Source organism: Bos grunniens, chromosome 10 (genome assembly GCF_055505025.1).
Source record: "Bos grunniens cultivar Pamir isolate PY7600 chromosome 10, Bosgru_T2T1.0, whole genome shotgun sequence".
NCBI classification, from domain to species: domain Eukaryota; kingdom Metazoa; phylum Chordata; class Mammalia; order Artiodactyla; family Bovidae; genus Bos; species Bos grunniens.
This window is the reverse complement of record NC_141174.1, coordinates 9,686,181-10,262,896: the sequence shown is the minus strand read 5'-3', so window position 1 is coordinate 10,262,896 and position 576,716 is coordinate 9,686,181. Positions and strand designations below refer to the sequence as shown.

At 40.2% G+C, this 576,716-nt stretch overlaps 3 long non-coding RNA genes, 1 other non-coding gene and 1 pseudogene across 9 annotated transcripts; 3 read left to right on the top strand and 2 right to left on the bottom strand.

Annotated features, from left to right (window-relative positions):
* Positions 1-48,092: 48,092 nt before the first annotated feature.
* On the bottom strand, positions 48,093-48,165 carry TRNAK-CUU (transfer RNA lysine (anticodon CUU)). The gene has a single exon. It is a non-coding gene; the product is annotated as a tRNA-Lys (tRNA).
* Positions 48,166-66,989: 18,824 nt separating this feature from the next.
* LOC147363901 (uncharacterized) lies at positions 66,990-88,369 on the top strand. The gene is made up of 3 exons (XR_015133901.1): positions 66,990-67,086; positions 84,516-84,717; positions 86,918-88,369. It is a non-coding gene; the product is annotated as an uncharacterized LOC147363901 (long non-coding RNA).
* Positions 88,370-179,771: 91,402 nt separating this feature from the next.
* LOC147363898 (uncharacterized) lies at positions 179,772-473,050 on the top strand. Of its 5 annotated transcripts, XR_015133898.1 has the most exons (6): positions 281,512-281,745; positions 282,429-282,551; positions 311,296-311,400; positions 351,587-351,773; positions 461,180-461,343; positions 463,015-463,332. It is a non-coding gene; the product is annotated as an uncharacterized LOC147363898 (long non-coding RNA). The 5 variants fall into 5 exon arrangements; XR_015133897.1 differs by lacking the exons at positions 281,512-281,745; positions 282,429-282,551; positions 461,180-461,343; positions 463,015-463,332 and adding exons at positions 179,772-179,968; positions 264,225-264,296; positions 444,332-444,461; XR_015133896.1 differs by lacking the exons at positions 281,512-281,745; positions 282,429-282,551; positions 461,180-461,343; positions 463,015-463,332 and adding exons at positions 179,772-179,968; positions 264,225-264,296; positions 435,405-435,755.
* LOC147363900 (uncharacterized) lies at positions 243,899-246,265 on the bottom strand. Of its 2 annotated transcripts, none has more exons than XR_015133895.1 (3): positions 245,231-245,552; positions 244,337-244,522; positions 243,899-243,982 (listed from the first exon to the last, which is right to left on the bottom strand). It is a non-coding gene; the product is annotated as an uncharacterized LOC147363900 (long non-coding RNA). The 2 variants fall into 2 exon arrangements; XR_015133894.1 differs by lacking the exon at positions 243,899-243,982 and adding an exon at positions 246,128-246,265 and having other exon boundaries at positions 244,384-244,522; positions 245,231-245,333.
* On the top strand, positions 400,569-402,531 carry LOC147363899 (zinc finger protein 639 pseudogene; annotated as a pseudogene).
* Positions 473,051-576,716: the final 103,666 nt, after the last annotated feature.

Sequence of the window (576,716 nt, the reverse complement as noted above, 5' to 3'; positions counted from 1 at the left end):
TTTGTTGTAATCCTTTTCTCTCATTACCCAGATAAATATTATTTTCCTGTTTTCTAGCATCTAAAAATTACAGATAAAAGATTTTTTTTACATTGAAGTACACTTGATTTACAATGTCATGTTTGTTTCAGGGATACAACATAGTGATTCAGTTATATATACATGTAGGTATCGATTTTTTTAGATTCTTTTCCTTTATAGGTTACTACAGAGTATTGAATATCGTTTCCTGTGCTATACAATAGGTCCTTGTTGGTTATCTATTTTATATACAGTACTATTGTATGTGTCGGAGAAGGCAATGGCACCCCACTCCAGTACTCTTGCCTGGAAAATCCCATGGATGGAGGAGCCTGGTAGGCTGCAGTCCATGGGGTTGCAAAGAGTCGGACACGACTGAGCAACTTCACTTTCACTTTTCACTTTCATGAATTGGAGAAGGAAATGGCAACCCACTCTGGTGTTCTTGCCTGGAGAATCCCAGGGACGGGGGAGCCTGATGGGCTGCGGTCTACGGGGTCGCACAGAGTCGAACACGACTGAAGTGACTTAGCAGCATTGTATGTATTAATCCCAGCCTCCTGATTTAGCTCTCCCCTCACTTTCCCCTTTGGTAACCATATGTTTGTTTCCTATGTCTGTAAATCTCTTTGCTTTTGTAAATAGGTTCATTTGTATCTTTTTAAAAATTTTAGATTCTGCATAAAAGTGATATCAAACGGTATTTGTCTTCCTTTGAGTTACTTCTCTTAGTATGACAGTCTCTAGCTCCATCCATGTTGCTACGAAAGGCATTATTTCATTTTTTTTAATGACTGAGTAATATATATTGCATATATTTCACATCTACTTTATCCATGTATCTGGCAATGGACTTTTAAATTGGTTCCATATCTTGGCTCCTCTAAATAGTGCTTCAAATCAAATACTAAAAAATTTGATGCTAGTTTTTGTATTAATTTGCTAGGGCTGACATAACAAAGTATTGCAGACTGGTTGCTTACTTATTAGACGTTTGTTTTCTTATGGACCAGAAGAAGTTCGACATCAGTGTGTTGGCAGAGTTGATTCTGAGGCCTCTTTCCTTGGCTTGTAGATCACTGTCGTTTCCCTGTGCTTCACCTGATTTTCTGTCTGCCTATGTCTGTATCCTAATCTTTTAAGGCAACTGGTCATAGTGGATTAGGGCCTAATCTATAATGCCACTTAATTTAATTGCCTCTTTAAGTATAGTCACATTTTAGGTACTGGGGGTTGTAATTTCAGCATATGAATTTTGGGGTAACAAAATTCAGCCGATAACAGTTTTATTCTTTTTCCTTTTGTCAGGGCTCCTCTTTCTCCTCCTCTTTCTCTCTCACTGTGTCTCCCTCTCTCTCCCATTACCCTTTCCTCCATCTCTTTTTTCCCTCTTTCCCTTCCTCGTCACTCTGGAACTTAGCCCTTCAAATCTGCAGGATCAAGTGTTCCCACCAGGAATACTTCTTTGCTATTTTTGTCTATCTTCTAGCTTTTCCTTTTTCTTTTTCTGAAACTCCCATAACTTGGTCATCTTTTAAAATCTTATCCTTCCTGTATCATATCTACCTTTAAGTGTATTTCCTCTATGTTGTGAGATATTTATTCTAATTGATATTCCAAGTTACTAATTTAGCTTTCAATAGTGATAATCCTGTCCTTAGATCAACATTTTCTCTTTATAAATACGAAAGCTACTTTGTCCTCCAGGAGTCCAGTGTCCCTTGAAAGTGTGTAATTGGAAACTTGTTTTCTTCATTGTTGGGATTGCTAGATTTCCTTGGGTGCATTGTTCATTTCCTTTGCCTGTGCTCTACTTATTTTCATTTTCTTTCTTTCTTTTTTTAAAGACATTTATTGTTTTAATTTTTGGCCATGCTATGTGGCATTCAGGATCTTAACTCCCCAACCAGGGATTGAACTTTCACCCCCTGCAGTGGAAGTGAGGAGTCTTAATCACTGGACCCCCAGGAAAGTCCTAATCTTAGTTTTCTCCCATCCAAGTACTAGCCAGGCCCAACCTTGCTTAGCTTTGAGATCAGACGAGATTAATCTTAGCTTTCTAAGGAGGACTTTGAGAGTGGCAAGCCCAGGGGCGTTGGTTTGCATGGCAGCACTTGTAGCTAAAATGGTAAAGAATCTGCCTGCGATGCAGGAGACCAGGGTTCGATCTCTGGATTGGGAAATTCCTCTGGAGAAGGGAATGGTAATCCACTTCAGTGTTCTTGCCTGCAGAATCCCATGGACAGAGGAGCCTGGAGGGCTATAGTCCATGGGGTCGCAAAGAGTTGGATGTGACTGAGTGACTACCACACACACACTTGTTCCTTCTCTGTGGATTGAGGGTGTAGCCAGCGGTGAGCAATGGGTCCTCTCTCCAACAGCAGGAGAAAGCTTCTTTGCTCTCTGATTTCATTGGTGCAACCACTGCAAGTCCTCGAATCAAGAAGAAACCTAGTCCACCTGTGTGTGCTTTACAGCTCTTCATGGAAGAAGTCTGCAGATTTCCCCAAGGCCACACAGAGGGGTTGGAGCCCCTTTTCTTCTTTGGATGCCATGGATTTCTTCAGTTCAAGCTCTGTCAAGGAACGTGGGGTCCAGAAACTTGCTCCATGTGTCTTGGCTTTAGGTTTGCAGGATTCCCTTGGAATCACGAGGGAAATTGTCCTGTACATGTGCTATCTTCTATGACCTCATCAGATGAACCCCAGGCTTCAGATCCATTTTATGTGATCAATCATCCTGATGGTCTCTTAGCTTGTGTTTTTCTAAAGAAAGCTAGACTATGGTTAGGTTAAAACTGGGAATGAACAACAGCTGGAATTCACTTTAAGACCACCATAGACTCTGTGCTGAATCTGAAAGCTTTCATCTTAACCTGTGTCAAAACTTTCTACTTCTTAGAATTATGTAAGAATATTGATTATGTATTCTTTTCAGTACTTATGACATTCATCTTATATTTTGTAGACACATTGATAGCAGTTATTTAGATTTAATTTCATACATTTATGGTTTCAATGTCAATCATCATCAATCCTACTGTCTGCCTTTTTTTATTTTTCAGTGACAGTTAAACAATTCTTGAAATCTTTATTTTGGTAACTCTCGTAAATTGGTAAATCTTCTGAAATATGAGTGATTAATCTTAATTAAAAGATTAAAAGTTAAAGTGTTAGTCACTCAGTCATGTCTGACTCTTTGCAACCTAATGGACAGTAGCCTGCAAGGCTCCTCTGTCCATGGGATCCTCCAGGCAAGAATACTGCAGTGGGTTGCCATGCCCTTCTCCAGGGGATCTTCCCAACCCAGGGATTGAACCCAGGTCTCCCGCATTGCAGGCATATTCTTTACTGTCTGAGTCACTAGGGAAGTCCCAATTAAAGATGAAAAATACTTAATCATTTGAGGCGTTGCAAATTTTAAGACATCTTCACTCCTTTCCTCCCTTCCATTACACCTTGCTTTTCATACTAGAATCATAACATTTGTGGTTTTAATTCTTGGATCACAATCTATTTTCAACAAAGCCTTATAGATGTTTTCCTATTTTCTTTTGACTGGGGCAGATCTAGATTTTGTGGAGTCTGAAGCATACACAGTTTGAGGGAACCTGTTTGAGAAAAAGAATATAAAACCAGGAACATAAAGCTAGTTATGAAAGTTAAGACTTATTCAGAAAGTCATCATGCAAGTGTTGGATCTTGAAGCTTAAACTTTATTAACTTCATGGCCAACTTGTTTTTATTTATGGCACTTTATCTTGTGAAGGAGAAGTCTGAAGCTGCTTTGATTTTGGTTGCTTAGTGGTCAACATTTCACTCCTCTGCTGAATGCTACTGAGTTTATTTTCTTTATGTTTGAAATTTAAGATTGTCGTGGGATATATTTAGATTTTGGTCTCGTTTAATCCGTGTTATCTGATATCTGGTGAATTTGCAGATCTTTCATCTCAGGAAAGTTTTCTCCCACCATATCTTTAATCTTTTCTTTCAGTAAAATTTGTTTCTTTTTTTTTCCAGTGAACTTTTTGTTGAATCTTTTATTCTCTGCCCAGAGCTATCGTCATCTTTGTTATCCTTTTTGCTTTCTTCTTTTTGCATTTGGGCAAGCAAATTTGTCATCTATTTTGCTTATTTTCCTTAGCATCAGCTTACTATTTCTAATGGATTTTAAAATTCTAGTAGAATTATCATTTTGTCAATATTCTATTTTATATCACCTTGTTCTAATTTTTATTCCTTCCTGCCTCTCATTCAGTTCCATTTTCATCTCTATTGAGGGTATTAATTTTTTATCTTTTGTTTCATAGAGTATACATATTTTATTGCAAACATAAAATAAAGGCTAAGTTTTATTCACACTTCCTATCATAAATATTTTTCAAAGGCAAATTTTTCCTCTGCCTTTGAGTGCATAGTCCCTTTTTTGCATATTACGGAATCTCTCTATTTTATATATAAATTTACTCATATTCATAGAATGAATAGGTTATATTCAGATCTGGCATTTCCTTTTAAAAAGTACTGTTTATTTTCCACTAGAATGTTGTGAAAATCCTTTTTGATCTTAAGTTGTAGGGCTGGCTACCAGTTTGGAAACTCATCAATGTTAAGAAAGAGAGAGGGACTTTTGTTTATATAGAGATTTTCCTACATTTGATTAAGGACTTTTGTGTTTCCATTTCCTTTCTGGTATTGCACCTGCCCCATCAGGCAAGACTGGTTTGATCCAAACCCTGGATCAAAACCAGGGTTTGATCCCTGGTTGGGGAAGTAAGATCCCACACACCACGGGGCAACTGAGCCCATCTGCCACAACTACAGAGCCCACACCGTTGCTACTAGAGACGCCCAGACGTGCAACAAAGACACAGCACAGCCAAAAAGTAAGTTAATTAATCAAAAAAAGACGTGTCATCAGTACTTCTATAGGCAGTAACCTGGGTAAAGCCCACCTCACTGCAAATAGTGATGTAAATTTGAAATAAAGTATAAATTCAGATTTATAGATGGGTACCAGAAATCAGTAAAGGAAAACTTAGGAATCCCCTGGAAACTTTTGACTCTAGTAATAGAATTAGATGACTATTTAGCCCTGATTGTGGTACCTAACCCAGGCTTCTCAGGCGGCGCTAGTGGCAAAGAACCCACCTGCCAATGCAGGAAACATGAGAGATGTGGATTCAGTCCCTGGGTTGGAAAGATCCCCTGGCACAGGGCATAGCAGCCCACTCAGTATGCCTGCCTAGAGAATCTCGTGGACAGAGGAGCCTGGCGGGCTACTGCCCATAGGGTTGCAAAAAGTCAGGCACAACTGAAGCGACTTAGCATGTACCCACATGGTACTTGACCCAGAAAATAGCACTCTGTTATGACTTCGCATGGTTAGTTTCAGGTTACTTTTATACACTGTAATGGTCGATTTCTCTCCTACTGAGCAGCCTCTAAAATTCTATGGCTCTCTCTGTGGGACTGTGACCTCTGCTTGTACACACCGGTTTGGGTGTTTGAGAACCCGAATCATGACAAGCAATTCAGTTTCTGCCGTGCGCTTCTGTTGTGGAATTGTGCTTAAGAAAAACATCTACAGATCTGTGATAGTGTATGTGAAGAAAGAGGGACGATGAAAAAGCCTAAAGGGATTTATCAGAGGTATTCCAAGAAAAATGAAGAAAACAGGCAGGACATTTTTCTCTACTTATTCACTGATGAATGTAAGAAGTTTAGAATTGAGATTGTGACCCGTTCTCTTCTTTTATTGCCATTGCAAAGGATGTTGAGAGCGTGTGCTTTCAAAGGAAATCTTAGATCCTAATTTCAGCCTGCACAAGCAAACCTTACTACTAGCCCTTGTCTATTATTTGCTTTGTACAATTTGCTGCTCCTCAAACCTCCAAGTCCCTTTCCTTTGTCCTGTCGCTTCTCTTTAAATGTATCCTCTTTTGTCCAAATGGTATAAAAGCCTCCAAACTTAGTTCTTTCTTTGGGGATTTTTCTCTTATTTCCGTGAAGTCCCTTGTGCCACATAAAACTTCTAACATCAAATGCATTCATGAGCCTTCTCTCCTGTTAATCTATTGTCAGTTTGTTTCACAGACACACCCAGAGAACCCAGAAGGGTATAGGAGAATTTTCCTCCCCTGCAAGTTGTTTAAACAATTCCAAGAGTCAGATCAGAGAAAGATGGCGCATCGTTGTCCAAACTGGCCTGGGAACTTGTTGAGATCCTAGTTGGCCAACTTGGGTCACGTCTGCCTACCACAGATACACCAAAGCATCCTCTCGAGCATTGGGTTGGGCCTGAGATGGAGCCCTGCCTTGATTGCATTGGCTGAGAGGGGGGTAGGGCTATTGAGAGAATAGAGAATGGATACTTGGGAGGCCAACAAAAGATGTCCAGTCTGCTATGAAAAAAGTGTAAGTAGGGAGAGTTCTTGGAGAAGGCAATGGCACCCCACTCCAGTGCTCTTGCCTGGAAAATCCCATGGATGGAGGAGCCTGGTAAGCTGCAGTCCATGGGGTTGCTAAGAGTCGGACACGACTGAGCGACTTCACTTTCACTTTTCACTTTCATGCATTGGGGAAGGAAGTGGCAACCCACTCCAGTATTCTTGCCTAGAGAATTCCAGGGATGGGGGAGCCTGGTGGGCTGCCATCTATGGGGTTGCACAGAGTCAGAGACGACTGAAGCGACTTAGCAGCAGCAGCAGCAGGGAGAGTTCTTCCCCAATTCAACCTGCTCGTTCAGCTTTTACTGTGGTTTTGCAAACAGAGGATCAAGGGATAACTTAATAGTGACCTCCAAAAGTAAGTAATATTAAAAATTAAAGATGATGAGGGCCTATCACTTTCCATGTCTACCTAGGACAGAACTGACCACAGTTGGGGACAGGGGAGCGACATGAAGTAATGAAGAGCTTGGGGCGATGGGGGGTGGCTGTCCATGAACTGGACCATTCCAGGCAGTGAAGTGGCGGGACCCAGCCATCCCCAGATCAGATGAATTTTGATCAGGTTTAATGGTGCTCAGACTGTGGGAGTGACAGTTTCCGTTTGAGTCGAGCTCTCTGTTTTATCTCCTGTCCCATTTTTTAATGCTTCCATAGGGCCCTCTCACTTTTTATAAATTATATGCCTCATTGTATTTGAGTTCCTCCTGCTTTTGACAGCTCTGTGGCTTCCAATTTTGCTTCTGCTGCTTTGATTATTATTCCTGATTTGGTTGTTGATGAGACATGTGGTTTGCTTCAATTAGCTCTGTCACTCTAACAAATGTGTGTGTCTCGCAAGTGTCCTAATTGAAGTTGGGGGGGTGGGGGGGTGGAAATTACAGGCAATTATGACCATGCCATCCTCCGCTCTCACCGCTCTTTTCCCCTCATCATCGGGGCGCATTCTTCTGTATCTCCATTTTGCAAGCACATTGAGCAGCCTCTGTCTTTAAAATCCCATTAATTTTTTTTTTTTAAATCCCATTAATTTTTGCAGAACATGATACTGCTGCTGTCTCAGGGTGTCATACGTTAGCGCTCCGGAAACCCCATCGCTTTCATTTAGTTTCATCAAGTATCGTCTCCTCTCTGCCAGTTTCCACCATGTTTCACATTCATCCTGAGATGGAAGGCTACCTTCACCGCCTCGTGTGGTCTGGATTCCCCAGACCTGTGGCCTCATCAATTCAGCCTCCTCTCATGTGGGCTTATATTTGGTGCACTTCAATTCAACGCTCCACAGGTCTGTTGAGCATCTGAGACTGCTTGAAGTGCCAGGCAGCGTGCTAGGAGCTGGGACTACGAAGATGGTTAAGCACAATGAGGTGAAGACGACATGGGATGGGGAAAAAAAATGGCCGGATTTCTGAGCCTGACGAGCTATAGATTTAAATCCCACGCTATCTGTTTGGCCTTGGGCAAATCACTTAGCTGCTTTTTTTTCCATCTGTTAAAATTATGCTAATAATACTTACCTGGCAGGGTTGTTGTGAAGATTGCAGATAATGTATGCCAAGTAGCTAGCTGAGTGCCTGCTGTACCTCAATAAATGGGAGGTATAATTATTATTATGAATAAGATGCAGCGTACTTAAGGAACTCACCATCTACTCACAGAGAGAGAAGAGTAGATTAACTTGAACAGTATATTGTTATATGCACAGTAATGGAAAGATGTTGGCAGTCATGGAGTAGTCCCTGGGGTTCTATATGCCCTCTCTTGAGCTCACCTTCCTGTCCTCAGCCACTTCCTCATGCCTCCCTCCAGTCTCCAACGTGCTTCAGCCACCCAGCCTCTCCGCTTCTCAGTCTCTTTGCAATCATCCTTTTGTTTCCTCTTCCCACAAAGCTCCTCTTCCAGGTCCCTACATGCTGGCTCTTTCTCATCATTTAGGTTTCAGCTAAAGTGTCACCTGCTGAGGAGAGTTTCCATAACCATCCAATCTAAAGAAGCCCCATCCCTTCACCTCTAATTATTTTTTTTTTTACTCTGTTTTGTTTATGTGCTAAGTCACTTTAGTCGTGTCTGACTCTTTGTGACTCCCATGGACTGTAGCTCGCCAGGCTCCTCTGTCCATGGGGTTTTCCAGGCAAGAATACTGGAGTGGGTTGCCTTTTCCTCCTCCAGGAGATCTTCCCACCCCAGGGATCGAACCAGTATCTCTTAGTTCTTCTGCAATGGCAGGCAGGTTCTTTACCACTAGCGCCACCTGGGAAGCTCCACCAGCAAAACAAAACAAAGCCCCAGTTTTGTTTACTTTATAGAACTTCCCTGTGATGGTCTAGTTTGGTGGTTTTGATGTTTATTTTCTGTTGCTTCCCTTCAGGATGTAAATACCATGAGGGCAGAGAGCATTTCTGTTTTTGGTCAGAGTTGTATTCTCAATGTGGTTGAGGACGAAATTCTCAGCCATGGCTGCAATCTAGAGCAAGTACAATAAGTGTTCAGGGGATGAGCCGTGGTAGGGAGAAATGAGGAGGAGACTTCAAAGAGAAGGGTTTAGCAGTGGTGGGTCTGCACTTTGCTCCTGCTGCTGTTTCTGTAATTGACAAAAGCCCACTGCCATCTACACAGATGCCATCATGGGTTCCTGGGTCTAAGACAAGAGGCTGAAGTCAGGGGAGGTTCACAAGATGGTATCTAACTTTGTACTTCTCAACCTAGTTCAGAAAACTGGATTTAAGTATCTTTTTTAGATAATCTCCTATTTGAGTTTGAAATGTCTGAATTTTTGTTCCTGGACCCCAAGCAGATTCTGGGTAGGGAAATGGTCAAGGCACCAGATGGCGGCCCTTGATAAATCTCCATGGAAATATGTCTTTTATTGTCCCTTTTCCTATGGCTTCCCAGTGGGAGGTGGGGATATTTGTAGGAATAAGGTAGAATAGGCATTTGGGTTTTTGTGTTGTTGTTGTTCAGTCACTCAATTGTGTCTGATTCTTTGCGACCCTATGGACTGCAGCACACCAGGCTTCGCTGCCTTTTACCATCTCCTGGAGATTGCTCAGACTCATGTCCATTGAGTTGGTGATGCTATCCAACCATCTCATCCTCTGTCGTCCCTTTCTCTTCCTGCCCTCAATCTTTCCTAGCATCAGGGTCTTTTCAAATGAGTCAGTTCTTTGCATCAGGTGGCCAAAGTATTGGAGCTTCAGCTTCAACATCAGTCCCTCCAATGAATATTCAGGGTTGATTTCCTTTAGGATTGACTAGTTTAATCTCCTTGCAGTAGAAGGGTCTCTCAAGAGTCTTCTCCAACACCACAGTTCAAAAACATCAATTCTTCAGCTTTCAGCCTTCTTTATGGTCAAACTCTCACATCCATACATGACTACTGGAAAAGCCATAGCTTTAACTACATGGACCTTTGTTGGCAAAGTAATGTTTCTGCTTTTTAATATGCTGTCTAGGTTGGTCATAACTTTTCTTCCAAGGAGCAAGCATCTTTTACTTTCATGGCTGCAGTCAACATCTGCAGTGATTTTGGAGTCCAAGAAAATAAAGTCTGTCACTGTTTCCACTGTTTCCCCATCTATTTGCCATGAAGTGATGGGGCCGGATGCCATGATCTTAGTTTTTTTGAATGTTGAGTTTTAAGTCAGCTTTTTCACTCTCCTCTTTCACTTTCATCAAGAGGTTCTTCATTCTTCTCTTTCTGCCATAGAGGTGGTGTCATCTGCATATCTGAGGCTATTGATATTTCTCCTGGCAATCTTGATTCCAGCTTGTGTTTCATCCAGCACAGCATTTTGCATGATGTACCCTGCATATAAGTTAAAGTAAGCAGGGTGAAAATAGACAGCCTTGATGTACTCCTTTTCCAATTTTGGACAAGTCCGTTGTTCCATGTTCAGTTCTAACTGTTGCTTCTTGACTTGCATACAGGTTTCTCAGGAGGAAGGTGGGTAAGGTGGTTTGGTATTCCCATCTCTTTAAGAATTGTCCACAGTTTGTTTTGATCCATACAAAGGCATTAGCATAGTCAATGAAACAGAAATAGACATTTTTCTGGCATTCTCTAGCTTTTTCTATGATCCAATGGATGTTGGCAATTTGATCTCTGGTTCCTCTGCCTTTTCTGAATTCAGCTTGAACATCTGGAAGTTCTTGGTTCACGTACTGTTGAAGCCTAGCTTGGAGAATTTTGAACATTAGTTTGCTAGCGTGTGAGATGAGTACAGTTGTGCGGTAGTTTAAACATTCTTTGACATTTCCCTTTCTTTGGGATTGGAATGAAAACTGACCTTTTCCAGTCCTGTGGCCACTGCTGCGTTTTCCATATTTGTTGGCATATTGAGTGCAGCACTTTAATAGCATCATCTTTGAGGATTTGAAATAACTCATCTGGAATTCCATCATGTCCCCTAGCTTTGTTTATAGTGATGTTTCCTAGGGCCACTTGACTTCACACTCCAGGATGTCTGGCTCTAGCTGAGTGATCACAGGTCATTATCTGGGTCATTAAGATCTTTTTTTATATAGTTCTTATGTATATTCCTGTGTATATTCTTGCCACCTCATCTTAATATATTCTGCTTCTTTTAGTTCTATACGATTTTTGTCCTTTATTGAGCCCATCTTTGCATGAAATGTTCCCGTGGTATCTCTAATTTTTTTGAAGTGATTTCTAGTCTTCCCCATTCTATTGTTTTCCTCTATTTCTTTGCATTGATAATTTAGGAAGGCTTTCTTATTTCTCCCTTCTATTCTTTGGAACTCTGTATTCAAATGGGTATATCTTTCCTTTTCTCTTTTGCCTTTCTTTTCTCTTCTTTTCTCAACTATTTGTAAGGCCTCCTCAGACAACCATTTTGCCTTTCTGCATTTCTTTTTTCTTGGGGATGGTTTTGATCACAGCCTCCTGGATCATGAAACTCCGTCCATAGTTGTTCAAGCAATCTGTCTATCGGATCCAATCCCTTGAATCTATTTCTCACTTCCACTGTCTAATCATAAGGGATTTGATTTAGGTCATACCTGAATGGTCTAGGTTTTCCCTACTTTCTTCAATTTAAGTCTGAATTTTGCAACAAGGAGTTCATGAGTTCCTTTGGGTTTTTGTGAGGCCAAGTTATTTAGCTTGAGTCATGGACTTCTAGAAGTAAGTGCTATTTTTTTTACAACTAATTAAGTTGGCCCTCCAAAGCCTTGGGTTCTGCATCTGTGGATTCAACCAATCGTGAAATAAAATATTTGTTAAAAAAAATATTTACTGTGCTCTGGGGGCTATTTACATAGCTTTTGTATTGTATTTTCAATTGTTTACTTTGCATTTACATTGTATTAGGTATTTTAAGTAATCTGGAAATGATCTGAAGTGCAGTTGACTCTTGAACAGCACAGTTTTGAACTGTGTGGGTCCAATTATACAGAGATTTCTTTCATTAATACTCTAGTACTATACTATCTGAGCTTGGTTGGATCTGTGAGTGTAGAATCACAGATAAGGAAGGACAACTGTGTAGGGGAATATGCCTGAGGGCTGTATGCAAATACTGTACCCCTTTTCTATAAGGGATTTGAGCATCTATAGATACTGGTATCCAAAGCAGTCCTGAAACCCTACAGACACGGAGGGCCAACTGTATTTCTGTCCTAGAATCTGAGTCAGGTTCAGAGCGATAAGGCATTATAAAGTCCTAAGTCGTGTTTCTAAAAACATGTGAACTTGATCAAAAGTGAAGATTGAGAAAAATGCAGAGGACTCAGTGGGAATTTATTCCTTCTGTTGGAAAAACAATGCAGAGGGCAAGAAGCACACGTCAAAGCTCCCAATACACCGAGGGGGGCCAGTCACACCCTGTTCCTATAGAAAGGATGAGTTTTTGTTTGAGCTCCATCAAAGCTTGCAGCTTTCTGAGGCAAAAATATCTGCAAGGCATCCACTTAGCTTCCAATCAAGTGGTTAACTAAGACTTTATAGTTGCTTCATTGGTGCTTCTGGGGTTTCTCACCACTCAGTCAGAATTTTAATTTGCATCCAGATATATTTATGTTTTCTCTTAACTGTCTCTCTCCATCTCAATCCAAAAAGGAGCCTGAAGACTTAATGCTACTTAAGTTTTATCTTTATATGATTACATTTAAATGTAATTTCAGTCCTTATTATGATACAGGAGAAACAGATAGGGCTAAAGGACTGAATCTAATTCATCGCAATTCATCTTTAGGCCTTGGCAGTGTCAGAAGCTCATACAATCTATTTTAAACTGTTAGTCCTTTTGACACTTATAAGCCTACCTTGGCTACATAAATTGAAGCTCAGAAATAGAAATTTGTTTATTCACATATAAGAAAAGTTTTTTAGATGAGTCATATAAGCACATTTAAGAGGAATATTGTTTTGTTTATTAAAATGGACTCAGATATCATAGTATTTGGGTTATAATTAGCTTCCATCAGAATATTCATATGCAGACTATAGGTGGTGAGCTTTTAAGTGGTTGAGACTTAATTTCCATTAGCAGATGCTGTCAATGTTGGGATCTTTAATGATGTCATGGGTACTGCCTTGAGCCTGCATGCTCTATATTTGGTACAAATTGGGTTGTTCAGGACAATTTCCCATATTATGACAGTTTCCCCGGTAACTATACCTGTGCCTCTTCTATTTTTTTTGGAAGCAGACCTCAACCGTTAGGTGATAGGCATCAATACATGAGCTAAAATGAGCCAGGAATAGTGCTTAGTCTTCTTTAGTCTGGGCATGGTCATAGTCTGGCCAATATTAGCCCATCATGGGGTGCTCTTTCAAACATAGGCTGGGAGAGAAAGACACTTTTGTCTTTGAGTCAGGTACTTGTTCGAATGTGAGTCCATTGATCTGGGCAGTTACATTTTTAGCACAATGAGGAGGAAGTCTGTTTGCATGAAGAGAAAATAAAGACTTCAGGGAGAAGCAGAGATGAGAGAGCCAGCCACACTTGAGTGCCTGCTCTGCTTGTCCCAGCCACACCCTTGCCTGTGCAAGGCACATGAGCAAGTATTTTTTGTTTGCTTTGCTTAAGTCAGTTTGAGTGGGGACTTTTGAAAAATAATCAAGAAGTCCTTCACTAGCATAAACCTATTTCACACCAAAGTGGCAGTAGGGACAAGGGTTGGCATATGTTTCCCATGTGGAGAAGGAAATGCCAACCCACTCCAGTATTCTTGCCTAGGAAATCCCACAGGCAGAGGAGCCTGGCAGGCTACAGTCCATGGGGTCATGAAAGAGTCAGATGTGACTTATCGACTAAACAACAACATCCTTCCCACAAAGTCAACATGGTAGAAAACATTGAAACTTTGATTAGGATAGAGGAAGTGAAACACAGACCCAGTTAGAAACAGAGATACAAAACTATGGCCTCCTTACAAAAATAATGAGGGCATAGAGATGAGAAACTAACATCTCCTGAGAGATGGTAAGGACTCTCAGAAGAGGATCAATAGCCACTGGGGACCACTTGCTCAGATGCATGGGCTAAGTAAGGTTCCTAGCAGTCCCACTGAGAAGAGAAGCTGAGAAGTTACATAACCCACTCTATTATATGGACTTCCCTGGTGGCTCAGACGGTAAAGCGTCTGCGTGCAATGCGGGAGACCTGGGTTCGATCTCTGGATCAGGAAGATCCCCTAGAGAGGGAAATGGCAACCCACTCCAGTATTCTTGCTTGGAAAATTTCAGGGACGGAGAAGCCTGGTAGGCTATAGTCCATGGGATCCCAAAGAGTCAGACACGACTGAGCAACTTCACTCACTCACTCACTCTATAATATAACTGTAAAAAGATGCTTAATACCCAAATGACTCATAGCTAGAAAAGTCTTTTTACTACCTCTTTGGTGTTTATTTAATGTCTAAATCATTTCTATTATTAACAGCGATTTTTAAGGCAATAAATAATAAGCATTATTCTCAATATTCACATACTATTAGATTATGATAAATTAAATCTTACAAGTTTAAACTACTTTCCCCAAGTACTTAGACACTGACTGAAGACTTAAATTTGTTTCATGAAGCTTTCTTGATGATTTAATTAAAAGCACAGATACCTAGGAGTTTTTTAAAAAGCTTAAACATGCTAGGATTCAGAGAGAACATACAGAAAATATCTCAGTGGTTACCAAATTATTATACTTACAATGTAATTTAGTACCATAATGCAAATAGAATGAATTGAAATGTAGCTTTTCATGTTTCTATTCTCATATTTATTCTTTTTTCTGTTCTTAATCTTATTTTAAATTTTGATTTCTGATTCCTTTTTGTATTCTTATTTTTACTCTTATTTTGATTCTTTCCCAGGATTACCTTTCTAAACTTACTCTATTTTCATCCCATGCTTGTGATAATATTACCAGACTCCACTGAAAAATACCTTCCCAGACTAGACAAGATGACTTGCCTGAACTGTTGACTAGTTGGTTGTACAGACTAGAAGTGTGCCCGAATGTTGGAAAAAGGTGAAGATACTGCTTTTGAATCATTGACAGAGCTGGAAAATATATTTCTTGCTTAAAATTAGGAGCTCACATTGATTCTTCCCATTTAACAATTTATATTTCTCTCTTCTTTTAGTGCGGTTTTCATTTTTCACCAAGACTTTCGATCATATTAAAAATTTGTTCTTAGTTTAATGTGCAGTAAAATATACCTACTTCTTGTGTCAAAGGGTAATAAATCTAGTGATTCTCCAAATCTTCTGCATCTTCATAAAGTCCCAAGTTCCTTTGTGATGGAGACATTCTGTCGCTGTGCTAGGTTGGACCTCCTTCACTTTGGGAGTGGGGCCTGGGTTAAACAGCCTCCCTTATCTGTCTTAACAAGACCTGATGTTCTGTCCAAGTGTGTGACATGTAGTCCTAGCACTTGGAGCTCCACTGACTCTGCAGACAGATGCCCGTATTAAAACGGGCGGGTTTTTGCTGCTGGGACTTAAGTAAGGCCACAGCCTCATTCCCCGGATGTAGCCCAGGCAGCCTCACCTGTTTTCGTGAGGACTTTGGAATACCTCTGCAGGAGAGTTACCGTGGGAATGCTAAGTGCAGCTGGCTAGCTGTTGTTAGCTTTTCTTGCCCGTGGAAAGTCTAACTAGAATGTTTTGAAAAGCGGATGGACCAAAGAAGAGCCAGAGCATTTGTCTCTTCACAGAGTCTGGGAGCAGAAATCCTTGCCCCTTTGCGAGTGACTGCAGAGCCGGACACTCCTCAGACGGAGGTTCTGCCAGGCCGTCCACTAAGCTGCTGATACCGGTTGCTGCTAACATCTCCTTACACCAGCAGACCCAGTTTTCTGCCTCAACCAGTCTTAAAACGCCACACTCCTGCCTCTCCTGACAGTCAGCCCACAGCTTGCCCTAAATGTTTTCATTTTATGTCTGGCAGTTAATAGGAACATGGTTTGTGACACGCAAAACACATTTGGACTAATAAAAAATGAATAAGACCACCGGGTGGGCTCTCCCTTTAATCGAGACCTTGGGCTCATTTCTGCCCCATTTACTCAAGGTTGGGGCTGAGTTCCATTTGCAAAGTATCACAAGTGCAATCACTTCTTTTTTTTTTCTTTCTTTCTTTCTTTTTTTTTTAGTTTGAGCATTTTCTGACTTTAGTCTGGGTGAACACAAATTTTGTTGTTGTTCAGTCAAGTCGTGTCCGACTCTATGTGACCCCGTGGGCTGAAGCTCCCCAGGCTCCTCTGTCCTCGGTTATCTTCTGGAGTTTGCTTAGATTCATGTCCGTTGAGTTGGTGATGCTATCTAACCGCAGATTTTAAGCAGATGCAAAACCAGACTGTGCAACTTTTAAGAAAGCGTCAGGTTCATTCAGCTCTGCCATTAGGTGGCAGCAGAACCACGTGGAAAGCGTCAAAGAAATAAAGGGAGTAAAGATGGGGATTTTCATGATGACGATGATGATGGTGAGTGACACACATAGATTGGACTCACACGCTGCCTTTATTCCAGTGTAATTTTATTGTTGTTGGTTCCCCATTGATCCTCACAATATACAGGGCAGGTGGGAAAGGGAATGTCTTATTCCCGTGGTGTGAGGTGAGATTAATTCAATTTAAAATTGTTGGGAGACTTGACCACTAAACCTAGCAAATTACTATCAGAACCAGTCTTGAAATTTATGTCTTGGGACCCAAATCCAGGCTTCTGTTCACCTGCACTCCGTTCCACAAAGCATTTTAATCCTCTTTAAGTATGAATTTGTTAATCCTGATTAAATAGGAACTTAAACTTGCCAAAGAACTGTATTTCATCCACTAGATAAAGGGAAGAAGTAGAAGGCAAGAATGTGTAGGGTTAAAATAGAGATCTGCAATGCCTGAAAAATTGAGAGAAAAAATATTGTCCGAGGGTGACCACATCTGTGAGTTTTGGGGGCCAGATCGCCTAGTTTAGTGAATAATAGGCATTTGTAGTTTCAGCGTCTGCTTCTTCTGTGTCATTTACGACATGTAGGAGCTCCAGCATGACCCTCAGACCACCTGAAATAATATTCGGTGGACTACTGCCAGGGTTGGGGGTGCAGGGCTGCATAATGCTTCTGTTAGTCAATGGCTTCACACAATGGAAGGAGAAAAGGTAGTGCCTATACAGGGGCAGTGAGACCACCCCAAGGACAAGAATCGCACTTCTCCCAGATTTATTTTGCAGTCACTAATCATCAAAAGCACGGCAAGGCTCCGAGCTTGGGAGGTCTGTGGGTGGGATGAACTCTGAACCATCCTTGGGTATCAGGTGCCTGGGCTTGAGGGAATCGGGAACAGAACAAGTTATCTCAGTTTCTGTTTTCATTCTCTACTTCACCTCTGAAGCAAATTGAGAGTCTTGAGTCAAACCAAAAATTTTCTTCCTCTCTTGAGGAAAAGTCCAGTTCACAGTCTGGGTCACAAGCAGGTAACAGTAATTGCAGTTTAGTTAGCGGCAGAATCTTTCCCAGGTTTATTGAAGAACTGGTACAGCACACAGGCAAATGCCAATGATACAGTTAAACTGCAGAGACTGAGGAGCCGTAGTTGGGTTAAGGCCTCTGGCTGGGTGACACATAAAGGGTACAGAAGACGTGGTTTCTCACCGGTGAGAGAGATGTTAACCACATAGATTTCCCACGTACTTTTATCCATCTTTGCTTGCATAGCGACTCTATGCAAGATCTGGATTCACGTACAGTGATTGTGTTCTCTGTGAAGGGTCTGTGAACTCTGAAGGCCTCTGTGCCAGTGGGAACGCAGAAGATCAGAGGACAATGGGAAACTTGGAGGTTAGAAAAGGACTCGTAGCAGAACCAGGAAAGAAACATTTCTTGTATTTTCTCGAATTTAGAAGCAAAGACCTGTCTTTTCCCAGAACACACGGGGAACAAGTCTTGGGGTCTCAAGGCAGATGGTCATGGTGCGGCTTCATTAGTGTCTTCGAAAAGAAATTCTCTGGGTACAAATATTCCAGCACTTGATATAAATATTAGTGGGATTTTTACTGTTTTATGTCACCAAGCTTCTACCTCTTTCCTGTGGTGTGGATCGCTGAGCCCAGAGGAAGGAAAGAACTACTGGCTAGTGGGGCACTGTTTTGCATGTATTGTTTCATTTGCTTCTGTTATTCACTGAATATTGAGTGAGAGCTACTATGTACCTGGCCCTGTGATATACTAACAGATCTCTTGATATCATGCCTGTAGTTCATGAATGTAGTTTGTGAATCTAATAGGGAAAATAGACATTAATTAAATCAAGATGTATACACTAAGATTCGGGTACCAATTTCCATGTGTGTGTGCGTGTGTGTGTGTGTGTGTGCAAGCATGAGCACATGTGTGTGTGCGAGCATGTGTCTGTGTGTGTGTGTGTGCATGGTTTCCCATACTGTGGAGCAGTTCTCTGACACCAGCTGAGTCCTCTAATTCAACTCAATTCTCACACTCTCTACCCAGAGATAAACATCAAGTTCCAAGCTTAAGGGCTCGGTCTGACAAGACCGCCCAAGTCCAGGTTGTGGCCTGTGCTTCTGACGGGATGGCTATAAACCAGAGGTTCCCACAATGGCCTCCTTGGATTCCATTAATTTGCTGGAGCAGCTCCCCAGACTCAGAAGAACATTTATCTGATAGATTTTTCCAGTTTGTTATAAAAAGATACGGCTTCCCAGGTGGCGCTAGTGGTAAAGACCCTGCCTGGCAGTGCAGGAGATGTAAGAGACATGGATTTGATCCCTGGGTTGGGAAGATCTCCTGAAGGAGGGCATGGCAACCCACTCCAGTGTTCTTGCCTGGGAAGTCCCATGCACGGAGGGGCCTGGCGGGCTACAGTCCATGGGGCCACAGAAAGTCGGACACGACTGAGAAACTAAGCACACACATACAGTGACCAGGGAAGTTTTGTGGTTTAATGCAGCTGGATAGAAGGCAGAAGGAGAATGAAACACGTGATATGCAGCAAGCTGAAGATTGTGACTTTAGTAGGACACACTGAATATGAGATGCCATTCTTTGAGAAACCAGGCAGAGGGATAAATAAGTCTGGGCTTAGGGGAGAAGTCTGGACTGGGCTGTAACTTTTGATTTTCCTTGGCATATGGTGTTTTCCGGTGGCTCAGATGGTAAAGAATCTGCCTGCAATGCAGGAGACTGGGGTTCGATCCCTGGGTCAGCAGGATGCCTTGGAGAAGGGAATGGCAACTCAGTCCAGTATTCTTGCCTGGGAAATCTCATGGACCAGAGGAGCCCAGTGGGCTACAGTCCTTGAGAGTTGGACACGACTGAGTGACTAACACACACACGTGGTGTTTAAAGTCATGAAAAGGACAAGATCATTTTGGCAGAGTGAAGAAGAAAGAGTACCATTTTATTGGTTTGACTAAAAAGTTCATTCAGGTTTTCAATAACATCTTGCAGAAAAATGGAACAAACTTTTTGGCCAACTCAATCGAAATGCAGTCTTTTGGAATCTGTTGGGAAGATAAGTAAAGCGAGGGCTGATAATACCCATTGGACTTAATGACAGGGATGACTGACCCCTTTGGAGGGTGTTCTGTCAAGGAGAGCAAATGACACTGCCCTGGTCCCCACACCCAGATGTGTATAAATAAGCCACGCCCATTTGCAAGTCTTGCTTTCTTGGTCATTTAAAATTTTAACCCTCGTTTTATTTGTTCATCTCAGTATTAGACTCAGAGGAGAGAAACCACTGCGTGTCATCCTTCAAATTCCTCTTCAAAGACATGTATCTGGGAAAATCCATCAAGTAACTGATTAGTAAAAGGATGAAAGGTAAGAAGCAGCAGCTATTCCATGTCTCTCAGCCCCACATCCTGGTTCTCACTGTGTGCTTCCCTACCCCGTCTTGCAATGGGGCTGCTTTTTGTGAGGCTGGTTAATCAATATCAAGCTCAAACTCCACATATTCTGGCCCAGTGTCCTGTGAGATCCGTTTGTACCTGTAAGACCGTGTGTCCCAGGGTTTTCACTGTATAATATGGTCTGCATAAGAAGAGAGGAAGGGCTTTCCTTCCAGAGAGGCAGGGTCGATAGTCTGGATGCTCTACCACCCTTGGCATGAGCGATTTGAGCCACGTCTTGTCCAGTCCTTCCTCTTCCCCTCTAGGATTCACTGGAGCTTTCAGCTCATCTGTAACGGAAGCACTGCATGGGCAGGGTTTGCATCCTTGGTGGTGGAAAGCAGATGACCATACTTTTGATTGCTGTGGTCTCCATTGACTTTGGGGGACTTTGAAACTTCTAGAAGAATTTCCTGAGGTTAAAATTTAGAAAGAGAGAGCAGGCGGCATTAATTTGCATAATATTCTTGCTGCATCATAGAATTTTTCAGCTGTAAGCAGAGACCCAGTGGAGAATGCATGACAGAAGGCAGATGATTGGGGCATCTGTAAAGGAGAAGCTGAGTAGAGCTGTTGAAGGGCCTTAGCCAGGGAGAAAGATGTGTTTGCTGAGATTTCTTTTTTTCCTTTAGGAAAATGAGCTAGTGATAGGCAACAGCCCCTGTGTGAGAGGAGAGGGAGGGCGGGGCGTTCTGAGGGCTGTGTGGAGGTCAGAGGGGCTGGGAACTAGGGTGACGGGGATGGAAGTCCAGTCCTGAGCTTATGAGCATCCTGGCTCTGGGCTTATTTCTTTCCAGTGAAGTGACCTCACTGTTTATTGTTCACTCACTCAGTCATGTCCAGCTCTTTGTGACTCCGTGGACTGCAGCACGCCAGGCCTCCCTGTCCCTCACCAACTCCCGGACTTACTCAAACTCATGTCCATTGAGTCAGTGATGCCATCCAACCATCTCATCCTCTGTCATCCCCTTCTCCTCCTGCCTTCAATCTTTTCCAGCATCAGGGGCTTTTCTACTGAGTCAGCTCTTCACATCAGGTGGCCAAAGTATTGGAGCTTCAGCTTCAGCATCAGTCCTTCCATTGAGTATTCAGGGTTGATTTCACTATAGAGACTCAGAAATGCATTCCAGGAATGTCTGGAGGATACCTGGAGGAACATCTCGTGTATGAGCCTAAGAAGGGATATGGCAACCTTGGACAAGAACCTTGAGGGGAGTAACTATCACAGAGTAATGCCTGGGTTCAATTTTGGGGGAATGGGGGAAGAAGTAGTTTTCACTTCTGGAGACCAACTTGTGCCAGACAGTGAACTAAGGTGTTCTACTTATACTATCTTATTTAATCCTCAGAACAAATGTACAAGGTAGCTGTTTAGTCTTCTTTTATTGGTAAGAAAACTGAAGGTCAGAGAAATTCACTCACTGAACAAGCAGTAGTTATAATAAGAGCTAACATTTATTGGGTACATGCTGTATACCAGACACTATTCTAAGAGCTTAGCTCAATTATTTCATCTCCATCTTCATAACAATCCTATGAAATAATACCATTTGTATAACCACTTTACAGATGGAAAAACCAGGCAGAGAAAGTTTAAGTAACTTGCCACAGGCCACATAGGTCAATGTCAGAGCCGTGGTTCAAATCCAGACAGTCTGACTCAAACTCTGAGACCTTCACTGGGACATAACTTCCCAGAACATGCTGAACACTGAGGGCAGAGCACAGATGAGGCAGACATGATCGTGGCCTTCATGGAATGTACTCCTTAGCACGTGAGAGGTCAAGTGAGTCGTCTGGGGTCACACAGGCTTTCCAGGTGGTGCAGTGGTAAGGAATCCACTTGCCGGTGCAGAAGACTCAAGGGACATGGGTTCGATCCCTGGGTTAGGAAGATCCCCTGGGGTAGGAAATGGCAACCCGCTACAGTATTCTGGCCTGGGAAATCCCATGGACAGAGGAGCCCGGCGGGCTACAGTCCATGGGGTGGCAAAGAGTTGGACGCCCCTGAGCGACTGAACACAGCTCAGCAGCTAGGGTTACACAGCTGTCCTGGGTTGGAGGCTTGGACTGAGGTCTTTCAAAAACGTCACATCTCACAGGGCATCTAAGCACCCACCAATGCCTCCTGCACATCTGATCAGAACTCGAGGCCCTTGGAGCAGTCTGTAGGCTTCCTTGTTCTCATTCCATGTTCAGCCATTGTATCCTGTTTCTTCGCCTTCTCTCTTCTTGTCTCTGACTTTGTCTCATCTTTCCTAACCTAATGCAGCAAATCTAAAACCCCAAGAAAGCTGAATAGAGCTCCTCAGAATAAAAATATGAAAACTGTCATTGCACTTTCCTTTTAAAGTGATCTGAGGCAATCTGGAGCATATCAACTTCTCTCACTGTTCAGCCCTGAAATGAGGACTTAAGGTGTGTAAGGAGAGTAACCTCAGTCTGAATGAAGTAGCCTACTAATAAGGATTAGTTCCTTTCAACATTAACTCCCTTCCTTCCCCTTCTCTTTCTATGGGTGTCAGATCTGACCTGCATCATAGTCTGAAGACTCACCCTGCTTACCTCTGCTCTCTGCCCTCTTTATCTGTCATGCAATGTTCCTCCAACAAATGCCTTACACTTCTGTCTTGGCATCTGCTCTTTGGAGAAGCCTAACTGACTCCGAGAGTGTTCATCAGGGTAGGCTTGATTATGCTGCAATAACACGTTAAACTCTGAATCTCAATAACTTAACAAAAAGAGCTTGATTGCTCTCATGCTCTGTAGCCAATGCAGATTGGAGCTCTGTTCATCAGGTATCTAAGCTGACGGGCTCAGGCCTACCCCTGATTTTAAGAATTGCCATAAAGAGATCTGGAAGAAGGGAGAACTTTTATGGCTATGCCTGGAGGCGACTTAGATTACCTCTGTATATCACATGGACACATCGTCACCTTTAACAGTAGCTAGCATCATAGTCTTGTATAGAAACCCAGGATGAGGCAGGATAGTAGGGAATAAGCACTGTCTGTGCTTCACATGGTAACAATGTGTTCAGTTCAGTTCAGTTCAGTTGCTCAGTCGTGTCCGACTCTTTGCGACCCCATGAACTGCACCATGCCAGGCCTCCCTGTCCATCACCAACTCCCAGAGTTCACTCAAACTCACATCCATCTCATCCTCTGTCATTCCCTTCTCCTCCTGCCCCCAATCCCTCCCAGCATCAGGGTCTTTTCCAATGAGTCAGCTCTTCGCTTGAGGTGGCCAAAGTACTGGAGTTTCAGCTTTAGCATCATTCCTTCCAAAGAACACCCAGGGCTGATCTCATTTAGAATGGACTGGCTGGATCTCCTTGCAGTCCAAGGGACTCTCAAGAATCTTCTCCAACACCACAGTTCAAAAGCATCAATTCTTCGGTGCTCAGCTTTCTTCATAGTCCAACTCTCACCTCCATACATGACCACTGGAAAAACCATAGCCTTGACCAGATGGACCTTTGTTGGCAAAGTAATGTCTCTGCTTTTTAATATGCTGTCTAGGTTGGTCATGAAGAAGGTGATGGCACCCCACTCCAGTACTCTTGCCTGGAAAACCCCATGGGCGGAGAAGCCTGGTAGGCTGCAGTCCATGGGGTCGCGAAGAGTCGGACACGATTGAGTGACTTCACTTTCACTTTTCACTTTCATGCATTGGAGAAGGAAATGGCAACCCACTCCAGTGTTCTTGCCTGGAGAATCCCAGGGATGGGGGAGCCTGGTGGGCTGCCATCTATGGGGTCGCACAGAGTCGGACACGACTGAAGTTTACGGTATTACAGTATAGGTTGGTCATAATTTTTCTTCCAAGGAGTAAGTGTCTTTTAATTTCATGGCTGCAGTCACCATCTGCAGTGATTTTGGAGCCCAGAAAAATAAAGTCTGACACTGTTTCCCCATCTATTTCCCATGAAGTGATGGGACCAGATGCCATGATCTTCGTTTTCTGAATGTTGAGCTTGAAGCCAACTTTTTCACTCTCCTCTTTCACTTTCATCAAGAGGCTTTTGAGTTCCTCTTCACTTTCTGCCATAAGGGTGGTGTCATCTGCATATCTGAAGTGACTGATATTTCTCCCGGCAATCTTGATTCCAGCTTGTGCTTCTTCCAGCCCAGCATTTCTCATGATGTACTCTGCCTAGAAGTTAAATAAGCAATGTGACAATATACAGCCTTGATGTACTCCTTTTCCTATTTGGAACCAGTCTGTTGTTCCATGTCCAGTTCTAACTGTTGCTTCCTGACCTGCATATAGATTTCTCAAGAGGCAGGTCAGGTGGTCTGGTATTCCCATGTCTTTCAGAATTTTCCACAGTTTATTGTGATCCACACAGTCAAAGGCTTTGGCATAGTCAATAAAGCAGAAATAGATGTTTCTCTGGAACTCTCTTGCTTTTTCTATGATCCAGTGGATGTTGGCAATTTGATCTCTGGTCCTCTGCCTTTTCTAAAACCAGCTTGAACATCTGAAAGTTCACGGTTCACGTATTGCTGAAGCCTGGCTTGGAGCATTACTTTACTAGCATGTGAGATGAGTGCAATTGTGCGATAGTTTAAGCATTCTTTGGCATTGCCTTTCTTTGGGATTGGAATGAAAACTGACCATTTCCAGTCCTGTGGCGACTGCTGAGTTTTCCAAATTTGCTGAGCTTTATCTATTTGCTAAGGTTTAAATTGTCCTTGTTTTATGAATGGAGCCCCTGAGGATGAGAGAGGGCAAGTATTTTTTCCCAAGGTCACGAACTTATCAAGAGGTAGAAGCAGAATTGGGAGTCACGTAGTGTAGGATTACAAATCATGCTTTTAACCCCTCTTCTATGGGCACAGAAGAAATGACTGCATGCCAGGGGGTTGTCGGTGGCTGACAGATCTCTGAATCTTGGCTCTACACACCCCAGCCTCTCCAGAGGCTGTCAAGGCTTCTGAGGAACATCTGGGATGTCGGAAAGCAGGCCTGAGGTTTATGCCAACGCTGTTACACCGCGTGTCTTCCTTTACTGCTGCGTTTTCATTTCTGAATAGGAAAGACAGTGTTTGGGTGGGACTTCCCACATCTCCAGCCAGGAGACAGAAGGAGCCTCTTTGTTTGGCTTTCCTGTCTTTGGATAGAACACAGCAAGTGGCAAAAAATGAGTTGAACAAGTTTGGGGGCTATATATATATATATATATATTTGCCTTTTTTGATTATAGTTAATAATTTTAAAGAGTGCTACAAAATGATGTGGCTTTTGAAAGAAATGCTTTTTTACCCATTTTCTTTCTGGCCAAGGTTTTGAGAAAAGAAAACTATAAATAGCTGACAATAAAAGAAAATTGCTGCTCTGATCTGCGAAAAAGGAAAGAGAAATACAAAAGGACCGCCCTGAGAGGTTTTCAAATACAAATTATGGCTCCCCACCCCACCGTGCCAGGGTCCAAGATTACCACTTCTTGGAAGATGGATAGGGCCGAGTGCGATGGATGCTTTGCCTTTCTTGTTTATTTTCAAAGATGCTTTGACTTAGTTGCTTTTATTCTGCAGAACTCAGAGCTTTTCACATCTATTAACGTTTTAAATGAAATGAATTTCCCCCCAAAGTAAATAACTTCCAGATAGAGGTTTCTCATTTATAAGGCAGCCACCCAGTCCTTTTAGTCCTCTGTCTGCATTTCTTTTTTCCCCCTCTCTCTTTTGTCCTCGTGCGTCCTTTGGAACAGATGTGTTGGGGAAGAGGAGAGGTAAAAACTAAGGTGCAAAGAAAAACTGGCACCTGTTCGACTCTTAACTGGATAGCGCCCCTTTGTTTATTTCTCTCCAGTAAACCATTTTCAGTTTCCTGCCAAAATGTTTGTTTGCTATTGATTAAACTTCACATTTTTATTACCCAGAATTAACTATAATGTTTATGAAAATGGAAGGTGAAAAGAGACAACTTCCCTGTGAGTTGTTCTATTTTCCTGTAACCAAAGGGCTTCCCTAAGCCAAAATCGTCTCTTCGTTTGAAATACGGTTCTTATCAACGGGACATAATTGGCCCACAGCTCAGATACGCAGCTACCATTCTGAATGACTCATAGAGCTCTAGTTGCTAGATGTTTTTGGTTGGGTACGAAAAGTTGGTTTCCAGGGGTTGTCTCAATACAGAGAGTCTGGGAAACTGTGATCTCTGGGTTCACTGAAGATAAACTGTGATCTCTGGGTTCACAGTTTATCACTGAAGATAAACTGCTTTAGGTTTTAGGGACCCACTGACAGGCATGAACAATTTTCTTTCGAGTTGTGTCTCTCTTTCGTGCTGGGGGACCCTCCCTGCTCCTGTGGACAGAGCACAGGGACTGATGTTAGACTTGAAAGAATTAATGCATTTATGTTGAATTGTCTCCCAGTGGCAGGTGGGAGCTCTGTCAGAGGCAGGAATGGAGAAGAAGCATGTCTCTGAGATCAAAGTCTTCCTGACAACTTGACATGAAGAAAGGGGAAAAAAAGGAAAGTTGAAAATGAGAGAGAATAAAGTCAGAGACGAAGCTTGCCCAGGGGCATTTTAGACAGAGATCTTGTGATATTAGCATTTCCTTTTTTTAAAAAAAGGAATGAAATAAATTGCTTTCCAGTGACCCTGAAGGTCATGAGCACCAGCTTCGGCTTCGAAAGGCTGAGAGAGAATGACAGTGAGGAGGGATGATGGGTATGGGCTTGAGAGTGCAATCGGACGCGTGTACAGCTTAGTAAGCCTGGGCGTTCCTAGCAAGTGCAGGCTGAGTCACCCTCAGCCATCCCCAGAATTTAGTTTCACTGTCACCTTTGAGTCCAGTTAGAAGGCCCACTGGATTAGGAGCCAAAAGCAGGGGTGTCACCTTCATCTGTCCCTGGTAGTATAATTTGTTGTATAACTTCATGGATCTCTGCCTCAGTGTCATTATCTGTGAAATCAAAGATTTGGGCTGGATAACCTGTAATCCTTGCGGTTCTAGCTAAGTAAGTGATGTGTGATATGTCTACGATTAGACCTCCTATTCCTCCTTTTATCAATTTCAGTCAAGAAGCCAGTCAACAAGCACATGTGTACTTTGTGCTAGGCACTGTGGAGGGAATGCAGAGGGTATAAGGAGATCAAAAGCCTGGTTCTTATTTTCTGTAAAACCCATGTGAGGCCCAACTGTGACTTTTTCAAATCGCTGTGTCCCCAGAGTTTATCACAGTACCTGACATGCATAAGTGCCTCTAGAGATGTCAAACGGCTGACCAAGGAACATTGTTTTATATCTAGTTAGAGAGATCAGGCATTAATAAAAGGTGCCCAACAATGCAAGTTAAGAAAAATTGTTACCCAATCAGTGATCAGAGTGCAACTTACAGAACTTTTGAGAAGGTTTGCCTCTCTTTAGGGCAGAAATAGTGTGACTTCTCCATAGAGACGGTGATTTGACTTCGATGGCTAAAATCCAGGCATCCAATTCATGTTGGATCTTTTAGGTAGAAATCAATTTCTCAGCTCAGCCTAAAGGAAAGCACAAATCTGGCTTGACTGTTCTTTCCTGTTCTTTCGTACAACAAGTGTCATAATTCAGGGCTTGGTTTGTTGTGTGGAAAGGGTCACAATGAGACTCAGGAAATGTGTATCTGAGGTCTGAGGGGGTGGGGTGCACAGCAGCGAGCACTTCCCGCTTGGCAGTGTATTTCTCAGGGTGGATGCTGGGAGAGCAGAGCTCATGATGGCCCCGGGGGGCCTATCTGTTCAATGAGTGTGCTTTGGACCATCTTGCTGTGCTCATTTGCTCCATCTACATCCCCTTTTCTCTGTGCTCAGATACCACCAGGGTAGTAGGTGCTGTGCTGGGAACCGGAGAGACAGAAATACGTCATAGATATGAGATCTCCTCTTGAGGAGACCAAGTCAGTGGAAGAGGGGGCCACTGTAGCAGAAGAGTTACCGTGCCTTCACTGTAGATGTGAATAAATGACTGCTGTTAAAACTTAGAGTTCCAAGGGACAAAGTGGAGTGAAAGTGAAGTCGCTCAGCCGTGTCCAACTCTTTTCGACCCCGTGGACTGTAGCCCACTAGGCTCCTCCATCCATGAGATTTTCCAGGCAAGCGTACTGGAGTGGGTTTCCATTTCCTGCTCCAGGGGATCCTTCCGACCCAGAGATTAAACCTGGGTTTCCCATATTGTAGGCAGACACTTAACCATCTGAGCCACCAGGGAAGTCCCTAGCAAATTGGGAAAGACTTCTGGGTACCAAACCCATGCTAACTGTGGTGGAGGATTCAAAGAGGCAACTGCCATGTGAGCCAGGCATAGCCCTTACCTACAATCTGAGGTCCACTGCTCTGAGAGGTTTCCTTTCAGGGACTGAAAGAGAGAGAGAGAGAAAAAAAAAAAAAAAACTATTTGTTATTTGTATAGAAAAAATAAACCCTGAATTTCTGTATTATTTTCCTATTGCTTTTGTAACAAATTACCCTAAACTTCATGGCTTAAACAACATGTGCTTGGGGCTTCCCTGGTGGCCCAGTGGGCGAGATCCTGCATGCGACAACCAAGTCCTGGTGAAGCCAAAAAAATAAGTAAATAAATAAAAACAAACAAAAAACCCTGCATGTATTATCCTAGTTCTGAATGCCGGCAGTGCCCAAATTAAGGTATCAGCTGAGCTGAGGTCCTTCTAGAGGCCCTAGGAAAGAATTTGTTTCTTTACCTTTCCTTGCTTCTAGAGGCTGCTTACTTTCCTTGACTCATGGCTTCAAAGCCAGCAGTGTGACATCTTCCAATCTCTCTCTCTGACCCTCCTGCCTTCCTCTTACAAGGACCATTGTGATTTTATTGAGCCCAGCCAGATAATACAAGATAATCTCCCCATTTCAAGACTCTTGATTTAACCACACCTTCAAAGTCTCTTCTGCCATCTTTGGTAACAAATCCACAGGATTAGATTGTGGACATCTTTAGGAGGCCATTTCTCAATCTGCTTGTGTGTATATGTGTTAAGTTGCTGTAGATGTGTCCAACTATTTGCAATTCTGTGGACTGTAGCCCACCAGGCTCCTCTGTCCATGGGATTCTCCAGGCAAGAATACTGGAGTGGATTGCCATTTCCTCTCCCAGGGGATCTTACAGACTCAGGGATCAAACCCACATCTCTTATGTCTTGTGCATTGGCAGGCAGGTTCTTTGCCAGTAGCGCCACCTGGGAAGCACTTAGTCTGTATTAGTACCCAAATGCTCTTCCGAGAGTCTGACCTCTCCTAGATCTCCCCATCACACTATCTCGTCTGTTTCCCTCCACAGAGAATGTAAAATGGGAACAGTATAACTCGATGGTTCTGGATTATCCCTTTAGTGTAACAACGGACTGGTTATTTAACCGTTCAAAGCCTCAGCTTCCTCATCTATAGGATAGAGATAATAAATAATCCAATTCATAAAGCAGTGGTGAGGATGAAATATGCGACCATGTACATAGTTCTTATCTGGAGACTCTTGCACATAAGATATACTGAATTAATGCTGTTTATGAATTTATTGTTGTTCTAATTATTATTAGGAAGCTGGGAAGGGATGCAGGGAGAGAGGAAGAAAGTCTCCAAAAACTTGAGCTGTACCGAGAACTCAGCTTTGTCTTGGTTTTGGCTTGGGAGATTCTTGGTTTTCATGAAAACTGATTTCCACTGAGTGACTCTTTCTTCCATCACCCAAGTTCAAGGGCCCCAGTGTGTTCAGACTGACACCATCCCATCAGTGTGCCCGAGTCCAGCATTTTGGACTAGGGAAGATAGGGTCACTTTTAGACTTCTATTCATGGGGGAATTTTAATTATAGGAGCTCTTTGGAAGTAGCATGCTCTATAATGTCCTAAATCCATCTTCTGATCTTATCCTGGCATTGCAAAGAAATTTGTTTCATCTCATTTATTTGCCCTGGTACGTGCCTGTCACCAGGGCAAATACCAGCTCCATAACCCTCAGTTTCTCTTTATAAATGCTGCTCATTAAACTAATAAAATCTTTGGTGAAATTTCAATAGATGTTACAAAGGGAGATGAACATAATTTGGAAATGAAGGGGAAAATATATTTGGGCAAAGCGTTTGCCAGATCATTGGGTATATTTCTGCCTAAGGCTCCAGCTTCAGCAATGAGTTGCTCCAAGTTGTTCTTTCAGCTTCTTCTATGCCTTCAACGTTTGAACACATGTTTTGTGTATTTCAGTATTCTTAAAGGGGCTCCAAAACTCTGGTGGAATTGGGATGGATAGTTGGGAGTTCAGCATCTGGGTGGATCTGAGTTGGGATGGATAGATGGATGTTCAGCATCTGGAAATGGAGTGGTGGTAGGCATCTGATTGTAAGCGATATCGTAGGTCCTGAGTTTTTATGTAAAGGGCCTCCCTGGATTACAATTTGTTTATTTTTCTCTGCTTCTGCCCAGTTATGAAATATCCAATATCACAGGATCACATAAGCAGATATAACCTCAACATTTTTATTAATTTTTTTTTCAGAACTATCTCTCTGCAAATGAAAGGTACCAGTAATCTTCAGACACCAGGTTTAGTAAGCCCAATAAGGACATGGAATTTTGTGCCAGCAGCTGTAGCAAGTGGTTTAGGCTGCACATGGGTCTTTAAAAGCCAAAGAATCTCTTGGGAGAGAAGAGATGGTATATTTATTGGTGCTGCAAGGTGCTAGATGGAAAAGCTTACAGGATCCAAATTCTATTTATCACAAAAGAGACCTTGCCAGCTCCCAACAGGTGTGACTTGTTTGGGTGGTAAGGATTGTTCCTAAGGGATAGAATCATAGTTTGGATAGGAACTTTTATTTCTACACAACTTAATCTGTAGCGTGGAACTAAAAAAAAAATTTAATTGGGGGATAATTGCTTTATAATGTTGGGTTGGTTTCTCCTGTACAACAATGGGCATGCATCTGTCATAAGTATACATGTGTCCCCTCCTTCTTGAACCTCCCTCCCACCTCCCACCCCGTCCCACCCCTCTAGGTTGTTACAGAGCACGGGCTTGAGCTCCTCGTGTTATGTAACAACTTCCGACTAGCTGTCTCTTTTACATATGGTAATGTACATGTTTCAAAGCTACTGCCTCAATCTGTCCCACTCTGTCCTTCTTCTGCTATGTCTACAAGTCTGTTCTCTGTGTCAGCGTCTGCATTCCTGTAGCATGGAATTTTGATGCCCCTTTATACGTGACTATCTGAGAATGCCTTAAAAATATTAACTGGTGGTTTTCTCAGGGCTCTGGGATGATAATAAAAGTTATCATCAATTAAATGCCTGTGGCAAGTTGCTTTTAGTGCATTTTCTCTAACCCTCATCACAATCCTACAAAAAGGATATTAGGACTTTTGCTTTAAAGATAAGGAAAGCAATACTCAGGATGGACAAATGCAATGACTTGTTCAAAATCACATAGTTATTAAGCTATAGAACTGGGATTTCTGGAAAATTCAACTGAAGAATTGGTTGTGGTGGAGGATTCACTAGTGCTCTCTACACTTAGAAGATAGAGACGATAAGTTTGAGAAGAGATCATTTGAAAAATGATGATTTACTTAAAAAGAAAAACAAAAAAACTAACCCACTTAATTAAATTAGATTCATCCAATATATTATATTATACTATATATTATACTACAGCGATCTTTAAACTGTAATTTGTAACCCAATAATGAGTCATGAAATTTATGTAATTATAATATAAAAAACTTGAATTTAATGAAATTGAATAAAATAAAACGGAGGAGACAATATCAGAAGACAACTCGTGGAATAGGGCTCAGTGACTTCTGAAAACATGTGTGTATGTGTATGTATGTATGTCCAAGAGGCAAAAGGGAAAATGTATTATTTTACTGTGGGTTATGGTGAAAGGAGTATGGAAAATACAGGATTTCCTTAATAACACTGTCTCATTTATGCATTTCAAGAAATACATACCCTAGTTCATCCTTTTAAAAGTTACTGTTACCAATGAAATGACCATCCCCAGGTGTGCTGTGGTCAGAAGCATAGCCCACTGTCACAAGAACCTCAGGGCCAGAGTTTCTTTCGCAGTGAATTAAAGAGTCACAAGCAGTGACGATTGGGTGCCACAAACATGAATAGAGACAGAAGCATGACTCCTAGTTTGATTGACCAAACCCTCTAATCTTGATTGTCTTTGTCTTAGTTGGTGTTGCTGTTGTTTAGTCACTAAGTCCTGTCTGACTCTTGTGACCCCATGGACTGTAGCCCTCCAGGCTCCTCTGTCCACTGGATTTCCCAGGCAAGAATACTGGCGTGGGTTGCCATTTCCTTCTCCACAGATCTCCTTCTTCCCAACCCATGGATAGAACCTGCATCTCCTGCATTGCATGCAGATTCCTCACCAGGTGAGCCTCCCTTCCACTAGGGAAGCCCCTGGTTACTTGGCTTAATTTGGTCATGTTGTATTTGTGTGCTTGTTTGTTGTGTGTGTGTGTGTGCTCAGTTGCTTAGGTGTGTCCGACTCTTTGTGACCCCACGGATTGTAGCCTGCTAGGCTCCTCTGTTCATGAGATCTTCCAGGTAAGTATACTTGAGTGGGTTGCCATTTCCTACTCCATATATGCTTGTTCAAATCATTTATTTGAAGAAGGTATAATATAAACTAATAAACCTAACACACAAATATTAATATACCCATCATTCATTTAATAAATGTTTACCGAGCACCTCTTTGTGCAAGTCACTATGCTAAGTGCCAGAAATGGGAAAAAAGAGTGTATCCCGTGTTCACTGTTCTTGATGAGTTTATGTGGCTATAGGAGAGGTCGATGAATAAAGAAATAATAACACAAAAAATGGTGTGCATACTCTGGTTGATGTAAACCCAGAACGGCACGGCTGTGGTCTGAGTATTTGTGTCCTTTTCACATCCATATGTTGATGCCTAACTGCCAGATGATGGTATTTGGAGATGATAACTCTGAGAGGTGATTAGGTTATGAGGTCAATGGATCTAGTGCCCTTCCCTATAAAACAGACCCCAGAGATTGCCCTTTCTGCTGTATGAGGATACAAGAAGAAAATGGTCATCTATGGACCAGGTAGCAGACCCTCACCAGACCCAGCATCTGTTGGTCTTGGGCTCCTTGACCAGCAGAACTGTGAGGTATAAATGCTTGTTGTTTTCAGTCACCCAGTCTATGGTCTTTTTGTCATAGCAGCTCACATAGACTAAAACAGACACCCAACCCAGCACGTGTGTGAGCATGTAGGGTAAGTGTATGAGGTGTGGGGGTGGGGAAAGGGGTATCAGATTAGGTTACAGAAGGCTTTTTGGAGAAAGTGGTGCTTGGGAATCATATAATACAGTGGTTGTCAAAACGTATTGAGTAGCTGCTGCTGCTGCTGCTGCTAAGTCGCCTCAGTCGTCTCCGACTCTGTGCGACCCCATAGATGGCAGCCCTCCAGGCTCCCCTGTCCCTGGGATTCTCCAGGCAAGAACACTGGAGTGGGTTGCCATTTCCTTCTCCAGTGCATGAAAGTGAAAAGGGAAAGTGAAGTCGCTCAGTCGTGTCCGACTCTTCGTGACCCCATGGACTGCAGCCTACCAGGCTCCTCTGCCCATGGGATTTTCCAGGCAAGAGTACTGGAGGTATTGACTAGATAGCTCGCTAAAACACAGAAATCCTGAGCCCTACCTCAACAGTTTCTGATTCTGTAGATCTGAGATGAGATCTGAAAATCTGCATTTCTAACAAGATCTTGGGTGATGCTCTTGGTCCAGGGACCATACTCTGAAGACCGCTTTCAAAATGCTTATAGTTGCAGATTCCCCCTCACCTTTTTTAATATGAAATCTTATCTGGACTGTTCAAATATAAAATAAACAAAAGTGGAGATGGCAGCAAGGAGCCCTTTCTCCCCAGCCTGCACTCTTTCCCAGTGGTGGCTTCTGAATAATGGACATTATGGATCTAGAAGAGAATCTGATTCCATAGTTTTATAGTTTTCCCTGTGTCATCTCCCTCTTTCCCCTTCTCTCTCTCCTTTCTATTAAATCAAGTTTGATGAAGAAGCCAGTCAAGTGATTTTAGACAATCCCTGTAGATCAGTGGGCAGAAGTTTTGGTAAAGAATATGTGGGCTTGTTTTCATGTCTCCTTTTTAAAAATATTATTGTGGTGATAAGTTTGTTCTTGGACTTCTTTCTCCAAAACCTTACTTTCTGATGATTCATTAAGTGGATCATTTTTATCTGAGATCGACAGGTATTAGCCTCCCATCATGAGTTATTCTGAAGACTTCTCTGTGAGTCAGTATCTATTGGAAGTGAAAGTGTTAGTCGCTCAGTCGTGTCCCTTCTTTGCAACCCCATAAACTGGGGCCTACCAGGCTCCTCTATCCATGGAATTATCCAGGCAAGAATATTGGAGTGGGTATGCAATACCTTCTCCAGGGGATCTTCCTGACCCATGGATTGAACCTGGGTCTTCTGTGTTGCAGGCAGATTCTTTACCATCTGAGCCACCAGGGAAGCTAGTCAATATATGAGAAATATGCTTTGGATAAAAAGCAAAGCACAGTTTGAAAATTTTCTTCAATGGCTGTCTGAAATTAGTTTACAGTGAAGTATTATCTACTTGATGCCTAACATTGTAATGAAAATGGAAAAACTGATCAATACATCCAGATATCCAGAATGTGAGAAAAACATCTATTTCTGCTTTATTGACTATGCCAAAGCCTTGGACTCTGTGGATCACAATAAACTGTGGAAAATTCTGAAAGAGATGGGAATACCAGACCATCTGACTTGCCTCTTGAGAAATCTGTATGCAGGTCAGGAAGCAACAGTTAGAACTGGACATGGAAAAACAGACTGGTTCCAAATAGGAAAAGGAGTACGTCAAGGCTGTATATTGTCACCCTGCTTATTTAACTTCTATGCAGAGTACATCATGAGAAACGCTGGGCTGGAGGAAGTACAAGGTGGAATCAAGATTGCCGGGAGAAATATCAATAACCTCAGATATGCAGATGACACCACCCTTCTGGCAGAAAGTGAAGAGGAACTCAAAAGCCTCTTAATGAAAGTGAAAGTGGAGAGTGAAAAAGTTGGCTTGAAGCTCAGCATTCAGAAAACGAAGATCATGGCATCTGGTCCCATCACTTCATGGGAAATAGATGGGCAAACAGTGGAAACAGTGTCAGACTTTATTTTTTTGGGCTCCAATATCACTGCAGATGGTGACTGCAGCCATGAAATTGAAAGACGCTTACTCCTTGGAAGAAAAGTTATGACCAACCTAGATAGCATATTGAAAAGCAGAGATATTACTTTGCCAACAAATGTCCATCTAGTCAAGGCTATGGCTTTTCCAGAGGTCATGTATGAATGTGAGAGTTGGACTGTGAAGAAAGCTGAGTGCCGAAGAATTGATGGTTTTGAACTGTGGTGTTGGAGAAGACTCTTGAGAGTCCCTTGGACTGCAAGGAGATCCAACCAGTCCATTCTGAAGGAGATCAGCCCTGGGATGTCTTTGGAAGGAATGATGCTAAAGCTGAAACTCCAGTACTCTGGCCACCTCATGTGAAGAGTTGACTCATTGGAAAAGACTCTGATGCTGGGAGGGATTGGGGGCAGGAGAAGAAGGGGATGACAGAGGATGAGATGGCTGGATGGCATCACTGACTCGATAGACGTGAGTCTCAGTGAACTCCGGGAGTTGGTGATAGACAGGGAGGCCTGGCGTGCTGCGATTCATGGGGTCGCAAAGAGTCAGACACGACTGAGTGACTGAACTGAACTGAACTGAAAATGGATTGACAATTTAACAAACTTAAATTTTCTTGTCTTTCCAGATGTTCTGCATAACAGAGTAAACGTAGTTCATTTGCTAAATGGCAAATTGGTCGTATTAGTGGTAAAGAACCTGCCTGCCAATGCAGGAAACGTAATAAATGCAGGTTCAATCCTGGATCAGGAGGAGCCCCTGGAGGAGGGCATGGCAATGCACCCCAGTATTCATGCCTGGAGAATCCCATGGACAGAGAAGCCTGGCAGGCTATGGTCCATAGGATCGCAAAGATTCAATACAACTCAAGTGACTTAGGATGCATGCATATATAACTGTGTGAATCCATATTAATAATCTGTAACTGTAATTACTAAATAACATTTTAGTGTCTTCATTTTCATCATTGGTTGAGATGAAGACTCTACACCAGGAAAAAAAAAAAGACAAATGCCTTCATATTTTGGAAAAGAAAAACTCTTGAAAGCTTGTTTTGGGATTACTCCAAAGTTTTGCCTTATTCTTAGATAACTTATACTGTTTTGGTGAGCTATTAGCATAATTATTAAACATGGAGGATTTGCAGAAGGCTAGAATTCCAACCAAGTTTTACTCAGAAACTTAGAATGCTTAACTGAAACTTGTCCCAACTTTTTGCCTGGTTTGGGACTTTGCAAGCCTCATCTGTTAAGGTATTTAGCACTTTTACTTAGAATCAATGAATTCAAAGGCAAACAGAAATAAAAAGTGGTTATTAAACAAAATACAATAAACATTTTATGAAATGTCTAGCTCCAAACTACTTCCACAGTTTTGGAAACATTTCTTTTTTGAATTGCTATGCATATATCTGATGCTGATATTAATTCTTTTGGATTTAAGTCTGAGATCTGATCATTTTTCAGTTTATAACATCACCAACTCTTCATTTAAATGAGATACCAAAATGGTGGGACCTGATATTACCCATTGCTAATTTGCATCTGTTTTTCATTTTCCTAAAACCAAATAATTAGGGGGAGTGGATGGTGGTTAATGTATTTTAATGTTTATAGAAGCCAGTGCTTGACTTGATTTCTCCAGAGAAGGGGCATTTTTTGCCAAGAAGACATCTGGGAAAGATCCATCAGTGATCACAGATTCAAAAAAACATTCACATATTCTTTTGGAGTTGACAGAGATGTGTGAAAACCTCACACATCTGGAAGACAATCAATCCTTATAGTTAGTCAACATCTGGAAATGTAACCACCCGAGGTTGACAAAACTGGTGATTAAATGTGATGGAAGTTCACCATCTATAGACAAGTACAGAGTAACTGCCTGTGAATTATGAGAACATACATGCATCTTGCATGCTATAATGAGCCATTAGCACCCAGCTTGCGTGAGCTGGAAAGGCATCAGAACACTGAGGTTTGTATGGAGATGTTTCTAAAAGTTTTTCCGATGTGCTTTTCTTGCAGAGCAATGTATAAAAACTACACTATAAATTCAGACAAAGCAAAACAAAAAGTTTAGCCTCGCTAAGCTTCCTTATTCCTTTTCCTTCATGTTTTAACTTGCTGTTTTCATTTTCTGGCTTCGTCCTCATTCTTAAGCCATTTATTTTTCTGTGTATGAGTGTCAAATACCAACATTGTTGCTACTTCTCCTGGGTCCTTCTTCAGATGCATTTTATCACCCTTTGAGCAATTTCAGATATCCCATAACAGTAGACAGTATCTACATTTCCTTCTGTTTTAACCACAGAAAATAATTCACTTTGCTTAGGTAACTATTACATATGACTCCTAAGAAGAACCCAAGTAAAACCAATAAAAGTGATTAACAGCTTCACTCTCTTCTGTGAATTTTATATTCCATTCTCTTGCTCTTTCTGCCCTTATTTTTTGGTCTAAGTTTTCCCCTAAGATTTTTGTAGCTCAGAAGACTTAGCACCAAACTACATAAAAGACAGGCTGTTTTGACTTTCCTCTTTCTCATCTTTCCTTCCTTAGAACAAGAAAATCAGTTGTTTGTAGCTAAATGAGAAAGAAATCTGACTTTTCTTACTGAAGCAGAATTTGCTCAAGTAGAAAGAAGTAGTTTTGTTGTCTGCCGTCCATGGCTAAAGATACTCAAGGTTCACCTTCATGAACGCTATTCCCACTACTTCTTGTTCAACAGAATCTTTACAAAACGCTGCACGTGTTTCAGGGCTTCCCAGGTAGTAGCACTAGTGGTAAAGAACCCGCCTGTCAATGCAGGAGATGTAAGAGACGTGGATTCGATCCCTGGAAGATCCCCTGGAGGAGGGCAGGGCGACCCACTCCAGTATTCTTGCCTGGAGAATCCCACAGAGATAGGAGCCTGGTGGGCTACAGTCCATAGGGTCACACAGAATTGGACACAGCTGAAGTGACTGAGCACGCACGCATGAACACGTTTCAAGATGAAGAAAGTCAAGGTATGAAAAACTTTAACTGTGTCCTCTGTAAGCCAATTCTAAAAGTGAATCTTTGTGGAGGGTCTTCCATGGAGCAAATTCTCAATTTCATCGAAATAATAGAATTAGTCATCCTATTGATTGTGCTATTAAAATCGGATTCTCCCACCAACAATTAGAAAAAGAACTGAATTGAGATTGAAAAACTCCGTAGAGCTCTCAGAAGTTAGAATGAGCACCACAAACTTGGTAGTTCTTGGTAGTATTTTAAACTAGGCAAAGCTCGCTTGAAACTTTCTAAAAACTTTCTCTTAAAGGCCAGCAATGAAAATACTTTCAGCTTATGGGCCACAAAGTTTCCATTGCAGTTCTGTCATTGTGGTGCAAAAGAAACCATAGACAATACTGAACAAAAGAGAATTCCAACAAAATTTTATTTACAAAGCATGAGTAACCTGAGGGCACAGTGTTTGCTAGTCCCTGATTTAAACACAATACGAAGCATTTAGGGAAAATAGAGAAACATCTTCAAATTACTATAAGGTATTGATTTAAAACTCCCAAGAAAAAATGGCTAACACTTTGATCAACAGAACTTTTCTTATTCTTTATTAAGGTGTGCCTTTTGTAATAAGAGAAAGGCAGTTCAGTTAGTTCAGTCACTCAGTCGTGTCCAACTCTTTGCGACCCCATGGACTGCAGCACACCAGGCTTCCCTGACCATCACCAACTCCCGGAGTTTACTCAAACTCATGTCCACTGAGTCGGTGATGCCATCCAACCATCTCATCCTCTGTCGTTCCCTTCTCCTCCTGATTTCAATCTTTCCCAGCATCAGGATATTTTCTAATGAGTCAGTTCTTCGTATCAGGTGGCCAAAGTATTGGAGTTTCAGCTTCAGCATCAGTCGTTTCAATGAATATTCAGGACTGATTTCCTTTAGGATGGACTGGTTGGATCTCCTTGCAGTCCAAGGGACTTTAAAGAATCTTCTGCAACACCACAGTTCAGAAGCATCAGTTCTTTGGCACTCAGCTTTCTTTATAATCCAACTCTCACATCTGGAAAAACCATAGCTTTGACTATGGCAATTACTTTGTTGGCAATTACTTTGTTGGCAAAGTAATTGTCTCTGTTTTTAATAAGCTGTCTATGTTGGTCATAACTTTTTTTCCAAGGAGCAAGCATCTTTTAATTACATAGCTGTAGTCACCATCTGCAGTGATTTTGGAGCCCCCCAAAATACAATCTGTCACTGTTTCCATTGTTTCCCCATCTATTTGCCATGAAGTCATGGGAGCAGATGACATGATCTTTGTTTTCTGAATATTGAGTTTTACGCGAGCTTTTTCACCCTCCTCTTTCATTTTCATCAAGAGGCTCTTTAGTTCCTTGCTTTCTGCCATAACTGTGGTGTCATGTGCGTATCTGAGGTTATTGATATTTCTCCCGGAAATCTTGATTCCAGCTTGTGCTTCATCTGGCCCAGCATTTCGCATGATGCATTCTGCATATAGGTTAAATAAGCAGGGTGACAATATATAGCCTTAGCACACTCCTTTCCTGATTTGGAACTAATCTATTGTTCCATGTCCAGTTCTAACTGTTGCTTCCTGACCTGCATACATATTTCTCAGAAGGCAGGTCAGGTGGTCTGGTATTCCCATCTCTTGAAGAATGTTCCGCAGTTTGTTGTGATCCACACAGTCAAGGGCTTTGGCATAGTCAACAAAGCAGAAGTAGATATTTTTCTGGACCTCTTTTTCTATTTTGATGATCCAATGAAGAGATCCAAGAGAAAGGCACTGAACCACAATTATGATGAGTGTACTTAATTCTCTAATCCTTGGTTCTACTGTCTTCTTTGCTTTGGTTGTTTTTCCTTCTTATTCCAATTTTCTCCTTTACTGCTTTCTATAAATATTTAGACTTGTGTACATGTCACATTCATATATCCATTCAGTAAGAATACATGGGCTATTTTGATAGATAGCATTTAGTCTCAGCTGATTTTCTTGTAGAACGGGAGTGGAAAAACACTTCAGTCTCAAGAAACAAAGTTTGTTAGCCAACTTGCACAGTTTGCATATCTAATGGCAATGAAGAAAGACAGATCTTCATGTCAACACGCTTTTCTGCCACCTCTTCAATGACTGAAACGTCTGCAGTCAATTATGTGACACAACATTGTCTAACTGATGGACTGTATGTGTATGTGAAGCTATTATAATAGATTAGCTCCTATTAAGATAAAACCACTGTGTGGAAAACTCGCTGCCTGCCAAATGCAGGCTTCTCATTTGATCAATGTTATAGAATTTCTAAGCATTTACACTCAGAAAAGTGACTATAGAAAAATAGCAGCCTCACATTCAGTACATTTGCCCTTTCTCCTTCTTGCTTCAAGCACATCTGCTGATTTCATGGTTTGACACTTTTTTTTTTTTGAAGTCTTTTTAGTGCTGTTGAGTCTGTTGGATCCCATTCAGCCTCCTAGCCTTACAGACTAAGTCAACCAAGTTCAGATCAGACTCTGCTAATCTCAGATGACAGCTTCTTGATTATTTATTTTTCTATGTTTTCTTTTTTTGGCTGTGCTAGGTCTTCGTTGCTGCGTGTGGATCGTCTCTAGTTGCAGCAAGCAGGGGCCACCCTCTAGTTGTAGTATGTGGGCTTCTTATTGTGGTAGCTTTTGCTGTTGTGGAGTGTGGGCTCCAGGGCAAGTGGACACAGCAGCTATGGTGCACGGGTTTAGTTGCCCTGCAGTATATGATATCTTCTTGGACCAGGGATCAAACCCATATCCCCTTCATTGCAAGGAGGGTTCTTGACCACTGGACCACTGGAGAAGTCCAGATGACATCATCTGAAAATTCTTTTTTGACTCTAAACTTAATAGCTATGCATTTAATTATGAGGTTCAGTGTTCTAATCATCTATTCATTGTGTAACAGAAAGTGAAAGTGTTAGTGGCTCAGTCAGGTCTGACTCTTTGTGACCCCATGGATTGTAGCCTGCCAGGCTTTTCTGTCCATGGGATTCTCTGGGCAAGATTATTGGAGTAGGTAGCCATCCATCGTCCAGGGGATCTTCCTGACCCAGGGAGCGAACCTGGGTCTCTGCATTGCAGGCAGATTCTTTGAGCCGCCACAACTCACCCCCAAATTTTGTAGCTTAAAACAGTAACAACATATTATTTTTCTTACATGTCTGTAATTTGGTTGGGAATATGTAAGGGCAGTCATTTCTACCCCACTCAGCATCAGCTAAGGCAGCTCAAAGACTGGGGACTGGAGTCATCTGAAGACTTGTTGACTCATATACTTGGCAGCTGATGCTTGCTGTTAGCTGGAACTTTAGCTGCAACTGCTGGCTGGAACATCTCTATGTGGCATTTTCATGTGTCCTGAGCCTCCTTACAACATGATGGCTGGGTTCCCAGGGCAAGCATCTGGATGGAGAGAGCCAGGAGGAAGCCATACTGCTTTTATGGGCTAATCATGTGAGTCATGCGGAATCCCTCTTCCCCTGTTGTGTTTGTCAAGGAAATCACAAAGGTCTGCCTGATTCAAGGGAAAAGGAAACGTTGATAGAGGTGTGGTGAGGTGCTGAAAGAGCAAGTGGGACTGGAAATATTGCTGTGGCTGTTTTTGCAAAATATAATCTGCTACATTTGTGTTATAACAAGTGCATATATTCGTTTTTTAAAAAATTTGTTTATTCATTTATTGTTGGCTGTGCTAGGTCTTCGTTGCTGTGCACAGGCTTTCTCTAGTTGCAGCAAGGGGGAGCTACTCTCTGGTTTGGGTGTGGGGACTTCTCATTGTTATGGCTTCTCTTGTTGTGGAGCACAGGCTCTGGAGTGTGTGGGCTCAACACGCGGGCTCAGTAGTTGTGGTACACGGGCTTAGCTGCCCCGCGACATGTGGACTCTTCCTGGACCAGGGATCAAACCTGTGTCCCCTGCATTGGCCGGTGGTTTCTTAACCACTGGGCCACCAAGTAAGTCTGACAAGTGCTCATATTTGAATGGAACTGCTGTGGAATATATGTGCTAATATCACTGTTTGGGAATTCATCTGCCTCATCAATAATTTAAAAAGAAAAAAAAAAGTGAGTCTATATCCCAAAGTCTCTGCTTAATATCCCTCTATGCCTTATTTCATTTAATCTCCAGCATTACAGATGAAGAAACTGAGGTAGGAGGACTTCAAGTTACTTACATAAGCTCTCAAAGCAGGCAAACGTGCCAAGGCTAGTGGATTTCAGAATCAAGTCTGTCCAGTTCCAAAGGTCATGTCTTCTGCTACCCTGTAGTGTTCCACACATAAAACTCTTTGTTCTCATGTTTTAGTTTTATTTTTTGTTGTTGGACAAGGGCAAAATTCAGATAAAGTTTCAGGTGGTCCTTAAAAGGGAGGAGAATTGCCAAATAGTTTACCTCCTGAAATGATTCTATATCTAAAATTGGTCTTTGAAAATTAGTCAACAAGGGTTGATAGTTAATATCCAGTTTTTTTTTTTCCTCTTGCACTAGAGAAAGCAAAGCAGAATGATAGCCTGGCTGTTATTGGGAGCTAAGGATTAGGGGAAATATTGAAGCATGTCTCTGATTAATAGCTAATGGCATTGAAACATGTATAATATCATGTATGAAACGAGTCGCCAGTCCAGGTTCGATGCACAATACTGGATGCTTGGGGCTGGTGCACTGGGACGACCCAGAGGGAGGGTATGGGGAGGGAGGAGGGAGGAGGGTTCAGGATGGGGAACACAAGTATACCTGTGGCGGATTCATTTTGATATTTGGCAAAACTAATACAATATTGTGAAGTTTAAAAATAAAATAAAATTAAAAAAAAAAGAAATGGGACAGAAAAAAAAATAGCTAATGGCATGTATGACTATATAATTGTGTGTGACTATATAATTATGTGTGACTATATAATTATGAGGCAGTTCTCCAAGGGTTAATGATTAATAAGGGTATAAAATGTCCTTAGAGTTAGATATGAGAACATGGAAGAGTAGATCAAAGCTGGCCAGGGGTCTGGACTAAAAAGGAGTCAAGGAGTTGTGTTTCTGTGTTTGTGGGCCAGGCCCATGTAAGAGAACGGAGTGTCTTTTCTGGGATTTCCTTGATGGTCCAGTGGTTAAGAATCCGTCTTGCAATGCAGAGGACGTGGGTTTGATCCCTGGTTGGGGAGCTAAGATCTGACATACTGCAGAGCAGCTAATCCTGTACACCACAGCTACTGAACCTGCGTGCTCTGGAGCCCATGTGCCACACCAGAAGATCCGCAACTAAGATCTGGCACAGCCAAATAAATAAATCTTTTAAAAAAATTTGTCCCTGGATTTGGTTCTTCTACCAAATTTATGTGTCAGGCCTGCCTGCCAGATTGCCAACAGTTTTAAAGAGAAGCCTTTGTGAAGGCTCTCTGCCTACACAAGGTTACCCTTTAATGATTGCTTACCCCATTCATTCAGTAAAAACAAACAACAAAACCCAAAATGTAGTTAACTTGATCCACTATTTTTTTTTAACATATTTGGCCCTGACTTGATCCAACCATCTGTGTTATGGCATCATGTGAATATAGCCTTATAAGGATTCACCTCCTGTCCTCTGCCTTTCCCCCCTACACAATTAGCTGTAGAGAAATCTATGGTTTTTTAGGGAAGTTACTATAGGAATTTTTACTTTTTGTTAACAGTGGGGTAGCTATTGAAAGACCCATCTGGGTCTGGTTGACAAAAATTTTGCCTTGCTGTCTACAACAACACACTGCCTTACTACAAATGGTCTCCCAAAGACAATTTGTAGGTCATAGCTGTGAGATTTCTCTTTTTCGTGTGCTTGTAACAATTTCAGTTGCTTCCAGCTCAACATCTGGAAGCACATTTGGCTTCATAGTTGGAAAATAAATTAGCATCCCAGATCATGAGTGAGGGACTGACCTCGCACTGGACGGCAGCAACCATGCCTGCCGTTGATAGACTAGTCTTCCTCGGCTACGGGGAAAAGAGCTGGAAAGCATCTCTCTGGCATTAGTGCCGTCTCTCGGAATAGCCTGAGTCTGCTCACAGTAAACTGGACATTTGCCCGAGGACATGGAGCAAAAGATGACACTAATTGAAAGTTGGCATCCTGGAAAACATTGTCAGAGTCATCTCCTGCAGGAAGATAACCCTTACCTGTGCCAGCACTGAACCGTGGGCTCCATGGACCTGCCTGTGTCTGCTCACACCTGTTCCAGCACGGATGCCAAGAAATGGGGGATCAGGAGGAAGCAGACACACAGAGCCTTTGGGAAGCTGCAGAAGTCATTGGGCCCTTTGAAAGTCCTCTGGAACTATAATAGATTGGACAAGGAGGGTATGCCCTATGTAGATGTATTTGGCTGTGGTTACGAGCATTGAGAATCCCATATCAAGCACCAATCTGAACAGACTGAGCAGTGAAGGAAAAAAAAGACATAAGAAACCGGAAACAGACACAGTGAGACAGAAGGTCTACCTTACCAGTAAGTTTTATTTTTATTGGAACATTTTATTTTTCAACTAGGGGTGATATACAAATATGGAGGTAGAAATGTATTACATTAATATAAATAAATAGGCTTGTACACGCTAGTATCTTCTGCTATTTAATGGCTTGGGGCAGATTATAAGTCAGATCATGGCCCAAGAAATGTAAATTGTATGCACATATAAAACCTGATATCACAATTAGCATAAAGTGAAAGTTTCTCAGCTATGTTCGACTCTTTGGGAGCCCATGGACTATACACTGCATGGAATTGTCCATGGCCAGAGTACTGGACTGGGTCGCCATTCCCTTCTCCAGGGGATTTTCCCAACCCAGGGATCAAACCCAGGTCTCCCACATTACAGGCAGATTCTTTACCAGCTGAGCCACCAGGGAAGCCCGAGAATACTGGAGTGGGTAGCCTATCCCTTCTCCAATGGGTAACCACATTCTCCTACATTGCAGGTGGATTCTTTACCAGCTGAGCTACCAGGGAAGCCCAATTAGCGTAAAAGAGGGTGTTAATCCTAACTGTGAAATATAAAGTGATTACACTTTGTGATCAAACCTCTCTTATTTTATTCATTTCCTACCTTTCTCTCATCAAGGGATCCCAAGATCCCTTTTAGTTATATGGGAATGCGTCAGATGAAGAAACAAGGAATTGATACAGATGAGTCTTTGTAGCCAGGAGAGATACCACTTCTTTGCCAGTATGGCATGGTAATTCCTTTTGTTACTATTCATTTAGTTTCACAGAAGTTTATTAGGATCCTGTCTGTAGTCTGCTAAGCACTTGGCATACAAAATATTTAGGCCCCTTTTAGCTCTTGTCCAGATTATTGCACTTGTCTCTTAGTTAGGGATCTTGCTTTGGGTCTCATCACTTTACCATTACACCTTCTCCCAACTTGCTCTGCAAATTCTAGATTAAGTCATCATGCTAAAATATAAATTCCATTAGTTTAGTTCCATGAGTAAAATTCTTTAGTGGTCATCAGTTGCCTCATGATACAGTCCTAGCTCCTTGGCAGGACACCTAAGATTCTGATGACTACAGTCTGCTGTCTGGCCACCACTCAGCAGCCTCTGAGGTATGTTTAACTGAGCACAGTTAAACAGAACTACTTGGAATTACTGGAAAGCCCCTTGTGCTTTCTTATTGTTAGATCTTTGCAAAAAGTGCTCTCTCAACCTGGATTGCCTTCTGCCTCTCTGCATGTGGTCAGTGCCTACTCACCTCTCCTGCCTTCATAGAAATAAACCACTTCCTTTGGGGAGCTTCCCATATCTTTCCTTCTATGCTGCTGCAGTGCCCATCAGCTTAATCAAGCAACCATCTCTTGTTAAATAATGATTTATTTTATCGCTCACTGGTACATTTATCACTCCTTTATGTCTCTCTAGAGTAGTTAAGTCTTTGATTAAAATATGATAAATCTGTACACGCCTGCTCTTTGTTTTCTCAGTGTCTTGTACACACACCATCGATTTTACAGCTGTGTGCATATTCTCATACTTATTTAGCACTTACTGTGGCCAAGAATAGTTTTTCACTTATTGTTATTTAATCTTCAAAACAATTCAAGGTAGTAGTTATTACTGCCATCATCTCATTTTTGGCTACATTTAATTAGTTTCCCCAGGTGTTTAGAATAGCAGATTCTAAGACTTAAACCCTGATCTCTAAGACATCAGAACCTATTTGACTCTCTCTTAAGACACAGTATAATAAGTTCCTTTTCTCTGTCTCTCCTCATTTAATTCTAAACCTTCCAAAGTTAAGAATTATGTTTTAATCAGAGTTACATTTCTACAGTGGTGGCTTCCCTGGTGGCTCAGATGGTAAAGAATCCGCCTGCAATGCAGGAGACATGGGTTCGATCCCTGGGTTGGGAAGATCCCCTGGAGAAGGGAATGGCAACCCACTCCAGTGCTCTTGCATGGAGAATTCCATGGACAGAGGAGTCTGGCAGGTTACAGTCCATGGGGTAACAAGAGTTGGACATGACTGAGTGGCTAACACACAGCTCCAGTGCAGGGTTCCCAGGTGGCGCTAGTGGTAAAGAACCCACCTGCCAATGCAGGCTATATAAGAGATGCAGGTTTGATCCCTGGGTGGGGAAGGCCCTCTGGAGGAGGGCATGGCAACCCACTCCAGTGTTCTTGCCTAGAGAATCCTATGGACAGAGGAGCCTGGTGGGCTACAGTCCATGGGGTTGTAAAGAGTTGGACATGACTGAAGTGACTTCACACATATGCACAGCTTCAGGACATAGTACAATGTCTTTTATGGAACTCATTTTGAGAACACAGAGATAGGATGGGAAGGCCTTTGCACCTAGCCTTAAGTTGCTCACAGAACTAGAGGGCAGACCCCTAAAGTGCTAATTTTGATATAAAGAGATAAATGGACTGTTATATATAGGCATAGACTAGTATGAAAGTGAGGAGGAGGGATATAGAGCCCACGCTTCAAGTGCCTGGTCTTCTCAAAGAGGTAATGCTTGAATTGAATATAAACACACTTAACTTCTTAGAAGCACTTCCACTAAATGTGTATCTAGGGAGAAAGTCAAGTACTATACTAGTCTTCATGACACAAAATTAAAGATAACCTGCAGTCATATTTTTGAAACATGTAGCATGTGGCAGAAGAGGTGTGGAGTTATTGGTTATATTTTGTAAAAAATAAAACAATGTTATAAGGCCAATTTACCATTGTTAAATTGCTGTTAAAAGTGGTAATGTGTTAGAGTCAAGGGTTAGATTTAAAATTTTTGACTTGGCATTATTAATGTGACAAGTGATTGTTGGAATCTTGTTGAATAAAAACTCTGTCTTCAAGTACTGTGAACTTGAACCTCTCACCTCAATTTTGTCAAAACTTTGAAGTACATAGAAACATTACCATTTCTATAATAGCCAGGCTAAAAAGTCTGTTTAGAAACTACCTTCATAACCTCTTGTCCTCATTCTTTTCATCTTTACAAAGCAGAGGCTGGGTTGAAGACTCCTGAAGGATCTTTCCAGCTCTAGCAGACTCTGATCCTCAGTTTTGTCAATTATTTATTCTGAACACATAGTAAAGTGTCCACTGTTTTAATAAACACAGATAATCATATTCTGAAAAGAAAAGTGGTATTATAGATCAGGTGTTTACAACTTTGAGTTAAACTTCAAGCACTTCTAGAAAGTGAAAGTCACTCAGTAGTATCTGACTCTTTGCAACCCCATGGACTGTATAGTCTGTGGAATTCTCTAGGCCAGAATACTGGAGTGGGTAGCCTTTCCCTTTCTTCAGGGGATCTTCCCAACCCAGGGATTGAACCCAGGTCTCCCACATTGCAAGCGGATTCTTTACCAGCTGAGCTACCAGGGAAGCCCAAGAATATTGGAATGGGTAGCCTATCGCTTCTCCAGGGGATCTTCCAATCCAGAAATTGAATGGTCTCCCGCCTTGCAAGTGGATTCTTTACCATCTGAGCTACAAGGGAAGCCCCAAATGTTGAAGAGCAACTGCCCAACGTGGGCCTTGAACCCCCAGCCCTGGGATTAAGAGTCCCATGCTCTACCGACTGAGCTAGCTGGGCAGTCAAGCATTTCTCATCTGAATTCAAAAGAGCTTCTGAATTTCCTATATGACTCAGGGAACTCAAATCAGGGCTCTGTGACAACCTAGAGATGTGGGGATGGGATAGGAGGTTTAAGGCTGAGGGGACATATGTATACCTGCGGCTGATATGTGTTGATGTATGACACAAACAAACACAATATTATAAAGTAATTATCCTTCAGTTAAAAATAAACAAATTAAAAAAATAAACAAGAGCTCCTGAGATGTATACCTGGTTTCTGAGGGTGGTCTTTGACATCCTCAGAATGTCAAAGTGAAGGTTGCTGTCCTTGGTGCTTAGACTGATGTTTGCATAGATGCTCTTTGAGTAAGTGTGTGTGAGACAGAGAGGGAGGGAGAGAGGGTGGGAGGAAATGGGGGAGGCAGGGAGAGGATATGAGTGGGGCAGAGGGAGAGTTGGCTAAAACACAGGAAAAAAAAGTCTCCCATTTAACCAGGAAGCATCGTTTTTATTCTGCTAAAATCATGTAGGGAAGCTTCAGAGATTTTTCTGGGAGTCTCCATTATTTGATCTGTATCTTTTAAAACTGTGACTGAATTTTTACGTAAGAGGTTAAGAATGGTTCCCTCCTAGCATTTCATTTCCACGTTGATTTCACAGTTTGCCATGGCACCCTGCTCCAGTACTCTTGCCTGGAAAATCCCATGGACGGAGGAGCCTGGTGCGCTGCAGTCCATGGGGTCGCTAAGAGTCGGATACGACTGAGCGACTTCCCTTTCACTTTTCACTTTCATGCATTGGAGGAGGAAATGGCAACCCACTCCAGTGTTCTTGCCTGAGAATCCCAGGGACGGGGGAGCCTGGTGGGCTGCCGTCTTTGGAGTCGCACAGAGTCAGACACGACTGAAGCGACTTAGCAGCAGCAGCAGCAGCAGCCTTTGTATATATGTTCTGTCAGGGAGTTTCTTCCTAATATTTTCAGTAAACTTAAATACCCATTTTACATTATTCCTTTGTGTTCTCCCCTTCACAGACAAGGAAGAGATTAGTTCAGTTTCTATGAACTTAAAAATAAATCAAGTTGCGATTAACCTATTTTCATAATTGGAAAATACTCTACTTCCTTTCCTCCCATATAACAAAGTGTCTGCTCCTCTTGTTCTTACTAACAACCAAAATTCCTTGGGCTGATGATATTATTTATTGTACAACATGGAAGAATACCATGAGCCATTATTTTTCCTGTTTTTTCTCTCTCTCTTTTAAAGTATTATGAAGCTTTTGCCTTGTCTCTCCATTTTCTTATCATTTCACTGATCATATGTCAGCATATTTCACACCAGGTACTGTGTTTCAGATCAGTTTACTTTATTTCCTTTTTAACCTTCCTTGTACAACTCACCGGCAACCCCCTCCAGTACTGTTGCCTGGAAAATCCCATGGACTGAGAAGCCTGGAAGGCTACAGTCCGTGGGGTCGCAAAGAGTCGGACACGACTGAGCGACTTCTCTTCATTTTGTACAACTCACAGGCTTCCCTGATGGCTCAATGGGTAAAGAATATGCCTGTAATACAGGAGACACGGCAGGTATGGGTTCAACCCCTGGGTTGGTAAGATCCCCCGGAGAAGAAAATGGCAACCCACTCCAGTATTCTTGTCTGGGAAATCCCATGGACAGAGGAACCTGGTGGGCTACAGTCCAAAGGGTCGAAAAGCATCGGACACGACAGGGCAACTAAGTACATACACATACAACTCACAGTTTTTCCCCCAACTCTTTCCCAGTTATCTTAGAGACGTTTATCTCCCTCTCTTTGTTCCCCTTGTGAGAAGGAGGGGCTAATCCAGACTATTCAGTATAAGAGTATTGCTAGCAATATCTCTGTAGTAAAGGGAATGAAAGCTGGAAACTTTGATGTGGAATTAGGGAGAATAAAGAACCAGTGCCTTGAACTTATAAGCCCACTAAAAATGCATTCAGAACCTTTAAGAGTCAACATTTTCTTTCTTATATTTCTCTACTTAAATTTACTTTCACCAAAGAACAAAAATTTTGATTTTTCTACTTTGTTTCCCTTTTTTTTTTGGCATTTCAATCATATTGTCTGCTACAATTTTTTTCTAATGCCATTGTACAATATGTCAGTTTTAACTAAGGTTAAAAAAGCTCTTGTGAACTGGACCCTTAAGATGATGTATAACATTTCATTATGTTTTTGAGGTCAAAGCAGTTGGCATATAACTTTTGGAAAATACTCATTTTCATCATGGGGCCTCTCTGTATTAATTTCTTAGGCTTGATGGATTTTATTAGATGTTTCACTGCCATCCATTTATTTTTAAAACCAAGTGCCTACTTTTTTTTGCATCAAACAAATAACCATCTTAGTAGGTTTTTATTTATTCACACTCCAGCCTTTAATATTCCTTCAAGTTCACATGGCAGTTATGCATGACAGTTATGAATAGAGTCCTCGTACGTACCAGGCATTGTACTAAGTTCTGGGGCAGAGCTATTTAAGAAGCAGTTGTTTGTGCTACAGTGTGTGTTAGTTGCTCAGTCGAGTCCAACTCTTTGCAGCCCCATGGACTGTAGCCTGCCAGGCTCCTCTGTCCATGGAATTCTCCAGGAAAGAATACTGGAGTGGGTTTCCATGCCCTTCTCCAGGGTATTTACCCCACTCAGGGATCAAACCTGGGTCTCCCACATTGCAGGCAGGTTCTTTACCATCTGAGCTGTTTGGGAAACCCTTGTGCTACAGTAGGGGGTACCAGATGAGCAAGCATAATTATGAGACTGAATTAACTCAGTTAGTTGAATTATGGCAGAGGTGTAAAGTGTCATGGGCTTCCCTGGCAGCTCAGTGGTAAAGAATCCACCTGCAAATGCAGGAAAACTGGGTTCAGTTCCTGGGTTGGGAAGATCCCCTGGAGAAGGTCATGGCAACTCACTCCAGTATTCTTGCCTGGGAAATTCCATGGACAGAGGAGCCTGGTGGACTACACAGTCCAGGGGATCACAAAGAGTTGGACATGACTGAGTGACTAACACTTTCACTTTCACTCCCCATGGAAGTAAATGATAACAAGACTGAACTCTGATTACCACATTGGTGATGCTCAAGTCCTGGTTTAATCTACTTACATGTCTAATCCTTTTGATTGTCACTAGGACTTTATTAGGGACTTCCCTTGTGGTTCAGTTGTAAAGAATCCACCAGCAAATGCAGCAAACCTGGATTCGATTCCCTGGGTTGGGAAGATCCTCTGGAGGAAGGCATGGCAACCCACTCCAGTACTCTTGCCTGGAGAATTCCATGGAATTCCTGGCGGGCTACCATCCATGGGGTCACACAGGGTTGGACATGATTGAAGCAGCTAAGAAGCAGCAGCAGCAGGGCTCTATTAGGTACGTATAATTATTTCTATCATCCCTGCTTCAAAGGAGGTAAATGAGATCTACATAAATTAAATGATTTGCCCTAAGAATATGGTTTATAAGAGATAGAACAAGAACTTGAATTCAGATTTATTTAGCATTGAAGCCCAGGTCTTTTTTTTTTGATGTGGACCATTTTTAAAGTCTTTATTGAATTTGTTACAGTTTGTTACAGTTTTGGTTTTCTGGCTTCCAGGCATGTGGGATCGTAGCTACCCAACCAGGGACCTAACTCACACCTACTGTGTTGAAAGGTGAAGTCTTAACCACTGGTCACCAAGGAAGTCTCTAAAGCCCAGATCTTTATCTACTCTTATACTCTTGCTTCCTGCCCTATTTTATTTTGATTATTGAGTATGATAGACACTTATCTCATGGGTTTTGATTCCCAGGTAGAAGACTAGGGTAGACATTAAACTATACATTTTATGGGGGCATGTACCATGCGTATTTTGCTAAGCTGGAACCCCGGCTTGTCAAATAGGACTTGATACTCAGAAGACTCTTAAATTTGTAAAAATGAAGGCTGAGCTGATGTAACAAAGAAACTCCAAAACACAGATGTTTATTTCTTTCTTACAAATAGTCCATGGCAGGTAGGTAGCCTCCACTTTTTCATTTTTAACAAGCAGACAAAGTAACAGCAAAAGTCCAGGTTAAGGGCTTTTTTTTAATGCCAAAGTTGCCCTTGTCACTTCCATTCAGTCTCCATTAGTGCCAACTTAGGTCACCTCCCTTCCCTAGAAGATGGGTGAGACAATTTAGATCTTAACTGGACAGCTACTTTCTCAGGGAAGGGAGGAGATTAGATTTGTGGGCACCACCAGTAGTTTCCATTACAGTGCTCAGTGAACATTTATTGAGTGAGTAAATGAAGAAAATCAAAGCCTGTAAAGAAGCATGAGCCCCAATGAGACCAAGACAAAGATGTTAGCTTCATCCACCAACTTAGAGACTCATTTCAGCATGCCAGTATGTTTTTCCAGCTAATTCTTGCAAAACCATCTTTAGTCGTAGCCACCTAGTGTACATATCACTTCACTGTAATGTTTGCCTTTAATCTATGACTGTCAACTTTTCTCTTAAAGGTCCAAATGGGATCGAAGCCAGAGAAGAGTTTATGTGAGCTCCGTGGATTGTACCACTCTCTTAAGGGAGATAAGGGACCGGTCATACAGCACTTATCTGCACCACCTGTCAGGGACCCTTCACCTTGGGGCAGGGAGACTGTTAGCTGGTTATTTGTGATCTTCTTTCACAACTGCCTTGGCATTAGAAGAGAGTATCTCTGACACTGGCAAAAATGTGGTTGCAGTTCTCCTAAAAGATATTTTCTACCTTTGGGCTTCTAGACTCTGTCAGATCAGTTCCTAGCTGGGAACTCTATCCTAGCAGCTTCTTCTTTTCGGCAATGTAACACTTTTCTTGTTTCATTAGAGTGTTTTCACAGCCCCTGTAGGAGCATGTATTGTATGATGCTTGACTGGTAGCAGATAATTCATCCCACACGGCGTGTGACCATTTTTATTTGTTGCCTAAGGGTATGGTAGATCCTTATTAATTTCACTGAGTCAACAGCCAGAATTATAGTAGACTTTGTGAATGCAGAAGAGAAAAAACTACAGGTCAGGAGCAGGAGTCAGTGAGGTCATATTCTTCCAAACTTACCAAGAACCTTTCTCTTTCACTTGTAAGGCTGACCAAAAAAAAAAAAAAAAAAATTGCTGCTGAAACCTCATCTCTTTAAGCTCTTTCATTCCTAAGAGCTTACAGTGACTCTGCAGACCTACATCTCATTTATTTTCACTACATCCCTGTGGAGTCAGAAGCTAGTTTTCTTTTATTGTCCAGAGGAAAGGCAATGCCCTAAGAAGTCAATGACTTGTGTTCAAGGTCAAAAAATAAGTCAGGTTGTAAACCCAATGCTTGAAATCAGGTTTCTGACTTGTCACCTAGTGGCTGCTTTAAGACAACAGTATTTGGGGAAGAAACATAGCTGGGAGAGCTTAAAATATATGATGAAGACGCGATGTATGATATAGCGAGGTTCAGATGTGGAAATTTTCTGTAGTTCACAGGTTTAAAACAATGTTTTTGATGACTTGGCAGTATTCAATGCTGTGATCTGTTCTCATTCCCTTAAGCCACAGGCAGGATCATTATTCTGTATTTATTAATAGTTTGGAATAATGCCCTGGAATCAGAGTTCTTAAATACCACTAATGATTTCACATATTTCAGGAAGAATGGAGGATATTGGCCATGACACATAATTGATGCCCATTAAATTGTTGTAAAATAGAAGGGCTGTTACAACAAATTAAAAAGTGGGTGAACAAAATCATCTCAGATTTGTAGGGTTGGATTAAGTTCTCCTTAACGCCTTGTGGTAATTTTGTGCAAATCAGACAAAATGCTTTCCTTCCAGGTGCACACAGCCCTAAGTCAGGGTACAAAAGTTGGTAGGTGAAGCCCTGGCTGGATTTCAGATTCATTTATCCAATCCTTTAGCTGGATACTCTTTGGGGCCATCATGCGGGGGGATCAACACTCTTCAAGGTCACTGGGCCCACCTCCACACATCAGGGAATATAATATGTCTACCCCATGGTAGGAGTTAATCCATTGTTAAAGACCTCTTGGAAAAATAGTTTCAACACTTCATCAGTCTCTCATAATATTCTGAAATCCTGGAGTTTAGGATAATGTTCATCTCTATCTGAAGGGAGACATCACACATGATCACTCTTAAGAGGAAGCTGACATTTTTACCTAATTCATCAGGAGGTCAATCTTAGGCAAGTCAGAGCTCTAAGCACAGAAAGGCCAGAGAGATTATGGAAAAACCCAAGTTATAGTAGGTCCATCTTATACATTCATCCTTATAATAGTGGAGGGATCATTTGTCTCTCTTCTTTGAGAGCTTGGGATTACCAGCTTCCACTTGGAATCCAGGTTCAGTTCAGTTCATTTCAGTTGCTCAGTCATGTCTGACTCTCTGAGACTCCATGGACTGCAGCACTCCAGGCCTCCCTGTCCGTCACAAACACCCGGAGTTTACTCAAACTCATGTCCATTGAGTTGGTGATGCCATCCAACTATCTCATCCTCTATCATCCCCTTCTCCTCCCACCCTCAATCTTTCCCAGCATCAGGGTCTTTTCAAATGAGTCACTTCTTCTCATCAGGTGGTCAAAGTATTGGAGGTTCAGCTTCAGCATCAGTCCTTCCAATGAATATTCACGACTGATCTCCTTGAGGATGGACTGGTTGGATCTCCTTGCAGTCCAAGGGACCCTAAAGAGCCTTCTCCAACACCACAGTTCAAAAGCATCAATTCTTTGGCACTCATCTTTCTTTACAGTCCAACTCTCACATCCATACATGACTACTGGAAAAACCATAGCCTTGACTAGATGGACCTTTGTTGGGAAAGTAATGTCTCTGCTTTTTAATGTACTGTCTAGGTTGGTCAGGCTATGGTTTTTCCAGTGGTCATGTATGGATGTGAGAGTTGGACTGTGAAGAAAGCTGAGCGCTGAAGAATTGATGTTTTTGAACTGTGGTGTTGGAGAAGACTCTTGAGCGTCCCTTGGACTGCAAGGAGATCCAACCAGTCCATTCTAAAGGAGATCAGTCCTGGCTGTTCATTGGAAGGAATGATGCTAAAGCTGAAACTCCAGTACTTTGGCACCTCATGCAAAGAGTTGACTCATTGGAAAAGACTGATGCTGGGAAGGATTGGGGGCAGGAGGAAGAGAGGACGACAGAGGATGAGATGGCTGGATGGCATCACCAACTCGATGGATGTGAGTTTGAGTGAACTCCAGGAGATGATGATGGACAGGGAGGCCTGGCGTGCTGTGATTCATGGGGTCGCAAAGATTCATGGACATGACTGAGCGACTGAACTGAACTAAATAAAGATAATGGTGGCCTCCTTCAAAAGGCCCCATGCATGCACTGCTGTGCTCAGTGCCCCCAAGCATGCAGCAGGCCACCACTGACCCACGCCTCTGCTGTAGACTCCTGGACACTCACGGGCAAGTCTGGGTCAGTCTCTTTTGGGGTCACTGCTCCTTTCTCCTGGGTCCTGGTGCACAAGGTTCTGTTTGTTCTCTCCATGAGTCTGTTTTCCCAGTCCTGTGTAAGTTCTGGTGGCTCTATGGTGGGTTAATGGTAACCTCCTCCAAGAGGGCTTATGCCATACCCAGGTCTGCTGCACCCAGAAACCCTATCCCTGTGGCAGTCCGCTGCTGACCCGTACCTCCTCAGGAGACACTCAAACACAGTTCTGTCTCAGACTCTGGGTCCTGGTGTGTACAAGGTTTGTTTGAGCCCTCTGAGTGTTGCTGGAGGGTATGGGGTTTGATTCTAAATGCAATTTCACCCCTTCTACCATCTTGCTGGGGCTTCTCCTTTGCCCTTGGACATGGTGTATCTCCTCAAAGTTGCTCCAGCGCCAAGCAGCCATGTGTTGGAATCCAGGTTAGTGTGATACATAAAAATGATGGAAAAGTAGGGGATTAAAAGAAAATACACCAAAAGTAGAACTTTTGCAGGTTTTTTGACCTTGCCCACCTCAAATGAAAGCAGTGCCTGGTGCTCAGTGACCTCTCTGAAAAGAAGAGCAGTGATTAGGACCGCACAGATTATGAACTTGCAGTGAATTTAACAAGCTTCATAAGAGGCCAGTCTATAATAAGTTTACCACTGGAAGTGGAAAACGTCAGACAGAAGTGCTGATTTACAAATATGCATCCTGGCCAAACTTTGGATAGCCATTCACAGAAGAGCCGAAGTTTCCATGAATCAGGAGTGTAAGTAACAACTGCCCACGTAGGTGGAAGGAAGCACCAGAGCCTCCAAGATATAACTAGCTCCTCCAGAAGCCCTCTTTCTTATATGATTAATTTTCATCAGAATATAATTGTAAGCACATGGTCACACTAATGTTGGATGATGGGTGTATTTTAATTCACAGCTTCAGAGAGAAATGAACAGAAATGCAGTGACATGCACACATGGCATTACTGTTGTTTAGTCACTAAGTCGGGTCTCTTTTGTGACCCCATGGACTGTGGCCCGCCAGACTTCTCTGTCTATGTGATTTCCTGGGAAGAACATTGGAATGGGTTGCATTTACCCCTGTCTCCTGCATTTCATTCCATTGGGCAGCAAGACTGGGAAATGTTGAGGGATGTTAGTTTCCATGCAGCTTCTTGGCCTCTGTGGCAAGCTTTAAATATTGGGAACAACCAGGAGATCCCTCTTGGCTTTGTCTTGGACAAACCGTGGACTCTTCCCTCCTGTGGTTGCACTTGGCTGGCTCTGACCTTGATTCTCTGGTTGCTTAAGCTGTGATTGCAACATACCCTACCTTCTGAGGGGTTGCTGACCATACAACTCTTGACCTGAGACCCTCATGCATGCTAAATCCTTTTTAGTGTGGCCAGAGGGAGGGGAATTTAATTGCTTTGGCTCAACGATGGATCATCTTCACTCTTTGTTTCTGAAGTCTTGCCAGAGACATTTTCTAACTCAACCTTCCAAGATCTTTCTCTGTACCCAGTTGGTCCTGTTATTTCTATTTCTCTTCATATTACATCCTTGTGTTTCCATCTTTTAACATAATAGTTATCGACTATACTTCAAGGTCATTGAGGGTAAGCAATACATATATGTATAACCTCATAGATTCCATGGGTTATGCTGGGCACTGGAGAAAACCCACAAGTCTCTATCTGCATATATATAACATACACATATGTGTGTATGTATGTAGATTTATGGGCTTCCCAGGTGGCGTTAGTGGTAAAGAACCCACATGCCAATCCAGGAGGCGTAAGAGAGGTGGATTTGATCCTTGGGTCAGGAAGATCCCCTGGAGGAGGGCATGGCAACCTACTTTAGTATATTCTTGCCTGGAGAATCCCATGGACAGAGAAGCCTGGTGGGCTATAGTCCAAAGGGTCGCAAAGAGTTGGACACGACTGAAGCGACTTAGTGCACACGTGCACGCGCACGTGCGCGCGCGCGCACGCGCACACACACACACACACACACACACACACACACACACATATATACTGAGTAAATAAACCACTGAGTGCATTAATGGATCCAACTCAGGGGCTCTTGAGCGGACTTGGCAATATATACGCCCATATTATAGGTTATTGAAAGATAAGAGATTGAATTCACATTTCCTTGTATAAATATATATATATGCACTACTTTGAATCATGGCCCAAAGTCCATAGCTTCTCAGGCAAACTAGCAATGCTTCAGAACTTGATGATTTTCACATTTGTAGGTGCTGGAAGGTTCTAAGATGATGGCTTAATTGAAATTTCTCCAGCTTCTTCAATTGTCAGAACTCAACGCTATTCTGAGAGGGAGCTCTGCGATCCCCATGGTAACAGAGCTCCATTAAAGGCATGGCATCACAAAGCTGTGCTTGTTTGAGGACACCTGGGAATTTTAGTATAGACGGAAATGCCATTAAAGGCAAATTATACATACATAGTCTGTGTAATTATGTGCTCATGTATAGATATGCCTAATTTAGTCTCACTTTTCATTTCATCCCATTTATCATTAGGCTTTTAACTACTCGAATCTCAACCATGGATATAGTTCAAGGTGCTTTATCTTCTTGGAGAAGAGCTTGTCTGAATTTGGGGATAAATACCTACCATTAATGTGGTGCTGCTCTTGAGAAGAAAGGAAAAAAATCAAATCCTTTGCTTAGCTACTTATATTCCTTTTAAACAAAATTAAGGGAATGTTGATTCTTATATCCTCTGAAATGGATAAACTTATCATCTCCATGCAAAATTATCCAACACCATGCACCCTGTCTGGCTCTTCATAGTTTAGGTCAGTTCTAGAAGCTTGTCTGAAGGGAGAATTTTAGAGTTTTTAGGAGAATTTTAGAGTTATGAGAAGGGGTTGTATAGAAAACTTGGGTCAGGTCACCTCAAGGGTCTTTTATGTCTTTTTTTTATTTCAAAAATTGGTCAAAATATTCAAACCATTAGTTATTTTGTAGTTGCCTCTAAACACTTTGATCGGTGTCTTAGTTCTGGATTTCCTTCCTATCTGAAATACTGCTTTTAATGGCTCCATTTTCATATTATACAGTGGAGAATGGCGAGTGTCAGACTGGATTCACTCTGGGAGTGCAGGAAAATATGACAAGGTGAAAGGCTAGCTAGGAAGTTGGTTGGCTCATAAATAATATAAATCTGATAGGGCTTATAAGAAAAAGCAGTGAATCATTTGCATGGCTTGTGTTGTAGGAACACACGTGTCTAAGTGTTTCCACCAGGTGAAGAGGTGCTCCAGCTGAAGTATTTGCCAAGGCGACTTTCTCTCCAGGGTGTTTTTAAAGGTTCTGATAGCACCCTGTTTCCCCAGTCCTCACCTGCTTCCCCATACATTTCTTGGAATTGGTAGATATGAGGCTGAACACTTGGCTTTGTTATGACATTGAGTCGAACTGAACTCAGTTCTTTTAAATGGAAGTCTAATGCCGTTTTTTTCTAAATAATAGCTATATGTGGTCTCTTCATTGACATTCATATTTTTGTTATGGAAAAAACTTGTTACATTTTCTACATTTCAAATGAGTTCTGAGCAGTGGTCTCCATAAGGATTTTCCTGAGGGCTAGGTGAACAAAATATCTGAGGATCAAAAATTGCTTTCTCTATGTTAAATCCCATACAATTATAAGTAATTTTTTTTCCAGTGGCAAAATGTTCAAATAGGAGGTTAACGTTGGAAGGAAACTTAGGAAACATGTAGTTGAATACCTTCATTTTTTGAAAATGAAGAGACTAAGCCAGAGGAAGAGGCTATGTAGCAAAGCAATAGCAGGAAACTAGGAATCCCAGCTACATAAGTTTCTTGCTAATATGTGGAAATATAGGTAGAAATGTACATACAATATATGTATGCCCATAATATATGTGTGCATACAATATATGTACCTACACACATTTACATATATATGAAAATATGGTTTGAATTCTCATTTTATCTCACTTCTTATGACTCAGATGTAGTCTGTAAGGGCTTCCCTGGGGGCTCAGCTGGTAAAGAACCCGCTTGCCAGTGCAGGAGATGTAAGAGAGGCAGGTTCGATCCCTGGGTTGGGAAGATCCCCTGGAGTAGGAAATGGCAACACACTCCAGTGTTCTTGCCTGAAGAGTTCCATGGACAGAGGAGCCTAGCAGGCTACAGTCTGTGGGGTCACAAAGAGTCGGACATGACTGAGTGCACACACATACACACACACAACACATACTCTGTGAGCCTATACCACTGCCATCACACACACACACACACACACACACACACAAACCGCACACAGCTCTGTGACCCTGCAGCACTGCTGGGTCTTTGTTGCTGCCTGAGGCTTTTCTTGGTTGCACTGAGTGGGGCTACTCTCATCTAGGGGCGTGGGCTTCTCTTGTTGCAGAGCACAGGCTCTAGAACTCAGGCTCTGAAGTTATGGCACACAGGCTTAGCTGCTCTGTGGCTTGTGGAATCTTCCTGGACTGGGAGTCGAACCCGTGTCCCCTGCAGTGGTTTAAATAGTAGTCTGATTGAGGCCAAATCCACTGACGTCCTTGGAGGCCCTGAGCTATTGTTTCAGGGGTTCTGAGAAAGTCCCATTAACCTCTAATTCTCTGCCATTTCTTGGGAATTTCAGAGTAAGAGCGTTGTCAAGCTTTGGGTTAAGATTTGATGTTATTAGACCTTTGTACATTAGTGTCACTGAAAGATCGAGCACCAGTCCCTGAGGATGGAAGAAAAATACAGGAGCCCCGAACGCCTGGGACTAAGACAGGTGGAGATGAGGACCAACAGAGGCTGATCCATCGGAGAGGTCCTTTGTAGACAGTTGAGGAGAGGTAGCCTTCTTAAGAGCTGAGCTGACTCTGACGAGGTACCCAGTGGCGGGGAGCCAGTAGAGGGGAGCCCGCTCACTTTGGATCTCAACTGAGCAGCTGCCACCGTGTGTGGACTTGGTACCAGGAGATTCGCGTTGTTCCACCCTGGGTCTCTTTGCCTAAGCTATAAAGGCGGTGGGGTTTTGGGTGTTTATTAGATATTTATTTCCTTTTGTTTGAGAGGTGTAAAGAAAAGGAATTCTTTTGTTTTTAGTCTTCTTTTTTTGTGTTAATTTATATATTTTAATTGGAGGCTAATTACTTTACAATGTTGTAGTGGTTCCCACCATACATTGACATGAATCAGCCACAGGTGTACACGTGTCCCCCATCCTGGACCCCCGTCCCACCTCCCTCCCCACCCCATCCCTCAAGGTCATCCCAGTGCACCAGCCCTGAGCACCCTGTCTCATGCATCGAACCTGGACTGGTGATCTGTTTCACATATGACAATAATATACATGTTTCAATGCTGTTCTCTCAAATCATCCCACCCTCGCCTTCTCCCACAGAGTCCAAAAGTCTGTTCTTTACATCTATGTCTCTTTTGCTGTCTTGCTTATAGGGTCATCATTGCCATCAAGAAAAGGAATTCTAAATTGGAAAAGTGGCAAGCTGGGGTCTGTGAAGACAGGTTTAGAAGGGCTGAATAAGGAGGGGACAGTTCACATCTGCTTGGATGCTGTATTCTTGCCTGGAGAATCCCACGGACAGAGGAGCCTGGTGGGCTGCAATCCATAGGGTCTCACAGAGTCAGACACAACTGAAGCCACTTGGCACCCACTCCTCCCTGGCCCTTTATTCTGGTCAATCGTGCTCTTAAATTTGGGGAATAGCCCCACAACCACGAGCTGCCCCATTGCACGAGCTGATTCTCTGACCTTCAAAGGTTTGGGCACTCTGTGAATGCTCACCACAGACATCCCTCTGAGGGTTGAGGAGGAAACAGGCGCATCTAGTCTAAAGGGATATTTTGGGATTTACTAAAGGACATTTTTTTTTTAGCTGCTGAGCTGACAATGCCGATCTGAATGTCCTCCACTATTTTCCTGTCTTTATTTTGTAAATGATTAATATGTTAAAAAGAATCCCTGCTCTGCATGCATTCATTGATTTTATGTGTATGTGTTTGACTCAGTTTCCAGGGTGGAAAAACATGTTTGCTACCCAGTTTATAGTCCTTCAGAGTACATCATGAGAAATGCTGGGCTGGATGAAGCACAAGCTGGAATCAAGATTGCTGGGAAAAATATCAATAACCTCAGATATGTAGATGACACCAGCCTTATGACAGAAAGCCAAGAAGAACCAAAGAGCCTCTTGATGAAAGTGAAAGAGGACAATGAAAAAGTTGGCTTAAAACTCAACATTCAGAAAACTAAGATCATGGCATCTGGTCCCATCACTTCATGGCAAATAGATGGGGAAGCAATGAAATAGTGACAGACTTTATTTTTTGGGGCTCCAAAATCACTGCAGATGGTGACTGCAGCCATGAAATTAAAAGACGCTTACTCTTTGGAAGGAGGAGAAGGCAATGGCACCCCACTCCAGTACTCTTGCCTGGAGAATCCCATGGACGGAGGAGCCTGGTGGTCTGCAGTCCATGGGGTCGCCAAGAGTCAGACATGACTGAGCGACTTCACTTTCACTTTTCACTTTAATGCATTGGGGAAGGAAATGGCAACCCACTCCAGTGTTCTTGCCTGGAGAATCCCAGGGACGGGGGAGCCTGCTGGACTGCCGTCTATGGGGTCGCACAGAGCTGGACACAACTGAAGTGACTTAGCAGCAGCATCAGCACTCTTTGGAAAGAAAGTTATGACCAACCTAGATAGCATATTAAAAAGCAGAGACATTGCTTTGCCAACAAAGGTCCGTCTAGTCAAAGCTATGGTTTTTCCAGTAGTCATGTATGGATGTGAGAGTTGGACTATAAAGAAAGCTGAGTGCTGAAGAATTGATGCTTTTGAACTGTGGTGTTGGAGAAGACTCTTGAGAGTCCCTTGGACTGCAAGGAGATCCAACAAGTCCGTCCTAAAGGAAATCAGTCCTGAATATTCATTGGAAGGATTGATGCTGAGGCTGAAACTCAAATACTTTGCCACCTGATATGAAGAGCTGACTCATTTGAAAAGACCCTGATGCTAGGAAAGATTGAAGGTGGGAGGAGAAGGGGATGACAGAGGAGATGACTGGATGGCATCACTGACTCAATGGACATGAGTTTGAGTAAACTCTGGGAGTTGGTGATGGACAGGGAGGCCTGGCGTGCTGCAGTCCAAAGGGTCTCAAAGAGTCGGACACGACTGAGCGACTGAACTGAACTGAACTGAACTGAATTTACAGTCTTTCAGCCAGGATGACATGAGAAACTGATTTCGGGTCTCCTCATTCACCCAACCTGGATATGTGGGGCATCAGCCACATGCAGACTTTTTGCAGGAGTTGGAGATAAAGATGAACCAAGTATAGCCTTTGCTTTTAGGGAACTCTTAGTATATGGGAGAGGAGATAGATATGCAATAGGCAATTGTAATACAAGACACAAATGATACAGTGGAGGTGGCAGCAGAGTGTTATGGAAACATGTAGGAGGGTGAGGCAGGCTCTGGGAAATTAGCTGAGGCTTCAGGGAAGCTATTTGATCTGGTGATTGTGAAGTCACAGTACTTAATTTGCATGTGTTATTTCTAACCTTGAGAAGACATTTGATTGTTTGGGGGTTCAGCAACGAATCTTTCCCCTTCTCTGTGTTCCCTCTATCACCTAGCAAACAATTACAGTCAGCAGGAATGCATCAAGGCAAATAGCGCAGGGTTAAAGGTAAAAGTTCGGAGAAGGCAGTGGCACCCCACTCCAGTACTCTTGCCTGGAAAATCCCATGGACGGAGGAGCCTGGTGGACTGCAGTCCATGGGGTTGCTAAGAGTCGGACACGACTGAAGCGACTTAGCAGCAGCAGCAAAGGTAAAAGTTGCTCTTTGCTGACTTGGGTAGGCTCCTGGAAGCTACAGAGAACACTTAAGTTTATAGTTTATCTGATTAAAGTGTTTGCCAGCAGCTCCTTCTGTGAAACAGGTAAGCAGAGCAAGTCTGCTTGCAAACAACGTCACAGATCTTGCATTTCAGTCTTCCCTGCTTCTGGTGTACTTAGCAGGATGTCATCTGCCTGATGCACAAGGAAAATGAAATAGCTGGTGTGAGGCCCTGGTTACAGTGAAGAAGGGGGGAAGCAGGAAGGAATTCAATCTTTGCCTTAGAAAAATCTAATTCTCTCGAGGTATATTGAAGTCTGCAAAGCAGTTATCTTTCTGAGCAGCTAGATGTAACCTGGAAAGGCAGCTCCTAATAGCCTTGGTGAGATTAAGTGAAGTTTCTCTGATTGTGGTTGGCACACACAGGTCACGTACGGTTGATGCCCTTGACCCGGTCAGCCTGCATCTGCAGTCCCTTTCACAATCCTCATCTACCCTGAGCTTTTCACCTCTTCCTCGCTGCCCCCAATTCACTGGCATCTCTATAGGAGGAAGGAGAAATGAGTGGCTCGACAGATTAGAAGGATACATTTAATAGAAATTAATGGAAGTGGCCCAGGAAGGCCACTATCCTATTATTCCTGTGGTGAGAAAGGTTATCAGGGCTTGACGGAGGCATGGTGTCTTGCTGAAATATTTTGTGATGAGGAGTGTTGGTGCTTACTGGACTTGCAAGAGAGGTGGACGAGAACTTGAAAGGGAAATTAATTTGAACTGTAATTGATACTAGGTCAATCACAGGATAGTGGGAGGGAACAATGTTGAGGGATGATTTTGGGGCAAGGGTGGGAAATATTGCTCCGAAGTCGATACCTGCACCCTTTGTGGTAAGAAGTGTCAGTTGGTGGGTCTGGTTATAGAACAAGGGGCCAGTTGGTGGGTCTATTATAGTCAGACTTTCAAATTGAAATACAGTTGGTAAACATGCAAACAGGTTTCATGGCACCATTTTATCTCTAATGTTCTTTGCATGTAAGAGTTAATCCCTTGAGAAATTCAGACTCCTTAAACAAAAGGTGCCTCAGCAGCTGCATTTGTTCTTTCTTTCCTCCCTCCTTCCCTCCCTTCCTCTCTTTTCCTTACTTTTCTCTTTTATTCTTATTTTCTTATGACTTTGGTAGCTTCTTGCTTATCCCATAATTTTCATAAGTTAAAAGGCTTGTTATTGTTGTTCATTGTTGTTTAGTCACTAAAGTGAAGTCACTCAGTCATGTCTGACTCTGTGCGAACCCATAGACAGCCTCCCACCAGGCTTCCCCATCTCCAGGATTCTCCAGGCAAGAACATTGGAGTGGGTTGCCATTTCCTTCTCCAATGCATGAAAGTGAAAAGAGAAAGTGAAGTCACTCAGTCGTGTCTGACTCTTAGTGACCACATGGACTGCAGCCCACCAGGCTCCTCTGTCCATGGGATTTTCCAGGCAAGAGTACTGGAGTGGGTGCCATTGCCTTCTCCGGTTTAGTCACTAAGTTGTGTCCAACTCTTTCGCAACCCCATGCACTATAGCCCACCAAGCTCTTCTGTCCATGGGATTCTACAGGCAAGAATACTGGAGTGGGTTGCCATTTCCTTCTCCAAGGGATCTTCCCAACCCAGGGATTGAACCTATATCTCCTGCATTAAAAGAGTAGAATATTTAAAAAAAATCTTTATTTCCAAAATTGAACTAAGGGTCAGGTTTTTTTTCCCCAAGATGCAATGTCCTGAATTGCATTTGAATAAAGTCTTTGTTTTTCTGGTTCTTTTCCTGCTGTTCTAGAAAATTATCTGAAGGACCATTGTGTTTTATTTTGTGTTGTCTTCGTCTATATATTTTTTAGCCTTCTAATTAAATTGTTCATATTTTATTTTAAAGTATTTTTTTAAGTTTTCAGACTCTTATTTATTTTTCTTTTTTTAAATATAAATTTATTTATTTTAATTGGAGGTTAATTACTTTACAATATTGTATTGGTTTTGCCATACATCAACATGAATCTGCCTCAGGTGTACACATGTTCCCCATCCTGAACCCCCTCCCACCTCCCTCACTGTACCACCCCTCTGGGTCATCCCAGTGCCCCAGCCCCAAGCATCCAGTATCATGCATCGAACCTGGACTGGTGATTCATTTCATATACGATACTATACATGTTGCAATGCCATTCTCCCAAATCATCCCACCCTCTCCCTCTCCCACAGAGTCCAAAAGACTCTTCTATACATCTGTGTCTCTTTTGCTGTCTCGCATACAGGGTTATCGTTACCATCTTTCTAAATTCCATATATATGATACTGTATTGGTGTTTTTCTTTCTGGATTACTTCACTCTGTATAATAGGCTCCAGTTTCATCCACCTCATTAGAACTGATTCAAATGTATTCTTTTTAATGGCTGAGTAATACTCCATTGTGTATATGTACCACAGCTTTCTTATCCATTCATCTGCTGATATATCTCCTTTAAAAATGTACCTATCCTAGATAATAGCCAAAAACTTCAAAAACTTAAATTAATATGTGATCAGAAGAGAAGGCAATATGAATAATTTTCGACCATGGATGTCTAAGAAACAAATCAGGCCCGGGAATGAATGACACCTTTATTCATTTTTTAGTATGGATATTTGTTGTGGTAAAAACAACAAAGGAGATAGGAATACTAGATATTGCAAATTAGGATCTATAGGAATTTCTTTGAAAGTGCTTTTTTTTTTTAAAATTTCTAAATATTGTGAAAAAGGGAATATCTTTATTTTCTGTCTTTTATTCTTGGATCTTCAAGGACCATGAAAGTGTAAGAGCAAGAAAAATCTTTGCCGTTTTAACCTATTGATTAGTAAATGACTTCCACTTCTAAATTATTTCTATTTAATACCTCTTCTCTTATTCCCTATGTTGCAATCTGCAATCCTTCAAAGCCAAGTTATGGTTAACTCTCTCAGTGAAGCTATCAGCACCCTGGCTGAAATTCCCTTTTCTATTGGTCATCCTTTAAAATAGTGGTTCTCAAAGTGTAGTTGCTTGACTTGTAGCATCAGCAACACCTGGGCACTTATTGTAGATGCAAATTCTTCCCTGCTTTTTCTCCCAAAGCACTGAGTCAGAGGGGCTTCCCTGGTGGCTCAGTGGTGAAGAATTCTCCTGCGAATGCAGGAGACTCCGGTTTAATCCCTTGGTCGGGAAGATCCCCTGAAGAGGGAAATCCCCAGAATTCTTGCCTGGGAATGCCCCATGGACAGAGAAACCTGGTGGGCTACAGTCCACCCGGTTACAAAAGGGTCGGACATGACTTAGCAGCTAAACAACAACTGAGTCAGAAATTCTGGTGGTTAGACTCAGCAATCTGTGGTTTAACATGCCCTCCAGGTGATTCTAATATACACTAAAGTTGAAAAGCTCTGACATTTAGCATTCTGTCTCATATTTACATGGGAAATGTGTAACATCTGCTCTATTAGATACTGTGCTCCAGGGAGGATGTCTATACCATATTTGATTTTTAGGCTCCTATAAAAGGTAAGAGACATTGAAACATAAAAGTTTGTAGATGAATGGCCGTAATAGGGCATCGATCTTATGTTAGAGAGAGGGGAACAGAGTCTAAATCCAATTTCTCAATTTTCCAATTTTCCATCTGCTTTGACTGAGTGGACCGGATAATTACTAAACCCCTGTTTTGCTTTATGTGGTGTCTGTCTGAGCACAGAATAGATGTGCTCCCGTGTTACAGTCACTAGACATGTGTTCATTGAGGATGGTCTGCTTGCCTTTTTGAAACCCGGCGATTGGAATACTATTGCTTAATGCTTTGGTGGAGTCTGTTGGTCAAGTTTAAGTAAAGGGCAAATCTAAATTTATAGAACGGTTTTTCAAGCATTTTTGTTCTTCAGAAGACACTGTTCCATCCCATCAAAATGGATTCTCACTCACTTCAGGTGTTGCCCGTGAGGCTGTCGAGCTCTGGGTGTCTAACCTTGGTCTCTTGTCATCAGCTATTAAAACTGCTAAAATAGAAGACTGCTTAACCACTCCAGCTGTTAAAACATTAGTACATGCTTTGGTGAGCTCAAATTTAAGTACTTTGAACAGCCCTTTAGGGGATCTTGCTTCTCTCTTTTTTGAACTTGTAGTCAAAATTCAGCAATAGTTTTAACTTCTTCAGTCCCTCAATGTGCTCATATTTCTCCATTTCTCCCCCAAAAGATCTAGTTAGACATTAGTGTAAGGATTAATTTTTAAGCAGTTAGTTTTGTAAATAATTTTCATCAGTCAAGACTGTGATTACTTTTTTTTTTTTTGCTTTGCCTGCTGTCACTCCATAGTTTACAATTTTGTTTTGTTTCTTTGTTTTTTTCTCTAAAATTCTAAATGATTCTTACAAGGTAGAATGGGATGAGCTAAAAAGGAGTCAGGGGAGCCTTTTTTTCTTACCTGTCTGATAGATCTATGGCATAACAGTCGCCCACATCCTTTGTGTTTCCTGAATTCTATATTAATCCCTTTGTCTTTCTTGCCTTCTTTTGCACTCACATTCTGTGTTATACAAATGTCAATTTATACATTTGGCTGCTAAGTTTTATAGTATTTTCCTTCAAACTTTCTGGTTTGCATATTCATCCTTATATTCTTAATATGGACGTTTCTTAAGAAATACATCTAACGGTCCCAAATTTTAGAACTCAAGCCTTTACCTTTCTATAAAACTCCACATCTCTGTTCTACCTATATTCACCCTGATTATCTAAGGTGTTGCAACGCAAAGCATGGTTTCTGTTTCACCATCATTATTGTTATTCGAGAGTGTCAGAAATGTTGGATCCTGGGCCTGCCTTAGCCCCTGATGCAGATCAAAATCTGCATCTTAATAAGATTTCCCCCAGGTGATTCCTGTGAAAATTAAAGTTTGAGAAGGACTGTTCTAATGGACACCTCACACTTAAATAGGGACAAAATAGGGTTTTTGATTCCTTTTTCCTATCACTTCCTACCTAGGTGCTCTTTCCTATACCTGCTCCCTTCCCACTCCAGTTTATTTCTTTCCCTCAGTCCTATCATATGTTTTATTAAAAGTCCTGTAAGATCTACCTCTGATGTATATTATTGATACAAATCCATCCATTCTTCATAACTACCAATGTACTACGTTCATTATATTACTCATCACTATTTGAGGTTATCTTATGTTTCTATACTTATGTTTTGTCCTTACTGCATCTAAAATGTAAAATCCTTAAGAGCAAGATCTTGTCTGTCTTAATTGTCTCGATATTTTTAATACTTAACATGATGAATGGAATGGAGAACGTGCTCCAAAACTATTACTTGAATCGATTAGTGAGGTTTTTCACAGAACCCAAACAATATCTATCATGTATTAGATGCCCCATGACAATTTGAACAGTTTATGAGTTGGGGCTCAACACTGGCTTCTCTCTGTGACCCAAATTCTGAAATGGAGAAATATTTCATACTTAAGAAAGAATTTTCTTTCTGAGCGAATTAACAGGTAAGTTAATAATCAATACTGGCAATCAAATGATTTAAGTTTATATCCATATTTAGTCACATATCAAATGTGTGATTCTGGTTGTTATTTAAATTTGAGTTTCAGTTTTCTCATTTGTAAAGGGATATTATATTACCTGTAAGCTATCTGCCATGTGTCTTCCTGATTGAATGTATTCTATGGAGAATGTTTCACCTATCCATTTCCCTTCCCCTAGTTTATAATTGTCTGGGACACGTCAGCTAATAGGCCTTTTTTGCTCTCATATTGCTACAAGATATTATGTTAGCATCTTTGAAGCAATTATGATTTTTAATTGAAGCTGAATATATTTAATTACATAATTTTTAGCTGTCCAGGTTTAATTTCACCAAAATTATATCAAACTGGGACACTCTGAACAATGACTTACAAAAAGGAAAAATAAAATGGATAAAACTTTGATATGTACTTACTCATCTAGTATATCTTATTCTTTTTCAGTTTCTTTCATACCTGTTTGCTAGGTATGAATTTTCTCTATCTATTGTTCTTATCAACAAAATAAACTTTATGTAGCTCACATGTACATGTGCTTCTGATCATGTAGCCTCCAGTTAAAAAACAACACTCAAAGATTTTGAAGCCATTGAACTGGAAAGTTCTCTAAGATCTCTGTTTTAAAACATATAAACATATACATATAGGTCGCTTTTAATGGTTTATTAAATACTTATATATTACAGACAAATCTACTTAAGTAACTCAATAATGAGAGACTCAGTATATATATATATATAAAAAGTACATAGGCTTTCCAGGCAACATGAAGAAATAGGGACCAAATTTAGTTTCCTACTTGAAATAATAAAAAAGCAGATAAAATTTATGAAAGACTATTCCTGAGGTCTCAGTCGACAAGTGGCAAATAAGATTAGCCCTAAGAATTCTTGATTACTGTCTAGATTGCTGTTCAGGCAAGGAAAATGCAGCTGAGTACAGTGCCTTCCTTCGAGTCAAAGAGATGGAACTGGAAGGCAGGGAGGCTGAGGGTCTAGAGCCAGAGAAAGGAGACAGCTACAGAAACAGGAGCTCGGGAGACCTGAAGGTCTCTATCACATCTACCCTTGAGTATTGATTAGTGCATGAGTGAAGCTCGACTAAGACTGGGGAAATTATCTTCCAAAATGATTTGAGGGAAGAGTGCTCAGAACTGACACAGGGCCATAAATAGTAACTGCTCCATTCGCTACAGTAGAAAACCTCATAATTGAATAAGCAAGAGGGTTTTGCTTCAGTGGTGGGGTAAAATTAGGTCTAGCCTAAATGTAGATGTATATAGTAATAAATATATATTAAAGCTTCAAAATAAGTCCTGAAAATAGAAAATTGTTTCAAAGTAACTTAGCTTTGTTCCAGAATAAAGCTCAAGAATATCTGCAAGAAAACCAAAATATCTAGGACTCAACAAGATAAAATTTACAATGTCAACAATTCAATAAATTATTAAGAATACAAAGAAGCAGGAAAACACAGCACATAATAAAGAGAAAAATTAATCAAAACCAACCACAAAATGTTAGAGTAAACTGAATTAGTATATAAGAACATGAAAACATTAATTTTTTCTGTATTCCATACTTTGAAGAACCTAAAGGAAAGATTAAACATGTCAAGTAGGAAAACAAAAGATTTAAAAAGACCCAAGTTAAACTCCTGGGCATAAAAACTAAAATATTTGATATGAAAAGCTACTCTAGATGTGCTTAACACCTGGTTAGACATTGCAGAAGAAAAAATAGTGAATCTGAAGACATTGCAATAGATGCTTTGCAAAATGAGATACACAAAGAAAAAGTCAAAAAAAGGGGGGGGGGAACAGAAAATGAGTGAGTTCTGAGACCACTTTAAATGCCTTTATATATGTGTAATTGAAGTTCTTAAAAGAAAGGAGAGAAGGAATTTAAATTTTGTCTGATTTTGCTCAATAGTTTGTTTGCTCATTATGTCTGATAATTTTCAAAATTTGAGGAAAACCGTAAACTCACTAATATAGGAATTTCAAAGCCCAGCAGATCCTAAGGTAAGGTAAGATAAGGTAAGGTAAGTCACTTCAGTCGTGTCTGACTCTGTGGGACCCCATAGACGGCGGCCCACCAGGCTCCCCCATCCCTGGGATTCTCCAGGCAAGAACACTGGAGTGGGTTGCCATTTCCTTCTCCAATGCATGAAAGTGAAAAGTGAAAGTGAAGTCACTCAATCGTGTCTGACTCTTCTCGACCCCATGGACCACAGCCCACCAGGCTTCTCCGTCCATGGGGTTTTCCAGGCAAGAGTACTGGAGTGGGCTACCATTGCCTTCAGCACTTCATAATTAAAAGTTTTAAAATAAGTGACAAAGAGAAAGCAAAGATAAAACAATTAGGAAAAAGATGTGTTGTATACAGAGAAGCCAAAGCAGCAGACATCTTGTTGGAAACATGATAAGCCAGAAGACAGGGAAACAGTATCTTTAAAGAGCTGAAAGAAAGAAAGGAAAGAAGGAAAGGAAGGGGAAAGAATTGAGGAAAAGAAAGAAGGACAGAAAGTTAAGGATGGAAAGAAAGAAAGAACAGGAAGAAGCAGACATAATACTATACCCAGAAAAACCTTTCAAAAATGAATGAAAAATAAACAACATTTTAAGGTGAAAGAAAAGAAGTAATTCATGACCAACCAACCCAGACTATAAGAAATGTTAGATGAAGTCTTAGAAAAAAAAAAAAAATCCAGATCAATAGAACAGATACAAGGTTGATAAATAGAGCTCGATTGTTTTTTGTCAAAGGCAAAAGGTTATTCAAGAAAGATTGGTCAGTCTTTTCAACAGATGAGACTGCCAGAGTAAAACCTTCAGCTCAATTAACTCAAAGTAGAGTGTAGATTTAAATCAAAGACAAAAATAAAATTTCTATCAAAAATATGGGAGAAAATATGTATAGGTTTTGATTAGGCAAAGTTCTCTTAGGATTCAGCCGCATGGCTTTTACAGAAAAAAAAAAAATTGACAAGTTGGTTTTATTCAAAGTTAAGACAATCTGCAAACTTAAGACATCCTATAGACTGGGAAAAAGTATTGGCAAGTCACATATAAGACAAGGGACTTTACATATAATATATAAATATTCTCAAAATTCAAGTAAGAGAAGATGCAATCATTTTTTTTTCCAAAGAAAATGGTCAAAAATCTTTGAATAGACATAAAAAATAGATATAAGAATAGCAAATGAGCATGAAAAAGATACTCAGCACGATGAATTACTAGGGAAATGCTAGTTAAAACCAAAATGAGATATCACTACAAACCTTTTAGAATGTCCAAAATGAAGAAGGATGAAGATATGAAGTATTGGTAAGAGGTAGACCAAATGGAACTTTTTATGCACTGCTGGTGGGAATGTAAAATGGTGTAGCCAGTTTGTAAAACAGTTTGACAGTTTCTTACATCTATCAGCTTACACCTACAAAATGCCCCTGACATTCCACTCCTGGGTACACACCCAAGAGCAGTGAAAATATAGGTCCAAGTAAAGGTTAGGTCATGCATGTTCATAGCAGCTTGACTTGTAATAGGCCAAAACTGGAAACCTCTTACCTGTTTATCAAGAAGTGAATGGATGTCTGTTCTATATATAAAAACTTCAGTTCAGTTCAGTTCAGTTTAGTTGCTCAGTCGTGTCTGACTCTTTGCAATCATGTGGAATGCAGCACGCCAGGCCTCCTTGTCCTTCACCAACTCCCAGAGCTTTCTCAAACTCATGTCCATTGAGTCGGTGATGCCATCCAACCATCTCATCCTCTGTCATCCCCTTCTCCTCCTGCATTCAATCTTTCCCAGCATCAGCGTGTTTTCCAATGTCAGTTCTTCACATCAAGTGGCCAAAGTATTGGAGCTTCAGCTTCAGCCTCAGTCCTTCCAATGAATATTCAGGATTGATTTCCTTTAGGATTGACTGGTTTGATCTCCTTGCAGTCCCAGGGACTCTCAAGAGTCTTCTCCAACATCACAGTTCAAAAGCATCAATTCTTAGGCACTTAGCTTTCTTTATTGTCCAACTCTCACATCCATACATGGCTACTGGAAAAACTATAGCTTTGACTAGACATATCTTTGTCAGAGAAGTAATGTCTCTGTTTTTAATATGCTGTTTAGGTTGGTCATAGCTTTTATTCCAAGGAGCAGCATCTTTTAATTTCATGGCTGCTGTTAACCATCTGCAGTGATTTTGGAGCGCATGAAAATAAAGTCTGTCACTGTTTCCATTGTTCCCCCATCTATTTGCCATGAAGTTATGGAACTGGATGCATGATCTTAGTTTTCTGAATGTTGAGTGTTAAGTCAATTTTTTTCACTCTCCTCTTTCACTTTCAATGAGAGGCTCTTTAGTTCCTCTTCACTTTCTGCTGTAAGGGTTTTGTCATCTGAGTATCTGAGGTTATTGATATTTGGCCTGGCAATCTTGGTTCCAACTTATGCTTCATCCAGTCTGGCATTTCTCATGATGTACTCTCCATATAAGTTAAATAAGCTGGGTGACAATATACAGCATTGATGTACTCCTTTCTCAATTTGGAACCAGTCTGTTGTTCCACGTCCAGTTCTAACTGTTGCTTCTAGACCTGCATACAGATTTCTCAAGAGGCAGGTCAGGTGGTCTGGTATTCCCATCTCTTGAAAAATTTTCTATAGTTCGTTGTGATCCACACAGTCAAAGACTATGGTGTAGCCAATAAAGCCGAAGTAGATGTTTTTCTGGAACTCTCTTGCTTTTTCCATGTTCCAGCGGATGTTGGTAATTTGATCTCTGGTTCCTCTGCCTTTTCTAAAACCAGCTTGAACATCTGGAAGTTCACGGTTCACATATTGCTGAAGCCTGGCTTGGAGAATTTTGATCATTGCTTTACTAGCATGTGAGATGAGTGCAATTGTGCGGTAGTTTGAGCATTCTTTGGCATTGCCTTTCTTTGGGATTGGAATGAAAACTGACCTTTTCCAGTCCTGTGGCCACTGCTGAGTTTTCCAAATTTGCTGGCATATTGAGTGCAGCACTTTCACAGCATCATCTTTTAGGATTTGAAATAACTCAGCTGGAATTCCATCACCACCACTAGCTTTGTTCATAGTGATTCTTCCTAAGGCCCACTTGAGTTCGCAGTCCAAGATGTCTGGCTCTAGGTGAGTGATCACACCATCGTGGTTATTTGGGTCACGATGATCTTTTTTGTACAGTTTTTCTGTGTATTCTTGCCACCTTTTCTTAATCTCTTCTGCTTCTGTTAGATTCATACTGTTTCTGTCTATTGTGCTCATCTTTGCATGAAATGTTCCCTTGGTATCTCTAATTTTCTTGAAGAGATCTCTAGTCTTTCCCATTCTGTTTTTTTCCTTTATTTCTTTGCGTTGATCACTGAGGAAGGCTTTCTTATCTCTCCTTGCTATTCTTTGGAGCTCTGCATTCAGATGGGCATATCTTTCCTTTTCTCCTTTGCATTTAGCTTCTTTACTCAACTATTTGTAAGGCCATTTCAGACAACCATTTTGCCTTTTTGCATTTCTTTTCCTTGGGGATGGTCTTGATCACTACCTCCCATACAATGTTACGAACCTCCATCCCCAGTTCCTCAGGCATTTTATCAATCAGCTCTCATCCCTTGACTCTATTTCACACTTCCACTGTATAATCATAAGGGATTTGATTTAGGTCATACCTGAATGGTCTAGTGGTTTTCCCTACTATCTTCAAGTTAAGTCTGAATTTGGCAATAAGGAGATCATAATCTAAGCCACAGTCAGCTCCTAGTCTTGTTTTTGCTGACTGTATACAGTTTCTCCATCTTTGGCTAAAAGAATATAATCAATCTGGTTTTGGTGTTGACCATCTGATGATGTCCATGTGTAGAGTCTTCTCTTGTGTTGTTGGAAGAGGGTGTTTGCTATGACCAGTGTGTTCTTTTGGTAAGGCTCTGTTAGCCTTTGCCCTGTTTCATTCTGTACACCAAGGCCAAATTTGCCTGTTACTGCAGGTATCTCTTGATTTCCTACTTTTGCATTCCAGTCCCCTGTGATGAAAAGGACATATTTTTTTGGTGTTAGCTCTAGAAGGTCTTGTAGGCCTTCATAGAACCGTTCAACTTCAGCTTCTTCACCATTACTGGTTGGGACATAGACTTGGAATAGTGTTATATTTTATGGTTTGCCTTGGAAATGAACAGAGACCATTCTGTTGTTTTTGAGATTGCATCCAAGTACTGCATTTTGGGCTCTTTTGCTGACTATGAGGGCTACTCCATTTCTTCTAAGGGATTCTTGCCCACAGTAGTAGATATATGGTCATCTAAATTAAATTTGCCCATTCCAGTCCATTTTAGTTTATTGATTCATAAAATGTGGATGTTCACTCTTGCCATCTCCTGTTTGACCACTTCCAGTTTGCCTTGATTCATGGACCTAACATTCCAGGGTCCTATGCAATATTGTTCTTTACAGCATTGGACTTTACTTCCACCACCAGCCACATATTACATCTGCAGATGAAATGCTATTCAGCAATGAAAATGAATGGACTACTTACAGATGCAACAACCTGAGTAAATGTTCAGAACAGAGTTAACACTAGCAAGCTTGAGACTGCTGTCCTTAAAAAGATATGCTTAAGTGTTTGGCTCTGGGTTAGTAACTCTAAGCTTAGATTTCAAAAGAGTTCCCACCATTTCCAGAACTGTCCAAAAATGACTCAGTATGCCTAAAGTGTACGAACAGTGGAGTTTATGCTGAATACCTGCCTGCCTTCTGAGAGTCTGGAATTTTGGTTCATATCTGCCAGATGCTGCACACGTGACCAGATACTTCAGGAACTGAATATCTAATAAGCTTCCCTAGTAGATAACATTACACACGGGTTGTCCTGATTTCCCATCAGGAGAATTAAGATGTCCTGTGTGACTTCAGTGAGAGAGGACTCTTGGAAGCTTGTGTCTGGTTTCCTCTGGACCTTGTCTCATGTTCCTTTCCCTTTGCTGATTATGCTTTGTATCCTTTTTCCTGCAACAAGTCAGAGCCACCAGCATGGCAAGATGAGTCCTGTGAGTTCGCCTAGGAAATCATCAAACCTAAGGGTGGTGTTGAAATTCCTGACACAGTAAATCTCAGAAATGTTAGGCTCTGTGAAAGAAGCTAGACTCTTTCCACTTTAAACAGAAGTGTACACACTACACAATTTTATTTATGTATTTTAAAATACACATTATTTATAAAAATTTATTAGGTAACTATTTAATATCTATATAATTTTATATTTATTTATTAAATATATATATATATAATCTTAAAGAATAAAAACTAATTTATAGTAGAAGAAAAAAAGTCAATTGTGTCTTGGAATGTAGTGGAATGATGGTGGGAAGGGCAGAAGGAAAGAAGTAGAGAAAGGGGTGTGAGTGAAGTTTGGTGGATGATGGGTATGTTCAGTTTTTGAATTATGGGGATGGTTCAATAAATGTATACAGGACTTCCCTGGAAGTCTAATCAATAAGACTGTGCTTCCAATATAGGGGGCAAGGGTTCAATCCCTGGTCTGGGATCATTACTGCTACATGGCCCAACCCCCCAAAAAATACAAAAATTTTTTAACGTAAGCATATGTTAAAACTTATCAAATTGTGCCACATAAATACATGTAGTTTAGGTAGGTCCTTAGGATACCTAGAGGAAGATGTTCTTTTTTTTTTTAAAAAAGTACCTAGCACTTTCTATGTAATAGGTAGTATGTTCAGCACTTTCTGTGGGTTGTATTGCTTTTTATTAAAAACAAACAAAAAACCTCCTGAGGTAAGCACTGGTTTACCTCCTGACTCCTGGTTTGGCTTTCTGAAAGTTTCCTTACTTCATCTTCTTGTCCCTTCCCCCCTCGATTCTGTTCTTCAAGCCCAACTTCTGCTTCAGATTTCCTGTTGAGTAACAGTTTATTCGATCCCCTTTCCTCAGCCCATTAACTTATGCTGTGTCAACTTTATCTTTTGACTGTTGATTCCATGGGATTCTCAGCAATGACAGCACCCACTCCTCCGGGCAAGAGACCCTCTTTCCAGCCCCGCAGGCTTTCCTGGTGGCTCAGTTGGTAAAGAATCCATCTGCAATGCAGGTGGTGGATTATATCTTTTTAAAAAATGAAATAATATGTAAATAAATAAAATCAGAACATTTACTTAGTCGCGTCTGACTGTTTGCGACCCCATGGACTATAGAGTCCATGGAATTCTCCAGGCCAGAATACTGGAGTGGGTAGCCTTTCCCTTCTCCAGGAGATCTTTCCAACCCAGGGATGGAATCTAGGTCTCCTGCATTGCAGGTGGATTCTTTACCAGCTGAGCCACAAGGGGAACACAAGAATGCTGGAGTAGGTAGCCTATCCCTTCTCCAGTGGATCTTCCTGAACCAGGAATTGAACTGGGTTCTCCTGCACTGCAGATGGATTCTTTACCAATTGAGCTATCAGGGGAGCCCAATAGGTAAATAAATAAAGTCAGAACATTATGCTTGCAACGCAAGAGACACAGGTGGTGCTGGTTCGATCCTGGGTCAGGAAGGTTCCCTGGAGAAGGAAATGGCAACCCACTCCAGTGTTCTTGCCTGGGAAATCACATGGGCAGAGGAACCTGGAGGGCTACAGTCCATCGTGGGGTCCCAAGAGCTGGACATGACTTAGCAACTTAGATGGATGACTCCCAGAGCTCAAGCTAAGCTCTTGTCCCTAGAGAAGAAGAATCAGGCAAATCAGATAAACTCTCAAAGATTAAAATGAAAAAAGAATAAAATAGGCTGTCTGCTCCTGTGTTTTGATGTATGTTTAACTTTTTGCTGTTTGGAGCCCTGCTGTACATCATCTGCGATTGTTACATTTGTCATATCAATCAATCAGAGGCAATTATGAAACTGCCAACTCCATCTTTTTTATTCAGAAGGCTGTCTAACTCTGTGGCTATTAATAACTTTTTTATCTCTCTTCGTTTATTTGCTTCTTTTCCAACATTTTGATCCCTGGTACTGATATGGTTTGTCAGTTGCAGGTAGAGGATATTATTAGGAAATTAAATAATATTGGTTGCAGCAGACTCAAGTAATGGGGAATAATTTTCATGGTGATGCTTAGAATGTGCGCTGTACTGTTTTCAAAGGGAGAAAAAAGATCCTTTTCTTAGAGTGTGGACGTGAATGTTATCACTGAACTGTGTAAGAAATAGTTTCACTGGTAGAGGAGATAGTGTAATCGCCAAAAATTTCATGTCATGTGAGATTTGCAGTCTGGCCAGGAATCAGAGTTCACATTTAATTTATCTTTCTCACATCTAGCAATACGAAAGAGTGAGTAGTAATGAAAATAAATCCTTGCTTGAACAGCCTTGGAATTTTAAGTTGGCATCTAAAATTGTGCTTCCAAAGGTCTCATTTCTGTGGAGCCAGGGAGTCTGTATGGGTAGGTCAAGTTGCCAGGTGTGTATCACCTGGGCTTGCGAGTCTCTCTGCCCCAAGACCTTCTTCTTTATTGGATATGATACAGGAAGAGAGGGATTCAATTTCAAGGTAGCTTATAGAAAAGGGAGAAAAAAAATCTTTACATTTTATGATAACCTAGTTTGATCATTAGGCCAAACTTTCAGGATATTCTTTTTCTTTTTTTCTTAAAAAGAAAGACTGGAGACTTCACCATTCAGCACAGCAAGAGAATATTTTTCTTAATTGTACTTGCATCTGGATAATCTACCTAGATCCTTTTAAAAAATGAAATAATATGTAAATAAATAATATATAAAGTCAGAACATTTACTTAATTTCTCAAGCTCTCAGCTTCCTCTTCTGCGTAGTGGAAATAAGTGGGGGTTGGGAATGGTATATTTCATGTAACCAAATTTAGCACTGCTCATTTGGCCTGGTTTGTTACAGCAAGGAGGGCAAGGTAGGAATGGTTGCTCAAAATGAATAATTACTTAACTTTTAAAAAGAGAACAATAGAGGTATTAATAAAAATACTTCTGCTTGCAGGTTACAGAGACCCAAGTCAAACTGACATGAGCAAAGAGTAATCTTGGCTCATTTGCCTTTCAAGTTCACGGGTGGATTTTGTTGATCCCAACTGGATCGAGGGACTCAGATGATGCCTTTAGATTTGTTTCTCTCCTTCACTATCATTTATTTATACTTTGTCTCATGTGGGATCCAGTCCTAAGCATTCTGTTTCTAGAAGGTGATTTCTGCAAACTCTGTACTTAAATTTTGACAGCTCTCTCAGTCCAATTGCAAGAACCGCTATTTTCTCTAAATAGTTCTACAAAATTTTTTATTGGACCAGCTTGTGTCCTGAGTTCATTCTTGGACCAGTGACAATGGAGATTCATTGTTCTGATTATCAGGCTTAGAGCATATATTTATGTCAGAAACCAGGATGGAGTTTATACCATTCAAACCATGTAGGCTAAAATTAGTGCTGAAACAAGGGAAAATGTGGATTGTTTTTCCTAAAAGAATAGATTCTGGGCTGGTGGCTCAGGCAGTAAAGAATCTTCCTGCAGTGTAGGAGACCGGGTTGGATCCCTGGGTCAGGAAGATCCCCTGGAGAAGGGAATGGTTACCCACTCCAGTATTTTTGCCTGGGGAATTGCATGGACAGAGGAGCCTGGCGGGCTATAGTCCATGAGGTTGCAAAGAGTTGGACACAACTGAGTAACTAACACATTCACATTTTTTTTTTTTTCACTTTTCAAGAATTATTAATAGCTGACAATTATGTAGTGCTTACTCGGTGCCAGGCACTGACTGATCTGAATGCCTTAGATATATTAAATTACTTAATCATCAAAATAACCACTTTACAGATGAGGAAATTGAAGGACAGAGAAATTAAGTAAATTGCCCCGAGGTCATACAGCTTGTAAAGATCAGAGCTAGGGTTCAAATGCAGGTAGTCTGGCACTAGATTTCACTCTCTCTAAATCACTAGGGAACACTGCCTCTTGGAATAAAGAAACATCTACTTCCACTCAGACTCTGGAATTGCAGCTATTATTTTTGCCTGTTTTGCTTAAAAGCCGTTCGACATGGAAAAGACCACGATTTGATTTTGGTCCTTCTCTATGATGTAGTGGTGGTACTATTACCTGGAAGATTAAATACTAGTAAATCAATATGTTACTAACATACAGTAGGCACTTGACAACTGGTAACTAAAATAACACATTGATATGCCCTGGGGTGTTCAAAGAGTCCCCAACCCTCTGAATTCCCAAAACACATCGATCTCGGAATGTGAAATTGTACTTTCTCCTCTACTCACCAAGAAAATGGTTAAAAAGCAGTTCTGCCTGATTTACATTTTAGTGATTGCCTCATCACTGATTTTGCATTAAATACAGAGGTGTGACTAAATAATTCTGTCTTGCAGCATAAATTAAGAGAACGAATGTGCTTGGAATTAAACTCCCCCTGCTCCTTCTCCTCCTCCTTATCCACATAAAATACCATTTACTGAACACCTACACCCAGCATGTGGCATATCATTCTGTGCTAATTTTCTTGGCTTTTTTGGAAATGCCCTTTATTGCAGTAAGGAAATAAATCATTGAAAAGTATGGCATTTCTTTGCAGTAAATAAGTAAGGGTTTTATAACTCTTGAAAAGAGATAGTATAAATATGTATTTTAGTAACATTTCATCACAAACATCGATGACAGGAGTTTTCCAACTGGGGATCATATATGCAAACTAGTGAGACAAAGCTGTTAAATTTTGGGAGACTCAACTATGTTTGTTTTTCTATTTCTTTGGCTACCTAGGAAAACGGGTGTTTTTTTTTTTTTTTTTTCTCCTTCATGTATAATCTTGTTTTTCTCCTAAAAGGTAATTTTCCCATCTCCTTTAAGAAGTAAAAATGACAATAAAAATATTATGACATATTTCAGAGTTTGGCTGTGTGAACAGGTAAATAATACAGTTTCTGATAAAGTACCAGGGAACCAGAAAATGGAGTTCTCTTCTTCTTTGACTAAAAGGATGTTAGGGAGATAATATTTAGCTGAGAATGTGGAGGACACGAAAGGAGGCTTATCTTTTCACATGGAATGCCTGGGAATAACCCATAACATATTAATTTTTCTGATTACGTAGTCAAAACCAAAATGTCCCTTGGCCTGGCACATGGTTATCTATGATCAACTGAAACTTGCTAACGTAAACTTTCCCTTTGAGCTTTTGTGCCCCTATATTCTTTGAAGTGTTGTTCAGAGAGAAGCAGTATCAGTGTCCTAAGCAGATTTATGGGCTTGCCTGGTGGCTCAGCTGGTAAAAAATCTGCCTGCAATGTGGGAGACCTGGGTTTGATCCCTGAATTGGGATGATCCCCTGGAGAAGGGAAAGGCTACTCATGCCAGTATTCTGGCCCGAAGATGTCCTTGGACTGTATAGTTCATAAGAGTCAGACATGACTAAGTGACTTTCACTTTCACTTCCAGGCAGATTTTGGCTCCAATACCTGCTGTTAGTATGTCTGTACCGTTGGGAAAGTTATCTAGGAGGCAGGTCAGTTCTCCAGATGATCTGTTAAGCAAATTACCAGCTTTTGCTAAACTTACATAAATTTTCAAAGTTTAACAAGAATATGAATTATACAAAAGTTGACATGCTAACTGAGCAAAGCATTTTAAAAATGATAAAATTTTCTATAAGAAATGCTGTTTTCCAATCAACATTTTCCCTTTTCTTATTTTTTAAAATTTTTGTCCACACTGCATGGCACATAAGATCTTAGTTGCCCAGCTCAGTACTGAACCTGTGCCCCTCCCTGCAGTGGAGGCCTGGAGTCTTAACCTTTGGACGATCAGTAAAGTGCATACATTTAAGATTGTTTCTGGTCCTTCTTTTGGATTTGAATTTCAGTGCTTTGGACTGTCATTTTTAACTTTTTTTAACTTTAAGTATTTTTAATTTTCTGTTGTTAACACCTCAAATGGTATCAGCTTTCAGTTTGTGCATCTGTAGCCATTTTAAATATAAATTCAAAAGCATGTGAAATAATCACTGTTATAGTAAATTAAATTTTAATTTCAAATTAAATTGGATTTCAACTTTAAGAGGAATTAAATCTTTAGATTAAATCCAATTTTCAGTTATTTAAAGTAGATTTAATTACATTAAGTATTTAAATTAAATTGAGAACTTAAATCTGTGATCATCTTGAAGAAATAAATATAACCTAAAAAATTCTCATCACATAAGAAATGCAGAAACTCTGTTAGCTGGTAAGAAACAATTGAGATAGGCCAATGTGTTACATGTTTATTGAAATACTGGACACAAAGAATTACAAAATTGAAGGTGTGTAAAGAATGTGGGACTGTTCAGGATATTTTGCTGTGGTAGATCATACTATGATTAGCGCCACTAATACCTTGACCATAAGTCAGAAAGTGTGAAGGAAGAATTTTAGAAATAGACTAAAAAGTCCTAAAATTGCTAAAATCTGACAAAACAAATAATATTAAAATGAGTTTAGAGATCAGTAGAAACTGAGAAATTTCCATAATGCTTGCTGACATTTCTGTTTTGCTAATTTCTTTTTTAACCTAAGTCAAAATTCAGCCTTCCTTTTAAGCATTTAAAGTGTTCCTCCTTGATTTTCAGTTTCCTCATCTATTTAGGCTATTAAAATCATTTTCGTTCAGCCAGTAAATTTGATAGCTAGAACAAATTAGATATTTAGGAAGCAGAATTTTGCTGAGTTAATTTTAAGGGCATTAACTCACTGTCAGCTGCTAACTTTTCTAAGCCTCAATTTCCACATCTGTAAAATGAGAATGTCAGTAGCATCGCCTCCTTCCTTTTTGTTCTCTCATCTATGTTTCTCTTGAGCTGTTTATGTATTGAGATGAAAGTATCTAGTTTTATCTCTGTAAATGCTGCCAGGAGACCTGACACATATAGAATAATAATGTTAATAATAGCCCATTTTCATGCTAGACATTGTGAAAGTGTTTTACCTAATTTATTTACTTCTGAAAAAAAGCCAGCAAGAAAACAATATTACCTCCTCACTACTGATGAGGGCTCAGATGCTCAAGAAAGCGGCTTACATTGTGAAAAAGAGGCACAGGCAGCAGATAATGAATCTGAACTTCAAACGCAAGTGGTATCACTCCATGTTTGCTGTACTGAATCCCTGAGGATACCTACCGATAGGCCCCACCCCTGTCTTTTGATACACGGTATGGTGCTCTACTCTTACATTTTATGTTTTTTTTCTCTCTCAAAAAAATGTTCAAATATAAGGCCGTCTCAAGAGGTTAATATGAATACAGATACTCCAATGTTCACTACAGCACTATTTACAATAGCCAGGACATGGAGGCAACCTAACTGTCCATCAACAGAAGAATGGATAAAGAAGTGGTACATATATACAATGGAATATTACTCAGCCATAAAAAGGGATGAAATTATGCATTTTGCAGAGGTGTGGATGGACCTAGAGACTCTCATGCAGAGTGAAGTGAGTCAGAGAGAGAAAAACAAATATTGTATAATATTGCTTGCATGTGGAATATAGAAAAACAATATTGATGAACTTATTTGCAAAGCAGAAATAGAGACACAGATGTAGAGAATGAATGTATGGGTACCAGCGGGAGAAGGAGCGGTAGAATGAACTGGGAGATTGGGGTTGACATATGTACCTATGTGTAAAAGAGGTAACTAATGAGAACCTGCCATACAAGCACAGAGAGCTCTACTCAATGTCCTGTGGTGACTTCAATGGGACTGAAATCCAAAAAAGAGGGAATATATATATATATATATATACACACACACACATGGTTGATTCACTTTGCTGTACAGCAGAAACTAGCACAACATTGTAAGGCAACTATACTCCAATAAAAAGTATTAAAACAAAACAAAAAAAGAGGTTAATACGGCATGTAATTCAGATATTGTCTTCGGTGTATATGTGGCCCGACCCTGTGAGGATGAGAGAGAGAAGGAAGGTAGGATGGGCAGTATGACCAAATGGTGAATTAAAGGGAGAAAGGAGAGGAAAAACACCTACAAGTAAAAGCAACTATCCAAATGTACTTCTATTTTGACCCTCAGTAAGACTGTGTTAGTCACTCAGTTGTGTCCGACTCTTTGGGACCCCGTGGACTGTCGCCCGCCAAGCTCTTCTGTCCATGGAATTCTCCAGGCAAGAATACCGGGGTGGGTTGCCCTTCCCTTCTCCAGGGGATCTTCCTGACCCACGGATCAGACCCAGGTCTCCTGCATTGCAGGCAGATTCTTTACCATCTTGAGCCACCAGGGAAGCCTAGTAAGATTAGTGTGGATTATTCTGAATTGAAGAGGATTTCTGGGTCTTTTGTCCTTATTATTTCTCATTAGTGTCTGTGGAATGACATAAAGAAGATTTGTTGAAGATGTGTAATCAGCTAGAGCCACAAACACTGCTTTTTCTCTGTTTTGGAAGAAGTTCTTGATGTCTTTGCCATCTGCAGTTGACTACTGTGAACGCGGTGAATTTACACATTCTGAGAATTAACAGAGAACACCTGCAATCCTTTTCTAGTCTGAAGCCTCACCTGAGGTAAAGTGTTAGTTTGCTCATTGAAAAGGACATGTATGTTTCAGACTGTTGGCCTTAGAGCCACAAAGATGAAATGATATTGTTCCTGCCTTTTGGTGGTAATAATCTAAAGGATGTTTTCGGCTTCCCCTGGTGGCTCAGCAGTAAAGAATTTGCCTGCAATGCAGGAGATACAAGAGACATGGGTTCAATCCTTGAGTCGGGAAGCTGCCCTGGAGGAGGGCATAGCAACCCAGTCCAGTATTCTTGCCTGGAGAGTCCCATGGACAGAGGAGCCTGGAAGGCTATGGTCCACGGGATCACAAAGAGTCAGACACGACTGAAAATGACTGAGCACAGCACAGTCTAAAGGAGAGACGGACACACAGGAAACTATGATGTAGTTAGTAAGTATAGTATAAGGGATGTAAGGCAAATGTAGTTTCCAAATTGCTGAGAGCTGAATTTGTGTTAGACATTGTCCCAACATTGTATGTCTATTATGTAATTTTATTCCTATAAAACCCACTGAGGTGCTGTGTGCTTGGTCACTCAGTTGTGTCTGACTCTCTCCAACCCCATGGACTGCCATCCACCAGGCGCCTCTGTCCATAGGGATTCTCCAGGTAAGAATACTGAGTGGCTTGCCATCCCCTCTAGTTTATCTTCCCAACCCAGGGATCAAACCCAGGTCTCCTGCATTGCAGGTGGATTCTTTACCAACTGAGCCACCAAGGAAGCCCATTATCTCTTGTATAAGGGTAAAACCAGGGGCTCCAATAGAAATGTAAGCCATATTGCCATTGTATTAAGTTGTAATACAGGCTGGAGACTTAAATTTCTGCCTTTGGAAAAGAATACGAAATTCAATATACACGTTTCAGTTGAGATCATAACACACAGTGCCAGACTCTTGGGTTGAATCTGGTCTTAATTTACTTTTTGCTAGCTGTGCAACTTAGTATGAATTATTTAATACCACTGAGTGGTATTTCATACTACTGAGTCTTAATTTCTTCAGCTGTAGAATGGAATAATATTAATATATAGTTCATAGGCTTGTGATGAAGGGTATGTTGATGAAAAGTCAAGAGATAATCTGCGAAAGAAATGGGAAATTTTTATTCATGCCAACCTTAGGTTTATAACCTGGGAGACAGTCTTTCAGAAAACTCCAAGGACTGTTCTTCCCAGTAGAGGTCAAAGGACAGTTATATATGTTTTTGAGACAAAGGATTATACAACAAATGATGTTTTGGCAGTTTGCACAATTCAGATTGGCATAGACAAAATGAGTAGTGGGTCCTTCTGACCCCTTACAAGAACAAATGTTTTTTCTTAAGGTTATCTTGTTAATGTAGAGGCACAATAAAGGGGAGGGAAGAGGCCCAAACAGGCATTGAAAAACTTTAAATATTTCTTGTCTTGGCATAAAATATGAATTTTATTTTATCAACAACATGAGACTATATTGCAAAGTACTTAGCAAGGTGATTAGAGATTAGTAGGGAATAATCAATAAACACTAACTCTTATTAAAGGCAGTCAAGTAATTTACTCATTATTTCTTTCACCATTAATTTTAGTACCATTTGCATTATGTCTGAGTTTTGAGAGGAAGTGGTATGGTAGTCGTGAGGTAACTTGTAAGGTGGCTAGTGAGGCAAATATCAAAGAAAAATATAACAACCAAAGTGAGGAAATAGTTCTAAGCTAAATAATCTATAATTAAAAATTAAAGAAATTTTATAAATTTGGATCAACTTAAACACTATTTAAGAGATAGAGGCCCAACCATTTCCAAAATAGTAGAATGAGCTCAAAGATCTGCAAGAAGGATAAGCAAAAAAAGTCTGCACCTAGATGCATGACAGTCAAACTGTTGAAAAGCTAAAGACAAGAAAAAAGCTTTGAATGCAGCCAGAGAAAAATGACTCAACATGTACAAGGGATAAAGAGTATGAGAAATGGGTTATAACTCATCAGTGGAGCCAGGAAGCAGTAGAATAATGTGTTCAATGTGCCAAAGCAGGGAAAAAACCTGTCAATCATGACTTGTATAATCAGAAAAATTATCCTTCAAAAGTGAAGGATGAAAACATTCTGCAATAAACAAAGACTGGGAGAATTCCTTGCAAGGCAGTTTACATGATATGCTCTGATTTAGTCCTAACCAAATACTGTTATAGAGTTTTCTTTTTTTCTTACTCGTGTTTTACAGATGGAAGCACTATAAAGCCAAAGAGACGCTGAATAAACCACTCGAGGCCATATAGCTAGTGAATGGGACTTGAACCCAGATCGGCTGCATATCATAAGGTGTTCTCACTCGCTGTGCCTTCCCATGAAGTTTCATTCCATCAGTCTCCCTGCCTACAAGCTACTCTCTTTGGAACTAATCTTTTGAAGTGTTGTCGCTACCTGGACACTTCTGAATATCACTTCCGTGATGTCACTCTGTTGTTCAGAATCCTCAAATGGCTTTTCCTTACCTATAGCATGGAGGCCAAATTCTTGAACCTGATTTCTAAGGACTTTAAAAATTTGGCACTTAAGTACCATTGAAACATAATCTCTTAATATTTTCCCAGGTAGATATGTTTATCTCATATCTGCCAACAGTCTTCTCGCCATCAGTTGAAATCTTCACTTTTGTGGGGCAGAGACATAACTCAGAGCTCATGTCTTTGAATTCTTCTCGGGTATTTCCACTCTTTTTTAATGGCCTTTCTTTTTACATATTGCCATTACCCTATTGAGTTTATGTGTTACTATGTGTGTGTATATATATATAGACATAGTGGGAAAAAATCAGCTTGCTTCCAATCCAGTTAAGCAAGCTGTATTTTTTTCCACTATGTCTTCAGCAGGATTTAGCACAGGACCTTCTCTATTATAGCATTCTATTAACTATTTATTGAATGATACCTTATGGTTTCTGGATAAAAAATTAAATATTAAAATCAAATAATAAGAAAAAAATTACCATGTCCTGGTATTTAAAGTGGTCCCATTTGATTGGAAACTTCTGTCAGTCTGGAATCCTGTTAAAATCAAGTCTGAAGGAAACAGAAACCTTTTCTCTTTTCTTGCTCTAGTCTCAAGAGGCCACTATAGTTTTTCAGAACCAACACTTTGAATTTCTTCTCAGCCACCATTGCTGTGGAACCAAAGAGAGTTAAGACAGCTGCTAGTGGTCATGGAAGCTCACAGCTCATAAATTTGAGAAGATGGTAACCAATTGAAATTTGATGGGGCAGGTTTGGGAAGGGTTTTTCAAATTTGGAATATGAAACACTGTGTAAATCTCATGCTTATTATGAAGAGCAGGTTGATTCAATTAATGGACCCAAAATAGATTCTATCTTAGGCACGTCATAAAAGTAGTGTGAAGGATTATTATTCACGGAAAAATAATTGACTTCCTAGTGGACGTTGAACACTTAAAAATTGCTCTTTGGGTTTTGCTTTTTTGTTTTTTTTTTTGTTTTTTCATTTGTTTTGGTCTGTGAATCTGTTTACTTCTCAAAATATGGTCTATCTTTAACAACACAGCTGGGTCAGCCACTAGTATGAATGTCTTTCTGTTTCTCTTTTTCCTTAAAACTCTCCTTTGACCTCTTTCTTACTTCTCTCACTTTGGAAAAAAAAATCACATCTTGTAAGGAAAATCCTTTGCCCCATACATATTAGCTCCATTTATTCCATTAAATATGCTATAACTATTCCTGCATTTTCTGAGTCATCCTTCTGACTATATATTCATTCAGTTTACCAAAAGTAAAATAGTAAAACACTGTGATTAGTGATTGGTAATTTATGTTTGTTCTTTGCCCAGACCCTAATTAAAGTTTGCATTATCTAAGGGGGATGAGGTGAGGGAACTATGGTAGGAAGAAGGTGAATTCAGGTGAAGAAACAGGAGGGCCTTTTTTTTTTTTTTTTGTAAAGTGTGGAGCCTGAGTCCTCATATTTCCATGTTCTCCCATTCCTACCTGGATTGGGGCCAAAGAGGCGGAAGGGTATGCCTACAATTATTGCTATCCTCGGAACCTCAGCCAGCCAGAGGAGCCAGAGTCAATACTTAAGGCAGAGCAGACAACTCTGAGGTGGATCCGAGCCACAGTCAAGGGACTACCTGGATTTGAGTTACACACCCCGCAGCTCTGGCTTGGCAAACTGTATGGACTTTTTTGTTAATCTTACAATAATGTGATCAGCCATTTTTTTCTAAGTGAATAGTTGGACTCATACCCCTCTTTAGAAGGATTTTATGCAACTTAATTCCTGCTGTATGCCAGCCACTGTCCTACCTACTAGAAATACTCCCTGGTGAATTTGATAGACATTAACCTTTCCTCATACTGCTTAGTTTAGTGGGAAGAACAATCTCTTCCCTTGATTTTTTTGCCCTCCATTTCCAATCAAGAAGAGCAAAACCATTTACTCATTATCAAAGTTGTTTGTCTAAATTCTGCCAGTCAACCAAGTATAACAGCCTAATATTTGAATAGGGTGATCTAACAGTAGTAACCACTACAACAAAATGCATATAGGATTTTGGTATTTATAACACACTTTCACCTCTAAGATCTTTTTCAACCTCATTGAGCCCCTGATTTCTCTCCTGGAAAATAAGGCGTAGCAATATCTATCTTGAATGAATGGATATGGACAGCCAACCTAGGGCTGTTCCTGCCAATTGTGAAGGCCTGTGTTTTATATTAATAGATGGTGAGCATGAACCTTAGAGAGGACGTGCGAATTGTCCATGGCTGGAAACAAAGTCAAAGGAAAAAAATAGAATTTAAAATAGATTCTTTGGACACTGAAGTCAATGGTTTTCCATATATTTTATTTGTTGCTCAACTGATCCATCAATTAGGAGCCAGGAGTATCCCCTCAGAACTTGTTCAGATGTGGTGTTCCAGGAAAGCTGATCACATTTTACTCATTTTGGCAGCCTATATAATAATAGTGAAGAGAAAGAAAGAAGAGAGACAGTGAACATCACTTTAATGTAATAATACAATTCATTCTCAAGCTGACTCCTGGAAATAATTAATTTTGTGCATATCTTTCTAGTCATTAGAATGCATTAAATTTCCAGGCTGTTCTTTCTTGAGCCCTAGTAACAGGGAGATGTTTTTGCCTTTGTTATATAGAATATTAAGAGCAGAAACTGACCTTTGAAGCCATCTAATCAAACTCCTTAGTATTCAGATACAGGTACAGCTAGAACAATGTATCTATAGGCTAAGGCAAAATTCTCAAAAGGGAACATAGTAACTCAATGAATTATTTTCTACAAGTAATTGCTTTTAAAATGAACATCCTATGACTTATCACAGGATAATACTTGTAAATTTGTCTGAATTTAAATTTTGATAAGATTTGATATGTTATATCATTGTTTTAGGCCCAACAGGGACTTTGCTGAACCAGATATATGGTTTTGTCATTCAGTTGCTCAGTCGTGTCTAACTCTTTGCAACCCCATGAACTGCAGCACACCAGTCTTCCTGTCCTTCACCATCTCCCGGAGCTTGGTCAAACTCATGTCCATTGAATCAGTGATGCCATCCAACCATCTCATCCTCTGTGGTCCCCTTCTCCTGTCTTCAGTCTTTCCCAGCATTATGTCTTTTCTAATGTGTCAGTTCTTCGCATCAGGTCGCCAAAGTATTGAAGCTTCAGTATCAGTCCTTCCAATGAATATTCAGGACTGATCTCATTTAGAATTGACTGGTTTGATCTCCTTGCTGTCTAAGGGACTCTCAAGAGTCTTCTCTAACACCACAGTTCAAAAGAATCGATTCTTTGGCACTCAGCCTTCTTTATGGTTCCATTCTCACATCCATACAAACTATTGGAAAAACCATAGCTTTGACTATAGGGATCTTTGTCCGCAAAGTAATGTCTCTGATTTTTAATATGCTGTCTATGTTTGTCATAGCTTTTCTTCCAAGGAGCAAACGTCTTTTCATTACATGGCTGCAATCATCATCCACAGTGACTTGGAAGCCCACAAAAATATAGTCTGTCACTGTTTCCTTTGTTTCCCATCTATTTGCCATGAAGTGATGGGACTGGATGCCATGATCTTTATTTTTTGAATGTTGAGTTTTATGCCAGCTTTTTCACTCTCCTCTTTCAACTTCATCAAGAGGCTGTTTAGTTTCTTTCCACAGGCTCTCAAAAATATTTGCTGTGTGAATGATTAAAGCAAGTATGACATACATATGTACTTTGGAAAAAATAAACACAATTCATTAATCTAAGACCCTTATTTTCATATTTAGTCACATCATCATTATCATTATCAATGAAACTTTATTGAATGCATTCCATATACAGTTGTAATAGGAATGGAAAAGTACCTGGTGGCTCAGATAGAAAAAAATCTGCTTGCAATGCCAGAGACCCAGGTTCAATTCCTGGGTTGTGAAGATACCCTAGAGAAGGAAATGGCAACCCACTCTTGTATTCTTGCCTGGAGAATTTCATTGACAGAGGAGCCTGATGGGCTATAGTCCATGGGGTTGCAAAGTGTTGGACATGACTGAGAGACTAATGTTTCACTTCACTTCAAAGAAAGGATATTGTGTAGAAATAAATAGATGAGTGTAGTGATTAAGATTTGAGTATGTGCATGTGTTTGTGTATGTTCACTGGGAAAGGAGATGGTGGTGGGGCTTATGAATGGGAGAGAGGAGAGTAAGATGTTGTCAATATGGCAGTGAGATAAACTGATAATGGAAATAGAGTGACTACTACTGCACAGTCTGTCCCTGTTGTTTATGGGAAGTAAGTTGCTCACATGTAGGAATTCAATTATAGGAGAAGCAAGGTAGTAAAAAATGTCAATTATCTTACATAGTAAAAAGGAGAAAAAGAGTCACTGAAAAATGTACTGGACTGGTCCCCAGGTTTTGTGCGTCACCAACATGGTATCTTAGTATAATAATAGCTAACTTGAATTGAAAACTTATCTTCCATCCATGATTAGAAGCACTTTACATGTGTTCAATGATTTCATCCTCATCACAGCTCTGTGAGGTAGGTAATAATATCACCCGCATTTTACAGTTGAGAAAAATGAAGCTGAGAGAGTTTAAATGCTTTGCTCAAGATCACTCAGCTGTTTCATGGAGGAACCAGATTCTGAACTCAAGACAGTCTGGTTCCAGAGTCTATCTACTCAGTACTTTGTTATCTTACCTTAGAAGTTTTGTCGTGGAAGGACATTTAGGGATCATATAGTATAATAAGCCTCACTTTGCCGATGAGAAACCCAAGGTCCTGAGAATTTCAGTGCTTTGCCCGGGGTCACAATTATTTTGTGACAGAATCTGAACTGTGACAGTTTGTGCTCTTGTGTGCAAGGCTGAATTAATTGGGGACAGTTATGATGACATTAGCCTGCAGGTACCATATACTTTTATTATTGCTGCCATTCACAAACTGGTCTTGAAAAGCTGGGAAAATGGAGTAGCCCACAAAGTTTTCAAGTTTTCTTTCTTTATGCAAGTCAATTAAGTTATTCTATAAATGAATGGATAAGTGACAGTTTCCCTTGAGGAATACACAATGTCAGTTCACTGGCTACTCAGGTTTCTATGTATGAGAAAAGACAATCCCAAAGAAAAAATGAGTGGTTGCTCCATGCCAGGGCAGTTAATGAGAGATGCAGAGGATTGAAGAGGTGGTCTTATTTCTCTTTTCTCCCAGGTAGCATCCTCCACCAGACACTCCAGAAAGGAATCTGTCCACAATGTTCTCAGGAAAGAGATTCTACAACCATCCCTTTCATTGCCGACAAAATAATAAGAAAGATAGGAAGGACATATCTGGTACCATTTCATCCTTCCAACCTGAAAAAGCTCCTCTGGTAGATGTCTTGAGGCTAACTGGGGCATACACATCAAAGAGAATTTGGCTAACCTGAAATGTCGTATTTCACAAGGAGTTCAACAGGGCCATTTATCACAATTGACCTTATGAGAGAAGGGCCAAGCATCCTTAGGATACCCAAGGTTGCAAAATGCCACCACGTTTGGCCATAATATTTATCATGTCAGCAGATCTATAGTCAACACTATGCACTGTGAAATATGGCAGCATTGCTGGGATATTTGTCTTTGTTGGGGCTGACAGATACGCCTTGCATGTCCACTTAATCCACATTCATAGCCCAGCACCATCTATGATGACCCATCAGGAAAATCTGCTTGGAAACACGACTTGCAGCTCTGATAAGCTAGGGTGGATGGAGTGAAGGCCTGCACAAAGCATATGTTTTGGGGGTTTGAAATGCTGAAAAAGTTTCCAGTGACTCTTCCCCCACCCCAGATAATTATTTTAAGAAAAGTAACACATTAGAAAGGAATTTCAGCTCTTGACAGATTAACACATTGGAGACACATATTTTTCATTTTCTCATTTTACAGAAAAGAAGCAGAGGAACAGGCACAGTGAGATATCTTCTTCCTTTCTGAGTCCCTTCCTGGGCAGAACTGTGAGGGGGCAAGGCTGGTTATCAAAGCTGCTACCTGCCAGCTCTTTTCTCACTGATGTGAGGCTTCTGTTCCTAGTGCTCTTGGGATCTCTGCTTTATTCACTTTTTCCTAAACTCTGCTCAAAGCAAGTTCTACCCCACTGCGTTGTAAAGGATGGATATGGCTTCAAATCTTGTGACTTTTTTCATTATAATGAATATAAAATTATTGAGTTAGAAGAGCTTGGCATTTCAGTTCTTAGCATCACCCTGATAGTGATAGTGGTCAGACAGAGGGACTAGCAGTTTACCTTTGAGTGTAACAGATTGCACACTAGGAATAGCTTAGGGGAAAGCTCAGAATTGGGTATTAGGAATTTGGGGTTTGAGTCCAGTTGGTGCTGATTGATGTTGGCCAAGTCTAGAAACCCCTGAGAGTCTAAGATCTGTGGAACTCTTGGGTAAATAACAGCAATTCTTTCTCAGGATTGGTACAAAGATTGAATAGAATTTTATACATGTCTGTATATATGTACATGTATATGCTTCCATAGGTTGTATGAAATGGACATGAATCTGAGCAAAATCCGGGAGATAAGTGAAGGGTGAGGAGCCTGGCGTGCTGCAGTCCATTGTGTCCTCAAGATTCGGACATGGCTTAGCAGCTGAACAACAAGAAAATAGGTTAAAGAGCATAATAACATGATTTTTTTTGTTGTTGTAGAGGCAACGGAAAGAGAGCTGGATTTGGAGTCAGAATTCATGTGGGAAATTTTTAACTTACCAATTACTAGTTGTGTGATATCAGGCAAATCCTTTAGTTTCTCCGAGTTTCCTTCTTTCTGTCTTTTAAAATACTGAGAATAACTCTGACAAAGATATAAGATGTATGTGATTGTAGTCTGGAAATTCTAAGGGTAGTATGCAAATGTTTTTAAATTTATACCTCATCATGTTATAGAATGGAGAAGGCAATGGCACCCCACTCCAGTACTCTTGCCTGGAAAATCCTATGGGCAGAGGAGGCTGGTAGCCTGCAGTCCATGGGGTTGCAAAGAGTCGGACACGACGGAGCGACTTCACTTTCACTTTTCACTTTCATGCATTGGAGAAGGAAATGGCAACCCACTCCAGTGTTCTTGCCTGGAGAATCCCAGGGATAGGGGAGCCTGGTGGGCTGCTGTCTATGGGGTCGCACAGAGTCGGACATGACTGAAGTGACTTAGCAGTAGCAGTATGCTATAGAAAGCATATTCATACCATAAAAACCTTCATTTTGATCTCAGATAATTTGACTCTTCTAAGACAAGAATCCCTTGGAAGAAATGGAGTAGGCTTCATAGTCAGTAAAAGAGTCCAAAATGCAGTACTTGGGTACAATCTCAAGAAAACAGAATGATCTTTGTCTGTTTCCAAGGCAAGCCATTCAATATCACAGTAATCCAACTCTATGCCCCAACCATGAATGCTTACAAACCTGAAGTTGAATGGTTCTAAGAAGACCTACAAGACCTAGAACTAACACCAAAAAAAAAAAAAAAGATGTCTTTTTCATCATAGGGAACTGGAATGCAAAAGTAAGAAATCAAGAGATACCTGAAGTAACAGGCAAGTTTGACCTTGGAATACAAAATGAAGCAGGGCAGAGGCTAACAGAATTTTGCCAAGAGAATGCACTGGTCATAGCAAACACACTCTTTCAACAATACAGGAGATGACTCTACACATGGACATCATCAGATGGTCAATACCAAATCAGACTGATTATATTTTTGCAGTTGAAGATGGAGAAGCTCTCTACAGAGAGCAAAAAAAAAAAAAAAAAAAAGACCAGGAGCTGACTGTGGCTCAGATCATGAACTCCTTATTGCCAAATTTAGACTTAAATTGAAGAAAGTAGGGAAAACCACTAGACCATTCAGGTATGACCTAAATCAAATCCCTAATGATTATACAATGGAAGTGAGAAATAGATTTAAGGGACTAGATCTGATAGACAGAGTGCCTGAAGAACTATGGACAGAGGTTCATGACATTGTACAGGAGGGAGTGATCAAGACCATCCCCCCAAAAATGAAATACAAAAAGCAAAATGGTTGTCTGAGGAGGCCTTACAAATAGCTGAGTAAAGAAGAGAAATGAAAGGCAAGGGAGAAAAGGAAAGATATACCCATCTGAATACAGAATAGCAAGAGAATACCAAGAATACCAGAATACCAAGAATAGCAAGGAGAAAAAAGAAAGCCTTCCTCAGTGATCAGTGCAAAGAAATAGAGGAAAACAATACAATAGGAAAGACTAGGGATCACTTTAAGAAAATTAGAGGTACCACGAGAACATTTCATGCAAAGATGAGCACAATAAAGGACAGAAATGGTTTGGACCTAACAGAAGCAGAAGAGATTAAGAAGAGGTGGCAAGAATACACAGAACTATACAAAAAAAGTCTAAATGACCCACATAACCACAATAGTTTGATCACTCACCTAGAGTCAGATATGCTGGAGTGCAAAGTCAAGTGGGCCTTAGGAGGCATCACTATGAACAAAGCTAAGGGAGGTGATGGAATTCTAGCTGAACTATTTCAAATCCTAAAAGATGATGCTGTGAAAGTGCTGCACTCAATATGCCACCAAATATGGAAAACTCAACAGTGGTCACAGAACTGGAAAAGGTCAGTTTTCCTCCCAATCCCAAAGAAAGGCAATGCCAAAGAATGTAAAAATGCTGCACAATTGCACTCATCTCACACCTGGTACATTCAGTTCAGTTCAGTCACTCAGTCATGTCCGACTCCGCGACCCCCATGGACTGCAACATGCCAGGCCTCCCTGTCCATCGCCAGCTCCTGGAGTTTACTCAAACTCATGTCCATTGAGTCCATGATCCATCCAACCATCTCATCCTCTGTCATCCACTTCTTCTGCATTCAATCTTTCCCAGCATCAGGGTCTTTTCCAATGAGTCAGTTCTTCACATCAGGTATCCAAAGTATTGGAGTTAGCATCAGTCTTTCCAATGAATATTCAGGACTGGTTGGATCTCCTTGCAGTCCAAGGGACTCTCAAGAGTCTTCTCCAACACCACAGTTCAAAAGCATCAATTCTTCTGCACTCAGCTTTCTTTATAGTCCAACTCTCACATCCATACATGACTATTGGAAAAACCATAGCTTTGACTATACGGACTGTTGTTGGCAAAGTAATGTCTCTGTTTTCAAATACGCTGGCTGGGTTTGTTATAGCTTTTCTTCCAAGGAGTAAGCATCTTTTAATTTCATGGCTGTAGTCACCATCTGCAGTGATTTTGCGGCCCCCAAAAATAGTCTGTCACTGTTTCCACTGTTTCCTCATCTATTTGCCATGAAGTGATGGGACTGGATGAGATGATCTTAGTTTTCTGAATGTTGAGTTTTAAGCCAACTTTTTCACTCTCCTCTTTCACTTTCATCAAGAAGCCCTTTAGTGCTTCTTCGCTTTCTGCCATAAGGGTGGTGTCATCTGCTTATCTGAGATTATTGGTATTTCTCCTGGAAATCTTGATTCCAGCTTATACTTCATCCAGCCCAGCATTTCTCATGGCATACTCTGCATATAAGTTAAATAAGCAAGGTGACAATATACAGCCTTGATATACTCCTTTCCCTATTTGGAAACAGTCTCTTGTCCCATGTCCAGTTCTAACTGTTGCTTGTTGACTTACATACAGATTTCTCAGAAGGCAGGTCAGTTGGTCTGGTATTCCCATCTCTTGAAGAATTTTCCACAGGTTGTTGTGATCCACACAGTCAAAGCCTTTGGCACAGTCAATAAAACAGAAGTAGAAGTTTTTCTGGAACTCTTGCTTTTTTGACGATCCAAGGGATGTTTGCAATTTGATCTCTGGTTCCTCTGCCTTTTCTAAATCCAGCTTGAACATCTGGAAGTTCATGGTTCATGCTAGCAAAGTAATGCTCAAATTCTCCAAGCTAGGCTTCAACAGTGCGTGAATGAAGAACTTCCAGATGTTCAAGCTGTTTTTAGAAAAGACAGAGAAACCAGAGATCAAATTGCCAACATCTGTTGGATCATCAAAAAAGCAAGAGAGTTCCAGAAAAACATATACTTCTGCTTCATTGATTATGGCAAATCCTTTACTGTGGGTATCAAAAAAAAAAAAAAAAAACTGTGGAAAGTTCTTAAAGAGATAGGAATACCAGACCACTTCACCTTCCTCCTGAGAAATCTGTATGCACATCAAGAAGCAACAGTTAGAACTGGACATGGAACAACAGACTGGTTCCAAATTAGGAAAGGAGTACATCAAGTTTGTATATTGTTGCCCTGTCTATTCAACTTCTATGCAGAGTACGTCATGCGAAATGCCAGACTGGATGAAGCACAAGCTGGAATAAATTTGCCAAGAGAACTATCAATAACCTTAGATATGCAGATGACACCACCCTTATGGCAGAAAGTGAAGAAGAACCAAAGAGCCTCTTGATGAAAGTGAAAGAGGGGAGTGAAAAAGTTGGCTAAAAAATCAGCATTCAGAAAACTAAGATCATGGCATCTGGTCCCTTCACTTTATGGCAAGTAGATGGAGAAACAACAGAAACAGTGACAGACTTTATTTTCTTGGGCTTCAAAATCACTGCAGATGGTGACTGCAGCCATGAAATTAAGAGACATTTGCTCCATGGATAAAAAGCTATGACCAACCCTGCCAGCATATTTGAAAACAGAGACATTACTTTCCTGACAACAGTCCCTATAGACAAAGCTATGGTTTTTCCAGTAGTCATATATGGATGTGAGAGTTGCACCAGAAAGAAAGCTGAGCGCCAAAGAATTGAACTGTGGTGCTTTTGAACTGTGGTGTTGGAGAAGACTCTTGAGAGTCCCTAGGACTGCCAGGAGATCAAATCAGTCAACCCTAAAGGAAATCTGTCCTGAATATTCATTGGAAGGACTGATGCTGAAGCTGAAGCTCCAATACTTTGGCCACCTGATACGAAGAACTGATTCATTAGAAAATACCCTGATGCTGGGAAAGATTGAAGGCAGGAGGAGAAGGGGATGACAGAGGAGGAGATGGTTGGATGGCATCATCAACTGGATGGACATGAGTTTGAGCAAGCACTGGGAGTTGGTGACGTACAGAGAAGCCTGTGGTGCTGCAGTCCATGAGGTTGCAAAGAATCAGACATGACTGAATGACTGAACTGAACTGAATTTGACTCTAAAAGGTATAGCAGACAGTTTGCAAAAGGGAATCTGGTTTTCTGGATAATTTGGGTTTTATATAAGATTAAGACATTTGTCACACCTAGAAAAAGCATTTCTAATCCGTAATACTAAGACTAGAAAGAAATTGTCCATTGGGTCCTTTAAGAGAGAACATGATGACCAATGACTTCAACAATGTCATTATAGTAAACACAGGATTCATTGGGCTATAAATAGGTGTTTATTTTAGAGTTTTCCTAGAATTGGAATGCCAGAAAACAGGCAAAGGATAGATATAGTTCCGAGAGAACAGTTTTTTATCACCTCAAAGCTGGGGTAGTAAAATTCTCCCCCTCCCCTGTGAATCATTGTAGACATAGTCACAGGTACTCAAAGATGAGGTATTCTCTCACATCACTTGCAGTGATTCCTGATGCCTTTCTTGCAAAGTTCTTGTGGCTTGTATACAACTTTCTATACTATAGTTTCTAAATGGGCAGTAGAAACTGCATTTCCTTGCTGAATCTTTTAACCTGCTGATTGATGCTGTCATGACTAAAAGAGAAGTCCATGTACATGGTGGAAATATCTGAGTTACCTCCTTTCTGGGGAGCCTATATTAAAAAATCTGAGTGCTTGTTAAAAATGCAATTTACTACCAAATCAGAATCTCATGTGTAGGAGACCTGCATTTGTTATAAGCAGCAGGAGTAATTTTTATGAAAATTAAAGCTTGGGACCCTGACTGAAGACTCAATAAAATACTGTCACTCAGCACCATCATGTCCCAGACAAACTCCACATGTGTTCTCTGTTCTGTTGGTGTCTGTGAGCATAAGTCTGTGTCTGCAAAACATTAGGAGTGGAATTGGCATTACCTAGAATTTAATCAGACTTCCTGCACACAATCCTGTTGACCACAAGAAGAAAGTGACCTCCTGGAAACAGTATATTCCACAATGGTCTAGATGACTTGCTTTTGGGCCAGGAGGTTCAGCTAACTGCCTTATGACCTACAGAAAAGCTTCATTCTAGACACAGCCCAGAGAACCCCTCTGAATTCTTGGTCCAAATTGATATACCTGATAAACTTCATGTCCTGCTGGTACCGCTGACTGAAATTAACGTGTACCTTCACCTGCTTCTTTTTCAGTATTCTGCCATCATAAATAGAAAGCCCATGTTTGCCATGCAGCCAAACAAGAAACTTGAGAGCCAAATCAACTTTTCTTTCTCCCCCATTTCCACATCTAATCAGTGAACACATCCTGTGGATTCTTCATTAACTAACGCTATAGTTACAACTTTAACTAACACTATGGTTACAACTTTATAGTCCTTCCAACAGTGCCCTAATCTTAGCCCTTCATCATCTTGTAACTGGCCATTTGCGTCAACTTTCTAATGTGAGCTAGAGCATCAAACGCAAATTCACCGAACATCCCTGACACATCTACTGTAACTCATCATTGGACTGAGTATTTCCACATATTTATCTCACTTCATTCTCATAAAAATTCTGTTATTATTGATCCCATTGGCAGCTGGAGAATTACTTAAGTAAGATTAAACAGTTGCTGAATGGCAGAGCCAGGATTTCAATCCCAAGCTCCTAACTCCTGACTGGGCTGTCTCGGGTCTCTCACCCCGAATGCACCCTTCACCATACTACTATGGTTATCTTCCTTGAACACGTGTGAAGTCCTGGTACTCCCTGCTAAGAAACTAAAGTTAGTTCCCTGCTAACTTTCACAACATTGTTTCTAAAATATAAAATTATGTACGTTTTTCAATAAAAAACGTGGCTATGCATCGAATGTAGAGACATATATTTATTTATGAAATACGTTCACCAATATACTATTTTCATTGTTGTTTAGTTGCTAAATCATGTCAACTCTTTTGTGTCCCTATGGACTGTATGCCACCAGACTCCTCTGTCCATGGGATTCTCCAGGTGAGAGCACTGGGGTGGGCTGCCGTTTCCTTCTCCAGGAGATCTTCTTGACTCGGGGATTGAACCTAAGTCTCCTGCATTGGCAGATGGAGTCTATACCACTGAGCCACCATGGAAGTATGTGTATATATATATATATACACACACAGAAATATGAATTTGAAGGAAAAGAGAATTAAAATACAAATTGAACTTACAGTCTATTTTTTCATGCCCTTGTGGATAATTTTTAACTTTCTCAGGGAATTTCATTGCACTTCAGGCACCACTGAATTCAAGTTTAAGGGCCTCTGTGATCTGGCCTCAGCCCAACTTTTAGAGCTTATCTTTTAGAAATTTCCTTTCATCTTTCTCTACCTAAGCCTCACTGCTTTACTCGCAGCTTCTTGTAAACACAATGCATTTTCATGTCTCTTTTTGTTTGCTCCAATTGTTTCATCAGTCATAAATGAGCATTATCCCCCCCCTTTTTTTTGTCAGCAGAAAACTATTCTCTTAGACTAAGCCAAAAAAAAAAAAAATCATCTCCTCCATCTAAGACCCCAGTCAAAACTAATCACTCTTTCAGCACATGGCTTTTATCTCCATCATGACCTTTATTTTATTCTTCTGTTTATTCTGTTCTTTAGAACTGTGTCCTTCTCTTCCTTCTTCAATATGCTGAGGTCTTTGAGTATAGTAATTATGTCACATTCATTTCTGCATTTCTCATAAGATGTGCTATATTGTGGATAGCTCAGTTGATAAAGAATCCGCCTGCGATGCAGGAGATAGCTCAGTTGATAAAGAATCAGCCTGTGATGCAGGAGACACAGGAGATGCTGGTTTGATCCCTCGGTCAGGAAGATCCCCTAGGGAAGGAAATGGTAACCCACTTCATTATTCTTGCCTGGAGAATTACATGGACAGAGGAGCCTGACAGGCTACAGTCCATGGGATTGCAAAGAGTCGGACAGGACTGAGCAACTGAACCATCATAGGATCGAGAAGTTCATTTGCTGTATTAAGTTCTGGTGCTGTATTATAGACATTTGTTAACTGAATAAGGGTGTTGGCTTTTGTGAATTTGAAAATGTTCTACACGTAAAAACATCAAAATATTAATACAGACTATTCCACCTTCTTTGTTTTGATACATATTTTACGCCAGGCAATGACATGTAGATGGTGGCCCATTTTCATGAAAACTTATAGCTGCATAAAGCACACTTGAGCTGCATTGTAACAGGAAAGTTGGTACTCTTTGAACATAGTTCCAAAATCTTGAAGACTAGTTGCATTTAGCAACAACTGAAAGCATGTTAATTCTTCTCTATTTCTTTCCTGTCTATTTAATATTCTCATTGGCAAATGGAGAAGAAAGTTTGAACTGGAAAGAAAATTCATAAGCATATGAATCAAACAGACTGGTTCCAAATTGGAAAAGGAGTACATCAAGGCTGTATATTGTCACCCTGCTTATTTAACTTATATGCAGAAATATAAGAAATGCTTTTATGAGAAATGCTGGGGTGGATGAAGCACAAGCACAAGCTGTAATCAAGATTGCTGGGAGAAATATCAATAACCTCAGATATGCAGATGACACCACCCTTATGGCAGAAAGCAAAGAAGAACTAAAGAGCCTCTTGATGAAAGTGAAAGAGGAGAGTGAAAAAGTTGGCTTAAAGTTTAACATTCAGGAAACGAAGATCATGGCATCCAGTCCCATCACTTCATGGGAAATAAATGGGGAAACAGTGGAAACAGTATCAGACTTTATTTTGGGGGGCTCCAAAATCACTGCAGATGGTGATTACAGCCATGAAATTGAAAGATGCTTACTCTTTGGAAGGAAAGTTATGACCAACCTAGATAGCATATTGAAAAGCAGAGACATTACTTTGCCAACAAAGGTCTGTCTAGTCAAGGCTCTGGTTTTTCCAGTGGTTATGTATGGATGTGAGAGTTGGAGTATAAAGAAAGCTGAATGCTGAAGAATTGATGCTTTTGAACTGTGGTGTTGGAGAAGACTCTTGAGAGTCCCTTGGACAGCAGGGAGATACAACCAGTCCATCCTAAAGGAGATCAGTGTCCTGAATATTCATTGGAAGGACTGATGCTGAAGCTGAAACTCCAATACTTTGGCCACCTGATATGAAGAACTGACTCATTGGAAAAGACCCTGATGCTAGAAAAGATTGAAGGCGGGAGGAGAAGGGGACGACAGAGGATGAGATGGTTGGATGGCATCACAGACTCAATGGACATGAGTTTGAGTAAGCTCCAGGGGTTGGTGATGGACAGGGAGGCCTGGCGTGCTGTAGTCCATGGGGTTGCAAAGAGTTGGACACGACTAAGCGACTGAACTGAACTGAACTTCAGATAAGTGGAAACTGAGGCTCACAGGTTTCAAGTGACTTGCCCAAACAGCTACTTCCAGTTCATGTTGAGTCAGGACTGGAGCTTGGTTTCTAGTCTGAGTCAGTGTCGTTCTCTGGGTTAACACTGCCCCTTTTAGTTGTTTTCCATTCTTTGTATCATTAAACTGTGACGCAACTTGTGGGCACTAACTGAAAGAACTGTGAATTGTCTTACACGTACTTCTCAAACTTGGTTTCACATGTACTTTCCAGAAGTCCCTGAAGCCACAGTATAAACATCTTACATTTTCCTGGGAATTTAAGTTTTCCTCAAAAATTTTTTAGAACAAACACTAAGTTAGACTGATTTCTATAGAAAAATTTTGTAGTTTTAGATCCTATACCCCTGCATGTGCAGATATTCACACCCTCTTTGCAGTAAGGAAATTTTGGTGGAAAGTCGGAAAATTATTGAGCTGGGTTATGCCTTGTTATAGAGGAAATCTGTGGTTTAACTTTCTGGGAGGAAAGCATAAATTAAAGCTAAAAGTAATGAACCTTTGCTTTTTTACTTTTATTTATTTAAATTATAAAAGTATGTAACACTTTTATAGGAGACTTGGAAAATACAGAATAAGGTTGAGTATAGTTCCACTGAATATTAATATTATTTTTAAGTAGATAAATTAAGATTTGTAGCTGGAGTTTCAATGTCACACTCTCAAAAATTAGTAGCACTTATATACAGAGAAGTAGAACAATATAGTGGATCACAATAAACTGTGGAAAATTCTGAAAGAGATGGGAATACCAGACCATCTGATCTGCCTCTTGAGAAATTTGTATGCAGGTCAGGAAGCAACAGTTAGAACTGGACATGGAACAACAGACCAGTTCCAAATAGGAAAAGGAGTACGTCAAGGCTGTATATTGTCACCCTGTTTATTTAACTTATATGCAGAGTACATCATGAGAAACGCTGGACTGGAAGAAGCACAAGCTGGAATCAAGATTGCCAGGAGAAATATCAATAATCTCAGATATGCTGATGACACCATCTTTATGGCAGAAAGTGAAGAGGAACTCAAAAGCCTCTTGATGAAAGTGAAAGTGGAGAGTGAAAAAGTTGGCTAAAAGCTCAATATTTAGAAAACGAAGATCATGGCATCTGGTCCCATCACTTCATGGGAGATAGATGGGGAAACAGTGTCAGACTTTATTTTTTGGGGCTCCAAAAATCACTGCAGATGGTGACTGCAGCCATTAAATTAAAAGACGCTTACTACTTGGAAGGAAAGTTATGACCAATCTAGATAGCATATTCAAAAGCAGAGACATTACTTTGCCAACTAAGGTTCATCTAGTCAAGGCTATGGTTTTTCCTGTAGTCATGTATGGATGTGAGAGTTGGACTGTGAAGAAGGCTGAGCACCGAAGAATTGCTGCTTTTGAACTGTGGTGTTGGAGAAGACTCTTGAGAGTCCCTTGGACTGCAAGGAGATCCAACCAGTCCATTCTGAAGGAGATCAGCCCTGGGATTTCTTTGGAAGGAATGATGCTAAAGCTGAAACTCCAGTACTTTGGCCACCTCATGCGAAGAGTTGACTCACTGGAAAAGACTCTGATCCTGGGAGGGATTGGGGGCAGGAGGAGAAGGGGACAACAGAGGATGAGATGGTTGGATGGCATCACTGACTCGATGGACGTGAGTCTGAGTGAACTCCAGGAGTTGGTGATGGACAGGGAGGCCTGGCGTGCTGCGATTCATGGGGTCGCGAAGAGTCGGACACGACTGAACGACTGATCTGATCTGATCTGAGGATGATATAGTAGACATAAAAAGTGTGCATGCTCACTCAGTTGCTTCAGTCATGTCTGACTTTTTGTGACCCCATGGACTGTAGCCTTCCAGGCTCCTCTGTCTATGAGATTCTCCAGGCAGGAATACTGGAGTGGGTTGCCGTGCCCTCCTCCAGGGCATCTTCCCAACCCAGGGATCGAATCCGAGTCTCTTGTACTGAAGGTGCATTCTTTACTGCTGAGGCACCAGGGAAGCCCCAGACATGAAAATACTGTGAACCAATTCAACATAATTAAGATTTATACAATTTTCACACAACAGTAGGATACAAATTTTATTCAGATTCCCATAGACTGAAAGCTAGGAGACATTGGAACATATCCAGGGACATAAAACAAAGAGCAAAAATTTCATGGTTTAAAAGTATTGAAAACATACAGAGTGTCTTCTCTTAACACTATGAAATTATGTTAGAAATCAACATCAGAAGATATTTGAAAATAACCCACTAATTTTCAAGTGCAATGTGACATTTACTGAGATCTTTGACTTAGACATGGAAAGCCTCAATAAAGAGACTCAAAAAAACACAGAGGTTGATTGCAGAGAAGAAAGCATTTGAGCAATTTGCATCAAAATGAGAAGTTAATATTAAAGACACTTCAAACAAAATCCTATGTATTTGAAAATTAAATGTCTACTTTTAAATGATGGGTATATCTAATAAGTCATAACAAGGGAAATTAGAAAATATTTGTAATAGGATAAAAATGAAGAGAGAATTTACCAGAATATGTTGCATGAAACTGAAGCTGCTCAATACAGTTAACTACAATGTGGAGTCTGGAATAAGGCATGAAAAACAAATAATGGACACTAGCAGAAAATTTTGTGAAATTTGAACACAATCTGTACTTTAGTGACTTTTGATTTCTTTTTTTTACCTCTTCTACAAACTGACTTTTGCCTCAACCGTTGTATGGAAATGGCTCTGTATGTGGCTTATTGTTAAATCCAACGGAAAATTTTTCCTCTTCTTTCTTTTTTCCTTCGTCTCTCCCTCCTTCCCTTTCTCCCCCCCTCTCTCCTTCCTTTCTTCCTGTGAATAGAGGACTTTTATTGCATTAAAATTTTTTTAAATGGAATTTCTTAATAGTTTTAGTGAGACATAATTAACATGCCATAGAATTCGCCCATCTAAAATGTACATTTCAATGACAATTTATATTTTTAAAATTGACTCTTTATTGAGATATAACTACCATATAACATTGTACAAGTTTAAGGTATACAACACATTGGTTTGACACATTCACATATTGATATACGATCACCACAATAGCTTAAGGTAATGCCTCTATCATGTTCCATAATCAGTATTTTTTGTGGTAAGAACATTTAAGATCTAGTCTCTTAGCAGCTTTGAAGTATAAAATGCATTATTGTTGACAATAATCGCTATGCTGTGCATGGAAACAGCACAAATGGGGTTTTAGGAATCATGCTACATCTTCTTGTTTCTACAGCTGGATAAGCGCTTAAGTATCTTCATCACCCTGTTAAATTGTTCCTTTTTCAGAGACAAAGATACCATGATGAAAGTTGGCAGTATGATTGCCGAGAGTGGTCTTCAGTCTTGCAGTACAAGTGGCCAAGAGGGAACATCTCAGCCCTTGCTGTCTTGAGCTCCCCATGGCCTTTAACAGTGCTCACTGACCTTCCTTCCTGAAGATGTCTTTTCTTCCTTTGGCTTCAAAGGCTCCACTCTTATTTTGTCTCCTGCTTCTCAGGACAAAGATTCTTCCTGCCTTCTTTTAAAGGTGCTTTTGCTTTTCTCTTGAGCGGCAAACTCACACAACTGGCTTCTGCACAGTTCCTCTTAGAGCTTAGACAGATACTTCAAACTCAGCAAACGGACCCCATTCTTCTGATCGCCACCCTCACTGCCGTGCCTCCTGGCTCTCTGGACTGTCTTTTATCACCCTGGCTTTCATTTACTATTCCTCCAGGGGTTCCTGTTTTGTGGTGTAAGTAAACACTAACCAGCCAGCTATCTGAGCATATCTCTTCATTTTCCCTTCTCTTTCACCTCCCTCATTCATTCCATCACCATGAGCTACCTCCTATATATATGTATTTTTTCAATTTTATTTATTTTTGGCTGCGCTGGATCTTCCTTGCTGCACGTAGACATTCTAGTTGTGGAGAGCGGGGGCTACTCTCTAGTTGGGGTGTGTGGGCTTCTCGTTTCAATGGCTTCTTTTGTTGCAGAGCACCGTCTCCAGGGCAGGCAGACTTCAGTGCTTGCGGCACACTGGCTAAGTAGCTGTGACACACGGGCTTAGCTGTTCTCCAGTGCGTGGAATCTTCCCAGACCAGGCATCAAACCCATGTCCCCTGCACTGGCAGGCAGATTCTTAACCCCTGGATGACCAGGAAAGTCCCTTCCTAAGTATTTTCCAAAGCCATTCACCAAAACTTCAGTGACTACCACCCAAGTCTAGATCACAATTATGTCTCATCTTGTTTTCCCCAACAAACTCTTCATTTGTTTCACAGTCCAAGTCTTTGCTCGTCTAATAAATACAAGTCAAGAAGAAGAAAACATTCCAGGAACTGTTAGAAATGTAATGAAACTGTCAAAATTATCAAGTTACAGTCTTCTCTTTCATGACAGTTTGTAAAAAAAGTAGCTCAAGAGAAATCCTGGTAGACCATACAAAGGAAAAATTTAAGTGTTTGACTTGTCAACTGATAATGACACTTCAATGATATCACCCTGAGGAGAAAAAGACCATGATCAAATGCAAGTATGTCACAAATACAATTTTAAGCACACCATACCTATATTCAGTCTTACATCTGCCTTCCAAGAAGCCAGATGGAATCTTCCTTACATGCAAACCAGGTTCCATCTCCTGCTCCATACCCTTCAGTGTCTCCCTGTTGTCCTCTGGGTAAATTTAAACACCTTAATTTGGTTTCTAACCCTGATCTTGTCTTCACTTATCGGTTTTCACAATATCTTGTCACTACAGCCAGGCCTAACTCCTTTCAGTTTCCCAAATTCATCATGCTCCTTGCCTCCATCTGCATTACCTTCTCCAAATTTGATTGACTAAAGTAGGGCTGTGCTGCTAGATGTTTACCAGTTGCCTGTCTTGGGTGAGAAAGAGAGAGAGATCTGATTCACAGCATTTGAGGATTTCCATGGTGTAAATGTTCTCACTATGGCTGACTTCAAGCTACCAGAATGTTATGTCACTGAACATGACATACAATTCAGTTCAGTAGCTCAGTCATGTCCGACTCTTTGCGACCCCATGGACTGCAGTATGCCAGGCCTCCCTGTCCATCACCAACTCCTGGAGTTTACTCAAACTCATGTCCATTGAGTCCGTGATGCCATCCAACCATCTCATCCTCTGTCGTCCCCTTCTCCTTTCACCTTCAATCTTTCCCAGCAGGACTGATTTTCTTTAGGATGGACTGGTTGGATCTCCTTGCTGTCCAAGGGACTCTCAAGAGTCTTCTCCAATACCACAGTTCAAAAGCATCAATTCTTTGGCGCTCAGCCTTCTTTATAGTCCAACTGTCACATCCATACATGACTATTGGAAAAACCATAGCCTTGACTAGATGGACCTTTGTTGTCAAAGGTCCTTTGTTGGCAGGAGACACAAGAGATGCAAATTCAAACCCTGGTTAGGGAAGATCCCCTGGAGCAATAAATGGCCAACTCACTCCAGTGTTCTTGCCTGGAAAATTCCATGAGCAGAGAAGCCTGGCAAACTATAGTCCATGGGGTTGCATAGAGTCAGACACAACTGAATGACTGAGCACAGACACATACACAGTTAGCTCCAGCAAGCAGATGTCAGCCTGAATTAGCTCACCCCTGGGCTAAATCTTATAAAACCTTCAGCTTCTAGCTTGGCTGTCCCTTTTGCTGAGAATGCTTTCTTGATCATGTCATATGCTTCCACTGCAGCCTGCTCATGGCCTCACACATCACATAATGTTGCTCTTTTGTGTGCACTTATCTAACTCCCTGGTGGCTCCGAGGTTAAAGCATCTGCCTGGAATGAGGGAAACCAGGGTTCAATACCTGGGTTGGGAAGATCCCCTGGAGAAGGAAAATGGCAACCCACTCCAGTACTCTCGCCTGGAGAATCCCATGGAGGGAGGAGCCTGGTAGGCTACAGTCCATGGGGTTGCAAAGAGTCGGACACGACTGAGTGACTTCACTTTCACTTTCACTTTCTTTATCTGACTCTACTGCTAGACTGTAAGCTCCTTAGGGGTAGAAGTTGTGTCTTGTTCACCATCATCTCTCCAGAATCTTCCAAAGCACTTGACACATAGTAGTTCTTCAATAAATGTTTGTTAAATAAGTGAGTGAATGTCTAAAACCCAATAATAAGAAATACTATCAAGTACTACTTGGTGTCAGCCAGGGTCCTAACTGATTTGTATTCATTGTTGTAATTGTTGCTGTTCAGTTGCTAAGTCACGTCCGGCTCTTTGCAACCCCATGGACGGCAGCTCTCCAGTCTTCCCTGTCCTTCACTATCTCCCAGAGTTTGCTCAGATTCATATCCACTGAGTCAGTGATACTATCTAACTGTGTCATCCTCTGTCACCCCCTTCTCCTTTTGCCTTCAGTCTTTCCCAGCATCAGAGTCTTTTCCCATGAGTTGGTTCTTCGCATTAGGTGGCCAAAAGATTGGAGCTTCAGCTTCATCATCAGTCCTTCCAATGAATATTCAGGACTGATTTCCTTTAGGCTTGGCTGATTAGATCTCCTTGCAGTCCAAGATCATCTCATTTAATTTTCTTCAAAATCCTGCGGTTGGATGTTTGATTATTGCCATTTTGCAACTGAGAAAGATTAAAGCTTCGAGCAGCTAAAGATTAAAGTCACATAGTCAGAAAGTAGTAGAGCCATGTGTAAATTCACACAGCATGATGCTACCTTGAACACTCACCAACTACATTATTCTGTTTTTGTGACTTATTCTCATTTTAAGTTGAATAAAACTAGCATTTTTACATAGTTGACTTCTTTGAAAAATATTCAAGATCTAAGTCATTTTTATTCAGGGCTTCTACAGAGTGCCAGCCTCTCTCAAACACTGTCACGGACACACTGTAAATTAATGCAAACTTAATGGTAAGCAATTGGCGCCATGGCCTCTTAAAATATTCATTTGCTTTTAATTAGTGCGGTTCTCAAAAAATAATCAGAAACATGGATGGCACTTTGTGGCCAAAGTATTATTTGTAGTGGTTTTAAAACCAGATTTTTACTGTAGAACGGTTTTAGATTTACAGACAAATTGCAAGAAGTAGTACATCCATATGTAGCATATCCAGTTTCCCCTATCATAAACTTGCTGTCTAGTGAAATATTTGTCACAATGAATGAACCAGAATTGATACATTATAATTCATTAAAATGTATACTTTATTTCCATATTTTTAATCTAATAACCTTTTTCTTGGGGCTTGCCAGGTTGCACAGGCTTCCCTGACAGCTCAGTTGGTAAAGAATCTGCAGAAGACTTGGGTTTGATTCCTGGGTCAGGAAGATTCGATAGACAAGGGATAGGCTACCCACTCCAGTATTCCTGAGCTTCTCTTGTGGCTCAGCTGGTAAAGAATCCACCTGCAATGTGGGAGAATTGGGTTCGATCCCTGGGTTGGAAAGATCCCCTGGAGAAGGGAAAGGCTACCCCCTCCAATATTCTGGCCTGGAGATGGACATGGGGTCACAAAGAGTCGGACACAACTGAATGAGTTTCACTTTCACTTGCCCAGGTTGCACAGCGGTAAAAAATCCGCCAGCCCTGCAGGAGACTCAGGAGATTCGAGTCTGATCCTTGGGCTGGGAAGATCCCCTGGAGTAGGATATGGCAACCTGCTCCAGTATTCTTGCCTGGAGAATCCCATGGACAGAGGAGCCTGGTGGGCTACAGTCCATGCAGTTGCAAAGACTCGGAAATGACTGAGCTTGCCTGCACATAACTTTTTTCTGTCTGGGATCCCATCCCAGATATCATATTACATTTAGTGGCCATGTCTTTTTAGATTCTTTTCGCCTGTGAATTGCACAGACTTACTTTGATTTTGAGGACCTTGACAGTTTTGAGAAGGACTGGTCACCTGTTAAAGTAGAATTCTCCTCGATTAGAATTTCTCAGGTGTTTTTCTCATGATTAGAGTGAGGGTGTGCATTTGGGGGCTGAAAATCACAGAGGGAAAGTCCATTTTGATCACATCATATTTAGGGTATGTGCTATCAACATGACTTAATTACTGTTGATATTGAACTTGATTACATTGCTGAGGCAGTGTTTGTCAGATTTCTCCATTGTAAAGTTACTCTTTCTCCCCTTCCTGCCCCGCCCACCGCACACCCCCCCCCACCGCACCCCCCCCCCACCCCGCTTTTTCTATACCATACTCTTTGGAAGAGAGTCACTAGGAAGAACAGGGAATTATGCATCTATCTTGAGGACAGATTATTTACATAAATTATTTTGGCTTTTTTCCTCCATGGAAGATGTGCCTATTCCTCTATTAATATATTCACTTAATCATTTATTCATAGCAGTCTGAATTCATAGATATTTATTTTATACTTTTTGGTTATGATCCAATAGTATTTTATTTTACTGCTCAAATTTTTCCAGCTTTGGGAGATTTTTAAGTTGGTTCCTGTATCCTTTTGACATACCCAATCATTATGCTTTTTTTTTTTCTTCTTTACTTTCTGACACTACTGGATATTCCAGACTCACCTTGTGTGTTTCCTGTCCCAGTGAAGGAGTCTTTGTTCCTTTTAATGAAGAATGATGTTAGAAAACAAGATCTGGGCTTGTTTCTACCACGGTGTTAGTACTTCTAGGCCCTCTCAGCTGATGGAGCAAAGAAATATATGTGTGGGTACTAACCCACATATGTACACATATCTATACATATTTCTAAATGTAACCATCTACAATTTATATTAAGGTAAACATGAATTCATACTGATGTCTCCAACTGTAATATTAAGACACAGATCACTTTAGCCTCCAACCGCATGTTTGTTTGTAACTTCCCATTAGAACAGTAATAAATCTGATTCTTAACACCCACCATGCATTACTTAATTCTTCAATTCCAATTGTTCATGTGTATTGGTTTCAGAAATGTCAATTCTTATTCCCATGGAAACAGTTTTATCAGTAAGGCCATAGTGCTTATGTATGGTTCATTTTGCCTTCAGTATGTTTAAAGTTAATTTTTACAGGCATATAGTTGCTTTACAGTGTTTTGCTAGTTTCTGCTATACAGTTAAGTGGATCCGTTATTTGTATATATATTCCCTCTTTTTTGGATTTCCTTCCTATTTATTTCACCACAGAGCACTGAGTAGGGTTCCCTGAACTGTACAGCAGATGCCTTTAAAGATTCTACTCCGTCATTTAGGGCAGAAAATTTACCCCATGCCCTTCAATGATGTTGTTTCATGCATTGTTTTGCCACAGTTTGCTTTCCATCATGGGGTCCCTGACCTCCTAGATGATCATTTTAAAAATTATTTTTATTATTCCATATCATAAGATACAATCTTCGTGCTGTTAAGTCAGATGAGTCTTGACAAATGAATAGTGTCTTGTAGTCACAGTTAGAGTTATCATATAGAACAGTTTCATTCCTCTAGATAGTTCCTCTTTGATTCACCTACTGAACCCTCTCCTCACTCCCAAAGCAACTGACAACAACTGATCTGTTTACCACCTCTAGAGCTTTCCCTTTTACAGAATGCTATATAATGGAAATCATGCAGTATGTCACCTTTTTCAACCATCTTCTCTGACTTAGCAATATGCATTTAAGATTCATCCATGTCTTTGCAGTGGCTTAATAGCTCATTCCTTTTTATTATTGAATACTATTACTTTGTATAGATGTACCACAGTTTATCCATCACTGTTGAAAGGCATCTTGCTTCCAGTTATTGGTGATTATGAATTCCAATGAATTCTTAAAACAATTGATCCATTGGAAATAGCAGGAATAGTCAACACTGAGCAAATCTCTGACTACACAATAGTACATCAATATAGTGATATATTCAGGAATATTTTAATAGCATTGGAAAAGTAAGTAAAAGTAGGACATATATATTCGATATATCTCAATGATATGAAACATGCATATGTATGTATGTCTGGAAGGAAATACAGCACAATGTTCACAGAAATCATCTCTGGGAATTAGTATAATAAGGGATAGTTACTCTTTAAATAGTTTTCATATTTTTTACATGAGTTAATTAGAAAAAATAAATCAAAGTCATTTCCAAATCACAAATCACATTTTAGATTCTGTAGGGAACTGTAGTTGCGTATAGTCAAGAAAGATTTTAGGACTTTTCCTCTTCTTCCCTCCATTTCCTAGAGAATGCCTTTCTGGAATCTCTTCTATACTCTAGATTCATCTTCATTCCTCTGGCTTTTAAAAACCGCTAAGGGTAGGGCTTCCCAGGTGGCGCTAGTGGTAAAGAACCCACCTGCCAATGCAGGAGACCTAAGAGACGAGGGTTCAATCACTGGGTCAGGAAGTTCCCCTTGAGTAGGAAATGGCAACCCACTCCAGTATTCTTGCCTGGAAAATCTCATGGACAGAGAAGCCTGGTGGGCTGCAGTCTTCTTTCCTGGAAAATTCAGTGGACAGAGGAGCCTTGTGGGCTACAGTCCATGGAATTGCAAAGAGTTGGACATGAGTGAGCACACACACACATATAGACACATATTTGTATTTATAGGTATTATATATATACACACATATAAATATCAGATCAGATCAGTCGCTCAGTTGTGTCCGACTCTTTGCAACCCCATGAATCGCAGCACGCCAGGCCTCCCTGTCCATCACCATCTCCCGGAGTTCACTCAGACTCACGCCCATCAAGTCAGTGATGCCATCCAGCCAACTCATCCTCTGTCGTCCCCTTCTCCTCTTGCCCCCAATCCCTCCCAGCATCAGAGTCTTTTCCAATGAGTCAACTCTTCGCATGAGGTGGCCAAAGTACTGGAGTTTCAGCTTTAGCATCATTCCTTCCAAAGAAATCCCAGGGCTGATCTCCTTCAGAATGGACTGGTTGGATCTCCTTGCAGTCCAAGGGACTCTCAAGAGTCTTCTCCAACACCACAGTTCAAAAGCATCAATTCTTCGTTGCTCAGCTTTCTTTACAATCCAATTCTTACATCCATACATGACCACAGGAAAAACCATGGCCTTGACTAGACAAACCTTTGTTGGCAAAGTAATGTCTCTGCTTTTGAATATGCTATCTAGGTTGGTCATAACTTTCCTTCCAAGGAGTAAGTGTCTTTTAATTTCATGGCTGCAGTCACCATCTGCATATATTTATCATATATGTGTGTACATATATAATATTAACACATATGTGTGTATATATAGTAGCAGTAATAGTAAGGGTTTGTATGCAACTTAACATCCCCTTACTCCTTCCTGTCTACCTCCCGTTAAAATCCTGAGAAATATCGCCAAGCAGATCCTCTCATTTTCCCATTGGGAGTAGTACATTTGGGCATGTGGCAGTCAGGACCTTTATTTTATAGAATACTTTGCATCCTGTATTTGTTGGCAAGATTATTTACATTCTCTCAGCTTATGGGTGTCATAATGCTTCAGCCTATTAAATTTAAAGTATTTATTATTATATTATTATTATTTGTTATTGTATTCATTATTGTTATTTTTCTAGTGAGGGCTGGCATTAACACTTGTGAAAATAAAAAGGGGAAAAAGCCCTAGTTGAAGTGAATGTATGTAAACTTAGCATGCTACTTCTGCTTCTGTCACCTCAGACAGCTTTATTTTTCCAAAAAGGCAAAACTAATGAGGGGAGCTCACAGTGGTTTTGTAGGTGGATGATTAGAATAATAACAGAAAATATAGGCTGTCAGTTCATTCACATTTAAAGGAGCTCTTAAATTTCTGTTTCTGTTTAAAATAGGTTGGTGTAGTATGTATTTCCATGATCATTGGCAAAACTATTTAGACAAGCCTTATTTCTCTTGGAATATTATGAATTCATTATGTTTTCACCAAATGTTGAAAATTTAAGATTTTTTTCTCTCTTAGTGTTAGGGACACTGGGGAAATGTTTGTATTAATTTCAACTCACACCCCTTACCATGTTGGAAGTTCTGCAACTGATGAAAACATATATATCCAATGACTGTCAACACATGAGCTCTGCTCTGAGCAGATTTATTTTGAAAGAAACACCTTTGAAATGGGGAAAGAACTGTACGTCAATAGAGTAAAAAATGGTTCTTGCCAGTGTTTGAATCAGCAATGGTTTCTAACAAAGGTTAATTCTTCTGGAAAAAGAGATGGTTCCAAGCCAATGGAGGTTGTGAAGATTTTCTGAGCTTCTGCTTTGTTACAGGCAGTGTGTTAATTGCTGGATTTGAAAAAGTGAATAATCTTTATTTAGTCTGTCCATTCAGAATGTTCATACTCTAGCAAGAGAGATAGGAATACAACTCTCTCTACAACTGTGTGATGAAGTAGAGCCTAGGACAGGAAACATTGCACTCTGATGTGCTATTTCTGAGAATGTGAAGGTACTAAGAAGGATTTGAGGGTGCCATTCCCAACTGCTTGTCCACAGTAGTTCTTTAATTTTACATCATTTCTGCAAAATAGTGGGTTGGTTGATCACAAGCTGGAATTAAGATGGCTGGGAAAAATATCAACAACCACAGATAGGCAGTTGATATCACTCTAATGGCAGAAAGTGAAGAGGAATTAAAGAGCTTCTTGAAAAAGGAGACTGAAAAATTTGACTTAAAACTCAATGTTCAAAAAACTAAGATCATGGCATCTGGTCCCATCACTTCATGGCAAAAAATGGGGAAAAAGTGGAAACAGTGGCAGATTTTATTTTCTTGGGCTCCAAAATCACTGCAGATGATGACTGCAACCATGAAGTTAAAAGATGCTTGCTCCTTGGAAAAAAACCTATGACAAACCTAGATAATGTATTAAAAAGCAGAGATATCACTTTGTCAACAAAGGTCCATATAGTCAAATCTATGGTTTTTCCAGTACTCATGTATGGATGTAAGAGTTGGACCATAAAGAAGGCTGAGCACTGAAGAATTGATGCTTTTGAACTGTGGTGTTAGAGAAGACTCTTGAGAGTCCCTTGGACTGCAAGGAGATCCAATTAGCCCATCCTAAAGGAGATCAACTCTGAATATTCACTGGAAGGACTGATGCTAAAGCTGAAGCTCAAACTCCAATACTTTGGCCACCTGATGCAAAAAACTGACTCAGTGGAGAAGACTCTGATGCTGGGAAAGATTGAGGGCAGGAGAAAAAGGGGGTGACAGAGGATGACTGAAGGATATCACTAACTCAGTGGACATGAGTTTGAGCAAACTCTGGGAGATAATGAAGGACAGGAAAGCCTGGCATGCTACAGTCCATGGGGTTACAAAGAGTCGGACACGACTTGGTGACTGAAGAGCAAAAACTTGTTCGTAGAGATGACCTTGGAATGCCATGGATGATTTGAGGACTGTTAAGAAGTTGGGTAATTTTGCAGCTAAATGCTGAGAATGCCATGGTACTGCTTCTAAAGAAGGACATCTAATCTTCATTCCCTGAAGCCCAGATCTAAATTTGTTAGAGGAAACAGGTAGGAGCTCCCTGAAATGAGGAGGCCAAGTTATGTTCCATAAGACAAGCTCACCCACCAGAGGCATGATTCTCACCTCGTGTCTTTGACTTATTCTTATGTTAGAAGCAAATTTTAATGGAAAAACACTGGCTGTACATGCTTCATGTCCAGCATACGAGTTTCTCAGGAGATAGGTAAGATGGTCTGGTATTCTCATCTCTTTAAGAATTTTCCACAGTTTGTTGTATGCAGGACAAGAAGCAGCAGTTGGAACCAGACATGGAACAATGGACTGGTTCAAAATTGGGAAAGGAACACGTCAAAGCTGTATATTGTCACCCTGTTTGTTTAACTTATATGCAGAGTACATCTTGCAAAATGCCAGGCTGGATGACTCACAAGCCAGGATCAAGATTGCCGAGGGAAATATCAACAGTCTCAGATATGCAGATGATACCAGTCTCACGGCAGAAAGTGAAGAGGAACTAAAGAACCTCTTGATGAGGATGAAAGAGGAGAGTGAAAATGCTAGCTTAAAACTCAACATTAAAAAACAAAGATCGTGGCATCTGGTCCCATCACTTCATGGCAAATTGATGCGGAAAAAATGGAAACAGTGACAGATTTTATTTTCTTGGGCTCCAAAATCACTGCAGACTGTGACTGAAGCCACAAAATTAGAAGTTGCTTGCTCCTTGAAAGGAAAGTTATGACAAACCTAGTTCATTTCAGTTCAGCCACACAGTCCAACCCTTTGTGACCCCATGGACTGCAGCACACCAGGCCTCGCTCTCCATCACCAGCTCCCAGAGTTTACCCAAACTCATGTCCATTGAGTCAGTGATGCCATCAAACCATCTCATCCTCTGTCTTTTCCCCTTCTCCTCCTGTCTTCAATCATTCCCAGCAATGACAAATCTAGATGGCATATTAAAAAGCAGAGACATCACTTTGCCTACAAAGGTCCATATTGTCAAAGCTATGGTTTTCCCAGTAGTCATGTACAGATGTGAGAGTTGGACCATAAAGAAGGCTGAGCACAGAATTGATGCTTTTGAACTGTGGTGCTGAAGAAGACTCTTGAGAGTCCCTTGAACTGAAAGGAGATCCAACCAGTCCATCCTAAAGGAAATCAGTCCTGAATATTCACTGGAAGAACTGATGCTGAAGCTGAAGCTCCAATCCTTTGGCCACCTGATGCAGAGAGTTGACTCAGTGGAAAAGACCTTGATGCTGGGAAAGATTGAGAGCAGGAGGAGAAGAGGGGGACAGAAGATGAGATGGTTGGATGGTATCACCAACTCGATGGATATGAATTTGAGCCAACTCTGGGAGATGTTGAAGTACAGGCAAACCTGGCGTGCTACAGTTCATGGAGTCATGAAGAATCCAACATGACTTAGTGACTGAAAAATGAACATATATGTAAACCTGAGATTATAATTGGAGTGAAAGGCTAGTGCATGATTTTCTATATATTGTTGGGGAGGAAGAAAATTTCCTCTACCCTTCTAGGTTCTTCTGGCTGGTGTAAGAATTAAATAGACATGAAATGGATTAACAGAAGAAAATCAAACAAATGCTTAATCATATAGATATAGATATACATATGGAAGTGACCCAGGAAGACTGAGTAATTTACCAAAATGGCTGAAATATTCACCTTAAATATCATCTTCCGCTAAAGACAAAAGAGAATGTTGGGTGTAGAGGTCTCTGGGACTTCAAAGTGGATGAAGGCAATTGACATGGAATATAAAACTAAATGTTTGGTAAATAAATGTTTGCTGGACCATGCAGAGACAATGGGACAGAGAGAGGAGTTTTAACAAATTCACTAGGTTCTTTCTCGTCTATCACACCTAGTTCACAGTATAGTTCCCTGTGGTGATAGCTCTCTTCCTAGAACAGGTCCTCTGTCTTCTTTAGACAGTAAAGGCAGATGTGAAAAACAAGACTTCCTGAGTCTTTGATTGTTGATTGTTAAACACTCAAAAGAATCCACATTCCAAAGAGAGATTTTGGGGTGGCAAATTTTGTTCCCTTATGGTATCTCATCTTGGCCACAGGAGGCCAGGACTCCTGTCGGGAGGTGGAAATGATTGCTCTGTATCAGTGAGCAGATGCTTATGTAAAAAGGATGTGCAGTAGGCAGATATACACTTCGAGGTGTATTATGGGCATATCCAATTACCTTTCTATGATTTTTGTATGACTCTTTCCTCATAGTATACATTAGGAAACATTATGAATTGTCATAAGCAAGAAATCCTATCAGTATTTCAGCTGTGCCTTGACAGGCAGTCTTTAAACTATAAAGGCTCTGCTTTATAAGAGTTAAAGTGAGGCCCATTATCTGGACTTCATGTGACTTTCCTCACAGTAACACTACAGGAGGTATAAAAGCAGAAAAGGGAGGCTCTTATTTATTGGACTAATTTGATTTATGCTTCAGTCTGTGTTAAGTTTTTATTATGTAAATTTTAAACACACCATAAAAGTATAAAGAAAACTATTAAAACACTATTCAATTTGAGTAAATCATAACATTTTGCCATGTTGGCTTCAGATTTTCAAAAAGCTTATTAAACAATGTTTATTATGAAGAAAGTGTTATCTTAGCAAGAAATAGTCTCTGTTCCTGCTTGTGCCATATTCTGAAGCAATTTTTTGTTGCTAAAGTCCTGAACTTGGTTTAAATGAGCTTTCAGATTTGGCCCTTGCTGATCATGGGAAGTAGATGGGGAAACAGTATCAGACTTTATTTTTTTGGGCTCCAAAATCACTGCAGATGGTGACTGCAGCCATGAAATTAAAAGACGCTTACTCCTTGGAAGGAAAGTTATGACCAACCTAGATAGCATATTCAAAAGCAGAGACATTACTTTGCCAACAAAGGTCCATCTAGTCAAGGCTATGGTTTTTCCTGTGGTCATGTATGGATGTGAGAGTTGGACTGTGAAGAAAGCTGAGTGCCGAAGAATTGATGCTTTTGAACTGTGGCGTTGGAGAAGACTCTTGAGAGTCCCTTGGACTGCAAGGAGATCCAACCAGTCCATTCTGAAGATCAGCCCTGGGTGTTCTTGGAAGGAATGATGCTAAAGCTGAAACTCCAGTACTTTGGCCACCTCATGCAAAGAGTTGACTCATTGGAAAAGACTCTGATGCTGGGAGGGATTGGGGGCAAGAGGAGAAGGGGACGACAGAGGATGAGATGGCTGGATGGCTGGATGGCATCACTGACTCGAAGGGTGTGAGTCTGAGTGAACTCCGGGAGATGGTGATGGACAGGGAGGCCTGGCGTGCTGCGATTCATGGGGCCGCAAAGAGTTGGACACAACTGAGCGACTGAACTGACTGACTGATCCTATACCTTCATCATTTGCCACTGCTGCTGCTTATCAACCCCAAATACACAAAGTTCCAACCATATTGAATTTCTTTCAGTTTCTGGAAGAAGCTATAATCTTTCTTACTCTTCACTTTGGCAGTGGTTCTTTCTGCCTAGAAAACTTTCCTCTCTGCCTCCTCTCCTGAAGATTCCCAGCAAGATCTCAGCCTTCATGTCCTCTGGAAAGTTTCATCTGACATCCAAGTCAGGAGCCTTCCGAAGGGTTCTTCCTCTCATTCAAATGTTCCCAACCCCCAGGCCATGGGCAGGCCTGTGATCTGTTAGGTCTGTGGCCTGTGCCCACGCAGTAGGAGGTGAACAACAGGCCAGAGAGCAAAGAAGCTTCATCTGTATTCCCACTGCCATGAGAATCTAATGCCATCGCTGATCTGCCAAGAGGCAGAACTCAGGTGGTAATTCAAGTGATGGGGGAGCGGCTGTAAGTACTGTACTTATGAGGGGTCTAGGCTGTACGTTCCTTACGAGAGTCTAATGCCTGATGACCTAGGTGGAGCTGAGGCTGCAAATACAGCTTATCATTAGCAGTGAGGTTTGAATGTACAGAGACCATAACAAATCAATTGCTTGCAGATTCATATCAAAACTCTTATCAGTGAGTGGCAAGTGACAATTAAGCTGCATCTGGTGGTAGGTTTTCTAGTGGCAAATGAGTTGATGTACTTTAATTGTACAGGTGTATCTGCCCCCACAACCCCCATCCCCAACCTTGGTCCATAGAAAAACTGTCCTCCATGGAAGTGGTCCCGGTGCCAAAATGGTCAGGCACTGCTGCTCTAATGGGTCTAATGTCAAACACTGGTTAAAATGGCTTGCCTTGTGGTTCAGCAGTAAAGAATCTGCCTGCCAATGCAGGAGACATGGGTTCAATTCCTGGGTCGGGAAGATTCCCTGGAGAAGGAAATGGCAGCCCACTCCAGTGTGCTTGCCTAGGAAACCTCATGGACAGAGGAGCCCGGAGGACTCCAGTCCAGAGGGTCACAGAGAATCAGAGGCGACTTAGCGGCTAAGAACAAGAGCAACTGGTTAAAACAGTGAAGATGATAAATGTGGTAGATGACAGTAAAGAAATGAAACTATGTGTTTTGGGATTTATAAACAGTTTTGAAAATTTTCTTGAAATAAGTATATTGTTGGAGACTATGGATCCACTAAAAAGTTATGTGTATTATCCAATTATTTTATAATTTCCATGTAGCCCTTATTATATACTGCCTTGCATTAGCCCTTCACACACCTATCATGTGAAATATATAGAGTATATTATGTATATTATGGGAGTATATAATTACATATATGTATATAAACAAATTGAAGACTTAGGAACATGTTAGCTTTGTCTCACTTCTCCTATTGGAACCATGGTGACAACTTTCCTACCTGTCAAGTTTCATTCATTGCTTAATTTTAGAGTGAGTTGTTTGAATACATATTATATACACAGAGTGCACATTTACTGTTATAGCACACAATACCTACCACAACATCAGCATAAACATATGTTATTTGATTTATTATTTGCTTACAATTACACTTTTAAAATGAGAAGAGGGATTTTTTTTTGAAATAATTTGAAAATAATGGTTATAAATTTTGAAATGCTAAAAAAAAAGACTTTTTATAATCAACCTCAGCAACAAGGTTCTCCTTGTGATTCTGAACGTGTTCATTTTCCCTCCAAGTATTTATTGAGGCTTCTGTGGTTTTGGTCTTGAATTTATAATAGTGAACAAAACAAATATGGAACTCTTAATCTAGCACAGACTCAGAGATTAAGAAAATAAATCAATTATTTAGGCAAAAACAAGAACAAATAAGTAATAAATAAGGGGGTGCATCTCTAAACTGGATGTTTAGGAAAGGCTTATCTTAGGAAGATATATTTTACTTGGGAGCTGAAGTCTGAATAGAAGAGAGGTGCATTCAGAAGAGTGGAAAAGGAGCCCAAACTGAAATTAAACAATCAGCAGACCACACAGAGCTTTTTAGGCAAAGTTAAACAGCGTGAGGGGAAAAAAAACTAATTCTGAGGTCCTACGGTTTAATGCTATTTCCCCTTGTGTGTGTGTGTTCCCTATTACTGAAGGTATGAATTTTAGCTTGGGAAACAACTTCAGATATATGTTTATTTTTAAAAATGATGTATATAATTACTATCCTTGTTTTTAAGATGTACTGTGACCAGATATGAAGTGACGGAAAATCTAATTTACACCCATTTGGCAGGTCACATCACAGCTCCTAATCAGGTTCCTAATTTTTTCCTTTGTCATGATATATGTGGATTTTGCTGCATTCCTCAAGTTGTTGAAGACTTTGAGCACTGTTGGTGGTTTATGAACATTTTAATAATGACGTTTGATGGAATGTTTTGACTTCCACTAATACTTGTTAAATTTATTAAACAAGAAGGCCATTAGACTGAGGTATTTCTAATCCCTTGGCATCTACAAGTAAGCCAATCAAAATATAAGCTTTAAATATCTCAAGGTTACACATCTAAACCTAAAAAGGACAACAATCATAGACAGCCAACTAAGCTTTAACCTGTAGACAGTAATTTCTTGCTTTGCTTCTGCCTGTTCTCTATAAAGTCTTTTGCCGCCTCTCACTGGAGGAGCCCTTCTACCATTTTCAATACGGTGTTGCTTTATTGGAACTCATTTTCATTCAGATAAACACTTAAAATTTTGAAGTGTCTCAATTTATCTTTTAACATACTCAATGCAGATTAGAATACATATATACTGAGCACTGGAAAGGACTTTAAATTTTTTTTGTTTTTATTAATTTTAGTAAGAGTATAGTTGCTTTTCAGCGTTGTGTTAATGTCTGCTGGGCAGCAAAGTGAATCGGTTATACTTTTTAGATTCCCTTCCTATTTAGGTCCCTACAGAGCACTGAGTAGTGTTCCCTGTGTCCTACAGTAGGTTTGCAGCAGTTCATCTGTTTTATACATAGTAGTATAGATATGGGGCTTCCCTGGTGGCTCAGGTGGTAAAGAGTCCTCCTGCAGTGCAAAAGATCTGAGTTCGATCCCTGGGTTGGGAAGATCCCCTAGAGAAGGGAACGGCTACCCACTCCGGTATTCTGACCTGGAGAATTCCAAGGACAGAGGGGCCTGGCAGGCTACAGTCCATGGGGTTGCCAAGAGTCGACACCACTGAGCAACTTTTCACTTCGCTTCACTTCACTGTGTATACATGTCAACCTCAATCTCCCAATTCATCCTCCCCCACCGCCTTCCCCCCATAGGTTTGTTCTCTACATCTGTAACTCTATTTCTGCTTGGAAATAAGTTCATCTGTATTGTTTTTCTAGATTCCGCATGTAAGTGATATTGTACAACATTTATTTCTCTCTTTCTGACTTACTTTACCCTGTATGACAACCTCTAGGTCCATCCACCTCTCTGCATATGGTACTATTTCGTTCCTTTTTATGACTAAGTAATAGTCTATATCCCAGAGACTACTCTTGCCTGGAAAATCCCATGGACAGAGGGGCTTGGTGGGCTACAGTCCATGGGGTCGTGAAGAGTTGGACATGACTGAGCGACTTCACTTTCACTTTTCCCTTTCATGCATTGGAGAAGGAAATGGCAACCCACTCCAGTGTTCTTGCCTGGAGAATCCCAGGGACGGGGGAGCCTGGTGGGCTGCCGTCTATAGGGTCGAGCAGAGTCGGACATGACTGAAGTGACTTAGCAGCCATAGTCTATATCCATTCCTCTATTGATGGACATTTAGGTTGCTTCCATAGTCTGGCTATTGTAAATAGTACTGCATTAACACTGAGTGCATGCATCCTTTTGAATTCTGATTTTCTCCAGATACCTGCATAGGAGAGGAATTTCTAGGTCATATGGTAACTCTATTTTTCATTTTTTAGGAACCTCTATACTTTTCTCCATACTTGTGGGAATTTACATTCCCACCCCACAGTGTAGTAGGGTTCCCTTTCTCCACACCTTCTCTGGCATTATACCAAGCACCGGAAACTATCCAAGAATCCCCATTAGGTCTCTAAGCATTTGATTTTATACCACTAGTATTAGAAACTTCATACCTCTCAAGTTTGTTTTATCAACTCTAGTTTGAAAAACTTTCTTATGTTGGTATAAAATCTGGCGTCTTATAAACACCACTCATTTTGCTCTTGGAGCAAAACTGAACAATCTACTTCTTAGCAGAATTTCAAACATATGGATGCAATTCAGTTTCTTCCTGATTCCTTTTCTAATTAAACATGAGTTTATCCCGTTTGTCTCTAACTTATGGACGGGTCTACCTACTAATGAGTAGTTACTTTCTGTATCCTAGACACTTTACACTCGACCCCATTGGACTGCCTTTTGTGGTCACTTTGACTCCTGCAGTTACCACTCACAGCTCTTGGGTATTTTTCAGTTTCCTTCTCAAAGAAAATGTAAATATTTTTGACCTTTAGAGAGCTTTGTCTGCTTTACAAAATTTGAGAAGTTCATCAGAAATAAGTTCTACCTTATTTATTTATTTATTTTTTCTTGGTAAAGTCTCTGGAGCTCTTTATTTATTTATTTTTAAAATTTTATTTTATTTAACTTTACAATACTGTATTGGTTTTGCCATATATCAAAATGAATCTGCCACAGGTATACATGTGTTCCCCATCCTGAACCCTCCTCCCTCCCCATACCATCCCTCTGGGTCATCCCAGTGCATCAGCCCCAGGCATCCAGTATCGTGCATCGAACCTGGACTGGTGAGCTGTTTCATATATGATATTATACATATTTCAATGCCATTCTCCCAAATCATCCCACCCTCTCCCTCTCCCACAGAGTCCAAAAGCCTGTTCTATACATCAATGTCTCTTTTGCTGTCTCGTATACAGGGTTATTGTTACCAATATGCTCATAGATTCTATCAAGGTGAGATTTCTGGCAGAGCTGTTTTGTTCACAGGTATAGCTAAAGAAGTAAAGGCAGTATTTCTCAGAAAAATGTATTTCACCAGTCTTCCAGTGATTGAAATCTTGTTAGACAGAGATGGTTTTCTGTAGAATGGTTTTAGAAGGAGATGATTTTTACAGACCTATTGTCAGTATGTGTAACTTCTTTATCCAAAAGGCAAAAACACATGTTGTGATTGGATTAAGTCATTGACTTGTAACTGAGTTTAGCAGACACCCTAATAACTCCTTGGAGTTACCCACACAGTATGGAGGGGTGGTGGTGGTGGCGGCTGTGTATACACGGTGTGATACCCAGCTCAAACCAGGGGATGCACTGCTTGTAGCTCTCTCTCTCTGTTTTTTAAATCGGGCTTCGTCATAAGATTTAGTTGGAGTGGCTAAAAACTATTTTGAAAACCATGGAATCTTCTGAATATTTTGGATACTATCTTAGGTTTTTTCCTTACGAATAGTGGGATATTCTCGTTAAGCCTCTTGCTGAAGCTGGAATCTTTTGTGGCGCTGGGCTTTTATTTGTGTCAGTTCATGAAGATGCCACCTACGAGGGCTAATGACACTAAATGAAGAAGTAAGGATCAGGAAGAAGGTAAGCTCAGGAGCTGCTAGCACCCTGTCGTCAGGCAAAAGTCCTTGATGATGAAGAAGGGGAATGAAATTACAGTTCCTGTGGCTGTAGAGAAATGGAATTGTTCCTATCGGGAATGCTTTCTAAAGCTTCCCTAAGGATGTGGGGCTCTTTAAATCAGCAAGCCCCTTTTCTTTTCAATCATAAAGTGGAAAAAAGCACCTCCTTTTCTTTTTTCTTTTTTGTCTTTCAAGAAATCCAAACTGTAAGCATTGTTGAGTCAACTCATCTCTCTTTGAAGAGGGAAATGCCGTCCCTGTGTAGGTTGAAGGTAGGAGATTTATGAAGAAAAGAAGAGCAGAGAAATGGATCATAACAGATTGTATTTAGTATTTTCTTCACTTTACAATGTTCTGCCTTGCTTGACATGTTTTCTTTACAAACACTTATTTTCCTGGCTCAGAGGTGCTCTCTGAACACCACGGTGCATAATTAATGTCAAGGTGGAAAGTGATTATGCTGCAAATGCTGTTCCCTCTGCTCTGAAAAGTATTTTTAAAACCAATTTAGGTCACACATAGTTCAGTCTCTTAGAAATTTTTCTTAATTGTTCAGCTAAAGAGAATGCCTCGGGGTGTTTATTAATGGATCTTTCAGTGGGCTGTCTGTCCTGGGGAGTGTGAGTGTGCTGGAGGGTGGGTACAGTTTCTCTCAGGATGTGGTGGTGGGGTGATTATTGTAGGAGAGAGGAACCCCAAGAAGGTTATCTTTTTTTTTTTTTTTTAGGCCTCAGATATGTAAGCAAAACAATCAACAACACAGTTTAGCTAAAAACCATGTGACACATTATACACTTGTTTCAAAGAGGAAAACTTTTCTTATTTTCTTCATTGCAGCAAACTTCCCAGGTTTGTATGAGAAGAAACATGTCAGGATAGGAATCAGATGCAAATACATTTTTTTTCTTTGTTTTAACTGGAGGATAATTACATTATTGTGTTGGCCTCTGCCATATATTTATTAACTTTTTTTAAAAAAGATTTTTTTTATGTGGACTATTTGTAAAGTCTTTATTGAATGTGTTACAGCATTGTTTCTGTTTTATATTTTGTTTTTCTGGCCCCAAGGCACATGGGTTCTTAGCTACAGGACCCTGCACCCCTTACATTGGCAGGTAAAGTTTCAGTCACTGGACCGCTAGGGGAGTTTCAAAACATATTTTTAAATGGACCATTCTTTTATGTTCAGTTGTCATTTGCTGTCCTTTCTGAGTCCTCTGCTGATGGAGATGTAGGCTGGCAAAACTTGCAAGGGCAGTCAATGAAATCACCCTGATGCAAAGTTCTCAAGCTTTGAGGGGCATTTATAGTTGCTAAGGAGCTTCCCAGGTGGCTCAGTGGTAGAATATCTGATTGCCAATGCAGGAGATGCCAAAGACTCAGGTTTGAACTCTGGGTCAGGAAGATCCCTGGAGGATGAAATGGCAGCCCGCTCCAGTATTCTCGCTTGGAGTATCCCACAGACGCGGGAGCCTAGTGGGCTACCATCCATGAGGTCGCAAAGAGTTGGACACGACCGAGCATGCACACCCTTGTATAGTTGCTAAGATTGGAGCCAGAGGTGCTGTCCTGTGGGTGAGAGTCAGTGTTGTGGGGCAAAGGAAGAAACGATTTCCCTTGGGTTTGTCCTCTGCACAAAAGATACATCAGCTTAGAGTAGAAGAGCACTGGCCAGTGGCACCTCTCCTTTCTCCTAATTCTTCCTTCCAATTTGGGGATTCACTCGGAACTCCAGAGTTGATATGGACAGTGACCAGAATATGCTACTTTGGCATGTGAGTTATTTCAAGATGTAGGTCTCTGAGACTCAATAGGCCCAGAAAGAAGCCTTCTTGGAGTTTCCCTTAAGCAGCAACTTCTGGGAAATAAAGCTACCGTAGATTTCTTTTTCAGGGCAGGTCTTTCCCAGAAGGAGGAATGAGAATATAATCTACCCCCAATTCCTTTTCTGGGGGAGTTTTATGGCCCTAAAGTAGACAGAAGTCCACTCATATTTGTATAGACAAACATTATCTCCCAATTGGTCTTCTAAAATACCATTTATCTGTTGTTGAAAAAAAAATCCCCTATTTGTTCTTAAAAGCCATTTCTCCTCCCCACCCCCATTCCTTTACTGGAGTGGGGTGCCATAGCCTTCTCCGAAATTAGGTATATAATCCTCTAACTTGAACCACTTAAGGAGCCAGCTACCTCTTTTGTTAGCTCTCATGTGCTACAAAATAAACCCTTTGCTCTGGTTAATTGGTCATTTGTCAGTTTAGTTTGCAGATCCCCATTACTGAAACTAAGAGAAAAAAAAAAATTCCTCTTCTATACCAACTTCCCAACTTCATCACATCATTTCATAACACACATATTTCCACATGTTTTTCTTGGATTTTATGTCAACATACTATTCCTTGTGTACATGTGCCATGTGTCTTAAGTTTGTAATGAAGAAGCAGAGTTTAAGAAAAAGATACTTCTGTGAGGGATTTGATAGAGTGCTGCAGGTAAAACCTGAACAGGAATGAGGAAAGCAGGATGGGGTAGGGGAAGAAGCTCTTCAAAGATGCTGAAGCCTGGTCTAAGTCTGGACCCACAGGGAGCTATGGACCATGACACCATACACTTGTTTCTCCTGGAAGAAGGTTGCTAGTTGTTTCATATTCCATACCAGTCAGTCACTGGCTGTGGGCTTCCCTGGAAGGAGGCCGCAAGCTCACCAGCATTTCCAGGAGGGTGACCCCAGTCAGGAAGCCTCTGTAAGCGGCTGAGAACCAAACTCCACAATAGCAGGGAGAGGAAGGAAATCTTGCCAGGACACCAACAGCCTCTGCCACAGCATACAGAATATCTATCTTGTATTGTCATTTGTTTATGGCAGGGATGCTCCAGGACTTTAGGACCATTAAGCTGAAGATCTTTGTGTGAAGGAAATTATTGGAAATATAGGGCAAGGGTCAACAAATATTTGCTATAAAGGGCCAGATGATAAATAGTTTAGACATTGTGGTCCAGATGGTCTTTGTTACAACTACTCAACTTTGTTGTTTTAGCATAAAAACTGCCATAGACAATGTATCAACAAATGGGCAAGGCTGTATTCCAATAAAACTTTATTTACAAAATCAGATGGAGGCCTCAATTGGCCCACAGACTGTGGTTTGTTGACTTCTGATATAAGGGATAGAGCAGGAAATAATCATTCATGTTTCCAATGTTTCTACCCTCTGCAAATATAATTAATTTTTCCTTTCAAATAAAAAGCTTATAACTAACATGTTTTCCAATTTTGGTTAAGAGTATAGGCCTTAAGGGACTTCCCAGGTGATCTAGTGGTTAAGACTCTGCACTCCTGCAAGGGACACAGTTTCAATCCCTGGTTGGGCAACTAAGATCTCTTTTAAAAAAAGAGAGAGCGTAGGCCTTGCAATTAAAAAGATTGGGATTCCACTTTTACCACTTTGTAGACCATCAGTTTCACAAGGTCATGTGGAGGAATAAATAAGAAAAAGTATCAAATGCACTTTTAGTATGGTGGTTAGCACTTCAGTTCAGTTCAGTTCAGTCGCTCAGTTGTGTCCGACTCTTTGAGACCCCATGAATTGCAGCACGCCAGGCTTCCCTGTCCATCACCAACTCCCGGAGTTCACCCAGACTCACGTCCGTCGAGTCAGTGATGCCATCCAGCCATCTCATCCTCTGTCATCCCCTCCTCCTCTTGCCCCCAATCCCTCCCAGCATCAGAGTCTTTTCCAATGAGTCAACTCTTCGCATGAGGTGGCCAAAGTACTGGAGTTTCAGCTTTAGCATCATTCCTTCCAAAGAAATCCCAGGGCTGATCTCCTTTAGAATGGACTGGTTGGATCTCCTTGCAGTCCAAGGGACTCTCAAGAGTCTTCTCCAACACCACAGTTCAAAAGCATCAATTCTTCAGCACTTCACAGTCCAAGTCTCACATCCATACATGACCACAGGAAAAACCATAGCCTTGACTAGACGGACCTTTGTTGGCAAAGTAATGTCTCTGCTTTTGAATATGCTGTCTAGGTTGGTCATAACTTTCCTTCCAAGGAGTAAGCGTCTTTTAATTTCATGGCTGTAGTCACCATCGGCAGTGAAGATAATACTTTGCTATTATCATTGTTGTTTCGTCCCATAGGATATTATTTTATAGCTAATTCCTGGCATTTATCACTATTTTTATTCGATGTCTGATTTACTTCTAAGATATGAAATTGAACATAAAGTTTTGCATAAATAGTATAACTACACAAGGGAAGGTCTCTTTTCTTACATCAGGCTGACCCAAGCCCAACATGCATGCTTCCTGATCCTTGTCTTCTCCTCTCTTTGCTTGGCAGAGAGAGATTGGAAAAAAGATTTATAAAATAGATCCTCTGGAGATTGAATTAAGGTTGTGGAGGAATTCTAATGGATGGGATTCTGATAGAAAATCTGACATATAAATGGATCCTATTTTCTGTAACAAAGAACTAAAAAGGTGACCTGACATAGTACCTGGATTTGGCCACTCCCAGGATCACCAACTCCCCCCAGTTGTTCATTGAATGCCTTATACCTTTGGGTGTAAGTCAAAACGACTTTCACTTGTTTCGTTTAAATTCCATTATAGGATAGAGGCAAGCCTTGGACTGGGGGCTTGATTTAAAACAGAGCTGTCTCTCTCTGTTTCTCAGGCAGGAAAAATGTGAGCAGAAATTACTCCTGTCTCTAAGGAGCCTGTGGAGTTGGCCTCTGTTCCAGAGAAGATGCTGGAAGGCTTGGTGCTGCTGATGTGGATTCATTGAGAAAAGTGTACTCCTCAGAGGTAAGCCATCCATCATTTCTCAGTCGCTGGGCTTTTGCTTCCCAGACAACTGCATAATATCCAGGTTGGACAGACAACGCTGCATCAGCCCAGGGGAAACGAATGGCACCCCTTCGGTAGATTAAATGGATTGAACCATCCAAGGGAATCTGTTTTATGGAATCATTTAGCTTACTGAACAACCTCACATTGCAGATAAATAAAATCCTACAGCAAAGGAGCCAACCCTGCTTTTTAGTTATTTTTCCAGAAGTAGAGCCATTCGTTGCCAGAGAAAGTTCAGCCTCATGATAATGGGGCTGTGAAAGCGCTGCACTGGGAGTGTCCTTTGCATTTCAAATAAAGTTCCAGTTCCTCCTCATGGCTGTAAACACCTCTGTCGGATGCTACTGCCTTCTTTAGCCACATGCTTCAGCCCCATTGGCGTTCCCTTTGTCCCTTAAATGTGTCAAGTGTATGCCATTCTAAAGACTGTGCACTTGCTGTTTCCCTGCCTAGAAGACCCTTTACCGGGTCTTCCCAAGACTGATTCTTTGTGATCACTGATTAAACATGGATGTTGCTTTCTTGGGAGAGTTCTTTGCTGACAACTCACTCCTTCTCCGAAGGCATCCACATCACTCTCTGATATATCATCCTGAATTGTTACCTTCATTGAACTTCTCATTATCTAAGACTCTCTTATTTACTTGTTTGATTCTCTCTTTTAAAGTATAAGTTTCACAAGAGGTTGTTCTTTCTCCCTCTGTCTTCGGCTTCTAGACAATGCCTGTCACAAGGTGATTCTTAATTAGTATTTTCTGAAAGAATGAATTAAATGCATCAGATAGTCGGAACCATGTTCCAAATGACTCCTGTAAATATTGGAAAGTTTCGTCTTCTTGTTGGGTCTCAGTTTTCTTAAAATGGACGGAATGGAGAATATTAAAGAATTTATATACTTCTGTTTTATGACTCTAAGGGGCATTTTCTTTTCACTGACTTCAAATTTTGCTGGCCATACAGAAAATATTACAATACTGGAATCAGGACTTAGTGCTCTGTGTCTTTCTCTGTGGCTAAAAATCACTGAAGGATCCTAAGAAATCTGTTTTTGTGACATCACAGAAAGTTTATTTTCATTTGATGTAAATACAATTCATATGAATAGTTAAAGCAGAGGGTAAACTAAAACCATTGGCCCTGAAAATTCTCAGATATGAGATACAAATATTACTTTTCCTGCATCGTCAGCAGATGACTTTGCATTGAGAAGTGATCTTTAGTGATAATAGTGAAATATGGCATGCTCACCTGAGTTCATGTCAATAACATTTAAGAAATCACCAGCTTCAACTTCAATTTAAATTTTTTTGAAGAGGACAGAAAATCTCTCCTACCACACATCCCTCCACGCAGCATCAGGCCTGTCATTTATCTTGAAGATTACACTTTTATCAGCAGGATGTTAAATTCTTCTTCCTAGAAGACTATACTTGTCTTGTCCAATTGCTCATTTCTGTGCTGAGATCACACGCTGTGTGCCGTTGCTTAATATTATTTGGCCAGTCTGTTCATTCACACTTCATTCCATGCACATAGCAGTGTGTATAATTTTCAAAACCCAAAGAAACATTTTTATCTGTATATTTCATTTTTGCTCACAAATATTTATCAAGTGTCTACTCTGCCCAGCACTTTGGGGAATAGGAGAGTAGACAACTTGGACCTGCCCTGATTTATATTCCATATTAGGTGTTACAAGCATTCATTAAAACTCTACTGTTTACTAGGTATCAGCTGGACACTTTCTTTAATTATGTCATTTATTTCTAAAAACCATCATGCTTTATATAGGTGTTATTGTCCAAAGCTGGCAGACTGGAAAACTGAAGGTTAAAGGTTCTTGCAGTTTTCCCAAGATTAAATTTATGTCAAAGTTAGTACTCAAAATTAGTTTTCTGATTCCAAGTCCAGTGTCTACTGCAGAAAGACAAATGATACTCGTGCGTGTGTGCCAAGTCACCTTGGTTTTGTCCAACTCTTTGCAACCCTATGGACTGTAGCCCACCAGGCTCTTCTGTCCATGGAATTGTCTAGGCAAGAATATTGGAGTGGGTTGCCGTGCCCTCCTCCAGGGGATCTTCCCTATCCAGGGATCAAACCTACGTCTCTTAAGTCTCCTGAACTAGGCAGGCAGGTTCTTTACCACTAGCGCCATCTGGAGCATTCATGAAATGACTACAGTACAAGGCAGATGTCTTTAAATACTGCAGGGGATGGTATGGGGAGGGAGGAGGGAGGAGGGTTCAGGATGGGGAACACATGTATACCTGTGGCAGATTCATTTCGTTATTTGGCAAAACCAATACAATATTGTAAAGTTTAAAAATAAAATTAAATTAAAAAAAAAATACTGCAGGGGAAGAGGAACGGTTACTTCCATAGCTCCAATTTAAGGACATTAGTGTATTGGGTTACTTCAGAGAAACAAAACCAGAAGACTATTAATTTATTCATTATCAGGATTTGTCTCACACAGTTGTGGAAGCTGACAAGTTATGAGATTCTCAATGGGCAAGCTCGTGACTTAGCAGAGCTGAAGGCTTTTGAGTTTCAGATAAACGCCAACAAGCTTGATAGCCAGGTAGAGCTGATCTGGCTGAAGGAAGGGAAAATCTGAAGGCAGGAAAAACTCTTTGTCTTAGTTCAAGACAAAGAGGAGTTCACTTAGTCTTATTCATGGCCTCACTGATTAGATGCGGCCTACCCACATTCAGTTCAGTTCAGTCGCTCAGTCGTGTCCGAATCTTTGTGACCCATGAACTGCAACACACTAGGCCTCCTGTCCATCACCAACTCCAGGGGTTTACCCACACTCATGTCCATTGAGTCGGTGATGCCATCTAACCATCTCATCCTCTGTTGTCCCCTTCTCCTGCCTTCAATCTTTCCCAGCATCAGAGTCTTTTCCAGTGAGTCAGCTCTTCTCATCAGGTGGCAAAAATATTGGAGTTTCACGTTCAACATCAGTCCTTCCAATGAACATCCAAGACTGATCTCCTTTAGGATGGACTGGTTGGATCTCCTTGCAGTCCAAGGGACTCTCAAGAGTCTTCTCTAACACCACAGTTCAAAAGCATCAATTCATTGGCACTCAGCTTTCTTTATAGTCCAACTCTCACATCCATATATGACTACTGGAAAAACCATAGCCTTGACTAGATGGACCTTTATTGACCAAGTTGTCTCTGCTTTTTAATATGCTGTCTAGGTTGGTCGTAACTTTCCTTCCAAGGAGCAACCATCTTTTAATTTCATGGCTGCAATCACCATCTGCAGTGATTTGGGAGCCCCCCAAAATAAAATCAGCCAATGTTTCCACTGTTTCCCCATCTATTTGACATGAAGTGATGGGACCGGATGCCATGATCTTAGTTTTCTGAATGTTGAATTTTAAGTCAACTTTTTCCCTCTCCCCTTTCACTTTCATCAAGAGGCTCTTTAGTTCTTCTTCACTTTCTGCCATAAGGGTGGTGTCATCTGCATATCTGAGGTTATTAATATTTCTCCCAGCAAACTTGATTCCAGCTTGTGCTTCTTCCAGCCCAGCGTTTCTCATGATGTACTCTGCATATAAGTTAAATAAGCAGGGTGACAATATACAGCCTTGATGTACTCCTTTTCCTATTTGGAACCAGTCTGTTGTTCCATGTCCAGTTCTAACTGTTGCTTCCTGATCTGCATACAGGTTTCTCAAGAGGCAGGTCAGGTGGTCTGGTATTCCCATCTCTTTCAGAATTTTCCACAGTTTATTGTGATCCACACAGTCAAAGGCTTTCACACAGTCAATAAAGCAGAAATGGATGTTTTTCTGGAACCCTTTTGGTTTTTCGATGGTCCAGTGGATGTTGGCAATTTTATCTCTGATTCTTCTGCCTTTTGTAAAACCAGCTTGAACATCTGGAAGTTCAAGGTTCACGTATTGCTGAAGCCTGGCTTGGAAAATTTTGAGGGTTACTTTACTAGCGTGTGAGATGAGTGCAACTGTGTGGTAGTTCGAGCATTCTTTGGCATTGCGTTTCTTTGGGATTGGAATGAAAACTGACTTTTTCCAGTCCTGTGGCCACTGCTGAGTTTTCCAACTTTGCTGGCATGTTGAGTGCAGCACTTTCACAGCATCATCTTCCAGGATTTGAAACAGCTTAACTGGAATTCCATCACCTTCACTAGCTTTGTTCATAGTGATACTTCCTAAGGCCCACTTGACTTCACATTCCAGGATGTCTGGCTCTAGGTGAGTGATCACACCATTGTGATTATCTGGGTCATGAAGATCTTTTTTGTATAGTTCTTCTGTGTATTCTTGCCACCCCTTCTAATATCTTCTGCTTCTGTTAGGTCCATACCATTTCTGTCCTTTATTGAGCCCATCTTTGCATGAAATGTTCCCTTGGTACTTCTCATTTTCTTGAAGAGATCTCTAGTCTTTCCTATTCTATTGTTTTCTTCTCTTTCTTTGCACTGATCGCTGAGGAAGGCTTTCTTAACGCTCCTTTCTATTCTTTGGAACTCTGCATTCAAATGGGCATATCTTTCCTTTTCTCCTTTGCTTTTTGCTTCTCTTCTTTTCCCAGCTATTTGTAAGGCCTCCTCAGATAGCCATTTTGCTTTTTTTCATTTCTTTTTCCTGGGGATGTTCTTGATCCCTGTCCTTTGTACAATGTCACGAACCTCTGCCCGTAGTTCATCAGGCACTCTGTCTATCAAATCTATTCCCTTAAATCTGTTTGTCACTTCCACTGTATTATCATAAGGGATTTGATTTAGGTCATACCTGAATGGTTTAGTGGTTTTCCCCACTTTCTTCAATTTCAGTCTGAATTTGGCAATAAGGAGTTTATGATTTGAGCCACAGTCAGCTTCTGGTCTTGTTTTTGCTGTCTGTATAGAGCTTCTCCATCTTTGGCTGCAAACAGTATAATCAGTCTGATTTCAGTGTTGACTATCTGGTGATGTCCATGTGTAGAGTCTTCTCTTGTGTTGTTGGAAGAGGGTGTTTGCTACGACCAGTGCGTTCTCTTGGCAAAACTCTATTAGCCTTTGGCTTGCTTCATTCTGTACTTCAAGGCCAAATTTGCCTGTTACTCCAGGTATTTCTTGACTTCCTACTTTTACGTTCCAGTCCCCTATAATGAAAAGGACACCTTTTTTGGGTGTTTGTTCTAAAAGATCTTGTAGGTCTTCATAGAACCGTTCAACTTCAGCTTCTTCAGTGTTACTTGTCGGGGCCTAGACTTGGATTTCTGTGATATTGAATGGTTTGCCTTGGAAACGAGCAGAGATCATTCTGTCATTTTTGAGATTGCATCCAAGTACTGCATTTTGGACTCTTTTGTTGACTATGATAGCTACTCCATTTCTTCTAAGGGGTTCCTGCCCACAGTAGTAGATATAATAGTCATCTGAGTTAAATTCACCCATTCCACATTGGAGGGGAGCACTACTCAATCTACCCATTCAGAGGTTAATTTTTTTTTTCTTATGTAATATTTTTTTTTCCTGAACTTTGCATTCTATTAGTTTTTTGAGTTGAAGGAAAATTGCGTTACAATGTTGTGTTGGTTTCGACAATACAACAACATGAATCAACCATAAGTAATGGCCATAAATCATGAGTTACATATATCCATTTTCTCTTGAGCCTGTCTCCCACCCCATCTCCATTCCACCATTCTAGGTTGTCAAACAGCACTGGACTGAGCTCCCTGTGTTATACAGCAACTTCCCATTGACTGTCTCTTTTACACATGGTAATGTATGTATGTCAGGACTTCCCTGGTGGCTCAGTGGTAAAGAATCTGCCTGCAATGCAGGAGACTTGGGTTCAATCCCTGGGTCAGGAAGATCCCCTGAAGAGGGCATGGCAACCCACTCCAGTGTTCTTGCCTGGAGAATCCCTATGGACAGAGAGGCCTGTTGGGCTGCAATTCATAGGGTCTCACAGAATCAGACATGACTGAAGTGACAAAGGAGCAGCAGCTGCAGCAGTATATATATGTCAACGCCACATCCAGAAACGCGCTCACTTCCAGAATAATGTTTGACCAAATCTCCAGGCACTGTGTGGTCCAAACTGACATGCAAAATTCTCTATCACAGTGGGTTTTTGTCCTCCTCTCCCTTGATATGAATTAGTTGCTTCTGCATTGAAATTCTTATGTTGATATACTTGTTGTTGTTGTCCTGATTGAGCCAGATGCATGATTTTGCTTGTTCTGCAGTGCCCAGCATCCATCTTCTTTCACACCGGTTCCTGATATCCTTTTAGGAAATTACCTCTCTTCATGTACCTGTTCTCAGGGTCTCTAGACATCTAGGTGCCTCACTTCACTTGAAGGGTAGACACGTGATCCACGCTAATTTCAGCAGCCCCTCTCTGGCGCTGTGAGTCTTAAGTAGAGCAACACAAAGGGGGGAATGATGGGGTACGTATGTCAGTGGCAGAGGCTCTTTGAGTAGGTCCTGCAGCTTATGTGCCTGCAGCTGCCAGGTTTTAAGCCTTGTTCTTTACCATCAGCATCCTTCAAATAAATTTCCTTTTTTTTCCCCCTTGTTAGCTACATTTATTTTTGTTGCTTACCATGAAAGTACTCTATCCCTTATGAAAGCCTTACACGATTCTCTACCCTTTTGTGTCTAGTCTCAGTGGGGCTGAACGTCAACTGTTTTAGATTTGCCACTGGGATGGATTTCCCAAAAGATTAAGCATTCATCTGAAGCCTGGACTACCACAGAGAATAGAAAAGCTATTTTTTGAAGTGCTTTCATTTTTGCATCATCAATTTTGGCTTCTTTTGACTCCTGCGGTCCCCATATCCCGACACTGGGACTAAAGCCATTATTTTGCTTAATCTTAAAATCTTCTTATAATACTCACTTTTCAAGTGGGAGTCCTGGAGTTATTCAATCTTCCACATTGCCTGCTTTTGCAAGGAGTAAAACAGCTGATTATGCAGCACTTTCTCTACCACCTTGGTGGAGTTTCCATATAGGAAGACCTCATTACCAAGCCTCTCCATCTCTGATGAAGGAGCAAAGACCACAAGAGTCTAAGTGAGTAGATGGAGACTTAACAGCATGGAAGAGGATCCAGGAACTAAACTCAAAGTTTTCCCCTTTGTTGGCTTTAATGACTTGGCCCTGTAGTGTTGATCTCTGTCCCTCTGTCTTTCGAACGCTGACCTGCCCCGCTCATAAATGCTCTGGTGTGTCTCCAGCTCTGACTCTGGCATTGATACCCATGGATACATTCCAGAACTGGATTGGGAACATGGACCAGGAATCAGAAACATCTGCTTAGAAAACTGTGTCATTCCTGCCATTTCTCTCATTATTCCACTTTGCCTTGGCAGATGAGAATGGGCTCCTTTGACAGTTTCCTGTGGCTCCTTTAGAGCCTTACGTATCCCCAGATCACCATCTGGGTTCTTCCCGTTGCTGTCACATGGATCTCACCATGGCTGCGTTTCCGTATTCAGCATCTCATGCCTCTGTGCCCTTGTTCTGTTTGGCTCATGTTTGAACAGTGTCATACTCAGCACAGTCTCATCCTTACTTTTAATAAAGCATGTAGAGTGTGTCACGTGTAAACCTTCAGCTCTGACAGTCACATCAGCAGACATCCAATGTTACCGTATATAACCCAAACCTGCTTTGTTATTCCTCTTACAGTTCATGCCTCAGTGACTGTTCTAAGTTCTCTGCTGTATTACATAAACCTGTTCACACACTTAATCCGTGTATCCACTGGGCATCACATATTGCTAAGGTCAGGAGTTTCCTTTCTGTGAGATTGTGCAGTTTTACTCCTTAAGCAATATCATGTGCTTAAGGTTCAGGCTTTAAAAATATTCAGGTAAACTTGCCTCCCTTATTATGGCAACTGAACATTTTTGCAGGTCTGCAGGAGCAACTCACAGGGGTTTTCTGACCCATTGAGAAAATGAATGAATCAGGTGCTTAAAAGCCAGTACTTCTTTTTAAAATTTTTATCAGAGTATATTTCCTTTACCATGTTGTACTATTTTCTGCTGTACAGCAAAGTGAATCAGCCACACATATGCATATATCCCCTCTTTTTTGGATTTCCTTCACATTTGAAAGTCAGTACTTCTCCACTGCACCTTTCTCGCCCTTGGCTCAGATCTAATAACATCTATAATACATTTATCCTTTTACAGTATACATTTGTGTTGTGTCTTCATTTTCAGAGAATACTTTTGGCATTTAAAGTCAAGCATTTGAAGCACTTTCATATAAGTGTTTTTAACAACCAGACTTAACTCAGCATAATTTTTATTTTTATGTTCCCCAAACAGGAATGACTTCTTCTCAACTCTACATTTCTATTCTCATAATAATGGTTGGAAAATACCATTTTTTGGACATGAATGTAAGAGGTCAGAAGGTGTCCACATTTCACAAATTTGTCTAATCCCTTGTAGACCTTCACACTAAGATTATGGTAATCCCATCTTCTCTTTTTCGAGGTTAATTCCTCCTTCTTTCTCTGGCCCCTTGAATTGCAGTCAGTCCCCCCTTTGATTGCTCCTTTGATCTCCCTTTCTTACCTAACAAATGAAGCCCAGCTTCTCTCTGAGCAAATGTGCTCAGGGTTCTTATCAGAAAATGGACTTCTTTCAACTGTATTAATGTCCCTGCTCTCATTTTTCACTCACCACCCAAACTTTGAACCTGTAGTTTCAATTCGTAAGTTTGTTTCATGACCTCCTATTCATCCCTGGGCTTCCCTGATAGCTCAGTTGGTAAAGAATCCGCCTGCAATGCAGGAGACCCCGGTTCGATTCCTGGGTCAGGAAGATCCCCTGGAGAAGGGATAGGCTACCCACTCCAGTATTCCTGGGCTTCCCTTGTGGTTCAGCTGGTAAAGAATCCACCTGCAATGTGGGAGACCTGGGTTTGATCCCTGGGTTGGGAAGATTCCCCTGGCAAAGGGGAAGGCTCCCCATTCCAGTATTCTGGCCTGGAGAATTCCATGGACTACAGTCCATGAAGTCGTGAAGAGTCAGACACGACTGAATGACTCACTTCACTTCATCCCTGATGAATAGTTTACATGAATAATTTGTAAGAGACTCAGCCATCACTGCTCTACTACAACTGTAGGGATGAGTGGTTGAATCTGTCAAGAGGCAGGAGTGACATTCGAGCTTGAGCTCAGTGTGGGGCAGAGAGAGGAAGGGCAAGGAGAGAAGCTGGAGGCAGGACTGAAAAGATCCATTTGTCAAGCAAGTGCGATGGTTGGACTTTGAGATAGGAAAACAAGCTTAGTTGATACCAAGTTTTCATTTGGTAAACTAGAGAAGAGTGAAAGCAAAGCAAAACCTTGATGGGCTACACAGAGAAAAGTGAGCAGAGACCTCAGCACTATTTTTTCCTCTGTCATTGCTCTTCCCAAGAGTTCCCAGCATCCAAGCTCTGATTGGTATCTCCATCCCCAGGCGCAACGGACCAGTGCACAAGTCTCAGCAACCTTTCACAGGTTACCTTTTAGGAAGGCTCTTGGTTTATCCAGAAGTCCTAGTCATGGTCTGCAGAGTCCTCTGGTTTATTTTTACTTTGTATCATTACATATTTATTAGAAGGACCAATACTCAGAACCATGATAACACCAAATGCCAGTGGGGCTATGGAGCAACAAGAAACTCTCATTCATTAGGAGTCCAAAATGGTACAGCCACTTTGGAAGACAGTCTGGAGGCCTTTTACAAAACTAAACATAGTCTTTTTATTTATTTATTTTTGAATTAATTTTTATTGGAGTATAGTTGCTTTAAATGCTGTGTTAGTTTCTAATGTCCAGCAAAGTGAATCATATATCTTTTTTGGATATCCTTCTCATTTAGGTCACCACAGAGCACTGACCAGAGTTCCTTGAATTACATAGTAGGTCTTCATTAGTTACCTATTTTGAGGTTGCTGTTGCCGTGTCACTAAGTCATGTCTGACTCTTTGCAAAGCTGTGAGCTCCAGCACTACAGGCCCCTCTGTCCTCCACTAGCTCCCAGAGTTTGCTCAGATTTGTGTCCATTGAGTCAGTGATACTATCTAACCATCTCATCCTCTGCTGCTCCCTTCTCCTTTTGCCTTCAATCTTTCCCAAAATCAGGATCTTTTCCAGTGAGTCAGCTCTTTACATCAGGTAGCCAAACTATTGGAGCTTTAGCATCAGTTCTTCCAATGAATATTCATGGTTAATTTCCTTTAGGATTGACTAGTTTGATCTCCTTGCAGTCCAAGGGACTCTCAAGAGTCTTCTCCAGCACCACAGTTCAAAAGTATCAGTTCTTCAATACTCAGCCTGTTTTTATGGTCCAGCTCTCACATCCATACATGACTACTGAAGAAACCATAGCTTTGACTAGACAGGCCTTTGTCAGCAGTGGTATCTCTGCTTTTTAATATGCTGTCTAGGTTGATCATAGGTTTCCTTTCAGGGAGGAAGTGTCTTTTAATTTGATGGCTTCAGTCACCACCTACAGTGATTTTGAAGCCCAAGAAAATAAAATCTGTCACTGTTTCCACTTTTCCCCCTTCTATTTGCCATGAAGTGATGGGACTGAATGCCATGGTCTTCATTTTTGAATGCTGACTTTCAAGCCAGCTTTTTTACTCTCCTCTTTCAGTCTCATCAAAAGGCGCTTTAGTTCCTCTTCACTTTCTCCCATTAGAGGGGTATCATCTGCATAAGTGAAGTTGTTATTTCTCTCAACAGTTTTGATTCCAGCCTGTGATTCAACCAGCCCAGCATTTCACATGATATACTCTGCATATAAATTAAATAACCAGGGTTACAGTATACAGCCTTGTTGTATTACTTTCCCAATTTAGAACTAGTCTGTTATTTCATGTAAGGTTCTAATTGTTGCTTCTTGACCTGCATTGTTTCTTGACTCTACTACACATGGACATCACCAGATGGTCAATACCAAAATCAGATTGATCATATTCTTTGCAGCCAAAGATGGAGAAGCTCTATACAGTCAGCAAAACAAGACCAGGAGCTGACTGTGGCTCAGATCATGAACTCCTTATTGCCAAATTCAGACTGAAATTGAAGAAAGTGGGGAAAACCACTAGACCATTCAGGTATGACCTAAATCAAATTCCTTATGATTATACAGTGAAAGTAACAAATAGGTTCAAGGGATTAGTTCTGATAGATAGAGTGCCTGAAGAACTGTGGACGGAGGTTTGAGACATTGTACAGGAGGCAGTGATCAAGATCATCCCCAAGAAAAAGAAATGCAAAAAGGCAAAATGATTGTCTGAGGAGGCCTTACAAATAGCTGTGAAAAGAAGAGAAGTGAAAACAAAGGAGAAAAGGAAAGATACACCCACCTGAATGCAGAGTTCCAAAGAATAGCAAAGAGAAATAAGAAAGCCTTCCTCAGTGAACAGTGCAAAGAAATAGAGGAAAACAAGAGAATGGGAAAGACTAGAGATCTCTTCAAGAAAATTAGAGATGCCAAGGGAACATTTCATGCAAAGACGGGCTTGATAAAGGACAGAAATGGTATGGACCTAACAGAAGCAGACTATATTAAGAAGAGGTGGCAAGAATACAGAGAACTATACAAAAAAGAACTTCATGACCCAGAATGTGAAGTCAAGTGGGCCTTAGGAAGCATCAGTACAAAAAAAGCTAGTGGAAGTGATGGAATTCCAGCTGAGTTATTTCAAATCCTAAAAGATGATGCTGTGAAAGTACTGCACTCAATATGCCAGCAAATTTGGAAAACTCAGCAGTGGCCACAGGACTGGAAAAGGTCAGTTTTCATTCCAATCCCAAAGAAAGGCAATGTCAAAGAATGTCAAATTACCACACAGTTGCACTCATCTCACATGCTAGAAAAGTAATGCTCAAAATTCTCCAAGCTAGGCTACAACAGTATGTGAACCATGAACTTCCAGATGTTCAAGCTGGATTTAGAAAAGGCAGAGGAATCACAGATCAAATTACCAACATCTGTTGGATCATTGAAAAAGCAAGAGAGTCCCAGAAAAACATCTACTTCTGCTTTATTGATTATGCCAAAGCCTTTGACTGTGTGGATCATCAAAAACTGTGGAAAATTCTTTAAGAGATGGGAATACCAGGCCCCCTGACCTGCCTCCTGAGATATCTGTATGTAGGTCAGGAAGCAACATTTAGAACTGGACATGGAAAAACAGACTGGTTCCAAATAGGAAAAGGAGTACGTCAAGGCTGTATATTGTCACTCTGCTTATTTAACTTATATGCAGAGTACATCATGAGAATTGCTGGACTGGATGAAGCACAAGCTGGAATCAAGATTGCCGGGAGAAATATCAATAACCTCAGATATGCAGATGACACCACCCTCATAGCAGAAAGTGAAGAAGAACTAAAGAGCCTCTTGATGAAAGTGAAAGAGGAGAGTGAAAAAGTTGTCTTAAAGCCCAACATTCAGAAAACTAACATCATGGCATCTGCAGCAATGAAATTAAAATATGCTTGCTCCTTGGAAGAAAAGTTATGACCAAACTAGACAGCATATTAAAAAGCAGAGACGTAACTTTGCCAACAAAGGTCTGTCTAGTCAAAGCTATAGTTTTTCTAGTAGTCTTGTATGGATGTGAGAGTCAGACTATAAAGAAAGCTGAGTGCTGAAGAATTCATGCTTTTGAAACTTGGTGTTGGAGAAGACTCTTGAGAGTCCCTTGTACAGCAAGGAGATCCAACCAATCCATCCTAAAGGAAATTAGTACTGAATATTCATAGGAAGGACTGATACTGAAGTTGAAACTTCAATACTTTGGCCACCTCATGTGAAGAATTGACTTATTTGAAAAGACTCTTATGCTGGGAAAGCTTGAAGGTAAGAGGAAAAGAGGATGAGATGGTTAGATGGCATCACTGACTCAAAGGACATGAGTTTGAGTAAACTCCAGGAGTTGGTGATGGACAGGGAGGGCTGGCGTGGTGCAGTCCATGGGGTCGCAAAGAGTTGGACATGACTGAGTGACTGAACTGAACTGAACTGACCTGCATATAGGTTTCTCAGGTAAAGTGGTCTGGTACTCCCATCTCTTTAAGAATTTCCCACAGTTTGTTTGATGCACTCAAACCTTTAGGTTTTACCATAGTCTGTGAGGCAGAGGTAGATGCTTTTCTAAAATTCTCTTGTTTTCTCTATGATCCAACTAATGTTGGCAATTTGATCTCTGGTTCCTCTACCTTTTCTTAACCCAACTTGTACATCTGGGAGTTCTTGGTTTACATACTGCTGAAGCCTACATTGGAGGATTTTGAGCATAACCTTGTTAGCATGTTAAATGCGTGCAATTGTGTGGTAGTTTGAACATTCTTTGGCATTGCCCTTCTTTGTGATTGGAATGAAAACTGACCTTTTCCAGTCCTATGGCCACTGCTGAGTTTTCCAAATTTTATGGCCTGTTGAGTGCAGTACTTTCAGAGCATCATCTTTTAAGATTTGAAATAGCTCAGCTGGAATTCCATCACCTCCACTATCTTTGTTCATAGTGACGCTTTGCAATGCTCACTTGACTTCACACTACAGGATGTCTGGCTTTAGGTGAATGATCACATCATCATGGTTTTCTGGGTCATTAAGAACTTTTTTTGGGTTCTTCCATGGATTCTTGGGCTTCCCTAGTAGCTCAGCTGGTAAAGAATCCACCTGCAATGCAGGAGACCCCAGTATGATCCCTGGGTCAGGAAGATCCACTGGAGAAGGGATAGGCTACCCACTCCAGTATTCTTGGCGTTTCCTAGTGGCTCAGCTGATAAAGAATCTGCCTGCAATGTGGGAGACCTGGGTTCCATCCTTGGGTTGGGAAGATCCCCTGAAGAAGGGATAGGCTACCCACTCCAGTATTTTAGCCTGGTGAATTCCATGGACTGTATAGTCCATGGATAGCAAAGAGTCAGACACGAATGAGCAACTTTCACTCACTCACTCCATGGATTCTTGCCACCTCTTAATCCCTTCTGCTTCTGTTAGGTCCTTACCATTTCTTTCCCTTGTGCACATCCTTGCATGAAATGTGCCCTTGATATCTCCAGTTTTCGTGAAGAGATCTCTAGTTTTCCCATTCTATTGTTTTCCTCTATTTCTTTTCTATTTTATCCATAATATGAAGAGTGAATGTGTGTCAATCTCAATCTCCCAATTTATCCTTCTCCCTTTGGTGTCTATACATTCATTATCTACATCTGTGTCTCTATTTCTCTTTTGCAAATAAGATCATCTGTATCATTTTTCTAGATTCCACATATATGTGTTAATATATGATACTTGATTTTCTCTTTCTGACTCCATTTTGTATGACAGTGACGTTCCTGGTTCATTGATCTTGTATTCTCCTTGGTAACAGCTTTCCTCTGCCTAACAGAGATGATTGCCTCTCTCTCAGCAATTCACAGTTTGGAAGGGTGTTTCCTGTCTGTTGGATACTTGTCCATGAAGTCCAGCTTCATTTGGGGACCACAGAATGAGATGTGCGTTAAAAAAAGAAATTTGAAGGATTAAACTTAGAATGGCCATTTTGACAAGGAGCTCTGTTTAAGTCATATGACAGTCATTTCTCTTTCTTTGGAATCCTAGGCTATCTCCAGGTGAAACTCTGAGTTCCCTATTTAGGCTTAAATGTATCAGGTCACAGACTCTGCAGTTTTTCTCTCATGATGTTATATAATGCTTTTTCTTTTTTCTCTTAGTGAATAGAAGCCATGTTGAGAGGGACCATCACATCAGATGACTAATAAGCCTAGCTCCTGGGAAAGAAAAATGTAACAGTTAAGCCCATGTACTCTCATGCCAGACTGCCAATTTAAATGTGGTTGGAAATTTCATCCATTCACTCATCCAGCTCTAACTTTAATTTTATTCTTTCCTCTTGGTTATCACAGTTGTGCCAAGGATTGCCACTGTAGTTTAGACTAAGACCAGAGAAAATTAAATGTGGTAGGTATTCTTTGTTCTGCTGCTCATGACAAAAGTACATGGTTTGAAACATTTTTGAGAACACTGGTTTTCAGAGTTAAAGATTGTGATTGGATATCTAACATCTTGACCTGGGAAACAGGTTTAGTGAGAGGCGAGAGACAGCTGTGTGGCCTTCTCTCAAAACTGTGAACTGAATCAAATATACTTTTGTAGGGAGAAAGATGTCATTGGACATCTTTGAAAGATGGCATAATGACTGGAGCAGATGTCATTTGAAAATGACTGTCTGTGCAACACTCTGCCCCATTCCAGAGACAGATTCTACATTCTTCCCTGGGATGATAATCCTGTTTTCTCTAATCGGGTTTTGGTTTGTATTCAGAGGAGGAAACATGTAAAATTAGAATCTGGAGGGCTTTAATAATGAAAAGTGAACTAAATGTATTAAAAGCTTATGATGCAATCTCCTGTGAAGAAGAACGCCAGATAATTTCTGTAGATACTTTCCTTTCAAGGAAGTGGAATATAACTCCCTGTTCTTAAAGTCTGACCTGCACATGGTGACTTCATTCCAAAGAGTACAGTATGAAGAGGGGGAAAGAGAGTAGGCTTATAGTAGAGAAGCCTAACAAACACTACTTCAGCTTGGGGATCAAGGCCAACATCAACAGTCATAAATCACGTTGATAGCATATACCCTTGACATGATATGATGGAAATGACACTACCTCTGCGATCTTCCTCTGCAAACCCCATTACTCCAGAGTAATCGTGAGGAAAATACCTGACAAGTTCCAGTACAGAGACATCTCACAAAACAGCTGACTGCTACTCCTCAAAAGTGTCAAGAACTTCAAAAACAAGGAAAGTCTGAAAAGCTGTCACAGATAGAGGAGTTTAAAAAGACATTACAACTAAATGTAGTGTAGAATCCTGGATGGGATCTTGGAATTAAAAAAAAAAAAAAAGGGTAATTAGGTGAAAACTAAAGAAATCTGAATAAACTATGGACAAATGGCAAGCCACTCCAGTGTTCTTGCCTGGAGAATCCCAGGGATGGGGGAGCCTGGTGGGCTGCCGTCTATGGGGTCGCAGAGTCGGACACAACTGAAGCGACTTAGCAGCAGCAGCAGCATGGTTAACTAAAAAAAAAGTTATGGTACACCAGTCATTTTTTTTATGTCTCAACTAGTTTAATTCTCACAGTGAAACCACACCTACTTTGAAAGATAGAATATGTAGCTGGAGGCTTTGTATCCTAAACCTAAGGTTTGAGAGGTGAAATGACACCCAAAGTTACACATCTCACGAGTGATTGAGCTGGAATTTAGGCCTTAGACTGTATGACAACATAGAACAGATTTGCAATCCTGCATTGACTTCTGCGTCAGTTTTGTTTCTTCTTCTTTTTAGCATATTTATTTACTTGGCTGTGCTGAGTCTAGGTGTGGCACGTGGGATCTTCAGTCTTCATTGTGGCCTGTGGGATCTTAAGTTGCTGCATGCAAATTCTTAGTTGAAGCATGTGGGATCTAATTTTCTGATCAGGGATCAAACTCTGGCTCCATGTGTTGGAAGTATGGAGTCTTAACTACTGGACCACCAGGGAAGTCCCTCTATATCAATTTTCACTTGTGGCTATAAAGAATTATCAGAACTTTAGCAGCATAAAACAACACCTAGTTATATCATTGTTCTGTATATAAGTAGTCTGAATATTGTGTATTTCCATTAGTTAGAGTCTCACAAGGCTGAGATCTAGATACAAGCAGAAGTGCTTTCTTTTCTAGAGCCTATGGGGATGAATCTGCTTCTAACATCATTCAGATTGTCTGAAAATTCAGTTCCTTGTGGTCATAGGACTGAGGTCTGGATTTCCTTGCTGGTTGTAGGCAGGAAGCCTCTCTAGACTCATGGACTCCTGCCTTCCCCATCACATTGCTCCCTCCATCATAAAACCAGCAACAGCACACATTGAGTCTTTCTCATGCTTTGAGTCTCTTTGATTTCCTCCCTTTGCCTTCATCCAAGAGAAAACTCTGATTTTAAGGGCTCTTGTGACTACACTGGAACTTTCCTCTTGGCTCAGTGGTAAAGTCAGGAAGATCCCCTTGAGAAAGAAATGGCAACCCACTCCAGTATTCTTGCCTAGAAAATTCCATGGGCAGAGGAACCTGGCAGTCTATAGTCCACAGGGTTGGCAAAGAGTCGGCCATGACTGAGCACATCGGTACAGTGGTAAAGAATCGGCTTGTCATGTAGGAGATGTGAGTTCCATTCCTAGGTCAGTAAGCTCCCCTGGAGAAGGAAATGGCAACCTGGTCCAGTATTCTTGCTTGGAAAATTGCCTATTGGATAATACATGGATAATCTGCTGGATATGAGAATGGTACAGTCAGGTCTATCCTAATTTTTTTCTACTTAAACACAGCATTTTCTTTTAAGTGTAAGACAACTGCAGGGTAACCACTTGGGGCAAATAATTTGTAGGCAGTATGTTACATTCAGATCCTATTTATAGATTTCATGAAAGTGATCACCGTTATTTCTTTCTTCTTAGATGAATAGCTTTTCAATTTTAAACTTTCCAAACTTAGAATGTATTCCCCAACGGTTGCATATATTTAGGTAGTGATATTCTCTCTGCCCCACCAAAAGCTTATCATTTCTCCTGATCATCAAATATGATGATCTACCATCAAATATGACTTCCTTACTCTCCCCTCCCTCCCCACTGGACTGAAGGTGCCAGGGACGCAGGGGCCACATCTGTTGTATGCACCTGGAGCCTGGCACGGTGACCACAGGAGGCAGTCATCACTGCAGAGTAAATGAATGAATGAATACGAATGGGCAGCATGTTAGAACCACGGAAATGGGTTTTTTTTGAGCGACTTAAGAAAAAGTCCTTGTTTAAGATCACCTCTTCTCTTCTTTATCCATTCTTCTGTTGATGGACCTTTAGGTTGCTTCCATGACCTGGCTATTGTAAATACTGCTGCAATGAATGCTGGAATCCATGTATGTTTTTGAATCATGGTTTTCTCTAAGTATATGCCGAGGAGTAGGATTGCTGCATCATATGGTAGTTCTATTTTTAGGTTTTTAAGGAACCTCCATACTGTTCCCCCTAATGGCTTTATGAATTTACATTCCCACCAGCATGTAGGAGGGTTCTCTTTCTCCATCTCCTCTCTAGCATTTACTGTTTGTAAATTTTTTGATGATGACCATTCTTACAGTGAGGTGATACCTCTGTATAAAAAATAACAAAATAATGTCATTTGCAGCAAAATAGATGAATCTAAAGACTGTCATAATGAATGAAGTTAGATACAGAAAGTGAAATATCATATGATATTGCTTATATGTGGAATCTAGAAAAAAGGGTACCAATGAATTTATTTATAAGACAGGAGTAGAGTCACAGATGTAGAAAACAAACTTATCGTTCCCATGGGATAAGGGTTAGGAGGGATAAACTGGGAGATTGAGATTAACATACATACACTGCTATATATAAAATGGACAACTAATAAGAACCTGCTGTACAGCACAGGGAACTCTGCTAAATACTAAATACTCCGTAATGGTCTATATGGGAAAGGAAGCTAAAAAAGAGTGGGTATATGTAAATGTATAACAGACTGACTTTGCTGTACACTTGAAACTAAGACAACATTGTAAATCAAATATATTCTAATAAAAATAATAAAAAAGCACCTCCTTTCTGTTTTTTCCCAAGGAGGCATATTTGATCCTTAGTTTCTAGGGGCTCTCCTGGGCCACATTTTCAGGGGCCCTGCCACTGCTCATCAAAGGTTACAGCCTGCCTGTGGAGCTCCTTTTGAGCCCAGGCTCTCTTTTCCTTCCGTGTGGTAGAAGTTGTACACTGTCACAGGAAGAATGTCCTGTAACCAACTCTCCAGCATCCTCTTCTCTGGGGTTTCTCCCTTTTATGTGACAGGGCTGCATGCGTGCTAAGTTGCTTCAGTCATGTCTGGCTCTCTGCGGCCGCATGGGCTGTAGCCTGCCAGGCTCCTCTGTCCATGGACTTTTTCAGGCAAGAATAGTAGAGTGGGTTGCCATTTCCTCCTCCAGTAACGGGGCTGAGGGTGATAAAATTCAGGTTCTAGTTTAAGGGGAGAGAAGGAGCATTTATTTATTTATTTATTATGGGAGTATAGTTGATTTACAATAGAATATTAGTTTCAGGTGTACAACAGTGATTCAGTATTTTTCTAGATGATACTCCATTTAAAGTTATTGTCAAGTATGGCCTGTATTCCCTGTGCTGTACAATATATCCTTGTTGCCTATGAATTCTAGATCTAATAGTTCATACCTCTTACTTCCCTACCCCTGTATTGCCCCTCCTCCTTTCTCTCTCCCCACTGGCAATAACTATTTTATGTATCTGTGAGTCTGTTTCTATATTTTTATATTCATTTCATTTTTTAGATTCAAATGTAAGTGGTAACATACGGTATTTGTCTTTCTTTGTCTGACTTACTTCATTATACATACTTTCCAGGTCCATTCATGTTGTTGCAAATGGCAAAGTGTCTTTCATTTTTATGGTTGAGTTATATTCCATTGTATGTGTGCATGCTAAGTCGCTTCAGTCACGTCTTGACTCTTGCGACCCCATGGACTGTAGCACGCCAGGCTCTTCTGTCCATGGGATTTCAAGGCAAGAATACCGGAGTGGGTTGCTATGCCCTCTTTGTCTGTGTGCGTGTGTGTGTGTACACACACTCCCCAAGTCTTTTTTTTTAAAACCATATCTTTATCCATCTATCTTTGATGGACATTTAGGTCGCTTCCGTATCTTGGCTATTGTAAATAATGCTGCTATGAATAGGAGGGTTGCATGTATCTTTTCAAATTAGTGTTTTCATTTTCCTTGGGTGTATACACACCAATAGAATAGTGGGATCACATGGTAGTTCTATTTTTAGTTTTTTTAGGACCCTCCTGTTTTTCATGGTGGCTATACCAATTTACACTCCTACTAACATCCTACTCAATGGTGAAAAACTGAGAAGGAGCTTTTAAAGGAGCATGAAGTTTAGTGCTCAGACTCCCAGGGTCTGCTTGCAACTTTGCCTTTATTAACTGTGTGAGCTTGGTAATGCTAGGCATCCTGTCTGCTCCATTCTCATGGCAGGGGTTGGTCATAGTAGTAAATGTTTCATATAAGTGAAAATGAGATCATGCCTATAAAGCCTTTTACACAGTGCTTGGCATCTAGAAAGCACATCTCCTTTATAGCCACTTGGCTCACACCTTCACCTACTTCATCCATTTGTTCAGATCTCACCTCAGCCCGGCCTCTCTGAGCATCCTGCTTCTTATCTCAACCTGCTCCCCACTACAATCCAACTGACACTTCCAATCCACTTATCATGCCCCCATTTTTCTTTATTCTAGGGCCTTTATCTAAACACTCTTATGCATTACATTTATTTTTTAATATCAGTTGCATTTTGGAGTGGGGTCTGAGATGGGAAGAGGGCTACCCTTCATGAGAATTTTGTTTTTCCCTTTCAGAAATTAAAAAAAAGAATACCTTCTAAGCTAAATATACCCCTATGGCATCATAGATGAATCCTCTACTGAGCCTTAATTTAAACTTCAAATCGCCCCCATATGGTAAATAAATACCAGATAAATATCTGGTGACTTTGTAATGCCTTTCATGTGTTCTACAAGTTAACTCCTTGGATCCTAGCTATGGTCATCACTAAGTGCAGATTATACTCACATTATATATTTATACCTGTAAATGAGTAGTCTCGGTGTTCCATTTGGATTAAAGGTGTTAGCAAGGAGACTTCCCTGGCAGTCCTGTGGTTAAGACTTTGCCTCCCAATGCAAGGGGTGAGGGTTCAGTCCATGGTCAGGGAGCTGCCATCCCACATGCCTGGTGGCAAAAACCCAAAACATGAAACAGAAACAGTATTGTAACAAATTCAATGTTGTGTTGTTGTTTAGTCACTAAGTCATGTCCAACTCTTTTGTGACCCCGTGAACTGTACCCACCAAGCTCCTCTGTCCATGGGTTTTCCTAGGCAAGAATACTGGCTGGAATGGGTTGTCATTTCTTTCTTCAGGGGATCTTCCTGACCCAGGTATGGAACCCAAATCTTTGCATTGTAGGTGGATTCTTTATCACTGAGCCACCAAGGAAGCCCGTAACATATTTAATAAAGACTTAAAAAGTGTGCATGCATGTGTGTGTGTGTGTTAGTTGCTCAGTCATGTCCGTCTTTTTGCAACTCCATGGACTATAGACTGCCAGGCTCCTCTGTCCATGGAATTCTCCAGGCTAGAATCCTGGAGTGTGTTGCTGTTACCTTCTCCAGGGGATCTTCCCAACCCAGGGATCAAACCCGGGTCTCCAGCACTGCAGGCAGATTCTTTATCATCTGAGCCATCAGGAAAGATCCACCAAAAAGAGAAAGCAGGTGTTAGCAGGTACTTGCCTTCGTCTGGGCTTGTCAACTTGGGAGGACTGTGGGGACCCCAGAGATTCTAAGAGGCAGATTTTTTACTGACTAGTTCTTCAGTTTCTTCTAGGGTTGAAGCTCTCCTTACTTGGCAGTCTCCCTGCAACACTGGGAACTCTTTTCTTCTTTAATCCCTCTCACTGATAGTTAAAGCACAATTACTACCCCTCCCTCTCTCCATCTCTTTCATTTATCTCTTCCCAAACTCTCGCCCTCCTAATGCAACAGCGTCTGCCACCCTATTCCCGCCCCCCCGCCCCCCCCCCCCCCCACTGTGCCATTTAACGTCCCTTCCCTCTGGTCATAACTGACACTCAGTTTTCCTCTCACATTACCCTGTTACTGGTAACCTTTCTTGGACTAAATCTTATTTAATTTACACATATAGTATCAAAGCTTCTACTCAGGTTTAGTTTAAACTACAGATCACTCTCAAATGTGGCCATAAATACCAGACAAATATCTACGAACTTCTTTTTCTTATCATCCTTTGGTGTTCCCTAGAACTTTAGGACCAAAGTCAGGGTTTGGTATATTTCCTGCAATATCCAGTTCAATCTTTGTACTTTCTCAAGTGACTTTTCTGCTTTGTAAAGCCTTTCCCAATCTTCCTGACAGGCTATGATCTCTGCCTTTGGCTTCGTTTCTTTATTTATAATTATGCCTCCTTTGATATTCTTACTGTCCAATTTTACCTATTTTCTCATTTTAGTCATCTCTAGTGTCTTAAATTGTAGGTTTTTATTATCATTCAGGCATGGAGAGGCCATCTGACATTGGAAAGGAAATAACATAAAGTTCTGAAGAGAAGGGGTCATGCCACAGCCATGCACAGTCATGCAGAAAAGCATGGGGGTCAGCGGAAGGAGCAGGGGAAATGTCAGCAAGAACTCCCATTGCAGCTTCCATGGGATGAAATGATTGAGGCAGAGGGAGCAGGTTAGGATTGGCTCGTTTGAATACATTCATTGGGTTCTGGAGTCCCTAGGCTTTCCTGAGTTGCCTGGTTCCTGGCCCTGGGATGATTAGGGCAGGTAGACAGATGTGGGAGGTAGTTAGTGGGTAGAGACTTTGCATCAGTTGGTTTGCAGACAAAAGGAGCACTAGCAGAAGAGTTCTCTAATATCTCTGGTAATTGGCCAGCCTGGGAGGCACAGTCTCTATAGAATCAACAAGACTCCAGATCTCAAAGCCTCAGAAGATACAGGAAATAATCAAGCATAATTAACACTTCTAGTCTCCTAGATTCTCTCCAGGTCTCTTAATGACTGGATTTCTACTTTTTTCCCCCACTTAACTGTCTCCTTCCCATTCCCCACCCAGGTATCTGTTTTCCTACTCAAGAATTTAATTTTCCAACAATAGTCTAACCCTGTGAGTGCCAGTGATCACCATCTTGACTTAAGATACTGAAGCATTGTATTGGATTGATTATGCTTCATACTCACTCTGGATCTTGTTCTCTGGAATTCCCCTCACCACCAGCATTTTTCTCCTCTGTCTCCCTTTGTTTATGCCACTCACCAGGTTCTTCAGGCTTGTTTAGGCCCCTGACAATGGGAAATTCTTTCAATTGCCTTCTCCATTTTGAGTTCACAGAATTCTCCACCACTTCCTGTCAACTTTCAGATGCTTTGATTGACCTGCACAATGTCTTTAGCCACTCCCTTCCATCCTTTTCTCTTTTTTTTAAGATTACTTCTTTGGCTGTATTGGATCTTAGTTGTGGCACACAAGATCTTTGATCTTTGCTGCAGCTTGGAGGATTTTAGTTGTGGCATGTGGGTTCTAGTTCCCTGTGTGTGTGGTAGTCACTCATCATATCCAACTCTTTGTGACCCTATGGACTGTAGCCCACCAGGCTCCTCTGTCCATGGGATTCTCCAGGCAAGAATACTGGAGTGGGTTGCCTTTCCCTTCTCCAGGGGATCTTCCTTATTCAGGGATTGAACCTGGGTCTCCCGCATTGGAGGCAGATTCTTTACCACATGAGCCACCAGAGAAGCCCTTCTAGTTCCCTGACCAGGGATCAAACCTGGACCCCCATCATCGGGAGCACAGAGTCTTAGTATATGCACAACGAGGGAAGTCCCCACTCCCATCCATTCTTATTTCCATCATGTGGGCTTAGAGTCTGGGTACTTCCTTCCAACCAGAATCTGCAAGTTTACCTCTGCCACATTCTAAGTAGTGTTATATATTTGTTGTCGTTCAGTTACTAAGTCATGTGCGATTCTTTAAGACCCCATAAGCTACAGCGTGCCAGGCTTCTTTGTCCTCCAACATCTCCCAGAGTTTGCTCAAACTCATGTTCATGGCCATCTGACCATCTTGTCCTCTGTCATCCCCTTCTCCTTATGCCCTTAATCTTTCCCAGCATCAGGGTCTTTTCCAATGAGTCAGATCTTCACATCAGATGGCCAAAGTATTGGAGGTGCAGCTTCAGCATCAGTCCTTCCAACGAATATTCAGAGCTGATTTCTTTTAGGATTGACTGGTTTGATCTCCTTGCTGTCCAAGGGACTTTCAAGAGTCTTCTCCAGCACCACAGCTCGAAAGCATCAATTCTTTGGTGCTCAGCTTTCTTTATGGTTCAACTCTCATATCTATACATAATTACTGGAAAAACTGTAGCTTTGACTATACAGACCTTTGTCAGCTAAGTGATGTCTCTGCTTTTTAATACTCTGTCTAGTTTTGTCATAGCTTTCTTTCCTTTTAAGGAGCAAGGGTCTTTTAATTTCCTGACTGCAGTCACCTTCCACAATGATTTTGGAGCCCAAGAAAGTAAAATCTGCCACTGTTTTCACTTTCCTCTCATCTATTTGCCATGAAGTGATGGTATGTACAGTGCTACTAGCTTAATCTTCCCTAAATATTATTGTTGCTGTGACACTTTCCTACACAAGAACATTCTTCGATGTCTCTATATCCTCTGAGTGAAGACCAAAACAGATTATTCCAAGACTAGTGGCCCTTCATGGATGAACCCTGCTTTGATTTTTTGTGGTCAGGTATATACTTTCTTTCCAATGAACTATGTAACTCTTTGGAGCTACTCACATTCTATCTTGATTCAATTATTTGTATACCATTAGACTGTATGCTTGTTTACAGCAGAGTCTATCTTATTTATCTTTGAGTTTCCTATAATGATTAGCAATAAGCCTTATAAATAGCAGGTATTAGAGGTTACTTTAATGGAATAGAGTCTCAAAGCATCATGTTAAGAACCGTAGTCCCTCAGCTAAATCCTTAATTAGATGCCATTTCTAAGAAAATAAAGATATTTTATAAGTAACTGAACATGCATACACAAGCAATTGCTCTACAAATGTTTGTTTGAATCAGACATTTAAACCGAGTCCCAAATTGCAATATGTACTATATGCTCTTCTTGGGCTTTCAAGTATACATTTAATGTGCAAGAAAGAGTTAAACAAATACTATGTGTTATATCCTAGGAAAGGAAAGTGAGAATAACTAAGTTGTTTATATAAAAGCCAAATAAATCTAAGACACAGAAATAGGCAAGTACATCATCAACTCCCACACATTACAGGTTTTGAGAGGGCAGCTAGATTATCTTGCCTGGAGGCACTGAGGAGCAGCCACAGTGGAAAGTCTGATCTTCGATCCTATATTGAGTAGGTTGGCCACTCCCTAGGTAGTCACTTGGTAGCATCAATGCATGTAAAAGGAAGCAGGAAAGAGAGTCATAGACTTTTAGAAGTAGAGAGGTTCTTAGAGGTCATTTGGTTCAATCTCCTGCTGGTAGCAAGAATCTTTCCCAAGGGCCACCGGCATATGGCGTCTGTTGAATATCCCGTCGAGAATGATGATTGCTCTTTTGAGGGATCTCATTTCATTTTAGGACAGAGCTAATTATTAGGAAATCCTTCTTTCTATTGAGTTGAAATATGCTTCGCATAACTTTTACCCAGTGGCCCTTCATGCTATCCTCTGGAGTAACACAGAATAGGTTTAATTCATCTTTCTTATAATTGCCCTCCAAATAGCTGAAGCTCACTATCATGTCCTCTATCAGTCTTTTCTAGAGGCTAAATAAAAATCTCTGTTCCTTACATAAATGACAATTCTAAGGCACTTTATTTGCTTCTTGCCTTTGAAATTTATATTATACCAATTAGCATGTTAATTTGTGCATATTTCTGCTCTCTTTCCTCCTCTTTGCCCTATTGCTGAATGCAATTGACTTTTTTTTTTTTGAAACTTTTATTCTTCTGATCACCTTTCTCAAGATCCACCCCAGGTCTTCAATATTTTCTTCAAATAAAACTGCCAGAAGAGAAAGGAGACAAAAGGAGCAATGCATTCTCTTTAAGAAGTGTCTTTCCATTGATATTAAAGGGAAATATGCCGACATCATGGTGGTGAAGACTCTAATGAAATTATTTTAGAGGAAGCAATGTGAAGATGAGACAAAGACTCAGCCTAGAATTCAAAGACCACTACCTTTGAGGAGGGCTGACTCCGACACCTTCCCTCCTACGGTTCCGTCTTTGGTGCTCCTGGTTGAGATATAAGACTACAGATTACCCTTTGCCTGAGCTCTAGAAAATTTGGGATGACTGTGACTTCTCTTGATCGTGTCAGTGTAGTTCTCTCGGGCAGTCTCAAATTTCATGACTACAACAAAGCTGATATTCCTGGCTTGCAGAAGGTGCAAGATCAACTAGAGCCACCAGGACTTGGCCTCCTGAACCTCACTCTAAGTAGTGACATAAACTGATGAAGTATCCCCTAAGATTAAATAGGGTGCTTTTGTTTCTGCTCAATTTGATCATGTTACTTTTCTCTCTCTTTCATTGCCTTAAGAATCTCTTATGGCCTGATTCTGTTCTCCAGTGAGTATTTCTGTCATTTTTCATTTGATAAGTATGACATGAATGTCTTAATCTAAGCTTTAGATAAAGTTATTGAATAGAATAGAACCAAGAACCTCGATCCTTAACTCTGCCATTTGGGACTTTCCTCCAGGCAGGGATGGATATTTTAATCAATATCATTTAGGTTCAATGTCCTACACTTTGTGAAAACTCATAAAAGTATTGGTCAGCAAAGATTTCTTCATTCTACCCATAAGAATGAAATTTACATCACAGCTTTGCTGAAATATTGGGTAAGGCTTGATTGTCTTGCCCAATTGTCTTATCAAAAAGAGAAGGGAATGCATTTTGTATTGAGTTCATGGCAGTTCCTGCGAATCATCTCATTCTTCTTCTGTTTGTACACAAGTATTCTCTTTAGCCATTAGGATGGGTATGCAAGTGACATTCATGAATTTTATTTCTAGGTAATTTCTAGAATCTTTTCTTCATTCTAAATTGTTCTTTTCCTTTGGTACTTTTTGCCTTCTTGCTTATGAATATCTCAAAGACACTCAGTGTTCTTTTAGCACCATGATTTAACTAATTGTGGACTGAAAACTTGATGTATTTAATGCTGTATGATCCAGCCAGGTTTTGAAGTAGTTCTAGAAAAATCCCCAACAGTATCTCAACTAGTACTATCCGATTGAACTTTCTATGATGATAGAAATGTCCTATGTCTACACTGCCCAAAACAGTGGCAACCAGTTACATATGCTTATTGAGCACTTGACATTTGCCTAGTTCAACTGAGGGGCTGAATTTTAAATTTTGATTAAATTTAACTTTACATAGCCACATGCGGCTAATAGATACCATATTGAATAGAACAGTTTTAGAATTCTGGACTTTTTCTTCACAAGACATATTTCTTTAGGACCTTCTTTCTTTGTTTAGTATCAGAATCATTTGTGATTGTGTAGTCAGATTTAAAAAATTTAATGTGTCTCTCTCCTCATGGCATTACCCTTACCTTTTCAAAGAGATGTTTCAAATCTGCTTGTATTGATATATGTAGATATTTCTACCTTCTGCTCCTCTTTGACTTCCTAGAACCAAAAAAAAATTAATATTAAGCATAGTATTCAAGAAGAGCCATTCCAGGCTTAGATAGCTGACATTTGCTTAGAAGGAATAGGGGTAATGTTTTTTCTTTCTTTAACAGCACTTCCATTCCTCACATCATGCCCCCTAAGCCCCACTCAGTATCCATCCTGACCATCACCCTTTCAATTTGGAGGGGATGAGCTCTTGACGTTTCAAGGACTGGACGCAGTGTAAATAGAAATGTCTGTAATTAGAAAAGTACAAGATGTTAACAAGAACTTAATGCTTGTGACAGGAATGCATCTCTTAAATATGCATCTCTTTAAATTATTTAAAGGTGGAAGCCACGTGTTATAAAGAAAAAGTAATCCTTTACTGAGGTCCTGATGCAATTAGAACTGGAAAGATTTTTTTCTTTTTTTTTTTTTTTTGCACAGAGATATATTGGAGAGATATGGCTTGTATCTATATCTTTAACTTTGTAGCTTGGGTTGCTAGATCAGCATGTCATGATTTAGAAGTGGTGTGTGTGTGTGTGCGCACAAATTTATATATATATACAGACCCTAGAATCATATAATATGTTTGAGCAAATCTGTATCTACAATGGCATATGTTAATTCCTACATCTGAGTTTGTTTTCCACATTTTCTTTAGAAAATTAATTTTTCTGACAAGAAACCTAGGAGGTGCCCCAGAATTTGTTAACTATTTTTGGAGCTGGGGGTAAGGGAGGAACTGAATGCTTAATCCTCAAAAATTCACAGATTACTCACAAAGGACAGTAGTGACACCCTGCCTTTGCAGACTTAAATGTGGACTTCGGCTCAGCACCTTGGCTCCATGCAGTGCGGCTTCTCTGTTGACACGGGCTTGTCTGACAGGCGCAGCTCACTCAGCGCTGACGCTCCGTGATAAAGCCGCCTCACCACACGCTTCCCCCTCTTTGCTTCCTTTCTGACAGACTTGAAGGATTAGCAGAATGACCCGACCAAATCTCAGAAGGGTTATGGGGTGGGTATAATGCGTTAGCAACCGGTCAAGTGTTTTGAAAAAAAATCTCCCGTAAGTAAAATACTAAGTGTTATTTTCTGCCTCCTGCCACACAAAGCCCATTTACGGGCTCTATTCCCTTGGTGTTTTTTTGACGCAGTTGGAAAAGGAACAATTAACTGGCCATTGTAGTCTAAGTAATTACTGATTACCCCCTACCTTCTCAGAAAAATGATGCAGAATGGGAAGTAAAGCCACACTGTGACCTGTGGGCGGTTTCCAGTGTTCGTGGCTCACAAATGCTGTAGCCTGGATCCGCTTACTCCCGTGTCGTCCCCAGCCGGATGATGGACGACGTGGCGCTTGATTCCAGAGAAGGGAGCCCGAGGCTCTTACCGCATCACTGCGCTAATGGACCCTGAACTTGTTTAAGAGAGAGCAATTAATTTTTAAGCCAGCTTGGCCGCAGAAGCTTCCAGAGCTGACTTTGCTTTGTGTCCTAGAAGACACAACCCTCACATATCTCTCCTTGGTTCCTCCTTGAAAGGGCAAACGCATACAGAGCTGAAGGAAAGCAGGGAATGTAGGTGAGCTTTCTTCCCATCCACGTCTTTACTTTCTACTGTTTGCCTGCCTTATACTTGTCCTCTTTGGGAAATTCCCCTCAAGAGGGTGGGAGCTCTCTGCACTCTTAATGAGAAGTAATATCTCCTCCCTTCTTCCCTTCCTCCTTTGCTTTCTCACTCCCCATTCACTTCCTAAATATTGACTGGGAATCTATGGTATATCGGTACCATATTAGGTGGTTAGGCAGAATATACACCCTAAAATATGCTACTTTGGCTTAAGAATTATTTTGAGTTAAAGACACTTGCCAAACAGCAGGTGTAAGAAGGGCATGCTTCCCTTTTCTTCCTGCAAACTCCCATGTGAGAGACGCTTTCCCTGTACCAAGAGGAAAAAAAAAAGCTTCAGTAGGGGTGTCAGAGCTGAGAAAATTCTGTCTAAACAGAGCTTGTCAAAAACATTCTTCTTTTGCTTTAGACACTCAGAATATTAGTTACTTTTCCACAGTTGCCTTTCTTTGTTCAATCTAGTATAAAAGCATTTAGGTTTACCACTTCTTTGGGTCTTCGTTTCTTATTGAGGGCTCCTGTGTCACGTAAAATTCATATAAATCTGTATGTTTTTCTTCTGTTAATCTCTCTTGCTGCTGCTGCTGCTGCTAATTCACTTCAGTCATGTCCGACTCTGTGTGACCCCACAGAAGGCAGCCTACCAGGCTCCCCCGCCCCTGGGACTCTCCAGGCAAGAACACTGGAGTGGGTTGCCATTTCCTTCTCCATTTTTAATCTCTCTTAGGCCAGTTTAATTCTCAAGCCCAGCCATTAAAGTCTAAGAGGGTAGAAGGAAAATTTGGCCTTCCCTCCAGTGGTGATAAGCAGAGGGGATCTGGATTAATAAGGCACCTTTCTGAAGCGAGTAGTCTCTGGTCTATGGTAGAGACTAACTGGTTTCATCCACCAATCTCCCTGGTCACCCCAACACAGGTTCACTGGAAAGAGAGGTGCTGATTTTAGCAGAGGGAGAGAAGTTTACTGAACTCGTCAGAGAATTTAAGGGTAGGAGGAGAAATGGACAAAAGGAAGCAAGGTGTTCATAGACTTCAAGGAACACGATTAAAGGTTGGCAGCTCTTGTGTTAAAACCATTAGACACAGTTAACACTCTGGCAACTCAGTAAACAAGAGCTTTATTTCCTTTGAAATAATTCTGGTGGGTGGGGGAGAGAGCAGAAGGAGAAACATAATTAGGGGGTAAGTGAAGAGGCAGGAGGGCCCTTCCAAAGCATGTAGTTGTGTGTGTGTGTGTGTGTGGTGAGGGAGGGGGACGCTGGAGGGGAGCTGCTTTTTTAATGTGTGACTCAGCCAGTTCACCCTTGCATTGTTACACGCTAAATGGTTCTTTATTCTTGTTCCATAATTGAAGCAGATTACAGTTTAGAAGTAATATTTAAAAATGGATTATCTAAATGTATACTGCTCATTATGTTAGCTCAGTACATTGTGTGCATAGCTTGTAAAGCATTTTAGGGATTAAGTTGTAATTAATTTTTTATCACTTTAATTTCTTATGTTGCTCCCTATGCCTCTTGGACTGTGATATTCTCTAACAGGAATTTTCTAAATACCTGAATAGTTTTATCCAGTAGCTAAGAAATAGTTCTTGGGACCACTCATGTAGAGCCAACCCAGATCAACATATGGCAACAGGGGGAAAAGGGGACTGGCTTTCTTTGACAACGTTCCCTTTGACTGTAAATAATACATTTGTTGTAGGACTACTCGAACTTGTTGTTTAAATTAGATTTTACTAAAATACATTTGAGTTTAGAGAATTTAGTGGTGATGGAATTTGTCCACATAAAAATGTAGGTAATAAGCAGAATGTTCATTGTAGTCACTCAAAAGCAGAGACATTACTTTGTCAACAAAGGTCCGTCTAGTCAAGGCTATGGTTTTTCCTGTGGTCATGTATGGATGTGAGAGTTGGACTATAAAGAAAGCTGAGTGCCACAGAATTGATGCTTTTGAACTGTGGTGTTGGAGAAGACTCTTGAGAATCCCTTGGACTGCAAGGAGATCCAACCAGACCATCCTAAAGGAGATAAGTCCTGAATATTCACTGGAAGGACTGATGCTGTAGCTGAAACTCCAATACTTTGACCACCTGATGCAAAGAGCTGACTCATTTGAAAAGACCCTGATGCTGGGAAAGATTGAGGGCAGGAGGAGAAGGGGACTACAGAGGATGAGATGGCCGGATGGCATCAATGAACATGAGTTTAAGTAAACTCTGGGAATTGGTGATGGACAGGGAGGCCTGGCGTGCTGTAGTCCATGGGGTTACAAAGAGTCAGACATGACTGAGCGACTGAACTGAATTGAAAAATAGATACTTAACAAACTGGTCATAAATGAGAGGTTTCTGTAACATGATAGTTATTTTTTATACTCTAATATATTTAAATTGAGGGCTTTGTTGGGTTAATACAGTATTCTAAGGGCACCCTGGAAGGGCTCTTACGATTTACATTTCTATAAAAATGGAAATGCTGAATTACTTAAGAGCCAAAATACCATGTCCAAACACAAAAAGAGATTCTGGTCAAGCTGGATATTTCTAGGACAATCTGATTTTAAATAGGGCTTACTTGGTGTCTCAGATGGTAAAAATCTGCCCGCAATGCAGGAGACCTGGGTTCAATCCACTCCATTAGTCTTGCCTGGAGAATTCCATGGACAGGGAGCCTGTCAGGCTACAGTCCATGGGTTCACAAAGAGGTGGACACGAAACAGCCCTGTGACCTCTATAGTTATCCTTCCTGACAATGTCAAGCTCTATCTGAGCCCTGTGCTCCCAGAAAAGAATAAAGATTAAGAAATTCTCCCCACTCTTTGTGTTCTGGAAATGATTTAATGCAGAGAAACTCTCTTCCTCATGTAATTTAGATACGACTCACAAATACCCAACCTTTTATCCATGATAAAAGGTTTATCCATGATAAAAGGTTTATCCATGATAAGGCCAGGTGCAGACCCTCCGAATTCCCATCCTTCACCTTGTAAATGATTAACTGAACTATTTTGTCTCTACCCTTCAATAGAAACAACATGTGTGTTAACCAAACTTTGGTTAAGATTCCCTCCTTCTCCTGTCAGTGAAGTTCAGCCCGTGACTCAGCCTGAACCTGCAAATGCAGTGCAATTCGTGGTCTCTCAGCTGTGTCTGACTCTGTGTGACCCCATGAACTATAGGCCTCCAGGCTCCTATGTCCATAGGGATTCTCGAGGCAAGAATACTAGAGTGGGTTGACTTGCTCTCCTCCAGGGGATCTTCCTAACCCAGGGGTGATACCCAGGTCTCCCACACTGCAGATGGATTCTTTACCATCTGAGCCACCAGGTAAGACCATAAACTCCCTGCACATAAGCCCTCCTTAACAGTTTGTGATGGACTGAATGTTTGTTGTTGTTCAGTCGCTCAGCCATGTCCAACTCTTTGCCACCCCACGGACTGTAGCACACCAGGCTTCCTTGTCTTTCACTATTCTGAGAATTTGCTCAAATCCATGTCCATTGAGTCAGTGATGCCATCAAACCATCTCATCCTCTTGCCCCCTTCTCCTGCCCCCAGTCTTTCTCAGTATCAGGGTCTTTTTCAATGAGCCAACTCTTCACATCAGGTTGACAAAGTATTGGAGCTTCAGCATCAGTCATTCCAATGAATATTCAGGGTTGATTTCTTTTAGGACTGAATGGTTTGACCTCCTTGCTGTGCAAGGGACTCTCAAGAGTCTTCTTTTCTCTAGCACCAAAGTTTGAAAGCATCAATTCTTCAGTGCTCAGCCTTCTTTATGGTCCAACTCTCACATCCATACATGACTACTGGAAAAACCATAGCTTTGACTGTATGGATCTTTTTTGGCAAAGTGATGTCTCTGCTTTTTAATATGTTGTGTCCCCCCAAAATTCATATGTTGAAATCTTGTGCCCCCAGTATGATTGTATTTGGAGGTGGATGTCTTTTGGAAGTAATTAGGATTAGCTGAGGTCTAGGGGATTGGGGGGTATGAAGGCTTCTTGGGTGGGATTAGTGCATGAGAGAGCTTGCTTCCGGTCTCTGCTCAATGCCATGTGAGGAGACGAGCAGTAGCCAGAAGTCTCCAGACCGGAAGAGGCTCTGGACGTTGTTTTGTTCTCTACTCTAGGCTATAAACTCTGTGCCCACCTTCTTCTTGAAAACACAGCTATAGAATAGGTATTGAATAGAATAGGCAGTGAGCATTTATTTCTAGAATCTGTTATTTGATGGCAGCCGCAGACGTCTGTGGCATGAAGTGACCTCTGACTTTGCTAAGGCCCCCATTTCACGTTCATGCTCTATGAGAACTGGGGTGGGTGGGAGAGAGAAATTTACCTGCGTTGGCTTTATTATTTGAAAACAGTGTTAAGAGAAAAATAGCGTTTTAGTCATTTCCACATATTTTGGGGTTCCTTTGGAATGCAGGCTTTCTGCTGTTTTCATTAGCTTTCCCAGCCCTCAGGACAGTTCTTGATATACTCTATACGCAGCAGGTATTTTTGTCAATATATTATTGAAAACAGTTGTATCTTGGGGCCTCCTGCTGCAGATCTAGAGTTAAAACAGTTCCCTGGCTCTAGCTGGGGGGATCAGAGTGGAGAACAGGTGAATAAGGGAGGCAGCATTTTCCTCCTGACTCCCTCTCCAAGGTCAGAGCGGGAAGAGAGTGTCTACACTCTGCGGAGCATTCTTCACATGGTTATTGCTGATCCCGTTGGGCTTAATTCTCTTCTTAATGAGCTGCACACCTGTGTTGCTGGCTGGCTGCCCTCAGCACAGTGGGAGCAGGCAAAGGAGGGTAAATTCCTCCTTCATCCAGACTCCTAGGATTCAGAGCTCTGCCTATCTGTGTTTTTTTGAGCATCCCAGGTGTGGGTGGTAGTCTGAACATCTTTCCGTTATGCTAAACAGCCAACATCAGCTTCGTTATGCAGACTGAGGTTAAAGACAGTGAAATTTCTCAGTCATTTCCAGGCATGCCGCAGCCCCAGCCAATTTCACAATTCCACAGGAAGTCGTGCCTGACTTTTTTGTTAACTTCTGGTTAGTGGACGCTAATCAGCTCCAGAAGATGGTGGTGGAGACTGCCTAAGCCTTAGGCTTTTGGGGGATGACCTCACAGAAAAGAATGCAACATGAATCTTGAAAGCTGAAAAGACTTTATTCAGCCCATCATTCTTTGTGGGCTTTCTTATCAGCATCTAGGGTCAGGAGGGAGGTGGACAGTGGCAATTTAGATTCTGTTTGACCACTGTCACAACTCAAGAAAATGTCTGGATGATTTTTTATCAAATTTACAGGGTATATTTAGGGTAATAGAACTTAAAATGCAACCTATGGGAGATGTATAGAATTTACTTCATGGGCCCAGGGGAGCACTTTGATGCAAACAGTCCTTCCCTGGAGAAGCTGAAGCTGAGACATTATTAAGAGTCCCATGGTGGACCATGTCTGAAGACACAGGTGAGACATGCGGAAATGTGTAAGGCAGAGAAAGCAAGTGATGTCTCCAGTGTGACTCCAAGATCCAGAGTCCTGGGAGGACACTCATTGCGGATGCCTATTTACGATTTAGGGACTTGGTTTTCCCACCTGGGCAGCTCTGTGTGGCATCTTCCAGGGTGAGAGGTGGCATGGGAATAAAGGGGACTAGAACACGCCATTCCAAAATCTGCCCTTTTGACATAAGAATTACTTTAAGTTGAAGGCAATTCAGCAACAAATGCAGAAAGAGCTCTTTGTCCACCCCATCTGCTTAAAAACAGAATGTAAGTGTTCTCTTTCCTTCCTCCCATACCAGGAAGAGAATAGCTCTTATCGCTGAGGGGAGCATGTAAATACTGAGATGGGTCTGCATAAACAAGTCTTACTCCAATAACCCTGATCTTTCCTTGGTTTCCTCTGTATATATTTACCTTCCCGCAAGTATTGCTCCTAGAATTCAAGTCCCTTTTCCTTTGTCCTGTTACTTTTTCATAAATTTATTGCTCTGGGCCAAATGACATAGAATCACCCTGGGTCTGATTCTTGGGTCTAGATTTCTTTTCTGTGAAAGCCTCCCTGCATGTAAAAATTAAGATATTATCATCAAATAAAATTCATATGCCTTTCCTCCTGTTAATCTGACTTTTGTCAATGTAATTTGCAGGGGCAAATGAATCTAAGAGGGTAGAAGAAAGATTTTTTTTTCTCTCTCTTCTCCTACAGGTACCGTGGACTTGTGGGCACTAGTGTTAAAGAACCCACCTGCCAATGCAGGAGACATAAGAGATGCAAGTTTCATCCCTGGGTTGGGAAGATCCCCTGGAGTAAGAAATGACAACACACTCCAGTATTCTTGCCTGGAGAATCCCATGAGCAGAGGAGACTGGTAGGCTGTAGTCCATAGGGTCACAAAGAGTTGGACACAACTGAAGCAACTGAACATACATGAATGCATAGGAATCATCTCAAAACCCATCTATCTTTTTCTGTATGGACTTCTAACTTGCCAAAACCACTGGTTATCAGACTTTTGGTTTTAATCCCATAGTCTTATCATCTTACAGTAAGTATATAGTATATATTAGTTTAGTTATACTTGTAGTGTTGTACTTGTAGGGGCTTGCTGGGTAGCTCAAACGGTAAAGAATCTGCCTGCAATGCAGGAGATCCAGTTTCGATCCCTGGGTCAGGAAGATCCCCTGTAGAAGGGCATGGCAACCCACTCCAATATTCTTGCCTGGAGAATCCCATGGACGGAGGAGCCTGGTGGGCTACAGTCCATGCGGTTGCAAAGAGTTGGACACGACTGAGTGACTGACACACACACAGTAGTGCTGCACCATCATTTCTGTGCATTATAAACATACATAGAAGTGGTTTAATTGCAGAGTATCAGTATTCTATTTCTTTCCTACTCCCTGATGGATCTTTTTTTATGGTAGTGGTTTTTGCCATACATTGACATGAATCAGCCATGGGTGTATGTGTCCCCCATCCTGAACCCCCCTCCCACCTCCCTCCCCATCCCATCCTTCAGGGTCATCCCAGTGCACCAGCCCTGAGCACCCTGTTTCATGAATCAAACCTGGACTGGCGATCTGTTACACATATGATAATATACATGTTTCAATGCTATTTTCTCAAATCATTCCACCCTCACCTTCTCTCACAGAGTCCAAAAGTCTCTTCTTTATATCTGTGTCTTTTTTGCTGTCTCATATATGGGGTCATCATTACCATCTTTCTAAATTCCAAATATATGGGTTAGTATGCTGTATTGGTGTTTTTCTTTCTGACTTACTTCACCCCGATAGATATTTGAACCCTCATCCCACTCTGAAGAGCCATCTCCAAAACAGTCTTCTTTCAAGACCCAGAGCAAACTTAATTACAATAATTCTGGTTGTTTTGTTCTTGCTGTTTGCTCCCTGCATCTGTAATTGTATAACTGGATTTGTTTCTAGCCGCATGAAAGCTTTTAAGTTACAAATGGTTGCTCAAACTCCTGCTACTGCTGTAGCTTCCTCCAACTACTATTTGGGGCCCCTGGATCAGATATCCTCAATATGAGGATTAGGAGAATATGTTGCCTCACCAATTTAGGAACAACGCCCCTTCTCAGCTCAGAAGCAGTTATGGAATGAGAACGACGTCCCTTTTCCCTAGGCAACATAATTCTCCTAAAAGAAAAGGGGGAAATGAGAGAGTCATTTCCTAGGCAGGTTGATAGGGAGTCTAGGGGTCCCCAAGGAGAGAGGGGTCTGGAATTCTCAAGGAGGAAGAAAGGACAAACTTTTTTTATTTCTCCACATTCCTTAGGATTATATAACAATAATGTATCCTGCCTAAGGACAGTCTTTGGATTCAACCTTCTGTTATCTTAAAATGATAATTATAGGAGTAGATCTGATGAGGTCTTTACAACCTCCAGACACTCTTTGGATTATATAACCTCACTGTTAACACTAGCAAGTGGGTACTCTTTCTGCCCCCTTCTGATGCCTATGTCAGAAGCTTTCTCTATCTCCTTTATACTTTAATAAAACTTTATTACACACACACACACACACAAAATATGAATATAATCTTCTCATCTGCTTCAGACTAGGGTGGCTTCCCTTTGCACTTAGAATGCAACCCTGTCCTGGAGGCCAGCAAGCCCTCCTGCCCTCTTCCGGTCTGTCCTGTCTCCTTCTACCCCTGCTTCTCTGCCACTCTTGGCCTGACTCATTAGAGTCCTGCCATCTTGGTTTTCACTGAGTTTCTCAAAGGCTGTATCCTCTCACCTGTCACTGAGGTTTCATGTAAGTTAGTTTGAAGGCTTTCTCTACTCCTCATCTAATTTTCACACATTCTTTGAATCTGTCCTTTCATTTCCTCAAAGAAACCTTCCCTGACACTAGCCCTCTCTTTTCCCACTAATCCAAATCAGTTTTCTGCATACTGAGGTCTCATCTCATTTTAATGTTTTTCTTCAGAGAACTTATTACAATGGATAATTATACTTTTGGCATTGTTTGCATGATATCCACTTCTATCAATAGCGTCTATCAATAGATAGACTTCTGTGTGTCCTGCTTGGAACTGTAACCTTTTAAAAACATCTTTTCATCCTGGTGACTTGTACAATAGAGCTTCCCAGGTGATGCAGTGGTAAAGAATCTGCCTGGCAATCCAGGAGACGCAGGTTCGATCCCTGGGTCAGGAAGATCCCCTGGAGTAGGAAATGACAACCAACTCCAGTATTCTTGCCTGGAAAATTCCGTGGACAGAGGAGCCTGGTGGGCTACAGTCCATGGGGTTGCACAGAGTCAGACACAACTGAGCACGCACATGGCACCAGCACAGTATTTAACAAATAGTGAGTACGTGATACAATTTTGATAATTGAGCAGGTGAACATTGATCATATTTTCCAAACCAAACAGCATGGTATACAGATTTGGAGGACAAGGACCCAGCCTGTTGGGAGTAAAGACTTCATAAAATCCAGGATATGGGACTGGTGCATTTCCTTCTTATTCTTATTACCCATGTGTCGAGCTGGTACTTGAAGCTCTTGTGATATGTGTATCAGGAAGACAGTACATCCAAAACTAAGCATATTGCAGAATGTGATGGGGTAATGCTTCTGCTTCTAAATGTGCCTCTCACCCCCTTTATTTTAATGCTGTCATTTTCTGCTAGGAGTTGCTGATGCGACAGTCCAGATCTCACTTTTATTGGGTTGCCTTGATTAGGGAGTAACCCAGCCTTCCTAAATTATTCACAAGTTTCAGGCATTGCTGAGGACTAGCAACTGTCAAATATGGTAATTATGAGCTAGGCGGGAAGAAGGACCTGATTTAAAGTTATGCGTGTAAATTAGCAGGCAAAGCAGCAGTGGAGAAGTGAGCCTCTCCTTTCCTAAGTGCTCAGACCATTAAAGGCAAATGGGCATCTGCAGGGGCCTGTGCTGGCTGCCCCCCACCCCTCACAGACAGCAAAGCAAATGCCACTCACCGTGTCGGTGATCCTGGGGCAGAGGGTCTGACATTGACTGAGAGCCTGTGCTGTTTGGCCAGTGCTAACCTGCCTACACACATGTGACAGGAACATATGTTGAAACATCATTTGGGGCGTTTTCTTTTTTAAACTACCTTCCTGATAGTCAGATTTCTGGTGTCTTCTGTATCTCAGCCCTGACACCTGTGCCCTACCTGAGGGGACGAGGGAGGTCACCATATAGTCAGAACACAAATGTCAGAGAAACACAGCTATCTATTCATTTATTTCTTTAGCAAATAATTTGTACAAATCTTCAGTTATACTCAGAGTTCTGATTCTAGAGATACGCTGTGATTAAATCATGGCCCCAGATGCTGGGAAAGATTGAAGGCAGGAGGAGAAGGGGACGACAGAGGATGAGATGGTTGGATGGTATCACCGACTCCATGGACATGAGTTTGAGTAAGCTCCGGGAGTCGGTGAAGGACAGGGAAGCCTGGTGTGCTGCAGTCCACTGGTTGTAAAATGTTCGACATGACTGAGCAACTGAACAACAACCTACCTCATGGAGCTTCCATCCTACCTGGGTAGAGATAAACAGATGATAAACAGAAACTAATAAGTAATCCATAAAAGTGCTATAGCAATAATGATAATACTAATCGTGAAACCAAGTTGAAAAGACAGGAAAGAAAGTAGGGGAGAGTATTTAAATATTTTAACCTTAATGATTTAAAATGTCATTTAAATAGTATTGCCGATTTGGCAAATTAAAATACAAGATGGTCAGTATGTGTATTATTTGTGGTTAACTGGAATTAAAGTGTAACTGTGTGGTTTCTCTTTTATTTTGTAAGTGGAAGTTTCTCAGTCATGTCCGACTCTTTGTGATCTCATGGACTATAGCCCACCAGGCTCCTCTGTCCATGGCATTCTACAGGCAAGAATACTAGAGTGGGTTGCCATTCCCTTCTCCAGGGGATCTTCCCGACCCAGGGATCGAACCCGTGTCCTTTGCATTGCAGGCAGATTCTTTACTCTCTGAGCTACCAGAGAAGCCCTTTATTTTGTGACCCTACCTTCAAATTGCACCTTGAATAATGTGAATAAACTGGCTTTAGGAAGCCCTGGAGAAAGAGCTGCCTGGGAAGGAGATTAGTATGTGGAAAATGCCCTAACTTAGGAAGAGTGTTGTTAGTCTCAGTCGTGTCCGACTCCTTGCAACCCCATATCCTGTAGCCCACCAGTCTCCTCCAGGCAAGAATAGTAGAGTGGGTTGCCATTTCCTTCTCCAGGGGATCTTCCCAACCCAGGGATCGAACTCAGGTGTCCTTTACTGCAGGCAGACTCTTTAGTCTGAGCCACCAGGGAAGCCCGACTTATGAAGAAGGAAGGTTACTCAGACCAGACTGTTTGGAGCCTTGTGAGCCATGGTGTAGATTGTGGATTTTAAGTAAGATAGAAAAGCACTGAAGAAATCATTTCAGAAGAGTGATATTATCTGATTTTTACTTTAAAAATATCACTTTGGGTTCAGGGTTGAGAACATCCTAGAGGAAAGAGAGAAAGTAGATGTAGGAGAGGAAAAAGTTCTTTTTTTTTCTTTCTTCTAGCCATCTTAGGTTCATTAGCTAGGACCCTGTAAATTAAACTGATGAAGGACAGATTAGTAAGAGACAAATAGAAGTTTATTGCATGCATCACACATATACATGAGAGAACTCAGTGATGAGTAACTCAAAGGGGTAGCCAAAACTTGGGCATATATAGCATCTTAACAAATGAATAATAAGTTTGCTGAGAATTGACGATATAAAAGAAAGGGACTTTGAGCTTCTAGGGGTGGCAGATTGTGGGATGGTAAATATAAGGGGAGAGCTGGTAAAAGATAAATATTGTTTAGTGAGGTTTGTTATATAGATCAACCTTATATAGATCTTTGTGCCTTTGGTGGATAAGAGTCTAGAGTTTTCTCCGGTGATTAAGACTCATCCTGACTTTTCTAGTGGAGAGGGGGTGGACTGAGAGTTTTCTTATGGTTGCTTCTTCTTAAATGTCTTCAGCTCAAATGACTCCTTGGGTCAAAGTGGCATATTTTGGGGGTGGCTTACTCTGATCCCTTCCCAGAAAAGCCAGTGGAGGAGGCTGTTAGAATAGAACTGGCATAAGATGGTGTGGCTGTCAGGGGAGTGGGTGTGGTGGAGGTGATGATAAGAACTTAGATTTTGTATACATTTAAAAAGTAGAATTAACAAGAATTACCAGAGGATTTCATATAGGGGTGCTAGGAAAAAAATGACTCGAGAATGATTCCAAGACTTTTGGGCCTGAGTAACCATTTCAAAAGATGATAATGTCAGTAAGAATAACATATTTTTATTTCCACGAAGTTTTTCCAGTTGGAGACAAATACGAGATAGACTGAAGAAGAAATGGAGAGACAGGGAGGAATGGCCATTTGAAATAGAAAGATCTTAAGACTGATGATTGTTCAGCATCTGGAACTTCCAGGGAGCTGTGTGGAGTCCGAGTCACACTTGCCCTTGTGACTTTCTGATGAGAGCTGTCACTTGATTGTTGTGGCTCAGTCACTCGGTCGTGTCTGACTCTTTGTGACCCATGGACTGCAGGATGCCAGACTTCCTTGTCTTTTACTGTCTCTCGGAGCTTACTCAAACTCACGTCCATTGAGTCAGTGATGCCATCCAACCATCTCATCCTCTGTCGCCCCCTTCTCCTCCTGCCCTCAATCTTTCCCAGCATCAAGGTCTTTTTCAAGGAGTCAGTTCTTCACATCAGATGGCCAAAGTATTGGAGCTTCAGCTTCAGTATCAGTCCTTCCAGTGAACATTCAGGGTTGATTTCCTTTAGGATGGACTGGTAGCAAAGTGTTGGCTGAAGTTGAGTACTGAAACTCACTTCTACATCCAAACCCACTCATATGAACAACTCTCTGCCTTCAATGGCTTGGGACTCTAAGGAGTATTCCACTTCTTCATCCTGAATATTTAGAGTGTGATCATAACAGTGGGCGGCAAAGCCCCCAGAGATGTGATAGGCAGGTAAGCGGTCCCCCCGCAAAGATGTCCACGTCCTGATTCCTAGAACCTATGAATGTGTTATGTTGTTCAGTTGCTTACTCACGTCTGACTCCCTGAGTCCCCATGGGCTGCAGCACACCCTGTTCTTTACTGTCTCCCAGAGTTTGCTCTAACTCATGTCCATTGAGTGAATGTGTTATGATGGGTGGCAAAAGGGAATTAAGGTTGCAGATAGAATTAAAGTTGCTAATGTGCTGATCTTAGCATAATAAGATTTTCCTGGATTGTCAGGTGGGTCCAGTGTAATCACAGGGTTTTTTAAAAGTGAAGGAGGGAGGCAGATAAGTCAGAACCAGAGTGATGTGATGGGAGAAAGCCTCATCTGCTTTTAAGTTGGAAGAGAATAGCAAGCCAAGGAACACAGATGGCCGCTAGAAGCTGGAAGACAAGAAATCATTGTTTCCTCAAAGTTTCAGAAAGGAAAGAAAGCCCTCCTGACACCTTAATTTTAGCTTATTTCAGACTTCTGACCACTATAAATGTAAGATTCTAAATTTGTGTTGTGTTGTTACAAGATTCTAAGATTGTGACCATCTGTTACAGCAGCAATGCAAAGTCAAGACCCTGCCCAACACTGAAGTAGATAAGACCACCTGATGTCTTCCATCGAGTAGAGTGAATGATGATAGAACACATTCGTCTTCATACATAGAGTAGACTTCAAATTTTACTTGGCAGGGGGAGCCTAAAATGAGACAATTACCCTGATGGTTGAGGGCAACATATAAAATGTCGTATTTCTTCCAACTATCCAAATCCTTGCTTGAGTTATGAGTTACTATAGACTGAATGTTTGTGAACACCCCAAATTCACATGTTGAAAATTTAACCCATAATGTAATGATATGAGGAGATGGGGCCCTGGGAATTGATAAGCTCCTGACGGCACAATCCACTTGAATGGGATTAGTGCACTTATAAAAGAGACCCCAGAATGCTCTCTTGTCTTTCTGCCATGTGAGGACAGACAGACAAATTGGCTCTCTAGGAACCAGGATGCAGGCTCTCACCAGACACCAAATCTGCTGCCACTTTGATCTTAGACTTGCCAGTCTCCCAGAATTGTGAGAAATAAGTTTCTGTTGTTTATAAGAATTTTGGACAATGGAAATTTATTTCTCACATCTTTGGGCTTCCCTGGCATCTCAGATGGTAAAGAATCTGCCTGCAATGCTGGAGACCTGCGTTCCATCTTTGGGTCGGAAGATCCTGGAGGAGGGAATTGCTACCCACTCCAGTGTTCTTGCCTGGAAAATTCCATAGAGAGAGGAGGGCTGGTGGGCTACAATCCATGGGGTTGCAAAGAATCGGACATGACTGACTAAGCGGCTAACACATAAGAGTACTGGGGTGGGTTGCCATTCCCTTCTCCAGGGGATCTTCCCCACCCAGAGATGGAGCCTGTTTCTCCTGCTTTGCAGGTAGATCCTTTATCATCTGCACTACCAGAAAAGCCCACAGATATGTGTGTTAGTCATTCAGTCATGTGCAACTCTTTGTGACCCCATGGACTATAGCCTGTCAGGCTCCTCTGTCCATTGAATTCTCCAGGCAAGAACACTGGAGTGCGTGGCCTTTCCCTTCTCCAAGGGATCTTCTGCCCCCAGGGATTGAACCTGGGTCTCCTGCATTGCAAGTGGATTCCTTACCGTCTGAGGCACCAGAGAAGCCCATAAGTCACCCAGGTTATGCTATTTTGTTACAGCAACCTGAACTAAGACATTTGCTCAGCTTTCCAGAATGAACTAGGAGTCTTTGGGTTCAGTCTGTTCTGTGTAGAACACAGACCTTTTCTGTAGTCTTTACCCCTATTCTGTAAGTTCCTTCAAAGGGCAAGCTATGTTTTATTCAGTAGTATTAACCTAGTACTTAGCAAATGACTGCTGGACAGAGAAAGAAATGAATGAATAAATGAGTGAGTGAATGCCTCTCTTTTCTGTTTTGACAAATGTGTATGGTGGGCTGGTGTGTGTGTCACAACTGTGTGTTGGAAGATCACAAGTTAAGCTTGAATTCATGCAAGCCATTTTGCAAGGCCTAGTTTGACAGACCCATTTGTTATGCAAGGTCATATTGTTGTTATTGTTGTAGTTGTTGTCTCTCAGCATAAATATGGGCCTGGAACCAAGCGTTAAAATGCAGTAAATCCTTGGCATCTATTCTCTTTCTTTGTAGCTTGGCCTGACCTCTGACAAGCCAGAGGAGAACCAGCTTGAGTAGTGGCCTGTGGCCCTGCCAGACGGCTGTAAGAATAACAGCTTTGGCTCACAAATGGGAACAGGGCATCAAGAGGGGGATTCGGTCAGTCTGCAGGGGAGACTGGAACTTGGTTGGCTTGGAGGACTGGAACAGAGGGCGAGGCAGGGTGGAGTGAGAGAACATTAAACTGAGTGAGGGCCGGGTTGTTTCAGGTTAATCTGAGATGCATTTGTTCAGAGATTGTTTGCTCTTCTGAATGCTTTGTACAAAGGCACTGTGCAAAATACCACTAAGGAGGCAGGGAGTCATCACAGCTGATGTTTCCTTCCTGTTTATTGTGTGTGGTGGGCACTGTGTTGAGCAGTGTTAAAGTAGTATCTCATTTACTCCTCAGAACAAGTCCACGAGTGCAGAGCAACTATGACACTCAGCAAACTGATGAGGAAACTTCAGTTTCATGACAGTAAAGGCCATGGGTACCCAGTACATGGCAGAGCTGGGTATTTATTTATTTATTTTTAATGAATTTATTTATTTTAATTGGAGGTTAGTTACTTTACAATATTGTAGTGGTTTTTGCCATACATTGACATGAATCAGCCACGGGTGTACACATGTCCCCCATCCTGAACCCCTCTCCCCTCTTCCTCCCCATCCCATCCCTCAGTGTCATCCCACTGCACCAGCCCTGAGCACCCTGTCTCATGCCTTGAACCTTGACTGGTGATCTATTTCACATATGGTAATATACATATTTCAATGCTATTCTCTTAAATTATCCCACCCTCGCCTTCTCTCACAGAGTCCAAAAGTCTGCTCTTTACATCTGTGTCTCTTTTGCTGTCTCGCATATAGGGTCATTGTTACCATCTTTCTAAATTCCATATATATGCATTGCTGCTGCTGCTAAGTTGCCTCAGTCGTGTCCGACTCTATGCGACCTCATAGATGGCAGCCCACCAGGCTCCGCTGTCCTTGGGATTCTCCAGGCAAGAACACTGGAGTGGGTTGCCATTTCCTTCTCCAATGCATGAAAGTGAAAAGTGAAAGTGAAGTCGCTCAGTCCTGTCTGACTCTTAGCAACCCCATGGACTACAGCCCATCAGGCTCCTCCATCCATGCGATTTTCCAGGCAAGAGTACTGGAGTGGGTTGCCATTGCCTTCTCCTATATATGCATCAATATACTGTCTTGGTGTTTTTCTTTCTGACTTATTTCACTCTGCATAATAGGCAGAGCTGGGTGTTTAAACTGATGTCTGATTCAAAAGCCTGTTCTCCTAATTTATGCATATACTGGCCTGGTCTTTAGCCACTGAACCTCATACTTAAATTGCTCTACTTTTCTCTTAGTAGCAGACACAATTACAGAAGTTATAATATGAACAAAATGGGAGAAATGCTGCAAGGAAGGAGTGGACTTAGCATTATGGGAACAGGAAACTTCTGAGAATGCCATTTAGGCAGGAATACGCAAATAATCAGAGAAGGCAATGACAACCCACTCCAGTACTCTTGCCTGAAAAATCCCATGGACAGAGGAGCCTGGTAGGCTGCAGTCCATGGGGTTGAGAAGAGTCGGACGACTGAGTGACTTCACTTTCACTTTTCACTTTCATGCTGAGCGACTTCACTTTCGCTTTTCCCTTTCATGCATTGGAGAAGGAAATGGCAACCCACTCCAGTGTTCTTGCCTGGAGAATCCCAGGGACGGGGGAGCCATCTATGGGGTCGCACAGAGTTGAACACGACTGAAGTGACTTAGCAGCAACAGCAGCAGCAGCAATGCAAATAATAGTGGTAGCTATTGAGTGTTTACTGAGTCAGGCATTTTACCTCCATTCAGTCACTCATTCAAAAAATATTTACTGTGAACCTACTATGCATCGGGCACCTTTCTAAGAATGAAGGATGCATCAAAAAATGAAACAAATATACTTGTTTTCTTTAATCTTGCACTGCAGTAGAGAGAAACAAAGAATAAGCTGTATATAGTTTATACACACACACTCACACATATGTTCATATATACACGTTTAAAAATGTTGCAGGATATTAAACACAATGGGAAAAAGGAGGAGGAAGGCAAGAGGGTATTTTAAATGGAGTCCTCAAGAAATAGCGTGTCCGGAACTATCTCTTTGAATCCTCACAACACTTCTGAGTCAGGGACTATTTCTGTGTCCCCTTTCCAAATGGAGAAAAAGGGCTTAGAGAAACTAACTAGATTGCTCAAGAAGATAATGGATCTGGGATACCAACTTGAGCATATGGACTCCAGAACCTGTATTCCCAAACCCTATGCTATTCTTACTCCCCAGTAGGCTTTTAAAACTTTGCTTCTTCCCCCTCATCTAGGAACTGATTGAGCTGTTATGGCTGTCGGGGCCCTGTTTGACCTTTCCTGTGACTTGCTGAGTCTGTTTCTCTATGAGCCCAGCTCAGCCTCATCTTACTGAGTCCCCAGCAAAGGTCACAAGAGCTTCAGCAGCTTCAGTCCCCGCCATCTGCCCGCCAGAATCCACCTCCAGCTCAACAGAACCATGTGTGTGCAGCCTCAGGGGTTCAACATTTGTTTCTCCTGCTTTCTCTACCATGAGCCAGGTCTTCTGATTAATGAACCGTATTTGCACCTATTATATCCTGTGGAAACTGGGTCTTGGGCCAGCAGAGGCCATTTCAGGGACCAGTTTTCAAAGCTGGGCTAGTACTCTCCAGCCTGAGGATTAAAAAGCCATTCCTGTCCCCTTCTTCACAAAGGCTCCAAGTCCAATAACAGTTTGGAGCCACTCTGAGTCAGCTCCTAGTATGAGATGGCTATTGTTGGAAAAGAACTGGATTGGCGATCTCCAAATAGCATCACAGAGTGCTTTTCTGGAAAGCCTGGTCTTTGAGGAACCTGCCTAGTCTGATCTTGAGGTCCCTTCTAGTGATCTTTGGTGTACATATGGGTACTTTGTTGGGTCTTCTAAGTCCACAGGGGATAGCCTAGGGCAAGATTATCAGGAATTTTAATTTACCCTTGAAGCATAATATTTTGTCATATACTTAGTAGGCACCATATTCCTATGAGGTAGATACAATACTCTTAGCTTCATCTTATAAATGGCCAAACTGAGGTACATGGGAGGTTAAGTCATCTAAGGCTAAATTATGAGAAGCAGGGCTGGATTAGAAATGGAGTGCTGTCATAACACCTGGAAAATATTTTCTCTAGATGCTGGGGACACATCCAGACAAGAGATCCCTGACTTCAGGAAACTTACAGCCTAGAAGGGAGAAAATCAGGTAAAACAAAAATACCAGTGAGGGGTTATTTCTTAGAAGTGGGATAAAGTACAGGTAGATGACTGGGTCAGAGCATCCAGGGGAATGAGTGGGACTTTGCTTCTCTTTCCTCACTCACAACATTTTTGTCTCTCCAGTAGCATCCTATGCTTTATTTGACTCACTCTCTCCATAAAATATGTCTGGCTGTTTCCCAGCTCCTCATGATTCTTTTTGGGGACCATCTTGAAACGTGTTCAAATGAGGCAGCCAGTTTTAACAGCTAATCTATTACCTTAAGCTCTAAATTATCTGTCACTGATAACAAAGTACTCCAAAATGTGATGGTTTACACAACAGCCTTTTTATTATGTCATGATTTTCTGGGGCAGGAGTTTAGCTGGACTTTGCTGGGCTGTGCTGCTCCATCTGGCGGTGACTTGGGCCCATGATGGTATCACCTGTGTGCCTGGCATCTTGCAGGGGCACATGGAAGGCTGAACTCCCTATCTGTAGTTTCATTGCAGGACTTCCCCGTGAGGCTTTCTAGCAAGTCGTCAGAATTCTTAGCATGTTGATCCAGCTACTGAGGGAGACCATGGTTGAGGCTGCCTGCTCTCTTAAAGGCTGAGAACCAGCAGAGCATGACTTAACACTCTTCTTTGTTGATTAAATCAGGTGCACGCTAGCCCAGGTCCAAGGAGAAGAGTACACTCCACCTTTGGTTGTGAGGAATGTCAAAGAATTTGTGGCCATCTTTCATTTACTACAGTTTCTGGTTCACTTGGCATTGAACTTGTATGAAGGAGTAATGTATTTCTAATAAAATATTGCCTCTGAAGACTGGTTGAAGCTGAGTTGCTACAACCTTTAATATATATTTAGTGTTCAAATAAGACAACTTGACTTTCTCAGAGCAATGAATGTAGAGTGATTGCCTTTTTCTGCATACGTGCCTGCTCATTTGCTCAGTCATGTTCGATTGTTTAGCAACCTCATGGACTGTAGCCCACAGGCTCCTGTCTCTGTGGAATGTTCTAGGCAAGAGACACTGATGTATAGAACAGTCTTATGGACTCTGTGGGAGAGGGAGAGGGTGGGAAGATTTGGGAGAGTGACATTGAAATGTGTAGAATATCATGTAAGAAACGAGTTGCCAGTCCAGGTTCGATGCGCAATACTGGATGCTTGGGGCTGGTGCACTGGGACGACCCAGAGGGTTGGTGTGGGGAGGGAGGAGGGAGGAGGGTTCAGGATGGGGAACACATGTATGCCTGTGGCGGATTCATTTTGATATTTGGCAAAACTAATACAATTATGTAAAGTTTAAAAATAAAATAAAATTAAAAAAAAAAAAAAGAATACTGGAGCAGGTTGCTATTCCCTATTCTAGGGGCTCTTCCTGACCCAGGGATGGAACCTGCATCTCTTGCATTGGCAGGTGGAGTCTTTAGCACTGAGCCACCTGGGAAGCCCCATCTTTTAATAAACACAGGCAAATTGATAATTTCCAAATGCCATTGTTCAAAGGAATGGGGATATTTAGATCATCCTCGCATTTTTGGCAGAGGGAGTAAATGTGCGATGGGGAGGAAGCAGGTTTGGGAAGGGAACTCTAGGCTGCTCAGGAAAAGCTGTGGAAAGATACTTGGAGAGAAAGTGGATTACATTCATTCCAACAGGAGGAGCTGTTGAAGAATTCCCAAGAAAAGCACAGAGATCAAGAGTGGAGACAGTTAAGATTCCTAGAGGCAGTCCCAGGGAAATGACTACTTCTAAAACTGTTCTAGGCACATTGTAGGTGCTCAGTTAAGTGTTAAATGACAAAAAAAAATCGTGATGAGTTGGCTGTGGAGATGGCATCTAGATCAGGCATCTTAGAAAGTAGACCTGGAAATAAAGGAACTTTTACATTATTTGAGGAGAATTAAATGAAATTATTTGGGTGACCAAGAAACCACACTTAGTATACGGCAGATACTCAAAAAATATTATTTGCATTCTATTTTTACTTTTTACTTCTTTAGACTACAAGAGTAAGTGGGGAATAAAAGTAGAACTAAAGGATAGTTTTACCTTTATGAGTTAAAATAGAGAGCTGAGTTAACCAGTAGAGCTTTCTGAAATGATGGAAATATTCTTCACCTGTTACTGACTGTTAGGTGTCTGGCCCCAAGAAAGGTTCTCCTGTGTGATGTCATTTGAGCCAATAGACTGAGATGGAGTTTGGTTCAGAAGAAAAGGAAAACTTTTTTTTTTTTTAATATTCATTTATTATTTTTATTTATTTATTTGGCTGTGCCGGGTCTTAATTGCAACACGTGGGATCTTCTTTGTTATGGCAATGCAGGATCCTTAGTTGCTGCTTATGAACTCTTCACTGTGGCAGACGGAATCCAGTTCCCTAACCAGGGATGAATCAAGGCCCCCTGCCTTAGGGAGCGTGGAGTCTTAGCCACTGGATCACCAAGTGATCTGTTCTTTGGTCAAAGTTCTGTTCTTTGGTCAAAGAATGGAAAGATGTGAGCTTCAGCTCTGGAGCACAGGCAGTCCCTGAGAAGCCGTGGATAGGCTGCTTTGCGGGGAATTCAGCAGCAGGGAGGGGCGCGTGGAGAGTGGAGTTCTCGCGAGGTTCAGGGTCCAGCTCTCAGGGCCTGCTCTCTGCCGCCATCTTGAATTGCAGCCCTGGGCCAGAGCTTCTGCCCACGGTCCAGAGCGGAAGCCTAGCTGTTTGGAACTGGGAAGCCTGGTCTGAAGCACCGAGTTCAAGGCCTCCGCCTGCTGCACCCTACGAGCAGGTGAAACTAGACTGAGCTCCAAGGAAAACTAAAGGTTAGACTTTATTTTGTTACCCAGATTCTATTTTTATTTTCTGGGTATTGTTAATGGGCTTTGCTGGTGATATATCTGCACTGTTCAATATACTCAGCTCTGACCACGTGGAGCCTTTAAGCCCTTGAAATCTGCTGGTGTGACTGAAGCAGTAAATTTAAAATTTTCTTTTTAAAATTTCTTTTTCTTTTACTCAATTCACATTTAAGTTTAAATAGCCTCTTGGGGCTGCTGGTTATGTTATTGTATAAGAGGATTTACTTAATACTGATTTGAAACAAAACGTCTATAAGATGGTACTCATTAACCTCAAGTGTGTAAAATGGGTACCTTGAAATTCTTTCAGACTCTAGCACAGTTAAATAGTTTATTGAATTAATTAAGGAGGTAGGAGAAAAAGTTAGGCTTATGGCTGCTGCTGCTGCTAAGTCGCTTCAGTCGTGTCCGACTCTGTGCGACCCCATAGACGGCAGCCCACCAGGCTCCCCCGTCCCTGGGATTCTCCAGGCAGGAACACTGGAGTGGGTTGCCATTTCCTTCTCCAATGCATGAAAGTGAAAAGTGAAAGTGAAGTCGCTCAGTTGCGTCTGACTCTTAGCGACCCCATGGACTGCAGCGGACCAGGCTCCTCCGTCCATGGGATTTTCCAGGCAAGAGTACTGGAGTGGGGTGCCATTGCCTTCTCCATGCCATTGGCTAACAGGAAGCAAATATAGAAACCTAAATATAAATGTATTATAAGAGTTTAAGACTGAAAGAGGGTAGTAATTTAGGGACCAGCTGGTTCTGCTGGACAGAAAAGGCCCTGGAGCTTGTCAGTAACTATTGGAATTCTATAATTTGGTGTAACAAAGAAGTTTAGAGTGATTTCCAACCAACAAATTGAGTGAAATAAGTATTATTTATATTCACCTGGCATAATTTGTTATTCGACTTTTTCGAATGGCAGTAATGGAACTGCAGCAGTTAAACCACATTCTCCAGAGTACCAGTACTACTGCCAAGAACAGAAAACTTTCATCTTCCAAAGCCTCAATCAGCCAGCTTCTCATCTGCATCCCATAAATCATCAAGAAGGAACAAGCTCATTATCTCAGCACTAGGGACAAAAGTCTTTTACATGACACTGAACTTCTGACTGCTGCAAAACATGGCAGCTTGCCATCGTATCTTTAACAGGTGTGTTGGCCCCTTGAACAGACTGAGCCAGAAGTTTGAGACGATGGCCTGAAATTTTAATTTGTTATATGCTGTGACTTGTGGTGGGCCCATGTCCAAAAGTAATTGCGTCCAGTGGCTTGTGAATGTTTTGTCGTTTTAATAGGTTTGGGGAGACGTGGGAGTGTCTCTCCCTCAAAACATCCTCTCTTAGATGTTAAGGATTAGGGGAACTTCTCACTCTATTTTGGAAGGTGTTTCAATTCTGCTTTTCTGAAGAGCTGGGTAGGAGCTCCCAGGTACAGCCTATTACAATGTCCTATACACTTACCCTTCTGCATTCACATATTCAAATAAGGATTTTTGAAAATGTTTGAAACCATATTTGAAAATACAGTTCCAGAAAATCCCAAAAAGCAAGATTTAAATTTGCCCTGTGATGGCAACTATTTACATAGTTTTTTACATTGTATTAGGTGTTATATGTTGGAGAAGGCAATGGCACCCCACTCCAGTACTCTTGCCTGGAAAATCCCATGGACGGAGCCTCGTAGGCTGCAGTCCATGGGGTCGCTAGGAGTCGGACACGACTGAGAGACTTCACTTTCGCTTTTCACTTTCATGCATTGGAGAAGGAAATGGCAACCCACTCCAGTGTTCTTGCCTGGAGAATCCCAGGGATGGGGGAGCCTGGTGGGCTGCCGTCTCTGGGGTCGCACAGAGTCAGACATGACTGAAGCGACTTAGAAGCAGCAGGTGTTATATGTAATTTAGAGATGATTTAAAGCATATGGGAAGATGTGCGAAGGTTATATGCCAACACTATGCCATTTTGTATAAGAGACTTGAGCATTTGCAGATTTAAGTCCTGGAACCAATCCCTTGTGTGTACTGAGGAATGACTGTGCCGCCATCTTGTAGTTCCCTCTCTATATAATGGTTCTGGAGCCTTCTGAATTACCCAAAATGTGATTCCTGTGTCATATAAAATTCACTATGATTTCTAGTAAGATAATCATATGTCCAGAAAAGTCTCTCAATTTTCACCTCCCTTTCTAAAGATGGAAATACTGTGAGTGTTGCATGGAGGGTGTTCTAGTTTTGGGTATTCTCTTGTTCCCTGGTCAAAAAAAGATAAAGTTGTTAGACATAAAAAAGCATTTAATCTATAATAAGCGTCATCTTCTGTAATGGTCAGATGATACTTATTTTTGGCTTTTGAGCCATTTGATCTTTGTTGTAACTACTCAGTTGGTAACAAAGGCAAAAATAATGTTGATGAATGAGTGAGTCTGTGTTCCAGTAGGCTTTGTTTGTGGGCCCTGAAATTTGAATTTCATATAATACACATTTGTGATTAATGTTCTTTTTTTTGATGTTTTTCAAATATTTATTAACTTGCAGGCTGCCAAAAACAACAGCAGCAAAGCACAGATGGGAGACCACATGACCTATAGGCTGCAGTTTGCTAACTTTTACTCTTTAAGATATAGACATATATAACTAAAGTGAAAACATTTCATAAATGTTGTTTTATTGTAGATATTACCAGATTCTAGCATTCTAGAGTTATGAAAGGATTTATGTTTCTATCCTTATATATAGACTTAAAAACTGCAGTTTATTTACAATGAGCATCTTTGTAAGTGGATAATTTAAATAATGAAAGAAAAAGCATATTGCTGTAGTACATAGATAACTGATTAACGGTGTGAGAGTTCAGGATTTTCTGTTCAACTCTGATGCTAAGCCAGGACTTAATACATTAGATTTTCTCATCTCTAAAACGGGAATAATTCTGACTCTTCGATCCTTATAGGACTGTGATAAAAACCAAATGAGACTATGCTCCTGGAAATTCCTGGAAAAGATCAAGTGCTACATATGTGTAATTTTCCAGGAGCATCCCAGAAGTTCTTGGGCTGGTATAATTTCTCTTAACAACTGTGTGGGAAAGTACTGCTATACAAATGGATAAATATAGGTAGATATTTTTATATTCATGTGGGGGTGATTTGCAGAGAAAAATTATATATCTTGAATATTTTATCTTTTAGCAGTAACAGAAATCTTTCCATATGTATGTATTTTTACAATCATGCTACAAACTGCTGCTTCATTTAGAATATTGTTTTCTCTGATTTATTCCAAACACAAAGATGGCCAAAGGAGATGAAATATACTGCATGCATCTTATGCATGGAAAGATATATATAAAATAATGGGTTGAGAGTTGGATTAAAGAAAGACAAAGGCATCCATACAGGTGGTTCTACTGAAAGAATACTAACTGACAAGATATGAAAGATGTCTTTTTGACTTGCTGCTGTTCAGGAAGATATTGGTACAAACAGTTGTATGTGTGCTTGTGTTTGTGGGTGTGTGTAAATGAAAGTGAAGGAACATATGTCAATACAGTGTTCTACAGTGGGGAAACAGCTTTGAGTAAAAACATACATTTAAAATCATTCCGTTTATTTCATTTTTGTTTGATTGATTTTCTAAAATACTTTTTTTTTGACCTGCATGAAATAATTCAATGAAAGACTAGAAAACATTGTGAAAAGGGTAAATTTTGTTTGTGTTTCTTAGGATATGAAATCACTTGTCCCCTAAATGGAGGGTTTTAATTAAAATAGATGAGAAACTAGGGAAAGAAGAGGAGAAAGACATTTAAACATATTTTTCTTGTGTAAGGCTTTCCATGTTTTCTTCATAACAGTTGAATTTCCCTTCTGGGCTTTGCAATATAGTTTGTATAATTATTTTGGAGAAATGAGAAATGTGAGAAGGAAAATGAGGTATTTTAGTACTGGTCCCAAATATATGCTACATCTGGCTGATTTCAGTTAAGTCTCCAAGCGCTACTATAACAGTGTAGATGTCATGAGTTATGATGATGTAAAGTTTTATATTTCCCACTTCTGACACTCATTTTCACAGTGCTGGCATCTCTGGTCACTTGTTCTTTGTTTTTCTGCTGTCACTATATATTCACATAATCCTTGTCCTCTTTTGTTCTTCTATATTTTTAATATTAATTATCCTGTTGTTAATAACATGCCCAGTCTTTTCTGATTTGTATGTATGTCTGTGATATTGGCAGCCATGCTCAAGAAATTTGCCTTCAGGTGAGACTAGCCTAATGTTTCTCGTAAATTTATAGGAGAAAGAGCTTTAAGTGATGGGTCAATACTAACGAAAGTTTTTCTCATTAGGTATACACCAGAAAGTCCTGGTATACTTGTGGCTAGGTTTAGCCTTAATTAGAGGAGACTCTAAGACACACTGATACTAGATTCAAAATTTCACAGTGTAAAACTTGTAGGGACTATAAAATCCAGTGATGCCCAATTCGAGTATAGAAACCTCCATCATGTTATATCAGAAACCCACTGAAGGAACAAGCTGTTCAAAAGGAGCCCAGTGTGTTAAATTCCAAATCCTTGGGCATAGTTTGAAAGCTGGAACCAAGTTTAAACGCAGAGTTTTGTGTATTATCTTGAAATTTGTAGACCCTGGATTTGGTCTGTTAAGGTCAATGGAAACTGCCTGTGCTATGAAGGGGCAGTACTACCCAGGGGATGAGAAATCAGCCCTGGAGTCAGATGTATCCAGTTTTAATTCCAGCTCTGTTCTCTACTAGGTGAGCAAACTTGGGCAAGCTACTATAGTCACTGAACCTCAACTTCCCTCTCTTGAAAATGGGTATAAAAACTGTACCTGCTAGGGGAAATCCAATGAAGTAAATCATGTAAAATGCTTAGCACGTACTCATGTTTAGTACCATGCCTGGCCCATCATAAACGCTCCGTAAATATCTTTAGGCAGAGAATAGCATACTGTCCTTATAGGGGAGTACAAAAAAAGTGTTCAGCCTGTTTTCGAGGAGGTGTTGATCTTTCTAAATATTGAAGCCCAAACCCCAGGAACAATGTCAAGAACTCTCTCTCTAATGTGTATCATTTAAGTCCCCCAGGAATAGATGTGATCAACTGATAGTGTATTAAGGATTCCAAGGAGGGAAAGATCAGAGTTCTTTTAGAATGGAATTGTGTGGGAGGATTTCTTGAGGCCAGTGGTTGATCTGAGTCTTTCAGAATTTAATAGACAGGAGAGGAAGAGAGCACGGAGGTCAGGGCATTTGGGGCTGGGAAAATATAAACCACACCCTAATGGTAATCTAGTGATGTAGTTTTGACCTCATGTGAAAAGGTTGCTGCTTTTAGACCACATTCCAATCACAGTCATTACAGTTATCAAAAATCTGGTCAATCCAAAAATAGAAAAATTGGCTCCTTATCAAGTGTTATGCACCTGGAACCCAAATTCATGGTCCCTGGGTTGGAGCCTAAGTTTGGCCAATGTGTGACACTGAGCAAGGCTTTTGCCCCCTTGGTGATTCCATTTTCCTCTTTCAGAGGAAGGTGTTAAGAGTTAAATTTAATGTTATCAATGGAGATGCCTAGAATGACACTTTGTGATTCTGCACTTGCTTTATGATAATCCTTCCAACTTTTAATTCCATACCCTCTCTCTCACCTCATTTAGACACTGGTTGCTTGGGGAAATATTATTTGGAAGGAATTTGGATTTACTCCATTTGTTTTTCAAAGGCAGTGGTCTTGTGTTTTTTGGGGGTTTTGTCATTTAGAGCACCTCCAGTGTAGATCATCTCATTTGATTCTCACAACACTGGGAAGTGGACAGAGAATTCCGGGAAAGGAGATCCAGCCGAGTGCACAAGGGCTGGCTCCTGGAAAGACAGTGGGACTGTCAAGAAAGACACAGATCCTGCTCACTTCATCGCCAAGGAGACTGGGCTAACAGACTGTCTCCTGTACACCGGGAAAGCCATAGGTCTGAGAATTAGATTATTATCAAAGAAACACCGGGGCAGGGGTTTTAGCTTTTCATGTGCTGAAGTGTTCCAGGGGTTCCTTTCCGGAATGCAAAGGATAACTGCTTTATCAGGTATGTATTTTAGTCCATAAACAGTCTTTTAAAATTTTAGTCCCTTCTGTGGCTCTGTGAGTTTTACTTGGAAAACTTTGGAAAACTTTAAGACGTGGTCTGTGCAGCCCAGACAGTCTGGATTGAAAAATGGCACGCAGAGATCCATCACATACATAATTGGGCTCATCTCATCTCCTTTGAGCTGAGGGTTCAGTGAATGGGCATAATGGGGGAAATCACACCAGAGTAAGTGTTTTCACCTGTGTGAAGACCAGATGGCAAGCTGACATGCGAAGAGGGCAGTGCACATATGCAGGGAGGTGCCTTTGGGTCTGGCATTGTCCTCTGAGATGGCCTTGTGCCTCCATGCTGTTCAGTTCATCTTCTTCCCCAGACAGGACTTGACAAGTCATCTGTTCATGGAAGACACTTCCGGAGATAACCTTCAACATTTCCAGTGGAGGATCCAGTCCCTGCAGGAAGTGCCTTGCAGAACCTCGTCATGCTTATTAAAGAGCAAATGTTCTGAGAGAGCAGGAAATGGCTTCTCTCTCCTTTTCCAGTCATGTGTACCCTCTGGGGCACACCTGCTCCACTCCCATGCCGCCTGTTGCTTCTGTGGGGTTGACAGTGGTGGGGGTGGTGTGCAGAGTTTTATTTACTTTGTTACATTATTTACGTTTTCGGATTATTCCTGGGATGAATTGCTATGAAGCCCACATTTACTTAGCATAAACTTCGGTAACAGCTTAATAGAAATTAAATTTCAAGTCATCTCTCTTTGAGAAATATTAGGATTTATTAGTGGGTCCCCCCAAAAACTAATTCATCTGCATGGATACATTTCAGCCTTAAGTAATGGAGGAAACTTTGTGTGCTATTGTCTGTAATTATATTCAGCACATTCCCTTCTTCCCCTCTCCCCTTTCTGTATCCTCTGATGATTAGCCTGGTGGGAGAAGCCTTGTCTTTGCCCAAGGCCTTAGGAAAGCAGTAATGGTCCCCAAGAGAGAAATTGGCTGTACTGAGAGATAAAGGAGGGAAAGGAGGAAGAGAGTGAAAATAAGGAAATGGTCAGGTCACAGCCCATGACTTATAAAAACGTGTTGAAGCGAAAAGAAATGAACATGTTAAATCTAAGAAGTATGAAATGGCTTTCTCATGAATCTCTAAATGGCTGAAAGAAACCGCACAGTAGTTAAGCATCCCTGCTTGTGCTGTGGGCCAGGAAAAAGACGGTGCGTGCTCTGTGCTGTGGCCAAATCAGTCTCCTAGAAGAACAGCTTGATCGTGTCATTCCTGTGCTCAAGAACAAACACCTAAGGGAACTGGGAGGATTCTGCGTCCCAATTTTGCCACTTGCCCATTTGCCCTTGGGTAATGCACTGGCCTCTTGTTGCTTCAGTGCGTTCATGTCTTAAACGGTAAAGTGATGAAACCTACCTCTCGTGGTAATTATAAGGATGACACGTAATAATGTAGGTAAAACTCTTCGCACAGTGATGCATAATCAGATCATCAGTGCTTGTTGTTATTAATAGATAAGGTACGTCTTTCTTGGCATAGCATTCAAGGTCTTTTACCATCTCTCATCTGCCTGTCTTTAAGCAGGATGTCCTGCCATTCGACTCCAGGAGATCTTTCCTCCAACTAAAGCAGTACCATGCATTACAACTTGATGTGTGTTCCATTTCCTTTATTACCTGGTAATCCCTTTTTGTGTAAGAGATGAGATCTTAGTTTCAGAACTCCCAGTGACCAGATGAGTCCTTATAAAATGCAGATGCATCCCTACTTATGAAAAGACTAGGTTCACAAAACCTGAAAATTTAAGCCCATGTGTTTGTAAATCCATAGTGTTTTTATTTATTTAATTATTTTAAAATATACATTTTATTTATTTTAATTGGAGGTTAATTACTTTACAATATTGTATTGGTTTTGCCATACGTCAACATGAATCCTCCACAGGTATACATGTGTTCCCCATCCTGATAGTGTTTTTAAAAGGATTTAAGCTTGTGGGTAGGACACCAATTCAGCCTTGAGTTTTCCTCTATGTAAATGGAAAGAGCTGGATGAGATGATTCATCAATAAACTGGAATCTCTCCAGCTTAAAAGTATTGTGATTTTATTTAATCTGTGTTAATTTTAGTTTTGTCAGGTTTCCATGGTGCCAAGCATCACCAACATAAAGCCTGATTAGCCAAAATAGTGATAATTTCAAATACCCAGATGTTTCATATTATTAATATATAGAAAATATATATATTTTTTAAAAACATATTTTTCTGTTTTCAACAAGATGCTTGTACGAGACTATTCTTCACTGTGGATTTGGCAAGGGAAAGCCAGCCAAAGTGAAGCACATGTTTGGAAGATTTAGAAGATGTTGCTAATCCTTATGTAATTTTGTCTGTTTCATGCATTCTTGAATAGTCTTTATAAGAAAGTAGTAAAGGCAAGGATTTCCAGCTGTTATCAATTGTTCTTGAATTTTGTTTTCATTAACGGAGCTACCCTTCCCTTGTGGAAAACTTTGGGAGAGAGTGTTGACACCAGCCAGAATAACACTCCCTCTAGAAAAAGAGATGGGTCATTAGTCATATAGGTGGTAGCTTCACAGAGTTGCAGACGGTATTAGTTTCCAAATCTGTGGCTGACCTCATCTCTAGAAGTGTGCTGATGAATCCAGTGAAGTTAGTATTTTCTGGAAACGAGAGTAAATAGCTAATGCTTAGTAAATTACCCAAATTACTGAAAGGGACCTTGGATTCCATAAAGAATTAAATTTGCCTCATGTGACTGAGTGAGCAGTTTCTTTCAATAGGTAATTTGTTTAATAGTGAGCTCAGCCAATATACAGTATTCTTTCAAATCCTATTGAGAAAAAGAATTTGCATTTCAAAACTCTTTTCAAGTTCTAAACCAGTGGATGAATCTTTTGCACAATATCTGAAAGTGTAAAACCAGTACGCAATCACTCTGGTCATCGCCTGTATGTGGATGAGACTGTTGGACAGGGTATGGTGGTTCAGGTGGTAAAAAATCTGCCTGCCATGTAGGAGACCCATGTTCAATCCTGGGTTCAATCCAGGAAGATCCCCTGGAGAAGGAAGTGGCAACCCACTCCAGTGTTCTTGCCTGGAGAATTCCATGGACAGAGGAGCCTAGCGGGCTACAGTCCATGGGGTCACAAAGAGTTGGACATGACTGAGTGACTTTCACTTTCATCAAAATTAGTTCCCACATAATTGTTCCATTCTTTTGGTAAAAGTACTGAATAATTTAGAAAACCTTTTATGGTTCAAAGTCTTTACTTAAAATAGACAGTGAAGGTGTCAACTAATACAAAATGTGAATTACAGAATGAATGTAAAAGAATTGAAGGAAAACAGTTTAATTTCCTTTAAATTTATTTTGTTGTTGTTGTTGTTCAGTCACTCAGTCATGTCCCACTCTTTTTGACCCATGGACTGCAGCACACCAGGCCTCCCTGTCCTTCACTATCTCCCCAAATTCTCTCAAACTCATGTCCATTGAGTTGGTGATGCCATTCAACCATCTCATCCTTTGTCGTCCCCTTCTCCTCCTGCCTTCAATCTTTCCCAGCAACTGGGTCTTTTCCATCGAGTCGGCTCTTCGCATCAGGTGGCCGAAGTATTGGAGTTTGAGCTTTGGCATCTGTCCTTCCAGTGAACACCCTGGACTGATCTCCTTTAGGATTGACTTGTTTGATCTCCTTGCAGTCCAAAGGACTCTCAAGAGTCTTCTCTGACACCGCAGTTCAAAGGTATCAATTCTTCAGCACTCAGCTTTCTTTATGTTCCAAATTTCACATCCATACATGACTACTGGAAATCCATAGCTTTGACTATACGGACCTTCGTCATTAAATTTTGTGGGGTGCTGTATTTGAAATAGCGTCTTTCCCTGACATTTTCTATTGCCCCAACCCTGCCTGTAATTTGTTTCAGTTAAAAGATAAAAATAATATGCCTATTTTTATAGTATCTACTGTATGCCAGGCCCTGTTCACAGTTCTCTATATTTTTATTTAGCGCATGTGATCATTACAAAAGCCTCAACATGACGTAAATACAAGCATGATCTCCATTTTCAGAGATGTTAAGACACTTCTCTGGGATCACACAGCTCCCAAGTTCACCTTGTACTATGTTTGGCAAACCTGAGTATGCCTCACAGTCACCTGGAGGGCTCGTTCAATCACAGATTGACGGGTTCCAGCCCCAGAATATTCTAGTCAGCAAGTCTGGAGTGAGATCTGAAAAATCTGCATTCTATCAGCTTCTCAGGTGACATTGATGCTGCTGGTCTGAAAGGTGACATTTTCAGACCACTGTATGCTGCCTTTCTATAATATACTCATAAACCAGAAAAAGGTTGTTATGGCAGAAAAACAGTCAAGGCGTTTCCATTTTTGGAAGTTCAGACTGTGAAGCCACTTAGAGCACAGGAAGATGTGTGATCACACTTTTGTCTGGCTCTTTTGAATCCCAAGACTAGAAAAGCTTCCCAGGCTAGAGGGGCTGGAGAAAAGCATACGCACTTTGCGGTTCCTTTGAATCTTTCTCTGTGGGACTCTTGTACCAGCTTCCCTGGTGGCTCAGAGGGTAAAGCGTCTGCCCGCAATGCGGGAGACCTGGGTTCGATCCCTGGGTTGGGAAGATACCCTGGAGAAGGAAAAGGCAACCCACTCTGGTACTCTTGCCTGGAAAATCCCATCGATGGAGAAGCCTGGTAGGCTACAGTCCATGGAATTACAAAGAATCAGACACCACTGAGCAACTTCAGTTTCACTTTCTGCGGGACTTTTCCCAGGGGAGGCCAGGAGGAAATGGGAAAAAAAGAAGCACACTCCCATAATCCCCAGGTAGAAATGGTGTTGATAGCACTCTTTGAGAACAAAGAAGACCTGTGTGCTCTGCCAGGTGGAGCCCATGGGAGCTGCACAACCTTGGAGTTCCTGTTGCTCAGCATGCTGGAGAAATGACTATGTGGAATATCTCGGTGGACAGGCTTGGGATATCATCACAGCATTTCTTGGAGCCTCAGCAAGAGGCAGAAGGAAAAAAAAAATATCCTCAGATGTGGCCAGTAGAGAGCAGCTTACTTGATGAGACTTTGGGGTTAGGATGAGGCTGGCTGACTGTGATCTGCACTGATGGATGACCAAAAACCATACCGAGATGGGATGTCTCCTGGATGCTGTGTGCATAGGTGCTTACACAGAGGACTGGAAGCCTGTGCTCTGCCACCTCTCCCACCCCGCAAAAGCGTATAAACCCCGAACCTCAGAGGCGTCTTGGGAAAAAGGAGGTGGGATGGTTTGTTTCCAGCGTGTTGAAGAAAAGAAGCATGATAAAATCAATTGCATTTGCCTTTATAAATATGAAGAGAGCTCCATTTCTTATGTATGAATTCATGGGATGAAATCTATACCTGTTACAAATTGATTGCTGTGTAGAAGTTTAAAGAATGCTAGTGCAAAAAAAAAAAAAAAAAAAAAGAATGCTAGTGCAGGGCATATCTGTGCCATAGACCACCTGAGAAACCCAGGGACAGATAAAACCAAATCATCACGAGTCAGTAGGGGTGACCCTGTGAGCAGATTGGTATCCAGAGATACCAGGTGGTATCAGCAGACTTCAGAAATACCATTATAGTATTGTAAAGAAACTTAGGCTGAAAGGGAACCACCAACTGCTTTAAATTTGCAAGACAGAGATAAAATGGGTATCCGAAAGGACACAGAGAGGGCAAGTGTAGCTGTGCAAGTGTTTACTGGTAGTTTATCTAGGACTCAGCCTTTCTTTCCTTGGGCAGCAAAGGGAGCTTGGAGTGGTATCAGCCCAGACCAGCAAGGTAGTGGGAGGCCATTATCTGCTCTAAACAGAATCCGTCTTGAAGCTGCAAAACCTTGGAGTTTCCATTTGATCAAGCAGTGACTTAGGACCACTGTGGAAAGCCTGAGCTTTGGAAGAACATAGGACACCCTCATCCTCGTCTATCAAAGCCCAGAGGGCTAGCTGTTAGCATGGGAGACAGAGTTTCCTTATCTGTTATATGGAAATACATCCCTGATAGAGTGTGACTTATATGACACCAAACACATCACACTTGGCATGTAGCTGACACCCTGTTGGCTCTATTTTCTGAAAATTTCAAGAATAATATATTGGACTTCAAGTAAAAGGCAAAGTAATCATGTTTGGTGGCAGGAATAGAAATTATATAGCAAAAGAGAAATTTGACATGAAAACTACTTTCAATAAAGTTGAAAATTCTTGATTTTCTTTAAAACATTAGTTCTTCCAATTTTGCTAGTCATCTAGAATGTAGGAATGAAGAACTGTTTTTACTGTAGATATCTGGGTATGAATATCTGTTTTTACAGAAGGTATGAATCACAATATGGGGCTCCACCATTTTTCTCTTTCTAAATCATAGAACCTCTGATTTATTAAGAGTAGAAATATACTCAGCCAAAAATCTGTATTTCTCAGCCTTCTTTGCAGATAGGTGTGTCTGTGTTTCTGGAGAAGGCAATGGCACCCCACTCCAGTACTCTTGCCTGGAAAATCCCATGGATGGAGGAGCCTGGTAGGCTGCAGTCCATGGGTCACTAAGAGTCGGATACGGCTGAGCGACTTCACTTTCACTTTTTCACTTTCATACATTGGAGAAGGAAATGGCAACCCACTCCAGTATTCTTGCCTGGAGAATCCCAGGGGCAGGAGAGCCTGGTGGGCTGGCTGTCTATGGTGTCACACAGAGTCGGACATGCCTGAAGTGACTTAGCAGGTGTCTATATTTCTAGGTTGTGGCCAATGAAATGTGAGTAGAAAGGTTATATGGTACTTCTGGAATGCACCTCAAAATGAAGGGTGTGAGTTTTAACCATTTAGAGGGTCCACAGTTCACCAAAAACCTACTTCACGTCTGAGACCAATTGCAAGTTGAGGGGGCTCCCGAACTACCTTCAGGTTTCATCATTCACTAGAGATAGTCATGAAACCCAGAGTAAAGTCGTTATGCTGTGCTGTGCTTAGTCACTCAGTCACAGTCACGGACTGTGTCCTGCCAGGCTCCTCTGTCCACGGAGATTCTCCAGGCAAGAATACTGGAGTGAGTTACGATGCCCTCCTCCACGGGATCTTCCCAACCCAGGGATTGAACCCACATTGTGGGTGGATTCTTTACCATCTGCGCCACCAGGGAAACCTGTGAATACTGAGTGGGTAGCTTTTCCCTTCTCCAGGGGACCTTCCTGACCCAGGAATTGAACCGGGGTCTCCTGCATTGAGCTATCAGGGGAGCCCAGAGCAGTTATACTTACAGTTAATTACAGGGAAAGAGATGTTTTAAGTCAGAATGCATTAAGGATCTAAATATCGAGCTCCCTGTTGTTATTTCCTCTTGGAGTTATGGATGTTGTGAATGTCTCCTGGCCATAGCATGTGACAACACACAAACTTTTCGGAGAAGCTGACCTGAAGCTTGGTGTCCAGAGTTTTACTGGGGCTCCATCACATACTGCTCAATGGCTGACATGAGGTCTCCAGTGCCTCCAGGAGATTGGGCTAATCCATAAAGTCTCCAGTTACTCTGGTGGTTGGACCTGATACTGTGGGGACCCCATCATAAAGCATGTTGTTAGACTGTCCAGTGGTCAAATCCTCCAGGCATGTTTTATCATGTAGAGGATTTTAGGTACAGAAAGATCACCTCTCAGTAGCTGAGGGCAAAAACCAGACCTGCCTTTGGGTAAGGTTGACTCACCTCCATGCAGAGGGTCAGGACTTTTCCTTCCTACTTCTGTCTAAAACACCAGTTTAGTGATGGCACTCTTGCAACCATCATTTTTGAGGAAGAAAGCATATCCTGGTATTGATGGGATGGTGTCAGAGAAGGAACCAAAGTCTCTGATGACTTCATGTAGCTGAAGTCATCCACCAGCATGGACTGACTATGAACTTTTTTCTATAGTGAGAAATAAAAGTCTGACTTAAGCCATTTATTTTTACCACCCCCCCCTCCATTTCACATCATTAAATATAATTCTATCCAAAACTGCATGTCCTTGACTTTCTGATTTAGAAAGATAATGCCTTCTCTCTTACTTTAAAAATGTCCTTGTTTTTAAAAAAGTCCACTAATTGTCAGGGACATATGATTCCAATTTTCAGTCTTCAAAGTACATATTTTTGAGAAGTATTTTAATTGCATTTGGAAAGACATTTCCTTGTAAAGGAAAAGTTCTCTCCATGCCCAGTGATTGAGCAGATTCAAACTTCCATCAGAGTATTCAGTGTCCATTTTTACTGAGGAAACATTTGAATGCTTCAGGCAGGCTTAGTTTGGGGCATTTTAAAAAAACACTAATTAACATTTCCCATAGTAGTATTCACTATGTACTTATACCATGGTGACTGCTTTCCTTTTCTCATTTATTGTATGGAGAACCTTGCATTGCAAGTGGATTCTTTACCAACTGAGCTATCAGGGAAGCCCAGCTTTTCGTGACACGTAGCAGTTACTTTCTCTATAGTCACCTTTTGGTGTGCTTGTACATGCTGTCCCCATCTGGCTGTGTCTTTCCCCCCATTACTCATAAAAGAGATATAATAGCTGTAGTTCTCCTACAGTCTGTCCATTGCTGCAGTTAACAAATGGTTTATTAGACTGTTAACCTCCATTAGCTGAAGGGTTAGGCCATTAACTGCCTCTGATTACCATTTCTCAGAGTTTATGACTTAAATAATCACTTAAATAATGACTTATTCTTGTCTCTGGATTAAAACAAAGTTTCATAAGAACTTAGAATTTAGGGATAAAATGAGTAATATTGGTTAAGGAATATCTGGAGACTTGAACCCCCTGAGTTTTGTTTTAGGCCCCTGGTGTTTTTATTAGAACCTCCAGGGAAAGATGAGTCACAGACTCTGTAACTGCCATGGACCAGAGAAGCACCCAGTGATAGCCTGCACTTGTCTTCTGGGGACTGGAGTATGTAGGTAAATTAAGAGTTTTCCTTTGCCTGGAAATGCCAGCAGTTTTAACGTAAACTATGTAGCCTCAGTGTTTTGTGACATATTTACTGTAAGCAATTGTATGCTACCTATACTTAGTTTTTGGTAGTAAGTGGAAAACTCTTCAAAGTGAAGGGGTTGTGACTACTAATCTCTATTTGGTATTGTTAATGAGTCGTGATGTAAAGGACAAAGAGATTCACAGGTTTGGTCATGCCACACCAGTGCTCATAAACCTCACCAAATGTCAGTTGTCCATGAATAAAGATTTTACGGGTACAGAAGTGGCAGGTTTGGTGTGCTTAACTCATGGAGTGCCAGTTTCCCTATTTCTAAGGTGGGCATAATAAGATCAGTATTTTTATTCCTAGATACTTGGTGGATAAAATGAAATAAGGCCTCTGAAGCATTTATAAATGGGATAAGAGATTGAAATGCCACTTCTGTTTTCACATTGCTAATATGCCTGGAAAAAAATTAATGTTTTGTACTGGAGAAATGAATATATTTTCATTGCATTCTCTCATTCAATAATTTAGATACTTTCAATGATACAAAACTAATAAAGCATTTTTCACTTCTAACATACACTGCAACCAATCTTGTTTTGGTTGACTTGACTCTTGTGCCAAGGAGATTATTTATCAAAGGAAGAGCATGAACCATTTCTTATTCATCTCTGTAGCTATCTTGCCTGGTACTGTGCCTATCTTACAGAAAGATTTGAATAAATGTTTGTAAAATTCCTTAAATATACCTGGTAAAGGGTAATCTCTCTCTTCAGTATCTTTATGAAGTGGATTTTTTCTTTTATATTCTGTCCTATATCAGTTCTTTACACTTCTGATGCTGCTGCTGCTGCTAAGTCGCTTCAGTCGTGTCCGACTCTGTGCGACCCCATAGACGGCAGCCCACCAGGCTCCCCCGTCCCTGGGATTCTCCAGGCAAGAACACTGGAGTGGGTTGCCATTTCCTTCTCCGTTATACTTCTGCATACTCTGCTAATTTGTAGGCTTACTTAGTGTGTAGACAGTATCTGTTTCTCTTTGGGTCTGTCATGATGCCTACCAGCGTGCCTTGCCTATAGCATAGCATTTCCCAGAAAACTAACATAATAGGGTATTGTATTAGTATCCCATTGCTGCTGGAACAAATTGCCACAGATATATGGCTTAAAACCACCTGCATGTATTATCTTACAGTTCTGGAAGTCAGGAGTCCAGATTCAGTCTCACTGCACTAAAGGTGCCAGGAGGACTGGTTTCTTCTGAGACTTCAGGAAAGAATGTTTCTTGCCTTGTTTTATTTCTAGAGGCTGCCGTTGTTTCTTGGCTTGCGGTCTCTTCCTTCATCTTTAAATCCTGCCGTGTGGCATATTCAAATCCCTCTCTGCTACCATGGTAGCATTGCCTTCTGTTTCTGACTCTTCCTGCCTCCCTCAGGAGCCCTTGTGATTATAGTGGGTCTATCCAGATGATGCTGGATTATTCCCCTATCTCAGTATCCTTAATTTAATTACAATATAGACTTCCCTGAGAGCTCAGCTGGTAAAGAATCTGCCTGTAATGCGGGAGACCCGGGTTTGATCCCTGGGTTGGGAAGATCCCCCGGAGAAGGGAAAGGCTAGCCATCTTCAGTATTCTGGGCTGGAAAATTCCATGGACTGTATAGTCCATGGGGTTGCAATGAGTCGGACACAACTGAGTGACTTTCACTTTCAAGCACAAAATGCAAAATGAGGTAGAATATTCAAAAGATAGGGGATTTGGATGTGACTTTGGAGCATCATTATTCTGTTTATCATAGATGCTAATAGGTAATATGAAGGAATAAAAGGATTTCATAGTCAATAAATCTGGTAAACTTAGTGACAAATGACAACAAACATGAGACTTTTGATGCAGGACTTTCCTGAGCCTTTATTTTCACTTTTTTTGTAACATATCTTTTTGTTTTTTTCCATGAAGAGTATTAAATGGACTAGTGTTTGTGGTAAAGTCATGAGTAAAAGTGGAAAAGAAATCTGGAAGCTTTGATTGGTTTCCATTACTTACAGCTAGAACTTAGATGCCTGAAATGAATAATAAAATTTCTCAAAGGACCTCACTTCTTTTGACTTTGGCTGTGTCTGATGAATCAAACTTTATTCTTTACTAGTTTCTCACCAAACTGTCCTTAACCAAAAAGGATGATTCCTTCCATTTTAGGCCTTGATTGTAAAGAGCTTGAAAGTTGTCACTCCCATCCTTACAACAAGAAAAACCTGGACAAACTGAAACAACATCTACTCTGATTAGACCCATTGGAGAATGAGGTTGTAGGGAAGACTGCTACCCAGAATCAGTAGCAATGGGAGCACCCAGAGAGATACAGCGACTGAGAGCTGCTTACTTGGAGCAGAAGCCACTGGGCTTGTAAACTGGTAGAAACACTAATATGGAAATTTTGACAGATTGCTGTAGGCTGAGTGGACTAGCTTCAGAGTGAGAAACTCCTAGAGCCCAGCCTTGTGAAAGATCTGGTGAGCCTGGCAGGAGGGGAAAAGTAACCATGATGAAATGCACCTTGAGACTTCTTATAACATGGATGTTTTCTCCAGGGGAAAGGACTTCGGCACAGTACAGGGTTAAGGTTAATTCTCCCTACTCCTTGAGCCATCCTCATTCTTCCTATCTCATCTAAGTCATGTCACATGCACGTGCTCAGTCATGTCTTACTCTTTGAGATTCTATGGACTGGACTGGCACCCCCCGACCCCCAACCCTCATCTCCACCACCACCCCAGGCTCCTCTGTCCGTGGAATTCTCTAGACAAGAATACTGGAGTGGGTTGCCATTTCTTCTTCCAGGAGTCTTCCCAACCCAGGGATTGAACCCATGTCTCCTGTGTCTCCTATTCATTACTGCTTGAGCCATTGAGGAATGGGAAACAAAAAATATAGTCAGCAGGAGGAAAGGGCTCAAGGTAATAGATTGGGAATGTTTCAGTTGGCGAAGGGAGTAGGTATTAGGGGTGAGCGGGGGAAGTTATACCATTGGAGGAGGGAGAAACACTTAGAAGGCTTGACTCACAGGCCTGCTGAAAGATGGAGACATAATTTAAACACTGTAGACAATCGCCCTCCCTCACGTCTGACCTAACACCACACCACATGCTCCATATCACAACAGTGGATTAAAGAAAGACACAGAGAAGCCTCAAAGCCAAGAGGGGAGACAGAAACGTATCTAGAGGGATTTGAAGCCTCTGTTGCTTATAGCTACAGCAAACATTTACTACCTCCCAACTCCTGGCCAGCTTAATATAAATCCAGACACTTACAGCCTACTTAAATCTTCAGTTCCTATTACTTGACACTGCATGTCCAGCTTTCAACAAAAAATTGCAAGGTGTGCCAAAAGGCAAGAAAAATAGAGTTGAAGAGAAAGCAATCATTGTACCAGACTCAGACATGCCCCAGATGCTGAAATTATTAGATGGAGAATTTAAAATAATAATGATTAATGTATTACGGGCTCTTATGATAAAAGTAGATAGTATGCAAAAACAGATGGGCAACATAAGCAGAGGGAGAGAAACTGAAAGAAAGAGTCGAAAGGAAATGTTAAAACTAAAATCTACTGTAACAGAGATCAAGAATGATTTGATGGCCTCATCAATAGACTTGACAGTGGAGGATAAAAATCAGTGAAATTGAAGGTAGGTCAATAGAAAGCTCTCAAGTTGAAATGTAGAGAGAGAGAGAAAAAAAAAGACCTGTGAGATGCTGTCAAAAGGTGTGACATAAGCTTAATTGAAATACTGGAAGGAGACGGAAGAGAGAACAGAGAAGTCACTTCAGTAGCTCAGTTGTGTCCGGCTCTTTGCGACCCCATGGACTGCAGCACGCCAGGCTTCCCTGTCTGTCACCAACTCCCGGAGTTTGATCAAACTCAGGTCCATTAAGTAGGTATGCTATCACACCATTTCATCCTCTGTCATCCCCTTCTCCTCCTGCCTTCAATCTTTCCCAGCATCAGGGTCTTTTCCAGTGAATCAGTTCTTTGCATCAGGTGGCCGAAGTATTGGAGCTTCAGGATAAGTCCTTCCAATGAGTATTCAGGACTGATTTCCTTTAGGAAGGACTGATTTTATCTCCTTGCAGTCCAAGGGACTCTCAAGATCTTCTCTAACATCACAGTTCGAAAGCATCAGTTCTTGAGTGGTGTTCAGCTTTTTTTATAGTCCAGCTCTCACATCCATACGCGACTACTGGAAAAACCATAGCTTTGACTAATGGACCTTTGTTGGCAGAAAAATGTCTCTGCTTTTTAATATGCTGTCTAGGTTGGTCATAGCTTTTCTTCCAGGGAGCAAGCAACTTTTAATTTCATGGCTGCAGTCACCATCAGCAGTGATTTTGGAGTCCAATAAAAAAGAGAAGAAGAAGAAGAAAAGAAGCCTCCCAAAAAATGAGAACAGAGAAGAAATGTTTCAAATAATAATGGCTGAGAATTTCCCCAAATTAATGACAGACACCATTCATTAATCCAAGAAGTTCAGAGAACACCAAACAAAGATGAAAAAACCTACACCTAGGTATAGCACGTTCAAACAGTAGAGAAATCAAACACAAAAAAGAAAGCTTCAAGGAAACCAGAGGGGAAAAATCACCCTGGTTTTTGAAGAAAAAGGATAAAAATTAGAGCAGACTTTTCATCAGAAACTGTGCAAGAAAGATAAGTGTAGTGAAATCTTTGCAGGGTTGAAAACAAACACCATGCTATATTTCTGTATCTAAAAATATTATTCTTCAAAAGTGAAAAAGAAATAAGGGCTTTTTCAGACAAACAGAAACTGAGAGACTTCATTACCATCAAACCAACTCTGCAGGAAATGTTTAAAACAGTTATTCAGACAGAAGAAAAATATTAATAGTATAGGTTAGAAACTTGGATCTACATTAGAGAAAGGAAGGACATCAGAGCAAGAATAAATGAAGGTAAAATAAATATTTTTACTTGCAATAATATAACAATCTATTGGTTGATTATAGTGTATGGATACATGAAACAAAAGACAGGAATGTCACAAAGGATGGAAGGGAGGAATTAAGGATATTCTTTTACAAGGTTTGTGTAATGCATATGAAACAATATTGTGTTATTTGAAGGTTAACTTAGGTTATTTAAAAATGTATATTTTTCCTCTAGGATAACCTTCAAAACTTTTAAAGAAGTATAAATGATATGAGAAAGGAGATATGAATGGAATCACAGAAATGTCAAATTAAAATTTGATAAGGCAAAAAAAAAAAAATAGGGGGAAAAGGAATTAAAGAAAAAATACAACAAAGAGAAAACAGTTACAGAGATGATTGATATTAATCCAGCTAAGTAAATAATCACTTTAAATACGGGTTGTTTAAAAAAAAAACAAAAACGGGTTGTTTAATGCAACGGTTAAAAGTTTGCGATTCTCAGAGTGGATAAAAAAGACAGCCAACCAAACTAAAGTGGATTTTTAAGAAACATGCTTTAATTATAAAGATTAAGAGCAAAGAGATGGAGAGAGATACACCATGCTAAACTGAATTTTAAAAATGATTATTTTGATCTTTAGAATCAAGAAATCTGATTAATTATGGATTCAAGTTCTGTTCTTGAATGAATGTGAGCAAGGTACTTAACTTCTCTATGCCTCATTTGTAAAATGCAGACAAAAATAGCTGTTAGGATTGTTCTTCAGTGCACAATTAATGCATACAGCATGCTGAGCGCCATATCTGACTTATAGCAATAACATAGAGTAGCACCTATTTTCTCTTTGGCTTTTTGTAGTCTTCTCTCCTTAGTCTTAATCTTTCTATTTTGTAAAATTTCTGTGTTCCTCTCCTATGATTTTCTTTAGGGTTCTGGATGGGGAACACGTGTATACCTGTGGCGGATTTATGTTGATATATGGCAAAACCAATACAATATTGTAAAGTTAAAAAATAAAATAAAAAATAAAAGAAAAAAATTTTATTTTCACACATGTTATATTACATTGTTTAGTTCTGGAAATGACACTGTTATATAGATTGGTGATTAGATGAATGAAACCTTATGATTTAGACATAGATTTAACAATAATTGCTAATAATTATGGCAGTCAATACTGAAGAATTTAAAAATTACCCAGATGGTTTCAAGTAATTTTGTAGAGATATTATTTTTTTTCCTGTTTCAGGTGAGAAAAGTATATTTAAAGAACAGTGTGAGGAGCTTGAAGAGGTTCTGTGATTGGCACTAGCAGGAAGAGTATTTGCCAATGTAGCCTGTGAAGAATAGACAGGAAAACCATCCTTAAAAAATGAATGACAAGGATAAAGCAGAATGATGTAGTCCTTAAATAAACCATTCTGAAGAAATGGGTGACAATTAATTCCTGATGATCAACCATAAAGTAAATACATTGCTTTTATAGCTCAGAAAATAAAATTTAAATCTTCAGACTCCCAGTTGCCAGAATAAATAACAGTAATTACAGGATGCTTGTTACATAATGGTCATTTTAATTACCATGTTTTTGCTTCTGTGATATAATTAGTTTTTTTTTTTTTTAATTTTTTGAAAAATTTGAAGGAGAGACTTTTCCAGCTGATTTTAGGTCTTGTGTATTCTAATGAGTATAATTATACCTTCCAAGCAACAATGTCCAGAATCCAAGGAAGTAAGGAGGATTAGACAGTGAACATCTTGTATTTTAGAAGAGACTCCAATGCCAAGCATGCTGGAGCCAACTGCAAAGGCCTTTTTTCAACTACTGAGCCAGTGGAGGAAGTATAAACCCTGGGCTGCTTCTGTCGTTGGCGGGGGCGTCTGGCCATGCCCTGCATGTGAGCATTACACTTTCTCTGCTCTGGTCCAGTTTAAACCCTGATATTGAACACAGTGGCGCTCTAAGCAGTTACTGAGCACAAGGCTGTAGAGTCCTCCACCACCGTTACCTTCACTGGCAGCTAGGGCTTTCGGTTGGTCTCCACGTTGTTCTCAACTGCATACACAAAGAGGCACCCCTGTCTCAGGCAGATCACTGACGGGACCACGGAGAGATGGCGAAGGGGCTTGCCGTGGCGGAACGCAGTCCTAAAGGACCAGTTTCAGGCCACTTGATTAAGTAAGAGGCCAGTTGCATAGTGTGCTGCTAAGGGATGTCCTCTCTGGTCACAGTCTGTGAGCAATTAGAATGGGTTGCGAACTCCTAGAGGGGCTGTACTCACCTTTTTTACTCTGCCTGGTGGGCTGCTGTCCATGGGGTTGCACCGAGTCGGACACAACTGAAGTGGCTTAGCAGCAACAGCAGCAGCAGTAACAGCATATATCCCTTAAATTTGCTGTCTATTACTTTGGAGGAGACTTGGTTCTGCTGTGATGGGATGGTGCAGTTATAAGTAATTTATGGTTCACTTCTATACCATTTATTGCTTTATGGCTATGGCAGGGTACAGCTTTTGTTAATGGGAACCCCTCCTTCAATGAGGGATTGTACCACGCCTCAGTCGTGGCAGAACAGAGCACCTCACTCAGACCCTCCCATTATTCTTGTGGTGTCCTGGCCAGCAACGGGCAGAGGGTTATAGGACAGATGATTAATCCTGATTCTACAATGGGGAGAGCAAGTTTCCTGACTACTGTGACGTCAGGACTCTAGGAGCCAGTGCCACGTGGATTGCTGTAACACCCTCTTTCTCAAGCCTTGGTCCTGTCTTTGCTTTCTGCCCCGTTTTCTTCCTTTACGTTAGAAAATGTGCCAAAGCAGAAAGGGAGAAGCAGGGAGCATTTCTCTATGTGTTCCTCCCTTATTTGAACCAGAAGAAAACATTTATCAGAAGCTTCTACTAGGTTTTCCTTAGGCTGGAACTAGGTTTCACACCCACACCTATAATGGTTACTTTCAAAGGGCTGTAAAGTTACTAAACCAATTGTGATTCTCCCCCTGCACCCAGTATGTTGCCATTGGACAAAATTGGGGTTCTAATGGCCTGGAAGAATGGGGAATGGCTGATGGTCAGGAACCCAGAATTTGTGGTCACAGCTACTTGCTAACTATGATCTCTTTGGAAAGTCTCTAAACCTCCTTTGTCCTCTGGGTCATCATGGCTCCCTGCCTGGGATTCAGGGGCATCGAGTTCTTCAGGATACTGAATGACTTTCTCTCAGGTCTCTCTGAGCTGGTGCAAAGTTGTTGTTGTACACAAAAATAGAGTGTGATGTCCTCTCTAAAGTAGCTTTGTTGTATCCTTGCCTCACAAGTTTCCCCTTACAAAGAGCCCCTCCCACAATACCTGAAGCTGCTTTCTCTGTGGTGATCAGATCCAGGTCCTGGGGTGGGGGGTGAAAGGGATGCCTATGTCTCTCCCACCAGGCTTCTCTGGCAGGAGATTATCTGCCCATCTGAATTTCATTTCAGGTGCAGTTGTATGTTATGCTACTGGGAAAATTCAGTATTTGCAAACCAGCGCCAAAGTTAAAGTTGCCAGTTTTAAGAGATCAAACTTTAGGGTTGACAAGCTAAAGGAATGCCTCCAGAATATTTGAAGAAACAAATCTTAAGTTCTTTTTATTTGAAAACGCACATCAGCATTCCTGGGCTTCTCTGGTGGCTCAGTGGTAAAGAATCTGCCTGCCAATGTAGGAGACATGGGTTGGATCCCTGGGTCGGGAAGATCGCCTGGAGAAGAAAATGGCAACCCACTCCTGCCAGGGTCCAGCCCTGGTGGATCCAGGGAATTCGAAGGGGAGACAGCATCGGCGATCAGGAAACAACAGCTTATTTAAATGTTAATTAAAGATATAAAGAGTGGTTAAATAAGGATAGCTCAGTGAGGAAATTCAGTGGAGAAAGGAGGCTGAAATAAGGATAGCTCAGTGAGGAAATTCAGTGGAGAAAAGAGGCTGAATAATTCAGCCAGAAGGTGAGAGAGAACGACATGGGGAGACCAAGCTTCGGTGAACAAGGCCCGCACTTTATTTTCCAAAGTAGTTTTTATACCTTAAGTTATGCATAGAGGATAATGGGGGAAGGGGTAGAGTCATGCAGTAAGCCAGGCTTTCTTCCTGCAAACTTATCATATGCAAAAGTTTAGGTGATTTGCATCATCTTCTGGCCCGGAGGCCTGTTAACATTTTAAGACCCTTTCTTCAGAAAACTTATTTTTCTCTAAAGGTGATTAGTCAGGCGCCACCCTCCAAAAGCATTAGATAAAGTTGCATTTCTACAGAGCAAAGGTGTGGTGGGCTATAACAAGAAAAAGAATTAACTCAAGGGTCCCAGGTTACAAACATTAAAGCTACTATTTACACCAATTATATTAATCAATACACTGCCAGGGACACAGCAGGTAAGGGATATGGAAACTTAGCAGCAAACATTGGCCCAACAAGTGAAAAACCCTTCATCAATTCAATTTCTAATCAATCTCTTAACCGCTCAAAGAAATTTGTATTTAGACAGTTTAGAACATCTCATGCCTCTCACAGTTGGGAGGCTCTGAACAATCACATGTGGCTGGAAAAACCTATTCAGGCAGGCTAGAGGACTTCCAAAGGAGTTTGTAGTTTGAAACACTATCACACCCAGGAACTTTATTAACTGGAGCTGTAAGTTAACTCTTTTTTCAGAGAGAGGTAGTGGGGGACAGCCCCCCGTAAAGTCAGAGGTGTAGGTGAAAGCACAAAGCAGAAAGTAGGCAGACTCTGGTTTGGGGGGTAGATGCTCGAGAATTTCTAGGGGGACTCCTGAGGCTCGATCCCGCCTTTGCGTATGCCAAGCCTCCTTCCTCATGACCTTTGCCACGGGCGGAGCTCCTCACGCTAGCTCCCGGCACACTCCATTATTCTTGCCTGGGAAATGCCATGGATGGAGGAGCCTGGTGGAATACAGCTCTGTGCTGTGTGTGCTAAGTCACTTCAGTCGTGTCTGACTCTTTATAATCCTAAGGACTTTAGCCCACCAGCCTCCTCTGTCCATGGGATTCTCCAACCAGGAAAACTGGAGTGGGTTACGCCCTCCTCCAGGGGATCTTTCCGACCCTTGTCTCTTATGTCTCCTGCATTGGAAGGTGGGTTCTTTACCACTAGTGCCGCCTGGGAATACATCTCATGAGGTCGCAAAGAGTCGGACACAACTTAGTGACTAAACAGCAACAACAGTCAGCATTTCTACAGTAGGTAAGGAGCTTGGATTGTAATTAAGACAGGCCACATCAGAAACATTTGGGTCTGGAAACCAGGCAGGTCTGTCAGGATGGGATACTTATATGATGTAGGCTGTGTTTCATGTAATGGCAGGAAAATCAGGCAGGGAAAATACAATAGTCAGATTCTCTTCTACGACACACACAAATGCTCAGAATCAGGGAATGCCCAGCCAGTAGGTTGTTGGGATGCCTAGAAGCAGGTGGAGGTCAAGGAAACTAAGCATACAGTAAGCAGTTAATAAATGATCAACTGCTATTACAGTTGCCACCAACATGTTTGTTGATAGCACGAATGTGCGGATGTAGCCTTTAGTATCAAAACACTCCTGACTGCAGTCAACCCAGCCTAGACCCACTCTCCCTAATTACAGGTTCTCCCAGGGCCAGGACCACTCACAGGGCTGTTACGTTTGAGACAGTGTTTGATTGCTGCGCCTCCTCTTCCTGTAGACTAAGCTCCACGAGGGCAGTGGCTATGGCTGCTTTTGTGTGTTATAGCATTCCTAGATGTATCACAGGGCCTGGCTTAGTGAAATATTTGATATACATATATGCGTGTGTGTTAATTCACTTAAGCCATGTCCAAATGTTTATGACCCTATGGACTGTAGCCCACCAGGCCCCTCTGTCCATGGGATTTCCCAGGTAACAGTACTGGAGTAGGTTGCCATCCCCTTCTCCAGGGAATCTTTCCGACCCAGGGATCGAACCCTAGTCTCTTATGTCTCCTGCATTGGCAGGCTGATTCTTTATCACTAGCACCACCTGTCATTGGGCCTTGTTTAATAAAATATTTGAAACACATATATAGTAAATAAAGGAATGAATTTATGTTAGGGTTAGGCCTGGGGGTTGGAAAGTAATAGTGATAATGGAAGAAAGTGGTCACAGCTGAAGCTTTTATTTTATTATTATTATTTATCATTGCAAATGGTTTATTAAGTACATGTTAGGTTTACACATTTTACCTGTGTGAAGAGAGTTTGAGGATATTGCCATCAAAAATAAATATAAGGTATGAATATTAAAATAGAAATTGAAAATTCAAGCCTACAGGTACTGGTGAATGCAAATTAATATATACTTAGTCTTCCTTTGTGGCTCAGCTGGTAAAGAATCTGCCTGCAATGCAGGAGACCTGGGTTCAGTCCCTGGGTTGGGAAGATCCCCCAGAGAAGGGAAAGGCTACCCACTCCAGTATTCTGGCCTGGAGAATTCCAAGGACTGTACAGTCCATGGGGTCGCAAAGAGTCAGACACGACTGAGTGACTTTCACTTTCAGACTCCTGAAGTTACTGTAGTTTTTTGTAATTAAATTTATATTTGAGTTTCCTGTTAGTCATGGCAAAAATAGTGAAAGAAGGAAGAGGTAAAGGAGGAGGGGCGTGGAAGAATAAGAATCTACTGTCAGGTTTTTAGGAGAGATAAATACGGATAAATCCAAAATTCAAAATCCCAGTTTGGACGCTTTTATTAAGAACTGCATACAATGTTAGATTGAACCAGATTGAACACAAGAGAGATTTAAGACTGAGAACCTCAACACCGAAAGGATCTATGTTGGAGAGTGAAGGTCAGGTGACCCCTCCTTGTGGGTAGAGACATGAAGTCAGAGAAGCTGTTTAGGCCTTCATAGTTATTTGACAGCCTCTCACTCTTGCTGGGAGAAGGCAATGGCACCCCACTCCAGTACTCTTGCCTGGAAAATCCCATGGACGGAGGAGCCTGGTAGGCTGCAGTCCATGGGGTCTCTAAGAGTCGGACATGACTGAGCGACTTCACTTTCACTTTTCACTTTCATGCATTGGAGAAGGAAATGGCAACCCACTCCAGTGTTATTGCCTGGAGAATCCCAGGGACGGGGGAGCCTGGTGGGCTTCCGTCTATGGGGTTGCACAGAGTCGGACACGACTGACGAGACTAAGCAGCAGCAGCAGCAGCAGCAGCAGCAGCAGCAGCACTCTTACTGCATAATTGGTGGTTCCTTAAATGTGGACACTTTTTCTGATTGGTACTTTCAGTACCTTGTGTGTCTTGTACACACAGATAGGTGTATTGTGATGGTTGAATGAGTGAATGAATCAATAGAGAAAAAGATTGCAGATTAGAAACTAATCAGGACAAATGAATGGAAAGTAGGAATTATAGACATACAGCTATATCCATTAGATGAATGTTTTTGGCTCTACGTCAGAAAGGGATAGGAATTTCTTATTAATTTAGTAAATCATAGATTCAGCTGGTTTCACTATCAAACAAAAATGACAGTTGCAATATTGCCTTATATGTCACTGACAGTCTAGATATGTAGTATCTGTATTTCCTCATGAATGGGAAACGGTGATTGCTACCACGCTGAGGGAGTTTTGGATGCTCTAGAGGAAGGAGAAGAAAAAAAAAAAAAATGAGCAGAAGTGTTAGCTGCTACTGGTTTCCTACCAGATAGCCACTGTTTGTTTCTTACTAATTTGGCCCAGTTTTTTGGTTTTCCACGTACTCATATAAAAACAAAGTTTCTGAGCCTCATTTGCAGCAGATTGAACAAATGATGGGAACTGATGAGAGATAAAAGGTAGTTGCTAGGTACAAATGTGTGAGTTGAAAACATTCTTGACTTTGTCCTTGTTTTTATTTTACTGTTGTAAGATTTGTTTATAATGAAATTTGAAATTTTAATATTTTTTTTCACTTTTTAATTGACAATAGTTGATTTACAATATTATATTAGTTTCAGGTATACAACATGAGTTCAGTTCAGTTCAGTCTCTCAGTCGTGTCCGACTCTTTGTGACCCCATGAATCGCAGCACGCCAGGCCGCCCTGTCCATCATCAACTCCTGGAGTTCACCCAGACTCACGTCCATCGAGTCAGTGATGCCATCCAGCCATCTCATCCTCTGTCGTCCCCTTCTCCTCCTGCCCCTAATCCCTCCCAGCATCAGAGTCTTTTCCAATGAGTCAGCTCTTCATATGAGGTGGCCAAAGTACTGGAGTTTCAGATTTAGCATCATTCCTTCCAAATAAATCCCAGGGCTGATCTCCTTCAGAATGGACTGGTTGGATCTCCTTGCAAGTCAAGGGATTCTCAAAGAGTCTTCTCCAATACCATAGTTTAAAAGCATCAATTCTTCAGCGCTCAGCTTTCTTCACAGTCCAACTCTCACATCCATACATGATCACTGGAAAAACTATAGCCTTAACTAGATGGACCTTTGTTGGCAAAGTAATGTCTCTGCTTTTCAATATACTATCTAGGTTGGTCATAACTTTTCTTCTAAGAAGTAAGCGTCTTTTAATTTCATGGCTGCAGTCACCATCTTCAGTGATTTTGGAGCCCCCCAAAATAAAGTCTGACACTGTTTCCACTGTTTCCCCATCTATTTCCCATGAAGTGATGGGACCAGATGCCATGATCTTTGTTTTCTGAATGTTGAGCTTTAAGCCAACATTTTCACTCTCCAGTATGTTGTATACAACATAGTGATTCAATATTTTTATAGATTATGCTACATTTAAAATGATAAAATAATGGCTTTATTTCCCTGTGCTGTGCAGTATATCATTACTGCTTATTTATTTTATTCACAGTAGTTTGTACTTCTTAGTTCACTCAGCTGTGTTCAACTCTTTATGACCCCATGGACTCTAGCTCACCAGGCTCCTATCTCCATGGAATTCTCCAAGCAAGAATATTGGAAAGAGTAGCCATTCCCTTATCCAGGGGATCTTCCTGACCCAGAGATTGAACCCGGGTCTCCTGCATTACAGGCAGATTCTTTACCCTCTGAGCCACATCTTGCCTCCTTACCGTTTCCTTTTTCCACTGGTAAACACTAGTTTATCATCTATATCTGTGAGTATGTTTTTCTTTTGTTATATTCACTAAATTATTTTACTTTTTAGATTTCACATTTAAGAGATGTCATCTAATATTTGTCTCTTTAAAATTTATTTCATTAAGATTAATACACTCTAGGTCCATCCATGATTTTGCAAATGGCAGAATCCCATTTTTTTTTAATGGTTGAGTAATATTTCATTATATATATGTATGTGTGTGTGTGTGTGTGTGTGTGTGTGTTCCCCATATGTTCTTTATCCATTCATCTCTTCATGGACCCTTAGGTTGCTTTTGTATCTTGACTATTGTAAATAATGCTATTAGGAACATCAGGGTGCATGTAGCTTTTTGAATCACTTTTTTTTTTGTTTTTTGTTTTTTTTTCAGATATAATGTTTTTGTTTTTTCAGATGTATACCCAGAAGTGGAATTGCTCACTCATGTGGTAGTTCTAGCTTTAGTTTTTGAAGGAATAACCATACTATTTTCTACAGTGGCTGCAACAATTTACATTCCCACTAACAATGTACTAGGGTTTTGTTTTCTCCACATCCTCACTAGCATTCTCATTTGTAGACTTTTTAATGGTAGCCATCCTACCGTCCTGACAGGTGTGTGGTGATATCCTGTGGTTTTGATTTGCATTTCTCTGATAATTAGTGACATCAAGCATCTTTTCATGTTGTTGTTGGTAATCTGTATATCTTCTTTGGAAAAATGTTTATTCAGGTTTTATTCTCACTTTTAATTGGATATTTTAATATTGAGTTGTATAAGCTGTTTCTGTATTTTGGATATTAACCTGCTTTTGGTCATATCATTTGTAAATATTTTCACCCACTTAGTAGGCTGTCTCTTTGTTTGTCTGTGGTTTCTTTTTCTGAGCAAAAACTTTTAAATAATTCAGTCACATTTGTTTATTTTTTCTTTTGTTTCCTTTGCCTTAGAAGTCCAGATGCAAGAAAGTATTGCTGCAATTTATGTCAAAGAGTGTTCTGTTCTCTTCTAGGAGTGTTATGGCTTCAGGTTTTACATTTAGGTCTTTAATCCTTTTTGAGTTTATTTTTGTATATGGTGTGAGAAAGTGTTCTAATTTCATTCTTTTACATGTAGCTGTTCATCAATGTTATGCAGCAGCCTGGATGGGAGTGGGGTTTGGGGGAGAATGGGTACATGTATATGTATGGCTCAGTCACTTCATTTTTCATCTGAAACTATCACAACATTGTTGATTGGCTATACCTCAATATAAAATAAAAAGTTAAAAAAAATTTAATGCTAGGGATGCTGTGTAGAAAAGGGAACTCTCCTACACTGATGGTGGGAATGTAGATTGCTACAGACACTATGGAGAATAGTATGGAGGTTCCTTAAGAAAAAAAGCAGCCAAACTAGAACTACTGTATGATCCAGTGTGCTTCCCTGGTAACTCAGCTGGTAAAGAATCTGTCTGCAATGCAGGAGACCCCAGTTTGATTCCTGGCTTGGGAAGATCCCCTGTGGAAGGAATAGGCTACCCACTTCAGTATTCTTGGGCTTCCCTGGTGGCTCAGACATTGAAGAATCTGCCTGCAATGCAGGAGACCTGAGTTCGATCCGAGTTGGGAAGATCCCCTGGAGGAGGGCATGGCAACCCAATCCAGTATTCTTGCCTAGAGAATCCTCATGGACAGAGGAGCCTGGCGGGCTACAGTCCCAGGAGTCGCAAAGAGTTGGACGTGACTGAGTGACTGAAAGCACAGCATAGCACATATGATCCAGCAGGCCAAATCATGGACATGTATCTAGGAGGGCTGAAAGCTCCAATTTGAAAAGATATGGGTATCTCAGTTTTCATAGCACCACTGTTTACAATCTCCAAGACATGGCAGCAACCTAAATGTCCATTGACAGATGAATGGATAAAGAAGATGTGGCATACATATACAATGGAATATTATTTAGCCAGAGAAAAGAATGAAATAATGCCATTTGCAGCAACCTGGATGGGCCTAGACATTATGAAACTGAATGAAGTAAGTCAGAGAAAGGCAAATAATATATCCGCCTATATGTAGAATCTTAAAAAAAAAATTACACAAAATAACATATTTACAAAACAAAAATAGACTCACAGACATAGAAAAGAAACTTATGGTTACCAAAGGGGATAAGTTAGGAATTTGGGATTAACAGATACACACTATTAAATATAAAATAGATAAACAACAAGGACATACTTAAAACTCAGGGAGCCATAGTCAATATCTTTTAATAACTTACAATGGAAAATAATCTGAAAAAGAATCTTTTTGCCATACACTTGAAAGATTGTAAGTCATCTATGAAAGTGTTAGTCGCTAAGTCATGTCTGACTCTTTGCAACTGCATGAACTATAGCCTACTAGTCCTCTTTGTCCATGAGACTTCCCAGGCAAGAATACTGGAGTGGGTAGCATTCCCTTCTCCAAGGAATCCCTATTATGTTCCACTGGTCTGTGTGTCTGTTTTTTTGCCAGTACCATGCTGTTTTGACTATGGTAGCCTTGTAGCATAGTCTAAATTAGGGACCATAATACCTCCAGCTTTATTCTTTTTTCCACAAGATTGCTTTTGCAATTAATGGTCTTTTGTATTTCCATATAAATTTTAGGATTATTTGTTCTATATACTTTGGATAGTATGGACATTTTAACAGTGGTAATTCTTTCAATCCATGAACATGGGATATCTTTCAAATTTTTGGTTTCGTGTTCAATTTCCTTCAGTATTCTAAAGTTTTCAGAGTATAAGCCTTTTACCCCTTGGCTAAGTTTATTACTAGGTAATTTATTTTATTTTTAGTGTGATTTTAAATGAGGTTGTTTTCTTGCTTTCTCCTGATAGTTGGTCCTCCTCCTATTCTTTAGAACTCTGCATTCAGATGGATATTTCTTTCCTTTTCTCCTTTGCCTTTTGTGTCTCTTCTTTTCTCAGCAATTTGTAAGGCCTCCTCAGACAGCCATTTTCCCTTTTTGCGTTTCTTCTTGTTGCGGATGGTTTTGATCACTGTCTGCTGTACAATATCATGAACCTCTGTCCATGCCAGTTTTCTGTAATTGTGGTTTCCATTCTGTCTGCCCTCTGAGAAATAAGGATAAGAGGCTTGTGGAAGCTTCCTGATGGGAGGGGCTGGCTGTGGGGGAATCTGGGTCTTGTTCTGATAGGTGAGGCCATTATCATTAAATCTCTAATGAGATTTTTTTGTTGATGGGTGGGGCTGTGTTCCTTCATTTCAGTTTGGACTGAGGCCAAACTATGATAGGGGTAATGGTGGTAATGGTAACTTCCTTCAGGAGGACTTATGCCAGGACTCTTGTATTCAGTGCCCCTTTCCCCATGGCATGCCTCTGTCGACCAATGCCTCTAAAGACTCCTAGACACTCACAGGAAAGTCTGGCTCAGTCTCTTGTGGGGTCACTGCTCCTTTCTTCTGGGTGCTGGTGCACACAAGCTTTTGTTTGTGCCCTCCAAGAGTCTGTTTCCCTGGTCCTGTGGAAGTTCTCATCTCACTGGCCTTCAAAGTCAAATTGTTGGATCATACAGAATTCTTTGTTTAATTTCTTGGGGAACCACAAATCATTTTCCATGTTAGTTGCACCATTTTACATACCCACCAGCAATGTTAGATAGTTCCAATATTCACATCCTTGCCAACACTTGTTATCATTTCTTTTTAAAAAACAATTTTTTATATAGCTTTAATAGTAGCATTGTGGGTTCATTTGCATTTCCCCAATGAATAATGATATTAAAACCTTTTCATGTGGTTATTGGTCATTTATATATCTTCTTTACAGAAATAAATATTCAAATCCTTTGCCCTTTTTTTATTTGGGTTATTTGGTTTTTTGTTTCTGTCATTTACTTGAGTTGTAGGAATCCTTTTTGTGTTGTGAATATTAAGCACTTATATTTTCTCCCATATCTTGAGCTATTTTTTCACTCTGTTGATAGTGTCCTTCTATGCACAGAGTTTTAAATTTTGGTAAAGTCAAATTTATCTGTTTTTCCCCCTCTGTTGTTCATGGCTTTGTGTCATAATTGAGAATACATTGCTAAACCCAAGGTCACAAAGATGACAACATGCTTGACTGTTACAATTTTAATACTGCATGAATGGTTTTTGGTTTTTGGATTATCACCAAGCTTTTTAAATATAAGTCTTAGGAATTATCATGTCATTAACCTCTCCATTAGTTATTAAGGCCACAGCCATATACAGAATGAAAAAAAAAAAAAAGTGTTTTGAGGTAGAAACCAGAAGACTTGACTTCTGTCTCAGGTTCTACTGGCATGGCAGATGCTTGTGCACTTTCCTATTATCCATTTTCCTTCCTTCTGTTAACAGCCTTCACTATTTGAGACTCTGCCTCCTATGTTCTCAGTCTTTGTGCCAACTGCAGAGTATGGCTCTTGTTTTAGACTTAAACACATGATGGAGTCACACAGTAGTTTTGGCTACAGAGACATCAAGACACAGTGCATTTTTTTCTGGTAATTTTTCTGTAAAAGCAGATACCCTTCCCATTGGATTTCAAACCAAGAGAATGGGGTCTGGAGCTATTGACAGATACCTTACAGTATAAGGAGAGAATCTATCTGAGAACAGAACCAACTTGGAAGATGGAGAATCAAGAACCCAGGAGAAAATAAGGTCTTACTCTTAAATTTGAATCAATAATTCCTCGTTTTGCTTAAGGCAGTTGGGGTTGGTTATGCAGTCACTTGCAACAGGAAGAGTCTTCCTGGACACAGCTAGGAACAAAATATGGGAGCTTGAGTATGTCACTTTACATCTCTGCATCTCTGTTTTGAATCTGAGATGCATGGTTTCTATTTTGGGAACTATGAAATAGAGACATTGCAAGGTGAAGTAACTATCTTCAAAGTCACAGTATATCCCCAGGAGCACTGAAATCTATAAGCTCATGTTTTTGATGTTTGGTTCTAGTGGATAAAATCATTGTTTTTTATTAAGCAGAAAACTGACTGATGATGTCTTCTGCAGACTTGCTCAGACTTGTAAATTCCAATATTACAGCAAAGACTTATTATTACATTACAAAGACTTATTATTACAAAGACTCCAATATTACATTCAAGACTTTAGGTAAATTACTTCCCCTGCTGAGCTGCTGATGGACAGACCAGTACAATATGTACTAGGAGGAGTGCATGCACCCACAGTTGATGTCCTGTGAGATCTGAAAATTGTACTTGACAAAGGAAATTAAACTTGGCTCAGGCAGTCTGAGATACTGAATGAGCTCTCTCTCTGTCCCTCTTTCTCTCTCTCACAATCTCAAGTTCATGAACTCATTTTCTTTGGCTCACTTTTCATCTTTTCCCTAGCAGATAGGATTATTGCTTGCATCTTGGCTAGGATAAGAATGTAAGACTACCACTTTCTCTGGGACAGTTTTCCTTTTCCTGCAGGCTACACTCAACTGGCATGCACCTGCTTGGTTGAAAAGACTCCTTCTTACACTGCAGTTTCTTAGGCTTTCTTCCTTCCTTTCTCCCCCCCTCCCGCCCCCCTTTCTTCCCTCCCTTTCTTCTTTCTCCTTCTTGTTCTTTTTTTGTCCAATTCTTAAAAAAAAAATCTTCAGGATTCCCTTCCACTCCCACCTCTCCCTGGCAGAGGATTTTATATTTTCACGTCTTCTGGATGGCTTGTGGTTTTAGTAGTGGCTTTCCCTTCAGGGATAACTAAAAGAAATTACCTTAAAAGTTTTTTACAGAGCATTTTTTTTTGTTGTTGTTGAAAATTTGATAAAAGAGAAAAATAAACTTAGATTCCCACAGAGGCAGGGTTTGAAGACAGCAGAGAAATCATGAAAAAAATTTTAAAATCTTGCTCTATCTCTTCATCTTACAAATGATTGCATGAAGACCAGAGAGACTTTAGGGACTGCCTAGAATTTTGTGCAGTTAATTTTTGGCAGGGTTAGTCCAAAGCACATCAATTCTTTGTATTGACACTGTAGTGAGAGTGATACTCTGCTTTGAACAGAGCCAAAGTTCCTCTTTTGTAAAGAACTCCCAATTTCTAGGTTTTAAATTAGAAAATTTCTAATTAGAATAGAGCAATAGTATTCAGAAGAATGGTGCAGATAGCCAGTTTTATGTGATATATTTTAAGCATGTAAGACTGTGTTATTTGTATAACATTTGCCTTATTTAGTGTTCAGTATTCAAATTTATTCTGCTTTACTTTAAAAGTGTATTTGTATGTATACATACATAGATTCCCTGGTGACTCAGATGGTAAAGACCCTGCCTGCAATGCAGGAGACCTGCAGTGCAAAGCGACTTATGCTTTTACTTTTTCACTTTATAAATTTGTTGTTGTTGTTCAGTTTCTCAGTCACATCCCTGATGTCACATCACTCTTTGCAACCCCATGGACTGCAGCATGCCAGGCTTCCCTGTCCTTCACCATCTCCTGGAGCTTGCTCAAATTCATGTCCATTGAGCAGTGGTGCCATCCAATTATCTCATCCTCTGTTCCCTTCTCCTCCTGCCTTCAGTCTTTCCCAGCATCAGGGTCTTTTCTAATGAGTCAGCTCTTTGAATCAGGTGGCCAAAGTATTGGAGCTTCAGCTTCAGCATCAGTCCCAGTGAAAATTCAGGATTGATTTCCTTCAGGGTTGACTGGTTGGATCTCCTTGCAGTCCAAGGGATTCTCAAGTCTTCCCCAGCACCACAGTTCAAAAGCATCAGTTCTTTGGTGCTTGGCCTTCTTTGTGGTCCAACTCTCACACCCATACATGACTACTGGAAAAACCATAGCTTTGACAAGATGGACCTTTGTCGACAAAGTCATGTCTCTGCTTTTTAATATGCTGTCTAAGTTGGTCATAGCTTTTCTTCCAAGGAGCAAGCGTCTTTTAATTTCATGGCTGCAGTTACCATCTGCAGTGATTCTGGAGCCCAAGAAAATAAAGTCTGTCACTGTTTCTTTCCATTATTTCCCCATCTATTTGCCATGAAGTGATAGGACTGGATGCTACGGTCTTTGCTTTTTGAATGCTGTATTTTAAGCCAGCTTTTTCACTCTCTTCTTTCACCTTCATCAAGAGGCTCATTAGTTCCTCTTTGCTTTCTGCCATGAGGATGGTGTCATCTACATATCTGAAGTTATTGATAATTCTTCCAGCAATCTTGATTGCAGCTTGTGCTTCATCCAGTCTGGCATTTTGCATGATGTACTCTACATATAAATTAAGTAAGCAGGGTGACAATATACAGCTTAAATTAACTTACTCCTTCCCAATTTGGAACCAGTATATTGTTCCATGTCTGGTTCTAACTGTTGCTTCTTGACCTGCATACAGATTTTTCAGGAGGCAGGTAAGGTGGCCTGCTATTCCCATCTCTTTAAGAATTTTCCACAGTTTGTTGTGATCCACACAGTCAAAAGCTTTGGCATAGTCAGTAAAGCAGAAGTATATGTTTTTCTGGAATTCTCTCAGGTTTTCTGTGATCCAGAGGATGCTGGTAATTTGATCTCTGGTTCCTCTGCCACTTTATAAATAGATTTGTAATTTACTACATTTACATAATTGCTGTATCTAACCTATTCTTTTTTTTCTTGTTTCTTTCTCCCTTTTTCTTTCTATCAAATCATCTCTAGCTCCCAGCCTTTTAGGAAATGTAGTTACTTTTATTCTCTTGCTTATGTTATATAAAAATCATCAATGCACCTATTTAGACTTTGCACACATGTACATCTCCCTAAATAGCCTTTTTGGTTCTGTGTTCCAAAAATAAGATCATGTTAGACTCACTTTGATACATCTTGCTTTTAGCTTCTTGTTTATCTCCAATACTTTAATGGAGGTAGGATTTTTTTTATTATAAATTCAAGAAGTCTTGGATTTATTAATCTTAATCATTTTCTAGTCTCTTGCTAGTTGCCTATACTCTCTCCTGTTTGCTTCCCCTAATGTCCTTCACATGCCCTAGTTCAGATAAGGTAGAGAAGAGCAACAATTAATAGTTGCCAAATGGATGACAGAACTCAAGTCCTTAGTGAAGACTGAAATACTCTGTATAATATCATAGGGAAATGGTGGAGTGGGTGGGGTTGGGATTTATCAAGAGTTGCAGTTCAAATTGGATGTGTATTCCAGAGCAAAGAATATTGAAGCTGGAAGACCTTGGAGCTAAACTAGTCCAGTAGTTCTCATACTTTTGAACATAAGAGTCACCTGGGAAACTTGTCAAGAAAAATGTAATCCTTGGAACCTGATTCAGTAAGAGTTGATGTGACCCAGAAAATATGAATTTTTAAAAAGTGCAGCAGGTGCTACTGCATATACGATATCCTCAAAGAGATTTTGAAAACTCTTGGCAGACAAGGAAAGCAAGGTCTAGGGACTCATTGACTTGCCCAAGTTTAAACAACCATATTTAGGTAATAGAAACTAATTCCCCTTCCTTGGTATGGAGTGCAAGTGACTCAGTATATCTAAAGATGTGTCTTTATTTTTCACAATTTCTAGTGAAGGATCTAAAAATGTTCCAGCTGACTTTCTTTCCCCAAGTCTTCATTTGTAAGACAATGTTCTACCAAACAGAAAATGAGAATTTTAAAATTGGAATGATTCTTGGGAGAGAAAGACTGAATCTTATTAAACAAGTCATCTCAAAGTAATGTTACTTTTCAGGTAATCAAAGAAAAGAGATTGAGGTAAATGACTTACCTATCCATCCACAGTTGTCTGTCAAAAGAATGTTAAATCATCTCATCCCACTTCCTGCTTGGTTATTTTCACTTAGAATTTCAGGAAAATAACTCTCATATTTTTGAAACTGACTTTGAATCTTCTCAATTGAAAATAGCTTCATGCAGGTGGATGAAGGAATCATTTGGTGAAATGACATATGGGTTAGTATTATTAAACTTTTGGGATTATGTTATGTATTCATGGCTCATTTTGAAGTATTTTTATATCCCCTTGTGCTTCAGGGGATGAATATTATCACCCATACAAGTTTACAAAACTTTATGTTTAACATAAAATAGTTTAAGACCTCATGGGGCAATCTAGTTTACAATTAAAATGTCACAGGCAGTGAGTCCCTCATTAAAAACACAAAGTAAAACTTAACTCACACCATTAAAATACCTCATTCATTACTACAAACATGTACCATCTGGGGTCGTTTCTCGTGCCTCCCGGTTTCTTATTAGCAAGGGAGAGATACGGGTTGACTTCCTCCAGAAATCAGTATGTCTTACATAATGCAAATGCACACTGCTGATTGCGAGCGGTCCTTAATTACTGATGGGAGCCTCTGACCATGTGCTCATGCTGGAACTTGTCCTTCAGCAGTGCTTTAAAAATGACTCAACTCTCAAATTCCTACTGAGGTTTACTTTTCTTAGTGATATTGCTCTTTATGACTAGAAAAGATAGAATTTAATTTTTTTAGTTTTTTTTTTTTAAATTTTTGTTTTTGGAGAGTAATTGCTTTACAATGTTGTGTTGCCTTACAGCAATGCAAATCAGTTGCTGTGTGTGTGTGTGTGTGTGTGTGCGCGTGCATGTGCCATGGGCTCAGTCATATCTGACTCCTTGTAACCCCGGGGACTGTGGCCTGCTAGGCTCCTCTGTCCAACAAATTTTTCAGACAAGATTACTAGAGTGGGTTATCATTTCCTACTCCAGGGGATCTTCCTGACCCAGGGATAGAACCCAAGTCTCTTGTGTCTCCTGCATTGGCAGGTGGATTCTTTAGCCATTGTGCCACCTGGGAAGCCCATATAAGAAGACAGTTACATTCTTGTGATTTCCTGATTGGGTTTTGTGGTGGACCACCATCCCAGGTATGAGAGATCCTTGAAATGCCTTGTTGTTGCTTAGTCGTTAACTTACTCTTTTGCAACCCCATGGTCTTGACTGTAGCCCACCAGGCTCCTCTGTTTATGGGATTTACCAGGCAGGAATACTAGAGTGAGTTGCTATTTCCTACTGCAGGGGATCTTCCTGACCCAGGGATCGAACCTACATCTCCTGCTTTGGCAGGTGGATCCTTTACCACTGAACCACTAGGGGAATCAATCATAACTTTTATATATATATATCTCCCCTCCCTCTTGAGCCTCCCCTCCTTCCCATGCCACCCCACTAGGTGGTCACAGAACACCAGACTGGACCCCGTGTGTTATACGGCAGCTTCCCACCAGTTGTCTGTTTTACACATGATAGTGTGTGTATGTCAATGCCACTTTCTCAGTTCACCTGACCCTCTTCTTCCCCTCTGTGTCTGCTAGTTTGTTAAGTTTAATTATTAAAATTTAAAAAGAAATACTCATTTCCTCAACTCATAATAATGGTTAAAAAAAGCTCCTCTTTATGGCTACCAACTTTTATGTAGTAGGCACTATACTAGCATGATCTCTTTCATCCTCTCCACTACTCTTTTTGTTAGGCATTGTTGCGCCCATCTTTTAGATCGATAAACAGGCTGAAAGGTAAATAGCTTGCAAAGGCAAAATAGCTGGTGAGTCACACATGTGGATATGATGCTTCTCTGAGGAATATTATATTGTAAGGATATTATGAGGTCGTTCTTTTAGGGTAATAGTTATTGGTATATAAAGGATTAATGCACATTGACTCCAGCTGCACTGAACTAAATACCTTGGTGGTACAGGCAGGAATTGTTGTCTACCTCTGCTGCTTAAAGTGTGGTCCATGTATTTGCATCTGCTGCATCACTTGAGCACTTGTTAGAGATACAGAATCTCAGGTATCATCTGAGGTCTGCTGCATTTGAATCTGCATTTGAAATAGCTCCTCAAGTGATCTGTATCTATCTTACTATTTAGGAAGCCCAGGACTAGATGTTCTTATATTTACCCTTCACCAGTACTACTGTGGTCCATGCAAACAGGAGGACTGAGTCTACGTCTCCCTCAAATACCATACATCTCCTGGGGATAGACAGGACAGGTGTGTAGCTCTCACAGCATTTAGCACTCTGACTTTCCCTAGCAGTTGCTTAGTTCATTCCTCATGAATAAACAAATGCTGTCTTCCTTATGGAAATATAATAACTATAAAAGTTTTCATATTAAATCAACAATGGACACCAAAGCCTTTTTAAACATTTAATTAAAGCCTCAAGATGCAGTACCATTCCATTCCATCTTTCCCCCATTTTTCAGGTTTTTCAAGGTAGGACAAGTAATTTCATTTAATATGCAAGGCTAAGCATTAAATATTTAAGACTGAGTCTCCCAAGCAAGGTAAGCCTTTTCCACTGTGCTTGTTATGGACTCTCCCCCAGCTTAGAGACGAGTCACAATTCTACCTTCCTTATTTTCTTGTCCACATTATTGACTGTCCCCACTCCAGTACTCTTGCCTGGAAAATTTCATGGATGGAGGAGCCTGGTAGGCTGCAGTCCATGAGGTCGCTAAGAGTTGGACACGACTGAGCGACCTCACTTTCACGTTTCACTTTCATGCACTGGAGAAGGAAATGGCAGCCCACTCCAGTGTTCTTGCCTGGAGAATCCCAGGGACAGAGGAGCCTGGTAGGAGGCCGTCTATGGGGTCTTACAGAGTTGGACACTACTGAGGCGACTTAGCAGCAGCAGTAGCAGCAGCCTCATTTGTATGAGGCTGATTTGTATCAGTCTCATCACTCAGTCTTTTGACTGATTTCCATAACTGTAAGTAACTAGTTTGAGTTTCCTGGCCAATTCCTTTCCCCCACATTTGCTGTGAAAAGGATCCATTAACAAAGTAGATACAGAATTGACAGAGTTCCCACTTGAGCCTACACTGATACTGCATCTAGAATAGAATTGGGACTTTCAATAAAGACAGAGCAAAAACATTTTTTAAAAAAACATGAAAAATGCAGAACCCTGATATCTGGGAAGTTCTCCTGTATGAACATTATTGAATTGTGTATCCTGAGAACATTCAGAGGGTACATTGCATGGAGAGCAGAAATAAGACTACAGCAGGAACGAGGTCTTTGCATGTGTTCCCTGGAACCTGGAATTGGTGACTGGTTGTAGGCATGTTCAGCTGTAGCATGCAGATTCTGGACACATATCACTCTGTGCTTGAGGTTTGGAGCTCTGGACTTCCCTGAGAGCTCAGTGGTAAAGCATCCGCCTGTGATGCAGGAGACCCCGGTTTGATCCCTGGGTTGGGAAGATCGCCTGGAGGAGAGCATGGCAACCCACTCCAATATTCTTGCCTGGATAATCCCCATGGACAGAGGAGCCTGGTGGGCTACAGCCCATGGGGGTCCCAGAGAGACATGACTGAGCAACTAAGCATGGCACACCTTGGAGCTGGCAGCTGGAAACGGGATTAGGGAAGGCAGGAAATAAAATGAAAATGTGGAAGAGGGAAGGAATGGGATGACTTAAGCTGATCTGAGTTTTATTTTTAAATTTACTTCATTGTCACAGAGTGAAGACTGTTGAAACTGGTATGCTAATTTATGTATAGTAGATATAAATTCCCATTGGTGTCAATGAGTGCTATTTTTAATAAACCTGAAAAGCAAAATGCACAAAAGTGGAAGATACTGAACACACACACACATACACACATATATATATACACACATATAAATGTATATATACATACACACACATACATGTGCTCAGTTGCTCAGTCGTGTCCGACTCTGTGGCCCTGTGGACTGCAGCCAGCTAGATTTCTCTGTTCATGGAATTTTCCAGGCAAAAATACTGGAATGGGTTGCTCCTTCCTCCTCCAGGGGATCTTCCTGACCCAGGGATCAAACCTGCATCTCTTGTGTCTCCTGCAGGCAGACTTTTTTTACCACTAGGGCCACCTGGGAAGCCAATATACATATATATGTTTTTTTATATATTATTGCAGGTGACTTGAACAATGAAGTTGGGTGTATTTTATGCTCTGGAGGACGTTCCTCCGCTCAATGGTTTCCTCCCCATTTCTTCCTACTTTTATTTCTGTGCTCAGAAAGCAGATAGAGTAAAGTTAGGAAAGAAGCTTTTATTAAATCACATGAAGAAAACCATTCTGATTCCTCTTTTTGACTCCACCTTTCCTTTTGTTTTAAAGATCATCAAAAAGAAGATCATGCCAGCTCATATAAGAATTTAGTAAGTCCTTGAATGTATCTGACCTCTAAGCCTGACTCATTAATCCTCTGAATGGTATCCTGGTTGGCAGAAGGGAGTTGGTTAAGAATGTGTACTTTGAGAGCTGACAGCCTAAGTTCATGTCTCATCTCTACACTTGCTCATGGTGAACCTTAGAAAAGTGATAAAACTTCTCAGCACGCCAGGCTTCCTTGTCCATCACCAACTCCCGGGGTTTACTCAAACTCATGTTCATAGAGTTGGTGACACCATTCAGCCATCTCATCCTCTGTCGTCCCCTTCTCCTCCTGCCCTCAATCTTTCCCAGCATCAGGGTCTTTTCAAATGAGTCAACTCTTCCTATCAGGTGGCCAAAGTATTGGAGTTTTAGCTTCAACATCAGTCCTTCCAATGAACACCCAGGACCGATCTCCTTTAAGATGGACTGGTTGGATCTCCTTGCAGTCCAAGGGACTCTCAAGAGTCTTCTCCAACACCACAGTTCAAAAGCATCAGTTCTTCGGCGCTCAGCTTTCTTTGTAGTCCAACTCTCACATTCATACATGACCACTGGAAAAAGCATAGCCTTGACTAAACGGACCTTTGTTGGCAAAGTGTCTCTGCTTTTTAATATGCTGTCTAGGTTGGTCATAACTTTCCTTCCAAGGAGTAAGCGTCTTTTAATTTCATGGCTGCATTCACCATCTGCAGTGATTTTGGAGCCCCCACAAATAAAGTCTGACACTGTTTCCACTGTTTCCCCATCTATTTGCCATAAAGTGATGGGATTGGGTGCCATGATCCTGGTTTTCTGAATGTTGAGCTTTAAGTCAACTTTTTCACTCTCCTCTTTCACTTTCATAATTAATAAAATAGGAGTGATAGCACCTATGTCCTTGGATTATTAAAGATGAAAAGAAAGTGCTTAGCATAATGCCTTTTGTTGTTGTTATTCAGTTGCTACATTGTGTCTGCCTTTTTGGCCCCATGGACTGCAGCATGCCATGCTTCCCTATCCTCGTATCTCTCGGAGCTTGCTCAAACTCTTGTCCATTGAGTCGGTGATGCCATCCAACCATCTCATCCTCTGCCACACCCTTCTCCTCCTGCCCTCAGTCTTTCCCAGCATCAGGTCTGGGATGTAGCAAAGAAATATTAGTCATTGCTATGATAGTCACGTCACCTACCATTCAGAAATTCACAGAACTAAGAATATCAGAGCATGGAGGCTCTCAGAACTCATCTATCAGCCATTAGTGAAAGTGAAAGTCAGTCGTGTCTGACTCTTTGCAACCCCATGGACTATACAGTCCATGGAATTCTCCAGGCCAGAATACTGGAGTGGGTAGCCTTTCCCTTCTCCAGGGGATCTTCCAAACCCTGGGATCAAACCCAGGTCTCCCGCATTGCAGGCTGATTCTTCACCAGCTGAGCCACAAGGGAAGCCCATCAGCTGTTATTTGGGGAAACCCCTAAGTAACTGTAAAATGTCTGTGTATATGTAACTGTATATGTAAAGAAAGATTAAAATAAGGATAAAGAACTAGATCCATGTGAAAGAAGACTGAGGGCATCTCATCTAAGTCTTACCTAGTTCCCTATCTATGATGGCAGACTCGAGGTGATCCAGTGGTAATTTTTTTTTCTTTTTTTTTTTCATTTTCATTTTTCTTTCTTGTTAATCATCCAGATTCAGTGCTGACCACACTGACATTTTTTTTTTCTGGTTGTATTTATCTGGAGCTCAGAGTAGACCAGGCCTGTGACATTGTTTTCCAGAGTGATTATATTTGAGCTTAGTGGAGGCTGTGAAGTCATGTTTTCATGTTGTGTTGTAAGCCACACAGTAGGTGATTATTGATTGTATACTCAACTTCTATAGCTTACATGTTTTGGAAATTTTTACCTCTAAGCTTTGGATAACTAAGATGGTGATGTTTGTCCCACTTACTATCAAGGGCTACAGGATTTAGACATGAAGAGAGTTAGAGTTACATAGGTATAAATTGTCCATGGAAATAGCCCTACATTTCAGTTCAGTTCTGTTGAGTTTCTCAGTCATGTCCAACTCTTTGTGACCCTGTGGACTGCAGCACGCCAGGCTTCCCTGTCCATCACCAACCCCTGGAGCTTGCTCAGACTCATGTCCATCCAGTCAGTGATGCCATCCAACCATCTCATCCTCTTGTTTTCCCCTTCTCCTCCTGCCTTCAATCTTTCCCAGCATCAGGGTCTTTTCCAGTAAGTCAGTTCTTCACATTAGGTGGCCAAAGTATTGGAGTTTCAGCTTCAGCATCAGTCCTTCCAATGAATATTCAGGACTGATTTCCTTTAGGATTGAAATGAGAACATTATAAAAGAACTATACATTATAGTGGAACTACAATGTATTTTTTTTTTCTATCTTAAAAAGTGTCAAAAAATTTTAGGAGATGAAATTCTTATTTCTCAGATTAAAAAGCCCTGAAGATTAGAGTTACTCAGTGAACAAGGGACACAACTGGAATTGCATCTTACATGTATATAGGAACTGGCTTTGGTTAATTGAGGGCAGTGTCTTCCCACAAATGATAAAACCATTTTTGTCAGTGTTACTAATAAGTTTTCTATTCTGTGGTTTACTTGGACAAAAGGATGTAATTGGGGGCTCAGAAGTTAGTTTTTGGCTCAGGAAAATTGCCTGGAGACAACATCAAGTGACAATATATTTATTTCTTTTTTTTATTGTTTTTTTTTTACCCATTTATAATTTATTATTATTATTATTATTATTTTTACTTTACAGTATTGTATTGGTTTTGCCATACATCAACATGAATCCGCCACAGGTGTTCATGTGTTCCTCATCCTGAACCCCCCCTCCCACCTCCCTCCCCGTACCATCCCTCTGGGTCATCCCATGTGCACCAGCCCCAAGCATCCTGTATCCTGCATCGAACCTGGACTGGCGATTCGTTTCTTATATAATACTATACATGTTTCAATGCCATTTTCCCAAATCATCCCACCCTCTCCCTCTCCCACAGAGTCCAAAAGACTGTTCTATACATCTGTGTCTCTTTTGCTGTCTCGCATACAGGATTATCGTTTTGTTGCTAATAACAGATAATTTCCTGGAATTAATTTAACAGATATCTAATGAGTTCCTACTATGTGCAGTACATTGTTCTAAGCAAAGGAAATATAGTAATTACATTTATAAAAATCCTTGCCTTAAAATGCTTTTCGTGTAGTTTTTTCACCTCATCAAATGCTTTTGCTTATAGACTGTTTAAAAACCATTTTCCCTAGTTATGGCGTCTTGATACTTTTAGTGCCTGCTATAAGGAAACTTTTATTAGGCAACTTTAAATCTTTCTTGTTTACCGCTTACTAATTATTGAATCAGGAACTACCAGACAGTAAAAGCTTTAGGCATTATAGCAAGAGTAAACAGAATTTTATCTTGTTAGATTGTTAGAAGAAATAGATCTTTTTTTTTTCTTTTCTTTTAAAAAAATATATGCCACTATAAAATGAACAGCTCCAGTCTTATCTGTGGAGGTTTCTAGAGACTGTTTTTGTAGTTAAATTTGTTTCAACAGTCACTTTGCTAACTTTTCTTCCTGTTACTGGTCTCTAGTTTAATCTTCAGATGATTTTTATTTGTATGAGTTAAAACATTGATTTCATTAAAAGTATCTTAACATGGTCTTATGCTCAGAGAAGAGACACCCAGGTTTTAGTCCCAGAATCATTATATACTAGTTGAATAACATTGGACAGTCCACTTAAATTTTCCAGGGTTGTTCCTCATATTTTTTTAGATTTTTTTCTTTGAAAATTAAGAGGAAAAAAATGAGGATTTTTTTCAGACCCCCAAACCTGACATATTAATACTAGTTCAATTATTTTTATCTAAACCTTCTTTGAAAGTAAGGATTTTGTCCTCCAAACTAGATTATTAGTTCTGATGTCATAAATATTATCATATATCTTTTAAAATCCCCCACTGTATTTAATATGCTAGCAGTATGTTTGGCAGTATTTGGTCTGGCTTAGGACCAGAGTGAGTAGAGATAATGGAAGGAATAAAATCAGCCTCTTTAGCTGTTTGTGCCTGTGGATATACATAAGACAATTTTCTGTTTAGGAGAGGAAGGGGGAATTTTGGTTGGGAGTAAAACTAACAGGGCAGGGCGGGAGGAGTAAAACGCTAAATGGCTTTCACTTCTTACCTTAACTGGTTTCCAGTTTATAGGCTGAAGATATAGGCTTTGCTGCTGCTGCTGCTAAGTCGCCTCAGTCGTGTCCGACTCTGTGTGACCCCAGAGACGGCAGCCCACCAGGCTTCCCCGTCCCAGGTATTCTCTAGGCAAGAACACTGGAGTGGGTTACCATTTCCTTCTCCGATGCATGAAAGTGAAAAGTGAAAGTGAAGTTGCTCAGTCGTGTCCGACTCTTAGCGACTCCATGGACTGCAGCCTACCAGGCTCCTCTGTCCATGGATTTTCCAGGCAAGAGTACTGGAGTGGGGTGCCATTGCCTTCTCCGGATATAGGCTTTAATATACTGTTTTTTTTTTTTTTTATCCTTTTGACTTACTTCACCCTATAAAACAGGCTCTGGGTTCATCTACCTCACTAGAACTGATTCAAATTCATTCCTTTTTATGTTATCCTTGTTCAGTCACTCAGTCATGTCTGACTCTTTGTGACCCCATGGACTGCTGCACATCAGGCTTCCCTGTCCTTCACTACCTCCCGGAGTTTGCTCAAACTTATGTCCATTGAGTTAATGATACCATCCAGCCATCTCATTCTCTGTCATCCCCTTCTCTTGCCCTCAGTCTTTCCCAGCATCAGGGTCTTTTCCAGTGAGTCAGCTCTTTGCATTAGGTGGACAAAGTATTAGAGCTTCAGCATCAGTCCTTACAATAAATAGTAAGGGTTGATTTCCTTTAGGATTGACTGGTTGGATCTCCTTGCTGTTCAAGGGACTCTCAAGAGTCTCCTCCAGCACCACAGTTGGAAAGCATCAGTTCTTCGGTGCTCAGCCTTCTTTAGGTCTAATTCTCACATTGGTGTATGACTACTGGAAAAACCATAGCTTTTGTCTCTACTTTTTAATATGCTCTCTAGGTTGGTCATAGCTTTTCTTCAAGCAGCAAGCATCTTTCAATTTCATGAGCGCAGTCATTATCCACAGGGATCTTGGGGCCCAGGAAAATAAAGTCTGTCACTGTTACCATTGTTTCCCCATAACTTTGCCGTGAAGTGATGGGACTGGATGCCATGATCTTAGTTCTTTGAATGTTGGATTTTAGACCAGCTTTTTCACTCTCCTCTTTCACCTTCATCAAGAGGCTCTTTAGGTTCTTTTTGCGTTCTGCCCTTAGGCTGGTGTCATCTGCATATCTGAGGTTACTGATATTTCTCCTGGCAATTTGGATTCCAGTTTGAGCTTCTTCCAGCCTGGCATTTCAAATAATGTACTCTACATATGAATTGAATAAGCAGGGTGACAGTATACAGCCTTGACATACTCCTGTCCTAATTTTGAGCCAGTCTGTTTTTCCATGTTGGGTTCTAACTGTTGCTTCTTGAATTGCATACAGATTTCTCAGTAGATAGGTAAAGTGGTCTAGTGTTCCTATCTCTTTTTCCCCCCCAGTTTGTTATGATCTACACAGTCACAGGCATTAGTGTAGTCAGTGAAGCAGAAGTAGTTGTTTTTCTGGAATTCCCTTGTTTTCTATGATCGCATTCAGTTCAGTTGCTCAGTCATGTCCAACTCTTTGCAACCCCATGAACTGTAGCACGCCAGGCCTCCCTGTCCATCACCAACACCCAAAGTTTACCCAAACCCATGTCCATTGAGTCGGTGATGCCATCCAACCATCTTATCCTCTGTCGTCCCCTTCTCCTCCTGCCCTCAATCTTTCCCACCATCAGGGTCTTTTCAGATGATCACATGGATGTTGGCAGTTTGATGTCTTGTTTCTCTGCCTTTTCTAAATCCAGCTTGTACATCTGAAGCTTCTTGGTTTACATACTGTTGAAGCCTAGCTTGAAGTATTTTGAGTATTACCTTGGAAGCATGTGAAATGAGTGCAGTTGTGTACTGACCTTTCCAGTCCTGTAACCAGTCCTAAGTTTTCCAAATTTGCTGATATACTGAGTGCAGCACTTTAACAGCATCATCTTTTCAGATTTGAAATAACTCAGCTGGAATGCCATCTTTTATGGCTAATATTTCATTGAATATATGTACCAAAACTTATTTTATCCATTCATGTCAGTGGACATCTAGGTTACTCCCATCTAGGTTAGTCCTGGCTATTTTAAAGAGTGCTGCAATAAACATTAGGGTACATGCAACTTTTAGAATTGTGGTTTTCTCAGGGTATATGCCCAGTATTGGAATGCTGGGTCATGTGATAGTTTTATTCCTAGTTTTTTGAGGAATCTCCACAGTGTTCTTCATAGAGGCTGTATTCATTTATATTCCAGCAGTGCAAGAGCATTCCCTTTTCTCCACATCCTCTCCAGCATTTATTGTTTGTAGATGTTTTGATGATGGCCATTCTGACTGGTGTGAGGTAGTACCTCATTGTAGTTTTGATTTGCATTTCTCTAATAATGCAAATTAGTTTCTTTACTTTTAAAGGAAATGTTGGAGTCTAAATTCTCTTCTAAATTTGTGACTCCAAAATTTAAAGGTCTTCAAGATTATCCCGTAGCTGAGAATCATTATTTAGCATTGATGGTAACTTATATTTGAATTACAACTTACTTTATAAGGTTTAATTTAGAGATTAATTTAGAGATTGCTTCCATACCTCTTCACTTACCCAGTGCTGAGCAACATATCTTTGAGTATAATAGATGTTCACTTAAGTTTTTACTGATGCCTCCTGTGATGACTTTATTACTGGGTCAGTAATTTAGGACAAATGTTTCGTGAAACAATTATCCATTCTCAAATGCACACAAAACTTAAATGCCATATACTGAAGTCTCTTTTGATACTATACCCACCAGCTATTTTAATGAAATCAGGTAATGTTTAAATGTTCTATGTCACAAGCTTATACAATTCAGTTCAAATGTATTGTAAAAATTGAACCCATTTTTAATTACTCTTATCATAGTTACACAACTATATAGCAAATGTAAGCATCCCTATTATAGAAGATGGGACCCTAGAGAGATCATCAAGCTGCAGTGATGGCTTATTGGTCTGAAAATTGAATCTGTAATACTTAAAGAGGCCAAGAAATGCCTAGAGAGCTGTCAGTCCCCTAACTGCTTTTTCTCTGATTTTTCAAAGTTAAATGTCTTCAAAGTCCTAGGTATTTTTTATAAAATATAGACCATTGTAATTTCTGAAAATGATATAATAGATGTTATTCATGACTCAGAATCCTGGTGAAATTTTGGTACTGGTATCTTTTTGGGAGAAGACAAGTTGGTTTAACTTGGTCTTGACTCTGCCCTTTTCTTCCGAATCCTAATTTGTCCTTAGTAGTTAAAAACAGGTGCCATGTGGTCTGTGAATTAAGATGCTAGGCTAGATTCAAAGTATTCCCTATTCTTCATACAGTGTCAACAGACTCATTCTAAATAATGTTATAAAGCTTATTTACCTATTTTTAGACTTCATTGATTCCCCTGGAGAAGGAAATGGCAACAGACTCTAGTATTCTTGCCTGAAAAATCTTATGGACAGAGGACGGGCCACAGTCCATGGGGTCACAAAGAATTGGACACAATGAGCGACTGAGCGCACATACATAGAGTTCACTGAAAATCAGAGGCAAAAAGGAAACAAACAAAAAAACCCAGCCCTAAAACACTAGAATAAACTATTCTGACAAAGACAGAATGGTCACAAAACTTTTAGAAGGGTGGGGGAAAAATAACAAGAGAGTTGCATGTACCACTGCAGTCTCAAGTCTATCTGTTGGTGGATCTTAGGCATATTTTACACAGTTTTCTCTGTGTCAGCTCCATTGATATTCTCCTGTGTCAAACGGCAGGACCTCAGCAGCATCCTTCTCTGCTTTCCTCTAGAATACCCTGGAGGTAGGTGGCTGGGAGGGAGGGAGGGAGCCACAGGGGAAATCAGCTCCCTGGACCTCTTGGCTTCTCTGCTCCAAGTGCTTCTCTGAACACAGTAATTGCTGCCACGCTTGCTGTTGCTCTGTTGGCCATTACTGACACTGCATGATCTCACCTCTGAGCGCCCTGTTACAGTTAGACGATAAGTCTCTCTATCCATGGGCTGCTGATCATGGTGTAACCACAGTATTTTATAGTCAAGAGTCAAGTCAAGGCATGTCGTGAGTCAAGAGATGTGACAAATCCAGTGTAGGGAGGATTTCCCGGGGCTGAGGAAAAGGAGCTACAAAATGTAATTCCTGGGGGCAGGAATGCCTCAGATTAGTCCCCAGACTTTTCCAAACAAAATATTGATTATCCTCATGAAGATAGGAGAACCATAAAGTAAATAGATGCTGTTGAGGTGTGTCATCTACTTCTATTTGCTGCCATATATGAGTCACAGGTCTGACCTAGCCAGGACCATTAGACATAAGAGGAACAAAAGGAATAACATCTCAGTTATTTTAAAACCCAGAGTTCCTTTACTGAAGAGGGAAGTGGTCCTTTCCATGTCAGATTTTCTTGGAGGTATCCCGGTATTACTGTATACTACTGTTAAGACTACAGTACAAATATTATGATAATAAAAAATCAATAAATTGTGTTTGTCACTCTTTTTACAGTGAGAAAGGAGATTGTATCTTCTAGGGTAAATTACAGTGAAAACATGCTGATTCTAAAAGTGTAAGACTCAAATCTCTGGAAATTTTTGTGGAAATTTCCCATTCTCTGATGCTAATGCATGGGGATGAGATGCCACTGAAAACAGTGTTTTTGAAATAAAGAAGATCTAAGTACTTGAAAGATTTTTATTTGTTTATTTTTGGCCACACTGGCTCTTTGTTGCTGCACACACACTTTCTTGAAAAAGTACCATTTTGCATGACTTTTACCATGGAATTTTGAAAAGCTTTTTACCATTACCTTTTAAAATCGAGGCTGAGTAAGGACTTTTTGTTCAGGGTGGAGGGAACCAAGTTCTTTTAAAACATTTTAGCTAAATGACAGTCTTGCAACTACAACATTTCATTAAATCAGCTTCTCAAAGGTCTTTATTTACTTCTAAATGTCATCTCTAAAGTATATATCTTCAAGGATTCTCATCAGCTATCTTCCCTAAAGCTCCATGATGCCCGTTAAGTTGAACTATAATAAAAAAATGACAGATTGAAATTGGAATTTTATTTTCAGCTTGGGTTAGCTCAGAGTTCTTCTGAGAACTTGAGAGTAGGTGAAATTGAAATCTCAGTACCTGCCAGAACTTAAGTTGCTTTGTCAAGTAATGTTTAATTCTCCGGAGTGTGATCAGCTTCCTGCTTTTTCCCAAAGTAAAACCAGTCTACATGTTAAGGTTTTAAAATCCTGGGTTATAAATTCATATCTTTTTTCCAAGTAGAATTGAAGTAGGAAATAACACAAAACTGATCTACATTTATTGATTAGCAAATACTTACTTATGTTAATTGTGTTGATACTAGATCTCCTACCCAATGGAGATTATTAAATGATTGTCTTAGTAAAACTGAGATTTTATGCATATCTACATACATACATACATACATATGTATGTAATCAACCAAAAAAGGAAAAGGAATTTATTCATTCACTAACCAGACAAAAGCTGGATAAATGAATGCAATTTCCAGGTCCTTCATTCTAGGAAATACTTTTTCTCCTCCCTACATATCAGATATGTTGATTTTTATTTTTTCACCCAGTTAGGATGATTTAGTAGATTTTCATTCAGTGGAGATTATTACTATAACCTGGGAATAATGTCATAATAATAATTATCATTTGCATGTAATTATTTGCGTGCATTATCTAATTTAACTCTCAGCATAATTGTAGTAAATCCTGTCATTTGTCTCCATTTTGCAGATGAGTAAACAGAGGATCAGTGATCATTCTCTTGCCCCAGATCAGAAGACCAACAATGTCAGAGTTAGTCCTGCTTGGTTCCAAAGCCCAAATTATTTCCACTGTGCTACCTGGTCATGCTACTATTCTCATGCCTTTGTGATCAAACAGAAACTCGTAACTGAGCAGGTGTAAATGTTATTCAAACAGTGGCTATGCTACTGGAGGGCAAAACTGTACAACTGCTCTGTTGAGTCAGAAATCCACCCAAGTTCAGAGTATCTCAGGGGGTTAATCCTGTGTTGGTTAGGAGCCTGCAGAGTAATCTAATCTGAATGTTTTCTAGTGATGGTTGAAAAAAAACAGCCCAGGAACTCCTCCATTCCCGAAGTGCTAATGGAAGAATTTGCTTGACGTGCTTTGCTAGAGTCTGTTCAGTTCCAGGTGAGCTCCCCAAATCTAGGAAGTAGCATTTTCTTTGAGTCAGGGGACAGCAGTGCTTCCAGTTTGCTTGTAGAAGGCCCTGGCTACCTCCAAGCCACACAGCTACTTTTGAGGACTAACATTTAATCTCTTGGAAAGAACATCACAAAATGGAGTTGTCAGTACCTGCTAGGAAAATTTTACATTTCAAAACATTAGAAAATACTTCCGTATTGACATAACAAGGATTTTGTCTCTGAATCCATATAATTTATCAGCTTAATTTGGTGCAGTTAGTGCAAATTATTCCTTACGGATGGGACTTAGTTCATGATTTATTTGGTTTGTAATGAGCCTTCTTTAAATGGTGAGAGAGACCGATATTGTTTTGTGTGAATCTGCATGTTTGCCAGTCAATACAGCCAATTGCCCCAGTCTTTCACTATGGCCTCATGCGACTTTCAAGCAGACAAGGAGCAGGAGAATGGAAACTTAGGACTGGGGTGGAAAAATATATTGAAGAATAAAGTGTTCCAGGTTCTGATTTTGAAAGTTTCCTTTCTGCAAGGACTGGAACTTTGAAACTCTGCATTGCAGGAAACCTAGGTTCGATCCCTGGGTCGGGAAGATCCCCTAGAAAAGGAAGTGGCTACCCACTCCAATATTCTTGCCTGGAGAATTCCACAGATAGAGGAGTGTGGTGGACTATAGTTGATGGGGTCGCAAGGAGTTGGATGCGACTGAGCGACTAACACTTTCAAAATATATATAACCAAACCGAATTTTGTCCCTCACCTTATCCTCAAAGGGAATTTGCATCTTAACTATAATGAAAATTCCATTTGGGAAAAAAAAATACACTAAGAACTCCATTTGAGATTTCAGAATGCTATTGTTGTGTTTCTCTTCTAATATAACCGAGTTTCCCCACTGGATCATATTTATTCTTTAATATTCCCCCTAGCATGCTAGAAAGTCATAGAGGTACTTTAATGAGAATATATTTAAAAAGGGACAATTAAATGTAGTCTATGTACCACCATTTACTTGACTAGTTATTAGTAGCTATTAGGTTTATTCAAAATCAATTAGCAATTACAGTAAAAAAAAAAAAATGGGGAAACTTCTCTTTATAAATTCTAAGTTCTCAAGTATTTAACTTCGAAAGATCCTTCCAGAATTAACTTTTTAAGAAGTGTTCTCATATATATTCGCACTTCAGCTGAAATTGCATTGGAATACTTACTGTTAGTGAAGATGTCACATCATGCCTTGTGTCTATGTTCATGGTGCCACTTACATAGGTTCCTCTCCTTAAGGTTTGAAGCACTGCTACCGTCCATGAGAAGCCTTCCTTAATAGTTAAAATTAAATATACTCTTCTTTGGAGTCTTCCTTCAGTTAAGTGTACCATACGACACCCTCCCGCACTTGAGTTAGTTATGTTATATGCTGACTTTCCTCATTGACTGCAAACTCCTTGAAGGTCAGTCAATTGTCTCATCTAACTGTGGGCTTCCCACACATTTCTTCTAGTTTTAAATGAAACAGCAACACAAAGGTAAACTGTGGCATACCTGAATAGGAAGGGAGACCTGAATGTCTTCACTGAGGCATGAACGGAAGAATTTTGTAGAAGAGAATCCATGTAGTGTGGCTTTCCTCTACCGCCAACATACTTGGAAATGAAATCCCTTCTCCGTTTGTTTTCTGACAATAAACTTTTGGAAGCTTTATCTTTGTGAATGAGATTTAATTACGTCCTGGTAGTTTCTTGGACGAGGCAAGCATTTATGAGGTCTCCTGATACTGCCTAGTATTTGAGTCCCTCACGCAATCACACTCAGGGCCCCAGTGTGAACACCATTATGCTCCTAGATAATTGGATCTGTGCTCAGGGCTTGATATACTTGTCCACAGAGGATTGGCTTAAAGTGAGAGACAAAGTTTAAAACAGTAAAAGGGGCAGGAGTAAATTAGGAGGACAGGTTTTTTTTTTTTTTTAAGTTGTTAATTGAATCATTAAAAATGTCATTTTGAAACAGGGCAGGTAGCATGTATTAATTACAAGCATTAAAAGAGCAATAAATGTTACAGCACCTCTTTTAGCCATGAGTGTTGAGAGCTGTTAACAGAATTTCACCACTGGGACCGTCACCCACCATGCATTCAATATGAGCATGCTTGCTTTGTGCGTGCCACTGTCCTGAGCTTCAGGAAACCTTGTCCTAAAAAAGGTTGAGATCTGTTTTGGGAGACAGACAAAAAAGATCAAGGGGTGTGTATACAACTCCGGAAACACAGAAGAGGGAGACAATAATGCCCTGTCAAGGCTTTTTCTAAGAGGTGGTGTATGAGTTTTATTTTAAAGAATAAATTAGGCTGGCCAAAAGTAAAGCAGAGCATTTCAAGAAGAAGGTGTAGCCTTTGCACAGATGTGGAGTTGCCAAAGGGCATGTGAGTGTTTGGTAACATTTAAGGATACGATGCGATTAGATGCAGTGTTATTGTCATTTGGTGGCTAAGCTGTGTCCGACTCTGCGGCCCCGTAGACTTAGGATGCTAGGTTCCTCTATCCTCCACTAACTCCTGGAGTTAGCTGAGATTCATGTTCACTGAGTCAGTGATGCTGTCTAATCATTTTATTCTCTGCTTCCCCTCTCTCTTTTTGCTTTCAGTCTTTCCCATCATCAGGGTCTTTTCCAATGAGTTGGCTGTTTGCATCAGGTGGCCAAAGTATTGGTGGTATTTCTGGGGAAGTGAAACTGGGCATGTTAGGTGGGAAGTAGTGGGTGAAGGGTACTTTTATGCCGTGACAAGAAGTCTGGACATTATCACAGGAGTAATCTAAGTGTATGCCACCATGCATTATAAGGAATTTTATTATTCTTCTGGGACTAACTTCACAAGCACGAAAACAACAGTCTAAATCAAAAGGCAGTGTCAATACTTTAAGGCTACAGTCACCATCAACTTGGAGAAGGCAATGGCACCCCACTCCAGTACTCTAGCCTGGAAAATCCCATGGACAGAGGAGCCTGGTAGGCTGCAGTCCACGGGGTCGCTAAGAGTTGGGCATGACTGAGCGGCTTCACTTTCACTTTTCACTTTCATGCATTGGAGAAGGAAATGGCAACCCACTCCAGTGTTCTTGCCTGGAGAATCCCAGGGATGGCAGAGCCTGGTGGGCTGCCATCTATGGGGTCACACAGAGTCGGACACGACTGAAGTGACTTAGCAGAACCATCAACTAGATAACTAGCAGAACTGAGAGTGAATCCATTCAAATCCTGTCCCTGAGCAGGTTTGGCATTCTCTTCCACTTTCTCCAGAGAGTACAAATTGTGAGCTTTCAGAAAAATGACTTCCGCAATTAACATGGGAGAGTCAGTTAGTGCTAAATTATTTAAACCTGAATAATTGCTTATCACTAATCATTGTGGACTTTGGGAACTTCTACAAAGTAAAACTAAGGACTCTGAAAGGTCATGAAGATTCCCTGAAGTTTTCCTGTGTTTAAGCCTTTTGGGTCTTTACAGAGGCAAGTCTTAAGTGGAAGAAGAGTAACTGCCTTTAGAGGCTGACTAGAATGACCAAATATACCTCAGATGTAAAAAAGAAAAGAACTACATGGAGCTCTTCATTTCTCCTCTTAATGCGGAAATGGGCCACATCTCTTACCACAGTGAATGGATGTGCTGGGAATGAGCAGCTCAATTAGCAACAGCAGCCTCCAGTGGGAGATCAGTAACTTCTCAAAGAATCTTTATTCAGTGTCTGTTTTCCCCCCAGCCCTTTGGCTAAATGGACAAGTATTGCAATAATTTCCCCCCCTCCTTCTTTGTCTTTCTTTATGGATCTTTGTGTGTGTGTGTGTGTGTGTGTGTGTGTGTGTGTGTGTGTGTGATCCATTGCTTGTTATATGGACTATTAATCTCAATATTTTAGTAGAAAGAACAGGAGGATTTTTGGCAGGCTTAGAAGTTGTCTCTCCTAATTTTTCCATTTCAGCTTCACTCAAGGCATCATAGATGTATGTACAGATTTGAAAAACAGAACTAAGAATTTGAAACACATATTCTACCAGGCGTTTCCCTTTGGACCTCCTTTCTGTCCCAAAGGAGGTGAGAAAACACGTTTTGAGATTCTTTTTGGCTCAGTCCCTTACCCAATTGGTGCAGAGATGAAGTTAGGTTAGAAAAACAGCTATGATGATATTTCTGTATTTTTGAATGTGACAGTTAATAAAATTTTTAAAAAGCTGAGTCATGTCTGGCTCTTTGTGACCCCATGGACTGTAGCCCACCAGGCTCCTCTGTCCAAGGGATTTTCCAGGCAGGAATACTGGGGGGTGGGTTCCCATTTCCTTCTCCATGGGATCTTCCCGACCCAGGGATCAAATCTGGGTCTCCTGCATTACAGCCTGATTCTTTACCATCTGAGCCACCAGGGAAGCCTAGTAAAAAAGCTCTGCTGCTGCTAAGTCACTTCAGTCGTGTCCGACTCTGCGACCCCATTGACGGAAGCCCACCAGGCTCCCCCGTCCCTGGGATTCTCCAGGCAAGAACACTGGAGTGGGTTGCCATTTCCTTCTCCAATGCATGAGAGTGAGAAGTGAAAGTGAAGTCGCTCAGTCGTGTGCAACTCTTAGCGACCCCATGGACTACAGCCTACCAGGCTCCTCTGCCCATGGGATTTTCCAGGCAAGAGTACTGGAGTGGGGTGCCATTGCCTTCTCCGGTAAAAAAGCTCACCAAGTGCTAAATTGATGAGGGAAGATGCCTTCATAGAAGGACACCATAGTTTGCAGGGAGGGTACAAGGAAAGTAATTTGAAAATTTCTCTCTCTCTCTCTCTCTCTGTCTTTTTAAACCTTGGTAAGGGCTAGGAATAGGTAAGGGGGATTTAAGCTTTTTCTTTGTCAAAGTCTATTCTTCTGAAGAGGCTACAGGAACATTCCTTCCTTCTCCATATGCTGAGTAATGTGGAGAAGCTATGGAATGGGCACAAGCCTGGCCCTGGGGATGGGCTCTTCATTTTCCATAGCCTGTGAGAGGAAGTATGCTATTTATGTTATTTTGTTGCCTGCAGTTCCTGGTTAATAGAGCTTAAGTGAGGTGAAAGTCACTCAGTTGCATCCGACTCTTTGTGACCCCATGAACTATATACCGTCCATGGAGTTCTCCAGGCCAGAATACTGAAGTGGGTAGCTGTTCCCTTCTCCAGGGGATCTTCCCAACCCAGGTTTCAAACCCAGGTCTCCCACATTGCAGCTGGATTCTTTACAAGCTGAGCCACAAGGGAAGCCCAAGTTGTAGTTAAATGGCATTATATGATCAGTAAATATTACTTTTAAGGTGATTGCATCTTTTAGTACATTCATAAAATGACTATCATAGGACTTATTCTAATGCCAAGATTAAATTTACAACCAACATCCTGGTCAATTCAATTCAGCAAACATTAAGTGTCTCTACTAGTGCTGGATTTAGACCAGTGAATAAGCAAAAGGCCCCACCTACAAGGAGGTCACAGTGTGATAAGATCAAGGAAGAATTGTCCAGAAGAGCCAAATTAAATACTGCTAACTGTGTAGGTGTTTGGGGGAATGGAGGCCCTCAGAGGCATTTTTGGTTTTATTTTGAGGTTGGTAATTTATGTTTTCTGGGGCCAAATCTATTAGGTGGCATGTGTAAGTGACAGCTAAAAGTTAATATATATTTTAAAAGTATTTATTTATTTGGCTGCACCATGTCTTGGTTGCAGCATGTGGGGTAGTCGCCTGGCCAGGGATCCAACCCAAGACCCCTGCCTTGGGAGAGTGGACACTTAGTCATTGGATCACCAGGCAAGTCCCATCTACAAGTTAATATTAAGTTTAAAAGAAAACTGTGATTTGCAGAGAGTAGAGTGTTTCCAGACTCACTTGAGGTTATCACTAACCTGATATTTAAAGCAAACCAAGATATTCATGTGTGTGTGCTAAGTTGCTTCAGTCACGTTCAGCTGTTTGTGATCCCATGGACTGTAGCCTGCCAGGCTCCTCTGTCTGTGGGGTTCTCCAGGCAAGAATACTGGAATGGATTGCCATTTCCTTCTCCAGGGAGCTTCCTGACCCAGGGATTGAACCCTCATCTCTTATGTTTCCTGCATTGGCAGGCGGATTCAAAGAAATTAGGAGAATAGGAAATTATATTGACCAAAAGGTCAGTGTTTGCCGGAGGACTAGGATTTGAGGAAGTGATTGATTGCTAAATGGTTGAGGAATATTTGGGGGCTTATGGAAATGCTCTATACTTTGAATATATTGGTAGATTGATGAGTGTATGCATCTATCAAAACTCATCAAACTGTGTAACTTAAATGTGTGCATTTTAGTTTATGTAAATTATACTTCAATAAGGCTGGTTAGAACAAAGCAAATAAAAACAATATATCTTGCAAAAAAACAGAAAGCTATGGCTTCCAAATATAGAAGTTGCTGTTAGCTGTATGTGATAAAACTTATCCTCTACCATTGTAAATTTAGTGACTGAAGTATTCAAATTAAACTGATTAACAACAGGTAAACAGAAGAAAGGAGTTTGCAAAAGAACTGGCTCTTTAACTAGTTAAAGTTAGCAGAAGAAATTTCATAGGGGAAAGGGAGGGGGGCAGAAAGGCTTTTGTGGGAAGAACAGATATCTTTAGGAAAGAGAAATGAATTCTTCGAAGAGCAACTAAGAGGTGAGAAGGTTTGCAATGATGTTTGTCTATGCAGATACGAGCGGTCTCTCCGTCTTCTTCAGGTTGTAAAACTCCCCAGAGCACAGGTTTCTTGGTAGGTTCTCCTTCTTCCTCTTAGGAGGAAAGCCACCCTAAAAAGATAATTTATGGCAGCAGCATTTCTCAGAAGCTGCTGCCTTTAGTCAGATAAGGGAAATTCAGAGAAGACTTTTTTTTCTGTATCTGTTGAACCTCAAATGTCTTCAGCTTAAAATGATCTTTATGTTAACTGTGGGGTTCCAACTGAGTTGCCGTCATAGGAAAGAAAAAGATTTTTTTTTGTTGTTGCTATTGTTTGTTGGTGGTTGAGGGTGGGATTCTTCTCAGGGAGAGCCTGGTTTTATTTTGGGATGCAAAGTAATGGGGGTCTTTGATATCGAAAACTTGTCCCTCTGAGCATAATCTAGACTTGCTGTGAATCGGATAAATGGTTCTTCGCTAGAGTTAATGATAATTATGAGTGTTTGGAATGAGCAGTGGCCCCAGGAGGAGTGTGAGGTGTTCAATGGAGGAGCTGGAGGCCTGACCATGGGGCAGAACCAAGATGCAGTAAGTGGAGGGTGGGGTGACGAGGACAGTCATTCTGTGAGGGAGGGCAGCCGAGGGACCCTGGGAACAGAGATATCTGGTATTAGTGTTGATTATTTAGATTAAAATTATTGGCCAGGCTATCCTTGTGAAGAAGGGACATGAATTTCCCAGCTCAACTTTCCAACTGGCGTGAGCCTTCAGGATTATCCTCTACATGTAACATTGACTTGGTGCATTACTTAGTATGAACATTCTGAGATATTGAGAGATAGAGAGGTTTAATTTTCACTAACACATTCTTAGTTTGCCAAGATGAAAATTTGATAAACCTTTTTATTTCAGTAACTTGTGACATTTCAGAAATAAATGGTGGGTTTTTTTTTTTTTTTTTAATCTATAATACAGGGAGGTTGGAGAAGGAAATGGTAACCCACTCCAGTATTCTTGCCTAGAGAATCCTGTGGATGGAGGACCCTGGTGGGCTGCTGTCCAGAGGGTCACACAGAGTCGGACACGACTGAAGCGACTTAGCATGCACGCGTGCATTGGAGAAGGACATGGCAACCCACTCCAGTATTCTTGCCTGGAGAATCCCAGAGACAGAGGAGCCTGGTGGGGTGCTGTCTATGGGGTCGCACAGAGTTGGACACGACTGAAGTGACTTAGCAGCAGCATAGGGAGGTTAGGGGCACTCTCATCTTTTCAATGCTGTGTCCTTTAAATGACTTACCAGTGATATGCTAGAGAATTACAGGTTTGGGGTGGGATCCTCCCAGGTCCTGAGGACAGAGGAGGGAGAATACACTCAGGAGGTAAGGTGAAAGACAGAGCTTGTGAACTCAGCAGGTGCAGGAATGTGGACCCTGAGATGCTGATGAGGAAAATAAGTTCTCTAAGACAGTGGCCCCCAACCTTTCTGGCACCAGGAACCAGTTTCATGGAAGATCATTTTCCATGGACCAAGGTGAGATGGGTGATTTTGGAATGATTCAAGCTCATTACATTCATTGTGCACTTTATTTCTGCTCCACCTCTATGGACATGAGTTTGAGCAAGCTCTGGGAGTTGGTGATGGGCAGGGAAGCTTGGCGTGCCGCAGTCAGTGGTGTCACAAAGAGTCGGACACGACTGAGTGACTGAACTGAACTTATTTCTGTTATTATTACATTGGCTCCACAACAGATCATTAGGCATTAGATCCCAGAGGCTGGAGACCCCTGCCCTCAGATTCTCAAAAGCTAGTGCAGGGATAGCACTATAAGCTAAGTGTTAACTCCAATCTTAAAGGACAAGGAAAGTCAGCAAGCTGAGAGATTTGGGAGAGTCTAAGGCTGACAGCTGGGTTATGTATGACACTAATGTGCAGTGCGTAGTCTTGACTCTTTGCTCAAGCATACCTAGAAGAGAAGAGCGATGCTAGCAAATAAGATTCTGAAAATAGCCTCCGAGAGCTTTATTAATTACCTCTCTTTGTTGGGGTGTTTAAGAAGATAGCTCTGGCTGCCAGGTGGAGGATGGATTTTATGAGATGAAGGTGGAATCAGGGACCCATTAGGAAGCGATTGGAACTATGTGAAAGATGAGAAGTTCACAGAAAGCCTTCTTTGCATAGCCTGCTTGAAAATAGTGGATATTAAAAAATAAGTCTCATTGTCTTTAATCTATGGCTGAGCTTGAGGGAAAATAATGGAATTATTCCCAAGTCAGAAAGTAGATATGAATCCACAGCATAAGCAGGCTCTGGGGCAAGAGTTGGCCCTGGTGTACTGTGTTATCTGCCATTTTGACAGCCAATGGTTTGCATTTTAGTCAAGCAAAAGCATGGTAGGGGGTCATATCTGCAAATTGTGCACAAAGCTAGGAGCCTCAAGGGATAATGACCTCACTGAGTGAACTAGGGAAACCATCCCCCCCACCCCACAGGAAGAGGTGCTGAGACACTTATCTGTATTGACTTTGGCTCCAGGTATAGCTGAAAATTAAAAAGTCTCCCTCACTCTGAGAACTGCTGATCGTAGCCTACACTGTGCAGATTTAGTCTCTGAAGTCATAATAGTGTAGATGACTTGAAACTCTGAAACCTAAAATGTAGTTACTTAGTTAGACTCCCAATATCCTGGAAGAAGGCTGAACACCGAAGAATTGATGCGTTTGAATTGTGGTGCTGGAGAAAACTCTTGAGAGTCCCTCAGACTGCAAAGAGAGCAAATCAATCCTAAGGCTTCCCTGATGGCTCAGACGGTAAAGAATCTACCTGCAATGAGGGAGACCCAGGTTCGATCCTTGAGTCAGGAAGATCCCCTGGAGAAGGAAATGGCAACCCACTCCAGTACTCTTGCCTAGAAAATCCCATGGACAGAGGAGCCTGGTGGGCTACAGTCCATGGGGTCACAAAGAGTTGGACATGACTGAGCGACTAACACTTTCACTTTAAAAGGAAATCAAGCCTGAATATTCATTGGATGCTGAAGCTCCAATACTTTGGCCACCTCATGTGAAGAACTGACTCATTAGAAAAGACCCTAATGCTGGGAAAGATTGAAGGCAAAAGGAGAAGGGGGCATCCCAGGATGAGATGGTTAGATAGGATTGCAGACTCAATGGACATGAGTATCAGCACACTCCAGGAGATAGTGAAGGACAGCAGGGTGTGGGGTGCTATAGCCCATGAGGTCATAAAGAGTCAGACACGACTTAATGACTGAACAACAACATCCAGAAAAATATATATACAAACACTCCCAGGAAGAGTGCAACTTAAAATCCAACCTCAAAAATTGTACAATATTATTATAAGCTCAAAGTCCTAAAGACAGGAAAAAAAAGCTTCCATGAGTCAATAGGAATAAAAAACTACAGAGTTGTATTGTAAAAAATACAGATCCTAGATATGATCAAATACAGATTATACAATAAGTATGTTTAATTTTTAAAGTAATAAGAGGGTAGGCAGAAAATAGGAACTTTGATTTGGTAGGTTTGAAAAAAGAGTCAACAACTTGTATTGTCATCCCTAGATGTCTGCAAAAGACTGGTTCCAGTATCCCCTGCAGATAGCAAAATCCATGGAAGCTCAAGTCTCATATAAAATGGTGTAGAATTTGCGTATAACCTTTGTACGTCTTCCTGTATCATGTCTAGATTAATTACAACACCTAATACAATGTAAATACTATGTAAATAGTTGCTGGTATACAGCAAATTTAAGTTTTGCTTTTTGGAGCTCTCTGGAATTTCTTTTTCTGAGTATTTTCAGTCCACGGTTGGTTCAATCTGCGGAGGCAAAACCTTGGATACGGGGGGTGGGGGGGCTACTATACACTGAAGAAGATAGTAATGGAAATTCAAATCAAAGGTTGATATAAACTAAAGGGATTAGATATAACTAAAGGACGGATTAGTGAACTGAAAGATGGAGCTAAAGAAATTGCCTGCAGAGCAGCAAAGAGTTGGAAACCATAAAAGAGACTTTAAGAATGACAGCACCCAGCAGGAATCCAGTCAGAGTTCCAGGAGCTCATGAAGAAAATAGGATGAAGCATAACTTGAAAATTTCATTGGGATTCGGTTGAAGATATGGTCGTAATTTTCCAAAAATGATGAATGACTCCAGTCTGCTGATTCTAGAATGCCGAGGGGTCCCGAGCATAATAAAGGACAAGAAATCTCCTGGAGAACCCCAAAGGCGAAAAAGGTTATTGTAGAAGTCTGGGTGAGGTGGAGGATTGAGGTAACAGTGAAAGTGCAGCCGTGTGGTCAGATTCAGGCCATGTTCAAGGGTTTAAGTTGGTGTCCTTTGCTCCTGGGCTAGGTTTAGGGCACGAGCAGATGTGGGAATCTGCTGACTGCTGCAGGTGGGCTTGTGATTGGTGGTGTATCAACTGAGGAAGGTCAGAGGGCTTTTGCTCCTTTTCGGGATGTGGCCCTGGCCCTGGGAATAGAGAAGGGAGAAGAGGCAGCTGGTTTTTCTCATTGTTCCTCAGGCCCAGTTGGCCCGGTTCTGCCCACAGAGTTCCCGTTCCAGTCAGTCAGTGTGAAAGGCAGTGAGCAGAGCAGAGCTGTGGGCTTTATAGCTGGAAAAGTGTTTTTTTTTCCTTCCAGTCAATGTGACTTGACGAGAGCCTGAAGCCAAGGCCTTGAGTGAAAAGGTGACATTTCTACCCAGACTCTTTTCTGAGACAGAGGGTAATTTTTGTCAGGTTCCCACCTGGCTTTTTCTGTCAGTTTCTCCTCAGGCACGATCTTAATCTTGCATTGTTCAAGCCAGTCAGTCACTGTCACTTACCCTTGTTTCAGCGAGATATTTTTTTTCAGGGCTTTCTGGTTTTCCTCAAAATCTTTTCAAGGGCAATGTGCTGTTCTAACCATGGTGGAAGGAAGTGAAAGCTTGCTTCTGAGGTCACAGCTTGGCTTGGGCATTCTAAACGGGAACCGCGGTTCTCTGGACATTTGGATTGTTCCTTATGTTACGCTTTGAATGAAAAAAGAGCCAATGATTTTGCAAAATCCTGCATTTTTTTTTTTTTTTTAAATTTCTAGTGACAATACCTTCCCAGCTTCTACCTCATCCTTAAGTAGATTGTCTGTCCCCTTGAAAGGTCCGGTAGTTACATTTGTAATGTCTCCATGCCCACCTCCTATTTTCCTTCTAGGATTACTTTGATTATATTCAAATTCAGCACATTGACTTTGAACCTGAATGTTTTAAAAATTAAATTTTAAATTTTATAATGGTGTTTGATTCACAGAAAAGTTGCAAAGAGAGTGTAGAGAGTTTCTACATACCTCCATGCAGTTTCCCCTATTTTTTCCATCTTACATTACTGCAGGAAATGAATATTGGTACACTACTATGAACTCAACTCCACATTATTTTGGATTTTACTAGTTTTCCCAATAACGTCCTTTATCCATTAAGGATACTATTTTATATTTAATCGTCATGCCCCCTTGGCTCCTCTTGGCTCTGACAGTTTTTCAGCTCTCCTTGTTTTTGATGACCTTGACAGTTTAGAGGAGCATTAGTCAGGTATTTCATAGTGTGTTCCTCAATTTGAAATTTTCTAAATGTTTTCCTTACTATTAGTCTAGGGTAATAGGTCTTTGGAGGGAGGTTTACAAAGGTAAAAGACTTTTTTGGTCTCATCATATCAAGTGCATATATCATCACATGACTTACCACTGTCGATGTTGACCTTGATCCCCTGAGATGGTTGTCTGGTTTAAGCGCTGTAAAGTTACTGTTCATACTCTGCTCTTTAGAAGGGAGTGGTTAGGTTCACCTGCTCTCAAAGAAGGGAGGAAGAGATTAGGCTGCACATCTTCAAGGGGAAGGTATTGTATGGGATCAAAATATGTGACCCTGAGCATGGCACTTTGGCCTATGAGTGATTTTGACCTGAAGGCATTTGAAATTCAACAGATGCAGAAAAAAGCCTTCCCAGGGCTTCCCTTATTTCTAAACCAAGAAACTTCAGAGAAATTAGGGCTGCCATATATTCTCTCTCCTGGGGAAATTTTATGGCCAAGAAGACTGGAAACAGGTGCCGACATAGACCTGCAAAAGCAACCCACACATAATTAAGTTACCCTGGTTTGCTACTTGTGGAAGCCTCTACTCTTTTCCTCTGTCTTGTTATTTCTCTATAAGCGTATTTTTCTTTGCCCTGATGCTATATGAGTCCCGATTCTAACCATCCTTTGAGTTACTCATCACTGAGTTTCCCCCATGTGCACACTTTCTCCATGTGTTAATACACTTCTCTTTTCTTTTGGTAATTTGTCTTTTTTCAGTCTAGTTTGTAGGATCCCAGTCCAAAAACTTAGGAGGCTAGAGAGAAAAAATGTTTTTCCTTCCTTATAGTTTCTACATAAATTATTTGCAATTCTTCTGTAAGAAAGGGTTGTCCCTTCTCCTACATTTATTTATTCTGTTCTTTATTTCTATAACTGGACCTGATTTCATCCTCCTGCCTGTTAGGCTGGATGTTTTGTTTAGCTTGCATCTCCTTTCTCAAGCCTGCTCTCCTTTGTATACTGACTCTGTCATCAATTCTGAATTTTCTCCAGACCTTACCTTGCTTGTTTTAGGGGGCAAGAGTAAGGGGACAGAGAGAGGTGGATAAAACAGAAAGCAGAGTGTCACACTGTGGGGTGAAAAGGTGTAGAGAGAGAGGAATATGGCTTAGGATAAGTGGGGTGACTGAAAATGCTGCAGTGCAGGAAATTAGAGCAAAAGGTGACTGTGAGAATATACGTTTCCAGAGAACTTGCAGACAGTGTGGAGAGAGCATCAGAATTTCCGCACTTTAAGGTAAAAGGTGATTCTGGGAGGATTCTGGGGGCATCCAGGTGGCAGATGTCCACCAGGTGGTTACATTTAAGGATAAGAAATAGAATCATTGAGGCCTTCAAGATCAACTCATCAGGTTCCTAAAGATGAAGAATCTGTGAACCTGAGAGTTTTTGTGGATTGCCTAAGGTCAGAGTTGTTCCCAGCAGAGCTAGAATTAGAAGTGAGGCTTCCTGATTCCCCATCTAATTCGTATTCCAGGATGCTGCAGCTGTTTCCGTGCAAGCTGATTCTGATACTAATAGAGTGAGGTTTCCCATCCCCTTGGGAATTTCGAGGCTATAACAAGAAATACCCTCAATGGGATAGAAACAACTCAGAGAAGCCAAATTCCTTTTTTGGTGATTTAAATGTTAATACCTTGGCACTTCTCCAGGCAAGTGAGAGATTAGAAGGCAGCTAAGGAGCTGTGCCTCTTCTAGGAAACCCCAGTCCCTGTGTTTGGTTAAGTGACTCTTTACCGTCCTTGAAGACAGAGGCTTAAAAAAGAGATTCCTAATGGAACCCAACCATTCTTTCATCTTGTGTCAATGGCAGTATTTCTTCCCTTCTCTCTAGACCAGTAGAGGTGTCCTGTGGACTACTGTACTAGACCTACTTCTGTTAAAAATCTGGCCGCTCCTTTGGCAGCACTTAGATACTCCAGCACAGATGTAGTTTAGACAGGTGCTTGGTAAACGTTTTGTCTGTGTGCTCCTCTGTCAGAGCTCCCTGCCCTATTTTCTCAGAAATCTTAGCTGCTATTGTTTCAACACTCAGCTTCTTAAAGCCCAAACTCCAAATTGAAAACAAAACAAAGCAGTTAAAGATTGGTGATTTATTTTCCAACAAACATATGGGAATTGGGAACATCTGGGTTATTTGGTTTGAAACGTTCAGTTATCATCTGGTTTGGTGTTATGTATGCTAATTATGCTTTATTTACTTGAGAGTATTTGCCAAACCCAGCTCAGTGTCAGGCTGTGGCTGAAAGGAAGCTGCCAATCAACTAAATGTGGCAATGACCTTGGGTCTAGCAGCTCATAAAAAGAGTATTTGTAAAGAATTGAAAAATAAAAAGATGATGAAAACTGCCCATTTTTCTATTATCAGTTACAGTCACTGTTCATTTTAGTAATATTTTCATCTTATCATCTTTTCACTATATGTGATCTTAAAATATGGTTCTTAAAATAAGAAATATAGCTTTCTTATCCATGTTTTGTTTCCTCATATGACAAATCAGCACTTTTATATTAATAAAATACTAAAATACTATTTTGATTACTGTATCATATAGCTGCTCCATAATCTATGTAATTGATTTTCTACCACTGGATATTATTTAGATGGTTTCTAATATTTGGCTATATAAATAGCTTTTTGCCTTAAATATTTTCTGGATTTGGAATATTTTATTGGTAGTTACACAGAATTGTAATTGGCTATGACTTTTAGAAAGGTTTCAGTTGGCTAGATCTTAAAGATTCATCTCTTCCAAATTTTCCTCATGAGGCCAAAATCAATACCTGAGTTATGATAGTGATTCTCAAGCTGTTTATCATTAGAAAATTTAAAAATACCCATGTACTTCATCTTTTAAGCTACTTTTTTTCTGCCCAAAAGTAAGGTTGTCATGTACTAAGTGATTTCTACTGATTTGCCAGTAAAGGCTTATATAATGAAGTAGAGTCTTCATTCCCTGCCTTCTCTCAAATGACTAAGATGGGCCAGACAACTCAGAAGCAGAGTTTGGGTCCATCAGCTTGAACTATATGTTTTCTTGGTGTTATTAGATTGCCAAGAGATCCAGACAGGGTGGTAAGTGGGAGTGGGGAGTTGGAGCTAAATTCCTGTAGGGGAAGGAAAGTTTAAGGTAGGGGAATTAGGTATATTGTCATGCCAAAAGGGCAGGAGATCAGTGGTAGCTGCAAAATTTCTCCTAGAAAATGAGTAAACCAGAAGGACATTTTGTATTTCAATTAAAAAGAAGTTCAGAGGTAGGGCAGTTATAGGATTATACAGTGGATCACTGGTGTCACTTGGGATGCAGGCTCTTTCTACCTTCTTACTCTACCAAAACCAGGATGCTGACTTTGTCTTCATGCTCGTCTACTCAGGGTCACAAGATGGCATCACATACTTATCCAAAGGAGTCCCAAAGCTTCCAAAGACATCCACAAGCAGAAAAAAAAAAAAAAAAAAAAGACTTTTTTTTTTATCATAGAGAAAGATATTTTCTAGATGATCCTATCTGATCTGTCCTTAGATGCCAATGAATAGAACTGGATCTTGAGCCAATGACTGGCATGATAGACTGAGGCCAATTGGAGTTCAGTCTCTGGGGAAGGGGAAAGGGCCCATCTTTTCTGAACACTTTATTGCCCATTACCCACACAAAAGTAGGGTTCTTTTAGCAAAGATAGAAGGGTGGATTTGTTAGGGATATCTCAAACAGCATCTATTGCAGCCAGCATCTTGGGTGATGGAGGAGTTCCAGGGATTTATTTATTTTGTTTTATATAAAAATAAACATTTCTTTTAAAAATTTTGAATTTATTCTTTCTTGGGGTAATTTGTATGTATGAAAGGGGGAAGGTGATTAAAATTACAAGAAGCTTACGTTCTTTCTTTCCCTGGTGGCTCAGTGGTAAAGAATCTACCTGCAACACAGGAGACACAGGTTCGATCCCTGGGTTACGGAGATCCTCTGGAGGAGGGCATGGCAACCCACTCCAGTGTTCTTGCCTGGAGAATCCTCATGGACAGAGGAGCCTGGTGGGCTACAGTCCATGGGGTCACAAAGAGTCAGACACGACTGAAGCAACGGAGCACATGCACACAGGAGTTCTTTCAAAGCCATTCCATAGCTCCTCCATAGAAAGATGAGGAAACATGCGCAACACTCAAAAGTAGATTGAGTGACACAGGAGAGGAGTAGACTGAAGCAAAATAAAGAGGTTTGGGGTTATTTCTGTGAGCAGTATTGGGAACTCTGAAAAGTGAAAAATGAAAATGAAAGTCGCTTAGTCCTGTACAACTATTTGCGACCTCATGGACTATATACACCATGGAATTCTTCAGGCCAGAATACTGGAGTGGGTAGCCTTTCCCTTCTCCAGGGAATCTTCCCAACCCAGGGATCGAACCCTGGTCTCCTACATTGCAGGCGGATTCTTTACCAGCTGAGCCACCAGGGAAGCCTATTGGGAACTCTGTGACTTATCAAAAGGGCTATCTTCTGAAGTATGCTGTTACATTAGACTGATATAAACGTTCAGAGTCGGGACAGCCAGTAAACAACAAATAAGAGTGAGGAAGAGCAGTTCAGTTTTATCAGGTTGTTTGAAATATTGGAACTAGTTGATGGAATCCTAGGAGTTTGAGACCTCAGTCATGAAAATCATGGACTTCTAGTTCTCTTGGCTTCACGCCCCGCTGAATAACTAGAAAGGCTTTCACGCTCACGTGGCAGCTTATGAAATTGGGTTGACTATAGCGGGATGCTTCCATTTGTCCTTTGAGAGTACATATCATCTCTTGCAAGCTTGCCCTGATTTTCAATTGGGCGATTAGTTCCTTTTCTGTGGAACCTCTTAGCTCCTTGTGCTCACCGCTGAGGTTACTCTTATCACTCATGTTACTAATAGCCTGCAGTCTGAGGCAAGGAACACATGGTGGTTACTATAGGAATAATGGGGATTGAATTAACAAGTGAATGAAATTAAATTAAGGAAAGAATGAATTAAATAAACAACAGCATGAAAAGTAATCCCCTTTGTTCTTTCAGAAGAGTCGTTCGAATGATTAGAGTAGGTTTTAAAAATAAACATATGCAATATATTTTCTTCAACATTCTTCTTTCATTTCTTGTAAACTTATTTAAATAAATCCTTTATTTCTATTGCAGTAGAAACTTCACCCAGTATTGACATTAACAGCTAAATATTCAAAAAAAAATTAAACGGACAGATTGTGTTATCAGATTTGTGCCCTGAAACCAACTATCCCCTGCCTCTTCTGTGTAGTTATAAAGACCTAAATACTTTTGCATAGAGCTTGTTTACTCAATCTGTATGCTAATAAAGATGGAAGTCTGGAATTTGACCTTTCTTGTTTAAGCACATTTTATTGAAATATGTTTGGAAAAATCCAGTAATCTCAATAATGAGTAAGATAGTTTTTGAATTTGAATTACTAACAAAAAACTCCCCCAAACCTCAAAGAAGATTGTGTTTGATCTATTAGACACTCCCAGAATCCTAGCTAATTTTTAATACTGTTATTACAGTTTATGTCTTTATAGTCCATATAATAGCATATTTATGCCAAGAATATATATTTATGCCAATAATGGGGCTTCCCCTCATAGCTCAGTTGATAAAGAATCTGCCTGCAATGCAGGAGACCCCTGTTCAATTCCTGGGTTGGGAAGAGCTATAGGCTACCCACTCCAGTATTCTTGGGCTTCCCTTGTGGCTCAGCTGGTAAGGAATCCACCTGCAATGCAGGAGACCTGGGTTTGATCCCTGGGTTGGGAAGATCCCCTGGAGGGGAGAAAGGCTACCCACTCCAGTATTCTGGCCTGGAGAATTCCATGGACTGCATGGGTCACAGAGTCAAACATGACTGAGCGACTTTCACTTTACTTCAAGATGCCAAGAATGGAATCGGATGGCTAAAAAAAGATATGAGTATAGCCAGTGTTGTGGGTTTTATTCTTGGTAAAATTTTCATAAAATAAATATTGTTATTGCTACATAAGAGAACCTTTCAATACAGAACCGTCATCTTGGAGAAAGCACTAGCCAAGGAGTCATAAAAGTTAATATTGAGTCCTGGCTTTACCTCAGCTCATACATTCATTCTTTCTGAGCCTGTTTCTTTCTCATGAAGCTAAAGATAATGCTATGGGTCTTACCTGTTTCATTTGTGGTTCTGATGATGAGGACTTCAAAGGATTTCAAAGACTTTATAAATTTTCTAAGGATTATAATTACTGGTCACAGGAACTGGAGAAAGAGTATTTATTATCAAGGGGGGAAAAATATCTCTGATAGGTCAATGAAATCATATTGATGCATGAGGACAGTGCTTACCTTTTTTATAAGCAATAATCATTGATTACATGTAGTATATTTATTAGCTCGGCTTAACTGATATTTCCTTTGTGACCTGATCAGAGGAAATGTGAAATTAAGCAGTCAACTAGGAAGAAACGATCCAAACTTTGCTATACATTTAAGAAATAGTGAGGAAAATAAAACCTAGAGGTATAAAGAGAAAGTGTAAGGATGGGAAAGAAATCTATTTTCTATTAAACAGTGCACACAATCTCTTTGAAGTGTATGGGTCTGGGAAGGGGAAGGAGGAAGCCAAAGGAAACAGAAATAAGAGCGTGCTGGCTTTTGATGGCTAAGGATGAAGTAGAGCTATTTAATCTCCAGATTGCCCTCACACTGTGCACCTATTGTGTTGTGGTTGAACTCTAACAGGCAGTTCTGTTGTGCCTGTTAATTTCAGCACAGTGTGAATTGCCCCTTACTTAAAGGGAATAGTTAGTTCAATTGATGCACATTTCACTGAATCCACAAATCAATAAGCCACGTGGAAAGGAGTAAAGTGTGAATCTTCCTGCAGGGTCTCCTGATAGGAGAGACAAAGAATGGCAATAAGATCTGAAATCCCCAACTGGGAGTTAAGCCTGCTTTCACTTGTCTGGCTTAGCAGATGACGTCAATTGACTACGGCTTATGAATGTTATCTCTATAACCCTCTTCTGTGGGCCTCAGGCTCTTCCAGCTGGGTGTCTAAGGGCTGGCGTACAGTTTCATCTCATATCTTGAGAATAAGTAGAATATGTTTTTTAGCTTATGGTGAAGCTGAGCAGTGGGTCAGGAGTTAGTGGAAGCAATCTCACGGCAGGTACCGAAATAGGAAGTAGTCAGCTGGGTAAGACAGAAGATCATGGAGTATGGCTATCTTTGGGCATGGTCCAAACCACAGACAAAAAACAGTCTGTTTCAAGTCACGGGGCACAGAGCTGGGCTGGGGTTGAGAGGCAGGATTCCAGGAATGGGAGCCAAGGCAGTAGTCCACTTTATCAGCTGGACCTCTTGATTGAAAGCAGCAGAAACTTATGCTGGCTATCTAGATGAAAAAGAGGATTTATTATAAGGTGACTGGGGATTTGGAAAATTGCTTGGAGGTTGGAGAACCTGACTTTGCATAAAAGCAAGATTATTCACCAAAAAGTCAATTCCCAGTGGCTTAAAGATCAAAATGTGAAAGGTAAAACTATAAAGCATTTTAGAAGATAGTGTGGGAATATATCTTCATGAAGTCATAGTTGGGAAGGATTTTCTTACAAGAACCAAGAAACTCTATCCATAAAGGAAGAGACTGCTTTTTTCCTCCCCCCACTGCATTAAAATTAAGAACTCTGTCCACCAAAAGACACCTTAAAAAGAGTGTAAAGGCAGACTACAGAGTAGGACCACATGTCTAAAGCTAAAATATGTAAAGAGAGTCTACAAATATGAAATATGGGAGAAGGACATCTCAGTATAGATTTGTACGTGGAACTTGAATGAGGATTTAACAAAAGATAAAATTAAAGTGACTGATAAGTGAATGAAAAGGTGCTCAGCCTCATTGGAAATAAGGAGAATGCAAAGTAAAACCACACTGAGGAATCATTACAGACTCACCAGATGGTCAAACATTGAAAAATCAGACAATAACAGTGGAGGTGAGGATGTAGAATAAGAAAGCTTTCTTTGACTTTGTTGTTGTTTAATCACTAAGTCGTGTCCGACTTAGGCTTCTCTGTCCATGGAATTTCCCAGGCAAGAATACTGGAGTGGGTTGCCATTTCCTTCTCCAGGGGATCTTTGTGACCCAGGGATTGAACCCACATCTCTTGCATTGGCAGGCAGATTCTTTACTGCTGAGCCACCAGGGAAGCCTTTTCTTCCATTGCAGAAGCATAAATTGGTGCAGGCACTATGGTAAACTCTCTGTCATCATCTTCTCAAAATTGAGTGCAAGTACACCAACAGGCTTCCCTGGTGGCTCAGATGGTAAAGAGTCTGCCTATAATGCAGGAGACCTGGGTTCGATCCCTGGGTCGGAAAGATCCCCTGGAGAAGGAAATGGCAACCCACTCCAGTACTCTTGCCTGGAGAATCCCAGGGACAGAGGAGCCTGATGGGCCACAGTCCATGGGGTCACAAAGAGTCAGACACGACTGAAGCGACTTAGCATATGCAGCATGCAAACACACACACACACACATCCAACAGCTACCCAGCAATTCCACTTTGAGATGATCATCTGCAATAGAATGAACTTATGGTTAGGGGCTTCCCTGGTGGCTCAGAGGTTAAAGCGTCTGCCTCCAATGAGGGAGACCCGGGTTCGATCCCTGGGTTGGGAAGATCCCCTGGAGAGGGAAATGGTAACCCACTCCAATATTCTTGCCTGGAGAATCCCATGGATGGAGAAGCCTGGTAGGCTACAGTCCACCGGGTTGCAAAGAGTCGGACACGACTGAGCGACTTCACTATTCACTATAGTTAGTTAGTTCAGTTGCTCAGTCTTGTCTGACTCTTTGCAACCCCATGAATCGCAGCACGCCAGGCCTCCCTGTCCATCACCAACTCGCAGAGTTCACTCAAACTCATGTTCATCGAGTTGGTGATGCCATCCAGCCATCTCATCCTGTCATCCCCTTCTCCTTTTGCCCCCAATCCCTCCCAGCATCAGAGTCTTTTCCAATGAGTCAACTCTTCACATGAGGTGGCCAAAGTATTGGAGTTTCAGCTTTAGCATCAGTCCTTCCAATGATCACCTAGGACTGATTCCTTTAGAATGCACTGGTTGGATCTCCTTGCAGTCCAAGGGACACTCTCAAGAGTCTTCTCCAACACCACAGTTCAAAAGCATCAATTCTTTGGTGCTCAGCTTTCTTCATAGTCCAACTGTCACATCCATACATGAACACTGGAAAAACCATAGCCTTGACTTATAATTAACTTATAAATAACATCACAGCAACAAAAATGAATAAATTATATATACACACAGCAGCATAAAATATCTCATATCCTGTACAAAGTTCCAAAACCGGCACAGAGATGAAACTTAGTTGTTTAGAATTTCTAGGTGTTAGAATTATTAAAAAACAAACAAACAAGAAAATAGTGATCACAAAAATTGGAGTGTAGTAATTTCCAGGAGAGAGGGCGAGGTTTATGAGTGGGGAAAGGTTTGTGAAGATAGGGGTCCAGGTGCTGGCAGGGTTTGCAGATGCAAATGAGGACAAGTCACCAGGCATAACACAGACCATTGCTCTTGGAGTTGGGTTCAGAGACACAGGCTGACAGTATCAATGACACATGGGCAGGACCCTGGGACACACACACGTATCGGCAGAGATAAGACTCTAGGAGGAATATTGTAACCCTTGGGTTTTGGGGCTTTTTAATTTCCAATGACAGAACCTTGGCTCTAGCCCTTCACTGCCAGCTTAGTCTCCATGTTGGAAAGAGCACCATGCCTTCATATACAGGGGCTGGTGTCTGAGTCTGGGAGTGTAGCTCTGTGACAAGCAAATGATAAGACTTGCAACATCAGAAATTATTCTCTCCTGAGATAGTCACAAGACCGTGATCCAAGTCTTCTGTCGACCCAGATTGATTGACTTTACACCAGTGTAGCCCATTGCTGTGGTGCTATCTATGCGGGAAACAAATTGTTTTCTGAGACCCACTTACAGGAGAATTAGTCTTGGGCAAGATTAATTCCTACATCTGTCATTAATTTCCCTACCTGTTGGTGAGGTTGCATACTTGTCTGTGTTATAATTGTTTGTCAAATCTGATACATATGCTATATACTTTCCCTTATATGTGTCATCTTTCATCATAAAAGAAGAGAAAGAAAAAAATACTGGAATGAGGAAGAGTTTGGAGACTGGGGCAAGGACCATAGGCAGGACTCCAAGGCAAGCACAGCCCAGGTCTCAGGCTGCTGCAACACACCCTTGTATCATTCAGTCTCAACCCCAATCCAAGGACAGATTAGCTTTATTACCTTGAGGGAGTGATAGCCACCAAACACACTAGCAGGCAGGCTATGCCTGAGATTGTAGAACAGAGAGGTTCAGAGACCAAATTAAGACGTTCAAATAACATGATTTACTAAATCAAATTAAGGCACACTGAGAAACGAGAGGAAAGAGCTGGAGTAAGTTAGGTATAAGCTATCTAGTACACACAGAATGGAAAGGCCATACAACTGAAATCTCAGGACATGCAGCGTTTGTAGTCTCCATCTCTCTATGCCACATCAGTCTCTGCTCCAGAGGTGTGGTTATGAGGACCAAAAGTTAGGTTTGAGCAGAGAAGCCCACAGATGGGTGATGCTCTGGCTCAATGACACTTGCTGTACTGCAGACACACAGGGACCAGGACAACTAGCTGTAGCTGGAGCTTGCTGAGTAACCTGAAGGGAAGCCATGGGTTGGTTTGTACCTTTTGGACAGAGAAGATGGGAGGGCAGAATTAGTACCACCAATGGATGATGAATAAAATCCTTGAATATAGTTAGGGCATCCTGAATATTTCGTGCCTCCAGTATATTTAGTCACGTCTGTGTTTAATAACCAGGTGCTTCATGGATATTCAGCATCTGTTGGTCTTTTCACTCCTGTTTCACACACACATACTGTTCTGACTAGTTTTTCATCTTCTGCTTATAATACCTCATCAGCTCTATCTATGTCCCAGAAACTTTTTTGCTTCCTAGTTACCTATACTGAAAACACCTGAAAAGAGTGCCTGTGTTTTATAAACTACATACGTTTTTCTCTGGTAGCATTGAACATTTTCAAAAGCAGATGCATGTTTCATATGTGGTTGGCTGAGGCTAACTCATTCAGCCATCTCACTGATTATTCTGGAATAGCAATAAAATGATAATGCCTCTTTTGGTTCTAAGGTCAGAGATAAATGCCACTTCCCACCGAGGATACTTACAAAGAAGGATTTTCTCATAAAAGAGATCAGGATATGAGTAGGAAGGAGGAGACTGGAGAGTCAGTTAGTCAGTCAGTTCAGTCACTCAGTCGTGTCCGACTCTTTGCAACCCCATGAATCGCAGCACGCCAGGCCTCCCTGTCCATCACCAACTCCCGGAGTTCACTCAGACTCACGTCCATTGAGTCAGTGATGCCATCCAGCTATCTCATCCTCTGTTGTCCCCTTCTCCTCCTGCCCCCAATCCCTCCCAGCATCAGAGTCTTTTCCAATAAGTCAACTCTTCGCATGAGGTGGCCAAAGTACTGGAGTTTCAGCTTTAGCATCATTCCTTCCAAAGAAATCCCAGGGCTGATCTCCTTCAGAATGGATTGGTTGGATCTCCTTGCAGTCCAAGGGACTCTCAAGAGTCTTCTCCAACACCACAGTTCCAAAGCATCAATTCTTCGGCTCTCAGCCTTCTTCACAGTCCAACTCTCACATCCATACATGACCACTGGAAAAACCATAGCCTTGACTAGACGGACCTTTGTTGGCAAAGTAATATCTCTGCTTTTGAATATGCTATCTAGGTCGGTCATAACTTTCCTTCCAAGGAGTAAGCATCTTTTAATTTCATGGCTGCAGTCACCATCTGTAGTGATTTTGGAGCCCAGAAAAATAAAGTCTGATACTCTTTCCACCATTTCCCCATCTATTTCCCATGAAGTGGTGGGACCAGATGCCATGATCTTCGTTTTCTGAATGTTGCATTTTAAGCCAACTTTTTCACTCTCCTCTTTTACTTTCATCAAGAGGCTTTTTAGTTCCTCTTCACTTTCTGCCATAAGGGTGGTGTCATCTGCATATCTGAGGTTATTGATATTTGTCCCAGCAATCTTGATTCCAGCTTGTGCTTCTTCCAGCCCAGCATTTCTTATGATGTACTCTGCATATAAGTTAAATAAGCAGGGTGACAATATACAGCCTTGACGTACTCCTTTTCCTATTTGGAACCAGTCTGAGTAGATGGTCCTAAAAAATGCCCATCACTTATATGTAAAAGGGCTTCACTGGTAGCTCAGATGGTAAGGAATCTGCCTGCAGTTCTGGAGACCCAGGTTCAATCCCTGGGTGGGGAAGATCCCCTGGAGAAGGGAATGCTACTCACACCAGTATTCTTGCCTGGAGAGTTCCATAGACAGAGGAGCCTGGTGGGCTATACAGTTCATGGGGTGGCAAAGAGTCAGATATGTCTAACACTTTCACTTTTTGAATTTTATATATAAAAGGGATATTAGTAAGGAGGTAGGAATTGGGAGTAAAGTTTAAAAAGCTTAGTTGTTGGAATTGAGACATGACATCTGTTTTGGTTAAGTAGGAGAACTGGATTTCATCTGAATCCAGGCATAATGGCTCGTATATTTAAGAAACTCTTTCCTTAGGTCGGAAGAGCTATTTGACAGCTACTTTGAAGTTTGGGCTGAGCTTCCAGATAGTGATTATCTCCAAGTAAGGAGAGTTCAAGAAATGCAGTAGCTATGATTAGTCTGGTTCTGAGAATGTCTCTCAGATTTTCTGAAGTCCTTGCCAGGTAGGAATTTCTGTGTTTCCACTGGTAATTGTTATAGAAACTCCTTAGTGTAAAGTACAACTGTTTCTAGCCATCATTCCTCTGGACTGTTACTTAGATAATAGACAATCACTCTCTCTCTGTCTCCCTCCCTCTGTATATCTCCTTCTTTTCATAGGCAAGAATACACAGACACACACACTCATTCTTAAAAAAAAAAAAAAAAAACCAACAACAAAAAGACTATGCTAGAACTATATTTCAATAGTAAGGTGACTTGCTGGCCAGAATCTGTCTTTACATGATGCCTGAGGTTCCAGGCAATTTAGTCTACTTCAATAGTGTAGAGAATCTCTTGGGTCCCTCAGCCAACCATCCCAAGATAGTCATCTTGGGAAGTTATTTTGAGCACTATACCAAACTTGGGTGCCACCCAAGATTGGACAAATGTTTGAGGAAGTTGTTCACAGCCCTTTACTACTCTTGCTAATTAGGATATCTTCCATTTAAACCCCAGTCACGGTGCAGAAACACTCTTCCAAGGGGCCCTGGCCCTCATCCTACCCCTGATGACGCAGCACAAATGATGGAACTGTCCTCTGTAAGCAGAGCCGATCGCACACCTGCTCTGTACGTAGTGTCTGAACTATGATGTAGAAGACCTATCGAACGCCTGACTTTGGTCTTCCTATGTTCCTTACGCAAGGCACAATGGAATTAAGACCCTGGGAACAGCTCTTTAGAAAAAGGTAAAATATATACAATTTTTAAAGAATGAACATGCATTAAGGACTTAATTTTACTCATCTGTGAGGTGACAAGGATCAGAATATGTCATCCCCAAATATGCCACTTTGGCATTAGGATTACTTTGAGCTAAAAGCAATTGAGAATCCACAGAGGCAGGAAGAGCTTTTGGCCTTGCCCTTATGTACCTGAAAACAGGGCATAAATTTCCCTTTTAAGATGTCCATCCTCCTCCACCCTCCTTCCAGACCCCCACCTCCAAGAAGAGAAGGAGGTGAGACTGGAGACTGACATCAAAATGAGTTTGTGCAGACCTAACTAAATAAGACCTTAGTTACTAGTAACTTCTCTGTGATTTATTATCCCTTGAAGCTTATGCCTCCTTTTCTTTGTTAAAATGGTGCATAAGCTCTCAATTCTAATCACTTCTTTGAGTTTCACTTTTTCTCTGTCAACTCCAATGCACATAAATATTAAAATTGTGTTTCATTTTTTTTCTTGCTAACTTGACTTTTGTTACTTTAATTCATAGACTTCTTCCATTCATTGAACCTAAGAGAGTAGAAGGAAAGACAGGGAATAGATGTTATAATGGGTTCAAAGGAAAAGTCAAACAGCACAAACTCATCTAGCAAGCAAAGGAATATTGAAATGAATTTCCAATGGCACTATGGCTGATTCATGTTGATGTATGGCAGGACCCATCCATCACACAATATTGTGAAGTGATTATCTTGCAAGTAAAAATAAAAAAATTGCCTTACACAGATGTATAGAACAGTCTTTTGGACTCTGTGGGAGAGGGAGAGGGTGGGATGATTTGGGAGAATGGCATTGAAACATGTATAATATCATATATGAAAGGAATCGCCAGTCCAAGTTCAATGCATGATACAGGATGCTTGGGGCAGGTGCACTGGGACGACCCAGAGCAATGGTATGGGAAGGGAGGAGGGAGGGGGGTTCGGAATTGGGAAAACGTGTACACCCGTGGCAAATTCATGTTGATGTATGGCAAAACCAATAAAATACTGTAAAGTAATTAGATCAGATCAGATCAGTCTCTCAGTCCTGTCTGACTCTTTGCAACCCCATGAATTGCAGCATGCCAGGCCTCCATGTCCATCACCAACTCCCGAAGTTCACTCAGACTCATGTCCATCGAGTCAGTGATGCCATCCAGCCATCTCATCCTCTGTCGTCCCCTTCTCCTCTTGCCCCCAATCCCTCCCAGCATCAGAGTCTTTTCCAGTGAGTCAACTCTTCGCATGAGGTGGCCAAAATACTGGAGTTTCAGCTTTAGCATCATTCCTTCCAAAGAAATCCCAGGGCTGATCTCCTTCAGAATGGACTGGTTGGATCTCCTTGCAGTCCAAGGGACTCTCAAGAGTCTTCTCCAACACCACAGTTCAAAAGCATCCATTCTTCGGCGCTCAGCCTTCTTCACAGTCCAACTCTCACATCCATACATAACCACAGGAAAAACCATAGCCTTGACTAGATGAACCTTTGTTGACAATGTAATGTCTCTGCTTTTGAATATGCTATCTAGGTTGGTCATAACTTTTCTTCCAAGGAGTAAGCGTCTTTCAATTTCATGGCTGCAGTCACCATCTGTAGTGATTTTGGAGCCCAGAAAAATAAAGTCTGACACTGTTTCCACTGTTTCCCCATCTATTTCCCATGAAGTGATGGGACCGGGTGCCATGATCTTCGTTTTCTGAATGTTGAGCTTTAAGCCCACTTTTTCACTCTCCACTTTCACCTTCATCAAGAGGCTTTTTAATTCCTCTTCACTTTCTGCCATAAGGGTGGTGTCATCTGCATATCTGAGGTTATTGATATTTCTCCCGGCAATTTTGATTCTAGCTTGTGTTTCACCAGCCCAGCATTTCTCATGATGTACTCTGCATATAAGTTAAATAAACAGGGTGACAATATACAGCCTTGACGTACTCCTTTTCCTATTTGGAACCAGTCTGTTGTTCCATGTCCAGTTCTAACTGTTGCTTCCTGACCTGCATACAAATTTCTCAAGAGGCAGATCATGTGGTCTGGTATTCCCATCTCTTTCAGAATTTTCCACAGTTTATTGTGATCCACACAGTCAAAGGCTTTGGTATACCAAGTCAATAAAGCAGAAATAGATGTAAAGTAATTAACCTCCAATTAAAATAAATTTATATTTTAAAAAATTGCCAATAGCAAAACTGTATTTCCCCCTTGGTATTAGAAAAGTCAATTAAATCTCTTTTGGACTGGCCAGAACTTACATGTTTAACTGTTACCTATAATGGCTGCCCTTGTGGCTCAGCTGGTAAAGAATCCACCTGCAATGCAGGAGACCTGGGTTTGATCCTGGGGTTTGGAAGATACCCTGGAGATGGGAAAGGCTACCCACTCCAATATTCTGGCCTAGAGAATTCCAAGGACAGTCCATGGGGTCGCAAAGAGTCGGACACGACTGAGTGATGTTCACTTCACTGTAACTCAAAAGGGTTACAGTAAAGCTAAAAAATAATAAAAGCCTAGAATCTGCTAACCTGAAAGGATGTGCTGTATGTAGACAATGCAGGCTTTTGCACTGAGACCCAAGTTTTTACATAGAATATACAAAACAGCTAATACTGTTGTTGGCTTTTCAGTTGTTAGGATTTTCTTGACTCAAGGCTTTCTTTAACAGACTTATTATACATCAGGGTTTTTTTTTTCCCTAGAGATTTTTGATATTCTCAAGGTTAGTGTGTTGAGGCTTTAAGGATTTTTGGAAGGACACTGTGAGAAGCCCTTAGGGTTGCTTGAGATTGGATTTTAGGTGCTTAGGGTTTTAGAGAAGTGGGAGATCAGTCACTATGGCAGCTTTAAGGATGTCAAGAATGACCACTGTTTCACACAATACCTGCTAGAAATGAAGCAATCAACATTTTCCCCCTTCACACATCTTTCATACCAACTAGTCCACTTGACAGTCCCCTAAAGAATTCACAGTATTTGACTCTTGTGCCTGAGGTCTTTAAAATTGAGGAATGTTTATATTGTGTACTTTGGCAATGCTGATCTGTCTGTGTTGTCCCCAAGGTGTGTTACTTGCTGCTCATGCAGTTTGTGGAGGGAAATAGACACAGTCAGTCCTCATTAGTCATGGATTCTGTATTTGCTTATTTGTCTACTTGCTAAGTTATTTGTAACTCCAAAATCAACACTCAAGGTGCTTTTGTAGCCACTCACAGGTGAATACGATGGGCTGGGGGCAAAAAGTTTGAGTTACCTGGCACACATGTTCCCAGCCGAGGTGGAACAAGGAGGTGCCCTGCCTTCCTGTGTCAGCTCTCAGACTGTAAACAAGTGTCCTTTGGCTGTATAGTGCTAGCTTTTCCACATTTTTGTTGGGGATTTTGTTGCCTGTATCCTCAAGATTTGGTTCAGGCAAGTGGGCAGTGGTCTTTGGTAAAGTTTTTTTTTTTTCCCTCTCTTTTTGGAAGGAATGAATATAAAATCTAAAAACCATAGCCCTCTCATTCCAAATTGTGCTGAATAACTAGTGAATTAATTGCTCAAACACTTTACCCTTGGTGGCGAATCCTATTTATATGGTTTTCATTGCCCTTCTAAATTCTGATTAGCCTTTCCATTGACACCTAAGCCCTTTCACTTCTTTGTGGGGTTTTGAAAAATTACAGTTAACCACAAGTGCTGGGCAGACCTCATTGATTTTACAGTTCTGTGCACTTGTTCCTTTGAAGGGAAACCATTTACCTCCCCCGAACTGCACCTGTACCCACTAACTGGGGCCATGAGGGAGAAGGAGCTAGAGATGGGGGAAGGAGGGATGGATGACAAATCCCAAAAGGAAGCTCACTAAATGCCACTTCACAGAATAGCTTTAGATATAACAGTTGCTCCCACCATTTTCAACCAGGCTAATAGGAAGTTGCTGTTGCAACAATATTTTATCCCCACTTTGGAAACAAAATGCAAGACAGATTGAAGGTGGTAAGGGAGAGTAAACCATGTGGTGGGTGCCCAACTTCCCTTAGACAACCTCAGTTTTTGTCCTGTGCCAACCTCCCTTTAACCCATCGCTCCTTTCTCTTCCTCTCCATGTGTGAGTAAATGACTTAGCTTTGTTTTTCAACTCAGAGAATGGGGTCTGTTCCCAGTCACTACCACCTTCACACAAACCTCACTTAAGTTTGTTCTTTTCTCAAGTATTTTGCATTTTTGCCTATTATGGCACCATGAAAGAATGATCCCTTCCTGTGGTAAAGAATCCGCCTGCAATGCAGGAGACCTGGGTTTGATCCCTGGGTTGGGAAGATCCCCTGGAGAAGGGAAAGGCTACCTGCTCCAGTATTCTGGCGTAGAGAATTCCATGGACTCTGTAGACCATGGGGTCGCAAAGAGTCAGACACAACTGAGCGACTGTCACTCACTCACAAAGAAATTTCAAGTGTGAGTACGTAAATGGAGGCAGGAAAGACCTTTTTTTAAAGATACCATAGAAAGAAAAAAGTTGAAGTTTCTCAGTGGTGTCCAACTCTTTGGGACCATGTGGACTGTAGCCTACCAGGCTCTTCCATCCGTGAGATTTTCCAGGCAAGAATACTGGTGTGGGTTGCCATTTCCTCCTCCAGGGCGGATCTTTCCAACCCAGGGATTGAACCCCAGTCTCCCACACTGCAGGCAGACTCTTTACCATCTGAGCCACTAGGGAAGCCCCTAAAGATACCATAATTACGTCATAAAGGATCTGATTTTGAACAACTGGTGCATTGGCCACTGAGGGAGTATACAGGGAAGAAAGCGTAAGAGACAGGGCGATGCCATTCACCAACTAAATCTGAGTAATTTTTATAACATTTTAAAGCTTGTTTTCTATTTGTTGCCGAGTTCTGCAAACCTTTCCTGTGAAGGGACAGATAATAAATATTATAGGCTTTGTGGGCTGTGTAGTCTCTGGTGCAGCTATTTAGCTTTGCTGTTGTGGGTATAAACAATTAAAGACAATGCATAAGCTAATGGGTGTGCTGTGTTCTAACTAAATCTCATTGACAAAAACAGGCTGCAGGATGAATTTATCAGGCCAGATTTGGCTCACTGGGCTATATCATTTGTTGACCTTGATCTATAAAGTGGGGATAACAGTAGTGTCCAAATCCAGTTATTGGGAGGATGATATGTGTGTTCTGTATGTAGGAGATGTAGTATAATCTCTGATTTATAATAAGTACCTTTGTTAAAAATACAGTTAAAAAGAAAATTACGATTTTCAGAAGATATTAATTGAACATATGTTAAAAATTTTATTAACTCATTATTAGTACAGAGTTCAGACAGATACTGTATCTACTTCAAAAGAGATTAAAAAACAGTGATTTATATATCAGAAATAATAAGACTGATTTGCATATTGTCAAAATTGGCTTGGAGGAAGATAGTTGTCCCTTCACCAGTCAATTCATTTTCGTGATCATAGTCAAGAGCCATTTTTATTGCCTTGTAGTGTTCCACAGCTTACAGAGTTGACAAGAAGCTCAAAGGTGATGAAAATCCAGGAATCACATGATACAGAAAGGTATGTTCTAAACAACACATTATTTGTCACTGGAAAAATACAGTAATTTTATTTGCTTATTTCAAGTTTCTTTAGAGACTCAAATCTTATCTATAATCATTATTTCATAGATGTCATCTAGGGCTACTCGGTCCTTTGAGACTAAAATGAAATTGGCTCAGATTCCATTTGAGTGTGTTCTAGGGTTTCCTGCAAACTGAGGCTGACGTGAAGTTCCCCATTCTGTCGTGTGAGTACAGTGGGTGGATTGTCACAATGAAAAGTATGGTGTTGTTTACTTTTGGCATCATGTTACTCTGTGTGAAATGTGCTCCCAGTGACTCCATGCCCCAGAGCTATCATGAACCCAAGGCTGTATGTATTGTTGTTCAGTTGCTAAGTCCTGTTGACTTTTTGCAAACCCATGGACTGCAGCATGCCAGGCTCCTCTGAATAACTCCTCCCAAGTTTATTCAGATTCATGTTCATTGAGTCAGTGATGCTATCTAGCCATCTCATCCTCTGCCGCCCTTTTCTCCTTTTGCCTTCAGTCTTTCCCAGCATCAGGGCCTTTTCCACTGAGTTGGGTCTTTGCATCAGGTGGCTAAAGTATTGGAGCTTCAGCTTCAGCATGTCCTTCCAGTGAATATTCAGGGTTGATTTCCTTTAGGATTGACTTGTTTGACTCCTTTCAGTCCAAGTGACTCTCAAGGGTGATCTCCAGCACCACAATTCAAAAGCATCAGTTCTTTGGTGCTCAGCCTTCCTTATGGTCCAACTCTCACATCCATACATGACTACTGGAAAAACCAGAGCTTTGACTGTGCAGACCTTTGTTGGCAAAGTGGTATCTCAGTATAGGTTTGTCATAGCTTTCCTTCCAAGGAGCAATTGTCTTCTAATTTCATGGCTGCAGTCAAAGTTCACAGTGATTTTGGAGCCCAAGAAAATACAGTCTATTACTGTTTCCACTTTTTCCCTTTCTATTTGCCATGAAGTGATGGGAACAGATGCCATGATCTTAGCTTTCTGAATGTTGAGTTTTAAGTCAGCTTTTTCTCTCTCCTGTTTCACCCTCATTAAGAGGCTTTTTGGTTCCTCTTCACTTTCTGCCATTAGTGGTTATCACCTCCTTATCTGAGGTTGTTGATATTTCTCCCAGCAATCTTGATTCTAGCTTTTGATTCATCCAGGTTGGTATTTCACATGATGTACTCTGCATATAAGTTAAATAAGCAGGGTGACAGTACACAGCTTTGTCATACTGCTTACCCGATTTTGAAATAGTCAGTTGTTCCATTTAAGGTTCTACATGTTGCTTCTTGACCTGCATACATTTTTCTCAGGAGACAGTAATGTAGTTGGTATTCCCATCTCTTTAAGAATTTTTCAGTTTGTTGTGATCCACACAGTCAAAGCCTTTAGCATAATAAGTGAAGCAGAAGTAGATTTTTTTTTTTCTGGAATTCCCTTGCTTTCTCTATGATCCTACAAACGTTGATCTCTGGTTCCTCTGCCTTTTCGAAACCCAGCTTGTACTTATAGAGGTTCTGGGTTCACATATTGCTGAAGCCCAGCTTGTAGGATTTTGAGTATAACCCTGCTATCATATGAAATTACCCCAATTGTGCTGTAGTATAAACATTCTTTGGCACTGTCCTTCTTTGGGACTGGAACAAAAACTCACCTTTTCCAGTCCTTTGGCCACTGCTGAGTTTTCCAAATTTGCTGACATATTGAGTACAGCACTTTATCAGAATCATCTTTTAGGATTTTGAATAGCTCAGCTGCAGTTCCATCATCTCCACTAGCTTTGTTTGTAGTGATGCTTCCTAAGGCCCACTTGACTTCACACTCCAGGATGTCTGGCTCTGGGTGAATGATCACACCATTGTGGTTATCTTGGTCATTAAGACTCTTTTGTATAGTTCCTCTGTGTATTCTTGCTACCTCTTCTTAATCTTTTCTTCTTCTGTTAGGTCCTTACCGTTTCTGCCCTTGATTGTGCTCATCTTTGCATGAAATGTTCCCATCCGTGCACAAAATGTTCCCTGGATATCTCCAATTTTCTTGAATACATCTCTGGTCTTTCCTATTCTGTTGTTTTCCTCTACTTCTTTGCATTGTTCATTTAAGAAAGCCTTCTTACCTCTCTTTGCTATTCTCTGAAAATCTGCATTCAGTTGGGTATATCTTTCCTTTCTCCCTTGCTTTTCACTTCTCTTCATTCCTCAGCAATTTGTAAAGCCTCTTCAGATATCCTCTTTGCCCTCTTGCATTCCTTTTCTTTGAGGTGGTTTTGGTCACTGCCTCCTGTACAGTGTTATGAACCTCTGTCTATAGTTGTTTAGGTGCTCTGTCTACCAGATCTAATCCCTTGAATCTATTAGTCACCTCTAGTGTATAATCATAAGGGATTTGATTTAGGTCATTCCTGAATGGCATAGTGGTTTTCCCTACTTTCTTCAATTTAAGTCTGAAGTTTGCAATAAGGAGTTTATGATCTTAGCCACAGTCAGTTCCAGTCTCGTTTTTGCTGACTGTATAGAGCATCTCCACTCCAGTGCTCTTGCCTGGAAAATCCCATGGATGGAGGAGCCTGGTAGGCTGCAGTCCATGAGGTTGCCAAGACTTGGACACGACTGAGCGACTTCACTTTCACTTTTCACTTTCATGCCTTGGAGAAGGAAATGGCACCCACTCCAGTGTTCTTGCCTGGAGAATCCCAGGGACGGGGGAGCCTGGTGGGCTGCCGTCTATGGGGACGCACAGAGGTGGACACGACTGAAGCAACTTAGCAGCAGCAGTAGCAGCAGCAGCGTAGAACATCTGTATCTTTGGCTACAAAGAATATAATCAATCTGATTTCAGTGTTGACCATCTGGTGATGTCCATGTGTAGAGTTGTCTTTTGTGCTGTTGGAAGAGGGTGTTTGCTATGACCAGTGTGTTCTCTTGACAAAGCTCTACTAGCCTTTGCCCTGCTTTATTTTGTATTCCAAGTCTAAACTTGTCTGTTTTTCTGTGTATCTCTTGCCTTCCTACTTTTGCATTCCAACCCTGTGATGAAAAAGATATCATTTTTTGGTGTTAGTTCTAGAAGGTCTTTTACGTCATCATAGAACTGGTCAATGTCATCTTCTTCAGCATCAGTGGTTGGGGTGTCGTCTTGGATTACTGTGGTGTTGAATGGTTTGTCTTGGAAATGAACCAAGATCATTCTGTCATTTTTGTGGTTGCACCCAAGTACTGCATTTTGGATTCTTTTGTTGACTATGAGAGTTACTTCATTTCCTCTAAGGGATTCTTCTGAATTAAATTCACCCATTCCCATCCATTTTAGTTCACTGATTCCTACGATGCTGATGTTCAGTCTTGTCATCTCCTGCTTGAGCATGTCCAATTAACCTGATTAATGGACCTAACATTCCTAGGTTCCTATGCAGATGACATCACCCTTATGGCAGAAAGTGAAGAACTAAAAAGCCTCTTGATGAAAGTGAAAGTGGAGAGTGAAAAAGTTGGCTTAAAGCTCAACATTCAGAAATCGAAGATCATGGCATCTGGTCCCATCACTTCATGGGAAATAGATGGGGAAACAGTGGAAGCAGTGTCAGACTTTATTTTTCTGGGCTCCAAAATCACTGCAGATGGTGACTGCAGCCATGAAATTGAAAGACGCTTACTCCTTGGAAGGAAAGTTACCTCCAACCTAGATAGCATATTCAAAAGCAGAGACATTACTTTGCCAACAAAGGTTCATCTAGTCAAGGCTATGGTTTTTCCTGTGGTCATGTATGGATGTGACAGTTGGACTGTGAAGAAGGCTGAGCACCGAAGAATTGATGCTTTTGAACTGTGGTGTTGGAGAAGACTCTTGAGAGTCCCTTGGACTGCAAGGAGATCCAACCAGTCCATTCTGAAGGAGATCAGCCCTGGGGTTTCTTTGGAAGGAATGATGCTAAAGCTGAAACTCCAGTATTTTGGCCACCTCATGCGAAGAGTTGACTCACTGGAAAAGACTCTGATGCTGGGAGGGATTGGGGGCAGGAGGAGAAGGGGACGACAGAGGATGAGATGCCTGGATGGCATCACTGACTTGATGGATGTGAGTCTGAGTGAACTCCGGGAGTTGGTGATGGACAGGGAGGCCTGGCATGCTGCGATTCATGGGGTCGCAGAGTCAGACACGACTAAGCGACTGATCTGATCTGATCTGATGCAATATTGTTCCTTACAGCATTGGACTTTACTTTCACCACCAGGCACACCCACAACTGAACATCATTTCAGCTTTGGCCCAGCTGCTTCCTTCATTCTAGAGCCATTAGTAATTGCCCTGTGCTCTTCCCCAGTAGCATACTGGACACCTTCTGACCTGGGGGCTCATCTTCCAATGTCATATCTTTTTGCCTTTTCATGTAGTTCATGGCATTCTCCTGGCAAGAACACTGGAGTGGTTTGCCACACTCTCCTCCAGTGGACCTTGTTTTTTCAGAATTCTTCACTATGACCTGTCTGTCTTGGGTGGCCCTGCACAGCATGGATCATAGCTTCATTAAGTTATGCAGTCTTCTTTGCCACGGCAAGGCTGTGATCCATGAAGGGGGCTCTATGAATGCAAGGAGCAATGAGAAGATATACATTCCAACAATGCAAATCATTTGAAATCATGACAGCTCCAGTTGACTTTCTTGTCATTAGAGATCTCTTGTGGGCTGACATTTCTCTGTAGATTCCAGCCACCCTGTTTTCTCAGCTCCTTTTCTACAAAATTCCCCCTCACGCACCTTCCTTTCTTAAACAGTCTTAGATACTTGTCCATTTTGTATGCTAGACAGTTTAACTATGTCTTTGTTTTATAGGCTCCTTAGAAACTGTGGTTTGGTAGCCTAATGCCAAAGTAGCCTAACAAGTTATTGAGTTAAAGGAAAGGCCAAGTGCACACAGCAGAGTAATTCATGGCTCCCATACTGAGCAGAAACTACTGTGATTGGTTGTGCCTTTAAATAGTTCTTGCTAGATTATTACTACTATTATTATCATGAGTAGGAGACAAATCAGGGGTACAAACGAGACTGTTCTGGATAAGCAGTTATTTCTTCTGGCTGTTGTTTGGCTTTCCATCTTTCTTACTCTGTCATACTTCCCCCACTGTCTTTCCCCTTCTCTGTCCCTCTCTCTTTTACTTTCAATCTGTACAAATTAGATATACTTTTAAGTTGTGAAATAACATTTCTTCTCCTTAATAGGAAAACCACAGAATATGTTACAGACCCTTTCCAGTAGGTTCTGAGCGAGGGTCCTTCTGTCAGATGTATTTGAACCAATAAGACAACTGAGTTTTGTTCAGAAACAAAGGGCAAAATTTAAAAAAAAGAAAAAAAACCCACTTTTTTTAAACTATTTTTTTTAGCTTTTTGTTTTATATTGGAACATAGCTGACTGACAGTGTTGCGGTAGTTTTAGGCGCACAGCAGAGCGACTCCACCATACAGATACAGGTGTCCATACAATTTTATTTTTTGGTGAGAGAGTGGAGAGGTTCAAACTCCATTCTAGAGCACAGGCCATCCTGGCTTGCAGTGGGCAGTAGATTTATAGGGATCTCAGTCGGAGGAGTGGGTGGAGTGCTCAGAGGCGGGCACAGCGGTGCTGCTGCTCTCGGAATCACAGTGTCTCACTAGGTGTGTCCATGAACAGCCCGCCTGCCTCCACCATCTTGAGCTGCAGTCCGAGGCACAGTGCTTCTGAGCAGGGTTCCTGCGCTTAAGTGTCGGGTGTAGCTGTTTGGCACTGGAAACTCTGGTCTGAAGCGCCTCTGCACACAACATACATGAGCCAGTGAAACCAGACTAAGCACCAAGGAACAAATAAAAGGATAGACTTTATTACTTAGATTCTGTTTTTCTTTCCCAGGGATTGTTAATGAGCTTTGCTGGTGACAGACACACAGAGGCTATGTCTGGTTTCAGCCAGGGTACTCAAGGGTTGCCTGGGCATTCCTATCACCAGGGGCCAGGTAGGCCTGCCTGAAGTAGTGCTTGAGTGATTATGCAGAGAAAATAAGCTGGAGATGGACAAAACGTGTTTCTTTTAGGAAATCAGTGGTCGACTTTTGTTAGCCTGAGGAAGTTCAGACTTGGGCCTAAAGGTTGGAAGACAGACAAATAGTTCTCTCAGATTTTGTGGGTTAAACTAGCAAATGGGAGTTCAACTGTTAGTTACAGTTGGTGTATGAAAAATTGTGAATGATTTTTGAATTTTTGTGGGTGTCGTGACTGAGTCATTCCTCTCTGCCTCTGTTTTTGATTTTGCTATTTGAGAACATTATAAGTTGTAGAAAACTGCAAATAGAGCAAATGGAAATGCAAATTGAGACCTATGTAAGAAGAGGGTTCAAAGAGCTTGGGTAAAGTTTGGCCAAGGAGAGTGTCTTTGTCATTGAGCAAATCTCCTTGGAAAGGTAAGATTTGAGCAAAGCTTTGAAGACCACAAGAGAGTTTAGTCCAGCAGTTTCCTAGGGGAAGTGTATTCCAGGTGGAGGACTCAGCCAAGGCTCTATGGCAGAAGTTTGCCTGGCAGGGCGAAGAAAATCCCAGAAGGCTAGTCTGATGGCCACCGCAGGGTATCCATCCATGTACATTTCTTACCATGCGATACTGAAATTCTTTCCATTGAGTGGTGATTCCACATTGTTCCTATTGAATGTATGTGTTACAAGAGAATAGAGATGAAGTGAAGCTATCTGGTTTCTAAGACTAGGTCATAAATATGTCATGCAATTGAGCTGTGTTCTCTTGGGACACTCACCCTTAAAGTCCAGCTACCGTGTTGTGAGACAGTCCAGGCCACATGGAAAGGCCACATTTGATAGTCTACCAGTAGCCCCAGTTGGGTCCAACCCAGCAGTCTGCATCAACCACTAGACATGTGAATGAGTGAGCCTTCAGGTGATTCTGTCCCTGGCCATCAAGTCACCCCTTCTCCAGCCCTTACCCGACCCTTCCAGTCTTCCCAACTGAGAACTCAGACCTTATGTAGTAAAGACAAGCCATTTCTGCTGTGCTCTTCCCATGTTTCCAACCAGACTTCATGACATATTACATGGGTATTGTTTTTATGCCAGTAAGACTTGGGGTGGTTTGTTATGTGATAATAATACTGAGCTGTCTGGAATGGCTGAAGTTAAATGAGTAAGAGAGAGAGAATAGATAGAAGTGAGTTCAGAATGGCATTGGCAAGGGGTCCAGAAGATGCGGGGTATTATATGCTAAAGTGATCACTGGCTTTTACTGTAAGTGAAAAAAAAAAAAAGAATGAATGAGTGAATAATTACTTAACTGTTGGGAAAGATGAACTCTTAAATGAGAAATACTATTGTGTCCATAATCAGGCTGCATAGTGAAGTGAAAAAAAAGCAAAGCATGTAGCTGAATCCTAATATTACCATTTATGATTTTAGCCATAGAAGAATTAAGTTATGGGACATTATTTTCTTATTTGTAAGATAAAGTTGTGCTATGAAGATTAAACATTACAATACTTGCAGTAGGTACCCAATGTTTATTAGTTTTCTTCTCTCACTTTCCCTTTATCATATGTTTGGATGCCTATCACACTGAGAGAAATGGGTTTAATATATCTTTCCATTTAAAATAATTAGGTCCAGTAGATGGAAGAGGCAAAGAGGCACATTTTAGTTCTGTATAAGGGTCAGTAGCATAATGATTGTTTGGTACAGTTACCAGAAACTGAGTCAGTTACCCAAACCTTATAAAGCTCATTTTCCTTATTAGTAAAAATGATGTTAGTTAAAGGACCCACATTAGGAGTTGACATTAGACTTAAATATGGTAATCCAGATAAAGTGCTTAGTCTGGTGTTAGACACTCAATATTTATCAACATTTAGAACAAGGAATGGAGAAGGAAATGGCAACCCACTCCAATGTTCTTGCCTGGAGAATCCCAGGGACGGGGGAACCTGGTGGGTTGCCGTCTATGGGTCGCACAGAGTCGGACACGACTGAAGCGACTTAGCAGCAGCAGCAGCAACAGCAGATCAAGGAATGCCGTAAGATTAACTTCCCTCACTGGAAATGTTAAGGCAAATCTTACGTGTCTCTCTAAAGAGGAAATTTCTTCATTGAGCAATTCCAGTTCTAAATTCTGTCTTTCTCTGTCCCTCTCATGAGACCTTAGATTTCTTTGACCAGTAACTCTATCAACTAGATTTTCTTTTTACATCTTATAGAATTGGTCCTAAATCTATGAGATTATATCAGTTGGGATGAGCTGAATTTTGCTGTAACAACAACTCTGAAATCTTAGTAGTTTGTGGTGGTTTAGTCACTAAGTTGTGTCTGACTCTTATAACACCATGGACTCTAGTCCACCAAGCTCCTCTGTCCACGGGATTTCCCAGGCAAGAATACTGGAGTGGGTTGCCATTCCTGCTGCATGCCATCTTCCAGACCCAGGATCGAACCCATAGCCTGAGTTTCCTGCGTCTCCTGAGTTGCAGGTGAATTCTTTACCACTGAGCCATCAAGGAAGTTTAATGGCTTAATAAAACAAAAACTTCTCATTCAAGCTACATTTCACCAAGAGCTGAAAGGCAAGATGGGCTGGACTCATTAGTTGCTCTTGGATCCAAGTTAGTAGAATGGCCAGTGTCTTGAACATTGTCATTCACGGTGCTGCAGAAAAATGAAAGTTCTAAAGAGGACCTAATTAATTATCTGTGGTGTAAGACCAATTTTTATTTATCTAGTTTATTTCTAATCTGCCATGGACTAATTTTATAAAATATAATAAAGATGTTATTGATCACAAGTTTGAATATTGCAGCAATATCAAATTACAATTAAAGTTTCTAAATGCTTATTTCCACTTTCTTGTCATATACTGAGGAAAAGGACCAGTTTGCAGTCCACTCTTTGAGTAGTACTAATCTGGAGGTTCTCACTAGTAATTAAAGACTTTGGCCTGGAAATAATATGTAATTTCCTCTCAAAGCTCATTGGCCAAGACTACTCATAAATTCCCTCCCTTGCAACAGTGAGAGAGACAAGGAGTTCGGTCCTGTTGAGTGTCCTTCATGGGGGGAGGGGCAAGAGGAAAAACTGAAAAGCTCTGTCACACTGAGAACAAGACCCTATGTTTTTATAAAATACAGAATTCTAGATACAAGCTTGGGAGACTTTGATTCAGCAGGTGTAGGAGGAATAATTGGAATCAGTACTTAAAAACATTCCCAGTTGATTCAGTCCTTCATGGAAACTATTATCCTAGGTGAAAAGCATAACATGATTCCATAGATCATTAAGGGAACTTGATGCCACTTGTATTAGTACAGGTCCTGTGAGAAGCAGGTGTGAAGACAGAATGAAATATGAAAGGATTTTTATTAGGCAAATGCGTGGGTAAAAGGAAACAGGGAAGGATTTGAAAAAGTGTACTGGGAGATCACTCTGACCATAATGTAATTCTGATCCCAAGTGCGGAGGAGAAGTTGGATTGAAGCGTTGTAGACCGCCATGCAACACGGCTATTTAGGAGACTGAGCCGAAGGTGGTTGACAGTGGAGTGCTGTGTCTCCCAGCAATGGGTCTTCCTTGTGCAGGCCTCCATCCCACCTCCTCTCAGGCATTGTCTTTTTAGCAGCCTTGGCACAAACCAGGCAATGAACTTTGAAACACAGCAACTGAGACCCTAGATCAAGTTCTCTTCCCAGGCACGAGGTCTGTGAAGCACGTGCTAATGACTGCTACACACTTGCTCTAGTCTCTGCCTTCAGGAATTTTAAATATTTATTGCCATTTTATGAATTAGGTACTGAGGTCAAGGTAGCTTAGTGGGTTATAGTACTGAGACAAAGTCAGAGCTAGTAAATTTGGAACCAGAGACCAGGACCACTTATATGCTGCAGTTCCCTAGTGAAATGCTCATAACTTTCTTAGTTGAAAACACTTTTAGTGAATGTTAAATTATATAAATTTTAATCTGCCAAGCACTTCAGTTTTCCTTTGGAAGCAGTGCTTCCTTTATTCATTTGTGAAATTTTTGCCTGATGAGGTCCTGTCTGCCTGATCATAAGCAAGTTTGTCTAGAAACGAACACCTACTCAGTTTGGGTTTCCTGGAGAATTTCAGATTTGCACATCCTCTGAGTTCTGGGGGTATAAGGCAGGGGCATTGCTGTCCATTATGTTTCCCACTGTGGTGTAAGTTAGTTTCTGAGAATGAAATAAAAATGCACAGAGAAGCAGAGATGAGAGAATTAATGGTAATCCCTGTTGTCCTTGAGGTTCAACGGCACTCTCCTCCCTATTTTTTTGGCTCTTGTTTGACTTTTAGTCTCCTTCCAATAATTTTCTTATTTTTCCCAAACTGTAAGTGAGTTTCTGTCATTTTCAATGGAGAGACCTTGGCTAATGTAGCTCCTCAGAAATGCAGACTTTGAGATGTATGATTGCAGGGGTAGTGGTATTACTAACAATTAGGTCATTAGTCTTTTCCTATTTCATACTCTTTTTTTTTTTTTTAATGCTCTTGATCAGCTGTCAAGGGCAAGTGATTAACAGGTAGATAGGCAGCAGAGAGTTTCACCTAGTACTGGGAAGGCAAGGAGATATGGTGTACCAGTGAACCATGGGAAACTCATTACTCTTGTAATAAGGGATTGATCCCGTTGCTAAAACTCCCACCTAGCTTCACAGTTAACCCTTGTGTAACTGAATGCGGATAGCATTGAGTATTCAGAGATAAATCAACATTTTATTTCTGAAGGGAAAATTAAAGAGGGATAGTAACAAGCCAAGCATACTGAGTGAATTTAAATTTATTTAAAAAATACCAATAGATTTTTGTTGTGACTACACATAGAACTGATATTTTGAATTGCTGTGTTATTGGTACATGCGCCAAAGATTCTATACTCTGAATAGCTAAAACCTAAAGCATCCCAAACTTAGCATCCTAAACTTAAATAATCATGTTTTAGGAGAGCTGGATTGGTGCCCACCTTGACTTCAGATATTAATATGATTCTGCATCTGCTAGTTAGGTTCTTTGGATCTCAGTTTTCCTTACCTTTAAAATAGGGCTAATAGAATAAAGGATCACAGGGCATGGCAACCCACTCCAGTATTCTTGCCTGGAGAATCTCATGGACAGAGGAGCCTGGTGGGCTACATTCCATAGAGTTGCACAGAGTCAGACATGACTGAAGCAACTTAGCATACAAAGTCTCCTGTAATTCTTTCATTTGAAGAAAGATTCTGTGTAAGGACATTATTTTTTCTGTCATCTCTTGGCTTTATTTCATATATAGGAACTGGAAGCCTGGGTAAGCAAACTGATATATGTGAATGGGACTTTTTACCTTCATTGGAAGAATGGATGCAACCTTTCTTGGGATGGTAATACAACTGAAATCTTCTAACAGTGACCTCATAGGTGGTCTGAATAGCTGTATGCCTTTATCTTATCTCTTTGATTCCTTATGTTACTAGTTAATCTGCTGCATATTTCTGGAACAGGACTTAATTTAACATCAGGCAAAAGAGAAATTCAAAATGATAGCTCTGAAGTGGCAATAACATTTCCACTAGAAATAATTTTATAAATGATAGTGTTATTCTTTGTATGTAAACATTTTAACATCTTAGTACACAACTTTAACTTTTAAGAAGTTTTCAAGATAGCTTTCCATTTATTTTTAAGAGTTCTTCAAGACTTGGAACTAAATTTCTACTCTCAAAAGCTGTATGTATTGAATGGTTTGAATTGGCTCACCAAGGAAGAAATCAAAATGAGTCCTTTGAGCGAAAATTGACCTCCTTTTTAAAAAAATAATCCCTGAAAAGACTTATTGCGGCATGAAATACAGCCCTATTCCCACCCCAGGACATTTTCTATTTGGAATACATATAGTAAAAAATGATTAAAATGATCTATACAATAAAGAGAAAAGAATTTTGCACTTTTAAGTGGTTTAAGAGAGGATTTAATAAACTTGGAGAGAAAATGCGAGAAAGTTTCTTGAGAAAACAACCTCAGCAACAAGGAAGCCTGTGGCTTACGGCCTTGTGTGAAATGTTTTCTGGTAAAGACATGTTTGTTGAATTGGGAGGTGGAGTATGATGTGTGATATTTATTCTAAATGATATTTTATTGATATCTAGGCTGTAATCTCCCTCCATTATCAGAATATTCTGTAAAAGTCTGCATCAGATACCCTTGTCTAGGTGCTGTTTTCAAAAATGAAGTAAGAGGAGCTATGTTCCAGCTAAGTGAGGAGGAGAGGTGGCTCCAGGTGTAGGGAGTGAGATGCATGTGGGACAGTCAGGAGCTCAGTGCAACAGAACTGTGGAGGGATAAAGGACTGCGAGGTGGAGAGCTCTCTAAGGATGCTCAGTAAGTGGCGTGAGGGTGAGAATGAGACTGAGCCGCGTTGTGCAGGTCATCAGGAAGAGCTGGCCCAGAGGGCAGCCTTTTCGGCATGAAGAACATAAGGCAACAGAGAAATCCTCTGACTTCTTTCTAGTTAGTAGATGTTATGAAGAAAGCACTGGAAAGCAGTTTCCTGAAGTCCAGCTTCAGCATCACCATGCTAGATGATCGACTGTTTTTTTTTTAACTCAAAGATTTTTAAAATTTGTCTTTAATTGAAATCTAGTTGATATTAGTTACAGGTGCACAATATAGTGATTTGATATTTTTATAGATTAGTCCCCATTTATAGTTATAAAATATTGGCTGTATTCCCTGTGCTTCCTGATATATACTTGTAGCCTATTTCTTTTATACATAGCAGTTTGTACATCTTAATCTGCTACTCCTCTCTTTCTCCCCCTCCCCTTCTGACCCCATTGGTAATTACTAGTTTATTCTCTGTGTCCATGAATCTGTTTCTTTTTTGCTATATTCAATAGTTTGTACTGTTTTTTTTAGATTCTACCCATAAGAGATAACATACAGCATTTGCTGTTCTCTGAATTATTTTACTAAGTCTCATACTTCCCAGGTCCATCCACATTTTACAAATGGCAAAATTTCATTCTTTTTGTGGCTGAGTAGTATTCCACTGTGTATATATATGACTTCTTTTATATCTATTAATCTACTGATGGACATTTAGGTTGCTTCCATATATTGGCAACTATAAAGAATGATGCTATGAACACTAAAACGGTGGCTGACTGTATTTTTCTGGGCTCCAAAATCACTGCAGATTTGACTGCAGCCATGAAATTAAAAGACGCTTACTCCTTGGAAGGAAAGTTATGACCAACCTAGACAGCATATTAAAAAGCAGAGACATTACTTTGTCAACCAAGATCCGTCTATTCAAGGCTATGTTTTTTCCAGTGGTCATATATGGATGTGAGAGTTGGACTATAAAGAAAGCTGAGCGCCGAAGAATTGATGCTTTTGAGCTGTGGTGTTGAAGAACACTCTTGAGAGTCCCTTGGACTGCAAGGACATCCAACCAGTCCATCCTAAAGGAGATCAGTCCTGGGTGTTCATTGGTAGGACTGATTTTGAAGCTGAAACTCCAATACTGTGGCCACCTGATTCGAAGAGCTGACTCATTGGAAGAGATCCTGATGCTGGGAAAGATTGAGGGCAGGAGGAGAAGGGGATGACAGAGGATGAGATGGTTGGATGGTGTCACTGACTCAATGGACATGGGTTTCGGTGGACTCCAGGAGTTGGTGATGGACAGGGAGGCCTGGCGTGCTGCGATTCTTGGGGTCACAAAGAATCAGATATGACTGAGCGACTGAACTGAACTGACTGATGAACACAGGGTGCATGTATCTTTTCAAATTAGTATTTCTTTTTTTTTCAGTGGTATAAACAGGACTGAAATTGGTGAATCATACGGTAGTTCTGTTGATAGTTTTTTGAGAAGCCGTCATGCTGTTCTCCACAGTGGCTGCACCGGTTTACATTTCCACTAAGAGTGTAAGGGGGTTTCCTGTTTTCCATATCCTTCCCAGTGTTTGTTATTTGTGGTCTTTTTGAGGATAGTCATTCTGACAGGTGGTTTCAATTTGCATTTTTTTTTGACGATTAGTGATGTTGAGCATCTTTTCATTGGCTTATTGGCCATCTGTATGTCTTCTTCAGAAAGATATCTATTCAGGTTTTCTGAAACCTCCCCAAATTAAGCCCTGCTGGCCTTCCAAGCCAAATATTCTGAAGGCTTGTCTTCCTAGTACAGAATCTCCCAGCCTGGGGAGTCTGATGTGGGCCTCAGACCTCCCACTCCTTGAGGAGAACCTCTACAATTATAATGATTCTCCATTTATGGGTTACCCACCTGGGGGGTGCAGGTTTTGACTATAACATGACTCTGCCTCTCCTACCCTTCTTGTGGCTCCTTTTTTATATCTTTAGTTTCGGAGGATCTATTCTGGTAGGTTCTAGTCTTTTTCATCAATAGTCATTCTGTAAATATTTTTAAGTTTGGTGTGCCTGTGAGAGAAGGTGAGCTCAGAGTCTTTCTACTCCACTCTCTTGGGAACTCACTACAAGACCTCAAGGCAGTTGATTAAGTTGCATTTCTAGGCAGATGGAAATCATCACGTTACCTGTGATATGCTTTCTTTCTAACATCAAGACTTCCCCTTATGTTTCATCCTAATTAGAGTCTGCTTCTCTGTACAGTTGACCATGGGTTCTGCATTCGTGGATTCAACCAACCTTGGATTGAAAATACTCAAGAAAAAATAAATTCCAGAAAGTTCTAAAATGTAAATTTGCCATGTCCCAGAAATTATTTATGTGGCATCTAAGTTGTGCATATAATTATTGTTGTTGTTGTTTAGTTGCTAATTTGTGTCTGACTCTCTTGAGACTCCCATGGACTATAGCCTACCAGGCACCTTCGTCTACGGGGTTTTACAGGCAAGAATACTGGAATGGGTTGTCATTTCCTTCTCCAAGGGACATTCTCAACCAGGGATCGAACCTGTGTCTCCTGCATTGGCAGGCAGATGCTTTATTTCTGAGACACCAGGGAAGACTGTATAATATTTACATTGTATTAGGTACTATAAATAATATAACATTATTTAAAGTGTACAGGAGGGCATGCATAGGTTATATTGAAATACTACACTATTTTATTATATATAAGGGATTTGAGCATCTGAGGGATTTGCTATCAGCTGGCGGTCCTGGGACCAAACCCCTGAGGATACCAAGGAATGATTGGATATGGAATTTACAGCACTGGATCATGGAATGTACATTACTACGTTTGAAGCCAACAGGGACATTCAGGTTTGGTGGTCCTGAAATATCTGCAGTTTATACAGGTGCCTCTTTAATAAAAATAATCAAAATTCATGAATCTACAATTAGATACAGAAGTGAATATTTATCTGCACAAAGAAATCACAACTGTGTATATGTTTAAAAAAAGGTGATGAATATCACAAACATGAAAAATCCAGAAAAATAATGATTTTTACATTATTTAGCAGCCTGCCACTTGCCTTTCATACTTTCATAACTTTTTTTCCTGAATGCTATCTTGATATCTTCTTATATAATAATGTTTTATAATATCATTTTCTATTGAGAGACAAGAAATATAATTCAGGCTGTTCTCTAGAGAGGTTGATTGACACTTTTTTATATTTTTGATAATAATAAAAATACAGATATACTTCTTTGTAGAACGGCTACACATTTGTACCCTTTTAACCACAAAAATTCTGTTCAATTTTTATTTTATGTGATTCTAACCAAAAAAAGACATGTATGGCATTCATAATTGTGTCTTGGGTCTTAATGAATCTTTTCGTGATGGGAGAGAAGTTCTGTTTTATTTATACATCTTTGACAGCTGAATCTACTTATAATTTTACATGACTGGTGTATAAAATTATTCACATTTTTGGACATACTAGTCTCCAGAGAAGACTCTTGAGAGTCCCTTGGATTGCAAGGAGATTCAATCAGTCCACCCTAAAGGAAATCAGTCCTGAATGTTCATTGGAAGGACTGATGCTGAAGCTGAAGCTCCAATACTTTGGCCACCTGATGTGAAGAGATGACTCATTTGAAAAGACCCTGATGCTGGGAAAGACTGAGGGCCGGAGGAGAAGGGGGACGACAGAAGATGAGATGCTTGGATGGCATCACCGACTCAATGGACATGAGTTTGAGTAAACTCCAGGAGTTGGTGATGGACAGGAAGGCCTGGTGTGCTGCAGTCTATGGGGTCGCAAAGAGCTGGATGTGACTGAGCGACTGAACTGAACTGAGCTTCAAGAAACTTTTGTTTTTCCTCTAATCCCCTCATGCCACTAATCCGGCACCATGTTCACATCATGGTAACAGTTTGGCCTGGCACCTTTGTGTCCAGTGCAGTGTGTGTTGACACAGTGGGCAGTGGGAATATTTCTGGAGGCCATTCTCATTAGGAGAGGACTTGCAGTAACTTACCTGTCTGCAGAAGTGACTCAGAACCATATATCACATAAACCAAAACTAGAGTACCCCCAACTGAACTGCTGCTTAGGCCCTAGCTACCCAAATGTTACCCAACACAATTGGAAGTTGATTGCTGGGGACCGTAGACTCTGTGATCCCATGGACTGTACAGTCCATGGCATTCTCCAGGCCAGAATACTGGAGTGGGTAGCCTTTCCCTTCTCCAGAGGATCTTCCCAACCCAGGGATTGAACCCAGGTCTCCCACATTGCAGGTGGATTCTTTACCAGCTGAGCCACAAGGGAAGCCCCAGAAAATATAACAGTCTTAACCAATTGTAATTAAAGTTCCTATTTTGGCAGATTTTATGAACACACACAGATGATGTGGATATATGGTTAGGGTTTCTCCCCGAGCCTTGGAAGGAGTTTGTGTAAGTGAGGGACCCTGAAGCTTTAGCTCCATTCGTTTCATGGTAAATCCAGCTCAGCTAAATGAATGATTGCTTACCAGGCAAGATCCACTTTGGGCCAAATTCTTTGGGCAGAAGTGTGTATTCTCAAAACATGCTATTGCTTATTTGGGCTTTTTTCTCTCTGAGAAAATTCTGCCTTTGGCAGGCAGTGCTGCATAATGAGGGCTTTTCTTCCTGGTGAGACTGTTATGATTAGATGTGATAAACCTAATCATAACTTTAATAAGAAACTCCTTTCACCTTAATATTTGCCCAAGCTGTGTGTGTGGTTTTATTGGCCATAAACTGTGTTTACTAATTCCTCAGGCTCATGAACAAGAGACCCTGGCCTCTTTGGAAAGTTTCCTGGCTAAGTGCTTTCTGGGCAAGTCAACTACTGTGTTTAAATGCTCTGAAAAATCAAAAGAGGCTGTTAACTGAGGCACAAGATCGAAAGGAGCTTCCCTGGCAATATGAAGACTCACTGCTCTCATCAATGTCAACCTTATTAATTGTGCCTTAGAATGTTCCCTTCTATCTCCATCCTCCCACAATCACTTGGTATAGTTGATCTCTTTATTGCCTTTGAGGGGTATATGTGGAGAGATTTCAAAATAGATTTCATTAGTAGCCAAGGTCTTAATAGAAAGAGATGGTGTAATTGAGGGCACTTAGTAAAGGGACTTATTGGCTAGGCACAGGTCAAGCCAAAGGAAAGCAATACAGAATGGTGATGTATCTCTACCTAGTGTTGCAGTAACAAGCTATCACATCTGTAAACTGAACGGTCAGGTAGAAAGAGCCATTACTGATACCTGGAGGAAAGTGGAAGCTGTAAAGGATGGTCAGCTGGTAGAAGTGGTGACTTCTAGTGGGGGAATATTGCCAGTCTACTGCCTGGCAGCACTGAGTCAGGCGGATAAGCATTGTGACTTTCCTCTTATTTTGCCCTTTTACTTCTGCAGATGATTCTTAATTTCAATGAACTTGATAGCATACCAAAGGGTGAGAAAGTCCATTGATTGATAGGTCAATAAAGGTCAGCTTTCTGGGGCACAGGTGAAGGTGCTGAGGGTAGATGGTGGATTTGGAGGGGCAAAGAGAGAAATCCTCAGCATAGAGGACTGTTTAAATTGGAGTCTTCCTCTATGAGATAGGCCCAAGAGGAAAAGATCTGCATATTCTTGCCATTAGAGTTAGGTTTGTATTTCTGCATAATGTTCTGAATTTCTCTTTTTTTCAAGGAAGGACTGGCTGCCCAGCTGGAGGGAGTTCAGTCATCAGATAGCCTCAAGGCATCAGCTATAACAGGGTTTGTCTCAGCTGCCAAGATCTGTCTTGCCTGAGGTCAAGTAATTCTTTCTGGGGTAGGTTTAAATTGAATAAAATTAAATAGCTCAAAATCCTTCTTTTCATATATCTATTACAAAGTGTGCTTGTTAAATATTTGTCTTAACCTTCACCACTTTTCATTATAGAAAAACTTGTTTTAGGAGTATGATATTAAACCTTTCTTTTGACTATTTTTACTGGAGCAATTGTTTCCCTGTTTGAATGGCTATAATAAAATGAATCTTTAATGAGATAGAATTATCTTCTTTCTCTATTTCAGTCAGTAATATTTTTCAAGTTCCATATACTACAGACGTTACTTCTTTAGTTTCCTTGAATTGTAAGAAATATGTCAATGTTTCAGTGTTTATCTTGTTGAGAAATTCTAGTGAACAAATTTGTGTATTTTCAAGATTGAAATGGACTGAAATGATTCCCTACCCATTCTGTAATGCTTCATGTGAATTATTCAGAGAAAAACCAATCTGATTATAGTTTTGTCTAGTCACTGAACACTTCTTACCATCACTATAATCTGCAGTGGACATCATCATCTTGTGTCATGAGATCTATAAGCTGACGGTGATTGTTTTGTATCTATTCTGCCACTAGTTTTCAGCCATACCGATGCCTTTTTCAACTCCCTAAGAAAATATGAGTTTTCTAATTGATTATTTTAAGAAGAGCTTTCTGAATGCTTTAATGCTGCATGTTTCTCCAGGTCCTTTCATGTATTGATAACGAGTCTAAATTGCTTTCATAGTGTGCTTTACTTTTTTTAAATGCATTCTTTGATTTTTCAGTTATTTTTTTCTAGTTTGAATTTTTGCTTTATGCCTAAAGTTGGTAAATACAGAAGTGATTTGAAAGCTGGTAAACTCACTAATAATATAAAACAATATTTTGGTGCAAAAGACACATTATTGTGTTAGAGAACATTTTGCTTTATAAAGTGAAATAAGACAAGTCAATGAAAATGATTTAGTAAAAAGAGGTTTTAAAGGATTCAAATACTAAGTTAAAAAGCAAGCACATTATAATACTATTTATGTACAGTTTTTAAAATTGTAAGCAATGCTCTATGTTTTTTTTTGGTATACATACAAACATATATATATATATATATACCCCAAACATAATTATATATATAGTTGTAATAATTGTATAAGTGCATACATGGGTATGAGAAGCATTGAATCTAAAAAAGTTACTTTTAGGCTAGAAAGAGTAATAGAATTATAAGTGGATACACAGAAATATTCAGTTGTTTTATGTTTTCTGTCTCTTTTTCTGTCGAGCTTTAATCCAGCCATTTTCTTGTGTATCTTCTTGGTTACTAATTCTCTCTTTAGCTGTATCTAATTTTCTCTTGCACTTGTTTATTGAGTTCTGTTTCCATTACTTTATTTCTAGTTCCAAGATTTCCATTTTATGGTAGTTTGCAGCTTTCTGCTCAAATTCTTCATCTAATTGTCTGATTTCTGCCATGAACTTGAAAAGACCTAAGGTTTTGCCCCATTTGCAAGCTAACAAGGTAGCGTGCCATAGTCGTATGGATCCTCATAGAATACTTGAAACTCTTGGGCCATAGAAGTAAGTCACTGTTAAATACTGTGTAGCAAGAGACATGTGTTTCATGGTTGCATTGTTCCCCTTGCTCTTCATGTCCCACAGAGGCGCTGAGGAGCAATTTAGCTGGATATTGACATGCAGTGAGTTTATGTCATAACCAGGGATCTCCAACTTCAGAAATTCAGGCCTTTTATAATGGACTGCAAACAAGTCTTCCCATTCTCCCTGGAGGGAGATATTATTTTTAGTATACTGTATTGTAAGCAAACCTTCCTGTTGCTTCAGAGAAAGAAACTTTTACTCTCTTCCAAGGCTGTTTGCTACATAAATATCTTTTATAAGATCAGAACCAAGCTTTTAGTATTTTCCTTGCAAGATGGTGGAAATTCAAGAGACCCATATAAAACTGTATTCTAATATTTTCTAAACTAAATCACTTATTTAAAAATACTTTGCGTATCTGCATCTTTCCTGCCCATCTTTTTATTGTATTTTTTATGCCCTTGGGTTTTTGTCCATTACCAGTTTGCTTTGGTCATAGGAGGTGATCAAGAAGTAAAAGTTTTGGTTTTATGTCACTGATTTTTAGGGTTGTTTATTATTGCAGCATAGCCTGGCCGATTCTGGATGATTCAGAATATTGGGCTTCCCTGGTAGCTTGGATGGTAAAGCATCTGCCTACAATGTGGAAGACTCGGGTTCGATCCCTGGGTCAGGAAGATCCCCTGGAGAATATTATTTTCATTATTATTCCTGTTATTATTATTAGCACACTCTCAATGAGTTCTTCCAGAAACAAAACTGAAATGTAGAATACTTTTTGATTCAAATAGAAGAGTTTCCACATGCTTCAATAAATAATACTTCTAGTCCTACTTTCTACCTTTTACTTACTCCTTCTCCAGGAAGTAAGAGACATATTTTGATTGCTGACGTCAGATAAAGGGTTTATAAACTTTCATCCTATCCGCCTTCTCTTTTTGCAAAGCATCCTGATCTCAGGACAGGCGTGTTTTGCTTTTCTTACGGCCATGGTTCCTAAGAGTACCAGTCTGTTGTTGTCCAGTGCTCTGATATAACAGGTTGTTGTTGTTTAGTCACTAAGTCACGTCCGACTCTTTGTGACCCCATGTACTGTAGCCCGCTAGGTTCCTCTGTCCATGGGATTTCCCAGGGAAGAATACCAGAGTGGGTTGCCATTTCCTCCTCCAGATACAACAGGTTAGGCATGCTTCATTCTAGGAAGAAAACAGCGGGAAGCCAAAATGTGGCAACAGATAGAATTCTCTAATCCAGTATGCTGACACCCAAAGATATTTTCATACTTCATTTGTGTGTATCTTCTGTTTTTTAATTGGTTACGTGTGGTGGTATAGGGGGGTGTGATTGTTCACCCCCAGTCCTAGCATACAGGTTCATAAAAGCCCAGGTTTGTGAATCCATCATTTGCTTATAGTTCTTCGCCATTTGGGGGCTATTTTGTATGTTGCTCCATGGAGATTAATGCAAACAAAAAGAGGACTAGAGAATAGTAAAGTCACATTTAGAAGCAGTTACTAAGTGTAGTACATTAACTGACTCAGTTTTGTAACTGCCCTCATCTCCTGTAGCCTTATTCATACTAGGGTTTCACCAAAATGACAACCAGAAATCAAAGACGTCTGGAAGCTGCTGGTGAGTCATCAACAGCACAAATGTTGACTCCACAGATGCCGAGAGTCAACTGTGTGTGTGTGCTAGTGTGTTAGGCCAGTGCAGAAATGACATGTAATCCCCTTAACCTCCTAATTAGAAGTTGGAGGAATTCAGGCCAGAGCATGGGGTTCACTCTTTTTTTACCAGAGGGCCTCTCTCTTGGGTTTTTCTTTTTCTGAGAACCACAGACATTTATTTTATTGCCTCTCTACTCTGCTGTGCAGTTTTTCCCTGGGCTACGAATGGAATTACTAACATTGCTTGTTCCATACTCTGAAAATCGCTGTCAGGTGTGAATTAAATGTTTTATTTGAAGGTTTGAGCTCCTTCTCATCAGCCACAATGGGAATTTTTATGGAATAGTGCTCGTTGGCACTAATATAACTCTCTTCCTCTTAGCCTTGCTGAGTGCTTTGTAAATGTTCTTTCTCTGCTATCTACATTTCAATGACTCCTATCACCCCTCCGTCTAGGATCACTGACAGAAGCTTTGTATTAACTCCCTCAACTTTTTCAGAGTTGCTTTCCCGTTCATTGCAAGTGGCAAACATTTGAATAATTGTTTCTTGGGTACCTACATAAAGGAATAAGGCAACTTTGATGATCTTCTAGCAAAATATTGTGAATTCAGAATTTAGGAGGGGGGCTAAGGCAAAATGTTTTCCCCTGGAGCTGACAGAGTGAAGAGAAAAAGTAATGTTAACAGCGGGTTCAGAACATGCAAGCAATCAATTATCTTCTGCCCCAAGACCACCAAAACTTTTCTTGATCTTAAAAAGATCACAACTTGGGACTGTAAGTTATTTTACATTCCCATTGAGTATTCACATCATAACTATTTTCTAGTCATTTATGTTTGAGTTGGAAGGAACGGTAAACTCCATAATCACTAATAATCTAGCCAAATAATTCCATGGATGAAGCACTGAGGTTCAGAGAGATCCACTGTCTCATTTAAGGTCAAGCCCAAAGCTAATTTGGCTTCCCTTGAGGCTCAGCTGGTAAAGAATCCACTGCAATGCATGAGACTTGGGTTCGATCCCTGTGTTGGGAAGATCCTGTGGAGAAGGGAAAGGCTACCCACTCCAGTATTCTGGCCTAGAGAATTCCATGGACTCTATAGTCAGACACGACTGAGTGACTTTCACTTTCACAAAGCTGATTAATGCAACGCTGAGTCACTGGACTTTTCAATTCTCTTTATTCTCCCAATCTCATACCAATTCCTTCTCCTTTTTCTTCTCTTCCAGCTCTTCCTCCTCCTCCTCCTCCCTCTAAAGTTATAGCTAAATCTTTATCACATGGGCAAGAATTATTTTTGAAAATGAGGAAAATAAATATACTGAATAATATATAAATATACTAGCAGTCCATGGCGTTGCAAAGAGCCGGACACGACTGAGTGACTGAATTGAACTAACTAGAAGCAAAACAGACTGGACTCTACTTCTTGTCATTGAAGGTAGTTTTACTTGCACATTCTGTGTTATGTAAACTTTATCTTACATCATGGGGCTTTGCTTCACTAATTAAGGTTTCTGTAAAACATAGGTTTTCATATGAATATAAAGCCTAGAATGGGCAATATCTTGAAATAGGAACTTTAGGAAAAATGGTTTCAGAGTAAAGTAATCATGTAGATTACTTTCTTTAATGAATGGTCATCCTCATATTTTATTCACCAGCATTTTTTTTTTTTTTAACCTTTTTAGTTTCAAGCCTTCCTTTACAGTTTGGATTATTTACAAATATTTTTATTTTTAAAATCCCATGGAAGAAGTACCAGTATGTGTTGACAGCTAAGATGGCAAAAATCCAAGAAAATGAGCCTGTTGGCCTGTGTATTGAAGGAGATCAGAGATGTACACTTTGAACTGTCTTTCCATAGTGGTTCCTCCTTACACCTGTGTGACTGATACAGCCCTCAATTACCAGTTAGCACCTGTACCCCAGAATCATACAGTGTTAGTGCTGGCCAAGTACTAAGAGTTCTAAAAACTTCCATTGCGTTGCTGAGATGCATTCCTATGAAATGACATATCCAAGGTCACCTTGAAATTATTGACTTACTTTGGGTATAAAGACATTGTTCTTTACCTTCTGGAAAGATGGAATTTCAATATAAGAAAGATCTTTATGGCAATTTTGCCTTGGAGGATTTCAGTGGAGTAGAAAATTCTGAATTATGATTCCCAACAGTTTTAACTTGCCACAGTCGGCATGCTCGTTAAGGTAGAATCTTTCTGGGAGTACTTATATCATTGTGTTTTCTTTTATTTTTTAACTTAAATTGAATTTTAGGGTATGGGTATGCTTGGTAGCTGCCTTCATTTGCAGAAAAATTTTTTCTGCCAACCAAACACACTGCCTTAGGAGAAAAAGAGAAAGGGCAAAAGTAACTCCAAAGAGATGGGCCTGTTTAAACAAAGGACCATCTCTGCATGTGGGATGCACAGAGCCGAGATTTGGCTGAGGGCCACGAAGCTGCTTTGCCAAACTCGTTAAATTGTCTCCTGCCTGCCACAGTCACCACAAGTTAAGAGGCTGTTTTGTTGTCCTCATTTCTCTTGGGCATCAGAATTTTAGAATGTTCTTCCCCTAAAATGACAGTCATGTTTGCCATGCTTAGCTTGGCTTTCTTTTGATGGCTGTGTCGCACTTCTCAGACATTACTGTATATAATTCTGTAAGTTTGACAGGGAGTTAGAGTTTAAAAAGCCTTTATGAAATCAATTTGAGTGTAGTTAAATTATACTGTGTCTCACAACAACATAAAAGTTTAGATAGATTTTAAATTTCCATTCTTTTTTTCAAAATCATGTAAGAGTTTCCTTTGTCTTCATTTCTTCCCATCCCCTCAATTTACACTCAAAGAAACAGAGGCAAGGAGGTGGCAGGAGTCTTAGTCAAAGTCAAGGAAGGCAGAGAAAGAGCTAGAAACCTAAGAGGCAGCAGTTAACACAGTACTTGAAAATAAAATTGATTTGTTGAAGAATGAATGAATCTTCAGTTATTACCTTCTTTTTTTCATTCCACCATGATTTCTTACCTATCAGGTCTTTCCTCCCAAGCCCTCATCTCCTCCCTTTCAGATTACCCTCTTGAGGTCAGTTCTGGGTGACCTGCACTCAAGTGGGGACACTTGAGTCTCATTTACCAGGGCAGTCCCCTGATCCGTGTCTTTCCATATGGCTTGACTGGGGGCTTCAGTCAGTGCATTAATTTGGGATTGCTGAGAGTACAACTCCCTTATCTTCTTGTTTCTTTTAAGACAGACATTTTTAATCAGGCGCCTAATTTGGTCCTGGGAGATCTCACTCTGTTTTAATAATACATGTGACAAAATTTACCTCTTTGCTTTCAAAGTTGTTAATTACGGAGTGCATTTGAAATGAGCTATTACAGCCAAGAAATCATCCCTTTTGGGTGCTTACAGGCTTTAATGCTGAGAAGTAGTAATAAACAAGGGAGGGTTTTAGATGAAACACCTCTCCATGTGGACAGTGGGTTTTGAGGGGGACCAGGCAGGGTTGTCATGAGGACTTTCTGGTAATGGGCTTATATCAAATTGTGACCAGGCAGGGTTGTCATGAGGACTTTCTGGTAACGGGCTTATATCAAATTGTGACCAGGCAGGGTTGTCATGAAGACTTTCTGGTAACGGGCTTATATCAAATTGTGATCAGGTTATGCAGGTGCTACATAACCCAGAGGGCTTAACCTGCTTTCAGAGCAGATGGAAGAAGAACAGATGTAGGCAAGGAGGCCTTCAGGCAGAGAAGTGAGTTAGGTGGTTGAACGCTTTAAGGAAGTAGAATCAGACGCTTCAGGAGAAGATAGCTATTTATGCCTTCTACAGCAGTGTAACCAACTGCAAATCACTCCAGGGATTTGGTGATCTTTGTGGTGTGTTCTTGAACTCACATAGGTTATAAGTTCTTATGATCACTAAAGCTGTTCCTTCTTACTCAATAAATTAGCAGTAGTTTTCTGTGTGATTTGTTACAGGTCTTCTGGTCTTCAGATATACAAATGCCTTTTAAATACTTATGTAGTTACAAAGATTTAAACAATCATCTAAATTACTGTGCCTTAAAAGCAGCAGAACTCAGCTAACCCACTTGCACATGTTAGCCTCAAAAGATGAATTGAGTGGCTTAGTTCCAGAGCTTCATCCATTATTTTCCCATTACCTGAAATGATTACTGGGCTTTGCAAATGACTTCAGGCGCCATGCGAAATATTTATTTTAACCCTCTATGGAACAGTGTCCTGGAAAATATGATTGCTCAGGAGTTGAAGTATGGAATAGGAGTTCATGAGGTGGACATTTTATGTTGTCTACTCAAAGGCATGCTTACTTTTGTACCAAGAATACTATTTAAGACAGAGCTAAGAAAAGCTTCCTACTTTGTTTTATGAGAAAAGCCAGGGATTTTGCTTTTTATAAACCACAGACTGAGTCCAGATTTACCAGGCATTATAAAAGCCTTTGGGGAACAGTCTGAGTGGATCAGTGCAATGTGGTCAGGTTTTTGTACCTATCAACAACCAAAAAAAGTAGGTTAATTTTTCAAGTACATGGGTGATGTTAATTTTCCTTCTGGGAACTAACCTAATAAGAGAAATGCTGCCAGTAGAAACCAGGTATCTTTCCAGCATCATAAGGCTGCAATAGAAAAAGTATGAAATTGGTTACCATTAGGCTAGACATGAAGATTGAGAACTGTCACACCTGTACTATGTAAAGAGAAACTCTGGTGACTGGAGATGGCTGCACATGTGGATGATTCACTTAACAGCTTTGCCATCAGTTTCCTGTTTATCAAATGAGAGGTTGGGAAGTGACAATGAGCCCTTCCCTTTGGGATATCTTTATGGTTCAGATGAGAGGATGCAGCATAGAATAAGGAAGAGATCTCTACTCCGGGTTTCAGGAGACTGATAATAACTGTTGCTCTGCTGCTAAATCATTGCTACTGCTTTTGGACATTTAAAGGATTTCCAGTTTTTTTTTTTTTAAAAACAATGTTATACTAAGCATTTCTTGCACACGAATCATATTATTTGGAATAAATTCTCAAGTCTATGTCAAAAGTACTCATTTATAAGACTTTTATTATCAGAACAAACCACAAAAATAAGTTCTTAAAAGATCAGCATTTCTATTTCATTACCAATTCCCCTCAAAATGGCTATTATACTAAAAATAAATTGATTAGTATATGATTTTTGAAAATAACAAAAGAAATGAGTATACATGTATATATGTATGCAAAATGTCTCCCTTTTCTCTCTTTCTGACAGTCTATTCCCTGGAATAATTTGAATTATCTCACCTTATTTATGAGAGCTTTCAGATTTTGGTTCGGTTCAGTTCAGTTGCTCAGTTGTGTCTGACTCTTTGCAACCCCATGAATCACAGCACGCCAGGCCTCCCTGTCCATCACCAACTCCTGGAGTTCACTCAGACTCATGTTCATAACGTTAGTGACACCATTCAGCCATCTCATCCTCTGTCGTCCCCTTCTCCTCCTGCCCCCAATCCCTCCAAGCATCAGAGTCTTTTCCAATGAGTCAACTCTTCACATGAGGTGGCCAAAGTACTGGAGTTTCAGCTTCAGCATCAGTCCTTCCAATGAACACCCAGGGTTGATCTCCTTTAGGATGGACTGGTTGGATCTCCTTGCAGTCCAAGGGACTCTCAAGAGTCTTCTCCAACACCACAGTTGGGTAGCCCCTTTGTAATACATCAGTGACAGACTCTGATCATGTCTGAATGCAACAGGAATGTCTATCCTGTTCCCCAAACTCCAGCATCTCAATCACTCCTAATTTAGAGGGAAAAGAGTCTCTCCAGAAAAATCTAAGCCTTCTGAGTTATCTTTATATCAAAGAAACATATTTGTATATATCTTTATATATATGTCTCTCTCTCTCTCTACACACACACACACACACACACACACACACACACACACACAGAGTTATTGTTGTTGTTATTTAGTCACTAAGTCACATCCAACTCTTTTGTGACCCCGTGGACTCTAGCCCACCAGGCTCATCTGTCCTTGGGATTTCCCAGGCAAGAATACTGGAGTGGGTTGCCGTTTTATCTTCCAGAGTATATTCCTGACCCAGGGATTGAATCCAGGTCTGCAGCATTGCTGGCAGATTCTTTACCACTGAGCCACCAGGGAAGCATTTTATATATATGTACGTATATATATACCTTAAGGCTTATTTCTATAACATATTTCCAGATCCCAGTCTAAACTTTCTACTGCCTGAACTGTATATAATTTTTTTTTCAAAATCATATAAGCCATGTTCATTATTAGAATTGGAACAAAAGAAGTTAAATAGCCTACCCATCATTACACAGGTCTTAATGAAAGTAGAGAGTTCTGGATTGAGGGATGTGTGTGGGATGTTTTTAGGGTGGCAAAAAATGGAAGGGTGGGGGCTTCCCAGCTGGTGCTAGTGGTAAAGAATCCACTTGTTAGTGAAGGAGATGCAAGAGACTAAGGTTTGATCCCTGGGTAGGGAGGATCCCCTGGAGAAGGGAAAGGCTACTCACTCCAGTATTCTTGCCTAGAGAGTCCCCCATGGACAGAGGAGCCTGGTGGGATACAGTCCATGGGGTCGTAAAGAGTTCGACACAACTGAGCACACACACAAATGTGGCATGCAAAGAAGGAAAATACTGAGTAACTTATCTATAAAAAAATTAAATACACCCTAGACTTATATATGTTCTGAGCCTGTTGTTTATGAGACTCATGGTAACCTGTGAAAGCCACTTTACCTCTCAGGATTTCTGTTTTCTCCAACTATAAAATTAAAACTAAAAAACCTTCGATCAAACAAAACCATCATTTTCTACACCAAAGCATTTTCTCTAGGTCATAACAATGGTCTGTTGAAAGCACTCTTGTATTTGAGAGTTATTGCAAATCAAGGAAACATCAAGATTTTTATCTTTGTTCATTTTTGTTAATTTCAACAATCCAAAGATAGCAAACTGAGTTTTATTTTCAGAGTTGTATAACCAGGCCAAGATTTAAATGCAGTGCTGAAGAATAAAATATCAGTTTACACTATTGAATTTGGGTCCTGTGGTAGAAATTATTATACTTCACTGGGCAGAAAGGGAGGTTTGTTCTCAGGCAAATGTTGGAATTTCCTCAGTCAAAATAAATTTAACAGATTTTCCCCAATGTCAGAGGAGTCTATAGTAGAGTTGTGAAGTGTTTTAGACGAATCATCAGAAAGTCTTATTTCCTAGATTTATTCTCCAAAAATGCATAATACGTTGATTTTGATCTCAGGGAGCTCAGTAGTGCTAGAGGCAAATATATCTGTGATAATTATAGAACACTGTGTAATAGAAGGCAACACAATCGAGATAGGATTAACATATAAAGGAATCAAGGGGTCCTATCTATCCCAACCTTGGGAGGGGAAGAGCAGTCAGAAAAACTTTCTAGGGAAAACAACATCTAGAAATACTAGCTGATTTGCCAAAGATCATACTGCTAATTAGTAGCAGAAGAAGCCCAAGAATTCTACAGTCAGTGTCTTTGCTGAGTGTCTATATTCTTAATCCACTTTAAGGAAGTTGAAATGGAAGACTCTTAGATGATATGGTATTCTTTCCACTATATGCTTGTATAGTTACCCTGAGTGTTCCTAAATATACTTAACATTTATCTGCACGTAGGGAAATATAAATATCTCTGGGATAATAATTGGCCTGTACTTTTATTGTCAGAACTTTTCTGTCTTCTGCTAAATGCTGTTTATTGATTTGATGTTGTTCATGTGACTGCAGTGTCCTGGTCTTAGGGAAGGTGTTACATTCCTTTGCTTTCTTACACTTCACATATCAGATGGGACGGTCTGAAAGGATAGAGATAAAAGCAATGTGTAATTATTTGCTGCTAACAATAGTCAGAACCTGTTAGGTGATCTTATTACTAGTTCTTATAGAACCATACTTAGGAAGGTAAGTCCATTTTTTTTTTAAAGACATTAAATGTCAAAGAACCAGATTTTTCTCTTTCATGGTCTAGTCTGAACTATATCTCTCAGCCTAGAAAATCATCAGGTCCTTAAGGGAAAAAGTAATTCTTTACTTATTTGTTTCCTATCTCTCAAGAGTACCTAGCACATAGATGAAACAATATATTTGTATTGATTGTATGGGTTGGTGAATGAATGAACGTAGAATTATGTAGAATTATGCAGCCATTCTCTTGACATGGCCTCCTGGTGAATGGCCTATACTTGGCCTGCCTCATGACTTTGAACTTAGATACATGACTTATTTTGGTCAGTGCGATATTAGTAGATTTAACACAACAAGAGGCTTGAAAGGCATTTGTATGGAGTGGCTTGACCCTTTTGTCTTTCTTCTGTCACCACAAAAAGGACAGGCCCAGGTAGTTACTGCCCTTTCAGTTTGGGACACAGAGTGAGATACACAGAGCATGCCTTGATCCTGTCTTGCAGCCTGGAGTCCAGTTCAGCTGAACCCAAAAGGACCCAGAAACTTGTGAGTGAGAAATAGAAATATTTGTTTGTGTAAAACAAATAGTTATGTGTTGTTATTGAAGCAGTATTATGGCAGTAGGTGACAGGTAAGAACATAGGATTGATGCCTCGGTACTTCTGAAAGCTGAGCTCACCAGTGGCCCCCACCAGCTGGGGCTGTACGTACAGAGAGTCAGTTGTCTTTGTTTCCGTATCTGGTGTCGGTTTTGTCCATTATTCTGGTTATGCAGTTTACTTTATGTGATGGTAGCCAATGAACGTTAGAGAACTTATTTCTGTAAAGCAAAGGTGAAGGCTTTTTTAAAGACTTGATAAAGGCAAATTGTTTAAAACAATTGAGGTCAAATTAGGTGTTGGTAAGAGCTTTTTAAAAGACTGGAGAAAAATAAATATTGAGGAGAATGTCAAATTCAGATTTCTCTTGAGTTGCTTAAGTTCTCATTTTCTCTTTAGTGAAATTAGAACTGGGAATTTTGGTTGATGTAGTACATGTGGTTTTATACGAGAAAGGTGAGCTAAATTTTTAATTACGGGAGACAGTCTCAAAGACAAAGTCTTGAACTTTAGCAAAAGATAGCTGAATGAATATTTATTTATGTGTTCAAGGTAAAACAAAATGCTCAATCTGTGTTTGTATAAATTTTTATGATCTTTTAAACCAGTTTTTTTTATTGCCTGAGCAAAAATCATCTCAATATCTTTTTATTAAGCATACCATAAATGGCATAGTGCACTAAAAATTCTTTTCCTTCCTTCCTTCGTAAATATTATAAAGTTTTAGTATATATTGCAAGTAGCAATATTAGAATAGCCTGTTTCACAGTGAGTATGTGAAGAATAAACTTTCCTTTACAGCTGCTGTTCCTCTTTTCACATTTCCATCCTGTTCTGGTTTATAGACTTTGAGTTTGGTTAATAACCTCAAAGGGCTTCCCTAGTGGCTCACTGGTAAAGAATCTGCTTGCAGTGCAGTAGACCTGCGTTCAGTCCCTGGATCGGAAGATCCCCTGGAGAAAGAAATGGCTACCCACTCCGGTATTCTTGCCTGGAAAATTCCATGGACAGAGGAGCCTGACGGGCTATATAGAAGCCTGACAGGTCACATAGAGTCAGACACGACTGAGCTACTAATAACAGGAAAACATTCCTTAGTGCAGATCACAGTTTTCATTTTTTCTTTCTTCACAGCTGTTGACTGAGTTTCAGGAATGCCGAGTGCTTCTGGTTTTCTGAACATTTTTTTTTGTTCCCCCGAAATCACCCCAGAATCATCTTGATTTGAACAGATCTGCGAATAGAAAAGAAAATTCATCCACAGTTTTCTTGTTTTCACCTGGCTTTTTGGTTGCCACCAGGTGGAACCACCACATACATTATTTACCTGAAAACCTACATCTTTGCAAAGTATGCATGAAACAGAGCCAATTATGAGGAAAAATCACTAACATTTTCCATGCATCTGGACTTGTCTTGAGGTTTGGGAGGACTTGGATTCACTTCAGGTTTTTAAAGAAAATATTGCATGTATTGATTGATGAAATATGCTGCTGGTTGTGGTTTTTGAGATGCTGATGGTCACCTCCTTGGAACCATTCTAAGATGAATGGTTTGTGGCATTATAGGATCAAAAATCAATCTATAGGTGATGACATTCAGTCACCACTGACTAGGGTTGGAATTGAAACGAGCACTCTGATTGGAAAGCAAGCTTTGCACCACATTACCCATAAGTCAGTTGCTTGGAGTGTAGGGACTAACTACACGAAGAAATCCAAGAGCCACTCAACACTAGCTCACCAACAGTTTGGGACACGTGTGAGTAATTTTTAAAGAAAGGGAATTCTGGCTCAGATATTTGGGTTATTTCAGTTTTAAGACTGTCAGTTCTCACCTGGACAGAAAAGTTAGACAAGAGGGGCTTGGCTTTAATAAAGTACACAGACTGCAGATAGTTTTTAATATGATGAGGTTAAAATAGGTCCATAAACCAACATATTCAGAGATATTGGAACATAGCAAAAGAAAGTTAGGCGGTAGCTTTCCGAGAAAGTGAATATATTGTTCCACTTTGAGATATTATTTTTTCATTAGGCCTTCTTCAGGTTTTGAGAGAAGCGGGGAATTGAACTAATTGGTTTTAGGTAAAAATGAAGAAATTCTTGGCTGTGTGGTATGAAAAATATGACATGAAAACAAGTGACTATGACATTTATAAGCATGCATGGGCCAGTTCTGAAATAGCAGGCTGCTAAAAAACCTGGAATACTTAAAGCTTTTGTTGTTCTTATTTAATTAATAAACCAGCATCAGGCAGTATATCCAGGAGATTGTTTAATATTACTGATACAGACTATGTAAATGTTGGGGAGGAAATGTTTTCTTCCTCTTCCCATTTTAGGTTTGTTGGCTGAGGTCATGCACGATAGACTGACAAACGCAGAGTAACAAAGAACAGCAAATAGTTTATTAATGTATGCAGTGTACATCCTCATGGGAAAACTTCAGTGGCAAGTAATTTAAAGAGGTGGTTAGAATTTGGGCTTATATAGCATCTTAATAAAGAATTGCAAATTCATATAGAATTGATGACAAAGGGCAGGGTTTGAGGCTTCCAAGGGCAGTGAACAATGGAAAGATAAATGAACGGGGAAACTCATGGACATTAAGGACGAGGTGGTAACATTTGCTATATAGTTTCCTCTGGTTCTGTCTCTCAGATGATATGTGTCTAGAGTTTTCTCCAGTGATTAACTCCTCCCCTTTTTGGTAGAGAAGAGAGAGGGAGACCCTTTAAAAATTTAAGTTCTATTTTTAGGCAAATAGGAGGACAAAGAACTTGTATTAATATCTGCTGCTTGTCAATTGCCTTTCGCTCAAAATAAGTCTTACACTAAAGTGGCAGATTTGGGGGTAGCATATTCTGCCACCCTTTATCAAACAAAATTTTGTTTAAGGATATCTATAGGACAACAAAAAACAACCAAGATGAGAGAGCCATGGTACAGTGAAAAAGCTGCTGGGATGGGGAAAGACTTCTGATTCCAGGCTATAGCACTTCATAAACTTGAGATCTTTGAGAAAACATTTGGGGCACCATATTGTTACCTGAAAGCTGTTCTACTGACATGCTATCAATGCAGTTATCAATACGAAACTGTCACTGTGTCAAAAACTGTCATCCAGTTGTTGAGAAGATGTTACGATAGGAGTACAATCTGTATCTGAATGCTACCTTACACGTGATTAGCACTTTACAGTCAGTCAAAACACACAAATACTGACTTAGTTGGCTACTTAGTTAGCACTTGGACACTTCGATGTCTCCAGCTATTGATGGAATTATATGCTTTCCATATAATTCCAACACAGTACCAGAGGTGTTTGGTGTCTAGTGGACCACACTAAGAGCTGGGACACCAATACTTCAGAGAGGAGGGATTGTAAAGGAACTCCATCAAGCTCTGGCCAGCCTGACTCTGCACTGGGTTCAGTGGCTTGCAGTTCCAACAGTTGATAAGTATTGATGGGAAGAAGCAACTTTATTAAGCTCTGTTGACAAGCTGCTCTTATGATCTGAGCAGATGGCAGTCACTGGTCTCCTTGCCTGTTCCTTCCCATAAGCCCAACTGTCTGTATGCCTAGAGAATTCAGTGTGAATAATAGATAGCTATTTGTAATGGAAAAACACAAACTCCAGCCTTTTTCTATTTTAATTGGACCCTCAAGCAGGGAAACAGAAAGAAAAGCGGCAGCTACAACACCCAGCTTCAGATGCTTGATGCTTCGTCTTCTGCATTTGGAGACAGAGGATCCTTTATTCTCTTCACAGCATGGCTATTTTTCACACAGGAAGGGATGGGGCACTTGATACAGATAGACTTCAGCCTTGTCTGATTTCACTTCATCATGTCTCCCTTATTCCTTTTCTTTCACATTAACTCTCTCCCCTTAGTGTTCATACCTTAGAAAATATTTGTAGGTGATTTTTATTAATACAGTCTTTGAACTGATAATGAGCCAAACTCTGCATATCGACAGGCACACCTTGATTTATTGCACTTTGCTTTATTGTGCTTGGCAAATATTGCTTTTTTTTTGATAAGTTGAAGTTTTGCGGCAACCCTGCAATGAGCAAGTCTTTAGGTGCCATTTTTCCAGAGTCATTTGCTCAGTTCTTATATCTTTGTCACATTTTGATAATTCTCGAACTATTTCAAGCTTTTTCATTGTTCTTATATTTGTAATGGTGACCTGTGATCAGTGATCTTTGATTTACTGGCATGACTCACTAAAGGCACAAATGAAGGTTAGCATTTTTTAGCAATAAAGTATTTCTAAATTAAGCTTTGTACATTGTTTATTTAGATATACTGCTCTACGATCCACAGTGGACTAGGGTATAGTGTAAACATAACTTAAAAAAATATTTATTTTATTTTTGAGTGCTCTGGGTCTTTATTTTTTTGTTCAGTCTTTTTTCTTTCTAGTTGCAGAGAGTGGGGGCTGTTCTCTGACTCAGTGCATGGACTTCTCATTGCAGTGGCTTCTCTTGCTGTGGATCATGGGGTACAGGAAGGCAGGCTTCAGTAGCTGTGGTTCCCAGGCTCCAGAGCTCGGGCTTCGGTAGTTGTGGCACAGGGGCTCAGCTACTCCGCGGCATGTGGGATCTTCCCGGACCAGGGTTTGAATCCATGTCCCCTGCGTGGACAGGTGGCTTCTTAACCACTGGGCTACCAGGGAGCCCAAACGTAACTGTTATGTGGATGGACTGGGAAGCCAAACATTTCACCTGACGCTCTTTTTTGCTGCATTTACTTTTTTGTGGTAGTCTGAAGCAAAACCTGCAGTGTCTCCCAGATATGCCTGTAATTATTTTTATTTTTCTCCTTTCAACACATTTAGCTTAGTGGTTAAGTACGTGCGCTTTAGAATCAGACCTGATTGCAGTTTTCCTTTTTCATTTTTGGGACATGCTAGTTAACATTGGGATATACCTCCCAAGGCTCAAATGCTTCAGTTGAGAAAATGGAGAAAATCATAGGGCCCCTCCCAAAGGATCATGGGTTCATTAAATGAGATAATTACTGTAACATAATTACTCAGTCCCAGATAATATGCTAGAAGCTCAGGAAACGTTTTATGAAGACATTTCAATTTTTTATAACAGAAACGCTTAAACATTTCCAGTTTCAGGAAGAATTGTGTCTTGTAATTTATACATAGAGGTGTATAGGAAGAGACTGTAAAATTCCTGGTGACTGATTTCATCAAAGTGGATGGTTGCTCAGAGTCCAGGAAACTGAGGCAGCAGTTTTTAATGTTATTTATTTATTTGCTAGGGAAAAATAACAGCTTCTAAAGTATAAGGCCTTACTCCCACACAAGAGAAAAGAACTCGCTGTATGTGGAATCTTCTTTTGAGGCCATCTTAAAAAAAAAAAGTCAGCAAACTCTCCAGCTCTTCATTAATTCCACAGCTTGAGAAAGTTATGTTAATGTGCACTAGATGATGGTAATGTTTTAGAATAATCTATCTCCTAAACCATTTTTGTGTCATCCATTAAACTTGTTACTCAGTGGGATATCTGTACAATTGATGAAAGAACCAGCAATCTTGCTGATTTTCATTTGAAGTGAAATATATTTTCTTGGTAAATTCCAGCATTAAGATTTTATCTTCTTTAAAAAGTTGAATTGAAGCAGAGAAGGGAAAGGGCGATGGGAGTGATGGAGTATAAACAAAGAGTACTATTTTGGGTGCGCTGTGCTCTGCTCTCTGTGACTAGTTATAGTTGTAAATTTTGACATGAAGAGTTTCCTTTTGCCTTTTTCTTTTATGCTCCACCTGCCAGGATGAACCTGGCAGGAACCCATATGGTTATGGGAGAATGAGCTGTATTCGTTTCTGAGTTTTCAGCGTCTCATATTCTACAACCCAGGTTGGTCTCTACATCTACCAGGGCACCTGCTTGACCTCAGTGTTCATGGTTGGAGTGAGTGGGTTGGAAGCATATCTGATTCACTTTCATTGAATTCAGAGATCAGCATGACTTTTGAAATGAGTCATTTCATCAGCCACACAGCCCTGATTGAGGAAGTAGCTGGGAATGAGAAGAAGAGGATGGGGCAAAGCATGTGTCAAACTGGTTGCTTTCCCTTTTTGTTCTGAGATGGACCTTCATACCTGATGGAGGAAAAGAGTTGCCCTCCCCAAGGATTTTTTTTATGTTCTGTGATTAAAAAAAAAAAAGGTCATTTGAGCAGTTTTATAAGCTAAGGCTATGAAAGCTGTAATTTGAAAAACTATGTGGGTGGCAATATTGTTCAAGAGGGAAAAGAAAAGATAATTATGGGAAAAAAAAAACACACAAAAAAACCCCAGACACACAAACTAGGAGATGCTAATCACATAAGTTGGTTAATTTAGGAAATATAGCTGAATTAGAATCAAATCTTTTATGACTCAGATCGCAAAGCAGCAGAACAACTGCAAACCCTGGCATAGATTTTGTAGGGATAAAATATTAGTAATATTTTTCCAGTTTTACATTAATATTAGTAATAGAGAATATTTATTGAGGGCTTTACTATATACTTTTTAATGACTTTATCCCATTTATTCTTTAAAAGTAGCCTTTAAGATTAGAATGATCATTTTTTCCCCCATTTGTCAGATAAGACAACTGAGGCATGGAACAGTTACATTGTACAAGAGGAAGGGCTGGGACCCCAGGTCTTTCTGACCACAGAGCATCTTTAATTTACTAAGAGCTCCTTCTCAGATAATTTTATTATAATTTTGCAAATAAGATACATTCCCTAGGAAGTCAAATCGAAGATCTTGGATTCAAAAGAACAAGGAAGCTGTATGGTCACTTGCCTCTCTCACCATACTTGGACTTGTTCTTCATATTTACCAACTTAGAAACACCAAAAGGTATTCTTTAAAGCATTATTTAAAGCAACTTAAATTTAAAATAGTATTCTTTAAAGCATTATTTAAAAAGCAATGTGGATTTATTCCTTAATAAACATTTAATGTAACACCTTTTATGGCTAGACTAAATCCCTTGGACAGCAAGGAGATCAAACCAGTCAATCCTAAAGAAAATCAACCCTTAATATTCATTGGAAGGACTGATGCTAAAGCTCCAATACTTTGGTCACTTGATGCAAAGAGCTGATTCATTTGAAAAGACCCTGATACTGGGAAAGACTGAGGGCAAGAGGAGAAGGGGGCAGCAGAAGGTGAGATGATTGGATGGCATCACAGCCTCAGCGGACTTGTGTTTGAGCAAACTCAGGCAGATAGTGAAGGACAGGGAAGCCTGGTGTGTTGGAGTTTATGGGATTGCAGAGTCGGACATGACTTAGTGACTGGACAACAACAAATCAGAATTTAATCTACTAAATCATAATTAAATCTGCTTTTGAGTTGCTTAAATTATAGCAGTGTCCAAATGAGTAATATAGAAGAAATTTGCCCCGGGAGAGGGTGAAGACATCCATGCCTTATGTCTCTTTTGAATTCTAACCTCAGTTCTATTGTTACCTGTTTTTCCTCCATATCCACCTCCAAAAAAATTTGGAACCATAATGAGAGACCCCCATCTCTGTATTAAAAATGTCTTTCCTCATGTTAAGACCAACCCCATTTCATCTCTTCAAAAATGTATTCACTGGTTTCAGCATAATGACTCCATTTTTTTTTTTTTTTTAGCATCTCAAATATTTATACCAATTTGTTAGCGGCAAGTATCAGTGACAAGTGGAGGTAAAGTATTATTTATGTGGAGATATCCAATTTTTACTTGTTTGACTGCTTTCTTGAAAGATGATGCTTTGGAAAATAAAATGCAACATTTATCATTGTTTGGTTGGCGATGGGAGGTAGCACTTACTCTCCTCACTGTGATCCAGTTAGTTCACATAGCTGAGCCTTCACAGCTGCCTGAGCCTAGGGTGTGATAACCCCAGCCCAGGAAAGACATTCACACAGTTTTGAAAGGCAGAGCAATGATTGGAGAAACTTCTAAAAATACAAATACAAATATGATGGAGAATCTACACTTTATAAGCTGCAACCTGTACCAAAGTCAGTGGATAATGACCATTGCAGTTTGGGATTTGCATGTGGACTGCATTGTCATACTTTACTAAATAATTCAGGATGGAAAGAGGGGAGAAAGCATGTGAATGTCTACTGGAAAGGAACATGATAGCTGATGGAGTTTCAAAGGGAGGGTGCAGGTATTGTTGATCTATATTCGGCTATTTTTTATGGAAGTGCTTTGAAAAATAATTTGTTTATCGAATATTTGTTGAGTATCTTCCACTGGATCCTTTCACACTCCCCAATTCTTGATTCAATATTTGATGGATTAATGTGAACAAATAATTTGAAAAAATTATCAGAACAATTACTTGGCTAAGTTAAATTTTATTAAGCTTTGTAGCTTCTGTGGCTTCTCCTTTTCTTGTTTTGCAGGATGCTGTGATCATTGATTATCTCCTGCTTTCAGAACTTTGCAAGTGGTGCTTGTGGTCTTAAAGAATCCGCCTGCCCATGCAGGAAATGCAGGAGACATAGGTTCAATCCCTGGTTTGGGAAGAGTCCCTGGAGAGGGAAATGGAAACCCACTCTAGTATTCTTGCCTGGAAAATTCCATGATCAGAGGAGCCTGGCGAGCTATAGTCTGTGGGGTCACAAAGAATCAGACGCAACTAAATACACATGCTTTTATTCTCACATTTGGAGCCTCAGAATAGAGAACTTGAGATATTCCCATGAATGACATGAGAAAGAACAGAGAATTGTTGTTCTCTTATTGCCTTTGACACACTGGCCAGTTTTGATTTAGTGCGCATCATACACAGGTGACATGGTGCTATTGCTGCTGGGGACTGTAAAAAGGGAGACCAAGTTCTAATAGCTAAGCGGCTAGGTGTGGTTGGCTCAGTAAACTTAGGTCAATTGGAAAAATGCACTTATAAGTGAATCCTAACCCATGGTTCAGAGGACTTGAGGAATTAGTTCATAGTTCTTCACTGTAAGCAAGGAAAGCTGAATCTGGTAGACAGAGAAAAATGGGACTGGAGTATATCATGTGGCTCACAGAACTACCGGGAAGCAGAAGAACAGACTTAGAAAGCTAGGACAAGCTTTCTGATCCAGGCACGACTTAGAATACATCTGCTGGACAAACTTCTGTCCTCTCTGCTGAACACCAGATACTGGAGTTGATGTGACTGCTCGTACAGGCCAGCCTCTCAGCCCTGCACCCATCACAAGCATGCTGCCAAGAGTGGAGAGAGATGTCACCCCCTCTTTTGTGTCTCTCGTTACTGGGTCAAAGTCAAGCTTGAGTGTGTTTGGGCGGAAGAGTCCTATTTTATGTCTGAGTCTTAGGAGAAGGGATGCTAGAAAAGCAATCAGCTACTGCTTCTGTTTCTAAACATGGTCTTTCATTTCAGTTCAGTTAGTTCAGTTGCTCAGTCGTGTCCGACTCTGCGACCCCATGGACTGCAGCACGCCAGGCCTCCCTGTCCATCACCAACTCCCAGAGCTTGCTCAAACTCATGTCCGTTGAGTCGGTGATGCCATCCAACCATCTCATCTTCTGTCGTCCCCTTCTCCTGCCTTCAATCTTTCCCAGCATGGTCTTTGCTGTCCACCAAAACGAATCAACTTGGAATTCTCAAAACGTGGAAAGGGGTTCACGTGCCGAGTAGCCAAAATAAGTGATGGATTACTCTTATAAGAATCTAAGTATTTAACTTCCAGGCTTATTGATCCATATCTACATGTGTTGGATAAGATGGAGAGATTTTAGACTTCATATTACTTGGTCTTTTTTTAAATAAGGTTGAACTTATCCAGTCAACCGTCCAAGTTTTATCTTTCTACCTCATTTTCTTTTGTGAGAGGCTCTCAGGTTGTTTCCTATGCCATTTTCCCTTTTTAGGTAGTAGATCGGTATATTGTCCCTGGAAAAATAATAGTTTTTGAGGAGTTGCATAATTATTTATGGAAAACAGTCTGGCTGAGGACGACAAAGTCTCTTGTCTTAAAAGCTCAATATATTCTAACCAAAATAACATTAACATTCAACCTTCAGGATCGTATTTAAAAGAAGAGTAATTATAAAATTTCTAGTGAAGCATCACCAACGTCAAGTAGTATAATGGAATGTATAGAATTGGAAAAGCTTATTGATGTCCCGATGGAAACAGATACTTTGGGATATATTCTAAAACTTCGATGCAGTCCCTATATTGAACAAACCATGAAAATGAACACCTGAGGTGGGGATTGATCTTCTACAGGTTCTATGAAATTGATTTTTGATCATTAAACTTAAGGAACAAAGCTTACATGACAAACCATTTAATATATCACTGTAACATTTAAAGGGAGCTACTCCCTCCATGCTGACACTAGAGTAATTCTTTGCAAATGCTAAAATAGTGTCGTTTAGAAGAAATATCTGTTCTTATCTTAGCATGTTCAGGAGGCAATATCGATGCTTCTACTTAAATTCAAAGCCATAGTTTTTAGAGGGCACCACCATCACCAACAGCTTCACAGAGAGTAGCAGCATCTGTTTCTTAACTTTAAAAGTGAAAGACTGTAGTTGGTGTAAGAACAGGCTTCTGAATGGGGACTGAGTCTGTTGTCCTGAGACACAATATTGATAGGCTATCAGACTTGACTCACCTGGGGCTGTACCATCGCACACCAAGACTTATGGAAAGTGCCCCCATGGCTGCAACACCCATGCTGAGTTGGATAGTTTTGCCCATTTCCCACCATTTGATAAGCTCATCGATATGTCTCATCTCCCTCTGGTGGCGTGTGGATCCACGAGATGAGCAGCAGACCACTGAACCAAGCACTAGAGTTGGTGAACCCAGCGTTGCTACTTGCTCAGGTGCTCACAAGCACAGTCTGTCTATGTTGACTCTGTTCATCACCCGGGGCCTAGGAACAGATTCCTGACACTGTGAGATGCTTGCCTGGACATGAGAAGCGGTCACAGGTCTTTCTCCATGGGTATTTCTGGTTCCATTTGCTCAGATCTAGAGTTTGAGCTGGGAATTGCAGATGACAAAAATCAGTGGTTTTCTTGCTGCTCTCGTTTTCTGGGGGCCCCTGGGTTCATCTGTGGTGTAGCAGGAGTGACTCAGGGGATCTGGGGGTGGTCTGGCTCACTCAGCTGTCAGTGAATTCTACTCTGCTTTTACCCTTTCTATATTGGGACTTGTATATGGGTGCTCAGTCGTGTCCAACTTTGCAACCCTATAGACTGTAGCCCCTCCTCTGTCCATGGGATTTCCCAGGCAAGAATACTGGAGTAGGTTGCTATTTCCTTCTCCAGGGGATCTTCCTGACCCAAGGATCAAACCTGCGTCTCTTATGTCTCCTGCATTGGCAGGCAGGTTCTTTACCACTAAAATTGGGTATGATTTTATTTTATTTTAAATTCTGTTGCTAAAAACAGAAAACGAAAACAAACAACTTTGGAAGTTATCAGCATAAAGAAAAGTTCTAAAGGACCAGCTTTGTGTTTTAGTAAACCTTTCCGTTCCAAGTGTTCTTTGCTTCTATAGTAATAACTAACACACGCTGCTTACTCCTATCAGGCTCTGTTCTAAGTGATGTGCATGCATTAAATTCATTTCATCATTAAACCACCTCTGTAAGCAAAGTACTGTTTTACCCCACTTTGCAGGGGAAGGAAACGGGGGGCCAAGGGGTTATATAGCTTGACAAGGTGGCACATCCAGTTCAGGGCAGAGCTGGAATGGTTTTCGAATTCATCCTTTAATCTATTTTGTTATACGGTCCTCTGCTAAATACCATTCTATGTAATACTGTTTCTTTATCTACCCCTTAGCATGTATTTTTAAAGCAATGATGTGGTCTTTGGTTCAAATGAGGTGCTTAAGAGAGGTAAGGGCTTGCTAAGGATTTAGGATTAAATTTTGTGACCATTCAACATAGCATCCTGCACAAGTATTACTTTTTTCAAGAGATTCCTGAAGCTTATTAAACCACATTTATCCTGAACATGTTGGAAGACTTACGAATGTGGCATGATAATTTCCCCAAATCCTCTTAATAGTGATGATTATAAGGCTAAGAAAGTAAGCGCTTAAAAATATCACACACTTACATAGACCGTCTGTTGACATTCAGCGGGAAGTGGTCCTTTTTCTGTTTCCCCTCTCCTTTCCAAGAACATAACTTTCAATTTTCCCTGGATCTGTGTATCTGTCAAAATCACAAACGTTGCTCATAAAACAACTATGTGACCAAATGAAATGATCTGAACATAATCATTCAAAATCCCCACATGCATTTATTCCTTTGGACTTCTCAGTCTTAGAGAATCATTTCACCATCTTTCAGACTGCCATGATTACTGGGCAGGAATTGGAATATTTTCTACTATTCATCTCGAGCAAAGCAGTGCTGAGGTTTTCTGATTCATGGAGCTGTCTTTCTCTTTTGGCCTTGCCATTTTTCCTTCTTGTTATGGTCTTCCTTGAAGCACAAAAAAGCTGATTTTTAATTCTGGGTTTCTTAGAGAAACTTATGACCTGTAAGATTGTTCTGGGTGGTTCACCCCTGCCCCCACTGTTACCACAATTTGGAATCATTCACTACTGCCATGTGAAGGCAAGTAAGCAATGATAACATTAAGAAGGGATGTTGTTGTTGTCATTTAGTCCCTAAGTCGTGTCCAACTCTTTGGGACCCTATGGACTGTAGCCCACCAGGTTCCTCTCTCCATGGAATTTTCCAGGCAAGGATACTGGAGTGGGTTGCCATTTCCTTCTCCAGGGGATCTTTCTGGCCCAGGGATCAAACCCATGTCTCCTGCATTGGCAGGTGTATTCTTTACCACTGAGCCACCAGGAAAGCCTTAAGAAGGGATGACACTTGGCCTTTATTGAGAGCTTATCTGGGTCAGTAAGAACTTATGGAAAAACCTGAATGAACTTTTTGGCCAATGCTGTATTTTCCAAGGAACTTTTTTTATGTGTATTATCATATTGAATCCTCATGCCAGCATCTCAGTAAATGAACATTAAATAAAAGATGCATAGTGACACTATGAAGGGCATATGATTGCTTGTTTTACATACAAGAAAAATAATGTTTGAAGGATTTCATAACTTGCCTAAATTTCCAGGCAGCTAATGTTCGGAGCTGGTTCTGATGTCAGAAGCTCATATGAGTAACCAAACTATGATGCTGTTCCTCCTCAGTTTTAAGCTTCAAAAAGGTGGTGTGAATTTGGTTGTATTCAGACATACTATGGTTGAAGAAGCGACAGGAGAGTGGCATCTTTTTTTATGGATGGAATTCCTAGCTTATAGACAAGGGTTGCTATTAAACATTCTTTTAAAAATTTAATATTATTAAATATTGAGAGTCCCTTGGACTGTAAGAAGATCAAACCGGTCAATCCTAAATGAAGTCAACTCTGAATATTCACTGTAAGGACTAATGCTGAAGCTCCGATACTTTGACCACCTGATGCAAAGAGCCAAGTCATTGCAAAAGCTCCTGATGCTGGGAAAGATTAAAGGCAGGAGGAGAAGGGGATGACAGAGGATGAGATGGTTGGATGGCATCACCGATTCAATGGACATGAGTTTGGGTGAACTCCAGGAGCTGGTGATGGACAGGGAGGCCTGGTGTGCTGCAGTCCACGGGGTTGCAGAGTTGGACACGACTGAGCGACTGAACAACAACAACACAACTTACCTATGGATGGTTCTGTTACTGGCTGTAGAAATTCCTCTCAACGGGGATTTTCTTACTTAATAAAAAGATTGTTTCCCCCCCACCCCCCAGCTCTCAATTTTCTTACCTTTATTTGAGGCTATCCAGAAACATATGTTCCTCTCCCATAACACAGCAGTAGATGGCAGCAAATGTCCACCATAGATGCCTGGAATGTTGCCTTCACACGCTGTGTGAAGCTGGAGGCCGCTTTTAAAAATACAATCATCCACGCTTCTTTCCTGACATGTTGGAAGGCCTAGTTTTCCAGGTCGCATATGTCTTATCATTTTCGAAAATAATCACGTGGAAAGCCTTTTCTTTGTGTTTGCTGCTACATTTCTGCGCTGTGGTGACTGTCAAGCCAAAATCAAACTAATAGCAGGCGGAAAAAAAGACGACAACGACCCAGAAGAAGTGCAAATAATTTCCGTTAAGAATGATCCTTGTGGGTTTGCAAATACATTTTCATCACCCAATCTGATCAGTGAAGCATTCTTGTTTGTAAATTATTTATCAGTGTCTTTTCTCTATCACATCGTTTGCACCATTGTAACAAGTGAAATCCAACTTTGGGGTTTTCTGTTTTAAGAATATCTGGGGAGAAGCATTTCTCACCACTCTTTGCTGTCAGAAATGAAGCACAACCATTATGGAAACCATATATACCAAAAGGGTTTTCTTTTTGGTTGTTTTTCTTTCAGTTAGACTTTCCAAAGCATATTACCCTGGGCATTTAGCATTTTGTCTTAGTATTCATTCAGTTTTCAGCCTGTTGTTGATTCATTTTGCTGGTAATGTGCTGTGGATTTTATGGACAATGTAGTATGATTGATCTGCACTTGAAACAAATTGATGCCCTGACCTGGGAGAGAATGGCCTTCAGTACTGACATGGTGTTGTTACTGCTTAGCTATTTGACAAGCAATTAGCATCTCCGAGTTTTGTTTCCTTTCTCTATAATGGGAATGAAAGTATCTCACAGGATTTTGGTGAGGTTTATATGAAATTAAATGAGGTAATGTCATTAACCCACTAGCTCAGTACATGTTAAACATTCACTGTCAGCTGAATGTGGGTTGAGAGGATAAAAGCTATTGATAGGTAAGACTCCTAGTTTTTCAGTGCCTGTAACTCTGATTAGTTTCTTTTCATTCACCCTCAACCTGAGTGTTACAGGTATCTATCCTAAGAAGGGAAGAGGAGCTTGAAAGATGCTGAGATGAAAATGTTCTAGAGGCTGAGAAGTTGATTTACTGTGGAGAAAAGTGGTCGTACTTCTACTATTGAGAGGTGGCTACAGTTTATCTTGGACAGAAGTTCATCAACCAACATTGAGAACTAATGGGAAAAAAGGAAGAAAAATGATGTCATTAGGAAGAGGGCAAAATGAAAAGCAAAGGCACTGATGGAATAAAGAGGGCACTGTTATATTACCTGCACTTGATCACCATGGAAAATGTTTTCCAGGACATGGAAACAAAGGAAATGATGCTTTAAGAGCACTTCAAGAACTAGGTCAATTACTAGTACAGAAACTCTCATTCAAGAGTCTCTTATTTTAATTTTGCCACGGATTTTGGCGTTCAATCCTGCATCAGGAAATAACGTCATCCCTGACCTACATCCAATTGGTAACCCATCTTAACGGTTTGTATTTTTATGGCATTTTGAGACAGTCCATCTTTGGACATCCAGTCCAAGCCTAGACAGTGTATTAAAAGTCAGAGACAACGCTTTGCTGACAGAGGTCTAGAGTCAAAGCTATGGTTTTCCCGTAGTCATGTATGAATGTGAGAATTGGAGCAAACACCAAAGAATTGATGCTTTCACATTGTGGTGCTGGAGAAGATTCTTGAGAGTCCCAACCAGTCAGTCCTAAAGGAAATCAGACCTGAATATTCATTGGAAGGACTGAAGCTGAAGCTGAAGTTCCAATACTTTGGCCAACTGATGTGAATAACTGATTCATTGGAAAAGACCCTGATGCTGGGAAAGATTGAAGGCGGGAGGAGAAGGGGACGACAGAGGATGAGATGGTTGGATGGCATCACCGACTCAATGGATAAGAGTTTGAGCAAGCTCCAGGAGATGGTGAAGGACAGGGAAGCCTGGCGTGCTGCAGCCCATGGGGTCGCAAAGAATCGTACGTGACTCAGCGACTGAATAACCACAGCAATGAGGTCTTTAAAGGCATGGGTTCTAATCTCCATTGCTATTTCCAGGCTGTCTGACTGTGGCCACCCTGCTTGTTGCAGAAGACTGGCTTTATAGTCATGATGGAAAAGGATAGTTGTGTTTCCACTCCTCAGAGATGGTGATAGTTCCTCTTTGCTCATCCAACAAGGAACATTAATAAAAAATGGAATAAATGATACCTCAAAGGAGAGGAAACAAAATGCTTTTAATAAGCCAAGATTTGGAGGAAAATAGGAAAGGCACTCTCAACATTCTCTACACTTGAGAATACAGGGAAAATTACCCAGGATCTGAAGAAGAAGGAAATTAAGACCAGCTCTGAGTTGGTTCCTAGTTAAAACCCTGGCTTCTAATGAGACATGTAAGTTGGCCACTTCTCAGAGATTCCTCGTCTTAAAATGGAAATGATACCAGGACATCCTTCATAGAGTTATATTAAGTATAAAAAGAGCTTATACCTGCTGAAATGCTTACTGCGGTGCTGCCCCATAGCAGGTGCTTGATAAAGCGTGTTCGCTGTTACCATTGCCGCCACCTGCTGCTGTATACCATTGCCGCTCTTTTAAGCATGCCTGTGAGAAGGTGCAGTTCTTGTCAAGGGCTGAAGGCTAACTCTGTCTCGAATGTTCAGCTTGTTCATGCTTGGCATTCTTAATAGTAAGCGTTGCAAAGTTTCAACCAAAGTACTAAAAAAAAAAAAAAATCCGTGAATAGCAAGTACAATGTTATAGCTTTATCTTGTCATTAAACCTGAAACACATTCATGGTCTATGTATAATATAATTGCTTCTTTTTGCCAGTTATTGGTTATGAATTGGATTTCCTGCCCCCGGAGATGATACTGATGGGGAAAATAAAATGATTATAAGATGGCCTTCTGACCTGTTTACTGAAAAGGAATACTCTGTTTCAACCTGAAAATAATACACTAAATGCTTTTAATATTGGTTTCTGTTTCCCAGTGACCCACTGACGCTGCTGACTCCATGTTTCCCTATCTGACAGTGTGGGGCTGGATGGCCTCTGGCTGTCATATTTTGAGCCTTCGTCCCATGCCAGGTCCTGAGGTAAGTGTATTTCGTAAACATCCTCACTCAGCTCACAGCAATCTTGTGGAGCACATGTTAGTCCTGTTTTATAAAGGAGAGAACTGATCAGCGCCTCAGCAAGCAGTCCAGGGTCCTGCGGCCGGCACCCAGCACAGACAGGGTTTGCACCCTGGTCTGTCTGATGGTGAAGTGTGTCTTTATAACAACCGCATAAAATCTTAACATTATTATGAAGATCCGTTCCACATCTAATATCCTGAGATTGCACTTCAAGTACTCTTTCCTGGAGAAGGTAAAAGTGTTTTGACATACTACCTTCAGCTCTAGGGGGAATAAGACAGGTGAACGAAAATAAACATGGTAGATCAGGTATAAATTTACACATTACTCCTCGGGGCACAGAACTGTAGCCTTGTAGTTTTCTATAACTCAACTCCCTTTCAACGTTCCTTCAAGCTGCTGACTTAACGTTATGGTGTTCTGGTACATTCAGGCTAATCTAGCTGAACTTGTAGTCTGATGTCAGCATTGTTATTTCAGCCACTGCCCAGTTTGAAGCTTCTTGCCTCTTGAGGTGTGACTCAGAACTTCAGGCTTCTATTCTTCTCTACTTGACTTTTATCCTTCTCTTGATGCCACTGTGTGCTAGGGAAAGCTATGGCCCAGTATCCTGGTGGGGAGAGGTACCTCTAGTTAGCACAGCTGCTTCTGGATTCTTGCTGACTGCTGATGGTAATGAATCTTCTTCTTGGTTTCTGTCACATTCTGATAGCTGCTACAGAGGATCAGATTTCATGAACCCTGCATCTTCTTTGTTCTGACATCTGATAGATATTTAGTCCTTATTTTTCCCTCACTGGAATATGTGGGAGCTACTAAATCTCCTCGTAACTCACAAGAAGTTGGCTGCCAAAGAAATGGAAGACAGTCCTTCTGTCTGGTCATTCCGTGTTTTCTTTTTTTAAATCAGCTCCTCTGTGAATGCCTCAGATTGGCTTGCCTCCCTGCTCTGGGCCAACAACCAGGAGGTTCAAAGCCCGGTTGATTACAGAAGCAGCATTTTAACTCTTCTCTAATTCTCTCTAAAGTTCTCTTGGTTCCTCCAGCCCATTCCCACCCCCATCTTCCCGGCTGGGAAAGACTTTTGCTTTACCTATGGCCAAAAACATTCTTTATGTCAAAGCCTCTCACCGTCCTGCTCTTTATCTATTCTTCAGTCACATCTTGATGCTTTGCTTTGTATTACGGAAAAACCCAGCTTTCAGAGTTCTTAGAAATTCTTTTCTTTGAAGCCTTGCTTTCAGGAATATTGTTTAATTATGGATCATCCATTGACGTCTACTTTGATTAAACAAAAATTAAGCAATGGGTTCCTTATTCTTGGCCTGTCTGCCTACTCCTGGAAGCACTTGCAAATGCTTTGGCTATAATTAGTTGAAGGGCAGAGCTCCTTGGGGGAGTTGGAAGCAATTAGGAGTCTCAAGTGGGGCAGAGAACTATCTCCACCAACATTTGCACTTGCCTTCGGTCGTGCCGAGTTTTTACTGGAAAGTTCATGTTGGATTCACATCCATATTTCTTGGTTATCCTTGCATCTGCGTGTGGCCATGTGACTGGTTCTAACCAATGAAATGTGAAGGGAGCTTTGTATGTTAGTTCTAGGCTGATATTGTTTATTATGGACATTCTTTCTCTGTGCTGTCTCCTCTCTCCTGCCCACCAGCTGGAAGTCAACATCAGTGGTGACCTTGAGAGTGTTGTGTCAATACTGGTTAATCTTCTGTCAGCTTGCATTCCTGCATGACCATATGGAGCAGATGATCATTGCCCATCCTCTTGTTGGTTCAAAAATAAACTTGTCTTTTGAGTAGCTACTTGATATTTTTTGGTTTATTACTTTTATCAACTAGTGTTACTTCAACCAATCCAGCAGGAGTGAAAAGACATAATATAATTCTAAAAGTTATTCTTGCTACAATAACAAAGTAAAATTTCCTTAAAGGGAACAAAGCATCTTCAAAATGAAAGAAAAGTCATTTCTTACATGCTTTGTTTGGACTGTACATTCCTATTATACTTGGGTGTTGGGGTAAGTCTGGAGGTTCATAAACTCTGGTAGTTGGTGTTTTGGTACAGTGGACAGACTGATAATTTTTAATTTTTTAGACAGTTGTAAAACAAAACCAAACAAAAAGAAGAAGGTGTGACAGAGATCATATGTGATTCTCAAGTCTTAGGTATTTACTTTCTGGGCCTTGATAGAAAACTTGGCATCTCCTAGCCTACGTAGTTGGTGAAGGCAATGGCAAGCCACTCCAGTGCTCTTGCCTGGAAAATCCCATGGATGGAGGAGCCTGGTGGGCTACAGTCCATGGGGTCGCCACTAGTCGGTCGCGGCTGAGCGACTTCACTTTCACTTTTCACTTTCACACAGTGGAGAGGGAAATGGCAACCCACTCCAGTGTTCTTGCCTGGAGAATCCCAGGGATGGCAGAGCCTGGTGGGCTGCTGTCTATGGGGTTGCACAGAGTCGGATGCGACTGAAGCGACTTAGCAGCAGCAGTAGCCTACATAGTGGGGAAACCAATGAACTTACACTGTATTAAATTGTGGAAAATTCTGAAAGAGATGGGAATACCAGACCACCTGACCTGCCTCTTGAGAAATCTGTATGCAGGTCAGGAAGAAACAGTTAGAACTGGACATGGAACAATAGACTGGTTCCAAATAGGAAAACAAATAGGAAAAAGAGTACGTCAAGGCTGTATATTATCACCCTGCTTATTTAACTTATATGCAGAGTACATCATGAGAAACGCTGGGCTGGAAGAAGCACAAGCTGGAATCAAGATTGCCGGGAGAAATATCAATCACCTCAGATATGCAGATGACACCACCCTTATGGCAGAAAGTGAAGAGGAACTAAAAAGCCTCTTGATGAAAGTGAAAGTGGAGAGTGAAAAAGTTGGCTTAAAGCTCAACATTCAGAAAACAAAGATCATAGCATCTGGTCCCATCACTTCATGGGAAATAGATGGGGAAACAGTGGAAACAGTGTCAGACTTTATTTTTTTTTTGGGCTCCAAAATCACTACAGACGGTGACTGCAGCCATGAAATTAAAAGATGCTTACTCCTTGGGAGGAAAGTTATGACCAACCTAGATGGCATATTCAAAAGCAGAGACATTACTTTGCCAACAAAGGTTCGTCTAGTTAAGGCTATGGTTTTTCCAGTGGTCATGTATGGATGTGAGAGTTGGACTGTGATGAAGGCTGAACATCAAAGAATTGATTCTTTTGAACTGTGGTGTTGGGGAAGACTCTTGAGAGTCCCTTGGACTGCAAGGAGATCCAACCAGTCCATTCTGAAGGAGATCAGCCCTGGGATTTCTATGGAGGGAATGATGCTAAAGCTGAAACTCCAGTACTTTGGCTACCTCATGTGAAGAGTTGACTCATTGTAAAAGATTCTGATGCTGGGACGGATTGGGGGCAGGAGGAGAAGGGGACAACAGAGGATGAGATGGCTGGATGGCATCACTGACTCGATGGATGTGAGTCTGAGTGAACTCCAGGAGTTGGTGATGGACAGGGAGGCCTGGTGTGCTGCAATTCATGGGGTCGTAAAGAGTCGGACACGACTGAGCTGAACTGATGTAAGGAAGACTACTCTGCATGTAAAGAATTGAATAATCTATCCTGGGTTGATCTGTGGCATTATGATTTAGGCCTTTGAAATTGATAGGAATTCTATGGAAAGTGTACACTTGTCCCAACCCTAATGGAAAAACACAAAGATTTGCTCAACTTCACTTCTTGTGCCTGTAGAACAAGTTTGCCTTGTTCATATAATTCACTGATTATTTTTGAGGTTGGTAGTCAGTTTGTTATTATACAGACACAGCTAGAGAAGAAAAACTATTTTTTGTTGTTGTTGTTATTTGTTTATTTTGGATTGGTAGCTCCCTAAACCAAGGCCTATGCCTTTTGGATTTATAGGGTGGATGAAACATTTTCAACACTTCAATAAGGAAAATAAATTCTCTTGAGACTTGAGTAACTGAAACATAATAATAGTCTTCTTTTTCTCCCTTTATAGCCTCAAAAAAGTCAAGCACATTTGTCCAGAATAACCTAGATTAACCATCAGGCTCTAAATTTATTATAAATATATGATACGCAGTAGGTTTTCAGCCAAGCCTACCCATTTGACCCCCCGGGTCATTGATAATAATTAAGAGGCTGTGCTTATGGCTTCTAAGGAGGACCAAAATCAAGACTGTATTATGATTAAGCCTCTGCTTATGATATGTGCCAATGAGCAAGATTTGTTTAAGTTGGCAGATTTTAATGCTTATGTGAAATATTTTTTATTTTCCTGCCACTAATTATGTTATGATTAAGTTATACCCACTGGAGTGTAATTATCTATTGCATAATCCTTTTTATACATGGGTCCCTAGAAATCGTGCTGACTGAGGGTTTGCAGCACCTTCTTAATGATAAAACTTTCTTTCACACAGTTTGGTTTATCTTCTTCTCCCTAGGAACTCCTTAATAATCATTTTAGGAAGAATAAAACCATAGTCTAGTTGTTTATCTTGCATATAGATTTTCTCATCTGGCCCTTGTGAGTTCTGGGGCAATCATGATTATTGTGAGTCCCTAAGCAGGAAGGGTCCTGCTCAACCGTGGTAGTGGGACACTTCTCCAAGAGATGGCACTGACAGTTCATTTTTATTTTAGTATCTGTTCTGATGGCTTTGTGCTTCTCTAAGTCACAGAACAATGGAACGCTGATAGATGTTCTGTGATTGACACCACCTATTGCCTTCATTTTTATATTTCTTGTTTTAGATAGCTATATAATTTTCTTTACCACTGAGACTCTAAAGTTTTATACTGTATTCTGGGTGGGGAGAATAATGCTTCCCCTAGCTATCCCAGTATTGGTCCCTACTCTCCCTTTTCTGTGCCTCTTAGCCTGAGTGCCATCATGGCCAAGACCACATCTGTCTTTCCCACGATTTGACTCATAGGAGTCTTGTACAGTGCCTGGCACCTGACAACAGCTTGCTGAAAAAAAATTAATGAATTGAATAGTCTCTCCTCTGCAGTGGGTTCTGAGACCTTCTCAACTTCTGGAGTTTATTTTATACTTCTCTAGATTAAATGAATAGATTATATTAATTTTTAATTCTGTTTCTAAGATTCTGTGATTCTAGATATGTACCCTATGATTGATTTATTTGCATGTCAATCATTTGGCAGGCATTTATTATGCATTTTCTGTGTGCCAAGTGATGTTCAGAATACAGTGATGATCACAGTGGAAATGGTCCCTGATCTCCTGGAGGTTGCGTTTTGTGACAGACAGAAAATTAAATGAATCACAGAAGTACTAGATAGTGATCCATGCTGTGTAAGGATGAAAGCAGAGCAGTGTGAATGAAAGTGGCAGGGGGTGACGTCAGTTTGAAGAAGGCTTCTCTAAGGAGGTAGCATCGACTAGTGATGCGGGGCGTGGAAGGGAAGCGCATCCTAGACAGAAGGATCAGTGAAGGCAAGCGCCTCCCGGGAGGAGCATGACTGACACACTCGAAGAAGGCCAGCGTGGCTGGAGTGTACGGAACAGACGCTGAAGGGCTGAGCAGCCATTGAAGGTTGTAGGCCTGGTCAAAATGAGATGGGACAGCCTAAAGGTAATAGTAATGATTCAGCATGAACACATGAGCAAAAAAATGGTATTTGAAAATTGGTCTTGGGATGGAGGGCAAACAGCTGAAAATTAATCTTTGATTTTAGCCCATCTTCTGCGTTAACACCCCTGAAAGCTGGAAAATCTTGTACCCAGGTATTGGGCATTGCACAAAATATCCTTAAGGGAGGGCCAGAAAATAAAAAGAGAAAGAAAAAAAAAATTATGCTGTTTAATCCAAAATGGATTCACAAGGGAAGGTCTTTCTTCTCGAAAGCAATTATACTTTACAGCATGTTCTTTTCCCTAGTGTCTCAGCTTCCCACGATGCCTGACTTCATTAAAGCAGGCAGGAAACAGGATTCTCTGTGATGTGCTGGTAGAATTATATCTTCTGAGCTGCAACTAATTGTTTTGATGAAAAGAAAAAAAAAAGCACACTATAACACTATATGAGAAGAAGATCAATGCTTGCACGCTGGGCGAACTTGGAAAGAAAGGAAACAAAGAGAAGAATAACAAAACCACAGCACATTGTTTTCTCTGTCACATTTTGTTTATATAAAACATAAAGCTAGGAGTGAGTTTGGCTTAATGACAGATCAGAGTGCTGTTTGGAAGAAGCTAACTGTAGCTTTGTCCAGGGAAGTATGTGTGTGTGTGTGTCCTCAAGTGTATATATAAATTATATACTCTTGGTATAGTTTTTTTTTTAACTATTTGGCTGTACCAGGTTTTAGTCGCTGCATGTAGGATCTTCAGTCTACATTGCACGTGCAGTCTGTGGGATCCCAGGGATCGAACCCAGGCCCCCTGCACTGGGTCATAGAGTCTAAGCCACTGAAGCAGCAGGGAGTCCCTTTGTTACAATCTCGATTCCTCAGTTTTTAAAACGGGGGTATGTTTGCTTCTTGTAGCCCTATCTCAAAGAATACAGTGAAAAGAGATAAAATAACTGAAATAATTGAATTATTGTTGTGCCCTCTCTTTTTAATAATATGTTAATAATAATAATAATACTGTGAACTCAAAATAAGCCAGGTACTTCTTTGTAGGTGTGAGGATAAATGGGCTCCATTTTTAGCTCTGCCTCCAACTCAAGTGAGGACTCAATTCACCTTCCTCTGCTCTGAGAACCCTGCTTGGGATACTTGGATTTGACCAGGTTTACACTGAAGTCCTTCCCTGTTCTGAGGTCTGTGATTGTAAATACATATCAATCCTTAATTTTTCCTCCTTGTATTTTGACTGTATCACCGCAGGGACTTATGATTTATCTCCCAATAGTGTTCTGATATTTATAACAGAAGAGACGAGAACATGATGATAGGAGAGACTATTTGAAGTCTTTTTTGAGAAAGCAAAAAGGCTTTATATATCCACCAGATCCTTCCTACTTCTTGTCACTATAACAAGGAAACACAGTCATTGTTGGAACAAGAGGGTTGATGGGTCTGTTTGAGGCCCTTCCTACTCGAGTGTGGTCTGAGAAACAGCAGCAACACTTGGGAGCTTGTGGGAAGGCCCTACTCCAGACCTTGAGTCAGGATCTTCGTTGTAACCAGAGTGCTAGGTGAATCAAGGTCAAATTTAAGACACTCTATTTCAAATGAGTGGCCAGTGAAGGGTGTTGTTCAGCAGACTGCCCACTCCAACCTCAGAGAGAGGGAACATAGTGTTTGCAAGAGACTCGTGCAGCACACTGCTTGCTCTTGCCCTATACCTTGAGGTTCGTCTTTAGAATCACTTACAAAATACTGTAAATGTAAGACGTGGTGTTCCTGCAAATCGAGAGTGGAAGCAGTGACCCATTTCATGATTGGTAGTTACTGTTCAGTATTTAAAAGTGCAGTACACATTTCTGCTTGCTGAGATGAGCCTGTTTGAAGAAATGCCCAGGCTGGAAGAAAACAGTCACCTCAATTTCTCATCTGAAGGCTGTAGACTGGATAAACAGCTTGTCAATCCATGTGTACTTAAAGTAATATTCAGAATAAATTTACTCCTCTTGTGCATACACTGAATACAAAAGGTGTGTGCATGTGTGTCTGTGTGTGTGTACAGGAAAGGTGGCAGATGGATATGGGCCTCTGTTAACTTAAAATATATTTATTATTGGTCTATGCGTAGGGCCATAGTACAGTGGACTCAAAAGTGATTGTCTTGGATGGATATTTCTTTTCCAGTTGTTAGGGCTTGGAACTGAATAGGTGATTTTACCCTAGAAGGTAAAAATGAGCTACCTTGAATGAGCTATTGAGTTTCTCATTTCACCTGAGATCTGTTATGTGGCTCTGGGAGATTAGTTGTACTTTCAATGTATCACTTGGATGCTTTTCTTACAGAAAAATAACTAGAAAATCTCAAAAGAATGCATGCAAGCCATACCTTTGACTTCCATGGGAGCAGACCTGAAACCACACAGTGCAAAAGGGAATCTTATTGGCAAGAAGTAGGAAATGTTCTGAAGTCATCAGGGCAATATTTGAATTAAACAACAGCGGAAGTCAGTGGACCTCAGGTTTTCTGCTTTTTAGAGCGGGGAATGTCTTAGCTGAGACTGTATACCTTGCGAGTTTGAGGACCTCATTTATAGTATCACCAACTGTTCTGATTAGTCTATAATACAGGAAGGGGGTTCTTCAAGAAATAGGACATCACCTCAATACATTTTCTGAGTACATGTCTCCAGTAATAACTCTGAATATGCGGCTGTTTGCCTCTGAGTAGTTGACCCTGTGGAGAAAAAGTGAGAAGGGAGAAATAATCCAGAAGAGTTGTTTAATGTTGTACACATGTTCAAGGGCTTGACCTATGTTACAACTTCATAACGTGTTAAATTTCCTGGAAGAAGCCTCAGAGGAATGCTAGTTAATCCTTTTATTTTATAGATTGTCTGAATGACATGCCCCGTTCACAGAGTTCCTAGCAGAATTAGGACTAGAACTCAGTGGTCTCGAATTACAGGGCATTGAACTTTCTGCTGCATGAGAAGAAAGAATGTTATAGAAGGGTATAGAATACAGGAGAAAGTTAACCCATGGGATTTAAAACAAACCCCCAGATTATAAGAACTTGTGTCCAGTTGTCCCAACTGCAAATGCCCACTTGCCTGGCAATCAGTGCCATGCCGTGCAGGTCCTGAGTTTCTTCAGCCTGGTATATGTGTGTGTAAAAGGCTTCTATTCAAAGGGATATTGATGGACATCTTCAAAGCGAATTTGCACAAGGGAGATGGGAGGTAAAGTGTGGGAATTTGTTTATTTTACTGTGAATTTGTTCCACAAGCCTATCTTGACTGTAAACCAGTGTCCAAGTTAAGTAGCAGTAATGTAAAAATATAAAAATGATATTTTGAGTTTCTGTATTTTTTACAGTGAACTCGTACTGCACATGTATTAATAAAGACATTAAGCTGTGATAAAAACTGGAAGTCAACAAGGAGTGTTTCTGCAAGGTTGCCGTTCAAATTGTGTCACCATTTTACTTGGGTCAAAAGAAGCTTGCAATTGCAGTATGTTATTATTGATTTTACTCTTTATCACACATGGTTTTATTTACTACTTTCTCCACAGTACCTGGTTCTAGACATTTTTACTAAAATGCTGCAGTTTTTTTCTTTTCTTCCTTTAACTTTTAGAAGCATAGTTTACCTATGGTAAAATGTAATGTGTTAAGCACACAGTTTGATGAGTGTATACACATGTATATGTACACCTGTGTGTCATCAATCTGGATCAAGATGAAGTATATACCCATCATCCCAGAAAGTTCCGCTGTGCTCTTTTTAGATTTTGCTCCCATAGCCCCACTGTTTTGACTTCTATCATCATTCATTGTTTTTGTCTATTATTGAACTTTATTTAAAATGGAACACATGTATGCTTTTGAAAAAATGTAAAAAACGAGCAAGATAATACTCTGTCTTCAAAAAGTTTATAATCCAGTGGAGTATACAGATAGGTAAATAGGCAATTCCTTTATTCAATGTATTTTTTTTTTTAATTTCATGCCACACTGTTTATCATGGTTTGTGCGTGTGCCTGCTCAGTTGCTAAGCTATGTCCGACTCTTTGGGACCCTGTGGACTGTAGCCCGCCATGTTCCTCTGTCCATGGGATTTTTCTGCAAGAATACTGGAACAGATTGTCATTTCCTACTCCAGTGCATCTTCCAGACCCAGGGATTGAACCTGCATCTCCTGCATTGGTAGGCGGATACTTTACCACTGAGCCACCTGGGAAGCCCTAGTTAACATGGAGAATGCCAGGCATAGTGAGTGCCTGCACTCAAGGTGCTCACTGGGTAGCTAGAATATGACACTAAAGAAATTTGTGAATAGTTAGTATTGTGATAAAGCTTTATATCTGGATTCTGAAAGCACAGCTTCAGGGCATTTGATACAAATGAGGATGGAGCAGGATCAGGAGAATGTTTGATTTGAATTCAATCATGAAGAGCAGTGATGAATTAAGCAAGTGCTCATGGTGTCCCTTGATTTTCCTGGACTGTTTTCATAAGTCACGAAACGTCCTTGAGAACAGGCAAAGATGAAGATAGACTTATTTCCCTAGCTTGAAACAATTCCTTCTCACTAGGACCCTGAGAGTTGAATGAGGCAGTCACTTCTTTTGATTTCTTTGGCTGGGAAGAGAGGATTTTTGGCCCTTTCCCCAGAAGGCTATTTTCCACATGCATCACTTGCTGTGACAGCTTAGCCATAAGATTAGCAGGTACTGACTTAAGCAGGAAACACGGTGCTGGATGTCACTGGACTATGGGGCTTATGGTTTGGGGCTGTTTCCACTGGGATAATGGAGACCTCAGATGGTTTGTTTTTGTTCCCTTTCCTAAAATGCTCCTCTCTGAGACTTTGAGAATCCAAGTCAGGCTCTCAAGGACTGTTAAGCTTTCTGTGAGTCTGTAGATGCTAAATAGAGAAATTTAACTCAGGAGATTGTTTACAGATGCAGAACTGAAGTGCAGAGAAATGAAGTTAGAAGCTACCAAGGCGAGCTGATGAGTTACTGACTGAGTTCCCTGGACCCACAGTTATTTCGTTTTGCACCCAGGCTTGACTCTTTCCTTTGCAGAGACTATATTTAAGTTTGCAGTCATTTCTTAAGCAACCCACCTGCCACCCTTGCTCCTCCAGGTTTACATGAGACATTCCTGGCTGTGGGTGTTTAATATTCTTGTCTTGAAGTACAAAATCATGTTGATGGAAGGAACTGGATATAGCTCATCTTTATATGGTCAACTTCAACCACAGTCTTGGAATGTAATAGAGTTTTAATACATATTAATTTATTTCTTGAAAAAAAACCAGATATGATTTTGGTTAGTTTGAAATCTTTTCCCATCATTGCCACTATCTAGCTTGTCTAATATGGGCTTTTCTAAACTTCTGTTTCCTTAGCAGTAAAATGGTGGCATTAATTCATTCAATAAATGTTTATTGATCACTCACTGTATTCCAGGAAATGTGATATGTTCTGGAGAGTCTGTGAGAGGTGATGAAAGAAATAGTCCCCACTCATTGTGGCTGCTTGTTTGCTGGAGACAAAAGTGAAAGGGAAGTCGCTCAGTCGTGTCTGACTCTTCGCGACCCCATGGACTGCAGCCCACCAGGCTCCTCTGCCCATGGGATTTTCCAGGCAAGAGTACTGGAGTGGAGTGCCATTGCCTTCTCTGACTGGAGACAAAAGATAGTTTAAAAACTGATGTACTAGAAGCCTATTCATCAATCATGATGGAGATCAATCATTATTTGATTTTTAAGTCAGTTAAAGTGAGGAATTATAAAAACCTCCTCCATGAATTAAACATATTTATTTTTAAAACTGTAAAACATTCATAACATAAAGTTCACCATTTTGACCATTTTAAACCATATAGTTAAGTGAAAGTGTTAGTTGCTCAGTCATGGCTGACTCTTTGCAACCCCATGGACTGTAGCCCACCCCCCGCCCCCAGATTCCTCTGTTCATGGAATTTTCCAGGCAAGAATACTGGGTGGGTAGCCATTATCTTCTCTAGGGGATCTTCCTAACCCAGGGATTGAACGCGGTCCTCCTGAATTGCAGGCGGATTCTTTACTGTCTGAGCCACCAGGGAAGCCCCATGCAGTGCAGTAGCATTAGGTATATTCACATTCTTGCATATCACCATCATCCTTCTCTAGAATTTTTCATCTTTTCAGTCTGAAACTGCATCTATTAATTGTAATTCCCAATCCCCCTCTCGGCTCAGCCCCTTGAAACCACCATTCTACTTTATGTCTCTGTGTGGTTAACTTCCCCAGGTGCATGATATAAGTGGAATCATATAGTGTTGACCATCTGGTGATGTCCATGTGTAGAGTCATCTCTTGTGTTGTTGGAAGAGGGTGTTTGCTATGACAAGTGTGTTGTCTTGACAAAGCCTTTGACCTGCTTCATTTTGAGCTCCAAGGCCGAACTTGCCTGTTACTCCAGGTATCTCTTGACTTCCTACTTTTGCATTCCAGTCCCCTATGATGAAAAGGATATCTTTTTTTGGTGTAAGTTCTCGAGGGTCTTGTAGGTCTTCACAGAACCGTTCAACTTCAGCTTTTTCAGCATTACTGGTAGGGGCATAGACTTGGATTATTGTGATATTGAATGGTTTGTCTTGGAAACAAAAAGAAGTCATTTTGTCGTTTTTGAGATTGCACCCAAGTTCTGCATTTTGGACTCTTCCGTTGACTGTGATCACTACTGCGTTTCTTCTAAGGGATTCTTGCCCACAGTAGTAGATATAATGGTTATCTGAATTAAATTCCAGTCCATTTTAGTTCACTGATTCCTAAAATGTTGATGTTCATTCTTGCCATCTCCTGTTTGACCATTTCCAATTTACTTTGATTCATGGATCTAACATTCCACCTTACCTGCCTCCTAAGAAATCAGTATGCAGGTCAAGTAGCAACAGTTAGAATTGGACATGGAACAATGGACTGGTTCCAAATCAGGAAAGGAGTACGTCAAGGCTGTATATTGTCACCCTGCTTATTTAACTCACATACAGAGCATATCATGAAAAATGCCGGGCTATATGAAGCACAATCTGGAACAAGATTTCTGGGAGAAATATCAATAACCTCAGATATGCAGATGACACCACCCTTATGGCAGAAAGCAAAGAGGAACTAAAGAACCTCTTGATGAAAGTGAAAGAGAAGAGTGAAAAAGATGGCTTAAAACTCAACATTCAGAAAACTAAGATCATGGCATCCAGTCCCATCACTTCATGGCAAAGAGTTGGGGAAACAATGGAAACAGTGACAAACTTTATTTTCTTGGACTCCAAAATCACTGAAAATGGTGACTGCAGCCATGAAATTAAAAGACACTTACTCCTTGGAAGAAAAGCTATAACCAAACTAGACAGCATATTAAAAAGTAGAGATATTACTTTGCCAACAAAGGTCCATTTAGTCAAATCTATGGTTTTCTAGTAGTCATGTATGCTTGTGAGAGTTGGACTATAAATAAAGCTGAGCACTGAAGAATTGATGCTTTGAACTGTGGTGCCGGAGAAGACTCTTGATAGTCCCTTGGACCACAAGGAGATCAAACCAGTCAATCCTAAAGGAAATAAGTCCTGAATATTCATTGGAAGGAAACTCCAATACTTTGGCCACCTGATGGGAAGAACTGACTCATTGGAAAAGACCCTGATGTTGGGAAAGATTGAAGGAGGGAGGAGAAAGGGAAGACAGAGGATGAGATGGTCGGATGGCATCATTAAGTCAATGGACATGAGTTTGAGCAAGCTCCAGGAGTTGGTGATGGACAGGGAGGCCTGGTGTGCTGCAGTCCATGAGGTTGCAAAGAGCCAGTCACAACTGAGCAACTGAACTGATACAGTATAGGTTCTTTTGTGACTGAATTAATTTCCCTTACGATGTCTTCAAGGTTGATCCAGGTTGTAGCCTCTGTCAGAATTTCCTTTCTTGTTAAGACTCAGTAATAGTCTGTTATTATGTAACATAATATGTTGTATGTATATACCACATGTTTCTCCATTCACCCACTGATGGAAATTTATCTGGATTGCTTCCAAAAAATTCTAGATTTTTTTTTCACAGTCTTTTAAATTAGTGTTCACCATACTGAATTTGATAGACTCATTTTTTTTAGCAACTTATCTATTCTTCTCAAAATATTTAACTTCTAGAAAAAATATTCTTGCATAACCACATTTTATAATTTACATACAGTTTAATTAAATTGTACAATTAGAATAACAAGTGCATCTGACCTAAAAAGGTATGGGAACAAACAGTTGGCTCTCGGTGAACATTTTTTTAGAGATCTATTTTATTTGATTTATTTATTTTTGACTGCACAATATGGGTTTATAGGATCTCAGTTTTCTGACCAGAGGTTAAACCAGCGCCTCTTTCAGTGGAAGTGTGGAGTCCTAAGCACTGAACCACTAGAGAATTCCCAGCTTTGGGTGCACATTGATGATGATGACTGCAAGTTTGCAGGACTGTTGGAGAGCAGCCAATTAGGCAAGAGTGAGTTTTTAGAAGAATTGAAAGGGTGAGTTAATCTGGTTGATTGCTTTATTGGATGTTGTTTTAAAGAAATCATACTGTTACAAAAAGAAAGTATCTGTGCTATGAGACAGAAATGCGCAGAGGATCTGGGCGCAAAGGACTTCAATTACTAATCCCTGTTAGGCTAGAGATGAGAAAGTACTTCCAAAGAAGCATTCCGATTTATCTTGAAGGATGGGGAGAAATTAGCCAGAGAAAACAGGAAAGATATTTGAGGCAGAAGGAATAATATATACAGTTGTATAAAACAGTAAAACCACCTAGGACATTTAAATATTCTGTTACGTTGGAAGTAAAGGTTGCACCCATTAATTTTAAAAGGCATATTCTGTGCTTCCACACACTGGGAGACAGGCTAAACAAAATAGATACGGCTGCTCCACACATGATCACCATCTCTAGGGGAAGACAGGCACTTTTCCAACCAAATACGACACTGTGACATGTGTTATAAAGGAGAAGTAGAAGGTACAAGTGAGAGCCTATAATACGGCAGGCGGTGTGACACAGATATTGGGGAAGTGTTAAAAGAACGGCTTTGGTGAAAAAATGTAAAGTTTGAAGGTGAACATTGAAATAAACTTCTGATTACCAGGCACATTGAAATAAAGAATATTCCAGAAAGAAGAAGCACATGTGCAAATGCCAAGGCAGCAGGAGAGGTTAGAACAAGTATCAGAGTTAAGACTGGGAAATTGGGCTAGTACAGACAGTATTCTGGTGTCATATTGAAAGATTGTAAGATTTGGGCCAGCTAGTTTCTGAGTTCCTTATTCATCTCCGTGTGTCATTCTCTAAGTGTTATACATATCAATTCAATCAGCATACTCCTACCTACATGTCATCATTCTGCAATTGTTGATATATTTGTTTTAGGGAGCTGTTGAATGCATCTGGATTATATGCTAAATCTTAAGTTCCAGTGATTTGTCCAAAGAAGGATCTCTAGTGACTTAAAAGAGAAATGAGCTATTTGCTGCTGTTGTTGTGAAGGTTTTTCTCTTGCTTTCCACAAGTACAAGGAGACAGTGAATACAGTTTCCAAAGGCCGTGTTAATTCCTGCTGCTGCTGCTGCTGCTAAGTAGCTTCAGTCGTGTCCGACTCTGTGCGACCCCAGAGATGGCAGCCCACCAGGCTCCCGAGTCCCTGGGATTCTTCAGGCAAGAACACTGGAGTGGGTTGCCATTTCCTTCTCCAGTGCATGAAAGTGAAAAGTGAAAGTGAAGTCACTCAATCGTGTCCGACTCTTCGCGACCCCATGGACTAGCAGCCTACCAGGCTCCTCTGTCCATGGGATTTTCCAGGCAAGAGTACTGGAGTGGGGTGCCACTGTCTGCTAAACACTGATGAATCCTAATTGGGTGGATTACTTTAAATGCAGGAAATTCATTATCCAAAGCAAACGAAGCCCACTTTTTCCCTTACTCCCTTTGTGGGGAGCTTGTATATCACGCTTGATTAAGTGATGGCAGCTGAGATGGTGGTCTACCTTCCTACTGGTTTAGTTTCTCTGGTAGAATAGTTACACGCTTTACTTAGAGAAGCTCTTTATGTATCACTTAGTGTCCAAAACTAGTAGAAATATTCATTCCAGTGCCACCCAAGGTGTTGATTTTTTTTTCTTTGTAAAGGCAAAGTAAATACTGATTCTGAACATTTTCACGTCTACTTTGTGTATTCTTCTGGGGGCCAAAAGGGTGGGTTGACTGGTTGCATGTATCATCAGTGCTAATATTGTTTGACAGTGTAATTATACAAATATATAATGATAATGAAAGCAGAGGAAATAACCTTTGGTCTGATTCCAAGGTCAAATTATTTTCCTTAATTTTATGTGTGAAGTGCACTTTAAAACCTCTGATTCCCTCCTAAAATCTTGCTGCTTAACTTATGAATTTAATTGTGAAATGATACTTCTTTGTGTACCATTGTATACAAACTCCACTGAGTCTCATTTGAAGCTTCTGGTTGCTTTTCAGAATTTCACATGTTTGCTGCACAGCACGGGGATGCTGACATTTGAATATCGATGCATTCTTTTGCATTTTCTAGCCCTATGACGCCACCTTCAGTCCCCCAACGTGACAAGACTTTTTATGTGTCTGGCTTTGAGTCTGCTGTTTCTTCTCCCTGTTGCACTCCTTCCCTTGCTTGTTAAGCCACCATTCACCCTTTAAGACCGAGTGTCCTGTCCCCTCTGAAACCTCACTACACTCCCCTTGTCATAGGTGTGTGCCACTCTTCCCTGTTCTCAGAGGACTACACATATACTTTATCATCATATTTATCAGAAGTACTCATTCGGTTGTTGCTGTGCTATATTTACTGAATTAGGCATAGAGGCACTATAGAACTTACTCAACAATTTTCTCCACAGGTCTCAAGGCAGGGAGGTCTTCCCTGGCCCTGAGCAGTAACTCAGGAAATGTTCAGTGAATGCAGAGCAGTGGTAATAAGTGTGGCTAAGCTGTATTGAATTACTGTTTTCATTGAGAGTAAACTCCTTGCTTTCATCAATTTATTTAGTGTTCACAGCAATCCTTTGATGTAGTTGTCATCATACCCATTTTTACCTTTATCAGTTATACCAAGGTTGATTAACTTGTCCAAGGTCATCCAGCTACCAAGAGAGGAAGCTAAGATTTGACCCCCCCACCAGGTCTGTGTTATTCCGAAGGCCGTATAATCTGCCTCCCACTGATACGAGTTGTGTTGAAATCATAGAAGCAGTTGGATAGGAAAAATTAGAGTGGTGATGAATAGTAACTCCAATCTGAATAGCACTTTACCATTTACATAGAATATTGCTATGCATTGTAGCATCTGATTAAAAATTATAACTTTGTTATACTTTTTCCAGTTTAAAAGAATCACAAGTGAATTGCATATAAACTAATGGAAACAACCTCCAAATTTCATCACCCAGAGATAACTGTCATCAGTGATTCCCATCACTATTTTGTGCATTTTCTTTCTCTCCCCCACCCGCTCTGTGTATATTTATGTGATGATACTGCTTGCAGTGTTCCTTTAATAATATATCGGTAAATATCACTAACTTCATATCTACCATGATATTTTACGGTATTCGGTTTTGGGGCCGTGCCCATAATGATTTTGTCACTTTTGTGCTGATTCACCCACTCTGATCCCTCGGGGTTTTGTTTCCTTGCATTACTGGCCTGTTCTATCTCCAGGAGGCAGAAACCGGACCACTTCTTGTCCCACCTCCAATTCCTCTTTGGCTCATTTGCATGTTTCCTTTCTCATTGTTTTATGATTAATACAGTGGTCTATGCTTACTCAGATCACAGTTTAGTCTGTCAGACTCTCTGCTCGATGAGGTCAAACTCCATCCGGGTTCCTACCTCTCTGTCCTTCCTTGGGAGCCAGAGAGCCAACGTTCCATGATTTTCTCTTTCTTTGCTTCTGCATACGGTACTTGCTGAGGTGCACATATTTCTTTGACTTCATGACTTAACCCATTTTATCTTTTTTTGTCAGTTAAACTCAACTCATTCTTTATTCCATCCAAGAAATTCTTCTGATGAACTGAGTCCCTGAAAAGTTAGGATGTTGGCAAATTATTGTTTACAACACTATGAAGTCTATAGGAAATACTGCTGCTCTCATTCACTGAGGTAAGATTATGCAGCCTCAGGAGGATGAAGCAGCTTTAACCAGTGCCACCAGGTGCTGCTGTCATTCACTGAGGTAAGGTTATGCAGCCTCAGGAAGATGAAGCAGCTTTAACCAGTGCCACCAGGTAGCAAGGGGTGCTCTGGGTACCTGACCCAGGTCTCTTGCCTGAATGTGAATGTCTGCCTTTAGCCACATTAACTTGATTGGTCAGAAATGTTATTACAAATTTAAGGAAGGGGAGAAGAAAACATGGCCATCATTTTTAAAACCTTTTATTGTATTTTAGAGTAGAGCCAATTAGCAATGTTACAAAAGGGGACCCAGCCATATATATATACACACACACACATCTATCCATTCTCCCCCAAACGCCCCTCCCATCCAGGCTGCCGCATAACATTGAGCAGAGTTCCCTGTGCTATACAATAGGTTCTAGTTGGTTATTCATTTTTAAATACAGCGTTGTGTACATGTCGATCCCAAACTCCCTAACTATCCCTTCCCCCATCCTTCCCCTTTGCCAACCATAAGTTTGTTCTCTAAGTCTGTGAGTCTCTATCTGTTTAAATTAATTTATACCTTTTCTTTTTAGATGCCACATATAAGGGATGTCATACAATGTTTCTCCTTCTCTGTCTGAGTTACTTCCCTCAGTATAAGAATCTCTAAATCCATCCATGATGCTGCAAATGATGGTTATCATTTTTCCTACTACAAGTTACATTATGTTCTCGGTTTCAAATTTTAACTGACTTGAGAGGGGGTTAACTGGTTGTGACCAAGTACAGAATCTGATATGGGATTTTATACTCTTAACTCCTCTGTTAATCAGGTTTCAAGAACATTTCATTGCCTGTCTTCAGGATAAAGTTCAAAGTTGTTAAATTGGCATTTAACAACTATCGGAGTCCGGTCTACCCTGTCCCACTCTATCCTGTAGTACTTACTTACAGAAGTACTTTATCTCAGTTAAGAGACGTGGGTTCAATGCCTCAGTTGAGAAGATCCTCTGGAGGAGGGCATGGCTCCAATAGAAGTAGTATCCAGAAGAATACTCCAGTATTCTTGCCTGGAGAACCCCATGGGCAGAGGAGCCTGGCAGGCTACAGTCCATAGGATTGCAAACAGTCGAACAGGACTGAAGCTACTTAGCACGCATCCATGTGGTCCAAATGTTTCCTGTTTCCTCTGGGCTCTACACTGATATTTAACCACTTTCCTGCAATCTACCTTACAGAACATGACTCACCTCCTCCATGAAGCCTTCCTTTACCAGACAGATAAGAGAACACTTATTTCCTTAGAGTCAGAGAAGATTTGGCATCTGTTGAATTATATATTTATGCCATATGCCCTTGAATATGTTGTATAAACCTTTGCTATATCAATTTTTCTATAGGTTGGAATTATGAGCATGGCTTAGCTGGGTTTCCTGTGAGGCTGCAACCAATTGTCAGCTAGGGCAGGATTCTTATCTGGAGACAAAGGTCATGGGACCATCCCAAAGTTTATCTGCCATGGATGGTTAAAGAATTATACATGAAAGTAAATAAATAATTAAATCATTAAGAAAAATTAGGCAAAATGTTGATGAATATTTTTCTGACTTGCATACTGAATGATGTTTAAAATATAAGGCAATGAAAAAAGTTAATTAAAAAACTAGATTTTAAAAATTGAAAAAAATTCTGGTCATAAAAATTAAAATTATTTAGAAATATTGAAATGTGATTTCAATAACAGTGGTTAATAAAATGTTAACATCATGAATATATATAAAGCTCACATAGATTGAGAAGGAAAGCCGTAGATATTCAATAAACAAATGGAGGGGGAACATGGAGGAAACATAACAAAGAAAATACAAATGACTGGTAAATGTGGTCAGCTGCTAAAGAATCCACTTGCAATGCAGGAGACCCCAGTTTGATTCCTGAGACAGGAAGATCCCTTGAAGAAGGGATAGACTACCTACTCCAGTATTTATGTGCTTCCCTGGTGGCTCAGACGGTAAAGAATCCACCTGCAAGGTGGGAGACCTGGGTTCGATCCCTGGGTTGGGAAGATCCCCTGAAGGAGGGCATGGAAACCCACTCCAGTATTCTTGCCTGGAGAATTCCATGGACAGAGGAGCCTCGCGTGGGCAGTCATGGGTTGCAAAGAGTCAGACTGGGCGACTAAGCACAGCACATGTTTTTCTTCATTTGTAATTGAAAAATAAATAATAGTAATGCTTTTGAGTATCAAATTAATAAATTAAGATCCAGAAAAATAAATGACCCAATCAAAAAATGGGCCAAAGATCTAAATAGACATTTCTCCAAAGAAGACATACAGATGGCTAACAAACACTTGAAAAGATGCTCAACATCACTCATTATCAGAGAAATGCAAATCAAAACCACTATGAGGTACCATTTCACACCAGTCAGAATGGCTGCGATCCAAAAGTCTACAAATAATAAATGCTGGAGAGGGTGTGGAGAAAAGGGAACCCTCTTACACTGTTGGTGGGAATGCAAACTAGTACAGCCACTATGGAGAACAGTGTGGAGATTCCTTAAAAAACTGGAAATAGAACTGCCTTATGATCCAGCAATCCCACTGCTGGGCATACACACTGAGGAAACCAGAAGGGAAAGAGACACATGTACCCCAATGTTCATCGCAGCACTGTTTATAATAGCCAGGACATGGAAGCAACCTAGATGTCCATCAGCAGATGAATGGATAAGAAAGCTGTGGTACATATACACAATGGAGTATTACTCAGCCATTAAAAAGAATACATTTGAATCAGTTCTAATGAGGTGGATGAAACTGGAGCCTATTATACAGAGTGAAGTAAGCCAGAAGGAAAAACATAAATACAGTATACTAACGCATATATATGGAATTTAGAAAGATGGTAACGATAACCCTGTATACGAGACAGCAAAAGAGACACTGATGTATAGAACAGTCTTATGGAATCTGTGGGAGAGGGAGAGGGTGGGAAGATTTGGGAGAATGGCATTGAAACATGTGAAATGTCATGTATGAAACGAGATGCCAGTCCAGGTTCAGTGCACGATGCTGGATGCTTGGGGCTGGTGCGCTGGGAAGGCCCAGGGGGATGGTATGGGGAGAGGGGAGGGAGGAGGGTTCAGGATGGGGAGCATGTGTATATCTGAAATTTAAAAAAAGAAAAAAAAAAGAAAAAAAAAAAAGATATAAAATGCTCAATATTGGTAAATATATGGCAATTGCACTGTCTCTTACCACTGGCAAGAGAAGAAAATAAGTATAACTCTTGTAAAAGCAAGGTATTAATCTATTTCAAAAGCTTCAATATTGTACATATTATTTTACATAGTAATTCCTCTTCTGGGAATCTACTATAATGAAATAGCAATGCTGACAAAGATTTATACACAATGATTTTCTTTGAAACACTGTTCATAATATGGCATTGAAGATAATCTAAATATCCATCAAGAGGGGAAATGATGAGTAAATTCTGGTTTATCTATAGTATGGAATATTGTGCAGTCATTAAAATAACATTTAAGATGAATATTTAATGACTTGGAGTAATGCTTAGATGGGTAAGAAAAAGCAGGATCCAAAATTGGTTATAATGTGGAACTAAAGTATAAAATTTATTGTTAGGAGAAAATGTGTAACAATATTAACAGTGGTTTTCTTGGGATTCAGAGTTATCCCTGTCAGAATTGTCCTCAATAAAGAGTTAATTGCCTCATTTTGAAATCTCTATAAAGCTTCTCATATTACACATGTTCTTTCACTTTTTTTTTTAATTTTAATAAAGAATTAATATTGGGTAAGCACATTACCCTGAAATGACCTCAATCAAAGTTAGTTTCAGACACTTGTAGAAGTCACTTGACAAAATGGGTGGAAATGAAGACAAAGAAATTGACTTCAGATTTAGTAATTATTCTTGGTCAGCCTTACAATGGCTAGGGCAGAAGGACATTTTATACAGTACACACTGTGGAGCACACTTTAAAAAAGAATAAAGTAAGATTTGGAATTTTGTTCATTGACATTGTGAACATATTAAATACAGGAGGAGTAAGAAAATAAAACATACCAGTTTATGTGAATGAATAGTTTTAGCTTAGGATAAAATATCTAGGGAGCATCACAAACATTCAAAATATGTTATGTGAAGTAGCTTAGTGGACGTGAAGATGGTGTGTACCAGGACATGGTATTATACCAGTTTTCAATGAGACAACAAGGCATAAAAATAATTATGAAAAATGGAACGTTTATATCCAGCATTCACAGAAGCTTTATTTGCATATCCTTTCTCCTCTCTTGAGAAATGATCATGTGAACAGATTAGTGAATATTAGTTCAAAGAATGTGAGATAGAAAAAATTGATTTTTCTATGTTCTATATGTAATTTAAATATGCATATATGATTAAATTAAGATATTAAATATTATAGGTATACATTTGACCATTTGACTTACTAGTAAGCAAATAGCTCACTTGGCTAAAAATAGTAACAGCATCAAACCTTCTATCTTTTCATTGTAAAAGTGCAAAATCACCTAATATTCATGCTCACTTCATACTGTTTAATATTTTGCATTTTTTCCTGCAGTAAAAATGTATTTTGTTCTGACAAAATAGTCGACACAATTTTTCAGTTTATAATTTGAAAGGGAACTTAAAATTACAGATTTACCCATAGGGGAAGGAAAATATTCTTCATTCCTCTTTAAGATAAATAGATCTCAAATCCTTCTTTATGTTGGTGGTTTGGAAGTGTATGTAAAAGGTGTATAAATTCCAGGAAACCTAAAGTGGTAGAGGAAAGAGAGAAGAAAGAATATGCAAATGAAATTTGTATAACTGCTGCAGATAAACTTTCCATTTTTCATAATTCTTTCTATGCCTTCTCTCATTTGAAAACTCCTGTAGCTTTATTTTTTTCTCCCTTTAACTGTGACCTACCACTCAGAACCTTTTTTGTTTCTTATGCTAAGCTTCACAAAGAACTAGAGAGAAGCCCTTTCTCCAGTGATAAACACTGGGGGCATCCTGTCCTTGATCTTGAGATGAAAGTTAGCCTGTGGAATAATGGAGAAGGTGTTGGTAGCTTCTGCTTTCTGGATTGTAACCTGCTATTTTGTGGGTAGACAAAGATGAGGAAACAGAATTCTATGCATCCGGCTCCGATTTAGTCCCAGGTCTGGCCTCATTTAAATAAAATAGCTACAGTTGGAAGCAGAAGGGATGTTTGTAAATTTTTGAGCCCCAAATCCATGCAATAAAGAACAACACGTTGGAGTAGCAGAAAGTTGCATAATATATTCTTTGGTCGAATTCTTATTATTTTCTCTGTGTTTTTCTCTCTGCTTTAAAATAAATGAAGAATGAGAAATTCTTACCTTCAGAAATTGTGCTAAAATTGAGTATTTCAGAAAAACTTTGTCAGCCTAAATGATTAAAGAGTTTTATTCCTCTTTTCAGCCTTCTTCCTCCCTTCCTCCCCCGAGAGAGGGGAGTTAGGTACAGCACGATGTGATTCTCATTAACTGCCAACTTCTGGTTAAAAAACAGATGAGGACTTCTGTCAGATGAATAATCTCTTATCCTTGAGTTGTATGCGTCTTGAGCAAACTCCATGTAATAATTATCCACCATACAGTCACTGGGGGCCTGATCTTTATTATTAAGATGCCATTTCCGGAATCTCTTTATTTGTACTTTTCAAAAGATTGCATAAGGAAACCTAGGTCTTGCTGACCAATTACAGAAATTTCTTTCAAGATTACATTAAAAATAATGGCATTCATAGCTAATATTTACCAAATATTACCTGTGTGATTGTTGTTATTTAGTTGCTAAGTTCTGTCCAACTCTTTTGTGACCCCATGGACTGTAATTCTGCCAGGTTTCTCTGTCCATGGGATTTCCCAGGCGAAAATACTGGAGTGGGTTGCCATTTCTTTCTCCAGGGAATCTTCCTAACCCAGGGATTGAACCTGCGTCTCCTGCAGTGCAGGTGGGTCCTTTACCACTGAGCCACCTGGGAAGCCTAGGAGTTAAGAGCAGATACTTTCAAAATCTGGGTAGTCTCTTCAAAGTGAGTCAGCTTACCTAGTAACCTTTTCATGATTATTCCATACTATCTATTACATATTTTAACATATTTAATTGCTAAAAAGGAAAGATCTGGGTTCCCTCGTGGCTCAGTGGTAGAGAATATGCATGCCCATTCAGGAGACCAGGAGACATAGTTTCGATCCCTGGGTAGGGAAGATCCCCTGGAGAAGGAAATGGCAACCCACTTCAGTATTCTAACAGGGAAATCCCGTGCACAGAGGAGCCTGGCGGGCTACAGTTCACAGGGTCACAAAAGAGTTGGATACAACTTGGCAAATAAATAACAGTGAAGAAAAGATCTAGCAGCAGCCCTGTATTCTTTCTTTGAATATTTATTTATGTGGCTATGCCAAGTCTTAGTTGTGGCATGTGGGATCTAGTTCCCTGACCAGAGATGAAACCCAGGCCCTCTCCACTGGGAGTGTGGAGTCTTATCCACCGGACCGCCAGCAAAATCCTAGCAGGCCTTTATCCTCTCTTCACAGAGTGATTCCCCCAGGAAGAAAGGATGATTATTTGGTCATACCCTTTGGTATGCAAGCAGACATAATTGATATTCACTAGCAGGTGTCTTCTCATCTAAGGGGTCCTTTAAGGATGTATCCAAACCAACTATGATAAACAAATCTAGAATCTAGTGATTCATGGAGAATAGCTTGCTGGAAAATGTCATCTGAGCTCTGCAGCAATTAGAATATAGAATGGAAATACATTAGGATCCACAGGCCCCCGCTTTTTTATATGTTGTGTTCTTGAAGCATCTCTTGGAGACCACATGTTAAATGTGAGCTACAGAGTGTCTTTATGTGCATTTATGGTCTTAGATTCTCCCCTTCCTGCATGTACCTTCTGATTATTAATATAGCTCAATATTGGATGATACCTCTAGTTCTTGGTAGCCTGATTTTACAGACATTTCAATCCTTTGTGCTATCTCAGATGTCATCCTAATTCAATTCAGGTTTAGGAGAACATGGCTTGATTACTTAAGTGGCACAGTGACTCAGGACCAGGGTCACCTTCAGTGGTTACACAGATGATTCATTTCACTTAGAGTCTTTGATGGTAAGGCAACAGTTCAGTTCAGTCACTCAGTCGTGTCTGACTCTTTGCGACCCCATGGACTACAGCACGCCAGGCCTCCCTGTCCATCACCAGCTCCTGGAGTTTACTCAAACTCATGTCCATTGAGTCAGTGATGCCATCCAACCATCTCATCCTCTGTCTTCCCCTTCTCCTCCCACCTTCAATCTTTCCCAGCATCAGGGTCTTTTCCAATGAATCGGTTCTTTGCATCGGTTCTTGGTCATCTTTGCACATGGCCAAAGAATTGGAGTTTCAGCTTCGTATAGTCCATTGATAAAAGTTCTTACGATTCAATGCAATCCCTATCAAGCTACCAATGGTATTTTTCACAGAGGTAGAACAAATAATTTCACAATTTGTATGGAAATACAAAAAACTGCAAATAGCCAAAGCAATCTTGAGAAAGAAGAACGGAACTAGAGGAATCAACCTTCCTGACTTCAGGCTCTACTACAAAGCTACAGTCATCAAGACAGTATGGTACTGGCACAAAGGCAGAAATATATATCAATGGAACAAAATAGAAAGCCCAGAGATAAATCCACGCACCTATGGACACCTTATCTTTGACAAAGGAGGCAAGAATATACAATGGAGAAAAGATGATCTCTTTAACAAGTGGTGCTGGGAAAACTGGTCAACCACTTGTAAAAAAATGAAACTAGAACACTTTCTAACACCATACACAAAAACAAATTCAAAATGGATTAAAGATCTAAACGTAAGACCAGAAACTATAAAACTCCTAGAGGAAAACAGGCAAAACAGTCTCCGACATCAAGCAGGATCCTCTATGACCCACCTCCCACTCTATTGGAAATAAAAGCAAAAATAAACAAATGGGGCCTAATTAAAAGCTTTTGCACAACAAAGGAAACTATAAGCAAGGAGAAAAGACAACCTTCAGAATAGGAGAAAATAATAGCAAATGAAGCAACTGACAAAGAATTAACCTCAACAATATACAGGCAACTTCTGCAGCTCAATTCCAGAAAAATAAATGACCCAATCAAAAAATGGGCCAAAGAACTAAACAGACAGTTCTCCAAAGAAGACACACAGATGGCTAACAAACACATGAAAAGATGCTCAACATCACTCATTATCAGAGAAATGCAAATCAAAACCACAATGAGGTACCATTTCACACCAGTCAGAATGGCTGCTATCCAGAAATCTACAATAAATGCTGGAGAGGGTGTGGAGAAAAGGGAACCCTCTTACACTGTTAGTGGGAATGCAAACTAGTACAGCTACTATGGAGAACAGTGTGGAGGTTCCTTACAAAATTGGAAATAGAACTGCCAAAAGACCCAGCAATCCCACTGCTGGGCGTATACACTGAGGAAACCAGAATTGAAAGAGACACTTTCAATTCTGTAACCCCAGTGTTCATCGCAGCACCACTTATAATAGCCAGGACATGGAAGAAACCTAGACGTCCATCAGCAGACGAATGGATGAGAAAGCTGTGTTACATATACACAATGGAGTATTACTCAGCCATTAAAAAGAATACATTTGAATCAGTTCTAATGAGGTGGATGAAACTGGAGCCTATTATACAGAGTGAAGTAAGCCAGAAAGAAAAACACCAATACGGTATACTAAGACATATATATGGGATTTAGAAAGATGGTAACGATAACCCTATGTGCGAGACAGCAAAAGAGACACAGATGTATAGAAAAGTCTTCTGGACTCTGTGGGAGAAGGTGAGGGTGGGATGATCTGAGAGAATAGCATTGAAACATGTAGATCTCCAGTCTAGGTTCAATGCGTGAGGCAGGGTGCTCAGGGCCAGTGCACTGGGATGACCCAGAGGGATGGGATGTGAAGGGAGGTGCGAGGGGGGCTCAGAATGGGGAACACATGTAAACCCATGGCTGATTCATGTCAATGTATGGCAAAAACCACTACAATATTGTAAAGTAATTAGCCTCCAACTAAAATAAAAGAATAAATAAAAGTTCTTACTATTAAATTACCGGAGGCTTCCCTGATGGGTCAGTGGTAAACAATCTACCTGCTAATACAGGAGACGTGGGTTTGATCCCTGATCTGGAAAGATCCCTCATGCCATGGAGCAACTAAATCTGTGCACTGCAGCAGTTGAGCAGTGTTCTAGAGCCCCTGCTCTCCAATGCGAGTAGCCACCGTGATGAGAAGCCCGCACACTGCAAGGAAGAGTAGCTCACGCTTGTCGTAACAAGAGGAAACCCAGCACAGAAAAAAAGACCTAGCACAGCTAGAGACAGGTAAGCAAATAACATTAATAAAATAAAGTAAGAGTTATCAGGCACTGACTAGAAGTGTCAAGGTTGGCACAAAACTGTCATTGATTTTTTCGCTTGTCTATGTTTAGGTTCACCCAGCAACACACACAGAGTCAGACACGACTTAGGGACTGAACAGCAACAGCTAGAGAAGACGAGTGGATGGAGCTGACTTTTAACGTTTATTGATTTATGTGGCTGTACCAGGTCTTAGTTGTGGCATGTGGGATCTAGTTCCCTGACCAGGAATGGAACCCAGGTCCCCTGCTCTGGGAGTGTGGAGTCTTAGCTGCTGGGCTACCAGGGATGTCCTAGAACCGACTTTAAAGTGCTCTGCCCCATCATAAGGCCCTCTGATTCACTCCATTGGTTATTCTGTGCTTTCCATGCTTAGCTGCTCACTCGTGTCCGACTCTCTGTGACCCCATGGACTGTAGCCCACCAGGCTCCTCTGTCCATGGGGATTCTCCAGGCAAGAATACTGGAGTGGGTTGCTGTGCCCTTCTCCAGGGGATCTTTCCAACTCAGGGATTGAACTTAGGTCTCCCTCATTGTAGGGGGATTCTTTACTGTCTGAGCCAGCAGGGAAGCTCCTCATTGGTCATTCAGTTCAGTTCAGTCGCTCAGTAATGTCCGACTCTTTGCGATCCCATGAATCACAGCACACCAGGCCTCCTTGTCCATCACCAACTCTCGGAGTTCACTCAGACTCACGTCCATCGAGTCAGTGATGCCATGCAGCCATCTCATCCTCTGTCGTCCCCTTCTCCTCCTGCCCCCAATCCCTCCCAGCATCAGAGACTTTTCCAATGAGTCAACTCTTCGCATGAGATGGCCAAAGTACTGGAGTTTCAGCTTTAGCATCATTCCTTCCAAAGAAATCCCAGGGCTGATCTCCTTCAGAATATTAGGTTTCACTATATTTTCTCCTGAGTAAAATTGAAAATGCTGAAGAAATGATGCTTTTGAATTGTGGTGTTAGAGAAGACTGTTGAGAGTCTGTTGGAGAGCAAGGAGATCCAACCAGTCCATCCTCAAGGAAATCAGTCCTGAATATTCATTGGAAGGACTGATGCTGAAGCTGAAACTCCAGTACTTTGGCCACCTGATGCGAAGAAGTGACTGATTTGAAAAGACCCTGATGCTAGGAAAGATTGAAGGCAGGAGGAGAAGGGGACAACAGAGGATGAGATGGTTGGATGGCATCACTGACTTGATGGACATGAGTTTGAGTAAATTCCAGGAGTTGGTAATGGACAGGGAGGCCTGGCATGCTGCAGTCCATGAGGCCACAAAGAGTCCGACACAACTGAGTGACTGAACTGACTGAAAATTGAAAGAAACACTTCAAGTGCCTTAAGTCCTTGAGGCAAAGGAGGTGAGAGAAGGTCTTCTTTGCCTCTGGTTCAGTCCTAGCATAAATGATCTCTAAGCCAAGCACAGATTTCCTTCTGCTACAATTATTCCTGCCTTTAACTTCTGTGCATTTTCATCTTGATGTAGACTCTACTGCTTTGGCCAGGTTTCCATAACCTACTTTTTATTGTCCTTGTCATGGCCCCCAAGGGGGCATGAAAATGAATCCTGTCCCCAGATAGGTGGATGAGTGAGGCCATGGGTGAGAATGTAGGAATTAAACAAAGAAAACAAAGAAACAAACACACAGATGAACAAGCAGTCATCAGCACTCCCATCCCTTATTCAGCCCTTAACACAAGCTGTATATGTGACTATGTGTCTGTTCTAAGGATGTGTGATATCTTAAACCACTTCATAAAGTCAAGAACTAGATCTCTGAGCATGATATATTCCTCAAAGGACATAAAGATTGCCTTATATAGATTAAATGTTAAATATGTATTTATTAAATAATTTGTTGTTGGTCAGTGTTTCATTAGAGAGAGAAGAACCAAGTTATGGAGTAAAATGAACTATTATTAAAAGCTATGTTTCCTGCTTCCTCTTACCTGATCTTTATCACAAACTCAAATTGTAGGAGTTGACTGCATATTGGACCTCAGAGCTGTTGAAGCTGAACGCCCACCTTCCTCTTTTGTACATATATTCTCAGGAAGAGTTCTGTGGGTGCATTTCAGAGGCAGCTGCAGAGGTGGCCTTTTTTGTTTGAGTACCAGAGCTGAGTCATTAGTGCTGGAAAACCTTAGAATTACACCACCTCCTCCCCTCCACCCACCTCTTCCCACCCAGCATCTTTAAAGAGAAGAACATTTAGATCTAGATTATTTTGGGGGTATATACTCTTTTTATGTTGTAAACACTAAATTCATTATCCTATTGGCTGGTTGATTTTAATTTTCCTGTCTATCATCTCAATTCCACAAAGGTTTTGAAGCAGCATCTGTATTAAGCATAGAAAAAGCTAGAGGAAAAATACCATGGCTAGATTGTTTGATACAGATTAGAATGTAATAAATGAACAAAGAATTGAAGAATCATAGTAGGATGGACTAATCAGGAAAGTCTTCTCAGAGGCAATTAATCTATGATGACACTCTCTTCAGTCAGGGCCTGGGAATGGTATTTCTTTGGTTTTCTGCTGAGTCGCTCTTAAACTGATACGAAGGCTTACTTTTAACTAACATTCAAATTTTTCATCATGTTTATTTCAAAAGAGGAAAAAAGATGAGAAAACTGTCTAAGGAATGGACCGTTACAGCTTGTATTGATAAGAAGCCTAGATGTTTCATAAAGCACAACATTTTCAATCATTATCATAGAAATAGAGAATAACCTTTAGGAGGAGAATCAGAGTTACCCAGAAGGAAAAGATAATCAGAGAAATGGAAGGAACTTCCAGCAAAAGGCAAACTTTTAAAGACTCCCACTGTGAAAATAAATGACTGTGGTCAAACCTGCGTAAAGCTTTGCTTTTCATTTTGAAGTTTTAGAGCAGGGAGAGATCTCAGAATTTCATTTAGTTCAATCCCTTCATTTTACAGATGACAAAGCTGGGACCCAGAGAGGTTAAGTGATTCACCCATGGTCACACAGACAGTGTGGGGCAAAACCATAACTGCATTTCAGATTGCCTGACTCTTGGTTCTGGGAAATTTATACTACATTTTATTGCTGCTTCCAGCTGATGCCATTTTGGGGAGGAGACATCCAGGGGCCTGAACACCATGGACCAGCAGGGAAAAGGAGAGATGCAGGATGCACAGGAGAGCTGGACACGGTGATCTAGTGGGTAGGCTGGAACCAGCAAGGGCCAATGGTTAAAACTGTACAAAGGATATAGCAACCAATATGACATTTTCCTTGCAGAATCGAATCTTTTTATAGGATTGCCTGACTCTTCCAAAAATAAACAAATAGGTAATCCTATGAAATCATCATCAGCCCTGAATCTCAGAAGCAAGCTATATAATGATGACATGCATGCTCAGTTGCTTCTCACTCTTTTCGACTCCGTGGACTGTAGCCACCAGGCTCATCTGTCCATGGGGATTTCCAGGCAAGAGTACCTGGAGTCGGTTGCCATTTCCTCCCCCCAGGGGATCTTCCTGACCCGCAGATGGAACCTGCGTCTCCTGCATTGGCTGACAGAGTCTTTACCACTGAGCCACCTGGGATGCCCGTCTAATGATGACAGTTTGTGGCAAACAGTGGTTGCCTGGGAAGCTCTAACAATGTGCCCAGAGTGAGTAACTCTGCTCCTCAGGTCAGTGACACTTTCCAGAGCACGTATGTCTCTAGATTCAGGAATGTAGGATGTCACTGTGGTGTCCCTGAATACTGGAAGGTCAGTGCAGGAAAAGATGGTGGGCTGGAATGAGGCCAGAAGACATTTCAAGGCTTGCTTTCTTCCCCTTTATGTAAAGGCACTTTCCCCAAAGGTTGTGAAGAGGGGAAGACATTTCGGAATGCTTCATACAGTGATTGATGCTGATAAATATTTTCCTTAAAAAATTGTTCTTACCTCTGATTGTGTCCAACAGTAGTGATCGTGATATATAATCTTCAAAGAAGTGCATGTTCTTTCATCTTTTCCTCGGTGTATGAACAGCAGATGTGATGGTTGCTTGAGTTCTAAGTGGGCAATCTGGAATATGTTTTCCCCTCCACACCCTTTCTCGGTGCCTTTTGTTCAGAGTCTGTCCAGTTGACAGGCTGATGAGGAATGTTTCTGCTCTGAGACTGAGTGGATGAGCGAACAGTCAGAAAAACCTTTTATTGTTCTCTGAGCTTTCCCATATGAGAGACCCCAACCATCAGCTAAGCTTCTCCTCATTGTTTTTTCTCTTAGAGAAGAGAAATGTTTAGAGGTACATTTGAAGAACTCCCAAATGGATTTCAGAGAGCTGTACATCCCTATATTGGGAACAACAGTTGCATATTCACATTTTACCTTTTGCCGGATACAAAACTGCTCATAGCAAAATGGAGTGACTCTTCTTTGTTCTTTCCTATTGTCTTGTGAAATAATGGGAATATACCACTATATTAAAATGTGTCTTCTTTATGCTAAATAACTGGCAGTGGAGAGAATAACTGGCAGTGGGACTCCCTCTTTAAGGCAGTGTTAGCATAAATATTTTGAGAAAGAATTTACTAAATCTGAAAATTTATAGTTAGCATTCAGTTTTTGCTAAGCAATGCCCCTGTCAGTGTGAATGTACCCTTTTCTTCTCACTTTGCTAGGTTTAGCATATATCATTAAGGATTAGACTCTTTTAAATCCCCAAGGACTGCTGGGCCCCATTTCTAAAAGACAGGATGTATGTTTCCAAATTTCCATTATCAAAGAATTTTGTAGAAACGCCCCGGTTAGACTAACCAATCTTGGGTACGTTTGATTCTTTGTCTGAAATAAAACAGCCTTTCAATGCCCAAATCCTTTCAACACTGCATCTCTCTTATCTCAGTTGTTGACCCTCACAGCTTGTGAGAGGAGGAACTGTTTGGGGATTTAAAGAGGTGGCATTCTGAACTACATCTGCATGCCATCTGGATTGCTTCTCCTTAGAAGGGTTGAAACCAACAGCAAAAAGTGAGATCAGTTTTGGCTATGATGTTAATAATAATGGTTACCAAATTATGAGGGTCTGTTGTGTAGTAGAAACCTTCTAGAGCTTTCTCCCTTAAACCTCGAAAATGACCCTACAAGGAAAGTAACGTGAAGGAAAATATACATTGTCTTCATGACTATGGCATCTCTGGTGGCTCAGACAGTAAAGAATCTGCCTGTAACACAGGACATGCAAGAGACCCAGGTTCAAGATCCCCTGGAGGAGGAAATGACAACCCCACTCCAGTACTCTTGCCTGGAGAATCCCATGGACAGAGAAGCATGGTGGGCTACAGTCCATGGAGGCACAAAGAGTCAGACATGACTGAGTGACTAACACTTTCACTTTCACTTTTATGACTATAATAAGGAGAAACAATTCTAAATGGTTTATTAAGAAATAAGCCTAGAAGCAAAAATTTGACGAGTATCTACTACAAGAGCAGAGAAAAGCATGCTCCTGGTAGATGTTCAGTTGAGTTCAGTTCAGTCGCTCAGTCGTGTCTGACTCTTTGTGACCCCATGAACCGCAGCACGCCAGGCCTCCCTGTCCATCACCAACACCCAGAGTTTACCCAAACCCATGTCCATTGAGTCAGCGGTGCCATCCAACCATCTCATCCTCTGTCGTCCCCTTCTCCTCCTGCCCTCAATCATTTCCAGCATCAGGGTCTTTTCAAATGAGTCACCTCTTCACATCAGGTAGCCAAAGTATTGGAATCTCAGCTTCAACATCATCCCTTCCAATGAACACCCAGGACTGATTTCCTTGAGGATGGACTGGTTGGATCTCCTTGCAGTCCAAGGGACTCTCAAGAGTCTTCTCCAATACCAGACTTTAAAAGCATCAATTCTTCAGTGTTCAGCTTTCTTTACAGTCCAACTCTCACATCCATACATGACCACTGGAAAAACCATAGCCTTGACTAGACAGACCTTTTTCTAGACATTACTAGACAAAGTAATGTCTCTGCTTTTGAATATACTATCTAGGTTGGTCATAACTTTTTTTCCAAGGAGTAAGCATCTTTTAATTTCATGGCTGCAATCACCATCTGCAGTGATTTTGGAGCCCCCCAAAATAAAGTCTGTCACTGTTTCCACTGTTTTTCCATCTATTTCCCATGAAGTGATGGGACCAGATGCCATGATCTTAGTTTTCTGAATGTTGAGCTTTAAGCCAACTTTTTCACTCTCCTCTTTCACTTTCATCAAGAGGCTTTTTAGTTCCTCTTCACTTTCTGCCATAAGGGTGGTGTCATCTGCATATCTGAAGTTATTGATATGTCTCCTTGCAATCTCGATTCCAGCTTGTGCTTCTTCCAGCCCAGCTTTTCTCATGATGTACTCTGCATATAAGTTACATAAGCAGGGTGACACTATACAGCCTTGACCTGGTTCTAAGAGTTGATTATTTATGTTGATCATTGCATGGATGCTATCTGTGTTCTCTACCAAAGCAAGTGAGATAGGACATTCGGCTGCTTATTTGAAAACAAAACTCACCCAAGGCTTTGTGTGTGCAGTAGACTTTGTTACTAAAGATGCCAACAAAGTTATAAGGCATCCACATAAACAAATTAAATATTAAGCATCAATCTTTTAAAAATAATTTGCAGTCATATCTGCTGTTGTGGACTCCAGTGTCCCAAAAGTTTGCTTCTTTTTTTTTTTCCTCTCCTCCCATAGTCTTCTCCTCCCTTCTCTTAATATTCATTATCTCTTATCCTTTGTAACTAGTGCATACCTAGTTCTTGTTCATTTTGAATGCACATCAGTTGAATAATCTGTTCTTTCTGTTAACTAACTTATGCAGGGTTTCACCTTCAACTCAAATGACTTAACTAGAAAAATAACTTCATAAAACAATGATAGGTCCTTTCCCATGAGGAATTCTGATGGCATATGTTAAGTTAGTAGTTTTTTTTAACCTTGTACCTATAAATTGCCAACTTTCACTCTTACTAGTTCATCCATACAAATAAGCATACATTTCATTCATTTTTCGTGATAAACTTACCACCAAGGCTCATGTGGATAAGAAAATGAGCCAGATAGTGTTTTAGTTTGGTTATATTAAAATGCTACCAGGATATTCCACTTTCCTGGGTCCATTCCCTACAACACAGGGAAATAGGAGTTCTCTTTGTCTATGGACATGACCTATTTTGACTACTTTAACTGTTTCTTTACACCAAACCTGGTTTTCTTTCAGTTTTTTATCTTGGTGTGAGGGTCATAATTCCTGGTTGTAAAGAACAGAACCTTCTCAGACTGGCTTAAGAGGATATTAGTTAAAGGGAATTAGTTAGCTCACAGACTATGAGAATTACAAGATATCCAGTTTTATAAGTTATGCAGCAAAGAGTAATACCCAGATATCTTAAAAAAGGGAGACAGAGGAGACAGAAAAATCTTAGATATTTTGTATAATCAACGTAATTTGAAGATTAATTGTATATGGATATAAGAGAAGGAAGAAAGTAAATATGAACCTCATATTTGTGATTTAAAAGCTAGTGATTTGATAATTTCATTTATTGGAAATTGTGGGCATTTGTCATGTTTGGCCATTCAACATCTTTTTAATTCCCTTCTTGGGACTGAAAAATTTTTATGTGACAATATTGTCACACCAAATTGGAAGCTGGAATTTATTTTCACAGCTCCTTTTATGGCTATTCTGCATTAGTAGGAACACTAACAGGAGATACTTGTTTTTCCCCAAAAGGAGTAGCATGAGAAAACAGCATGTATAAATTCAGTCTGTGAGTTAGCATTGTGGAAGGTTCTAGAGATTTTGCCTTCTGCTTTGGAGCATCTTCCTGTGAGCCACAGTATTGCTTCTCAGAAGTGGAAGCCACAGCGTTGTTTTGCTGGAAGAGCTCTAACGGGGTATAGCTTGAGTCTGAATCCTGGCTGCAAAACTTCCAGTTTTTCTGCTATCCCCTCCAGCTTCTCATCAGCTAGTCTTCCTCTCCTGCCAGTCTGTATTCCAGTGTAGCCATTCGTCCTTTTAAGCTGAAAACTGGTAATGTCGCTCCTCGAATCAGATCTCACCAGTGGGCATTTTCTTGGCCTGAGGAATAGTGGCAAAACTCCTAAGGTATTAGTTTTTTAGCAATGCCATAGCAAATTCCCACAAACTTGGGTGGCTTAAAACAAAGTAAAAGTATTCTCATAAGGTTCCAGACACTAAAGATCTAAAGTCAAGTTGTCAAGGAAGCTAGGCCAATGCTTTATCCAACGTCTCTAGGGGAGGGTCCTTCCTTGCTTCTGCTAGATAGACTCTGATAGCTCCAGGCTTTGCTTGGTTTGCGGCAGCATGACAGCCCTCTCTGTACTCTGTCTTTGCATTGCTTTCTCCTCTTCTTCGTCTTCTTTTTTTTTTTTAAGATGTTTTTGATGTTTTGAAAGTCTTTATTGAATTTGTTACAACACTGCTTCTGTTTTATATTTTGATTTTTCGGCCTCAAGGTATGTGGGATCTTAACTCACTGACCAGGGGTTGAACCCACATCTTCTGCATTGGAAGGCGAAGTCTTTTTTCTTTTAAATTAAATTAATTTGTTTTTGGCTATGCTGGGTCTTTGTTGCTGCGTGGGCTTTTCTCTAATTGAAGTGAGTAGGGGCTGCTGTCTTGTTGCAGAGTATAGGCTCTAGGGTGTGTGAGCTTCTGTAGTTGTGGTCTGTGGGCTTAGTCTGCTCTGTGGCACCTGGGATTTTCCTGGATCAGGATCTTCCTGTCTCCTGTGTTGGCAGGTGGATTCTTTACCACTGAGCCACCAGAGAAGCCCGGGAAGGTGAAGTCATAACCGTTAGACTGCCATGAAAGTCCCTCTTCTCTCTTTATAAGAAAATCAGGTGCTTCTGCCGCTTTGACAATGGCGGCTTGCAGCGTGGGGCTGTTGACCCGTTTGTCCCTGCGCGTTCAGAGAAGCCAAGTCCAGCGCCCTCTTCGCAGGCTTCTCAGTTGCCCAGGAACGGTGGCCGCAGACCATTTAAAAAAAAAAGAAAATCAATCACATCAGATTAGGACCTTCCCAATTCATTATGCATGGTTGATGCTTTGTCACTAAGTCGTGTCTGACTCTTGTGACCCTATGGACTGTACCCTGCCCAGCTCCTCTGTACATGGGATTCTCCTGACAAGAATACTGGAGTGGGTTGCCATTTCCTTCTCCAGGGGATATTCCCGACTCAGGGATTGAACCTGGGTCTTCTGCCCTGCAGGCAGATTCCTTACGGACTGAGCTATGAAGGAAGTCCCATTATGCATGGGTGCATGCTAAGTGGCTTCAGTCACGTCTGACTCTTTGTGATGCTACAGACTGTAGCCGGCCAGGCTCCTCTGTCCAGGGGACTCTCCAGGCAGGAATACTGGAGTGGGTTGCCGTGCCCTCCTCCAAAGGATCTTCCCAACCTAGGAACTGAAGCTGAGTCTCTTATGTCTCCTACATTGGTGGGTGGGTTCTTTACCACTAGCGCCACCTTGTCTTAAATGGATTACAACTGCAAGATCTCATTTTCAAATGAGGTCCCATTCACAGGTATTGTTGGTTAGGATGTCAACAAGTCTTTTTTGGGGGGGAGGGGACACAATACAACACAGTGGTGGCTTAGGAGGTAAACTGCATGTGACCCTGTGTACTTTTCCAGTCTCACCCTAGTCATCTGCCTCTCTCCACCGCTCCCTTCCAGCAACTCCTGACTTCTTGTTTTTGAAATCCTCATGTCCTCTCGAATCCTATATATGCTTACAAGCACATTCCCTCTCCCTGGGGGACACTCTCTCTGCTTCCACCACCTTCCTTCCAGTTCTCACCTGTCCCTTCCATCTCCTGAACACTCTACACTGGATTAAGTGCCTCTTCTTTGTGTTTTCACAGTAAATTGGACTTTCTCCATCATAACCAACACATCACAATTTATAGTGATTTCTTGTCCAATACCTTATGTCCAAGAAATATGGGATAGTGTCTAATTGCTCAACCATCGAGCCCCAGAATTAACATTGTGCTTGTCATACAGTAGACTTTCAATTAGAAAAATAAATCTGGTAGTGCTTTGGTAGTTTTGAATACCTGTGAACCTCTTAGCTGTTTAGCTCTGGGTCTTGTCAGAAGTGACTAGTGTGGTGTCAGGCAATACTCTTCAATACAGGATCCTGTTCCTGAGCATAAACTACAGTTCTTGGAAGGTTGTATGTCACAGAAACTTCCTATTGTCTCCTCGGCATAGGAATGACCTCCTATAATAGTCCTGTAGTAATCTCTTATTGGCAGGCTGGATCCTCAGGTAACTTAATGAAAACATTATTTCACAATACTTTTTAGACTTTGCCCATTTCTCTTTGATTTATTGAAGTCTTTTATAACTTAATTTTATACTAGCCATTACAATGATAATTAATCTATTACTTTCTAAGTATGGTAATCATTATCAATGTCAAGGTTTCAAGCACCAAATATAAAATCAGTGTTTTGTGCAACTGCCATAAATTACTGATTGTTTAGATGAACTGTTTAGCATTCAGGATAGAGATTTTTGATTCATATTCTGTATTCTGTGTCAACCCCTCTCTCAGTTACTCACACCAAGGGAGGAAGGCTTGGTATTCTTCAAATGGCAGCTAATACAAATGTATTTCAGGTTCATCTTTGAATCCTGTTTCTCTTTTTATGGGTGAATATGAGTATGTATGTTTTAACAATTTAAAAATACCTTTGAAATGCACTAATTTAACATTAGTATCTCATTCTCTGAACATTCCCACCCTTTCTGCTCTCTTTTTGGTTCTTGGAAGAAATGTATTTTAATGTTTTATTTTTCTTTAAACTCCTCTTATTGTACTATAAGTTTCACAAAGGATTTAAAGGTAAAAGAAATAAAAATTCATTTGAGGAAACCCTTTTTCAAATTTTCTGGTAAGCTAATTTAAGGAGTACCTAACTACCAGCATTATTTATATAACAACATATATAGTAATCCCCTGGAGAAGGAAATGGCAACCCACTCCAATATTCTTTTTTTTTTTATATATAAAAATACTTATTATTTATTTTACTTAAAAATTTTATTTATTTTTTAGTTGAAGGATACTTGCTTTGCAGAATTTTGTTGTTTTCTGTCAAACTGCAACCGCCATAGGTATACATATGTCCCCTCCCTGTTGAAACTCCCTCCCATCTCCCTCTCCATTCCACCCCTCTAGGTTGATACAGAACCCCTGTTTGAGTTCCCTGAAACATACAACAAATTCCCATTGGCTAACTATTTTCTGTATTGTAATGTAAGTTTCTGTGTTACTCTCTCCATACATCTCATCCTCTCTTCCCTCAGTGTGAGTAACTGAGAAGTTGTGGTACATACACACAATGGAATATTACTCAGCTATAAAAAGGAAGGCATTTGAGTCAGTTCTAATGAGGTAGATGAACCTAGAGCCTATTGTACATAGTGAAGTAAGTCAGAAAGAGGAGGATACGTATTGTATCCTGACACTCCAGTATTCTTGCCTGGAGAATCCCACAGATGGAGGAGCCTGGCAGGCTACAGTCCATAGGGTCGCAAAGAGCCAGACACAGCTGAGCAACTTTACTTTCACTTTCATATGTAGTAACAAAGGGATGCTCCTTAGTGGCATACTTTGTCCTAAGAAATTACTGAATGTCAAAGTCCAACATAACACTTATATATATCTGTTTTGTGAAAGTGAAAGTGTTAGTCACTTAGTTGTGTCTGACTCTTTGCGACCCCATGGACTGTAGCCTGCCAGACTCCTGTGTCCATGGAATTCTCCAGACAAGAGTATTGGAGTGGGTTGTCATTCGCTTCTCCAGGGGTTCTTCCTGACCCAGGGATCGAACGCAAGTCTCCTGTATTGCAGGCGGATTCTTTACTGTCTGATCCACCAGAGAAATCTTAATCTGTTACTAATCTCTGTATATTCTCTACTCAACACACACAAATGCGCACACACACAGATACACACAGACACTTAACTGGAATTATACGAGTGCAGGAACCACTGTCTGTTCACCTCTGTTTACCCAGCAGGGTATCCAACTGGCTAATGAAGAATCATTGAGCTGTTGTGGGGGTGTCTTAAGAAGCAAAATCCCTCCCGCTTTGTTCCTCCACTCCATGTTTCCATCTTCCTCTTCCTCTCTAGGGGTTCCATGATTTTTCAAAGTGCCTATCAAAGGATTCAGAGGACTGATTCATTTGAATTGAAAAATTACATCTTTATTTTCACTTACTTCCTAGTGATATTTGACATTCTCATCAGCTGAGTGTAAGCCACAAAGCTGTATTGTTGATCTTTTCATTTTATTGGGGAGGCATTTACCTGGTGATTTTAACAGGTCCCCAGCACATCAGGAGTGATAACAACATGGGTCAAGTGTTGTATTCACTCCCAGGGAATCAGCTCCATGCTGTTTAGTCCCTAAGTCATTGGCTGACTCTTTCTGGCCTCATAGATTGTAGCCTGCCAGACTCCTCTGTTCATGGGATTTCCCAGGTGAGAATACTGCAGTGGGTTGCCATTTCCTCCTCCAGGGATCTTTCCCACCCAGGGATCGAACCTGCATCTCTGCTTTGGCAGGCAGATTCTTTACCACTGAGCCACCAGTGGAGCCCATAACTGTGTAATAATAACTGTCATTTTGTAAATTAAAGCACTGTTTAAAAAGAAAGCCTTATATTATGTGCTACCTTGAGATCATCTTGCCCTCACCCTTGTCTTTTTGTAGCTGCTACTGAGGCAACCAGCAATTTGTGGACTCTCACCAGCACATGCAGAACCAACATGGCCATGCTTCTGGCAGATCATGCTGCAGACCTCTCATCTCCTCTCTGGGGTTTTCTGCTGTATATGTACATGTGCAGTTCAGTGCCCAGCTCAGAAGCATGCAGGAGTTAACACACCTGATGAGAGAGGTAGGTGGATATATTTCCCATATTTCTAGGTTTTTATGTTTCTTGGAGATGGCAGAAGTCCTTCTTCTACAAAGGTGTAATATTCTGTGTTTCCATTTGCTTTCATTACCCCACTCCCTCTTCAAGCACCATTCCAGAAGGAACACAGAATGCCTGATATAATGACAGAATTGCTTTAGATCAAAGAATACATTCAGTAGTAAAGAGGGAGAAGAATATACAGCCATCCCTTAGAATCTGCAAGGGGTTGATTTCAGAACCTCCACAGATAACCAAAATGTACAGATGCTCGAGAACCTTACATAAAATGGCATAGTATTTGCTCATAACCTTTGCATATCCTCCAACATACTTTATAAATCATTTCTAGATTACTTATAATACTTAATGCAATGTAAATGCTAGGCAAATAAATATAAATACAATGTAAACACTATGCAAATAGTTGCCTGTGCAGAGCAAATTCAGGTTTTGCTTTTCTGGAAATTTTTGGAATTTTTTTCTAATATTTCTGATTTGTGGCTGGTTAAATCTGGATTCAGAAGGCTGACTGTATTAAGTATTCTGTACCTGTATTATTTAAACTATATGCAGAGTACATCATGAGAAATGCTGGGCTGGATGAAGCACAGGCTGGAATCAAGATTTCTGGGAGAAATATCAATAACCTCAGATATGCAGATGTCACCACCCTTATGGCAGAAAGTGAAGAGGAGCTAAAGAGCCTCCTGATGAAAGTGAAAGAGGAGAGTGAAAAAGTTGGCTTAAAGCTCAACATTCAAAAAACAAAGATCATGGCATCCAGTCCCATCACTTCATGGCAAATACATGGGGAAACAATGGAAACAGTGACAGACTTTGTTTTTTTGGGCTCCAGAATCACTGCATATGGTGATTACAGCCATGAAATTAAAAGACACTTGTTTCTTGGAAGAAAAGCTATGACCAACCTAGACCTTAAAAAACTGGAAATAGAACTGCCATATGACCCAGCAGTCCAACTGCTGGGCATAAACACTGAGGAAACCATAATTGAAAGAGACACATGTACCCCAGTGTTCATTGCAGCACTGTTTACAATAGCCAGGACATGGAAGCAGACTAGGTATCCATCAGCAGATGAATGGATAGGAAAGCTGTGGTACATATACACAATGGAGTATTACTCAGCCATTAAAAAGAATACATTTGAATCAGTTCTAATGAGGTGGATGAAACTGGAGCCTATTATACAGAGTGAAGTAAGCCAGAAAGAAAAACACCAATACAGTATATTAACACATATATATGGAATTTAGAAAGATGGTAATGATAACCTTGTATGTGAGATAGCAAAAGAGACACAGATGTATAGAACAGTCTTTTGGACTCTGTGGGAGAGGGCAAGGGTGGGATGATTTGGGAGAATGGCATTGAAACATGTAAATTATCATATGTGAAACGAATCGCCAGTCCAGGTTCGATGCATGATACAGGGTCCTTGGGGCTGGTGCACTAGGATGACCCAGAGGGATGGTATGGGGAGGGAAGTGGGAGGGGGGTTCAGGATGGGGAACACGTGTACACCTGTGGCAGATTCATGTCAATGTATGGCAAAACCAATACAATATTGTAAAGTAATTAGACTGAGCGACTTCACTTTCAATTTTCATTTTCATGCATTGGAGAAGGAAATGGCAACCCACTCCAGTGTTCTTTCCTGGAGAATCCCAGGGATGGGGAAGCCTGGTGGGCTGCCGTCTATGGGGTCACACAGAGTCGGACACGACTGAAGTGACTTAGCAAAAAATAGCAATTAGCCTCCAATTAAAATAAACAAATTTATATTTAAAAAAAAGCAGAGACATTATTTTGCCAACAAAGGTCCATCTAGTCAAAGCTACAGTTTTTCCAGTAGTCATGTATGGATGTGAGAGTTGGACTATAAAGAAAGCTGAGCACCGAAGAATTGATGCTTTTAAACTGTGGTATTGGAGAAGACTCTTGAGGGTCCCTTGGACAGCAAGGAGATCCAACCAGTCCTTCCTAAAGGAAGTCAGTCCTGAATATTCATTGGAAAGATTGGTGCTGAAGCTGAAACTCCAATACTTCGGCCACCTGATGCGAAGAACTGACTCATTGGAAAAGACCCTGATGCTGGGAAAGATTGAAGGCGGGAGGAGAAGGGGACGACAGAGGATGAGATGGTTGGGTGGCATCACCGACTCAATGAACAAGAGTTTGAGTAAATTCCAGGAGTTGGTAATGGACAGGGAGGCCTCGCATGCTGCAGTCCATGGGGTCGCAAAGCCTGAGTGACTGAACTGAACTGAACTGAACTGCTTTACTGATGTGACACCATGTCCTTCCTACAAGGCTGAGCTCCATTCTGGAGTCCCAGTGTGCGGGCAGCATGTTGGGTGCTTCATCTCATAGCATTTTGCAAGTAGACATACTTGCAGATTATCAGAGCTTTCAGATTATAGTGATCATTGCTTGCTCTCTTTAGAATTGGAAGAATCCGTCCGTGGGGCTGCTGTATAAGACAAATTTGAGTGAAGGGTAACATTCTGTTCTCAGTTTTGCTTCAGCTTACCTGCCAGTTTTGTCTTTTCTTAAAATGAATGTTTTCATGGATAGCCTGTCCATTTCTCCTACAAAAATACAGACACCTGTTGCACAATGTTTAGTATCTGACTGGACCTGTAGCTTGGACATAACATATGATACATTTGTACTGGCAAATAGGAAAAACGTATAAAGTTTGCCAGAAGACACTGGTATTTTATTCCACTTAAGTATGCACAATCACTTGACTCTCCTTCAGTTCTGGTAGATGTTAGTTTCTATGGCTTAGGATGACATTTTTAAGTATATTTTTTTTCAGTAATAATTGATCAAAGGTCATTTTTTCTCTACATTTACTACTAAGCAACACAATAGTACATCATGCTACTCACTCCCCTTTGAGTCATAGTTGAGCTGCTTATTCTCTTTTCAGGGCACTAATTGTTGATAGCTATTAGTGTGTGGTGGCTCAGAAGTTAAAGCGTCTGCCTGGAATGCAGGAGACCCGGGTTCGATCCCTGGGTTGGGAAGATCCCCTGGAGAAGGAAATGGCAACCCACTCCAGTACTCTTGCCTGGAGAATCCCATGGATGGAGGAGCCTGGTAGGCTACAGTCCGTGGGGTCGCAAAGAGTCGGACATGACTGAGTGACTTCACTCACTCACTCACTCACTCACTCAGTGTTTGCATCAGAGAAGGCGATGGCACCCCACTCCAGGACTCTTGCCTGGAAAATTCCATGGATGGAGGAGCCTGGTAGGCTGCAGTCCATGGGGTCACTGAGGGTCGGGCACGACTGAGCGACTTCTCTTTCACTTTTCACTTTCATGCATTGGAGAAGGAAATGGCAACCCACTCCAGTGTTCTTTCCTGGAGAATCCCAGGGATAGGGGAGCCTGGTGGGCTGCCGTCTATGGGGTCGCACAGAGTTGGACACGACTGAAGTGACTTAGGAGCAGTAGCAGCAGCGTTTGTATAGAAATTTTTTTAGTAAATTCTTCGCCATCTATTATAAAAACAGTTTTGACTGATGAGCTTTTGGGAGGCTCAATATTTGAAGGAGAAAAAGAAGTGAACACTGATGTATTCTGTGCTTGGGCAAACCTGTTGCAGCTGGAATTAGATTTAGTTTGTTAAAAATTTTGTTATTAATAAGTCATGCAGAGCAGAGAAAATCTGAAAGCACTAAGCCAGTAATAAATCAACAGGTAATAAATATTCACTTGTGGCTGATTTTGTGCTATTGTTGCTGATAGCACAACAGAGCTGAGACACTTTCATTCTTGTCTAGTCAGGAAATGACATCTGTTTTCTTGTCCTAACCCTGAGTATCTTCTATCGTGTCAACAGCTTTTGTAATATTAACTTTGATGTCTATGTTTACCTTACATGAATTATAAAGATACAAATAAGTGGATGGTAGGATCTTGGATTTTTATAACTTTTTGGTTTTTAAAACGTTTATGCAACAAGTGAGAAAAAGGAATGAGTCTATTTTTAACAACTCACAAAAAGTCAGCCTAATTTGCTTATCAAACTGTCTTTTAATTAGCATTTCTCTGAGAATGAGCTATATATAAAGATACTGTTGTTTTGCAATTTTTCCTAAATAAGACGAGGTTTGAAAATTTCATAGATATGTCTCTTACTAAACCCAAGGTAGTTGAATTTATACTCTAAATCTCAAACTTTAGATTTCAGTAAGCTATGAATCTTCTGTTACAAAAATTTAGTACTATCTCCCACACCATTGAGACCAACACAGAGATATTTTATTATTATTTTGGAGTTTTGAAATATTCTTTCTGACTCCAAGCTTTTGTTGGCTTAGCTAAATCCTACATCTCTTTCTAATTCTCCTTAACTGATGCTTCTTACAGGAGGCCCTTTCGCACCTTCTAATCTGTGTTATATCTATTAACCTCCTTTGTATTCCTTTTATTTCTTTCACATTCCCTTTTCACAACAAAACATATATCAGTTGTGCACGTGGTTTTCACATTTACATTTTATCTCTAGGATTTCTTCTGATTCCAACTCTCCTCTAGGTAAAAATCTAAGCTTTAGAGAAGATACAAGAAAACAATGACCTGAAAGCACTCAAGAGTTAAAAAACAGGCATATTCTGGTGGGAGGATTGAAACTTGTAAGAGTGGACTAGAGTCAGTTGAGTTTCTTGTCTTTATGGTTTTAATCCTGAGGATAGACCAGTATTACCACAGTACAGGGTAGTCAAAACTCCAATAGAAATGGAAAGTTTTTATGGTCTGAAGAACAGAGTATGTATTTGGAAGACAGTAGACATGAAGAAGGTGGAGAAGGCAATGGCAACCCATTCCAGTACTCTTGCCTGGAAAATCCCATGGGCAGAAGAGGGTTGTAGGCTGCAGTCCATGGGGTCTCAAAGAGTCGGACACAACTGAGCGACTTCACTTTCACTTTTCACTTTCATGCATTGGAGAAGGAAATGGCAACCCACTCCAGTGTTCTTGCCTGGAGAATCCCAGGGATGGGGGAGCCTGGTGGGCTTCTGTCTATGGGGTCACACAGAGTCGGACACGACTGAAGTGACTTAGCAGCAGCAGCCGTGAACAAGAGAAGGGCAGTTCCTGGGATGGAGAAAACCAGAGAGAGGGAGCCCCAGATTATATTTAAAAAAAAAAAAATGAAATACTGGTTGAGTCTCTGACTTACTTCTTGATCCATACAAGGGTGAAGAAGTCTCAAGTCTTCACAGCTAATGTTGAAAGACTGAACTGAAATTAAGCTGCTGCTCAAAGGAGAGTTTCCCTACCAGGTGCAACGAAGTTAATTGCCTCTAAAGACAAAAGCATCAACACTCTTTGGAGGAGCATGACAAGATGCAGAATCTCTATGACATAGTATTTATAGTGTTTGGGTTGAAAGATTACTCAGCATATGGCAAACCAGTCTCAAAAGGAATTCAACTGAGATCAATCACGAGATGATTCAGATGTTGGAATGAGCTCAGATTTTAAAGCAGTTATTGATTCTCAGAGAAGTTTTTTTTTTTTTAAAAGCTAATAATACACAGAAACATATGAAATCTCAGTAGAGAAATAGAATGAAATGGAAATTCTAGAGCTGAAAAAATTAGCCAAAATTAAAATTCCCCAGATAGGCTTATCAGCAAAATAGAAATGAGAGGGGAAGTCATCAGTGAATTTAAGGATGACTCAATAGAAGACTAATCTGAAGACAGAGCAAATAAGATTGAAAAAAAAAAACTGAGCAGAACCTTGGGGACTTGTGGGCAATAACAAGATAGCAAAAACAAAAGGATAGTGTAATCAGACTGCTGAAAGCCAAGGATAAAGAGGAAATTTTGAAGCAACCAGAGAATAATGATATTTTATGTGAGAAGTACAAGGAAAATGAACCTGTGATGAAAGAAATCAGAACAGCAGGGGAAAGGGGACAGGAACTACTTAGAAATAGACATGAGAAAACTTTTGGGGGCTGATATCATGATGGAGATTTGGGTCACACAGGTGTGTACTTTTATTATAACAGCAAATATCCACTTAAGATTAGTGTATGTAATCTCATTATGTGTAAACATAAGTTTTACATTAAAAGAAAAAAAAACTAAGCTAAAAATTACAGTTTATTCTCAAAAACTTTAAATACTCTGCGGAAAAAGACTCAGCCCATTTCCCATCATTGTGTCCCTTGTGCTGAATACAATGCATGACATGGGATACATGGTCAATAAATTTTTGTTGAGTTAAATTTAATTCCGTGTATTCCTTTTTCCTTTGTGCTGATCTAATGCAGATGAGTAGATCATGATCAAAGTTCTAGAAAATAAGCAGGAAGACAAAATAAGAAATCTGTAATCATGAGCATAATGCACTATTGAGAATTTAAATGTAGCATGTCGTGTAGTTACATGTTAGAGTTTGCAGTTGTAGATCTTCCATTGTCCTATACCAAGTGCCTAATGTAAGTCAAGAACTCAACATACATGACCTAAGAGAACATACACGTTATCTACAGGAATACTGCAAAGTAAATATTACTATCTCCTTTTTTGCAGTTAAGCAAATAGAGACTAAAGAAATGTAAAGGATTGGGATTACGTGGCTGTTGGTTAGGATATTAGCAGGAAACAGTTATTTCCAGATGGCTAAATAAAGAGGATTTAATGACAACCTACCCATAGAGGTATGGGTAAGTGGAGTAAAAAAGGGTTGATGAAACACTTAAGGAAGCCATTACAATCCCCCTTAGTTCTAGAGGGAGCAAGTGAGGAAACCGTATTTTTAGAGCCCAGTGAGAACTGGAATTATAGAGGAGGCATAATCTGGTGGGAACTCTTAATGTTGTAGAGTCTTGGAGCTATTATCAGAGCTGTGATGTAAAAGAAGGAAAAGATACTCAATCCCTATCCCTTCTGCCATCGTATTTCCTGCAGGGGCCTCCCATTGGTTGAACCCAACTGGATGCTGGCAGTCAAGGGATCTGCCAGTGCCAGCCTCCAGGACACAGAGCAGGTTAGAGGGAAATGGAGAACAGAATGGGTTCAGAGTTCCTGGAAATGAACTAGTGCTTATAGCCATATCCGGACTGGAGCCCATGTTCTTGTGTCTCCCAGGCCCTTGTTCTTTCTTATGTATCATGTTGACTTTCATTTTTGACCGAAGAATTTTAGTAGCAACCATGGATTTTATTATCGTGGCTACATAGCTGCTGAACTAGGCCCTCTGAGTTCCACTTTCAGCAGTCAGAAGGTTATCACAGAGCTGCTGAGTTTAGATGTGAATTGGAGAATGGGAATGGACTCCTATTAACCTGGCTTCGTTCTTTGATCATTAGCACAGACAGCCCAACCATCTTTCAGGTTCAGCATAGAATTGTCCCCCGGTTAGTAGACTTTCTCAGGACTTTCACATGCATGAAACCGAGTTACTAATTAAATGCCATAAGGCTAACTGATGGATGGTTACTCTTTAATGTGACATTTTAGAGCAGAAAAGACAGGGATTAAGATAATTGTTCTCCAGCTAGCTAAATGAAATGGAGCTAAGAAAAAGAACTAGGGTGCAGGGTCTGGCTTCAATTATTTCCAGCCCGGCAGGTCTTTTAGAAAATGTCTTTTAGAACTGCCAGCCCTATCCAATTGTCTTGGCAGCATGAAACACAGACTCCTTCTCATGAAATGTGGCTGAAAATGCAGATCAAATGAAATATTCTAAGTGTTAATTAAATGAGTTAATTAATCTCACTGAGCCTCAGCTTCTTATATCCAAAATGGGGATACTAATAATATATACTTCATATGATGGTTGTGAAATTTAACGAGGTAGCAAACACAAGGCACTTATGACAATGCTTGGAAAATAATAAGCATTCAATAAATGTTAGCTGTCATCATCATTGTTATTATTTTACTTTGTGCTGAGCAGTGACCTTTACCCTCTTTTTGATCTAGTTCTCTTTTTTAGGCTGTCCAGAACTTCTGAGAGTTCTCTCCCTATTGATTTTTCATTTTCTGTAGAACTCTTGTTGTCTGGGCAGAGACACTTGCACACTGGTATCTGTAATTTTGGTGACTTTAAGACATCCTGAATATGAGTTCCTGTGTGGCATTGCCCTGGGAAATAAGCCATATATTCATGGGTTCATAATGGAACGAAACCCTGCAAATAGACTGTGACCCGTATCTTATTTACACGTGCTTAAAAGGAAGCAGGGGTCGGCATTTATGTCACAAGAGATTTATTGATCAAAACCTTTACATTTCAACATCTTCCTCTTCAAGTGGAACCCTAATCTTTAGTCTTCTCTGCTCTTTTTAGTAAGAGACTTGAGGTTCAAATTCTGGTAAAACCATTTATCAGTAAGTGACTGTGGGTAAGTCATATGCCATTGCCATGTCTCAGTTTCCATATCTGTAAAATAAAGGTGACATTGTGTCTTCTCCACGTATGTATTTGCCAGCAGAATGGAGTGTCTAGAATGTATAATGGGGTCTTATTAAATATTAATTAAATCTCAAAACTTGACCTTCTTTGGTCTGGGATGGGATTCAAAAGAGCAATTCCTACTGTAACTCCTCTACAGATTTCAAATGTTTCTTCCCAGATGTTAGATGAAGAGAATTTAATGGCAACCTGCATATAGAGGTGTGGGTATGGTACAGGGCATGAAATGGGGATAGTAAGGCACTCAGAGATAGCAGCTGAAGAAAGCTGTTGCCTTAAAAAAATGCACAATGTGAGAGTTGTGAGTTAAGTTTTATTTGGGGCAAAATGTGGACTAAAGCCTGGGAGACTGTGCCTCAAATAGCTCCAAGAAACTGCTCCAAAGAAGTAGAGAGGAAGGTCAGGATACATGTGATTTTGGTGAGGAGGGAATACATGCAATGAAGCACATAATTTTTGGGGGGAATGATTCTGCAAGTCACGAGGAGCAGTCATCACCATGAAGGATTTTAGTGCTTTTATAGATATGAGGAGATACAAGACTTGGGCTCATAAAATTGGCTCCTGAAAATATATAACTATCTGAAGACCTGTTCTGCCAGTTTTTCCCCTGGGCACAGAGTGCCTCATTTTTGTTGTCCTCTCTGAACTCCTTTCTGGGGGTGTTGAAATTCAGCAGCTGCAGCAACATGTGGCTCAGTCCTTGTAGAGGGAGATGCTAAGTGCTAGATCAGTTCAGTTGTTCAGTTGTGTCTGACTCTTTGTGACTCCATGAATACAACATGCCAGGCTTCACTATCCAACACCAACTCTGGGAGCTTGTTCAATTCATGTCTATCGAGTCAGTGATGTTATCCAACCATCTCATCCTCTGTCACCCACTTCTCCTGCCTTCAGTTTTCTTTCCCAGCATCAGGGTCTTTTCCAATGAGTCAGTTCTTCCTATCAGGTGGCCAAAGTATTGGACTTGCAGCTGCAGCATCAGTCCTTCCAATGAATATTCAGGACTGATCTCCTTTAGGATGGACTGGTTGGATCTCCTTGCAGTCCAAGGGACTCTTGAGTCTTCTCCAACACCACACTTCAAAAGCATCAGTTCTTCAGTGCTCAGTTTAAACCATAGCTTTGACGAGATGGACCTTTCTTGGTAAAGTAATGTCTCTGCTGCTTAATATGTTGTCTAGGTTGGTCATAGCTTTTCTTCCAAGGAGCAAGCGTCTTTTAATTTCATGGCTGCAGTCACCAGCTGCAGTGATTTTGGAGCACAAGAAAGTAAAATCTGTCACTGTTTCCATTGTTTCCCCATCTATTTGCCATGAACTGATGGGATTGGATGCATGATCTTAGTTTTTTGAATGTTGAGTTTTAAGCCAACTTTTTCACTCTCCTCTTTCACTTTCATCAAGAGGCTGTTTAGTTCTTCTTTGGTTTCTGTGGTAAGGGTGGTGTCATCTGTGTAACTGAGGTTATTGATATTTCTCCCAACATTCTTGGTTCCAGCTTGTGCTTCATCCAACCCAACATTTTGCATGATGTACTCCGCATATAAGTAAAATAAGTAGGGTGACAATATACAGCCTTGACGTACTCCTTTCCCAATTTGGAACCAGTCCGTTGTTCCATGTCTGGTTCTAACTGTTGCTTCTTGACCTGCACACAGATTTCTCAGGAGGCAAGTAAGGCGATCTGGTATTCCCATTTCTTTAAGAATTTTCCACAATTTTTTTTGATCCACACAGTCAAAGGCTTTAACATAGTCAATGAAGCAGAAGTAGATGTTTTTCTGGAATTCTCTTGCGTTTCATGTGATCCAGTGGATGTTGGCAATTTGATCTCTGGTTTCTCTGCCTTTTCTAAATCCAGCTTGAACATCTGAAAGTTCTCTATTTATGTACTGTTGAAGCCTAGCTTGGAGAATTTTGAGCATTACTTTGCTAGCGTGTGAAATGAGTACAGATTTTGTGGGAGTTTAAACATTCTTTGTCTTTGCCTTTCTTTGGGATTGGAATGAAAACTGACCTTTTCCAGGCCTGTGGCCACTGCTGAGTTTTCCAAATTTGCTGGCATATTGAGTGCAGCACTTTCACAGCATCATCTTCCAGGATTTGAAATTGCTTAGCTGGAATTCCATCACCTCCACTAGCTTTGTTCATAGTGATGCTTTGAAGGCCCACTTGACTTCACATTCCAGGATGTCTGGCTCTAGGTCAGTGATCACACCATCGTGATTATCTGGGTCATGAAGATCTTTTTTGTATAGTTCTTCTGTGTATTCTTGCCACCTCTTCTTAATATCTTCTGCTTCTGTTAGGTCCATACCATTTCTGTCCTTTATCGAGCCCATCTTTGCATGAAATGTTCCCTTGGTATCTCTAATTTTCTTGAGATCTCTAGTCTTTCCCATTCTGTTGTTTTCCTCTATTTCTTTGCATTGATTACTGAGGAAGGCTTTCTTATCTTTCCTTGCTATTCTTTAGAACTCTGCATTCAAATGGGTTTATCATTCCTTTTCTCCTTTGCCTTTCACTTTTCTTCTTTTCTCAGCTATTTTTAAGGCCGCCTCAGATAACCATTTTGCCTTTTTGCATTTCTTGTTGTGGATGGTCTTGATCACTGCCTTCTATACAGTGTTAGGAACCTCCATCCTTAGTTCTTCAGGCATTCTATCTATCTATGCTCTAATCCCTTGAATCTATTTGTCCCTTCTACTGTATAATTGTAAAGGATTTGAGTTAGGTCATACCTGAATGGTAGTGGTTTTCCCTACTTTCTCAGTTTAAGTCTGAATTTTGCAATAAGGAGTTCATGGTCTGAGGCACAGTCAGTTGTGGTAGGTGCCAGTTTGTAACTGAGAAAGCCATTGCAATCCCTTAGTTCTGGAGGAGCCAAGAGACAGGAAATGCCTTTTCTGGAGCCTGTGAGAACTGGAAATATATAGGAAAGATAACCTGATGTTCCTCTGCTAGGTCCATTTTTCCTCAGATTTGTTTGGCTCCAACTCTTTTCTGAAAATAATGAATTGAAATATTGCCAACCATTGGTTTTCTACACATAAAAGAGTGGGTTGGATTCTGGAGTAGAAACTATCTGACTCCCTCTTCACACCAGAGTTCAATGAGTGATGACTATTCCATAGTATGATATACTGGTGTCCCTAGTCTTCTGTTCTGGAGCTTCCCAGGTGGCTAAGTGGTAAATAATCATACGACCAGTGCAGGAGATGTGTGTTCAGTCCCTGGGTCAGGAAGATTCCCCTGGAGAAGGAAATGGCAACAGTATTCTTCCTGGAAAATTCCAAAGACAAAGGAGCCTGGAAGGCTACAGTCCCTGGGGTTGCGAAGAGTCAGATATGACTTAGTGACTAAACAACAACAAACTATGCTATTCTTCCTGGTACTTCAAATATCAGTGTTTTAAGCTCTCTTCTCTTTTTTTATTCAAGGGAAAGGGAGTTAATTTGATTATATGATTTGCATGGGTCCACCATGTACTACTGGGGAAAGTTACATATCGTAAAGGCATTACTCCATGCTCTCTTTGTCCTTGGAATAATCATTTTTTTCTTTAAGTGTCTCAAAAATTTGTAGCATTGAACTTAAATATAGCCTTTAAAATTTTTTTAATTTATTTTTTTAATTGAAGGGTAATATAGGCCTTTTACCAGTAAGCCCTACATTGGGAGTGGATGCTGAATTGATAGCTAAAAATAATGTGGCACTTGTATTTTCATTCTGTTATTGTTTTATGTGTATTGGTTACTCTTTAGAATTGAGCAGGACCAAGGGACATATGATTGGCAAACAGAACTTCAAAAATTCTGTATTTCTAGTAGTAGTATAAAACCATGGACACCCCACCATGAAAAGGAGAATAGCCTTTTCATTGCCTGTTTTCTAATTGATGAAGCTAAGAAAGTCCATTTTGACTTTGTAGTTGCTTCATTTGAGTTGGTTGAGCTGGAATTTAAGTAACTCTACCTAAGAGTAATCTTTTCATTGTAGAATTTAATTAGGAAGAGTAAATAATGAGAGGGCACTCCCCTTGGAGTGCTGTCTTACTTTGGGCCCTGGAAGAAAATAGATGGCACACTCAAACTGGATGAGTGAAGAAGGACTTCTAATTAGACCATTTATAAGATGTGGGCAGGGAAGCCATAAGAAATAGTAAAGTATCCCAGGACTAGTGTTCATGGTCTGAAAAGAAAGGAGTATCACATTTGAAAAGAGTAGCTGTGGTGAGAGCATCTGAGATCTGTGTCCTTTGGGATTCAGTCCAGCAAGGGAGAATGCAAGCCAGGAGATGAAACCCTGGTCATACTTTCCTCCTGCTTTATAATCTCCGTAAGATGGTTCAACCAAATCAGAAGCCAGAGGTTCAAGGGAGCCTGTTAACTCAACTCAGATCCCTATTAGGGTAGAGAGTCTATCTGATGGAAGAATGGAAAATATCCTGCACAGGTGCCAAGAATTCAAGTCACATTCTTTGCTAAATTTCATGAGAAAGGAAAGATCATAACTGAACCTGTTCAATCCAGTTCACTGGAAGCATTGAAACATTACCTTGGCTTAAATCTCTTTTGTCATTTTGAAGCTGCCTTTACTGTTTCCTGTTGTGATAGGAAGATGCATCCCTAGTTTGAATTGAGTATGCATCATCTATTTAATTTTACTTTACAGCCATGTGTAATAATAAATATCATGAACCAGGACCAGTTCTAAGCACTTTAAATAGGCTCATCCTTTAATTCTCATAAGAGCTTTCACATTGTTACTGTTGTTTGCCTCATTTTGCAAATGAGAAACTGAACATAGGAGGTTAAATAAGTTGCCCAGCATCGCAGATTTAAGATGTGGTCTGCATCTGCACTTAGGTTGCTCGATTCTGTGGCCTTTCTTTTTACCAGTTTTCTTCTGGCTTTTTTATTCTTTAAATTTTTGCTTTATACAGTGTTCTGTGGACACACTTCCATATCAGGTCACATAATGCCATCGTATCCTCTGAAGGAAGCACAGTATTCCATTGTGTGAAGGTTCACTAATTTACCAACTTGCGCATTGTGGAAGGATAGTTAGGATTCTTTTTTCCTTTCAAGTTTTTGTCATTATAGACAGTGCTACTACTAATGTCCTTGTATATATTATGTTTTGTTGACTCAGATGCACAGTTTTTCACGTTTTAACACCTGAATTCTTGCAATTATTATCCAGTCTGGTGGCAGAAATGAACACAATCATCATTGCTTTTGTATGCATCACATTGGTCATAGCTACCTATAGTGTTGCTACTTTATTTAGTTATGGACATTAGTGATATATTAACATTTTGCTGATTAAAACTTCTTCAGAATTTTCCAATAATTTGATACTGAAATAAAATGTTATTGTTTATGTAGAAAATCATGGACATAGATCAACTATGTATAAAAGCAAGTATCAGCATCAGAATGGCTTGAAAGAAAGAGAAAATAGAACAGGGGTTGCGAGTTTAATCCCTGACTGGGGAACTAAGAGCCCATGTGCCACACAGGGCAGCTAAATGTTAAATAAAAAGAAAAAAAATTAACTTAAGAAAAGGGAATAAAGTAGGATCCTATATTTCCCTTGTGGTGTTATGATGTTGTAAAACGAACATGCACTTGGAATCCAAGGCTGCTCCAGGAAGGGTGCTGGCCCCAGGCAACTTACCCAGGACCTGAGCAAAATGAAAGTCCTTGAGGAAAGCCAGTTATTTTAACATCCTTCCTGGGGCTTGGGATATCGCGAAGGGAGATAATGCTAAACTGGATTCAAGTAATTGTATTAAAAGTGGGTTTATTATTCTGAACACTGCTCCCTGCCAGACTTGGAAGCCCACAGGAACTATTCCATTGCCTTACTAAAGAGTCAAGACAGGCAGATACACCTAGGTTTTTGAAGGCCGGAAATCCGAAATCAAGGTGTTAGCAAGGTTAGTTCTTTTTGGAGGATCTGAAGGAGAATCTGTTCTATGCCTTTCTCCTAACTTCTGGTGGTTCTGACAATCTGGTGCTCCTTAACTTGTATAAACATATCACTCTAATTTCTGCTTCCATCTCTACATCAACTTCTCCTCCATGTCTTCTTCCCTTTTGTATCTCATAAGAAGACATGTTATTGGAATTGAGACCCACCCAGTTGATCCAAGGTGATCTCAGGTAGAGATCGATAACTTAATTACATCTGCAAAGATTCTTTTCCGAGTAAGTTCACACTCACAGGTTCTGAATATATGTATCTTCTAGGGGTCACCATTCAACCCGTTATTGATGGCCACCTGATCCAGGCAGGCTTCATTCATGGTCATCAAGCTCTTTTTGTAGAGAAAACCTCTATAAACATTAAGACATTGTGGAGAAAAGCAGGACCAAATGATGCAGCAATGGGGAAAAAGAGGGAAAGAGAGAAGAGACAGTGAGAGATAGACCGATCTCAGTATCTCAGGGGAACACGTGGATCCAGTAGAGCCTTAAATCATTTTCATCTCTGGACTTCTCTGTTCCACAAGCTAATGTGTTTTTTTGTTTGTTTGGTTTTGTGTAAGCTTGTGTAAGTTGATTTGTTTTATCATTTGTATCTAAAAGAATCCTGAATAACACAACTACTAACACATGCGAATTCCTTTTCTTTATCTGCCTTTGGTAGGAAGGGGAAAAGGGATTGTTAGCAAGGGCTTCCTGATGAGTGATTGCTTCCGCTCAAGTTGGAGCAGAGCCTAGTCCTTCTTGTAGTGGACTATAGTTGCCTGCTTCCTCATCAGGATGCTCAGTTCTTATAAACTACCATATATTGAGAGTTTTATATTTTCTAACTATAGGACAAAACCTTTGACTATATTATATTTTATCTAATCTTATAGAAAACCTATGGTATAGACAGTATTATCCTCATTTACAGATAAGAAAAGTGAACCTTAGACAGCTGAAATATTGTCTTACAATTAAAAAGGGATTCTATGATGTCGTCACTGTGGTATCTCCAGGACTTATCCCAGGACTTGGCACATAGTAGAGCCATGGTTCTTAAAGTATGTTTCCTGAATAAGCAGCATTAGCATAACCTGGGGTCTCATTAGTGATGTAAATCATCAGGCCTGACTGTACATACGGAACGGAAACTCTTGGGTAGAATCCAGCTCTCCAGGTGATTCAGGTTCCACTAAAATTTGAGGGTCATTGAGTGGGCACTCACTAAGCGTAGAAAAACAGTGACAATACCCAACTTCAAATGGAAGTTTTAGTTAAGGGAGAAGGTTTACTCTAGGTCTGTGGTTTCCCAAGAAATGATCTGACTTCTAATATTAGAGTGACGGAGAATACCTATAGGTACCCTAAACTTATTTTTCTCCTTTGTGTCATCTCAACTGACTGCTGAGTTATTTCTTTGGTGCATAGAGTTTGGAAACCATTGCAGTACACTAGTTACAACCACAAACATGTAGAAAGCAAGGACTTCTCACCTTCCGGACGATGGAGGGCTTCAGTCTCTCTTCACCTACACTCCTGAGCTCTGTTCCCAATGTCCCTCTGCCTTTCCTTATAGCACAAGCTTGCAGAGGAAAAAATCATCTTTCACACCATTTAGGCCATTGCTTACCTAATGGGACATATAATGTGATGAAATTGCCACCTGGTGGTTGAGATATGGGACAGTTCCCAAGGGTATAATTATGCAGGCTATTATTGAATATTTTAACTGTACCAACTCCAAAGGCATGCCTGTGGAGTTAGTTAATGTTATGACAAGCTGTAGATTGGAACTGAGATTTTTAACACTTTTAAAATGGCAAAAAAAAAACAAATGACTAGATTCAGGGGGAGAAAAGCCCAGCCACTTGATTTTAAAGAAACATTTATCACAGATGCAGGTGTTCAATACACAAAATAAAACATGACTGAAGGACAAGTAGCAAAGAGCAGTAAATAAAAGCCCAGAGTTAAAAAAATTTTGGTAATTGATTCGTTTTGAAAACAATGTTCCATTTTATGGATGTAGTATCATATGTAGAAATAACATAATATTGAGAGAAAGTTAAATATCTCTTTACACTAAACCTTGTAAAGTATGTATTTGTTGGAAATTCCAAGACAATTTGAGTCTTTTAGATGCAGTCTCTACTGGGAAGTACTGAAGTGCTGTTAGTTGGGATAGAATAGGCTTTGCTGCAAAAACAAATTAACCTTGAAATATCAGTGACCTAGCATTGATGACCACAAAGGTTAATCTTGGGGACTTCCTTGGTGGTTCAGTGACTGAGGCACTGTGATCCCAGTGCAGGGTCCTGAGTCTGATCCCTGGTCAGGGGACTAAATCCCACGTGCCACAACTAAAGAACCTGCATGTCGCAACTAAGACCAAGCACAACCAAAAATAAGTAAATATTTTTTGAAAAGATTAATTTCTGTCTTGTTCTTCATGTCTTTATGGCAGCTCTGTGGGAATGACCGAGGTCCCCGCGGGTGCCCACTCTCCCCCTGCTGGCCCTGCCAGTGTCTGGCTGTCCTCGCCTTCTGTCCTCTCTGCTGGGTGTGGTCCCCCAGCACCCTGGGAAGTCTGACCCAAGCAGCTCCTCCTAGGTACCCCGTGTCCAGGAGGCTCTCATGGGTTACTGAAGTACCCTGTGTCCTTCCTCCTGTTTAAACTGAAATTTGTTTTGAAACTCCCTTCAGAAAATCCCTTTCTCTTCTAAAGGTTGTGCTTCTTCAACTCTTTGCAAAATCATCATTCAAAGCCAGTAGGCAGTGCACTTTGAATAAACCCATGAACTTGAGAAAAAAAAAAAAATGTCCAGTGCAGTTTGGTGTGTTATGTTAGTTTCCCAGTCATGTCCAGCTGTTTGCAACCCCAAGGACTATAGCCAGACAGGCTCCTCTATCCATGGAATTCTCTAGGCAAGCATACTGGAGTGGGTTGCCATTCCCTTCTGCATGGGATCTTTCCAAACCCAATCTTAGGGGGAAAGCATTCAGTCTTTCACCATCAAGTACGCTATTAGCCATAGGTTTTTAGCTGCTCAAACCTCAGGCTGAAGAGATTTTCTGACAGTTTGTAGCTTTATCATCTGAACATGAGAACGCAGCATTACCAAAGTTAGGGAAGAAAACATACATTGGTTGCTCTGTGTTCTGGTCTAGAAGTGATACACGTCACCCCTAATGGCCTGTTGGCCAGAACTTTTCATATGGCCTCGCTTAACTGTGAGAAACTTGGATCTATGAGGGTAATACATGGACTTTTGGTGAGTAGCAAATATCTATGCCCAAAGCACCTATTAGTTCTAATTAATTTGATTTCCTTCTGCATCACCTCAAATCTGTATTCTAATGGCTTGATGGGACTTTAGTTCAGAATCCTCAACTCTCCTAGTACACTCTGATAGAATACAATATTGTCTCTGTCTTCATGGATAGCTTCAGGATGTGAGTCTTCATTCTAAAACTGATACCCAGCTTTTACCAAAACATTAAGAGAAAAAATGTTGCTTCAAGTGCTTATAAGATATTTTCTTTTCAATTATTTCTTCAGGACTAAGTATCAGGCTGCAGTCCATGGGGTTGCTAAGAGTCAGACATGACTGAGCGACTTCACTTTCACTTTCATGCATTGGAGAAGGAAATGGCAACCCGCTCCAGTGTTCTTGCCTGGAGAATCCCAAGGATGGGGGTGGGCTGCCCTCTATGCGGTCTCACAGAGTTGGACACGACTGAAGTGACTTAGCAGCAGCAGCAAGTAAATTAATACACAGAAGAACTTTACAAAAAGATCTTCATGACCAAGATAATCACGATGGTGTGATCACTCACCTAGAGCCAGACATCCTGGAATGCGAAGTCAAGTGGGCCTTAGAAAGCATCACTACGAACAAAGCTAGTGGAGGTGATGGAATTCCAGTAGAACTATTTCAAATCCTGAAAGATGATGCTGTGAAAGTGCTGCACTCAATATGCCAGCAAATTTGGAAAACTCAGCAGTGGCCACAGGACTGGAAAAGGTCACTTTTCATTCCAATCCCAAAGAAAGGCAATGCCAAAGAATGCTCAAACTACCACACAATTGTACTCATCTCACACGCTAGTAAAGGAATGCTCAAAATTCTCCAAGCCAGGCTTCAGCAATATGTGAGCCGTGAACTTCCAGATGTTCAAGCTGGTTTTAGGAAAGGCAGAGGAACCAGAGATCAAATTGCCAACATCCACTAGATCATCGAAAAAGCAAGAGAGTTCCAGAAAAACCTCTATTTCTGCTTTATTGACTATGCCAAAGCCTTTGACTGTGTGGATCACAATAAACTGTGGAAAATTCTGAAAGAGATGGGAATACCAGACCACCTGACATGCCTCTTGAGAAATTTGTATGCAGGTCAGGAAGCAACAGTTCGAACTGGACATGGAACAACAGCCTGGTTCCAAATAGGAAAAGGAGTACGTCAAGGCTGTATATTGTCACCCTGCTTATTTAACTTCTATGCAGAGTACATCATGAGAAACGCTGGGCTGGAAGAAGCACAAGCTGGAATCAAGATTGCTGGGAGAAATATCAATAACCTCAGATAGAGTCAGACACGACTGAGCGACGGAACTAAACTGAAGTAAATTATTAAAATTGAACTAGACCACCAGAAAGTATTAGTACCATTCCTGGGCCCCTTTAGTTTAACCTTGTATAGAAATATCTTTCAGTCAGTTCAGTTCAGTTCAGTCGATCAGTCGTGTCCGACTCTTTGCGAGCCCATGAATCGCAGCACGCCAGGCCTCCCTGTCTATTACCAACTTGCGGAGTTCACTCAAACTCACGTCCATCGACTCAGTGATGCCATCCAGCCATCTCATCCTCTGTCGTCCGCTTCTCTTGCCCCCAGTCCCTCGCAAAATCAGAGTCTTTTCCAATGAGTCAACTCTGCATGAGGTGGCCAAAGTACTGGAGTTTCAGCTTCAGCATCAGTCCTTCCAAAGAAATCCCAGGGCTGATCTCCTTCAGAATGGACTGGTTGGATCTCCTTGCAGTCCAAGGGACTCTCAAGAGTCTTCTCGAACACCACAGTTCAAAAGCATCAATTCTTCGGTGCTCAGCCTTCTTCACAGTCCGACTCTCACATCCATACATGACCACAGGAAAAACTATACCCTTGACTAGACGGACCTTTGTTGGCAAAGTTATGTCTCTACTTTTGAATATGCCATCTAGGTTGGTCATAACTTTCCTTCCAAGGAGTAAGCGTCTTTTAATTTCATGGCTGCAGTCACCATCTGCTGTGATTTTGGAGCCCCAAAAAATAAAGTCTGACACTGTTTCCACTGTTTCCCCATCTGTTTCCCATGAAGTGATGGGACCAGATGCCGTGATCTTCATTTTCTGAATGTTGAGCTTTAAGGCAACTTTTTCACTCTCCACTTTCACTTTCATCAAGAGGCTTTTGAGTTTCTCTTCACTTTCTGCCATAAGGGTGGTGTCATCTGCATATCTGAGGTTATTGATATTTCTCCCAGCAATCTTGATTCCAGCTTGTGCTTCTTCCAGCCCAGCGTTTCTCATGATGTACTCTGCATAGAAGTTAAATAAGCAGGGTGACAATATACAGCCTTGACGTACTCCTTTTCCTATTTGGAACCAAGCTGTTGTTCCATGTCCAGTTCGAACTGTTGCTTCCTGACCTGCATACAGATTTCTCAAGAGGCATGTCAGGTGGTCTGGTATTCCCATCTCTTTCAGAATTTTCCACAGTTTATTGTGATCCACACAGTCAAAGGCTTTGGCATAGTCAATAAAGCAGAAATAGAGGTTTTTCTGGAACTCTCTTGCTTTTTCGATGATCTAGTGGATGTTGGCAATTTGATCTCTGGTTCCTCTGCCTTTCCTAAAACCAGCTTGAACATCAGGAAGTTCACGGTTCATGTATTGCTGAAACCTGGCTTGGAGAATTTTGAGCATTCCTTTACTAGCGTGTGAGATGAGTACAATTGTGTGGTAGTTTGAGCATTCTTTGGCATTGCCCTTCTTTGGGATTGGAATGAAAAGTGACCTTTTCCAGTCCTGTGGCCACTGCTGAGTTTTCCAAATTTGCTGGCATATTGAGTGCAGCACTTTCACAGCATCATCTTTCAGGATTTGAAATAGCTCTACTGGAATTCCATCACCTCCACTAGCTTTGTTCGTAGTGATGCTTTCTAAGGCCCACTTGACTTCACATTCCAGGATGTCTGGCTCTAGGTGAGTGATCACACCATCATGATTATCTTGGTCGTGAAGATCTTTTTGTACAGTTCTTCTGTGTATTCTTGCCACCTCTTCTTAATATCTTCTGCTTCTGTTAGGTCCATACCATTTCTGTCCTTTATTTTTAGTGAATTAAATTTTAATATAATATAGAAGCAGCAAAAAAGTTAGTCATTCATTAAGGTTTTGGGTCTTTTATCTTAAAATAATGACAGTATAAACCTTTGTACTCTTTTCCCCATTGTTGGCTACTAGGAAGCTCAGACCTAGATCGAATGTTTATCACGAGTCAGTACAAAAACTTCTGTATATCACAGCTCTAAATTTTTGAATAGCCTTTGTATAAAGACCCATGGGATATCATTTTATGTGGATCACTATGGAATCGATGTGGGCTTCTCTTGTGGCTCAGCTGGTAAAGAATCCGCCTGCAATGCAGGAGACCTGAATTCGATACCTGGGTTGTGAAGATACCCTGGAGAAAGGAAAGACTACCCACTCCAGTATTCTGGCCTGGAGAATTCCGTGGACTGTATAGTCCATGTGGTCACAAGAGTCAGACACGACTGAGTGACTTTTACTCACACACATGGAATAGATGTAGGCTTTGGAACTGGTTAGTATTTGATCTGAACCCCTGAGTCTAGCAATTCTTGTCTTAGCGACTGTGGCTCAATAACTTTATCCCATTCTTTCTTAGTATGCCACCATAGAGGATTAACTGAGGTCCAGTAGAGTCTAATGGTTAAGAGTTGGAATCCTGAAACCAGGGTGAAGTTTGAGTCCCAGTACTAGTACTTACTGGGATTCCCAGGTGGCAATCATGGTAAAGAACCCACCTGCAATGCAGGATATGTAAAAGCCCCAGGTTGGATCCCTGGGTTGGGAAGATCCCCTGGAGGAGGGTATGGCAACCCACTCCAGTATTCTTGCCTGGAGAATCCCACGGACAGAGGAGCCTGGCAGGCTAGAGTCCATGGATTTCAAAGAGTCGGACAGGACCAGAGTGACTTAGCATACACACAGTCACTAGTACTTACGAGTCATGTGGCCTTGGCAAATCACTTAACCCTCTGTACTTTGATTTCCTCATCTCTAAAAGAGAGATAATAATAGAATCTATATCCAAAGTTACTGTGAAAATTAAATTGGTTAATATATGTGAAGCCTTTAAAACAGTGACTGGCACAGACTAAAATACTAAATTAGTTAGTGATGGCTATTATTATGATGAAATTAGATGATGTTTGTAGAGAATCTTTTACCTGGTAAGCGCCTTGTAATATAGGAGCAGCAAAATGTTAGCCATTCATGAAGGTATTGACTCTTTTATTATGAAATAATGGAACTGTACAACCGTTGTGCTCTTTCTTCCCTTTACTTTGGCTACTAGGAAACTCAGAGCTGCATGCATGGTCAGTTACTTCAGTCGTGTCCGACTCTTTGTGACCCCATGAGACTACATGGGATTCTCCAGGCAAGAATACTAGAGTGCGTTACCATTTCTTCCTCCATGGGATCTTCCTGATCCAGCGATTGAAGCTACGTCTCCTGGGGCTCCTGCATTGCAGACAGAATCTTTACCACTGAGCCACCTGCTCATATTTACATTGAAGAGCAATGTAAATACAATGTAAACTTGTAGTTTACATATATATGTAATATAAAATGCCGAAACTCTCTTTTGAAAGACAGAGGGTAAAAATAATTTTTAATGGTAGATTAAAATAGGTCAATCTTTGTTATTATACATTTTTTTCTCTCTTCCTTCCATGCCTCCTTCCTTCCTTCCTTCCTTCCTTCCTTCCTTCCTTTCTTTTTAAGACTGATAGGACTGCTTTTGCTACCAGGCCTTCCCAGGTGGCACTAGTGGTAAAGAATCTACCTGCAGCGCAGGAGACACTGGTTTAATTCCTGGAGAAGGAAGTGGCAGTTCGTTCCAGTATTCTTGCCTGGAAAATTCCATGGATAGAGGAGCCTGGCAGGGTACAGTCCATGGGATTACAAAGGGCCAGGCACTGCTGAGCACACAGCACAAGGGACTGCTACTCTGTACCTCCCGTGTTGCAGGGCTAACCTGTGTACGAGCTAGACATTCTTCTAGAAGGATGCAAGCTGCTAACTGAAATAGTTTTGAAAATACTTATGATTTAAATAACTGAAGAGTTCCCTAAATTTTTAAATGTAGTTTCTTACCAAATTTCAGCGACTCCTCCACTAAAGCTATCACCTTCCCACCATGACATGAATCTCTGGCACTGACTGGCAAGTAGCTTTCACTTTCTGAGCTCTGCTGTCCCTGATAAATATCTAAATATCTGTGACGAGATACGTGATGTAGAAAAAGAAGTAGAACTTGGCGAGTGCGGGTGCGGTTACTTCAGATGACTCCTGGTTTCTTTTGAACCAGTATACTTCCTTTGCTTGGTAAAGTACACAGTTCCAGAAAGACAAAATACGATTGGAAAGAGTTCAGTGAATCGGAAGAAAACATAGTCGTGGCAGGTTGGCAGTATTGAGTTTTTAGGAACTGTCAGAGGCCAAGTATATGATAAACTTCAATAACTGACAAGATGATGAAGGAGACTAATTGCCCAAAGGTTTGTGGTGGCCATGGATACCTAGGAAGAAGAGGAAATGTGCAGGAAGATTGCAGGCAGCAGGGCTACAAGCAATAGAAAACAAGCAAGCTCTCTCTCTGATGAATTCTAAGTACTTATTATTTATGCAGTTATTTTTGGAATTAGCCATTTTTGTCACTCAGGATATTTCCTGTGTGGTTTTGGATTGTCAGCTGACCTCGTGCCTGTGGATGTCTTATTTCCACAGTATAATCGTAAATCCCTGGATGGCAGGGACCACAGCCATCCTACTTTGTGTTTCTGTCAATGAACAAAGCCAATGGTTCCAGTCCCAGCTCTGCTATTCACTAATGGTGCAAAGGAGGGCAGGTTCCTTGACTGAGCTTGAATTTAATTCATGCAAATTGAGGCTAATGATATTCATTAGAATTTTGGGGAAGTTTAATGGTGTATAAAATTCTTGGGGATGCTATGTAAGATGCAAATGACAACTATTAGCTCTCCCTCTTACAGTGGCTGATCTCATTGCCTGACATATAATAAGTATAATATTGCCCTGTTGTAGTACATATTGGTACAATATATAGTATTGTATATAAATTATAGTATAAATATTCTATATACGTGGATTTACAGTATATAGCTAAAGTAAAAATATATGGCCTATTCGCATATTGTAAGCTTTTACAGCTTCGTACAACTTTGTAAACTTTGTTTTGCTATTTATGCATGTACCCATTGTGTATGTATTAGGTATTACATGCCTACGTATGTATTTAATATGCACCAAGAGCCTCAGAAAATGGGATTATTTTGAAAGTTTCCAATTTTAGAGAGGTCTTGAATAAATTCAGCAGACCTACAATCAGCCTTGTGTTCCAGTATTTGCTTGTATAAAAGTACTGTGAGTCTCATTTAACTGCGACCCACAGGTCCAAGGGGGTGTTCCTGGTGGCTTAGGCAGTAAAGAATCTGCCTGTAATACAGGAGACCTGGATTTGATCTCTGTGTCAGGAAGATCCCCTGGAGAAGGAAATGGCCACCCACTCCAGTATTCTTGCCTGGAGAATCCTATGGACAAAGGAGCCTGGTGGGTTATAATCCATGGGGTCGTTAAGAGTCGGACGCAACCAAGTCAGTAATACTTTCACTTCACTTACAAGTCCAAGGTGTCAAGAGAGCATCAGGACGGTTGGAAGCTGAACAGGGTCAAGTTGCACAAAAAGACCATTGGGAGCTAGCTCTCTTTACTGGGGATAGTCACAGTGGAGCTCGGTTGGTGTGACCTAATGGGGATCTTTCATTTTCAATTGCCATTTCTATGAAATCTCTCCTAATTGATGACAGAATCCTAATTCAAGGAGAAGGCTTCCCTGGTGGCTCAGACAATAAAGAATCCGCCTGCAATATGGGAGGCCTGGGCTCCATTGATTCCTGGGTTGGGAAGATCCCCTGGAGGAGGGCATGGCAACCCACTCCAGTATTCTTGTCTGGAGAATCCCATGGACAGAGGAGCCTGGCAGGCTACAGTCCACGGGGTCACAAAGAGTTGGACATGACTGATGCTGGGAAAGATTGAAGGCAGGAGGAGAAGGGGACAGCGGAGGATGAAATGGTTGGATGGCATCACCGACTCAATGGACATGAGTTTGGGTAAACTCTGGGAGTTGGTGATGGACAGGGAGGGCTGGTGTGCTGCGGTTCATGGGATTGCAAAGAGTCAGACAGGACTGAGCAACTGAACTGAGCTGAATTGAGTGACTAAGTACAGCACAGTTCAAGGAGAAAGAACAGTCACCTGTCAGTAATTCCCTTTAAGCCCTCAGCAGACCCTGGCACCACTTTCTCTTCAGGCACTTCTGGTTCTGTGAGGGCAGTGGGAAGAATGGGCGTAGGTGGCTGGTTTGCATGCAACACAGACAGGCATATCAGTCATGCTCAGGGCAGCATCTCAATCAGAGGCCTTCGGCTCCCTGCGGTGGGCTGCCAATGGCATCTTCTGTTTAGGAACACTATTGATTACACCTCTCCCCTTCTCTTCCGGGAGAGTTTCCGGCCTCATGGCGGTGTCTGGAGAGGAGCAAGGGGAAAGGTGGTTTGTGAGCAGCACGTAGAATTTGGAGCCCAGCTCTAATTTCCAAAGCAGTGGACACAGTGCCACTCAGTGCAGATTTTTTAGAATGGTGATGAGTCGGGGTATATGGGAAAGGAGTGGAGAGCCAGGGATGCCCATGGAAGGGTAGGGAGAATGTCAGTGAGTGGACAAAAAGTGGATTCAGTTTAGACATGAAGATGGTCGGGCTGGGGAGGAGGTCACGCTGAGTGCATTAGCTCTGCCTGGAAGAAATGGGAGAGAGTTGCTGGTTAAAATCATCTGTCCGGAGAAACATAAAATCTGGAAATCTGACAGGGGCTAAGAGTATAATGGGCCTATTAGTAAACTCTGCTTCTTAATTAATTATCTCTGTGTAGACATTGGTGAGCAAGCAGAAATACCCTTAGAAACCGAGATCTATCATGGAAGAAAATTATTTTGAACATAGGATTGGGGGTGGAAAATGCAGAATTTAATTATTCTTGATTCAGAGTTTGCTATAAGGATGAATAATTAAACACAATCAAAGAAAAAAAAATGTTTTCCCTCCGAGCTAGAGAAACAATGCTAGGGGCGAGACACAGTGAGAAGGAGATTCAAACCAATTTGAGATTATAAGTGAGAAGATAATATAATTTTGTATATTGAATGATTATGGAAATCAAAAATATTCTTTAGTGCTTGACTGCTGTTAACCAGTTCAGAGGCAGAAATATAAAATGAGGCAAACTTAAACTCCAAAGGCTATAAAGCAGCAAGCTGTGAGAGAAATAAAAAAAGGATTTTCAAGTCTAGACAGATATAGGTTCGAATTTTAGGTCAACCACTTGTCATGTTACTTTTAGTTGAATTCTATGTTTTTCTGAAACTCATTGTTTTATAGGTAATGTGGGGATAATATGTGTGCTGGTATGCTTCCTCCCTACCTTCCAGGTATTTATTAATTTTCTACCCTTTTCTGACATATTCTGCGCTGCAGACACTTAACTCTGTGTTTGCTTCCGCGCTGGGCTCCCCTCTCAGGTGAGTTCGGGTTGGGACTGACCAATGGGAGATACTAGCAGGTTGAAAGCTACATCCAGGTGTTTCTCACTTTCTCCCTGCCTTTGTACCACGTTGGAGAAGGCAATGGCACCCCACTCCAGTACTCTTGTCTGGAAAATCCCATAGATGGAGGAGCCTGGTGGGCTACAGTCCATGGGGTCGCTAAGAGTTGGACATGACTGAGCGACTTCACTTTCACTTTTCACTTTCATGCACTGGAGAAGGAAATGGCAACCCACTCCAGTGTTCTTGCCTGGAGAATGCCAGGGACGGGGGAGCCTGTTGGGCTGCCGTCTATGGGGTCGCACAGAGTCAGACACGACTGAAGTGACTTAGCAGCAGCAGCAGCAGTTGCACCAGGTCTCTGGGAGCAGTTTTGCCTTTTGTCTTGTCATGACCAGGTCTCTTACCAAGTGGACCCTCCTCATGGTTCCTATATGGTTCCTATATATTACTGGGCTCCAATAATGTTTTCTCATTGTGCCTATCGACCTGGAGAAATCAGGTATAAGTCGACCATTGTTGCTAATCGCTCAGTGTCTCACATTCATTGTTTGTGCTCTTAATCGTGTCCACCCCCACCGGCTTGAACCACCTGCGGTGAATCCTGTGTTCTGATGCATCCCACACTGATACATAATGGTTGTTGAATTTCAAAGAAAATGTTACAAAGTATCCTCCCAACAAATACAGAAATGGGTATGCACACCAGGCCTCCCTGTCCATCACCAACTCCTGGAGTTCACCAAGACTTACGTCCATCGAGTCAGTGATGCCATCCAGCCATCTCATCCTCTGTCATCCCCTTCTCCTCCTGCCCCCAATCCCTTCCAGCATCAGAGTCTTTTCCAATGAGTCAACTCTTCTCATGAGGTGGCTAAAGTACTGGAGTTTCAGCTTTAGCATCAGTCCTTCCAAAGAAATCCCAGGGCTGATCTCCTTCAGAATGGACTGGTTGGATCTCCTTGTAGTCCAAGGGACTCTCAAGAGTCTTCTCCAACACCACAGTTCAAAAGCATCAATTCTTCGGTGCTCAGCCTTCTTCACAGTCCAACTCTCACATCCATACATGACCATAGGAAAAACCATAGCCTTGACTAGATGGACCTTTGTTGGCAAAGTAATGTCTCTGCTTTTGAATATGCTGTCTAGGTTGGTCATAACTTTTCTTCCAAGGAGTAAGTGTCTTAATTTCATGGCTGCAGTCACCATCTGTAGTGATTTTGGAGCCCAGAAAAATAAAGTCTGACACTGTTTCCACTGTTTCCCCATCTATTTCCCATGAAGTGGTGGGACTGGATGCCATGATCTTCATTTTCTGAATGTTGAGCTTTAAGCCAACTTTTTCACTCTCCACTTTCATCAAGAGGCTTTTTAGTTCCTCTTCACTTTCTGCCATAAGGGTGGTGTCATCTGCATATCTGAGCTTATTGATATTTCTCCCGGCAATCTTGATTCCAGCTTGTGTTTCTTCCAGTCCAGCGTTTCTCATGATGTACTCCGCATATAAATTAAATAAACAGGGGACAGGGAGGCCTGGTGTGCTGTGATTCATGGGGTCGCAAAGAGTCGGACACGACTGAGCAACTGATCTGATCTGATATGATATGATTCACTTCTTGACAAGTCCTCCAAAGATGGTGTGGTAGGTTGAATAATAGCTCCCAAAGATGTCCAGGTCCTAATACCTGGAACCTGTGTATCTTACCCCATATGACAAAAGAGATCGATAGATGTTATTGAATTAAAGATCTTCAGATGAAGAGATTAATTTTAGATCATCTGGTTAGGATCTAAATGCCATCACAAGTGTTCTTATAAGAGAGAGAAGAGATAAAATTGACCCAGAAAAGTAAGACAAGGTGACCACTGAATCAGGATGCTCACTGCTAGCTTTGAAAATGGAGGAAGGGACCAAGAATCAACACACGCCTAGAATACAGCTCTTGGAGCTGGAAAGGTGACATAATGGTCTTCCCCCAAGCCTCTGGCAAGAGCATGACTCTGACAACACCTTGAAGTTGGCCCAGTGAAACTGATTTTTGGACTTCTCATCTCTAGAACTGTAGAATAAATCTGTGTCTTTTTAATCCACCAAGTTTGTGGTAAATTGTTACTGCAGCCATAGGTAACCCTCAACGAATATCCCAAGGTACAGGACTTAGCTTGTAGATTGCAGCCTCAGAATGCAATCCTCAGCTACCATATCCTTTTTCATGATGCACTCATCTGAACCAAGATATGAGACTGATGCATAAAATCACAGTGACATCTCATCCCTTCCGCATGAGAGATCTCACTCTCCTGTTGACTGAAAGACATGTGAAACTGACCAGTCTGTTTTCTCACTGTAAACAGTCAGTCTTGGGAAATCAGTCTGAAATCAGGATGCCAGGATAGTGATTTATAATTGAAAAAAAAAATTGCCACCTAGATGGGAATCTTTAACATTTTCACAGTGTTTCACAACATTTTCACAAGCATTTCATCCGTTTTCCACTCTCTAGCAGACAAATCTGGAAAGACAAATCATAGCTGAAGGTTGTTTGTGGAACATTAACTCTGAACAAGGGCAGTTAGATTAATTACTTGCTGAATGGCAACAGACTTGGAGAATGAAGCACTTGGACTCTTTTGGCTAGAATCTTACTATCCATCTCCCTTGTAGGGCACACTGTGCTGCAGAACCAGGATAGGTGTGCTTGTTTTGTAAGATTCCCTCTCTCCTAGGCCGTATCTAGATGGTCAATAAAAAATTAATAGCCCCTGTAATTTTTTCTCACGAGGGTATCCATCCTTCCACCTATTTTGGGGGATGTGTGGAGCTGCATTCTAGCCAGTATTGAGTTTTGCTGGGATAGAACCCATATAGTTCCTTTAGAGTTGCATATCTCATTATGTGTTGGTATGATAATAAAATGGACAATCTTATTTTCTTTCAAGTTGTGGTGGAGAGATTTGCTTCACCATTTTCCCATAAACTGATAACAGATCTTATGGGGATTGTACAAGGTAATGTATAAAGAGGGCTCAGCTCTGCTCTATAGAGAAGGCAATCAATAAACGTCATTCCTCATGTCATGTTCCCCGAATGTCTGGAGTATAGGATGGTGTAAGGATATGTTGGGAGGTTAAAATTCAGAATGAGAACATCAGAACCTGTCATCCTCTGACAGTCTTAAACATCTCAGGGAAGCAGGAAACCCAGTATTTAGAGCTCTGTTTCTTTGTTCTTTTGATGAAACATATATTGTTCATGAAAGAAATCTTTTTTTCTTTTTTCACTCTGATCTAACTGTAGAGATACTTTCAGGCTGGGACAAGATTTCATTATTACAGAGACTTATGAAATTCTCAGTAGGCAAACACATCTTGAAAAGACAATGTTTTCATTTTGCATATCGATGTAGTGTAGAAAAATAAAATTAAATGGTACATGTATTTCATTCAAAGGCTTATACATCAGATTTTATATAATAGCCATCTTTTCCCTATATATATTACAATTCCTGAAATATATTCCCATAAAAATTCAGAGCTAGAGAATGAAAATATTCATCCTCAAGAATGTAGCAGGCTTAACATTATATAATTAACCAGGTACTAATAATTTCCTAGTAAAACAGTCTGATAAATTGTTACATACAATACTATGTTTAGAATACAATGTAGCAGAAAGAAATGATCTCAGATTTCAGCCAAACAGATATGGTTTTAAGTATTGACTTGGCACCAAAATCTTTATCACTAAAATGAAGTTGATAAATAAAATCATGTAGGTAGATAATTTGGTTCATAAATAAGTGTTGGTTAATAATAATGAGAATAACAACTGCATTTTCTTGTTGATGATACGGAATGTAATGTACAGGACGAAAAGCCAGTTTTTAAGATTGATTTATTTATGGCTGTGCTGGGTCTTGGCTGCTGTGTGTGGGCCTTCTCCAGCTGTGGCGAGCAGGGGCTGCTCTCCAGTTGCCGTGTGTGGGTTCCTCACTGCAGTGGTTTCTCTTATTTCATCGAACCTGCATCTCCTGCATTGGCAGGCGCATTCTTTACCACAGAGCCCCCAGGGAAGCCTAGGACTAGAAAATTGACCATGATTTATGGGAGGAGAAAAAACACTTTTGTAGAAAAATACATAATGGTTTTTTCCCCCCAGTTTTGAAGTTTATCAGCTTTAAATAGTCTTTTCCCCTATGCCTATCTTATTCTCTAACCTGGTCTCTGTAGACATGTTTATTAAAGGTTGTGAATTCAACGATAATAGATATACTGTATTGTACCTGATGCCTACAATAAAGAAGTGCTTTTTTTTTTTTTTTTTTTACAATTTAAGAATCAGGGGAGAAGATGGATTTTAGTATAATGGAAAACTGCAGGCATTATTCCAAGGGCTTATATTAAATCACCTAGTAGTGAGCTAAGTCAGTATTTGATGTTGCTTGGCTATAGGGAATGAAGGACAGTGATTTTGGGGAAAAGTAGCAGAGTTTTGTTACCTAATCCTCTAGAATTCCTAGAAAAGATTTAATTAATGGAAGTCTTCCTTCACCTGAGTATCTGTCTCCTAATCACAATAGCGAACATTTTCATATTGTCTTCCTATAGTATTTGATGCAATTGCTTCAATACAGAGTAAAGACAAGTGTACAGATATTATTATTATACCCCTTTCCCTAAGTTGTTATAGTTTGTTTTGTTTTATAGCTGAGGCAACAGAAGCTCATTTTGTTAGACTGTTTTCCAAGTCAACTTAATTGAACTTTGGATAGGAGTTTCCTTTCACTGGAAAAATACCTGGTTCAATTATTTGTGGATAAAGTAAGTGGATCAAGAAAGTAGGCAACAGATGAAAGAATTAGATGGAAGCTTCTAGGACATAGACCTGTAGGATAGTGCCAAGATGCATGGTTAAGTTAGTGCCAGAAACAGTTACTTTTATGTCACAAAAAATGTCACCACTGTGCAGAGTGGGGTTAACCCAGGCTACTAAGTAATACCAAGTTCTCCTCTACTCTCCTTTTTTTCTCCATCTCTCGGTCTCTTCTAATTATCAAACCTGAGTAGAAATAATAGGGATAGAAACCCTACAGAGGTTAAGAGCTTAGCTTTGGAATTCAGTAGGTTTGGTTCTGAATTCTAGTCTATTTCTGAATTCTACTGTTTCTGAGCTGAACTTTGAGCCTCAATTTCTCATCTATAAAACTGACCTAATAATAGAACTCACCTTAAGGGGCTGTTGTGATGAATATTCATCGCTGAGTATAAAAATCTAAGCACCATGCCTGACATACAGCAAGCATTTAATAAAAGATGAGTCCACTGCCATTGTTTTCAAAGCTAATGAGGGTTTTTTTTTTTTTTTTTTTTTTTTGCTTCTGCTTGATCAACTCATCCATTCATTCATTCAACAAATTTTTTAGTAGTTACTCTTTCATGAGGTCCCATGTGACCAATTGCAAAAGAATCATCAGAAAGAGAACAAGAATGGCTAAGGTAAAAAGGACTAAGGGTGTTCTTGTGCTCCCTTTCTGCTTTTCTTTGATGAGTAATCACCATTTGATCAAAAATTCACCTGCCACGATCCATTACATGCCCCCAAAGATATAAGGCAGATGGACATGTTGACAGTATAACGTGTGTTATCTGAATTTGAGGAATTATTAAGAATTTTTCTAATTCTTCATAATTCTCTGTGTCTACATGAGTAGAAAGCTGTTTCATTTTATTTTGGCCCAAATCATTTTAATGAAAGCCTAAGTTTGTTTTTAAAGAGCCAGCTTTAGAGCTGGACCACAAAAACATGTCCTAAAGTGAAAGTGAAAGTCGCTCAGTCAGGTCTGACTCTTTGAGACCCTTGGAATTCTCCAGGCCAGAATACTGGAGTGGAGAGCCTTTCCCTTCTCCAGGGCATCTTCCCAACCCAGAAGGTGAACTGGGGTCTCCTGCATTGCAGGCAGGTTTTTTTAACCAACTGAGCTATCAGGGAATGGGGTGTAAAACAGGGAAAGGAGCCTGTTCTCCACCGAGTAGTTCCCTAAGGAGAGTCCCTCTAAGTTGTTCTGAGACCCCTAAAAGATGAATTACTATTTGGAGACAGATCTTTTTAACTCATGCCCAAAGGAGCATGTTGTACTTAGAAAATACCTACTTTATCAACTTGATTATTTTTATGCCAGACTTCTGAATGAAGCCTTTACCATGAGCAAGGTGGAACTGACAAAGCAACCAGCACTCTTACATGGCTGAGCACCAAGCAACGTGACCTTCATCTCTCTTAATTGCTTTTCTCTTATTAATCCTGATCTGTCTATTATTGACTGTACCATTATGCCATGCTTCTAATGACTTCTCCTGGGAGGATCAAAATTTATTTAATATTTGGAATACTCCTTAGAGGAAGAAGTTGGAAAAAAAATAGTATTAATTAAAGGTAGCGTTTCTCAGGCTTTCCTAACTAACCATTGCTTCTATTAAAATCCTAATCATCTTTTAAAGTATAAATTAAGTTCTGTACCCTCCACAAGTTTTGTTGGACTATACCAGTTTAATGATTATATTTTTGCTCATATTGATCACTTGACTCAATTTGAATTTAGTATTCCACTCTAATCTATGGCAGATTGTTTGTATAGATCATCTAAGGTCCTTCACTGAGTTGTCAGCTCTTTGAAATCAGAGACAAGACTTATTCTCCGGTATTCTCATAGTGATAAAACACTTTTCTCTTTGTCAACAATAAGTTTAAATTGTAACTATATTGATAATATTAATGCTATTTTATACTTTTGTTATTTGTAGGATTTTACAAAACATTTCCATGAGCATTATCATTTTAGACCCTCCTAACTTTCAGCTGCCCAGTGAGTGAAGTATTTAATTTTATAGATAAGGAAATATAATCAAATGAAAATTTAAGTTGCTTATTATAAGTCTTGACATACCATAGAATGTATGATCATAGAATGTTGCTATTGTTTATTGTTGTTGTTTTTCTGTCATTGTTAACTCTGACTTTCCTTTATTGTGGTTAATACATAAACATTTCTATAGAAGGCCCAAGAGGGATCAAAACTATGGGATGAAAGGGCAGATTATGCATAAAGTCTTGCCTTTGGATATGCATGTGTGACTCCTTCCAATAGGAAGAAAAAAAGAGTGTGGCGAAAAGAAGGGCCACTGCTAGCACGTAAATGAGATAGAGAAAAGCCCTCCTCCCTACCCTCCCTTTCTCCCCCACAGATAGACACAGCACTGGATTGATGCATGAAACCATTCGCTCCATTTGCTCAGTGCTCTTGCACATGAGCAGCCTGTTTGTGCATTGTAATCCGGGATAAATGAAGAGAGCAGGGTGGCTGTGCAAGGGTCCAAAGCAGACACTGATAGAGAATCAATAAGTGATACTGGAGACATTTGTTGGGAGGTTCAGTAGAGGAAGGTATATAAACCAACAGGAATATTTAGAAGGACTTTTTTTTTTTGTCATAGAAGTACAAATAATCCTGTTACGGCTCTTTAGACCCATGTACCCTGGGACTTTAAGTCTTTTTAATAAGCAGAGAACAAAATTTAGGAAAGATGATTCTATTTTGACCTCAAGTCAAAAGACTTGAGATCTTAAAAATACTACCATTCTTTCAGTATGTGAGTTATTTTCATCATGTGTCTGTCTCATTCTTAAAGATAGCTTTTAAAATTTCAAAAAGAAAAGGCATCCTTTTCCCAGAAAAAAAAAAATATACTGACATATGTACCTAAGTATTCCACAATTAATTTCAGTGTTGGATACATTCTTGAATTTGGTGCAGTTTTCTCAACACTAGCTATTCATCACAGTTATTGGAGGTTCTTTAAAATGGATGGATTGTCTGCCTCTACTCTAGCAGATTCTGATTAGTAAGTTTGGGAAGAAGCCTCATACACTTGAATCATTTCCTTACATATGAGATGACATCAAAGAGAGAAAAAGTCAACAGACAATGACAAGAAAAGAAATTAAAGGCTATTCTACACTGTTGAACATAAATCACTGGAGAACTTGTAATACAAATAAATTAGGTGAGTATCTGAAAAAACACGTATCTGGAGTGGCTTTATCATATTAACAAAAATATTACTTTCATTTTGTTTATAGTACTCATGAAAATAGATAACGGAAAGCTATGGGCAGAGGAAGGATTTGTAGAATATGGTACAGGGAGGAAAGGTTTGCAGAATGTAGCACGGAGTGGAAATTGTTGTTTCCACTGTTGATAGCATCTAGGAAGTAACCTGGGAAATTGATCAGTCTGGAGGCACAGAGACTTCTGGAAGACGATACTGTGTTTTCACTTTGCCAGGTTTTAGACCGTACAGACAGTTGAATAAAATTATTCAGTTCATTTTGGATGTAAAACTAATTAATAAGTCATAAAAGAATGATGAGTGATAATGAAATTATAAGCAACATTCTCTGATTGATAGAACAACAAAAAATCTCTTAAAAGGAAGTTAGCAGGTTTGCAGTGAGATGTTTTGAAATATTTTTTAACATTTCCTTCATGGATTTTCATTAGGAAAACAAAATATACCATTTGCAAGAACTATTCTTTGCTGTCTCACCCAGAGAAAAGCTTTGGGTACAAAGTGTTAGGCTGAATGCTAAAAATAAAAATGTTTTTTTGAGGCCAAAATCTCCATCACCAAGTGTTAATTCATGCCCTATTTTTTTTATCAGTTTAATGACAATTTCAATATTAATATTGTAAATACAACAAATGTATACATGTTAATTAAAATGCTAGGTCATGTTGCAAGTTTGCTATGACAAACTTAGACAGTGCATTAAAAAGCAGAAATAACGCTTTGCACAAAGGTCCATATGGTCCAAGCTATGGTTTTTCCAGCAGTCATGTACTGTATGAGAGCCGGACCAACAAAAAATGATGCAGGAAATTTTTTCATCAGAAGAAAATTTCTTTCTATAACTTGTTCCTTTTAAATATAACCTGTAAAGATGTTTTATAACAGAATTAAGATAAGAAAATTCACTGAACACACTTATATTTAAACAACTGGAGTAGCAGAGTATTATGGAGAATATCAATTTCAAGAGGTAGGATCCCTGGATTCTGAGGTGTGTTATTTCTCTTCTCACAGCCTCAGTTTTTATAAATTTGTGCATGGTGCAAGGGGTGTATGTAGGTGTGTGCGCATGCACAGAGGGGTTGTCCTGTCCTGGAAGAGCACACATTTACTAAAAAGGCATTAGTCAAGTGTCTACTTAATTAAAGTATGACAATAGACCCTGGATATGTGGATGTGATGATGACAGCCCTGGGACTTGCCTCGTGGTCCAGTGGCTAAGAATTTGTCTTCCTGTGCAAGGAATGTGGGTTTGACCCCTGGTTGGGGAACTAAGATCCCGCATGCGTTGGGCTGGCAAGTCCTGACACAAGCAGAAAAAATAAAATTAAAAACCTTTAAAAAATGCATCTGAAGTCTAGTGGTGCAGCAGGATGGTAGCTATGATAAGGGAGCGTACAGAGCAAGTGAAATGTACTGAGTTCTGTGAGGAGAAGAGCTTGAGGACTATAAGGTTTCTAAGTTTCCCTCAACTGCTTTTTAAGATGAATCCTTCTTTAGGATTTGATGGTGGGTAGGACAGGGGTCCAGAATATGGCCAGAAACTGGAACCCCCCCTGGAACTGGAGGGAATGATTGAGTCTGGGAGAATAGGAACATCAAACTTTTACTGCCTGATTGTGTCTAAATCTCCCTACTTCCCTAACCAGGTAAAGTCTGCTCTGTGCACACAGGCCTCGTGCAAGTGGGTGCTTTGCAGAAATCAAGCGAAAGCAACCAAGTTCCAAGTCTGAGGTGATATGATTAGAGATAGAATAACCTTCATAAGGTGACATGAACCATCCGCTTAACAGGATACTGAATCCAGTGGTGACTCAGCGAACCGTCAAGCAGGTAGGAATTTGCGGAAACTTCAGGTTGGCTTCTACAGAAGAAATAAGAATAATTTTCCATTTTTCTTCTCTCAAGCATCACTCTTCACACATTCTCACCACGCTCTGTGCTCCAAGAAGCCAGCCTTCCTGGATTCTATCCAAGGGCTCTCTGGCCCTCTGACCTCTGATTTGGTTTGAACAGTGGGAAGCATTAGCCAGCAGGTAAGAGGAGGGAGAAGGAGGAGTTGGGGGGTTTAGTTCCTTGATCTCCTTTCTGCGGAGTTCCGTGGGTTGCTTGCCTCCCTCTACCACAGAGCGCAGGTCCTGGCAGGAGGTGTTGTCCACTGTCCCATGGTCCCTTCATTCCTAACGGTGATGACAGCTCTCCTGCAGTTGCTAACTCCAGGTTACTGCACGGCTCATCGAGATTTCCTTACAAACACCATCACTTATAAAATAGTTTATTAAACTCTCCTCAGGATACCTACTTTGAGTGTACCAACTGTTTGCTTTTGGAAGCCTAGTATAAAAGACCTTAAATATGTAAGTGTCCTTACATATACTTTAAGCATATAGTGATGGATAGTTTGGAAACAGAAATGTATGAAGGATAAATAACTCAAAAATAATGAAAAAATTAGTGGTACTCAGTATGATGGTAAAATGAATAACACTATTATAAGCACTACAAATGAGTTCAGCAAAGTTTTGGCAAATAAAATCATAGATGTCTGTGTCACAGAGAATTGGTTTGATAACCTTATTTTCTAGATGAAGAACAGACCTTCCAGGAAGAAACTGATTTTCTCAGTAACCCTGTTTTTTAGTGGCAGAATATGAATGAGTGTGTATGAATGTCTATGTATATATGTGCGTGTGTGTGTGTGTGTGTGTATACATGCAAATTCTCTTATTCTCTTGTCTCTGATCAGTAGCTGAGAATCTTATAGAAGTGACTTCATGAGTTCGTCTCAATTACTCTGTATTGTTTTCCCAGCAAATTGTTATGTATCTCTACCTTTTTCAATGTCTTGGCAAAGCTTTCTGACTTATTTGATGACTGTTTTCCAGGGAAGGTATTTTTTTTTTTTTTTTTTCTTTTGGTGGGGAAGAAAGGGGAAGCCATCTTGTGAGGATCATTGCAAAAAATTGGCAGGTAAAAACAAAGCTATCTTGAGATGTGCAACATATTAGTTTACTGACTTGCCCCTCAAATCCACTCTGTTTATAGTGTGCATGGGTTTCAATTTGGTGCCTCAGATATGTTCCATATGACGCTGAAATTGAGCTTCGATTAAAAAGAGTCAAAACTGAGAATATTTAGTCCATGGATGCTAAGCTAAGTGTGTCAGTACCTGATGTTTGTTCCTCAAAATCTAGTTCAAGGAATTCCTGTATCACAGTCACTTGGATTCTTTTTAGTAATACCACAGATTCTTCAGCCTCACCTGAGACCTACTTAATCAGAGCTTCTCGGAGTGGGGTCCAGGATCCTTATTTTTAATACATTTTCTGAAACAACGTTGATGTACACACATGTTTGAAACTGTGATACTAGGAAGAGGAATACACATCAGAATTGCTAAGTGCATTTAGCCTGATATTTGTTTGGTCATTATTGATGAAAGCTGGCTTTTTAAATGTTTTCCCCAAATACAGTGGCTATCTTTCTTGGATTTAGGTGAACAGGTAAGTTAGGTCTGTGTATATATTGTACACTGGATTTTTGATAACAAACTTGGATCTCTAGCAGAAGTAACTTTCCAGCTTCTGTGGAGCTAAATGAAAAATATAACCACTGATTGATGGCCAGACCCCTGTGATGTTTTGAACTTTTAAAGAAGCTAAGACTGGGTGGCTGATTTGTGGTTGAGAGGGGCTAAACATTCTCGCCAGGAGTTCAGGGAACCCGCTGCTTCCTAAGCTGGCAAAGAAGAGAAATCCTTGAGGCAGAGGTGCTTCAATTTGCATGAGCTGTACGAAGCACACCTCCCATTAGCTGGCTGTTGCCTCTCTTGATGACTACCTTCGGGAGGAGATGGGGGTTGTGAACTTTGAAGTGGATTATTAATTATTCATGCCTCCTTCGCCTGGACGGAGGTAACCTGCATCTCAGGAGTCAGGCCCAGAATTCATTATCTTCGTGTCGATGTTTGCAATAAAAATAACACTGAATATTAATCCTTTCACCTTCATTCTTAACTCCTCTTCCCCCTCCTCTGTTCTCTAGATAGATTGTGGAAAATCATGGCTCTCCCTTAATTCTCCCATCCCCGATACTCCTGGGCCGTTTATCGTTTATTCAATTATTTGGAGGTTCATTAAACTGAGAATTAAGTTCAAGGGCTAGTTGCCTACTTGAAAACTCCACAGAATGCAGTATTTCCCTACTCAGACTTTCAATTCATTATTTTTTAGCATGATTGTGCTAATTATGTCATGATGAGCGAATCGTCACCTGTCCCTTTTTTAATTTTTATATTTTAAAATTTTTACAGTTTTGTACTTCTCCTGTTCCTTAGGAAGAGTTCTCTACAGATGTTGCTGTCAGCTTTAGTCAGGGTGTTATAGTAAAAGCAGAAGACTTGCTCTTGTCAAGTGTGTATGTCAGTGCATTTGAGTTTACCTGTGTGTGTGTGTGTGTGCCTCTTAAGTCTGTCTGTGCGTTTTTCTTTCTAAGGGAGCCAATGGATAAATCATTACTTATGAAAAGTGTAAGTTAATGAAGTGGGAGGTCATTAAGCCCTTGGAACAAAGAATAGTCTGCCTCATTATCTGATATGTGGAGACAAGGATTGATTCAGAGGTAGGTTATGATTAGTTTGCAAAAGAATCAATATGAAGATTCATAAACAGGAAAGGGAAAATGTAAAGAAAAGAAAAGTATGACATGACGATAATTAATGAACAAATGTAATGACAGTCACAGGTTAATGCCAAGAAATTTATGTGATCAGTGTTGATGCTTCTAGCCATCGCCTTCTCGGCTTTGTTCCGACTTGCCTTTTTCTACTTATTCTCTCTGCGTTCTTCTTTCTCTCTTTTTTTCTTTCTTTTTATTAACTGCAGTATATAGTTTATACTAGCGTTCACCCTTGATGTTGTATGTGCGGTGGGTTATAGCAAATGTGTGTGTGTGTGTGTGCTCAGTCATGTCTGACTCTTTGCAACGCCGTGGACTGGTAGGCCACCAGGCTCTCTGTCCATGGGATTTCCTAGGCACGAATACTGGAGTGGGTTGCCATTTCAATGTGTAATATACCCATAAGCTCATCATCACAGTATCACATAACACACTTTCATTGCCCTAAAAATCCCCTGTTGCTTCACCTGTTTTTCCTCCCAGACCCCTGCCCCCAGAACTGCTGGCTACCACTGATTATTTTACAGTCCCTATAGTTTTGCCTTTTCCAGAATGTCATGTAGCTGGAAGAATACAGTGTAAAGCCTTTTCGGACTGGCTTTTTTCACTTAGCAATATGCATTTGTAGTTCCCTTATATCTTTTTGTGGTTTGATGGCTCATTTCTTTCTGTTGCTGAATACTGGCACTCTGTATGGATGTATACAATTTGTTTATCTGTTACCTAGTGAAGAACATCTTGGTTGATTTGGCAAATTTGAATAAATCTTTTATAATTATCCAAGTGCAGAATTTTATATGGACATATGTTTTCAACATAAAGTGGGTATATACCAAGGAGTGTGATTGCTGGATTTTATGGTAAGACAATGTTTAACTTTGCAAGAAACTGTCAAACTGTTTTTCAAAGTGAAACTACCATTTTGCATTCCTGCCAGCAGAGAATCAGAGTTCTTGTTGCTCCATATCCTCACCGGCATTTGGTGGTGTCAGTGTTTTGGGTTGTAACCTATCTAACAGCTATGTAGTGGTATTTCCTTGTTTTAATTTGCAATTCTCTAACAATGTAAGATGTTGTTGAGGATCTTGTCATATGCTTATTTACCATCATGATGTATTTTCTTTGGTGCGATATCTGTTCAGATATTTCGCTCATTTTTAAATTGGGTTGTTTTCTTTTCTACTGTTGACATTTAAAAGCTCTTTAAATATTGTGGATATATTTTGCAAATATATTCTCCCAATCACTGGTTTTTCTTTATATTCTCTTAATAGTCTTCTACATTATAGAATAATTTTAATGAAGTCCTACTTAGAATTATTTTTCATTTCAAAAATTATGCTTTAAGCGTCTTTTTGCATCTTATTTTGTCTTTTTCTCCATTTCTGAGAACTCAAAATGCAGTTCTGTATGACCTGTGGTCTTGCCATTTTCTAGTCATATGATCTTGAACAAATTTCATTTCCGCTCTAAATTTCAGTTTCCAAGTTCTTTGTCTATAACATGGAAACAATAATGCTGTGTTTTTTTTTGAGTGTGTTTAAAGGGTTATGTAAGACTGCATTGAAAATCACCATTCAAACTGTAAGTTTCCTTGTTATTTTATTTTTCCTTATCTTCCTCATTTGTCTTTTTCACCATTTTCTGTTACCTAGCCTTGAATATTGGAGAAGGCAATGGCACCCCACTCCAGTACTTTTGCCTAGAAAATCCCATGGACAGAGGAGCCTGGTGGGCTGCAGTCCATGGGGTCGCGAAGAGTCGGACATGACTGAGCAACTTCACTTTCACTTTTCACTGTCATGCATTGGAGAAGGAAATGGCAACCCACTCCAGTGTTCTTGCCTGGAGAATCCCAGGGACGGTGAAGCCTGGTGGGCTGCCGTCTATGGGGTCGCACAGAGTCGGACATGACTGAAGTGACTTAGCAGCAGCAGCAGCAGCAGCCTTGAATATAGGAGACATATTTGCCACTCATCATGTACATGAATAAATAATTCTTTCGCTGAACTGGTAGTTAATAGCAAGTTTCATGTATATGAACCCAACCAAAAGAAGCTTTAAAAATAATCTAAACGGACTGTTAGCACCTTAAGTCAGTTGAACTGAGAGGTGAGTGATGTGTGTGTGTGTGTGCTTTTCCATCTTGCAACGGGCCTTTTGGTACTCTAGGCCTAGTGAGCTCAGAGTAGTCCAAGATCACATTTTAAAATGAAAATTAATCTAAGGTCATATTTTAACCCTAAAATTAATTTGACGGAACATTTCCATTGTGGGCCCTCATACCCAACCTTGTCATAAATATTGGCTCAACAACACCTCAGATCCGTCGAGGCAGTGGTTTTCAAACTGTGTTCTGTCGAGATGTTGAGGTCTGATCATATGTGTGTCCTGCAGTTGTTCGGGGAGGGAAACAGTGCTGTCAGGACTCTGAGACCACCCTCCTGACTTCATGAGAACAGTTTTGCTGGTTTTAGTTAAGTTCTCATGTAAAATCGTGCTTGAAGAAATGTTTTTTCCTGCTAACAAATTTTTTCTATAAATCAGAGTTATAAGCTGAAGTTCAAGATTCTAATGAGTTCACTGGTACTGTGTCTTACAAACTAGAGAATATACATCAAGTCTGTTTATTGGAAGAATTATATTAAATGCATTAGTTGTTTTATGTGACTAGAATGCCATTGGGTATGTTATCCAAGATATGGTGTTTGAACAGTGAACTATTCTTACCTTAAAGCCTTCTGTTTTTATAACCACCTATGACAGAGCCACTATATCTTGTCACTAGTTCAACTCAAGTTGAAAAGCACTTATTCCCACACTCTAATATGTTTTCTCTCTCACTTGATTTATAAACCTGGCCTTTATATTTTGAGAGCCAAGGATGTGGATGTAAGACCTGAGATATAAATGATGGGGTTGTTTATTATTCTCTTCCTTTTCCAAAGAGACAGATCAAGCAAGAGTTACAAGCAAGAATTGTATGAATGGGAATAAAAAGGACGCCTCAATGGAAACATTAAACCCATTAATTTTAGATGTTTAGTCCATTAATTTCTACTGATCCACCCTTTGGAATATCTTCTGTATCTGGTCCTCTGTTTCTATTCCCACAACTTCCCTCCTTCCAAATGTTTTTCAATTCACGTAATTCTCCCTGTGTTCATTCCCTCTCACCTTTAATTCATTCTACACATGGCCTTAAAAATTAACTTTTTAAAATGCTAATCCTATACTGTTGCTTTAAGGCTAAGAAAAAAAAAATCTCAAATGAATATTCCTTATGTCAGGATCAAGTTCTTACTAAACACCATGGCATTCAAGTTTTCCATAAGTTTCATTTATCTTTAAAAAGATTCAAATTCTTTTAGTATTTCCCAATCTTATTTTTTAAGGCTTTGCTCATGTTTTATATCTACAAACTCATCTGGTTGTCAAAATAAATGGACTGTTCTCCTTTCAAAGTTCAGTCTGGGCCATCACTCCAACTATAACCGTCTTTGGATCACTATATTTAAATTGCTCTAAATATATATTCTGAGAAATTTATTTTGATTAAATTAATACTAACTTTTAATTATTTCTGTCATATTTATAAATAGATTGCTATCTACTGGAAAACAAGAATCAGGTTGTGCCACAACAATAAAAGCCACTATGATTTCTTATGAGTACTCATTATGACCAGGGTATGTGATAAGCACCATGTCTTTTATTTTTTAATCTTCAAAGTCATTGCAAACTAGTCTTTATTATTTCATTTGACACATGAGAAAATAAAGGCTTATAGATAGGTGTGAAATAGCTTTACTAAGATACTGCAAATAATATTTGGTAGAGCTGGACTTAAAACCTAATTCTGTTGGAAAACTAACAAACAGAAAACCCTTTTCAGTTTATATATTGTACAATATTTGCTTTGGTATCTATTTCAGCAGACAATACAGCTCTACCAAAAAGGAAAATTTGAAATGAGTTTTTGAAATCCAGCCTTCCAGAAGGAAACACTAGTCTTTATAAGGAAACAGATTAAAATATTTCCAAAGCTTCCTTAGAATGACTAAATGCCTATCTAAAAAAAAAAAAACCACACAGGCAAAAATGCACACACACTAAAAAACAAAAAACAACGTAATTCCTGTCAGGTAAGGCACTGATATTAGAGTCATGTTATAGACCCTTACTAGTTGTGCCATGACATGAAATTTTCCCAAAGCAAGCAAATATTATAAAGTTCTGTGACCAAAGATAGAAAATGGTAAGGTGGTCCATGTGAAGCTGAAAACTCAGCATCTGTGCACTGGTGCAGAATCAGATCTCTGAGACAGAGTTTTGGGTGAAGAAGAAAATAATTACTTTGCCAACAAAGATCCATATCGTCAAAGCTATGGTTCATTCAGTAGTCATGTATGGATGTGAGAGTTGGACCATAAAGAAGGCTAAGCACCGAAGGATTGATGCTTTTGAACTGTAGTGTTGGAGAGGGCTCTTGGGAGTCCCTTGGACTGCAAGGACATCCAACTAGTCCACCCTAAAGGAGATCCATCCTGAATATTCTTTGGAAGGACTAATGCTGAAGCTGAAACTCCAATACTTTGGCCACTTGATGCAAAGAACTAACTCATTTGAAAAGACTGTGATGCAGGGAAAGATTGAAGGCAGGAGGAGAAGGGGATGACAGAGGATGAGATGGTTGGATGGCATCACCAACTCAATGTACATGAGTTTGAGCAAGCTCTAGGAGATAGTGAAGGACAGGGAAGCTTGGTGTGGTGCAGTCATGGGGTCGCCAAGAGTCAGACATGACTGCCTGACTGAACAAGAAGAAAAGAGTAGCTTTATTGCTTTGCCAGGCAAAGGCGGACTCACTGGGCTCCTGCCCCTTGAAGCAACGATTCAAGGGTGGGGTTTCTGATAAGGTTAGGGTGTGTGCAGGGCCTGCACTCCTTTAATCTGACCTCAGGTGGTCTCTCACTGATCTTCTCTGGTCCTCAAGGTTATTGAACTGTGACTTTCTCTGGATTTAAGAATGCTTCATCAAGTATCTAATATCTTGGGTTTGTTGGGGATGTTAGTTTTGCAGAAGAGCTCAAAGATATTGTTATGTGGACCTCTTGAAGCAGAACTAAGACTCAGCCCAAACCGGCTCTGTTGTTTCTTGACTGCTCTTCCCTTGTCTCTGTATCCCTTCCCTTGAACTCAGGGAAGGTCAAGGAGGCTGAAGTCTGTTTCCTACAAACCAGAAACAGGGAACACAGAGAGGCTTCTCTATACCATCCTGCTCCATTTCACTTGGAGAAAACTCTGTCAAAGCATGGACTATAGAGTTTTCTTTACTGAAGCTAGAATAAGTGAGGTCGCTCAGTCGTGTCTGACTCTTTGCGACCCCATGGACCGTAACCTACCAGGCTCCTCTGTCCATGGGATTTTCCATGCAAGAGTACTGGAGTTGGTTGCTATTTCCTTTTCCAGGGGATCTTCCCTACCCAGCGATCGAACCAGGTCTCCCGCATTGCAGGCAGACATTTTACCATCTGAGCCACCAGGGAAGCCAAATATTTTGCAGATTAAGTGAAAGTGAAGTCGCTCAGTCATGTCCGACTCTTTGAGACCCCATGGATAGTAGCCTACTAGGCTCTGCCGTCCATGGGATTTTCCAGGCAAGAATACTGGAGTGGGCTGCCATTTCCTTCTCCAGGGGATCTTCCCTACCCAGCGATCGAACCGGGTCTCCCGCATTGCAGGCAGACATTTTACCATCTGAGCCATCAGGGAAGACAAGGGAGCTTACAAAAGGCTTACCCTTTCTTTAGAAAAGTTTACCAATGACTAGGTAGTACCAGCTCTGTTCTCTCCATAGGCTTTCATTCCCACAGAAATTAGGGAAGAGATTATAGAACAATTATGCTATTTTTCCACCAAAATAGTGTAACTTCTGGTCTCACTAGTATTTTTAGCTAGGAGAAGCAGTAGAAGATATTTAGCATACTTATTCTAGCATACTTATTTTGGCTTCCCTGGTGGCTCAGACGGTAAAACGTCTGCCTAAAATGCGGGAGACCCGGTTCTGTTCGCTGGGTCAGGAAGATCACCTGGAGAAAGAAATGGCAACCAGCTCCAGTACTCTTGCCTGGAAAATCCCATGGACAGAGGAGCCTGGTAGGTTGCTGTCCATGGGGTTGCAAAGAGTCAGACACGACTGAGCAACTTCACTTTCTTTTATCTGCAAAATGTTTTTCTTTGTTTAGAACATTGAAGAAAGATATCTTTCAATGACTTCTTTGATAAATGTTTTTTTATTATTTTTTATGATTATTATAAGCTTCTGTTTTTCTACCTCTACAATGCCTTTGGTCATTATGGATATATATCACAGCACAAATATTACCCAGTAATTTTTTGGAAAAAGCAAGGGATCTATTAATAGCCACAGTGATGGGAAAACACACTTAGAAATCTCCATTTGTCCTCTCACTTCCAATTTGTTTCCTCTGATTCACTACGTCAGTGAGTAAAACAGTCTCACTTGGAACTAAGATTCCTTAATTTTCTGCTAGGCAGATTTCTTATCTTTCTGGGACAGACATTGTCTGGCTCTAATCAGATTGTTGACTGAGAAAACAAGAGCTTAGAGAGAGACTGAATAACATTCAAAACAAGCAAACATAGAAAAGCCTAGAAAAACATGAGTACTCTCCCTAAAGGAAAAAAAGAGTACACATAAACTAAGTACACTATTTTTTCCCTCAAGAATGTCATTTCTTGACTGAGCCAGATCATTATTTGGGAGATACAATAGCCATTGAATATCTTGTACTGAAATTTTTAAAAATCTGGTTACATTTTTAAATTTTTTATAGATTGAAATCTGTGTGTGAGTTATAGCCATAATCTGTGTATCCTTCCTTTTACACAGGTCAAATAAGTTTAGACTATAAACTATCAAGGCAAAACCAGTTGGTTACTAAAACTTATGAGAAGGAGCAAAGGGTAGTCTTAGGAAACAAACCTTAAATACAGAGAATTTCATGGGAATGAAAGTTGGTCAGATGATATGCCCCTTAAAGTTTTATATGGTTTAATTAATCGTTGCTCAATTTTTAAAGAAGCAACTGCATTTTGGATTTTAGGGAGGCTCCAAATGACAGAAATGTTATTGGAAATCCTTGAAGGGCTCAGCAGGATGCGAAGAGTTGACTCACTGGAAAAGACTGATGCTGGGAGGGATTGGGGGCAGGAGGAAAAGGGGACAACAGAGGATGAGATGGCTGGATGGCATCACTGACCCGATGGATGCCAGTTTGAGTGAACTCCAGGAGATGGTGATGGACAGGGAGGCCTGGCGTGCTGCAATTCATGGGGTCGCAAAGAGTCGGACGTGATTGAGTGACTGAACTGAACTGAAATTCTTAAAGAAGCAAATGCTTTTGGGATTTTAGGGAGGCTCCAAATGACAGAAATGTTATTGGAAATCCTTGAAGGGCCCAGCAGGATTTGTCTGTCCTTATTAACCAGAAAAGAAAAGTTATGACCTTGGAAGAGAAGTTTTGACCAACCTAGACAGCATATTAAAAAGCAGAGATACTGCTTTGCCAACAAAGTCCATCTAGTCAAGAATATCGTTTTTCCAGTAGTCATGTATGAATGTGAGAGTTGGACTATAAAGAAAGCTAAGAGCTGAAGAATTGATGCTTTTGAACTGTGGTTTTGGAGAAGACTCTTGAGAGTCCCTTGGACTGCAAGGAGATCCAACCAGTCCATTCTAAAGGAAATCAGTTCTGAGTATTCATTGGAAGGACTGATGTTAAAGCTGAAATTCCAATACTTTGGCCATCTGATGTGAATAACTGACTCATTTGAAAAGACCCTGATGCTAGGAAAGATTGAAGGTGGGAGGAGAACGGGATGACAGAAGATGAGATGGTTGGATGGCATCACTAACTAGATGGACATGAGTTTGAGTAAACTCCGGGAGTTGATGATGGACGGGGAGGCCTGGCATGCTGCAGTCCATGGGGTTGCAAGGAGTCAAACATAACTGAGCGACTGAACTGACTGACTGATTAACTAGAGAAGGTTGGGAAAACACTCTAGAGATGAAGTATTAAAGACTAGTGTCGTTACTGGGGTCATTAAGCATGAGTTCATGTATACGTATGGAACTGGTCTGTCTTCCTTAATCCTAACAGACTGAAATTTCCCACTGTATATTTCCCTTCTGGTCTTAAAACTGCTATTGATTTTGGAATTGTGATTTTTTTTTTTAAAAGAACCACGTAAATGTGGATACATTGTAATTGTACTGTTGGGTCATTGTTATAATCTAACCTAGAAGGATGTCATAATTATTTGAAATAAAATTTAATGTAACATTTTGGTAACCTTTATTTGAAGTTTAAAAATTATCTTTACTATATTACCTTTTATTATATATTTTAATTATCCTTCCTCTTCTTAGTCTATACATTCCCTTATTTTGAAAGCTAAAGTAGCCTCAAGGAGATTATTAAAGTTAGGAATGTGAAATTACTTATTTCCTTCATTCTAAAATCCTTGAATATGTTTGTATCAGTTATTAGGAAATCTTTTGTTGATATGAAACAAACTTTCAATCTGATAATGAGTTTTGTCTCCAATAGAGATAAAGAATCCAGGATCATAGAAAAAGCAAGGGAATTCCAGAAAAAGCATCTACTTCTGGTAAGCCTTTGACTGGGTGGAGCACAACAAACTGTGGAAATTCCTTAAATAGATGGGAATACCAGACCACCTTTCCTGTCTCCTGAGAAACCTATGTGCAGGACAAGAGTCAACAGTTAGAACTGGACATGGAAAAATGGACTGGTCCCAAATTGAGAAAAGAGTATGTCAAGGCTGTATATTGTCACCCTGCTTATATAACTTATATGCAGGATACATCATGTGAAATGCCGGGCTGGATGAATCACAAGCTGAAATCAAGATTGCCAGAAGAAATTTCAACAACCTCAGATATGCCGATGATACCACTTTAGTGGCAGAAAGCAAGAGAAACTAAACAGTCTCTTGATGAAAGTGAAAGAGGAGGGTGAAAAAGCTGGCTTAACACTCCAAAAATTAAGATTATGGCTTTGGGTCTCATCACTTCATGGCAAATAGATGGGGAAAAATGGAAACAGTGTCAGACTTTATTTTCTTGGGCTCCGAAATCACTGTGATGGTGACTGCAGCCATGATATTAAAAGATGCTTGCTCCTTGAAAGAAAGACTATGACAACTAATGTAGATAGCATATTGAAAAGCAGAGACATGCCCTGAAGGAATTTGTGTTGGTACAGAGGTGCCTGTAGGGGTCATGGGCCACCAGACCACCCCCGGGGCTGGAGGCCTATGGTCCCTCCTAGGCCCCGATTCTCACCTCCTCAGCTCCTCACCTCCCGCCATCTTGGGGGCCCCTACGGCTTGTGGCACAGATGTGGAGTGCATATTTTACCATCTGTGAAAACTTCTCTGTAATTTATTTTTTCCTCACTCAGGTATTAAACATTACAGCAAATTTAAAAGATATGAATGAATATCCTACAAAAAGAAAAAGGAAGACTTCACATCTTTCTACTTATTCAGATTCCTCTGGAATAAGCAGAATTGCAGATAGGTTCAGTGGAATTTTTTTTTTTTTTTTTTTTTTGATCATTGTTACAGTGTTCTATGAGACAACCAGACAAAATATTTTGACAATAAAGATGATGATTCAGATACAGAGACATCAAATGACTTGCCAAAATTTACAGATGGAATCAAGGTCAGAAACAGAAATCAATACAACCTGGTTCCCAGTCCTGTACTTAGAATTATAGACCACACTGCCTTTCCTACAGAAAAATCTGCTGATATTGAAATCTGTGATGAAGAGTTTGACTCTCCTGAATCAGCCCACCAGCAAACTCAAGAAGACAGCCCCACTGAAGTTCCACTACTGAAGATGTTTCAGTTGCCGCAGACGTGCATGAAATTTCTGAAGATTATGATATGGAGACAGGAAACAAATCCTCTGAGACTCTCCGAGATGAAACTGATGAAGAGTCACCAGCTAAACCTTGCAAAATTATTGGCAAGAGCCAAGCTTTGAATGTGACTGCCCAGCAGAAATGACCTTATTGAGAGCTAATAGCAGTGACCCCTATAAATGTGAACTTTGTGAATCCAACAGAAGATATTTTTCTGATTTAAAGCAGCATATGATCTTGAAGCATACTTATTCAAAGGTGTGCTGAGTCTGCAGAGAAAGTTTCACTACCAGCTTCTGATCAAACATCCAAACTGCATGAAGAGGATCCCGACATTTGTAAATACTGTGATTATAAGACAGAAAGCTGTGGTACATGTACACAATGGAATATTAGTCAGGTATCAAAAAGAGTGCATTTGAATCAGTTCTAATGAGGTGGATGAAACTGGAGCCTATTATACAGAGTGAAGTAAATCAGAAAGAAAAATACCAAAACAGTATATTAATGCATATATATGGAATTTAGAAAGATAGTAATGATGACCCTTTATGTGAGACAGCAAAAGAGACACAGATGTAAAGAACAGACTTTTGGACTCTGTGGGAGAAGGCGAAGGTGGCATGATTTGAGAGAATAGCATTGAAACATGTATATTACCATATGTGAAGTAGATCACCAGTCCAGGTTTGATGCATGAGACAGGGCGCTCAGGGCTGGTGCACTGGGATGACCCTGAGGGATGGAATGGGGAGGGAGGTGGGACGGGGGTTCATGATGGGGGACATATGTACACCCATGGCTGATTCATGTCAGTGTATGGCAAAAACCACCACAATATTGAGTGGTTAAAATAAATTAATTAATTTAAAAAAAATGTAATTTTTGAGACCCCGAGCGGGCACATTGCAGACACCCATTTTAGTGATCACCTTTATGGGTGTGAGAAGTGTGACGTACAGTTCTCCTAGAGCAGGGAACTCTACCTACATTTCCAGGAGCACAGCTGTGATGAACAGTACTTGTGTCTATTCTGTGAACATGAAGCGAATGATCCAGAAGGCTTGTATAGCCATGTGTTAAATGAGCATGCAGTTAATTAATAAAGTAATAAGTATAACAATGGAGAATATGGACAATAGAGCCTCTTAAACAAAATCACACCTGACAAATGTAAAGACTTCTTTGTTAGTCAAGTATGTGGGTTTCAGAGTAGACTTCATACAAATGTTAACAGATATGTTGCTATTGGACATAATACATTCTTTCCACATGTTTGTGATGACTGTGGGAAGGGCTTCTCAAGTATGCTAGAATATTGCAAACACTTAAATCACATTTATCTGAAGGGATTTGCTTATGTCAATACTCTGAATATTCAGCAGGAGAGACTGAAGATTTTAAAATTCATCTAGATCACAAACATTCAGCTGATTTACCTCATAACTGTGGTGAATGCTTGATGAAGTTTGGAAATGAAAGGGAATTAATAAGTCAATTTCCAATCCACAAGACACCTTGATTGTTCTCTTTAAATTCCATAATGTTGATGTGAAATAACTACTTTGGCAATGTTAAAAAAAAAAAAAAAAGGCAGAGACATCACTTTGCTGACAAAAGTCCATATAGTCAAAGCTATGTTTTTTCCAGGATATACGGATGTGACAGTTGGACCATAAAGAAGGCTTAGTGCCAAAGAATTGATGCTTTCAAATTGTGGTATTGGAGAAGACCCTTGAGAGTCCCTTGGACAGCAAGGAGAACACACCAGTCAATCCTAGAGGAAAGCACCCTTAAATATTCATTGTAAGGATTGATGCTGAAGTTGAGGCTCCAATTCTTTGGCCATCTGATGTGAAGAGTTGACTCATTGGAAAAACTCTGATGCTGGGAAAGATTGAAGGCTGGAGAAGAAGGCGACAACAGAGGATGAGATGGTTGGATGGCATCACCAACTCAATGGACATGAGTTTGAGAAAACTCAGGGAGATAATGAAGGACAGGGAAGCCTGGCTTGCTGCAGTCCCTGGGGTCACAAAGAGCCAGACATACCTTAGCCACTTAACAACAACAGCATCTCCAAGAAGACTTTGTTTTCAGTATTCATTTTATTTGTTTTATGATGCTTTTACTTTTATATTATACTGAAGACTACCTATATTTATTACATTTAAGTGAAATGATACATTTCTTTATAATTAACAAAATGCTTTCTTTCATTGAAAGACAAATGCCATAAACATAGAGGGTCAGAAAAAGAAAGTTAAAAGAAAAAGTGAAAATGTAGTTGCTCAGTCCAGTCTTTTACAACACCGTGGACTGTAGCCTGCCAGTCTCCTCTGTCTATGGAATTCTTCAGGCAAGAATACTGGAGTGGGTAGCCATTCCCTTCTCCAGAGGATCTTCCCAACCCAGGGACTGAACCAAAGTCTCTTGCATTGAAGGCAAATTCTTTACCATCCAACCCACCAGTTCAGTTCAGTTCAGTCGCTCAGTCATGTTCAACTCTTTGCAACCCCATGGACTGCAGCACACCAGGCCTCCCTGTCAATCTCCACTCCTGGAATTTACTCAAACTCATGTCCATTGAGTCGGTGATGGTATTCAACCATTCTTAACCTCTGTCATCCCCTTCTCCTGCCTTCATTCCCAGCATCAGGGTCTTTTCAAATGAGTAACTTCTTTGCATCAGATGGCCAGAGTATTGGAGTTTCAGCTTCAACATCAGTCCTTCCAATGAATATTCAGGACTGATCTCCTTTAGGATGGACTGGTTGGATCTCCTTGCTGTCCAAGGGACTCTCAAATGTCTCCTCCAACACCACAGTTCAAAAACATCAATTATTCAGCTGTCAGCTTTCTTTATAGTCCAACTCTCAACATCCGTACATGGCTACTGGAAAAACCATAGCTTTGACTAGAGGGACCTTTGTTGGCAAAGTAATGTCTTTGCTTTTTAATATGCTGTCTAGGTTGGTCATAACTTTTCTTCCAAGGAGCAAGCGTCTTTTAATTTCATAGCTGCAGTCACCATCTGCAGTGATTTTGGAATCCCAAAAAATAAAGTCTGTCACTGTTTCCACTGTTCCCCCATCTATTTGCCATGAAGTGATGGGACCAGATGCTATGATATTAGTTTTCTGAATGTTGAATTTCAAGCCAACTTTTTCACTCTCCTCTTTCACTTTCATCAAGAGTCTTCATAATTTTTAATTTATTCTTTCAATATTTACTTATTACCTGCTTATTAATTGTAATAAAGGTACCAGATTACAAAAGTTTATTTCTTAATTCATGACCTTTCCTTTTGTTGAGAAGATTTACAATCTCTAAATTCAGCTCAGTAATTGGGTTGAATATTTACTCAGGAAAATAATTTTGTCTTACTTATCTATGAGGCATTTATTATAGTATAAACTGAAAATAAAAAGACATTTTGTGTATATTTAAAAAAAAACAAACTTCAGAAAATTGATGTCATTAATAACTTTATATTTAATGTTAATTGTTTGATTCATTATTATTTTTTGTTGTTATTGAAAACTTGACTAAGTTCTTTCACTTTCCTTCTTGGTAGTTTGACCACAAGTAGGCATAGTAATAAAAGCTTATAAAATGAGACATACAGTCATAGTTTTAAAATAAGTAAAAATTTATGAAATTTTAAGGTTTTAAATTTATATACTGTCCACAGGTGGTACATACCCTTAAAATAATTAATCCCACCCCTCAACTTTCCTCCTTATACATACTGAATCTGCTTTCATACACCACTTAGCAAATATTTGCCACTATCTCATACTTGGAATATTCTGTCTGCCAACTGTTTGATTTTAGAAATATTAGTATCTTTGTATAACAGTGTTTGTTCAATTATTAGACTATTTTATGTCATAATGTGTTTTGAATTGAGTAGAAAATTGAAAATGCTAAAATAGTAGACATATTAAGCATATTAAAAGTACAACTTTTAATTCATTTGAATTTCACTAATTTCATTCAATTATGAAAGAAAATAGAGAAGCAAAATGGTATAAAATCCTAAAAATCTATAATTAAGTACAGCTTTTCAAAAGTGAGGCTTAATGATAAATTTATAGATGTTATTAAACATTGGATTGAGTGATAATTAATAATGTTACAGCTAAAATTTTTGAATGCTTCTTTGCCCTAGCACAGAGCTAAGGTTTATAAAAGCATTGTATAATTTGATTTCCACAACAACAATATGAAATGTATGTCAGGAACTGTGAAGGGGTTGAGATTTTATTCTGCATGCCTGCAAGTTGACAGAGATTCCCAGATGCAGGTAGAAGATACAGACTAGTGGAACAGAGATGAAGAGCTGCATGTTACAGAAACTGCAGAAACCAGACTATCAGCATTTGTCCCAGTCTCCACATCCAGATTCCTATAGGGCAATGCAGTGAGAGCTAGGCGACTCCTGGGTTGTATTATAGGAGAGGAAGCCCAAATTTTAGGAAACTTCAATCTTTTAAAGGGACTATAAGCAAACTGGCCCAGTTTTTGCTCAGGAAGGAGCTATTATGATTATTATTATCATGGACAGCAAAAGGTAGTGCTTCTAGCCTGGCATATATCTTTCAAGGTTGTTTGTTGTGCAAATATTTTTGAAAAGGTAGTCTGGAACAAAGTGTTAGGAGGATCTTGATTCACAAGATAAGCAGAAATACGGAAGATTCATGGGAAATTGGGCCTTCCTGGTGGCTCAGTGGTAAAGAACTTGCCTGCCAATGCTGGGGAGAAGGCAATGGCACCCCACTCCAGTACTCTTGCCTGGAAAATCCCATGGATGGAGGAGCCTGGTAGGCTGCAGTCCGTGGGGTTGCTAAGAGTCAGACACGACTGAGCGACTTCACTTTCACTTTTCACTTTAATGCGTTGGAGAAGGAAATGGCAACCCACTCCAGTGTTTTTGCCTGGAGAATCCCAGGGATGAGGGATCCTGGTGGACTGCCGTCTATGGGGTCGCACAGAGTCGGACACGACTGAAGCGACTTAGCTGCAGTAGCAGCAGCCAATGCTGGAGATGCAGGTTAGGTCCCTGGGTTGGAAAGATCCCCTGGAGTAGGACATGGCATCCCACTCCAGTATTCTTGCCTAGAGATTTCCATTTACAGAGGAGCCTAGTGGGCTACAGTCCATAGGGTCACGAAAGAGTCGGACATGACTTAATAATTAAACAACAACATGGGAAATTGTCTCCCAACATTATAAATTTTGTTATTCCCAGTTTAAGAAAGTGAAGTTTTAAAACTTCAGGTAACTTGTTAAAGTCACACAAATTTGTATCAGAACATCATTCTAGTGGTCTAAATGCAAAGGGAAGCTCATAATTCTATGTAGCTAATGACAGGATGAGAATTCACCGGAGAGTCCTTTGTTTAGAGAAGACTGCCATTCGTATTTCTATGATAACATTTTATTATCTGTGGACTATGCAAAAACAACAGCAGAAAACCCCCTGTCTTCACAACTCCAGACTTAATCCAAGCTCAATCTCTTGCAATTTTTTCAATTGTAATCTTTTTTTGCAATATTAGAACAAGTTCCTTCTTTGTATTCAAAGTCACTTCAGATTATCTCTTAAAAATTAACTTTCTAAAACATGTAAAATTAAATTGTATCAGTTCAGTTCAGTTGCTCTGTCATGTCTGACTCTTTGCGACCCCATGAATCAGAGCACGCCAGGCCTCCCTGTCCATCACCAACTCCCAGAGTTCACCCAAAATCATGTCCATTGAGTTGGTGATGCCATCCAGCTATCTCATCCTCTGTTGTCCCCTTCTCCTCCTGCCCCCAATCCCTCCCAGCATCAGGGTCTTTTCCAATGAGTCAACTCTTCGCATGAGGTGGCCAAAGTACTGGAGTTTCAGCTTCAGCATCAGCCCTTCCAAAGAACACCCAGGACTGATCTCCTTTAGGATGGACTGGTTGGATCTCCTTGCAGTCCAAGGGACTCTCAAGAGTATTCTCCAACACCACAGTTGAAAAGCATTAATTCTTCGGCGCTCAGCTTTCTTCACAGTCCAACTCTCACATCCATACGTGACCACTGGAAAAACCATAGCCTTGACTAGACGGACCTTTGTTGGCAAAGTGATGTCTCTGCTTTTGAATATGCTATCTAGGTTGGTCATAACTTTCCAGGAGTAAGCGTCTTCTAATTTCATGGCTGTAATCACCATCTACAGTGATCTTGGAGCCCAAAAAAAAATAAAGTCTGACACTGTTTCCATTGTTTCCCCATCAATTTCCCATGAAGTGATGGGACCAGATACCATGATCTTCGTTTTCTGAATGTTGAGCTTTAAGCCAACTTTTTCACTCTCCTCTTTTACTTTTCTCAAGAGGCTTTTTAGTTCCTCTTCACTTTCTGCCAGAAGGGTGGTGTCATCTGCATATCTAAGGTGATTGATATTTCTCCAAGCAATCTAGATTCCAGCTTGTGCTTCTTCCAGTCCAGCGTTTCTTATGATGTACTCTGCATATAAGTTAAATAAGCAGGGTGACAATATACAGTCTTGATGTACTCCTTTCCCGATTTGGAAGCAGTCTCTTGTTCCATGTCCAGTTCTAACTCTTGCTTCCTGACCTGCATATAGGTTTCTCAAGAGGCAGGTCAGGTGGTCTGGTATTCCCATCTCTTTCAGAATTTTCCACAGTTTATTGTGATCCACAGAGTCAAAGGCTTTGGCATAGTCAATAAAGCAGAAATAGATGTTTTACTGGAACTTTCTTGCTTTTTCGATGATCCAGGGTATGTTGGCAATTTGATCTCTGGTTCCTCTGCCTTTTCTAAAACCAACTTGAACATCTGGAAGTTCATGGTTCATGTATTGCTTAAGCCTGGTTTGGAGAATTTTGAGCATCACTTTAGTAGCATGTGAGATGAGTGCAATTGTGCAGTAGTTTGAACATTCTTTGGCATTGCCTTTCTTTGGGATTGGAATGAAAACTGACCTTTTCCAGTCCTGTGGCCACTGCTGAGTTTTCCATATTTGCTGGCATATTGAGTGCATGGCCTGTAGCAAATGGAAATCCATAGTGTTAACATTTGAAATAATTCTAGGTGTTGGACAGCCTAAAGAAAAACAATAGCAGCACCATCGATAAGCCTATATATTTTCTTTTTTTAATAACCAAAGATAGTTTTTATTTATTACTTTATTGAAGTATAGTTGATTTACGGTGTTGTGCTAATTTCTGCTATACAGAAAAGTGATGCAGTTCTATATATGTATACATATATATATATATACATACACACACACATACACATATGTGTATGTGTATCTTGTCTATATACATATTCTTTTTCATATTCTTTTCTACTATGGCTTTTTTATAGGATATTGAATATAGTTCCCTATGTATAGTTCCCTATCCCTACATTAGGACCTTATTTTTTATTCATTCTATATGTAATAATATATAATAGTTTGCTTGTGGTAATCCCAAACTCCTAATCCATCCCTTCCCATTCCCCTTTGGCTACATGGGGAACCTAAGTTTGTTCTCTATGACTGTGAGTCCATGACTATTTTGCCCTTAAATTCATCTGTGTCATATTTTAGATTGCACATATAAGTGATACCATATGTATTTTGCTTTATCTTTCTGACTTCCTTCACAAGGTTTGATAATCTCTTGCTCAGTTCATGTTGCTACAAATGCCATTATTTCATTCTTTTTTATAGCTGAGTAATATCTCATTGTATATATTTACGCTTGTATATTTTCAATAAGGGATTTATAAAAAGTTCAAGTTTTTTTTTTAATTGAAACCTTAATTTAGAATCTGTGAACTTAGTGATTGTAAACATTTATTTATTAAGTATCCTCTCAAGAATGCACTGTATATTACAATATAGGACTCTATCTATGTGCGCGTTGATGTTGGGGCTCCTTATGAAGAGACCCAATTAATACCTCACTTCCTATTATTTGGGAAAATCACAATGGAAGTGTAGCCTTGTGCTTAGCTTGTGATAAAACAGGAGAAGGATGACTCTTAGGACTAGAATGGTAGAGCCCACAGGCTCTGAAGTGGACTTCTCAAGTGAACTGAAGTGAGTGGATTTGTAAATAGAGGAGAGGAAGAAGTGGCCCACTACTCTTGCTTATGTTGTTTCCATGAATTGTGATCAAGGTTTAATGTTTGCTTTGAGTTGTATGTTAGCCATATTTACTGTAATGTGTTAATAATACTAGGTAAACCTCTCCGTTCAGTGGATGAACAGCTGATTCTATTTAGAATTACTCTGAATAACCCAAAGCTGAGTTTATGAGACTACATACTATGTTTTATTTATTTATTTTTTCATACTATGTTTTAGAACTGGCTTCTGGATTTAATTTCTAAGTGAGACTTTTTTTTTTCCCTTCAAAAAACTACTGTCATTTTATAGTAAGACAGTAAGTTATATAACATAATATTGTTAAATGTATTAGACTGTGGATTAAACTTCAAGGTGACCTTGAGAGAGTTTTGCACCTGTTCAGTTCAGTCACTCAGTCGTGTCTGATTCTCTGTGACCCCATGAATTGCAGCACGCCAGGCCTCCCTGTCCATCACCAACCCCTGGAGTTCACTCAAACTCATGTCCATCGAGTTGGTGATGCCATCCAGCCATCTCATCCTCTGTCGTTCCCTTCTCCTCCTGCCCCCAATCCCTCCTAGCATCAGGGTCTTTTCCAATGAGTCAACTCTTCGCATGAGGTGGCCAAAGGACTGGATTTTCAGCTTCAGCATCAGTCCTTCCAGTGAACACCCAGGACTGAGCTCCTTTAGCACCTGCACTAATCTACAAATATATGCATATATGAAGAGAAGGTGCCTTATCATGTTTACTCAAACACAAACAGACCATCTACCAATCAGAATTCTCTATCATTTCCCCTGGACCTAAATATCGCGTGCTCCATCCTACAGGATATATGAAAATTCAGTTGAATTCTGCATTAAGTTCTACACTGTTCTGGAGATTGAGCAGAATTAGCCAGTTGTATCCTTTTAACTCTAAATGGTGTTTTTAAAGTACAGATTAAAATTTCAATACAAAATTCAGTTATCAGCTTAGTTTCCCATAAATTGTGAAAACCCTATACCAAATCAGACTTACTCCATAAATGCTATTTATTTTTGACCTGTATGAATACCTGAATGAAATTTTCTCTGATTTTTATAATGTAGTTCAGAGCAGTGTTTCCAAATTACAGGCAGTGTGTAACCCAGCATTTGGTGTACCAATTGTTAATTCTTTATAGGAATAAAAGAGATGAGGATACAGTAGATGCATTCCCAAACCATAAATCTTTAACTGCATAAATCACACACATGTTGATTATTTCATACATGTATGAGAGAGCTAATGCTATGAGACCCGTGTTCTTCTTACTTCATTAAAAAAATAAAAAGATGTACGACATTTAAAAGAAGGAAGGCATACAATGTTTGGAGGTCTCATACTGAGAAGCAGTGATTATTGCTATTCTTTTTCTGTTTCCAAGGGTGAAGGACATTATCGTAAGAGCATTAGCAGATTTCAACTGTGCAGAAATAGCCACCGGGGCCTGAAAAGAGTGTTGAAAATGCTATAGAACCAAATCATGTTGGAGACATGGAGGTAAAGAATCATGAGGAAGGAAGTCACATAATTAGAGCTGGTGAATGAAGCCGAGCCCGACATAGGTAGATAAAAGTTGATGAGAAAATGGTAGTCTTTAAGACCATTGAAGTAGAGGGGAATGCTGACTGTAACACATGGCAGAACAAGGCGAAGAAAACCCTGCACTCACTCTGAAAACTGTGTATGCATGTGTTAAATGGTAATGCAGGGAGCCCTCTCTGTGGTTCACCCCAGCTGCAGTGGCTTCTCATTTTCAATAAAAACTTAATGCCTCTCCCAGAGAATGAACGCGTGCCCTGATTTATAAAGGGATAATGCACTGGCCTTATTTCCAGTGTATGACAGATCAGCAAATACACATAGGCACAACTGCCTATTTGCTATTTACTACTTTGGTAAATGGCAAGCCATAAAGAGCGATCTGTTTAAATTGCATTTTGCAAACAATCCTGACTTTGTACCATACACTCTGCGAAACATTGTTATTATTATTTATGAGGCACTGTTAAGGGTGCCTGGTGCTGGGAGAATCGTGGATTTCTTTTACATTTAATTTTGCAAATGGAAGCAACCCAGAGATTATCTTGTTGGGGACTTTCATTTTATGGTAGACAAAACTGGAATGTTATAACTTGACTGTGATCATGCAGATAACTACAGATGGAGGCCAACCATGAATACAAGTTCCCAGCATATTTTTAAGTTGGACTAAAAGAACCATGTTCCTATATTTAAAGCAGTTGTTGGTGAGAGAATAAAATCCTCAGTAAGAGACATTGTCGCCATGAATGAGTCCTTTAAATATGCCATTCAGAAAAGGAAGTGTGTATATCCGTCCACTGTCTCACTGGTGGTCACTGTTTAGGTATTTTGTCTTTGAGAAACACATCAGTCAAGACTAGATGTTTAAAGTTCATCATGCGTCATGATTGTCAAGCTTACAGTGCCATGTGTCTATGAGGCTAAAAGGATGGATCTCCCGAAACCATGAAATGAGATATCTCTGTTTTCTGAGGTTAAGCATTAAAATACAAGTATAATTAATCAGGGCAAAGACAGGTAAAATTTTTTCAGAGTGAAAACATTTCTTAGGCCTCTAAGTGCCGACTATAGTGTTATTTCCATATATTTCAACTCAACTGGTGTCGTAAAATCTTCACTTGGATGTCTGCCAGACATTTCAAAGTGAGAGTGAACTCATACTTTGCCCATCCAAACCTGCTCCTCCTTCCCTTGTTTTTCTGCCTTTCTGTAAAAAGCTCCAGCAGCATCCATGCTCAGATACCAAAGTCTAGGTGTGATTTTTTAAAAAAATGTATTTCTGTTCACATCTTTCATCTCAAGGCCTCAGTACATCCTGCTCGCCCTTCCTCCAGAACATGTTCCAAACCATCTGCTTTACTCCACATCCTGTCTAGTGTGGTCTTGACAAATGTTAAGAATATTCTGATTGGCACCCCTGCTTCTACTTGAAGCCTTCTGTAAATTGCTCTCTATACAACAGGAAAAATGATTTTTGCAAAGTATAAATAACATTCCTTTGATGACAAATAGTGCAGGGCTTCTCACTGCATTTTAGTACAAAGCAAACAAATGAATTCTTTTTCCAGCTTTAGAAAACCCTACAAAATCTATCTACTACCTATTTCTTTGAACTCACTTAATACCAATTTCCCCCTTTCCCTAGCCATTACCATAGGGTCTCTCTGTAATCTATTTCCACTGCCAGGAATTGGCTTTCTTAATCTTTGTATGGATGCCTTCTAATGATTATTTAGCTTAAATGGCATTTGTTAGGCTTGCTGAACTCACAATCAAAAGTGGACTGGCAGCCTTCTCACTCTTGGGGTCTTTTCGTTTTTCCAGGACTTCATGGGAAGGGAAAAAAGTTCCTTGATGGAACCCCACCCACTTCTTGTCTTACCTCTTCTTTCTTCCTTTCAGCCTTGAAGGACAAAAGAAAAAAAAAATCAACTTATGAAAAGTGCTATGCAAAAAATCAAAACAAGGAAAGTAAAAGTGTTAGTTGCTCAGTTGTGTCCAACTTTTTGTGACCCCACAGACTGTAGCCCACCAGGCTCCTCTGTCCATGGAATTCTCCAGGCAAGAATACTGGAGTGGGTTGCCATTTCCTTCTCCAGGGACTCTTCCCAACTCAAGGATCAAACCTGGGTTTCCCACACTGCAGGAAGATTCTTTACCATCTGAGGCACCAGGGATATGATCAAATAATAACAGGAGCAAATCCAAGGCATATGTAAATATAAATGATGCAAGTATTCTGAAGGGAATTATGAAGCATGATGAAGAATACCACTGTGTACACATGTTCTCCTCACCTGTGACCAATGGGACTGCCCACATCTTTGTGATGATACTGATTCAAATGGATTGCTGGCCTGTGAGTAGTCAGGAACAGTCTAAACAGGCTTTTACACAGTTTTCTAGGCTGTATTTGCATATTCATTAAGTTGGCACTTTGACCTATACCTTACTGATAATGTACCAGCGTCAGATACTTCATTAGTCCTTCACCTGAGCCATGTACTAATCATAAGACTAAATGGTTGAGATTTAGAAATTGGATATAATTAGCACACCATAGACAACATTGCTCCAATATCTTGGCTTGAAACTCTTTTTATTATTCCTCTGTTTTACTTTACCTTTTGGTAATCACTTTAGAAATTGTAGCATCAATTCTGGATTCCTTTGAGAAGTAATACAGTTCTGGGAAAGAGAAATAAGTTAAGTGTTGGAAAGAAGGGAAGAAAAGCCATCACAAATTTGTTGATTGAACATCTACTGTGTGCTAGCTTTCTAGGTGCTTCCAAACTACCCTGTAGATGTCTCTTACAGTCATTGAAGTTAGTTTATGTGATAATTTGATTAATGTCTAATTCAACAGGTAGATAGTAAAATGAAAGCAGAGGTTTTTATTTTTTCTTTAACTTACTACTTGGGGGACGTGTGTGTATGTGCTCAGGTGTATCTGACTCTCTCTGACCCCATGGACTGTAGACCACCAGGCTTCTATGTCCATGGGATTTTCCAGGCAAGAACAGTGGAATGAGTTGCCAATTCCTTCTCCAGGGTATCTTTCTGACCTAGGGATCGAACCCTCATCTCCTGCATCTCCTGAATTACAGGCAGGTTATTTTAACCTCTGAGCCCTTATTACCTGGCACTGTGACTAATATGTAGAAAGTGTTGGAATAAAATTTTGAATGTAAAAGATGAACATATGTTATTTCATTTGATAGCCTAAGTAATCCAATCAAGAGGTAGTGAGTATTCACAGAAAATACCAACAACTGGAGATAAAGCTAACATTTTGTCATTTTCATTGATTTTTTTTTTTTTTTTTTTGCCATGCTGAGCGGTAATGGGATCTTAGTTCCCCAACCAGGGATTGAACCCATGCCCCATGCACTGGAAGTGTGGAATCTTAATCACTGGACCACCAGGGGAGTCCTAAAGCTAGCATTTTGTTTCATGACACATACAAAATTCTTGTGGACAAATAAAACTATGACTTAACATTAGTTCAATAGTTGTATTCTATTACAGAAAAGTACCAATATTAAATAGTTAATTCCCTCCTACTAGAGATTTAGATTGTTTCCATGTTACGACCATTGTAAATAATTCTCTAATAAATACACATGTATATTTTCTGTGATCTAAAACAATAACCTTATCTTTTAAAACCCTTCCTGATTTCTAATTTCTTGTTATTACTGTTTTTGTGTTTCTACCCTTTTTTTTTGACTAGGCCAGCTTGTGGCTTGTCTGATCAGGCGGTTTTATTTTTTTCAAGGAACTGACTTTGAAATAAATGCTTTGGCTATTCTGTTTGTAACTTCCTAATTCATTTATTTATATGCCAATATTTTATTAATTCCTACCTTCTATTTTTGCTAAATTGTATGTTTGGCATTCTTTCTATAATCTCTTACATTAAGTGCCTAGTATATTCTTTCTTCCTTAAAAGCATTTACAGCTGCACATTTGCCACTAAATACAGTCAAGGTCATGTTTGTCGTTTTGATAATTCATGTCCTAAATTTTGGATGATGGTGTATAACGTGATACTTTGGCACTTGAATACTTTGATGAAAGTTTATTTAAAAAGTACACAAATCATGACTGCTCAGGTAGAAGAATTTCCCCCAAATGAACACACTCAATGTACACTCCTCCCATTTCCCCTCTAAATGTTATTTTCTAGATTTATTGCTCTGTAGTGAGAGAATACAATTTGCACATTGCTGTTTGAAGGAGAAGAGGGAAACTTATGCTTCCTGTGGTCATCTCAATCTCACTTTCAAGAGCATAAAGGAAAAAATCTGTGTTCCGTACACTCAGTTTATTCTTAAAAAACTCCCCTGTCAGTTAAGTCACAGGGAAGGTGGAGTCAGAGAGGGCTATGGCGTAGTGACTTTGCGGAAGGAGACAAAGGATACTTGCCTGTCAGCAATGCTTGTTGTTTTTCATATAATTATTTTTATCCATGTATCTTTAATTTAGAATCCAATAGCTAAATAAGTTGAATTTATGGTCATGCTCAGTGACTTCAGTCATGTCTGACTCTGTGCAACCCTGTTGGTTGTAGCCCACCAGACTTCTTTGTCCATGGGATTCTCCAGGCAAGAATACTGGAGTGGATTGTTATGCCCTCCTCTGGGGGATCTTCCTGACCCAGGGATCGAACTCAAGCCTCTAGGCAGATTCTTTACTGCTGAGCCACCAGGGAAGCCCTAACTTTATGGTGCTACTTTATTAATTCAGGAGTCTCTGGGCAGGAGCAGGGTAATCTGGGCCTTACATAGAGGGTACCTGCTTGGTCAGCTTCTGTGTTTAGTGAGGGCATGTTTCCTAGTTCATAAATGCCTTCTCTCTGTGATCACACACAGAGGAAGGGCCTAGAGAGCTCTCTTGGGTGTGGAGTCTCTTTTATAAGGGCCATGAATCCCATTCATGAGGGCCCCACCCATATGACCTAAGCATCTCCCTAGTGCTCTACCTCCCAATACTGTCACACGGGGCATTAGGGTTTCAACATATGAATTCTGAGGGGGACACTCATTCAGACAATAGCAAGTCCCTTTGGTACTAATATCTGGCCCTCAAATTCAAATTTTATGGCACAAAGATCACCTCCTTCTTAAATTTTTAACACTTTATATTCTTCTGTTTATTTTGGGTGAATTGAGTGAATAAATATTTGCATTAAAGTACTGTTTGACCTGAAAATTACCTTTCTCTTTTCAGAGATAAGCTCTGAAACTATGAACTGATACATTCTGAAATTATAAGTATAAATGTGCTTATAATGACCTGAGTTCTCAGATTTAAATATTTTTTCCCCTCTGTATTACTTGGAGAGTCATATCTGAAAAATGTGCATGGTTTTATGTCAATATTATAATATCTATATATAGTTTTTATTATAATTTATTCAAAATTTTCACTTATAAATTTCCCCCGACATATTCTAGGTCATTTGCATTTTTCTTGGACTTTCGTATCTCAAAGTGAATGGTAACACCATATTATCATTTAGATACTTTGCTTTTCCTTAAATCCTAAAGTCATTGAACAGGCCCAGGAGATTCCTAGGCATGGAAGCTTATCAGAAGTATTACTGAAGAGCCCATATTTTCCTGGCTGGCATCTATTTCCCTTGCTCAGTACTCTATTAGACTGTTGTGTTTAAACATTTCCTTCTTTAGAAGAAGTAAAAGCAAGTTAAAAATATGTATAGCTAAATCTTGTCAGGCTTAGCCTTCTGCTATATTTAGATTAAAAGTTAAAGGAATTTGAAGAAAAGCATGAACTTCCAGTTTTTAAGCATGGAGAGTTGATAGAGAAAAGTCATCAGTTACATAGGATTGAGGTCGGTCTCTAGTTTGCTTTCGTGGCTGGGTGGCGTACAACTCCAGTGCTTAGACTTCAGAATGTGGCTCCACACAAGCATAGGTTTGTAATTCTTTAATGAACTATTTTGAAGACAGTTATTACTGTTACAGATAATTCCATAAAGCCAGTGTTGTTCAGATTTTGAAAGGTACAACACTTCAAGGATATACATCATGGCCTTGGAAAATATCCTTCCTATGCAAATTCTGCTTTGCTTAATAATTTGGCATGAATTTAAGCATTTGTTAAATTTGCCCTATTTTGGCTTCATTTTTGATGCTTTACCTCTTAACCTGTTTATATTTAAAATTAAGAGAATGGTATGCTAAACGAGTCTTGCTGCCTGCAATCTAGACCTACCGGTATGGTGGCTGACCTTAGTACTCCTTCCAAAGATAGAAACGTTTGATAAACATGGAGAGAATGAGGAATAGTAGCAGAGGATGAGGGAATGAGTAAATGGGTTAGGTAAACATGGGCAATCCAGTATTACACTGACACCTTGGAAGAAGCTAAGAGCAAGAGATGATCTCGTTTTTTACCCCAGTTGTATCTGATGCCTGAGAGGAGGAAATCCATATATTGCTGAGGCCACTGTAACATTTGGAAGCTGACAAAATGAAATGCAAGGTTACGAACCTGAGTGACATCACCCTAGAAGACATTTTCTTATGACGATGAACTAGACTGTGAAGACTGGGTAGGATTCTAGTAACGTGCCAGTGGCTTTTGAATTGTATATTGTTCTGCTTAAGCTGTCCAGGGTCAGAAACCAAAGCTTGGACAGTTACATACTGAGAAATGTGTGCTTGGTCTCATCATCTTCTTTTTCTTTTTTTTTTTTTTTGACACACAGCTCCTAAATTCCTTGTAATTTGAGAGGGATGGGAATGATCTGAGTAATTTACACAGGCATCCTAAATCTCGGGAAATTTCCTGGGTGATAGCAGCAGCTTTGGTTCTAATGAGGTGACTTTGGTGGGTGCATGGATAGTTCCTGGATGAGGGCTGCTCACCAGAAAGACAAAACTATGACTTTGCTGTTGTTCAGTTGTTCAGGCATGTCCGACTCTTTGTGACTCCATTGACTGTAAGATGCCAGCCTTCCCTGTCTTTCACCATTTCCCAGAGCTTGTTCAAACTCATGTCCATTGAGTCGGTGATGTCATCCAAACATCTCATCCTCTGTCATCCCCTTCTCCTCCTGCCTTCAGTCTTTCCCAGCATTAGGGTCTTTTCTAACGAATTGGGTCATTGTATCAGGTGGCCAAAATATTGGAACTTCAGCTTCAGCATCAGTCTTTTCAATGAATATTCAGGGTTGATTTCCTTTAGGATTGACTGGTTTTATCACTTTGCTGTCCAAGGAATTCCTAAGAGTCTTCTCCAACAGCACAGTTTAAAAGCATAGATTCTTTAGTGCTCAGCCTTTTTTATGGTTCAGCTCTCACATCCATACACGACTACTGGAAAAAGCATAGCTTTAATAGTACGGACCATTGTCAGCAAAGTAATAATGCTTTTTAATGTCAGCTTTTTAATAATGCTGTCTAGGTTGGTCATAACTTTTCTTCCAAGGAGCAAGCGTCTTTTAAATTTCATGGCTGCAGTCACCACCTGCAGTGATTTGGAGGACCAAGAAAATAAACTCTGTCATTGTTTCCATTGTTTCCCCATCTATTTGCCGTGAAGTGATAGGACCAGATGCCATGATCTTCATTTTTTGAATGTTAAGTTTTAAGCCAGCTTTTTCACTCTACTCTTTCACCTTCATCAAGAGCCTCTTTAGTTTCTCTTCTCTTTCTGTGATAAGGGTGGTATCATCTGCATATGTGAGGATATTGATATATTTCCTGGCAGTCTTGATTCCAGCTTGTGCTTTATCCAGCCCAGCGTTTTGCATGATATACTCTGCATAAAAGTTAAATAAGCAGAGTGACAATAAACAGCCTTGACATACTCCTTTTCCTATTTGGAACCAGTCTGTTTTTCCATATCTGGTTCTAACTGTTGCTTCTTGACCTACTCACAAGTTTCTCAGGAGCCAGGTAAGGTGGTATGGTATTCCCATCTCTTTAGGAATTTTCCACAGTTTTTAGTGATCCACACAGTCAAAGGCTTTGGCATAGTCAGTGAAGCAGAAGTGCATGTTTTTTGGAAATCTCTTGCTTTTCCTATGAACCAATGGATGTTGGCAATTTGACCTCTGGTTTCTCTGCCTTTTCTAAATTCAACTTGTACATCTGGAAGTTCTCAATTCATGTACTGTTGATGCCTAGCCTGGAGGATTTTGAGCATTACTTTGCTAGCTAGTGAGATGAGTGCAATTGTACGGTAGTTTGAATATTCTTTGGTCTTGCACTTCTTTGGGATTGGAATACTCACCTTTTCCAGTCCTGTGGCTGCTGCTGAGTTTTTCAAATTTGTTCACACACTGAGTGCAGAACTTTAACAGCATCATCCTTTAGGGTTTGAAATAGTTTAGCTGGAATTCAGTACCTCCACCTGCTTTCTTCATAGTAATACTTCCTAAGGCCTACGTGATTTTGTACTCCAAGACGTCTGGCCCTAGGTGAGTGATCACACCATTGTGATTATCTGGGTCATTAAGATCTTTCATTAAGATATTTTTTGTACAGTTCTTCTGTGTATTCTTGCCATCTATTTTAATATCTTCTGCTTCTGCTATGTCCTTACCATTTCTGTCCTTTACTGTACCCACCTTGGCATGAAATGTTCCCTTGGTATCTCTTACTTTCTTCAAGAGGTCTATAGTCTTTCCCATTCTACTGTTTTCCTCTATTTCTGTGCATGGTTTGCTCACAAAGGCTTTCTTATCTCTCCTTCCTATTTGGAATTCTCCATTTAGATGAGTATATCTTTCCTTTTCTCCATTGTCTTTATCTTCTCTTCTTTTCTCAGCTATTTGTGAGGCCTCCTCGGACAACCATTTTTCCTTTTTGCATTTCTTTTTCATGGGGATGGTTTTGATCACTGCCTTCTGGACAATGTTACAAACCTCTGTCCATAGTTCTTCAAGCACTCTGTGTATCAGATCTAATCCCTTGAACCTATTTGTCACTTCCACTATATAATTGTAAGGAATTTGATTTAATTCATACCTGAATGGCCTAGTGGTTTTTCCTATTTTCTTCAGTTTAAGTCTGAATTTTGAAATAAGGAGTTCATGATCTGAGCCACAGTCAGCTCCTGGTCTTGTTTTTGTGGCCTGTGTAGAGCTTCTCCATCTTTGGCAGCAAAAAACATAATCAGTCTGATTTCAGTATTGACCATCTGGTGATGTCCATGTGTAGAGTTGTCTCTTGTGTTGTTGGGAGAGGGTGTTTGCTATGACCATTGAGTTCTTTTGGCCAAACTCTATTTGCCTTTGCCCTGCTTGATTTTGTACTCCAAGGCCAAACTTGCCTGTTACTCCTGGTATCTCTTGACTTCCTACTTCTGAATTCGAATCCCGTATGATGAAAAGGACATCTTTTTCTTTTTTTAAAATTATTGTTAGTTCTACAAGGTCTTGTAGGTCTTCATAGAACCATTCAACTTTAGCTTCTTCAGCATTAGTGGTTGGGGCATAGATTTGGATTACTGTGATACTGAATGATTTGCCTTGGAAATGAATCAAGATCATTCCGTCATTTTTGATATTTCCCAACCTGGGAATGAGATGAGTCAAAGGGACTAATCACCTCCAGGGAATTTGACTTTGAAAACCAGTGGGATTTGATTACAGAACTTCCACAGGACTGGCGAAATGGAGACTCTTGGAGGGCTGAAACAAAATCTTGTGCACACCAGGACCCAGGAGAAAGGAGCAGTAACCCCACAAGAGTCTGAGCCAGACTTGCCTGTGAGTGTCCAGGCTGCAGGGTCAGGAACACTGATTACAACAGTCCTGGGAGATGGGCGCGATGACATCAGTCATTTTGAAGAAGGTCTCTATTATTCCTACCATAGTTTTACCTCAGGCCAAACTACAGGGAGGGAACACAGCCCCACCTATCAGCAGAAAATTGGATTAAAGATTTACTGAGCATGGCCTTGCCCACCAGAGCAAGACTCAGTTTTGCCCACAGTCAGTCCCTCCCAGCAGGAAGCTTCCACAAGCCTCATAGCCTCATCCATCAGAGGGCAGACAGAATGAAAACCACAATAACAGAAAACTAACCAAACTGATCACATGGATCATAACCTTGTCTAGCTCAATGAAACTATAAGCCAGGCCATGTAGGGTCATCCAAGACTGATGGGTCATGGTGGAGAGTTCTGACAAAACGTGGTCCACTGGAGAAGGGAATTGCGGATCACTTCAGCATTCTTGGCTTGAGAACCCTATGAACAGAATGAAAGGGCAAAAAGATAGGACACTGAAAGATGAACACTGCAGGTCAGTAGGTGCCCAGTATGCTACTGAATTAGAGCAGAGAGAGAGAGAGAGTTCTAGAAGAATGAAAATCTGAGCCAAAGCGAATTCAACACTCAGTTGTGGATGTGTCTATCTGTGAAAGTAAAGTTCGATGCTGGAAAGAACAATGTCGCATAGGAATCTGGAAAGTTAGGTCCATGGATCAAGGTAAATTGGAAGTGGTCAAACAGGAGATGGGAAGACTGAACATTGACATTTTAGGAATCAGTGGTAAAATGGACCAGAATGGGTGAATTTAATTCAGATGACAATTATTACCTACTACTGTGGACAAGAATCCCTTGGAAGAAATGGAGTATTCCTCACAGTCAACAAGAGTCCAAAATGCCATTTTTGGGTGCAATCTCAAAAACAAAAAATGATTTCAATTCTTTTCTAAGGCAAACCATGACTAGAAACTTCTAATTTTCAGTCCCACAGTCTATCCTCAGGGGAGGGGAAATGGACTGGAGATTGTGTTAAAAAGTGATCATGCTTATTTGGTTGAGATGGTGGGATAGTATCACCTACTCAATGGACTTGAGTTTTAGCAAGCTCTGGGAGATGGTGAAGGATAGGTACTGGGGTCTGGCCCCGGTTGGATCCAGGGATTCCCTCAGGATGACGGCATTGGCGAAAGGATAGCAAAGCGGAGAGATCAGAGGCTTGATCTAACTGGTTTATGCAGAAAACCAATAAAGCCCCACCAGGGGACTTGCTCTGACCACAGAGGCCACAGGCACCCTCTCAAATCGCTGAAGGTGCCCCACCTTGGGCACCTTCTCGAGTGGGTCTTAGAAGCCCGGGCAAATAAGTGGTCTCAGAGGGCCCCCACACTCCAAATTAGTCATCCTGAAGGAAGAACAGAGAAGAAAAGGAGAAAAAAGGAAACAAGAAAGAACAACATGGGGAGACCAAGCTGCGGTGAGCAAGGCCCACAACTTTATTTTCCAAAGTAGCTTTTATACCTTAAGTTGTGCATAGAGGATAATAGGGGGTGTAGAGTCATGCAAGGTCAGCAGTCCTTGACCCTTATCCAAGCCAGCCTTTCTTTCTGCAAACTTATCATATGCAAAGGCTTTAGGTGATTTACATCATCTGCTGGCCAGGAGGCCTGTTAACATTTTATGACCCTTTCTTCTGAATAATGGTTAGTCAATCAGAAAACTTATTTTCTCTAGAGGTGATTATTCTAAAGTCAGACCACCCTCCGAAAGCATTAGATAAAGTTGCATTCCTATAGGGCAAAGGTGTGGTGGGCTATAACAAGAAAAGAATTAACTCAAGGGTCCAAGGTTGTTAACACCAAGGTTACTACTTATTTTCCCTATATACCAACTATATCAATTAATATACTCCCAAGGACACAATACAGGGCTTTAAGTTGATTTTTTATAGAGAAAGGTGGTCGGGGGAAGCCCCCTGTTAATGTCAGAGGAGTTGGTGAAAGTCGTGAAACAGTAAAACAGACAGATTCTGGTTTTGGGGTAGATGCTCAAGCAGATCCAGGGGGCCCCTCAAGTCCTGACTTGCCTTTGTATGTCAGGCCCTCTCCACATAACCTTCGTCATGGGTGGGAACTCCCGTGCTGGCTCCCAGCATATAGGCAAGCATGGCATGCTGCAGTCCATGGGATTGCAAAGAGTCAGACATGACTGAGCGACTGAACAACAGCATGCCTATTTGATGAAGCCTCCATAAATATCCCTGAAGTATGGGTTGAGAGAACTTCCGGATGCTGAATACATCCATGTCCTGGGAGAGTGGTGGACCCAAACTTCACAGGAACAGAAGTTCCTGTACTTAGAACCCTTCCAGAATTTGCCCTATATACCTCTTCATCTGAATGTTCATCTATATCCCTTATTATATAATAAACTGGTATACTTGTTTCCCTAAGGTCTCTGAGATTTTCCAGTAAATTATCCAACCCAAGGAGAGGGTTGTAGGAACCTCTGATTTGTATCCACTCAGTTAGAAGTTGGGTGGTCTGGGCTTGCAGTGGGCATCTGAAGTGGGGGAAGTCCTTGGGAGTTAGCCCTTAGCCTGTAGGATCTTCAGTTAATTCCATGTAGACAGTATCAAAATTGAATTGTAGGGCCCTCAGCTGTAGTTGGAGAATTGGTCAGTGTGGGGAAAAATATCCACATGTTGTGTGTCAGAATTCAAATATTTACAGTATAGTACAGAAAAGAAATAATTTCTTCCTTCAAATGGGAATAAATATTGAGGTTTGTCTTTGTCTTTTCTCAGGACCCAAAATAGTGGATCAGTTCAGTAGAGAGGGAGGAAAAAACCTTTGGAGCAGATGTCATTACCTAACCAAAACAACCCACTCTTTCTATTTTTAGTGAACTTGATTGGAATTTGATTTACACAGCAATTTTGTTGAATGTCCACTGTTTGCCATTATCAAAGTCAATAACCAAAGATACTTTTTTATTTTATTTTTAAACTTTACATAATTGTATTAGTTTTGCCAAATATCAAAGGAACAATAGCTACTATGGACGTTTTGTGTTATATTCTGTTTTATACTTATCTGTGGTTGAAGAGCTGTTCAGAATTTTGAGAGAGTTAATACACTATTAATATTTCAAGGGATGAAATAATTACTGTCAACTTGGGAATAAAAAAAAATCTTCACAGAGGAAGTGGCTTTTATTTGTAGTCTGGAAATCTCCAATTGGGGACTGAATCATAAATGTAAGTTTTTAGAACATTAAATGGTGATGAAAAATCTATTGCCTCATGGAAAAGATCCAGCAGTGAAGAAAAGAATGAAGACACAAGTCACTTTTTAATAACATTCTGGAAAGTAAGTTGGGATGAAAATAAGTCACAGTTTCAGAGTTGAAAAAAGATTATCTTCATTCAAGAGTGAGAGTAAGAAAAGTATATATTTGCAGATGGAATGCCATTTTGAGGGAGAGATGGTAGAGTACTATTTATCATAGCAGTGAAGATTCAAATAGGTATCGAGTTTGTAAAGCAGTGTTTAATGGAAAAGAATATAGATAGCCACAGTATGAACATTTGCACAAATGCACAGTTGTAAAAATTGCCTATTCTCCAAACTCTTCCAAGTCTGAGTCCACAGGCCTGCTTGTCTGCCTACTGGTGAAAAACACAGATATTTTCTGAGTATTTCAATGATATTTGATGAGTCAAAACCCAATATATTTGAAGCAGCTTCCAGTAGGTCTAAATTTTAAGATTGTCTGGGGCTCATTCTTACAGCATAAGAAAGGAATAGATACTTAACATTCTAACACTCAAACAGGTGTAAAATGCTGGCTGGATTAACTTATATTATTTGATTATGTATTTCATGTGTACATATGTACATATGTACATCCTCTTTACGGTTAAGAAAATAGAGATACACATTTTAAAGATGTCTTCTTGGTAAAATGCAGTGAATGATGTTTTGCTGAGGAGCAGAACTAAAGGCCTGATTGATAATTGATGGAGGAAGTTTCAGTAAGAATGACTGTGACATTTTCCCACTAATACTTGAACAGCTTGTGAGCATGAGTGAAGAATGTGAGTTAGTGCAGTCTATTCAGGGCTAGGATATAGAGAACCAATATGAGTAAATGATGTGACCATTCAAGTGAGTATTGTGACAATGAGCAGAGTAACTGACCAAGACCAGGCAGAGAGGCAAGCGACTTTGGAAAAGAGGAACATGCAATGTAGAGTCAGAGACTGAAGGACTAGATGTAATAGAAGGTATAAAAAATATGTACAACAGAGCAAATGAGTAGAGGAACTGGAGAGATGAAAGGCATGGTCAAGGTGGGGAAATTTGGAGTTTTAGAACTTGGAGGTGGAGAGATTTCAAATAAAGACAGCCTCAAGGTATGGCAGACCAAAAGAAATGAACTTGATGGTTGCTGGAGATCAGGAAGTCAGGGATCAGTGAAGTTGGCATTTTAGGGGTCACTGACATGGAGGTAAAGTTACCACTAGTGGTCATAGAGAAAGTGATGGACCGGAAGCTCGTGCATATGTGGGTAAGTCATAGGCGTTCACAGGTTGTGATAAGATTGAGAAGCAGGTGATTTAAAAAACAGGATGACAACGATGTCATATGTCACCTTCCTAGATTGGAAAATCATTTTTTTTAATTTAAAGTTATTTATTTTAATTTGAGGCTAATTACTTTACAATATTGTATTGGTTTTGCCATACATCAACATGAATCTGCCACGGGTGTACACGTGTTCCCACTCCTGAACCCCCAATCAGCTCCTCCCTATGGGCATCTTTTGAACATGGCACAACCCACACAATTATAGCCACATTGATAGATGATATGAACTCTAAATGAGAAAAAGTATTGAGAAGTTGTAGAATATTAATGGTCAGCCAAATCTTTCAGATGCAGAATCACATCCCACAGAGTCTTACAATGTATCAGATCATGTGTATACATTCTCCCACCCTTCAGTTCAGTTCAGTCCAGTCTCAGTCGTATCTGACTCTTTGCGACCCCATGAACTGCAGCATGCCAGGCCTCCCTGTCCATCACCAACTCCCGGAGTTTACTCAAACTCATGTCTGTCTAGTCGGTGATGCCATCCAGCCATCTCATCCTCTGTCGTCCCCTTCTCCTCCTGCCCCCAATCCCTCCCAGCATCAGAGTCTTTTCCAAGGAGTCAACTCTTTGCATGAGGTGGCCAAAGTATTGTAGTTTCAGCTTTAGCATCACTCCTTCCAATGAACACCCAGGGCTGATCTCCTTTAGAATGGACTGGTTGGATCTCCTTGCAGTCCAAGGGACTCTCAAGAGTCTTCTCCAACACCACAGTTCAAAAGCATCAATTCTTTGGTGCTCAGCTTTCTTCACAGTCCAACTCTCACATCCATACATGACCACTGGAAAAACCATAGCCTTGACTAGACGGGCCTTTGTTGGCAAAGTAATGTCTCTGCTTTTGAATATGCTATCTAGGTTGGTCATAACTTTCCTTCCAAGGAGTAAGTGTATTTTAATTTCTGGGCCATGCCTGCCAGCAAAAACAGTGATGGGAATTTAATAGACTGATTACCTGAGTGCCAAGTACAGTGGGATAAACAGTTTTTACTGCAGTGGTTTGCAAGAAATGGTATATACTCTCCCCCAAAGTGAAAGGCAGGTTTCACTTAGAAGGGAAATTGGAGCCTAGTTTAAAGGAAAGGATAAAGTATACTAAAGTACTAAATTCAGGGCTGGCTGATGGAAGGACCTGGGTAGGATGAGGAGGAATAGGCTGGAGTTTCTAGAACTGAGATTCCAGTGAGAAATATCAGTAGAATAGGAGTGTGGGCTCAGAAAATATGACACAAATGAACAAAAGCAGAAACAGACTCACAGACATGGAAAACAGACTTGTGGTTGCCAGGGGAGAGAGAGAGCTGAGGAGGAGGGATTGGGAGTTTGGGATTAGCAGATGCAAGCTATCGTATACACACATATATATATATACATATGCATATGCATATACGTATGGGTTACCAGGTGGCTCTGTGGTAAAGAATCCACCTCCAGTGCAGGAGAGGCAGGATATAAGGGTTGGATCCCTGGGTCAACCCACTGAAGAGCCCCTGGAGGAGGAAATGGCAACCCCTCCAGTGTTCTTGACTGGAGAATCCCTAAAACAGAGGAGCCTGGCAGGCTATAGTCCACAGGGTAGCAAAGAGTCGGATATGACTGAGCGACTGAGCACATATGCACACAAATGCCCACATATGTGTTGTGTGTGGGTACATGCATGTGCGCACGTGTGTGTGTGTTTAAGGTATACAGTTTCATTTTCTTTTTCAGCCTTGAGAAGTTAGTGATTCAGACTTCCCTTCTTGTTTGCACTAGTAGGGTCATGTATGCAAAAGAAGTACCAGCGGCTTTGTCACTGCATATCTATAGAGCTCCACAGAAACTCCTACTACTAGACCATGAATTTCCTGGCAGGGGATTAGGTCTTATGAATCTCTGCATTCCCAGTGTGTAGCACAGAGCCTGACATGTAATAGATCTCAAATACTTTTTGGTTGAAAAAGTAATACATTGAGTCTGAATGCAGTCTTGTAGAATTCGAAGCTGCTCTTTACCGTTAAATCCCTTTATGTCAGAAGTTCTCACTGAATTTTGGGGATGGAACATAAAAGTCACCGTGTGCATGCTTCAATCACATCAGCACGGAGACTGTCTCACTCTGTTATTTTACCTGAACCTGAAGTACTTGGGACCTGGTGTTTTGTCTGATTGACAAGTAAGCTGCCAACAGCAGAGTGGGTTGGTATGGCTGCATTGGGTTGGTCACAGTCATTCTATCTATCTCATTCCCTCTGTAGACTATCAAGATAATGAGCCTCTCAGAGTTGTATTTATTTGAGAATAGAATGCTGGAGAGGGAAAATTAAAATTATTTATAAGGAAGCCTGGGAGAATGGGAGAAAAGTACACAGGCAGTTCTTGATGGCAATGATAAGGAATTCATTTAAAAAAAGAAGTGCCTAATCAGTTTATAGCTTCCCTGGTATATAAGAATTCAAGTATCTAATTCATGGGTTAAGTATTTTTCACTAATTTTTAAAAATTGTGAGCAGATGATACATTAATGCATGAGTAACACATTATGAGAACTGAGCACGCATGTGTATATTTCACTGTTTTAATCTAATTTAATACAACACATACCAAAGTACCACATACACACATTTAATGGCATGCATAATCATGATTGTGCTGCATAATAATTAGGCATTAGTGATAAGCAGTTCCCATAAATTACTGTAATTAGTATTACTTTTATACCATCACAGTCATTCTTTTTAGGTTTTCCCTTCTAATTTTGTTAATTCTTTATTATCTGTCATCAACACAAATGTCAACAGCTTCCCTAATGCCATGTGTGACTTAATTATCATTATTCTTTGCCCAGAGTGAGGTCTCAGTCAATGTTGTTGGATTGAATTGAATGAAATCATCACACAGCAGATAACATTTGCTGTGTTATAAGGCAGACAATTTGGATTTGATCTTCAGCGGTGAGGGCATCTGTGTGCATTTCTTAAGGTTCAGTGCTATCCTGGACTTCATACGGTTAGTCTCCTTACTCTCCTCTTCAAAGAACCTTGAATTTCAGGACTTAATGAAATGCTGCTTAGGAAATGCTTAGCTGGAGCAAAGGTGGTGGCTATTGATTTCTTACCTGCTGTATAGCTCAGAGGTCAAGAAATTGGGTCAAAGATAGAGCTGAACATGAAGGAAAGGGGAACAATGTAAATGAATCCTCAGTGCTAAGCATCTTGCTATGTTGGGATAAGAAGTGAGCTAAGAGATTAATTTCGTTCTCCAAACTGTTGAGGCAACATCAAAATAGGCATGGGAAGATATCTGATGATTTAGAACCCTTTATACCATCTGAACCGATCATCATTGATACCTAATGTAGGATAAAAGCAACTGATTTTCTGGGTAGACTTGCCCTTGAAAGACACTAGACCTGAGAGAAGAATTCCCTTGATTTTAAATATTTCCTCTTCTTCTATTAGCAGGAGGGCAGATCTTTCTATAATCTGAGAAAAATAAGAATTCAAATACCTCACAGAGAACATTAAGGAAGTTTCAAGCAAATCTTGAAAATGAGATCCAACCTTTTCTTGGATTGTTTAGGAGAGGAGACTAAAAAGTATTAGATACATTATGTTGCAGAAGTTCTGGCTGAGCAAATATTGACAACTCTCACATGGCCTGCCTTCTTGGTTTCTCAGCATCTTCATACTAGTCATATACAGTAATGGTACTTAATTATGTTTCTTGGTGGAACAGCAACAAAACTTCTCAGGACATGGAAGCACTGGGTAAGTGTATTAATTTCTTACTAATGCTGTAATAAATTGCTAACTTAAAACAATAAAAATATTATTTTACAAATCAGTAGGTCAAAAGTCCAGTGCATGCCTCATGGGCTAAAAATCAAGGTGCTGCCAGGGACTGCATTCTTTCTGTGCAGGCTCTAGAGGTGAATGGTTTTCTTACTTTTTCCAGTTTCTAGAGATCACCCACTTTCCTTGGCATGTGGCTCTTTGTCTCCATCTTCAAAGCCAGAAGCATAGCATCTTTACATCTTTCTTCTTCCTTCTTTTGCTTATAAGGATCCTCATGATTACATTTGGGCCAATCAAATAATCCAGGGTAATTAACCCATCTCAAAATCTTTAACTCAGTCTTCAACATCCTTTTTGCCATGTAAAGTAACTTTTTTTTTGGTTCAAGTAACCTACTTCTTGCCTGTAAAGTAATTTATAGGTATGGAAGTAGGATTTTTGCTGCTGCTAAGTCGCTTCAGTCGTGTCTGACTCTGTGTGACCCCGTAGATGGCAGCCCACCAGGCTCCCCCATCCCTGGGATTCTCCAGGCAAGAACACTGGAGTGGGTTGCCATTTCCTTCTCCAGTGCATGAAAGTGAAAAGTGAAAGTGAAGTCACTCAGTCATGTCTGACTCCTAGAGACCCCATGGACTGCAGCGCACCAGGCTCCTCTGCCCATGGGATTTTCCAGGCAAGAGTACTGGAGTGGGGTGCCATTGCCTTCTCTGAGGATATTTGAGGGGGATGCTATTCAGCTGGCCATAGCAACTGACTGTCCATCTGACCCTGGAATACTATGCTTGTTACCAAACTGAACTTGGGTCCACTTGCCCAATGTACTGCAAAGCCAATCTACTGATGCCCAGGCTCCATTAGTGATGGGGGTTGCAGAAAGCCTGATTAGCCCATGGACAGTTTTCTGGTTGGTTGGCAGTGACATTTTAGGAATCTCAATCATCAACCTTTTTGTTCCAACCACTCTGGAATCTATGTGCTGGTGGTCAGCATGCAGCTAATGTCTTCCATCTGGTAGGAATTTTAGTATCTGCAAAACCACTTAAGGATAGGGCTCTGAATGTTATCTATAGCCCTTGAGGAGGAACTAAGGTTTCTTGACTTTGTTTTATGGCTATTCTTATTTTGCCTTGCTTGAATGTTTTCCTTTGTTTCTGCATTTTCTCACTTCTCTGGTTAAACTTGCTCTTTGGAACTTGCGGAAGGTGTAGGAGGCTGCAAGGGGGTGGTTCTTCCCCAGGAATACCCTGAGGATCCCTGACAAGGTCACTAACTTTAAAACCTGGACAGGACATTAGCCTGCCTTCTTCCCACTCTCTAGAGCGCCCTCCTGCCTCCAGCCTTCTGGGGTCCTTTCTGCATTAGGGTTCATGTTCTAAAGGAAACCAGTTCCCTTCATTTTGTCCAGTGCAGGAACAGGTTCTTGGTCACTGAGTCCCCAGGAGCCACTGTGTTTGCCACATTCACGCCCTATAGATTAGGTATCTTGCTTGGTTCTTATGGTGACTTTCAGGTATAGGAAGCGTGAGAAAAAATGATGAGTAAATATTTTCATAAAGAGTACTGCATATTGTGTGTGTGTGCTCACTCATGTCTGATTCTAATGTGACCCCATGGACCGTAGCCCACCAGGCCCCTCTGTCCATGGAATTTTCCAGGCAAGAATACTGGAGTGGGCTGCCATTTCCTCCTCCGGGGTATCTTCCCTACCTAAGGATCAGACCCATGTCTCCTGTCTCTCCTGCACTGCCCAGCAGATTCTTTACCACTTGAGCCACCTGAGAAGCCCTGTATATTAGGGATTGTTTAAAATGTTTTAGTTGTATTAGCTCATTTAATCTTCACAACACTTCTATGAGGAGAGTACTATTATTATTGCCATTTTGCATATAAGAAAATTGCAGATGAAAGAGATTAAGGAAATTGACAAAGTCTACTGAGTGAACAACAGAGTAGAGATTCAAACCTGTTCTGTCTGGCTCTGGAGTGCATGCTATACATTACTACACAGTGCATTGCCTTTCACAGTTATGTAACTAAAGCTTAAATTAAAAACACAAATACCACTATACTAAATTAAAGATGCTGTTGATGATGCTGAAGAGATGGAGAGTAGGAGGGGGAGTTAGGGGAATATTTGAGGAAAGCGTGAGCATGCACAGGAGGGAGGGAGCAGGAAGGAGAGAGAGAAGGACGGAGTTTCATAATCTGGGACACTGGGTAAGAGGCACTTTGTATATTGCACAAAGGCACCCATTAAGGAGTCCCTGGGGGCTAAAAATATAGCTCATTTGCATCCTGCTTCATCAGCCCAGAGGGGATATCTTTTTCCACTTGCACAAAGGTGCCATATAGGCCAGCAGCAACTGTGTTTGCAAGCTGTTGAGTATATATGAGCACATTTTTTTTTTTGACTAGAGAAATTGATTTATCTAATAGGTAGTATATTAAAAGCTTCCAGAAAATATATTTTTTAGCATTGGGACTGTTTGCTTCCCATCAGAATTCTGAAGGAAGTACTTAAGGGATACAAGCATTGACTAATTGTTATAACAAGGGGCTTCCCTGGTGGCTCAGATGGTAAAGAATCCACCTGCAATGCAGGAGACCCAGGTTCAGTCCCTGGGCTGGGAAGATCCCCTGGAGAAGGAAATGCCAACCCACTCCAATATTCTTGCCTGGAGAATTCCATGGAGAGAGGAGCCTGGCAGGCTATATATAGTTCATGGGGTTGCAAAGAGTCAGACACGACTGAACAACACACACCTTCACCTTAATGGTGCCCAAATAGCACTCTCCCATTCACCTGTGGGCTGCTGAACTCCTAACTTCTGCGAATTATTTCCTCTTCTGTCACCAAATGCTTACAGATCAAGGTTTAAAGTGGTTTCAGTTCAGTTCAGTTGCTCAGTCATGTCTGACTCTTTGAGACCCCATGAGTTGCAGCACGCCAGGCCTCCCTGTCCATCACCAACTCCTGGAGTTCACCAAGACTCACGTCCATCGAGTTGGTGATGCCATCCAGGCATCTCATCCTCTGTCGTCCCCTTCTCCTCCTGCCCCCAATCCCTCCCAACATCAGAGTCTTTTCCAATGAGTCAACTCTTCGCATGAGGTGGCCAAAGTACTGGAGTTTCAGCTTTAGCATCATTCCTTCCAAAGAAATCCCAGGGCTGATCTCCTTCAGAATGGACTGGTTGGATCTCCTTGCAGTCCAAGGGACTCTCAAGAGTCTTCTCCAACACCACAGTTCAAAAGCATCAATTCTTTGGTGCTCAGCTTTCTTCACAGTCCAACTCTCACATCCATACATGACCACTAGAAAAACCATAGCCTTGACTAGATGGACCTTTGTTGGCAAAGTAATGTCTCTGCTTTTGAATATGCTATCTAGATTGGTCATAACTTTCCTTCCAAGGAGTAGGCGTCTTTTAATTTCATGGCTGCAGTCACCATCTGCAGTGATTTTGGAGCCCCCAAAAATAAAGTCTGACACTGTTTCCATCAAGTGGTTTACCTAGGTCTAAAATTTTGTGATTTGATTCATTTTGTTGAAACATACATGGTTCTACAATGAGAGATGCTGTCTTCTTTCAAAGCCACGTTGAAATACCCTGGCAACTCTATAAGTGTTATTTGTGTACCTGCTTAGGCTGTTAGGTTTATCAGTTTCTTAACTAAAAGGTGTTCTGTGGAAATCACATTAATCATTCATTTGTAATGACTAGATAGTAGGAATCCAATAATCAGTGAATTTTAGTCCTGAAATATTAATTCTTAGTCACTCAGTAGTTAAAATATTTAACAACCTCATACTGGTGGTGCATTAAAGCTGCTCTTTAACACAATGATTGTTTTTGAAAATGCTTGGATGTGGTAAATAACTATTTCTATTGGAACTATTAGAATGAATCACAATTGGATTTTACAGAAATGTTTATAATGCATAGATATTTCTCATAATATGTTCCTAGGCAAGTGTTCTTCAAATAAAGCTGTTTTGCCCTCAAGAAATTTTTTCTGTGAATCAGCTTTATCTGATCTTAGTTAGATCAGTTACTTGTGCTTTTCCTTTTTCTTCCCTTTTTTTTCCCCCTTGTTTTTTGCTGCTTATTTCCAGGTGGCTTATAATAAGTGCTATGGACAATGTTTGTATCCCCCTGCCCACTTCAAATTCACATGTTGAAGTCTTAATCCCCAGTGTGATGAGGTGGAAGGACAGGGCACTAGATGGAGGCAGGTCTGCACTTGAATCCTGGTACTTCCCCCTGGGCTGTGGGGAGGCCTGGCGGGTCTTCTCTTAGTCTCTGTTTCCTCCGCCACTGACCAGCACATCCTCATAGACCCTGGAATCCCCAGCTCGTGGGCTCCTGATGCGTTGGGGACTTTGGTGATTAGGTCATGGTGGTAGAGCTCTTGTGAATGGAATCTTGCACTTGAAAGAAGAGACACAAGAGAGGTGTGATCTCTACCATGCGATAGAGAAAGTAGGTTCCATCTGAAAACCAGGGAGAGGGCCTTCATAAGATGAAAGGTCCTGGGCTCTCAGCCTCCAGAACAGTGAGAAGTAGATTTCTGTTGTTTGAGCCCCACAGTCTACAGTGTTTTGTTATAGCAGTCTGGACTAAGATAAGTAACTACAGTCATTGCTGCGGGCACTCTGTAAAAGCAGTCTGAACCTCTAGCCAAAATTTTGTTTGGATGTTAAGATGTTGTGCAGCAGGAGGGTATGAAAAGGTTTATTACTGGCATGAAGGGACTTTCTGGGGAGTTCAGGGCCAGACCCCAAGCTGGCCCAAAAATGGCTTAGGCGAACAAGGAAAGGAGACGGGCTTGGGTTTCTGTGGTATTTAGAGGTATAGAACCTGAGTGGGGCTCCTGCTAGAGGTTGAACTTCCCACTGGAGTCAAAGGAGGGGCCACTGGGGGCTTTAGTGTCGGCTTCACCAGCTGGGGCAAGAATGAGGAGAGGGGTGAGGCTTAAAAGCCAATAGCAATGGCTGTGTCTGCCCCTCTATTCCTGCCCTGCAACCTGGGGCAGGGCGAGGCAGGGCGAGGCAGGGGAGGTGAATCCGGAGGTTGGGACTGATGGATGCGCACTGCCACATGTACAATAGGTAGCTGGGGGGAGCTGCTGTACAGAGCAGAGAGCTCAGCTCAGGGCTCTGAGATAACCTGGGTGGGTGGGGTGAGGTTGGGGTGTGCATGAAGTTCAGGGGGAGGGAATATATGTACATGTAGAGTTAATTCACTTCATTGTACAGCAGAAACTAACACAACATTGTAAAGCAACTATACCTGCTCCTTCCCCCCAAAAAGAAAACTAACAGCAGTCAAACATCGAAGTATGAAGTCAGACTCTTTCTCCCAATCCTTGGAGAACCTAGCTATGCAGAGCAATTTTTAGCTTCTTTTATGTATTTATTTTCTTCTGGGAGGTGTATAAAAGCACCAAGTCCTAACCACTGGATCATCAGGGTATTCCCTTAACTTCTTTTAAAAGTATAAGTTACATACAGCATGGTCTGGTGGAAAAAGTAATTGCTGGTTGCTTGCTATGTCTATCAGGATTCCATGCAGTAAATATAATCCACTGTAGGTATTTAAAGCATGAGGGAGTTTAATGTCAGGGGTTCGATATGCATAAAATTGTTGGAGAAGCTGGAGAAACAGGTTTTAGGCTGGATCCCTGGAATGACTCCACGAAATATACAGAATTGCTCCCCTTGAAAGTACTGTTCTCGATGCTGCTAGACTACTATCCTGGAAGTAAGCAGCCTCTCTGAGCACTGCCTTTGCAACTGTCTCCATCATCCAAGAGACTGGGCGATGACACTGGACTGCTGCTGCCCTGAAACCTCACATGGTCTTGCTTGCCAGAAGCTCAAGCCAAGAGTCACAAGAAGTCAGCTTCTGCCTCTCTTCCATCGCTCCAAATCTCACATGAATGTTTGTAACTGATAGAAGCTAATTCACATCTGAGCCCTAGCTTGAGGTTTGCCCTGGTTAAGTGGGAGTTAACGGAAACAGTCTAGCCATTTCCCTCTCTCTGTGTGACCTGGGAGAAGAAGTGTTTGAATTTTACTTTTCTCTTCTACAAAATGGACCTCATACTTAAACTGAAAGGTATCCAAAGGATAGAAATCATGTAATTAAAATATCTAGTGTATTACAATTGGCCAAATAACCATATCTATTATTATGGCTATGTGTAACTATTTCAGAACTTTAGGAATCATTACACTGAAAGTCTTAATAAGCAGTTGCTTTATCTGAAAGCTTGTAATCCAACAATTTTCACTTCAAGATAGTCAGTGGGGATCATAAAGCCCAAGCACTAATTTTAGAGATAAATAATAGTAACATTACAATTTATAAACATTGGGATTCCACCTCATGCCTCCCTCCATTTAGTTATTAAAACATTGTTGTTGTTGTTTTTTTTTGATGTGGACCATTTTTAAGTCTTTATTGAATTTGTTACAGTATTGCTTCTGTTTTTATGTTTTGGTTTTCTGGCCACAAGGCATGTGAGATTTTTAGCTCCTTGACCAGGGATTGAACCCACACCTCCTGCATTGGAAGGCAAAGTCTTAACCACTGGACCATCATGGAAGATCCCCTCCCTGCAGTTGTGTATTTCCACATCATCAAGTCTACAACTCCAGATTGTTTTTACTGCTTCTTGTGCCAGACATTGTGTTACTGATCCTCTCCAGTTGGGTGGACTCCAACCTTGCCTGGAGCTGCAAGTGCCAGTTGAATGAGTGGGCAGAGAGGAGCAGAAACTGTATTTGCTGATTGAAGAATGGGAATGAGAGCGTGCTGTAAAGACACCTTCTCCCCAAAGGGAGGAAAGTTGGGGAGGTTTTGAGAGGTAAGGGGAACATATGTCTCTGGGGAAATGGGTGGTGATTTCCAGGAATAGCTAACATGTGTGCAGCCCCCTTGGTTCCCTCGGACACAGCACTGATTGTGTCTAACAAGATACATATCCCCTCTTTGGACTGAGATCTTGGCGTGGTAATGAAGCTAAGGCAACTTTCAGACCCTTCTTGATTTCCTCAACGTAGGCACTGCTCCTGCAGTTAGATTGAAACTGGTTCAGGGTGGTTGACTGTCATGTTTCCTTTGAGGTGTAACTGAGAAACATCTTTGACAAGCATCATTTATTTTGGAAGAAGAATAGACATAGGTTAAAGCAGAGACCTTTCAGCTCTCTGGGAGGTGTATGGCTGAGAATTGTACTTACTGGTAGGTATGTAGCAGAGAATAAACAGACTAGATTCTGCCCATTGGAGCTTTATAATCCAGTGGAACAGTAAAATAAAACATTAAATAAGTACTCAAAATGGAGATGCAGTTGCTGTGAAGGAAAACTGTGGGTTGCTGAGAAGGACAATAATAAGGAAAAATAGTGTTATTAGATTAACAAATAAAAATACAGAATGCCCAGGTAAACATGAATTTCAGAAAAACACTAAGAAACCTTTTAGCATAAATATGAAGCATTAAAAACTATTTGATCTTCATCTAGAATTCAAATTTAACTAGCTGTCCTGTATTTTATCTGGCAGTTCCAGGGAAAGCACTGATTTACGTGGGGCTGGTGATACAAGAAAGGCCTCATTGGAGATGTGAAAAATAAGCAGACTCAAAGAATAAAGGATCTGTATATTGACCAGTTGAAAAATGGTGGAAAGAGATTTCTAAGCCAAAGAAATAGTATGTGCAAAATCCCTAAGGTAGGAAAGAGCTTGGCACATATAAGGCCTGGAAATAATGTTAGTGTGGCTACAGTGAGTAAAGAAGAGAATGGCCTGGAACGGGATCCCAGAGGTAGGCGGGGGGGACCAGACAGAGAGTATGCTCACTCCAAGCACTGATTTAAAATTTTCACTTATAAAATAATTTTCAAACCATCTTACACAGAAGCTTACAGCACACAACATGTAAGGTTGAAGCCACTCCGCTCGAGGGTGGGGATGTGGGGTATTTTGAAGGTCCGACCCCTCCACCTGCTCGATAGTCTTCGCCCCCTTTTGTAGCCACTCTCAATGGAACTAAATGCTGTGAGATATTAGACCAGAATGTTCCCTGGAAATTGATACTCGGGGAGGAGAAATAATTTATTATGGTTTAGTGTTCATTCTCAAAGCCTCAGTTCTAAAAATTCACTGGCTAGCCATGGGAGGCTTCTAAAATTTCATCTCTCCAATTAAAATAATTTGAACTGCAGAAAATCAATTTAGTACTTTGTGTTTGCATTGATCAGAGTAAATTCAAATCAGTTTTACATTTTTAAAATGAGCTCCTCCCAGTCCTCTTTGTTAGGAAATCAGTCCTTGCCACTGCAAGAATTAAGAGTATTTAAATTCCAAAGAGAGTCTCCTTGACTGTCCCCAGCTCAAGGCAAGTCATCCCTAAGGAGGAAGGAAGCTAAGGTTTCTTGAGCTTGGATTGAGTATTATGACACCAGGCACAGGTGGGGTGCTTTACATAATGTCACGTTCTCCCTCTTACAGATGAAAACTGGAGGCTCAGAGTGGTGAAGCGACTCCTTTAAGGTTGCCATTTGATTGGGCCTGGGGACAGAATTTGAGTTCAGGCTTGTTTGACTGCAAAACTATTGGTTCAGAAACTGGCCCCCCATACATGGAGGGCAAGGAAAGGAGAGAGAGGCAGCCATTTCACACTGGGAGGTGGCAAGTTTAACAAGCTTGTCTTGGTTGGCTGTGAGACAAGTAGATCTCAACAGCCACCTGAGTGTGTACACTCAGTCACTCAGTCCTGTCTGCTCTGTGACCTCATGGACTATAGCCTGCCAGGCTCCTCTGTCCATGGAATTTCCTAGCAAGAATACTGGAGTGGGTTGCCATTTCATTCTCCGGGGGATCTTCCTGACCCACGGATTGAACCTGCATCTCTTGTATCTCCTGCATTGGCAGGTGGATTCTTTACCACTGAACCACCTGGAAAGTCCACACCCATTTGCCAGAATCTTAAAAAAAACGTTGATATAGAAGCCTTAACAGGGCACAGTCACGTACAACATCCACATGGTCTCAGCAACATATCACTGTCTCAAGCCTTTGTCCTTGAAATCTGCTCCCATTGTGAGAACAGTGAGCAGAATGTACCTTCCAAAGACAAAGGAGGGGGCTGAGAGCCTTTGATCCCCTGGGTCTAACATGAGATCAACTGTCAGTCGGGTACCTTCTATGACCTCCTCCAACCCAGAGCCTGCGTCATTGTTTGAGTGAGGGCTGACGTGAATTTGGGAGGGTGAGTCACCAAAAGTGATTTTGGCTCGTGTTTATAGACAATATTTCAGTCTTTGTCACTTTCAGTCCTCAGTCAATTTCTTCTGACTCACTTGTAAGAGAATTAACATTTAAGTTTTAAAACAAGTTGTCAGTTTTGCCTGTGAAGTTTTTAATTTCCTCTACTCCTCTGAGGTGTCAGTCATCTGCCTTCCTGTAGGAGAGTTTTGTCTTTTGCCTCCAGATCTATTGGATTTCTTGTAGTGATGGGATAAACAATATCATTAATTCATGACTATACGGCAGTTCAAAAAGCATTTTCACTTTTTGTTAGACTTAGAACATTTCAAAGTATTGAGCAAAGAATTTTAAATGCTACATATTATTTCAAAACAGCAGATATCTATTACTATTATTATTATGTTCAGGAAGAAAGAGAAAAACAGAAAATGCCAGCGTGAAAGAGAAAAAAACATGTATATTAAAGAGAAAATAGGACAGAATTTTTTCCCTTCCGATGATTATCCTTAAAAGTTAGTCAAGAGAAGTAACTGGTTGAATGAAGTAGCACCTAGGATAATATTTCCAATAAACACTTGCTCCGAGTCATGGGTTCCCAAGATTACTGTGGGTGAGAATATGATGCCCACAGAGTTTGCTGGAGTAAATTTATGACCATAGTTTAAAATGCAGGGTAAAGTCTAAAAAGGAGAGTCTATCTAAGAATGGTTAAAATGTTTCCCTTCTGGTGTTCCCTCTGACAAATGGGTGATTGGCCAAGTGTCCCATTCAAAAGGACTCTGAAACCAAGTCTCAGCTAAAAAGAATGCATCAAGATTGGTCAGCAATGTCTGTCATGGCTAAATGATGGACTGTTTCATGTCACATGTGAAAGTCAACTATAAACTGGGTATTATAAGAGATTGGATAGGTCCCTGGTGGCTCAGACAGTAAAGAATCTGCCTACAATGCAGGAGACCCTGGTTTGATCCCTGGGTAGAGAAGATCCCCTGGAGAAGGGAATGGCTACCCACCCCAGTATTCCTGCCTGGAGAATGCCGTGAACAGAGACTGGTGGGTTACAGTTCCATGGGCTCGCAAAGAGTCGGATATGACTGAGCAACTAACTAACACTGCCAGCTTAAAGGCAAATGCACAGGCAATGTTTAATAAATTATTTCAAACTTTTTTTTTTTTGCCAAATACTTTTTAAAGAATAAGTTGGCAAAGAACTTGTCTTTCTCCTTAGTATTAAAGGTAGAAAAATAAATTCTGGTCACTCTTGAGTTCTAAATAATTGGTTTAACTTATTAAAATTTTATAGCAGTTGATAGAGAAGCAAATGTATAAACAAATAAACTAAGAAACAATTAACAACCTCATTCAACAGAGCTTGGGTGCAAAGCAAACTGGAGACTTGTTTGTGCAATTCTCGTGGCAAAGCCGGGAACATAATAATGGATAAAATGGAGAAAAAGAAAGACTGAAAAGGATGGAACCCAAAGGGTAAAAACAACAGAAATTTGTTTTTCAAACTGTGAGGAGGAGAGTAGTATATGCTGAAATTTAGAGCTCAAACTATTGCAGGACAAAATGACTTAATTAGGAGCACCCAGTCATTCGCTGCTCAGAGTGGACGAGAGACACAGATAAATAACTGCATCTTTTAAAATTTATTTTTTATTAAGTTATGGTTGATTTACAATATGGTGATAGCTTTTGAAGGGGAGATGGAACAGGGGAAAGGACAAATTAGGAATATAGGATTAATAGAACTGCTTCTTAATCTGTTACATTTTCTGGGAAAATTCAATTATGGTAGATGATAATTCTCTGTATATATTTGTCTTATATTTATATATATTATAATAATATAAATGTAGTTTATATAAATGTATGTCATTGTTCATATTATCTTTCGAAAATCATAAGGTATATGCTTTATTTTTAACATAAAAAAATTTCTCTATATGAATTCATGCCAGAATTATGGCTGAGCAACATTCCATTGTATATGTGCACCGCCTCTTCTCTGTCCATCCATCTGTCAATGGACGCTTAGGTGGTTTCCATGCCTTGGCCACTGATAATAGTGCTGCTATGAACATAGGGGCGCTTGCATCTTTTTGAATTATAGCTCTGTCTGGGAATATGCCCAGGAGTGGCATTGCTGGATCACATGGTAATTCTGTTTTTAGTTTTCTGAGGAACCTCCATACTGTTTTCTATAGTGGTGTACCAATTAGACCCCCCACCAACAGTGTAGGAGGGTTCCCTTCTCCCTACATCCTCTCCTGCTGCTGTGTCACTTCAGTCGTGTCCGACTCTGTGCGACCCCATAGATGGCAGCCCACCAGGCTCCCCATTCTCTGGGATTTCCAGGCAAGAACACTGGAGTGGGTTGCCATTTCCTTCTCCAATGCATGAAAGTGAGGAGTGAAAGTGAAGTTGCTCAGTCATGTCCGACTCCTAGCGACCCCATGGACTGCAGCCTACCAGGCTCCTCTATCCATGGGATTTTCCAGGCAAGAGTACTGGAGTGGGGTGCCATTGCCTTCTCCAGCATTTGTTATTTGTAGACTTTTTAATGACGGCCACTCTGACTGCTGTGAGGTGGTACTTCATTGTAGTTTTGATTGAATGACAATGTTTTAAAGCAGCATGTTCGTGGCAATTTATCAGCACCACGTCAGAAAACTGGTACACTCAGTTAAAAGGGGAACACATCGTTTTAATGATCTACATTTGTAGTAATGTGTTAGAGCAGCCACAAGAAACTGAGTTTAAAAGAGGAAAAAAGCTGAACATTTCTTCCTTCAATAAAGTCTCCCCAGCCTATGTGATCTTTCCCTGACACATACTCCCCAGCACCTCAGATTTGTTTGGTAATGTTCATTCATTGTCTCTTTCAAATGTCTTATTACCTGTGTATCCCAGGTGCCCAGCAAAATAAATGGCACATAGTGGGGCTCAGTGAATATTTGTTAAATGGCCAAATGGGATTCAAGACTAGAGTCATTAGGGTGGTGAAAGTTGGGTTGTGACTCATGCAGCTGGTAGGGTAGGGTTCTTTGGGGCGGGATGGGGTGGGGGAATGGGGCACAAGCAGTTAACACCATGTATCCTACATGTACCTGTGAAGACAATTGGAAACAAAATGTGAACTGCTTAATCATTTCGGCAAATGAATTGCCTATAGCTATTAAAATTACAAACATGTGTAACTTTTGATTGAGCAGACCCCTTCTTGGGAATTAGCAGGATATAAGAATATATGAACAGGGCTCTTATTGCAAGATTGTTCATGGTATAAAACCCTGAAATAAGTAAATACATAATATTAGAAAAATGACTGAAGCAATCATGGCATATCCATACTATAGGATAATATGCAGCCATTAAAAATTTAAATAGAGATATAATAACTGATTTGGACGACTAGTCGTAAGATATTGTTAACTAGGTGAGCAAGGTGAGCAAGATGAGGAAGAGCATTTGTTATAAGATTCTTTATCTGTCTATCTATCTATATATATGCCCACATGGATGACTCTGAGTATGGATAATAAAAAAAATCTTATATAGATACATATATCACCTGAATTATTAATAAGGACAGTGTTATAGGAGCAGTGATGTAGTTGGGAGATAGAGGAGGAAGTGAAATAAATTAAAAAGCAGAAGACCACAAAGGCAAATAAGCTGTCATCAGTTAATGAGTTCATATAAATTTATATTTATATATAGACATTTAAGAGGATACATACAAAATGATTTTTTTATCAAGGTATAATTGACATATAACATTATATTAGCTTCAGGTGTACAACATAATGATTTGATATTTGTATATATTGTGAAATGATTACCACAATAATTCTACCAAATGTCTGTTACCATAAGCAGATACAAATTTGTTGATGTTGTTGTTTAGGTAATGGCTTTCAAGCAGGAAAGAAGGTTTGAAATAATATTGTAGAAAGTTGTTGTTAGGAAAAAATAAATGTGTTATGGTCCTGGTATTTTGAGATTTTGCAATAAATCAGTTCTAAGCAGGAGACAGGGCCAGCTGTGTGGTACATCTAGACTTCAGCCAGATTAGTAGGAGCGCTGGATTGCTTTGGTGAGGAAGTGTGCACTGAGTAGGCCTCCTGTATACACAGTCCCAACCACATGGCCTAGGGCTGTAGCCATCAGCTCTGATCTACCCCAGCAAGGAGACTGACCCTCCATCCGCCCTAACCCAGGAAGCCAAATCTACTCAAATCCAGACTTGGGTTAGGGTTGGGTGCAAGTGTCTAAAATTATCTAGATTGTTTCACCTACCATATGCATCTTGCTTTTCATTTTCAAAATATTTATTATTTATTTATGGATTAACTGTTGATGTCCATTCTCCACTCTTCTATACACACGTCTCTGAGAAAAGGCACTTAAAACTCACTGTTACATCCTCAGAATTTAGTGTGGTGCCTGTACTTAGTGAAACTTGAAGAATATTTGTTGAAGGTTCATCAACATATCTTTTCTGTATTGGAAAATACATAAGGTAGTGGTAATTACGTTTTTGTTGTTGCTATGCACATACTTGAGACTTGAATGAAAGCTATGAAACTTCTGGACTTTCCTGGTGGCTCAGTGGCAAAGAATCCACCTGCCAGGAGATGTGGAAGATCCCCTGGAGAAGGAAATGGCAAGCTTGGAAATCCTATGAACAGAGGAGCCTGGCAGGCTACAGTCCAGGGGGTTACAAGAGTCAGACATGACTTAGCGACTAAACAACAACAGCAGCAATGAAACTTCTTCCCAGAAAATTCAGAATTTTGTCACATTTCCTGGAGATTCATTGACTCCCTAAAGCCCATTCATGTGGGGTTCATCATTTCAAAATTATGTTAATTCCACATTTTAAACAGCAGATGTTAACTTTTATGGAGTACTTACTATTTGTCAGACTTTGAGAGAGCATGAAGTATTGCAATTAATCCTCATAGCTCTAGGAGGTAAGTCCTGTTTTTACTTTTCAAACAGATGAATAGTCAATTTAAGAGAGACCGACTGACTTACCCAAGCTCACAGAGCTAATTAGTAGTACATAGCCAGGGCTCAAACCAAGATCTTTTTGTATTTTAGCCTGAGTTTGCACTCCTATCCACTGAAAACCATCTGCCTATTCTTTGTTTCCACCATGGTGAGCGATGGAGTTATCCAGTGAAGACAGTTAATCTCCCCTAGTAAGAGTCTGAGATGATGATATTAGCTGGCTTGAGCTCCTGACGTGATGTGAGCAAAGTTTCCTTGATCAAACAGGACAGGCTGTTCTCCCAGCAGCACTCTTGATGCTCAGAGTCTCCATTCCTGCTGCACTTGTTTAGCAATTGGCAGAGCTGTGACTCCAAATTATCTTGCACATGTTTCAAACCATTTAAATTGTCATTGTAGGATTTTGCCTATTAGCAAAGTAGCATCCCCTGAATACTGATTATGTAAAGTAGCACAATTGTCTGGTGATAGGAAAGCGGTGACTTCTTGAATGCAGTCCAGCAGTGTGGCTGCTCCTTTCCAGTGAGATGTAAGGAACTTGCTTCTTCAATATTCTTTGTGTAATTAGATAGAGTCAGGGGGTATTCATATTTTACCACGTGTTGATAGAAAAATAAATAGGCACAGTATTTTGAAAAATACTTAATTGCACATCTAAATGTCCTTTGTCATTGAGGCTAAAGAAGAGTATAACATGCTTTGTGTCTTTTTCAGCCCTTTTCTTGCATGACATCTTCATCAGAGATTGAGGGAACCCAAGAACACTAAATATACTCTTGGCATGGAATTTAGCTCTTAGCTGGTGCCAGGGTGGGGAATGGGGAAAGTACTCCTGGTTAAATCTGGAGCCATTAGCATGCTGGTGTTTGATCAACTGAGTTACTCACTTTTAAGCTTCATCATTTTCACATCTAAAGTAATTTTGGTCAGTAAGAGAAAATTACACTCATTATATCGAAATGCAAATACATGTTTAGAAAGCATGTGGTTTGGAAGACAAATGTGATACAATCCCAACACTAACGCCTCATTAGGGGCATTTGCACATACCTCTGTTTCTATCTTTTAGCTCTTTATAATCATCATAATGTCATGCCTCCCTCCAGGGAATCAGGAGATATATTTATTTTTGTTGTTCTTCCCACAGGCAAGAAGTGGAGCTTTCTCATCCCTATGTTTTGACTTCTTGCTTCCTGTGCCAGTGAATATATAATCAGATACAATTGTGCCTGAAATCATGCAGAAATCCTAGGTAACACTCCCAGAGAGAACCAGATCTCAAAATTAGGAAACAACCTCCTTTAGGATTCCTTTAGAATTACACCTTCACTGATCTTTAATGAGGGATCCTTAAAGGCATGACTAAAGTGAACTTGTTTGCAGTAGCTTAAAAATGGTTGCAAATTCTCTATTACCCTGACCACTGAGAGGTGGAAGCTACATTATCTCCCTGGAATCTCTGTTCACCTTGTGATTTACCTGACCAATTCAGAGAAAATGACACTCTGAGACTCTCAAAGCAATATCATAAGAAGTCTTGCAGCTTCTGCCCTCATCTCTCGGGACACTCTTTCTAAGTGCCTTGAATTGTGATTTAAGAAGTCTGCATGACAGGGCGCTCACGCTGGTGCACTGGGACAGCCCTGAGGAAGGGAATGGGGAGGGAGGTGGGAGGGGGGTTCAGGATGGGGGATGCATGTACACCCATGGCTGATTCATGTCGATGTGTGGTGGCAACTACTACAATATTGTAAAGTAATTAGCCTCCGATTAAAACAAATAAATAAAAAAAAAGAAAAGAAGTCTGGCTACTCTGAGATCACGTGTTGGTCTCCCCATGAGACTCCCAACCTTCCAGCCATTCCTGTCACTGCACGAGTTTTTTGATTTGTTTTCATTTCAATGTAGGTTTTATTGTTGTTCAGGTATAGTTTGGGACTTTCCTGGTGGTCCAGTGGTTGAGAATCCGCCTGTCAATTCAGGGGGCGTAGGTTCCATCCCTGATCTGAGAAGATTCCACACGTCGCAGGGCACCCAAGCCTGAGCGCCACTGCTACCCGAGCCCGCGAGCCGCAGCTACTGAGTTCATGCGCTGCAACTGTGGAAGGCTGTGCACCCTAGACCCGTGCCCTGAAACAGAAGCCACCAGGACAAGGAGTAGCCTCTGCTCGCTGCAGCTAGGGAAAGCCGGCATGCAGCACCAAAGACCCAGTACAGCCAAAGATAAATAAATAAAAATTAAGAAGAGATAGTTTGTTCATAATTTCTGATGAATCATAATTTGATTCATAATTTCTGAAAAGAAAGGGCATGCCTGGCCACACAGGACCACCTGAGGAAGCACTGGAGTTGATAAGAAGGCAGAGAAGTAAGGCGCAAACGTGGGCTAGGGACAGGGAAACTGACTAATTTGAGTAATTTCAGCAGCCTTCCATGGATGGGTTGGACCCTCCTTGTCTGGTACCTGACTGTGGGGTGATTAAAACAGAGCAATATGAACTTTGAGCGTACATTCTCTATGAGAACCCCATAAAGGGAGTGAGTGAAATTGCTCAGTCATGTCCGACTCTTTGCGACCCCATGGTCTGTAGCCTACCAGGCTCCTCCATCCACGGAATTCTCCAGGCAAGAGTACTGGACTGGGTTGCCATTTCCTTCTCCAGGGGATCTTCCCGACCCAGGGATCGAACCCAGGTCTCCTGCGTTGTAGACAGACACTTTACCATCTGAGCCACCGCTAGGGACTAAAGATTTTTGATTTATTGGTTAGTATATGAAAGGTACTCGTGCTATCTTTAGGAATTTGGCTAGCCCTGAGAGAGGCAGTCTCTCCCTGGTCAACAAAACCCCAGATGCCAAAGCATCAAGAATATAAAAAATAAGAACTTGTATTAATACAACCAGAAATGTGAGTGAAGCCATCTTACCCTCCAGACATGCCTATCTGCCATCTGAATACTGGTGGGAGAACTCCATCAGTGCCATATGTCCCTCAAGAAACACCCAGCTGAGCCTTGTCTCAATTCCTGACCTACACATTTATAGGGTGCTGTACAAATGTCATTCTTTTCATCTGCTGAGTCTGGGGTGGTTTGCTATGTTAGCTAACTAGGATATTGCGCCACAACTTTTTTATTTTTTTAACATTTAATTTGGCTGTATGTGGTCTTAGTTATGGAATGTGGGTCTAGTACCCAGACCAGGGGTTGAACCCAGGTCCGTTGCATTCGGAGCACAAAGTCTTAGCCACTGGACCACGAGGGAGATCCCTGCATCACAACTTTAGAGCAGTTTTACTTTCTGTCCCAATCATCAGAAATCTGTTAGAATGAGTATTCATTCTTGACCAATGCCAAAAGTCAGCAAAATTTTGACTAAAGTCAATTTCCTTTTATCTTTCTGCAGAATTCCGCTTGGATAATATGATTAATCACATTTCTTTTAGCTATTTGGATGAGCAGAAACACCACATACACAATATAAAATAACACAGGTGAATACTAGAATGACTTCCAGGTTTCTAGGTTATAAAGCTACAACATTTTCAAGCTTAAGGAAGTAGTTATTCATATATTTTTCAAACTGATTCTGCCAAAAGTTAGGGAGGTTAATGGGGAGGGGCTTCCAGCTGATATTAACATAAACGGCTGTAAGGATAAATGATAACATTGCACAATATGAGGCTACATAGTGAAAACTGAAGAAAACCAATACCATCTCTATGTCCATACAGATTAATTCCAGAGGGTATTACGCTTCTCCCCAACAGTTCTTGCTTGGCTGGCTTGAGAGTGCCTGCATTTCCCTGTCCTATACCTGGAGTTTAATATGCACTCATCTCTTTTCCATTCCAGGAGGGATATGTAATGAAAATCTCCATATTAGTCATCAGCTGTCAACACTGACAAATTTCAATTACCATCCTTTGGTAGCAGTTCACACTAGAGAAGGAAATCAGGGAAGACACGCTGGGATAGCACACTTGTGACAGATCTATTTTAATTGCCTTTCTTATATCCACATTTAACCTCTGTCATTTTGACAAGAGAAAGAAACTCACAGAGGAGGTAACTTTTTCTGCCCGTGCTAAAGCAGGGTGGGATAGGGAAAGAAGAGATGGTAACACGTATCAATATATATAGACTGGCATTGATTGCTACAGATGCTTTCCTTCCCCTATGAGGCCTGCGGTGGTAACTTTCTGCTTATCAAAATACTTTGCATTTAATCGGCTGTCTGGATGGATGCTCCTGCTGATCATCCATAAATTATTCATCAATTAAAAAGACTTGGCACAATCTTTTTTTTTTTTTGCTTCATTTTCTGAGAGATGAATTTTCAAGAGCCCATAGTGGGAGTTGTCCTTAGTGAGTTCTCATCTCTTCTCATTCCTCCCAACAATACTGCTCATTTAGCCTTTTGATTGCAGCTTGATGGCTGCGTCCAAGGCTGCCTCTGCCGTGAGGGATCCTGTTGGAGCTCTGCTGTTTTGTTCTCCCTTCTTTCTTTCCCTTTAATCCTAAGAGACCGAAGTGCATTTCTTGAAATAAAGAGAAAATGCTTTTTTTTTAAATCATTTATTTCCTATGTTATGATTAGCTAAACCACCATAATATCAGTTTAATCTGTTTAGCCATTAAATAGCCATGTATAACCTATTTTTTATTTTTTTATATTTATTATTTTTTTATTTTTATATAAATTTATTTACTTTAATTGGAGGTTAATTACTTTACAATATTGTATTGGTTCTGCCATACATCAACATGAATCCGCCACAGGTATACACGTGTTCCCCATCCCGAACCCCCCTCCCTCCTCCCTCCCCGTACCATCCCTCTGGGTCATCCCAGTGCACCAGCCCCAAGGATCCAGTGTCATGCATTGAACCTGGACTGGCAATTGAAAAATGAGACCTGTTAAAAATCATTGATGGCCTTTGGTTTTTCACAGATCCATTTCTCATGAGATTTTTCACTGTGGGTTCTATTCCATGGGTGATCTGGTTTCTGTTATAATCCAGTCAAAATGAAACCAAGGTATCTTTCTATAATAATAATTTGGTAATGTCTATTGGCCCTTACTAGACTTACCAATGGATTACAAGGTTATTTATTTCAATCATCAGATAACCCCTGTGAGGTACATACTGTTATTATCCATTTGTTGCATGTGAGAAATAAGCTCAGAGGTTTTTAAGTAGATCTCTCATGGTTATACTAGAGAAGGCAATGGCACCCCATTCCAGTACTCTTGCCTGGAAAATCCCATGGACAGAGGAGCCTGGTGGGCTGCAGTCCATGGGGTCGCTAAGAGTCAGACACGACTGAAGCGACTTAGCAGCAGCAGCAGCTCATGGTTACACAGCTAAAAAGTAGTGAACCTGGGATTCGTTCTCAGGGAGTCTGACTTCAGAATCCGATTCCCAGTTTCTCTGCTGCACTACTCACTGGGAGTCCTGTGTGCAATGTTTTATCATTTATTAATATTAATATTATTGTTATTTATTTTAGTCATTGTTACTGCCCTATAGAAGGATAGTATCCTCCTGGGGGCTTACAAGTTCATTATTGTTTTGAAAACTAGAAAGAAAGGATAATGTGGTTTCATCTATCTCAGGAAAAAAAAATCAGAAGAGCTAAGCTACATTTCCTAAAGAATTGACAGCCAGAGACAAGGACAATAGATATGAGAAAATCAGTAAAGGAGTTGATGAAGGCATTTCTGAATTTAGGGATGAGTAACACCAGGAGTGAACATGGAGCCAGATGGACCCACGTAGCACCGAGACACTGGGTATCAGTGGCTTCCCAGGAGTCATTTTCTAGATATGAAACCACAGCTTTAGCTTTGATACTTTCTGTCTTCTATCTCCTCTTTTCTCCATTTAGTTCTTGGTCAAGCTCTATCCAGAGTATTCTAAGAGTTGTGTTCACACTTGTGAACTGTATGATAAGGGAAGACACGTCACTTCTTCTAGAGATTCTTTAAAGTTTTTGGATATACCACAAAGCATATGGGATCTTAGTTCCCAGACCAGTGATTGAACCCTTGCCCCCTGCACTGGAAGCACTGAGTCTTAACCACTGGACCACCACGGAAGTTCAAGACGCGTCATTTCTTAATTCTCATCCTTAAACTAATGCAACAAAAACTGTGCAAGCTGTCGTGCAAATTGGCACCATCCTCCTGAATCTTTCAGGGTGTCCAATGGCTGTTCCTTTCTCCAGGAGGACTCTGAGAAATAAGTTGTGAGTATGGCTCAGACGGTAAAGTGTCTGTCTACAATTTGAGAGACCTGGGTTCCATCCCTGGGTTGGGAAGATTCCCTGGAGAAGAAAATGGCAACCCACTCCAGTACTCTTGCCTTGAAAATCCCATGCACGGAGGAGCTTGGTGCAGGCTACAATCCATGGGGTCGCAAAGAGTTGGGCAGGACTGAGCGACTTCACTTTCACTTTCAAGGTGGTAACGAAGTTTCAGTTTTGCGAAGGCGGTTAAGACAGGAGAGAGAGAGCAGGCACAGCTGTGGCTGCCTGGCCAGGAATGGTGCAGAAGGAGGCAAATTACAATCAGTTATAAATCAGAGTGGAATTGAGAGGGGTTAAGGAGGTAATTAAATTCTTTTTTCTGAATAGAGAGTGCAGCCTGAAAGTTGAAAGAATGGCCTTGGTGGAATTTAATAGAACTCCTCCAAATGATTAAAAGGATAAACCCCACCATTTGATGGAGTGTTCCTTTATAAATGCAAGCGAAGCAGAACCTGCCCAGGGTATGTGAATTAACTGTGCTCATTTATAAAATGCCTTATATTTAAGAGAATGTGTATGACAAGCTGAAGACAAATCTATGAATATATTTAGTTTTGCGAGTGCCAAGATTTCTTACCCTTCTTTAGGAAATATCCCAAATGAGGTATAATGCATCTCTGGAAATATCAGGACTCATTAAATGCTTGCTGCTTTGTATAACCAAGGAGTCTACTTAAGTAGGATTGCCCATAGAATGATTAATATGTTAGCACGGATTCAAGTTATAGATATCATATATAACAGTTATCCCTGCCTTGGTGGGGGGGTGTTATGACACATATATCATGTAGTTCTCGAGAACCTGGCATTAGGGCCTTGAGGAGGGGCTTACCTTTATGACATGCATGTTATATATTAGGAAATTTTTGGTTTCTGAAAATTATTTTATTGACCTCTCAAAATGATTTTGTCCATAAGGTGTCATTGGTTCTTTTGCGTATGTGAGTAACCTGAGGTTCAGAGAACTGAGTAAAATAGTCATAGGTCATAAAGCTGTAATTGTGAAAACTGAGTTTAAATTCTAGATCACTGACCTTTAAAGTGAATACTTTTTATTATTATGTCATGCTGTCTTACAAAATAGTATAGGTACTTCCTGCACATATTAACAGTAGGCACTTAATAAATATTTGTTGTGTGAACTATGAAGAATCAAACCATCCATGGATTTGAAATTTCATTAAGAGAAGTAAAGTGAAATAAGATACAAATAAAAGCAATGTGAATATTATTAAAATGATAGATGCAAACATATAGACGTAATAATGTTTATAGAAACTCAGTAGTAAATGCTACTATTGAAGTATAATATTTATCAAGGGACTCTTCTCAGATTCAAAGAGAAAACTTTGCTTTTTAAAATGTGCAGTTCTTAATTAAAATCTCCTCTCCACATCTTCTTACCAATCCCTTCAGAAAAACATGCTACAGTGTTTCAATATTATATACACAAAGGTACCTAAAAGCCTACTTATTCTGCAGTAATTTTGTCCTGGCACATTTTCCTTTCAGTAATAAGGTAAATTAAACCCATCTTCAGGTGATTTTTTTTGACAGCCTACACAGGCAACTGTAAAGTCCTCCCAGTGAAAATGTCCTCAAGGGAAATACTCTCCTTAGGTCTTCAAGAACATTTCAGGACTGTTCTCAGGAGCAAACGTCTCATTCAGGTACGGCGTGCTTGACCTTGATAACAGCATCTGGGGATTCTGAATGTGGAGCCATGTGATCTCCCAGAGGCCACGCTCTACTGCTGACTGTGTGTTGACTCTTATCTTTGTGAGTCCTGGAAAAAAAAAAAAAAAAGGCAGAAATGGCTTTTGAGTCAGTTAGTTTGGTTAGAAGGGCCCCAGAAGACCAGTTTGGATGACAGGAAAGTCAACCCATAGCTACTCTGTTTGGGATGATTTAATTAAGGCGCTTCAGTTGGCATCTACATAATGTAAAATGAATTCCATCAAATTGCAGGGAAGCATGTTAAATTGAAATCTTGCCCCTTACTCTTAATTACCATATGAAAAACTTGCTATTTGTTTAATAATAAATAATCTCATTCTAGACTATTTCCAAATCATTTTCCAGGTGCTCCCACTTTATTATTTGTTCTTAAAACTTTTGTTTCCTAACTGGAAGTTTTGAGACCACTAAAATAAATTGGAAAATTATAGCATGCAAAAATATTCAATATTCAGTGAAATGAATATGTGTAAAACACTTAATCCTTGTAACAATCCTATGAGTTAATTACTCTACCATCTGTATTTTACAGATGAGAAAACAAAGTCTCAGAAGCTTGAAATAAATTTTCCAAGGTTATACTTGTGGCAGACGGTGAAATCAAGTTTCAAACCCAGACTTGTATTGTTTCAAAATCCCATGCTTACCCAATGAATCTGTATTATCATCCTTCAGTTTCTGTGGGAAAGCCATGCCCTCACATTAATTATCACTTTTATCATGTTTCATCAGCTTGTGTCCATTGTACTTAACAACCATTTATTGAGGGACTGTTATATGCAGGTTATTAGAGACTCATACAAGACACAGTGTTCTCACTCTTCAGGGTATTTTTTTTCTTTTCACAAACTGAAATTTGGTGTGAAATATCATTATGGTCCTTTTTAGCATCACTTACTCAACTATGTTTTATTTCATATATTGATCTAAGCCAAGCCAGTATCCCTTGTCATCTGGCAATGAGCACTCAAATCGCAAAGGTCCCTGCTTTTGTCCACCTAGGCCAGCATTTCACACCAGGCTATGCGGCTCCTCTGCACCCATTTTTGTCACTGTCTTGCTCTCTTCTGTGACTCCTCTCATTTTAGATTTTTTGGCCTTGATATTCTTTGGATTGATGTTCAAAAACGTTCTTCTACTCTCAGATAAGAAAACACAGTCATCAGAATGATTGTACCCCTCTTTTTTGTCCCTCATACACAGATGGGCAACAAGCATAACAAAACAGTTAGTGTTTTACACCTGGTCTTTAAGTTCACATAAAATCTTCTCATATTTCAGAGGGTTTTCTGGATTCAATATCTTACGTCAACAGCACGATCTCAGTTTTTAGGGTGCTACACACCTTCCCTCTATTACAATAGTTATATCACCCTGTTATACTTGTATATCTAGTTCTGGTGCTATTGTTCAGTCATTCAGTCATGTCCAACTGTCTGTGGCCCTATGAACTGCAGTATTCCAGGCTTCCTTTTCCTTCACTATCTCCCAGAGTTTGTTCCAACTCGTGTCCATTGAGTTGCTGATGCCATTCAACCATCTAGTCCTCTGTCACCTCCTTTTCCTCCTGGCCTCAATCTTTCACAGCATCAGAGTCTTTTCCAGTGAGATAGCTCTTCACATCAGGTGGCTGAAGCATTAGAGCTTCAGCTTTAGCATCAGTCCTTCCAATGAATATTCAGGGTTAATTTCCTTTGGGATTGACTGGTTTGATCTCCTTGCTGTTCAAGGGACTCTTAAGAGTCTTCTCCAACACCACAGTTCAAAAGCATCAATTCTTTGGCTCTCAGCCTTCTTTATGGTCCAATTCTGACATCCATACATGACAATTGAAAAACCATGGCTTTGACTATACAGACATTTGTTGGCAAAACAATGTCTCTACTTTTTCATACACTGTCTAGGTTTGTCATAGCTTTTTTTTCAGGGAGCAAGCATCTTTTAATTTCATGGCTGCAGTCACCATCTTCAGTGATTTTGGAGCCCCCCTCCAAATAAAGTCTCACTGTTTGCATTTTTTCCCCATCTATTTGAAATGAAGTGGTATCTATTTCAACCGCTATGTTATATACTCTTCATAGTCCAGAACGCTATCTAATTATCATAGCTGTCACCTCATTCAGGCTCACCACCAGAGCAGACACTCTATAAAGATGATCAGTCAGAACCCTTTCTTTAACTATTAATAATAGATGTGGTGAATTAACCTTTGCTTTGGAGACACATTGATGAAGTAAATCAGACAAAGTCCCTTCCCTTATGGGGTTTGTAACCTTGAAGTTATTTCAGAAAGGATGGGAGAAAATGGCAACCCACTCCAATATTCTTGCCTGGAGAGTCTTATGGGCAGAGGGGCCTGGTAGGCTACAGTCCATAGGATTGCAGAGTCAGACACGGCTGAAGCAACTTAGCATGAAGACAGAAGAAAGGGAAAAAATAAGGAAAGATAATCTAATATTATATGAATCACTGCGATGTGTGAAGCAATGTTAGCTCTCTGATGTTTGCCACCCCATTTCACATTTTGGGCACAGCTCATCACAGAGGAAGTAAGCTAAGCTTTCCTAAACATTTGTGCTATACCCCAACATGGAAATGAACCTAAGTCGTCAACATTTCTGGAGCATGATCATTTGGTAGTTGTTCCTTCTGGGGATCTTGTTCTTTCAGCAGAGGGAGAAGCTGGGCTTACTGTTGCTGTCACATTTGAGTTCACTGTGGCCTATAGTAAGTATCACTTTTTTCTTGACTGATCTTCTCAACCTTTGGGCATTTGCTGGTAATAACTCACTACTCTTTTGTATTTAATTTTAAGAAAATAAACTTATAACCATGGATTATAAGACTGTTTTGTTCCCCCTTCATAACACAATGTAGAGGCCAGATGGGTGAAATAAGTAGGCATAACATAGCAATAAAAAGAGATGGGCATACCAGACCACCTGACCTGCCTCTTGAGAAACCTGCATGCAGGTCAGGAAGCAACAGTTAGAACTGGACATGGAACAACAGACTGGTTCCAAATAGGAAAAGCAGTACATCAAGGCTGTATATTGTCACCCTGCTTATTTAACTTATATGCAGAGTACATCATGAGAAACACTGGGCTGGAAGAAGCACAAGCTGGAATCAAGATTGCCAGGAGAAATATCAATCACCTCAGATATGCAGATGACACCACCCTTATGGCAGAAAGTGAAGAGGAACTAAAGAGCTACTTGATGAAAGTGAAACAGGAGAGTGAAAAGGTTGGCTTAAAGCTCAACATTCAGAAAACTAAGATCATGGAATCTGGTCCCATCACTTCATGACAAATAGATGGGGAAACAGTGAGAGACTTTACTTTTTTGGTCTCCAAAATCACTGCAGATGGTGATTGTAGCCATGAAATTAAAAGATGCTTACTCCTTGGAAGGAAAGTTATGACCAACCTAGATAGCATATTCAAAAGCAGAGACGTTACTTTGTCAACAAAGGTCCGTCTAGTCAAGGCTATGGTTTTTCCAGTAGTCATGTATGGATGGGAAAGTTGGACTATAAAGATAGCTGAGCACTGAAGAACTGATGCTTTTGAACTGTGGTGTTGGAGAAGACTCTTGAGAGTCCCTTGGACTGCAAGGAGATCCAACCAGTCCATCCTAAAGGAGATCAGTCCTGGATGTTCATTGGAAGATCTGATGTTGAAGCTGAAACTCCAATACTTTGGCCACCTGATGCGAAGAGCTGACTCATTTGAAAAGACCCTGATGCTGGGAAAGATTGAGGGAAGGAGGAGAAGGGGATGACAGAGGATGAGATGGTTGGATGGCATCACCGACTCAATGGACATGAGTTTGCATGGGCTCCAGGAGTTGGTGTTGGACAGGGAGGCCTGGCATGCTGCAGTCCATGGGATCACAAAGAGTCGGACATGACTGAGCAACTGAACTGAACTGAACATAACAATCAAGATGAGAGTTTAGTATTTGTTGTTTAGACGACTTTCTTGAACTGAAAGTTCATTTCTATTATCTAAATCGTCTGCACATTCTATATGTTAGAATTAAGGGCTGGTGGAGACAGACTTGCAGGAGAAACACCTCCAGAAAGCTCTATGCAAATATTCATTTGACCTAAGGTATTGAAATAGCTTTTTACCATTTACCTGGAGTCAAGTCCTTATATAAAGGCTAGAAGCATAGTGGGAAGCTAAAAGGGAGTTCCCCTAGAAAATGAGACAGAACTTAAAGAAAAAAAAAAAATTGTGTCAGGTTAAACGAGTGTTAGTTGTGTGATTAATTTGGGAGATGGGAGCCCCAAACCAGGCCTGATGGAAAGTGTAATACCATACAGGTAAAGTTCTCATAGCAATTAGAGAGGCAGAATTACCAGGGTCTGTTGGTAGGTAAAAGAGATTAATGTGGAATCTCAAGGCTTTGATCACAGAATCTTAAGGAGCCAGATATTGATTGGGTTTACAAACAATCAGAAGAGCCCAAACTGTGCTTAAGTAGTATGAACAGGAAGAGATGAAAAGGTACCTATTTTATTTAGAAGGGAGGATCAAAGACTCTCTGTTTAAGAAAATGCATTACAATATAAATCACCAATATTGGTCAAAGGGTGCAATCTTCCAGATTAACAAGATCTGGGGACCTAATGTAAGTGTGATGATTATTGCCAACGATGCTATATTATAGGGCTACAGAAAACTAAAAAACTTCTACACAGCAAAGGAAACTATAAACAAAATGAAAAGGCATCCTAACATATTTGCAAATCATATATCTGATAAAGGACTAATATCCAAAATATATAAATAACTCATACAATCCAATAGCAAAAACCCAAACAGTCTGATTTTAAAAATGGACAGAAGTTCTGAATAGAGATTTTTTTTTTTCCAAAAAAGACATACAGATAAGTAACAGGTACATGAAAATATGTTCAACATCACTAATCAGTAGGAAAATGGGAATCAAAACCACTATGAGATGTCACCCACACACTTGTTAACATGGCTAGTACTAAAAAATGAGAAATGGCAAGCACTAGCAGCATATGGAGGAAAGGGAAAGCTTGTGCTGTGTTGGTGGGAATATAAATTGGTGCAACCGCTATGGCAAACAAAATGAATTTTCCCTTCAAAATTAAAAACAGAATTATATATGATCCAGCAATCCCACGTCTAGGTGTTTATTCGCAGAAAGCAAAACCACTAACTCGAAAAGATGTCTGCACCCTCCTGTTTAGCACAGCATTATTTACAATTCCCAAGATACGGAAACAGCCTAAACATGCACTGATAGATGAATGGATAAAGAAAGCGTGATCTGTGTGTTTGTATGTATGTATGTGCGATGGGCTTCCCAGGTCACTCAGTGGTAAAGTGTCTGCCTGCCAATACAGCAGATGCAGCTTTGATCCCTGAATAGGGGTGATCCCTGGAGCAGAAAACGGCAACCCGGTCCAGTATGCTTGCCTGGGAAATCCCAGGGACAGAAGAGCCCAGCAGGCTACCGTTCTTGGATTTGCAGAAGAGTGGGACACGATGTAGCCATTTAACAAAAACATCCATGTGAAGACAAGGATGGAATCAAGGGCATTATACTTTTAGTTTAAATAAGTTAAAAAAGATTCTGTGCTATATACTTGAATGCTGCTAACAGAGTAGACTTTTTTTTTTTTTTTAACTACAGTGTAAATTACCTTACAATGTTGTGTTAGTTTCTTCTGCATAGTGAAGCGAATCAGCCATATGTATACATATATGACCTTCCTCTTGGGTCTCCCTCCCACCCCTCCACCACACCCCTCTAGATCTGAATGTTCTCACCACATAGAAGAAGTGGTAATTATGTGACATGATGGTGGTGTTAGCTAAAACTGCAGTGATCTTGCAGTACTAAAGTGATTCAAATCGATAGGTTGTAAACCTTAAATTTATAACTGTTGTATGCCAGTTACATTTCAATAAAGCTGGAAAAATAAATTGCAAGTGTAAGAAATGAAGAGAGAGGGATAGTTTTTAAGGCAGCCCTTCATTCTGGTAAATATTCTATATATGATTTGAAATAGAAGATACAGTATAATTGAATGCAAGTCCTGATTTTGTAAGTTCCAAACCTTTGAGATTCTAGTAGCATTAAAAATGCAAAATGTGCACTTAAAAGTTTTTATAATGTTAAGTTTTGAATGCTTTTGTGTATGCTTTAACTTGTAAAAAATTAATTTTATTTGCCTTCAAATTTTAATGATTTTTCCAATGTAATCCAATGAATCAAAGGAAAGGACCCTAGAGTAATGTATTATATATAGCATATAATATATATAACTATATATATAATATATATATAAAACAAAAACATATATATATATGTTTTTGTTTTTATTAAGGAAAGTAAATGTTTTCTAAATGCCACCTTGAGAGATTCAGAAGGTTAACTGCGCAAGTACCAAAATAGTGGATTTCAAGGGATGTAAAGCAGTCAACTGGGAGAAGCAAAGTTAAGTTCAGAGTAACAGGATAATCAAATGACTCTAGATTAACAGGACATTAAAAACTTAGGATATTTCGGTCATAGGAAACCAAAGAAAAAGCAGATATCGATAGTATAAATAATTTAGTTCAACCTAATTTTGTGTTGCCAATAAAAATAGAGCCTTAAAATATAAAAATGATGTCAAATGAGCACTTAGACATATAGTATAATTTATGCTGATCTTTCTCTAAGATCTTTTTGGCTTTGGAGCAGTGGCAGTGGCATTATCTAAAATTTGAATAGAACTGGAAGAGGCAATAGTTTTTTTTAATATTTTTCAGTCACAGACCACTTAAAAAAAAAACTGATGAAACTGGTAGATATTCTTACTATGAAAATGGGATATATGTTCCTACTCAAATTTGCACACATATTATGAATTATTATGTTAGCAATCTGGACTTTCTGAAAGCAGATACTGCTGAAATGTGAGAGTTTTATTAGGGATGAGATCTGTGAACAACAATGGGAAAAAAAGTGGGAGGAGGCTGGGGAGTTCAAGGACCACAGTGCGGGTCTGTCTTAGATGAAGGAGACAGGGAAGATGGAAGGTAGGGTGAGACCGTCTCGGATAGTGGTGTAGCTCTAAAAGGGTTTATCAAGGCTGTTGGGTAGTTCTAATCCCAGAGTTAACCCATCAGAGGAATCCTTCATCTCCCAGGAATAAGCGTGTCTCAGTATCCATGCCCTGCTCATTCTGTGAGAAAATCTATTTTTAAAAAAATACTGAAGTATAGTTGATTTACATTTACAGTATTAGTTCCATGTGTACACCATAAAGATTTAATCTTTTATATTACTAGATCATGCTCCATTTAAAGTTATTACAAAATAATTGCTATCTTTCCCCATGCTGTGCTATATATCTTTATTGCTTATCTATTGTAAGCATAGTCAATTGTATCTTTTAACCCCATATTCCTATCTTGCCCCTTCCCACTTCCCTCTACCAACTAATGTTCAGTAGTTTACTTTCTGTATCTGTGAATCTGTTACTTTGTTATATACAATCCTGTACTTTATATTTTTTACTCTTCTCCCTCACATTTTGTGTTTTTGATTTCATATCTTACATCTTTAAGGGCTTCCCTTATAGCTCAGTTGGTAAAGAATTTGCCTGCAGTGCAGGAAACCCAGGTTCGATCCCTGGGTTGGGAAGATCCCCTGGAAGAGGAAATAGCAACCCACTCCAGTATCCTTGCCTGGAAAATCTCATGGACAGAGGAGCCTGGTGGGCTGCAGTCCATGGGGTTGCAAAGAGTCAGGCACAACTGGGCGACTAATACTTACTTGCTTACTTTTCATTGTATATTGTACTTATGGTTGATTTTATAATTTTAAAAATAATTATTTACTTTTGGCTGAGCTGAGTCCTCATTGCTGCATGGACTTTTCTCTGGTTTCTGTAGAAATGAGAGAAGGGGGCTACTCTTTGTTGCAGTGTGCAGGCTTTGATTGTTGGGGCTTCCCTTGTTGCAGAGCACAGGCTCTAGGGTGTGTGGGCTTCAGTAGTTGAGGTGCATGGGCTCAGTAGTTGTAGTTCCCAGGCTCTAGAGCACAGGCTCAATAATTGTGGTGCACGGGCTTAGCTGCTCCATGGCATTTGGGATTTTTCCGGGCCAGGGATTGAATCTGTGTCTCCTGCATTGGCAGGCACATACTTTACCCTTGAGCTACCAGGGAAGCCCCCTCTTTAATCTTCACACTGCCTTAAGTGGTTAATCCTCAGCCTTTAGTATATATTTACCTTCTCTTTCCTGTCAGATCAGATCAGATCAGTCGCTCAGTCGTGTCCGACTCTTTGCGACCCCATGAATCGCAGCATGCCAGGCCTCCCTGTCCATCACCAACTCCTGGAGTTCACTTAGACTCACGTCCATCGAGTCAGTGATGCCATCCAGCCATCTCATCCTCTGTCGTCCCCTTCTCCTCCTGCCCCCAATCCCTCCCAGCATCAGAGTCTTTTCCAATGAGTCAACTCTTCACATCAGGTGGCCAAAGTACTGGAGTTTCAGCTTCAGCATCATTCCTTCCAAAGAAATCCCAGGGCTGATCTTCTTCAGAATGGACTGGTTGGATCTCCTTGCAGTCCAAGGGACTCTCAAGAGTCTTCTCCAACACCACACTTCAAAAGCATCAATTCTTCGGCGCTCAGCCTTCTTCACAGTCCAACTCTCACATCCATACATGACCACTGGAAAAACCATAGCCTTGACTAGACGGACCTTTGTTGGCAAAGTAATGTCTCTGCTTTTGAATATGCTATCTAGGTTGGTCATAACTTTCCTTCCAAGGAGTAAGCGTCTTTTAATTTCATGGCTGCAGTCACCATCTGTAGTGATTTTGGAGCCCAGAAAAATAAAGTCTGACACTGTTTCCACTGTTTCCCCATCAATTTCCCATGAAGTGATGGGACCAGATGCCATGATCTTCGTTTTCTGAATGTTCAGCTTTAAGCCAACTTTTTCACTCTCCACTTTCACTTTCATCAAGAGGCTTTTGAGTTCCTCTTCACTTTCTGCCATAAGGGTGGTGTCATCTGCATATCTGAGCTTATTGATATTTCTTCCAGCAATCTTGATTCCAGTTTGTGCTTCTTCCAGTCCAGCGTTTCTCATGATGTACTCTGCATATAAGTTAAATAAACAGGGTGACAATATACAGCCTTGACAAACTCCTTTTCCTATTTGGAACCAGTCTGTTGTTCCATGTCCAGTTCTAACTGTTGCTTCCTGATCTGCATACAAATTTCTCAAGAGGCTATTCATTATAGCCTTTTATTTACCAGTTACAGAAAGCTATGTAACATTTCTTTTAGGGGAGATTTAGTCTTGATGAACTCTTATTTAATTTTTGCTTGTTGGAGAAGTTATTTATCTCTCCCTCAATTCTAAAACCAAATTGAGTACAGTATCCTTGTTTGCATATTTTCTCTTCCAGCTCTTTGAGTATATTATACCACTCCCTTCTGTGCTTCCTGTACTTAGGTATTTCATTCTTTCTTTATGTTTGGGACATTTTCAGGTATAATTTTATCAATTATGTTTTTCATCATTTTCTCCAGATCTCCTTCTGAGACACCTGTAATGCAAATAATGGTATGCTCAGTGGTATCTGAGAGATCTCTTAAACTATTCTCATATTTTAAACTGTGTTTTCCTTTTTGCTGTTCTCTTTGTGTGGTTTCCATTTTTCTATCCTCCAGATCACTTAGATGTTCTTAATCACTGAGTTTGCTATTCATTCATTCTAGTGTGTTTTTCATTTCAATTATTGTATTCTTCAGTTCTGACTTTAAAGAAATTACTAGTTTCTTATTAATATTCTCATTAAATTTTTTTTTCCCCAGGGGTTTTCTCTTACTTTTTTGAGTCTGGTTCCTCTGGCTTCTCCTTTTACTTAATTTCTCTGTCTCTAAACATCTAGGTGAAACAGTTCACCTGTCGTCATCTTGAAGGTGTGTGCTTACGTTGGAGCATCCCTGGACAGTCTGTGTGTGTTCAGTCACTTTGGCAAGAGAGCTGGATTTGATGGGAATACATGTCCCTTCTTTTCTCCGGGTGTGCCCTCAGCCACCAACTTGATACAAGGTGGGTCTGGAAAGGGAGGGCTAGGGCAGGGGCCGGGTATCAGGCAGGCTTTCTCCTCTGCTCAGTGGCTCTCGACACACTATTGGAGATGGTGCAGTACCGCCAGTTCCCAGAACCTAGGTTCAGAGGGTTGGGTCTGGACTGGCTCTGTTCCCGTTAAGTGCGTGTTCCCCCTTCTCCCAGCATCAGCAGCCTTGCCCCAGAGGGGAGCCGTGCTGCAGCAAGAAGGCTCCATGCAGGCGCTCTGCTTGTGGTGGGGCAGCAGGCCCGCCCCGCACAGAGGTCCGGGCTGCTTCCGCTCGGCTGCCTGAGTAAGCAACAGGAATGGCTGTCCCTGTCCGGCTTAAACTCAGCTTTAGGGGCAGAGCATCCTTTGTCTCTCTCAGCCGTTACTCCCCTCAGCTTCTGCCCGCCCCCCACCGGGATGCTGAGTCAAGCTACAGGGGCCTGGGGAGCGCTCCCTGTGCACTGGGGGGTGGGCTGTGGTTGTGTCAGTGTCGGGGATGGGGGCCGTTTTCTGACGCGCTGTCTGTGTAAGTGCCAGTCGTGGCTGTCCCCTTCCCCCTCGGACACCGCTCTGGGACTAGGTCGCCTCTGTGTTCTGCAGCACGGCTCTTGCCTTGTGTGTGGCAGCCCTAACTCCAGCGTGGAGCTGTGATGTGAGGTGAACAGGCCTGGCGTGTTCGCTGGCTCTGACTGGGCCACGTGCTGGACAGGAGCTGAAAACCAGACGGCCGCCCCAACAGTTTTCCATCCGCCCTCTCTGCCCCGCTTCGGGAGTAAGCCAGCACGCGCGTGCTCCTTTACAGGCCAAGTCCAGGCTTTCCACAGCTCTCCTGTGCGTTCTACTGGCCCTCCAACCGGCCAGGGGGTCCATTTCCCCTTTGTCAGAACCCAGGGCAAGGGCATCCAATGTGTGGCTTAATCCGCTCACGCCCCAAATCAGGTCATCACCCGGGCACGCTCCCTTTTCCCCGAGTTGCCTCCAAGGGACACAGGTTCTGACCTGATGACACCTCTTCCCTCCCTACCGATTCTGTCTGCATATTTCATAAGGTCTTCATTGTATGGGAGTCCTTCAGCCAGTCCCCAGTTAGTTTTTAGTGGAAATTCTTCCCCATGTAGATATATTTTTTGGATGCATTTGTGGGGATAGAGGAGTTCCAAGTCCTGTTTTGCCATCTTGATCAATCACTCTTTGTCCTCAGTAAGGAAAGAATGGATGTCACAGGGTAGCAGCTGGTGCTATAGGTCCATTGTATTCCCTGCAGCTGCAGATTAGAGAGGTACGTTCTCGTAGCCCTCGCAGTTCTGGACCCCAGGATGAAACCTTGGCTTCAGGGAAAGTGGCAGTTATGATCAGACACCTGATTCTTACAATTATCAAATTGATGCCTCTGATTTAATCTGAAGATAATGACTTAAAATGAGCAAGAGCCCAGGTGTAAGCACTGAAAGGAGTCCAAATCTCGATGTCCTGAGGACTCTGTCAATGTTTGGATAACATCTATTTGTTAGTACCTACTCGAAGCTAGATATGGCACTGAGCAATTCACATTAATTAATTCACAGTTAAGTATTATGATATTCAACTTAATAGTTTCAAAAACTGAGTAACTTGCCCATTTATCTAGAAACACAAATATAACTTTTAATGCTTTTTTGTTTTAGGATGTTTCTTCATATGAATCTCGACGTTACCAGTGTCTCAATCAATGACTTTGAGATCACAGTACCTCTGTGTGCCTGCTGAGTCATGTCAGTTGGGTCAGACTCTGGGGCACCATGGACTGTAGCCCACCAAGCTGCTCTGTCCATAGGATTGTCTAATACTGGAATGGGCTGCCATTTCCTCCTCTAGGGATCTTCCCGACTCAGGTGTTAAACTCGCCTCTCTTACTGTCTTGACAAGCGGGTTCTCTACCACTAGCACTACCCAGGAAGCCCCGTGATGCTTTTGGAGAAGAAAATATGGAATTTGAGAAAAAGGTTAGTCTCTTTGTGACAAAGTCCTCTTTCCTGGTCTATGAGAAATTATTTCTATTTCTTTCCATCTTGCTTTCCAGAAGTGTACTTGAATGAGACAAAGCAGTACATAAAACGAGGTAGGAAACAAAACTCAACCTAACATTTAAGTAAAATAAGGTGACAAAGCCAAAGACTTAAAAAGTATCTTCAACATAAAAGGGAGTTATGTGGAAAATTGTATATTAATGATGGTACCATAAGAACAGAGTTTATTTTCAGCACGAAGGCTTAGGTTAATTATAAGGAAAAACTCCTTTTCATGCTTATTAATCAAATGAATTATGTATATCCTGAGTGTAAATACGTAAAATGAGAAAGAAGATACAAGCAAGATATGTTATTGATACTTCCATTTCAGAAGGATGGGTCAGAACTAACCCCTTTGTAGTACAGATACTTTTCAAAGAATGTCTATGTAGTACAGTGACTTTCAAACATCTTTTTATGATTGCATATAATAATAAATACATTTTATACCACAACACAATACATATGTGCATACACAAACACAAACATATAGTTCATAACAACCACAGCTACTTTATTATCTGTAATACATTCTGTTTTGTCTCTTTTGTTTTATTCTGTTTGTTTTCGTCCTATCCTGTTCTATACTTTCTCATTAAAGAATTCTAGTCATGGTCAGCTTAATTGATTTCACTATCTACTAATGGCTTACAATTTGAAAAATTGAACCAGTCTGTAGTTCAGCCTCTAAAAGACAATTGATTAAATTACAAGAATCATGACACCGTTGAAGAAAGAGGGAAGAGATGAAAAAAGAGTTTTGTGATACCTTACCTATCACATACTTATAGAGTAGACTGATGTTGAAGTTGAATCTCCGAACTTTGGCCACCTGATGTGAAGAACTGACTCATTTGAAAAGACCCTGATGCTGAGAAAGATTGAAGGCGGGAGGAGAAGGGTAGACAGAGGATGAGATAGTTGGATGGCATCACCGACTCAATGGACATGAGTCTGAGTAAATTCCAGGAGTTGGTGATGGACAGGGAAGCCTGGTGTGCTGCAGTCCATGGGGTCGCAAAGAGTTGAACACAACTGAGCCACTGAACTGACTTACTGACTGATACAGTAGGGATCTCTTTTTTAGGGTAAGAGAAGTGATGACTGATTCTGTATGAAATAACAACATTAGATATTGTATAGAGCAGAGGTCCCCAACCTTTGTGGCACTGGGGACTGGTTTTGTGGAAGAAATATTTTCCATAGAGCCGGAGAGGGGGATGGTTTTGGATAATTCATGCACACTATATTTGTTGTGATCTTTATTTCTACTATTATTACATCAGCTCTACCTCAGATCATCAGGCATTAGATCCTGGAGGTCATGACCCCTGGTTTAGAGAACAGTTTTCAGTGAATGATGATGTATCACTGATATTCTATTCTTTCTATCCCAGGCATCATATGGAACACTGAGAATTACATGAAGGTAGCCTGGTCTTGCTTGTAAGATCAGGAAGACACCTTGAAGATAAAGCAGGTCAGTTCTGGGCTAGTTTGTAAGATGACATGAACCTAAGGCTCAAGGTTTCATAAATGGTCCATCTTTTCTAAGAGATGGACTGAGAAGTTGGACAAGTAAGCCTGGATCACAATGATATAGTGGAATAACATAATTGTCATTGGAATCAATGACAGTCTTTATCCTTTCAGGCTCAGCTGGCTGTTTGTTCAATGGTTGTTGAGCAAATACTGTGCATTAGATTCTGCTAAATGCTGAGCATCAGAGAAAAGAAAACACAGTTTGATCTCAGGGAGCCACAAAGGAGATATGCCATGTGGTTATTTACCTTGCTATATCTGCCCTACTTCCTCACTCAAAGGTTCTCCCTGGGCTCTCTGAGTCATCTGGCCTTTTGTCTCATGGTTGGGCTTGGCCAAAGTGAGACAGAAGTAGAAGACTGGAAGGTGGGGAGAGGTCAGGCCCTTTCTTTTCTACTTGCTCCAGATCTGGCCTGTGCTTTCTGGTAATGTGTGTTTCCTCCATAACTACGGCTCTTCTAGAACAACCCCTTTCCATTGCCAAGCTCTCCATCCTACAGTAAAGGTCTCTGCCCTCCTTGCTCTTTCGTGTCTTTGGATGCTGGTGATGTTTCACTGTGACTAATCTCTGTGTCCTCATTATCTATTTCTCGTTTCATTAACCCTTCCCACATCTTTGCAAATGTATTGTTAGTTCTCTTGAGCCATTTGAGTGCTAGTCTGTGTCTGCTGAGACTCTGACCATTATAGGAGAACCGTATATAATATAGGAGAAAAATGGAGGACTATCAGAAAAGTGGAATTCTGCACTAACATTTCTAGAAAGTTTTTTTTTTTTTTTTTTTGTATATGCAGTGATTGGGTTAGGGCTGCCGAGAAAGATTATTTGAGGTAGGTCATTAATAACTGGAATAAGAGTATGTTAGATGAAGACTTAACAGAATTCAACCTGACATGACATATTCATTTGGACTTTTACTTTTGTGTCTTTTCCTTTTTGAATCTTTCAGTTCAACAAAAATGTTGCCACTTTGGACATGTTCAGGAGCTCACTTCATATTTATTTACTGGCGAAAAATAATGATGTGCCTAAGAGCTTGATGTGCTTTTAGGCTGAACACTAGCATTATGCCTTTGGGGAATATTTTGTTTTTAATATAATGTTCACTTTCTCAGAATTCTGTATCTTGAAGGCTCACCCAAACTTCATTAAAGACTGAAAAATGAGAATGTGTGCTAATAATGTATGTAGGTGATAGACTTTTCTGTATGTTGTTCTAATTTTTTTGGAATTTTTTAGCTGCTCCAACCTTTTTACCTTGATCCCATCTGACGGGTTGGCTAATTTAGCATGAAACAGTAGCAAGCAAGATAAAGCGAACTTGTGCACATCTGAGGAAGACATGGACCTGCTGGATGAAACGAAACAAACATGAATCTTTGACCTTCTCCTTTAACTAGCGCTCCAGTCCACCGAGCTCATTACAGGGAAATCTGTTAGCATCCTTTCCATGTTGGCAGATGACTGGTGCAGAGCACATGCTGCCAGCCCAACAGGGGATCGGGAGAAACCCAGTTCGTGCATGACCCATCACTGCTAAATAGCAAATTCCTGCCGTTACTTGCATTATGCAAAACTGCTTGATGCACATTAGAGAGAACCTTTTGAACCCCATACTCATTATTTTTTTTTCTCTTTAATTCCATTTTCTGACTTCTGTGGTGAGATGGCCTTAAACTCATCATAGGTGCTCATACTCTGGGCAGCTAATGAATATAGATGCTGTTTGTGCTAATTTTTATAGTCATATAAAGCTATATTTGGAAGAAATGCCAACTATTAGCCTCAAAGAAATTTCAGTAAATAATGCCACTTATATTCTGTTGAATTCAAAGGGGACTTTCAGGTTCTGAAAAAGGAGCCATGTTGTGCCCTTTGCTCCCCTTGTTCTCTTAAAAGGAAAAGGAAATGAAAAAGTTAATACAGGATTCTTTTTTTTGTTTGTTTCGGGAGACTTAAAAATATGATAAAAATTTAAAAACATGTTTGGAGGCTAAAACAACTGTCCTTATGGTTTATGTAGTGCATTTTTATTCTTAGTCAAACATTGATTCTTTTCTGGCAAACCCTCCTGATGCTGGCATCATCTTAGTGTGCAAAGAATAATGCACACTTTACAGTACACTCCAATCTGTGGTCCACACAATTGCATAGAGCCTGAAATTAAACAAGTATAGGGCTTCCCTGATAGCTCAGTTGGTAAAGAATCAGCCTGCAATGTGGGAGACCTGAGTTCGATCCCTGGGTTGGGAAGATCCCCTGGAGAAGGGAAAGGCTACCCACACCAGTATTCTGGCCTGAAGAATTCCATGGACTGTATAGTGTTCCAAATGAGAGTTCAAAGTGACAAGGTAGAAAGACCACTGGCTTACCATCCCGATGCCACTGGTAAATTTGCTCCTTGAACTTGGACCATTCTCTTAACCTCACTTCAAGAGATGAATTTATACAATTTTCAGTTTTAATATTCTGAGTCTGATGTTGTCATTAGCCATGAAAAGGTGGGACTAATTTCAGTTAATAGCAAATGAGCATTATTGTTGTCGTTCGGTTGCTCAGTCATGTCTGACTCTGTGACCCCATGGACTGTAGCACACTAGGCTTCCTGGTCCTTCACTATCTCCCAGAGTTTGCTCAAACCCATATCTGTTGAGTCGATGATACTGCCTAACCATCTCATCCTCTGTTGCCTCCTTCTCTTCCTATCATCAATCTTTCCAGCATTAGGGTCTTTTCCAGTGAGTCAGCTCTTTGCATCAGGTAGCCGAAGAATAGGAGCTTCAGCTTCAGCATCAGTCGTTCCATTGAATATTCAGGACTGATTTCCTTTAGGATTGTCTGGTTTGATCTCTTTGCTGTCCAGGGGACTTTCAAGAGTATTCTCCAGCATCACAATTCAAAAGCATCACTTCTTCAGCACTCAGCCTTCCTTATGCCATACTTGACAACTGGAAAAACCATAGTTTGACTATATGGACATTTGTCAGCAAAGCAATGTCTCTGTTTTTGAATATACTGTCTATATTTGTTATCATCTTTATTCCAAGGAACAAGTGTCTTTTGATTTAATGCATGCAAGCTTCAGTCACTAACTGAGCATGCTTAGTGATGAAATTTATTGATGAATCACAGAATATTGTTCAAGTCAGATGTCAGCCACTTCATAGAGAAATGCTTCAAATCAATCTATTGTTTGTAACTGTGCTGAAAGGAGGTAATCTGAATTTGTGAAAAGTCTGAGATAGGAGGTATTTTAAAAGAATTATCATGTTACTACTGCATCTTTCTTACAGCAACATACATTAGGTTTAAAAATATTGCCAGAGTATTTTTCCAGATATATTATTATTTATCTACTCATTTCAGTACACCCAGTTAATATGCAACATATACATTAATAAATTGTATGAAAATTAGTGAACCTTAAATATGTGTTATTTTACACAGTTTTCCACAACACTATTTTGTGTGTTCCAGTCCTCAGAATAATTATGTCCCAGATATTCATTCACAACATTGCTCTTTTCTTGTAAGGCATAGTTCAGTGGCCTGTGTCTAAGACTTTGTAATTCTGCTCTTTTTCTGAGCTCTTGTACTTGACTGACAGGCCAAGAGTTATAAGTCATCTAATGGATCTCAATGGAGATAAAAGGATTGTTGCATGCTTTCTTGAGTAGTGTAAAGAGAATGCACTATTGTCTATATGAAATACCAGTGAATCATGTGTGGGGTTGAAGCATGTTTTGTCCAGAGTTCACTGATTTGGACTTCATAATTATCTAATCATCTTATTTAGGAATGTATAGAATTCAAAGTTAGGAGGGCTGTAAATATTGTTTTATGGGTCTAAAATCAACATTAACTCAGTTTTGGGTCAAGTAGAACTAGTTGCCCAAAATGAGGTGCTAATTTATCTATTAGAAGAATCCATGCAATGGTAAGAAGGGATTTGAGGAATGTCTAGATTAGGAATTGAAGCGTGTCAACATAATTTGACAAAGTCTGAAGAAAGAAACATCATCCAAGACCAAGAGATCTTTTATTGTAGGGGACACAGTGAATTGATCCCTTAAAGAAGATATGAAACTAGTTAAACCATCAAAATGTAAAAGTTAAGAGAAAGCACAAATAGCATTACTCAAGCTGAGTTAGGAATTAAGTGTCCATCAAAACCCAGATGGCATATGACTGAGTTCTAGACTGTGGTATGTAAATACCATGCACCATTAACAGTCTTGATTTATAATCATCCATATGAACTCCGGAGAAAGCAATGGCACCCGACTCCAGTACTCTTGCCAGGAAAATCCCATGGACAGAGGAGCCTGGTAGGCTGCAGTCCATGGGGTCGCTAGGAGTTGGACACGACTGAGCGACTTCACTTTCACTTTTCACTTTCATGCATTGGAGGAGGAAATGGCAACCCACTCCAGAGTTCTTGCCTGGAGAATCCCAGGGACGGGGGAACCTGGTGGGCTGCCGTCTATGGGGTCACACAGAGTCAGACACAACTGAAGTGACTTAGCAGCAGCATATGAACTCCTCCTTACTTATTTTCATTATGACTGACTGGAATAAATAAAAACTATAGGAAAACTTTGGAAGACATATGTTGAAGATGGCAAAGCTTCCATCAACTTGTATCTTTGGATGATGTCATTAATAAAAATTTTCCTGACAACCTATTTACTTGCCCCATATTTTCACATGAACAATAAATAATATCCTATTGGCTGACACTATTTGTTAAAGGTGTTAGCTTTACCTTGATGAAAACAAAGTCTAAGAACAATATAGAGTAAAAATGAAGTCATTCGTAAACTTTATAGAGTCATGAATCCTAAGAACCTTTTGAAAGTTATGAAAACTTTTTTCTTAAAGTGCTTCCATTCAATATTCATGTAGCATTTTTGAAAATAATTTCCTGAAACTTATAAAGTACATGCCTGGATCTTAAAGATATTTAAGGTTTCTAAAGAATCTTAAAGTTCAGCCATGGAGTGAAAAAGTTGGCTTAAAGCTCAACATTCAGAAAACAAAGATCATGGCATCGGTCCCATCACTTCATGGGAAATAGATGGGAAAACAGTGGAAACAGTGTCAGACTTTATTTTTCTGGGCTCCAAAATCACTACAGATGGTGACTGCAGTCATGAAATTAAAAGACGGTTACTCCTTGGAAGGAAAGTTATGACCAAACTAGATAGCATATTCAAAAGCAGAGACATTACTTTGCCAACAAAGGTTCGTCTAGTCAAGGCTATGATTTTTCCTGTGGAAATTAGTTATATACATCCATGGAATTTAGTTATCAGGCAGGATGCCCAACCATTGGTGGTAGAGTTGGGAGACCTACAGGGTCAGTGTCCAGATTCTGAAAGTGAAAGTTAGTCACACAGTCATGCCCAACTATTTGCCACCCCATGGACTGTGATCCACCAGGCTCCTCTATCCATGGAATTCTCCAGGCAAGAATACTGAAGTGGGTTGCCATTTCCTTCTCCAGGGGATCTTCCCCACCCAAGGGTCAAACCCAAGTCTCAGCACTGCAGGCAGATTCTTTACCAAATGAGCCACTAGGGGAGCCCATGCAGATTCTTGAATTATATATTAAAAAAAAACCTAAAAAGTCTGTAATCCATTACCCTTATTGAGTAATTAATGCTGTATTACCCAGTATGGATTATAGATTATAATAATTATGTTATTATTGTTAATTAGGCCTTTCACTTGCAAGGAAGAAATACTCATGAAAATGATTGAAAGTTTTGAGAGTTGAAGAAGAAATACTTATGAAAAGGAATGAAAATTCTGAGGGTTGACAGTAAGGATATAGATGGCCTTAATGGAGGCTGAAATCTCAGCAATGACAGCAGATCTTGTGATGTCATGTGTTGGAAATTTGTTCTGAATTCAAGGCAGCTGAAATGCAAATTACAGTGCCTCTGTTTAGAAATAAAACTTTTTTTTTTCTCTTTCACTTAAGTTGCAGTACATCATGATGTCACTCCTTTAGTCCCCATTTGTCTGTTTGGCTCACTTTCAGTCAAATTCTCTTCCTTCTACTAATGCAATAGTTCTGCCTATGATAAGGCAAAAGGGCATTTGGTTGATCTAGTTATTTATAGTCATAGACTCTGGACATTTTTCCATACTAAACCATCACATAGGTTGTTGTGCTGTTTAAATTTTGATTGTAGTTGAATAGGTGGTACTGTGGTAGTACAAATATCTGAAACTTTGGAGAGAAGGCTATCAGTTCAGTTCAGTCACTCAGTCGTGTCCGACTCTTTGCGACCCCGTGAACCGCAGCATACCAGGCCTCCCTGTCCATCACCAACTCCTGGAGTTTACCCAAACTTATGTCCATCGAGTCGATGATGCCATCCAACCATCTCATCCTCTGTCATCCCCTTCTCCTCCTTCCCTCAATCTTTCCCAGCATCAGGGTCTTTTCAAATGAGTCAGCTCTTCGCATCAGGTGTCCAAAGTATTGGAGTTTCAGCTTCAACATCAGACCTTCCAATGAACACCCAGGACTGATCTCCTTTAGGATGGACTGGTTGGATCTCCTTGCAGTCCAAGGGACTTTCAAGACTTTTGTCCAACATCACAGTTCAAAAGCATCAATTCTTCGGTGCTCAGCTTTCTTCAGAATCCAACTCTCACATCCATACATGACCACTGGAAAAACCATAGCCTTGACTAGACGAAACTTTGTTGGCAAAGTAATGTCTCTGCTTTTGAATATGCTATCTAGGTTGGTCATAAGTTTCCTTCCAAGGAGTAAACATCTTTTAATTTCATGGCTGCAGTCACCATCTGCAGTGATTTTGGAGCCCCCAAAAATAGGGTCAGCCATTTCCCCATCTATCTGCCATGAAGTGATGGGGCCAGATGCCGTGATCTTAGTTTTCTGAATGTTGAGCTTTAAGCCAACTTTTTCACTCTCCTCTTTCACTTTCATCAAGAGGCTCTTTAGTTCTTCTTCACTTTCTGCCATAAGGGTGGTGTCATCTGCACATCTGAGGTTATTGATATTTCTCCCAGCAATCTTGATTCTAGCTTGTGCTTCCTCCAGCCCAGTGTTTCTCATGATGTACTCTGCATATAAGTTAAATAAGTAGGGTGCAATATACAGCCTTGATGTACTCCTTTTCCTATTTGGAACCAGTCTGTTGTTCCATGTCCGGTTCTAACTGTTGCTTCCTGACCTGCATACAGATTTCTCAAGAGGCAGGTCAGGTGGTCTGGTATTCCCATCTCTTGAAGAATTTTCCACAGTTTATTGTGATCCACACAGTCAAAGGCTTTGTCATAGTCAATAAAGCAGAAATAGATGTTTTTCTGGAACTCTGTTGCTTTTTCCATGATCCAGTGGATGTTGACAATTTGATCTCTGGTTCCTCTGCCTTTTCTAAAACCAGCTTGAACATTAGGAAGTTCACGGTCCACGTATTGCTGAAGCCTGGCTTGGAGAATTTTGAGCATTACTTTACTAGCATGTGAGATGAGTGCAATTGTGTGGTAGTTTGAGCATTCTTTGGCATTGCCTTTCTTTGGGATTGGAATGAAAAGTGACCTTTTCCAGTCCTGTGGCCACTGCTGAGTTTTCCATATTTGCTGGCATATTGAGTACAGCACTTTCACAGCATCGTCTTTCCGGATTTGAAATAGCTTGAATGGAATTCCATCACCTCCACTAGCTTTGTTCGTAGTGATGCTTTCTAAGACCCACCTGACTCACATTTCAGGATGTCTGGCTCTAGGTGAGTGACCACACACCATTGTGATTATCTGGGTCGTGAAGATCTTTTTTGTATAGTTCTTCTGTGTATTCTTGCCATCTCTTCTTAATATCTTCTGCTTCTGTTAGGTCCCTGCCATTTCTGTCCTTTATTGAGCCCATCGATAACATCATGTAAAATAGAATTTGTCCTCCAGGTTTTGAAGAAGAGCCTACAAGACTTCTGACAGAAGAAACTGAATGAGAAGCTTCCTAAAGATTAGAAGGTAACATAATTTTGGCTAGTATGACATTTCTCTATTATGAATGTGGTGGTAAACCCACTCTCTGGTAAAATAAAGAGTTCTGATTTGTAGTGCTTACCAATTTCCATGTGTAAATATTCTCACCTTAGCTAATGTCAACTTCTTCTAGTTTTAAAACTGGCTTGAAAGTGAAAGTTGCTCAGTCATGTCCAGCTATTTGTAACACCATGGTCTGTACAGTCCATGGAATTCTCCAGGCCAGGATACTGGAGTGGGTAGCCTTTCTCTTCTCCAGGGGATCTTCCCAACCCAGGGATAAAACCCAGGTCTCTGGCATTGCAGGTGGATTCTTTACTAGCTGAACCACAAGGGAAGCTCAAGAATACTGAAGTGGGTAGCCTATCCTTTCTCCAGTGGATCTTCCTGACCCAGGAATTGAACCAGGGTCTCCTGCATTGCTGGCAGATTCTTTACCAACTGAGCTATCAGGGAAGCCAAACTGGCTTAAAAAATCCTAAATTTTTACAATTGGCTCTTGTAAGCCAGAAGTTTCCAGCATCAACTTGTCACCAATATAAGAACTCACCCAGACTCACGTCCATTGAATGGGTAATGCCATCCAGCCATCTCATCCTCCGTCGTCCCCTTCTCCTCCTGCCCCCAATCCCTGCCAGCATCAGAGTCTTTTCCAGTAAGTCAACTCTTCGCATGAGGTGGCAAAAATATTGGAAAATACAAAGTCAAGGAAGCCAAATTAATACAAAGAGTCGGCTATGACTGAGTGATGGACACTATGTCACTATGTCAAGATTGGAATTAGTCAAACTGAGTATAAGAAGTTAAGGACTCCAAATGATTAAGGATGGGATGGTAGCACCAGAAAGTCTTTCAAAAGTAATTAAACTAAATTTTAGTCCTTGGCTTTGATATATTTGAAGGGCAGACCAATAGAAGCAAAGTAGTAGTTATTTGGACAGTCATTTCTATTGTTCAGCTTAACTCATATTAAAATGCTTAGCAGTAATAGTTTTGAATGATTAAATGGGTCTAAATATTAAGAAGGGTCTTAATTAACTGAATGGACTTGCTTAAGAAGCAGATGCTACCATTACATATACCATTGTCAAAAATACCTGCTCTTTGCCCTTAGGAATTACATTGTCTAACGCAAGGTCCCTGTTACCTTTCCAACAACCCAAAGTGTCCTCCGATGAAAGGATGTTTGAGGGAGCTGTAATTAGACTCGACAGGGGTTTAAGGTAGTGAAGACCTAACACTGATTTGGTTTTATATTTGCATTTATGATATATGCTTATACTTGATTTCCGTAACTGAGTCTGACAACTATATTGGAATATTAGCAAACTAGAAAGGAATGGCTTGCATGAAATATGACAATATGGTTCAGACCAGAGGGAGGTTTTCTGCATTGATGTGATATGGCACCTGAGGATCTGGTAACTGCTAGACTCAATACGACCATTAACTGAATGGGAAAGCATTTCACTCTTGAGATGAGCCTATCTGACTCATACGCTTGGCCCACGTACTTCCATCCTCTCTTTATTCACAACAGATTTGAAGCCTTGCAGTATACAGGCAATTGGGTTCGTATCATCTCAAGCCACACATTAACATTAGCTAACAATGTTAATGAATGCAGGGGAATTGTTGCTGTGAGATGAGAGTAATACTAGAGAGAACATGATGACTAAAGGAAGAAATGATAGAAGCTGGAGTAATTAAATGCAAACATTCAATTCCACATTTCTGTGAATGTATTATAAATACAAGGAATAACCAGTTTTTCTCCCTTCCTCTGTTTGGCCATCAGTTCAGTTAGTTGCTCAGTTGTGTCTGACTCTTCGTGACCCCATGAATCACAGCACGCCAGGCCTCGCTGTCCATCACCAAGTCCCGGAGTTCACTCAAACTCATGTCCATCTAGTCGGTGAAGCCATCCAGCCATCTCATCCTCTGTCGTCCCCTTCTCCTCCTGCCCCCAATCCCTACCAGCATCAGAATCTTTTCCAATAAGTCAACTCTTCGCATGAGGTGGCCAAAATATTGGAAAATACAAAGTCAAGGAAGCCAGATTAATAGCTTTTTCTTTTACTCCTTGCCTTTTATTTTGATTTGCTTGGTGCCTTTTTTCTTTTCATTGTTTGAACCATTCAAGTTTGGACTTCTGTAACTTTCATTTTAAGGCATTTTAATACAGGAATCAACCACTGTATTCTGTTTAAAGAAGACTTTTTATGATATGTAACTCTTGAGCTGGGATTTAAAATAATTATACAAATGTATTTAACTTTTTGAGAAGTTTTCTGAGGGCAGAGTTGCTGCAGAGTATCATTGTTAGTTGAAGGAAATGTGTATAAGCAAGGAAGGTGTTTGTTTCCTCCAGGGAAGCCGTGCCTGGAGAACAGAGTTCCAGTAGTTGTATTTTGGTAATTTGTAATCTAAATAATACTAAACTATCATTCTGAGATTTATTTCTGAAAGTTCCCATATCCTGACAGTTGCCTTCCACAAGACCATATCTTTTATAGAGTACTGCTTCATGACTGACAATTATAGTCCCTCTAAAAACACCTAAGAAAAGTCTAACCCCTATAAAAGTCTGAATCGTTCTCCAAATTATAGTTCAGTGCCAAACAATGTCATAATATACGTATTCAAATCACCAGGTATTCTTGTTAAAAGTGTAAGTTCCTCTAGGAATCCATTCATTGATAGAGACAGATAACTCATATTTTTAGCAAGAAGTCCATGGTTCTTAAGAATCCAACTGTATTTCCAGCCACAATTTAGAGATTAATTCTTAGATCTGAGACATCATTACCTATAGAAAGTCTTCCTTTACACAGCTTTCATCACTATATGGGCATAATTCCTAGGTATAATAATGTGGAATAAAGAAGTCGCAGAAAGTCTGTGCAGAAACCCAGGAACAGAAATATTCAACAATAGAAAACACCCATAAAGGAAATAGTGAAATTGCATATATACACACACACATATACATATATGGGTGTGTGTTAACATCAATAGTGTAAAAATAGATGGGTTTGATCTTCTGAACAGACAGCCATGGTAGTTATATTCTTCTGCATTTCCAGATATTAACTACGTAATGAGATTTACAGTGTTTGAAAGTCCATGTGGAATCTGGGGAAGTAAGAACAAGATTGGAAATGGGTGCTAGAGAAAGGAGCCATCTGGTTTAGTGAGCTCGTGCTCAGTCGCTCAGTCGTGATAGACTCTTGCGACTCCATGGACGGCAGCCCACCAGGCTCCTCTGTTCATGAGATTATCCAGGCAAGAATACTGGAGTCAGTTGCCACTTCCTCCTCTAGGGGATGATTTAGGGTATGGATGTCTAAATCTGAAGGCTCGGTGTTAATAATTTTTTAAAAATATTAAAGAAGAGTTTCATGCATTTGCATATTGGTGTTTTTTTAAAAGGGCTTTTGAAAACATTTCTAAAGAATATACCTAATCTGAATTTTCTGCAAGGTTTACTCCCACGTTCCAAATGTGCTCATGTTGAGGATTTTTTTTTTGCTTCATGATACTTTTATTTAATCCTTCAAAAGATCTTGTACAATAGATCTAGTGCAAGAGCATTCATGGATATTTGTGTATAAAATATTATTTTATTTTCTCATGTGATGGATTTTAATTACATGTACACACTCACATGAACTGCCATAATTATTTTGGGGATAAAGAAGGCATCCTCTGAAGCAGGACTCAAGCCCTTTGCGTTTTCATTTTTCCCTTGGACCTCACATAGGGTAGCAGACTTTTTTTTAACCAAATGGAATACGGGAAACTTTTGTGCATCTAATGTTTCAAATTCATAGGTTTCAGAACTATTTTTGAGACTGGATTCTGGACATCTGATGCTATACAAGGGATATGCAGAGTACAGCATGAGAAATGCTGGGCTGGAAGAAGCACAAGCTGGAATCAAGATTGCCAGGAGAAATATCGATAACCTCAGATATGCAGATAACACCACCCTTATGGCAGAAAGTGAAGAGGAACTCAAAAGCCTCTTGATGAAAGTGAAAGTGGAGAGTGAAAAAGTTGGCTTAAAGCTCAACATTCAGAAAATGAAGATCATGGCATCTGGTCCCATCACTTCATGGGAAATAGATGGGGAAACAGTGGAAACAGTGTTAGACTTTATTATTTTGGGCTCCAAAATCACTGCAGATGCTTACTCCTTGGAAGGAAAGTTATGACCAACCTAGATAGCATATTCAAAAGCAGAGACATTACTTTGCCAACAAAGGTTCATCTAGTCAAGGCTATGGTTTTTCCAGTAGTCATGTATGGATGTAAGAGTTGGACTGTGAAGAAAGCTGAGCGCTGAAGAATTGATGCTTTTGAACTGTGGTGTTGGAGAAGACTCTTTGAGAGTCTTAGACTGCAAAGAGATCCAACCAGTCCATCCTAAAGGAGACCAGTCCTGAGTGTTCATTGGAAGGACTGATGCTGAGGCTGAAACTCCAATACTTTGGCCACCTGATGTGAAGAGGTGACTCATTGGAAAAGACCCTGATGTTGGGAGGGATTGGGAGCAGGAGGAGAAGGGGACAACAGAGGATGAGATGGCTGGATGGCATCACTGACTCGATGCACATGAGTTTGGGTGAACTCCGGGAGTTGGTGATGGACAGGGAGGCCTGGCGTCCTGCGATTCATAAGGTCACAAAAATTTGGACACAACTGAGCGACTGAACTGAACTCAACTGAACTGAAGGGAAATAGAACAGTTATTATGTGTCCAACAGCATGGAACACACTGCTTTGTATAAAGTATTTATTATCCAGAATATAAAGGATGTTGGCAAAGTTACTACCTGAGGGAACACAAGCAATTCATTAAAAAGATTCCTTTTTCATACTATTGAAAGTCTTCAGTGGAAGATTCACAGTAGAAAGAATAATTTAAGATGAGGCAGACCCGTGCTACAATTCTTGATGCCTTTTATATGATATGTGAAATTTGGCCAGTTACTGAACTCTTCTTGATCTCTGATTCCTCAAATATAAAATAAGAATAAACAGAATTACACAGGTGATTGAAAACAAACTAAAGTATGTGCCAGGGGAGAAAGTAATTCATAGATAAATATCTTTTGATGTGATAGATGACATTGATTGATTTTTAATTTAAAGTGAATTTGTGTTCCTAGGATAAACCTTTTAGATCATAATGCATTATTCTTTTTATATATTGCTGGATTTTATTTGCTATTATTTTATTAAGAATTTTTGCATTTATATTTATGAAGGATATCAGTCTGTAGTTTTCATATGTTGTCTTTGCCTGGCCTGGTTATCAGTGTAATATTGGCTTCATGGGGAGGGAGGAGGGAGGAGGGTTCAGGATGGGGAACACATGTATACCTGTGGCAGATTCATTTCGATATTTGGCAAAACCAATACAATATTGTAAAGTTTAAAAATAAAATAAAATTTAAAAAAATATCACAAATTAGTTTCTGTAGAAGCTTTGTCAGGATTGGCAGAATTTCTTCTTTAAGTAATAGACTTCACCAGTGAAGCTCTCTGAACCTTTATTTGGGGGGGAGAAGATTTTAAATAGCCAATGCTATTTATTCAATTGATTGAGTAGGATTCAACTTTTTTATTTTTCTTGAGTTAATATTTGTAATTTTGTATTAAAAAGAACTTATTTTCCATAAAGTAAAACTTTTTTTTTGGCATTAAGTGTTTATAATATTCCCTTTCTTTTTAATATCTGGAGTCTCTATATTGATATCCTCTTTTTCATTCCTAATATTGGTAATGTGTATTTCATTCATTTCTTCTTCTAGCTAAAGCTTTAGCTAGATATTTATTCTAGTTAAAGATTTCTCAGTTTTAGTGATCTTCTGAAAGGTTTAGCTTCTACTTTAAATGACTTCTTTTATCTTTAATCCTTTCTTTTCTATATTTCAAGTTCACATTTTTTTTTTTTTTTTTGTCATCTGAATGCTGCTATTAAATTTATCTAGTGATTTTTACCTTTTGTTATTGTATTTTCAGCTTTACAATTCCTATTTGGCTCTTTTTAAATTTTCTCTTGAGATCCCTATTTGCTTCTTATTATTAGCTTATTTCCTTTAATTCCTTGGACATTTTAAGAAAAATTTTGGAACATATTCATAGTGACTGCTTTGAAACATTTGTTTTAGCTAGCATATGTGACTCTTTTTTCTGATTATGTATCACATTTATTAATTTATCCACACATCTAGTAACTTTTGGTTGAAAGCTGGAGATTAGATGATACATTGTGGTGACTCTTAATTCTGTCTTATTCTTCTGAGGGTTGCTGTTTTATGCTTGTTGTTGTTGTTGTTGTTGTTCCGTCACTCAGTCGTATCCAACTCTTTGCCACCCCATGATTACAGTGCACCAGGCTTCCCTGTCCCTCACTATCTCTTGGAGTTTGCTCAAACTCATGTCCATTGAGTCAGTGATGATATCCAACCATCTCATTCTCTGTCGTCCCCTTCTGCTCCAACCTACTGTCTTTCCCAGCATCAGGGTCTTTTCCAATGAGTCAGCTCTTCCCATCTGGTGTCCTAGTTATTGGAGCTTCAACTTCAGCATCAGCCCTTTCAATGAATGCTTGTTTTAGTAGTTGATTAACTTTCCTGGTCTCCAAATGTAAAATCCTTTACCTTTGTGATGGGTTTACACTGTGAGACGTCTTTGCTCAATTTTCTTCAGCTTTTGTCCATAGAGGTCTACTCTGTGTCTGTGTAGTTCAGCAGTCAGCCAGTGATTTAGACAGAGACTATTCTCAGACACCAAAAGCCAATACATCTTTTATCCTGTGCCCTCATGAGCTGTGGAGTGAGGAATACATTTAAGACGCAGCAAATTTTCACATTTCTCCAAGGCTTGCATGCATAGTTTAGAAGTCACCCAGGGATATGTGTAGAGCTTATCTCAGCTTTCCTATGATTATCTTGATCCAAAACTCCTCTTTGGTTTCTAGTTGCTGTGCTTTAGCCTTAAACCAAATTTCTACCTCTGGGCACGTAAAGCTACAGCTTTCATCCTCTGAGTTGGAGATGGGGACAATCCAGCATGGAAAGATCATAAATCCACCTTTCTTAACCAGTGAAATAGTCATTCTTCACGAATAAACACCTCTCCATTTGTGACCTGCCTTGGTCATTTTTAGTTCTTGAAGTGATTATTTTGAATAATTTCAGTCCATTTTATACTTGTTTTCTGTTTAAGGGAATAAGCTTATTCTTTCATGATTTCATTGCTGGAAGGAGAGTTCTGATTTTGCTATTTAATATTATACCATTTTAAAAGTAGCTAGTTACTGCTGGGCATGTGTATGCTTAGTTGCTCAGTCATGTCCAACTCTTTGTGACCCCATCGACTGTAGCCTCCCAGGTAGCAGGGATTTATTAATGTTAACTACTTTAATTTTAACAGGAAGCACTGGATATGGCTATATGGTTAAAAAAAGACAACTTTCAGATAAGGAACAAAGGTGTAACACTGCTAGTTTGGAGATAAATAATGGAATGCTGCCATCAAAAAAGCCTTGGACTTTTGAATAAGGAGATTGAAAGCAACTGATCAAATATCCTCAAAATGTTTACTGAAGTGGGTATTGACAAAAGTTTTTTGTTGAGACATCAGTGACAAAAATTCTAGTGAAATGTTCTGTTACTTTATAGTCCTGCTCTTTGGCCAACTCTATATAATTTATGAAGTGGAACTTAATTAACCTCTTTTGAATATGATGTCCTGTTCCTGAGAATGGAGTTGTGCTGGGTTTTCAGGCATTGTCACTTGTGCAGCCAAGCTTTAATAAGACTTTGTTTCTGAGTCTCTGAAACATTTTCTATTCAATATTACAAAATACTTATTATTCAGTAAGACACAAAGCAGATTAAAATGGAGGGGTCCTTAGGAACAAATTACTTACACAAAGGGCATTAAGATACTTAAGACAGAAATTTCAGCCAAAGAAATATATGAATTAACAAAAGTCATTAAAGATTAAAAAAGATGAAGAAAACAACAGAAATGGCTCATGTTACTGCCTTAAGTTGCCACTAAGACAAATTCTATTTATAAAATTAAGTAACTTGCACAGTATAAAAGTATCATTCTTCAGTATCATCTGTTCTTATCATCTTCTTAGTGGTAGAGAGAAAAATTAATATGCAAGAGGACTTCTATAATGGTTAAAATTCAGAATAATGCAAATGCTGGCTAAAAAGTCATGTAGGGTGATCAAACCTTGCAACTTTACCATTTATTTTCCAGTTGGACATTACTGTTGATGATAAGACTGTTAACCATTAAAAAATTATTTTTATATATTTGGTCATGTCAATGACTAGTTCAATTTATTAAAAAAATTCTGAAATGAAGCAGAAAGTGCCTGGAGAGAGACAGAGAAGGAAAAGAGAAAGAGAATGATCAATGGGAATAGAAAGAGGCAAATGAATATGAAAATAATATTTAAATTATTTTTTACCTGACAAAATTGTAATGTAATAAAAAATTCAGCATAAAGTAAGAAAAAGAATCTACTCTTAAGAAAATTCTTTAAAAAAAATTATACCTTCCAATCTGTTATTTATTCTTCTGCAACATTTTATTTTTGTATTCACTCAAACAGATAAGGTAAGTTGAAGTGCAGAATGTATTATGAAAAAAATGTAATGAATGACTTTGTCTCATTTATCTGACAATAATGTTATAATTAGTAAAATCCCTATCACTTTCCATAGTTCTAATTAATTTGTTTCTGAGATTTCTTTCTCAGTAGTGTTCCTACGCATCTTTTTTTAGCATAATTTTGTACATTTGCTGTCTGTCCTTATAATGATCTTTAATTAGTGCTTCTTGGGTGGCAAAATTATTGATGAAAATTTTTACAATTCTGTGAAACTTGAGTTTATTGTTTCAATTTTTCATCTTTCCTTGTTTTTCTAAAGCCAAAGCCAATGATTTCTTCTAACATTATAAATACATTGCTCCAACTGTCCCTAAATCTGGAAATTTGAAAAAGACAATTCATCTAATTAATCTACAGGTATTAATAAAAATAAGATGAATTTGGTTAAACTTTTTGTTTGTTACACACAAGAAACAAAAATACTGATAACAAAAAAAATCAATTTACATTGTCATTTAGCATATTTGCTCAGGGCTTAATTTTCAAAAAAGTCATAAAAGTAGTTTTAGAAAAACAGAATTCTCCATCAACATATTAAATATGAAGATTTGTTTTGAATATGGATGAACTTTTCTTACAAGCAGTATATGATAAAGCCCAAGTAACTTTAGGAATCAGCAAACTAAAATGGACTGGAATGGGTGAATTTAACTGAGATGACCAGTATATCTACTACTGTGGGCAAGAATCTCTTAGAAGAAATGGAGTAGCCATAATAGTCAACAAAAGAGTCCAAAATGCAATACTTAAATGCAATCTCAAAAACGACAGAATGATCTCTGTTGATTTCCAAGGCAAACCATTCAATATCATGATATTCCAAGTCTGTGCCCCAACCAGTAATGCTGAAGAAGCTGAAGTTGAACAGTTCTATGAAGACCTTCTAGAATTAACACCCAAAAAAGATGTCTTTTTCATTATAGGGGACAGGAATGCAAAAGTAGGAAGTCAAGAAACAACTGGAGTAACAGGCAAATTTGACCTTGGTAGTACAGAATGAAGCAGGGCAAAGGCTAATAGAGTTTTGGCAAAAGAATACACTGGTCATAGCAAATACCCTCTTCCAACAACACAAGAGAAGACTCTACACATGGACATCACCAGATGGTCAATACTGAAATCAGATTGATTATATTCTTTGTATTCAAAAATGGAGAAGCTCGATACAGTCAGCAAAAACAAGACCAGGAGCTGACTGTGGCTCAGATCATGAACTCCTTATTTATAAATTCAGACTTAAATTGTAGAAAGTAGGGAAAGCCATTAGACTATTCAGGTATGACCTAAATAAAATCCCTTATGATTATATAGCGGAAGTGAGAAATAGATTTAAGGGACTAGAGCTGATAGACAGAGTGCCTGATGAACTATGGACTGAGGTTTGTGACACTGTACAGGAGACAGGGATCAAGACCATCCCCATGGAAAATAAATGCAAAAAAGCAAAATGGCTGTCTGAGGAGGCCTTACAAATAGCTGGGAAAATAAAAGAAGCAAAAAGCAAAGGAGAAAAGGAAAGATACACCCATTTGAATGCAGAGTTCCAAAGAATAGCAAGGAGAGATAAGAAAGCCTTTCTCAGCGATCAATGCAAAGAAATAGAAGAAAACAACAGAATGGGAAACACTAGAGATCTCTTCAAGAAAATTAGAGCTACCAAGGGAACATTTATGCAAAGATGGGCTCGATAAAGGACAGAAACGATATGGACCTAACAGAAGCAGAAGATATGAAGAAGAGGTAGCAAGAATACCCAGAAGAACTATACAAAAAAGATCTTCACGACCCAGATAATCACGATGGTGTGATCACTCACCTAGGGTGTCTGGAATGTCTAGACATCCTGGAATGTGAAGTCAAGTGGGCCTTAGGAAGCACCAGTACAAACACAGCTAGTGGAGGTGATGGAATTCCAGCTGAGGTATTTCAAATCCTAAAAGATGATGCTGTGAAAGTGCTATCCTCGAAATGTCAGCAAATGTGGAAAACTCAGCAATGGCCACAGAACTGGAAAAGGTCAGTTTTCATTCGAATCCCTAAGAAAGGCAATGCAAAGAATGCTCAAACTATTGCACAATTGCACTCATCTCACACGCTAGTAAAGTAGTGCTTAAAATTCTCCAAGCCAGGCTTCAAAAGTACGTGAACTGTGAACTTCCAGATATTCAAGCTGGATTTAGATAAGACAGAGGGACCAGAGATCAAATTGCCAACATCTACTGGATCATTGAAAAAGCATGAGAGTTCCAGAAAAACATCTACTTCTGCTTTATTGACTATGCCAAAGCCTTTGACTGTGTGGATCACAACAAACTGTGGAAAATTCTGAAAGAGATGGAAATACCAAACTATCTGACCTGCCTCTTGAGAAACCTGCATGCAGGTCAGGAAGCAACAGTTAGAACTGGTCATGGAACAGCAGACTGGTTCCAAATAAGAAAAGGAGTACGCCAAGGCTGTATACTGTCACCCTGCTTGTTTAACTTCTCTGCAGAGTACATCATAAGAAATTCTGGGCTGGAGGAATCACAAGCTGGAATCAAGATTGCTGGGAGAAATATCAATAACCTCAGTAACCTCAGATATGCAGGTGACACCACCCTTATGGCAGAAAGTGAAGAAGAACTAAAGAGCCTCTTGATGAAAGTGAAAGAGGAGAGTGAAAAAGTTGGCTTAAAGCTCAACATTCAGAAAACTAAGAACATGGCATCCAGTCCCATCACTTGATGGCAAATAGATGGGGAAACAGTGGAAATAGTGACAGACTTTATTTTGGGGGGCTCCAAAATCACTGCAGATGATGACTGCAGCCATGAAATTAAAAGACGCTTACTCCTTGGAAGGAAAGTTATGACCAACCTAGATAGCATATTCAAAAGCAGAGACATTACTTTGCCAACAAAGGTCCATCTAGTCAAGGCTGTGGTTTTTCCTGTGACAGTTGGACAATAAAGGAAGCTGAGCACCAAAGAATTGATGCTTTTGAACTGTGGTGTTGGAGAAGACTCTTGAGAGTCCCTTGGACTGCAAGGAGATCCAACCAGTCCATTCTAAAGGAGATCAGTCCTGAGTGTTCTTTGGAAGGACTTATGTTTAAGTTGAAACTCCAATACTCTGGCCGTCTGATGCGGAGAGCTGACTCAATTGAAAAGACCCTGATGCTGGGGAAGATTGAAGGTGGGAAGAGAAGGGGACGACAGAGAATGAGATGGTTGGATGGCATCACTGAGTCAATGGACATGAGTTTGGTAAACTCCAGGAGTTGGTGATGGACAGGGAGGCCTGGCGTACTGCAGTCTGTGGAGTCACAAAGGGTCGGACATGACTGCGTGACTGAATTGAACTGAACAAAGATTTAAAAAATGAAGACATTTCATTTCTGAGTTTTCTGCATTTTCTGTAGTGAAACCAGGATTTAGCATCCTGAAATAGAACATCATTCTTCAAGTTTTCTTATATGTTAAATGATTCATTGTTCCTTTTTGAATCTGGCACTTGAGTGACATGATTTGGAGTCAGACGTGCATTTTGAAGCATAAGGCTATAGTAGAAAAAAAGTAAATGAGATATAAATGTGCTTTAGAAACCATCTCACTCTCTAGAGACTTATCCACAGATCTTAAAAATGTATAATTTTCCTCCTATAGACACATAAAGGAACATCTTCAAATCTAATATCACATCTATGTCTAAAAATGTGCCATTTGTGAAGAAAAGATATTTTAATTAGATGTGTTATTGCTTATATATTTACTTTGTCTCTTCCCTCACCACATTCTAAGTGGAATTAAATTACACTACCTAATGTTGCAAATTTAAATATATATAGCTTTAAAGCATTTAAAATGTACCACAAGAGTTTTTAAATTTCTGGATATCCACCTGCTCATTAACATGTAAATCACTGTCTTAATTAGAATAGAATATAATGAAACATTTTTTCAATACACTTTTAAAAGGTTTTTTGATGGGGGGAGGGGGAAGGATAATAAAATCATCAACTAGATTTGTGTTTCAGTTTCATTGCTCTATTTGGCTTTAAAATGACATTGCTCTATGGCGGCTTTAAAACTGCCACCTTCCCTCAGCCCAACCCTTTCTCTTTCTCTCTGTGTCTGTCTCTGTTTTTGTCTCTCTGTCTCTCTCTCTCTCACATGCACACACGCATACACATACCCCCTTTCTCTCTTAATTCTCTGACAGCTAAAAAAGAGAACTGAGAGATAGGATCAAATGTTTGCCATGCTTAACCTATAAAAACTAACACCAGCTATTGATGACTTTGTCTATCGTATCTAAAACTGGGTTGAATAGAGCAATGTATTACTTATTGCTTGACAGAAGAATAATGACCTAACACAAAAGGGAGGTTTCTTGTAGCAAATTCCCCAGTTTAGACCGGCTGTCATTCACTAGTTAAGCTGCTTTTAATTCCTAAGTGTTAAAGTGTTAGTTGTCATTCCCTTTTCCAGGGTATCTTCCCAACCGACCCAAGGATCGAACCCAGAGCCAGACACAGAGCTAAGAACTGTACTAGTTTTACTTCATTTAATCCTTGTCACTGCCCCATGAGGTGTCCGTGTTTGCTGCTGATGAGGAAAATGATGCCTGGGGTACTTGCTAGAAAGTCATCTAAGTGGTATGTGTCAGAGGCAAGACTCAGATTCAGATTAAATTGAATCCCAAACCTGTGCTGTTAACTACCACTCATTACTGCCTCCATCATGACCATAGTATCAGAAAATAAATCTCCTCCATTCCAAATAAAAATGAAGACAATTTAATGTATTCTACTCATGGCTTTTCAGAATATCTCACTCCAGTGATAGATTCTCCAACATACAGACCCATCTAATCCATTTCATCACCACATTTCTGTCTGTCACTTGGTGAATCATCTACTTCCTCTTCCTTACAACTTTCTTCACTTCAAAGCCCCAACTTTTTGTTCAGAAACTCTCTGCAAAGTAGCTAACTCCAGATTCTACCCCCTGCAGATCATCCATTTTCTCAAGGCTGCCTAGTCTGACATTGCCTTTCTTTGCTTCTTATCCTTGGGCTGTTTTATACCTAGAGACTGAAGATCAAAGCTGTGGACTGCTCCTTGATCTTCCTCTGTAGGGTTTCTGTTTCAGCCTGAGTAGGGTATTGGTGAAAGAAAAATGATCAGTTACTTAAAGACATTTAAGGCAACTGATGAAAAGAAAGGTAATTGAAATAGTACTGAATTGAATGAGTAATTATACATCACTGATTTTAATACCAGAAAGGTGACAAAAGATCATGTAACCTTAGCACCTTGTTTTATAAATGATGAATCTGAAGTCCAGAGGGAGAAACAAACTTATATAAGATTTCTGGGCTAGTTAACGCTGCTGCTGCTGCTGCTAAGTCGCTTCAGTCATGTTCGACTCTGTGCGACCACATAGACGGCAGCCCACCAGGCTCCCCCATCCCTGGGATTCTCCAGGCAAGCACACTGGAGTGGGTTGCCATTTCCTTCTCCAGTGCATGAAAGTGAAAAGTGAAAGTGAAGTTGCTCAGTGGTGTTCGACTCCTATCGACCCCATGGACTGCAGCCCACCAGGCTCCTCTGTCCAATGGGATTTTCCAGGCAAGAGTACTGGAGTAGGGTGCCATTGCCTTCTCCAAGTTAACGCTAGTTAGTGGCAAATCTGAAGCAAACTTCCTAAATTCAAACATCCTTTCAGTAATCACACACTGCATTCTTACTTCCACTGATTTGGTAACATTTATGTATCTAGCCATCCAATCTGTAACTAAAATTCAGGGCATGTTTATCAAAGACATGCTGAATGCAAGGTAATGTACTAGAGCTTGTAAGGGACAGATATAAGTATGCTATGCTAAGTCGCTTCAGTCGTGTTCGACTCTGTGTGACCCCATAGACGGCAGCCCACCAGGCTCCCCCATCCCTGGGATTCTCCAGGCAAGAACACTGGAGTGGTTGCCATTTCCTTCTCCAGTGCATGAAAGTGAAAAGTGAAAGTGAAGTTGCTCAGTCGTGTCCGACTCTTAGCGACCCCATGGATTGCAGCCTAACAGGCTCCTCTGTCCATGGGATTTTCCAAGCAAGAGTACTGGAGTGGGGTGCCATTGCCTTCTCCGAGATATAAGTATAACAAGATGTTTATTCTTAATGACTTTGCAACTGCATCTAATCAAAAGCAGACACATATGAGTAACCTTATTGCAAATCTTGATATATTAATTCACTGTGTGGTCAATAAATGAATTCACTGCTATGAAAAGAAAAAAGTACATACTTTGCATAGCACAACTTTTTTGACTAAGTAATTGCTCATCTAGTTTGTAAAGTCTAAAGAAAGGAAAAACTGGATAGGGAGTACACAGTAGAGGACTCAAAAGTGTTGCTGGTCTCAGAGCTCATTTGGAAAAGGGTATAATTCTAGGCTGACCATCATGGACTTGAGGCCAATTTGAATCCACAGGAGTGGGTGGAAATAGGCAAAGTTGAGGTCATAGCACTATTTAAAAAATTCATTATGAGATCAAGCAAGGGCGTATATACTGGAGCCAGATAACCAGGAAATAGATTTTTGTTGTTGTTTTTGTTTATAAACCATGCCCTTAGTAGAGATTAAAAATAGGAAACAAAAAGAGAAAGTGACTTAGTCTGATATATTTATTCCTTGAAATTTTCATGTGAAAGAGAGTAGCTTCAGTACCACTGCCTTGGAGTGTCTTGTAGCAGAATTATTATTTTCAAATATCTTTGGAAGTTGTGCTAAGGACTAAATTCATTGAGTTATGTGAATGAACAACTTACCTGTAATTGAATGCTTATTAGAAAGAGTTGAAATGGATTACTAGGGGACTCCTATTTGGTGTAAAAACTTAGAAGGTTGAAGGTGGGTATAAATCTCCTAATGATTATGCATTAACATGATAAGCTACTCCATCAAGATACTATGAACTAATACAAAAACAGGTTCAATGATACACCTATCTGACAAGGTAGAGTGATTTTTTTGTTATTTCAAAATGAATGATTTAAAGATTTTTCTTAGGATCTGTATTTTTTCTTTTATCAATATATTGATATATTGATATTTTTTCTTTTATCAATGAGGTCAAAACATGTTTTTGAAACATTTTAGAAGTAATCATTTGTATATACCTACTTTAAACAAAATTTTGAGACATAAGCAAATGTCTGATTAGTTTATTTAATGTATTTATGGTAGAGTGTTAGACTAAAAACAGTTTCAAATTTTCTATTGTTCTGCATAGGTTAAGATTTTAAGGTCCTGTTCTGTAGAAATTTTAGGTTTCACCTGACCTAGAAGTTCTTATCTGTTTATGGTTCTGAACACTTAAAAGCATGATAAAAAAATGATCTGCTACTGTGTTAGGAAGAATAGATGTAGAAGCCCATAGACAACAACAGGCTTAGGTCTCAAGGTTTCTGAAATGTTATTTGATTCCAGGTTGAGAGCTTCTGATAGAGCTTTTCAAAGAATTCTTTCACCCAGGACAAACAGTTATGCCTGTACTAAAGAAAAGGGGAAAATCAAATATGCTCTCCTGATTACTTTGCTCAAAATGAAAGATAGTAGTTAGGGCTGACTTAATTAGAAGTCAATTCAACTATAAATTGGTAATGATTTCTCATATACATGGTTGTATTCATAAGGATACTCTATTCTTATGCTGTGAAAGTAACTCTGAACGTAGTGGTTTGATGGGAGAGATTTACTTCACATTCATACTATACCAGATAAAGAGGCTTAGTCAGAGATCCTAGGGTATGGCAACTCTATTATCTTACAGTTACAACATCAGCTGGACACACAGCTTCCTGGCTCAGGGCAGTGAGGAAAGAGAAACTGGAGAATTGCACATAGATCTTCTTCATTGTCTCAGCCAAGAAGTGACGATATCACTTCCGATCACATTTTATTGGTTATAAATATTCACATGAGCAGCCACAGCTGCAAAGGTTTATGGAAATGTAACCCTCCAGTGTTCCCAGAGGAGAGAATAGCTGATATACACTAGAAGTCCTGAACAGTGTTGCTAGAAACGAGAGGGTTGTTGTTCCCCTCTCAAGGTACCCACCCAAGAGAATACGTACACCGAAAAGGATACTACCAAGGTCAGCAGTTGAGGATACTGAAAACAAGAAAAAGAACAAAGTACAAGTGAATATCTATTATGGGAGAAATCACAGAGGAAAATGAATGGAATATTATTTGGGAGAATTGAACTGTATCAGTGAGGTCGGCACTTTTGGTTCATGAGCAAAGCTGATACTGATGAACTCTGACCTCTCAACTCAGGAGAAAGAGAAATTCTTTTCTTGGGTCATCTCTGAATTGGTGACATTAAAATTCAAACTTTCCCTATTGTTAGGTTTAAGATGTCAGGCTTTGAGGGAATCAAGAATTACAATGCCCAAGATGACAAGATTTTTTTCTCTTATTATTTTTTCTGGTGGTGTTAATTTATTAAAACAATGTTCTGACACAATGCAGGAACCCTGAAAGACGCATCACTGCATCAACATTCTGCAGTGTGCTGTGAATTTGAATTTTTGTTATTACACATGTTTTAGCATTAGACTTCTTAATGAATCCAATGAATAACAAATAAATGCTAAGAAAGAAAAGTGCCTACCACTTAAGGAATAATCCATTATATTTATTCCAGTTTTCTGAATGTGGCAGGGAGAAATCTCTCCACAGACCACACGCATACATGTGCTCTTGAAAGAGTCAATAAGTACAGTTACTCCCCATGTAACTAGGAATTAGATGTCCAGTGGTTCAGCAGTCTTGAGCATATGTATGAAGTGTGTAGAAATGACCTCCAAGTAGTGAGATTAGTTATCACAAGCTTACATACTACTCCATGGTGCTCTGTAGAGTAAGTCCTGGAGTTTCTCCTATAATCTTGGAAGCTACATATAAAGTAAACCTTCATTTTCAAGTTTGACTAGTCCTTTCTATAGTTCAGTTCACTCCTTAAGTCATGTCCGATGCTTTGCAGTTCCACGGACTGCAGCATGCCAGGTCTCCCTGTCCATCACCAACTCCCGGAGCTTGCTCAAACCCATGTCCATTGAGTCAGAGATGCCAGCTAACCATCTCATCCTCTGTCGTCCCCTTCTCCTCCTGCCTTCAGTCTTTCCAGCATCAGGGTCTTTTCCAATGAGTCAGTCCTTCCCATCAGGTGCCAAAGTATTGGAGTTTCAGCTTCAGCATCAGTCCTTCCAAGTCCTTCCAGGACTGATTTCCTTTAGGATGGACTGGTTGGATCTCCTTGCAGTCCATGGGACTCTCAAGAGTCTTCTCCAACACCACAGTTCAAAAGCATCAATTCTTTGGCGTTCTGCTTTCTTTATGGTCCAGCTCTATAATTCACAGCAAAAAGAAGGCCAATTGAAGAATGAAATGCAGTGAGAAAATGATGCTAGAGTCTAACACAATGACAAGCAGGACAGTGGAAGGAGCTGCAGTTAATTGAGAGAAAGGTCTGTCAGTGATTTTGAAAGTAAACACCAAAAAGCCAACTCAAACCAGATAAAACAATTTACTGAATTGTGTAATTGGAGAGACGTCTGGTAGGGTAGCCTTCAGTCACGGTTCAATCAGATGTCAATTCTATAGCCCTACTAGCACCATGATACTGCATTTGGTTTCATCCTCAGCTTTGGTTTTCAGAGTTCAGAAATTTGGTGTCAATGGTGTGTTTCTTCACTCACATTCAGTGCCTATGGGGAACTTGTTTCTGATTTTGCTTCATCTGAATCAGTCAGTGTTTTTGGTCAGGATATTGGCAAGTCCCTGGAGAAGGAAATGGAAACTCACTCCAGTATTCTTGCCTGGACAATCCCATGGACAGAAGAGCCTGGTAGGCTACATTCATGGGGTCACAAAGACTGTGACCCCATGAATGGGGTCACAAATTGGACACGACTGACTGAGCACATGTATTGGCAAGTCCTGACTCTGTCATGCCGAAACAAGGGCTATGGAATTACCCTGACTAGACGTCCCCCTGAAACTGTGGGAAAAGTCAAAGTCAGCTCCTTCTTCTAAACCACATGGCTGCTTTTCAAAAGAGATGTTAGTTCAGTGTTGGGAGAAAACCATAATATTGACAATGAAAGGACAGTATGCAAGTTAAAAAAAAAAAAAGACATGAGAAATGATGGAAAATGGTTCATGTACGCTGGATCATTTAATGTAGAGGAAAATCTGCTCATTGCAGTAGTTTTTATTCAATACAACAGCATATAATAATTAGCACTTATAATTATGGCATGAAACAGCAGTGTAATGTGAAATTTTATTCTGTATACTCTTTTCAGAGACTGTGTTCTCTCATGTCCTGATGTTAAGTTTAACAAGATATAGGAATGATTAACTGACTTTTAAAAAATCAGTTTTCAACTACGTATTTGATTTTATTTGTATGGTAGAGAGAACACAAACAGGTTTTGAGAGGAGTTCTTGAAGACCCATGGAGAAGGAATTCCCTGTCAGTCCAGTGGCCATGACTCCATGCTTTCATCGCCAAGGGCCCTGGTTCAATTCCTGGTTGGGGAACTAAAATCCTGAAAGTCACCCTATGGAGAGATACTTCATTTTCAGAAAGTCAGTGTATGGACTTATATTCAGAGAATTCTTATTGAGAAAGCATACTGGGATGCTGCAATCACAATGCATCATGTTTCTGTACATCCATATAGGTCTCCTGTCACTGAAAAGCGTCCATCTTAATGACACGAATGCCCTGATATGTTTTCACTGGAAAACTTAACTCTTTTTAAGAGAAAACGTTAATCACAATTACTCTGCTTCAAATAATGCAAGGTCCGGGTTAACGTGGCTTTCGGTTAACATTCTGTTGGGCATGAAAAGAATAGCAGAATGCCACAGGTAACAGTGGCAGGGTCCTTCTAGGAACAGATGGTGCCCTCCAGGTGATTAATTTGCAGGGAGTTAAATGCAGGGAGTTTCCACCAAACCAGGGTCACCTACAGGAGTGGTGAACTCACCCTGGAGCTGATAACAGCAGGAATTATTGACACTTCTACGTCTGAAACCCAAGTGGAAAAAGCAGTTCGTTACTGGGCATAGAGGGCTCACTGACAGAGCTATGACCTTGTTCCAGGGCCCCACCCGGCCTCTTGTGAGGTCTAGGGTTAGGTCCAGGGGAATAAACATCCCTACCACGTTCTCTGCCTCCCACACAGAGCTCCTGCCAATCATCTGCTTTTACTGATTCCACCCAAGATCCTTCTGGGAAGAGGGAGGGCATAAACACAAGCATGCTGAACACAGAGCAGGTAGAAGAAAGTGGAGAATGGAATTGACAGCCCAAAGAACAGTTATCTTAACATAGCAACATTTCTTGCTTTTTTGTAATCTGAGAAAATGGCATTTCAGTTGTTAGGACATTTGGTTTAAGAAGATTCTTCAGTAGTCAGAGCATTTGGTTTAAGAAGAAGAATACTTTGCACATAAAATTTGCTTCAATAAATAATTCAGGTGTTATATCAATATCATCACTCTTCACTGGTCTCCAAGCCATTCTAAGTGACCTCATAAGCTTGTCTGGTTCTTGTTGCCTGGCAGGATTGTTTTCATAAAGATAAAATCTTCAGACTTCTTGTCCCTTGATGGGTTGTGATAAAAGCAGAGTAATTGTGCTAGACTCTTAACTAATGGTGTACTCTTATGTGACCTTCAGTGACAAGTCAATGACCTTTAAATGATTCAAACTAATGAGGTGGAGCAGGAAGTGGAGGGGAAACTGACATACTGCAGACCTTTCACAAGACTGACGTCTGTACTCACCCTTGGCAGACTAGAGAGGCAATCTCAAATGTAGGTGATCACAATACATAATATAGAATAATGATATTTTAAGAGCTAGTGGCACACACTCTATAAAGATTCAACACCCATTTGAATAAATAAGGAAATGGACTGAGGTTAATGTATATGTGATTTTCCATCAGATCATGTAGGGATGGAGGGAGCTCATTATTATCAAACTGGCAGTGGTGATATGAAGCTGGCTTCAAAGAATCAGCTGGGGACACCAACATCCTCTCTGCATCTATCCAGTTCTCCAAATGCTTCCCACAACACCTTTATCAGTGTACTTAAAAGAATGATTTCTATGTGAACAAAAGAATCAGGGTTCCATAGGTCTAGTGGAAACTTCTCCATATGGTTCCAGTGAATATAATTATTCTCTGAGACATCATGAAAATTTCTGAAACAATGCTTCAACACATACAATATTACTAGGGAAACTGGAACTTCTCTGAAGCCATGTTAAGAAATCCAGATTAGATATAGTGAAAAAACATATTTTTATTAATTTCAGGAACTATGGAAAACAAAACTATTTTAGGTCACACAAAAAGTCAATAAAAATGGTCTTTGAAAAGTTTGAGAAAATGCTCAACTTCACTCATAATAAGTGAAACACAAATTAAAGTATACTGAAACAATTACTTCCCATTTCTTATGGCAAAAATTCAAACGTTCAATAACATAGTCTACTGGTGAGTCTGGAGAAATGATACTTGTATATTGCTGATAAGAATGCAAAATGCTACAGCATCTATAGAAGAGAATTTGGAAACATCTACCAAAAATTATAAATGAATTTATTTTGTGACTGAATCCCAGATCTAGGAATGTACCTTGAAGATGCTCTCCCATAATTATGTGCAATATCACTCATTTGGCAGTATTTGTATTATTTGTGATAGCAAAATATTGAAAACAACTGTTCAAGCAGAGGAGACATAGATTATTTACTGAATAATAATCTAAGGTAGAGCTATACAATGGAGAACTTCACTGCTGAAAAATATTAGTCTGTATAAAGTAAAATGGAGTGATTTTGATTTCTCAAATCCATTAAGTTAAAAAAAATCAGAATTCAAGAGTCCATGTTACTTTTTGCATGTGAAAGGTGAAACACCAATATTACCTATTTAGAAAAGAAAAACTTAGGTAAACTGTTGAAATGGCATCTATGGGAAGTGGGTAGAACTAGGATACAAGGGATAAGGATGGTGGTGAGATATGCTTGATCATATGTTTTTAGATAGTTTTGACACTTGAACCATGTAAATATACCCTTAATAATTAAACTAAAAAGTGAAAAAAGTACCTGAAATTGAATAATAAAAAAAACAAATAAATCCAGCTATATCTGATTGATATATAACCACTTAGCAAAAATAATTCAAGTAACTTTTGATCATAGTATTTTTACCTGTGATAATTAGTGCCTGAAGATATAAAGAATTACAAACAGCTCTTGAAACCTCTTTATTCGTCTTAGTTTTTTGTGATGAGATTGATGTTTAATTATGAAAACATTTTGTTTGTATTGGATACAACAAATAAGGAAATGTGTTGATAGTCTTTGGAATTAGGTGTCTCAATTTGGTAAAGAAAGTTACAAATATAAAATAGGAGAAAGAGTGAAAGAACTCTGTGGTCTTGAATTTGAATTGGTAAAATTAGTATAAGCTCATTATATAATAAACATGGAAAGGAAACAAGGAAATGCTCAAGGACTAGTGAAAAAAAATACAGGCATAACATCCAACTTGAAGGGGAAATCACTGATCAAATTTAGAATAATTTGAGCATTGAGAAGTATAATGATGGCAATAGATTGTAAACAGATGATAACTTATTAAATAAAAAAAGAATCCAGATGGATAAACAATATAGTCCTGCTGTAAAGCACAGGGAACGATATTCAGTATCCTATGATAAGCCATAATGGAAAAGCATATGGAAAAGAATGTATATATATGTATAACTGAGTCACTTTGGTATACAGCAAAAATTAACACAACATTGTAAATCAACTATACTTCAGTAAAATAGACTAAGCAGCAACAACAATAAAAGCAGAGAAAAAGAATCCAGGAGTCATAGTGATGCTAAAGATAGGAGACAATATCTCTTCTTCAAAGAAGAATGACAGCTAAAGAAGGTAGAAGAAATGATAGAATTTAAAAACCACCATTTTGAAAACGACACTCTAATCATTGTTTCAGGCAAGGATCCTAAACAGATATAAAACTACTGTGTATAAGTAATTGTGGGACAGAATATTCACATGGTCTCGATGTACCAAACAACAAATTTGTAATTCATCCAAGATAGAGATAAGTAACTTTATAATACAGAATTCTGGCAAACATCATTCCAGTGATCAAACTCAGAGTCAATCAAATGACTGTTCAATCTAACATCAAATATCTCATGACAATGACGCAAATACTTTTGAACTATTCTCATGCAAACTCTTAAACTTCAATTTCCTCATGTGGAAAAACTGGATAAATCTAGATTGTAGAATTCTATAGGAAAATGGACCTGAACTCCTCAATATTAATGTTAAATTAGGAAAAAAGATTAGGGAGTGTTCTAGATTAAAGAAGGCTAGACAAACATGGCAATTTAATGCTATGCACAATTCATGTTTGAATCCTGGATTAAAAAAAAATAATAAAGCTAGAAGCTATATAATACATTTTGGGGAAATGTATTTTATTTTGGGGAAAATACAATGAGGAAAATGTACACATTGTCAGTATGTTATACATTGTTTTATAAACACATTTTATTCAATGCATATGACAAATTATTGTGATTATTGAGAATAACGAACCTGTTTTTAGGACATACTGAATCATTTAAGAGTGAAGTATGATATATGCAGTTTACTTTAAAATGTTTTCACAAAGAAAGAGAGATAAATTGAAGTAATGCAGGAAAGGGAGAAGTCGGGAAAGGAAGGAAAGAAGGAGGGAAGAAAGGATATGGAAAGTGAACGCGAAGCTGCTCAATCATGTCTGACTTCTTGTGACCCCATGGACTGTAGCCCACCAGGCTCCTCCATCCATGGGATTTTCCAGGCACGAGTACTGGAGTGGGTTGCCATTTCCTTCTCCAGAAGGAAAAGTATCAGTTCAGTTCAGTTCAGTCGCTCAGTCGTGTCCAACTCTTTGTGACCCCATGAATCGCAGCACGCCAGGCCTCCCTGTCCATCACCAACTCCCGGAGTTCACTCAGGCTTACGTCCATTGAGTCAGTGATGCCCTCCAGCCATCTCATCCTCTGTCGTCCCCTTCTCCTCCTGCCCTCAATCCCTCCCAGCATCAGAGTCTTTTCCAATGAGTCAACTTTTCGCATGAGGTGGCCAAAGTACTGGAGTTTCAGCTTTAGCATCATTCCTTCCAAAGAAATCCCAGGGCTGATCTCCTTCAGAATGGACTGGTTGGATCTCCTTGCAGTCCAAGGGACTCTCAAGAGTCTTCCCCAACACCACACTTCAAAAGCATAAATTCTTTGGTGCTCAGCCTTCTTCACAGTCCAACTCTCACATCCATACATGACCACTGGAAAAACCATAGCCTTGACTAGACGGACCTTTGTTGGCAAAGTAATGTCTCTGTTTTTGAATATGCTATCTAGGTTGGTCATAACTTTCCTTCCAAGGAGTAAGCGTTTTTTAATTTCATGGCTGCAGTCACCATCTGCAGTGATTTTGGAGCCCCCAAAAATAAAGTCTGACACTGTTTCCACTGTTTCCACATCTATTTCCCATGAAGTGATGGGACCGGATGCCATGATCTTCGTTTTCTGAATGTTGAGCTTTAAGCCCACTTTTTCACTCTCCACTTTCACTTTCATCAAGAGGCTTTTGAGTTTCTCTTCACTTTCTGCCAGGAAAAGTATAGCACAATGCTAATATTTGGTAAATTTGGTCTCTGAAAATATAGTGCAATCATTGTGGTTTTCTTTTAACTTTTCTATATGTTGGAAATTTATCAAAACAAAGAATGAAATAATGCCATTTGCAGAAACATGGATGGACTTGGAGATTATTGCACTTAGTGAAATAAGTCAGACAAAGACAAATACCATATGATATTGCTTATATGTGGAATCTAAAAAAATTGATGTAGATGAACTTATCTACAAATCAGATAGACTCACAGACTTAGAAAACAAACTTATGGTTACCAAAAGGGAAAGGGGGAGCGACAACTTAGTTTAGAATTAAAACATATGCACTACAACATAAAAAAAAGACAGATAACCAACCAGGACCTACTGTATAAGCACAGGGAGCTGTACTCCATATCTTGTCATAACCAGTAATGGAAAAGAATGTAAATATAAATGTATATAACTGAACCACTTTCCTATACTTTGGAAACTAGCAATATTGTAAATCAACTATATTTAAATAAATTTTTTTTTTTTTTAAGTGGAGGAAAAGGAACACATGCACATCAGTTGGAGGTCTTTATGAAGCGTTACTATCCATACTTACATTTTCAGTGTGTCATTGACAGTAATGTGGAGGAACAAGTGCTCACAGAAGCATGGAGCTTTAATAATAGTGTCTGAGGCCTGGTTCCCAGGATTGGAACCTAGATTCACCATGAAGAAAGGTTAAGATGCTATTAAGTTCTTTTATTGCTCCTGCTGCTTCCATCAGACCCTATTCCAAACCTTTCTGATGGTAAAGGGTGAATGAACTCATTAATTTCTTTGTATTTAAGAACATCTCTTTTATGTAGGCACAGTCTTGTTTGCAGGGGTTAGCACTGTTAGGGATCTTCTATTTTGTACATAGAAGGAAGGATATAATCATACAAATGCTTTATTTATTCATTTTTATTTTTAAATGTTTTTATTGGGGTAAAAGTCCCATAATATAAAATATTATATTTTAACCATATTAAACCATGCAGTTCAGTGGCACTAAGTACATTTACATTGTTGGGAAACTCTCACCATAATCCATCTCCTGAATTTTTCTCCTTCCTAAACTGAAACTCTGAGGCTTCCATGGTGGCTCAAACAGTAAAGAATTTGCCTGCAATGCAGGAGACCTGGGTTCGATCCCTGGGTTGGGAAGATCCCCTGGAGGAGGGCATGGCAACCCACTCCAGCATTCTTGCCTGGAGAATCCCCATGCACAGAGGAACCTGGTGTGCTGCAGTCCATGGGGTCACAGAGTCAGACACGCCTGAGCGACTGAGCACAGAACAAACTGAAACTCTGTCCCCGTTAAATATCAACTCCCCATTTCCCCTCCCCCTTCACCCCAGACCATCGGAATCTCCGATGTATTCTCTGGCTCTATGAATTTGACTATTCTAGGTACCTCGTATAATTAGAATCAAACCGTATTTGCCTTTATCTAGTGTATACTGATGGAGAAGGCAATGGCACCCCACTCCAGTACTCTTGCCTGGAAAATCCCATGGATGGAGGAGCTTGGTAGGCTGCCGTCTATGGGGTCGCACAGAATCGGATGCGACTGAAATGACTCAGCAGCAGCAGTGTATGCTGGAATGCATTTTAATGTTAATTTATGTTTTATAAGGTGGATTAAATTGATGCCAAGGAAATGCAAGCTTCATTTGAAGTTGCAAGAGAGAGGAAGGAACAATTGTTGCGATTAGAAATAGGGGTGAATAAACTGTGTGTTGAGTGATGAGAAATGTAAATTAAAATGAGCAGGAGTTATATAACAGCATTAGAGCAGTGTGAGCAAAGGTGGAGACATAAAAACACTGTGTTGAGAATGGTGAGTTATAAACTGAATTGAAAACGCATATGAAAGAGCTGGTGTGCGCCGAGACTAGGCCTGCTGCAGGTTTTGGAGTATGTACTTGGGTCACAGCAAGAATTTCCTGCTGGAGAGACCATTGAATGAGAAGTTGGAGCTGCCCGTTGCTCATCTCCACCACATAAAAGGCAGAAAGCCCATGGCTTTGAACAGGGATTTTTTTTTTTTTTTCCTCTATCAAGACTACATTGGACACTGACGTTCTAAGCAGTTGAAGATTTTGGGAAGACCGAATGAGCTCTCTCTACTTATCTGTGTCTTTATATAGTTGTGCTTCTCACACTGCTTGCCTTCTGATTTACAGTAAACTGAAGTGAAAATAACCTCTTTGAATTGAAGTCATCATTTTTGCCAACCTTTGTGGTCTGGCCTGTTTCAATCATTATGTCAGTGCTGGAGATAAAAAATACACATTAGATATGGTTCTTGTTTACTGCTCTTTGATTGTGACTTACCATCATTAGGATGCTCCCCCCATCCCTGTTTAGAGCCTTGGAAAGATACTGCAAATGATTTTTTCTTCTCCCTTTCTATCAGGAATTGCTTTTTTAAAGGATGTGACTTCTGAAACTGTAATCTTATATTTTTGAAAGGATGGTAGGAGGACGAGAGCCCAATTGTCTGTGCCTTAAAAAATTGTAGCTTTTCACGACTAACTTCATCTTTACTGAAATATAATAGAAAACAAGGGCCAGAAGCCCAGATGCTGTGAACAATGGCTCATGATGTTGGCTACATAGCTTTTAGTTCTAAAAGTCTATAAAATGAGTTAATCATATTAGGGAAAACATTAACTGAGAAGAAAGCAAAATGATAAAACACTATAAACATCACATAATAAGATATTAAAATTAAGACACAGACTTTAATGATCTCTTTCTCTTTTGGTAAATTAAATTTAGGGGTTGGTAATAGTTACAATGACCTCAGTTTAGTCTATGCTGATCATAAATTGTTGATATTTCACACCAGAGATTTGGTATATTAAGGTAAAATGAAACTGCAGTAATCAATTGACTCTGTTATATATCATATTTACCTAGAATGTTAAACTACAATGGGACTCCATAAATTTAAAGGAAAGCTATTTACTGAGTATAGTAGTAGGTTAGAATTCAAATAAACAAATATAAACAAAGTCCTAATCTGTGGTTTCTGGAATTTTTTTCTTTTTTGATCCTAAAAGAAAAATCCAGTCTAGTTCCTACTCTAAATCCAGGTAAAAGCACAACTTCCATCAGTTTCTCTTTGCTAAGTCCTTTCTAGAAAAAGGAAGACAAATCACAAAGTTGGTTGGGCTCTGCTCACTTAAGGGGCTGGTCATTGTCCATCATAGTCTGGACACTAGAACAGAGACTTCTCAGAGCAAATGGAAGGAAATTCTCTCCTTCCTAAACTTTGCTAATGTTTTCTTTACAGAGATTGTTTATTTTAGTGAAATCTCTTGGCATGATTAATCTGGCACTTGGGAGCATCTGATACATCTGTAAGGTCTGAGTAAATTTTCAAGGATAAAACAGAAGATAATTCTCTCTCCAAAGACAGACTATCTGGTCATTTGATTATCTTTGTACAACAGGTTGCATTGACTCTTGTTGGCCTTGTATGTTCTCAGTATAGCACTCTCGTGCCCACAGTTTCTACTCTGCTATTTAAGAGAAAAACATTCAAATTAGTCACTTGATGTCACAAAGCAAAAGCAAATTGTTGATTTCCTAAGTTCTCATTTTTCAGCGGGTTGCTTTGGTTTAATTTATTGATAATATGGTGTGTCATCCACTTGGGTCACCAGTTTTTCATGGTATTAAAGAGTTATGATCAGATAGCAAATAAGGGAGGTGATATAAACTCATTTGAAACAATTGAAGTCAGTTGAAATTGCTGCTTCCTCACAATTTTCATGTTTAGGAAGATAGTTCAATCTTACTACATTTAATCCATTAAGAATTTAGAAACTCTGCAGAAAGATTGATATAAAATAGTGTTTAAGGACTTATATTTGATCACTTTACTCATCCTTGAGTACAAAGGTAAGTTGACTGTTTACTAGAGAACATGTACCTAGGTCCATAATCTGAGGTCTCCCTTTGGTGGCTGGTCCTAGGATGATATAGTCAGGTAGCCTGTTAGCCTCCTCTAGCTTTATGCATCATTATACTTGTTTATCTTCACCTTCCCATCTTTGCTTTTCATTTTGTGTGATCTTGATGTCATGTTCTGTGATATCTGGAAGGTTTGCAAGTATAGTTTATTATGAGACATTTATTATGAAAAGTTCATGATATTAATGTCAGGACCAGAAGAGGAGTTTTCTGATTAGTGCTTGCCTTCCATTCCAGGTACTGTCAATCCATGAATACGCTTCCAACTTTTAGTTTTTCTTTTACATCTTTCTTTCTTCCTTTCTTTCTCTTTCTTCTCTTCCTTGTCTGTAGGGTCCACGATTCATCCTGCTAGTACCACAAGATCAAACTATGGAAGATAACCCATCTTGGTTCCATTTGTAAATGATTACAGTGGCTGCATACTGAATCCTTTTTAGACTTTAGGTCTTTTAGATTCTTCAACATGGAGAATCTATACATTTGGTAAATATTTAAAACGCTTGTTCTTCCTCAAAGTGATTTTGTAGAGTTTCTAAAGTCCCTTCTTTCTGTTCCCATTGATGGGGATGTTTTAAATGTATTTTCCTTGGTGTGGTAAATGCATTTTTTTTTTGGTCTAAAATTTTACTTCTAAGACTCAAGACATTTTGATTGAGGACACCTTCCCAATTCAGGCAACCCTCCTGGGTAGAATTAAAATACAACCTTTACCAGGTCTCTGACTATACCCTGAAAATTCTGGGACTAAAGCCTCTACCCAAATCTCCAACTTTTTCCCCCACTGTCTTTATCTTCATTATCAGAGAAGGTAGGAAACCATGGTCTCTCTGTCCTTAGGTTCCTCAGGAATGTTAGAAACATTCTCCAAGATCCACAGAGAACAGTTGAAGTTCTCTAAGGCATACCAATGCAGCCTCTTTCCATGGTTTTAAAAAATGAAAGTCCTTTCTGATTTCCCTCCCACAGCAGGGAAAGAGTCCTAACATTCTGACAACTCTCACCAAAAAATACTTTCCTTAAGTTTATCTCTTGCTTTTTCAGACTCTAAAAGTGGATGTAAATGTTCAGGAAAGGGTTAAAATTCACTTTTTATTGTATCTCTTACTTGAAGGCTTATATTTAAGAATTTGGTAGCAATTAGTACCTATGATCGAGGATCTCAGTTGAGATTGTTTTTAAGTAAGCCTGTTCTCAGATCCTGTAGAACCTATAAAATAAAACAAGAGCTATTCAGACATGAACGCACCACAGCTGGTTTTCTTAGACATATATCTATTCTAAAATCTTCAATCTTTCTCTATGATAAAACTTTGTAATAAATAGCATAAACCTTTTTATATTTGTAGTTTTTCCCACATGGCAATTCTTAAATGAACAGAATTTAAGTTAAATTAACAAGACTTAATATATATTGGTCTAGATCTATTGTATGAGTGCAGCCATGTTTTTTTAATTCCCACTATTTGCTTTAGAAAGCCCCAGATAAAGCACCTGGATTGGATAAAATGCAACTGACTTGAATAGAGGCTCCTCAAGGGCATGGATTGCATCAGCCACCGCTTGCGTCCCACCTCTTTCTGACTCATGTTTTCGCTCCAGCCAGTACGATAGCACACGGGTGCTTGCAGGTATAACATGACGGCACTTTGCCTTACCAACACTCTCAATCTCTTGCTTTTGGCTCTGGATTTTCTCTACTACTTCCAAATGGGCTTCCTATGGGAATCTGCTCAGCCATGTGACACCTGCAGAAGAGAATTAAATTTCCATGGTACACATAACCCTCAGAGATTAGGGATGAGAACTGCTCTTCTCTGTCTCAGGTGAACAGTTCTAAGCTGCCCACACATGGCTCCTCAGAAGATGCCTGGGGGAATTGTGTTCCAGTTGTTCACTGGGTACAGTTCAATGATGGGGGGAAATCAGTTCAGTGATGCAATTTAAAATTAACTTTCCTCCTGATCTGTGTTTCTCCTCCAGTTCCTTATGCCAGTTATTATAGGGACAATGAAATTTGTAAAATTAAACTTCATACCTTACCTTGGGATGTTTTGTGGAGGAACCGAAGCCCAAACCATACTTTTTGTTTCTCTGCTCACTGAAGAGTTCCAAACATTTAAAACAGTGCGGCCTGGAATGTAGTAAGCATTCGACAAGAGGCTATTGAGTGAGTGACTGAATGGTGTCTAGAGGATGGACAGGATATGTGCCAATCCTTGTAGAATGCGGGCTTGAGAGCATTTATTTCTCGGTGGGTTGTACTGCTTCTTAAGATTGATGATTATTAATAAGTACCGTCAGTGTCTTTCTGATGTATTATCTGAAACATGCTGCATGGCTCTTCTCAAAAAGAGGGAGTTGCCTCTTCACTCTAATGTCAGGATCTCCAGGAAAAGGATGTTTTACCAGGTGAATTATAGCAGCCTAACATGGAGTCCAGCGTGATGCATTGTTCTTTGCTCATAAATAATGCAAAGAGGATACCAGGCAAAGATAAAGGCCAGTGATTTATTCCATATAACCTTTATGTAAACCTCGTAAATCGCGCACCGCAATGCCTGTGAATATGACAGTGGCTGTGCCACCGCACTGAGTTGACAATGGCAAGCATTTCATGTGCTGAGAGCAAGAGAAGGAAGAGAACGCTCTTTCTCAGACTTCTTGCCTTTCTCACCAGGGAAAAATGGAGCAAACAGTGATATTTAGAACATAATAACATTCAGAATAGAGCAGAGCTTCAAGAATTAACAGTGACATTGATATGGAGAAAAAAACAGCACTACAGAAAGCACATTATATAAGATCTCATTATGAATAAATTCATTTGCACAAAGTTTTATTGTTTCTTATGTGCCAAGTTATAGAAATTACACACACACATATACATATATTTGCACAGTATCCTGATGACATGGGAAAGGCTTATCCATTTCTAGCAGAATGGCTTTCCAAGACTGGGATTTTAGAATTTATTTTCATTGTCTTTATTGGTAAAGAATGATACTTTGCCAAGGAGATGGAGTTTTAAATAAATGTCTGAGTTGTAATAATTCAGTCTTCACTCTGCTGCATTTCCTGGAAAGGGCACACTGTGTTTTAGTAAAAACGGGGCTTAGAGAAATCACAATGGCTTGTTATGTAAGGAGGAGGTGAAACCTTAAAAGCAGTGAATTGCTAAATAATTTAATGAGATAAAGCTGAATGAGAACTAGAATATGAATAGCTAATTCCAGAAGGGGGAATGTCAGAGAAAAACAAAAACAAATCCCACTTGCCACAGCATCAGTTCAATGTTGAAGAGTTGATTATATTCTTAAAGTACTGGGTATCATAACAGATAAAGTAATAAGTCACCATGAAATACACAGAACTTATTCTGCTGGAGTTATTCAGTCTTTGCTATGCAATGTCAGTCCAGGATATTCCTTTTTTCCTGAAGTTCAAAACCCTTAAAGGAATCAAAGGAGATCATAAAGAAGCAGAATTAGTTAAATTAACTAAGATTATATTGTTATTTCTACCATCATTTGGCAAAGGTTAACTTTTATGTTAAATAAGGGATGCTGTCGTTTGCTTGGAAGTGAAAAAGCTGACTCTAGTAAGCAAAGCAACAACGAAACACACTGTAGTTTCATCTGCTGCCTTGACCTTAAAAAGAAAGATTGTTCACACAATGAGCACTGAATGTTTTGTTTCTCCCTTTGATTGGTACCTGAAATCAGATTTTGCTTTAGGCTTTTTCCTGTTACAAACATTATTTATCTAATTAATTAAAAGAAAACATGACTAACATTAAGAATGGGAAACATCAGTATTGGAATTCAATTTCTAACAATTATTGTGTGCAGTTATAAAGCAGCTGCACAGTTTAGCTACCCTTGATATAAAAATACAAGTTATAAAAATAAAGTAAAAAAAAAATAATAATAAAGTAAAGCTTCCAAGTTCCTGAAAAACAGAGAGCGCTGCCACACACTTAAAGCTTAATCCCCTTATTTTAAGCGTTATGTGCCAAAACAGTTTAGATATTGATCTTTATAAATGTAATGTAACTTGCATATGAAGAAAATTGCCCAAAAGGACGGAGCGGTTAAAGAGATGATTACTTTTCTTGAGGAATGAAATAAGTGATGAAGAAGTGTGTGCAAATTCATGTCTTCTACTCTGTGCTCCTGCACCCAGACATTAAAAGCACTATCCATTGTTCCCAGCAACGCTGTGCCCCTACCAGATTCAAATTAAGTCATTGTACAAGCAAGGGTATTTATTACCTTCTATGCACTCAGCCAGGAGAAGGCAATGGCACCCCACTCCAGTACTCTTGCCTGGAAAATCCCATGTATGGAGGAGCCTGGTAGGCTGCAGTCCATGGGGTCGCTGAGGGTTGGACACGACTAAGCGACTTCACTTTCACTTTCTTTCACTTTTCTCACGTGGATGTGAGAGAGTCAGTTCCTAGGCAGGTTGATAGGGAGTCTAGGGATCCCCAAGGAGAGAGGGGTCTGGAATTCTCAAGGAGGAAGAAAGGACAAACTTTTTTTCTTTTTCCACATTCCTTAGGATTATATAACAATAATGTATCCTGCCTAAGGACAGTCTTTGGATTAAACCTTCTGTTATCTTAAAATGTAAACTATGGGAGTAGACCTGGTCTTTACAAGGATGTATCCTGTCTGAGGACAGTGTTATCTTAAAATGTAAATTATGGGAGTAGGTCTGATGAGGTCTTTACAACCTCCAGACAGTCTTTGGATTATATAACTTCATTGTTAACACCAGCAAGCGGGTACTCTTTCTGCCCCCTTCTGATGCCTATGTCAGAAGCTTTCTCTATCTCCTTTATACTTTAATAAATCTTTATTACACAAAAGCTCTGAGCGATCAAGCCTCGTCTCTGGCCCCGGATTGAATTCTCCTCTTCCGGGGGCCAAGAATTCCAGTGTCTTCATGTGATTCAACAACAACCTTTCAGATGAAATATTACTTTTTCCCTAGTCTCCTTTTCAACCAATTGTCAAATTTCAGAGATATTATGGACCATATGTGTGTGTCCCCCTAAAATTCATATGCTGAGACCCTAAACCCCAATAGGATAATATTGGTAGGTGAAGCCTTTGCGAAATAATTAGGTAATTGACTCATGAGACTGGAGCCCTCATGATGGGATTAATGCCCTTCCTTGTAAGAAGAGAGAAAGAGAGAGTGAAAGAGAGTGAGTGAGAGAGAGAGTGTGTGTGTGTGAGAGAGAGAGAGAGTGAGTGAGAGACCGAGTGAGACTGAGTGTGAGAGAGAGAGAGAAGTAGAGAGAGTGTGTGTGAGACGGAGTGATAGAGAGTGAGTGAGTGAGAGACCGAGTGAGAGAGTGAGAGAGAGAGAGAAACAGAGAGAGAGTAATAGAGAGTGTTTGTGAGAGAGTGAGAGAGTGTGAGGAGAGTGATAGAGTGAGAGAGTGAGAGAGAAACAGAAAGTGTGTGAGAGAGAATGATAGAGTGTGTGTGAGAGAGAGAAAGAGAGTGTGTGAGAGAGAGAGTGAGAGACCGAGTGAGAGACTCAATAGGAGAGAGAGAGAGAGACAGAGAGTGTGTGAGAGAGAGAGTGATAGAGTGAGAGAGAGTGTGTGAGAGAGAGAGTGATAGAGTGAGAGAGAGTGTATGTGAGAGAGAGTGTATGTGAGAGAGAGAGTGAGATAAAGAATGTGTGTGAGAGAGAGTGAGAGAGAGAGTAAGAGACTGAGTGAGAGAGAAACAGAGAGAGTGTGTGTGAGACAGAGAGAGAGTGAGAGAGAGTGTATGTGAGAGAGAGAGTGAGATAAAGAATGTGTGTGAGAGAGACAGAGAGAGAGAGTAGGAGAGAGAGAGTGAGAGAGCGACCGAGTGAGAGAGAGACAGTGAGGCAGAGTGTGAGAGAGAGTGGGTGAGAGAGAGTGAGAGAAAGAATGTGTGTGAGAGAGATAGTGAGAGAGAGAGAGAGAGAAAGAGTATTAGAGAGAGAGAGTGAGACAGTGAGAGAGATAGTAGGAGAGAGAGAGAGTGAGAGAGTGACTGAGTGAGAGAGAGACAGGCAGAGTGTGAGAGAGAGTGGGTGAGAGCCGGTGTGCTGGCTCATGAGCGAGAGAGAGCAAGCACCAGCAAGCTTTCTTGCTTCCTGTCTCTGCTCTTTGCCATGTAATGGTAGAGCAATCGTGTCTGCAACCAGGAAAAGCATCTTTACCAGACACTGGATCTACTAGGGTCTTGATTTTGGACTCCTCAGTTTCCAGAACTATGAGAAATAAATGTGTGTTATGAAGTCACCCAGTCTATGTTATTGGGATATAACTGCCCAAACTGACTCAGACCAGTGATGTTACTCTTTATGGTTTTAAAAAATAACTTCTCCTCAAGTGTTTTTTAACAACTCCTACCTCTGATAGGTAAAGGATGTTTTTTGATCACTGGGTTGTGTTCAACTCTTTCATGACCCCATGGGATGTAGCCCACCAGTTTCCTCTGTGAGCTATAGAAAGCCTGTGGGATTTCCCGGGCAAGAATACTGCAGGGGGGTGCCACTTCCTTCTTCAGGGTGTCTGTCTCACCCAGGGATTGAACCAACATCTCCTGCATTGGCATGCAGATTCTTTACCACAGAGCCACCTGGAAAGCCCAGGTAAAGGATAACCTTAATCATATATGATAAAATAAATAATTAGGGGGGAGAGAGTCACAACCTTACATCAGGAAACAATTTTCCATAGATCTCTTATTTTTCCACACATCTTTAGAGCAGACTATCTTTATTCCAGACTATCTTTCCAAGAATATTTATGAAGTGAACAATGAACAGTAGAGATAGGATCTCCTTTCAGAGACAATGAAAGTTTGTTTACTGTGTAATATAATAAACATGTTAACTTCCTTTGGGACAAAAGGCAGGCATGATATTGTCCTGTATAAAAGGTCTGAGTTCCATGAGCTTGGGAGCTTCCTCTCCTGTAATGCAAACTTACCATATAAGTTGCATTCCTTTTTTATTCCTAAAGTGTCAAACCCCTGTTGCCTTGTGGTTTTAAAATCATTTTCTTTAGAGTGCTCAGTTTATAAGGATGTGCTTGGCAAACTACCTAGAGAGAAAACTTAGGATTTCCTTTTCATTGCAACCTCTCGAACTTTACTTGCTATCTATTGGTAAAGCTATTTTATTTGTAAAAGTAAACTAGTTCAAGAATAAAAAATACTTTAAATTTCCTGAACCATTTATTATTAATTTTATACTTAACAATAAGTAACCATAAAATGATTCAGTAATTTTTAGGTCTCACATATTAACTTGTCATATGTGCCTATGTCTTAAGTTAATTATATTATAGATTCTTTGAAAGCAGTGTATATGTTTTATTCTTTTATGTATCCCCTGCACCTTCTAATTTGTACCCATACAAGTGATAACCAGCTGTGCTTTGATTGGCATTGCTATGATCAAATTCTATAGTAATGCAGGAAACATTGCTATTCATCCAGGGTCTTATTGATTAGATTGGACTCCATCTAGGCCTACAAGGATGAATAAGGTTTGAAAAGATAACTAGGAAGAGGAGAAAAATTTATGAAGTGTGACAGCCTGAAAAAAGTTTTGGAAAAGAAAAATCAATGGTCTCAGCTTTTGCATTTTATAACATGTATCTGGGTAGGCTTCCTCCCAGAATCTTAGTATAAGTGGATCTTCTCTTGAGAATAGAGTACTATACAATAAGCAGGTTAAAAGACAAGCCATGTGTCATTATAAAACCCTCTTGAGTATTTGCTGTTAAGGACCAAACATGTTGTTTTGTTCAAAATTTTCATGAATGAATGAACTAATGTTCCTCTAATTAGCAAAGCCACCTTTTCATTGTATAAAAAATGATAATGCATATTTTTACTAGTGTTAACCACCCACAGTGATAACTTAAAAATGATATAGCAGTTTGTAACAGACAGGATCTTTGAAAATAGAGTTTAATCTCTTATTTAAATAGGTACTAGTAGCTGAGGCTCAGAGATGGGGATTGAAGTCTCCAGGGTCACATGACTGGTAAACAACAGACAGGGGCTCAACTTGGGACTTTTGACCCTACAAACCTCCACTCATGCCCCTCTAAAGGAGATCTGCCTTTCCAACAGAGATGAATTACTGAATAAAATGAGAGGGTTCAGCATTTTGAAACATATGATGCTCTCAACACACTACAACAATGCCTCTGTCCTCAGGAAATTAAAAAACAATTTGAGAAATGAAATGGGTCAAATGAGCTGTCACTGAAACGAAAGGCTGTGGATCAACCAGTAAATCAGTAACTGCTTCCTGGGCTTGAGAGTTTCAGCCCCTCAGGGTGGGAGGTAAACCACCAAATAAATTTAAAAGGATCTCCACTGAGTGTTTCTTGTGAAACTCTGAAGACATTTGTATTACACATTCCACACCCTTAATTCCCAGTGCAAAAACAGAAAGGCAGTCAGAAGCCTCATTTTTTTAAGAGGGTTATTTTCTTTGATATTAAAAATATCATAAAGGGTTTTTAGCAGGAGGGGAGTAATTGTCTCAGCTGAATTGAAAGGCTCAGATATTTTTATAACAAACATTAAAATTTCCTGGTTCTGTCTCTTATTGATGATTGACTGCCGTTCCTTTCTTTCCTCTCATGATTTCAGGGAAGAAATCAGCCAACAAGATATAAGAGCTTCATTTTAACTTGGCTTCATATGCAATTTTAATGACAATTTTACGTACATTACTCAACCAACCCCCAAAACACTCAGAGGTCAAATTAGTATTTAAACAGACATTCTAAATGGAAATGAGTGTCCAGTCATTAATTTATGAATGGTTTGATAGAACAACAACTCTCCAAATCTTCCCAGAGTATTAGGAGCCTGAAAAATCAACAGCAAGCATTGATTTTTTTGCCTACTTAATTTTAGCAATTGCATTTCAATTGCCTGAAAAGTCAGGAAAGAAAGGTGTTTTGTGCTGTTTTCAGTTTCATCTGCACGGATCAATGCAATTTGCTCATGTCTGTGGATGTTATTTTGGCTTTAGTTGACCACATCTACAATTCAGTTGCAAGTCCCTGAAAAGGTTATCTTGGGTCTTTGCTGAGCCTAGTTAAGTGCTATAAACCTTGGATTCAACACCCTGAATTTCAAGTAGGTAATGGATAGTGACAATGAGATTGCTATTGACTCTATTGTCTGATTTCCAGAGTTACTTGTGTAATATCTAAATAAATGAGCATTTCACAATTACCTACTGATGTACTGAACATATCTCGTCTCATGATGATGAATCATAGTGCAATAAAGCATTCATTGTCAGAGGCATTTGGTAGGTGCAAATATGAGTTCTTAAAGATATCTACATCCTATTCCCCCAGAACTGTGAATATGTTATATTATTAATACATGGAAAGTAGAACTAACATTGCAGATGGAACTAAAGTTAGTAATCAAATAACCTTAAAGTACGGGGATTATTTTGAGTTATCTGGGTAATCATGGATCTTTTAAAGACAAACAGAGGAGTCAGAGTCAGAGTGATGCCATGTGAGAAAGACTTGACCAGCCGGTATTGGCTTTGTAAAAACAAGAAGGGACCACAAGCCGAGGAATGTGGGCAGCCTAGAAATGCAAAAGGCCAGAGAATAGATTCTATTCTAGATCTTCCAGAAGAAAGGAAGTTTGCCAACACCTTGATTTTAGCCCATTGAGACCATGTTTAGACTTCTGACCTCTACAACTATAAAATAGTAATTTTTTGTTATTTTGAGCTAATAAGTGTGTGATAACTTGTTATAGCAACAAGAGGAATGCAGGATATTTGGACTCCACTCACCTAGATTGACGTAAGTATTGTATATGTCTGTGTGTACACACACACACGAGAGAGAGAGAGAACAATCTTTAAGGTGACTTTTCATTTATTCTTTTTACCTGTGAATAATATTGTATAAATCACCCACAGTGTATTTCATTATTTGTTGTTGTTGCTCTGTCATTCAGTCGTGTCTGACTCTTTACAACCCCATGAACTGCAACACACCAGGCTTCCCTGTTCATCAACAACTTCCGGAGCTTGCTCAAACTCATGTCCATTAAGTCGGTGATGCCATCCAAGCATCTCATCCTCTGTCATCCCCTTCTCCTGCTGCCTTCAACTTTTCCCAGCATCAGGGTCTCTTCCAATGAGTTGGCTCTTTACATCAGGTGGCCAAAGTGTTGGAGCTTCAGCTTTAGCTTCAGTCCTTCTAATGTATATTCAGGGTTGATTTCCTTTAGGATTGACTGATTTGATCTCCTTGCTATCCAAGGGACTCTCAAGACTCTTCTCCAGCAACACAGTTCAAAAGCATCAATTCTTATATTTCATTATAGTGTATTTATCTATTCCTCTGTTCATGGAGACAGATGTTTTCCATAATCATCCTATACAATCTGCTATTACAATCATCCTATAATAACCTCCATTACTTGCTTTTTTTACGTGTATTTTACTTGCTTTTTTTAACATGTATTTTGCTTTTATTTTTACGTGAGTACTTTTTTTGGGCATAAACTTAGACATAAAATATGCGGATGTATGAACTTTCCATTTTCAAATAAAATCAAATACATAATGTTAAATTGCTATTCAAAGTGGCCAGATCAGTTTACAAAAACACCATAGTATAAAAGTTTGAATTTATCCACATTCTTCCCACAACTAGTCCTGGGTTTTTGTTTGTTTTTAAATTTTTATTGGGGGTAACTGTGATTTAGAATATTGTGTTAGTTATGTTATAACCATTGTGAGATGCTACCTCGTTGTAGCTTTGATTGGCATTTCTCTAATAATTAGTGATGCTGAACATCTTTCATGTGCCTCTTGGCCATCTGTATGTCTTCTTTGGAAAAAATCCAGAGACAAACCCAAGCACCTATGGTCACTTTTTGTTGTTTTTTGTCACTAAGTCTTATCCCAGTCCATCTTAGTTCACTGATTCCTAGAATGTCGATGTGCACTCTTGTCATCTCCTGTTTGACCACTTCCAATTTGTCTTGATTAATGGACCTAACATTTCAGGTTTCTATGCAATATTGCTCTTTACAGCATCAGACCTTGCTTCTATCACCAGTCCCAGTGTTGTTTTTGCTTTGGCTCCATCCCTTCATTCTTTCTGGAGTTATTTCTCCACTGATGTCCAGTAGCGCATTGGGCACCTACTGACCCAGGGAGTTCATCTTTCACTATCCTATCATTTTGCCTTTTCATACTGTTCATGGGGTTCTCAAAGCAAGAATACTGAAGTGGTTTGCCATTCCCTTCTCCAGTGGACCACATTCAGTCAGAATGTTCATCAGTGAACTAAGATAGACTGGAACGGGTGAATTTAACTCAGATGACCATTATATGTATGACTGTGGGCAGGAATCCCTTAGAAGAAATGGAGTAGCCATCATAGTCAACAAAAGAGTCCACAATGCAGTACTTGGATGCAATCTCAAAAATGACAGAATGATCTCTGTTCATTTCCAAGACAAATCATTCAATATCACGGTAATCTAAGTCTATATCCTGACCAGTAACACTGAATAAGCTGAAGTTGAACAGTTCTATGAAGACCTACAAGACCTTCTAGAATTAACACCCCCAAAAGATGTCCTTTTCATTATAGGGGACTGGAATGCAAAAGTAGGAAGTCAAGAAACACCTGGAGTAACAGGCAAATTTGGCATTGGAATACGTAATGAAACAGGGCAAAGACTAATAGAGTTCTGTCAAGAGAATGCACTGGTCATAGCAAACACCCTCTTCCAACAACACAAGAGAAGACTCTATACATGGACATCACCAGATAGTCGACACCGAAATCAGATTGATTATATTCTTCGCAGCCCAAGATGGAGAAGCTCTATAGAGTCAGCAAAAACAAGACTGGGAGCTGACTGTGGCTCAGATCATGAACTCCTTATTGCCAAATTCAGACTGAAATTGAAGAAAGTAGGGAAAACCACTAGACCATTCAGGTATGACCTAAATCAAATCCCTTATGATTATACAGTGGAAGTGAGAAATAGATTTAAGGGACTAGATCTGATAGACAGAGTGCCTGATAAACTATGGACTGAGGTTTGTGACACTGTACAGGAGACAGGGATCAAGACCATCCCCATGGAAAAGAAATGCAAAAAACTAAAATGGCTGTCTGGGGAGGCCTTACAAATAGCTGTGAAAAGAAGAGAAGTGAAAAGCAAAGGAGAAAAGGAAAGATATAAGCATCTGAATGCAGAGTTCCAGAGAATAGCTAGAAGAGATAAGAAAGCCTTCCTCAGCAATCAATGCAAAGAACTAGAGGAAAACAACAGAATGGTAAAGACTAGAGATCTCTTCAAGAAAATTAGAGATACCAAGGGAACATTTCATGCAAAGATGGGCTCGATAAAGGACAGAAACTATATGGACCTAACAGAAGCAGAAGCTATTAAGAAGAGGTAGCAAGAATACACAGAAGAACTGTACAAAAATAATCTTCACAACCCAGATAATCACGATGGTGTGATCACTGACCTAGAGCCAGACATCCTGGAATGTGAAGTCAAGTGGGCCTTAGGAAGCATCACTAAGAACAAAGCTAGTGGAGGTGATGAAATTCCAGTTAAGCTATTTCAAATCCTGAAAGATGATGCTGGGAAAGTGCTGCACTCAATATGCCAGCAAATTTGGAAAACTCAGCAGTGGCCACAGGACTGGAAAAAGTCAGTTTTCATTCCAACCCCAAAGAAACGCAATGCCAAAGAATGCTCAAACTACCACACAATTGCACTCATCTCACACGCTAGTAAAGTAATGCTTAAAATTCTCCAAGCTAGGCTTCAGCAATATGTGAACCATTAACTTCCACATGTTCAAGTTGGATTTAGAAAAGGCAGAGGAACCAGAGATCAAATTGCCAACATCCACTGGATCCTTGAAAAAGCAAGAGAGTTCCAGAAAAACATCTATGTCTGCTTTATTGACTATGCCAAAGCCTTTGACTGTGTGGATCACAACAAACTGTGGAAAATTCTGAAAGAGATGGGAACCACCTGACCTGCCTCTTTAGAAACCTGTATGCAGGTCAGGAAGCAAGAGTTAGAACTGGACATGGAACAACAGACTGGTTCCAAATAGGAAAAGGAGCATGTCAAGGCTGTATATTGTCACCCTGCTTATTTAACTTCTATGCAGAGTACATCATGAGAAACGCTGGGCTGGAAGAAGCACAAGCTGGAATCAAGATTGCCGGGAGAAATATCAATAAGCTCAGATATGCAGATGACACCACCCTTATGGCAGAAAGTGAAGAGGAACTAAAAAGCCTCTTGATGAAAGTGAAAGAGAGTGAAAAAGTTGACTTAAAGCGCAACACTCAGAAACGAAGATCATGGCATCTGGTCCCATCACTTCATGGGAAATAGATGGGGAGACAGTATAAACAGTGGCTGACTTTATTTTTTTGGGCTCCAAAATCACTGCAGATAGTGATTGCAGCCACGAAATTAAATGACGCTTACTCCTTGGAAGGAAAGTTATGACAAACGTAGACAGCATAGTAAAAAGCAGAGACATTACTTTTTCAACAAAGGTCCGTCTAATCAAGGCTATGGTTTTTCCAGTGGTCATGTATGGATGTGAGAGTTGGACTGTGAAGAAAGCTGAGTGCCGAAGAATTGATGCTTTTGAACTGTGGTGTTGGAGAAGACTCTTGAGAGTCCCTTGGACTGCAAGGAGATCCTACCAGTCCATCCTAAAGGAGATCAGTCCTGGGTGTTAAATGGAAGGACTGATGTTGAAGCTGAAACTCCAGTACTTTGGCCACCTGATGTGAAGAGCTGACTCATTGGAAAAGACCCTGATGCTGGGAAAGATTTAGGGCAGGAGGAGAAGGGGCCGACAGAGGATGAGATGGTTGGATGGCATCACTGACTTGATGGACATGGGTTTGGGTGGACTCTGGCAGTTGGTGATGGACAGGGAAGCCTGGTATGCTGCAGTTCTTGGGGTAACAAAGAGTCAGACATGACTGAGCAACTAAACTGAACTGAACTGAACTGAAGTCTTATCCCATCCTTTGCAACCCCACAGACTGTAGCCAACCAAAGTCCTCTGTCCCTGGGATTTCCCAGGCAAGAAAACTGGAGTGGGTTGCCATATCCTTCTTCAGGGGATCTTCCGGACCCAGGGATTGAACTCACATCTCCTGCACTGGCAGGAAGATTCTTTACCACTGAGCCACTTGGGAAACCCTAAGACAAAGGAGGCATATTCAATAGAGAAAAGACAGTCTCTTCAATAAGTGGTGCTTGGAAAACTGAACAGTTACGTGTAAAAGACGGAAAGTAGAATACTCCCTAACACCATACACAAAAATAAATTCAAAATGGATTAAACATCTAAATGTAAGGCCAGATACTATAAACCTCTTACAGGAAAATATAGGCAGAACAGTCTCTTACATAAATGTTAGCAGGATCTTTTTTATCCATCTCCTAGAGAAATGGAAAGTAAAAACAAAAATAAACAAGGGACCTATTTAAATTTAAAAGCTTTTACATGGCAGAAGAAACTATAAATAAGCAAACAACCCAATCAAAAAATGGGTGGAAGATCTAAGTTTATACATTCCTCCAAAGTAGTCATAGAGTTTTAACTGAATTGATGAATTGACCTTATGGGTATTATCAATTATAACAGTTGTGTGCAAATGAACTTGGCCTTCCTGGTGGCTCAGATGCTAAAGAATCCACCTGCAATGTGGGAGAACTGGAATCGATCCCTGGGTTGGGAGGATCCCGTGGAGAAGGGCATGGCAACCCACTCCAGTATTCTTGCCTGGAGAATCCCCATGAACAGAGGAGCCCGGCAGGCTACAGTCCATGGCCTCACAAAGAGTCAGACATGACTGAGTGACTAAGCACAAGGGAACTTATTTACAAAACAGAAATAGAGTCATAGATGTAGGAAAAAAAACTTACGATTACCAAGGGGGAAAGGGGGGAGGGATAAACTGGGATAAATTAGGACTGACATATACACAGTACTATATATAAAATAGGTAACTAGTAAGAACCTACTGTATAGCACAGGGAACTCTCATCAGTTCTCTGTAATGACCTGTATCAGAAAAGACTCTAAAAGAGTGAATATGTATAACTGATTCACTTTGCTGTAAACAAAATGTAACACAATACTATAAAGCAACTATTCTCCAATAAAGATTAGTTAGAATTAAAACACGGAGAAGGCAATGGCACCCCACTCCAGTACTCTTGCCTGGAAAATCCCATGGGCAGAGGAGTCTGGTAGGCTGCAGTCCATGGGGTCGCTAAGAGTCGGACACGACTGAGCGACTTCGCTTTCACTTTTCACTTTCATGCATTGGAGAAGGAAATGGCAACCCACTCCAGTGTTCTTGCCTGGAGAATCCCAGGGATGTGGGAGCCTGGTGGGCTGCCGTCTTTGGGGTCGCACAGAGTCAGACATGACTGAAGCGACTTAGCAGCAGAATTAAAACAAAGCTATAACAGTTGACATTAATTATATTAAAAATCAGCTAATTTCTGATAGATGGTGATATTTTTAAAGGCTTCACTTAGAACTCTAACTGCTAAGTCACTTCAGTCGTGTCTGACTCTGTGCGACCCCACTGATGGAAGCCCACCAGGCTCCCCCATCCCTGGGATTCTCCAGGCAAGAACACTGGAGTGGGTTGCCATTTCCTTCTCCAATGCATGAAAGTGAAATGTGAAAGTGAAGTCGCTCAGTCGTGTCCAACCGTTAGTGACCCCACAGACTGCAGCCTACCAGGCTCCTCCATCCATGGGATTTTCCAGGCAAGAATACTGGAGTGGGATGCCATTGCCTTCTCCTAGAACTCTAACAGTGGCTTCTTATTGCCTCCAGAATGAGATATGATATTGCTAACACAATGTGAGTCCTTGGCCTGCCTGTTTCCCCAGGCTCACATCTCCCCACACTCTGTTTTCTTTCTGGTTCCAGTTATGCTGAATGACTTTTATCTTTGAACATACAAGGTTGACTTTTGACTTTAAAATTGTCTTCATTTCTATCTTCCACCTGGTGATTCACCACTTCTATCTGTCCTGGGTAATCCCTGTTTCTAGTCTAAAACTTATATGAGAATACATTTTCACCAGGAAACTTAACAACTTTGCTTTGGGTTCCATGCCCTTCTTTTCATTTTCATTACAATGCATTATCATGCCAAAATGCTTTTTAAAAACTAGATAATATAGGCAATGAGTCAGATCTCCAGAGTATAAAAAGATTTTAAAAACATGAATTTCACCCATAAATGCCTCTCAATTGCTCAGTTTTGTTTTGTCTTGAACATAACAATTATTATGTTCTTATTTAACCTAGAAAAATTTTATGTCTATATACAACACAATACAACACACACACACAAATAAATATATTTTCTTCTCTTTATTTATTTCTGAACACTGGCTGAGAAATTTTTTCTCTGGATAGGGAACATAAGGATGTGGAGATTATGAATAAGAGGTGGCTGATTATGGGAAGATTGCAGAGAAAGCAACTCAAACAGCAAGTTTAAAGACCCTGATGCAATAGTAGGAGAACCGGCATCTTCCAGAATGCAGGGACGCCAATAGTAGAGTCAGCGAAGGAAGGGTAAGAAAAGCAAGATCAGGTTGCTAATAGGTTTCTGTTTTCATTAATAGAAATACTAATGTGTGTGCTGCAAAGCATTAGCCTTTGATCTGTAATCTACTTTTAAAATTTTTAATAAAATAATATGTTTTTTTCATTAGTTCTATGAAAATCACGAGTGATTTTTCATTGTATTCATAGCTTTCTCGGTTTGTTTTACTCTGAGTTCCATTTTCTTCATTTTCCTGTATGTTTATATGTGTAGCTCTGATATTTAGAAAGCATTGCATTCTTTAAAAATAAAGCTTCACAACAAACACTTCTCTTTTTTTAATTTTATTTTATTTTTAAACTTTACAATATTGTATTAGTTTTGCCAAATATCAAAATGAATCTGCCACAGGTATACCTGTGTTCCCCATCCTGAACCCTCCTCCCTCCTCCCTCCCCATACCCTCCCTCTGGGTCGACCCAGTGCACCAGCCTAAGCATCCAGTATCGTGCATCGAACCTAGACTGGCGACTCGTTTCATACATGATATTATACATGTTTCAATGCCATTCTCCCCCCAAAAAATCAATCTCTGTTATAAAAGAGATGATTAATTAACATATTTCCACTTCCTTTCCTCTCTTCTCTGTCCCTTATATCCTACAATTTTAGTCAATTTAAAAGTCTTTTTTGATTATTATCATTGTAGAGTTAAATACTCTTATATTCTATAATTTAATCTGTCAGCTTTCAATGATATCCTTTGACTCCCAGCTATTAACTATCCAGTGCTATCCCTTGTCCAGTTGCTATGGTTTGCCCCTAGTCAGTTTTGGAGGCTGAACTTTGTCCTCTAATAATTTCCTCAGAAAGACTCATGGGAACAAATTTTACTCAGCTCTCATTTATTTAACACTATTTGCCTATAGCTTTTATAGCTAAATAATCATTTTACTTAATGTAATTCCCTTGGCTTATATTTTCTAATTTAAGTTAATTTTATATGGTGATCAACAATCTTATGAATTTGAATGATCTTGTAGATTTCCCTAACACTCATGTTTTAGTTTGTTTCTCTGGCTGCTGAAGGGATTCTGTACTTTGAATTTCATTTGTGTCTTACCATCCACTATTATGGGTCAGTTTGTCCAGCAACAGTATGCATTTTCACCACTGAAATTCAAACTCACTTTTATTTCAGGAAAAATTTATTGACTTATGACTCTATATTTCTTCCTAGTAAGTTGTTTTCTTTCTTGGAGACCCTAGTCTTGTGAATTTCCCTTGTCTGATTCTCTATCATTTGCTTGCTGATTTGTTTTTATTCTTTCTTCCATTTCTTTTTGTAAATTTGATTTATTTTTATCCTCTCTGCCATTATATTTTCTTCAGTGTTTTTTTTTCACTCTTGTGTGTCTTTTATTTTCATTGTTATAACTGTATTGGTTTTACTTTTTGTCTACTTTTTTTTTTTTTTTGAGACCTGTCAGCTTTGATTTCATCCCTTCCACTTTTTTTAACATTTATTTCCTGGGGACTCTGATTTCTGCCTTATGATATTATTCTAGAGAGGCAAAAGTCATGCAGCTTTTCAAATTCATAAAATATTTACTCATGCTTTTCAACAGATGCATGGATTTGTTGTCTATAAATTTGATGCTTTTTGGGTTTTGCATCATTTTAGGTTTAACGGTAGCTGAAACTGCCATAAATGTTTTTGACATGTGCTACTGCTAAAACATCTTTTTCTTTTGTTAATGCAGTTGATTTTTAAGGGTTTGTTTTCTTTCTAGACTTATCTTTTGGCAGTAGCCTGCTAACACTTGACCTCATCAATTTAACGTCCTTGTCCTAATTAATAAGCACTGTCTTCTGTATTGAAGGTATTTATGAATATATTATATAGAATAAAACTAAAGAAAGGGTTCTGTGACAATTCACTAGAGCCCTCTGTTAGGCTGTCGTCTATCAAAAACTCCATGTCCATTTACTTTTAATTGTTCCACATGTTACTAAGCTTTTTATTCTCCTCAGTCTCTTCAATTCTTCTGAAAGTACCTCAGTCTTTATTTTGGCAGTTTATTTTGCCAGTAATGCACTTAACTTTTTCAGTAGAAAAGCCTTTCATTAGGTTATAGTTGACTACAGTCAACTTTGATTCTGAATTTTCCGGTGAGTTTTAGAGGCCACAGATGTATATCTCTGAACTAACTCTTATTTTTATCACATAACAAAAAAATGATGATGTTAGCATCGTCATTGTGATATTATTACTACTATTATGAATCAGTCAGTTCAGTTCAGTTCAGTTGCTCAGTCATGTCCGACTCTTTGCGACCCCTATTATGAATACTTAGCGGTAATTGATTGCCATCTGTCTTGCAACTGTACAGACCATTTTATACCAAGAACTGTATTTAATCTCCATAGTAACCTCAGTGGGCCTTCATAGTAGACAGCCGCTTCATACATAGTTTCTACTCGGTATAGTGGAAACGATGACTCTCATTTATATATAGGAAATCTGACTTGCAGAAAGTTGGAGTAGCACAATCAAAGTTACACAGCCAGTGATGAATGGAGCTAGGACTTACACCAACGATGTCTGATACTGGAACACATTCTAAAACCACTACTCCATAACACCTTCCTCTATTCGTTTTGTAATCTTGGTCTGTCCGCTAATGTCTCTATAGCTTTGCTCCTCACTTATTAAATAAGGAGACTGAAATAGATAATCTGACAGATTGTTTTTATTTCTAGTATTTGGTGATTCTGGGATAGGTTTTCATTTTTTTTCTGTATTCCTTATAGAACACATATATGTTTCTTTTTTCATGAAGAGTAGCCAGAAATCCACTTCCAACATCACTCCTGGAATGACGCTGACTTTCTCATATCTCAAGGGATTACAGCTGAGTTGCTGTTGAGAAGCTACCATGTCAATATGAACTCTAAAAATGGAAACTTCCTTCCTAAGCGAACTAATATTGTAAGCATATTCCTTGAAATACATGCCCTTGGGACCTCCTTAAGTAAGAGGGAGTCTACCTCCATGGACAATTCACTTACCTTCTATTAGTTTTCCTTCAATTTTTCATCCTCTTATGTGCTAAATATTGCAAATCCTAGGTGGTGCCAGTGGTAAAGAAACTGGCTGCCAATGCAGGGGTTGTGAAGGATGCGGGTTTGATCCCTGGTTCAGAAACATCCCCTGAAGGAGTGGCAGCCCACTCCAATATTCTTGCCTGGAGAATCCTGTGGACAGAGCAGCCTGAAAGGCTACAGCCCATGAGGTTGCAAAGAGTCGGACATGGCTGAAGTGAGGTAGCACGTATGTGCTAAATTTGGGGGGTGGGGAATGGCGAGTTCATACAACTGCTCAGTCCAGTTCAGTTCAGTTCAGTCACTCAGTCATGTCAGACTCTTTGCAGCCCCATGAATCGCAGCACGCCAGGCCTCCCTGTCCATCACCAACTGCTATGCATCATACAGCTGCTGCTGCTGGTGCTGCTGCTGCTAAGTCGCTTCAGTTGTGTCCGACTCTGTGCGACCCCATAGACGACAGCCCACTAGGCTCCCACATCCCTGGGATTCTCCAGGCAAGAACACTGGAGTGGGCTGCCATTTCCTTCTCCAATGCATGAAAGTGAAAAGTGAAAGTGAAGTTGCTCAGTCGTGTCCGACTCTTCGTGACCCCATGGACTGCAGCCTACCAGGCTCCTCCGTCCATGGGATTTTCCAGGCAAGAGTACTGGAGTGGGGTGCCATTGCCTTCTCCATACAGCTGCTAGTTATAAGTAAAAACAAGTTCAAGGCCATTTTGCAATCCCAGTCAGTCCTCGGAATACAGCTAGCTCAAAGAGTCACAAGTGACAGGTAGTCTTAAATTAATCCTATTTGGACTGATTCTCTGTCGCTATAGATTCTGTGCCTCCAACTTACTGTGCAGCAGCACCGCTCTGGCTACCAATGCCGACGCCTCCTTGGTGTGTCATTGTCAGATCCACTTCAGATCAAGCATGCAAAGCATTTGGGCTCATTTCATCTCGCTCTTTTCCCCACAGAGCAACTCAGAAAGTGATTTCTGTGCAGGAAAAGGCTTTGAATCATCTTCTTGCGCCTTTTGAGCTCTGTACTTGGTGAAAACTTGTCGGTGGGCCGGATGATGATCCAAACCAAATCTAGGCTTGATGTTTAATATTTTAAATTCCTGGATGGTCTTCTCTTTGCTGTGATAGTCTGTCTCTTTTCTTTCTGTCTTTAGATGAGAAAATCTCTTAAGAAAAGTGATACTCAGTAGGCCCACTTTATCCACCAGGGAATATGTTCCAAGACCTCCAGAGTGGATGCTGGAAACCATGAACAGTACCAAACTCTATGTACACAGCATTTTTGCCTATACATACATACCTGTGGTAAAGTTTAAATTTATAAATTAGGCACAAGAAGAGAATACTTGAATGGCCAACATTAGTACTTTTTTACTTTGGAGCCATTATTAGGTAAAATAAGGTTTCTTTCAACACAAGTGCTGCAATACTATTGATAGTCAACCAAGATGCTAATAAATGACTAGCAAGCAGGATGTTCCAGAGAAGGCAATGGCACCCCACTCCAGTCCTCTTGCCTGGATAATCCCATGATGGAGGAGCCTGGTGGGCTGCAGTCCATGGGGTCGCTAAGAGTCGGACACGACTGAGCAACTTCACTTTCACTTTTCACTTTCATGCATTGGAGAAGGAAATGGCAGCCCACTCCAGTGTTCTTGCCTGGAGAATCCCAGGGACGCAGAGCCTGGTGGGCTGATGAAGGGGTGATTCATGTCCTCAGCAGGACAGAGTGGAATGGAAGGAGATTTCATCAGTGATACTCAGAATGGCACACAATGTAAAACTTATGAATTGTTTATTTCTGTGAAACTTTCCGTCTGATATTTGTGGACCATGGTTGGCCCCAGGTAACTGAAACCAGTGAAAGCAAAACCACAGATAAGTGGAGACGATTGTACTAATAGTTTCAGATTAGACATTGTGTTCTGGAGGAGATGGTAGCCTCCCTGTTTGTGTGTGACCCGGAGACTCTTTCTAGATACCCTGAGGCACCTGGAGGTTCTGATTCTTTTACTTTTTTCCTTCATTCATTACCGCTGTTTTTTACCTTTATCTTAAATCTTCTAAGAAAATCTGGAAACACACTTAGTGTTCATAGTCTTATAATCAGTACCTCATTGCAGAGGAAAGCTTGCTCTGAACCTTTGTATCGTCCCTGAACTCTTGCATTGAAACCCTAGTCCCTGATGTGATGGTATTAAAAGTGGGGTCTCTGGGAGGTGACCAGGTCATATGGGTGGTGCCCTTTTGAATGGAGTTGATGTTCTTATAGGAAGAGACATTAGAAAAATGATCTCTCCTCTTCACCATGTGAAAATACAGTAAGAAATCAGCCATCTGCAAAATAGGAAGGGGACCTTCACCAGCACAGGACCTACCAGAACCTTGATCTTGGACATCCCAGACTTCAGATCAGTGAGAAATGAATGTTTGCTGTTGAAGTCACTCACTCCGTGGTAATTTGTTATAACAGCCCAAGCTAAGGCATCCACTTAGCCAGAAATAACACTTGGATCCTGGTCCAGTCTCTGCTCCTGTGACCTTGAACAACTTACTAAACTACTTTAACTTTTAGTCTTTTTCAAATACACTTTTCACTACAGTGATTTTGATGATTTTTAAAATCTTTATCAACTTTAAATTGCTGTGATTATACTCGTTATAAAGAACTATCATCTTAATTTTAGTGGCACAATAATCTAAAAGATGGAAACCTTCATTTCTAAGTAACTGCCTATCATTCAGGATTCTTTCCCACATGTAGCATCTCTGGGTGTATAGCTAATTTTTCAGCTTTGCTTTGGAGAGCTCCCCTGTGTAGAACATAGAAAGAATAGAAAATGGTTTTAGAAGTTTTAAACCTTAATTTTAAAGCTATATAATCTTTTATTGTCTTCTGTAGATGGATCTTTGATCAGAAGGTCTTAGGTGGGTTGTATCATTTGCAAGAACAATTCAAGAATCTTTCACATAAAGATATTGATCGATTATCCAAATAAAAGCTGTATATAAATTTTTCTATTAAAAAAGACTCAAGGATGACATACCTGTCCTGCTGACAAAAAAACAACTAGTTTCATAACAGTGCACATACTTAGAAGCTGGAGGTGGGGATGGGAGAGAGAGGAAAATGGGGAAAATGAAAAAGAAAAAAAGAGATTAAAAGAATTCCCAATTGCTAAATTCCCTTGAGCCGCTGTCACAGAATATCTGCAACTGATGGTAAGACTTAAATCCTTGGGCCTAACTCATGCTGATTTGTAACCTACTTCTGCTGCTCCTGCATTCAGTGTATGATTATCCCTTTTGTCACCAAGCCCATCACTTAAGCATCTTGCCCTTAGACTTGGGCAAGATGGATTCCTTTCCCAGACCTTGGGCTTTAGAGTGTCCTTCGAGCACCTCTGCGGCTGAGACTGGAGGAGCATACGACCAAGAGGATGTCCTCACTAAGGATGGTACCTCCCTCTTCTAGACCAGACTCTGAATACGCTGTATTCCACCTGCATGCACGTGGTCCTGAGTCAGTTTCCAGAACCTGTGCAAGCCTTCTCCTTGAGTCTTTCCACTTGAAAGTGGACCAAGCCACTAATTTACTTACCCAAAGGATTTTTAAGAAGCTTGTTTTGAAACAGGAGGTATGCAGGAAGACCCTCCAGATGAAAATCTAAGCTGGGACAGACAGAAGTCTGGAGACAGCTCTCCCTGCACCACTACATTTTAGTAGGAAACTTTATTATTAGTATTATTGTTTTGACTGTGCTGTGCTACATGTGTGAGCTTAGTTTCCCAACCAACGATTGAACCTGTGCCTCCTGCAGTGGAGCACTGAGTCCTAACCACTGAACCACCAGGGCAGTCCTTCAGTTCAGCTCAGTTCAGTTCAGTTTAGTCGCTCTGTTGTGTCTGACTCTTTGTGACCCCAAGGACTGCAGCATGCCAGGCCTCCCTAGTGTGTCCAAAAATAGTAAATTCAAACCTGAGTTTTCTGGCTGTATGAAGGTATATTTTTATTTTTATTTTTTTAATTTTATTTTATTTTTAAACTTTACAATATTGTATTGGTTTTGCCATATATCAACATGAATCCGCCACAGGTATACACGTGTTCCCCATCCTGAACCCTCCTCCCTTCTCCCTCCCCATACCATCCCTCTGGGTCGTCCCAGTGCACCAGCCCCAAGCATCCAGTATTGTGCATCGAACCTGGACTGCCGACTTGTTTCATATATGATATTATACGTATTTCAATGCCATTCTCCCATATCATCCCACCCTCTCCCTCTCCCACAGAGTCCAAAAGACTGTTCTATACATCAGTGTCTCTTTTGCTGTCTCATATACAGGGTTATTGTTACCATCTTTCTAAATTCCATATATATGCATTAGTATACTGTATTGGTGTTCTTCTTTCTGGCTTACTTTACTCTGTATAATAGGCTCCAGTTTCATCCACCTTGTTAGTTCTGGTTCAAATGTATTCTTTTTAATGGCTGAGTAATACTCCATTGTGTATATGTACCACAGCTTTCTTATCCATTCATCTGCTGATGGACATCTAGGGTGCTTCCATGTCCTGGCTATTATAAACAGTGCTGCGATGAACATTGGGGTACATGTGTCTCTTTCCCTTCTGGTTTCCTCAGTGTGTATGCCCAGCAGTGGGATTGCTGGATCATAAGGCAGTTCTATTTCCAGTTTTTTAAGGAATCTCCACACTGTTCTCCATAGTGGCTGTACTAGTTTGCATTCCCACCAACAGTGTAAGAGGGTTCCCTTTTCTCCACACCCTCTCCAGCATTTATTGCTTGTAGACTTTTGGATCGCAGCCATTCTGACTGGCGTGAAATGGTACCTCATTGTGGTTTTGATTTGCATTTCTCTGATAATGAGTGATGTTGAGCATCTTTTCATGTATTTGTTAGCCATCTGTATGTCTTCTTTGGAGAAATGTCTATTTAGTTCTTTGGCCCATTTTTTGATTGGGTCATTTATTTTTCTGGAGTTGAGCTGTAGGAGTTGCTTGTATATTTTTGAGATTAGTTGTTTGTCAGTTGCTTCATTTGCTATTATTTTCTCCCATTCTGAAGGCTGTCTTTTCACCTTGCTTATGGTTTCCTTTGTTGTGCAGAAGCTTTTAAGTTTAATTAGGTCCCATTTGTTTATTTTTGCTTTTATTTCCAATATTCTGGGAGGTGGGTCATAGAGGATCCTGCTGTGATGTATGTCAGAGAGTGTTTTGCCTATGTTCTCCTCTAGGAGTTTTATATTTTTAAGGTCAGAGGATAGAACATATTTAATGGTTTGATATCTTTATTCATAACATTTAAATATTTAGATATCAAACACATGAACCCCCGTTTGTACTCTCGTTCTGAGCCCCCCAGTGTTAGGGCCAGGCCTGTCTTAAAGTGCTGTTGGCACCAAGCGTCCACCTTTGCTTTATACTGTTGACAAAAGACACACGTCTAGGTTTATCACTACAAAGCTCAAAGTGTGTCAGTGTTAAGCACCCTGGGAAGAGGGCCTGGAGCTCTCCTTTTCTTCCATGACTTGAAACAGGACAATTTATGGTTGGACTAACTCAAGCCTTTTCGCAGCTGAGACTGGAGGAGTGGTCCTCCAAGGTCTCCAGGGTCAGCCTCCAAGGTCAGCAGCCACTTCCTTGGCTATGGCCACTTTTCTGACCTATTTTTTGTTAACTACTATTTGCTCTTCTTCCATGACAAGAAAAAAATGAAATGTAGTTAATATTTATTAAGCACTAAAAAATAAGATATTGTTCTAGGAAATTTATGTACTTTCTCCCTGCACTGCTTCAGTTCAGTTCAGTCGCTCAGTTGTGTCCGACTCTTTGCGACCCCATGGACTGCAGTACACCAGGCTTCCCTGTCCACCATCAACACCTGGAGTTTACTCAAACTCATATACATTGAGTCGATGATGCCACCCAACCATCTCATCCTCTGTCGTGCCCTTCTCCTCCTGCCTTCAATCTTTCCCAACATCAGGGTCTTTTCCAATGAGTCAGTTCTTTGCATCAGGTGGCCAAAGTATTGGAGTTTCAGCTTTAGCATCAGTCCTTCCAATGAATATTCAGGACTGATCTCCTTTAGGATGGACTGGTTGAATCTCCTTGCAGTCCAAGGGGCTTTCAAGTCTTCTCCAACACCACAGTTCAAAAGCATCAATTCTTCAGCACTCAGCTTTCTTTATAGTCCAACTCTCACATCCATACATGACTCCTGGAAAAACCATAGCTTTGATGAGACGGACCTTTGTTGAAAAAGTAATGTCTCTGCTTTTTAATATGCTGTCTAGGCTGCACCACTTAAACCTTAAAAAAAGCCAAGTTTATCTTTATTGGGCAGAGGAGGAAGCTGAAGCTTGGAAAAGTTAAGAAGAAACTGGCTCAGGAACCTAAGGTCTTGGCTCCCAACATTTTGCCACAAAAGGGCCTTTTCTGCCTGAAACTCTGCCGCTGCTCTTCTTCCTTTCAGGAAAATCCCAGAAATCCAGCTTACGCTTCTGTTGAAATGTCAAACCAGCCTTGTATTGGCTCTAATCCTGATACTCTGGTGGGAATTCTACCAGGGCTGCTTTTGACTCAGGATAAATGGTGGAAAGAGTTTAAGTTTTGGTATGAAACTGCTGAAGTTTCTAGACAGTGACATTACTCAAGTTCATGACTATGCCTGGATTTTAGCTGAGAGCATAGGCAGGAAGCTGGGCCCCCTAGCAATGCCCCCTCAAGTTCACCCAGCTAGGTTCTGAGGTTCAGTCTAACACCCCACAGGGAAACTGAAGTACTCATGAGGGAACAGTGCAGCAGAGAAAGCACCAATGACCTGGCCGAAATGAGAGAGCAAGAGCGGGGATGTCCGGGAAGACGCCCTGGCACTCACAGCTAGTGCTAGACCCGCCCATTAATCAGAGGGCAGCCTTTACGGGTATGGATTCAGTTAGGGCCTAAGTGGGGTTGAGGTTCACGGCAGTTTATCTATCACTGAAAGGAGTTAGGGAGATCCGATATGGACAAACTAACGTTTTCATCTGTGTAATGGAAATGGAAACCCGCTCTAGAATTCTTGCCTGTGAAATCCCATGGACAGAGGAGCCTGGCAGGGCACAATCCATGGGGTCGCAAAAGGGTCGGACAAGACTTAGTGACTAAACAATGAAGAAGCAATATGTACATTTATTCAGTTTAATTCAATAATATTTTATTGAGCGCCTACTGCCTGCCTGTAAGGAACTACTTAGGCATTGTGAAGGACAGTGTTAAACAAACACATGACAGCCACTGTTTTCTAGTACACCACTGCCTCTAATAAAGGGGGAAGCAATATACGTAGGAAGCTCTAATGAATTCTCTCAGGGTGAAATGCTAATAATAAGCTATGATAGGAGTATAAATTGCAGTGAAATTCAGACTGAAATTGAAGAAAGTAGGAAAAACCACTAGACCATTCAGGTATGACCTAACTCAAATCCCTTATGATTATACAGTGGAAGTGAGAAATAGATTTAAGGACCTAGATCTGATAGATAGAGTGCCTGATGAACTATGGAATAAGACTCGTGACATTGTACAGGACACAGGGATCAAGACCATCCCCGTGGAAAAGAAATGCAAAAAAGCAAAATGGCTGTCTGGGGAAGCCTTACAAATAGCTGTGAAAAGTAGAGAAGCGAAAAGCAAAGGAGAAAGGGAAAGATATAAGCATCTGAATGCAGAGTTCCAGAGAATAGCAAGAAGAGGGAAGAAAGGCTTCCTCAGCGATGAATGCAAAGAACTAGAGGAAAACAACAGAATGGGAAAGACTAGAGATCTCTTCAAGAAAATTAGAGATACCAAGGGAACACTTCATGCAAAGATGGGCTCGATAAAGGACAGAAATGGTATGGACCTAACAGAAGTGGAAGATATGAAGAAGAGGTGGCAAGAATACACAGAAGAACTGTACAAAAAAGATCTTCACGACCCAGATAATCACGATAGTGTGATCACTCACCTAGAGCCGGACATCCTGGAATGTGGAGTCAAGTGGACCTTAGAAAGCATCACTAAGAACAAAGCTAGTGGAAGTGATGGAATTCCAGTTGAGCTATTTCAAATCCTGAAAGATGATGCTGGGAAAGTGCTGCACTCAATATGCCAGCAAACTTGGAAAACTCAGCAGTGGCCACAGGACTGGAAAAGGTCAGTTTTCATTCCAATCCCAAAGAAAGGCAATGCCAAAGAATGCTCAAACTACCGCACAATTGCACTCATCTCACATGCTAGTAAAGTAATGCTCAAAATTCTCCAAGCCAGGCTTCAGCAATACGTGAACCCTGAACTTCCTGATGTTCAAGCTGATTTTAGAAAAGGCAGAGGAACCAGAGATCAAATTGCCAACATCCGCTGGATCATGGAAAAAGCAAGAGAGTTTCAGAAAAACATCTATTTCTGCTTTATTGACTATGCCAAAGCCTTTGACTGTGTGGATCACAATAAACTGGAAAATTCTTCAAGAGATGGGAATACCAGACCACCTGACCTGCATCTTGAGAAATTTGTATGCAGATCAGGAAGCAACAGTTAAAACTGGACATGGAACAACAGACTGGTTCCAAATAAGAAAAGGAGTACGCCAAGGCTGTATATTGTCACCCTGCTTATTTAACTTCTATGCAGAGTACATCATGAGAAACACTGGACTGGAAGAAACACAAGCTGGAATCAAGATTGCCAGGAGAAATATCAATAACCCCAGATATGCAGATGACACCACCCTTATGGCAGAAAGTGAAGAGGAACTCAAAAGCCTCTTGATAAAAGTGAAAGAGGAGAGTGAAAAAGTGAGCTTAAAGCTCAACATTCAGAAAATGAAGATCATGGCATCTGGTCCCATCACTTCATGGGAAATAGATGGGGAAACAGTGGAAACAGTGTCAGACTTTATTTTTGGGGGCTCCAAAATCACTGCAGATGGTGACTGCAGCCATGAAATTAAAAGACACTTACTCCTTGGAAGGAAAGTTATGACCAACCTAGATAGCATGTTCAAAAGCAGAGACATTACTTTGCCAACAAAGGTCCATCTAGTCAAGGCTATGGTTTTTCCTGTGGTCATGTATGGATGTGAGAGTTGGACTGTGAAGAAAGGTGAGTGCCGAAGAATTGATGCTTTTGAACTGTGTTGTTGGAGAAGACTCTTGAGAGTCCCTTGGACTGCAAGGAGATCCAATGAATCCATTCTAAAGGAGATCAGCCCTGGGATTTCTTTGGAGGGAATGATGCTGAATCTGAAACTCCGGTACTTTGGCCACCTCATGCAAAGAGTTGACTCCTTGGAAAAGACTCTGATGCTGGGACGGATTGGGGGCAGGAGGAGAAGGGGACGATAGAGGATGAGATGGCTTGGATGGCATCACTGACTCAATGGACATGAGTTTGAGTGAACTCCGGGAGTTTGTGATGGACAGGGAGGCCTGGCATGCTGCAATTCATGGGCTCTCTAAGAGTTGGACACAACTGAGTGACTGAACTGAACTGAAAAAGGAAGAGATAGACTATAGTACCAGTGGAAAAGGTTTCTATCAATTTTTTAAACCTTTGCTGCTGCTGCTGCTAAGTCACTTCAGTTGTGTCTGACTCTGTGCTACCCCATAGACAGCAGCCCACCAGGCTCCCCTGTCCCTGGGATTCTCCAGGCAAGAACACTAGAGTGGGTTGCCGTGTCCTTCTCCAATACAAGAAAGTGAAAAGTGAAAGTGAAGTCACTCAGTTGTGTCAGGTAATTTTAACCATGAGTTGATGGTTTTCTAGCTTAAGAAAATAGTCATTTCCTTAACATTGTAAACATAATTATGAATCTTGTTAACCTTTTAAATTATGTTTCCTACTTGATAAAACAGATTTCCCCACAGTGGAATATATGAATAACTATTGTATTTAATATAAATATGGGCTTTTCGATCAGAGAATAAACTTTAAGATAAATTAGTAGAAATATAAAGTGATGCATGGAAAATCCTGTGCTTTTTTTTTTTTTCCTGGAACATCAACTACCTGAAGTTTCAACAGTAAGCTGGTTAAAAAACAATTTATTGAGAAATGATGTGGTGACTGTCATTCACAAGCTCCTAACATCTATCAGATAAAATGATTAAACCTGCATCTGTCATTCAGTATAATTAATCAGGAAGACACCACACCCCATGTCTATGTGCTGATTAATCTATAGTTCAGGTAAATACATCTCAGGCTTCAAGTTCATATGAGAAATACATCCATCAATGCTGCCAAAGGAACTGGTGTGGCCTATTGCAATTATAAAATGGGTAGATATTGTTTATAAGAGAGTGGAAAGAGGATTTTTTCCCCTCCCTGGAAGCAAGAAAATACAGATATCTTCAAAGACTGCTGAACAAAAAAAAAAGATTCAAAAAAATAGATTTTTTTTTTAAATTTTAATTCGCCCCCCACCCCGGGAAATTTTCTACTTATGAAATACATCTCTGAGTTTAAAAAGACTTAAATTTAAGAGTTTATTTATTTAGTCATTCAATAAGTACTTTATTGGGCATCTAACATGCTCTAGGGGCTTCCATGGTGTCTCAGTGGTAAAGAATCTGCCTGCCGTGCAGAAGACATGGGATCAATCTCTGGGTTGGGAAGACCCTAGAGAAGAAGATGACAACCCATTCCAGTATTCTTACCTGGGAAATCCCATGGACAGAGGAGCCTGGCGGGCTGCTGTGCATGATTAAACAACAACATATGCTAGAGACATAGCAATCACCTGGAAAGTTCCTTTCTCCCAAAAAGCACTAGGTGTGTGGTTCAAAGGCCAACAATATATAAAAAGGTATTGCTGTCACCTAGGACTTCATCAGTACAAATCTGAGGTCTACTGTTTCACAAGAAAGCATCATTTTTATAGAGTTAGTTAATACAATGTTTTAAAAATGATAAGTCTTTCAGCTATCTGAAAGAACTTTAAATATTTCTGTAAAATGCCAGTCTTATGTATGTAAACCTAAGATGTGTTTTGATAGCAGAAGAGAACTTAGTTGTCAGTCAGTCAATTCAGTTGCTCAGTCATGTCCAACTCTGCGACTCCATGGACTGCAGCATGTGAGGCTTTCCAGTCCGTCACCAACTACTGGAGTTTACTTAAACTCATGTCCATTGAGTCGGTGATGCCATCCAACCATCTCATCCTCTGTCGCCCCCTTCTCCTCCCACCTTCAATCTTTCCCAGCATCAGGATCTTTTCAGATGAGTCAGTTCTTTGCACCAGGTGGCCAAAATATTGGAGTTTCAACTTTAGCATCAGTCCTTCCAATGAATATTCAGGACTGATTTCCTTTAGGATGGACTGGTTGGATCTCCTTGCAGTCCAAGGGACTCTCAAGAGTCTTCTCCAACACCACAGCTCAAAAACATCAAATTCTTTGGTGCTCAGCTTTTCTAGTCCAGCTATCACATCCGTACATGACTGCTAGAAAAAACATAGCTTTGACTAGATGGACTTTTGTTGGCAAAGTAATGTCTCTGCTTTTAAATATGCTATCTAGGTCAGTCATAACTTTTCTTCCAAGGAGCAAGCATCTTTTAATTTCATGGCTTCAGTCACCATCTGCAGTAATTTTGGAACCCCCAAAAATAAAATCAGCTACTGTTTCTCCAACTATTTGCCATAAAGTGATGCCATGATCTTAGTTTTCTGAATGTTGAGCTTTAAGCCCACTTTTTCACTCTCCTCTTTCACATTCATCAAGAGGCTCTTTAATTCTTCACTTTCTGCCATAATGGTGGTGTCATCTGCATATCTGAGGTTATTGATATTTCTCCTGGCAATCTTGATTCCAGCTTGCGCTTCATTCAGCCCGGCGTTTCTCATGATGTACTCTGCATACAAGTTAAATAAGCAGGGTGACAACATACAGCCTTGATATACTCCTTTTCCTATTAGAAACCTGTCTGTTGTTCCATGTCTGGTTCTAGCTGTTGCTTCCTGACCTGCATACAAATTTCTCAAGAGGCAGGTCAAGTGGTCTGGTATTCCCATCTCTTTTAGAATTTTCCAGTTTATTGTGATGCACACAGTCAAAGGATTTGGTGTAGTCAATAAAGCAGAAGTAGATGTTTTTCTGGAACTCTCTTGCTTTTTCGATGATCCAGTGAATATTGGCAGCTTGATCTCTGGTTCCTCTGCTTTTTCTAAGTCCAGATTGATCATCTGGAAGTTCATGGTCCACGTATTGCTGAAGCCTGGCTTGGAGAATTTTGAAGGTTATTTTACTAGCGTGTGAGATGAGTGCACTTGTGCGGTAGTTTGAGCATTCTTTGGCATTGCCTTTCTTAGGGATTAGAATGAAAAGTGACCTTTTCCAGTCCTGTGGTCACTGCTGAGTTTTCCAAATTTGCTGGCATATTGAGTGCAGCACTTTTACAGCATCAATTTTTATATGGTGATGCTTCCTAAGGCCCACTTGATTTCACATGCCAGGATGTCTGGCTCTAGGCGAGTGTCACACCATTGTGATTATCTGGGTCGTGAAGATTTTCTTTTGTACAGTTCCTCTGTGTTTTTGTGCCACCTTTTCTTAATATTTTCTGCTTCTGTTAGGTCCATACCATTTCTGTCCTTTTTTGGGCCCATCTTTGCATGAAATGTTCCCTTGGTATCTATAATGTTCTTTGAAGAGATCTGTAGTGTTTCCCATTCTATTGTTTTCCTCTCTTTCTTTGCATTGATCAGGGAGGAAGGCTTTCTTATCTCTCCTAGCTATTCTTTGGAACTCTGCATTCAAATGGGTATATCTTTCCTTTTCTCCTTTGCCTTTTGCTTCTCTTCTATTCAGAGCTATTTGTAAGGCCTCCTCAGACAACCATTTTGCCTTTCTTTTTCTTGGGAATGGTCTTGATCCCTGCCTCCTGTACAATGTCAGGAACCTCCATCCATAGTTCTTCAGGGACTCTGTCTATCAGATCTAATCCCTTGAATCTATTTGTCACGTCCACTGTACAATCATAAGGGATTTGATTTAGGTCATACATGAGTGGTCTAGTGGTTACCTGGTTCATTTCAACAGTTCACAAATGAGCAAAGTTCAGAGCGGAGTTACTCAGGTCCGCCCAGCTGGTAGTTATCAACATCCAAATGCAAAGATGCAGTCCATTTACACAGCTTTCTACTTGCACTCTACAATGCTCACTTGAGAAACGATTTTTTTAAAAAGTAAATGCTGGAACGATTTGATGTGGCTCTTTTGATGTACATTATTTTTAGTACTTTATTTCCTTTTATATTATGATTGTTTTAGCAGTTCGAGTGATTCAGAGGTGTGATCCTGCCATGTTATTTCCACAAGCATAGCAACATACAAATACATAGTCACACACAAGTATATGGTTCACCGAAGAAGTGATCATGCTTTGTGTATTGTTTGGCTTGTGAGAATTTCCTTAAAGATCACGTTTCTGATTCTTTTCCTTATGGCCCCACTTTAATCATAGGTGGGACCTTGTAGACCTTGCCTACAAGATAAGTATTGGTTTCCCATTGCAGACATTAAGATCCAACTACCCTGTCGATTATGTGAGTGGAAAGAAGCTTCTTTCTCTTGGCTACTGTTACAACTACTGGCTGATGATTTTGAGTGAGTGCTTCAATCTCAATCTTAATATCCTCAGAAAATGGGCTGGTAGAGGAGAGAAGAGATTAGTGGGAGAAAGAAGACAGATGAGTGGGCAGATGTATTTCTGACAAACTCACAATGGAGTTTCTCTCAGCAACTTGTTATATGTATTATATATACATAATCACCATTTGAATACACTTTTAGGCTCCGATGTTGGTGGTGGAAAAACCTCAGAAAAGAGGCTTTCGCTCCCCCACCCAGAATGTATAAGCACTGAGTGCCTTAACTGAAAAATGAGAAAGGGCTTTGTCTAGAAGTTAAAAGTCAGGTGTTTCACACTTTTTCTCATTCACCAATTACGGTTTTACGGTTCTACAATCCAGCTAGCAGCTAGTAAGATTGAAAAGGAGTTGATATTCTAGATGAGTTGAAAGGAATCATACTGTTTGCGATCCTCTCCATTATGGAAAATAAATCAGTGGTTTTAATTGCCTAAGTGTTTCAGAAAGTCTGACTACTTTAAATAAAGGCTTTTGCTGACTGAAGGATGTTTGCGATGAAATTAGTTTTCATTTTAAATTTTGCCTTCCTAAGCCTGATAAAGTCACTTCCACAGTTATCCACTTTTTGAATTAATTTCTCTGGATAAAGACATAAATTAAGCTGCAAAGCCTTAACTCTTGAAAAATTACAAAATCTATAAAATGGATTTTAAAAGGGCATAATGGAAAGAAAACTACATACAACAAAAAGAGCCCTTAATGTTTATTTTCCTCTTGAAATATTATTTGTGTTTTTAAAAATCTTAATCTAATATATATGTATACTCCCCCTTACCTTTTCTGCTATGCGGTCTCAATCGAATAAACAAATAACTCACTTTACCATAGTACCAACTCTCCAAACTTCTCGTAAGCTAACACTGTACTGTCTGGGTTAATAAAATTATTTTTCTAATTCACATATTTTTCAACAACTCAACATTTTAGTAAATGTTCTTGAGGAAAAAATAGAGGTCTCCAAAATTATTAACAGCTCTATAACTTAACATTCAATGAAACCTATAGGAAGAAACCCATATCAATCTTTTATTTGAATAGCATTTCATTGTTTACAAGCACTTTTTTACAAAATAATTTTATTTTTTTTTACAAAATAATTTTAAATCACATGCATATATCACATAATTTTTGTCAAGTAGTGGAGAATAGTATACATGCTAAATTATATTCTTGGTAAATTCACGTATTATTTCTAGTAGCTTCTTCATAGCTTTATGGGGTTTTTTGGCTATGCCATGGAAGTGTGGAATCTTAGTTCCCTGACCAGAGAATGAACCCAGGCAGTTAAAGTGCCAAGTCCTAACAACTGGACTGGCAGGGAACTTCCATCTTTGTAGATTTATTAGAACAGTCTGTATAGACAGTAATATCATCTGCAAGTAAATTCAGATTTATCTTTTATTATCTCAAAATTATTGATTTTTATTGATTTAATATATTTTTAATTGAATTATAGTTTATAATATTGTATTAGTTGCAGGTGTACAGCATAATGATTCAGTATTTTTAAAGATTATACTGCATTAAATTATTACAAGATAACTGCTACAATTGTGTGTGCTGTACAATATATCATTGTTGCTTATCTGTTTTATCCATGGTAGTTTGTATCTCATAATCCCGTTCTCCATCTTGCCCCTTCCGCTTTTCTTTTCCCCACTGATAACTGCTAGTTTGTTTTCTGTATCTGTGAATCCGTTTCCGGTTTACTATATACATTGATTTATTTTACTTTTTAGATTCCACATGTAAATGATATCCTATAGTATTTGTCTTTCTCTGACATTTCACCAAGCATAATAATCTCTAGGTCTGCGTTGCTTTTACATTGCTGCAAATGGTAAATTTCATTCTCTTTTTTATGACTGGGTAATATATATACTACATCTTGTTTATCCATTCATTTGTGGATGGACATGTGGGTTGCCTTCATATCCAGTCTATTGTAAGTAGGGCTGCTATGAACTTTGGGGTGCATATATCTTTTCAAGTTAGTGTTTTTATTTTTTCCAGATATATACCCAGGAATAGAACTGCTGGATCACATGGTAGTTCTATTTTTAGTTTTATGAGGAACCTCAATGGTGTTTTTTTAATCGTTGTACTAATTTATATTCCCACCAACAGTTTGCAAGGATTCTCTTTTCTCCATATAGCTGCCAGCATTTGTTATTTGCAGACATTTTGATGGCAGCCATTCTGACAGTTATGAGGTGATATTTCATTGTTGCTTTCATTTGCATTCTCTAATAATTACCTATGTTAAGCATCTTTTCTTGTGTCTGTTAACCATGTGTATGTATTCTTTGGTAAAGTCTTCATTGGGTCTTCTGCCCATGTATTTATTGGGCTGCTTTTTTGGATATTGAGTTATATAAGTTGTTTATGTATTTTGGATATTAACTACTTGCTTATCATATCATTTGCAAACATTTTTTATAATTTCAAAGGTTGACGTTTCATTTTGTTAATGGTTTCCTTTGCTGTAGAAAAGCTTTTAAGTTTAATTAGGTCCCATATTTTAATTTTTGCTTTTATTTCTTTAGTCTTAAAAGACAAATCCAAAATATATTGCTTTGGTTTGCGTCAAAGAATTTTCTGCCTGTTTTCTTCTAGGGGGTTTTATGGTTTCAGCTCTTACAATTGGGTCTTTAATATACTTTGAGTTTATTTTTTTATATAGTGTGAGAAAATTTTCTAATTTCACTTTTTATATGTAGCTGTCCAGTTTACCTAGTACCACTTGTTGAAGTGTTAAAGAGACTTTCTTTTCTCCATCATATTGTTTCCACCCCAAAACTACTAAAACTAATAAATGAATTAAATAAAATAGCAGGATATACAATTAATGTACAGAAATCTGTTTCTTTTCTGGTAGGTAGATGGTGATTTAGTCGCAAGTCGTGTCTGACTTTTTGCGACCCCATGGACTATACAGTCCATGGAATTCTCCAGGCCAGAATACTGGAGTGGATAGCCTTTCCCTTCTCCAGGGGATCTTCCCAACACAGGGATCAAACCCATGTCTCCTGCATTGTAGGTGAATTCTTTACCAACTGATAGTTAATTATTAGTATATAGGGGTTTCCCTGGTATCTCAGTTGGCAAAGAATCTGCCTGCAGTGCAGGAGACCCAGGTTTGATCCCTGGGTCAGAAAGATCCCGTGGAGAAGGAAATGGCAACCCATTCCGGTATTCTTGCCTGGAAAACCCTATGGATAGAGGAGCCTGGTGGGATATAGTCCATGGGGTCGCAAGAGTCAGACATGACTTAGTGACTAAATCACCACCTACCAGAAAAGAAACAGATTTCTGTATCTTAATTGTATATCCTGATACTTTATTGAATTCATTTATTAGTTCTAATAGTTTTGGGGTGGAAACAATATAAAATATCATGTCATCTGCAAATAATGACAGTTTTATATCTTTATTTCCAATTTGATACCTTTTATTTCTTATATTTATCTGATTTCTGTGACTAAGGCTTCCAATACTGTGTTATGCACTTCTATATATCATCTTTGTCTTGTTCCTGAATTTAGAGGAAATAGTTCAGGTTTTCACCACTGAGTATGACATTAGCTGTGGATTTTTCATGAAGGGTCTTTATTATGTTGAAATATGCTCACTTCTTACCCACTTCAATGAGTTTTACCATGAATGAATGTTTAATTTGAGGAAATGCTTTTCCTGCATCTATTGCAATGATCATATAATTTTTATCCTTCCTTTTGTTAATATAGTATGTCACATTGATTTGCAAATTTTGAGCCATCATTATACCAATGGATTAGATCCAATCCGATCATGGTGTATTATCCTTTTTATGTATTTGGGTTAAGTTTGCTAATATTTTGTTAAGAATTTTTGGATCTACCTTTATCAAAGATTTTAGCTGTTTTTTCTCTTTTTTGTTGTGTCTTTGTCTGGTTTTGATATCAGGGTAGTAAGTGACCTTGCAAGATGAATTTGGGAGTGTTTCATCCTCTTCAATTCTTTGGAATGGCTTCAAAAGGATAGATAATATCATTTCTTTTCATGTTTCTTAGAATTCCCCTGTGAAGCTGTTTGGTTCTGGCCTTTTTTTTTGCTGGGAGTTTTTGTTTTTGTTTTAATTACAAATTAAATATCCCTGCTAGTAATTGGTCTGTTCAAATTGTCTGTTTCTTACTGATTCAGTCTTTGTTTTTTAGTCTGTTCCATAAATGTGTGATTTAGGTTCCAGCCAACAAAGTCGGTAGATAGAATTGGGATTCTCGTCTCTTTGTCTTTCTTTTCTGGGATACACCCTCTGTGACTAGTGGCCATGGAATCCCATATTCAGTTTTCTATTTTCCCCATGCCAGAAAGATCACAGTTTTCCACTCTTCCAATTACTATATATTTTAGTGACTGTATATTTAGTGACTAAGAGTAATGATAAAACCTGTGAAAATAGAAATTCATTTCTTAGAACTTAGAATCCCCTACTCTAGTTTTAGACTCTCTACCAGAACATGTCTTCTCTTTAATCTCCAGTTTGTATGAAATCCAGAATTGATAGATGTCATTTTCAAGTTGTTCTATAGTGGAGTTTCATTCAGCCACTACTGGATGCAGAGACGTCTTCTGTGCTTGCTTTTTGTATATTCGCTGATATTTCCCTCAATTTTGAACTCTGATGTTAGCGATTGGTTTATTTAGTGTACCTGTGTCTAACAGCCTCATTGCCACTTCAGTCTATTACCTCTAATTCAATGTGAACTTAGAAACTAAATCTCCTGACATGGTAGAATTTGGTCCAAATGAGGAGTAGGTGATCTCAGAGACATTCTTTTATCTATAAAGACTATGGCATTAATTATGTAAGTTTTGTTTAACAAAGTTTGACTGCTTTCAATTTTATTTAATCACTTCCAGGTTTTTATTTTTGCTGTATCTTTTCAAATTAGGAACTCCTAAGCTCTCATTTATTAAATTTGACAAAGCCAAATGTTTTTCTTATGCGTGTTCTGACTCTCATGGATACTTACAAACATGCTTTTTAAAATCTGAGCCAATTTTTAACTTTCAACTGCTTGAGAGAAATATATGCAACCTCTCATAGGTTTATCATTATTAATTATAAAACAACATAATGATTTAAGCATATTGGTTAGGCTCATTATGTAGGATGAAAACTAAAATTCACTCCTAACTATTGATAAGCAAGGGTGAGTTTTTGATTTAGAGTATGTTGCTGATCTTGCAACATTATTTTTAATAAAATAAAGTATTTGCTATTTTCTTTTTAAAAAGCTCTCCCTAGGATGCCCTTGTAAGTGAAAGGCTTACTAGGTTTTATTGCTGTGAATTATTTTCACCAATACTTGAGTACATAATACATTCTCGAAGTGCTGAGTCTATTCTTTGAATCAGTACAAGCTCACATAGCTTATTGAAACTTTGCTCCATTTCCCAGTTTTTCTATTGATATTTGATTCCAGAACACTCTATACTTTTTCCACATTGAGCTAAGCTTGAAGCTTATAGATTGACCAATACGTTATGCACTTTTGAACTTTGCCATCTGATCCTAAGAAATACATGTTCCTTTTGCTCTCATGCATAAAAATACATTATTTGGAAAGTGCTTGTACTTCAGTTTTATCTAAAAAACTAATCCATATGAATGGATGAGGTTGATATCTCCATTCAACCAACCATATCTTTGTATTTTTCAGGCCAGTTATTTTCTGTTTTGCCTGATAAGGCTAAATTTGAAAAGTAAAGAAGCAGAATCTTCATTTCTCCCTTTGGATTCCCATTAGTTATTAGGATATGATTCAAATAAGATTTTCTTTGCTGGCCCTTAAAGACTAAGCAGAGGAAACATATTTGGAATATGAAAATAAGTGCAAACAATTTTTTATTAGCTTAGAGAGAGCACCTTTTACACATTAAAATGTAAACATTATTATCAAAGAAATAACTAATGGAGCAAGGAGAAATTGCTTGTGGCTGAAATAAGTGAAAACTATCCATTAACTCTCAAAGGGATTAGAAATATGGTAGAAAAATTGCTTGAGGGTTATCTGAAAGGATCTAAGCAATAGGAGTAAATAATGTTAATTTAAGGAAAAGGTAGAATATCAAGAAGTCTACAAGCAGTCTCCAATGGGAAATCATAGGAACTTTAAGGAAAAAGATTTCAAGAAGCATGTTGTCATCCAACTACCAGACAAAACGCTCCAAGAGATCTGATCATTTTATGTCATATTTCTGTGTCCTGAGTCATTACAATAATTAGAACATGCTACACTGACGAGTGCAGATATGCATGCAAGGAACAGTGTGTTTACCCTTAACTAGGGCACTGGTTCATGGCTTCAACCTATTTGAGTTTTGGCAAAATTGTTAAATGACCATAAATTATAGTTACTAGCAACTAATGCTAAAAATCAAACTTGTGACTTTTGAAACAATACCTGCTGGCCAAATGAAGATGTCTAAGTCATCCACTATTTTTTTCTTTGCGGGGGGTGGCAGTGTATGGTTGTTCTCGTCAGTCATTAAGCAAAATCAAAATATACTTTAGATAGAGAACTTGACAGCTGTATGAGACAATAGAAAAAGGAAAGGAACTGAAGGATAGAGTGAATATAAAATCATTTGGAGGGTTGACTTGTACCTAGCCATCAGAATGGGACGATGTAATGACTTTCTGTTCAATCTAGGAAAATTGGGGAAATGTTGGCTCCCACAAAACCACACATTAGTCTTTTCTGTGTGGAGTTGGCAGAGAGTAAAAAAGCTGATTGAATTGCAACTTACGGTGGCAAGACTCCTAGAACCTTGGGAGGTAACAATCTCATCTGATTGCAGCCCAAACAGCCAAAGAGCTGTTGGCAGAAAATAAGCAGAGGAGGACTTCTTCAGAGAGGTGTTCTAACTGCTTTCAGGATTCTGAGTAGCCTTTATGTGAGGGAAAGGAGGAAATCACTTACCCTGAAGAGGATGTATTCAATATGTAAGACTGATCTAGACACATTCCATGGAATTCTGGTTAGGAAACTGTACACACGCAGGTTTCTCTTACAGGTAAGGTAAAGTGATTTTATGGATGTGCAAAATACGCATTTTAATGTTTTCTTATAACAACATGTGTATAGCACCAATGCTTTTGCCACCTGATGCAGAGGGCTAGCTCATTGGGAAAGATCCTGATGCTGGGAAGGGGAGCGGCAGAGGATGAGATGGTTGGATGGCATCACCAGCTCAATGGACATGAGTTTGATTAAACTCCAGGAGATAGTGACAGACAGGGAAACCTTCTATGCTGCAGTCCATGGGACTGCAGGAGTTGAGATGACTTAGCAACCGAGCAACAACATGTGTGTAAGTATATTTTAGGTAAACTTCATAATATTACTGGAGATAGTCTCCTCCCCCCATACTTTAAGAGTTCTATGTTTCTGAAAAAGGAAGCAGACTACACACAAGTAGCCCATAAATGAGTTTACTTGGAGAGATTCTTGGAAGATTGTGTGAATTGTGACACTATCTGCATTCCTGTTTTGGACTGGAAAGGCAAGTGTGATATTCTGAGACTTGAGGGCAATTAAAAAATAGATTGGAAAGAAAAGGAGGAATGAGTTTGGAATTAGCAGAAGATTATGGTTGAGATTAGCCAACCCATAGCGGGGCACAATATTCAGAGAGCAAGACAGGCATAATGGTGATTTTAAATGGGTACCAGCGTTCTGAGTTGTCTCAGTGGAATACTGGAAGGTGGGCAGCATGTAGATATGGGAAGCAGAACCTATAAAATCAGGGCTGAAGGTAACTATGTGAGTGAGTTCTTTCCACATATGATTGGTCCTTAGGAATCTTGGCCAGGGTACGAACAGTTATGTTATCTCCAACTATCTAGAGGAACTTTGATTTAGAGGCAAAACAAAAGGCTGGAGTTACAGTGCCTTGGGTTGGAGGATGCTTGTGGGTTAAATAACCCCAATGAAAATGTCATGTGAGGATGACAGGAAAACGGAACAAAGCCAAAGATTCAGCTGTGCACAACTTTAGGCAAAACTGAAAGTGGATGGCAGGAGAATTTAGACCTTGGAAGTCTGAGTTCTCTTTTCTCTGCTTACACAGGTATATGTCAAAGCAGTTGTGGTCTTGCATTGCAAAATGCCATTGATCTCTGATGCAAATATAATCTTGCTACACCCAAATTACCTTTGCCTAATCATAATTCATTTACATAATTCACTACCACTGTTTACTGTTTTTTATTTTTTCTCTACATACAGTTTTGCCATTGCAGTTGGGTGGTCTGTGTATCAAAGATGCCAGCTGCTTTCTGTAGAGGCAGAGAGAGAAGGTCTCCTTGGAGAAGTTCTTATTTGTCCTAGAAAGGTCAAATAGCACTTTGATTATTTGTATGTAGAGTGAGTAAGGATCTAATCCCCTCAGAAGGTTTTGTTAGAACCCCATATGCTTTATTTGTCGCTTTGTTCCTTCTTATCTTTGTTTTGTTTTTTAAATTTATAATATGTTTTATTGTTTTTTCCCTTTATTTGTTGATCAGATTATTAATGGCAGCATGTCACTCAAACCCCTAAAGCTTTGATTATTGAATACCTAATATACTATAAAAGGAAATTGTGTCTATATGTTTATGGATCTTTGAGAATAAAATGTTAGCACAAAGTTTAAAACATTTACATTTAAAATTTCTCTTTCCTAAGCAAATTCAACCTATTAAGAGTCATATCTCACCAGATACATTTTTATGTCTACCTGGTTCTAAGAATGACCCCCAGTGGCCTTCCATCTGTATAACCTCTTCCCTTTTGAGTAGGCGTGAGACCTGTGAAAATGATGAGATAGTATGATTATTTTACAGTGTACAGCAGAAGCGAGGTATCTGGATGGACCTAATTATTTATACAAGCTCTTTAAAATAGAAACGGTTTGTTTCCAGCTGGTTATAGAAAAGGAAAGCTACACTATAGCCTGCTTGTGGATACAAGAGGCTATGTGACAAGAAATTCAGAGGCCTCTCGAAATTCAGGGCCCCATGCTTATAATCAGCAAAGCAAGGACACTTATCATTTTTATAAATGTAAGGAACTGAATTCTGACAGCAACCTAAATGAACTTGAAAGCAGAAGCATACCCAGATCCTGAGGGTAGGAGCTCAGCCTAATTGACAGCTTGATTGTGGATTGTGAGACCATAGGCAAAGAATTTGGTCAGACCTTTTTATAGTTCTGATCCATAAAAGGTACAGGACAACAAATGGGCATTGTTTTAAATCATTAACGTTTTAATGAATAGTTGCACAAAAATAGAGAACTAATAGAGCCTACTAAAGGCTTTTTGTGAAGTGTGGAAAACACGAGATGGATGGAACACTGTCGCATCTTTTGAGATGTTTAGAGCATAGTAAAAAAGACAGATGCATAAACACCGAAGATAATTATAATGCATTACTTGAAATGATAGAAGCTGTTTATAAAATACTATGGGAATACGGATATATGGTGGAGAATTCTGCCTAGGGAAATTAGGAGAAACCTTTCAGAGACTGTGATTGTTGGCATCTATAATGAAAAAAGCAATATGTAACAGGGACAAATAATATTGCCACACAAGAGACATAGATTCTTAATGCATGAACATTCACGGCCTAACAAAACGGATTGAAGGCACAGAGAAGGTCAGTTTCAATTTTATAAGAAATTAACTGGTATAAGTGTAAGTGTACCTTAGTGTTTAAGAAATAATTCTATCTCAAAATATTCATTTTATCACATTACAGAGATTTTCCTGCAAGCATGTTCTGGCTAAGCAATACCATTCATCAGTGAGTAACTTAATTGAGTTTCTATGATGTATGTAATAGCTTCACTATGCTCAGGAAAGTAAGTTTTAAAACTTGCAAACCACACTATCACATAACATTAGATTCAGCTGAGAGGGACTTAAACCCCAAAGAACAGTGGCCTTAATAAGTTCCACAATAATTTCTCTGTCGTGTAAAAGTCTTTAGGTTGGCATTTGGGTGGGAGTGGCTATGGTGACTTCATGGTGTCAGGAATTCTGTGACTGAAGCATCTATGACTTGTATTTCCCAGATAATCTCATAATCTATTTGTCAGAACTCCATGATATATACTATATTCCATTCAGTGGGAAGGAGTAAGGATGATTATGCTTTCACATCCCAGCAATGTTATTACCCAGAAGTTGCAACATATCACTTCCACTTCTAAATTAATGGTTAGGCCTTATTCATGTAATTACATGAATAGTAGCAAGGAAAGCTAGATAGACACTGTAGCTCTATTTCAGATGGCTAAATGCACTACTAACCTATTACTGTTCACTATAAAAGTTATGCTGCACCTTGTGTAAGTATCAGCTAAAACTATGCATCTATTTATTTTAAGTTTTAGATTTAAGTATACTTTAAGAAAGGCTGAGCCAATTTTAACATACTGGTGGTGTTTTAAGAGGCCATTATAACACCATTTCCCAACTTCTTAACTTTAGATGATATTAGGTCATTTAACAATGAAATTTGAAGAAATGTATGCAGAACCGAATTCATACACAGACTAAATCATAGTTATTCATTTTTAAAGAGAGAACATAACATATACTTTTTTCAAGGATATAGCATTATTCCTTAAGCTTTAAGAACTGAAAAGTAAGGAAAAAAGTTTATAGTCTTAAAGTGCATTACTCACATAATGATTAGAGTGCATGTTACTAGGAAGACTATGGACACTCATTTTAGAAATTTGCACAGCTTACAAATAAAATTGAATTTAACAAGTCTAATTTGACTGGAGATAGCAAGGACAATTTCAAGGGAGCTTGAGTGAGCATAATATATAAGCAGGAACTTTCTTTTTTTCAGGTAACTAACTATTCCTTAATTAGACCTTAATGAGTGTAGATGGTGTCTCATTAAATGGAGACCTGGATGAGTATTGGTCAAGTCTTCCTCAGAAAAAAAAAAGGGTGGGGGGAGTTGGAAATAAAATGTTACCCCATAATAATCTTGAAAAAGACCCACCTCAGAACCATAAGAGATGTGAAAACCAGCTGACTGTCTCTGAAGAGACCAGAATAGGTTTGGAGCTCCTCAAAACATTGAGTCCTCAGAGAACTGTTGCTAGTTAATCTATTTGGCAGCTTTTCACCTTTTTTTTTTTTTTTGTAGAGTCTCTCTGTCTTTGGCTCTACTCTATTACTGAATGAAGAAAACCCCGTCCCCAGGACATCTGTTAAGAAATATGTCATTGGCAGTTGTTTAACACTGTAGATGACAGGAATGGCTATAGCAATCGAGGCAAATAAGAAACTGGCCAAAAACGTTCAGAGGAAAATATGAAGTATTAGACACATAAGGCACTGAAGCCTCAGAATACATGAAGCAAAAACTGATAAAACTGAAGGGGAAATGGACATCTTGGTGATAATAGTCATAGACTTCAATACATTTTTCCCAACAATAAATGGGACAGCCAGACAGAAGATCAGCAAGGAGATAAAAGTTGTGAAAACAATATAGGCCATCTAGATCTAACAGATGTATAAAGAATATGGCATCCAACACCAATAACTGAAAACACAATTCTCTTCAAGTATACATGAGATATTCACTAGGGTAGGCCATATATTATGCCATAAAACAAGTCAAAATAAATAAAAATTTATTAGAAATCATATAAAATATGTTCTTTAACAAAATAAATTTAGAAGTTAAAGTCAGAAATAAATTGGGAACATTCACAAATATGTGGAAATTAAACAACACTTTCATAAATATCCTAAGTGTTAAATGGGTCAAAGAAGAAGTGGAAAAAGTAAATGAAAAATGCTTTGAGACAAAGGAAAATGATAATACAAGGTACTAAAACTTATGCAAAGCAGCTGAAGGAGTGCTCAGAGGAAAAATTATAGCAATAAATGACTGTATTAAAAAGAAAGTCCTCAAATCAATAGCATAACTTTAGGAAATATAAAAAAAGAGAAAACTAAAGCCAAAGTAAAAAGAATAAAGGAAATAATAAAGACAATCTGAATATTCATTGGAAGGACTGGATGCTATAGCTGAAGCTCCAGTACTTTGGCCACCTGATGTGAAAAGCCAACTCATTGGAAAAGGCCCTGATGTTGAGAAAGATTGAAAGCCAAAGAGGAAGGGGGCAGCAGAAGATGAGATGGTTAGATAGCATCACAAACACGATGGACATGAATTTGAGCAAACTCTGGGAGATGGTGAAGGACAGAGGAACCTGGCGTGCTGCAGTTCATGGGGTCACAAAGAATCAGACCCGACTCAGTGACTGAACAATAGCAAGAGTGGTAAATAAATGAAAGAGAATAGAAAAACAATAGAAAAAAGTCAACTAAACCCAAATTTGGTTCTTCGAAAAGATTAACAAAACTGATAATCTTTTAGTTGGACTGACCAAGGGAAATTTACAGAAAACTCAAATTACTAAAATTGTGAATTAAAAAGAGGAATTAGGAATTCGTCACTAGTGAATCATGTAAACACAATTGTAAGAGGACACTACAGACAACTGAATGCCAGTGTGTTAGGTAATTTAGAGGAAAGGGACCGATTTCTAATCAAATATAGACTGCTAAATTTCAGGAAGAAATGGAAAATCTGATTAGGCTCAAAACAAATTTTAAAAAATTAGTTCTAGAAAGAAAAGTCTTGAATTCACTGATGATTTCTACCAAATATTTAAATAATAAGCAATGCCAATCCTTCACAGACTCTTTGGGAAAATAGCAAAGTGAATAATTACTCTGATATCAAAACCAAAGACATTATAGAAAAAAGAAAGCTAAAGGAAATATCCTTTATAACTATCAACACAAAATCCTTAATAAAATGGTAGCAAACTGAGTGCAGCAACATAACAAAAAATTATATAAAATGAACAAGTGAAATTTTTCTAAGAATGTAATTGCTTTAACATGAAAATCAATGTAATATACTATATTAATGGAAAAAGGACATAAACCATATAATAATCTCAATACATGTAGAACTGGAGCCTATTATACAGAGTGAGGTAAGCCAGAAAGAAAAACACCAATACAGTATACTAATGCATATATATGGAATTTAGAACGATGGTAACAATAACCCTGTATACGAGACAGCAAAAGAGACACTGATGTATGGAACAGTCTTTTGGACTCTGTGGGAGAGGGAGAGGGTGGGATAATTTGGGAGAATGGCATTGAAACATGTATAATATCATATATGAAACGAGTCGCTGGTCCAGGTTCGATGCATGATACTGGATGCTTGGGGCTGGTGCACTGGGACGACCCAGAGGGATGGTACGGGGAAGGAGGAGGGAGGAGGGTTCAGGATGGGGAACACGTGTATACCTGTGGCAGATTCATGTGGCGGATTCATGTTGATATATGGCAAAACCAATACAATATTGTAAAGTTAAAAAATAAAATAAAAGAAAAAGAAAAATAATTGGATAAAATCAAACCCTGTTTCATGAAAAACACACACATACAAATGAAAACAAAAAACACTCAGTGATTCTGGAATAGAAAAGAGCTTCTGGGAAAACCCATAGCTAACATAATACTTGGAGAAGGAAATGGCAACCCACTCCAGTAATCTTTCCTGGAGAATACTTAATGGAGAATCCAGTATTCTTGCCTGGAGAATAACATAATACTCAATGGTGAAAGACTAAATGTTTTTCCTTTAAGAAAAGAAAGCCAATTTTCATCATTTCTATTTAACATTGCACTGGATATTCTAGTGGGGGCATCTAGACAAGAAAAAGTCATACAAATTAGAAATGAAGAGTTAAACCTTTTCCCCATTCTCAGAAAACAATTAGATGAGACAAAGAAAGAAAAGGCTTCTAGACTGGCAATGAAGTAAAGCTACCTCTATTTTTAGATGATAGTTTTGTATGCAGGAAGTTCTAAAGAGTCCATGAAAGGTGACTAGAATTAATAAACAATTTCGACAAAGCTTCAGGATACAATTCAATATACAAAAGTTTATTGCATTTCATCTATAGCCATGAACATTCTGAAAATAAAATTAAGAAAACAATCTTATTTACAGTAGCATGCAATGGAAAAAAGTGTTAATACATTAAATAATAGGCTGAAAAGGTTTTACACAAAAATATGCAAAATGTTGCTGAATTAAATTAAAAAAAGAAGTAAACAAATGGAAAAAAAATCCCATGTTCCTAGATTAGAAGATAGTATCCTTAGGATGATATTCCTCAAAATGATCTTCATATTCAATGCATTCTATTTTTTTTTCACCCAGAAACTGGGAAGCTGATCTTAGATTTCATATGGAAATGCAAGGGACACAAATAAGTTTAGTGGGTAAAAGAACAATATTTTATAAATATGGTCAAATACATCTTGGAAAATTTTTCTTTACCCTGGCGCTTCTCCAACTTGAGGAGCCTTTATGATTAAGATGATTGCTCAAGAAAGAATCAGTATAAAATGGGCATGCTTTCCCTCCCTTCTCTACTGAATACAAACCATGAGTTTGGCTAGGGGAGGGGCAACCAAAGTATCTGGTATAAAACAGAACAGAAATATTTTAAATTAGGACACAGGGACTGCTGGAGTGTGTTTTCAAAACTTCTGCCCCATGAGGTCTTCCTGAGATGAATTGACATGCCCTTCTCAACATGGGAGAATTGAGCATAGTATTTTGATTTTTAAAATGTCTGCTCATGCTCTGCAGTTCCTCTTAGCAGCCCAGTGGGAGAAACACAGACTGCTGCCTCTGAATTTAACCAACAGAAATGAATAATGCTTATTCAGAGAAACGATTTGCACTTTGTCAGATGCCATGCTCTGCACGGTCTTCGCTCTGTGGTACAGCGAGACAGCGTGCAATGCCACTGTGTGCGGGGCTGACAGCTGGAAAAGAAATCCTGGCAAGCCAAGGCCGTGCCAAAATCCAGCAGGGAGAGACAGAGGTGAAGACGCACAGTTCTGGAGAAACATTAGGGAAGCAGCACTCTAATAGGCACTGCGTTGTCACTGTTCCTTACAAGCCAGTTTCTCATGGAAGCATCTACTTTTATCCCTGTCCTCCTGGTTGGTAAAGCCAGATCTGGCTTAGACATGGATAAGAGAAGCTTCTGTCATTAGGAGAGTGGGCTTTGAGGAAGACAACCCAGGCTTGGTTTTCTAGTTCTGGAACTTGCAGACACCAGGTAGCATAGCTAAAATCTCACACCTATTATGATTCAGTTTCATCCATTACACACGTGCTAAGGCACATCAATGTCTGACTCTTTGCAGCCCTATGAAGGTAGCCCATCAGGCTCCTCTGTCCATGGGATTTTCCAGGCAAGAATGCTGGAGTGGGTTGCCATGCCCTCTTCCAAGGGATTTGCCCAACCCAGGGATCGAACCCACATCTCCTGTGGCTCCTGCATTGCTGGAAGATTCTTTACCACTGAGCCACCAGGGAAGACCCTCATTGATTACAGGATGCTAAAAACTATAGTTTTCTTCATAGAGCTGATGTACACATTCATTATGTAAAACATAATGTGCTATTACTATGAGGAAAGTAACATTAATTAGGTTATGCTACTCACCAGATAGCAAACAGTTTTCCAACGGTCTATCTTAAAACAAGGTCTTCGGATTCTCAGCTTGTTGACTTTTACTTGAGGCTGCAGAGGAGCGAGAAAAGCAAGTTTGAACACTGACCATCATAGCTTCCAAAGGAAAGTAGAACTTTCACAAATCCTGTAGGATAAGTAGAGGAGCACCAGGAAGTCCCTTTTCCCATCAGCCCAATAAAGGCAAGAATCATCAATCTTTTACCCTGTGGTCTGTTGGGATGCATATAGTACAGCTGGAAAAAGCCATCCTGGAGAGTACTCACTCTCTGCTTGTTCCAAAGGAAGGTATAAATTGAGCCACTGGGGGACAAATGAAGCCATCAGGCACAACTGTGATGGCTTTTTAATGAGATTGTTTTTACCAGGCCAGCAGGTAATTTCCGTGCTGAGTCAAACCCAAGGGAGGGATGGTGAGAGATCAAGGGAGGAGGAAAAGAGAGAGGCCGAGAAGGAGTTCAGAGCTGGCAGCTGGCCGGCAGGCTACAGAGAAGGAGCTAAATTATGCATCTTATTTAGTACATTTATTAAAAGAACATTTCTAGGCAAACATCCCAAAACAAATGTGACTATCAGTTAAGCGCCCTGCAGTCCTGAGCAGATTTAGTGCGTGACAATTTTCTCATAATGGCTTCGTGGTGTTTGCTGAGCTTCATCTCTTCATAGCATTTTATGAATTGTCATTCCAGGGGGAGTTTAAATAGGCTGACTTTGCCCTTCGTTTGTGGTTGTTCAGCAAAGTCAAAACTGGATAAATGTGGAGTGAAGATGACATGGAATGGAAAGAACAAGGTTATTCAAGTGATATTTGACTTAAGTTTTTAGTTGGTATTTAACAACAAGTCAAGAGCACTACTCTTCCCTATGATTAATTTTTATTTATTAATCATCATTATCCATATTTCAACATTTTTTTTGGTATGGGGATTTGAAATCTAGGTCCTGAGAGTACCAAGAAGTAGAGTTTTAAGAGGAGGAGAAGAACATATAAAGGGTGAGAGTGGACCTGTAAGGACAGAAGTATCAAATGATGTGAAAGCTGCTCGGTCATGTCTGACTATTTGTGACCCCATGGACTATACAGTCCATGGAATTCTCCAGGACAGAATACTGGAGTGGGTAGCCTTTCCCTTCTCCAGGGGATCTTCCCAACCCAGGGACTGAACCCAGGTCTCCCGCATTGCAGGTGGATTCTTTACCAGCTGAGCCACCAGGGAAGCCCAAGAATACTGCAGTGGGTAGCCTTTCCCTTCTCTAGCGGATCTTCCTGACACAGGAACTGAACCAGGGTCTCCGGCACTGCTGGAAGATTCTTCACCCACTGAGCTATCAAGTAGTGCAGGACGTGAAGGATGTGTGATTATTTTACTTGAAAGTGATGGAAAGAACAAGAGCAGTTTTCAGAAAGGAAATGATGATGGAGGTATCCCCAGGAGAGAAACAGAGTGGGCAAGGCGTCGGTTACCCTGGTGGTTTGAAAAAAAAGAAGCAGCTCCAAATGATTGGAGCATATAGGTAAGGAGAAGGGAGTAAAGATGTGTAGGAGAGGACTAGAGGTTGGATTGTTGTATTTGACCTTTTAAGGAATTTGACATTTTCAGGAAAATGGAGCACTATTGAAATAGTTCAAAGCAGCAAACATACAAACTTTGATACACAGAAAATAATCATTTTGGAAGCAATATAAATGATGAGTTGAAATGTGAGACTAAGTAGAGTTACAAAAATTAGGTCCAGTTCTATATTCAAGGTTGGGGAAGGAAATGGCAACCCTCTCCAGTATTCTTGCCTGGAAAACCCGATGGACAGAGGAGCCTGGCGGGCTATAGTCCATGGGGTCGCTAAGAGTCAGATACGACTGAGTGACTTCACTTCACTATATCTAAAGTAAGAGATGATATAGACTGAGTAAAAGTGGTAGCACTGTGGCTAGAGAGAGAGAAATGTAATAGATTGAAAGGCAATAGAACCTACAGTATTTGATGGTATATTGAATTTGAGCTGTATGGTATTGAGTTTGAGTTGTGTAGGAGATCTAAAGTGAGTTTCAAGTCTGTAGGTTGGGTGGCTGGGTAATGTTGTCATGTTAAAAGAATTGTAAACTTCCAAACTGGTGAAAGACAATACTGCATACTGATTCAATATATATGGAAAAAAAAATACAGTGGACGGAAGTACTACAGATATCAACAATGACAACCAATAAGTGATATAATTGTAGATCATATTATATGTTTCATTAGATTATATAATATTTGTCAAATTTAGAGAAGTGAACATGAATTATTTTTAGAACAGGAAAAAAAATGCTCCTTTAATAATCATAAGTGGGAAACATTTATAAAATAATTTTCCTTTGAGCTTGACTTTGATAACATAGTCTTCTAGAAAGCAACTCTATTAATCTCTTGAAATATGTGGATTCCAGTTTGGATACTGCCATGATTCCTTTCTTGTTTCTATTTTTCTAACACTTCTATTATACTTCTCAAACTATATTTACCTGAAAAGCAAACACAATGGTAATGGAAAACACTTAAGGTTGCTATATTTAAGAAGCACATGGTTAGAAAAAAAAGACACTGAAGTAGAGAGAGAATTCTGCTATTGTTATGGTTTATTTATACCTGCTGGATGTGTGGCTTGGAACCAATGACATCTCTTTGGAGCTTCTTGAATCATCCTCTACTGAGGATATCAGAAATGCTTTAAGAATAAGAAAGAAAGAAAAGGAAGTGAAGTCGCTTAGTTGCGTCTGACTCTTTGCACCCCCATGGACTGTAGCCCACCAGGCTCCTCTGTCCATAGGATTTTCCAGGCAAGAATACTGGAGTGGGGTGCCATTTCCTTTTCCAGGAGAGCTTCCCAACCCAGGATTGAACCTGGGTCTCCCACATTGTAGGCAGACACTTTACCATCTGAGCCAACAGGGAAGTCCTTAGGAATAAGGGATACTGCTAAAGGTCTATATTCACATCGTTTGTTGGATAGTATCTGTATTGCTAATTTTAATGTCTGTGCTGTGTATATTTATACACACAGCCTGACTGCCATTTGCCAGCTCTGATGTCCTCCAATATTCTGTAGAGTGACAGTTATTAATATTTCAAGTGTGATTTGTCAGTGGATCCCCATAAATGCTTTTAAATGTCAGAGCATTTGTCCATTTTCTTTAGGATTTGAGTTGAATTTTTATCTTCCAAAGTCCTGAGAATTAATAAGAACCCTTAATACTGGAGGCTAAAGAACAATTTCGTGTTGCCTGAAGGTACCTACAAGAAGGAAGGGAAAAAAACTCAAGAACTGACCTTAATCTGTTCTCATTTCAAAGAGACCATTGACTTTTCTTTTCCACTACTTGTTTGTGAACCTATATCCTCATGTGAGAGTCTTGGCTTTTGATTAAAAATTTACCTTATGTTTTTTATTTATCCTTTAGCCTTAGTATGGCTTTCATCCGTAAATAAAGTAACTCATTCTCTAGAGACTGCTTCAAATCTGAGTTACTAAAACCTTGAAGTAGGACTGAACATTGGGATCACATAATTGTGTTCCCTCTGGATACGCCCATCGTGTTCAGTTTTGATGCCAGCCTCCTTTGGCTATGAAGCCTGAGCCTCCCTGTTCTTTTCCACTCCTGGGAGGAAAGCAGCGGAAACAGCGTTGGACTTCATGTCTCACTAGTGCTAAAGGCTTCGGATTCGAGCTGGCCGTAATAAAGTGGCCCTTCCTTCTCTCCTCTTTTCCCTCATGCCTTGGCTGCTTTTTCACCTCGGCTCAATGCCTGTTGTAATGTTGGGATTCCAGACTTCTCCCAGGGCTCAGAGAGTATAGAGTAAGATCATATTCTAGTGGCAGGTAGGCAGATAAAACTACCTTCTCACACATTTGCTAGTAAGGATTAGAAGAAAAGATGCACTTTGAGAATGCATTTTACACCCAGGGAGATCGTAATGACAAGCCATAGCTGGTGATAGATGACCTCAGGATGAAAAATCCATCTCTGAAGAAGACATTTCAATGTGATAAGGACAGCAGCTAAGAGAGCAATTGAACTTTTGAAACACTGAATAGTATGCATCTGGGCTTTATAGTCCATGTTCTTATTTTATCATTCCTGCCCCCCCCCGCCCCCAGCCAAGATCAAAGAGCACAGAACACAAATTTTGTTTTATTTCGAAAGAGTAGACTTAGGCCAAAAGAATTTTTTTGACTTGTGTGAGCAAGTGAGCAGAGCAACGGACAGTGAAATGGTAGCCCTCTACATCACACTCAAACAGTACGTTCCAGTCACATCTGAGAGATTCATGAGGTTCTATTTGCCTGTAGTTCGGCTGGACTAATATTCAGATTGACGGCAGTGTAGATCAAGTGTAGTGTAGATCAAGAAGATAAGCACTTCAGCATCAGTGAGAAATTGCCTATGTGGTGAAATGAAACACAATTAAGGTTTGGAAAGCTTGGCTATGAATTTTGTCCCTGCCACTTTCTGCCTGTGTGCTCCTAGCCAAGTCACTTAGACTGAATGACACAGGGATAAAATAGAGACAATGTCTTCCTGAGGTTTAAATAAAGTGTTTAAAATATGCTTAAACTGAAAATAAAATTTCATACCTTAGGACTTAAGATGTGATATAGTTAAATGATTTTAATCATCATGAATTTTGTCATCTCTGTGGTTATAATGTCATAAAGAAACACATTTGATCTTAATAAATCAAAGTCAATAAATTCTGATTTTCCATCTTCAACCTATCTGAGGCTGTATTGCTTCTATTTTCCTAAATGGTGACTTGTTATTGATATTTTAACGGAGTTTTGAACTATTGAAATGCTTCAGAAAATTCCTCAGTCATCTAGTCCATGACTAGTGATCCGTACAGATTATGATCCTTAAATTGCCTTTGCTGTGACTGGAACAAAACATCTCCTGACCTCATTACCCATGCCATGAAAACCGTTGCTGGTTTGAAGCAGTCTCATTATTTGTACAGTATCACCTAAATGCACTTTTCTTAAAACTTCTCAGACAGAAGTTGTGTTACTTAAGATGTGGAAATAGTAAATGTGCAACTCTTGTCCATGGTGTGGGGGACACAGTTGATAAGGATGAAAGTACAAACCTTTTCTTGCTCACTTGGCTGAATTCCATTGCACCATGAACGGGAAAGGGTAGAACACAGTTATCTCTTTGGATGGAGAAAATAGTTGGTTAAATGTAAAGTATATGGATTATGTAATAACATATCAAAATATATTAAGAATTGCTGAATTTGCAGAGCAAAACTTAAAATCTGCACCTTGGAGGATGATGGGTATCCCTTGACTCGGCCGTAATTTTTATAGCATTTCTTCCACTTCTGGAAATTTACTAGGACAATCTCCTAGTCCTCATATTTTCTTCTCTCCCAAGCTGCACATCTCACACATTCTTGCACCTCAACTGGCTGTTGTAAGCCTTCACCTGGCCACAACATTCCTGTGAATAACTCCCCAGAGTGCTCTTAAGAGAGTGCTTGTGTGTAACAAATGGCATGTGATTTCTATTGAACAGTTTTAAGAGACTGTGGACCATGATGTGCGTAAACTTTCATCAGTCTTATCAGTGCATGATTTTATTGGCAATTGAGAAAAGTGAAGACGTTTCCTCTTTGTCTCAGAAAATAAGACGGGATAAAGCTCAAAATTTCAGGACCAGGGAAAGAAAATGATGCTGAATTTCTTTTATAGTTTACACATGGTACAACTCTACTCATAAAACTATCTAGAATCTAATAGCTTCTATGGCTTTAGATCTTAATTATGCAAATTATGCAGCTTCTTAAAAGTGGCTTCTCAAACTTCTATGAGTCTGTTTTCATTTCTTATGGGCAGACCATTTCTTTTATGTTCTCTCAGTGAAGCATACCTTCATCATTTTGGTTTGTCAGGCAGGCAGGATCTTAGCAGGAAACGGATGGATATACTTCAAAATTGGTATTTTGGTAAATGTTTACTAATGGGACTATTTACAAAGATATGGACAGAGTATAAGAAAGTGATATAGGATGGGGCAGTACTCAGAGAGTACCAGGGCAATGCACACAGTCTCCCTGAAGGGGTCATTACAATCTGAGGGAGAAAGATATTGAAAGAGAGAGCATTTGAGAGATAGAGAGAGAAGGTATCACTCTATGCAAAGCAGAGAAGTCCAGCTGAAGTAGACACAGAAAAGAGCCAGGGTAATTGATGTCCTGAATTTGCTCTCCTAACTCTTTGCCCTTCAACTCCTACAGGTGCTACCCCTGTAGGAGCAACCAGAAGTCAGTGATAAGTGAGGCTGCTGCTGCTGCTCCCAGAAATCAGCCTCCCACCTCCCAGGACAGAGCAGGATGGAGGGAGGCAGAGAGTGGGGATGAAGGGGCAGATGGAAGACACTCACCACACTGGGTGAGTGTATTTTGATCTCTGTAACCACTACCGACATAGCTATGAGCACTGGTAGTGTCTTGATTATTAGACTGAGGAGGCCTCTAATTATGAACTCATTACACACCCACCAGAACTTCAAAATTGATGTTTGGCCTGAGTAAGCTATTCTTGAGAGTAAAAAACAAAGGGGGGCGGGTTGAACTAGAGCTCTTTAGTCATTGTGCAGTGAATATTTTATACCCATGTCCTGGCTAATTCTTAAACATCCTTCCCTCCCCGTACCCATTCTCAGCAAAGTTCTGCCCTGCTCCGTCTGTGTCCTGGAAAGCTCCCTTTACTGATTCCATCTCAGGATTCCCTGCCTGCTAGCTTCTGGTTCAGGTTTGTGAAACTCTGGCTGTGCATATAGGCTATGTTTGTGGGGTTTTCCTATAAACTAATAGGACTTAAGAGATTAGAGATTGTGTTTCTCCTTTTTATCTTTCACAAAGCCCAGCAGAGTAAGGCTATATATATAGCAGTGAGATATATATATAGCAGTTATATATATATAACAGTGAAAAAGTGCTAAATAATTGATTGGCTGGAGGTTCATAAATACATCTGAGCTTGCATCCCAAAGCAAATTTCAAGGTCAATTATGAATGGCGCTGCAGGGAGAGATTTATTTTCCACTGTTAGTCACTCATTCAACAAATATTAATTGGCAGTCCCACCCAGTCTGTGCCATTTATTTCCAGTTCTAGGAACTGCAGATGGAATAGAGAAGGATGCTGACAGAGCGCTTGCCATGAAGGCACTTAGAAAATGACACAGTTATGGGAGCACGGGCTTCGGAGCCCAGCAGATGTGGGCCCTGACGCAAGACCTGATTGCGTGTGATGCTGGCAAACTTACATAACTTTCTAAACCTCAATATGTTTCTCTGTGAAAATAGAGATATTAATATTTGATGACTTTTGGTGAAAATTAAATGAAAGAAGTTGGTTAATTCTGGGGTGCTGGGCACATAAAGAGAGGTCAATAAATCGTAACTGCTCTGATTATTATAGTGAACTGCACAGGGTGACTAAAGGGTATTCATGATGCCGATGGAGGAGCACTGGCCTCAGAGATGCTTGATTCCAAGGGTTCAAGAAGCCATGTGGAAGAGGGCTTATACCAAGAAAAAAGACACACCATAAAATCTTTACTTTTTAATTTGTTTTTTATTGGAGCATAATTGCTTTATAATGTTCTGTTAGTTTCTGCTGTAAAACAAAGTGGATCAGCTATGTGTGTACATATCCCCCCTCCCCCTTGGACGGCCCTCCCACCCCCATCCCGCCCCACTAAGTCGTCACAGAGCCCCGAGCTGAGCTCTATGTGCTATACAGCAGTCTCCTACAAGCTATCTGTTTCATACATGGGGGTCTATATGTGTCAGTCCCACTCTCCTAATTCATCTCACCCTGCAGCACTTCCACAGCTGGGCATACACTCTGAGAAAACCGTAATTCAGAAAGCATATGTACCCGTGTTCATTGCAGCACTATTTACAACAGCCAAGACGTAGACGTAACCTGAATGTCCTTCGACAAATGAATGACTAAAGAAGACGTGGTACATAGACACGGTGGGATGTTGCTCAGCCACAAAAAGGAACAAAATTGGGTCATTTGTAGGGATGTGGACGGACCCAGAGTCTGTCATACTGAGTGAAGTAAGTCAGAAAGATAAAAACAAATATCATGTATCAACACATATATATGGACTCTAGAAAGATGGTTACAAATAGCATAGTTCAGTTCAGTTCAGTTCAGTCGCTCAGTCATGTCTGACTCTTTGCGACCCCATGAATCGCAGCACGCCAGGCCTCCCTGTCCATCACAAACTCCCGGAGTTCACCCAGACTCACGTCCATCAAGTCAGTGATGCCATCCAGCCATCTCATCCTCTGTCGTCCCCTTCTCCTCCTGCCCCCAATCCCTCCCAGCATCAGAGTCTTTTCCAATGAGTCAGCTTTTTGCATGAGGTGGCCAAAGTACTGGAGTTTCAGCTTTAGCATCATTCCTTCCAAAGAAATCCCAGGGCTGATCTCCTTCAGAATGGACTGGTTGGATCTCCTTGCAGTCCAAGGGACTCTCAAGAGTCTTCTCCAACACCACAGTTCAAAAGCATCAATTCTTCAGCACTCAGCCTTCTTCACAGTCCAACTCTCACATCCCTCACTGGAAAAACCATAGCCTTGACTAGACGGACCTTTGTTGGCAAAGTAATGTCTCTGCTTTTGAATGTGCTATCTAGGTTGGTCATGACTTTCCTTCCAAGGAGTAAGCGTCTTTTAATTTCATGGCTGCAGTCGCCATCTGCAGTGATTTTGGAGCCCCAAAAAATAAAGTCTGACACTGTTTCCCCATCTATTTCCCATGAAGTGATAGGACCAGATGCCATGATCTTCGTTTTCTGAATGTTGAGCTTTAAGTCAACTTTTTCACTCTCCACTTTCACTTTCATCAAGAGGCTTTTTAGCTCCTCTTCATTTTCTGCCATAAGGGTGGTGTCATCTGCATATCTGAGGTTATTGATATTTCTCCCGGCAATCTTGATTCCAGCTTGTGTTTCTTCCAGTCCAGCGTTTCTCATGATGTACTCTGCATAGAACTTAAATAAACAGGGTGACAATAAAGGTACCTCAAATTTTTTTTTAATAACTGTCATATGATCTAGAAAGCCCACTTCTGAGTGTATATCCAAAGGAAATAAAAATAGCATCTCAAAGAGATATCTGCATTCCTCTGTAGACTGCAGCATTATTCACAATAGACAAGACCATCTGTGTCCATCCACAGATGAGTGGATCCAGCTTCTTTACATATGACTCACAATTCCACATTACATCTCCAAGCCAGATTTACTCTTGAGCCCCATACTCACATATCCAACTGTCTTTGCCAGGTAAGTGTTTTTTACTGGAAGATAGCATGTTCAACTAATATAGGCATAAAAACCTCTGACCTCCTTGTATTTCCACTCTCCTTCACACACAAAGATGCTTTTGAGTCTTTACTCTTATGCTCCACAGTAAGTTGCAATCAGAGTAACTCTATTCACAGTACCTTTCAAGTATGGCAGTCTTTTTGTCTAACTTTTGAAAATGTGCACAGGCCTCTCTTTGGCTCCTCCAACAGTCACCATACTGTCACTTGAATGATCTTCTAAGTTAATGGTGGTGGTTTAGTCACTAAGTCGTGTCCGACTCTTGCTAACCCAGAGACTGTAGGCTGCCAGACTCCTCTGTCCATGGGATTCTCCAGGCAAGAGTACTGGAGTGGGTTGCCATTTCCTTCTCCAAGGGATCTTCCTGACCCAGGGATTGAACCCGAATAAGTTAATAGGATTATGTAATTTTCCAGTTCAAAAGCCACTCTTGACTCTTCATCCCCAGTTGCCTGCAGAATTACATTCTAATTTCTTACATGGGGATATAAGGACCTTGGCATGCTGTTCTCTCTAAAATGCTTTTATTCATCTAAAGAAATGCCCAACTGCTCTCCAATAGACTGACTAATTGACAAATATTGGTGAAAACTTGCTAAACTGCCTCAGAAATGATGGTTTTATCTCTGTTCTATTCTATGCATTTCTTTATAACATCACTTTAAAATTTCTCGAAGTGTAATTTCTTGGTTTTTCGTATTTGGATCACCTATCTGAGCCAGCACAATGCCTGGTGCACTAAAGGCTCAAGACGGGGTTTGAGTGCTGAATGGGTGAATGAATGGGAAATAGTGAAATGTAGGGATTGGTAGGAATTTGCTGCTTCTCTGCCAGTTTAATGGGGTGATGGGCTTGGTATGTGATACCCAGAGGCACTGGTTTCCCCTGATAGAAAATGTGGGTGTGGGGGAAGTTTTATAAGCAAACAACACTTTTCCTTTGCAGTAGCAAGAGATGGAGAATGCAATGGCATTTATCAGGGAGGCAGCCTGGTGTAGTGAATTTATATGTCAGGGGAAAAGAGTGCCCAATCAGGCAGTCAACGATGGTTTAGTCAATAACCCAGAACTTGGGGTCAATTCCCACTGAGATTCTCAGTTCCCTTTGACTGGTGGACTGCTGTTCATCTTCATTATATTTCTGATTTAGTTAAAAGGTTAAAAACTATTAATCTAGTAATCACTTTTCTATGCTTTCTATTTATAATAACAAACTGAAGCAGTTGATCTGAACTATAAATTATCATCTCTTTGTGATTTTCTGGTTTGTTTTCCAAAGACAATATGCTATTAAAAAGAAATGCATTCCTGTGTAGACACAGGCATTCTAGGCTAACTAGGTTTTTGTGGATAGATGACAAATGATTGTAAACAGAGGCAGTTCCCACTGCTGTCCCCTTGACCCATGAAGGCCAAGAAATGTATTGTTCATTTAAATAAAATTCATTTTGCTGTCATATTAGTTATGCTTGAAAGTTTCATATCCAGCAGAGATGTTCAGGGACATGCTGTTCCTGGAACAGTGAACATGCTAATGCAGACAGATATTGAAATGTAGAACAAACTTTAACCAGCATAGGAAATTGAGTGCAAAGAATGGGGAGGACAGAGGATCGGAGAAAGAGGGGAAGAGAGAGAGATAAAGTGAGGACGCGTGAGAGGGAGGGAGTGGGGAAGGCAGAGAGCACTATTCTGATTTTTTAAAAATAGTTTTTAGGAAGTCAATCTTTATGGCAGATTGCATTATTTTTTATTTTCACCAGGTATCCATTTCTGTTCCATGAAAAGATTGCACATCCACACCCAAGAACTCTGAAATGTCTGAGATTTTACCCTGCTTACAGATGAGCAATTTAGCCTGTCGCAGACTCAGGGAGGCTGGAAGAAGGCACAAGATTCCTGGGTCGGAGACAGAGGGCTTAATCGCTCCCAGCACATCAGGGAGCCTGGGCTTCATGTTGATGGCAATTTTGCTTCCTACCAGCTCCAGGTCCCATAGAGGCAATGAAGAGGTGGTCCAAGATGGATGGTACACACACAGTGGGTTCATATCCTAGATGAGGAGCCCTAAGCTTAGTGAGCCCTCAATTTGATAAAGGACTGCGAGCAAATCTGCCCAATTTTTGCCCTGGAGGGAAACATCTTTACTACCCTGGATGGCAAACAAACCTGCCCCCTACCCTGGAGGGAGACACTCAAAAACTTCATTGTGTCCGTGTCCTTTAAAAGAGAGTCTTTACCTCTACAGATCAGATCAGATCAGTCACTCAGTCGTGTCCGACTCTTTGCGACCCCATGAATCGCAGCATGCCAGGCATCCCTGTCCATTACCAACTCCCGGAGTTCACTGAGACTCACGTCCATCGAGTCAGTGATGCCATCCAGCCATCTCATCCTCTGTCGTCCCCTTCTCCTCTTGCCCCCAATCCCTCCCAGCATCAGAGTCTTTTCCAGTGAGTCAACTCTTCACATGAGGTGGCCAAAGTACTGGAGTTTCAGCTTTAGCATCATTCCTTCCAAAGAAATTCCAGGGCTGATCTCCTTCAGAATGGACTGGTTGGATCTCCTTGCAGTCCAAGGGACTCTCAAGAGTCTTCTCCAACACCACGGTTCAAAGGGATCAATTCTTTGGCGCTCAGCCTTCTTCACAGTCCAACTCTCACATCCATACATGCCTTACCTCTACAGCGGTCTTCAAAATTGCTTTTTCCAAAGTGTAAAGCTTCAAAATTGTAAAGCCTGGCTCAAGCAACAAAGTTATAATGCACACTAATTAAAGATAACAGTAATGCATATCATGGGATGCCTTCCAGTTTACCAAATACTTTCCTATGCATTATGTCCTCAATCATGGATAAGGTCAATGATAATGAAGCTGAATTTATTCCAGGTTTGTAGGTAATGATCCATGTTGGTAGGAAGGGGGTCTATAATTATTATGACTATATATATATATATATATATATAAAGTGTGCTGCTGACAATGGAGGTTGTGGGAGTTGTAATAAATTGTGTGTGTTTGTTAGTGTTCCTCAACAGGTCATTGTAAAAGAAATGCTATAAATTATCCATATACCTGCACTGTTGACTTTCTGTCTCGGTTCTTAATCAACATTATTAAAACTGCATCAGAATATGGTAAGATTGTGGATTTAACTTAGAAATTAAAAGTAAAGGTGCTGGATTTTAAAAGATAAGTATAAAATATCAGAAATGGAAAATTGGATTAAAATATGCCAGGATCCTATCTCCATGATTAAATTTCAGAGAAAACTGAAAAATGGCATGTCACTAGGCGGGCCATGGTTACCCTGAGATTTTCCTTTCCCTTTGTCTGCAATAGAATCAAAATCGATGATGAATCAAAAATGCACAGACTGTTAATTTTGGAAGGGGCCTATAGACTCCTACAACCTGGTGAGTCACAAACGTTAGTGCCTGCCCCTGGAATCAATACAAATATAGAAGCCCAGGACCTCACTTAGAACAGTCTTCTCTGAACTGGTCTGATCAGAGTGCCTATATCTAAGAAATTAGATCCTTGGGTAGTGAGGTCCAGTCGTTCAGTCGTTATTCGTTACTATCCTTTTCCATTAGTTGGAGAAGGAAATGGCAGCCCACTGCAGTACTCTTGCCTAGAAAATCCCATGGACGGAAGAGCCTGGTGTCCATGGGGTCGCCAAGAGTCGGACACGACTGAACAACTTGGCTTTCACTTTTCCATCAGTAAATACCCTAATCTCAACTTCTGTCGCCCCTATATCTCTGTTACTGGACAAATGTTGTTACTGGACAAATACTTGTTAAATTAATGATGGTTTATCTTTTAATTTGATATGGTTTTCATTGCTGATAATCATTTATTTCTATCCAATGTTTGATTAATATTTATTTTAAAATCAAAAAAATAAAACACAAAACCCATAAGTGAGAAAGGCTTTATCCATTTGACAAATGAGAAAATTGCAGTAAGGGGGAGTGAGTGATCTTCTTTTTTCTTTTTTTCTGAGCATAGTAAAAGATCTATTGCTTGACTCAAGAAATAGTATGTTCATGAAGACACAATTTATAAGCCTTTGTATAATGTAGACATATCGCAACTATTAGGTATCAAGAGGTATAACAGAAGGAAAATGGAAGGTAGAGGAGGTGGGAGATTGTGTATTGTAATAGTTAAGTAAGCAGAGATTAGAGCTAGACCTCTGGGTTCAAATCTAATGTCTGTCATGCCTGACGTTCAGTTGTATGACCTCAGTATGTTTAAGAATCTCTCTAAATCATATTTCTCTTCTCCATAATATGATGGTAATATTTTACTTTAGGGTTATTGTCAGTATTAAATGAAAGTGAAAGTGAAAGTCACTCAGTCATGTCTGACTCTTTGTGACCCCATAGACTATACAGTCCATGGAATTCTCCAAGCCGGAATACTGGAGTGGGGAGTCTTTCCCTTCTCCAGGGGATCTTCCCAACCCAGGGATTGAACCCAGGTCTCCCTCATTGCAGGTGGACTCTTTACCAGCTGAGCTACCGGTGAAGCCCAAGAATACTGGAGTGGGTAGCCTGTCCCTTCTCCAGCTGATCTTCCAGACCTAGGAATCAAACCGGGGTCTCCTGCATTGCAGGCAGATTCTTTACCAAATGAGCTATCAGGCAAGCTGTATTAAATGGAGGTCACATGTAAAAGGTTAGCATCATCTGGCAATAGTAAGCATTCAGTAAATTTTACTTATTATCAATCTTTTTATCCTCATCACTGTCACTAATATAGAAATATTTTAAATTAAGTTTTACTAAGCTCAGAGACGAACGCTGTGTTTATTAATAGAACTGTAAGCTCTTATGCTGCTACTGCTGCTAAGTCGCTTCAGTCGTGTCCGACTCTGTGCGACCCCAGAAACGGCAGCCCACAAGGCTCCCCCGTCCCTGAGATTCTCCAGGCAAGAACACTGGAGTGGGTTGCCATTGCCTTCTCCAATGCATGAAAGTGAAAAGTGAAAGCGAAGTCGCTGAGTCTTGTCCGACTCTTAGCGACCCCGTGGACTGTGGCCCACCAGGCTCCTCCATCCATGGGATTTTTCAGGCAAGAGTACTGGAGTGGGGTGCCATTGCCTTCTCCGGTAAGCTCTTATAAGAGCTTATAATTTTAACCAAAAATTAGGAAAATGGGTATCATCTAGGTGTATAGAGAAAATAATTGGGGAAACAAAGTTCATTGCCTTGAACAAATAGTTTCCTTTCTGCAGAGGTAGGTTCCAATATGCATACACTTTATTCTCTTGCCTAGGAGTATCTTAAAGGTATGATGAACTATTAATATTTGGCAGTAGTTGTTCATAAATCCATACATTTAAATATCTGTCCATTTTTAAGCATATGTTAGTGGCTCATTTGTGTATACAGACTCAGATTCTTTGAATTGGAAATCAGAATACATCTTTTTTGCATATGAGTATAATTGCATTGTAGAATTTAAGAAAATGTTATATTCATAAGCTCTTATTAGATTAGCCTTATGGCAACTTAAATTGTTCTCTTTGCCCTTCTCTGTCATTGTGAGCCATTCCATTGACATAAATACACAAATTAAGAGGCATCAGTAGAATTGTAAACTGGTTTCACTGAAGTTATAAATCAGCTATGCCACTGTTCATAACACTTCTTTGTCAATAGAAGCATCTCACCTTTTATCTAGTACCTTGCATGGCTGCCCAGGTAAGGTCTCTGCAGCTGTGTGGTCAGACACTGTCAGAAGATACATGACTCAGCAAAAGAAACATCCCTTTCTTGTTACATGATTATATAACAGCTATCTGGTAAAGAGGTTGTTGTAAAAGACACCAAAACATTTTAGCCAATTGTCTGAACAGTAGCTTTCAGAACTATGTACATATTCCACCTAAATGTAGCCATAACAATAGCTAATATTTATCAATAGGGCTTACTATGTGCTGAGGACTGTAGTAGATTTTTTACAGGGATTACTTCATTTAGTTTTTTTGGCAATGTATGAACTGCTGCTGCTGCTAAGTCGCTTCAGTCGTGTCCGACTCTGTGCGACCCCATAGACGGCAGCCCACCAGGCTTCCCCGTCCCTGGGATTCTCCAGGCAAGAACACTGGAGTGGGTTGCCATTTCCTTCTCCAATGCATGAAAGTAAAAAGTGAAAGCGAAGTCGCTCAGTTGTGTCTGACTCTAGCGACCCCATGGACTGCAGCCTACCAGGCTCCTCCATCCATGGGATTTTCCAGGCAAAAGTACTGGAGTGGGTTGCCATTGCCTTCTCTGAATGTATGAACTAGACAGTGATAATATCCCCATTTTACAAGTAAGGATAGTAAAGCACAGGGAAATTAAACAATTTGCCCAAGATCATTTGCCTAATAAAAGACTGTCAGAATTTGAACTCAAGCCATTTGTCCTCCAGCCCTCTTTCTTAAATATTAACTCAATACAGCATTTTGTTCATATTAACTGTGTGCAATTGATAATAGTCTTTGCAACCACGTGGACTGTAGCCTGCCAGACTCCTCTGTCCATGGGATTCTTCTGGTACGAACACGGAGTGGAGACTTACATTACTATATGTAAAATAGATAGCCAGTGAGAATTTGCTGTATGACTCAGGGAACTCAAGCTAGGGCTCTGTAACAGCCTAGAGGGGTGGAATGGGGAGGAAGGTGGGAGGGAGGTTCAAGAGGGAGGAGACACCATGTATACCTGTGGCTGATTCATGTTGATGTTTGGCAGAAACCAACAGAATTCTGTAAAGCAATTATCCTTCAATTAAAAAAAAAAATACTAGAGTGTGTTGACATGCCCTTCTCCAGGAAATCTTCCCCACCCAGGGATATAACCTGTGTCTCCTCAGTCTCCTGCACTTAGCCACCATGGAAGCTTCCCTAGTTGCTCAGATGGTAAAGAATGTGCCTACAGTACAGGAGACACAGGTTCGATCCCTGGGAGAAGATCCCCTGAAGTAGGTAGATCCCCTTGAGTAGGTATGGCAACCCACTCTAGTATTCTTGCCGCCTGGAGAATTCTATGGTCAGAGGAGCCTGGTTGGCTATGGTTCATGCATCACAGAGTTGGACGTGACTGAGCAATGAACACAACTGATAAGACGTGAATAGATTTTGATATTCCATCTTTGTTTCACTTAGACTGAAAGGTTGGTCAAACAGTTTCTTATAATGTTATGTTTGTCAGGATAGGCTAAGTTGTGCAGTGGTAACAAATGCATTTCTAAATCTCAGTGGCTTATGGGAAAAATGGTTTATTTCTCAGCTATGTTAAAGGTCAGGTGTTCTCCTCAAATTATGGCTCAGTGTCTGAGCTGCTTCTCTCTTACAACTGTACCAAGTAGAAGGACTTTACTTCCAGAGAGGGACAGCTTGAAGGACTCATACCAACTCCTAAGTGCCCTTTCTGCTCCTATTCCCATTAATTAAACAGAACCACAGTATCAATCCAACTCCAATAAGAGGGAAATATAGCTTTCCTTTGTGAAGAGAAATAAGAAACAGTATGGTAAATACATTGTATGTTTCTCTGTAAGCACCAGACCACAGCTCTTTCTTACTGCTTTAGTTCATCTTCTTCAAGCCCGCCTCAATGCACAGAAGAAAACCTTAGAAAATGCGAGATTTCTGAAGGTACTATTTAATGAAATTTTTGAAACCAATACTTTTATTGAATTATGCTGAGACTGTACATGAATATGCCAGTTTGCACACATAAATAGTAGAATGTCAAAGATTCTCAGTAATACCATTTATATTAAAAACTTCTGAGTAGATATTAGATACCAAGATGAGAAATCATGTAATTTATTACAATCTTGGTTAGGAAAGGAGTGGGTTGGCTCTAATTAAAGTTGACTTCTGAATAACATAGGTATGAAGTATACGAGTCCACTTACACGTGGATTAAAAAAAAGGCAAAGCAATGTATTGTCATAACACACAATCCACTGGTTGTTTGATTCCATGGATGGAGGGCCAACTACGAAGCTATACTTGAGTTTTTCACTCACAGTGGGTCAGAGCCCCAGACCCCATATTTTTTCAATGGTCAGCTGGACTGATTTCTTCTTAGTTACCTAAATGTGTGTACATGAACGTGTGTATATGTGTGTGACCTCATTGCACTGGTACAGTTAATTGAAGCTGGCAAGTCTACTTTTTTTTTTTTCATTTATCCAAAACAGTTTCCCTTTATTAAGGTGGTGGCTCAGAGGTTAAAGCATCTGCCTGGAATGTGGGAAACCAGGGTTCAATACCTGGGTTGGGAAGATCCCCTGGAGAAGGAAAATGGCACCCCACTCCAGTACTCCCACCTGGAGAATCCCATGGAGGGAGGAGCCTGGTAGGCTACAGTCCATGGGGTCGCAAAGAGTCCGACACGACTGAGCGACTTCGCTTTCACTTTCACTTTATTAAGGTAGCTGAGGTTAATTAGAGTGCGGAGGGATAGAGCTGCTTTGAGGAAGCTTTCTCTTGAACCATGGTTCATCCCCACCTGCACTCTAAATGAGGTAGAATTTACCATTAATTTTCTTCTTGAATCGCCAGTGTATCCTGTTGTTCTCTCAGAGCGCGGCATGGTTTCTGTAGGAATGATAGATAACACTGAGGCACGCAACAAGAGATGTATATTTAAGTATGGATGACAGTGCTTGATTCATGGATTTAGGGTTCTTCAATTTATCTTTGATCGTTAAAATTATGAGTGAATTCAAGAGAAGCACATGCATGGAATGCAGCAAGTTCAGGATGAAGGGAAGACTGGCCTTGATTTTCATTGGAAATGAAGCAGTTGAAATGAAGAAGTAGAGCTGTATAAAAATGACAGTTTGAAGGAAGAATAACATATGAATGTAACACAGAATGGCAAAAGTGAGACAGCTGTTTAAATAAAAGAAAAAAATCTATATCTGCATTGAGGAAAAGCAATCTTAGAAATTAGTAAGATTGTTTTTCCCTCCACAGTTACACTCAACTATTGAGATATATTTCATGAATTCTATTTTCTTTGAGAATCTGTCTTCCCTTGAAAAAAAAAGTAACAATTTAAAGAGTCTTTCCTGGCTTGAAATTCATCTTGTTACTTCTCATTATAACTTTTATTCTCCCATGTTGCACCAGAAATGCAGACACTTGAATGTATCGCCTCTGACTAGTAGAGCTAATTTTTCAATTTACATAAATAAATAACCTGCCAAAACTAATTACTTCTCTTCAAAATCTAAATACATTATTTCTCCTCTTTTTCCAGTCTGTCTTGTTTTAATTATTTTCACATCAGTTGTCACTTTAGAAGCTGGTTCAGACTAAAAAGGGATAATCGGATGTGTCTTACTGTTTTAATTTGGCTAATTAAGATTGCTGCTTTTGTCTGGGTGTTTGGAGGCATACATTTACAGCCTATTCATAGTTTTGGGTGTTGAGAGAAAATGCAATCAAGGAAAAATTAAAATAGTCATATATATTTATTTATGTTTATATATTAAGGGACTTTTATTGCTCCTCTCCTTGCTTCTTAAACTATGGTCTGCAATGTCCTAAATACATTTGAGGCAAGTCAAGGAAAGCTGGTCCAATATTCTTTGTTCTTATAGTTCATTATTTGAAAATAAAGAAGCCTCAAATGTTGCACATGAGATTTCTACATCCTCTTTATGCTTTGAATCAAGAAAATTGTGAACACAGCACATGATTGCTCTTGGAAAGCAGATGGTTAGCTGACTAACCACACAATTCACTGGGTGTAATTGCCTGGTTATGAGAAAAATTATACAGCAACACCTGGAAAGAGCATAGGAAGAAAGAGCAGGTGGGAGAAGAGAGTTTTCTTTGTATCAACAATCTAGTTACTGCATTGGAAGTGCTTAAGATTGTGTTCTTCAGAGCACTGCTTGCTTGGATTTGTATAGCACACTATCTTCCCAAATTCATTGTGTGGGGTTTTTTTTTTTTTCTTCTTCTTCTTCTTCTTTTTCATACTCTGTCTCATTTACCTTGACTTCATGGTTATATAAAAGGAATTGACCATCTTAGAATTCATGTTACCACTGGGCAACAAAAATAGAGTGAATGCATTGCTGATCCCAACTTATGCTGTTAATGAGATCTTGTGTCCTATCTGAAAAACTAAGCTATTTCTTGAATTTTTTCAATAATCTAAGAGGCAGATGTTCTGCTTCCAGTAGTGAAGATATATATATATACATACACACACACACACACACACACACACACACATAAACACACACAGACGAGAAAGAGAAAGAGATTTTTTTCCGATATAAGTGCAATGAAGATTAAATTCAGTGGAGGGCACACATTATTTTAGAATAAAAAAGAAATTTAGGAAAAGGAAGTTATATTTAGACTGATTTCCTGAAATGATACAAGTCTACTGTTTAGGTGAAATCTCTTTACTTATAAGAGTAGTTGCCACAGGAGTCTACCATAATGATAAATTTACATGTCCACCTGACATTCCCCTTCTCCTCCTCCAGTTTTTATAGGGGTGGGTAATTTCATAGGCTAATGAGTGAGAGGATTATTCCAACTATTTTGGGTAAAAGGCTGGAATTTCCAGAAACTGAGCCACTGAGTTAACTTTTTGAACTTTATAGTTGGCCACGGAATTGTCATGCTGCCTGTGGGTATGCCATTTCGCTTGCTGATGTGTTAAGACGAGCTTATACTGAGGATCAAAGTCTACTGGAAGTCAACCTGTTGACCATTTTGGAACTCGTTGGCTCTAACCAGTTTATGTCATGGCCTCAATAGCCATGTCATTCTTTCGAAGTTTATGCCCTGACCTCGTCCATCTCAAAGCCATAGACTATGAAGAGAGAAAGAGTCAGTCAGTCAGTTCAGTCGCTCAGTCATGTCTGAGTCTTTGTGACCCCCTGGACCGCAGCACATCAGGCTTCCCTGTCCTTCACCATTTCCTGGAGCTTGCTGAAACTCATGTCCATTGAGTCACTGATGCCATCCATCCATTTCATCCTCTTTCTATTGATGTCCTATTTCAAAGGAAAGACATCAGGGTAACATATGACCCTACATTCTGCCTCATAAATGACCCCCTTTTTTCCTCTTACTTGCCAGACTTTCTCTAATGATCTTTCCACCTAATGATCTTCCAACAAGCAACAGTATACCAAAACATTTCAAAGGTAAAGTTTCCAATTGTTAACGCTAATATTTTGGTATACTGTTGCTTGTTGGAAGATCATTAGGTGGAAAGATCATTAGAAAAAGTCTGGCAAATAAGAGAAAAAAGGGGGTCATTTATGAGGCAGAATGTAGGGTCATATGTTACTCCTGATGTCTTCCTTTGAAATAGGACATCAATAGATGGCATCCTAGCAGCACTTACAACATGATGGTAGGAAATACAAGACAGGGACTTCTGTGCCACCTTTTCTGAATATCTCACACGAGGCAGAAAAAGGCAAAGCCTGATATCTTTGTACTTGTCTACAGGCAGCTTTTATGCGAAGGTGCAGTTTCCAAGAGGGTCAGGATGAGGACGGCTCTGACAATCCCACATGGATCAAACTGGATTCTTGGACATGTCACTCCTCATCCAGGATTGTTCAGGCTCTCACTCGTGGACATAGAATCAGTTTTCTAGAGAAGTGAGGCAGAGTTCTGGGCTTAGTGCTCCTCTTATTTGGGAGAGAATGAACATCTTTTAAGGATATAAATGTAAAAGTAAGAGGTAGACACATGGAATTAACACATGCTCTATTGCTAAAAAAGAAAAAAGTCTATTAGTAATTGTACTTAAAGCAATTGCTAATAAATTTGTTGTTAAAAGCCTTGATAAACAGTCTGATCATCTTAAGCTCATTCTAAGCAGCAATATATATTTCTATTTAATTTTGGGCTTATAAGACCGAGTAATTTTTTAGTGCCAAAGCATGGCAAATTGGCTTTTATTTATGAGCTATTACTTTCTGATTACACTGATGTGATAAACAGTAGAAAAGAAATCTTTCTGTTTCAAGGGCCTACCAAGTCTCTTTTTTCACATGGTTCAGGCAAGAAGTGTTGCAGGAAGGGGAGACCCCTTCCAGGGCCCAAATGTGGGCTCTTGTATAACACTCAAAAATGAACTGTCCAAGAAGACAAATGGAATTCCTTGGCAGCTCAGTTGGTAAAGAATCTGCCTGCAATGCAGGAAACCTGGGTTTGATCCATGGGTTGGGAAGATCCCCTGGAGAAGGAAATGGCAATCCACTCCAGTATTCTTGCCTGGAAAATCCCATGGACAGAGAGCCTGGCAGGTTACAGTCCATGGAATCTCAAGAGTCAGACATGGTTTAGCAACCCATCACCAAAGAGAGAACACATGCTGACAAAGCAGGAGATTTTATTGGGAAGGGGTGCCTGGGTGGAGAGCAGTAGGGCAGGGAAGCCCAGGAGAACTGCTCTGCCATTTGGTTCATGGTCTCAGGTTTTACGATAATTGGGATTAGCATCCGAGTTGTCTTTGGCCAATCGTTCTGACTCAGGATCTTTCCTGGTGGTGCATACATTGCTTAGCCAAGCTGGATGCCAGCAGGAAGGATTCTGGGAGGTGGTAGGACACGTGGTGTCCCCTTCTGACCTTTCCAGAATTCTTCTGGTTGGTACTGTTCTGTGTTCCTTACCAGGACCTTCTGTAGTAAAACAACTCATGCAAATGGTTACTATGGGTGCCTGGCCAGGGTGGGTTGCCGGGGTCCAGCCCTGGCTGGTCCAGGGTATTTGAAGGAGAGACGGCATAGGCGACCTATTTATTTAAATATTTATTAAAGATATAAAGAGTAATAGAATAAGGATAGCTCAGTGAGGAAATTCAGTGGAGAAAAGATGCTGAATAATTCAGCCAGAAGGTAAGAGAAAGAACGACATGGTGAGACCAAGTTTCGGTGAACAAGGCCCGCACTTTATTTTCCAAAGTAGTTTTATACCTTAAGTTATGCATAGAGGATAATGGGGGAAGGGGTAGAGTCATGCAGCAAGCCAGGCTTTCTTCCTGCAAACTTATCATATGCAAAAGCTTAGGTGATTTGCATCATCTTCTGGCCTGGAGGCCTGTTAACATTTTAAGACCCTTTCTTCAGAAAACTTATTTTTCTCTAAAGGTGATTGGTCAGGAGCCACCCTCCAAAAGCATTAGATAAAGTTGCATTCCTACAGAGCAAAGGTGTGGTGGGCTATAACAAGAAAAAGAATTAACTCAAGGGTCCCAGGTTACAAACATTAAAGCTACTACTTACACCAATTATATTAATCAATACACTGCCAGGGACACAGCAGGTAAGGGATATGGAGACTTAGCAGCAAACATTGGCCCAACAAGTGAAAAGCCCTTCACCAATACAATTTCTAATCAATCTTTTAACTACTCAAAAGAATCTGTATTTAGACAGTTTAGAACATCTTCTGCCTCTCACAGTTGGGAGGCTCTGAACAATCACATGTGGCCAGAAAAACCTATTCAGGCAGGCTAGAGGATTTCCAAAGGAGTTTGTAGGTTGAAACACTGTCACACCCAGGAATTATTAACTGGAGCTGTAAGCTAACTCTTTTTTCAGAGAGGTAGTGGGAGACAGCCCCCCGTAAAGTCAGAGGTGTAGGTGAAGGCACAAAGCAGAAAGAAGGCAGACTCTGGTTTTGGGTGTAAATGCTCGAGAATTTCCAGGGGGACTCCTGAGGCTCGATCCCGCCTTTGCGTATGCCGAGCCTCCTTCCTCATGACCTTTGTCATGGGTGGAGCTTCTCACGCTGGCTCCCGGCAGTGATAGAATTCCAGTTGAGCTATTCCAGATCCTGAAAGATGATGCTGTGGAAAGTGCTGCACTCAATATGCAATATGCACTCAATATGCAATATGCCGGCTCCTGGCAGTGGGTGGTTTTAGTCAGTGTGTTTCCCCTAACAGAAGAGGGGTGACTTTTGATCATATTATTCCACTTCAGTCCTCCTCTGGAGTTATCTTTAGGGGAGCCTCTAGAAATTGAAATCATCTGTATTAGTGTGCTTCCAGAACAGTCTCTTCTTCTCTGGGGAGTGTGGCAAAAGGAAAAAAAAAATCTGTTCACATGCACTTAAAAGATGTAAATATTTTAGCAGTTCTCTATTTGCAAACATCACCTTAGTTAAAAAGTGGAAGCTTTTATACCATTTTATTTCTATGTATGGTTTTCAGTGAAAACGGCATTACTTTTTAATTACTTCCATTTCCAGATTGCTTCTTGGCTTCACTGACTCCCACTTTAGCGTCTCCCTCAGCATATAACGTCTCATAGATGCACCTCAACCACTCCACTCTGCTTCTACAGTCTGCATTTGCCCTGCCACAGTCAGAGAGTGGGGTAAACTGAGGAAGGAATGTGAGAGTGGAAAATTCTAGACGTGGCCACTAAGAGGTATGGCAAGGCCAAGTTGGCTCAACTGGGCAGTCTCCAATAGAAGCTGTTGGCAGTATATCTTGTTTTGGATTTTTATATTAAATAAGGTTTGTTTTTTTTTAACCTTTCTCTGGCTAGGCAACTCACCTTTGAGTCACATCTGAAATCAGCTTTGCTTACTTCTGCCTTTTTTAAAATGGATTTTTTTTTTTTTTGGACTTGTCACATTTGAAAATGTATTTTTATTGTTCAGAGCTTTTAGACTATGAGCAAAAAAAGGAGTGTAAAATGAAGTTGTAGCTGTTTTGGAGGTATTCAATCTTTGGGATTTCATACTGGCTTTTTAGAAATCTGGCTATTGACTAGCATTCCTGGATAAAAGATTCACCTAAACTCACAAAACACAGTTCTCACAATATAACCATAGCTATTGACGCTTGAGACTACTTCTTAAGGCTTCATAAAATCTCTAATAACGTCAAATATTCTTCAAGGTTCTTATTATCTTGGTTTGTGCAGTAAAAAATTCTTTGGATAATAATATCAGTCTTGGTAAGTAAGTGTTCATAGTCTTACAGGTAGTGCCTTTACAATTTAAGGCTTTGGTGTTTTTTACTTAAAAGACATTTTCATTTCTTTTCATGCAATCAGCTTTAGATACAATGCTGTTTTTGTAAATAGTAACCTTACTGAAGTATTTAAGAACATATTACTGTAAAGAGGATGGGAGATGGAACTGTAAGCATTATATATCTCCCTCTTACGAATGCACGGTAGCAAGGCAATACCATTTGGATTCAGGAAGACATGGGGAAGAATTCTTGGCTTTATGACTTCTATTGATTAAAATGACTTGAACTTAACTTTAGCCTTAGATGTGTAGCAATTGAATTTTTCATATGACTTCATTTTTTAAAATGTTTTCTTCTGCCTAAAATGAGAAGCATCGTGTAGTTTTCCATGTTCTTAGGGCTGTGAGAGGTAAACTGTTAGATCAAAACCTAAGATAGTACTGTGTGTGCTAAGTTGCTTCAGTCATGTCCGACTCTTCGCTACCCTATGGACTGTAGCCCGCCAGATTCCTCTGTCCATGGGACTCTCCAGGCAAAAATACTGGAGTGGGTTGCCATTTCCTTCTCTGGGAAGGAAATCTTCCTGACCAGGGTATTGAACCTGTGTCTCTTATGTCTCTTGTATTGGCAGGCAGGCTCTTTATCACTAGCGCCACCTGGGAAGCTCTCCTAAGATAGCATTTATACTCAATAAAAGACACTGGTCAGTCTGGGCCACATGAAGATGTGGAAGTGGTGTGGTAGTGGCTGGGATGGTCTCAAGGCCTCCTGACGTGCAGTGTGAAGCTCTCCACGTTTCTAATGCAATCACATTTAGCTTATTTTATTGTTTCTGCAGAAATGTTACAGGATGGCATTACCATGTATGGTTGTCATCATTTTTAGTTTTTGGATTTTATTCTGCTTCTTACCTAAATATTACATTAGAATCTCTCCTATAGAAAAATCCAATGAGTGCATTCACCAAAATAGTGAATTTGCCAAAAATAGTGAATCCAATTTGTTGCTCAGAGACCAACTCACTGAAAATGTAAAGATTCTAAATGATATCCAGGTTTCTTTTTCCAGTGATCCTGATGATATAAAGAGGTGAGCTGAAAAGAGTTGTCTGAGCTGAAGCTCAAAATTTATCCAAGTTAAAAAAAATTTTTTAATGGCTGGAGATATTTAGTTTAAGCATGGGTAAGAGTCTGAAGAGAGACGTTTTCTTATCTTGGAGGTCTGTTCAGACACTGTTGCCTCACAGTAGCCACTCCCCCTTCATCGTTGCTAACAGCATCTCAGTTTTGGATGAGCTGGAAATGGGCCCAGGTTCAGTCATTAGCTGAGCCTTGGTCTTCCCCACTTTCCCAGGAGATGCGTCTGGAGATGGACGTGTGACACTGTTGTTTTCTCTGAGATGTAATTCAGTCTCTGCTAGATGGGTTATAGGGAAAGCTTTTGCTATCCTGATAGAAGGGTTAGAGATGGCTGCCACCACCCTTGCCCCTTTCTCCCTGAACAGTGATGTGATTTTTTGGAGCCGAGGCAGCAGAGTTTCAGCCTTCCCCTATAAGTACAGCCTGTAGAGGATTCCCCTACAAGTACAGCCTGTGAGGATTCCCTTGTGGCTCTGCTGGTAAAGAACCTACTTGCATGCAGGAGACCTGGGTTCAATCCCTGGGTTGGGAAGATCCCCTGGAGAAGGGAAAGGCTACCCACTCCTGTATTCTGGCCTGGAGAATTCCATGGACTATATATGGTTTCAAAG